A 576,716-nucleotide genomic window follows, 5' to 3' on the forward strand; every position below is an offset into this window, starting at 1 on the left:
CCTGCTTTCTGTATTCTGTCCACATCCTCTGTCAAAATAGTTTTTCTCCACTGTACAGTATCCTTTATTTTTGCCCAAACCATTTTCATATAGCTTCTCAATACATTTCTTCCAAGTCATCATAGTTAGTTTCTTATATAGTCTACCCCTCTTAAGCTAACTTAAATCTACTGAGCTCAGATATATATACCAAGGGACGAGGCAATGCAGCATCACATAAAACAATTAATATAAACAGCAATGAAAAAAAACGCAGATTTGTGAAGCAAGCAGCATTAAGAAATTATCAAAGCAATTGTAATATTACAACTAATATAAGGCAATGTGCAGCAAACAATAAAAATAAATTAGTAGTAAAACTAGCTTAGAAGAGTAAGACAAATTAAAATTCAGTAACACTATGCCTGGCAAACAGCAGCAGCAAATGAAATAACTTATAACATAGCTTATATCTAAACATGACATAGCTCAGGCAAAAAAAATATTACAGTAAAAACAACAATGCAGATAAGGGAAATGTATATTCACATCTTAATGTCTATGTAATTAAAGTGGTGCACCACAACAACTTATTGTAAAAAAAATTTGCCATATACTTGAAAAGAAAATTGTGTGTCCAGTTACTGTTACTAGTCCCTTCTTATTGTTCTTTCCTTTCCAAGTGCTCCTTTTTTAAAGAATGTGGATTACAAAATTATCATTTAATAGATCTGTTGACAGAAAGTGTTCACATTAGCAAATGCATTTTATTTTATAAAACTAATGCTGCAAGACAGCTGGAAAACAGGTATTAAATGAAATAAGCAATTACGCAAACCAAAGCATAAAAACATCATTCAATAGCTATGTGGCATTTCATAAGTCAGTAGCTCTCAACTCTCGTAGAAAGACACTTGTCATAATCAGGTGTGCAGATATAAAAATATTTCTCGTCATTTCATTAGGCATTTCAGTAAATATCATAAATTACGAGCTCCACAGTATGCTTTCAACAAGGAAATGTCAATAGCGAGGATAATGGCCTCCCTTTTTTTTTTCTTCTACCTGTGCTTCCTGAAAGGCACACCCTAATGGCTTGTTCTCCAGGTGTCTGACACAGCTGTGTGCTAACGACGCACGTGCAGGTGGTCACTTAACTTTCTTACGGAAATATTTACGACAGCAGTTTCCGCTACAGTGACAGTCTCACATAAAAATTTTACAGGTCGAGAATTTACGTTGCAAATGTGTAGAAACAAAATCTTATGAATATAACATTGTCCAAAAAATTTTCGCCGGCATTGTGATACATTCACGCAATTACACACATTTCATAACTCTTAAAGTACGAATCTGGGTTTCCAACATCCTTTTTCACAAGTCAGAGTCCCTTTATTCATATACATATAAACACGTAATCACATTCCTCATATATGGTAGCATCATCTTATTGACATAAACATACCTCAACAGCATAATACACATCGTCGTCGTAATAATAACATCATAACACCTCAGTCAAATCTCAAAAACGTCGTAGCTTTCTGCAATAATTAAAAAAAATTCTCTGCTCATGTCAAAAGTGTCATCTGCCTCAAACGTACTTTAAAAATCATGATCTCATACCAAATACATCATTCCAAGCTCTCATAGTATCGCAATGGTTCTAAAAAAATATGAACAGTTAACAAAGTACAGACAAAATACAATTTCGTAAGTGTGAAGTTACCCAACGGTGTAATTACGTAAACATGTGTCACTGACGTAGTAAAAAGATGTTTGTTTCTCTGTTAAATGATCAGATAGCTGTGTAATTTATGTTTTAGAGAAATATGGTACCGATGTGTAAAGTTGTATAAGCAAATACCATATTAGCTAGGGTTCCTTGTGCTTGCCGAACACATGGTACACAAAGTAAGCATGTACCCCCCTGAGGATTAATGTAATTATACCCTCAGGTGTTACAGATTACAGCAATGGAATGAAATGTATCACGGAAAACTTTCTTTGTAATTCAAAAATCTTTAAAAATAAATGTTTTAAGTACAAAATTAATCACTGAAATGCGTGTCCTGTAGCGCTAAATGTGCATCTTGTTGTAAGATAATCTCTGTGGAAGTGTCGTAGTTATTTTCCTCCGAAAGCTAAGTTCTGCAGAAGCCAATGAACTTACCTCATGATAAACAAAAGTGAAATGCTTTGCATAGAGATATCTTAGTTATTACGCTTATTGTTGTGATGATGAAAGTACTGTGCTGTAACGTATTGTTGTGCTATGGAAAAGGCTGTCTCCTTGTAGCTATACCACAAAAGTTACTATTAAACATGTTTTACTTTCCAGAAGAATTCAGAAAAACTGTGCAGATATAAAACAGATACACCGCAAAAGCAACAATGTAAATTGTGTCACACATTAGTAGTGTCGTAATATAACCGTGTAGCTGTCCAAGAAACCAAATACTAAGTCATCTTTAATCTCACAGAAAGTACTTTAAATCCAGAATGTATTTTCAAGTGAACCAAAATGTTGCATGAAAATCTCGTTAGCAGTACTGGTAAATGTTCTAAGTATGTGAGCCTTATAATCGTTACATAATCGTGCAACTAACAAGCAAGAATGTACACACACAATAACCCTGTGTCGTCTGTTCGCAATAACAATGCATTCGTAATTTCTGTTTAAATAAGTTCTCTTGGTTCTTGACTAGATATTTAACTTCAAACATTGTTGCATGGTAACAGTTTCTAAAGCATACTAGTAACGTGAAGTGAAACGTTTTATGGCAAAGACAAAGTTAAAAAGCAGATTATCTTTCAATAAACGGTTTTACATGTGAAATGTGGTGAAAACCCTTTGCTCTTATCAGTACACAGAGTTTCAACTTGAATGCAATTATAATGCGGTATTCATCTGTAAAGAATACTGGAATTTTGCTCAAGGTTAGCGTCAATGTTATTTTTCCCTGAGCCAGCGGGCGCAGGTGGCTGCCTGCGGTGCGAGTCATTGTCTGTTTCTTTGTTGGCGCGCGCCGTTACTGGGATTAGGAGGCCTAACTTCCACAAATTCGCCTTGCTGAGAGGGCCCAGCTCTGTTTAAAGCTCGCCAGTTCTGATGGAATTCAGGTCTGTCGTTTTGTCGGTAGTTTACACAGTTTCTTTCATGTCGGTCACGTGGTGGAGAATTTCTCCTTGAGTCGTAACTGCGCGCTGGACTGTTGCGTCTAAAGTTATTCTGTCTCCCTTGATAATAATTGTTTTGGTTCCCATATTGTCTGTTCCTCTGATTGTCTCTGTCATAGTCATTACTGCGGAAAGGTGATCGTTCCCTGTAACTATTACTCTGCCAGTGGTTGTCATATGGGTGGTGTCTGTTTTGGTCACGATTTATTTTGTAAGAATAGCCTTTTCGTGTCCAGTTATTATTTCTGTTGTCACGGAATTGTGACGGATGTACACTGTAGTGATTGTTTTCCCGTTTTCGCATCCCGCGACTGTCTGTGTCAATTTCTAATTCTTGTAAGAGTCCCTGAAAAGCTTCAATGTCGTCTTTGCAACGTCCTGCTAAAATAATATGTCGTAAATGTTCAGGCAGTTTGATTAAGCAAATGCGGATGAGTTCTGAGGGGCTGTATGGGTTTGACAGGTACTGATTCTTGTGCAATATGTCTTCAAAACATTTCACAAGACTGGAAAATTCAGATTGTTCGAAATGTTTCATCATTATGATGCTATGTTTTACTCGGTCTTGTGTGGCTTGAGACCAATATGCTGAGAGGAAGGCATGGTAAAATTCTCCTTCACTGTGGCAATCGTGAATGACCGATCGCATTCTTACAGCTGGTTCATTCTCTAAGTAGCCACACATAAATTCTAATCTGTGTTCTAATGACCAGTTGGGAGGAAAACAATGAGAGAATTGATGGAGCCACGCTTGTGGATGAATGTCGTTGGCAGAATTCTTAAACGTTTTGAATTTACGTGTAGTAATGAACAGCTTATAGTCAAAATCATCGTGTCGGCGAGTAGCATATCGGTCATTGTTACGTCGTGTCGGCGGTTCCATCTCAAAATTCGGTGTACCTTGCCAATTTCTTTCATCATTTCCGAAGTGCCCTGAATTATTATTTTGTGGTTGTTCCGTATTTCTATGTCCCTCTTCCCGTGTTGGAGCGCGAGTGTCCTCTGAAATATGTAATTCTTGTATTACCTGCGTCAACTGATCTTGTACTTCCCGGATTTCTCTTTTGTACTGTGTTTTGATTTGATTCAGATTTTTTTTCAGTTTCCTAATTTGTTCATACTCTTCTGTGTCAGTGAAGGCCACAGGTCTTGTGTCATTCAGATCATCATCTATCTTTGTAGATAAGTTAGTGACCTGATCCGAAAGTTCGGCTACTTTCTTCGATAGTGAACACATTTCCTCAGTGTGTTTTTCTGAACCAAGTTTCAGAGCGTCCATTTGTGTTGAAATCGAATCTACTGTGTCCTTTAAGTTTTCTTGAGTTTTTGCAAGTTGTGTAACCGAATCGGTAGATGCAACTGAGTCAATTTTAGCTTGCAAGGTGTCGTGAGTTTCATTAACAATGGTTTGCAGTTCTTTTATGGCTGCTTCGTGATTCTGTAATGCATTTTCATGACGCGAAAAATTGGTTGGAAATGCTCACAAATTTGTGTTTTTACGTCATTACAGACTTTTTGACATTTGGATTCAATGTTATGTAACTCAGCAGTTAAATCTTCACGTGTTTGTTCGAGAGTTTGTTCCAATGAGTCTAACTTTTGAAGCTGTTGCTGTGTTTGTCTCTGATTTTGTTCCATTGTGTCTAACTTTTGAAGCTTTTGCTGTGTTTGTCTCTGATTTTGTTCCATTTGTTGCATTAGTTGTAATAACAATGCATTAGTGTCTGGAATCTGTTCCTCTACGCTTTTCGGCAGTGCATTTGCACCAGCAACATTCACATTTTGACAAGCAGAAAATGTGTCTTGACTTATTTGAGAAAACGGTGAGGACGCAAAACCTGAATCTACAGTATTTGTAAAATTGTGTCCTGTCATTTCGGATTCCTGAGGCGAACTGTTGCCGACCGATCGATCGATAACGCTTCCCTGTTCACAACCTGTTTCACTGTCTACACCATTATTTGCCGCCCGCTCCATTTCCCTATGCACAATTACCAAATTACTACTTGGAACGTCTGTTAATTCACTACACAGTGGTGCTGATAAGCTACGCTCGTCGTCACTATTATTTCTCAGTTTACTTTGGAGCCTAGTGTTACGTTTTTCACACGCCATTATTGTGACAATATTTCACACGATAACACAGAAAAACACAATTTGAAGAGCAAAAATAAGAGAACACATTAACATAGCACTGAAAATAATATCTAGTTAATTGCAGCTGCGAAATACTTGGTGCAAATCTACATGCATGCCACAACTGTTTTACTGTGCAACAATAAAAAACCAAAACTACCAAGGAAATTCTCTCTATAATTACGTGCTAGCAATAAACAAAAGCTACACTAAATACACAAACTACAAGAAAAAATCAGAAGATTCCAGTGAGGTATCCTAGGCTAAGGGTCGACATATGAAACATCCCCTTTGAACAATTATACAGGACTATGCTTAAACTGACACACAATGTTTTTAGCGCAACGCAATCTGACTATCAAAGATCCCTGCAAAGGAATGGACCTGAGTAACATTAAACTATACGTTTCACAAATAACTTACCTCACAAAAATCTTCGTTACTGGAACTACTGCAATACAGCGAGCGCCACTACTGCCAGCTAAATAAAAGATTCAAACTACTGAAGTCACTAACTACTGATAGGGATAGTTAGCAAATGAAAGATATTAATAGAGAACAAACAATGTATTTACCTTAATAGTCATAATATATGATATCCAGTATCACAAACTTCGAAACTCCGCCATCTCTCTCCCCACATCCACCACTGCTGGCGGCTCACCTCCAACTACGCAACGCTACGCACTGTTCACATCCAGCTGCCGCTGCCCAACACTACAATGGCAGACAACAATGCAAACTAGCCACATACTGCACACAGCACAGCCAGTGATTTTCATATAGAGCGCTACGTAACTTTGCCAATAAGAAAACATAAACAGCCTACTTACAACAGTCACCTCCTTTTTGTCTATTGTCTTCCATAAAGTTCCCCCCTGTTTTATATCTATGTACACCACATTTTCTACTTATGCTATTTTTAAATGTCTTCTGTTGTATGTTCTATGTCTTTTGGCTGAAGAGCAGCGTACATGCTGCTGCCAGCCCGCTCTGGTGGGGAATTGAAATGCAATAAAGAAAAAAAGAATATTGTCGTCAGTCTTGTGACTTACTCTGAGGATGGCCAGGCGATACGCGGCCGAAATACCAGTAGAGGAAATTTTATTTGCGCGGCTGCATGCCCGAAATTTAGTGGTGAATTCCATTTTGTTTGCAATTACGTCCCTAGAGTACTCAAGTTTCTTTGGAATGGAACAACGTAGACCCACATGGCCCAGAGACCGTGTGTAACTGTTCTGTGGACCACATAGTAACTTGCCAAGTTTGTCAGTGTAGTAATTCCATGGTGGAGAGCAGAATGTTCAAATGTGTGTGAAATCTTATGGGACTTAACTGCTAAGGTCATCAGTCCCTAAGCTTACACACTACTAAACCTAAATTATCCTAAGGACAAACACACATACCCATGCCCGAGGGAGGACTCGAACCTCCGCCGGGACCAGCCGCACAGACCACGACTGCAGCACCTTAGACCGCTCGGCTAATACGCGCCTTGGAGAACAGAGTATACGACTTTCTGAAATCTCCCCATTACTCTAAATGACTAAATTTACTCAGCGAATACACGTTATGAAGAATATTTAACCTTAAATCTAAACTCCAAAAACTAACACACACAGACACACTCATACGCACTTACTGAAAATGTATAGCCTTTTACAAGTCTGCACAGTTGAATTCGGCTAGGATATTAGAAGACGGCAGCAGAACGGCTCATAGATGTGCATGCATAAGTTCCAGGAGCAGCTGTTCGCCGAGGTGAGATTGTAAGCTTATTTGTCCGTCGCTGATATAGAAGACCGCAAACCTCCATTCTTTCCCGTCTGGCCAAGCTGTGCAGTGACCAGAGTACATGTAAAGCTTACTGGGACAGGGTAAATGCTAGCTACAATGAAGTCGATAATTCAATTGTAATACTGACATTTTAATTTGATATCCCCACAACTGACAAAATTCACAAAAAAGAAAAATGTTAATTTCTTTGTCCACCCACACACTCCTGAGAATGGCACATTAACAATTTGCAATTACACGCCCCTAATACCGGCAGCTAGGTTGATAAATACTCGGAAATTCGCAAGGATAACTACCAGATCAGGAGTATTAAGTAAGTTGTTGGAAGTGGTTAAGCGTTGGTGATAATCTCGCTTCCGAGCATACAAAGAGCTCTAAGCGCAGAAGCCTGCACTGAACACGCGTCGGTGCAGTGCTGCGATACAGACCGTATATCTCCCTTCGAAGACGATGGCCTAAACGCCGTCTCCAAGTCCGTACCGGTCGATGGCTGAAGGCTCTCCACAATTCTCCCGTCTCCCACGCGTACGAAAACGCGGCGGAAGAATACTCAGTTTCGGCCAATGTCGAACGCTCTATCATCGCCGAAATCCCCCCAACGGCATTTCTGAGATCTACCCAATGATTGAGTAGGTCGTAACGCCCCTAGGCAAACGAAATTCCTGTCTTCGCCACGTGTTGCCCAGTACAGGTGGCTCCGGATGCCGGGCTATCCCCAAAAGCGCCGTATTGTCCCGCGTTTCCGGTGACCGCTACCTGCCGCCCACAGCGGCCCGGCGATCTACGGCCATCTGAACACTTTATATTCCACAATTCTCAATTTCCGACAGTTTTCACCAACGCTTTAAGTTAGTGGCTCAATCATGCACACATGCAGGGAATACTGCTCGAGAATGCCTCATATTTATCATAATTAAATAGAGTCATGATATGATGCCCTTACCAGTCCCTTTATTATTAATACTAATGTTGGTAAGCTAACGTGTAAGTTCCCATGTCCTGGCACCTTACTAGATGTGCCATAGGGGCACAGTTGAGTGTAGTCTAGTAATCGGAACTGTTGCGGCAACAATCTCTTGCAGCTGGCGTCTGAGTACCGTGGTCAGGGACAGACGTCAGTGCCATGCCGGGGCCATGCATGGTGCGCCAGTCGAGGTTGTTTGTGTATCGCTGTGACTAGCTTAGGAACTTGCCAGCCACAATGCGGTTCGGTAGAGACAGACTGACCGCCGCAGAGGATAACACCACGAGAACAGCCGACCGGAAAGGTAAGGCATGAGGCGTGGGGAAGCTCAGCGAGGCAGCCTGGCAGATGGCTGGTGGACACTGATGTGGCTTTTTGTCAAAACAGGGTACTGTTTTGGCCACAGCAGAGGACAATGCTTGGCTTCGCAAATCCAGTGCAGGTACAAATGAAGTGTTGGATGCTGTAGCCTGTTTTCAGGGGTTGGGTTGGGTTGTTTGGGGGAAGAGACCAAACAGCGAGGACATCGGTCTCATGGGATTAGGGAAGGACGGGGAAGGAAGTCGGTTGTGCCCTTTAGAAGGAACCATCCCGGCATTGGCTGGAGCGATTTAGGGAAATCACGGAAAACCTCAATCAGGATGGCCGGACTCGGGATTGAACCGTCGTCCTCCCGAATTCGAGTACAGTGTGCTAACCACTGCGCCACCTAACTCGATCTGTTTTCAGGTACTACAGTTGGACGAGAGTACATCGTGTGATCATTGCTAGCTTTTAATGCGTATGTTGGCCTACTTAAATCGCATATTGTTTACACCGATTAAACACCTTACACTTAATAATAAATTGAATTTGATTAGTTTACCAATCCCCAACCCCAACCCCTAGCCACCTTCTATTTGTATTGTGTTGGGGTGTAAACCAGAGTCCTATTTACACTTATGATGTTAGAAAAAACTGAGCCGCTGGTAAAGATGTCACACTGTATTTGACTAACTTCCTGTCGCGCTAATACTCCGATATCTTTGCCGCCAGCACATCAGAAATATGTACAGTGAAGATTTCGTAAATCGTTGCGCCTGGCTTTTCTTCTTAGATTCCAGGACTGTTGAGAATAATTAAAGAATCGGCTTAGCTCAGAGTACAACTGATGTCTTTTTCCTTATACAACGTTTTCACTCCGATCGCACGGGTTTTTTTTTTTTCGTTATAAAGATGTCTCTCCTTAATTTAGAAAATCTGTGAATGTATTAGCTGGTCGTAATGTATCGCAGTGGTAATGCAACCTGTGATTATCTGCGACCGCTTTCAGTGACTATCAAAATGAATCACATAAACAAATGTTGCCTTTCTAAACAAAACTCATTTCCGAATTAAAAGTGATTTCAATTCTTTTCCTTTAACTACCTTTATTTCTATTCAGTCGTTGATTTCTAAAATATCTTTTCTTCCCCGCTTTATCTACGTTAATAGCAAACTATACGACCAACTTCCTTTTCACCAACCAAGGATATGAATACCCTTTACTTTTCATTAGATAATTTCAGTTAATTACTTCCCCCACAGGTTTTATCCACCTTTAGCGAAATTAACTCATCAATAATGACGACTTTAAACTTCCCAGGAAACAGAGAATTTTTAAACGTCTTTTTCTTTCATTAAAATTAAGTTTGTCTAGAACGTCGTATCAAAATATTTCGATCAGCGACAGAAATGTTACTATCTACTGAAATACACAATAGACACAAATTCTTTTAGTTTACTCTTCTGCAATACACGTAGCTCTCTTTATTTGAACTTTACTTTTTTCAATACAGTTAAACGTAGCTTGTATGCCTGTACCAACAACAAAATTAATAATTCCTCCGCAAACGATAAGGGAACTCAAAAAAGGAAAGGAAAAAACAAAAATCCTATGTGTCACCGGCTCTTTGGTTCCTGAACTTACACCAAAGAAGCTCTTCAGGCATTGGCGATTCGCGACCCAGTACTGTTCCTAAAATAAAATTAGGCACTTGTCTTTAATAGTTAGTCAAATCTCAGTTTTGCTAAATGCTATTCGTTCAATGATTCCTCTTTACTGGGTTTTACATTAAATAATGGTGAAGGGCAGGATCATTTCAAATTGTGGGCAAAGTCTATATTAATAAGCCAAATGATTCCGATCGCAATCTGCTAGCGCCTTTACATCCAACCCAGTTACCTATCGGAGCGTTTTCAGTAACTTATTAGTACGATAAGAACAAAATTCGGGTAACTTCCGCTAGAATCAATTACACCAATGTCTACCACCAAACTAAGACTTGGCCACTTCAGTTCCTCACACGTTAGCCATTAATCATTACTTCCGCCCACAAATGCTGTTAATCAATAAAGATCTCCCATGCCAGTATTACCAGTGAAACCTTCTCGAACAAATTTGGTCATAAATCGAAGAAAAAATATTGTTGCCACAAATGTGCTTATCAGATAGCCTGGTCCCAGCAGACCACAAATCAGTTCTCAACCACGACGGACTACGACCTGTCGTCTTTTGACGAACTGGTACCTACTAAGCTCGTACGTGGACTGCCTATTCTTCTCAAGTAAAGGTCATTTTGAACCATCATTGCGAGCAAACACGTAACGCCACCTCAGCTTTTGACAATGATTTCATTATTATTATTGTCGTTCGTCGACGAGCGCGAGCGTCACTTCCGACCCATCAGCCTGCTCCCGTTCCCCTCGAAAGTTTTCGAGAGGCTGTACGCGAGAAGACTGATGCGACACGTCACCCAGGAGGGCATCATCCCAGACGAGCAGTTCGGGTTTCGAGAAGAACATGCCACTTCCCACCAGCTCCTGCGGGTGGTAGAACCGGCGATGAGGGCACTGGAAACAAGGGAATACTTTGGGGCAGTATTCCTCGACGTTTCCCGAGCGTTTAACTCGGAGAGGCACGACGGAATCGAGTTCAAACTTTTTGAACAAGGGGTACCGACGTCCCACATGACGCTACTGCGGTCGTACCTGTCTGAACGAACCTTCCACGTGAGGGCTGACGACGGTACGTCCACAGACCGGCAGATTCGTGCAGGGGTGCCGCAGGGTTCGGTCCTCGGGCCCTCGCTGTACTCCCTGTACACTGCCGACGCGCCGAAAGTGGCAGGAGTCGAACTGGCGCTGTACGCTGATTATACAGCCCTGTTCACTCGCAGCGTAGACGCCCAACTGCTGAGAAACCGCCTCCAACGCGGGTGCGAAGCCTTGGGCTCATGGGCAACAAATTGGAGGCTGAAATCTACATCTACATCTACATCTACATCCATACTCCGCAAGCCACCTGACGGTGTGTGGCGGAGGGTACCTTCAGTACCTCTATCGGTTCTCCCTTCTATTCCAGTCTCGTATTGTTCGTGGAAAGAAGGATTGTCGGTATGCCTCTGTGTGGGCTCTAATCTCTCTGATTTTATCCTCATGGTCTCTTCGCGAGATATACGTAGGAAGGAGCAATATACTGCTTGACTCTTCGGTGAAGGTATGTTCTCGAAACTTTGACAAAAGCCCGTACCGAGCTACTGAGCGTCTCTCCTGCAGAGTCTTCCACTGGAGTTTTTCTATCATCTCCGTAACGCTTTCGCGATTACTAAATGATCCTGTAACGAAGCGCGCTGCTCTCCGTTGGATCTTCTCTATGTCTTGTATCAACCCTATCTGGTACGGATCCCACACTGCTGAGCAGTATACAAGCAGTGGGCGAACAAGCGTACTGTACCCTACTTCCTTTGTTTTCGGATTGCATTTCCTTAGGATTCTTCCAATGAATCTCAGTCTGGCATCTGCTTTACCGACAATCAACATTATATGATCATTCCATTTTAAATCACTCCTAATGCGTACTCCCAGATAATTTATGGTATTAACTGCTTCCAGTTGCTGACCGGCTATTTTGTAGCTAAATGATAAAGCATCTATCTTTCTGTGTATTCGCAGCACATTACACTTGTCTACATTGAGATTCAGTTGCCATTCCCTGCACCATGCGTCAATTCGCTGCAGATCCTCCTGCATTTCAGTACAATTTTTCATTGTTACAACCTCTCGATACACCACAGCATCATCTGCAAAAAGCCTCAGTGAACTTCCGATGTCATCCACCAGGTCATTTATGTATATTGTGAATAGCAACGGTCCTATGACACTCCCCTGCGGCACACCTGAAATAACTCTTACTTCGGAAGACTTCTCTCCATTGAGAATAACATGCTGCGTCCTGTTATCTAGGAACTCCTCAACCCAATCACACAATTGGTCTGATAGTCCATATGCTCTTACTTTGTCACGCCACGCCACGAAGAGACAGGCAGTTGTCGTCACCCGCAGACTTCTGCCGCCAGGTCTTACGCCAGTCTAAATCCTGGGAGAACCTATCCCACGGAGTGGAACCGCGAAATACCTAGGGGTTACCCTAGACCGCAGGCTCACCTGGAAACATCACATCCGTAATGTGAAAGGGAGAGCAACAGGACGCCTTCGCGCCCTGTATCCGCTGCTAAAGCCGCAGTCGTCATTGCCACCGCAACATGGCATCACGCTGTACCTAACATTGGTTCGCCCACTGTTAGAGTACGCGGCCGTGGTCTGCGGGAAAGCCGCAGATGCTCACATTTGACTCTGCAGCGGATACAGAACCGCGCCCTGAAGACTGCTATGCATCTTCCGAGGCGCTTCTCGACGCGCCAACTCCACGAGGTCACCGGGATCCTGCCTCTCCGAGAAAGGTTTCACGCCATCGCCAGGAAGTTATACGAGAAGACGGGACGCTCCCGCAACTGGCTCTTCCGTGGACTGGGCCAACAACCTCATCACAGGCCAACCACGCGTTGGCCTGACCTGCTGAGGGATTAAGTTTTACTAATCCCCCACCAGAGTGTGGTTTTCTCTTTTCCAGGTTACACCAGCTAGGACCAATCAACAAGAATGGTATTATATCCTTCTCTCTTTTACAGGAACCACAGGAATGACCAATTTTGTCTAAACTGCACCACCACGAGCCAAGGATAGGCTCGTCTTTTCAGCGTCAGCGTCAGAATCAGACGTCACTTCACTTTCAGATTGTGAACCGTAAACATCAATTGACGAAAGTAAATTATTCTTTAGCGAAACATGGCTCACTATGCACCTACAGAGATTGTTGATATGATGTTAATTTTAGGTGAATGCCATAACAATTACGCTGCAGCTGCCCTACTGTATGCGGATCGTTTCCCAAACAGACGACATCTAAGTGAAAACATTTTTCGAAATTGCACTCAATGAGCTCGAAATGGATACATGCACCGTCCACCTCGTCATCGCGGATACAATGAAAATGACGCTCGTACCCTTACCGTTCTCGCCTGTGTTCAACTGCATCCCGAAATGAGTAGTCGTGCGATTCAGAGACAAACTGGAATACCGAAATCAACTGTAATGAGGATTTTGAAGGCACATAAATATCCTGCGTATCATATCACACTGACACAGGCGTTAACGCCGAAAGATATGCAAAAATGAGTGCATTTCTGCGAATTAGCCTTGGAAATGATGAGAGGTGACTATGATTTTTTAGATACGTTATGTTCATCGATGAAGACATCATTCAAAAACAATGGCGAATTAAATCGTCATGATTGTCATTATTGGTCCCCTGTCAATCCACAGTGGCACAGACCCATTGACAATCAATACAAATGGTCGTTAATGGTCTGGTGTGGAATTTTAAATGGTTACTTGACAGGGCCGCATTTTTTTGACCGAAATGTTACTGGGGAATCTTATTTACAACTTCTCCGCGATGATTTGTTGGAGCTAATGGAAGATGTTGATTTGTAAACTAGGCAACGAATGTGGTTCCAACTGGACGGAGCAGCTCCCCATCGAGCTAAAAATGTGCGGAACGTTTTAAATTTACGGTACCCTGGTCGGTGGATAGGACGCGGCAGACCAATTCAGTGGCCTCCACGTTCACCAAACCTAACTTCTCCGGTTTTTTCTTGTGGGGTTATTAAAAAATATTGTTTATGAAAGACAGCCCACAACCTAAAACGATATAGAGCAATGCATTCGAAGAGCGTGTGCAGCCATACCACGCGATGTACTGCTCAAAACTGTGGACAACTTTCGCAGACGATTGACTTTATGCATTGAAGGAGATTCGGATAATTTTGAACAATTTCTTCATGGCTAATTTCATTAATTAAGCACCCCAAATTGTGAGAGGGAAGGGGAGACACACTAATGAAGCACCCCAACATGTGAGAGCAAGAGGACTCACTCTAATGAAGCACCCCATGGGAACATCATTCTACTACGTCCATGTCGTTGTTCCTGGGTAACGCTAAAAGTATGATACAGTACGTTTCGTAGAAAAATAGCTTAATTTGGCATAACGAAAGAATTGGTGCACATTTTTTATCGATATGATGCGTCTTTCTCGGATAATTCTACGTATATCAGAATTCTTCCCCAATTTTATTTTTTTCTCGACTTCAGCGCCGTCTGTCAATGGTTTAAAAAATGTTTAAGACAAAACTTGATTACTTTTTTATGGAGAATCCGAAGCTACAATTAAAAAAATGGGTGTTTCCATTTAACATTTAAAAGTTGCCCACGCCCCCCCCCTCCCCGCCCCCCCAAGGGGGCGGAGGCTGGAGGTCACGTGTGGTATCATTTGATGTCCCTCTTTGAGCTTATGAATTTGTCTTACCCCCTATTTTTACCCGATGTATAGTTTTCGAGATAATCTCATCCGAAACTTCAGATGGACCACACTGTATATGAAACTTCCTGGCAGATTAAAACTGTGTGCCGGACCGAGACTCGAACTCGGGGCCTTTGCCTTTCGCGGGCAAGTGCTCTACCAACTGAGCTACCCAAGCACGACTCACGCCCCCTCCTCACAGCTTTACTTCTGCCAGTACCTCGTCTCCTACCTTCCAAACTTTACAGAAGCTCTCCTGCGAGCCCTGCAGAACTAGCCCTCCTGAAAGAAAGGATATTGCGGAGACATGGCTTAGCCACAGCCTGGGAGATGTTTCCAGAATTCTGTTCACACAAGATAAAAAACACAACTTGCGACAGTATGGCGGCATTTTGCAACACTGACAGGGGACGCACAACACTGAACATTCACTTAAAACAGCACAATACAGGTGCATCGGCAGAAGTAGGGGAGGAGAGGAAAAGAAAAATGGGGTAGCCGATGGAGAGAGGGGACATAGAATAGAGTGGGGCTGGGAGCACACAAGAAGGAGTGGGAAAGGTAGTGAAGGGGAGAGCAGAAAGTACTTGGGGGAAAGAAGGGGGGCAGAGAGAGCGTAGATGGGGAAAAAACAGGATGGAAGGGGGGGTGGGGGAGAGGGAACCCGGGGAAAGGCCAGAGGAGAGGGAGGTGAGGATCAGAGTTGACAGGAGGGATCAATGGAGGGAGAGAGGGCATCATCTAGGAGGGGGAGTCAACGGAAGCCACCTTGGGAAAGGAGATGAAAGGTGTAGAGGTGAAGGGTAGGGGGTACACAACAGTAGAGGTGCAGCAGAGGGCGGGAGTTGTAGAGGAGAGGAGCAACCAGGGGATGAGGGGGATCAAGGTGGCAGGACGCGTAGACGATGCAGATATGTTTGAGGAAAAAGGAGCAGGTGGGGGAAAAGAAGAGGATCCACATGGGGGACAAAAGGCGTATACGGAAGGCGAGGTGGAGTGCATGGCTCTCGAGGATCTGGAGCGACTTACAGAATTTGGTGGGGGGGGGGGCAGACATCCAGGTGGGACTGGCATAACAGAGGATGGGACGGATTAAGAATTTGTAGGTGTGGAGAATGGTTGAAGGGTTCAGTCCCCATGTTCGTCCAGAGAGGAGTTTGAGGAGTCGGAGGTGGTTGTGGGCTTTGGATTGGGTAGAGTGGACATGAGGGATCCAGGTGAGGTGACGGTCAATGGTGAGGCCAAGGTAGCTGAGGGTCAGGTCTTACAAACAGTGGGTAGACGATTTACAAGGCCTGACTAGGTATTGCAAGTTTTAAGTGTGAATGTGGTTGATGTGACTGTGACACCATAATTCGAGATGCTGTCACCCAGGATGTGTCTGACTCTAGAATCGGAGAACAAATACTTAAGCAGTAAACCCAAGTGTGAAGCGAGTGTTAGAATTAACAGAACCGATGTTAAATCATAGGCGTGCCCTGCAGGGCTCTGACCTAAATTGTTTCCACTGAGTACAATCAGTATACTTGCAAAAGCCGAAGTATCACATTCCCCCACTTTTGTTGTGCCCTCTCCCTCCATCGGCTCCCCCCCCCCCCCCCCATACCCATATGCCTTCGTACTCTATAGTGCAGTATTTTCCGTGAGTGTTCAGTTTGTGCATCCCCTTTTTAAAGTGTTGCGAACAGAAACCAGACTGTCGCAGTGTTTTTTTAATTGTGCCTGTCTATTTCCTAAGTGTTTTTAATCAGCATCACTGACCCCTTTGTTTTTTTATGTTTTTTAATGTTTTCTTCACAACTTTTTCACCATGTACCAGTTTTGAACAGACACCGCTTTATCACATCTTTTTATTGTTATATCTCCTCCTTATGTGTTTTAACTTTATCTGTAGGCTGCAGAGCGGCGTATAGCGCTGCTGCCAGCCCCCCCTCCCCTCCCCCCTCTGGGGGGAGGGGGTTGGAATCGAAATACAATAAAGAAAAAGAAGTATCACATCCATTCTGTTCCACATGCAAAGTGTCAGTCTATCAATACCAGTTCGTACTTTCAAAGCCATGTAGTGCAGTCAAAGTGCAAAGTCAGAGCCAAAATCAGTGTCGAAAAACTCTCAGAATTCTTTTCTTTTCAGTGGCAAGCAAATAAACTTTTTGACACTTTGCAGTGTCCTAATTGTAACTTACACGTGCAATTAAATAAGGGATCTTCAGTGGTAATTTTGAAGAAATGCACCTATGAACGGTTTGGAAAGTCTAAATTGTACAATACATTTAAAAAAACCTGTTAGTTTATGACGGTCATTATATTCCAGCTATTGCCTTCCACTTTTCCCAATGTTACAAATATAGATTTATTCACAATGCTGCGTTCAAAAGACAGTCAAAACATTTTTAGTACTGACTTTTTTGATCTTCCTGGGTTGCATATTCAGGATATTGTACTTCCTGAGAATTTTTGTGCGTCTCAGGACAATGCTTCACAGCTTTTTGCAGCCTTAACGAACTTTTTCGGGGCGGCCCAAGCAAAGCAGCCTACTTTTAGAGTCACATTACAACAAAGGAAAATCCGCAACGACGGTTTTGCTGGGTACGGCCAGTTCCTCAGACAATTAGTTCGCTGACCCCACTCCCCTCCGTATCCGCATCCGGTGACGCCTAAGAGTTGGGGATGACACAACAATTGTTGAACTAGCAGAACAAAGATGGCGTCACTCCAATTGCAGGTAGTCAGTGGCCATCTCCTATTGTAGTCATCAGGAGACTATCTGGAGAATAAGGCTTTCAAGCCAACAGTGAATCCTCAACGTAATTACTCATTTTCGTTACCACAGCCCGATGAAATGATGAATGTACTAGGAGCGGGTCGATTCTTCTCTAAAACAGATTCATGGGATGTCTATTTGCAGATTCCATTGAATGAGCAGTGGAGGAAGTTATTTGTGATCAACACTCACTTGACAGTATTCAAGGTTTTACATTCGCCATTCCTTAGAACTTCAGTGCCTGCATGGCTCTATCTTGAAAAGCTGACTGCTTCAGTGCCTCCCTGTACGAGTTATTTGGGTGATATTATGGTTTTGGGTCGCAGTCCCGAGGATCATCTATCTAATATGAGAAGATTGTTTCAAGTTCTCACTGCTGCTGATCTCAAGTGCAACAAATACATGTGTTCTTTCTATCAAAATGAAGTCAAATATTTAGGCCAAGTAATCAATGAACAGAGTATCAACCCTTTACACTCTCACTTAACTACGGTTCGTGACATCCCTAACTCTCAACGACACCGAGCTTCAACCTGTACGTGGAAAACTCATTTACTACATTCGTTACAGTCCGAATGCATCATAAACTGCCGCCCTATTACACTGATTATGCAAGAAAAAGTCCCTTTTGTATGGTCTTGCGAGTGTCAAACTGCTTTTCAGCGTTCGAAGTGAGGCGTTACTTTCGTTTTGCCTCAGGTTACAGCAGGAAGTAATTATGTCTTCTATACCGAGATATAAGTTTTTCTTTGATTGCTAGCATATTCAATACTTCGCTGGGTGAAAGGAATATTTGACGCATTTATTTATTTCTTTTCATCATTTCACATAGAGGTCACACGCCGTTTGTAACTATACTCCTCGTTCCATCCTGTGTGAGTGTGCATGGGTATGAATGGAAGTCAAATGTAGCGGGAGCATGGACCCGAGGGAACAGTTTAAGGGAATAGCAGTCATTGCCAACATTACTAGAATAACGGCAGGTAGGCCAGAGCAGCAAGCAAAGATGAAAACAGGCACGAGGGTACGTTACAAAGTTGGTGCGGGGGTGAGGTGAGTCTCCCCACCACCGCGTTTGAATAGGGACGTTGGTCGGATTTTGGCACGTGGAGAGCACTGTGGGGCCAGCCATGAGATAGAAATGAGGTAATACGGCTAAAAGTTCACGACAGGGTATGCTCATAGCACGCATTCAACATACCTTCATCGGTACAGGTTACGGTTTTAATTTATTTGCAATAGTTTTCTCTTAAATGTATTTGTGAAATTTTGCTTTGTGGTAGTGAGCATGCAACAGGAACCATCAGTTCATGTAGCTATTTCTCTAGTTATAAGCTTCACTTTTAGCTCAATGAGTGCAGATTCCGTATCGTATGGTATATCGAGAAATTTCTGTCGCGAAATTTAATTATTTTTGGTACTTTCTTTGTGAGTTCAGTTCGCACTTCATTTTGGCGCCAATAGTACATCATTTTTGCCCAGAATCTTTTCTCTGATAGAGGTTATCTACCTTCAGCAGTGGCCTACCTTAAATTTCTAGTGGTGTAATTCATGCATGACGATAAGTAAGTCTTAAAGAATGAATGACGATTTTCCCGCTAAAGACGGTGTGGCCCACTTATGTATTTTTTGTGTTATTATGAAATTATGTGTCATATATTTTTTGTGTTATTATGAAATTATGTGTCATATATGAATTTATTCGTGTAGCGTTTTCGTTTTGTCATTGTACTACCCATGAGAGGTAACGCTGAAGTTTTGTAACTAAAGAAAAATTGTAAGGTGTCGGCTTCTTAAGTTTTCATCAAAGTAGAAAATAAATCTATTAAATGAGAGTCAGCATTTCAGTTAACACATAGTCCCCCAGTCACCTGACACATGAAATGGGTAGGATGTATCTTATTCAGTCCGATTTTCTAAAGTTAATGAAAGACAGAAATAATCTGAAATGTGAATTTAGATAGGCTATCAGCTGCTATAGGACGGCTTTGAGCTCAACCACCCAAGATCGTGTTATCTTAGAGAAACCCGCATCGGTTTCCGTTGCGCATATTCAAAAATTATTAATTTGTTTATCAAATTAATCAAATATGGGTCAAAATATAGACACCTTTTCTTATGGGCCTGGAATATTAGCAGCCAGGACGCAAAGTCGGGTACAATTCTCTAAGGTAACGCGGGGAGATGGTCACACAGGTTCAATATAAATTAAAAATATATAAAGAACCAGCATACAACAACCGGCAGTCATATAGCAGAATGAAGGTTCAAAATGGTTCAAATGGCTCTGAGCACTATGGGACTTAACATCTGAGGTCATCAGTCCCCTAGAACTTAGAACTACTTAAACCTAACTAACCTAAGGACATCACACACACCCATGCCCGAGGCAGGATTCGAACCTGCGATCGTAGCAGTCGCGCGGTTCCGGACTGTAGTGCCTAGAACTGCTCAGCCACAACGGCTGGCGTTCGAAGGAGGCTTTGTTGAGTGATGGTTGTTTAATGCACTGTGATCCCGCTAAGTCAATCGTGCTAGCAGTCGGCATTTATTCATGTGGGATTGGTGCAATGCTTCTGCAGGAACTGTTGGGGGACCGATTGGTTTCGCATCAAAGCTTTTCACCAAGACTCAGTGCAATTTTTCTCACGTAGAGAGGGAGCCTCTTGGCTTTATCTATAGTGCGACAAAATTCCATCAATACCTTTATGGAAAGAAGTTTAACTTGGTGATAGACTAAAAGCCACTGAAGTCATTGTTCAACCGTTCCAAGTCACTCCCACCATGCAAAGTGCATAATCTGCAAAGCTGGCCTTTGATACTGTCAATTTACTAGTATGAAATCATGTACAGACCAAAACCAAACATTCCAATACAGACAGCTTCTCTCATTTACCAGTTGGCAATGATTCAACATTCGACAGAAGTGATGCCAATGGACCACGACATTCTCGATGGACTTCCCATCGATATTCTTCAGACTGCTCAGACGACTGCTGCAGAGCCAAACCTACAAGTTTTACTGCAGTCCAACCGCATTGATTGGCCACACTCTGTCAAAGCTGTTCGCAATCAAGCAGTTCACTGATACTCTGTGCTTCCGAACGACTTTTGCGTACAACCGTGTATCAGTCTACTTCACTTGGATATGTGATAATTTCACAGTCGCTACAGAAGGAAGACCTTCGGATTTTGTATGAAGGCCATGGGGGCATAGTGTGTATAAAGTAACTTGCCTGATGGTACCCTACACGCATTGTGATGGATTCGCGGATTGAACAGATGACCTCTCAAATGTTTCAAATCGCTCTAAGCAATATGGGACTTGACATCTGAGGTCATTAGTCCCCTAGACTTAGAACTACTTAAATCTAACTAACCTAAGGGCATCACACACATCCACGCCCGTGACAGGATTCGAACCTGCAACTGTAGCAGCAGTGCGGTTCCAGACTGAAGCACGTAGAACCGCTTGGCCACAGCGGCCGGCCAGGTGACCTCTCATTGTCAGGAATGTGTGTAGCACTAGGCTGCTTCAACTCAAAGATTCTTCGGCTGTCCAAGCCCAGAATCTATTGGTTGAGACTTCACATTGATTTAACATGTCCATTTTGAAACACCTGTTGACTAATTGCTGTTGATGCTTATAGGAAATTATCAAAAATGGTTCAAATGGCTCTGAGCACTATGGGACTTAACTGCTGTGGTCATCAGTCCCATATAACTTAGAACTACTTAAACCTAACTAACCTAAGGACATCACACACATCCATGCCCGACGCAGGATTCGAACCTGTGACTGTAGTAGTCGCGCAGTTCTGGACTGAAGTGCCTAGAACCGCTCGCTCACCGTGGTCGGCAGCAAATTATCATTTGTGTTGCCAATGCAATCGACCACAATGGCAAATCCGACCAAAACATGTTAGTTTTCTAAATTGAAGGTCTCTCAAGAAGTGTCAGTCTCAGATCATGGACTACAGTTTATGTTGGCAGATTTACCCCGGCAAACTCCAGGCACTTTTGAAAAGTTGGTCTTTCCTCTTCAGCACACTAAATTTAATGTCAGTGTTTATGGCATTTTTAGGGTGTTTGGCAGAAGAAGCTGGGATCAGCACACTAAATTTAATGTCAGTGTTCATGACATTTTTAGGGCGTTTGGCAGAAGAAGCTGGGAATGAGGTGTCATCATTCATGTCTTGAGTGTCGCTCTCTATCTCATACAAGGGTCGTCTGAGCTGCACACATGGCATCAGAATCAGCTGCTCTCCTATTTATTGCCAGACCCTACCGCTGATTTCTTGTTTCGAGAGAAGAAGCCCTATAGGATCTCGAACACCTGCCGCTCTCGCTTCTTTCGGATCCTACACCACCAGCGCCAGACCGAGAAGCCCGCAGACGTCGACAAAGGGCTGCTGACGCCATCGTTGAGTCAGCAGTTCTTGCCGTGCAGATAGAGTCGTCTCGGCCCTGCTGCTTTCCTGCACGCTTCCAAGGACCCACCAGTTACTGCTGTATCATCACCAGTTCCTTAAGATGCTCCTTTCCTAGTCGCAGGTATGCATCCTATGACCGGTTTCTTAGCCGGTATTCTGGTCATTCCCAAGGCAAATATTGGGATTTGAGCGAGAGCTTGCCATCAGCCACAGTTCCAGGTCCTGGCTCCTCAGTGTCACCTGCGTCCAGACCTCTCCACCCTGCGGCCCCGCCCCTTCTGCCCCTGCCCTCCCCCCGCCCATACCATCATTACCAGTGAAGCCAGTCGTTGGGCATTGGGATGGTTTGAAATGGGTGGGGGGGGGGGGGGGAGGATGTACTATCGTCGTTCGCTACAAACACCGCACTGGCATATTAGTTCATAATTATGAGGTTGGCACCGCCGCTAGAGGCAGCTACACAGCAACAGGCGGACGCCAATCGATGGCCGCTGATAAAGAGTTTAAAATACAGCATTGTCATTATAATGAACAGATTAATATTTTCATTTCAAGTAAGACTTTTCTTAGTATCAAGAATCATCCGAGTGCTTTTCCCAGTAGTTTAGTTTCAATTTACCATATTTTAGCTGTCACGATTTCTTCATGCTGCACTGTTGCTACTGTTTACGCTTTCATTTTTCAGGTGAGATACTTTTCACATTTTGTTGGTTCTTTCGTTTCACATCTCACGTTTCCATTGCGCATATTCTAAGCATTTTCTTTGTAATTCAGATTTTTAATGAACCAGTGTACAGTGCGTGTTTCATAGTGTTGTTATATAATTTGAGTTTCAATTTTTTGTGCCGTGGACAGTTTGATTTTGTTAGTGGTTTTTGAGTAACAGTTTCGATTTAATTTCCTGCAAAGTGAACGCTAGTTAGTTTTGTCTTTATGTAAATGTGTGCGCTGACACACTATTCGCAATAATAATTTTAGTTCAACCTTTTTACAGATGAGAACATTCCTTTTTATATCAGAGGACAGTACATTCAGTTTTGAGTAAAATAGCAAGCAAGCATTTTAATGCTCATGAAGGAACGATCGAGTTACAACAAATAACTTCAATGGGTGGCAGAGCTTCCCTTGGAGACCAATGTTTTCTGCTGCAGTGTGCATGTATATCCGAACTCGCTCTCATACAGGAAAGCGTTTCGTATACCACAACTGCTTGACCAGTTACACTGCAATCATCTTGACGTCTCCTCAGATCAACCAGCTGTGGTCTTTGTTCTCAACTGCTTCGAAGAGTAATTTAATATTGGCATGTGTGGATAGTATAACGTACAGGAACTGAAGGTAAACAGTATTCATTATGTAGCAACACAGCTTTTAAACTAAGCTTTCATGCATCCTTGAATAGCCTTCAGCCCTCTGTTCTCTGCACCACAGTCAAAGTTGTCATCAAGTCATTCACGTCGAAGCAGCCATTTAAGTTAATCTCCTTTTCGGTCTGTGCATGACAGTGCTTGGTCTCAATATATTCCAAAAATTCGCACGGGAAAAGTCGATTGTTCAAGGAGTCATATCTCGGCTTCTTTTGATCACAGAGATAAGACGTGAAGTGTTTTGTATAGCCTTTGGCCTAGCGACCATTTGTATGCCTATTGGCTCGAGTCCAGGAAGATCGAGCTAATCGGTTGCTTCCTTTTCATTAGATATGGTATTGGATGGGCCTTAGGCGGCTTACAAAAGCGCAATTTGTTCTTGTGCGATTCCTGAAAAAAATCAATACACACGATTTTTTGGTAAGATAAGCACCAATTGTGGTAATGGACACTCCTGTAATTTCTGTCCCTGCCAGTTCCTTGAATTTCTTACCATATGTTCATAAGATGATATCCTCGCAGAGCGTCGAAATTTTTTGCGATATCTATATCCGTTCTCGAGATCTAGAGGTTCAAAGTTAGCGTAATTATACATAAAACCACAAAAAACGGGTTTTTAGCTGTTTTTCCACCATGGAATGCCATTATCTAAATAAGTAACCCAGAAATTGACTCAAATTTTAACTGTGCATTTTTTAGACATTCATCTAGAGAAGTCATTTTCCCGTTTTCGAACATGTGTGTCCGTTATCAAGATACTTCCGAAGAACCACAACTTTTGGATATCAAAAGTGCTTATTGTGGTGATGGCCACTTCTATAATTTCTATTCGTGTTAGGCCGTTATGACCGAGTGGTTCTAGGCGACTCAGTCCGGAACCGCGCTGCTGCTACGGTCGCAGGTTTGAATCCTGCCTCGGGCATGGATGTGTGTGATGTCCTTAGGTTAGTTAGGTTTACGTAGTTCTAAGTTCTAGGTGACCTCAGATGTTAAGTCCCATAGTGCTTAGAGCTATTTTATTCATGGAAAATCGTTGAAATTTTCACCGTATGTTCTTACGATGTTCAGTCTTTTTTCGATATCATTATCCCTTACCGAGATCCAGAGGCTGAAAGTTACCGCAGATATGCACGTAAAATACGCATATAATATCCGGTCTGAGGCGTAAATGTAGTTTTAACTGACATCCTGAACACATGACAGGGGTTCTCGAGTCACTGCAACGGTTCTGAAGTTGCCAACCTACGTTTTTAGCCAGCATTTTTTCACTAATAACATTTTACGCTGAGATGACAAGTCATGGAATGACGATATGCACGTATACAGATGGCAGTAGCATGACGTACATAAATTGTAAAAGGGCAATGCACTGGTGGGGCTGTCATCTGTACTCAGGTGATTCATTTGAATAGGTATCTGACGTGATTATTGCTTTTTACGGTAATCGATAGGCTTCGAAAGCGGAATGGTAGTAGGAGATAGATGCACGGGACATTCCATTTCGAAAATGTCAGGGAATTCAATATTCCAAGATCCACAGTGTCAAGAGTGTGCTGAGAATACCACATTTCGAGCATTATCTCCCACCAAGGACAACCCAGTGGCCGACAGCATTCACTTAATGTCCAAGGGCGGCGGCATTTGCTTAGAGTTTTCAGTGCTAAGACAAAAGCAACACTGCGTAAAACAACCGCAGAAATGAATGTTTGAAGAACATTCTGGACAATTCGGGTGAAAGATTTGGCTACCCAAATCGCCCGACATGTATCCCACCGGGCATTTATAGGAGAAAATCGAGAGGTCAAATCGTGCACCAGCAATACTTTTCCAATTATGGACGGGCATAGAGGCAACACGGCTCAGTATATTTGTGCATGAGACTACCAACGACTTATTGAGTCCATGTTCCGCCCAGTTGCTGCACAACGCTCGGCAAAAAGGAGGTTCGACACGATATTAGGAGGTCTCCCACGACTTTTGTCACCTTTGTGTGTGTCGCGCTGTCTCTGTATAATAGGTACCTCACGCCCATGTTTAGATACACCCGACGTGTTGCTACCGTGGCAGAAAATGGGCTGAAAATGGTCTTAACATTCCTGAAAGGAATTTAAAATCCTGAAAGGAATTTTAAATGATCGCCAAAAATGATGTAAAACAGGGAAGATTGCAAATTTAGTAAAATATTTCTAGTAAATGGAATAATCACTGAACTGGATCAATGCCCAAAGTATCAGAAAAAAAGTAAGAAAAAACGATTCCCTTTTAACCTAATACTATGTGATCTTATTTGTAGTTTATGTGTGTCAAAGTATATAAATGTGGCGAAGTATACAAGTACACTCTCAGAATTTTACTGACCTATAGAATTCGTTTTATATAAGCAGCATACCCTGCTACAGTGGGCCAGAACAAAAGAAGGCGGCTATGTTGTTCTTTAAAAGACTCAGACAGAAAAGTGGGGGACCAGCTATCGTCAATGTTCATTCCGTCTTCCTCACGAAAAATTTTGGCAAGCGGACATTTTGCGCTGAAAGACAGTAGCGGTGAGATAGTGATGTTGGAAGAAAGAGGAGAGGAAACAGTGATGATTGGAGAGAGAAAGTGACAGCGAATGAGAACGAGCGAGATGGATGAATACAATATCAGTGCGAGCCTAAGAGAGAGGAGATATGGATGGTCAGTAAGAGAGTGCCAGTGAAAGAAAAAGGGAGATGGATGGAGATAGAAACAATGAGAGCAAAAGCGAGAGGAAACAGTTCCAAATGAAAACTATAGATGAGTGGATAGCATACATAGGTGAGGGGCGGGGGGGGGGGGGATAGGGGTGGCGGTGGGTCTGCATCCTCTCAGACCAGCGAACTTCAACACATAGTTATAGGGGAGGGAACATTTTGTATCTAAATTTTAAACATGTGAGTACAGAGAAGAAAATATGTTAGACCCCCCAAGCTGCTGAGGCATGGTAGAGACCATGCCAGTGGCAAAGAAAGGCAGTAGGAGACAGTGTGAGTGAGAGATGAGATAGTGGTAGTGGAATATACAGTAAATCAATGCGGTAAAAAGGGGACAGTTTGACAGAGACATATATAGACACTGTTAGTGAGGGGGAGATGCTGAGAATGAAAGCTTAACTACAAAGAGAGACTGGGGAAAATAATTTAGAATGTTGTGTGTTAAAAGAACGTTAATGCACTGAGGCAGTTGGTTCCCCACTTCTCTGTCAGTCTTTATAAGAGGAACAGATTCGCCTTTTCGCATTTTCCTCTTGTTAAAATACCAAAAGAAATCTTTCTCTCATGTTCTGTTCATTGACATACATGTATGCGGCTCTAGAAGATTCAACTGTTTCAGAATCTCAGCTTTGTTTTTGATAGGAGTAGGTCTTGCATTAAACCACTCAGGACATCTTGAGGAAGTGTGTATGGCTCATTTATTGATTCATCTACCAAGTCAGGATCCTGTGGTCTTGAAGCAGAGGGTATTGGATGGAATTTTTTTCTCCATTTTTGCTTCTTGAACATCTGCCCAGAGACAGTATGCAGACAGGCGATCCCCATGTGGAACTGGGCGGGTAGCTGACGAGTAGTGGGAGTATACAATGTTCAATCTTTCCTTACTTCATAGACCTTTGTGAATAGCAGATACCATGCAGAAATAGCTCGTCGGCTGCCTGCAGATCATAGGGATGGCAAAGGGCACTGAACATCCAGTTTTACTGATACATCCACACGAATTTGCAAAACGACAATCACAGCAAACACGAGGTATCCACAATTTGTCTTGATCTCCTAACTTACACAACAAAAGAATGGTGGTAAGATGTCTTCAGTAGTGAGGTAACATGGCGTTTCTGGCTGGCAAATGTTACAGTTCAGCTAACATAGCAGAATTGGTCAAGATGGTTTATGCATTTCCATCACGTTATGGCTATTTTAGGTTAATCTCACGAATTCAACCTGAAACACTCCGCTGCGGCGTGAAAATATCATTCATGACATTTATAGCTTCACTAGTTTCTGCAAACTAATAATGATGTTGAGTTATATACAATGAAGTAAATCAGATTACACTGGTATTTTAATTAATGAAGCATCCCACAGTTATACATTTTAAAAGCTGTGTTGTGTACTGCAACTCGTAAATAAGAAATAACGAAGCGGTTATAGTGCAAAATTGGTTTTTAAGGCCCCAAAATAAATGGGAAGTAACTTCCTTTAACTTACATTTTCATTGTTAATGTGTTGTTTATTTGGTTTTTAGAAAGTGGGGCGCTCTCCTGCTCGCAGTTGAAAGTAACAGGCTAGGAAGACAGTAGGAACCGGTTGAGTAATATAAAGCTCTTCAGGAGAAGGGGTAAACAGCGAAGCGTTAGGAGGATTGCAGGCTAAGGCTGCATGGGCAGAATGAATTCTGACTCATACGTTGTCATCTACGTCGTTGCAAGGTAGTGGGCTGATTTGAGGTATGATGCAGAAATAAGATAGTAATCAGGAAAGCGAAGTAGCTGCCCCAAGTGTTGAGACGAGGCAGGAGGTAAAGAATTCGCTAGGTTCCTTATCCTATGTTACGTATGATGAAAGGAAGAGTTTTCTGTGGATTCTACTCCGGAAATGGTGCAGTTGCTGTACTATGTTGTGCCACTGAGTGAACAGAAGGGTATGCTCAGTTTGGGAGACGTTGAGATTCTGCAAACGTTATATACACACACTAAGGGAACTTTACTTCAGAGGGTGGCCACGCAATAATTTGAAAAGAGTCAGTTCTGAGCTTCCACGAACAGCTGTGTAGCCAGTGAGTTTGGACAGAGCTGTGAATGGCTTAATAAATACAAATTATGTGCGTGAACTGATTGTACAATGTATGAGTAGGGTGAGAACAGCAGCCCGATTACTGTATCTTTCAGAGCTAGTGACGAACATAGTAGAGGGAATTAACCTAATAGACAGGCCGCGTATCATGTTGGTTCAGCCGCCTCAAACTGTCCAAGATCTAAAAGAATTAGCTTTCAACATCGAAGGCATTAGGTACGTTGATCAAAGTCGTGGGTAAGGGGGGGGGTATTAGTGTTTAACGTCCCGCCGACAACGAGGTCATTAGAGACGGGCGCAAGCTCGGGTGAGGGAAGGATGGGGAAGGAAATCGGCCGTGCCCTTTCAAAGGAATCATCCCGGCATTTGCCTGAAGCGATTTAGGGAAATCACGGAAAACCTAAATCAGGATGGCCGGAGACGGGATTGAACCGTCGTCCTCCCGAACACGAGTCCAGTGTGCTAACCACTGCGCCACCTCGCTCGGTGTCGTGGGTTAGGATATGACGAACCTAATGAACATAGACGAAACGATTTTTCTTGTTTTGTCGCTGTGTGTGGCCGTGAGAGATCAATGATCTAGTTCGGCCGCTTACACTCAAGTTCAAGAGACACATACCTAGTTTAAAACTGGTAACCTTAATGAACAACATGCTGACGAACAGATCTTTCAAAGTGAGCATCGGCCACAACACCAGCAGATCGTATAAAATAAAAAATGTTGTTGGCTACAACCCTTTTTAATTTGTATATTAGCGACTTGCTAAATACAGTCAGCAGGAAATTTTGCTACGCCGATGATTTGGCACTAGTTGTACAAACTGAAACACTTGGGGAAGGAGCGAACGTACTCACAGAAGATCTGGAGTCCTTGAATTCCTATTATAAAAATGGCGACTCTGCCCTAATACAACCAAGACTGAGGTGTGTACTTTCCATTTGAACAATAAAATGGCCCACCAGGAACTGAATGTGAACTTCTGTGAACAAAGAGTCAAACACAACTTCAACCACAAATACCTTGGCATAACACTAGACCGCTCTCTGACTTACAAAAACATCTAGAAAACGTAAGCCAAAAGCTAAAGAGTCGCAACAACATCCTGAGAAAATTGGCTGGCTCGACTTGGGGAGCTCAAGCATCCACCTTACGTACTGCCGCAATAGCCCTGGTATATCCTACTGCCGAATATTGCTCTGCTGTCTGGCATTCGAGCACTCATACTAATAAAATCGACGTCCAGTTGAACGAGTGTATGAGGATAATAACGGGTACAATTAAATCCACGCCAGTCCCTTGGCTGCATACTCTAAGCAATATCCCACCTCCACAATTGAGAAGGCAAGAAGTAGCAGCAAGAGAGTGGTCAAAAATTTATGACTCAGATTACCCACAGAATCTACCAATCCACGATGTTTTTAACGAAATACCATCAACCTGCTTTAAGTCACGGAAGCCTATATGGGTTAATTCACAAGAACATCAACCTGACATCAAGGAGCAATGGCGGCACTTCTGGAATGATTCTGGAATTAATAAACAAGGTATCCAAGATCCTACTCTGGAATTACCGGGCTTTGACCTGAAGAGATATACCTGGACTAAATTAAACCGTATCAGAACGGGCCATGCAAGATGCAATGCATATAAGTACAAGTGGGGTCTATGCGACTCACCAGCCTGTGACTGTGGAGCACCAGAACAGAACGTCCGCCATATTATTGAGGAATGCCCCTCAAGAAGATACGCCGGACCTGTCTCTGAGGTTATATATGTGAAGCCCTCTGCTTTGGATTGGCTGTGAAATCTAGATATTGAGCTTTAAATATATGAATGAGTTTCTAGTCAGGCTTGCCGGCCGGCCGGTGTGGCCGTGCGGTCTAGGCGCTTCAGTCTGGAACCGCGTGACCGCTCCGGTCGCAGGTTCGAATCCTGTCTCGGGCATGGATGTGTGTGATGTCCTAAGGTTAGTTAGGTTTAAGTAGTTCTAAGTTCTAGGGGACTAATGACCATAGATGTTAAGTCCCATAGTGCCCAGAGCCATTTGAACCATCAGGCTTGCCAAGCTTTTAACGTGTAGTTATTTTGTCTTGAGTGTTTGTACTTTATCCTTTTGTGCTATTGCTTGTTTTTCACACATGTACTATTTACACATTGTTTTGTTTTATACATTTCGTTTACATATTGTTGTACTTATATAAAATATTGTCGCTGTATTGCCATACGCAAAATAAAATAAATAAATAAATAGACGAAACGGATCGTGGGCATAGGCGAAGTCAAGTGATTGATTCCTTTGTGGTGTCACAGGGCACCTTCGATGTGACTGTTTGCAGAAAAGAGGAGACACACTTATTACTAGATGATGGTTTCACAAGGGCGTGGCGTTGGAAATTCATTCGGCCGCTGCCCCACAGGTTATCAGGGCCACTTTTGCGCAATTGCCAAACCTGGTCTTCTATGTATATTGCGAATTCAATAATGAGCCATTGGTGCCCTTCTGGGTATGGGTAGTTCGTAAAGTATTGTACGTGGGAAGAGGTTGTGTACACACCTGTGGTATGTGTGTGTGTGTGTGTGTGTGTGTGTGTGTGTGTGTGTGTGTGTGTGTGGAGGGGGGGGGGGGTGGAGAGAGGACATAATTGAGTGATGAAGTCGCTTCATTGTTAATGCCAACTGTACTTCTTTACGGTAAATGTTAAACTGGCTGAAGATTACGCGCCGAGGGTGGCGTCTGCTCCACATGTTGCTGCCATTCGTAGCAGCGGAAGTCGCCAGGAGGAGGGGGAACTGCACACCGCCGTAACCCCATGCCACCTCTGCCTCATCAGCATATAAACATGAGCTTGACTTAACGTCTGTATGAACGACAAAAAGTCAAAAGATGTACAGCGCGATAGCACTCTTGTTTTCTCTGCAGTGATATTCACGAAAGCAATTACTATCTTTTGGCAAACACAAATAAATATTACACTTCAGACATCTTGTTCTCGTCCTCTTCTTGCAATTTTTTTGCCTGCAGCAACGAGCTTAAGGCAAATCATCAACAGTTGGCCAGTGATGATATCCGTCTAGCCGCTTCTCATCACATGGTGTGTTTGCTGGTTTGTACATTTTATTTGGTGGCTCTTCATCGGATTCACTTTCATGTTCCTGCCCTGAAGAAGAAGAAATTAGTGCCACCCCAATCACTTGTCGGAATCCAAGAAGATCGTCACAGCTTTTGAATCTTTCCACTGGACAATGACTATTTTATCATCGTCCCTGCAGAATTCTTCCATATCTCCTCTCTTCAGTCTTTTTTCTTCTGTCAGGTGAACTGGTTTCACTCTGTTTTTAATTATGGTTCCTGTTCCTTCCAGCCCTAGGTCAAGTAACTGTTGCAATAATGGCAAAGCTGTAAAATATCTGTCAAGATATAGTCTTGCACCTTGAGGTAATGTTGGAGCAAGGCGAAGTATTACAAATGGCCCAAGACCAAGGCCAACATCTGGCAGGGGAGTTGATTTACCTTGATAAAACACAAAATCAAGTACTAAACCTTTCGCTGTTGCTAAAACGAAACAAACAAGCGAACTGTGAAAATAATGCGTAAATACAATAGTAAAATGGCTTATCTGTTCCGAATCGTAACTACAAACATCAACCGAAAACGACCATATGCCAGCAAAATAGTCCCAACACGCACAATTGTGCGTATGGATGTTACAGTCATTGTAGCTATGAAAGTATTCAAATAATTGAGGCGGACATATTTTTATTTCCTTCTGTACACCTTTCGGAATCTCAAACACACTTTTCCAAATGTCAAAACGCAATAAATAAAGCACAATAAAATGTACCTCAACAGACATGCTTCCGACCCGCCATCTTGAAAATTACCAAAGATTAAGACACAATATCTGCGGCTGTAATGAGATATCGATAGAAATCGAGTTGTATACGAAACAGCGATACCTGCACACTCGTGTGACTTGGGACTCAACTGCATAGCGGAATAATATGATGCTGCAACGCAAATAAACTGCACCCGCACAATTGTGCCTATTGGGTCTGAAAGGGATAGGAATAATCTTCACATTCTTTGCTGGTACTGTCTCTGTGGTATCAACTCGCTTGTAACTTACACACTGCATGTGAAAATGATCAGCATCTGCAGGCACTGTGTGTTGTCCGCAGAGTAGTTATTTCCAGATCATATACCTGGCAACAACGAGTGTGACCATTAGTCATATTGCTTATGCTCATGACTGAAGTCTTAATCAACGATCCAACAGAAGTTTGGAGGATACAAAATTATGGCTGGAGACAAAGTCTCCGAAGCAACACTCTTTGGACGTTTCTTTTCTTGACGGGCGTTCTGCAAAAATTCACACTGGGTTTGAGCCCATCTTTGATTACTTACCTCAGAATTTTTATCGTACAAATCGAATTGCAGTATTTGTTAGCAACTTTAATTGCTATTGAGAAACTCCCGCTGTCCTTTATTGAAACACAATTTTGCAAATAAATTATTCTCTGTAAAAGTATTCCACAGTAACAATGCCATTGACGTCTCTTTCTGAAAATAAGCTCCATATACAAATATATAAGGCAGTAAACTGTTATGGCCCTTGGAAAGTCCTCTAGCTAGTTCATCGTTCAATATCGCTCAGTCCGCAGCTCGTGGTCGTGCGGCAGCGTTCTCGCTTCCCGCGCCGGGGTTCCCGGGTTCGATTCCCGGCGGGGTCAGGGATTTTCTCTGCCTCGTGATGACTGGGTATTGTGTGATGTCCTTAGGTTAGTTAGGTTTAAGTAGTTCTAAGTTCTGGGGGACTGATGACCATAGATGTTAAGTCCCATAGTGCTCAGAGCCAATATCGCTCACTACTAACCGAAATGCCTGAATTCCCTCCAATAACTAAAATTTCATTCCTAAGGATGACTGAGTGGTGTTCTCTGGCGAGATACACTATTGTCTGTAGTAAGGGGTACTGTTATTGATAGACGCATTACATGGTATATCGTACTCCTTAAGAATCGCTGGTTCTTTTTCCAGCAGGGATATTGTCACACGCCTGAGTGACGGCAGCGGGCTGTGCGGTTTGCATGCAGAATCGTCACTTGTAAACGCGTTGCGACAAAATAAATTCAGTGGTTTGCTGATATGTGCCGGCCTTTCTGTCCAAGCGGTTCTAGTTGCTTCATTACGGGACCGCGCGACTGCTACGGTCGCAGGTTCGAATCCTGCCTCGGGCATGGATATGTGTGATGTCATTAGGTTAGTTATGTTTAAGTAGTTCTAAGTTCTAGGAGACCGATGACCTCAGATGTTAAGTCCCATAGTGCTCAGAGCCATTTGAACTATTTTGCTGATATGATTAGTTATGAGTTTGGAACTATTTTGCCGTTTAGTAGGGAAATGGTGAGCAATATTGATGCGGTTTATTCGAGGAAGGTACTTGTAATTAGACAAAGCAGTATCTTCGTCATTAGTCAGTAGCTTCCGTTGATGGAACATATTTATATTTGAAGGGTAATAAATGGCTGCCATGGAGAGTTATGAACTGGAAGACTAGTTTGGAAAAGGAATACAGTAAACTTTAGTGCGAAGGTGAAATATATTCAACAGTTAATTAGGACATATTTAAGTCTATTCCTTGTTAGGACGAGTGATACGTGTAGAAAGATAATAAACGAAGTAAAATGATCTGTAGGGGAAACAGGGACCGGTTGCCATAGACTTCTCTTTTTGTACAATATTTGGAGAGATTCCGGCGAATGCAACAGATTCTAAAATTCTTGGCTACAAAATCATGTAGAACCCATTAATTACATACATATTTATGTAACCTCAGGAACACCAATAAGCTTGCAGCTGTGCTAACAGACCCAAGGTGTTGGGTTTGTTGCCATGCCCCTTGGGCTGAGTTGGCGTAACCTTATATGAATGCAGTAAAAACATTTTATTTTGTCAAATCATGGGGTTATTTCCTTTACAAATAATAAGTTTTTCAAAACATGATTGCTAGTAAAGAATGATCCTTGAACAAAAATAAATCCTGCTTGAATGCATAAACAACAGAATGAACTCAAAGATGTATGATGGATTCTTCAAGAAAAATGAATACTGCCTGTTATTTAAGCTACCTGTAGTTACTGAAATAGAATTAGCACAATGTTTTAAATCTATCACAAAAGAAGGGGTTGGGTTCTCTTTTACCTCTATATGAACAGATGGTTCAGTTTCCTTGATTTATTTCGGCGCTCTGCCGCTCTGCAGATTTTCGCCTTTTCGATCATGGTGGACATGCGACTCTCAGTGCCATCGGTTTCGACAATCTCCCTGGGATACTGACGGGCGTTTTACTTCACCAAAACAGTTTAAATACATTCAGGGTGATCAGGAGGCCCTTAGATCGTAGGACGTCCTTGTTGGTCTTGTTCGATGTGACTGCCATATAGCTATACCAACTGACCCCAGTAGTTCGCTTCCGCCTGTCGCGGCTTTCGGACGATCTTGCTAATGCGCTCGGCGTGTCCGTGCCTTGTTTACGTTTTGCGAACGAGTGTTGTGCTTCGTGCTCCCCGATCTATTCCTAGTATTTCCCTACTTACATCGTCTGTTTTCGAGGAAAATCGTTTACGTGCAGCGCAGCTTATGCCAGATTGTGTGTGTTTTCTTCGTCACACATTCGCGACGGTAGTCGTATATAGTTCACAGTAACATGGACGATCCCCCTGATACGGGTCAGGTCATACAGTCGGCACTAGACATCTGCTATTAGCATGCACCGACAGATGTTCCGTAGCTACCGATGTCCGACAACCATAGTGAGATGGAACAGGGTGAATTACTACTCCCTGACACACAGCTTCTGCAACATCTCCACCAACAACAGGAGCTGCACCGTCATTCCCAACAGCAGCTTCTGCACCATCATCATCAATTCTTGCAGTTTCAACAGAAACAACTGGCTCAAAAGCAGTAGTTTCAACTATAGCAGTTATACCAACAGCAACTCCAGAAAAATCACCATCAACAGCAACAGTTGCATCAGGCTACTCTCAAGTTAGCTATCTTTCACGCTTGAAGCCAATGCACCTGAGAGTCAGCAGCAGGAATGTGGTCCCTTAGAAAACTGCTGTGTGTCGACTGATCTAACCACCCCCTGCCCCCGACTGTGTTATGTATGAGTTACCGGGTGTGGATCCTCCTTCTAGTGATAATACAGTGCATACAAACTCAGAATGCTCTCGATGTCAACCGTTGACTTCCACCGCTGCGGTCGTACGGCCAAGCATGAACAATCGGTATAGCCGATCGCATGCAGGCCCCTATATTGTCTTGATAAGAACGTTGGAAAACTCCACCCTTTGTCGGTAGGGAAGTTATTATTTTCGTATACTGTCATCTCAAGCATGATAGTGTTGACATTAGTCCCTCAGGTGGAAAATGAGTCAATATAGAACTGAAAACTGCTGCGGCTGCCAAAGCTTTGATAGAAGTCTTTGTTTTCAATGATCTTAAGTTTGAAGTCTATATTCCCTACTTCCTGCCCCATATGTATGGCATTGTTCATGATGTTGACATCAGCTTCACACACAAGGAAATCATTGATGCAATGGAGAGCATATATCCTCTCGTAAGTATCAAACGGTACATTAAGAAACATTATTCGCCTCCTAAACAAACGGTGCCAATTCCAGTCTGTCTGGTGGTGTTTCACTCCCAGACTCTGCCCTCACATACTGTTGTTACGGGGACGCATTTTCCAGTGGAACTGCACATCTCTCCAGTCATAGAATGTCGAAATTATGGCGTTTTCCTCATCGGACAAGCCATTGTAGAAGTCATACTCGTAGCAGCAAATGTGGTGGTCCACACCCAACGGATTCATGTACGGCGCCGTTTCCTACGTCTTTAAATTGCTCTGATCCGCACCCAATGACAGAACGTTCATGTGTGACATTTCTTTATCAAAAAGAGCTCCAACGTGCAAAAGCCTATGCTATGTCGGCTAGGGTAATTGATAGTCCACAGCTTACATACTCCACCGGTCTCCGCCAGTCTCCTAGTCCCCAAATCCCTTGTATTTCCCGTCTCTGCCTCCAGGACATTCCCGGCAACCGATCGTCGCTTTACGAGATTCTTCTACGTCACCAATGCCAACGCCGGTGTCGCCCCAGTTAGGCTCTCTCTCTCAGGGTGCCGCGTATCGTTAACACGACTTCCAGTTGGTAGACGGATCGGGTGCTATCTCTGACACGAGAGGTCCATCGAAATGCCGTGCTCCTTTGCCAGTCTGGCGACAGGGATTCCGTCTCTCATCATCTCCCCGCAACCACACAAACCATATTCTCATCAGTACAGTCAATAACCGCCGCCAGTTTTTAATAACGACGAATATGTCTTCAAGAAGATTATGTCGTTTATCATGCACCTCTTGGCAGGAACAAAGACACAACCGCTTGGAAATACACAGATACAGCTGTAAGTAGCCTGTTTAGGTTTTCTTATTGGTAACGCCACGTAGCGCTCTGTATGAAAAATCACTGGCTGTGCTGTGTGCAGTCTGTGGCTAGTTTAAATTGTTGTCTGCCATTGTAGTGCTGGGCAGATGGATGTGAACAGCGCGTAGCGTTGCGCAGTTGGAGGTGAGCCGCCAGCAGTGGCGGATGTGGGGAGAGAAATGGCGGAGTTTTGAAATTTGTAAGACTGGATGTCATGAACTGCTATGTATATTATGATTTTTCAACACTATTATGGTAAATACATTGTTTGTTCTCTATCAAAATCTTTCATTTGCTAACTATGCCTATCAGTAGTTAGTGCCTTCAGTAGTTTGAATCTTTTATTTAGCTGGCAGTAGTGGCGCTCGCTGTATTGCAGTAGTTCGAGTAACGAAGATTTTTGGTGAGGTAAGTGATTTGTGAAAGGTATAGGTTATTGTTAGTCAGGGCCATTCTTTTGTAGGGATTTTTGAAAGTCAGATTGCGTTGCGATAAAAATATTGTGTGTCAGTTTAAGCACAGTCATGTATAATATTTCTAAGGGGACGTTTCATATGTCGACCCTTAGCCGAGGATACCTCACTGGAATCTTCTGATTTTTTCTTGTAGTTTGTGTAATTAGTGCATCCTTTGTTTATTGCTAGCGCTTAATTGTAGAGAGAATTTCCTTTGTAGTTGTAGTTTTTCATTCTTGTACAGTAAAACAATTGTGGCATGCATGTATATTTGCACCAAGTATTTCGCAGCTGCGCTTGCGATTAACTAGATATTATTTTCAGTGCTATGTTAATGTGTTTTCTTATTTTGCTCTTCAAATTGTGCTTTTCTGTGTTGTCGTGTGAAATATTGTGACAATAATGGCGTGTGAAAAACGTAACACTAGGCTCCAAAGTAAACTGAGAAATGACAGTGAAGACGAAAGCAGTGTGTTAGCGCCGCCGAGTAATGAATTTACTAATGTTCAAAGTAGTACTTTGGTACTTGTGCATAGGGAAATGGAGCGGGCTGCAAATAATGGTGTAGGCAGTGAAACAATTAGTGAACAGGGAAGCATTATCGATCGATCGGTCGGCAACAGCTCGCCTCAGGAATCCGAAATGACAGGACACAATCTTGCAAATACTGCAGATTCAGGTTTTGGGTCCTCACCGTTTCCTCAAATAAGTCAAGACACATTTTCTGCTTGTCAAAATGTGAATGTTGCCGGTGCAAATGCACTGCCGAAAAGCATAGAGGAACAGATTCCAGACACTAATACATTATTATTGCAATTAATGCAACAAATGAAACAAAATCAGAGACAAACACAGCAACAGTTAGATACAATAGAACAAAATCAGAGACAAACCCAGCAACAGTTAGACACAATGGAACAAAATCAGAGACAAACACAGCAAAAGCTTCAAAAGTTAGACACAATGGGACAAAATCTTCGGAAGTTAGACACCATGCTTGAACAAACACGTGAAGATTTAACTACTGAGTTACATAACATTGAATCTAAACGTCAAAAAGTCTGTAATGACATAAAAACACAAATTTGTGTGCATTTTCATTCTATTTTTTCGTGGCATGAAAATGCATTACAGCATCACGAAGCAGCCATAAAGGAACTGCAAACTATTGTTCATGAAAATCATGAGACCTTGCAAGCTAAAATTGACTCAGTTGCATCTACCGATTCGGTTACACAACTTGCAAAAACTCGGGAAAACTTAAAGGACACAGTAGATACTCTGAAAATTGGTTCAGAAAGACCCATGGAGGAAATTAGTTCATCATCAGAGAAAGTAGTTGAACTTTCGAATCAGCTAAATAATTTATCTACGAAGGTAGATGATAATCTGAATGACACAAAACCGGTAGTCTTTAATGACACAGAAGAGTGCGAACAAATTAGGACATTCAAACAAAATCAGAATCAAATTAATACGCAACACCAAAGAGAAATCCGGGAAGTACAAGATCAGCTGACACAGGTAATACAAGAATTACGTATTTCAGAGGACACTCGCGCTCCAATACGGGAAGAGGGACGTAGAAATACGGAACAGCCACAAAATAATAAAACAGCGCATTTCGGAAATTATGAAAGAAATTGGCAAGGTGCAACGAATTTTGAAATGGAACCGCCGAAACGACGTAACAATGACCGATATGCGACTCGCCGATATGATGATTTTGACTATAAGCTATTCATTACTACACGTAAATTTAAAGCATTTAAGAATTCTGGCAACTACATTCATCCACAAGCGTGGCTCCATCAATTCTCTCATTGTTTTCCTCCCAACTGGTCATTAGAGCACAGATTAGAATTTATGTGTGGCTATTTAGAGAATGAACCAGCTGTAAGAATGCGATCGGTCATTCACGATTGCCACAGTGAAGGAGAATTTTATCATGCCTTCCTCTCAGCATATTGCTCTCAAGCTACACAAGACCGAGTAAAACATAGCATCATAATGATGAAACATTTCGAACAATCTGAATTTTCCAGTCTTGTGAAATATTTTGACAGTACCTGTAAAACCCGTACAGCCCCTCAGAACTCATCCGCATTTGCTTAATCAAATTACTTGAACATTTACGACATATTATTTTGGCAGGACGTTGCAAAGATGACATTGAAGCTTTTGAGGGACTGTTACAAGAACTGGAAATTGACACCGACAATCGCAGAACGCGAAAACAGGAGCACAACAATTACAGGTCACATCTGTCACAGTTCCGGAATGACAGAAATAATACATGAAAAGGCTATTCTTACATCGTAAATCGTGACCAAAACAGACACCACCCATATGTCAACCGTTGGCAGAGTAATAATAATGACAGGGAAAGATCATCTCTGTGGTAATGACTATCACAGAGACAATCAGAGAAACAGACAATATGGGAACCAAAATAATTATTATCAAGGGAGACAGAATAACTTTAGATGCAACGGTCCAGCGCGCTGTTACGATTCAGGGAGAAATTCTCCACCACGTGACCGACAAGAAAGAAACTATGCAATCTACCAACATGACGACAGACGATATGATCGTAACGACAGACCTGAATTGCATCAGAACTGGCGGGATTTGAACAGGGCAGGGCCCTCTCAGCAAGGTGAATTTGTAGAAGTTAGGTCTCCTAATCGCAATAACGACGCGCGCCAACAAAGAGACAGACAATGACTCGCACCGCAGGCAGCCAGGTGCGCCGGCTGGCTCAGAGAAAAATAACATAGCTAACCTTGAGAAAAATTCCAGTATTCTTTACCGACGTATACCGTATGATAATTGCGTTCAAGTTGAAACTCTGTGTACTAGGAAGAGTAAAGATTTACACCACATTTCACATGTAAAACCGTTTATTGAAAGATAATCTGCTTTTAACTTTGTCTTTGCCATATAGCTTTTCACTTTACATTACTAGTACAATTTGTCACACTGAGAAACTGTTAACATGCAACAATGTTTTAAAGTTAACTATCCAGTCAAGAACCTAGAGAACTTAGACAAGTAATTACGAATGCATTGTTATAGTGAACAGACGACACAGTGTTGTTATTTGTACATTCTTCCTTGTTAGTTGCACGATTACGTAACGAATACACGGCTTACATACTTAGAACATATACTGTTAATCCGATTTTAATGCAACATTTTGGTTTAGTTGAAAAGACATTCTTTATTTGAAATACTTTCTGTGAGATTAAAGATGACTTAGTATTTGGTTTCTTTGACAGCTACACGATTATATCACGACGCTACTAATGAGTGACAATTTACAATCTTGCTTTTGCAGTGTTTCTGTTTTATATCTGCACAGTTTTTCTGTATTATTCTGGAAAGTAAAACATGTTTTAGTAGTAACTTTTGTGGTATAGCTACAATGAGACAGCCTTTTCCGTAGCACAACAATACGTTACAGCACAGTACTTTGTTCATCACGGCAATAAGCGTAGTAAGTAAGATATCTATACGCAAAGCATTTCACTTTTGTTTATAATGAGGTAGGTACATTGACTTCCACAGAACTTTGCTTACGGACAACGACAATTACGACACTTGGCTCATTTTTTACACTTAAGTAATGACAGAGATTATGTTACAACAAGACACACAATTTAGCGCTACAGGACACGCATTTGAGTGATTAATTTTGTACTTGAACCATTTATTTTTCAAGATTTTTGAATTACAAAGAAAGTTTTCTGTGATAAATTTCATTTCATTTCTGTAATATGTAACACCTGAGGGTATAATTACATTAATCCTCAGGGGGGTATGCGCTTACTTTGTGTACCATGTGTTTGGCAAGCACAAGGAGCCCCAGCTAATATGGTATTGGCTTATACAACTTTACACATCGGTACCATATTTCTCTAACACATAAATTGCACAGCTATCTGATTATTTAACAGAGAAACAAACATTTTTTTTTACTACGTCAGTGACAGATATTTACGCAATTACACAGTTGGATAACTTCACACTTATGAAATTGTATTTTGTCTGTACTTTGTGAAATGTTCATATTTTTTCGGAACCATTGTGATTCTATCAGAGCTTTGAATGATGTATTTGGTATGGGATCATGATTTTTAAAGTATGTTTGAGGTAGATGAAACTTTTGACGTGAGCAGAGAATTTTTTTAGGTTTTGAAATTATTGGAGGAAGCTTCGACGATTTTGAGAATTAACTGAGATGTTATCATATTATTACGATGATGATGTGTATCATGCTGTTGAGATATGTTTATGATCAATAAAATGATGCTACTCTATATGAGAAATTTGATTATGCTATGTATTTCTTATGATGAAATATTAAAAAAGTGTCGACGAATATGTATCTGTGTAATAAGGTAAGGAATAATGAGTAGTGGTTGGGGACTCTGATTTGTGGAAAAGGATGTTGGAAACTGAGAATCGTACTTTAAGAGTTATGAAATGTGTGTATATGCGAGAATGTATCACTATGCTGGTGAAAATTTTTTGGACACTGTTATATTTACAGGATTTTGTTTCTACAGATTTGAAACGCAAATTCTCGATCTGTGAAATTTTTATATGAGTCTGTCACTGTAGTGCAAACTGGTGTCGTAAATATTTCCATAAGAAAGTTAAGTGACCATCTGCCCGTAATGCGTCGTGGGCACCCAGCTGCACGACAGTCACCTGGAAAAAAGCATTAGTGTGTGCCTTTCAGAGGCACAGGTGAAAAAAAAGGGGCCATTATCCTCGCTATTGACATTCCTTTGTAGAAAACATCGCAAATACGACATGCTCAAACTTGAAAACATATGATAACACTGTGGAGCTCTTAATTTATGATATTTACTGAAATGCCTAATGAAATGACGAGAAATATTTTTATGTCTATACACCTGATTATGACTACTGTCTTTCTAGTTGAGAGATTTTTTTACTACCTTATGAAATGCCATATGGCTAATGAATGATGTTTCATGCCTTCCTTTATACATATTTGCTCATTTTCTTTAATATCTAGTTTCTAGCTGCACTGCAGCATTGGTTATTATCAAATTTAATAGATGGACTAATATCACTATTTTCTGTCTACAGACCCAGTAAAGAATACGTTTATGATATACTTTCTTATAATAGAGAGCACAAATAGACATTTCCCTTCACAGGAATTGCAGAAATAATTTTTTAATGACTTGGTAACTTTCTTGCAGAGTAAGTTTTTGTGATGCATCACTCTAGTGTTAAGATGTGACATAGGTATTAAACATGGCCATTTTTACTGTAATATTATTTCTGCTTGAGCTTTGTCATGTTTAGATATAAGTTATTGCGTTTGCTGCTGCTGTTTGCCAGGCATAGTGCTATTAAATTTCACTTTGTATTACTCTGTTAACCTAGTTTTACTACTGATTTATTTTTCTTGTTGCTGCACATTGGCTCATATTAGTTGTAATGTTGCATTTTTTGGTAATTTAGATTTACTGCAGCTTGCTTTGACAATTTCCATTTTTTTCATTGCTGTTTGTATTAATTGTTTTATGCTGCTACATTGCCTCGTCCCTTAGTTTAGCATCTGAGCTCAGTAGATTTAAGTTAGCTTAAGAGGGGGTAGACTATATAAGAGAATGAGTTGTGATGAATTGGAAGAAATGCATTGAGAAGTTATACGAGAAAAGTACAGAAAGCAGGTATAGATAGGTCTTTTTGGGAATAATGATGAACGAAGGGAGATCTCCAAGAAAAAAAAGATTTTGTTTGCAAAATACTGCAGTACCAAATGTTACATTGAAAACAAACCCTGTCCTTTCCCCCTGTGTTATTCTGCTATGTGTTTGTGTACTCTTGTATATTTGTGTTTTTCCTGTCTTTATGTGTTTAGCCAATACGATTTATGTTGTAGAATTTTTCTAGTACTAAACTACATTCACTATGATGAAGAATACTGTTATCCCCAAATATAATTTGCATTAACAATATGTTATTTACTTTGTAAAGATGTTTAGACATTATTAATTCTGTTCTGTTTCAATGCTCATATGTGAAATTAATGTTTCGAAAACTATTCTCATTGTTTTATATATTTACTTATGTCATAATTCCTGTAACACTGATGTATATGTTTATTTCTATTCTTTTGTAAAGCCTGTGTTACAGCAAATGTTATCTGTATTGTTATGTTCCTTAATGATGTATTTTGTACCTTTGTAATTGTATTCTTATGTTATAAAATTGTAATTGACACCAGTTCATCAAATTAAGTAACTTGTAAGTTCCATTTCACTGCACATGTTTCTGTTGGTCATAGTATATGGACAATATGTGAGAAGAAGGGACTGTTCGTGTTTGCACGTGTGATAATAATTCAGCAAGGGACTGGATAACAGCATTGCTGGTTCTAAGGACAGTTCCAAAAACTTTGTGAGTGCACAAGTGGTGGTTATGGACTTGCTATATTCTCCGCAAGACTCTTCGATGGTGATTGTGCACTTGCACAGTCACAGCAGATGGCTGCTGGCCATCTCTACAAGGACTACAGTGGGTCTACACCTTTGATGATCCATCAATACCATTATTTCTAAAAGGACTGCAGTGGGTGTGCACCTTTGGTGGCCCATCAATACCGTACTCTCTACCAAGACTATAGTGGGTCTGCTCTGTGATGACCTACCTACCAATATTCTTCAAAACGTCGAATGCCTCTGCTGTGGGTTTGCTCTGTTGTGGCCCATTACCTGTCTGCATGTAAAGAGTCAGCACTGTCTTTCCGTTGGAAGGACAACACTACTTCTTCAAGACTGCGTGAAAATCCACTACTTCCATGTGCATTTTCTTTTACTGCTCAGACTTTGAGAAAAAAAAACACTGCAATTTTACTGTGTTGAATGATCAGGACTGTCTTTATGGACTGTGAGAAAATTTTAGCGTTTGACCCACATTGTATCAATAAGTGTGTGCGTTTGATTTCTTTGTTACTGTAATTATGAAACAAAATTTTCAAATCTCTATTGGCCACTGCCCAAAACAATTTATAAAATTTTTTGTGGGGAGCATGGAGGCTATGTAAGTAGGCTGTTTAGGTTTTCTTATTGGTAACACCATGTAGCGCTCTGTATGAAAAATCACTGGCTGTGCAGTCTGTGGCTAGTTTAAATTGTTGTCTGCCATTGTAGTGTTGGGCAGATGGATGTGAACAGCGCGTAGCGTTGCGCAGTTGGAGGTGAGCCGCCAGCAGTGGTGAATGTGGGGAGAGAAATGGCGGAGTTTTGAAATTTGTAAGACTGGATGTCATGAACTGCTATGTATATTATGATTTTTCAACACTATTAAGGTAAATACATTGTTTGTTCTCTATCAAAATCTTTCATTTTCTAACTATACCTATCAGTAGTTAGTGCCTTCAGTAGTTTGAATCTTTTATTTAGCTGGCAGTAGTGGCGCTCGCTGTATTGCAGTAGTTCGAGTAACGAAGATTTTTAGTGAGGTAAGTGATTTGTGAAAGGTATAGGTTAATGTTAGTCAGGGCCATTCTTTTGCAGGGATTTTTGAAAGTCAGATTGCGTTGCGCTAAAAAATTGTGTGTCAGTTTAAGCACAGTCATGTATAATTTTTGTAAGGGGATGTTTCATACAACCTTTACAACATCTATTAATGGCCCTCCTTACGCCTAGCAGCTGAGACGGGCTTTAGGATCCGACAATGGAATGCACGATCTGCGACTGCCAATAAAAGAGTCCTTCAGCATGAACTTCGGACGCGGAAGATAGCAGTGGCTGCCATCTCAGAGAAGTGCTTTCAGCCGAGTTTTGTTGTCTGCTTTCGTGGTGACCAGGTTTCTCGCCAAGGCAGATAAGATGGTCGAGGAGGTGTCGTTCTCTTCATTAATAATGGACTGTATCTCCCACCAGTAAAGATCACGCACGAGGCTATCGATAGATTTCAAGCGATGGAGGCCAGGCTCTATATTCAAGTCGGTCGCCTAACCATCGTGGCTTTTTACAGCTGAACAAAGTCGAATATTCCCCTTGAAGAGTGGTACGCACTGATTCGGCAGTTGGAAACTCCATTCTTATTTTGTGGTGATTTTAATGTGCACAGCAGACTGGGGCTGTGCCTATAATGACAGATTGGGAGAGGGGATCCTTGAGATTCTCGACGAGTTCAGTTTTATCCTCCTCATTGATGGATCCCCTACGTTACTTACACTCCCTGGTCAGAGACCCTCAGTGGTTGATTTGACTCTGTGTTCAGCGTCATTTTCTTTGATTTTTACGTGGACTACTCTTCCCTATCTTATGGCGTCTAGCCACTACGCTATTCTTACATCGACATTCCCTGCAACGCCTGTCACGGCCTATAGGCCATCTCGCAAATGGAACGTCATCAGGCAGACTGGTCACGATATGGAGCATTAATGGATGCCCAAGTATCGTCATTCCCCACCGTGGCGCCCCCGCAAGCAAGGTAAATTATGTTTAGCAATTATATCAGTCTAGTGGCATCGCGCTGTATTCCACAGGAGGATGACTGGCACCAGCCGATCCCCGATTCCCTCATAGGACCCATAATATTCGTATTGGATGGCGCAATGGAGAATGGTTTGCAGTTCTCTTAAACGTCAAACCACGTGGGAGAACTATGTTACCTACAAACGGATGTATGCGACCATTAAGGACTTTCTGAAGGCCCACAAGAAAGAACGCTGGAGAAAGTTCTGTGGACAGCTATGTGTGCACTCTCCTGTAGGACGCATTTGGTCGATCGTGATTTCGCTCCAACGGAAACGTGTCTCTCAAGCGGTTGCAGATCTGGACAGACGAGTTTGCCGCCGTTATTGCCCCTCTATCTGCCGTGCCGGAACCCATCGATCTCGCGCCGATAGGCGCCACTGCCGAGACAGTTTAGCCACGCCACTCTCTCCCTCCGAATTCCACAGGGCCCAACGTCCTTACCACATAAATCTCTCGGCTATCACCAGATCCACTACTCTATCGTTCTAAATTTGTTTGACGATGCAAAACATGTTCTTACCAACATCCTTAATGACATCTGGAGGGATGCGAATATTCCCAATGACTGGAAGACTCTGATAGTGGTGCCCGTACTGAAGTGTGGGAAGGACTCTGGTCGGGCGACATCGTACAGCCGATTGCATTGTCACCCTGCATATGTAAGACATTCGAACGTCTCCAAAAGTTCCGCATAGAGTGGTGTTTGGAACATGAGAACTTGCTTCCGCAGACGCAAAACGGCTTCCACAAGGGCGGAAGTACTTATGATAATATTACTTCTCTTGCGATGGTCATTGAAAACACATTCTTCACTAACGTTTATTTAACAACCTTATTTTTTGACTTTTCGAGGGCGTACGATAATGTCCTGGTACATGGACGTATTAACAAATTGCAGGTGATGATTTTACGGATCATATACAATTTCTTGGTTGCCGCACCGTATCTATCCACGATCTGGACAATGTATTGCACGAATCCTACCTAGTGTCTCGTGGCCACCCACAGGGCGCAATACTGAGTCCCTTACTATATGCCCCGTATGTTACCGGCCGACCTAGAGGCTTTATTCAGCTCCCCCGTCAAAGTTCTTCAGTATACGGACGACGTCTACATATCTACATGGATGCTCTGCAAATCACATTCAGCTGCCTGGCAGAGGGTTCATCGAACCACCTTCACAATTCTCTATTATTCCAATCTCGTATAGCGCGCGGAAAGAATAAACATCTATATCTTCCCGTACAAGCTCTGATTTCCCTTATTTTATCATGGTGGTCGTTCCTCCCTATGTAGGTCGGTGTCAACAAAATATTTTCACATTCGGAGGAGAAAGTTGGTGATTGGAGTTTCATGAGAAGATTCTGTCGCAACGAAAAACGCCTTTCTTTTAATGATTTCCAGCCCAAATCCTGTATCATTTCTGTGACTCTCTCACCCATATTTCGCGATAATATACGCTCGCTCGTCGTGCTTTTGGGTGACACGCCTATGGCTTGCCTACGTATATGAAATGTTGGCGGCATGGGAGTTCAAAAATTGGTTCACTTTGTCACCCGATAAATCCGTTGTTGTGATATTCACGAGGAAACGGCGTAGTAAATTCTCATCCGAACTTCGTATTGGCCCGTATACATTTCCTGTTGGGTCACATGCTAAGTTCCTTGGCGTCTATTTCGACAGCAGTCTCACGCGGATTCGACATGTTGCGTTCTTCATCGCCAAGGTGGATAACACTGTGAATATCTTGCGTAAGCTTGCCCTGTTTTGATCCGTTCTGTCCTAGATTATGGAATCACTGTCTACGGTACTGCCACGGAATCAACTTTGCGCAAGCTCTATGTCTTCCATTGTAGAGTCTTGTCCTAGGAGCAATGAAATCAATGCGCACCAACGTCCTGCTGGTAGAAGCATCCGTTATGCCGTTGTCTATAAGACGGCAGACGACGTCTGATATTTTTCGACATCTGATTGTGCCTGCTTTAAGGTGGTGGATCGATTCTGGAGACTCACCCAGGCAGCAGATGGACGACGAATGGCCAAAAGTCCTTTATTAGTACACAGCTTCGAGAAACGGCGCTACCTCTTTCCACTCGTTCTACACTACACAAAACTCCCTGCTTGTCTATTCTTCGCCCTAGCCTCAGTGACCTACCTGCCGTACGATTTCCAAACGGAGACCAACATCACTCGCGACCTGGAGCATTTTCTCACCATACAATGCCACAGTATGCTCACATCTGCACAGTCGATTCTAAATCTGAGGCGGGTGTGGGATACGCCTTCTTTTGATCTTCTAGTGACGCTTACCAAATGTTTACGTTTTCACCTGAATCTTCCATATACACGGAGGAGCTACTGGCCATCAGGGAAGCTATTCATTATGGTACCCGGACATTCAGGTTCGTTCTGATATTTACGGACTCTCAAAGTATGCTGCAGAAATTGCATCATCCCGCATTTGATAAACAGACCAACAGGTACGTTCTGGATGTCTTGGTAGCATGAGAGATGCGCAGACCTTGGGCACTGCCGTTCAATTACTCTGTATTAAAGGACATCATGGCATTCTTGATAATGAAATTGCTCACCGCCTTGCCAAGAGGATAATTACAGAAGGCCAGTTACGCCCAACGCCCATCCCTTATACGGATCTCACATCGACGATACGGAAGGTTGCTTATCGTGCTTGGAACTCTGAACGGCATGTCTCTCAGCTTTCTAAGGGCGGCCACCTGTCGGCCATACAACCGAACATCTCTTCTTGACCATGGTTCGCCTCGGTGCAGCTTCGTAGACGTCATGTGACTTCCGTCATTCACATGAGACTGGGACAAGGGTGTTACCCCACGCTCCCATATCGGTTGAAGATTATTACGTCTGGACGTTGGGATGACACACCGGCACTAAGGGATCTTAATCCCATCATACTGGCATGTTCCCCCTAAACGACTGCATAATTAGCCTGGTGTTCCGAGGGATTATCCCCTCCCCATCAGTGTACCTATTTTACTCCACTGTTTTGATAAATATAACCTTCTCACAGATTACCGTATTTGAAAGCCATCGGCATCCAAAGTTAATTTATGAGTTGCTGGAGCCTGATTTTCACATGCCATCAGCTCTGTTCGTAATCAGGTGCGTAATTTTGTGTTTTAATTTGCGTACAGACCTCTAGTTCTACATGAAATTTTCATTATTGCCCTCTTGTGCATTTTATGTCATTTTTCTACTGTCACTACCTTTGGTTGTATTGTGTTTGTCATTTAGGGTTTTTCTTTTATTTTATGTATGTCTGCCTGTATTCTACATTTCTGACATTGTTATATGATGTTATTTTAGTTTAGTTCTTCAGCTATTGTTCTATTTATTGTATGGTGTACGGTGTTTGCCCTTTTATGTTTTGTCTTTTACTATAAGAGCATGTGCATATTCGTCACGATGTTGCTGTATAGTACTGTTTCTCATCCGCTCCAGTGTCATTGTCATCGCAGGACAAACACACACACCCATGCCCGAGGGAGGACTCGAATCTCCGCCGGGACCAGCCGCACAGTCCACTACTGCAGTGCCTTAGACCGCCCGGCTAATGGCGTGCGGCCGAGAGTCTGTCTGTATGCTAACTTCGTAATTTTGTGCTATTCTGCTTTTTGAGATTATGTTTCTTGGGCACTTTATAACCATTATTGGCTGTATGGTTCTTGTAACCGAAGGCCAAAATAAAGAAATAAAAAAAAAAGGTACCGAGTCTCATGCGAATGTGAAAAACATCGTTTGCAAGACCATTTGTCGAATTGTTTTCATAGAGTCTGCAACGTTATGTCTAGAAACGAGGAAATTGTAATGATATGTGGTTCAGTATTATCGATACTAAAAGGTTTGCGCTAGCAAAATGGAAGGCGTCGTCGTCGTTGCTGCACTAAAAGATATCACAGAACAGGTGTGAATAATTAGCTTCACTAGCTGAATATTGAAGATCGCTCTCGTTTCCGCAGTTTCACTCGGATGTCATCCATCGATTTTGAATTTCTGGCAAATATAGGAGCATCATGTGTTTCAAGAAAAGACAGAAATTTCAGGAATGCATTTACAGTCAACCAAAAGAAAGCTGTTACTCTTCTTTTTTTGACAACAGTAAATTCATTTCAGAGTCTTGCGCATTTACGTCACATTTCGAAAGAAGCTAAGACAAGCGACCTTATTTTATCTGTGGCGGCACTGGTACGGATATATATTTCCGTATTTCTAAACATGTTAGCAAACGATATCCACATCAAGCAGCCAGAAACATGTTTCCAAAAGATGTTTCAAACTTACTGTGTACACGGCTTAGAAGGTCGCGGCAAAACATTTAGAATGTGGTTTGAGAACCTTTATTTCCTAAGTAAATTTTCTTTTACACAAGATGAACTGTCTCAGGTGTGAGAATGTGTGATAAATTTCTTAAATCACGGTGCGTTTGACTCTAATTCATAACATTAACATATTGATGACCAGTCATTTGGAAAACTTTATGGCTCAGGGAGATCAGCCGTTCATGCCATTACTTAAAATTTTACTGGCACATTGATGTTTAGTACATCTTTTAAAGAGTAACACACGCTAAAGAAGACCAAACTTAAAGATTATTCTCATATTTATTTTAGTTCTTTCATAGATTACAAATTATGCATGCAGTAAATATGGCAAGAAGTATAATTATCCTTCGGGAACAGTGCGAGATAGTTTCTGGAACAGTTTCACACGTAATTGTCTTTTCTACGGAAATATGCAATGTACACGTTACAGTGCATCAAAGATCTTTCAGAATCTTTTTTTCATTTCCCAAAACGCAGGGAAGTTCGACTTTTACCATTTAAAAGTTTGATAAGTTTTACATCTCCAAGGGAGAGTATATTGTCACTTAACACGGAAGGATGTGTTTTTACCATGGAAAAAGTGTAGTTTCGCCGGCGGAAAAGTATATTTTTACCGGGAAATCCGGGAAAAATCCGGGAATTTTTTTTATTGTCCGCGTATACACCCTGGAAAATATGAATTAAATGATTGTGTATTTATTATCACATACAAAATGCTAAGCCTTGAGTCTCCTTATTACTTTTACAAATTAGAAATAAAGTTTAGAAAATTAAGAAATATACTCTTGTAGAACGATGTGAACGAAAAAAAAAAATTAAATGTAAAGCTTTTACTCAACAGCAGTAACAAATCCCTCAACTAGATATTTTTTTAAAAGTAAAGTTACACATTATTAATTACGATGTGGAAATATATGTGAGTATTATTATTACTGTTATTAATTTGACTTCTACAATTAGCTATTGATAATTAATTAATGACTATTGAGCTGATGGACTTCTAACTGTAGCTGACTTAAGCCGTATATTCAAAATTTATTTTTTCTTTTTAGTTCATTCGCTGCAAAAGCGTGTTTTTTAGTATTTTTAATTACCTTTTTATTTCCTTTTTCAGTCAAAATTCTATTTCTCGTTGAAAATTATTGTTTTAGCAATTTATTAGTTCATTAATTTTAGAATGCGAAAAAAATGGCATCAAAATCAACAAGATATAGAAGAGAAAATGAAGGAGCAAAGTCAACGAAAGAAAGAAAATAAGATGACACTTCTTTGTCCTTTGGATTTTTACCTTTTGGGCTATCAAAGAATTCTATCGATTATGCTTTATTTGTAAAAAGGTGTTAGTAAATAGTTATCTGGTGCCAGATACTTTGACACAAAACACGAAAATCTCAAGGAAAATGATATCAGTTTTTTTCCAAAAACACAAGGAGAAGTATTCATCAGCAATTTCCAAATTGCATACATTTGCAAAAACCGATCATGAAAATGCTACTGAAGCCCCTTTTTTCTTAATTTATGCTCGGCCTGGAAAACCACATGCAATTGCAGTGAACTTAATTAAACTGCATGTTAGAAAAAGTTAAGGGTATACTTGGAGAAGACGCGGCAAAGAAAGTTGCAGCAGTACAATGTTTAAACAACACTGTGTCTGATCGCATTTCCTAAATATCCGATAATACTGAAGATTAACTGAAACACAGATCCAATGCATCTGATTTGTTAGCAATGCAACTTTATGAAAGTACTAATGTAGCTAGTCTATCAGTATTAATTGTATTCGTGAGATATATCTTCGGTACATCTATCGAAGAAAATTTACTGCTCTGCGCACCTTTGGAAGCCAATACGACTGGAGAAAAATATTTGAAGTCATAGCTTGTTACATGAATAAACACAGCATTGATTGGAAAAAATGTGTTGACATATACAGCGACGGGGCTGCTGCAGTGGTAGGAAAAATAAAGGGCACCGTATCATAACTTAAAAATATTGCGCCGGGATGTAACACTAGCCATTATATTATGCGTCGTTATGCTCTTGTGGTAAAGCAAATTCCATCAGACTTACAGAAAGTTCTTGATGACCTTGTGAAACTCGTTAATTAGATGAAAAGTCGTTCTCTCCAGTCACGATTACTCAAAAACGTTTGGTAAGAAATGGGTAGTCCGAACGAGACACTCCTCCTGCGTACTGAAATCCGATGGCTTTCCAGAGGAAAGTATTTTAGCCAGGCTATATGAACTTCGTGACGAGCTGAAGGTTTTCCAAACGGGGCAAAACATGTCCGTGTCCGTAACCCTTCCGATGTATTGCATCATGAATAATGGCTTATAAAGTTAGCCTATCTTGCCGAAGTTTTTGGATAGGTCAACGAAATTACTACATATTTGCAGGGAAAATCAACAACCATAGTTATCGCGAGAAACAAACTACCAGCCCTTAAAAAGAGGTTTAAGTTGTCGTTTACCTGTGTAGCAAAGGACAATATTAAATGTTTTCCACTTTTATATAATATTCTGCAGGTAAACACGTTGGACTTACCAAGTGAAATGAGAAGTATGAATACTGGTCATTTGTTAAACATGCTGGAATCTTTGTGGGATTACTTTCCAGATACTGATACTGACATCGATTGGGTACAAAAACCATTTACCATTAACAGGCAACCTAATGCTAACCGTCCTGGACTACGAAGAATGCATTAATCTTCAGAGTTCAACCGCATTAAAACACACGTTTGAGTCTGTGAACGAGCACTAGGTTAGTCTTGAGAATGAATACCCTGAAGAAGCCAAAAGGTTATCTTAACTTTGCTACGTTTCGTTACAACGAATTGTTGTGAAACAGGTCGAGAACAAATGCTGCCCTGGACATGCGCATATAACTGTCAGCTATGATACCTAACTTTAAAAGAAATGTTAATAAAACAGCAGAACTACCATTCTTCAGATTAAAAGTTACCGTAAACTGTAAAGAATGGAACTGTGTCACTAAGAAAATGTTTCTAATAAATGTTTTTATTCTTATTTTAAATTCCAGTGTCCTCCATATATAATAATTTGATGTGGAATTCAGTAAGATAAAAGGGCTTTGTTGAGTATCCCGTTACTTTAAAAGTTTAGGAATCGTTGTTCTAGGGTAAAGATACACGTTTCCATATTAGGCAACATAGTCAAATTTATTTAACAAAGAAGCATGTTATCTCTTTCAACTATCCCTTACTCATGTCCAATCGCCGCAAATTCAAACTATAATATACGTGAAGAGAGGATTACGGTTATCTTACCGTGAAAGTAGATGCTTTTTCGTTGAAGAACAGTCGAAGCAGTGATCCTGGGGAACAGATACGAACAATACAGTGACGGGTCCATGTGCAGAGAGATTAAAAAGAACGATAGCCTAAGAGATGATGTGTGAGACGGCAACCTACAATATTTTGGATTACAGCAGTTCAGGACTACCCGTGCTACGATGTATAGAGATCTGCTCATTTTCGGCACTACGTCACAACACAACAACCAACAGTCGCAGAAAAATACATTAATGTCATAAAATGGCAACTGCATAGGGTTTGATTTCACCACTCGAAGCGAAAGTTTTGAACCATTTTGCGTGTGACTAAATCTGTATGTAAGAAGACAGTTAGGCTTGAGTTCTTTGATTTTCAAGTGTAAAAATGCCGTTGGTAAAAGAGTAACTACCAGCAGACAATGTTGGGGAAACTCGGCTCAGCAGAGAGGGAGAACGCAATACATATATAGTGTCTGTTCTTTGGTACAAGTGAGAAAGAGCAGTCACCATCTTGATCCAGCAGCCACTATGAACTCATATACAAAGGAATCACATAACTTGGTTGCGAGTTAGTATTGATTTCAATCAATGGGAAGTTGAAAATTTGTGCCACAGCGAGATGCGTATTCGGATCTCCTGCTTACTAGACAGATATTCTAACTACTTAAAAAAAAAAAAAATTGTTCGTGATTGTTCGTTGCATTTGATATGGGAGGACGTCCTTGACAGCCGCTGAAGTTCATCGTTAGTTCGTTTACTCAGCTTTTTTATTGCCGAGGGCCGACAGCCCTCTGATCCGAGTGCCGGCGTGCACTGAGCCATCCGAACACAGCGGTCAGCGCAACTGCACGCGCGTTTCTAAAACGCCTCCCGTCAGATCCCAGAAGAACAGACTCAGTATATGATTAAGGTGAGACGGCCAGTGATCGCTTCAGTGCAGATGCAGACCACGCTCGAAATCTTAAGAAATCGTCAAAATAGCGCGAGTTATAACGATAATGGACAAGGGGCACTGAATCGTAGTGTGTGGATAAGTTGAAAATTTTGGTCTGACGGGAGGTGCCCTAGGGTCTAGGGTGGTACGTGCAGTTGGACTGACCATTGTGTCCAGATGGCTTAGTGGCCAGAGCATCTGATTAGTAAGAAGGAGACGCGGGTTCGAATCCCGGTCCGGCACAATATGCAACTTTCTTCATGGATTTAAACCAGTGCCCACTCACAGTCAACGTCTGTAACTCCTTTGCGTCTTAAAGGAGAAAAAAGAATTCAAAGATTCCGGAATTGAAGATGTAGCTGAGGGATAATCAATAGACATGGAACTAACATTGGCTATAGTGGCGCTAATCAGTTCGATAAAGGAATGTCGAGAGGAAATTCTGAAAGAATTTAAGAGAGATCAAGAGGGAAATAAAATCAGCATTGGGAAGAGTAGAGAGGGAATCACGAAGTTATTTAAACAGAGTCACAAAAAGAAAGATATAGCCATGTGTAACGAGAAGCAAAACACGCCCATTCTTCTTACCGAATGTTCAATACCAATGGTGCCACAGCTGAAACCAACGTCAGATTCAGACTCGCTAGTTGAAAGATCTACGTACGACCTTAGCAAGTCATGCCGAATGCCTGCTTCTGCAATCTCAGACAACTAGAGCAGTAGCATGTGCCCAGTAAGTACAGATTCACATGTGTTGTCAGTGGACGATGAACAGACTTTAAGCGGAAGGTTCAAGCAAAGCATGTTGTGACGTCGCGACTTAATGCGCGATAACAATTACTGCAGTATTGGAGCCGGAGGCTGCGAAGGAGGTAGCAGGTTGTGTCCTAGCAATGAGTCACGTGCACCTGTTGCTACTGCAGCGTGTGAAAGCGCCAGTGTGTCACTTATCAGGAGCTTATATTCAAACCCCCTATGAATCTAAATAAACTATACTAAATATAATTCGATCTCGTTCAAAATCGGTACGCTAGTTTTTGTTATTCACTAGAAGATTGTGTAAAAATTTCAGCCTTCTATCTGTCATAGTTTCGGAGATAGAGAAAATTACTTAAAAAGTCAAAACCGACACTTGGGGAATTAAATTCAGTTAGGAACCATAACAGTTTATCTTTTGGTATCATTTGAAAACATAACCAGAACTCACAGTGTTCAGAATTATTTAATTAAGATTTAATTACAAAACTATAATATAAAATTCAGAAAAAAATTTTATTTGTGTCTTATATTGTTGTGGGAATAAATCAGAGTGAGTGTGAGTGTGTATGTGGGACATATGTTAAATTTCAAGATTAATTTTATATAATACATTACGTAATCATAGAGTGGGAAAGATATTTGTGTCCACTTTGCTGATGACTTATGTCTAAGTGTACTTGCTTTTCTAAGGAGCCAACCAGAATATCGGTTTAAAGTTTAGATAGTTTCCTAAGTTTATTTCAAGATTAATTTTCTCTTCGTTCGGTTTTGTTAAACATTATATTAGTATTTGCATGTGGGAATGGCGTAAATGCACCTGTCAATATTGGTTGGAGCAGGCCAACAATTATTGTGATTGGCCAACCAAACTGATCGGCCAATCAGAGTTAAGCAGTTTCCGCGCACTGCTAGATACATATGCTGTTGTAGAAGCAGCATTCAGGCGGTCGGTGGTCAGCTATTGGCCGTGCAGGTCACGTTGAACGTTTCAGTCTTCACTATGTGTAAAATTAAGAAGTAATTAGTTTCTCGCGTCCAGATTGTGTTGCCGTGAAGGCAGTTGGATTTACGAACAGATTGGTGAAAGTTGGAAGATTTGGAATTGGTTTGTTGGAAAGATAACCGCGTGTGAACTTTCGGTCTGTGTGTAAATTCCGCGTGGCATGTTTCGTATACATATACGGAATAATTTTGGGGGCAATGTCTTTACTAGAAATCCACTGAAAAGGATCGAGTGTGAAACTCATCTACGGTCGCGCAGTATTGACTGTGAGATCGCGTAATTATTCGGGTCGGACTTAAGTACATTTCTGGCTGCTTTGCTTGTGATCTGGATTGCATGAACTGTGAACTGAGAGTAGTAGTTTTGTTAGTTAATTACATGCGGGCTCGATGGCAGGTTTTTTCGTTTGAGCTAAAGGAAATAAAAAGGCTTGTATTAGAACTGTGACATTTTACTGAAGGAAAGAAGCAACCACCTTCCGCCCGAACACTATTATAACGAATTTACAGGATAGCTGGCTACTAGAGTTTACGCGGACTTTGCTATGTAAGTATCGGCGACGTTTTCATCAATGCTGATTTCACGCCGTCTGAACAATACATACGTATGCAGAGAAAGGGAGATGGTGAACTGACGCCGTACTGAGGTAGGTGGAACTTTTGCAGTGAACAGTACGAAGAAAGACAGAGAATTATTACCCGCCCCGTCGCAATGTGAAGGTAGAGAGGAACTGAAGTCGTTGTTAAAAAAAAGAGATACGATTCGTTAAAGCAAAAAAGTTGGAACTAAGTTGTTTCTGAAAAAAGAAAAAGATGGTTTCTCATGAGACGACGTTCCTGGCAAAATACTGGTCTAAAAGCACATAAGATTAGAGTCTAAATATCGTCATCAGCCGATCACACAACCGGATGTATAACGGAACATACTCCAAGTTATTGAAATATTTTTTTTAGAGAAATCACTACCTGGAACTGCTGCCGGTAAACATTTCGGAATGTAAGGATGTGGCTCACGAAGCTCTTCTGTTCCTAACGTTTCGTTCAGAACTGCGCTGGACATCTTCCTCCTCGACTGAGTCTTGCCGAAGGGTTTCGTGGACCACGACCTTATACCCCGGAAGGTTTACCAGCAGCAATGACATCCGGTCTTGAAAGCCTTCATTCTGTCACTATCTGGAACTGCCGTACAAAGAACGCCACTTAGTATGCAGGCATGAAAAGCCTGCTGCACGAAGTTCGTAGTCAGATGATTGGCGTAATAATCAAATTGTAGAGCCGGGCGAAGAATATTTGTGAAAATCGAAAGCGAAGTGAAACCATGGGAGAGAAGAGAAACCGCATCTGGGAAAAGTTTGTGAATAAGGCAAGATTATCACCATGAACATACGGGACGGAATTATGGCTCACGAAAGTACAGTCAGGGGCACAGAACGAAATGGAATGATATTAGAGGACGGAGAACAGATCAACAGCGTGCTTATGGACGGGTGCGAAACGTAAGTCAGAGCCAAAGGAGCATCTCCTTGTCCGAAGGTTTACAAAGACTGTGCCGTATTTTTCAAGTAATGTATTAGTATCTCAGATCTGTCCAAGTTTTTTGGTTGAAAGGAAACCTGCAATTTATGATGCCACGAGTGAAGCATACTCTGCCAATTCCGAGAAAGTAGATTCTTGCTTCAGCATTTTTAGGGACTCTGGAAAAATTCAAAGCAATCTGAAGCAAAGAAATAAAACTCTTGGGAATCGAGCGACAAAGTTTGGATTACCTTTTTCCGTGCATTCCAGGTCCATAGGGTGCATATCTTCCTGCAAATTCCTCCTTTAGCTTCCTCTTCGTCCTCCTACTGTTTACTGTAGCTTGTATATGTAGGTTATTTACAGCCCTGTCAGCAGCACGAAGGCGTTCCTTGTCTGAAGCAAGTACCATGTTGAAACTTATCTTTATTCCCATATTTCGAAATACCTTGCACCTTACAACGTTGCCATCACTTAAAGTAGCAGAGGCATCTTGAACACCGGATCGAAGTGTTTCCATTCCAACAAACACAGTCTTTGAGATTCTTGACCGTATAACACTATTTACACTTTCATTGGGGCTTTGAGTTTTTCCATGGACACACTTTTTCAACAGTTCAAGTGCTACTAAGTCTCTAAAAATAGGTTTTATCCCCTCCATTCCCGCATCAGGCAGACTGTGTTTATGAGTGTACACTTCACCAGTTAGCAATCCCTTGTTGTACTTACACCAACTGTTTTCTCCTTTGGGGCACAAGTAATGATGAGAACTTTCATCGGTTAAAAAAACATGAAAAAAGAGCCCAAACAGTCTTCTTCATTTCATCGACACTGTGTGTGTTCTACCTAATAGCCATTCCATAATAGTTCTGGTTTTTTTCAATTATACTGTCAGTTAACCTTCCCTACCCATCCAACTTTTTACCATCACTGAGTTTTTGTTTTTTGTATGAAACTTTCAGTCGCCGAAGTCTTGATCCCATTCATTTCTGTACGTGTCCAATACATTCAGATTTCTGCACTGAATATTTTCGGGATCAAAAAAGAGTAAATAAGCATGAAACACACGACAATTGATTGAGCGATGTTTATCGAACTATCACAGGTTAGCCAAAACACTTATTTCGTAACACTTATTTTCACTCACATCACTAAAATGTACACGATGAGCTTGTAGATTAATGAGTACAACATTCGACAGCAATTTAATAGCGCGATGGTGGCTCACACCTATGCAGCACATATTTCAAAAATATTTTAAAAATAGTTGTATTCTTCCGATCTGAACAAATTACATATCAGTTCAAAAGGGAAAGTCGGTAGACATTTAAAATGCAAAAAAGTAAAAATTAAACATTTCATGAATTTGGACCTTTACCGAACTCCTTAAAGAAATTTCATAATTTTAGGAGAATTACTTCAAGGTAATGTCACTGTATTTGTAACAATTAAATACCATTGTTTCATGCTACAGAAGATTTTCAAGACATTAAGGAGGAACCATTGAGCGACAAGAATGTTCCAAATGCGTTTCATGATATCTTTACTACATCAGTATAAAGCTAGTAATACTCGTAAAACCTCAGTAACTACTTCATATTTGCTCTTGCTCTAGTTTTTTTTTCATTTTTTACATTATAGCCGAGTGAGTTAGCGTATAGGTAACAGGAGAATGATCCCACCTGCCATATCGAGATCTAGTTTCGTAAATTTTCATTGCTTTCTGAGGACTCTCGAATTCAGATTTCTATGAACTATTCCTTGCTAATCGCGGTATTCATTGCTTATGTACTTTCAGCAGTATACACCTGAAGATGGCCAGAAGACTCAATGGGCGAAATGTTGTGACTGCAAGCCACTGAGGACTGACAGTTCTCCTGAAATTTCGGTGAACAACCTATACGCCAGAAAAATTTTGAATGTCATCAATGCTTATTTGCGTGATTTTACTTACCTTATTTACTACAATTTACTTTTGTTATTACATTTTTCTCTAGATTATTGCAAAAGATGGATTGTGTGAATGACTGATGAGTATACCACGATTTACCTCACTGTGAAGACCAATTTTTCTTCTACTGAAAACTATTTGTTTAGATCTGTTGATTCCTGTTACGCTTCTTTTATTTAGCCAAGTAACTTCTAAAACGGCGATTTTGAGACTTGAATATTAACTGCTAAATATACTGCCGTCCACTCTCAGATCGTCAAACAGTGTGAAACATAAACTAGTCAATCGAGTAACATATGTATGGTGTTTTTTCATCTTCTTATCTCTGCGGTGTTATCTCTTTAGTAGACGCACAAGAGAAGTCTTCCAATGGACACCATTGTCTCTACCCACTAGCCCCTGATGAGGAGTCGGCAGCTGCTCAGTAGCTGCGCTGTCAGATGACCAGCAGCTAGTGGCATTAGACTTATTGGGGCTACCAGATATATTTCTTCTAAACTGTCATCGATCTTCTTGTTTTGAAGGTGGAAGGATCGGTGCGATTATAATATTAGATCGTAAACAAAACAAACAAAAAAAATTGACGCCATTTACCACAAGATCTCTATACGTGTTCCAATACATATGAACAATATAGTAAATATTTCAGAATATCGTATAAAGAATTTCTAGGATAAAATAATATTTTGTATTGTTGTGTATTGTGTCTCATAACACCATTAATTACCATGGACTAATGCGATACTGATGCGTGCCTCTTCCTAACTGCTATAATGCAAACGAGGCACAGACGATCATTCACCGTTTATTGACATTTTATTCTGCGTAGATCAATGATAATCAAGAATTATATGCAGTTGTTGGAGTTTTAACTGTTCTCTATATTCCTAAAGCGTTGCAATATTTTTTCTCATAAGGACAGAGGCACTGGCTAAGAAGTTGAACGGCACCGGCTGGAAAGGCGTTATTAGAAAAAATGACTGATGACCGATCACACAAAGATATTAACCATATCTGAAGCAGTCGTTGTCATGTGTAAAACAAAATCTACAAAATACACAGAAGACAAATTGGAGGATAAACGACAGTATTGCAGTAACCCGACGTGAGCCGCAACATACTTACTGTAGAAGCTCACTCTCAGATCAGTGGTGAAACGGGTTTTTTAGTCATCCTTTTCTTGGTACGCGAGCAGCGGCATACAGGAGTGAAAAAGCGGCAGGGTCAAGCAGAGATTTTTCAGGTCTCTACGCTGGGAGACGGTACAGGATGACTCGAACGTTGGGCTTTTCTCTCTCCAGAGCAGTCTTTTGTCAATGCAAATTACTCAGTAGAAAGCCCCAGACGTTAAGCTTCATGCACTGGCTCCAATGTTACTACGCAAATGACACCTATCTCTCCTATTTCAGCATAATGTTATCTTAACAATCGTGACATTTTTTTTAAAAAAATTTTCTCGAAAATGCAAGTTTATGAGAACCAATAACTCTGCTTAACAGCGTTTTTGTCTGCTCGGCTTAGTCGTGGATTCTGAGCTCAAAAATGAAGTGATGTTTGCAACTTGGATTCACTAAGATTTAACAACGATATGCTTTAAAACGGTGCATACAGGGTAACTGTTACGTAGATGTGTATAGTAAAATGCCAATAATGGTCATTAGTTCAGAAATCAAACTACAGGACATGAAGAAGGTTTGGCAACATTGACGATAAGTCGTATTCAATGACACATAATTGTTACGTGTCAAATTTCTAGTCCCATCATTTGGTCTTCTTCCCTGATAACTAGTGCAGTTAGTAATGAAAACGGCGAACAGTTTCGTTACGATGTTTCTTTGGTATAGAAGCATTGTCAGAACAAATGGAGTCCACAGTGTGATCTGACTGCTCTTAGACCTAACGAAGATGTGATCTGAGGCGTTGCAGGAAATCAGAAAGTAAAATCTTTATGCAAATTTCTTCATACTTCTCCACTCCTATGCTGCTAATTCCTGATTAATCTTTGTACTGACACGGATTTATTTGTTATTTACGTTTGGAACTCTCTTTGATGTGAAACTATTAAATAAAATGTACTCGCAATACCATTCACAAAATGTCATTCCTATGTCTTAAAAATCACCAATGGAATATTGCGCAAATATAAAAATGCTAGTTACTTCACACTGTCCCTTACTGTGCCTCTTTGCGCCCATCATCAATACTGATTATCATCTCTCTCATAAACCCCTACCACACTGAAGGACCAAAGAAACTGACATAGGCATGCGTATTCAGAGATATGTAAACAGGCAGAATACGGCGCTGCGGTCAGCAAGTCTCTGGAGCAGTTGATAGATCGGTTACTGCTGATACAAAGGCAGGTTATCAAGATTTAAGTGAGTCCAAACGTGGTGTTATAGTCGGTGCACGAGCGATGGAACTCAGTACCTCCGAGGCAGCGATGAAATAAGGATTTTACCTTACGATCATTTCACGGGTGTGCCGTGAATATCAGGAATCCGGTAAAACATAAAATTTTCGACATCGCTGCGGCCGGAAAAAGATCCTGCAAGAACGGGACCAATTGAAGAGAATCGTTTAACGTCACAGAAGTGCAACCCTTCAGCAAATTGCTGCAGATTTCAACGCTGGGCCATCAACAAATGTCAGCGTGCGGACCTTTCAACGAAACATCATCGATACAAGCTTTCGTAGCCGAAGGCCCACTCGTGTTCCCTTGATGACAGAAAGCTTCAGGCCTCGCCTAGGCCCGTCAACGCCGACATTGGAGTGTTGATGACTGGAAATATGTTGCCTGGTCGGGCGACCCTCTTCAAATTGTATCGAGCGGATGGATGTGTACGGATACGGGTGTGGAGAAAACCTCATGAATCCACTGACCCTGCATGTCAATGGGGGAATGTTCAAGCTGATAGAGGCTCTGTAATGATGTGGGGCGTGCGCAGTTGGAGTGATATGGGACCCTAATACGCCTTGATACGACTCTGACAGGTGACAAGTACGTAAGCATCCTGTCTCATCACCTGAATCCATTCACGACCATTATGCATTCCGACGGACTTGGGCAGTTACAGCAGGACACCTCCGTCTCCACCATCGCCTCCATCTCCACCATTGCCTCCATCTCCACCATTGCCTCCATCTCCACCATCGCCTCCATCTCCAACATCACACGTCCAAAATTGCTGCAGAGTGGCTCCAGGAACACTCTTCTGAACACTTCCGCTGGCCACCAAACTCTCCAGACATGAATATTATTGAGCATAACCGGAATGCCTTGCAATGTGCTGTTCAACAGAGATGTCCACCCCTCGTACTCTTACGTATTTATGGATATCCCTACAGGATTCATGTTGTCAACTCTCTCCGGCACTGCTTCAGACATTAGTTGAGTTCAGGCCATGTCGTGTTGCTGGATTTCTGCGCACTAGTTGGGGGCCCTGTACAACATTAGGCCGGTGTAGCAGTTTCTTTGATAATTCAGTGTATTGTAATGGGGTAATGACAAGGATGAGATAATGGGATGATGGCAAAGGTGTTGAAACCAGCACGATGGTAATGACGTTATACTGAAGAAAGGAAACAAATCAGACACATGGTAGAAAAATGGATTTATTGAATAGATAAAAGTTTGGAGAGTTACTTCAAGCTGTGCTAAGGATACTTTATTTCCAATTCGAACAAACAAATAAGTCTGTTCACTGTATAAAAAATTTATTTGTGCTCAAAGTACAATAAATATTGACTGTAAAACAATATATTAGTTACAGCTGCTACATTCTCCTGTAATAGTATATCTGCATCAGATTATGTTGATGTATAGAGTGGAATCCATTAATGATGTCGGCGTAAGATTTGTAACAAGAAGTATGCTATACTCCCAAGGTGGGTAGGTGCCTTACAGCCTGCAGCCCAAGGCCAATCACAGACTCTCAGTTCTGGGTTGAAATAGAGTCCAGCAGGACAAGGCATGGTTACTGGAATACCATGCTCACATGCACAGTACTTTCCACAGTCAGTTGCATGTGGCAGCAAAGTAACATCCGATCCGGCATCTTCGTGTAATGGGCAACTTCCCACAGCAGGGCAATCACCAATATTACCTTCTGTAGTACTGCCTCCATTATCATTGCCACTTTCATTATCAGACTGACCATTGTCATCATTACCACCACTGCCTTCACCATTTCCATCACCTCCATCACTACCATCATCTCCATCTCCACCATCGCCTCCATCTCCACCATCACCTCCATCTCCACCATTGCCTCCATCTCCACCATCACCTCCATCTCCACCATCGCCTCCGTTTCCACCATTGCCTGCATCTCCACCATTGCCTCCATCTCCACCATCGCCTCCATCTCCAGCATCACCTCCATCACCACCATCTCCACCATCACCTCCATCTCCACCATCACCTCCGTCTCCACCATCACCTCCGTCTCCACCACCACCTCCATCTCCAGCATCGCCTCCGTCTCCTCCATCGCCTCCATCTCCTCCATCGCCTCCATCTCCTCCATTGCCTCCGTCTCCTCCATCGCCTCCGTCTCCTCCATTGCCTCCGTCTCCACCATCGCCTCCATCTCCAGCATCACCTCCATCACCACCATCTCCATCGCCTCCGTCTCCACCACCGCCTCCTTCTCCACCATTACCTCCATTTCCACCATCGCCTCCATTTCCACCATCGCCTCCGTCTCCACCATCGCCTCCATCTCCACCATCGCCTCCGTCTCCACCATCGCCTCCGTCTCCACCATCCCCTCCGTCTCCACCATCACCTCCATCTCCACCATCGCCTCCACCTCCTCCATCGCCTCCATCTCCTCCATCGCCTCCATTGCCTCCGTCTCCACCGTCGCCTCCATCTCCAGCATCACCTCCATTACCACCATTTCCACCATCACCTCCGTCTCCACCATCGCCTCCGTCTCCACCATTACCTCCATTTCCACCATCACCACCATCACCAGCATCGCCTCCGTCTCCACCATCGCCTCCATCTCCACCATCACCTCCGTCTCCACCATCACCTCCATTTCCACCATCACCTCCGTCTCCAGCATCGCCACCATCTCCACCATCGCCTCCATCTCCTCCATCGCCTCCATCTCCTCCATTGCCTCCATCTCCTCCATCACCTCCGTCTCCTCCATTGCCTCCATCTCCACCATCACCTCCATCGCCACCATCTCCACCATCGCCTCCATCGCCACCGTCTCCACCATCGCCTCCATTTCCACCATCGCCTCCGTCTCCACTGTCGCCTCCATCGCCTCCACCATCACCTCCATCTCCACCATTGCCTCCATCTCCACTATCGCCTCCACCACCATTTCCACTGTCACTGTCATCCTCATTACTCTGACTGTTATTACCACTGTTGTTTTCATCATCGTTACTACTGCTGTTGCTATTGCCACTGTCATCTTCATCACTCTCATTGCTGCCACTGTTATTACCACTAGTATTTTCATCATCATTACCACTGTGATCTTCATCACTGTCATTACTGCCACCGTGATTACCACTGTTGTTTTCATCATCGTTACTACTGCTGTTGCTACTGTTACTGTCGTCTTCATCATTCTCATTGCTGCCACTGTTATTACCACTAGTATTTTCTTCATCATTACTACTGTCATCTTCATCACTGTCATTACTGCCACTGTTATTACCACTAGTATTTTCCTCATCACTACTACTGCTGTTACTATCATCTCCATCACTTTCATTGCTGTCGCTGTTATCACCACTAGAATTTTCATTGTCACTTCCGCTGCTGTCACTGCTGTCATTGCTACTACTGTCGCTGCTGTCATCTTCTTCGCTTCTGCTTCTGTTTTCTTTCTCCTGAATTATAGCTTTTATGAGACTAGACCAGCCATATAAAGGTTTCTTCTTTACATTTTGTACTGAGTGTTGCTCACTTCTTCCATGTTCAGCATCCTCTTGTTCAGAATGTAGCCATGTGTTGTCATTCTCAACCTTTGACGGAGTAAGCGACGATTTCTGAGTGTCTGGTGTCCCAAGAGCGTGATGCTGCTCATCGGTACCTGTTGCAGTCAGATGAATAAAGAAGAAATAAATACATTGTGCTACGTGTATGTACGACATGATTGTTTTACAGGAATTTCAATCGTATTTGAATGGTCTAATTTCAGTGTATGTTGGAATTAGTTCATCTACAGTAAGTCACAAGCGGTCATCAAAGCGTTTTTAGTACCTCATTGTTGTCATAAGAATGATTTTATTGTATGGTTCAAATGGTTCAAATGGCTCTGAGCACCATGGGACACAACTTCTGAGGTCACCAGTCCCCTAGAACTTAGAGCTACTTAAACCTAACTAACCAAAGGACATCACACACATCCATGCCCGAGGAAGGATTCGAACCTGCGACCATAGCGGTCTTGCGTTTCCAGACTGTAGTCCTAGAACCGCAAGGCCACTCCGGCCGGCGATTTTATTGGAACTGATGGTCTTGCCTTTTCTTGATCTGGGAATACCAAATATTTACACAAGAATTTCAGAACACAGCGAAAATTGTAGCTCATCACATATACCTTAGTGATGGAAGGGGAAGCACTGACTGGTGATTAAACGAAGTCTAAGATTTTCTGCAAATCAGTCCGCGAACTTTCCAGTTGTGGGATGACATCACTCTCTCTTAACGTACAGAGTAATATTAAATAACGTTAAATATAACATATAATAAGACATAATTGCGTAGGCTTCCACGGCCAGAGTCAGTCGACATAAATGTTTTCTGGGTGTGGTACCGCGTCATAATGTATAAAACTACTGTTGTTGTTGTTGTTGTTGTTGTGGTCTTCAGTCCTGAGACTGGTTTGATGCAGCTCTCCATGTTACCCTATCCTGTGCAAGTTTCTTCATCTCCCAGTACCTACTGCAACCTACATCCTTCTGAATCTGCTTAGTGTATTCATCTCTTGGTCTCCCTCTACGATTTTTACCCTCCACACTGCCCTCCAATGCTAAATTTATGATCCCTTGATGCCTCAGAACACGTCCTACCAACTGGTCCTTTCTTCTTGTCAAGTTGTGCCACAAACTTTTCTTCTCCCCAATCCTATTCAGTTATGTGATCTACCCATCTAATCTTCAGCATTCTTCTGTAGCACCACATTTCGAAAGCTTCTATTCTCTTCCTTTCCAAACTATTTATCGTCCATGTTTCACTTCCATACATGCCTACACTCCATACAAATACTTTCACAAACGACTTCCTGACACGTAAATCTATACTCGATGTTAACAAATTTCTCTTCTTCAGAAACGCTTTCCTTGCCATTGCCAGTCTACATTTTATATCTTCTATACTTCGACCATCATCAGTTAATTTGCTCCCCAAATAGCAAAACTCCTTTACTACTTTAAGTGTCTCATTTCCTTATCTAATTCCCTCACCATCACCCGACTTAATTCGACTACATTCCATTATCCTCGTTTTGCTTTTGTTGATGTTCATGTTATATCCTCCCTTCAAGACAGTGTCCATTCCGTTCAACTGCTCTTCCAAGTCCTTTGCTATCTCTGACAGAATAACAATGTCATCGGCGAACCTCAAAGTTTTTATTTCTTCTCCATGGATTTTAATACCTACTCCGAATTTTTCTTTTGTTTCCTTTACTGCTTGCTCAATATACAGATTGAATAACATTGGGGAGAGGCTACAACCATTTCTCACTCCCTTCCCAACCACTGCTTCCCTTTCATGTCCCTCGACTCTTATAACTGCCATCTGGTTTCTGTACAAATTGTAAATAGCCTTTCGCTCCCTGTATTTTACCCCTGCCACCTTTAGAATTTTAAAGAGAGTATTCCAGTCAACATTGTCAAATGCTTTCTCTAAGTCTACAAATGCTAGAAACGTAGGTTTGCCTTTCCTTAATCTTTCTTCTAAGATAAGTCGTAGGATCAGTATTGCCTCACGTGTTCCAACATTTCTAAGGAAACCAAACTGATCTTCCCCGAGGTCGGCTCCTACCAGTTTTTCCATTCGTCTGTAAAGAATTCGCGTTAGTAATTTTGCAGTCGTGACTTATTAAACTGATAGTTCGGTAACTTCCACATCTGTCAACACCTACTTTCTTTGGGATTGGAATTATTATATTTTTCTTGAAGTCTGAGGGTATTTCGCCTGTCTCATACATCTTGCTCACCAGATGGTAGAGTTTTGTCAGGACTGGCTCTCCCAAGGCCGTCAGTAGTTATAATGGAATGTTGTCTACTCTCGGGGCCTTGTTTCGACTCAGGTCTTTCAGTGCTCTGTCAAACTCTTCACGCAGTATCGTATCTCCCATTTCATCTTCATCTACATCCTCTTCCATTTCCATAATATTGTCCTCAAGTACATCGCCTTTGTACAGACCCTCTATATACTCCTTCCACCTTTCTGCTTTCCATTCTTTGCTTAGAACTGGGTTTCCATCTGAGTTCTTGATATTCATACAAGTGGCTCTCTTTTCTCCAAAGGTCTCTTTAATTTTCCTGTAGGCAGTATCTATCTTACCCCTAGTGAGATAAGCCTCTACATCCTTACATTTGTCCTCTAGCCATCCCTACTTAGCCATTTTGCACTTCCTGTCGATCTCATTTTTGAGACGTTTGTATTCCTTTTTGCCTGCTTCATTTACTGCATTTTTATAATTTCTGCCTTCATCAATTAAATTCAATATTTCTTCTGTTACCCAAGGATTTCTACTAGCCCTCGTCTTTTTGCCTACTTGATCCTCTGCTGCCTTCACTACTTCATCCCTCAAAGCAACCCATTCTTCTTCTACTGTATTTCTTTCCCCCATTCTTGTCAATTGTTCCCTTATGCTCTCCCTGAAACTCTGTACAACCTCTGGTTCTTTCAGTTTATCCAGGTCCCATCTCCTTAAATTCCCACCTTTTTGCAGTTTCTTCAGTTTTAATCTACAGTTCATAACAAATAGATTGTGGTCAGAGTCCACATCTGCCCCTGGAAATGTCTTACAATTTAAAACCTGGTTCCTAAATCTCTGTCTTACCATTATATAATCTATCTGATACCTTCTAGTATCGTAGTCCCCCAGAATGGGCTCCAAGTATCTTGACAGATTGCTTTGATCCGTGTACTGACTGCACACGAAACTTCTTAGGATTTTGTGTCAAGTCGGTATATGTAATAGTTCATCTTCCAGCTTACCTGTGTGTGAGCGCCAACAGCGGGGATCTCCGGAGGACAGACAGCCGGCGTTCCTGGGTGCTGCTGCGACCGCCGCCACCTGCAGCAACAGCAGCGCCACTGCAACCGCAGCCGCTGCCGCTGTCGGACAAACAACACAGCCTCATTCGCATCTGTCCGTAGACTTCCACTGTCAGCGCCAGTTTGAATAAAATTCTTTTTCGTGTTGGGCCTTCGTTATGAAACACTAAAAAGCCGACTTTCGAAGCGGTTCTCTTCAGAATGGCCGAGAGAAATTTTGTTGCCCTGAAGACGACAGCTGTAAGGATGGTCGAAGCGTCACTTTATAGTGTTTCATAACGATGTGGGCTAACACCCAAAAGCATTTTGTTCTTTTGTTCAAAGAAGCTCATCAGCGAGCTTCACGTACATACATGAGAGCGGGCACTTTCTACATCCTCAGTACAATCATTATACTCCCCAAACCGGTTTGAAGGGCATGGCAGACGCTATTTGCCAATGAACCATTTATTAGCGGTCCCTTCTGTTCCATTTACACATAGAGCACGGGAAGAATGACTGCTTTAACACCGCTATGTCTGCTGTAATTAGTAACAGCTTGTCTTTGTGATACCAACGGGAGTGAAATGTAATGGCTTTAGTATATCTCACTTAAAGCAGATTACTGAAACCTTTTATGTACGCTCTCACGCGATTGTTTACGTCTGTCTTCAAGAATCAGCCAACAGAGATGTTTTCAACCTCTCAATGACGCTCATCCATGGATCGAACAAACCTCTGACCATTGTCGTTGTCCTTCTTTGTATACGTTTATATGTCGTCTTAGTCCTGTTTGGTATGGGTCGACACACATGAGTAATATTCTATGACGGGTCAACGAATGTTTGTAATGAACCTACGTTGTAGACTGATTCCGTTTTGCTAGTATACTAGCAATGAACTTCGGTCTGCCATCTGCGTTACCTACGGTTCAGCCTATGTAATCGTTCCATTTCATATCAATCCAAACTGTTGCACCCAAGTATTTATATTAATTGACTCATTCCAACTATGGTTCATTGATATTTCATAAGAGATTACGTTTTATCGTTTTGTGAAGTGCACGACTTTAAATTTCACAACATTTACAACGACTTGCTAATCTTTGCACCACTTTGAAATCTCATTAAGTTCTGATTCAATATTTATGCAGTATTTTTTACACATAACTCTATCATCTACAAAAATATTTACGTTACTATTAATATTGTGTGCTAGTTCGTTAATATAGAACATGAACAGCAAGGGTCACAGAACTCTTCCCTCAGTTACTTGCCTGCCAATTGTATTTTGAGTTGTAGACTTCTGTGATGTTACCCACCGATTTCTCTCTTCATTATATGATGCTTGGAGCTGGTTGCGAACGCTTTCCTGGGATATAACTTTGAAGTTCGTCATTTTTGGTCATATGTCGCCATCTCATGAGCATCTTTTCTGGCTACGTGTAGGCGAACACAGAGATTTCCACAAATTCTACCTGATTTATTGTTTAATCAACGTATACACTCCTCACACCCCTTCGCGGTCTCAACCATCTCATCTGCAGGGCACATCAAAATCATTAGTTTCCATCAGCGGAAAGTCCGTTTTGCCCCTTTCCATGAAATGACTGCCTTTCCCTAAATCATTTTTAGTAGAAAGACTCCTACGTTGGGACTATCTCCGTCAGCATATCAGAGAAATTAATCTCATCTCAAACTTCAAATGAAAGCTAACGACCAACCCTCTAAAACGACAATACATTATTCTTCTGTTTTCAAACGCATCCCTTACTCTAAGACAATTAAGATCAATCCATTCCCAACACAACGCTCTAACCCCAACAGAACTCCCCATTTACCAACTTCGTTGGCTTCTTCAGTCTATTAGAAATCCTTTCTTACAAGGAAATCCCCCCCCCCCATCGCACCCTTCTCTGATTTAGCGGCAAAAGTCCCACTGGATAGCCCGTCATAAACTGCACACAGATCAAGCATGAAAACAGGACGAAGGTCTACTAAACTGTGAAAAAAAGCAAAATGTAAATAGTAAACGGTCCAAGAATAAGAAGTACAATAAATAGCAATCTCATACAGCAACGGCCTCATCTGTACGTGGTCATGGTGTTAGACTACCAAGCTGATAACGCGTGGTCAAAACTTTTTCACAACATTACGAACTGGCCGTCCGGTAATTGAAATGTTTGTTCTCTGTCTGTAGTCTCGGCAGTTGTCATACTATACATTGGTTATAGAATGTGAGTCATGTGGTAAGAATACGTTACCGTAGCAAGTAAATGTGATGAACAGTGAGAGCAGGCGAGATACCACATAGATGTCTCACAGATGTAAAAACAACAAATAAACGGGTGTGAATTAAGTTACAGCAAAGGAATTCAAGAGTATTCCAAAACGGAACGCAATTTCAAAAACGTTAAAAACGTATGTTTCGACAGAGTACAGAGAAACTGTGTGATTGTGAAACTGCTGAGTTCATTTATTGCAACTTATGTGACAAACTATTATATTTCCATCATTTCCTTGGGAGTGATCACATTCCCATTTATACCAACACCTATGGCTCTAATCACTATGGGACTTACTAGGCGCTGCAGTCCGGAACCGCGGGGCTGCTACGTTCGCAGGTTCGAATCCTGCCTCGGGCATGGATGTGTGTGATGTCCTTAGGTTAGTTAGGTTTAAGTAGTTCTAAGTTCTAGGGGACTGATGACCTAAGATGTTAAGTCCCATAGTGCTCAGAGCCATTTGAACCATTTGAACTATGGGACTTAACTCTGAGGTCATCAGTCCCCTAATCTTAGAACTACGTAAACCTAACTAACCTAAGGATATCACACACCTCCATGCCCTAGGCAGGATTCGAACCTGCGATCGTAGTAGCCGCGCGATTCCAGTCTGAAGCGGCTAGAACCGCTCTGCCACAGCGGCCGGCCGAACACCTATATCGGGCAAGGAGACATACCTCACTCACTTACCAGTCGTACAAATTAGGTGCGTCGATAAGAGATTCCTATCGTATGACACATGTACTGTCACTAATGCCGTGTATGACACATCAGACGTGTTTTCCGGTGAAGGAGTCTGTTGACTTGTCGCTTTGTCATCAAAGTTTGCGGTTCCCATTCGAAAGCCACATCCTTTCGGCTGCTAACAGAGTACTTGTGCAGAATCAGCTGTCATTATGCGTCCCTAACTTACACCTCGCTGTTGCAAACGGACGTTACACCTCGGCACAGTCACATATTTGAATAAAGTGGAAAAAAAGGCACCAGTAAGGTGCGAACACTATTCGCCCGCGTGATAGGCTAACACAGCAACCACTTTTATTTTAAATCTCAATTTGTTCGTTGTATTTGTTCTGAGCGGACATCCCATGACACCCGTTCAAGTTGATTTTTGGTCCATTCACTCAGTTTTTCCTTTTATTTTTTTTTATTACAGAGAGCAACTAACTCTCTGGCCGAACACCCTGAGCTATCATGCCGGCGTAACCACTGAACCACCACGACGTCATTTACCTTACTAGCTGCTCTGTATTTCATTTGTTGTTCTTCGACCGTTCACTTTTTCTGTTTTACTTTTTTTTCGCAGTCCAGTAAACCTCCTTCCTGTTTTCATGCTTGATCTGTGTTCAGTTTTTGGCGGGGTATCCACTGGGCCCTCTTACCACTAAATGTGAGGGGGTTGCGATGGGGAGTTCCCCTTGTTAGAACTCATTGTGTCTTAATGTTTCACATTTGTAAGCCTGTAAATACGCCTGTATGTTCTAGCGTCAATATTCTTCTTTATCTTATTATTATAATTTTATTATTGTTATTATCATTATTAGCTCTAGTAGTAGTAGTATTGCTATCATCGTGTATAGCCAGTAATGTTCTGCCACATGCCCTTACTCCTATGTAAATTCTTTTTCCTCAGATTTTTTTTTTCAAATCATCCTTCCACACCTTCTGTTACTACCATTTGGGCTATTTGTAATGTTGTAAGTATTATCATTATATATGTAAAATATGGCACAAGAATTTTTGTGTGTATGAAAGCTTGGCCCTAATCTGATCAGGTCAAATAGACTAAAAAATTACGAACAAATAAATTTTTGATCCGGTGGATTTTGCAAGACTTCAGGTCGCTAAATTTTTTTTTTAGTCTTTGTTAACGTAAGATATCAAACAAATACTGTTTGCTCAGCATCAGTTGTGTTTCACTTCTCTGTGTGCGTTCAGGTTTTCGTGATAAAACGAGTAATGGTGGTGCTCTCCTACTCGGAGCAGAAAGCGCGCCATCTTGAGTGGGATACGCAGAAAAATGCATGGTTATGACGGCTACCGCTCCTCTTGCAGAAGTACGCGTCCGTGCCGCGTCTGGCTTTCTCCACTCCCGACGCTTGTCCCTTACCCACCCTAGAATTATGCTGGAAGCAGTGCGCACACTATAAACTCACTGTCAGTACATTCACCGGATACCATGTCTAATTTTTTTTGTTGTACGCAAGAAACGGCTTACCTAAAATGGTTCTAAGTATTCCTCACAGAAGTTCTGAGCGAACTTACTGTGCAATTTTCTTTAAGTTCCTTACTTTTCCAGATGTGATAAAAAATTGCAGTAAATTATCACATTTCTCCATGTGATATATATTTTATTTATTTATTTATTTGACCTCATTTGATGAGGGCCATCAGGCCTTCTCTTACAAACGACGAGAGATTCACACACATAGTATCTTTTTTTTACGTAAGAAATCACAATTTTTATATGACAACTAGTATTAAAATGATGTGAGAGATATAAGGGCCACTGGTCATTGGAGGGACAATAGAGAAGACAGAGGGTATGGAAATCTCTGCGCTTGTCTGCACACAACCAGGACAGACGTGCTTAAGATGGAAAGTGATCAAAGAGTCAAACATTACAAATATAACGAACAGAAGCATTCATAACCAGTTCCAGATTTCGTAAGCTTTCCTGAGAAAGGCCTTGCCGGGTAACATCACTGTAATCAATAATTGGAAGTATAAGTGTCCGTACAAGTTTCTTTTTAAGGTCAAGTGGTAAGAGCTTTTTTTATTTTTGCGCGGCATGGAGAGACGCTGATGCCTCCTTGCACGCTGCAGTTAGATGCTCAGTCCAATTTACATTTTTATTTGTTATTACTCCTAGACACTTTCCTGAAGGACAGGAGTTGATGTCTGTCCCGTTTAGGGTTAAATGCGGTACGGGTTGCCGATGTTTCGGACTACTGAGGTTAGAATGACCAAGCAGTAACGCTTGGGTTTTGGATGGGCCCCTAGATTACGCAACATAAACAGGGTATTCCCAGACGCAGTCCGGGTGTTCTTTAAATTATTCATGCTTGAAACACACAGAATAAAATGCTTTATAACCGTCCTTGGTAGCCAAAACCGACCTGAAATGATAAATATCAACGCTCAATGGTTGTAGCAATGTGTACTCCGCAAAGACATTCTTACGTTTACTTTAGACAGATCGCAAGGGAGGAATTGTGGCACAATTTTTTTTTTCTTGAGATGGTATTTGTCACATTCAAAAATCGTTAGCAGCGGTGAAATAAACGGTAACTGACTTTCAAGTCCTGGGAAGGACTGGGAATCGAACTCCAGAACTTTAGATCTGTTGTCTGACAGTCACCCGTGTTGTTTTAAGTGACCTTGCCTTCCTCCGGTTTTTGAACTACTCTATCTAGCCAGTTACAGGAAGACCTAAAGTTTAGCGCTGACTAGGGAAAAAATAGCAAATGTTGTTTAACTACTAGGGAGACATTACCGGCATGATTGCCATTCCTTAACTCCGTTCATTACGAATACATTAGCGGGAATACGTCTTTCTTAAATAGCACGCTGTATATTTTATTCGGTAATTCACCTCATCTCGTCAAAGCTTATTCAAAACCGTATCACAGCGTAACCTTCACGTAAGGATGACGTCATTAAAACCGTAACACAAAATTTATTCTGAGTATCGTGCACCAGTACACAACTGAGGCACCCGAGAAAGCGTAACTCCTCCATTTGCTGAAGTTGTCAGTGAACAGGTGGAAACACAAGGAAAATGCACACTGGTCACATAGTCAACCGACTTCAGTTGAAGATTTGTGTCAATACATTTTCAAAATAATCTACAACTTTTAATCATCCATGGAGAAAGTAAGTTAGCAGAAAAATTACGACTGGTGTAAATTTTCCCTTTTCTTTCCATTTGTTTACTGCCAACTACATCAGCTGCGTGCTAGTACAGGAGAGTCAAAGTCAGTTTTGTGTTACGGTTTGTGACACGTCTTTGTACACGTTTTGAGGAGAGGAAGTCGATTACGTAATAAAACATTTTGGTGCCATTTGAGAAATGGCTCATATATTCTTATTGAAGAAAGTTACAGTAATGGCAGTAGTGCTGGTTCTTATCATCATATGTTTTTGTAATTATTACCACGAGTGTCATACAGTTGTCAGCGCATCCCACATCTCTGCCAACAGACGCTTCGATATCGCCATTCTTCCTCGTCCTCTTCTGTTCCTGTTCTCTCCATCGTTTCTTGGATACCCCTTAGCCAACCATTTCGTGGTCTTTCTCTTCTTTTCCTTCCAGCAGGTTGCAATGAAAGTGCTCTCTATGGCCACCTGTCTGTTTCCATTCTTTTGACATACCCCAACCATCCTAGCTGTCTTCCTTCTTTTCTATCCATAATGCTACAAGGAGTCTGCGCTCTTTCTCTTATTTCCTCATTTCATACGAAGGAAATTGTACGTGCCCCTGTCAAGTGGTCCATTTCGAAAGCTCTAACTGTGTTTTTATTTCATTCTATGAGCTGCCAACACTCAATCCCGTAACTTCTTGTTGGTTCCATACTGAACCTGTATAATCGCATTTTAAAACAATTTTTGAGAACCGAAGCGCAGAATTTAATATCTGTGTAGCCACCCTTCCCTGCTTGACCTGTTGTTGGATATCTCTGTCACATCTTCCATCACGTGATATTATACATCCTAGATACTTAAACTCTTTGCTCACTATTATATAATATCCAACTATGTCAAAGTTACTTCCCTCCTCTCCACAATATAGATATTCCGTCTTCTCCGTTCTCTCAAAATTAATTTTCAATCCCCCCATTTTTATATCCTTCCAACAACTTGCTAAGCATGTAAGACTTATCCTATTCATCGTTTTCTTCGACAACCTGAGTCGTAAGCATAGAAAAAAGTCTGCATACAGCTTTCTACATCAATCCCTATGCCCAGGGTCTAGAGCCTTTTGTACATACATCTTTAAGAGTGTGGAAGAGACACAGCAGCCTTGGATTAGTTCTGTAGTTCTTTTGGAGGCATCTAAAAATTTCTTTACTCACATTAATGACACTTTCTGCCGACTTGCAGAGGTTTATGATACTTTTACATAATTTTCTTGCAGTTCCCTTGACCACAGGACCTCGAACTTTATCTATAGTGGCACTGTGTCATATGCTGTCTCAAGATCTATGAACTCCAAGTGACTGTTTAGATTTCTTTCTAGTCTCTTTTCCATGATCTGCCTTAAGGTAAAGATGTTATTTACAAATGAGCGGCCTCTTCGAAAGCCACTTTGTTTTTCCACTTCAGTTATAATCTTACCCGTTTCTGACCTTACAATCCTCCCATACACTGGTAATTAAAGTTGTAACACGTATGCCACGATAATCGCGACACCCTTTCTTGTTTTGTTTTTTAATGTAGGGGGCTTATATACGCTAAGTTCCAGTGTATTGGAATTGCCTGCCCTACCACCTACTCGTACGTCTATTAAATAACCTACATAGGTATTTATGCAGAATACTCGGGTCATATCTAACTAGATCGGCGTATTTCCAGACCCTGTTGATTTACAGATTTTTATTTGTGTAGCCGCAATCTGTATCTCTTTCGAGATTATTTTATCCACCTCTTGATCATCCTGGGTCTCTCCCATCTCTGACTTTATTTCCTTGTAGTCTATCCTTTTCTTTGTCAGCAGGCCTTTAAAATTCTTCTCCCACTCTACTAGACTGGAAATCGGCAGGTTTGCACTTTCCTTTACCTGTTTCCTCGATAGTACAATCATTTCCCATCCCGCTGTCACTTTTGTGCCCCCTAAGCATCGGTGGACTTTCTCGCATTTAACCTCTCAGATTTCATTTTCCCTTTAACAGATGTATTTTTTACTTCTTTATTGATTTTAATAAACAAAGCTCTATCCTGTTCGTCTCTTGCTCTCAACCAATTACTACACAACAACTTTTTCGGGTTTAGCTTTCCTCTTCCTGGTGTCCCAGCGCTTCAAATACTGCTTCAGTTGTGCACTTTTCAATTCCTGGGTACATACCCTTCACTGTTTCTAATTCTAGGGGCCTCAATTTGTTTGGTGACCGTAATTTATAAAGAAATTGTACAGACTCTTTTTCTCAGACTAAGTTTCCTTGATGGTACATTCTTTCTTCGTAGGAATATCTGCATCTTTAATTTTTCTTTGCCCCTAAGAAGTTACTACCGTCTTTGCACCTACAAGAAGTGATCTGAACTACTCTTAACAACATTTGTTCTTAAAATTTTGATTATTAGTATCTCTAACTTCTTTGATATCTGCTATTTTACTTTCTTTAGACTAAATTATTTTTACCAATTTTAATGAAATTGTAGAAAAATGCACCATTATGTCTTATCATGTTGTCCTTCTTTCGACTTATACATTGTCCATGTCCCGAAACGTCTTTTCTGCGGAACTGACATCTGCGAAAGCATTATTTCCGAGTGTAGCAGCGATTACCAGTTGGATTCGCATCAAAATACAAATATTTCACCAGAAACTGTCAGAAATCTCAGTGTCGTCGGTCAAAGTAGTTCAGAAGAAATCAGTTGAAATTTGTGCTGGCGGTCCAGAGAAGTGCTGCTGGCTGCTCTCCTTTCTCCGAACACGTAGACTCTTTAGTAGTGTTGCACGCAAAGAGAAAGCCGTGCTGAGAAGGAGAGACTAAGCCCCGCAATAACAGACAGCATGCCAGTTCAAAAAAATTAGTGGCGCATCCCAGATCATTATACGAGGTGCAGTCGTAAGGTTTTAATTATCACTTCGAAAGGATTACGTTTTACGAATTAAATTTTTGTTTGAATGCAGGTACATGTCTGCAGTCCCGTTACAGACTGAAAACACTGCATTACATTACCGTAGCAAGCCGCTAAAAGAGACAATAGAAAATGTCGCAGCCCTTTGATAATGCGGAGTATCGTGCGGTAATTCATTTTCGGCAGCAGTGGAAATGTTGCAGTCGTGTCAGGTCAAATCCAGATGACTTCGTCGGTCGCGGACATATGCTTGGAAATAAACGAAGCAATTAGATACGCAAATTTATTTTTTCAGGCGATGGTTAAATCGTGATAATTGCCCCTCATACAGGTTAGCAGCGAGCTTACCGACAAACTATCAAATGCTGGTATCTGCGACTCTGCTCTACTGTAGAGGATGGTTCGGCTACCCCTAACTATGGGTTTTATGCAATCCACAACACCTTCAAACCCCACGTTCGAGATTTTCATATTTTCTCGCTCGCTGCACACAGACTATTAGTCCTACAGAGAAAATGAACAGGACCTTTTTAATGTAATTAAATGTTGTACTGGGATGCGTTTCCACTGGACGCCAGAGTTTTCGAGTTATACAAGAAAAACGCGATTGAAGGTAATTTTTGCACGTTTTTCTTGAATAGTCGAAAAGTAGCTGGTAAGTGCCTCAGTATAAAATTTAACTACATTAAATTTCCTGTAGAAAAGTCTTGTTTAAATTTTTTCTGTAGAACTAATAATTTGCGCATAGCGATCAAGAGGGAAAAAATCTTGTGCGTGGTATCTGAAGGTGCTGCAAATTGCATAAAATCCATATGTAGGGGCAGCTGACTCGCCCTATATTTATGTCACATATTCATCGTTCCCTGTGACCCATTACTGTTTTCTTGTATTTATTTCATTTTTCCCCTGATAAATACAAACTGGAACTCTTCTTCATGTTTACATGACTCTTTCTTTCCGTTATGAATCATTCTTTAAAAGTATTATTTTATTGTTTTTACTGAATTTGTCCTCATTTTTTCATTTAGCTCACATAAGAATTTGTAAGACAGCATAGTACTTTGGCTTCGTGTTCTCGATACCCAATAGTAAGCGTTCTTTCTGGAATGAGAACTGTGGAATTACACATGTTGGGAATCAGTGCGAACACTGACTTTGTATCTACTTATGTAACAAATTATTACAGCAGTTAAATGACGATCACTTTGTTGCGAGCTCCTTTCAAAGATTCCACATGCTTCTGAAGTACAAAGGCATTCTGTTCTCGTCCTTAACCATGATCAGAATTCTGTAGCAGCAACGCTCAAACTTTTGTGTTGAGTGTGCGATATGGACCATTCGACTAACAGCCTTCGGTGCAATTGTGAGACTGCAGCAAGGAGCGAACATTTTCATATTGTGGAGATCATGATAACACTGAAATTAGGTAAAATCGTATCCTTTTCGCTGCAACGTTTGCATGCGGACTGCCTGACCCAATGAAGAAAATTAATTGCGAAATTGGATGTGTACGGGTTGGCTTGCTTTTCTATGGTTTGACAGTATGTCATCTGCAAAACAGTTTGAAAAATTTGCTTAAAGAGTTATTAATATGGAAATACTCTTTGGAGAGTAGTTTTAGTTTATGTCATGTACTTACTATTTCCGTTCTTTTGTGTACCTTTCGTTTGGTATGTTTTTGGATTGCAAGTGCACACTTTATTTTTCACACCTGTTTTTCACATAGATGTCGAAACATGTTTGTGTAAATAGAAAAAGCGGAGTTTAAAAACAGAAATTTAATTCTCAGACGAGGACAAACCATAAAGGAACATCCAACCCCAGCAAACTTTTTACACAGAAACATTGCAGTGAGCGAAAAAGAAATCAAAAGATATCTATATGCAAACATTTAGGAAAGAAGCGCCATTTTCCTTGCACACATAAAATGCATGGGGGAAAGCATACTAGCTAAATAAATATTTCAGTACTCCAATAACAAAAAGTACAAAAATTAATTGCATAGATGAAGATCAACAAGTCCCAGAAGAAATGAATGTTTCTGAGGGAGATTCCAAAACTGCGAAATATCCAAAACCAAAATTGATAACGTAGGGGGATTTCAAGGCAAGATAAAAGTAAGTGCGCATGAATCTTGCCTGAGAAACAGATGAAACAGCGGAGAGGAAGAATGAAAAAAAAACATTGGAATTAAAGAGCAAAGAAGACGTCTAGATTAATAAATAGTTGTAATTATTGTACTTGGTCCATAGTTGAGCGAATTCGACACAAAAAAGGAAAAAAGTAATAAATTATAAAAATATTTCCAATAAAATATCGTAGGAGGGACTAATTTACTGAGACCTGCCGGCGTTGCAGTTGTAGGCATATTTAATTGATAACACAGCGACGTGATAGGAAGCCCATTCTATTTTTATTCTTGGAGCTTAGGAGACTCGAAACAATCGGCATTAATCTCCCAGTTCGTGTTTTCACTGACATTGTCTCAGACTTTATTGCAACGCTACTCAGTTTGTCGTGTGCAGAACGGCCGTCTGTCTGAAATTGTGATTTATGACAATGGGATGTACAGACGACGGTATAAGCTAGCAGTCCTCCTGTCCTTAAGTAATTGTTCCACTATTCGAGTAATTTCTAGTCCAATGTAAAATTTTATCGACCTTGTTTGTTTCCATTCAACATACCATTCGCAGCGGAAGTTATCAACAATCTAGTATCAATACTTTCCCCCATATAATCGATTTATTCTGACACTGAATAGTTCTGTGTCTGCCACCCACTTAGGACAGCACCTGAGCGGATACATAGTCATTTCGCTTCCTAGTTAATCATCTGTAAGAAACACTGATACCTACCTCTCATTTTACAAGTGTGCACTGGTCTTGCCGTAATAGTTACCGATGTGCTGATCTTGTGACAACACTCTGCATTCGTTTGTCATCCGGTAGTGATTATATACTTCACGGACTTATCTCGACGTGAAACAGCGCCTCTCGTGTTACGTGGCATTCAAGAAATAATGCGCAAAAAATAAAAGCTGTTATGCGTCGGTGAGATAAAAATTTAATTTTGCAATCATCGGCATTTTATCTTCCGCCTCCTTCAGGACGATACACGTCTGCTCTCTGGCTAGTCCAGAAAACAGCACTGATAACGCTATCTGAGTGTCTTCGCCGACACCTTCCGCCTCTTATTTTCTGAATGATTGATTCCTTACCGAAATTTTTTTCTTGCCTTATATGTAATGACCATTAAAAATTCTATTTGTATTCAGTGCCAGGATATGCTGACAAATCGTGCAGAAGATGTTTGCCAGTGGGTTCCCTCATACTGTCGGTATGGTGCGTCGGTGTCGTCGGTGTATAATGTGAATATTCTAATAAGCAGCATTATTTTATCCATGTTAGACCTTGTGGACTCCACAACCGATACACTAAGAAGCGTTTGTGGAGAATAACGTTGTGTTCATGTTTTGCACTATGGTTCGGAATTTAATTCATGACGTCGGATGCTATCTGATGGTTAGGAACTATTAACTGTCGCCTCTCTGATGTTTCCATACTTATTCAGGTGTTGACATTAGGGATATCCGATGATAAGTCGATGTTTAAAAAGTAGAGTCTTTGACACAACGAAACAATGACGTTAAGGATAAAATATCGATCTTGGATGTTGTGATTTCTTAATCGCTGGCCTGAAGAGGAGAGTGGACCAGCAACAGTTCTCAACGAACTAAAGCAAGAACATCGGCTGTTGTTAGAGCTAAGCGTGGAAATTGCCTTTCAATGTTGTTTCAGGTAATTCTTTCGTGGTATATAGTGTATGCTGTTTCTTTTTGAAATATCTTTAATGGCAAAAAACACATAAGATTAGATTTGATCTCTGTAAATACAAGTATTTGTATAAAGGAAGCCAAAGCATCCACAATTAAGTTTATTAGATGTTTGTGTTGTATTAGTTCTCGAATAATTTTACATTTTACGTCTGCCATTGTTATAGATAATTATTACGAACAAAAAATACTTTCAACTCTCCTTCATTTTCACGTGGTGTGTGTTAACATTTAAGAAGATTACAAAATGATACAGCAATGAAGGAACGTCGTATTCTCCCAAGGACCACAGAAAAGGTAATATCCGCTGACGAGTCATGTCAGCAAGTTGCTACTTCATTTTTTGTTATTGTAGCATTTATGTTGTTACTAAACGCACTAAAAATGGAGAAAAATTCAATGTTATAATGAATGTGTTGTGACCAGTAAGAGTCAGTTCATACTTGGATCACGCTTGATTAATAAATATGAAATTTGATGTATCTGTATGCTGCTTTTTTCGCCAAGCTATACAGGTATTCAACATTTATAATCACTGTTTTGTGGTAGATTGTTATCACCCATCGATGTTTAGGCATCGATGATGAAATCTAAACCAGCATCGATAAATTGGCAACATCGCACATCCCTAACTGATATTTCCTGTCACTACTGCGATTTTAACCAACTAAGGCTGCGTCGGCCGTGCAGATTTACCTTGGCAAATAGTGGTCGGGCCCAAAAATGCATCTCAAATATGATGTTATCAGTGGCGTAGGATGGGGTAAGGTGGGGGGGGGGGGCGGCGTGGTAATAAGGTCTATAACGTCTCGGGTGCCACTTGCAGAGGGGCGCCAAATGGTCACAAACTCAAATAAGATTTTCCGGAAAATATATTATTATTAGAGCAAATTCTATATGTTTTATTAGTCTATGTGGTACTGGAGGAGGGTGGGGCGACAGTGAACTGTAGTGCCGTATCCCGAGCGTAGGTAAGAGTGGGGGGAAGGGGGGGGTGGGTCGCCAATAAAGTATTGTGGCCCAGCGCCAGTTACATGCACTACGGCACTGTTTCGTATTAATAAGAGAATGGCGTTATTTCACAAATACTAAACATTCTAATGTATTTCAATAACTACGCCTGACAATAAATTATCTCAGTAACAAGTATACCCCACAGATGGAATCCTTAAAAATGCTTGTAGCATAACATAGTGGTTGTTTTTGACGATGCGAGTAGTTCTGTCGAAGAATCGTAGATCATAATTGCCTACTGCCAGTAAGGTTTTCAACTGCGTCAATTTCATCTATGTGCTTTGCTGCTCCGTCTGCTGATAGAAAGTTAGCTTCCAAATGTTAGAGCGCTGTTTTCTCGCAATCTAGGATCGATTACAGTGGTAAAGCAACAATTGTTGTGAATTATAGGATGCTATAAACATATTTACGGCAAATAATTTTTCAGCTCCCAGTACTAAAATTATTCACTGGTTCTGTCAGCAGGGGTAAGCTTACCTATAGTCTGCTCTTTATAGGTTATCAATGAAAAGTCATTGGTTTCTATAACTTGTTTTGCAATATCCCTCTGATTCATTCATCCTGTTCTGGTCAGTTGTATGCATTATAACCAGGACAAGTGCTATGAAAAACGACAAAGAGAGTGAACAACAGAAGAGGAGGGCTTTAAGTCTCCCACTCACTGTCTCATGTCTTTAGCAGAATCGAAAGCTTATTCTTTTGGAATGTTTAGGCATTAACATCAGTTACGCCCAAAAGTTAAAATTATCCCACAAAGCGGTGAGATTAGAAACAGACGCAATTGTTTAATCAGCTTAGTGAAAGGTGACTGTGTACAGGGTGATTTTTTCCACTGTGCACGAACTCTGGGGATTGATCGATGAGAGGATACGGAACAAAAAAGGTCTAATCAACTTATGTCCGGAAAGGCATGGTTTCCATGTTAGAGACCGTTTATTCAGTCATACATTGTTACAGAGACTAAGGTATAATACGCGCTGTACCATGCAGCCGCAGTTACTGTACGTGTTGAAAATAGTCTCCATGTGCCTCAATGCATGCGTGTACGCGCCGTAGTATGTTCTGTCTCACACGCTCGCATCGGCCAGGCGCAAGCGAGTAATGTCAAAGGCAGCATGAATATGCTACTCCAGTGGCTAGACATCTGGAATGGGCTTTAGAAATTTTGAAATGGGACCATAAGCAGAAATCTTGCGGTTGATATCCGGTGAACGAGCAGACCACGCAACTTGACCTCCCCGTTCAATCCATCGACCAGCGAAGACGCGCTGAGATGCTTCTGGACGTTAACGGTGAAGTGAGCTGGAGCACGATCATGTAGCAGCCACATAACACTTCGAATCATCAATGGCACTTCTTCCAGCAGCGGGGGCAAAGTCACCCGCAAGCTAAGTACTGACAAAGTTATTTGCGCACTGCTATACAGTTATCAAATTTAATAGTTTTCAGCAGTGTTTCGTGCTGTTTGTGGCGAAATAATGATTTAATAAACTATTGGAAACTTTCGCTAGCTGTGTTTTTTAAAGTTTTCTGTGCGTTGAAGTCGCTTAGTAAATTTCGTGCTTTAGTTTTCAGCTGACGTTTCTTATTGTTTCTAGTGAACTACTTCAGTAAAATTTTCATTCAGTGTTTCAACTTCGTGGAGTGTTCCAGTGACCGCTTTAATTTTCCGATTTAGCTAATAATTTTATGAAGTTTTATTGGTGTTGGTATTAGTTGTGGTTTAGTACTACTACAACAAGTAGTTGCTTTCTTAATAGAGAGAATTTCGAGACCACTATTGTTAGTTTTATAAATAGTTCTACTGCTGAAACTAAACGTAGGTAACGTAGACGTATAGTTTCTTTCAGCAACTGTAAAATTTTACCATGAGTAGTGGGTTACGGTGTGGGATTTGTTCAAAGTATTCTCATTTGGGGAAATGCAGTGGGGAAGCCAGTGCAGACCCTCTCCCGGGGATGCAGAATCTGTAGTAGAAATAAGTTGACAGAGGAGCGGGAGCTTAAGATATGTGCCCTTCAGGTGCATTTACAACACGCGAAGGAGGAACTAGATAGGTTGAGGAGGGTGAAGGGTGCTGCGGAATGGGAACTGGCAGTTGGGTAGTAGGCAGGTAGGAGGAGGAGGTATTCAGGCAGTTATACCTCGCGTATATGCGATAGATTTGACCAACTGTCAGAGTTGAGTAGAGAGGAGTCTCTTGTAGCTGTAGCTGTAGTAGTCCGCACGGTAGAGGTGTGACCCAACAGTTGCAGGAAGTGAAGCCTAATGCAGGGTTGGCTCAGCTGACTGAGAGCATAGGAGAGTTACGTGGGAATTTTGCGAAGGAGGATCAGGTAGTGACAGTGGGTGGAGCAGGGAACAGTCTTGATAGGAACGGGGAATATGATGTAGGTGGTGACCTGGTAAAGATAGATACTCAATCTGGTGGCACTAATCTGCATTTCGTGAGACTGTTTCAGCGTCATGATGGGCCTCATCTTAATGCGGCTGTTAGGCAAGTTAACAAGGGGCTGGAGAAGGCACTGATGGCACAGGGCGTGGGTCCCATTTCAGTGGTGCCAGTTGAGTCTATCAGTAGATCGGGTTTCACTAGGAATGGCCTGCGCCTCAATATGTATGGGAAGGGGAGGCTGGCAAAACTTTTAGGTGACAATGTAGTGGGTGGTGATGGGATCAGTCACGGAAAAGTTCTTGTACTAGTTGGTGTTACAACTGCACCTTTTTTTATTTAAAGTCAGCTGCTTAAAAGAAGTCCCTCTAACTAAGGGCTCACCTTCAGAGGACATCATGTTTCCAAGTAGAGAAGGAATTAGCATATTTCATCAAAGTATAAGAGGTATTACAGATAAAGTTAGTGAACTGCTTATAGTTGTTGACTGTGAAATTATTGGTAATTATTGGAATATCGGAGCACCACTTAAATAATATGATAATTCTCTTCCTTTACAGGTTGCAAATTAGCTGGCTGTTTTTCAAGGAGTTCCTTGAGCGGTGGGGGAGTGGCCATGTCCGTAAAAAACAGTATTCCATTTGAGTCCATAGACGTATCACGGCACTGCACTGAACAGATATTTGAATGTTGTGCAGGGGCAATGATGGTGCAAGAAAAAGGATGTTGGAAGATCTCCTAAATTCATATGATCTGATTCAGACACTGTTTTTTCCAACTAGGGTGAAGGGGAACAATACCACAGCCACAGACAATATTTTTTTTTTTTCATTCTTCATTACTAGATGGGCATTCTGTTAGTAAAAAGGTGAATGGCCTTTCAGACCATTATGCACAAATGTTAACACTTTTGTACTCAAACAAATGTTACACATAATTACAAACTACGTAGGGAAGTTAACCCAACAGCAATAGAGAATTTTTCAAATGGTTCAAATGGCTCTGGGCACTATGGGACTTAACATCTATGGTAATCAGTCCCCTAGAACTTAGAACTACTTAAACCTAACTAACCTAAGGACAGCACACAACACCCAGCCATCACGAGGCAGAGAAAATCCCTGACCCCGCCGGGAATCGAACCCGGGAACCCGGGCGTGGGAAGCGAGAACGCTACCGCACGACCACGAGATGCGGGCAGAGAATTTTTTAAACCTCGTCAAGGAACAAGAGTGGCAGGATGTTTATAGTGCTGATAACATAGATGACAAATATAATGCTTTCCTTAACACATTTCTCATTCTCTTTGAGAGTTGCTTTCCATTAGAACGTTCTAAACGTAGTACTAGCAGTAAAAGGCGGCCCGAGTGGCTGACTAGTTGGATAAGGATATCATGTAAAACAAAGTGGGAATTATATCAAAATGTTAGAAGTAGTCACAATCAAGCTACAGTAGCTCATTACAAACAGCACTGTAAGGTGCTTAAAAAGTTATTAGGAAGGCAAAGAGTATGTGGTATGGAAACAGAATAGCTCATTCACAGGATAAAATTAAAACTGTATGGTCAGTTTTGAAGTAAGTGTCTGGTCAGCAGCACAAGGTCGACGATATAAAGTCAGTTTGTGCTAAAAAAATATTTCTGTAACTGATAAGTCAGATATATGTACAGTATTTAACAATCATTTTCTGAGCATTACTGATGAATTAAATAAAAATTTAGTTTCTCCAGGGAATCATATAATTCTCTTGGCAACTGCCTTTCCGAGATTGATGTCTGAAATACTCCTCTATGATACAGACAATGGGGAGATTGAGTAAATAATTACGTCACTGAAGACTATGGACTCTCCTGGTTGTGATGGAGTGTCTATCAGAATATCAAAGTACTGTGCTGCACATGTTAGCCCTGTATTTAGCCATATTTGTAATTTTTCCTTTAGGTATAGTCAGTTTCTTGAACGATTAAAGTACTCAGTAGTAAAGCCGCTTTATAAAAAGGGAGAAGGCGATAACTTAGACAATTTTAGACCTATTTCTATGCCGTAATCAAGAAGCGCAAACGGCGCAGTATGACGACGGCACCATTTTGCGAGGTAGGAAGCTCTGTTGCCAGCGTTCAGATGCGAAGTGCTAACGGCTGCAGGCAACAGCAGTGGCGGTCTACAGTGCTCTGACAATACTGAAGCGTTGCTGTAGAAAAATTTAGAAATTCGCGTTACGTTACCGGTTTCGGTAGCCAGCGAAGTTGTCGTGCCCGGTCCATTGCAGCTGTCATGGGTCAGCGTACGCCTACTCAACTATAGCCCTGATGGAAAGTGCGAAGGCAAGGGGAACTGGCACTAATTGAGACACAACGTTGGGGACAAGTCCGTTGACAACTCCGGACAATAAAGGCAGATGACTACGTTATTTGACTTTCAAACAGCTGAGCAAAACTCAACGTACCCAAAGAGTTTCCTCTTTACTTATCCTGATCATCATTATTATATTTTTAGCACAACGCAATCTGACTTTCAATAATCCCTACAGAAGCATGGCCCTGACTTACAAAACTTATACCTTTCATGAATCACTTACCTCACAAAAATCTACGTTACTCGAACTACTCAAATACAGCGAGCGCCAATACTGCCAGCTAAATAAAAGACTATAACTACTGAAGGCACTAACTACTGATAGGCATAGTTAGCAAGTGAAAGATTTTAATAGAGAAGCAACAATGCATTTACCGTAATAATGTTCAAAAATCACCATACATATCTATCAATTCGTGACAACCATCTTTACAAATTTCCTTTTTGTGGCGTACACACATCCATATCATCCGCTTATAGTAACCCCTCAAAACTCTGGCATCTCTCTCTCCACATCCACTATTGCTGGCGGCTCTCCTCCAAATGCCCAACGCTACGTGCTGCTCACATCCAACTGCCCAACACTACACAAGCGAATATTCCAACAATGAGTCCAACCAGCCACAGACTGCACACAGCAGAGTCAGCGATTTTCATATATAGCGCTACTTGGCGTTACCAACATAAAAACCTAAACAGCCTACTTAAAAGCTATATGATCGTTTCAGAAGCCTCAGTCTCAGAGTTTGGTCATCCCGTCTGCAGCTCTGATTCTGACGGAAAGATAGTCTCGCTAGTTACGGGATAACATGACTGGCGAATCTTGATCTACTGCCTGCTGTTGAGAGAAGACTTCGCCTCCGAGAGCACAGCCAGCTGACGACAGCGGGGCTTCGCTGCTACAAGCTGCCACTGTGGTCGGTCGCCGGCATGGTTGAAGAGAAATCAAGGAGCCTGGTCTTTCATGCGTGCACATGTAAGCCATTGACGATATCATTAAATGTTCAGCTGAGTACGGTTCTCACTGAGCCATTCTGGAATCCCAGTATTTGTCTGGAACCAAGCATCTTACTCTATTTTTTACAGTATGAAAGACGTTCTGTGTTTCAGCATTTACTATAAGCTGTCTCATATCATGACTACACACTCTTCCACTTAATTCTGTACATTCGATTCTTAGTAGAAATATAAGTGAACTTACTAGCAGGCTTGTACAGTTACTACAATAAATTGCGTTAATATTTTAGGACTACAGTAGAACCATTAAGTTGAGGATTAGACAGCATACCACGAACAATGTTACCGAAGGTCTAAGGGCACGTTTACATTATGAAGACATAATAGTTTCTTGTGATACTTTTCCGTAAACAAAAGATATATAAAATTTCAATCCAATATAATTCATATTGTATCCAGTATACAATTTATTGTGTCACAGATTAAAAATTCTTTTAAGTCGACCCTCTGAATGAATCTTAAATATCAGCAAGCCACTCTTTCACAATATGTTTATAAGTTAAGGAGAATCAGAGAGCTCAAAACTTAAGGCAAAGTATGGCTTAAAGTTTTTATCTGTCTGGAGTCTCACAATATCGTACACTCGACTACCGGACGGGAAGTATTAATTTTTTAACCACAGAAGGCTTATGTCAGGATAGTTAAGTAGTGTACCTCAGTACACAGTCGCACCTGAGCGTCACAACATGGTATGTTCCTACAATGTCTTGAATCCTATGACTATTTGGTCGTACTGATAAAACTCGTATGTTCATGACGTTCCTTATAAACTAAGGCACCAACGGTTTTAAGCCGGACAAGTAAATAAAGACAGCAGCTGAGAGGTACATTGATCACAGTCGAATAATCATACAGGCTCGCCGTGAAGACGACAGAACACAACTGAAAGAGATCATTTGAAAGTTTACTTGCCGTTGTAGATGAATCTAACTCAACCTCAGCCTTGCATTGAAAATGAGTCTGTTAGCTAATAATTGCGCTTAAGTTTCGCTGCAGTCCCCGTTTTGGGTCAGTGAACGCTGTTCATTGTTTCTCCAGCGAGCAGGTTCCATACTTAGATTATGATTGTGGAAGAACAGTAAAATAGTCACACGAATTTACAAGCTGACGGAACGGGTGAAGTAGCGAAATCACGAAAATTCCAGCGGAACAATTAACTACGCTGATTACTGTAGCGATTAAGTTTATTTGCGTAGAGCCGTAATTATCTATCTAATTTAAGTGTTAATCTGCAGTGTCCTACTAATATTCTCTGAAATTTCGATGAATATCAACTAGTTCAAATAATATTAATCATGAACGGAATGGACAGTGTCTTGAAAGGAGGATATAAGATGAACATCAACAAAAGCAAAACGAGGATAATGGAATATAGTCGAATTAAAACGGGTGATACTGAAGGAATTAGATTAGGAAATGAGAAGCTTAAAGTAGTAAAAGAGTTTTGCTATTTGAGGAGCAAAATAACTGATGATGGTCGAAGTAGAGACGATATAACATGTAGACTGGCAATGGCAAGGCAAGCGTTTCTGAAGAAGAGAAATTTGTTAACATCGAGTATAGATTTAAGTGTCCGGAAGTCGTTTCTGAAAGTATTTGTATGGAGTGTAGCCATGTATGGAAGTGAAACGTGGACGATAAATAGTTTAGACAAGAAGAGAATAGAAGTATTTGAAATTTGGTGCTACAGAAGAATGCTGAAGATTAGATGGGTAGATCACATAACTAATGAGGAGGTATTGAATAGAATTGTGGAGAAGAGAAATTTGTGGCACAATTTGATTAGAAGAAGGGATCGTTTGGTAGGACATATTCTGAGGCATCAAGGGATCACCAATTTAGTATTGGAGGGCAGCGTGGAGGGTAAAAATCGTAGAGGGAGACCAAGAGATGAATACAGTAAACAGATTCAGAAGGATGTAGGTTACAGTAGGTACTGGGAGACGAAGAAGCTTGCACAGGATAGAGTAGCATGGAGAGCTGCATCATGCCAGTCTGTGGACTGAAGACCACAACAACAACAACATATCTTAAGTTCAGCGTAATTATGCGTTCCTCTTGAGACAAATGGTCTCGAGTTATATCAGAGCAGGCGCACCGCAAAACTGGCACGAATCATTTAATGAACCGCTATAATTCCACAATGACACTGAATGTCTCTATAATTTCTGCGCTGTGCTACTCATTGACCCGGCGGATCCGTCGCTCGAATTACTGTGGCTGTCGGTGCCACACGAAATCCCATCACCGCTTCCGCCAAACCGAACCACTCCATTTGCGGTCAGCACCGTGCTCCCACTTTCACTGTCCAGCTGACTACTATTGCCTGTGCCGGGTAATCTACAGTTCACAGGACTTTATACAAACGTGACGTCATTGTAACATCACACGCTGTCTCGAAAGCGAAAAGAGCTGTCTATCGACTTTCGGCATCGTTAGGTTCACAACCCGCTAGGCGAACATGACGCTCAAAGTAACGTTCACCTCACGTAGAAAGCAGTGGAGTTTACGGTTTCACTTTCCTGCAGGATGTCGTGACCTAGATATGTAAGGTCCTGCATTCATGTCAACAGGACTGTGCGTAAGGGAGAAATTAAAATGTTGGCAAGAATTAACATCGATACTTATTGAAAAATTTGGACTAGTTTTCCTAATATGACTTCGTCACCACCGAATCTGAGATACCTTGCTGATTTGAAACACTAAATGAAAAAACAAAAACTGAAGCGAGTTAGCATTGTATCCAGTAAAGTATAAATTCAACACTGTTCATAAAGTGCCTCGACAAAATAGGCTTATTTTTAGAAACTCTGTAATTATAAAGGTTGGGTAGCCATTCCAGCAGACGAATTAGAGCAGAATATCATTTATCTTATGTCCAATTAATAAATGCTGTTTCAAACCACTGAGGATCTCTCTAAAACGCGTCTGTATTGATAAAATGTTTTGTAACAAAATTTCGTAAAACATCATATTGGTGGATAAACATGTAATGTAACTGAAGACATTTTTGTGTTTGGGAGAGAGAGAGAGAGAGAGAGAGAGAGAGAGGAGAGAGAGAGAGACAGACAGACATAACATCGGATATTGCAGAACATACTTCTATTAACTTATTAAAATAGACCCAGAACCTTTTAGAAATGTGAAGGTAAAAAACGAAATTTTTAATAGGGCGGGACACAAACTTTCATAACACGCAAGTTACGATACGAAATTACGAAACCCAATACGGCGTTTCCCAAGGACACAGCATCGAAAGTTAACGAAAGTGAATAGCAGTTCCTACAGTCTTAGACATGTACGTGTGACGTAAAATGACGTCTTTTGCGCACAAAGTCTTGTGAACTGCAGGTTATCCGAATGCGCCCCTGTCTTCCTTTTCTTCTATAGACGTCAGAAGGTGTCTCGCAAGTAAAATACCAGTTATTTAAATTTTTCTGAGTTCATTAACATAGTCCATGGTGTCCCATGTTCACTAGTGAAACAAGAAAATTAAGCCTAAATGGTTATTTCTGTGATAATTAGTACCTGAGATACACTCAATCTAAAAGTGTTCTTGAACTTATAAATTACACTGCAAACGTGATACTGGATGTTGTTCTTAAAGGAAATTTTCCTCTCATTCTCATAATGTGTTCGGATTTATCTTATTCATTATCATTTTCGGATCCGATTATTTAATTATACCATAATTCATCATCAATTTATCTAGGTAAATGTGAGTCAGTTGCATCTTTTGATCTTGAGTTATACTGTTACTACCATTCCAGAATGGCTTGGTGCTCTCTGTCAATCTGTATCTTATCTCTAAGTTTAATTAAACCAATTAGCTCTACTATTCTATTACATCTACATCTACATCTACATCTATACTCCGCGAGCCACCTTACGGTGTGTGGCGGAGGGTACTTATTGTAGCACTATCTGATCCCCCCTTCCCTGTTCCATTCACGAATTGTGCGTGGGAAGAACGACTGCTTGTAAGTCTCCGTATTTGCTCTAATTTCTCGGATCTTTTCGTTGTGATCATTACGCGAGATATATGTGGGCGGTAGTAATATGTTGCCCATCTCTTCCCGGAATGTGCTCTCTCGTAATTTCGATAATAAACCTCTCCGTATTGCGTAACGCCTTTCTTGAAGTGTCCGCCACTGGAGCTTGTTCAGCATCTCCGTAACGCTCTCGCGCTGACTAAATGTCCCTATGACGAATCGCGCTGCTTTTCGCTGGATCATGTCTATCTCTTCTATTAATCCAACCTGGTAAGGGTCCCATACTGATGAGCAATACTCAAGAATCGGACGAACAATCGTTTTGTAAGCTACTTCTTTCGTCGATGAGTCACATTTTCTTAGAATTGTTCCTATGAATCTCAACCTGGCGCCTGCTTTTCCCACTATTTGTTTTATGTGATCATTCCACTTCAGATCGCTCCGGATAGTAACTCCTAAGTATTTTACGGTCGTTACCGCTTCCAATGATTTACCACCTATGGCATAATCGTACTGGAATGGATTTCTGCCCCTATGTATGCGCATTATATTACATTTATCTACGTTTAGGGAAAGCTGCCAGCTGTCGCACCATGCATTAATCCTCTGCAGGTCTTCCTGGAGTACGTACGAGTCTTCTGATGTTGCTACTTTCTTGTAGACAACCGTGTCATCTGCAAATAGCCTCACGGAGCCTTACGTCGCACTATCGCATCTTTTTCAGGTGCCCTGAACAAGATCTAATCAACAACAGCTTGTTTGTTACAATCTGATTTATGTTAATAGATACATAAATTATATAAGTGCCAGCGCATGTCACAGGCATAACTTCTAAAGTAATTGTTTCAGAGTAAAGGCGGTGTCGTCAGTAATTCTGAGGTTTTACTCACTTCATGTTGGTATATTTTGCTATTATTTATTTTATGTGGTGCCTGTAGTTATCACCACCTCTGTTCGGAAACGCACTACGCCAAAATGCGTCAGCTTACAGATTCTAAAGGTTCCTTACCACAAATTCCTTTTGATGAGAGAGTAAGTGAATATCAGAGAGTGCCAAATCTTGCGACCTGGGTGGATATCTCATCAATTCGTGCTTCTAATCCACCACATCTCCCATTGCCGAAGTACCTTTGTGAGGATGTGAGTATTCTTGATGAAAGCATTTTTTTCCTCCTTTTGCAATCTATGTTTTAATGCTCTGGTTGCTCCAGAAGACTTCAGCTTTAATCATAAGTTACTGTTGAGTCTTTTGCAAAGTATTCAATTAAAATAATCCCTTTTCATCCCATAAACACAGGCTAAACTCTGTCTTGTGACATCGATGTCATCGTTTCTTTGTTCGTGGCCTGTCTTCATTGAGCGTGGATTGCAATTTTTTATTTCCTGTCAAAATCTCGTTTATGTTTAACGTTATATACTCATCACAAGTTGACCGTCTGATAAGGTTGAAATCACCAATGTCAAACTATGTATCTGATTTATCAGGAAATAAAACTGTTTGTTGTAGGTCAGATCTGAATTCTCCACAGTTAAAAATGAACTTTTGAAGGATTTACTCTGTCGATAAATCACACCAAGATAAGAATTTTAAGCTGCAGACTACTCCAGCTAATCCATTTCCAAGGCTTTTAGCATTTTTGACAACTGATGCAGCTACAGTGGACGAAGTTTCAAGGTCTGTTGTGGTCAATTGAGCAATTAGGTTGTCGCCCGAAAGCAGTAAATGACTCGACTTACATGCACACTTTTAAAGTCAACGACGCGTACTTTCCTTTGTTTCAAATTCTACTTAGCAAGACTGCTGGTCATTAAATCTGAGAAACACTGATATTTCCGATCAAGGCTAAGCAATGTCTCTGCAACTTCAATCATTTGGAGCTGGATCTAGACAACCTCAGACTGTGAATTCATTAGAGCCATTCTTTATGCATGCTGAAATATTTTGGTATACTATCTATACCGCTGGAGTAATTACGAAGTAGTGGAAGCCAACCTATTTGCCATTCAATACAAAACCCAAAACCAATTAAAATCGACGACGCTCTGTCATCCACCTCATCTGCGTGACGTAATACGTCCTATCTTATTTCCGTAATCACCTAGATCTGCGCCAATCAAAAATTTTACTAATCCATTTAGTTATGGAGGGACAGGATCTCCACCACTGTTTCCGCATGCGTCTGTCTCCCCAAACTCACATCCTATACCAACACATCCTGTTCCCACCCCACTTTCTCTTCCTAGAGCATCTTATTACCCACAACAGAAACTGGAAGTTCCAACTCAACCACCCTATATCCTATGTTCTTATACCGAAATGCCGCACTGCTATGACAATATTTTAATTCACAAGAACATTAGTGCCTTGTCCATCCACAACTAGTTTCCACTTCCCAACAATGAAATCCACCGCGCTACATACCCGTCCTACGAATTATACCCTACAATGATCTATGACAGTCATATCCTAACGCAAGCTTTCTTCTCTCCCTAGTTCTTCTTGCCTCCCATTCAATATTAATAGCTTCTTGCAGTTCATCTTCAATACAAAAATAATACTTTCGCAAAAATCACCAGCACCATCGTTATCTCATAGCAGCAGTGATACTATAATCTTCATATATTTTAACTGTCATGTAAAACTGATTTGCCGGCCGGAGTGGCCGAGCGGTTCTTAGCGCTACAGTCTGGAACCGCGCGACCGCTACGGTCGCAGGTTCGAATCCTGCCTCGGGCATGGATGTGTGTGATGTCCTTAGGTTAGTTAGGTTTAAGTAGTTCTAAGTTGCAGGGGACTGATGACCTCAGATGTTAAGTCCCATAGTGCTCAGAGCCATTTGAACCATTTAAAACTGATTTATGTTGAAAATACATTTGAACGAATCTCAGATATAATAGGAAGCAGCCCCTACCATTCACTGCACGGTGGTTTGTAGACTATGGTTGTAGACGTAAACGTAGATGTAAATGCAAATGGAGAATTGGAAGTGCATACATCTGGTGTTTGGAAAGGAGACCAAAATACCATACACGGTCATAGTCATTTTCAAGGTGAATGGATGCAAAATTTGTGGAGTTTTGATTGTTAAGGTGGTGTAATAGAAGATCGATGAGGTACGAAAGAACAGACGTTGGAATGATAGCCACACTGGTTAACAGGAAACAATATGTGATGGTTCAAGTGTATGAACTCGCCGGGAGAGGATGGATGCGAAGACCTTCCTCACCATAGGGTGGAGTTGAAGGGGTGGTTGGATGAAGTTATTGTCACAGGGACAAGTACAGATTGCCTCTGAAAAGTTCGGTACATGGTCCCATACGTTGAAAACCGCGCCCGTTAGGATGTGGCCTCCGCATATTCACATTGAGAAGGATGTCGACAAGCGCCCCCTGTCGCGCAAACAGCCAAGTGAAGCACTGGTGCATGTCGCGACCAAGCAGATGGAGTCAGTGTGGGAAATCGTGTCATTACAACATGGAGCAACATGTCAACACTATATTCTGTTTCAAATTAGGGAAAAAGGCGAGGACGTTCTGGGAAATTTAGTGGAAGTATACAGTGCTGAAGCTCTGAGTAAAAAGTGTATGTTTGACTTATTCAAACGCTTTAGAGATGGAAAGGAAGATGTCGAAGATGAGTTTCTGAGTTGCGTTCAGATCGGCGGTCAACAAGCACCATCCCAGACAACAACGAACGTGTTCGACGGATGCTAATGAATGATCAGCAGCTATCCTTGACAATGACAGCTTAAGAGTTGTAGATAAGCAAAGACAGTGGAAGCGCTATTGTTCACGAACTAGTGAATGTTCTTCATCGCCATCCTTGTTCTCCAGATTGGGCGCCAGTAGACTTTTTTTGTATCCCCGACTTAAATTAGCCCCGAAAAGCTAACGCTTCGCAGACGTTACTGATATCCAACAACGCGCTGTCTAAGGTGCGTCGAGCGATTGCACAGGAAGCGTTTGCTGCTGACATTTCCAACAGAAGTGTGTTGTAGCCAATGGTGACTACTTTTAAGGACAGTAAAGGTATTTGTAATTCTGTTTCCTTGTTTTCTGAGATCGTTCACAGGACTTTTCAGACGCATCTTGTACACAGATGAAGTATCTATACACAAGTAACTGGCTGTTTGTATGGAAGTAAGAATATCGTATGGTTAAGTACGGTGGGCAGGTTTTACTTCCGTAAATAGGTGGTGCGAAATATCTGCCTACTTTGGAGAGACTATACAGAAAGTGAGTAAACAATGATGATATCGTTTTTGACTGACTGAGAGCTCATGTCACGATGCTTTTACCAGAAACCGGTATACTGCGTGTGGTACTGTTGCCGATTGTCTAACGCTCCTCGATCTCCCCTCTCTCCCTCCCTCCGTCTTAGCGTTCAACCCGTCGTATAGGATCCATTGTTTTTCGTGACTGCACAAACTTTCATGATTGCACAAATTTTATTTTATTTTTAATTTACGAATCGAATACGCTTCCTGTCGCTATAGTCGCTACCCTAACAGAAGAATGTCTTGTGCACCATATGTGTATGGATCGTGTAATCTTTTGTAGTTTAACTTTTGGTGTGTGGTATGCGTTTTAACGAGCGTGAAAAAGTACCAGAACACCGCACTCAGGCTGGCTGGTGTACCAGACAAAGCAACCCGTCAGTTTGTAAATGGAAAGCGCACTGGTTGTTAACAAACCTAAGAGACAACTTTCATAAGCGGTAAATCATCTGTTTGCACAGATATACTACTCTGCTTACAAACATTTGCTTAACATTCATGCATAGCTGCAGTTTTTTCGATCTGTGATGTTGATAAGTCTCTCATAAAGCCAAGAATAGAGATCTATTATTTGTGTTTTGTCGTTGTATGCTCAGAAAGTACAGTACTGCTGTAAAGTGACTTTCTGCTGCAAACTATCCCGTATGCCTCTTCCAGCCTCTTAGTATCTGCGAGCCTTCATGATTCAGGGAACTATAACTCACTGGCATCGACTTCGTAACTAGAATGCTCGCAGTTATTCGCATCAGCAAAGAATTCGAGCAGAGACGGGCTCTGAAATTAACACTTTAGGCCTCGTACCATACACTAAGAAAATTTCTACATAAAATTACTGCTGGGATGCTTTAGAGCACATGGTTGGATTGTGATCTTATACGCTGTTGTTGTGTCTTCTGTGTTCCAGCGTATCTAATTGTAAGTACATTCGTGTCCCACAAGCGGAATACAATCGTTCAGATATTTTACTTAGTCCTTACTCCCCGAAATGTTGCAATGTTTATCCATCATCTTGTGTTATTTTACGGGGCTCTAAAGTACCGGGTGCGCAGTGTTACTTCCTCGTGAAGAGCATGATACTTACATCGTGAAGCCACAGACAGACACAATCCCGAAACTGACGTTATATGTTTTATGCTCGTGTGAAGTTCTGTAAACAATATATTTATCAACTTTGTATCTATCTTTTACTTAAACAAATATCTAGTTGATTAACATAAAATTCGAGATAACATTCTTTCATACTGTCCACTATTCCTATTCTAAAATGCAAAATAAGAGTTAATAGCCACATCCATAAAAGACTTTTCTTGTAGTGGTGAAACCAACTCATACTAATCTGCATTTCGTTGAAAAAAGGCTCCTTTAATCTTTCCAGGCCGATGAGTTGACGGAATGCAATACCTTTCTGGGTTTTTTGTCAATGAAACTCATTTTCCGGTGAACCGAAGCATCTAGTTGCCGAACCAATTTCCAAGCCAAAGAACTGCTTGTACCTTCAAAGACACAAAAAGTAGTAACACGACGTCCTTATTTGAAATCCCTTGCAAGTATGGAAATAATGAGTCAGTAGTTTTTCCTTTAAACACGACGTGTCCATAAAAGTTTCTGCAGTAGGGTCCTCCCCCTATTGCTTCAATCGAATACACGGATTTTCAAACGATTTAAGGAAACGTACGGAAAGTCCACGTTTGGATGGTCGAGCCGCTATGTTAACGTGAAGTTTCAGAAACAGAATCCACTGCCTTAACGGATGCGTTATCTCGCTAGTTGCCTAAAAGTAAAGTTGCCCAGTTCGAGGAAAAATCTTATTTTTTCTCTCATTTTCTTTTGAAATAAGAAATTCAAATGATAACGTAACCCGCAAATCATTCTCGAACAATAATTATTGACGTCATTGTTTTTTCCAGTTACAGATCTTTTATTAATCAGTCCTTTGTATGGACATGATATGAAAAGGAAGATAAAGATTGCGGTCAGGTGATAAGACAAGCGGATACAAGTACTGTACTTTGATTCATCTTGTAGATAACTCATGTTCTCAGGTACTGCAAACTTACAAGAATCTGCCACAAAAAAGATAAAACAATGCCGCTTTCGAAAAGCTATGCATAACTTACATACGTGCCTGTGTCTCCTACCTGGCAGGGATTGCATAATGTTACGTTTCGGTCTGACTGACAACTAAATGACTGGCTGTACATTACAGCTACTGCATAAGAAACAATCTTTGTCACCTGTCGGAAATATTGTAACAAGGAAGTAATTTACCACTCCATCTTATCACGGCGATTCTCTCGTCGTCACTACTAGCTATAGACTTTTCAACACCTGCAAGTCATTTTCTCCAGAAGAAACTACGTTTCCTGTTTGCAACTGAGTTTCATATTCAAACATTCCCTCCTCTTGACATACCAATTGCATTAAACAGTCACAGAGAATAAAACTGTCGCGCGGAGTGGCCGCACGGTTTGAGGCGCCATGTCACAGACTCCGCGCCCCTCCCGCCGAAGGTTCGAGTCTTCCCTCGGGCATAGGTGTGTGTGTGTGTGTGTGTGTGTGTGTGTGTGTGTGTGTGTGTTGTGGCTAGCGTAAGTTAGTTTAAGCAGTGTGTAAGTCTAGGCACCTATGACCTCAGCAGTTTGGTTCCTTAGAAATACACACACACACACACACACACACACACAAACACACACAATAAAACAGTGTCTCGCAAATAGGAGTAAATTTTGGAATATTTAGTAGCAACCAGTTAGAGCTAACGGCAATGCGGAACAGAAACACATAATAGCACCTATTTGGTAATCATACAACAGTAAAACGGTCCACACCTGTACTTAGGACCCTTACGGACTTAATTAATTGTTGAACCTACTATCACTGGTGCGACACTGGACAGACTGTTCACATGTTCCTATTCCATGGCATGTGTATCATTTCGTAGTCTTCTGAGTTGGTCGTCAACTGAAACGGACTGTAATCAACTTCACATTTTTGTTAGTGCTTTGGTAATTATGAAGTAGGTCATTTGATTTACTTTTCATCACTTCGAAAATGTCACATGCTGGTTAATGCGTTCATTACCTCTGACTTAACGCGATTTTAGGGTTCTTGAATTGGTTATGGCTCAAATTTTCTGAACATTGTGAGACATTGTCAATATTTTTGTGAATTGCTACGCTTGTATAGCCCAACCATGGGTGTAGGGTTATCAGGCGTTGGGAAAATTCCAGATATGCCTTAAATTTTTAACATTATCTCCAGTGTTTGCGAGGAACTCAAGGAAAATCTTGAAGGACTTGCATTGCGCGGAATTTTGTTATTATTATTCTCGCTGATATTTTTTGTGAGCGAACAATCAATTGTGGGGGAAGGTTATACTTACGTGTAAGGATGTGAGAGAGAATGGAGAGAGTGATTGTTTCTCTGTTGGAGGAGTAGACGATGAAGTTAGCCAAATGTTGTCAAAGTCCTTTATTGTTAATCATAAAGAGAGATTCTGTAGCATAGCTGCAGTAGGCATACGACAGGCAACGGGCATTGAACCCCGTATTCAGGCACGCCAGTACACATGCACACCTGTAAGCGCCAGTAGCAAGCGGCCTTGTTACCACCCCATTCCAATGGTTGGCTGTTGCTCAGTGTGGGTTGTGAGGCAGTGTCAGGACCAGAAAGGCCGGAGCGTAGCAGACCTGTGGTCAGAGCTGTAGGACATGCCGTTGACGTTGGAATGTCGAACCGCAGACCGATGGTTGTAGAGCGGCGTCATTGCCCAGCGGCGCTAGAGGGGAGTGCCGGGGGGTGGAACTTTGTTCGGACCTCGGTCTGTGAGGTAGCGGCAGAGTCTTCAGCAGGTGGTGTCGTGGAGAGAGTGACAGAGTGAATCCAACCCGATTGCCAGCTATGAGGCAGCAGTCGTTGGTTTGCATCCCAGCCTTGGCGATGAGAGCTGCGTCAGGGGAGTGTCGTCAACTGTGCAGTCGAAACTAACACAGGCGTGCGTAGTTGGATAGCCAAGCCTTGATCAACTGGCCCAGAGGTAAACATACGAGCGAAGGGAGTCTTTTAATGCAGAAGGGATATACTTCAGCGCTGTTGAAATCTTCTGAAGGCTGATCGTTGCCCAGAGAAGAGGGTCACTATTGAGGAACCAGTCATTACGGCGAAATGCAGTGTCGGCTGTGACTCACACCTTGAATAGAGCACCCGGATCCAATTTGGGACCCTACTGTTACACTTCCTCTCTTCCAACCCACTGGATCCCTGCCTTAAAAACTGGCTGTAACACAAGCACTAATATATATACAACTCGCTGTTATCCGCTGCTTTGCTCGCGTATCAGAAGTTTTGTTATGATCAGTGATGGTGAGTAAGCAAGCTAGTAATATTGTGATATGTCTTTGTATGTAGTGGTGTAGAGACGCATGTACAGTATAAAAGAAGTATACAATGCTGGTATGTAGGTACATAATGAAAGCATTTCTATTATTTTACTGTAAGTCGAATCTGAAAGCATGATTATACGAGGGCTATTCAGAAAGTAGGGAAAATATTGGCATTAAAAAAATAAAAACAAGTACAAGAAATACATTTTATTATATACATCTGAATGAGTGACTGACATACTACTTTTCCACATAGTCACCAAACACAATGGGGCACTTATCGTAGCGGTGGGCAAGCATTGAAAGACCTTCGTAGTAAAATTCTACCACCTGAGACTTCAGCCAGTGAGTCACGCCCGCATGGAGTTCCGTGTCGTCATCATAGCGCTGCGTTCTTCATCTTGAGAAAGAAGTGGAAGTCGCTTGGTGCAAGGTCGGGACTGTAGGGCGAATGAGAGAAAATTTCCCGTTTGAATGAATTAAGTTCTTTGTGCGGTTTGCCGTTTGAGGTCGGGCATTGTCGTGCAAAAAACAAAATTTTGTACGTCAACGTTCCTCGGCGTTTGTTTTGGACGCGTGAGTTTTGTGCTGCCGTACAGATAAGTGATTTAGAGTGTAATAAATGTTTAGTTCAGGAAACTCGTTTAGTACTTGTATTAGTGTGTTTTGCAAGCTTGCTATTAAAGGTTTCACTTCTCTTTGCGTATTATTCTAGAAAACGCGAAAGGAACATAAAGTAGGGTTACGACCGTATTCTTGCATACATTTTAGCGCAGTAAAACTTATAGAATCTCATGTAATTGTTCTGCTCCGTTCCAGCAAGTTAAGAAAAGCGTATCCCTTTGTTGTTTAACTCTTATTTTGCGAAACACAGCGTTAAATTACGGTATCTGGAAGCTTTGTACATACGGTAGTGGCTTTGTTTACATTCAGTTGCGACTAGGCCTAATTTTTGTAAACGTGTTTTTCTTCTTCTTATCGGTAATGTAACGATTGTCACTAAAGTAAGTTTGTTTACATACGATTGAGACTAGACCTAATCTTTCGTAAACGTGTTTTCTTGTTTTTCTATGATTTAATTTGACTTATTCTCGCTAAAGTAACATTTTTACCATGAGTGGAAAGTGCCTGACGTGCCGTAGAAATGTTAGCTCCGAGGTTTGGTGTGATGGGTGCAGTAGTTTTTCCATTGGGGTGACTGTAGCGGCGTGGGAAATGGGGAAGTGGATCAGACTCATCAGTGGTTCTGTAGGATATGCAGTAGAGATAGGAAAGAAGTAGAACAGGAGGGGAAAATTGGTACCCTTTTAGACACAGTTTTAAGCAAGCTAGGGAAGATCTGAACAGGTTAAGGAGGGTGAAGTGTAAAGAGAGGTGGGAAGTGGCAACAGGTAACAGGAGTAACAGACCTAGAACTTTGTCAGACAGCTTTGTGGTGAATGTGAAGAATACGTTTGACCAGTTGCTTCAGTTAGAAGCTGATGAGCCTCAGACAGATGTAGGTGTAGAGAGGGCACAACAAACTTTCAGTAGAAAATTGAATAAGAATGTAGGGAAGTCAGAAAAGAGAAAGAAAGTTTTTTGTTAGGTAGTTCACATGCCAGAGGGATGGGCCAACTTTTGCAGGACCAGTTAAGATCAGAATACCAGGTCACAATTTTTTTAAACCAAGTGCTGGTCTGGGTCACGTGACAGAGGATTTAGGTTCATTCTGTAAAGATTTTACCGAGGAAGACACCGTGGTTATTCTGGGTGGGCCGGGCAATAGTATTGACGGAGTTCCTGGGTACAATATAGAGTGTGACTTGGCAAAGATTGCATCAGCAACGAGACATACCAGTGTTGAGTTTGTGTCTGTTCTGAGACGCCATGACCGACCTCATTTAAACTCTTCTGTCAGGAGAGTTAATTTGGAGTTGGAACGGCTGCGTGGGTCGCGTATGGGGTCACATATTGGTTTGGTTCCTGTTGATTCTCTCAGTAGGTAGGTTTAAACTAGACATGAGCTACACCTCAACAGGAAAGGAAAGGGTAAACTGGCTGGGCTAATAGCAGGAAATTTAAGGGAGGAGGCACGGCCATGAGTAGTAATATACCAGTGGTCATAGGTGTTGGAGCAGCACATTTTTAGGATAGGTAGGACAGAACGAAGTCAAGTTCTGAGAGAAGTAAAGATTGAAACAAATCTTCAGTTTTATAAAGAAATCAAACAGTATAATCCTGGCGCATTGGATAAGCGAACACAGCTGTTGGTTAAAAATTTACATCAATCAGCAGAAATTTTATTTCCACCCGATTTCATCTCGGTAAACGTGAAATGCCAACTATCTTTAGTGCATCAAAATATTCGACGGCTTAGAAGTAAAATTAATGAACTACTTATGTGCATTGATGAATTAGAGTCATCGAACCCAGTTGATATAATCCGCCTCTCTGAACATCATGTGACCACTGGTATAGATATAGTAAATCTTACAGAATTTATGTTAGCCTCCTACATCGGTAGACAAAAGATGGAGAAAGGAGGAGTTGCCACATTTGTTAAAAACAGTTTTAAATTTAAGAATACTGACATTGATAAATTTTGCTTAGAGCAGCACTTAGAAGCATTTGCAACAGAGATAGAGTTTCACAATAGGTCCTTTATAATACTAGCCATATACAGAGCACCTTCAGGAAATTTCAACATGTTTATAAACGTTCTTGAAGATTTATTATCTCATCTAAAATTAAAAAACAAAGAACTAGTGGTTGCTGGTGATTTTAATATGGATGTCCTGAAAAATACTGTCAGTGGACAGTTACTGAAATCAGTTACATTGTCATTCAATTTAATTTCTGTTGTAAATTTCCCAACTAGGGTATACAAATGTTCTAAGACTGCCATTGATAATATATTTATAGACAATTCTAGGCAACTAAGCCACATTACAAAACCAGTAGTAAATGGGGTATCTGACCATGACATGCAACACCTAACATTAAATTTTGAAAATTGTCTGGGTAAAACATCTATCAGAATTGAGCACAGAAGGCCAATAAAACAGTCAAAAACTGAGAAATTTTGGAGCTTGCTCGAAGACATTAATTGGATGGATGTTTACAACTTCCAAGACACAAATGGAAAATACAAAACATTCATTAATAAAGTAAGCACCTTATTATAAAATTGCTTTCCCCTGAAGTTAGCTCAAACTAAGCAGAAGTCTAATAAGAAACCATGGATCACACAAGGGATTAAGATATCATGTGAGACAAAAAGGAAACTATCTGATACATAGGGACACCTTTGATAGTACCATTATAGCTCATTACAAAAATTACTGCAAAATACTGAAGAAGGTTATCCAGAAATCTAAACACCTGCTTTGTGAGAAGAAGATAAATACATCCAGCAATCAAATAAAAACAATATGGGATATAGTTAAGTCAGAGACAGGTAGGACTAGAAATAAGGAGGAACAAATAGCTTTAAAAATAAATGAAACCCTGGTAACAAACGCATGTTGTGTTGCAAGCCATTTAAAGAAGTATTTTGTCTCTGTTACTGATAGCATGGGGTTTCAGGTTCAGTAAATAATTCAATGGAATTTCTGAGACCAGTGCACACAAGTAATCGCAGTAAAATGGAATTGACACTTACATCACCCAAAGAAATAGAATCCATCATAAAGTCCTTGAAATCAAAGCATTCTACAGGTTATGATAACATATCAATGAAGTTAATAAAACAGTGTTCATGTGAGCTTATCATATCATAAGTTATTTGCGAAATCAATCACCTGTCACAGGAACATTCCCAGACTGGCTTAAATATGCTGAAGTTATACCTCTCCACAAGAAAGGGGACAAAGAAATGCCATCAAATTACCGACTGATCTCACTTTTGCCAGCTTTTTCAAAAATCTTTGAAAAGGCTATGTTCAAGTATCTATTTAAGCACCTCAGTGAAAATAACATAGTGTCAAAGTCACAGTTTGGGTTTCTTAAAGGTTCTGATACTGAGAAAGCTATTAACATTTACATTGAAAATGTCCTTAATTCATTGGACAACAAATTAGAGGCAACTGGCACAGTCTGTGACCTGTCAAAGGCGTTTGACTGTGTGAATACAGCATTCTTTTAAGTACATTAAAATATTATGGCGTCACTGGTAGTGCTACAAAGTGGTTTCAGTCATATCTTATTAGTAGAAAACAAAGGGTGTCATTACATAACACTTCAGCAGTAGGCAATCAGACATCATCTGACTGGGGAGGAATTATATGTGGTGTTCCCCAAGGTTCCATACTAGGTCCACTACTGTTTCTTATGTATATTAATGACATGTCATCTTTTACATTAACTGATGCCAAGTTTGATTTGCAGATGATACAAACATTGCAATAAATAGTAAATCAAATATAAATTTAGAAAGGGCAGCTAATCAAATTTTTACTGACATTAATAAGTTGTTCATAGCCAATTCACTGTCATTAAACTTTGAAAAGACTGAATAAATGCAGTTCAGAACTTCCAAGAGATTTCCTTCTGGTGTGTGTATAAAATATGACATGGAAATAGGAGAAGTTGAGAGTGTAAAATTCTTGGGATTTCAACTTGATAATAAATTCACTTGGGAACAATACACTAACAAACTGCTAAAGCGCCTAAACAAGTCTGTGTTTGCAATGTGAATGATGTCAGACATAGGAGATGTATAATTATAAAAAACTGGCATATTTTGCTTATTTTCACTCCATTATGTCATATTTTGGGGTAACTCCACAAACAGAGAAAAAAATTTTAAAGTACAGAAGAGTAATGAGTAGTGTAAATCCAAGAACATCATGTCGAAACCTATTCAAGGAATTGGGCATATTAACTACAGCTTCTCAGTATATTTATTCCTTAATGAACTTTGTTGTAAATAATCTCTTTTTCCAACTAACTGCTTAGTACACAGTATCAATACTAGGAATAAGAACAATATACATAAAGATTTAAAATCACTTACGAGAAAGGAGTCCAGAATTCAGCAACACATATTTTAATAAGTTACCAGCAACCATTAAGAGTTTAGTTTCAGACAAGGCACAATTTGATCATAAATTAAAAGAATTTTTGGTGGGCAACTGTTTCTGTTCCATCCATGAGTTTCTCAACAAGTGCAGTAGACCATTTTAATGAAAATTTATTATACTTTAACTTTTGACAACACTTGGTTGTAGCAACCAAATAACTACCTACTGTGTGAATGAAGGATGTATGGAAAGCAGATGTAAGTCTTAAGTCTGTAAATAGTGGACGTTTAATTTTAAATCTTGTACATAATCTGACTTCTTAACTGAGGATCACTGAAATGAATAATTTGCTTTAATTATTGACAATACTTGGTTGTAACAGCCAAGAAACTAGCAAATGTCTGAATGATGGATTTAATGAAAGCAGGTGTAAGTATTAAACCTGTAAATGTTAGAAGTTTAAATGTGATTCATGTACATAATTTTACTGTTTATTGACTGAGGATCATTAAATTAATGAAACTCAAGTTTTTTTTATTACAATTTTGTAATGTGTTTATCTGACATATTCCACACCCAGAAGGTTTCCAGAAGGTCTATTGAATGAATAATTAATCTAATCTAATCTAATGAACTGCTCTTCTAAGGCTGTGCATAGTTTGACAGTTCTGGGCAGAATTTATGGTTGCTGAAGCGATGGTTTTCACGAATCGTTTCAGTCACAATGCTCGGGCGTCCACTCTTCTCTTTATCATGAACGTTGGTTCGGTCATTTTTAAACAGAATGCACCATTTCCGGACGGAAAATTCACTCATTATGTTGTTTCTGTACACTTCGCACAGTTCACGATAAATTTCTACAGATTTTAGCTTTTTTGCCAACAAAATATCGAAGAAACCAGACGCGCAGAGATGTTCCCGCTGTCACGGATGGATGCCGACTGAACTTCCGAGCACTCACATACCAAAATACACTCCTGGAAATTGAAATAAGAACACCGTGAATTCATTGTCCCAGGAAGGGGAAACTTTATTGACACATTCCTGGGGTCAGATACATCACATGATCACACTGACAGAACCACAGGCACATAGACACAGGCAACAGAGCATGCACAATGTCGGCACTAGTACAGTGTATATCCACCTTTCGCAGCAATGCAGGCTGCTATTCTCCCATGGAGACGATCGTAGAGATGCTGGATGTAGTCCTGTGGAACGGCTTGCCATGCCATTTCCACCTGCCTCCTCAGTTGGACCAGCGTTTGTGCTGGACGTGCAGACCGCGTGAGACGACGCTTCATCCAGTCCCAAACATGCTCAATGGGGGACAGATCCGGAGATCTTGCTGGCCAGGGTAGTTGACTTACACCATCTAGAGCACGTTGGGTGGCACGGGATACATGCGGACGTGCATTGTCCTGTTGGAACAGCAAGTTCCCTTGCCGGTCTAGGAATGGTAGAACGATGGGTTCGATGACGGTTTGGATGTACCGTGCACTATTCAGTGTCCCCTCGACTATCACCAGTGGTGTACGGCCAGTGTAGGAGACCGCTCCCCACACCATGATGCCGGGTGTTGGCCCTGTGTGCCTCGGTCGTATGCAGTCCTGATTGTGGCGCTCACCTGCACGGCGCCAAACACGCATATGACCATCATTGGCACCAAGGCAGAAGCGACTCTCATCGCTGAAGACGACACGTCTCCATTTGTCCCTTCCATTCACGCCTGTCGCGACACCACTGGAGGCGGGCTGCACGATGTTGGGGCGTGAGCGGAAGATGGACTAACGGTGTGCGGGACCGTAGCCCAGCTTCATGGAGACGGTTGCGAATGGTCCTCGCCGATACCCCAGGAGCAACAGTGTCCCTAATTTGCTGGGAAGTGGCGGTGTGGTCCCCTACGGCACTGCGTAGGATCCTACGGTCTTGGCGTGCATCCGTGTGTCGCTGCGGTCCGGTCCTAGGTCGACGGGCACTAGGGGTAAGATAGATATTGCCTACAGGAAAGTTAAAGAGACTTTTGGAGAGAAGAGAACCACTTGTATGAACATCAAGAGCTCAGATGGAAACCCAGTTCTAAGCAAAGAAGGGAAAGCAGAAAGGTGGAAGGAGTATATAGAGGGTCTATACATGGGCGATGCACTTGAGGACAATATTATGGAAATGGAAGAGGATGTAGATGAAGATGAAATGGGAGATACGATACTGCGTGAAGAGTTTGACAGAGCACTGAAAGACCGGAGTCGAAACAAGGCCCCCGGAGTAGACAACATTCCATTGGAACTACTGACGGCCTTGGGAGAGCCAGTCCTGACAAAACTCTACCATCTGGTGAACAAGATGTATGAAACAGGCGAAATACCCTCAGACTTCAAGAAGAATATAATAATTCCAATCCCAAAGAAAGCAGGTGTTGACAGATGTGAAAATTACCGAACAATCAGGTTAATAAGCCACAGCTGCAAAATACTAACACGAAATCTTTACAGACGAATGGAAAAACTAGTAGAAGCCGACCTCGGGGAAGATCAGTTTGGATTCCGTAGAAGTACTGGAACACGTGAGGCAATACTGACCTTAGGACTTATCTTAGAAGAAAGATTAAGGAAAGGCAAACCTACGTCTCTAGCATTTGTAGACTTAGAGAAAGCTTTTGACAATGTTGACTGGAATACTCTCTTTAAAATTCTAAAGGTGGCAGGGGTAAAATACAGGGAGCGAAAGTCTATTTACAATTTGTACAGAAAACAGATGGCAGTTGTAAGAGTCGAGGGACATGAAAGGGAAGCAGTGGTTGGGAAGGGAGTAAGAAAGGGTTGTAGCCTCTCCCCGATGTTATTCAATCTGTATATTGAGCAAGCAGTAAAGGAAACAAAAGAAAAATTCGGGGTTGGTATTAAAATCCATGGAGAAGAAATAAAAACTTTGAGGTTCGCCGATGACATTGTAATTCTGTCAGAGACAGCAAAGGACGTGGAAGAGCAGTTGCACGGAATGGATGGTGTCTTGAAGGGAGGATATAAGATGAACATCAACAAAAACAAAACGAGAATAATGGGATGTAGTCGAATTAAGTCGGGTGATGTTGAGGGTATTAGATTAGGAAATGAGACACTTAAAGTAGTAGAGGAGCTTTGCTATTTGGGGAGCAAAATAACTGATGATGGTCGAAGTAGAGAGGATATAAAATGTAGACTGGCAATGGCAAGGAAAGCGTTTCTGAAGAAGAGAATTTGTTAACATCGAGTATAGATTTAAGTGTCAGGAAGTCATTTCTGAAAGTATTTGTTTGGAGTGTAGCCATGTATGGAAGTGAAACATGGACGGTAAATAGTTTGGACAAGAAGAGAATAGAAGCTTTCGAAATGTGGTGCAACAGAAGAATGCTGAAGATTAGATGGGTAGATCACGTAATTAATGAGGAAGTATTGAATAGGATTGAGGAGAAGAGAAGTTTGTGGCACAACTTGACCAGAAGAAGGGATCGGTTGGTAGGACATGTTCTGAGGCATCAAGGGATCACCAATTTAGTATTGGAGGGCAGCGTGGAGGGTAAAAATCGTAGGGGGACACCAAGAGATGTATACACTAAGTAGATTCAGAAGGATGTAGGGTTCAGTAGGTACTGGGAGATGAAGAAGCTTGCACAGGATAGAGTAGCATGGAGAGCTGCATCAAACCAGTCTCAGGACTGAAGACCACAACAACAACATCCCTTACCGAGATCCAAAGGTTGAAAGTTACCGTAGATATGCACGTAAAATACGCATATATTATCAGGTCTGAGGCGTAAATGTAGTTTTAACTGACATCCTGAACACATGAAAGGGGTTCTAGAGTCATTGCAAGGGTTCTGAAGTTGCCAACCTACGTTTTTAGCCAGCATTTTTTCACTAATAACATTTTACGCTGAGATGACAAGTCATGGAATGACGATATGCACGTATACAGATGGCAGTAGCATGGCGTACATAAATTGTAAAAGGGCAAAGCACTGGCGGGGCTGTCATCTGTACTCAGGTGATTCATTTGAATAGGTATCTGACGTGATTATTGCTTTTTACGGTAATTAATAGGCTTCGAACGCGGAATGGTAGTTGGAGATAGATGCACGGGACATTCCATTGCGAAAATGTCAAGGAATTCAATAGTCCAAGATCCACAGTGTCAAGAGTGTGCTGAGAATGCCACATTCCGAGCATTATCTCCCACCACGGACATCGCAGTGGCCGACAGCATTCACTTAACGTCCGAGGGCGGCGGCATTTGCATAGAGTTTTCAGTGCTAAGACAAAAGCAACACTGCGTAAAACAACCGCAGTAATGAATGTTTGAAGAACATTCTGGACAATTCGGGTGAAAGATTTGGCCACCCAAATCGCCCATGTATCCCACCGAACATTTATAGGAGAAAATCGAGAGGTCAATTCGTGCACCAGCAATACTTTTCCAATTATGGAGGCAACACGGCTCAGTATTTTTGTGCATGAGACTACCAACGACTTATTGAGTCCATGCTCCGTCGAGTTGCTGCACAACGCTCGGCAAAAAGGAGGTTCGACACGATATTAGGAGGTATCCCACGACTTTTGTCACCTTTGTGTGTGACGCGCTGTCTCTGTATAATGGGTACTTCACGCCCATGTTTAGATACACCCGACGTGTTGCTACCGTGGCAGAAAATGGGCTGAAAAGTGTCTTAACATTCCTGAAAGGAATTTAAAATCCTGAAAGGAATTTAAAATGATCGTCAAAAATGATGTAAAACAGGGAAGATTGCAAATTTAGTAAAATATTTCTAGTAAATGGAATTATCACTGAACTGGATCAATGCCCAAAGTATTCAGAAAAAAATGTAAAAGATAAACGATTCCCTTTTAACCTAATACTATGTGATCTTATTTGTAGTTTATGTGTGTCAAAGTATATAAATGTGGCGAAGTATACAAGTACACTCTCAGAATTTTACTGACCTATAGAATTCGTTTTATATAAGCAGCATACCCTGCTATAGTGGGCCAGAACAAAACAAGGCGGCTATGTTGTTCTTTAAAAGACTCTGACAGAAAAGTGGGGGACCAGCTATCGTCAATGTTCATTCCGTCTTCCTCACGAAAAATTTTGGCAAGCGGACATTTTGCGCTGAAAGACAGTAGCGGAGAGATAGTGATGTTGGAAGAAAGAGGAGAGGAAACAGTGATGATTGGAGAGAGAAAGTGACAGTGAATGAGAACGAGCGAGATGGGTGAATACAATATCAGTGCGAGCCTAAGAGAGAGGTGATATGGATGGTCAGTAAGAGAGTGCCAGTGAAAGAAAAAGGGAGATGGATGGAGATAGCAAAAGCGAGAGGAAACAGTGAAAATGAAAACTATAGATGAGTGGATACCATACATAGGTTAGGGTCGGGGGGGGGGGAGGGGGGCGGCGGAGGGTCTGCATCCTCTCAGACCAGCGAACTTAAACACATAGTTATAGGGGAGGGAACATTTTGTATCTAAATTTTAAACATGTGAGTACAGAGAAGAAAATAAGTTAGACCCCCCAAGCTGCTGAGGCATGGTAGAGACCATGGCAGTGGCAAAGAAAGGCAGTAGGAGACAGTGTGAGTGAGAGATGAGATAGTGGTAGTGGAATATACAGTAAATCAATGCGATAAAAAGGGGACAGTTTGGCAGAGACGTATATAGACACTGTTAGTGAGGGGGAGATGCTGAGAAGGAAAGCTTAACTACAAAGAGAGACTGGGGAAAATAATTTAGAATGTTGTGTGTTAAAAGAACGTTAATGCACTGAGGCAGTTGGTTCCCCACTTCTCCGTCAGTCTTTATAAGAGGAACACATTTGCCTTTTCGCATTTTCCTCTTGTTAAAATACCAAAAGAAATCTTTCTCTCATGTTCTGTTCATTGACATACATGTATGCGGCTCTAGAAGATTCAACTGTTTCAGAATCTCAGCTTTGTTTTTGATAGGAGTAGGTCTTGCATTAAACCACTCAGGACATCTTGAGGAAGTGTGTATGGCTCATTTATTGATTCATCTACCAAGTCAGGATCCTGTGGTCTTGATGCAGAGGGTATTGGATGGAATTTTTTTCTCCATTTTTGCTTCTTGAACATCTGCCCAGAGACAGTATGCAGACAGACGATCCCCATGTGGAACTGGGCGGGTAGCTGACGAGTAGTGGGAGTATACAATGTTCAATCTTTCCTTACTTCATAAACCTTTGTGAATAGCAGATACCATGCAGAAATAGCTCGTCGGCTGCCTGCAGATCATAGGGATGGCAAAGGGCACTGAACATCCAGTTTTATTGATACATCCACACGAATTTGCAAAACGACAATCACAGCAAACACGAGGTATCCACAATTTGTCTTGATCTCCTAACTTACACAACAAAAGAATGGTGGTAAGATGTCTTCAGTAGTGAGGTAACATGGCGTTTCTGGCTGGCAAATGTTACAGTTCAGCTAACATAGCAGAATTGGTCAAGATGGTTTATGCATTTCCATCACGTTATGGCTATTTTAGGTTAATCGCACGAATTCAACCTGAAACACGCCGCTGCAGAGTGAAAATCTCATTCAGGACATTTATAGTTTCACTAGTTTCTGAAAACTAATAATGATGTTAAGTTATATATAATGAAGATCAGATTACACTGGTATTTTAATTAATGAAGCATCCCACAGTTATACATTTTAAAAGCTGTGTTGTGTACTGCAAATCGTAAATAAGAAATAACGAAGCGGTTATAGTGCAAAATTGGTTTTTAAGGCCCCAAAATAAATGGGAAGTAACTTCCTTTAACTTACATTTTCATTGTTAATGTGTTGCTTATTTGGTTTTTGGAAAGTGGAGCGCCCTCCTGCTCGCAGTTGAAAGTAACAGGCTAGGAAGACAGTAGGAACCGGTTGAGTAATATAAAGCTCTTCAGGAGAAGGGGTAAACAGCGAAGCGTTAGAAGGATTGCAGGCTAAGGCTGCATGGGCAGAATGAATTCTGACTCATACGTTGTCATCTACGTCGTTGCAAGGTAGTGGGCTGATTTGAGGTATGATGCAGAAATAAGATAGTAATCAGGAAAGCGAAGTAGCTGCCCCAAGTGCTGAGACGAGGCAGGAGGTAAAGAATTCGCTAGGTTACCTTATCCTATGTTACGTACGATGAAAGGAAGAGTTTTCTGTGGATTGTACTCCGGAAATGGTGCAGTTGCTGTACTATGTTGTACCACTGAGTGAACAGAAGGGTATGCTCAGTTTGGGAGACGTTGAGATTCTGCAAACGTTATATATACACACACTAAGGGAACTTTACTTCAGAGGGTGGCCACGCAATAATTCTGAGCTTCCACGAACAGCTGTGTAGCCAGTGAGTTTGGACAGAGCTGTGAATGGCTTAATAAATACAAATTATGTGCGTGAACAGTATTTGAAAGAACCGATTGTACAATGTAGGAGTAGGGTGAGAACAGCAGCCCGATTACTGTATCCTTCAGAGCTAGTGACGAACATAGTAGAGGGAATTAATCTAAGAGACAGGTCGCGTATCATGTTGGTTCAGCTGCCTCAAACTGTCCAAGATCTAGAAGAATTAGCTTTCAACATCGAAGGCATTAGGTACGTTGATCAAAGTAGTGGGTCAGGATATGACGAACCTAATGAACATAGACGAAACGATTTTTCTTGTTTTGTCGCTGTGTGTGGCCGTGAGAGATCAATGATCTAGTTCGGCCGCTTATACTCAAGTTCAAGAGACGCATACCTAGTTTAAAACTGATAACCTCAATGGACAACATGCTGACGAACAGATCTTTCAAAGTGAGCATCGGCCACAACACCAGCAGATCGTATAAAATAAAAAATGTTGTTGGCTCCAACCCTTTTTAATTTGTATATTAGCGACTTGCTAAATACAGTCAGCAGGAAATTTTGCTACGCCGATGATTTGGCACTAGTTGTACAAACTGAAACACTTGGGGAAGGAGCGAACGTACTCACAGAAGATCTGGAGTCCTTGAATTCCTATTATTAAAATGGCGACTCTGCCCTAATCCAACCAAGACTGAGGTGTGTACTTTCCATTTGAACTACAAAATGGCCCACCAGGAACTGAATGTGAACTTCTGTGAACAAAGCGTCAAACACAACTTCAACTCCAAATACCTTGGCATAACACTAGACCGCTCCCTGACTTACAAAAACATCTAGAAAACGTAAGCCAAAAGCTAAAGAGCCGCAACAACATCCTGAGAAAATTGGCGGGCTCGACTTGGGGAGCTCAAGCATCCACCTTTACGTACTGCCGCAATTGCCCTGGTATATCCTGTTGCCGAATATTGCTCTGCTGTCTGGCATTCGAGCACTCATACTAATAAAAGCGACGTTCAGTTGAACGAGTGTATGAGGATAATAACGGGTACAATTAAATCCACCCCAGTCCCTTGGCTGCATACTCTAAGCAATATCCCACCTTCACAATTGGGAAGGCAAGAAGCAGCAGCAAGAGAGTGGTCAAAAATTTATGACTCAGATTACCCCCAGAATCTACCAATCCATGATGTTTTTAACTAAATACCATCAATCCGCTTGAAGTCACGGAAGCCTATATGGGTTAATACACAAGAACATCAACCTGACATCAAGGAGCAATGGCGGCACTTCTGGAATGATTCTGGAATTAATAAACAAGGTATCCAAGATCCTACTCTGGAATTACCGGGCTTTGACCTGTAGAGATGTACCTGGACTAAATTAAACCGTATCAGAACGGGCCATGCAAGATGCAATGCATATAAGTACAAGTGGGGTCTATGCGACTCACCAGCCTGTGACTGTGGAGCACCAGAACAGAACGTCCGCCATATTATTGAGGAATGCCCCTCAAGAAGATACGCCGGACCTGTCTCTGGGGTTATATATGTGAAACCCTCTGCTTTGGATTGGCTGTGCAATCTAGATATTGAGCTTTAAATATATGAATGAGTTTCTAGTCAGGCTTGCCAAGCTTTTAACGTGTAGTTATTTTGTCTTGAGTGTTTGTACTTCATCCTTTTGTGCTATTGCTTGTTTTTCACACATGTACTATTTACACATCGTTTTGTTTTATACATTTCGTTTATATATTGTTGTACTTATATAAAATATTGTCGCTGTATTGCCATACGCAAAATAAAATAAATAAATAAATAGACGAAACGGATCGTGGGCATAGGCGAAGTCAAGTGATTGATTCCTTTGTGGTGTCACAGGGCACCTTCGATGTGATTGTTTGCAGAAAAGAGGAGACACACTTATTACTAGATGATGGTTTCACAAGGGCGTGGCGTTGGAAATTCATTCGGCCGCTGCCCCACAAGTTATCAGGGCCACGTTTGCGCAATTGCCAAACCTGGCCTTCTATGTACTCGTATATTGCGAATTCAATAATGAGCCATTGGTGCCCTTCTGGGTATGGGTAGTTCGTAAAGTATTGTAAGTGGGAGGAGGTTGTGTACACACCTGTGGTATATGTGTGTGTGTGAGTGTGTGACTCTGTGTGTGTGTGTGTGTGTGTGTGTGTGTGTGTGCGGAGGGGGGAGGGGGGTGGAGAGGACATAATTGAGCGATGAAGTCGCTTCATTGTTAATGCCAACTATACTTCTTTACGGTAAATGTTAAACTGGCTGAAGATTACGCGCCGAGGGTGGCGTCTGCTCCACATGTTGCTGCCATTCGTAGCAGGGGAAGTCGCCAGGAGGAGGGGGAACTGCACACCGCCGTAACCCCATGCCACCTCTGCCTCATCAGCATATAAACATGAGCTTGACTTAACGTCTGTATGCACGACAAAAAGTCAAACGATGTACAGCGCGATAGCACTCCTGTTTTCTCTGCTACTAGCCTCGTAACTGTCCGCAGTGCCAAATATGAAAGGAAAAGGAAATTCCACAATACACAGAGACCAAAGTCGAAATTGCTACTAGCCCTACATATACGGAATGATGAATCTCAAACATTTACGATATGGAATTTTCCTCAACATTGCTGGTGACACGGCTCTAATGGTATGTCGAACAGCATGCTTAAGTTTGCCAACTGCCTCGTAACGTATGGCAACAAGCTTATGTTTAATGAAACCCGTTATGCATTGTCGCAAGATGACAGATCAGGACCGGGATGGCCACTCCAAGGCTGAGGGCAAATCCGTTTCTCAGAAAATACCTCATTAAGACATTCTCTAAAGACAAGAGAATAATGAGCTGGTGCTCCATCCTGCTGGAACCATTTACAACCGAGCAGGCCCCGTTCTCGTAGGCGTCAAATAAGCTAATCACATAACCTGGTGAAATACGCAGTTTGACTCACAGCATCCTCCATGAAATATGGGCCTACAAAGTGGATTGTGTACATTGCAATCCATATCATGACTTGTCTTAAAGTTATTAATAAGAATTTGTGTTTTCTTTACTCCAGAAATAATTGTTTCTCACTTTTGCACTGTGATATAATGCGCACTCGTCCGGGAAAAACACTTTCCCAGCTGAAGGCAAAGTTGCAAAGACATTGAGCAGTCTCCCACAAGCCTGATAGTGTTCTTGAAATGTCATTAGCATGAACGAGGGTTTAAATGCCTTTAATTTAATATCATTCTTCATATATTCTTGTAATGTCGAATATGGGACTCCCAGTTCCTATGACTGCTTACGAATAGACGGTATTGGCGAACGTTCACAGACGTTGCAATCCCCACATACGTTTCCCAGATACTGACTTCTTTAAAATTCTTTTTCCAGTAATTCAGAATGTGTTCCGTTATATGTACGATCGAATTTGAACTCTCATCTTATGTGTTTCTAAACTGGTATTTTGCCAGGAACATCGTCTAAAATTTCGCCTATGACAAACTTCCTTTTTCTTCCCTCAAAAACAACGTATCTCCATGTTTCTTCTCCCTGTGTAACGAATTCTATCTCTTTTCTTCTAAATCACATGTCTGTTTCTCAACAATAACCTTTAGCACCTCTATAAGAATAATCTTCGCATTCTTTGCTGGTATTGTCTCTGTGGTATCAACTCGCTTGTAACTTACACACTGCATGTGAAAATGATCAGCATCTGCAGGCACTGTGTGTTGTCCGCAGAGTAGTTATTGCCAGATCATATACCTGGCAACAACGAGTGTGACCATTAGTCATATTGCTTATGCTCATGACTGAAGTCTTAATCAACGATCCAATAGAAGTTTGGAGGATACAAAATTATGGCAGCGCTCTTTGGACGTTTCTTTTCTTGACGGGCGTTCTGCAAAACTTCACACTGGGTTTGAGCCCATCTTTGATTACTTACCTCAGAATTTTTATCGTACAAATCGAATTGCAGTATTTGTTAGCAACTTTAATTGCTATTGAGAAACTCCCGCTGTCATTTATTGAAACACAATTTTGCAAATAAATTATTCTCTGTAAAAGTATTCCACAGTAACAATGTCATTGACGCCTCTTTCTGAAAATAAGCTCCATATACAAATATATAAGGCAGTAAACTATTATGGCCCTTGGAAAGTCCTCTAGCTAGTTCATCGTTCAATATCGCTCAGTCCGCAGCTCGTGGTCGAGCGGTAGCGTTCTCGCTTCCCGCGCCCGGGATCCCGGGTTCGATTCCCGGCGGGGTCAGGGATTTTCTCTGCCTCGTGATGACTGGTTGTTGTGTGATGTCCTTAGGTTAGTTAGGTTTAAGTAGTTCTAAGTTCTGGGGGACTGATGACCATAGATGTTAAGTCCCATAGTGCTCAGAGCCAATATCGCTCACAACTAACCAAAATGCCTGAATTCCCTCCAATAACTAAAATTTCATTCCTAAGGATGACTGAGTGGTCTTCTCTGGCGAGATACACTATTGTCTGTAGTAAGGGGTACTGTTATTGATAAACGCATGACATGGTATATCGTACTCCTTAAGAATCGCTGGTTCTTTTTCCAGCAGGGATATTGCCACACGCCTGAGTGACGGCAGCGGGCTGTGCGGTTTGCATGCAGAATCGTCACTTGTAAACGCGTTGCGACAAAATAATTTCAGTGGTTTGCTGATATGAGCCGGCCTTTGTGTCCGAGCGGTTCTAGGTGCTTCATTACGGAACCGTGCGACTGCTACGGTCGCAGGTTCGAATCCTGCCTCGGGCATGGATATGTGTGACGTCCTTAGGTTAGTTATGTTTAAGTAGTTCTAAGTTCTAGGGGACCGATGACCTCAGATGTTAAGTCCCATAGTGCTCAGAGCCATTTGAACCATTTTGCTGATATGATTAGTTATGAGTTTGGAACTATTTTGCAGTTTAGTAGGGACATGGTGAGCAATATTGATGCGGTTTATTCGAGGAAGGTACTTGTAATTAGACAAAGCAGTATCGTCGTCATTAGTCAGTAGCTTCCGTTGATGGAACATATTTATATTTGAAGGGAAATAAATGGCTGCCATAGAGAGTTATGAACTGGAAGACTAGTTTGGAAAAGGAATACAGTAAACTTTAGTGCGAAGGTGAAATATATTCAACAGTTAATTAGGACATATTTAAGTCTATTCCTTGTTAGGACGAGTGATACGTGTAGAAAGATAATAAACGAAGTTAAATGATCTGTAGGGGAAACAGGGACCGGTTGCCATAGACTTCTCTTTTTGTACAATATTTGGAGAGATTCCGGCGAATGCAACAGATTCTAAAATTCTTGGCCACAAAATCATGTAGAACCCATTAATTACATACATATTTATGTAACCTCAGGAACACCAATAAGCTTGCAGCTGTGCTAACAGACCCAAGGTGTTGGGTTTGTTGCCATGCCCCTTCGGCTGAGTTGGCGTAACCTTATATGAATGCAGTAAAAACATTTTATTTTGTCAAATCATGGGGTTATTTCCTTTACAAATAATAAGTTTTTCAAAACATGATTGCTAGTAAAGAATGATCCTTGAACAAAAATAAATCCTGCTTGAATGCATAAACAACAGAATGAACTCAAAGATGTATGATGGATTCTTCAAGAAAAATGAATACTGCCTGTTATTTAAGCTACCTGTAGTTACTGAAATAGAATTAGCACAATGTTTTAAATCTATCACAAAAGAAGGGGTTGGGTTCTCTTTTACTTCTATATGAACAGATGGTTCAGTTTCCTTGATTTATTTCGGCGCTCTGCCGCTCTGCAGATTTTCGCCTTTTTGATCATGGTGGACATGCGACTCTCAGTGCCATCGGTTTCGACAATCTCCCTGGGATACTGACGGGCGTTTTACTTCACCAAAACAGTTTAAATACATTCAGGGTGATCAGGAGGCCCTTAGATCGTAGGACGTCCTTGTTGGTCTTGTTCGATGTGACTGCCATATAGCTATACCAACTGACCCCAGTAGTTCGCTTCCGCCTGTCGCGGCTTTCGGACGATCTTGCTAATGCGCTCGGCGTGTCCGTGCCTTGTTTACGTTTTGCGAACGAGTGTTGTGCTTCGTGCTCCCCGATCTATTCCTAGTATTTCCCTACTTACATCGTCTGTTTTCGAGGAAAATCGTTTACGTGCAGCGCAGCTTATGCCAGATTGTGTGTGTTTTCTTCGTCACACATTCGCGACGGTAGTGGTATATAGTTCACAGTAACATGGACGATCCCCCTGATACGGGTCAGGTCATACAGTCGGCACTAGACATCTGCTATTAGCATGCACCGACAGATGTTCCGTAGCTACCGATGTCCGACAACCATAGTGAGATGCAACAGGGTGAATTACTACTCCCTGACACACAGCTTCTCCAACATCACCACCAACAACAGGAGCTGCACCGTCATTCCCAACAGCAGCTTCTGCACCATCATCATCAATACTTGCAGTTTCAACAGAAACAACTGGCTCAAAAGCAGTAGTTTCAACTATAGCAGTTATACCAACAGCAACTCCAGAAAAATCACCATCAACAGCAACAGTTGCATCAGGCTACTCTCAAGTTAGCTATCTTACCGTTTCACGCTTGAAGCCAATGCACCTGAGAGTCAGCAGCAGGAATGTGGTCCCTTAGAAAACTGCTGTGTGTCGACTGATCTAACCACCCCCTGCCCCCGACTGTGTTATGTATGAGTTACCGGGTGTGGATCCTCCTTCTAGTGATAATACAGTGCATACAAACTCAGAATGCTCTCGATGTCAACCGTTGACTTCCACCGCTGCGGTCGTACGGCCAAGCATGAACAATCGGTATAGCCGATCGCATGCAGGCCCCTATATTGTCTTGATAAGAACGTTGGAAAACTCCACCCTTTGTCGGTAGGGAAGTTATTATTTTCGTATACTGTCATCTCAAGCATGATAGTGTTGACATTAGTCCCTCAGGTGGAAAATGAGTCAATATAGAACTGAAAACTGCTGCGGCTGCCAAAGCTTTGATAGAAGTCTTTGTTTTCAATGATCTTAAGTTTGAAGTCTATATTCCCTACTTCCTGCCCCATATGTATGGCATTGTTCATGATGTTGACATCAGCTTCACACACAAGGAAATCATTGATGCAGTGGAGAGCATATATCCTCTCGTAAGTATCAAACGGTACATTAAGAAACATTATTCGCCTCCTAAACAAACGGTGCCAATTCCAGTCTGTCTGGTGGTGTTTCACTCCCAGACTCTGCCCTCACATACTGTTGTTACGGGGACGCATTTTCCAGTGGAACTGCACATCTCTCCAGTCATAGAATGTCGAAATTATGGCGTTTTCCTCATCGGACAAGCCATTGTAGAAGTCATACTCGTAGCAGCAAATGTGGTGGTCCACACCCAACGGATTCATGTACGGCGCCGTTTCCTACGTCTTTAAATTGCTCTGATCCGCACCCAATGACAGAACGTTCATGTGTGACCTTTCTTTATCAACAAGAGCTCCAACGTGCAAAAGCCTATGCTATGTCGGCTAGGGTAATTGATAGTCCACAGCTTACATACTCCACCGGTCTCCGCCAGTCTCCTAGTCCCCAAATCCCTTGTATTTCCCGTCTCTGCCTCCAGGACATTCCCGGCAACCGATCGTCGCTTTACGAGATTCTTCTACGTCACCAATGCCAACGCCGGTGTCGCCCCAGTTAGGCTCTCTCTCTCAGGGTGCCGCGTATCGTTAACACGACTTCCAGTTGGCAGACGGATCGGGTGCTATCTCTGACACGAGAGGTCCATCGAAATGCCGTGCTCCTTGGCCAGTCTGGCGACAGGGATTCTGTCTCTCATCATCTCCCCGCTACCACACAAACCATATTCTCATCAGTACAGTCAATAACCGCCGCCTCTTTTTAATAACGACGAATATGTCTTCAAGAAGATTATGTCGTTTATCATGCACCTCTTGGCAGGAACAAAGACACAACCGCTTGGAAATACACAGATACAGCTGTAAGTAGGCTGTTTAGGTTTTCTTATTGGTAACGCCACGTAGCGCTCTGTATGAAAAATCACTGGCTGTGCTGTGTGCAGTCTGTGGCTAGTTTAAATTGTTGTCTGCCATTGTAGTGCTGGGCAGATGGATGTGAACAGCGCGTAGCGTTGCGCAGTTGGAGGTGAGCCGCCAGCAGTGGTGGATGTGGGGAGAGAAATGGCGGAGTTTTGAAATTTGTAAGACTGGATGTCATGAACTGCTATGTATATTATGATTTTTCAACACTATTAAGGTAAATACATTGTTTGTTCTCTATCAAAATCTTACATTTGCTAACTATGCCTATCAGCAGTTAGTGCCTTCAGTAGTTTGAATCTTTTATTTAGCTGGCAGTAGTGGCGCTCGCTGTATTGCAGTATTTCGAGAAACGAAGATTTTTAGTGAGGTAAGTGGTTTGTGAAAGGTATAGGTTAATGTTAGTCAGGGCCATTCTTTTGTGGAGATTTTTGAAAGTCAGATTGCGTTGCGCTAAAAATATTGTGTGTCAGTTTAAGCACAGTCATGTATAATTTTTCTAAGGGGACGTTTCATATGTCGACCCTTAGCCGAGGATACCTCACTGGAATCTTCTGATTTTTTCTTGTATTTTGTGTAATTAGTGCAGCCTTTGTTTATTGCTAGCGCTTAATTGTAGAGAGAATTTCCTTTGTAGTTGTAGTTTTTCATTCTTGTACAGTAAAGCAGTTGTGGCATGCATGCATATTTGCACCAAGTATTTCGCAGCTGCGCTTGCAATTAACTAGATATTATTTTCAGTGCTATGTTAATGTGTTGTCTTATTTTGCTCTTCAAATTGTGCTTTTCTGTGTTGTCGTTTGAAATATTGTGACAATAATGGCGCGTGAAAAACGTAATACTAGGCTCCAAAGTAAACTGAGAAATGACAGTGAAGACGAAAGCAGTGTGTTAGCGCCGCCGAGTAATGAATTAACTAATTTTCAGTTTAGTACTTTGGTACTTGTGCATAGGGAAATGGAGCGGGCTGCAAATAATGGTGTAGGCAGTGAAACAATTAGTGAACAGGGAAGCATTATCGATCGATCGGTCGGCGACAGATTGCCTCAGGAATCCGAAATGACAGGACACAATCTTGCAAATACTGCAGATTCAGGTTTTGGGTCCTCACCGTTTCCTCAAATAAGTCAAGACAAATTTTCTGCTTGTCAAAATGTGAATGTTGCCGGTGCAAATGCACTGCCGAAAAGCATAGAGGAACAGATCCCAGACACTAATACATTATTATTGCAATTAATGCAACAAATGAAACAAAATCAGAGACAAACACAGCAACAGTTAGATACAATAGAACAAAATCAGAGACAAACCCAGCAACTGTTAGACACAATGGAACAAAATCAGAGACAAACACAGCAAAAGCCTCAAAAGTTAGACACTATGGAACAAAATCTTCGGAAGTTAGACACCACGCTTGAACAAACACGTGAAGATTTAACTACTGAGTTACATAACATTGAATCTAAATGTCAAAAAGTCTGTAATGACATAAAAACACAAATTTGTGTGCATTTTCATTCTATTTTTTCGCAGCATGAAAATGCATTACAGAATCACGAAGCAACCATAAAGGAACTGCAAACTATTGTTCATGAAAATCATGAGACCTTGCATGCTAAAACTGACCCAGTTGCATCTACCGATTCGGTTACACAACTTGCAAAAACTCAGGAAAACTTAAAAGGACACAGTAGATACTCTGAAAACTGGTTCAGAAAGACGCATGGAGGAAATTAGTTCATCATCAGAGAAAGTAGTTCAACTTTCGGATCAGCTAAATAATTTATCTACGAAGGTAGATGATAATCTGAATGACACAAAACCGGTAGTCTTTAATGACACAGAAGAGTGCGAACAAATTAGGACATTCAAACAAAATCAGAATCAAATTAATACACAACACCAAACAGAAATCTGGGAAGTACAAGATGAGCTGACACAGGTAATACAAGAATTACGTATTTCAGAGGACACTCGCGCTCCAATACGGGAAGAGGGACGTAGAAATACGGAACAGCCACAAAATAATAACACAGCGCATTTCGGAAATTATGAAAGAAATTGGCAAGGCGCAACGAATTTTGAAATGGAACCGCCAAAACGACGTAACAATGACCGATATGCGACTCGCCGATATGATGATTTTGACTATAAGCTATTCATTACTACACGTAAATTTAAAACATTTAAGAATTCTGGCAACGACATTCATCCACAAGCGTGGCTCCATCAATTCTCTCATTGTTTTCCTCCCAATTGGTCATTAGAGCACAGATTAGAATTTATGTGTGGCTATTTAGAGAATGAACCAGCTGTAAGAATGCGATCAGTCATTCACGATTGCCACAGTGAAGGAGAATTTTATCATGCCTTCCTCTCAGCATATTGGTCTCAACCTACACAAGACCGAGTAAAACATAGCATCATAATGATGAAACATTTCGAACAATCTGAATTTTACAGTCTTGTGAATTATTTTGACAGTACCTGTCAAACCCGTACAGCCCCTCAGAACTCATCCGCATTTGCTTAATCAAACTACCTGAACATTTACGACATATTATTTTTGGCAGGACGTTGCAAAGATGACATTGAAGCTTTTCAGGGACTGTTACAAGAACTGGAAATTGACACCGACAATCGCAGAACGCGAAAACAGGAGCACAACAATTACAGGTCACATCTTTCACAATTCTGGAATGACAGAAATAATACACGACAAGGCTATTCTTACATCGTAAATCGTGACCAAAACAGACACCACCCGTATGACAACCGTTGGCAGAGTAATAATAATGACAGGGAAAGATCATCTCTCCGTGGTAATGACTATCACAGAGACAATCAGAGAAACAGACAATATGGGAACCAAAATAATTATTATCAAGGGAGACAGAATAACTTTAGATGCAACAGTTCAGCGTGCAGTTACGATTCAGGGAGAAATTCTCCACCACATGACCGACAAGAAAGAAACTATGCAATCTACCGACATGACGACAGACGATATTATCGTAACAACAGACCTGAATTGCATCAGAACTGGCGGGATTTAAACAGGGCGGGGCCCTCTCGGCAAGGTGAATTTGTAGAAGTTAGGTCTCCTAATCGCAATAACGACGCGCGCCAACAAAGAGACAGACAATGACTCGCACCGCAGGCATCCAGGTGCGCTGGCTGGCTCAGAGAAAAATAACATAGCTAACCTTGAGAAAAATTCCAGTATTCTTTACCGACGTATACCATATGATAATTGCGTTCAAGTTGAAACTCTGTGTACTAGGAAGAGTAAAGATTTACACCACATTTCACATGTAACACCGTTTATTGAAAGATAAACTGCTTTTAACTTTGTCTTTGCAATATAACTTTTCACTTTACATTACTAGTACAATTTCTCACACTGAGAAACTGTTAACATGCAACAATGTTTTAAAGTTAACTATCCAGTCAAGAACCTAGGGAACTTAGACAAGTAATTACGAATGCATTGTTATAGTGAACAAATGACAGTGTTGTTATTTGTACATTCTTCCTTGTTAGTTGCACGATTATGTAACGAATATACGGATTACATACTTAGAACATATACTGTTAATCAGATTTTAATGCAACATTTTGGTTTAGTTGAAAAGACATTCTTTATTTGAAGTACTTTCTGTGAGATTAAAGATGACTTAGTATTTGGTTTCTTTGACAGCTACACGATTATATCACGACGCTACTAATGAGTGACAATTTACAATCTTGCTTTTGCAGTGTTTCTGTTTTATATCTGCACAGTTTTTCTGTATTATTCTGGAAAGTAAAACAGTTTTAGTAGTAACTTTTGTGGTATAGCTACAATGAGACAGCCTTTTCCATAGCACAACAATACGTTACAGCACAGTACTTTGTTCATCACGGCAATAAGCGTAATAAGTAAGATATCTATACGCAAAGCATTTCACTTTTGTTTATCATGAGGTAAGTACATTGACTTCCACAGGACTTTGCTTACGGACGACGATAATTACGACACCTGGCTCATTTTTTACCTTTAAGTGATGACAGAGATTATGTTACAACAAGACGCGCAATTTAGCGCTACAGGACACGCATTTGAGTGATTAATTTTGTACTTGAACCATTTATTTTTCAAGATTTTTGAATTACAAAAAAAGTTTTCTGTGATAAACTTCATTTCATTTCTGTAATCTGTAACACCTGAGGGTATAATTACATTAATCCTCAGGGGGGTACGCGCTTACTTTGTGTACCATGTGTTTGGCAAGCACAAGGAGCCCTAGCTAATATGATATTGGCTTATACAACTATACACATCGGTACCATATTTCTCTAACACATAAATTGCACAGCTATCTGATTATTTAACAGAGAAACAAACATTTTTTTTACTACGTCAGTGACAGATATTTACGCAATTACACAGTTGGATAACTTCACACTTATGAAATTGTATTTTGTCTGTACTTTGTGAAATGTTCATATTTTTTGGAACCATTGTGATTCCTCATATTTGCTCATTTTCTTTAATATCTAGTTTCTAGCTGCACTGCAGCATTGGTTATTATAAAATTTAATAGATGGACTAATATCACTATTTTCTGTCTACAGACCCAGTAAAGAATACGTTTATGATATACTTTCTTAGAAAAGAGAGCACAAATAGACATTTCCCTTCACAGGAATTGCATAAATATTTTTTTAATGACTTGGTAACTTTCTTGCAGAGTAAGTTTTTGTGATGCATCACTCTAGTGTTAAGATGTGACATAGGTATTAAACATGGCCATTTTTACTGTAATATTATTTCTGCTTGAGCTTTGTCATGTTTAGATATAAGTTATCGCGTTTGCTGCTGCTGTTTGCCAGGCATAGTGCTATTAAATTTCACTTTGTATTACTCTGTTAACCTAGTTTTACTAGTGATTTATTTTTCTTGTTGCTGCACATTGGCTCACATTAGTTGTAATGTTGCATTGTTTGGTAATTTAGATTTACTGCAGCTTGCTTTGACAATTTCCATTTTTTTCATTGCTGTTTGTATTAATTGTTTTATGCTGCTACATTGCCTCGTCCCTTAGTTTAGCATCTGAGCTCAGTAGATTTAAGTTAGCTTAAGAGGGGGTAGACTATATAAGAGAATGAGTTGCGATGAATTGGAAGAAATGCATTGAGAAGTTATACGAAAAAAGTACAGAAAGCAGGTATAGATAGGACTTTTTGGGAATAATGATGAACGAAGGGAGATCTCCAAGAAAAAAAAAGTTTTGTTTGCAAAATACTGCAGTACCAAATGTTACACTGAAAACAAACCCTGTCCTTTCCCCCTGTGTTATTCTGCTATGTGTTTGTGTACTCTTGTATATTTGTGTTTTTCCTGTCTTTATGTGTTTAGCCAATACGATTTATATTGTAGAATTTTTCTAGTACTAAACTACATTCTCTATGATGAAGAATAGTGTTATCCCCAAATATAATTTGCATTAACAATATGTTATTTACTTTGTAAAGATGTTTAGACGTTATTAATTCTGTTCTGTTTCAATGCTCATATGTGAAATTAATGTTTCGAAAACTATTCTCATTGTTTTATATATTTACGTATGTCATAATTCCTGTAACACTGATGTATATGTTTATTTCTATTCTTTTGTAAAGCCTGTGTTACAGCAAATGTTATCTGTATTGTTATGTTCTTTAATGATGTATTTTGTACCATTGTAATTGTATACTTATGCTATAAAATTGTAATTGACACCAGTTCATCATATTATTAACTTTTAAGTTCCATTTCACTGCACATGTTTCTGTTGGTCATAGTATATGGACAATATGTGAGAAGAAGGGACTGTTCGTGTTTGCACGTGTGTTAATAATTCAGCAAGGGACTGGATAACAGCATTGCTGGTTCTAAGGACAATTCCAAAAACTTTGTGAGTGCACAAGTGGTGGTTATGGTCTTGCTATATTGTCCGCAAGACTCTTCGATGGTGATTGTGCACTTGCACAGTCACAGCAGATGGCTGCTGGCCATCTCTACAAGGACTACAGTGGGTCTACACCTTTGATGATCCATCAATACCATTATTTCTAAAAGGACTGCAGTGGGTCTGCACCTTTGGTGCCCCACCAATACCATACTCTCTACCAAGACTATAGTGGGTCTGCTCTGTGATGACCTACCTACCAATATTCTTCAAAACGTCGAATGACTCTGCTGTGGGTTTGCTCTGTTGTGGCCCATTACCTGTCTGCATGTCAAAAGTCAGCACGGTCTTTCCATCGGAAGGACAACACTACTTCTACAAGACTGCATGAAAATCCACTACTTCCGTGTGCATTTTCTTTTACTGCTCAGACTTTGAGAAAAACAACACTGCAATTTTACTGTGATGAATGATCAGGACTGTCTTTATGGACTGTGAGAAAATTTTAGCGTTTGACCAACATTGTATCAATAAGTGTGTGCGTTTGATTTCTTTGTTATTGTAATTATGAAAAAAAATTTTCAAATCTCTATTGGCCACTGCCCAAAACAATTTATAAAATTTTTTGTGGGGAGCATGGAGGCTATGTAAGTAGGCTGTTTAGGTTTTCTTATTGGTAACACCACGTAGCGCTCTGTATGAAAAATCACTGGCTGTGCTGTGTGCAGTCTGTGGCTAGTTTAAATTGTTGTCTGCCATTGTAGTGTTGGGCAGATGGATGTGAACAGCGTGTAGCGTTGCGCAGTTGGAGGTGAGCCGCCAGCAGTGGTGGATGTTGGGAGAGAAATGGCGGAGTTTTGAAATTTGTAAGACTGGATGTCATGAACTGCTATGTATATCTTGATTTTTCAACACTATTAAGGTAAATACATTGTTTTTTTCTCTATCAAAATCTTTCATTTGCTAACTATGCCTGTCAGTACTTAGTGCCTTCAGTAGTTTGAATCTTTTATTTAGCTGGCAGTAGTGGCGCTCGCTGTATTGCAGTAGTTCGAGTAACGAAGATTTTTAGTGAGGTAAGTGACTTGTGAAAGGTATAGGTTAATGTTAGTCAGGGCCATTCTTTTGTAGGGATTTTTGAAAGTCAGATTGCGTTGCGCTAAAAATATTGTGTGTCAGTTTAAGCACAGTCATGTATAATTTTTCTAAGGGGATGTTTCATACAGCCTTTACAACATCTATTAACGGCCCTCCTTACGCCTAGCAGCTGAGACGGGCTTTAGGATCCGACAATGGAATGCACGATCTGCGACTGCCAATAAAAGAGTCCTTCAGCATGAACTTCGGACGCGGAAGATAGCAGTGTTTGGCATCTCAGAGGAGTGCTTTCAGCCGGGTTTTGTTGTCTGCTTTCGTGGTGACCAGGTTTCTCGCCAAAGCAGATAATATGGTCGAGGAGGTGTCGTTCTCTTCATTAATAATGGACTGTATCTCCCACCAGTAAAGATCACGCACGAGGCTATCGATAGATTTCAAGCGATGGAGGCCAGGCTCTATATTCAAGTCGGTCGCCTAACCATCGTGGCTTTTTACCGCTGAACAAAGTCGAATATTCCCCTTGAAGAGTGGTACGCACTGATTCGGCAGTTGGAAACTCCATTCTTATTTTGTGGTGATTTTAATGTGCACAGCAGACTGGGGCTGTGCCTATAATCACAGATTGGGAGAGGGGATCCTTGAGATTCTCGACGAGTTCAGTTTTATCCTCCTCATTGATGGATCCCCTACGTTACTTACATTCCCTGGTCAGAGACCCTCAGTGGTTGATTTGACTCTGTGTTCAGCGTCATTTTCTTTGATTTTTACGTGGACTACTCTTCCCTATCTTATGGCGTCTAGCCACTACGCTATTCTTACATCGACATTCCCTGCAACGCCTGTCACGGCCTATAGGCCATCTCGCAAATCGAACGTCATCAAGCAGACTGGTCACGATATGGAGCATTAATGGATGCCCAACTATCATCATTCCCCACCGTGGCGTCCCCGCAAGCAAGGTAAATTATGTTTAGCAATTATATCAGTCTAGTGACATCGCGCTGTATTCCACAGGAGGATGACTGGCACCAGCCGATCCCCGATTCCCTCGTAGGACCCATAATATTCGTATTGGATGGCGCAATGGAGAATGGTTTGCAGTCGCCTTAAACGTCAAACCACGTGGGAGAACTATGTTACCTACAAACGGATGTAGGCGACCATTAAGAACTTCCTCCAGCGTTCTTTCTTGAAAGAAAGAACGCTGGAGGAAGTTCTGTGGACAACTATCTGTGCACTCTCCTGTAGGACGCATTTGGTCGATCGTGATTTCGCTCCAACGGAAACTGGTCTCTCTCAAGCGGTTGCAGATCTGGATAGACGAGTTTGCCGCCGTTACTGCCCCTCCATCTGCCGTGCCGGAACCCATCGATCTCGCACCGATACGCGCCACTGCCGAGACAGTTTAACCACGCCACTCTCTCCCTCCGAATTCCACAGGGCCCAACGTCCTTACCACATAAATCTGTCGGCTATCACCAGATCCACTACTCTATCGTTCTAAATTTGTTTGACGATGCAAAACATGTTCTTATCAACATCCTTAATGACATCTGGAGGGATGCGAATATTCCCAATGACTGGAAGACTCTGATAGTGGTGCCCGTACTGAAGTGTGGGAAGGACTCTGGTCAGGCGACATCGTACAGCCGATTGCATTGTCACCCTGCATATGTAAGACATTCGAACGTCTCCAAAAGTTCCGCTTAGAGTGGTGTTTGGAACATGAGAACGTGCTTCCCCGGACGCAAAACGGCTTCCACAAGGGCGGAAGTACTTATGGTAATATTACTTCTCTTGCGATGGTCATTGAAAACACATTCTTCACCAACGTGTATTTAACAACCTTATTTTTTGACTTTTCGAGGGCGTACGATAATGTCCTGGTACATGGACTTATCAACAAATTGCTGGTGATGATTTTACGGATCTACAATTTTCTTGGTTGCCGTACCGTATATACCCACGATCAGGACAATGTATTTCACGAATCCTACCTAGTGTCTCGTGGCCACCCGCAGGGCGCAATACTGAGTCCCTTACTATATGCCCTGTATGTTGCCGGCCGACCTAGAGGCTTTATTCAGCTCCCCCGTCAAAGTTCTTCAGTATACGGACGACGTCTACATATCTACATGGATGCTCTGCAAATCACATTCAGCTGCCTGGCAGAGGGTTCATCGAACCACCTTCACAATTCTCTATTATTCCAATCTCGTATAGCGCGGGGAAAGAATGAACATCTACATCTTTCCGTACGAGCTCTGATTTCCCTTATTTTATCATGGTGGTCGTTCCTCCCTATGTAGGTCGGTGTCAACAAAATATTTTCACATTCGGAGGAGAAAGTTGGTGATTGGAGTTTCATGAGAAGATTCCGTCGCAACGAAAAACGCCTTTCTTTTAATGATTTCCAGCCCAAATCCTGTATCATTTCTGTGACTCTCTCTCCCATATTTCGCGATAATATACGCTCGCTCGTCGTGCTTTTGGGTGACACGCCTATAACTTGCCTACGCATATGAAATGTTGGCGGCATGGGAGTTCAAAAATTGGCTCACTTTGTCACCCGGTAAATCCGTTGTTGTGATATTCACGAGGAAACGGCGTAATAAATTCTCATCCCAACTTCGTCTTGGCCCGAATACATTTCCTGTTGGGTCACATGCTAAGTTCCTTGGCGTCTATTTCGACAGCAGTCTCACGCGGATTCGACATGTTGCGTTCTTCATCGGCAAGGTGGATAACACTGTGAATATCTTGCGTAAGCTTGCCCTGTTTTGATCCGTTCTGTCCTAGATTATGGAAGCACTGTCTACGGTACTGCCACGGAATCAACTTTGCGCAAGCTCTATGTCTTCCATTGTAGAGTGATTCGTCTTGTCCTCGGAGCAATGAAATCAATGCGCACCAACGTCCTGCTGGTAGAAGCATCCGTCATGTCGTTGTCTATAAGACGGCAGACGACGTCTGATATTTTTCTATTCAGTCGATTTTCGACATCTGATTGTGCCTGTCTTAAGGTGGTGGATCGATTCTGGAGACTCACACAGGCAGCAGATGGACGACGAATGCCCAAAAGTCCTTTATTAGTACACAGCTACGAGAAACGGCGGTAGCTCTTTCCACTCGTTCTACACTACACAATACTCCCTCCTTGTCTATTCTTCGCCCTAGCCTCAGTGACCTACCTGCCGTACGATTTCCAAACGGAGACCAACATCACTCGCGACCTGGAGATTTTCTCACCATACAATGCCACAGTACGCTCACATCTGCACAGTCGATTCTAAATCTGAGGCGGGTGTGGGATACGCCTTCTTTTGATCTTCTAGTGACGCCTACCAAATGTTTACGTTTTCACCTGAATCTTCCATCTACACGGCGGAGCTACTGGCCATCAGGGAAGCTATTCATTATGGTACCCGGACATTCAGGTTCGTTCTGATATTTACGGACTCTCAAAGTATGCTGCAGAAATTGCATCATCCCGCATTTGATAAACAGACCAGCAGGTACGTTCTGGATGTCTTGGTAGCATGAGAGATGCGCAGACCTTGGGCACTGCCGTTCAATTACTCTCTGTATTAAAGGACATCATGGCATTCTTGATAATGAAATTGCTCACCGCCTTGCCAAGAGGATAATTACAGAAGGCCAGTTATGCCCAACGCCCATCCCTTATACGGATCTCATATCGACGATATGGAAGATTGCTTATCGTGCTTGGAACTGTGAACGGCATGTCTCTCAGCATTCTAAGGGCGGCCACCTGTCGGCCATACAACCGAACATCTCTTCTTGACCATGGTTCGCCTCGGTGCAGCTTCGTAGACGTCATGTGACTTCCGTCATTCACATGAGACTGGGACAAGGGTGTTACCCCGCGCTCCCATATCGGTTGAAGATTATTACGTCTGGACGTTGGGATGACACACCGGCACTAAGGGATCTTAATCCCATCATACTGGCATGTTCCCCCTAAACGACTGCATAATTAGCCTGGTGTTCCGAGGGATTATCCCCTCCCCATCAGTGTACCTATTTTACTCCACTGTTTTGATAAATATAACTTTCTCACAGATTACCGTATTTGAAAGCCACCGGCATCCAAAGTTAATTTATGAGTTGCTGGAGCCTGATTTTCACATGCCATCAGCTCGGTTCGTAATCAGGTGCGTAATTTTGTGTTTTAATTTGCGTACAGACCTCTAGTTCTACATGAAATTTTCATTATTGCCCTCTTGTGCATTTTATGTCATTTTTCTACTGTCACTACCTTTGGTTGTATTGTGTTTGTCATTTAGGGTTTTTCTTTTATTTTATGTATGTCTGCCTGTATTCTACATTTCTCACATTGTTATATGATGTTATTTTAGTTTAGTTCTTCAGCTATTGTTGTATTTATTGTATGGTGTACGGTGTTTGCCCTTTTATGTTTTGTCTTTTACTGTAATAGCATGTGCATATTCGTCACGATGTTGCTGTATAGTACTGTTTCTCATTCCGCTCCAGTGTCATTGTCATCGCAGGACAAACACACACACCCATGCCCGAGGGAGGACTCAGTCCATTACTGCAGCGCCTTAGACCGCCCGGCTAATGCCGTGCGGCCTAGAGTCTGTCTGTATACTAACTTCGTAATTTTGTGCTATGCTGCTTTTTGAGATTATGTTTCTTGGGCACTTTATAACCATTATTGGCTGTATGGTTCTTGTAACCGAAGGCCAAAATAAAGAAATAAAAAAAAAAAAACGGTACCGAGTCTCATGCGAATGTGGAAAACATCGTTTGCAAGACCATTTGTCGAATTGTTTTCATAGAGTCTGCAACGTTATGTCTAGAAACGAGGAAATTGTAATTATATGTGGTTCAGTATTATTGATACTAAAAGGTTTGCGCTAGCAAAATGAAAGGCGGCGTCGTCGTTGCTGCACTAAAAGATACCACAGAACAGGTGCGAATAATTAGCTTCACTAGCTGAATATTGGAGATCGCTCTCGTTTCCGCAGTTTCACTTGGATGTCATCCATCGACTTGAATTTCTGGCAAATATAGGAGCATCATGTGTTTCAAGAAAAGACAGAAATTTCAGGAATGCATTTACAATCAACCAAAAAAAAAGCTGGTACACTTCTTTTTTTGACAGCAGTAAATTCATTTCAGAGTCTTGCGCATTTACGTCACATTTCGAAAGAAGCTAAGACAAGCGACCTTATTTTATCTGTGGCGGCACTGGTACGGATATATATTTCCGTATTTCTAAACATGTTAGCAAACGATATCCACATCAAGCGGCCAGAAACATGTTTCCAAAAGATGTTTCAAACTTATTGTGTACACGGCTTAGAAGGTCGCGGCAAAACATTTAGAATGTGGTTTGAGAACCTTTATTTCCAAAGTAAATTTTCTTTTACACAAGATGAACTGTCTCAGGTGTGAGAATGTGTGATAATTTCTTAAATCACGGTGCGTTTGACTCTAATTCAGAACTTAACACTTTGATGACCAGTCATTTGGAAAACTTTATGGCTCAGGGAGATCAGCCGTTCATGCCATTACTTAAAATTTTACTGGCACATTGATGTTTAGTACATCTTTTAAAGAGTAACACACGCTAAAGAAGACCAAACTTAAAGATTATTCTCATATTTATTTTAGTTCTTTCATAGATTACAAATTATGCATGCAGTAAATATGGCAAGAAGTATAATTATCCTTCGCGAACAGTGGGAGATAGTTTCTGGAACAGTTTCACACGTAATTGTTTTTTCTACGGAAATATGCAATGTACACGTTACAGTCCATCAAGGATCTTTCAGAACTCTTTTTTTCGTTTCCTAAAACGCAGGGAAGTTCTACGCCGACGTATAAAACTTTTACCATTTAAAAGTTTGATAAGTTTTACATCTCCAAGGGAGAATATATTGTCACTTAACACGGAAAGATGTATTTTTACCATGGAAAAAGTGTAGTTTCGCCCGCAAAAAAGTATATTTTTACTGGGAAATCCGGGGAAAAATCTGGGAATTTTTTTATTGTCCGTGTATACACCCTGGAAAATAAAAATTAAATGATTGTGTATTTATTATCACATACAAAATGCAAAGCCTTGAGTCTCCTCATTATCTTTACAAATTAGAAATAAAGTTTAGAAAATTAAGAAATATACTCTTGTATAACGATGTGAATGAAAAAAAAAATTAAAGGTAAAGCTTTTACTCAACAGCAGTAAGAAATCCCTCAACTAGACATATTTTTTAAAGTAAAGTTACACATTATTAATTACGATGTGGAAATATGTGTGATTATTATTATTATTGTTATTAATTTGACTTTTACAATTACCTATTGATAATTAATTAATGACTGTTGAGCTGAGGGACTTCTAACTGTAGCTGAACTTAAGCTATATATTCAAAATTTATTTTTTACTTTTTGGTTCATTCGCTGCAAAAGCGTTTTTTTTAGTATTTTTAAATTACCTTTTTATTTCTTTTTTCAGTCAAAATTCTATTTCTCGTTGAAAATAATTGTTTTAGCAATTTATTAGTTCATTAATTTTAGAATGCGAAAAAAATGGCATCAAAATCAACAAGAGATAGAAGAGAAAATGAAGGAGCAAAGTCAACGAAAGATAGAAAATAAGATGACACTTCTTTGTCCTTTGGATTTTTACCTTTTGGGCATCAAAGAATTTCTATCGATTATGCTTTATTTGTAAAAAGGTGTTAGTAAATAGTTATCTGGTGCCTGATACTTTGACAGAAAACACGAAAATTTCAAGGAAAATGATATCAGTTTTTTTCCAATAACCCAAGGAGAATTATTCATCAGCAATTTCCAAATTGCATAAATTTGCAAAAACCGAACATGAAAATGCTACTGAAGCCTCTTTTTTTCTAATTTACAGATAGCTCGTCCTGGAAAACCACATGCAATTGCAGTGAACTTAATTAAACTGCATGTTAGAAAAAATTAAGGGTATACTTGGAGAAGACACGCCAAAGAAAGTTGCAGCTGTACAATGTTTAAACAACACTTTGTCTGATCGCATTTACTAAATATCCGATAATATCGAAGATTAACTGAAACACAGATCCAATGCATCTGATTTGTTAGCAATGTAACTTTATGAAAGTACTAATGTAGCTAGTCTATCAGTATTAATTGTATTCGTGAGATATATCTTCGGTACATCTATCGAAGAAAATTTACTGCTCTGCGCACCTTTGGAAGCCAATACGACTGGGGAAAAATATTTGAAGACATAGCTTGTTACATGAATAAACACAGCATTGATTGGAAAAAATGTGTTGACATATACAGCGACGGGGCTGCTGCAGTGGTAGGAAAAATAAAGGGCACCGTATCATAACTTCAAAATATTGCGCCGGGATGTAACACTAGCCATTATACACTCCTGGAAATGGAAAAAAGAACACATTGACACCGGTGTGTCAGACCCACCATATTTGCTCCGGACACTGCGAGAGGGCTGTACAAGCAATGATCACACGCACGGCACAGCGGACACACCAGGAACCGCGGTGTTGGCCATCGAATGGCGCTAGCTGCGCAGCATTTGTGCACCGCCGCCGTCAGTGTCAGCCAGTTTGCCGTGGCATACGGAGCTCCATCACAGTCTTTAACACGGGTAGCATGCCGCGACAGCGTGGACGTCAACCGTATGTGCAGTTGACAGACTTTGAGCGAGGGCGTATAGTGGGCATGCGGGAGGCCGGGTGGACGTACCGCCGAATTGCTCAACACGTGGGGCGTGAGGTCTCCACAGTACATCGATGTTGTCGCCAGTTGTCGGCGGAAGGTGGTAGGGACAGAGCATCGAGTGACATTATACTGAGTGCACTATCCGAAAATTACCTCGAGCAATTAAACAGAGAACCGACTCGTGGAGATAACATCTTGGACCTACTGATAACAAACAGACCCGAACTTTTCGACTCTGTAAGTGCAGAACAGGGAATCAGTGATCATAAGGCCGTTGCAGCATCCCTGAATATGGAAGTTAATAGGAATATAAAAAAAGGGAGGAAGGTTTATCTGTTTAGCAAGAGTAATAGAAGGCAGATTTCAGACTACCTAACAGTTCAAAACGAAAATTTCTGTTCCGACACTGACAATGTTGAGTGTTTATGGAAAAAGTTCAAGGCAATCGTAAAATGCGTTTTAGACAGGTACGTGCCGAGTAAAACTGTGAGGGACGGGAAAAACCCACCGTGGTACAACAACAAAGTTAGGAAACTACTGCGAAAGCAAAGAGAGCTTCACTCCAAGTTTAAACGCAGCCAAAACCTCTCAGACAAACAGAAGCTAAACGATGTCAAAGTTAGCGTAAGGAGGGCTATGCGTGAAGCGTTCAGTGAATTCGAAAGTAAAATTCTATGTACCGACTTGACAGAAAATCCTAGGAAGTTCTGGTCTTACGTTAAATCAGTAAGTGGCTCGAAACATCATGTTCAGACACTCCGGGATGATGATGGCACTGAAACAGAGGATGACAAGCGTAAAGCTGAAATACTAAACACCTTTTTCCAAAGCTGTTTCACAGAGGAAGACCGCACTGCAGTTCCTTCTGTAAATCCTCGCACCAACGAAAAAATGGCTGACATTGAAATAAGTGTCCAAGGAATAGAAAAGCAACTGGAATCACTCAACAGAGGAAAGTCCACTGGACCTGACGGGATACCAATTCGATTCTACACAGAGTACGCGAAAGAACTTGCCCCCCTTCTAACAGCCGTGTACCGCAAGTCTCTAGAGGAACAGAAGGTTCCAAATGATTGGAAAAGAGCACAGGTAGTCCCAGTCTTCAAGAAGGGTCGTCGAGCAGATGCGCAAAACTATAGACCTATATCTCTGACGTCGATCTGTTGTAGAATTTTAGAACATGTCTTTTGCTCGAGTATCATGTCGTTTTTGGAAACTCAGAATCTACTATGTAGGAATCAACATGGATTCCGGAAACAGCGATCGTGTGAAACCCAACTCGCTTTATTTGTTCATGAGACCCAGAAAATATTAGATACAGGCTCCCAGGTAGATGCTATTTTTCTTGACTTCCGGAAGGCGTTCGATACAGTTTCGCACTGTCGCCTGATAAACAAAGTAAGAGCCTACGGAATATCAGACCAGCTGTGTGGCTGGATTGAAGAGTTTTTAGCAAACAGAACACAGCATGTTGTTATCAACGGAGAGACGTCTACAGACATTAAAGTAACCTCTGGCGTGCCACAGGGGAGTGTTATGGGACCATTGCTTTTCACAATATATGTAAATGACCTAGTAGATAGTGTCGGAAGTTCCATGCGGCTTTTCGCGGATGATGCTGTAGTATACAGAGAAGTTGCAGCATTAGAAAATTGTAGCGAAATGCAGGAAGATCTGCAGCGGATAGGCACTTGGTGCAGGGAGTGGCAACTGACCCTTAATATAGACAAATGTAATGTATTGCGAATACATAGAAAGAAGGATCCTTTATTGTATGATTATATGATAGCGGAACAAACACTGGTAGCAGTTACTTCTGTAAAATATCTGGGAGTATGCGTGCGGAACGATTTGAAGTGGAATGATCATATAAAATTAATTGTTGGTAAGGCGGGTACCAGGTTGAGATTCATTGGGAGAGTCCTTAGAAAATGTAGTCCATCAACAAAGGAGGTGGCTTACAAAACACTCGTTCGACCTATACTGGAGTATTGCTCATCAGTGTGGGATCCGTACCAGATCGGGTTGACGGAGGAGATAGAGAAGATCCAAAGAAGAGCGGCGCGTTTCGTCACAGGGTTATTTGGTAACCGTGATAGCGTTAAGGAGATGTTTAACAAACTCAAGTGGCAGACTCTGCAAGAGAGGCGCTCTGCATCGCGGTGTAGCTTGCTCGCCAGGTTTCGTGAGGGTGCGTTTCTGGATGAGGTATCGAATATATTGCTTCCCCCTACTTATACCTCCCGAGGAGATCACGAATGTAAAATTAGAGAGATTAGAGCGCGCACGGAGGCTTTCAGACAGTCGTTCTTCCCGCGAACCATACGCGACTGGAACAGGAAAGGGAGATAATGACAGTGGCACGTAAAGTGCCCTCCGCCACACACCGTTGGGTGGCTTGCGGAGTATAAATGTAGATGTAGATGTAGATGTGCCCGTCGACCTGGGACCGGACCGCAGCGACGCACGGATGCACGCCAAGACCGTAGGATCCTAAGCAGTGCCGTAGGGGACCGCACCGCCACTTCCCAGCAAATTAGGGACACTGTTGCTCCTGGGGTATCGGCGAGGACCATTCGCAACCGTCTCCATGAAGCTGGGCTACGGTCCCGCACACCGTTAGGCCGTCTTCCGCTCACGCCCCAACATCGTGCAGCTCGCCTCCAGTGGTGTCGAGACAGGCGTGAATGGAGGGACGAATGGGACCATTCGCAACCGTCTCCATGAAGCTGGGCTACGGTCCCGCACACCGTTAGGCCGTCTTCCGCTCACGCCCCAACATCGTGCAGCTCGCCTCCAGTGGTGTCGAGACAGGCGTGAATGGAGGGACGAATGGAGACGTGTCGTCTTCAGCGATGAGTGTCGCTTCTGCCTTGGTGCCAATGATGGTCGTATGCGTGTTTGGCGCCGTGCAGGTGAGCGCCACAATCAGGACTGCATACGACCGAGGCACACAGGGCCAACACCCGGCATCATGGTGTGGGGCGCGATCTCCTACACTGGCCGTACACCACTGGTGATCGTCGAGGGGACACTGAATAGTGCACGGTACATCCAAACCGTCATCGAGCCCATCGTTCTACCATTCCTAGACCGGCAAGGGAACTTGCTGTTCCAACAGGACAATGCACGTCCGCATGTATCCCGTGCCACCCAACGTGCTCTAGAAGGTGTAAGTCAACTACCCTGGCCAGCAAGATCTCCGGATCTGTCCCCCATTGAGCATGTTTGGGACTGTCTGAAGTGTCGTCACACGCGGTCTGCACGTCCAGCACGAACGCTGGTCCAACTGAGGCGCCAGGTGGAAATGGCATGGCAAGCCGTTCCACAGGACTACATCCAGCATCTCTACGATCGTCTCCATGGGAGAATAGCAGCCTGCAATGCTGCGAAAGGTGGATATACACTGTACTAGTGCCGACATTGTGCATGCTCTGTTGCCTGTGTCTATGTGCCTGTGGTTCTGTCAGTGTGATCATGTGATGTATCTGACCCCAGGAATGTGTCAATAAAGTTTCCCCTTCCTGGGACAATGAATTCACGGTGTTCTTATTTCAATTTCCAGGAGTGTATTATGCGTCGTTATGCTCTTGTGGTAAAGCAAATGCCATCAGACTTACAGAAAGTTCTTGATGACCTTGTGAAACTCGTTAATTACATGAAAAGTCGTTCTCTCCAGTCACGATTACTCAAAAACGTTTGGTAAGAAATGGGTAGTCCGAACGAGACACTCCTCCTGCGTACTGAAATCCGATGGCTTTCCAGAGGCAAATCTTTTAGCCAGGCTATATGAACTTTGTGACGAGCTGAAGGTTTTCCAAACGGGGCAAAACATGTCCGTGTCCGTAACACTTCCGATGTATTGCATGATGAATAATGGCTTATAAAGTTAGCCTATCTTGCCGAAGTTTTGGATAGGTCAACGAAATTACTACATATTTGCAGGGAAAATCAACAACCATATTTATCGCGAGAGACAAACTACCAGCCCTTAAAAAGAGGTTTAAGTTGTCGTTTACCTGCGTAGCAAAGGACAATATTAAATGTTTTCCACTTTTATATAATATTCTGCAGGTAAACACGTTGGACTTACCAAGTGAAATGAGAAGCATGAATACTGGTCATTTGTTAAACATGCTGGAATTTTTGTCGGATTACTTTCCAGATACTGATACTGACATCGATTGGCTACAAAAACCATTCACCATTAACAGGCAACCTGATGCTAACCGTCCTGGACTACGAAGAATGCATTTGTCTTCAGAGTTCAACTGCATTAAAACGTTTGAGTCTGTGGACGAGCACTGGGTTAGTCTTGAGAATGAATACCCTGAAGAAGCCAAAAGGTTATCTTAACTTTGCTACGTTTTGTTACAACGAATTGTCGTGAAACAGGTCGAGAACAAATGCTGCCCTGGACGTGCGCATATAACTGTCAGCTATGATACCTAACTTTAAAAGAAATGTTAGTAAAACAGCAGAACTACCATTCTTCAGATTAAAAGTTACCGTAAACTGTAAAGAATGGAACTGTGTCACTAAGAAAATGCTTCTAATAAATGTTTTTATTCTTATTTTAAATTCCAGTGTCCTCCATATATAATAATTTGATGTGGAATTCAGTAAGATAAAAGGGCTTTGTTGAGTATCCCGTTACTTTAAAAGTTTAGGAATCGTTGTTCTAGGGTAAAGATACACGTTTCCATATTAGGCAACATAGTCAAATTTATTTAACAAAGAAGCATGTTATCTCTTTCAACTATCCCTTATTCATGTCCAATCGCCGCAAATTCAAACTATAATATACGTGAAGAGAGGGTTACGGTTATCTTACCGTGAAAGTAAATGCTTTTCGTTGAAGAACAGTCGAAGCAGTGATCCTGGGGAACAGATACGAACAATACAGTGACGGGTCCATGTGCAGAGAGATTAAAAAGAACGATAGCCTAAGAGATGATGTGTGAGACGGCAACCTACAATATTTTGGATTACAGCAGTTCAGGACTACCCATGCTACGATGTATAGAGACCTGCTCATTTTCGGCACTGCGTCACAACACAACAACCAACAGTCGCAGAAAAATACATTAATGTCATAAAATTGCAACTGCGTAGGGTTTGATTTCACCACTCGAAGCGAAAGTTTTGAACCATTTTGCGTGTGACTAAATCTGTATGTAAGAAGACAGTTAGGCTTGAGTTCTTTGATTTTCAAGTGTAAAAATGCCGTTGGTAAAAGAGTAACTACCAGCAGACAATGTTGGGGAAAGTCGGCTCAGCAGAGAGGGAGAACGCAATACATATATAGTGTCTGTTCTTTCGTACAAGTGAGAAAGAGCAGTCACCATCTTGATCCAGCAGCCACTATGAACTCATATACAAAGGAATCACATAACTTGGTTGCGAGTTAGTACTGATTTCAATCAATGGGAAGTTGAAAATTTGTGCCACAGCGAGATGCGTATTCGGATCTCCTGCTTACTAGACAGATATTCTAACCACTTAAAAAAAAAAAAAATTGTTCGTGATTGTTCGTTGCATTTGATATGGGAGGACGTCCTTGACAGCCGCTGAAGTTCATCGTCAGTTCGTTTACTCAGGTTTTTTATTGCCGAGGGCCGACAGCCCTCTGATCCGAGTGCCGGCGTGCACTGAGCCATCCGAACACAGCGGTCAGTGCAACTGCACTGGCGTTTCTAGAACGCCTCCCGTCAGATCCCAGAGGAACAGACTCAGTATATGATTAAGGTGAGACGGCCAGTGATCGCTTCAGTGCAGATGCAGACCACGCTCGAAATCTTACGAAATCGTCAAAATAGCGCGAGTTATAACGATAATGGACAAGGGGCACTGAATCGTAGTGTGTGGATAAGTTGAAAATTTTGGTCTGACGGGAGGTGCCCTAGGGTCTAGGGTGGTACGTGCAGTTGGACTGACCATTGTGTCCAGATGGCTTAGTGGCCAGAGCATCTGATTAGTAAGAAGGAGACGCGGGTTCGAATCCCGGTCCGGCACAATATGCAACTTTCTTCATGGATTTAAACCAGTGCCCACTCACAGCCAACGTCTGTAACTCCTTTGTGTCTTAAAGGAGAAAAAAGAATTCAAAGATACCGGAATTGAAGATGTAGCTGAGGGATAATCAATAGACATGGAACTAACATTGGCTATAGTGGCGCTAATCAGTTCGATAAAGGAATGTCGAGAGGAAATTCTGAAAGAATTCAAGTGAGATCAAGAGGAATTCGAGAGGGAAATAAAATCAGCACTGGGAAGAGTATAGAGGGAATCACGAAGTTATTTAAACAGAGTCACAAAAAGAAAGATATAGCCATGTGTAACGAGAAGCAAAACACGCCCATTCTTCTTACCGAATGTTCAATACCAATGGTGCCACAGCTGAAACCAACGTCAGATTCAGACTCGCTAGTTGAAAGATCTACGTACGACCTTAGCAAGTCATGCCGAATGCCTGCTTCTGCAATCTCAGACAACTAGAGCAGTAGCATGTGCCCAGTAAGTACAGATTCACATGTGTTGTCAGTGGACGATGAACAGACTTTAAGCGGAAGGTTCAAGCAAAGCATGTTGTGACGTCGCGACTTAATGCGCGATAACAATTACTGCAGTATTGGAGCCGGAGGCTGCGAAGGAGGTAGCAGGTTGTGTCCTAGCAATGAGTCACGTGCACCTGTTGCTACTGCAGCGTGTGAAAGCGCCAGCGTGACACTTATCAGGAGCTTATATTCAAACCCCCTACGAATCTAAATAAACTATACTAAATATAATTCGATCTCGTTCAAAATCGGTACGCGAGTTTTTGTTATTCACTAGAAGATTGTGTAAAAATTTCAGCCTTCTATCTGTCATAGTTTCGGAGATAGAAAAAATTACTTAAAAAGTCAAAACCGAGACTTAGGGAATTAAATTCAGTTAGGAACTATAACAGTTTATCTTTTGGTATCATTTGAAAACATAACCAGAACTCACAGTGTTCAGAATTATTTAATTAAGATTTAATTACAAAACTATAATATAAAATTCAGAAAAAAATTTATTTGTGTCTTATATTGTTGTGGGAATAAATCAGAGTGAGTGAGAGTGTGTATGTCGGACATATGTTAAATTTCAAGATTAATTTTATATAATACATTACGTAATCATAGAGTGGGAAAGATATTTGTGTCCACTTTGCTGATGACTTATGGCTAAGTGTACTTGCTTTTGTAAGGAGCCAACCAGAATATCGGTTTAAAGTTTAGATAGTTTCCTAAGTTTATTTCAAGATTAATTTTCTCTTCATTCGGTTTTGTTAAACATTATATTAGTATTTGCATGTGGGAATGGCGTAAATGCACCTGTCAATATTGATTGGAGCAGGCCAACAATTATTGTGATTGGCCAGCCAAAATGATCGGCCAATCAGAGTTAAGCAGTTCCCGCGCACTGCAAGATACATATGCTGTTGTAGAAGCAGCATTCAGGCGGTCCGTGGTCAGCTTCGTTAAAGCAAAAAAGTTGGAACTAAGTTGTTTCTGAAAAAAGAAAAAGATGGTTTCTCATGAGACGACGTTCCTGGCAAAATACTGGTCTAAAAGCACATAAGATTAGAGTCTAAATATCGTCATCAGCCGATCACACAACCGGATGTATAACGGAATATACTCCAAGTTATTGAAATATTTTTTTTAGAGAAATCACTACCTGGAACTGCTGCCGGTAAACATTTCCGAATGTAAGGATGTGGCTCACGAAGCTCTTCTGTTCCTAACGTTTCGTTCAGAACTGCGCTGGACATCTTCCTCCTCCACTGAGTCTTGCCGAAGGGTTTCGTGGACCACAACCTTATACCCCGGAAGGTTTACCAGCAGCAATGACATCCGGTCTTGAAAGCCTTCGTTCTGTCACTATCTGGAACTGCCGTACAAAGAACGCCACTTAGTATGCAGGCATGAAAAGCCTGCTGCACGAAGTTCGAAGTCAGATGATTGGCGTAATAATCAAATTGTAGAGCCGGGCGAAGAATATTTGTGAAAATCGAAAGCGAAGTGAAACCATGGGAGAGAAGAGAAACCGCATCTGGGAAAAGTTTGTGAAGAAGGCAAGATTATCACCACGAACATACGGGACGGAATTATGGCTCACGAAAGTACAGTCAGGGGCACAGAACGAAATGGAATGATATTAGAGGACGGAGAACAGATCAACAGCGTGCTTATGGACGGGTGCGAAACGTAAGTCAGAGCCAAAGGAGCATGTCCTTGTCCGAAGGTTTACGAAGACTGAGCCGTATTTTTCAAGTAATGTATTAGTATCTCAGATCTGTCCAAGTTTTTTGGTTGAAAGGAAACCTGCAATTTATGATGCCACGATTGAAGCATACTCTGCCAATTCCGAGAAAGTAGATTCTTGCTTCAGCATTTTTAGGGACTCTGGAAAAATTCAAAGCAATCTGAAGCAAAGTGGTTTGGTACATCCTGAGAAACATGTACGAAAAAATCGAGCGACAAAGTTTGGATTACCTTTTTTCGTGCATTCCAGGTCCATAGGGTGCATATCTTCCTGCAAATTCCTCCTTTAGCTTCCTCTTCGTCCTCCTTCTGTTTACTGTAGCTTCTATATTTAGGTTATTTACAGCCCTGTCAGCAGCACGATGGCGTTCCTTGTCTGAAGCAAGTACCATGCTGAAACTTATCTTTATTCCCATATTTCGAAATACCTTGCACCTTACAACGTTGCCATCACTTAAAGTAGCAGAGGCATCTTGAACACCGGATCGAAGTGTTTCCATTCCAACAAACACAGTCTTTGAGATTCTTGACCGTATAACACTATTTACACTTTCATTGGGGCTTTGAGTTTTTCCATGGACACACTTTTTCAACAGTTCAAGTGCTACTAAGTCTCTAAAAATAGGTTTTATCCCCTCCATTCCCGCATCAGGCAGACTGTGTTTATGAGTGTACACTTCACCAGTTAGCAATCCCTTGTTGTACTTACACCAACTGTTTTCTCCTTTGGGGCACAAATAATGATGAGAACTTTCATCGGTTAAAAAAAAATGAAAAAAAGAGCCCAAACAGCCTTCTTCATTTCATCGACACTGTGTGTGTTCTGCCTAATAGCCATTCCATAATAGTTCTGGTTTTTTTCAATTATACTGTCAGTTAACCTTCCCTACCCATCCAACTCTTTACCATCACTGAGTTTTTGTTTTTTGTATGAAACTTTCAGTCGCCGAAGTCTTGATCCCATTCATTTCTGTACGCGTCCAATACATTCAGATTTCTGCACTGAATATTTTCGGGATCAAAAAAGAGTAAATAAGCATGAAACACACGACAATTGATTGAGCGATGTTTATCGAACTATCACAGGTTAGCCAAAACACTTATTTCGTAACACTTATTTTCACTCACATCACTAAAATGTACACGATGAGCTTGTAGATCCATGAGTACAACATTTGACAGCAATTTAATAGCGCGATGGTGGCTCACACCTATGCAGCACATATTTCAAAAATATTTTAAAAATAGTTGTATTCTTCCGATCTGAACAAATTACATATCAGTTCAAAAGGGAAAGTCTGTAGACATTTAAAATGCAAAAAAGTAAAAATTGAACATTTCATGAATTTGGACCTTTACCGAACTCCTTAAAGAAATTTCATAATTTTAGAAGAATTACTTCAAGGTAATGTCACTGTATTTGTAACAATTAAATACCATTGTTTCATGTTACAGAAGATTTTCAAGACATTAAGGAGGAACCATTGAGCGACAAGAATGTTCCAAATGAGTTTCATGGTATCTTTACTACATCAGCATAAAGCTAGTAATACTCGTAAAACCTCAGTAACTACTTCATATTTACTCTTGCTCTAATTTTTTTTTTTCATTTCTTACATTATAGCCGAGTGAGTTAGGGTATAGTTAACAGGAGAATGATCCCACCTGCCATATCGAGATCTAGTTTCGTAAATTTTCATTGCTTTCTGAGGACTCTCGAATTCAGATTTCTATGAACTATCCTTGCTAATCGCGGTATTCATTGCCTATGTACTTTGAGCAGTATACACCTGAAGATGGCCAGAAGACTCGATGGGCGAAATGTTGTGACTGCAAGTCACTGAGGACTGACAGTTCTCCTGAAATTTCGGTGAACAACCTATACGCCAGAAAAATTTTGAATGTCATCAATGCTTATTTGCGTGTTTTTACTTACCTTATTTACTACTATTTACTTTTGTTATTACATTTTTCTCTAGATTATTGCAAAAGATGGATTGTGTGAATGACTGATGAGTATACCACGATTTACCTCACTGTGAAGACCAATTTTTCTTCTACTGAAAACTATTTGTTTAGATCTGTTGATACTTGTTACGCTTCTTTTATTTAGCCAAGTAACTTCTAAAACGGCGATTTTGAGATTTGAATATTAACTGCTAAATATACTGCCGTCCACTCTCAGATCGTCAAACAGTGTGAAACATAAACTAGTCAATCGAGTAACATATGTATGGTGTTTTTTTATCTTCTTATCTCTGCGGTGTTATCTCTTTAGTAGACGCACAAGAGAAGTCTTCCAATGGACACCATTGTCTCTACCCACTAGCCCTTGATGAGGAGTCGGCAGCTGCTCAGTAGCTGCGCTGTCAGATGACCAGCAGCTAGTGGCATTAGACTTATTGGGGCTACCAGATATATTTCTTTTAAACTGTCATCGACCTTCTTGTTTTGAAGGTGGAAGGATCGGTGCGATTATAATATTAGATCGTAAACAAAACAAACAAACAAAATTGACGCCATTTACCACAAGATCTCTATACGTGTTCCAATACATATGAACAATATAGTAAATATTTCAGAATATCGTATAAAGAATTTCTAGGATAAAATAATATTTTTGTATTGTTGTGTATTGTGTCTCATAACACCATTAATTACCATGGACTAATGCGATACTGATGCGTGTCTCTTCCTAACTGCTATAATGCAAACGAGGCACAGACGATCATTCACCGTTTATTGACATTTTATTCTGCGTAGATCAATGATAATCAAGAATTATATGCAGTTGTTGGAGTTTTAACTGTTCTCTATATTCCTAAAGCGTTGCAATATTTTTTCTCATAAGGACAGAGGCACTGGCTAAGAAGTTGAACGGCACCGGCTGGAAAGGCGTTATTAGAAAAAATGACTGATGACCGATCACACAAAGATATTAACCATATCTGAAGCAGTCGTTGTCATGTGTAAAACAAAATCTACAAAATACGCAGAAGACAAATTGGAGGATAAACGACAGTATTGCAGTAACCCGACGTGAGCCGCAACATACTTACTGTAGAAGCTCACTCTCAGATCAGTGGTGAAACGGGTTTTTTGGTCATCCTTTTCTTGGTACGCGAGCAGCGGCATACAGGAGTGAAAAAGCGGCAGGGTCAAGCAGAGATTTTTCAGGTCTCTACGCTGGGAGACGGTACAGGATGACTCGAACGTTGGGCTTTTCTCTCTCCAGAGCAGTCTTTTGTCAATGCAAATTACTCAGTAGAAAGCCCCAGACGTTAAGCTTCATGCACTGGCTCCAATGTTACTACGCAAATGACACCTATCTCTCCTATTTCAGCATAATGTTATCTTAACAATCGTGACATTTTTTTTTTAAATTTTTTCTCGAAAATGCAAGTTTATGAGAACCAATAACTCTGCTTAACAGCGTTTTTGTCTGCTCGGCTTAGTCGTGGATTCTGAGCTCAAAAATGAAGTGATGTTTGCAACTTGGATTCACTAAGATTTAACAACGATATGCTTTAAAACGGTGCATACAGGGTAACTGTTACGTAGATGTGTATAGTAAAATGCCAATAATGGTCATTAGTTCAGAAATCAAACTACAGGACATGAAGAAGGTTTGGCAACATTGACGATAAGTCGTATTCAATGACACATAATTGTTACGTGTCAAATTTCTAGTCCCATCATTTGGTCTTCTTCCCTGATAACTAGTGCAGTTAGTAATGAATACGGCGAACAGTTTCGTTACGATGTTTCTTTGGTATAGAAGCATTGTCAGAACAAATGGAGTCCACAGTGTGATCTGACTGCTCTTAGACCTAACGAAGATGTGATCTGAGGCGTTGCAGGAAATCAGAAAGTAAAATCTTTATGCAAATTTCTTCATACTTCTCCACTCCTATGCTGCTAATTCCTGATTAATCTTTGTACTGACACGGATTTATTTGTTATTTACGTTTGGAACTCTCTTTGATGTGAAACTATTAAATAAAATGTACTCGCAATACCATTCACAAAATGTCATTCCTATGTCTTAAAAATCACCAATGGAAAATTGCGCAAATATAAAAATGCTAGTTACTTCACACTGTCCCTTACTGTGCCTCTTTGCGCCCATCATCAATACTGATTATCATCTCTCTCATAAACCCCTACCACACTGAAGGACCAAAGAAACTGACATAGGCATGCGTATTCAGAGATATGTAAACAGGCAGAATACGGCGCTGCGGTCAGCAAGTCTCTGGAGCAGTTGATAGATCGGTTACTGCTGATACAAAGGCAGGTTATCAAGATTTAAGTGAGTCCAAACGTGGTGTTATAGTCGGTGCACGAGCGATGGAACTCAGTACCTCCGAGGCAGCGATGAAGTAAGGATTTTACCTTACGATCATTTCACGGGTGTGCCGTGAATATCAGGAATCCGGTAAAACATAAAATTTTCGACATCGCTGCGGCCGGAAAAAGATCCTGCAAGAACGGGACCAATTGAAGAGAATCGTTTAACGTCACAGAAGTGCAACCCTTCAGCAAATTGCTGCAGATTTCAACGCTGGGCCATCAACAAATGTCAGCGTGCGGACCTTTCAACGAAACATCATCGATACAAGCTTTCGTAGCCGAAGGCCCACTCGTGTTCCCTTGATGACAGAAAGCTTCAGGCCTCGCCTAGGCCCGTCAACGCCGACATTGGAGTGTTGATGACTGGAAATATGTTGCCTGGTCGGGCGACCCTCTTCAAATTGTATCGAGCGGATGGATGTGTACGGATACGGGTATGGAGAAAACCTCATGAATCCACTGACCCTGCATGTCAATGGGGGAATGTTCAAGCTGATAGAGGCTCTGTAATGATGTGGGGCGTGCGCAGTTGGAGTGATATGGGACCCTAATACGCCTTGATACGACTCTGACAGGTGACAAGTACGTAAGCATCCTGTCTCATCACCTGAATCCATTCACGACCATTATGCATTCCGACGGACTTGGGCAGTTACAGCAGGACACCTCCGTCTCCACCATCGCCTCCATCTCCACCATTGCCTCCATCTCCACCATTGCCTCCATCTCCACCATCGCCTCCATCTCCAACATCACACGTCCAAAATTGCTGCAGAGTGGCTCCAGGAACACTCTTCTGAACACTTCCGCTGGCCACCAAACTCTCCAGACATGAATATTATTGAGCATAACCGGAATGCCTTGCAATGTGCTGTTCAACAGAGATGTCCACCCCTCGTACTCTTACGTATTTATGGATATCCCTACAGGATTCATGTTGTCAACTCTCTCCGGCACTGCTTCAGACATTAGTTGAGTTCAGGCCATGTCGTGTTGCTGGATTTCTGCGCACTAGTTGGGGGCCCTGTACAACATTAGGCCGGTGTAGCAGTTTCTTTGGGAATTCAGTGTATTGTAATGGGGTAATGACAAGGATGAGATAATGGGATGATGGCAAAGGTGTTGAAACCAGCACGATGGTAATGACGTTATACTGAAGAAAGGAAACAAATCAGACACATGGTAGAAAAATGGATTTATTGAATAGATAAAAGTTTGGAGAGTTACTTCAAGCTGTGCTAAGGATACTTTATTTCCAATTCGAACAAACAAATAAGTCTGTTCACTGTATAAAAAATTTATTTGTGCTCAAAGTACAATAAATATTGACTGTAAAACAATATATTAGTTACAGCTGCTACATTCTCCTGTAATAGTATATCTGCATCAGATTATGTTGATGTATAGAGTGGAATCCATTAATGATGTCGGCGTAAGATTTGTAACAAGAAGTATGCTATACTCCCAAGGTGGGTAGGTGCCTTACAGCCTGCAGCCCAAGGCCAATCACAGACTCTCAGTTCTGGGTTGAAATAGAGTCCAGCAGGACAAGGCATGGTTACTGGAATACCATGCTCACATGCACAGTACTTTCCACAGTCAGTTGCATGTGGCAGCAAAGTAACATCCGATCCGGCATCTTCGTGTAATGGGCAACTTCCCACAGCAGGGCAATCACCAATATTACCTTCTGTAGTACTGCCTCCATTATCATTGCCACTTTCATTATCAGACTGACCATTGTCATCATTACCACCACTGCCTTCACCATTTCCATCACCTCCATCACTACCATCATCTCCATCTCCACCATCGCCTCCATCTCCACCATCACCTCCATCTCCACCATTGCCTCCATCTCCACCATCACCTCCGTCTCCACCATCGCCTCCGTTTCCACCATTGCCTGCATCTCCTCCATTGCCTCCATCTCCACCATCGCCTCCATCTCCAGCATCACCTCCATCACCACCATCTCCACCATCACCTCCATCTCCACCATCACCTCCGTCTCCACCATCACCTCCGTCTCCACCACCACCTCCATCTCCAGCATCGCCTCCGTCTCCTCCATCGCCTCCATCTCCTCCATCGCCTCCATCTCCTCCATTGCCTCCGTCTCCTCCATCGCCTCCGTCTCCTCCATTGCCTCCGTCTCCACCATCGCCTCCGTCTCCAGCATCACCTCCATCACCACCATCTCCATCGCCTCCGTCTCCACCACCGCCTCCTTCTCCACCATTACCTCCATTTCCACCATCGCCTCCATTTCCACCATCACCTCCGTCTCCACCATCGCCTCCATCTCCACCATCGCCTCCGTCTCCACCATCGCCTCCGTCTCCACCATCCCCTCCGTCTCCACCATCACCTCCATCTCCACCATCGCCTCCACCTCCTCCATCGCCTCCATCTCCTCCATCGCCTCCATTGCCTCCGTCTCCACCGTCGCCTCCATCTCCAGCATCACCTCCATCACCACCATTTCCACCATCACCTCCGTCTCCACCATCGCCTCCGTCTCCACCATTACCTCCATTTCCACCATCACCACCATCACCAGCATCGCCTCCGTCTCCACCATCGCCTCCATCTCCACCATCACCTCCGTTTCCACCATCACCTCCATTTCCACCATCACCTCCGTCTCCAGCATCGCCACCATCTCCACCATTGCCTCCATCTCCTCCATCGCCTCCATCTCCTCCATTGCCTCCATCTCCTCCATCACCTCCGTCTCCTCCATTGCCTCCATCTCCACCATCACCTCCATCGCCACCATCTCCACCATCGCCTCCATCGCCACCGCCTCCACCATCGCCTCCATTTCCACCATCGCCTCCGTCTCCACTGTCGCCTCCATCGCCTCCATCTCCACCATCACCTCCATCTCCACCATTGCCTCCATCTCCACTATCGCCTCCACCACCATTTCCACTGTCACTGTCATCCTCATTACTCTGACTGTTATTACCACTGTTGTTTTCATCATCGTTACTACTGCTGTTGCTATTGCCACTGTCATCTTCATCACTCTCATTGCTGCCACTGTTATTACCACTAGTATTTTCATCATCATTACCACTGTGATCTTCATCACTGTCATTACTGCCACCGTGATTACCACTGTTGTTTTCATCATCGTTACTACTGCTGTTGCTACTGTTACTGTCGTCTTCATCATTCTCATTGCTGCCACTGTTATTACCACTAGTATTTTCTTCATCATTACTACTGTCATCTTCATCACTGTCATTACTGCCACTGTTATTACCACTAGTATTTTCCTCATCACTACTACTGCTGTCACTATCATCTCCATCACTTTCATTGCTGTCGCTGTTATCACCACTAGCATTTTCATTGTCACTTCCGCTGCTGTCACTGCTGTCATTGCTACTACTGTCGCTGCTGTCATCTTCTTCGCTTCTGCTTCTGTTTTCTTTCTCCTGAATTATAGCTTTTATGAGACTAGACCAGCCATATAAAGGTTTCTTCTTTACATTTTGTACTGAGTGTTGCTCACTTCTTCCATGTTCAGCATCCTCTTGTTCAGAATGTAGCCATGTGTTGTCATTCTCAACCTTTGACGGAGTAAGCGACGATTTCTGAGTGTCTGGTGTCCCAAGAGCGTGATGCTGCTCATCGGTACCTGTTGCAGTCAGATGAATAAAGAAGAAATAAATACATTGTGCTACGTGTATGTACGACATGATTGTTTTACAGGAATTTCAATCGTATTTGAATGGTCTAATTTCAGTGTATGTTGGAATTAGTTCATCTACAGTAAGTCACAAGCGGTCATCAAAGCGTTTTTAGTACCTCATTGTTGTTATAAGAATGATTTTATTGTATGGTTCAAATGGTTCAAATGGCTCTGAGCACCATGGGACACAACTTCTGAGGTCACCAGTCCCCTAGAACTTAGAGCTACTTAAACCTAACTAACCAAAGGACATCACACACATCCATGCCCGAGGCAGGATTCGAACCTGCGACCATAGCGGTCTTGCGTTTCCAGACTGTAGTCCTAGAACCACAAGGCCACTCCGGTCGGCGATTTTATTGGAACTGATGGTCTTGCCTTTTCTTGATCTGGGAATACCAAATATTTACACAAGAATTTCAGAACACAGCGAAAATTGTAGCTCATCACATATACCTTAGTGATGGAAGGGGAAGCACTGACTGGTGATTAAACGAAGTCTAAGATTTTCTGCAAATCAGTCCGCGAACTTTCCAGTTGTGGGATGACATCACTCTCTCTTAACGTACAGAGTAATATTAAATAACGTTAAATATAACATATAATAAGACATAATTGCGTAGGCTTCCACGGCCAGAGTCAGTCGACATAAAAGTTTTCTGGGTGTGGTACCGCGTCATAATGTATAAAACTACTGTTGTTGTTGTTGTTGTTGTTGTTGTTGTTGTGGTCTTCAGTCCTGAGACTGGTTTGATGCAGCTCTCCATGTTACCCTATCCTGTGCAAGTTTCTTCATCTCCCAGTACCTACTGCAACCTACATCCTTCTGAATCTGCTTAGTGTATTCATCTCTTGGTCTCCCTCTACGATTTTTACCCTCCACACTGCCCTCCAATGCTAAATTTATGATCCCTTGATGCCTCAGAACACGTCCTACCAACTGGTCCCTTCTTCTTGTCAAGTTGTGCCACAAACTTCTCTTCTCCCCAATCCTATTCAGTTATGTGATCTACCCATCTAATCTTCAGCATTCTTCTGTAGCACCACATTTCGAAAGCTTCTATTCTCTTCCTTTCCAAACTATTTATCGTCTATGTTTCACTTCCATACATGCCTACACTCCATACAAATACTTTCACAAACGACTTCCTGACACGTAAATCTATACTCGATGTTAACAAATTTCTCTTCTTCAGAAACGCTTTCCTTGCCATTGCCAGTCTACATTTTATATCTTCTCTACTTCGACCATCATCAGTTAATTTGCTCCCCAAATAGCAAAACTCCTTTACTACTTTAAGTGTCTCATTTCCTTATCTAATTCCCTCACCATCACCCGACTTAATTCGACTATATTCCATTATCCTCGTTTTGCTTTTGTTGATGTTCATGTTATATCCTCCCTTCAAGACAGTGTCCATTCCGTTCAACTGCTCTTCCAAGTCCTTTGCTATCTCTGACAGAATAACAATGTCATCGGCGAACCTCAAAGTTTTTATTTCTTCTCCATGGATTTTAATACCTACTCCGAATTTTTCTTTTGTTTCCTTTACTGCTTGCTCAATATACAGATTGAATAACATTGGGGAGAGGCTACAACCATTTCTCACTCCCTTCCCAACCACTGCTTCCCTTTCATGTCCCTCGACTCTTATAACTGCCATCTGGTTTCTGTACAAATTGTAAATAGCCTTTCGCTCCCTGTATTTTACCCCTGCCACCTTTAGAATTTTAAAGAGAGTATTCCAGTCAACATTGTCAAATGCTTTCTCTAAGTCTACAAATGCTAGAAACGTAGGTTTGCCTTTCCTTTATCTTTCTTCTAAGATAAGTCGTAAGGTCCGTATTGTCTCACGTGTTCGATCATTTCTACGGAATCCAAACTGATCTTCCCCGAGGTCAGCTTCTACCAGTTTTTTCTATTCGTCTGTAAAGAATTTGTGTTAGTATTTTGTAGTTGTGACTTATTAAACTGATAGTTCGGTAATTTTCACGTCTGTCAACACCTGCTTTCTTTGGAATTGCGATTATTATATTCTTCTTGAAGTCTGAGGGTACTTCGCCTGTCTCATACATCCTCCTCACCAGATAGTAGAGTTTTGTCAGGACTGGATCTCCCAAGCAGATGGAGAAAAACCAACGCTTCGGCCACGGCTGCAGCGGCCTTCTTCTGGGTTAGACCCAGCAGCAGTATTTTTATACATTATGACGCGGTATAATAAGACAATTTGTGTCATGTTTTCATTGGTGCAGAAAGTTTGGCCTAATGTTTATTTTTCTCATGAAGCTAGTTAAACAAAGTATGTTTGTATGTACGTCAACAACATATTCGTAGATTATGAAATCCTATTGTGAATGAATTTGACTTGTGTGGGAATGGTGCAGTTACTAACTTTTCAGTACTTTAAAATTTTCTGTTAATCTGTCTACTATTAAACGTGATAGAGCATTAAACTGAAACTATTGATATCCGTCCTATCCTCAGACAAATTATTCATAACATGCAACACAATAAATACTACTAAATACTGCAAAAGATTGAGTTTTATTTCGGTAATAGAAGCTCCTGACTCTACAACAGAAACATATTCTACATTCTTTTGTACAGTTTTCTTTCAACTGTCATTGCTATGTTTGCACATAAGCGAATTTTAGTTGCTATTGTCAGCATATATCATCCTTCTTCACTGAAGGCAGATATACGCCTAAGTACAGAAAGACAGAGCACAGGTGAGTGTGAATAAAACTGCATATTATAAGATCAGTTACAGGGTACCTCACTGGAAAAAAAAAGAGTTTTACCGATTTTCATATTTGCTCATCGCAAGACAATTTGAGTCACTAAGCTCCACCGTTATCTCTTTGCCAGCCTAAATCGAACAGGAGATTTTGTAGCCGTATATGATAGGATATTTTAAGCCTGAAATGATATGCTAGGAACGCAAGCTTTCCGAACTTTTACCAGTCAACTACGCTGCGATGCAGAACGCCTCTTTTGTAGCGTCTGCCACTGGTGTCCATTGAGCATCTCTGTAAAGTCGCAACGCTTAGTAAGTGAACCTGTAACGAAACACACTGATCTTCTCTCGATCTTCTTCTGATACGGATTCCTAGCTAACTAGGAATATTTCAGGTATTGGACAAACGGTGGTTTTATGAGCTATTCCTTTGTGGATAGCTTAACTTCTGAGCGTGTTTCCAATGGATCTGCCTTACCTGCGATTTGTTTTATGTGTATACTTTCACTTTAAGCACCTTCGTACACTTACTCCTAGATACTGAAGAGCCACGAAATAATACGCTTGAGTAGAATTTTACAATTTGTGTCATAATACGCTTGAGTAGAATTTTACAAGTCTTCCCCCTGTAACGCAAGAGGCGAACAAGGCAGGTCAGTGTGCAACAGATGGGTGGAATGCCAACAAGGAAGGAGAGCTGTTATTGCATGTAATACAGCTGCATGGCAGAGTTAATTGCTATACGCATTAAGAACTGGGTGTGAAAGATGCCAAGGCGGAAAAATGACATCATAGAAAGAGAGAAGAATGCCATCATCTTGTTGACCACGTAGAGTGAATTACGAAGGCATAACTCAGATGTAAGAACGGTTATTCAGAGAACTGATGCTGCAGAATATGTTCACTACTGCTTCTGAAAGGCGAAGCTAAGATACCTTTCAGCTACAGTCAGGTGCTGAAAGCTGACCAGTCTTGAAAGGGGAGTTATCATCGCCTTCCGATAGCAGTGCAAGTCAAACAGTTCCTTTGTAAATGTCACTCATACTTAGTGACTGGATCTACTTGTACTCAGTTTCCAGCCAATCAGGAAGTTGGACCTATGTCAGTCTATGTCTTCTGTTGGAACAGCGAGTCCTGCCAAGTGGACTTTGCCACTCCAGGCTGCAATCCTGCGTTCGAGTCGAAACTGATGCGAAGCTGAGAATGACAGTCACCGCCAGGCCTATCAGAGGCCTAGTTGGTGGGCCAGAGATCACTCAACAATCGTCATCACAGAAGGGCATGCCACAGGCGCTGCCTGCCTTCTGTTGCTGTATGCGTACTCATATGCTGCGGGCCTTACACCTGACGGAGGCCGCAGTGTGACGCAGTCCACCTTCGCACATTCAGGGAGGAGCGTATGGGTGCTTCCGCCGCTAGAGAGGCTGAGATGGCGCGGAGCGTGCGGGTGTCAGCGAATACCCGCGTGACTAGCGCCCTTCTGCCCGCCGCTACTACTCGCAGACAAGAATGAAGACAACAGCGTATTTTGCATTTTAAGTGCTTGTTTGTTAATGACCTTTTACAAGTTCCTTCGAGCGCCGAGCATGTCACCTGCCATCGAGGTATGCCTCATCCATGCCCAAGAGGTGACGGTCCAGCCGCTCTCTAACATCGACGACGTAAAACAGTCAGCTAATGCAGAGTCCGGTCCCTGGACTGATGCCTTGTTTTACAGCCCCCTAGTGATTTTTCTGGACCCGCATAACTATACAATAATGGGTTACATCTGTTTATGTCGAGGATCAACTACCAGTGTCTGCAGCAAGTGTCGATCCCCTGCAGAACTTCCTTCATTTCCCTAGAATTTTCTAGCGTTGCGACTTTTCCGTGCACAATGGAATTATCCGTGAAAAGAATCATGCAACTTACGATTTTATCCACTACGTCATTTATACTCGTATTCTGACGAAAGTAATGGTGCTTTAACACTCCATCACTGTGGCCTGCAGTTACTCTGCTAAGAATGACATATTGTTTCCTGTTTACTAGAAACCCTTCAGTCCAGTCACACAGCTGGTCTGTTATTCCGTAGGATTGTATTTTGTTCTTCAGGTGGCAGTGTGGAATTTTATTAAACACCTTCCAGAGATGAAGAAACATGACATTAATCTGTGCTCTCTGCTTTCTGCGTCTCGTGCTCGAACAGAGAATGAGCTCGGTTTCACAGATCCTTGTTTACGGAAGCCACATTGATTCCTAAAGCGGAGATTTTTCGAACTTCAGAAATGTCATGGTATGTGAGGATGTTCCAAAACAAGTTCCAAAATTCTATAGCAGGTCGTCGTCAGTGTTACAGGCCTATAGTTTTACGTGTCTGTCTGCTAACCCTTTTTGAGAGCCCAAATGACCTCCAATTTCTTCTGGTCACTAGGAAAGCTTCTTCCCTCCTGCGACGTATAGTACGCTGTTGCTAGAAGAGGATCTATTTCCTCATACTATTCGTAGAATTTTATGGTTCCCATCACGTCCTGTCGCCTTTCCTCTGTTGAGCAGTTGCAGTTGCTTCTCTATCCCATGGTCACTTATTTCGATATTTGTTATTTTGATGTTCGTCCGACAATTTAAAGAAGGAACAACAGCACTGTCTTCTCCTGTCAAACCACTTTTGGAAAGCGAAATTTAGTATTTGAGTCTTGTCTGTGTCATTTTCCATTAAAAACGAGGACATTACAGATTGAGCAGAAGCTTTGAGAAGGAAAGGATGGGTAAGGAAATCAGGATTGCGCGTTTCAAAGAAACCTACCCATTAATTGTCTTAAACGATTTAGAGGAAGCACAGGAAACGAAAATCTCTATGGCTGGAAGAGGATTTGAAACGTATTGTTGTTGTTGTTGTGGTCTTCAGTCCTGAGAGTGGTTTGGTGCAGCTCTCCATCCTACTCTATCCTGTGCAAGCTTCTTCATCTCCCAGTAATTACTGCAACCTACGTCCTTCTGAATCTGCCTAGTGTATTCATCTCTTGTCCCTCTACGATTTTTATCCTCCACGCTGCCCTCCAATGCTAAATTGGTGATCCCTTGATGCCACAGAACATGTCCCACCACAGGTCCCTTCTTCTTCTCAAGTTGTGCCACAAACTCCTCTTCTCCCCAATTCTGTTCAATACCTCCTCATTAGTTATGTGATCTACCCATCTAATCTTCAGCATTCTTCTGTAGCACCCATTTCGAAAGTTTCTATTCTCTTCTTGTGTAAACTATTTATCGTCCACGTTTCACTTCCATACATGGCTACACTCCATACAAATACTTTCACAAACGACTTCCTGACACTTAAATATATACTCGATGTTAACAAATTTCTCTTCTTCTGAAACGCCTTCCTTCCCGTTGCCAGTCTACATTTTATATCCTCTCTACTTCGACTATCATCAGCTACTTTGCTCCCCAAATAGCAAAACTCCTTTACTACTTTAAGTGTCTCATTTCCTAATCTAATTCCCTCAGCATCACCCGAATTAATTCGACTACATTCCGTTATCCTCGTTTTGCTTTTGTTGATGTTCATGTTATATCCTCCTTTCAAGACACTGTCCATTCCGTTCAACTGCTCTTCCAAGTCCTTTGCTGTCTCTGACAAAATTGCAATGTCATCGGCGAACCTCAAAATTTTTGTTTCTTCTCCATGAATTTTAATACCTACTCCGAACTTTTCTTTTGTTTCCTTTACTGCTTGCTCGACATACAGATTGAATAACATCGGGGAGAGGCTACAACCATTTCTCACTCCCTTCCCAACCACTGCTTCCCTTTCATGTCCCTCGACTCTTATAGCTGCCATCTGCTTCTGTACAAATTGTAAATAGCCTTTCGCTCCCTGTATTTTACCCCTGCCACCTTTAGAATTTTAAAGAGAGTATTCCAGTCAACATTGTCAAATGCTTTCTCTAAGTCTACAAATGCTAGAAACGTAGGTTTGCCTTTCCTTAATCTTTCTTCTAAGATAAGTCGTAGGATCAGTATTGCCTCACGTGTTCCAACATTTCTAAGGAATCCAAACTGATCTTCCCCGAGGTCGGCTCCTACCAGTTTTTCCATTCGTCTGTAAAGAATTCGCGTTAGTAATTTTGCAGTCGTGACTTATTAAACTGATAGTTCGGTAACTTCCACATCTGTCAACACCTACTTTCTTTGGGATTGGAATTATTATATTTTTCTTGAAGTCTGAGGGTATTTCGCCTGTCTCATACATCTTGCTCACCAGATGGTAGAGTTTTGTCAGGACTGGCTCTCCCAAGGCCGTCAGTAGTTATAATGGAATGTTGTCTACTCTCGGGGCCTTGTTTCGACTCAGGTCTTTCAGTGCTCTGTCCAACTCTTCAAGCAGTATCGTATCTCCCATTTCATCTTCATCTACATCCTCTTCCATTTCCATAATATTGTCCTCAAGTACATCGCCGTTGTACAGACCCTCTATATACTCCTTCCACCTTTCTGCTTTCCACTCTTTGCTTAGAACTGGGTTTCCATCTGAGTTCTTGATATTAATACAAGTGGCTCTCTTTTCTCAAATGGTTTCTTTAATTTTCCTGTAGGCAGTATCTATCTTACCCCTAGTGAGATAAGCCTCTACATCCTTACATTTGTCCTCTACCCATCCCTGCTTAGCCGTTGTGCACTTCCTGTCGATCTCATTTTTGAGACGTTTGTATCTCTTTTTTTCCTGCTTCATTTACTGCATTTTTATATTTTCTCCTTTCATCAATTAAATTCAATATTTCTTCTGTTACCCAAGGATTGCTACTAGTCCTCCTCTTTTTACCTACTTGATCCTCTGCTGCCTTCACTACTTCATCCCTCAAAGCAACCCATTCTTCTTCTACTGTATTTCTTTCCCCCATTCCTGTCAATTGTTCCCTTATTTTCTCCCTGAAACTCTGTACAACCTCTGGTTTAGTCAGTTTATCCATCTTTTTGCAGTTTCTTCAGTTTTAATCTACAGTTCATAACAAATAGATTGTGGTCAGAGTCCACATCTGCCCCTGGAAATGTCTTACAATTTAAAACCTGGTTCCTAAATCTCTGTCTTACCATTATATAATCTATCTGATACCTTCTAGTATCGTAGTCCCCCAGAATGGGCTCCGAGTATCTTGACAGATTGCTTTGATCCGTGTACTGACTGCACACGAAATTTCTTAGGATTTTGTGTCAAGTCGATAGATGTAACAGTTCATCTTCCAGCTTACCTGTGTGTGAGCGCCAACAGCGGGGATCTCCGGAGGACAGACAGCCGGCGTTCCTGGGTGCTGCTGCGACCGCCGCCACCTGCAGCAACAGCAGCGCCACTGCAACCGCAGCCGCTGCCGCTGTCGGACAAACAACACAGCCTCATTCGCATCTGTCCGTAGACTTCCACTGTCAGCGCCAGTTTGAATAAAATTCTTTTGCGTGTTGGGCCTTCGTTATGAAACACTACAAAGCCGACTTTTGAAGCGGTTCTCTTCAGAATGACCGAGAGAAATTTTGTTGCCCTGAAGACGACAGTTGTAAGGATGATCGAAACGTCACTTTATAGTGTTTCATAACGATGTGGGCTAACACCCAAAAGCATTTTGTTCTTTTGTTCAAAGAGGCTCATCAGCGAGCTTCACGTACATACATGAGAGCGGGCACTTTCTACATCCTCAGTACAATCATTATACTCCCCAAACCGGTTTGAAGGGCATGGCAGACGCTATTTGCCAATGAACCATTTATTAGGGGTCCCTTCTGTTCCATTTACACATAGAGCACGGGAAGAATGACTGCTTTAACACCGCTATGTCTGCTGTAATTAGTGACAGCTTGTCTTTGTGATACCGACGGGAGTGAAATGTAATGGCTTTAGTATATCTCACTTAAAGCAGATTACTGAAACCTATTATGTACGCTCTCACGCGATAGTTTACGTCTGTCTTCAAGAGTCAGCCAACAGATATGTTTTCAACCTCTCAATGACGCTCATCTATGGATCGAACAAACCTCTGGCCATTGTCGTTGTCCTTCTTTGTATACGTTTATATGTCGTCTTAGTCCTGTTTGGTATGGGTCGACACACTTGAGTAATATTCTATGACGGGTCAACGAATGTTTGTAAGGAACCTACGTTGTAGACTGATTCCGTTTTGCTAGTATACTAGCAATGAACTTCGTTCTGCCATCTGCGTTACCTCCGGTTCAGCGTATGTAATCGTTCCATTTCATATCAATCCAAACTGTTGCACCCAAGTATTTATATTAATTGACTCATTCCAACTATGGTTCGTTGATATTTCATAAGAGATTACGTTTTATCGTTTTGTGAAGCGCACGACTTTAAATTTCACAACATTTACAACGACTTGCCAATCTTTGCACCACTTTGAAATCTCATTAAGTTCTGATTCAATATTTATGCAGTATTTTTTACACATAACTCTATCGTCTACAAAAATATTTACGTTACTATTAATATTGTGTGCTAGTTCGTTAATATAGAACATGAACAGCAAGGGTCACAGAACTCTTCCCTCGGTTACTTGCCTGCCAATTGTATTTTGAGTTGTAGACTTCTGTGACGTTACCCAGCGATTTCTCTCTTCATTATATGATGCTTGGAGCTGGTTGCGAAAGCTTTCCTGGGATATAACTTTGAAGTTCGTCATTTTTGGTCATATGTCGCCATCTCATGAGCATCTTTTCTGGCTACGTGTAGACGAACACAGAGATTTCCACAAATTCTACCTGATTTATTGTTTAATCAACGTATACACTCCTCACACCCCTTCGCGGTCTCAACCATCTCATCTGCAGGGCACATCAAAATCATTAGTTTCCATCAGCGGAAAGTCCGTTTTGCCCCTTTCCATGAAATGACTGCCTTTCCCTAAATCATTTTTAGTTGAAAGACTCCTACGTTGGGACTATCTCCGTCAGCATATCAGAGAAATTAATCTCATCTCAAACTTCAAATGAAAGCTAACGACCAACCCTCTAAAACGACAATACATTATTCTTCTGTTTTCAAACGCATCCCTTACTCTAAGACAATTAAGATCAATCCATTCCCAACACAACGCTCTAACCCCAACAGAACTCCCCATTTACCAACTTCGTTGGCTTCTTCAGTCTATTAGAAATCCTTTCTTACAAGGAAATCCCCCCCATCGCACCCCTCTCTGATTTAGCGGCAAAAGTCCCACTGGATAGCCCGTCATAAACTGCACACAGATCAAGCATGAAAACAGGACGAAGGTCTACTAAACTGTGAAAAAAAGCAAAATGTAAATAGTAAACGGTCCAAGAATAAGAAGTACAATAAATAGCAATCTCATACAGCAACGGCCTCATCTGTACGTGGTCATGGTGTTAGACTACCAAGCTGATAACGCGTGGTCAAAACTTTTTCACAACATTACGAACTGGCCGTCCGGTAATTGAAATGTTTGTTCTCTGTCTGTAGTCTCGGCTGTTGTCATACTATACATTGGTTATAGAATGTGAGTCATGTGGTAAGAATACGTTACCGTAGCAAGTAAATGTGATGAACAGTGAGAGCAGGCGAGATACCACATAGATGTCTCACAGATGTAAAAACAACAAATAAACGGGTGTGAATTAAGTTACAGCAAAGGAATTTAAGAGTATTCCAAAACGGAACGCAATTTCCAAAACGTTAAAAACATATGTTTCGATAGAGCACAGACAAACTGTGTGATTGTGAAACTGCTGAGTTCATTTATTGCAGCTTATGTGACAAACTATTATATTTCCATCATTTCCTTGGGAGTGATCACATTCCCATTCATACCAACACCTATGGCTCTAATCACTATGGGACTTACTAGGCGCTGCAGTCCGGAACCGCGGGACTGCTACGTTCGCAGGTTCGAATCCTGCCTCGGGCATGGATGTGTGTGATGTCCTTAGGTTAGTTAGGTTTAGGTAGTTCTAAGTTCTAGGGGACTGATGACCTAAGATGTTAAGTCCCATAGTGCTCAGAGCCGTTTGAACCATTTGAACTATGGGACTTAACTCTGAGGTCATCAGTCCCCTAATCTTAGAACTACGTAAACCTAACTAAGCTAAGGATATCACACACCTCCATGCCCTAGGCAGGATTCGAACCTGCGACCGTAGTAGCCGCGCGATTCCAGTCTGAAGCGGCTAGAACCGCTCTGCCACAGCGGCCGGCCGAACACCTATATCGGGCAAGGAGACATACCTCACTCACTTACCAGTCGTACAAATTAGGTGCGTCGATAAGAGATTCCTATCGTATGACACATGTACTGTCACTAATGCCGTGTATGACACATCAGACGTGTTTTCCGGTGAAGGATTCTGTTGACTTGTCGCTTTGTCATCAAAGTTTGCGGTTCCCATTCGAAAGCCACATCCTTTCGGCTGCTAATAGAGTACTTGTGCAGAATCAGCTGTCATTATACGTCCCTAACTTACACCTCGCTGTTGCAAATGGACGTTACACCTCGGTACAGTCACATATTTGAATAAAGTGGAAAAAAAGGCACCAGTAAGGTGCGAACGCTATTCGCCCACGTGATAGTCTAACACAGCAACCACTTTTATTTTAAATCTCAATTTGTTCGTTGTATTTGTTCGGAGCGGACATCCCATGACACCCGTTGAAGTTGATTTTTGATCCATTCACTCAGTTTTTTTTTTAATTTTTTTTTTATTACAGAGAGCAACTAACCCTCTGGCCGAACACCCTGAGCTACCATGCCGGCGTAACCACTGAACCACCACGACGTCATTTACCTTACTAGCTGCTCTGTATTTCATTTGTTGTTCTTCGACCGTTCACTTTTTCTGTTTTCCTTTTCTTTCGCAGTCCAGTAAACCTCCTTCCTGTTTTCATGCTTGATCTGTGTTCAGTTTTTGGCGGGGTATCCACTGGTCCCTCTTACCACTAAATGTGAGGGGGTTGCGATGGGGAGTTCCCCTTGTTAGAACTCATTGTGTCTTAATGTTTCACATTTGTAAGCCTGTAAATACGTCTGTATGTTCTAGCGTCAATATTCTTCTTTTATCTTATTATTATAATTTTATTATTGTTATTATCATTATTAGCTCTAGTAGGAGTAGTATTGCTATCATCGTGTATAGCCAGTAATGTTCTGCCACATGCCCTTACTCCTATGTAAATTCTTTTTCCTCAGATTTTTTTTTTTTCAAATCATCCTTCCACACCTTCTGTTACTACCATTTGGGCTATTTGTAATGTTGTAAGTATTATCATTATATATGTAAAATATGGCACAAGAATTTTTGTGTGTATGAAAGCTTGGCCCTAATCTGATCAGGTCAAATAGACTAAAAAATTACGAACAAATAAATTTTTGATCCGGTGGATTTTGCAAGACTTCAGGTCGCTAAATGCTCTTTTTTTTTTTTTGAGTCTTTGTTAACGTAAGATATCAAACAAATACTGTTTGCTCAGCATCAGTTGTGTTTCACTTCTCTGTGTGCGTTCAGGTTTTCGTGATAAAACGATTATTGGTGGTGCTCTCCTACTCGGAGCAGAAAGCGCGCCATCTTGAGTGGGATACGCAGAAAAATGCATGGTTATGGCGGCTACCGCTCCTCTTGCCGAAGTACGCGTCCGTGCCGGGTCTGGCTTTCTCCACTCCCGACGCTTGTCCCTTACCCACCCTAGAATTATGCTGGAAGCAGTGCGCACACTATAAACTCACTGTCAGTACATTCACCGGATGCCATGTCTAATTTTTTTTGTTGTACGCAAGAAACGGCTTACCTACAATGGTTCTAAGTATTCCTCACAGAAGTTATGAGAGAACTTACTGTGCAATTTTCTTTAAGTTCCTTACTTTTCCAGATGTGATAGAAAATTGCAGTAAATTATCACATTTCTCCATGTGATATATATTTTATTTATTTATTTATTTGACCTCATTTGATGAGGTCCATCAGGCCTTCTCTTACAAACGACAAGAGTTTCACACACATAGTACCTTTTTTTACGTAAGAAATCACAATTTTTATATCACAACTAGTATTAAAATGATGTGAGAGATATAAGGGCCACTGGTCATTGGAGGGACAGTAGAGAAGACAGAGGGTATGGAAATCTCTGCGCTTGTCTGCACACAAGCAGGACAGATGTGCTTAAGATGGAAAGTGATCAAAGAGTCAAACATTACAAATATAACGAACAGAAGCATTCATAACCAGTTCCAGATTTCGTAAGCTTTCCTGAGAAAGGCCTTGCCGGGTAACATCACTGTAATCAATAATTGGAAGTATAAGTGTCCGTACAAGTTTCTTTTTAAGTCAAGTGGTAAGAGCTTTTTTTTATTTTTGCACGGCATGGAGAGATGCTGATGCCTCCTTGCACGCTGCAGTTAGATGCTCAGTCCAATTTACATTTTTATTTGTTATTACTCCTAGACACTTTCCTGAAGGACAGGAGTTGATGTCTGTCCCGTTTAGGGTTAAATGCGGTACGGATTGCCGATGTTTCGGCCTACTGAGGTTAGAATGACCAAGCAGTAACGCTTGGGTTTTGGATGGGCCCCTAGATTACGCAACATAAACAGGGTATTCCCAGACGCTGTCCGGGTGTTCTTTAAATTATTCATGCTTGAAACACACAGAATAAAATGCTTTATAACCGTCCTTGGTAGCCAAAACCGACCTGAAATGATAAATACCAACGCTCAATGGTTGTAGCAATGTGTACTCCGCAAAGACATTCTTACGTTTACTTTAGACAGATCGCAAGGGAGGAATTCTGGCACAATTTTTTTTTCCTTGAGATGGTATTTGTCACATTCAAAAATCGTTAGCAGCGGTGAAATAAACGGTAACTGACTTTAAAGTCCTAGGAAGGACTGGGAATCGAACTCCAGAACTTTAGATCTGTTGTCTGACAGTCACCCGTGTTGTTTTAAGTGACCTTGCCTTCCTCCGGTTTTTGAACTACTCTATATAGCCAGTTACAGGAAGACCTAAAGTTTAGCGCTGACTAGGGAAAAAATAGCAAATGTTGTTTAACTACTAGGGAGACATTACCGGCATGATTGCCATTCCTTAACTTCGTTCATTACGAATACATTAGCGGGAATACGTCTTTCTTAAATAGCACGCTGTATATTTTATTCGGTAATTCACCTCATCTCGTCAAAGCTTATTCAAAACCGTATCACAGCGTAACCTTCACGTAAGGATGACGTCATTAAAACCGTAACACAAAATTTATTCTGAGTATCGTGCACCAGTACACAACTGAGGCACCCGAGAAAGCGTAACTCCTCCATTTGCTGAAGTTGTCAGTGAACAGGTGGAAACACAAGGAAAATGCACACTGGTCACTTAGTCAACCGACTTCAGTTGAAGATTTGTGTGAATACATTTTCAAAATAATCTACAACTTTTAATCATCCATGGAGAAAGTAAGTTAGCAGAAAAATTACGACTGGTGTAAATTTTCCCTTTTCTTTCCATTTGTTTACTGCCAACTACATCAGCTGCGTGCTAGTACAGGAGAGCCAAAGTCAGTTTTGTGTTACGGTTTGTGACATGTCTTTGTACACGTTTTGAGGAGAGGAAGTCGATTACGTAATAAAACATTTTGGTGCCATTTGAGAAATGGCTCATATATTCTTATTGAAGAAAGTTACAGTAATGGCAGTAGTGCTGGTTCTTATCATCATATGTTTTTGTAATTATTACCACGAGTGTCATACAGTTGTCAGCGCATCCCACATCTCTGCCAACAGACGCTTCGATATCGCCATTCTTCCTCGTCCTCTTCTGTTCCTGTTCTCTCCGTCGTTTCTTGGATACCCCTTAGCCAACCATTTCGTGGTCTTTCTCTTCTTTTCCTTCCAGCAGGTTGCAATGAAAGTGCTCTCTATGGCCACCTGTCTGTTTCCATTCTTTTGACATACCCCAACCATCCTAGCTGTCTTCCTTCTTTTCTATCCATAATGCTACAAGGAGTCTGTGCTCTTTCTCTTATTTCCTCATTTCATACGAAGGAAATTGTACGTGCCCCTGTCAAGTGGTCCATTTCGAAAGCTCTAACTGTGTTTTTATTTCATTCTATGAGCTGCCAACACTCAATCCCGTAACTTCTTGTTGGTTCCATACTGAACCTGTATAATCGCATTTTAAAACAATTTTTGAGAACCGAAGCGCAGAATTTAATATCTGTGTAGCCACCCTTCCCTGCTTGACCTGTTGTTGGATATCTCTGTCAAATCTTCCATCACGTGATAGTATACATCCTAGATAGTTAAACTCTTTGCTCACTATTACATAATATCCAACTATGTCAAAGTTACTTCCCTCCTCTCCACAACATAGATATTCCGTCTTTTCCGTTCTCTCAAAATTAATTTTCAAACCCCCCATTTTTATATCCTTCCAACAACTTGCTAAGCATGTGAGACTTATCCTATTCATCGTTTTCTTCGACAACCTGAGTCGTAAGCATAGAAAAAAGTCTGCATACAGCTTTCTACATCAATCCCTATGCCCAGGTTCTAGAGCCTTTTGTACATACATCTTTAAGAGTGTGGAAGAGACACAGCAGCCTTGTATTAGTTCTGTAGTTCTTTTGAAGGCCTCTACAAATTTCTTTACTCACATTAATGACACTTTCTGCCGACTTGCAGAGGTTTATAATACTTTTACATAATTTTTTGGCAGTTCCTTTGACCACAGGACCTCGAACCTTATCCATAGTGGCACTGTGTCATATGCTGTGTCAAGATCTATGAACTCCAAATGACTGTTTAGATTTCTTTCTAGTCTCTTTTCCATGATCTGCCTTAAGGTAAAGATGTTATTTACAAATGAGCGGCCTCTTCGAAAGCCACTTTGTTTTTCCACTTCAGTTATAATCTTACCCGTTTCTGACCTTACAATCCTCCCATACACTGGTAATTAAAGTTGTAACACGTATGCCACGATAATCGCGACACCCTTTCTTATTTTGTTTTTTAATGTAGGGGGCTTAGATACGCTACGTTCCAGTGTATTGGAATTGCCTGCCCTACCACCTACTCGTACGTCTATTAAATAACCTACATAGGTATTTATGCAGAATACTCGGGTCATATCTAACTAGATCGGCGTATTTCCAGACCCTTTTGACTTACAGATTTTTATTTGTGTAGCCGCAATCTGTATCTCTTTCGTGATTATTTTATCCACCTCTTGATCATCCTGGGTCTCTCCCATCTCTGACATTATTTCCTTGTAGTCTATCCTTTTCTTTGTCAGCAGGCCTTCAAATTCTTCTCCCACTCTACTAGACTGAAAATCGGCAGGTTTGCACTTTCCTTTACCTGTTTCCTCGATAGTACAACCATTTCCCATCCCGCTGTCACTTTTGTGCCCCCCAAGCATCGATGGACTTTCTCGCATTTAACCTCTCAGATTTCATTTTCCCTTTAACAGATGTATTTTTTACTTCTTTATTGATTTTAATAAACAAAGCTCTATCCTGTTCGTCTCTTGCTCTCAACCAATTACTACACAACAACTTTTTCGGGTTTAGCTTTCCTCTTCCTGGTGTCCCAGCGCTTCAAATACTGCTTCAGTTGTGCACTTTTCAATTCCTGGGTACATACCCTTCACTGTTTCTAATTCTAGGGGCCTCAATTTGTTTGGTGACCGTAATTTATAAAGAAATTGTACAGACTCTTTTTCTCAGACTATCTAAGTTTCCTTGATGGTACATTCTTTCTTCGTAGGAATATCTGCATCTTTAATTTTTCTTTGTCCCTAAGAAGTTACTACCGTCTTTGCACCTACAAGAAGTGATCTGAACTACTCTTAACAACATTTGTTCTTAAAATTTTGATTATTAGTATCTCTAACTTCTTTGATATCTGCTATTTTACTTTCTTTAGACTAAATTATTTTTACCAATTTTAATGAAATAGTAGAAAAATGCACCATTATGTCTTATCATGTTGTCCTTCTTTCGACTTATACATTGTCCATGTCCCGAAACGTCCTTTCTGCAGAACTGACATCTGCGAAAGCATTATTTCCGAGTGTAGCAGCGATTACCAGTTGGATTCGCATCAAAATACAAATATTTCACCAGAAACTGTCAGAAATCTCAGTGTCGTCGGTCAAAGTAGTTCAGAAGAAATCAGTTGAAATTTGTGCTGGCGGTCCAGAGAAGTGCTGCTGGCTGCTCTCCTTTCTCCGAACACGTAGACTCTTTGGTAGTGTTGCACGCAAAGAGAAAGCCGTGCTGAGAAGGAGAGACTAAGCCCCGCAATAACAGACAGCATGCCAGTTCAAAAAAATTAGTGGCGCATCCCAGATCATTATACGAGGTGCAGTCGTAAGGTTTTAATTATCACTTCGAAAGGATTACGTTTTACGAATTAAATTTTTGTTTGAATGCAGGTACATGTCTGCAGTCCCGTTACAAACTGAAAACACCGCATTACATTACCGTAGCAAGCCGCTAAAAGAGACAATAGAAAATGTCGCAGCCCTTTGATAATGCGGAGTATCGTGCGGTAATTCATTTTCGGCAGCAGTGGAAATGTTGCAGTTGTGTCAGGTCAAATCCAGATGACTTCTTCGGTCGCGAACATATGCTTGGAAATAAACGAAGCAATTAGATACGCAAATTTATTTTTTCAGGCGATGGTTAAATCGTGATAATTGCCCCTCATACAGGTTAGCAGCGAGCTTACCGACAAACTATCAAATGCTGGTATCTGCGACTCTGCTCTACTGTAGAGGATGGTTCGGCTACCCCTAACTATGGGTTTTATGCAATCCACAACACCTTCAAACCCCACGTTCGAGATTTTCATATTTTCTCGCTCGCTGCACACAGACTATTAGTCCTACAGAGAAAATGAACAGGACCTTTTTAATGTAATTAAATGTTGTACTGGGATGCGTTTCCACTGGACGCCAGACTTTTCGAGTTATACAAGAAAAACGCGATTGAAGGTAATTTTTGCACGTTTTTCTTGAATAGTCGAAAAGTAGCTGATAAGTGCCCAAGTATAAAATTTAACTACATTAAATTTCCTGTAGAAAAGTCTTGTTTAAATTTTTTCTGTAGGACTAATAATTTGCGCATAGCGATCAAGAGGGTAAAAAATCTTGTGCGTGGTATCTGAAGGTGCTGCAAATTGCATAAAATCCATATGTAGGGGCAGCTGACTCGCCCTATATTTATGTCACATATTCATCGTTCCCTGTGACCCATTACTGTTTTCTTGTATTTATTTCATTTTTCCCCTGATAAATGCAAACTGGAACTCTTCTTCATGTTTACATGACTCTTTCTTTCCGTTATGAATCATTCTTTAAAAGTATTATTTTATTGTTTTTACTGAATTTGTCCTCATTTTTTCATTTAGCTCACATAAGAATTTGTAAGACAGCATAGTACTTTGGCTTCGTGTTCTCGATACCCAATAGTAAGCGTTCTTTCTGGAATGAGAACTGTGGAATTACACATGTTGGGAATCAGTGCGAACACTGACTTTGTATCTACTTATGTAACAAATTATTACAGCAGTTAAATGACGATCACTTTGTTGCGAGCTCCTTTCAAAGATTCCACATGCTTCTGAAGTACAAAGGCATTCTGTTCTCGTCCTTAACCATGATCAGAATTCTGTAGCAGCAACGCTCAAACTTTTGTGTTGAGTGTGCGATATGGACCATTCGACTAACAGCCTTCGGTGTAATTGTGAGACTGCAGCAAGGAGCGAACATTTTCATATTGTGGAGACCATGATAGCACTGAAATTAGGTAAAATCGTATCCTTTTCGCTGTAACGTTTGCATGCGGACTGCCTGACCCAATGAAGAAAATTAATTGCGAAATTGGATGTGTACGGGTTGGCTTGCTTTTCTATGGTTTGACAGTATGTCATCTGCAAAACAGTTTGAAAAATTTGCTTAAAGAGTTATTAATATGGAAATACTCTTTGGAGAGTAGTTTTAGTTTATGTCATGTACTTGCTATTTCCGTTCTTTTGTGTACCTTTCGTTTGGTATGTTTTTGGATTGCAAGTACACACTTTATTTTTCACACCTGTTTTTCACATAGATGTCGAAACATGTTTGTGTAAATAGAAAAAGCGGAGTTTAAAAACAGAAATTTAATTCTCAGACGAGGACAAACCATAAAGGAACATCCAACCCCAGCAAACTTTTTACACAGAAACATTGCAGTGAGCGAAAAAGAAATCCAAAGAAATCTATATGCAAACATTTAGGAAAGAAGCGCCATTTTCCTTGCACACATAAAATGCATGGGGGAAAGCATACTAGCTAAATAAATATTTCAGTACTTCAATAACAAAAAGTACAAAAATTAATTGCATAGATGAAGATCAACAAGTCCCAGAAGAAATGAATGTTTCTGAGGGAGATTCCAAAACTGCGAAATATCCAAAACCAAAATTGATAACGTAGGGGGATTTCAAGGCAAGATAAAAGTAAGCGCGCAAGAATCTTGCCTGAGAAACAGATGAAACAGCGGAGAGGAAGAATGAAAAAAAAAACATTGGAATTAAAGAGCAAAGAAGACGTCTAGATTAATAAATACTTGTAATTATTGTACTTGGTCCATAGTTGAGCGAATTCGACACAAAAAAGGAAAAAAGTAATAAATTATAAAAATATTTCCAATAAAATATCGTAGGAGTGACTAATTTACTGAGACCTGCCAGCGTTGCAGTTGTAGGCATATTTAATTGATAACACAGCGACGTGATAGGAAGCCCATTCTATTTTTATTCTTGGAGCTTAGGAGACTCGAAAAAATCGGCATTAATCTCCCAGTTCGTGTTTTCACTGACATTGTCTCAGACTTTATTGCAACGCTACTCAGTTTGTCGTGTGCAGAACGGCCGGCTGTCTGAAATTGTGATTTATGACAATGGGATGTACAGACGACGGTATAAGCTAACAGTCCTCCTGTCCTTAAGTAATTGTTCCACTATTCGAGTAATTTCTAGTCCAATGTAAAATTTTATCGACCTTGTTTGTTTCCATTCAACATACCATTCGCAGCGGAAGTTATCAACAATCTAGTATCAATACTTTCCCCATATATAATCGTTTTATTCTGACACTGGATAGTTCTGTGTCTGCCACCCACTTAGGACAGCACCTGAGCGGATACATAGTCATTTCACTTCCTAGTTAATCAACTGTAAGAAACACTGATACCTACCTCTCATTTTACAAGTGTGCACTGGTCTTGCCGTAATAGTTACCGATGTGCTGATCTTGTGACAACACTCTGCATTCGTTTGTCATCCGGTAGTGATTATATACTTCACGGACTTATCTCGACGTGAAACAGCGCCTCTCGTGTTACGTGGCATTCAAGAAATAATGCGCAAAAAATAAAAGCTGTTATGCGTCGGTGAGATAAAAATTTAATTTTGCAATCATCGGCATTTTATCTTCCGCCTCCTTCAGGACGGTACACGTCTGCTCTCTGGCTAGTCCAGAAAACAGCACTGATAACGCTATCTGAGTGTCTTCGCCGACACCTTCCGCCTCTTATTTTCTGAATGATTGATTCCTTACCGAAATTTTTTTCTTGCCTTATATGTAATGACCATTAAAAATTCTATTTGTATTCAGTGCCAGGATATGTTGACAAATCGTGCAGAAGATGTTTGCCAGTGGGTTCCCTCACACTGTCGGTATGGTGCGTCGGTGTCGTCGGTGTATAATGTGAATATTCTAATAAGCAGTATTATTTTATCCATGTTAGACCTTGTGGACTCCACAACCGATACACTAAGAAGCGTTTGTGGAGAATAACGTTGTGTTCATGTTTTGCACTATGGTTCGGAATTTAATTCATGACGTCGGATGCTATCTGATGGTTAGGAACTATTAACTGTCGCCTCTCTGATGTTTCCATACTTATTCAGGTGTTGACATTAGGGATATCCGATGATAAGTCGATGTTTAAAAATTAGAGTTTAAAACTCGAAGCTAGAAAATCGATAATGATGTCTTTGACACAACGAAACAATGACGTTAAGGATAAAATATCGATCTTGGATGTTGTGATTTCTTAATCGCTGGCCTGAAGAGGAGAGTGGACCAGCAACAGTTCTCAACGAACTAAAGCAAGAACATCGGCTGTTGTTAGAGCTAAGCGTGGAAATTGCCTTTCAATGTTGTTTCAGGTAATTCTTTCGTGGTATATAGTGTATGCTGTTTCTTTCTGAAATATATTTAATGGCAAAAAACACATAAGATTAGATTTGATCTCTGTAAATACAAGTATTTGTATAAAGGAAGCCAAAGCATTCACAATTAAGTTTATTAGATGTTTGTGTTGTATTATTTCTCGAATAATTTTACGTTTTACGTCTGCCATTGTTATAGATAATTATTACGAACAAAAAATACTTTCAACTCTCCTTCATTTTCACGTGGTCTGTGTTAACATTTAAGAAGATTACAAAATGATACAGCAATGAAGGAACGTCGTATTCTCCCAAGGACCACAGGAAAGGTAATATCCGCTGACGAGTCATGTCAGCATGTTGCTACTTCATTTTTTGTTATTGTAGCATTTATGTTGTTACTAAACGCACTAAAAATGGAGAAAAATTCAATGTTATAATGAATGTGTTGTGACCAGTAAGAATCAGTTCATACTTGGATCACGCTTGATTAATAAATATGAAATTTGATGTATCTGTATGTTGCTTTTTTCGCCAAGCTATACAGGTATTCAACATTTATAATCACTGTTTTGTGGTAGATTGTTACCACCCATCGATGTTTAGGCATCGATGATGAAATCTAAACCAGCATCGATAAATTGGCAACATCGCACATCCCTAACTGATATTTCCTGTCACTACTGCGATTTTAACCAACTAAGGCTGCGTCGGCCGTGCAGATTTACCTTGGCAAATAGTGGTCGGGCCCAAAAATGCATCTCAAATATGATGTTATCAGTGGCGTAGGGTGGGGAAAGGTGGGGGGGGGGGGCGGCGTGGCAATAAGGTCTATAACGTCTCTGGTGCCACTTGCAGAGGGGCGCCAAATGGTCACAAACTCAAATAAGATTTTCCGGAAAATATATTATTATTAGAGCAAATTCTATATGTTTTATTAGTCTATGTGTTTCTGGAGGAGGGTGAGGCGACAGTGAACTGTAGTGCCGTACCCCGAGCGTAGGTAAGAGTGGGTGGAAGGGGGGGGGGGTTGAGGCGCCAATAAAGTGTTGTGGCCCAGCGCCAGTTACATGCACTACGGCACTGTTTCTTATCAGTAAGAGAATGGGGTTATTTCACAAATACTAAACATTCTAATGTATTTCAATAACTACGCCTGACAATAAATTATCTCAGTAACAAGTATACCCCACAGATGGAATCCTTAAAAATGCTTGTAGCATAACATAGTGGTTGTTTTTGACGATGCGAGTAGTTCTGTCGAAGAATCGTAGATCATAATTGCCTACTGCGAGTAAGGTTTTCAACTGCGTCAATTTCATCTATGTGCTTTGCTGCTCCGTCTGCTGATAGAAAGTTAGCTTCCAAATGTTAGAGCGCTGTTTTCTCGCAATCTAGGATCGATTACAGTGGTAAAGCAACAATTGTTGTGAATTATAGGATGCTATAAACATATTTACGGCAAATAATTTTTCAGCTCCCAGTACTAAAATTATTCACTGGTTCTGTCAGCAGGGGTAAGCTTACCTATAGTCTGCTCTTTATAGGTTATCAATGAAAAGTCATTGGTTTCTATAACTTGTTTTGCAATATCCCTCTGATTCATTCATCCTATTCTGGTCAGTTGTATGCATTATAACCAGCAAAAGTGCTATGAAGAACGACAAAGAGAGTGAACAACAGAAGAGGAGGGCTTTAAGTCTCCCACTCACTGTCTCATGTCTTTAGCAGAATCGAAAGCTTATTCTTTTGGAATGTTTAGGCATTAACATCAGTTACGCCCAAAAGTTAAAATTATCTCACAAAGCGGTGAGATTAGAAACAGACGCAATTGTTTAATCAGCTTAGTGAAAGGTGACTGTGTACAGGGTGATTTTTTCCACTGTGCACGAACTCTGGGGATTGATCGATGAGAGGATACGGAACAAAAAAGGTCTAATCAACTTATGTCCGGAAAGGCATGGTTTCCATGTTAGAGACCGTTTATTCAGTCATACATTGTTACAGAGACTAAGGTATAATACGCGCTGTACCATGCAGCCGCAGTTACTGTACGTGTTGAAAATAGTCTCCATGTGCCTCAATGCATGCGTGTACGCGCCGTAGTATGTTCTGTCTCACACGCTCGCATCGGCCAGGCGCAAGCGAGTAATGTCAGAGGCAGCATGAATATGCTACTCCAGTGGCTAGACATCTGGAATGGGCTTTAGAAATTTTGAAATGGGACCATAAGCAGAAATCTTGCGGTTGATATCCGGTGAACGAGCAGACCACGCAACTTGACCTCCCCGTTCAATCCATCGACCAGCGAAGACGCGCTGAGATGCTTCTGGACGTTAACGGTGAAGTGAGCTGGAGCACGATCATGTAGCAGCCACATAACACTTCGAATCATCAATGGCACTTCTTCCAGCAGCGGGGGCAAAGTCACCCGCAAGCTAAGTACTGACAAAGTTATTTGCGCACTGCTATACAGTTATCTATGTTGATTGATACGATCACAAGGTGATTAGTAGACTCAAATCTAGGAGGAGCTTCATGAGAACTACTACACCCCTCACCGGTCGGACTGGAGCAGCCAGACTATCTCAGTGGACAGCAAAATCTGACAGTAATGATTGGATGACTCCTTCTGAGACCCTTCCTCCTGGTGGAAATCAAGTCTGGACAGTGTGGAAGTCTCTAAATCGGCTCAGGAGTGGCGTCGGACGAACTAAGGACAATCTGTTTAAATGGGGCTTCATGAAGGAATCTTCCACCTTGTGTGACTGCGGAGAAGAACAGACAACCAAACATTTAATTAACTGTCCTAGATGTCCTGTATCATGTTCCACACAAGAGCTTGTTGATGTTTCAGACAATGCTGCTGCCGTTGCACAATTTTGGGCTAATACCGTTTAGTTTGTTCTTTTATGATTTGACCTGATTTGTTATATTGTATATATTGTAAATATTGTTGTAATGTTTTTGACTCGAAATAAAAATACAGTTATCAAATTTAATAGTTTTCAGCAGTGTTTCGTGCTGTTTGTGGCGAAATAATGATTTAATAAACTATTGGAAACTTTCGCTAGCTGTGTTTTTTAAAGTTTTCTGTGCGTTGAAGTCGCTTAGTAAATTTCGTGCTTTAGTTTTCAGCTGACGTTTCTCATTGTTTCTAGTGAACTACTTCAGTAAAATTTTCATTCAGTGTTTCAACTTCGTTGAGTGTTCCAGTGACCGCTTTAATTTTCCGATTTAGCTAATAATTTTATGAAGTTTTATTGGTGTTGGTATTAGTTGTGGTTTAGTACTGCTACAACAAGTAGTTGCTTTCTTAATAGAGAGAATTTCGAGACCACTATTGTTAGTTTTATAAATAGTTCTACTGCTGAAACTAAACGTAGGTAACGTAGACGTATAGTTTCTTTCAGTAACTGTAAAATTTTACCATGAGTAGTGGGTTACGGTGTGGGATTTGTTCAAAGTATTCTCATTTGGGTAAATGCAGCGGGGAAGCCAGTGGAGACCCTCTCCCGGGGATGCAGAATCTGTAGTAGAAATAAGTTGACAGAGGAGCGGGAGCTTAAGATCTGTGCCCTTCAGGTGCATTTACAACACGCGAAGGAGGAACTAGATTGGTTGAGGAGGGTGAAGGGTGCTGCGGAATGGGAACTGGTAGTTGGGTAGTAGGCAGGTAGGAGGAGGAGGTATTCAGACAGTTATACCTCGCGTATATGCGATAGATTTGACCAACTGTCAGAGTTGAGTGGAGAGGAGTCTCTTGTAGCTGTAGCTGTAGTAGTCCGCACGGTAGAGGTGTGACCCAGCAGTTGCAGGAAGTGAAGCCTAATGCAGGGTTGGCTCAGGTGACTGAGAGCATAGGAGAGTTACGTAGGAATTTTACGAAGGAGGATCAGGTAGTGACAGTGGGTGGAGCAGGGAACAGTCTTGATAGGAACGGGGAATATGATGTAGGTGGTGACCTGGTAAAGATAGATACTCAAACTGGTGGCACTAATCTGCATTTCGTGAGACTGTTTCAGCGTCATGATGGGCCTCATCTTAATGCGGCTGTTAGGCAAGTTAACAAGGGGCTGGAGAAGGCACTGATGGCACAGGGCGTGGGTCCCGTTTCAGTGGTGCCAGTTGAGTCTATCAGTAGATCGGGTTTCACTAGGCATGGCCTGCGCCTCAATATGTGTGGGAAGGGGAGGCTGGCAAAACTCTTAGGTGACAATGTAGTGGGTTGTGATGGGATCAGTCACGGAAAAGTTCTTGTACTAGTTGGTGCTACAACTGCACCTTTTTTTATTTAAAGTCAGCTGCTTAAAAGAAGTCCCTCTAACTAAGGGCTCACCTTCAGAGGACATCATGTTTCCAAGTAGAGAAGGAATTAGCATATTTCATCAAAGTATAAGAGGTATTACAGATAAAGTTAGTGAACTGCTTATAGATGTTGACTCTGAAATTATTGGTAATTATTGGAATATCGGAGCACCACTTAAATAATATGATAATTCTCTTCCTTTACAGGTTGCAAATTAGCTGGCTGTTTTTCAAGGAGTTCCTTGAGCGGTGGGGGAGTGGCCATGTCCGTAAAAAACAGTATTCCATTTGAGTCCATAGACGTATCACGGCACTGCACTGAACAGATATTTGAATGTTGTGCAGGGGCAATGATGGTGCAAGAAAAAGGATGTTGGTAGATCTCCTAAATTCATATGATCTGATTCAGACACCGTTTTTTCCAACTAGGGTGAAGGGGAACAATACCACAGCCACAGACAATTTTTTTTTCATTCTTCATTACTAGATGGGCATTTGTTAGTAAAAGGGTGAATGGCCTTTCAGACCATTATGCACAAATGTTAACACTTTTGTACTCAAACAAATGTCACACATAATTACAAACTACGTAGGGAAGTTAAGCCAACAGCAATAGAGAATTTTTTAAACCTCGTCAAGGAACAAGAGTGGCAGGATGTTTATAGTGCTGATAACATAGATGACAAATATAATGCTTTCCTTAACACATTTCTCATTCTCTTTGAGAGTTGCTTTCCATTAGAACGTTCTAAACGTAGTACTAGCAGTAAAAGGCGGCCCGAGTGGCTGACTAGTTGGATAAGGATATCATGTAAAACAAAGTGGGAATTATATCAAAATGTTAGAAGTAGTCACAATCAAGCTACAGTAGCTCATTACAAACAGCATTATAAGGTGCTTAAAAAGTTATTAGGAAGGCAAAGAGTATGTGGTATGGAAATAGAATAGCTCATTCACAGGATAAAATCAAAACTGTATGGTCAGTTTTGAAGTAAGTGTCTGGTCAGCAGCACAAGGTCGACGATATAAAGTCAGTTTGTACTAAAAAATATTTCTGTAACTGATAAGTCAGATATATGCACAGTATTTAACAATCATTTTCTGAGCATTACTGATGAATTAAATAAAAATTTAGTTTCTCCAGGGAATCATATAATTCTCTTGGCAACTACCTTTCCGAGATTGATGTCCGAAATACTCCTCTATGATACAGACAAGGGGGAGATTGAGTCAATAATTACGTCACAGAAGACTATGGACTCTCCTGGTTGTGATGGAGTGTCTATCAGAATATCAAAGTACTGTGCTGCACATGTTAGCCCTGTATTTAGCCATATTTGTAATTTTTCCTTTAGGTATGGTCAGTTTCTTGAACGATTAAAGTACTCAGTAGTAAAGCCGCTTTATAAAAAGGGAGAAGGTGATAATTTAGACAATTTTAGACCTATTTCTATGCCGTAATCAAGAAGCGCAAACGGCGCAGTATGACGACGGCACCATTTTGCGAGGTAGGAAGCTCTGTTGCCAGCGTTCAGATGCGAAGTGCTAACGGCTGCAGGCAACAGCAGTGTCGGTCTACAGTTCTCTGACAATACTGAAGCGTTGCTGTAGAAAAATTTAGAAATTCGCGTTACGTTACCGGTTTCGGTAGCCAGCGAAGTTGTCGTGCCCGGTCCATTGCAGCTGTCATGGGTCAGCGTACGCCTACTCAACTATAGCCCTGATGGAAAGTGCGAAGGCAAGGGGAACTGGCACTAATTGAGACACAACGTTGGGGACAAGTCCGTTGACAACTCCGGACAATAAAGGCAGGTGACTACGTTATTTGACTTCCAAACAGCTGAGCAAAACTCAACGTACCCAAACAGTTTTCTCTTTACTTATCCTGATCATCATTATTATATTTTTAGCGCAACGCAATCTGACTTTCAATAATCCCTACAAAAGCATGGCCCTGACTTACAAAACCTATACCTTTCATGAATCACTTACCTCACAAAAATCTACGTTACTCGAACTACTGAAATACAGCGAGCGCCAATACTGCCAGCTAAATAAAAGACTATAACTACTGAAGGCACTAACTACTGATAGCCATAGTTAGCAAATGGAAGATTTTAATAGAGAAGCAACAATGCACTTACCGTAATAATGTTCAAAAATCACCATACATATCTATCAATTCATGACAACCATCTTTACAAATTTCCATTTTGTGGCGTACACACGTCCATATCATCCGCTTATAGTAACCCCTCAAAACTCTGGCATCTCTCTCTCCACATTCACTATTGCTGGCGGCTCTCCTCCAACTTCCCAACGCTACGTGCTGCTCACATCCAACTGTCCAACACTACACAAGCGAATATTCCAACAATGAGTCCAACCAGCCACAGACTGCACACAGCACAGTCAGTGATTTTCATACATAGCGCTACTTGGCGTTACCAACATAAAAACCTAAACAGCCTACTTAAAAGCTATATGATCATTTCTGAAGCCTCAGTCTCAGAGTTTGGCCATCCCGTCTGCAGCTCTAATTCTGACGGAAAGATAGTCTCGCTAGTTACGGGATAACATGACTGGCGAATCTTGATCTACTGCCTGCTGTTGAGAGAAGACTTCGCCTCCGAGAGCACAGCCAGCTGACGACAGCGGGGCTTCGCTGCTACAAGCTGCCACTGTGGTCGGTCGCCGGCATGGTTGAAGAGAAATCAAGGAGCCTGGTCTTTCATGCGTGCACATGTAAGCCATTGACGATATCATTAAATGTTCAGCTGAGTACGGTTCTCACTGAGCCATTCTGGAATGCCAGTATTTGTCTGGAACCAAGCATCTTACTCTATTTTCTACAGTATGAAAGACGTTCTGTGTTTCAGCATTTACTATAAGCTGTCTCATATCATGACTACACACTCTTCCACTTAAGTCTGTACATTCGATTCTTAGTAGAAATATAAGTGGACTTACTAGCAGGCTTGTACAGTTACTACAATAAATTGCGTTAATATTTTAGGACTACAGTAGAACCATTAAGTTGAGGATTAGACAGCATACCACGAACAATGTTACCGAAGGTCTAAGGGCACGTTTACATTATGAAGACATAATAGTTTCTTGTGATACTTTTCCGTAAACAAAAGATATATAAAATTTCATTCCAATATAATTCATATTGTATCCAGTATACAATTTATTGTGTCACAGATTAAAAATTATTTTAAGTCGACTCTCTGAATGAATCTTAAATATCAGCAAGCCACTCTTTGACAATATGTTTATAAGTTAAGGAGAATCAGAGAGCTCAAAACTTAAGGCAAAGTATGGCTTAAAGTTTTTATCTGACTGGAGTCTCACAATATCGTACACTCGACTACCGAACGGGAAGTATTAATTTTTTAACCACAGAAGGTTTATGTCAGGATAGTTAAGTAGTCCCCCCCCCATGAACCATGGACCTTGCCGTTGGTGGGGAGGCTTGCGTGCCTCAGCGATACAGATGGCCGTACCGTAGGTGCAACCACAACGGAGGGGTATCTGTTGAGAGGCCAGACAAACATGTGGTTCCTGAAGAGGGGCAGCAGCCTTTTCAGTAGTTGCAGGGGCAACAGTCTGGATGATTGACTGATCTGGCCTTGTAACATTAACCAAAACGGCCTTGCTGTGCTGGTACTGCGAACGGCTGAAAGCAAGGGGAAACTACAGCCGTAATTTTTCCCGAGGACATGCAGCTCTACTGTATGATTAAATGATGATGGCGTCCTCTTGGGTAAAATATTCCGGAGGTAAAATAGTCCCCCATTCGGATCTCCGGGCGGGGACTACTCAAGAGGACGTCGTTATCAGGAGAAAGAAAACTGGCGTTCTACGGATCGGAGCGTGGAACGTCAGATCACTTAATCGGGCAGGTAGGTTAGAAAATTTAAAAAGGGAGATGGATAGGTTAAAGTTAGATATAGTGGGAATTAGTGAAGTTCGGTGGCAGGAGGAACAAGACTTTTGGTCAGGTGATTACAGGGTTATAAATACAAAATCAAATAGGGGTAATGCAGGAGTAGGTTTAATAATGAATAAAAAAATAGGAGTGCGGGTTAGCTACTACAAACAGCATAGTGAACGCATTATTGTGGCCAAGATAGACACAAAGCCCATGCCTACTACAGTAGTACAAGTTTATATGCCAACTAGCTCTGCAGATGATGAAGAAATAGATGAAATGTATGACGAGATAAAAGAAATTATTCAGGTAGTGAAGGGAGACGAAAATTTAATAGTGATGGGTGACTGGAATTCGTCAGTAGGAAAAGGGAGAGAAGGAAACATAGTAGGTGAATATGGATTGGGGGGAAGGAATGAAAGAGGAAGCCGCCTTGTAGAATTTTGCACAGAGCATAACTTAATCATAGCTAACACTTGGTTCAAGAATCATGAAAGGAGGCTGTATACATGGAAGAAGCCTGGAGATACTGACAGGTTTCAGATAGATTATATAATGGTAAGACAGAGATTTAGGAACCAGGTTTTAAATTGTAAGACATTTCCTGGGGCAGATGTAGATTCTGACCACAATCTATTGGTTATGAACTGCAGATTGAAACTGAAGAAACTGCAAAAAGGTGGGAATTTAAGGAGATGGGACCTGGATAAACTGAAAGAACCAGAGGTTGTAGAGAGTTTCAGGGAGAGCATTAGGGAACAATTGACAGGAATGGGGGAAAGAAATACAGTAGAAGAAGAATGGGTAGCTCTGAGGGATGAAGTGGTGAAGGCAGCAGAGGATCAAGTAGGTAAAAAGACGCGGGCTAATAGAAATCCTTGGGTAACAGAAAAAATATTGAATTTAATTGATGAAAGGAGAAAATATAAAAATGCAGTAAATGAAGCAGGCAAAAAGAAATACAAACGTCTCAAAAATGAGATCGACAGGAAGTGCAAAATGGCTAAGCAGGGATGGCTAGAGGATAAATGTAAGGATGTAGAGGCTTGTCTCACTAGGGGTAAGATAGATACTGCCTATAGGAAAATTAAAGAGACCTTTGGAGAGAAGAGAACCACTTGTATGAACATCAAGAGCTCAGATGGCAACCCAGTTCTAAGCAAAGAAGGGAAAGCAGAAAGGTGGAAAGAGTATATAGAGGGTTTATACAAGGGCGATGTACTTGAGGACAATATTATGGAAATGGAAGAGGATGTAGATGAAGATGAAATGGGAGATAAGATACTGCGTGAAGAGTTTGACAGAGCACTGAAAGACCTGAGTCAAAACAAGGCCCCGGGAGTAGACAACATTCCATTAGAACTACTGATGGCCTCAGGAGAGCCAGTCATGACAAAACTCTACCATCTGGTGAGCACGATGTATGAGACAGGCGAAATACCCTCAGACTTTAAGAAGAATATAATAATTCCAATCCCAAAGAAAGCAGGTGTTGACAGATGTGAAAGTTACCGAACTATCAGTTTAATAAGTCACAGCTGCAAAATACTAACGCGAATTCTTTACAGACGAATGGAAAAACTGGTAGAAGCCGACCTCGGGGAAGATCAGTTTGGATTCCGTAGAAATGTTGGAACACGTGAGGCAATACTGACCTTACGACTTATCTTGGAAGAAAGATTAAGAAAAGGCAAACCTACGTTTCTAGCATTTGTAGACTTAGAGAAAGCTTTTGACAATGTTGACTGGAATACTCTCTTTCAAATTCTGAAGGTGGCAGGGGTAAAATACAGGGAGCGAAAGGCTATTTACAATTTGTACAGAAACCAGATGGCAGTTATAAGAGTCGAGGGGCATGAAAGGGAAGCAGTGATTGGGAAAGGAGTGAGACAGGGTTGTAGCCTCTCCCCGATGTTATTCAATCTGTATATTGAGCAAGCAGTAAAGGAAACAAAAGTTAAATTCGGAGTAGGTATTAAAATTCATGGAGAAGAAGTAAAAACTTTGAGGTTCGCCGATGACATTGTAATTCTGTCAGAGACAGCAAAGGACTTGGAAGAGCAGTTGAACGGAATGGACAGTGTCTTGAAAGTAGGATATAAGATGAACATCAACAAAAGCAAAACGAGGATAATGGAATGTAGTCAAATTAAGTCGGGTGATGCTGAGGGAATTAGATTAGGAAATGAGACACTTAAAGTAGTAAAGGAGTTTTGCTATTTAGGGAGTAAAATAACCGATGATGGTCGAAGTAGAGAGGATATAAAATGTAGACTGGCAATGGCAAGGAAAGCGTTTCTCAAGAAGAGAAATTTGTTAACATCGAATATAGATTTAGGCGTCAGGAAGTCGTTTCTGAAAGTATTTGTATGGAGTGTAGCCATGTATGGAAGTGAGACATGGACGATAACTAGTTTGGACAAGAAGAGAATAGAAGCTTTCGAAATGTGGTGCTACAGAAGAATGCTGAAGATAAGGTGGGTAGATCACGTAACTAATGAGGAGGTATTGAATAGGATTGGGGAGAAGAGAAGTTTGTGGCACAACTTGACTAGAAGCAGGGATCGGTTAGTAGGACATGTTCTGAGGCATCGAGGGATCACAGATTTAGCATTGGAGGGCAGCGTGGAGGGTAAAAATCGTAGAGGGAGACCAAGAGATCAATACACTAAGCAGATTCAGAAGGATGTAGGTTGCAGTAGGTACTGGGAGATGAAGAAGCTTGCACAGGATAGAGTAGCATGGAGAGCTGCATCAAACCAGTCTCAGGACTGAAGACCACAACAACAACAACAGTTAAGTAGTCATACCTCAGTACACAGTCGCACCTGAGCGTCACAACATGGTATGTTCCTACAATTGCTTGAATCCTATGACTATTTGGTCGTACTGATAAAACTCGTATGCTCATGATGTTCCTTATAAACTAAGGCTCCAACGGTTTTAAGCCGGGCAAGTAAATAAAGACAGCAGCTGAGAGGTACATTGATCACAGTCGAATAATCATACAGGCTCGCTGTGAAGACGACAGAACACAACTGAAAGACATCATTTGAAAGTTTACTTGCCGTTATAGATGAATCTAACTCTACCTCAGCCTTGCATTGAAAATGAGTCTGTTAGCTAACAATTGCGCTTACGTTTCGCTGCAGTCCCCGTTTTGGGTCAGTGAACGCTGTTCATTGTTTCTCCAGCGAGCAGGTTCCATACTTAAATTATGATTGTGGAAGAACAGTAAAATAGTCACACGAATTTACAAGCTGACGGAACGGGTGAAGTAGCGAAATCACGAAAATTCCAGCGGAACAATTAACTACGCTGATTACTGCAGCGATTAAGTTTATTTGCGTAGAGCCGTAATTATCTATCTCCTTTAAGTGTTAATCTGCAGTGTCCTACTAATATTCTCTGAAATTTCGATGAATATGAACTAGTTCAAATAATATTAATAATGAACGGAATGGACAGTGTCTTGAAAGGAGGATATAAGATGAACATCAACAAAAGCAAAACGAGGATAATGGAATATAGTCGAATTAAAACGGGTGATACTGAAGGAATTAGATTAGGAAATGAGAAGCTTAAAGTAGTAAAAGAGTTTTGCTATTTGAGGAGCAAAATAACTGATTATGGTCGAAGTAGAGACGACATAACATGTAGACTGGCAATGGCAAGGCAAGCGTTTCTGAAGAAGAGAAATTTGTTAACATCGAGTATAGATTTAAGTGTCCGGAAGTCGTTTCTGAAAGTATTTGTATGGAGTGTAGCCATGTATGGAAGTGAAACGTGGACGATAAATAGTTTAGACAAGAAGAGAATAGAAGTATTTGAAATTTGATGCTACAGAAGAATGCTGAAGATTAGATGGGTAGATCACGTAACTAATGAGGAGGTATTGAATAGAATTGAGGAGAAGAGAAATTTGTGGCACAATTTGATTAGAAGAAGGGATCGTTTGGTAGGACATATTCTGAGGCATCAAGGGATCACCAATTTAGTATTGGAGGGCAGCGTGGAGGGTAAAAATCGTAGAGGGAGACCAAGAGATGAATACAGTAAACAGATTCAGAAGGATGTAGGTTACAGTAGGTACTGAGAGACGAAGAAGCTTGCACAGGATAGAGTAGCATGGAGAGCTGCATCATGCCAGTCTGTGGACTGAAGACCACAACAACAACAACATATCTTAAGTTCAGCGTAATTATGCGTTCCTCTTGAGACAAATGGTCTCGAGTTATATCAGAGCAGGCGCACCGCAAAACTGGCACGAATCATTTAATGAACCGCTATAATTCCACAATGACACTGAATATCTCTATAATTTCTGCGCTGTGCTACTCATTGACCCGGCGGATCCGTCGCTCGAATTACTGTGGCTGTCGGTGCCACACGAAATCCCATCACCGCTTCCGCCAAACCGAACCACTGCATTTGCGGTCAGCACCGTGCTTCCACTCTCACTGTCCAGCTGACTACTATTGCCTGTGCCGGGTAATCTACAGTTCACAGGACTTTCTACAAACGTGACGTCATTGTAACATCACACGCTGTATCGAAAGCGAAAAGAGCTGTCTATCGACTTTCGGCATCGTTAGGTTCACAACCTGCTAGGCGAACATGACGCTCAAAGTAACGTTCACCTCACGTAGAAAGCAGTGGAGTTTACGGTTTCACTTTCCTGCAGGATGTCGTGACCTAGATATGTAAGGCCTTGCATTCATGTCAACTGGACTGTGCGTAAGGGAGAAATTAAAATGTTGGCAAGAATTAACATCGATACTTATTGAAAAATTTGGACTAGTTTTCCTAATATGACTTCGTCACACCGAATCTGAGATACCTTGCTGATTTAAAACACTAAATGAAAAAACAAAAACTGAAGCGAGTTAGCATTGTATCCAGTAAAGTATAAATTCAACACTGTTCATAAAGTGCCTCGACAAAATAGGCTTATTTATAGAAACTCTGTCAAAGGTTGGGTAGCCATTCCAGCAGACGAATTAGAGCAGAATATGATTTATCTTATGTCCAATTAATAAATGCTGTTTCAAACCACTGAGGATCTCTCGAAAACGCGTCTGTATTGATAAAATGTTTTGTAACAAAATTGCGTAAAACATCATATTGGTGGATAAACATGTAATGTAACTGAAGACATTTTTGTGTTTGGGAGAGAGAGAGAGAGAGAGAGAGAGAGAGAGAGAGAGAGAGAGAGAGAGAGAGAGAGACAGACAGACAGACAGACAGACATAACATCGGATATTGCAGAACATACTTCTATTAACTTATTAAAATAGACCCAGAACCTTTTAGAAATGTGAAGATAAAAAACGAAATTTTTAATAGGGCGGGACACAAACTTTCATTACACGCAAGTTACGATACGAAATTACGAAACCCAATATGGCGTTTCCCAGGCACACAGCATCGAAAGTTAACGAAAGTCAATAGCAGTTCCTACAGTCTTAGACATGTACGTGTGACGTAAAATGACGTCTTTTGCGCACAAAGTCTTGTGAACTGCAGGTTATCCGAATGCGCCCCTGTCTCCCTTTTCTTCTATAGACGTCAGAAGGTGTCTCGCAAGTAAAATGCCAGTTATTTAAATTTTTCTGAGTTCATTAACATAGTCCATGGTGTCCCATGTTCACTAGTGAAACAAGAAAATTAAGCCTAAATGGTTATTTCTATGATGATTAGTACCTGAGATACACTCAATCAAAAAGTGTTCTTGAACTTATAAATTACACTGCAAACGTAATACTGGATGTTGTTCTTAAAGGAAATTTTCCTCTCATTCTCATAATGTGTTCGGATTTATCTTATTCATTATCATTTTATGATTCGATTATTTAATTATATCATAATTCATCATCAATTTATCTAGGTAAATGTGAGTCAGTTGCATCTTTTGATCTTGAGTTATACTGTTACTACCATTCCAGAATGGCTTGGTGCTGTCTGTCAATCTGTATCTTATCTCTAAGTTTAATTAAACCAATTAGCTCTACTATTCTATTACGTCGCGCTATCGCATCTTTTTCAGGTGCCCTGAACAAGATCTAATCAACAACAGCTTGTTTGTTACAATCTGATTTATGTTAATAGATACATAAATTATATAAGTGCCAGCGCATGTCATAGGCATAACTTCTAAAGTAATTGTTTCAGAGTAAAGGCGGTGTCGTCAGTAATTCTGAGGTTTTACTCACTTCATGTTGGTATATTTTGCTATTATTTATTTTATGTGGTGCCTGTAGTTATCACCACCTCTGTTCGGAAACGCACTACGCCAAAATGCGTCAACTTACAGATTCTAAAGGTTCCTTACCACAAATTCCTTTTGATGAGAGAGTAAGTGAATATCAGAGAGTGCCAAATCTTGCGACCTGGGTGGATATCTCATCAATTCGTTCTTCTAATCCACCACATCTCCCACTGCCGAAGTACCTTTGTGAGGATGTGAGTATTCTTGATGAAAGCATTTTTTTCCTCCTTTTGCCATCTATGTTTTAATGCTCTGGTTGCTCCAGAAGACTTGAGCTTTAATCATAAGTTACTGTTGAGTCTTTTGCAAAGTATTCAATTAAAATAATCCCTTTTCATCCCATAAACACAGGCTAAACTCTGTCTTGTGACATCGATGTCATCGTTTCTTTATTCGTGGCCTGTCTTCATTGAGCGTGGATTGCAATTTTTTATTTCCTGTCAAAATCTCGTTTATGTTTAACGTTATATACTCATCACAAGTTGACCGTCTGATAAGGTTGAAATCACAAATGTCAAACTATGTATCTGATTTATCAGGAAATAAAACTGTTTGTTGTAGGTCAGATCTGAATTCTCCACAGTTAAAAATGAACTTTTGAAGGATTTACTCTGTCGATAAATCACACCAAGATAAGAATTTTAAGCTGCAGACTACTCCAGCTAATCCATTTCCAAGGCTTTTAGCATTTTTGACAACTGATGCAGCTACAGTGGACGAAGTTTCAAGGTCTGTTGTGGTCAATTGAGCAATTAGGTTGTCGCCCGAAAGCAGTAAATGACTCGACTTACATGCACACTTTTAAAGTCAACGACGCATACTTTCCTTTGTTTCACATTCTATTTAGTAAGACTGCTGGTCATTGAATCTAAGAAACACTGATATTTCCGATCAAGGCTAAGCAATGTCTCTGCAACTTCAATCATTTGGAGCTGGATCTAGACAACCTCAGACTGTGAATTCATTAGAGCCATTCTTTATGCATGCTGAAATATTTTGGTGTACTATCTATACCGCTGGAGTAATTACGAAGTAGTGGAAGCTAACCTATTTGCCATTCAATACAAAACCCAAAACCAATTAAAATCGACGTCGCTCTGTCATCCACCTCATCTGTGTGACGTAATACGTCCTATCTTATTTCCGTAATCACCTAGATCTGCGCCAATCAAAAATTTTACTAATCCATTTAGTTATGGAGGGACAGGATCTCCACCACTGTTTCCGCATGCGTCTGTCTCCCCCAACTCACATCCTATACCAACACATCCTGTTCCCACCCCACTTTCTCTTCCTAGAGCATCTTATTACCCACAACAGAAACTGGAAGTTCCAACTCAACCACCCTATATCCTATGTTCTTATACCGAAATGCCGCACTGCTACGACAATATTTTAATTCACATGAACATTAGTGCCTTGTCCATCCACAACTAGTTTCCACTTCCCAACAATGAAATCCACCGCGCTACATACCCGTCCTACGAATTATACCCTACAATGATCTATGACAGTCATATCCTAACGCAAGCTTTCTTCTCTCCCTCGTTCTTCTTGCCTCCCATTCAATATTATTAGCTTCTTGCAGTGCATCTTCAATACAAAAATAATACTTTCGCAAAAATCACCAGCACCATCGTTATCTCGTAGCAGCAGTGATACTATCATCTTCATATATTTTAACTGTCATGTAAAACTGATTTGCCGGCCGGAGTGGCCGAGCGATTCTTAGCGCTACAGTCTGGAACCGCGCGACCGCTACGGTCGCAGTTTCGAATCCTGCCTCGGGCATGGATGTGTGTGATGTCCTTAGGCTAGTTAGGTTTAAGTAGTTCTAAGTTGCAGGGGACTGATGACCTCAGCAGTTAAGTCCCATAGTGCTCAGAGCCATTTGAACCATTTAAAACTGATTTATGTTGAAAATACATTTGAACGAATCTCAGACATAATAGGAAGCAGCCCCTACCACTCACTGCACGGTGGCTTGCAGACTATGGTTGTAGACGTAAACGTAGACGTAAATGCAAATGTAGAATTGGAAGTGCATACATCTGGTGTTTGGAAAGGAGACCAAAATACCATACACGGTCATAGTCATTTTCAAGGTCAATGGATGCAAAATTTGTGGAGTTTTGATTGTTAAGGTGGTGTAATAGAAGATCGATGAGGTACGAAAGAACAGACGTTGGAATGATAGCCACACTGGTTAACAGGAAACAATGTGATGGTTCAAGTGTTTATGAACTCGCCGGGAGAGGATGGATGCGAAGACCTTCCTCACCATAGAGGTGGAGTTGAAGGGGTGGTTGGATGAAGTTATTGTCACAGGGACAAGTACAGATTGCCTCTGAAAAGTTCGGTACATGGTCCCATACGTTGAAAACCGCGCCCGTTAGGATGTGGCCTCCGCATATTCACATTGAGAAGGATGTCGACAAGCGCCCCCTGTCGTGCAATCAGCCAAGTGAAGCACTGGTGCATGTCGCGACCAAGCAGATGGAGTCAGTGTGAGAAATCGTGTCATTACAACATGGAGCAACATGTCAACACTATATTCTGCTTCAAATTAGGGAAAAAGGCGAGGACGTTCTGGGAAATTTAGTGGAAGTATACAGTGCTGAAGCTCTGAGTAAAAAGTGTATGTCTGACTTATTCAAACGCTTTAGAGATGGAAAGGAAGATGTCGAAGATGAGTTTCTGAGTTGCGTTCAGATCGGCGGTCAAGAAGCACCATCCCAGACAACAACGAACGTGTTCGACGGATGCTAACGAATGATCAGCAGCTATCCTTGACAATGACAGCTTAAGAGTTGTAGATAAGCAAAGAGTGGAAGCGCTATTGTTCACGAACTAGTGAATGTTCTTCATCGCCATCCTTGTTCTCCAGATTGGGCGCCAGTAGACTTTTTTTGTATCCCCGACTTAAATTAGCCCTGAAAAGCTAACGCTTCGCAGACGTTACTGATATCCAACAACGCGCTGTCTAAGGTGCGTCGAGCGATTGCACAGGAAGCGTTTGCTGCTGACATTTCCAACAGAAGTGTGTTGTAGCCAATGGTGACTACTTTTAAGGACAGTAAAGGTATTTGTAATTCTGTTTCCTTGTTTTCTGAGATCGTTCACAGGACTTTTCAGACGCATCTTGTACACAGATGAAGTATCTATACACAAGTAACTGGCTGTTTGTATGGAAGTAAGAATATCGTATGGTTAAGTACGGTGGGCAGGTTTTACTTCCGTAAATAGGTGGTGAGAAATATCTGCCTACTTTGGAGAGACTATACAGAAAGTGAGTAACCAATGATGATATCGTTTTTGACTGACTGAGAGCTCATGTTACGATGCTTTTACCAGAAACCGGTATACTGCGTGTGGTACTGTTGCCGATTGTCTAACGCTCCTCGATCTCCCCTCTCTCCCTCCCTCCGTCTTAGCGTTCAACCCGTCGTATAGGATCCATTGTTTTTCGTGACTGCACAAACTTTCATGATTGCACAAATTTTATTTTATTTTTAATTTACGAATCGAATGCGCTTCCTGTCGCTATAGTCGCTACCCTAACAGAAGAATGTCTTGTGCACCATATGTGTATGGATCGTGTAATCTTTTGTAGTTTAACTTTTGGTGTGTGGTATGCGTTTTAACGAGCGTGAAAAAGTACCAGAACACCGCACTCAGGCTGGCTGGTGTACCAGACAAAGCAACCCGTCAGTTTGTAAATGGAAAGCGCACTGGTTGTTAACAAACCTAAGAGACAAGTTTCATAAGCGGTAAATCATCTGTTCGCCCAGATATACTACTCTGCTTACAAACATTTGCTTAACATTCATGCATAGCTGCAGTTTTTTCGATCTGTGATGTTGATAAGTCTCTCATAAAGCCAAGAATAGAGATCTATTATTTGTGTTTGTTCGCTGTATGCTCAGAAAGTACAGTACTGCTGTAAAGTGACTTTCTGCTGCAAACTATCTCGTAAGCCTCTTCCAGCCCCTTAGTATCTGCGAGCCTTCATGATTCAGGGAACTGTAACTCACTGGCCTCGACTTCGTAACTAGAATGCTCGCAGTTATTCGCATCAGCAAAGAATTCGAGCAGAGACGGACTCTGAAATTAACACTTTAGGCCTCGTACCATACACTAAGAAAATTTCTACATAAAATTACTGCTGGGATGCTTTCGAGCACATGGTTGGATTGTGATCTTATACGCTGTTGTTGTGTCTTCTGTGTTCCAGCGTATCTAATTGTAAGTACATTCGTGTCCCACAAGTGGAATACAATCGTTCAGATATTTTACTTAGTCCTTATTCCTCGAAATGTTGCAATGTTTATCCATCATCTTGTGTTATTTTATGGGGCTCTAAAGTACCGGGTGCGCAGTGTTACTTCCTCGTGAAGAGCATGATACTTACATCGTGAAGCCACAGACAGACACAATCCCGAAACTGACGTTATATGTTTTATGCTCGTGTGAAGTTCTGTAAACAATATATTTATCAACTTTGTATCTATCTTTTACTTAAACAAATATCTAGTTGATTAACATAAAATTTGAGATAACATTCTTTCATACTGTCCACTATTCCTATTCTAAAATGCAAAATAGGAATTAATAGCCACATCCATAAAAGACTTTTCTTGTAGTGGTGAAACCAACTCATACTAATCTGCATTTCGTTGAAAAAAGGCTCCTTTAATCTTTCCAGGCCGATGAGTTAGCGGAATGCAATACCTTTCTGGGTTTTTTGTCAATGAAACTCATTTTCCGGTGAACCCAAGCATCTAGTTGCCGAACCAGTTTCCAAGCCAAAGAACTGCTTGTACCTTCAAAGACACAAAAAGTAGTAACACGACGTCCTTATTTGAAATCCTTTGCAAGTATGGAAATAATGAGTCAGTAGTTTTTCCTTTAAACACGACGTGTCCATAACAGTTTCTGCAGGAGGGTCCTCACCCTATTGCTTCAATCGAATTTACGGATTTTCAAACGATTTAAGGAAACGTACGGAAAGTCCACGTTTGGATGGTCGAGCCGCTATGTTAACGTGAAGTTTCAGAAACAGAATCCACTGCTTTAACAGATGCGTTATCTCGCTAGATGCCTAAAAGTAAAGTTGCCCAGTTCGAGGAAAAATCTTATTTTTTCTCATTTTCTTTTGAAATCAGAAATTCAAATGATAACGTAACCCGCAGATCATTCTCGAACAATAATTATTGACGTCATTGTTTTTTCCAGTTACAGATCTTTTATTAATCAGACCTTTGTATGGACATGATGTGAAAAGGAATATAAAGATTGCGGTCGGGTGATAAGACAAGCGGATACAAGTACTGTACTTTGATTCTTCTTGTAGATAACTCATGTTCTCAGGTACTGCAAACTTACAAGAATCTGCCACAAAAAAGATAAAACAATGCCGCTTTCGAAAAGCTATGCATAACTTTCATACGTGCCTGTGTCTCCTACCTGGCAGGGACTGCATAATGTTACGTTTCGATCTGACTGACAACTAAATGACTGGCTGTACATTACAGCTACTGCATAAGAAACAATCTTTGTCACCTGTCGGAAATATTGTAACAAGGAAGTAATTTACCACTCCATCTTATCACGGCGATTCTGTCCTCGTCACTACTAGCTATAGACTTTTCAACACCTGCAAGTCATTTTCTCCAGAAGAAACTATGTTTCCTGTTTGCAACTGAGTTTCATATTCAAACATTCCCTCCTCTTGGCATACCAATTGCATTAAACAGTCACAGAGAATAAAACTGTGTCGCGCGGAGTGGCCGCACGGTTTGAGGCGCCATGTCACAGACTCTGCGCCCCTTCCGCCGAAGGTTCGAGTCTTCCCTCGGGCATAGGTGTGTGTGTGTGTGTGTGTGTGTGTGTGTGTGTGTGTGTGTGTGTGTGTGTGTGTTGTGGCTAGCGTAAGTTAGTTTAAGCAGTGTGTAAGTCTAGGGACCTATGACCTCAGCAGTTTGGTCCCTTAGAAATACACACACACACACACACACACACAAACACACACAATAAAACAGTGTCTCGCAAATAGGAGTAAATTTTGGAATATTTAGTAGCAACCAGTTAGAGCTAACGGCAATGCGGAACAGAAACACATAATAGCACCTATTTGGTAATCATACAACAGTAAAACGGTCCACACCTGTACTTAGGACCCTTACGGACTTAATTAATTGTTGAACCTACTATCACTGGTGCGACACTGGACAGACTGTTCACATGTTCCTATTCCATGGCATGTGTATCATTTCGTAGTCTTCTGAGTTGGTCGTCAACTGAAACGGACTGTCCAACTTCACATTTTTGTTGGTGCTTTGGTAATTATGAAGTAGGTCATTTGATTTACTTTTCATCACTTCGAAAATGTCACATGCTGGTTAATGCGTTCATTACCTCTGACTTAACGCGATTTTAGGGTTCTTGTATTGGTTCTGGCTCAAATTTTCTGAACATTGTGAGACATTGTCAGTATTTTTGTGAATTGCTACGCTTGTATAGCTCAACCATGGGTGTAGGGTTATCAGGCGTTGGGAAAATTCCAGATATGCCTTAAATTTTTAACATTCTCTCCAGTGTTTGCGAGGAACTCAAGGAAAATCTTGAAGGACTTGCATTGCGTGGAATTTTGTTATTATTATTCTCGCAGATATTTTTGTGAGCGAGGGAAGGGATTAGTATATTACAATCAATTGTGGGGGAAGGTTATACTTACGTGTAAGGATGTGAGAGAGAATGGAGAGAGTGATTGTTTCTCTGTTGGAGGTGTAGACGATGAAGCTAGCCAAATGTTGTCAAAGTCCTTTATTGTTAATCATAAAGAGAGATACTGCAGCATAGCTGCAGTAGGCATACGACAGGCAACGGGCATTGAACCCCGTATTCAGGCACGCCAGTACACATGCACACCTGTAAGCGCCAGTAGCAAGCGGCCTTGTTACCACCCCATTCCAATGGTTGGCTGTTGCTCAGTGTGGGTTGTGAAGCAGTGTCAGGACCAGAGAGGCCGGAGCGTAGCAGAACTGTGGTCAGAGCTGTAGGACATGCCGTTGACGTTGGAATGTCGAACCGCAGACCGATGGCTGTAGAGCGGCGTCATTGCCCAGCGGCGCTAGAGGGGAGTGCCGGGGGGTGGACCTTTGTTCGGACCTCGGACTGTGAGGTAGCGGCAGAGTCTTCAGCAGGTGGTGTCGTGGAGAGAGTGGCAGAGTGAATCCAACCCGATTGCCAGCTATGAGGCAGCAGTCGTTGGTTTGCATCCCAGCCGTGGCGATGAGAGCTGCGTCAGGGGAGTGTCGTCAACTGTGCAGTCGAAACTGACACAGGCGTGCGTAGTTGGATAGCCAAGCATGATCAACTGGCTCATAGGTAAACATACGAATGAAGGGAGTCTTTTAATGCAGAAGGGATATACTTCAGCGCTGTTGAAACCTTATGAAGGCTGATCGTTGCCCAGAGAAGAGGGTCACTATTGAGGAACCTGTCATTACGGCGAAATGCAATATCGGCTGTGACTCACACCTTGAATAGAGCACTCAGATCCCATTTGGGACCCTACTGTTACACTTCCTCTCTTCCAGCAATAATGCAACCCACTGGATCCCTGCCTTTAAAACTGTCTGTAACACAAGCACTAATATATCTACAACTAGCTGCTATCCGCTGCTTTGCTAGCGTATCAGAAGTTTTGTTATGAAGAGTGATGGTGAGTAAGCAAGCTAGTAATATTGCGATATGTCTTTGTATGTAGTGGTGTAGAAACGAATGTATAAACAAAAGTATGCAGTGCTGGTATGTAGGTACATAATGAAAGCCGCGCGGGATTAGCCGAGCGGTCTCGGCGCTGCAGTCATAGACTGTGCGGCTGGTCCCGGCGGAGGTTCGAGTCCTCCCTCGGGCATGGGTGTGTGTGTTTGTCCTTAGGGTAATTTAGTTTATGTAGTGTGTAAGCTTAGGGATTGATGACCTTAGCAGTTAAGTCCCATAAGATTTCACACACATTTGAACATTTTTTACATAACGAAAATATTTCTATTGTTTTACTGTAAGTCGAATCTGAAAGCATGTTTATACGAGAGCTATTCAGAAAGTAGGGAAAGTTTTGGCATTAAAAAAAAAGTACAAGAAATATATTTTATTACATACATCTGAAAGAGCAAGTGACATACTACTTTTCTACATAGTCACCAAATACAGTGGGGCACTTACCGTAGCGGTGGACAATCTTTGAAAGACCTTCGCAGTAAAATTCTGCCTCCTGAGACTTCAGCCAGTGAGTCACACCCGCATGGAGTTCCTCGTCGTCATAATAGCGCTGCGTTCTTCATCTTGGGAATTAAGTGGAAGTCGCTTGGTGCAAGGTCGGGGCTGTAGGGCGGATGAGGGAAAATTTCCCATTTGAAAGAATTAAGGAGTTCTTCGTGCGGTTTGCCGTTTGAGGTCCGGTATTGTCATGTAAAAACAAAATTTTGGACGTCAACCTTCCTCGACGTTTGTTATGGACGCGTGAGTTTTGTGCTGCCGTACAGATAAGTGTTTTAGAGTGTAATAAAACTCTGTTTAGTTCACGAAACTAATTTAATACATGTATTAGTGTGTTTTGCAAGCTTACTATTAAATGTTTCACTTCTCTTTGCGTATTATTCTAGAAAACGCGAAAGGAGCGTAATGTGAGGTTACGATCGTATTCTTGCACACATTTTAGTGCAGTAAAACTTATAGAATCTCATTAAATTGTTCTGTTCCATTCCAGCAGGTTAAGAAAAGCGTATCCCTTTGTTGTTTAACTCTTATTTTGGGAAACACAGCGTAAATTTTAAATTCCGGTATCTGGAAACTTTGTACATACGGTAGTAGCTTTGTTTACATACAGTTGCGACTAGGCCTAATTTTTGTAAACGTGTTTTTCTTCTTCTTTTCGGTAATCTAACTTATTGTCACTAAAGTAAGTTTGTTTACATACGATTGAGACTAGACCTAGTCTTTCGTAAACATGTTTTCTTGTTTTTCTGTAATATAATTTGACTTATTCTCGCTAAAGTAAGATTTGTACCATGAGTGAAAAGTGCCTGACGTGCCGTAGAATTGTTAGCTCCGGGGTTTGGTGTGATGGGTGCAGTAGTTTTTCCACTGGGGTGACTGTAGCGGCGTAGGAAATGGGGAAGTGGATCATACTCATCAGTGGTTCTGTAGGATATGCAGTAGAGATAGGAAAATAGTGGAACAGGAGGGGAAAATTGCTGCCCTTCAGGCACAGTTAGAGCGGCTAGGGAAGATCTGAACAGGTTAAGGAGGGAGAAGGGTAAAGAGAGGTGGGAAGTGGCAACAGGTAACAGGAGTAACAGACCTAGAACCTTGTCAGACAGCTTTGTGGTGAACGTGAAGAATACGTTTGACCTGTTGCTTCACTTGGAAACTGATGAGCCTCAGACAGAGATAGGTGTAGAGAGGGCACAACAAACTTTCAGTAGAAAATTGAATAAGAATGTAGGGAAGTCAGCAAAGAGAAAGAAAGTTTTGTTGTTAGGTAGTTCACATGCCAGAGGTATACGCCAACTTTTGCAGGACCAGTTAGGATCAGAATACCAGGTCACAATTTTTTTAAAACCAAGTGCTGGTCTGGGTGAGGTGACAGAGGATTTTACCAAGGAAGACTGGGTGGGCCGGACAATAGTATTGACAGAGATCCTGGGTACAATATAGAGTGTGACCTGGCAAAGATTGCATCAGCAACGAGACATACCAGTGTTGAGTTTGTGTCTATTCTGAAACGCCATGACCGACCTCATTTAAACTTTTCTGTCGGGAAAGTTAATTTGGAATGGAACGGCTGCTTGGGTCGGGTGTGGGTTCACATATTGGTTTGGTTCCTGTTGATTCTCTCAGTAGATGGGATTATACTAGACGTGGGCTACACCTCAACAGGAAAGGGAAGGGTAAACGGGCTGGGCTAATAGCAGGAAATGTAAGGGGGGGGGGGGGAGGCACTGCCATGAGTGGTAATATACCAGTGGTCATAGGTGTTGGAGCAGCACCTTTTTTAGGATAGGTAGGACAGAATGAAGATAAGTTCTGAGAGAAGTAAAGATTGAAACACACCTTCAGTTTCATAAAGAAATCAAACAGCATAATCCTGGCACATTGGATCAACAAACACAGCTGTTGGTTAAAAATTTACAGCAAACAGCACAAATTTTATTTCCACCAGACTTCATCTCGGTAAATCTTTAGTGCATCAAAATATTCGAGGGCTCAGAAGTAAAATTAATGAACTACTTATGTGCATTGATGAATAAGAGTCATCGAACCCAGTTGATATAATCTGCCTCTCTGAACATCATGTGACCACTCGTATAGATATGTTAAACCTTACAGAATTTAAGTTAGCCACCTAGTTCTGTAGACAAAAGATGGAGAAAGGAGGAGTTGTCACATTTGGTAAAAACAGTTCTAAATTTAACAATAATTGACATTAATAAATTTTGCTTAGAGCAGCACTTAGAAGCATGTGCAACAGAGATAGAATTTCATAATAGGTCCTTTATAATAGAAGCCATATACAGAGCACCTTCAGGAAATTTCAGCCTGTTTATAAACGGTCTTGAAGATTTGTTATCTCATCTAAAATTAAAAAAAAAAAACAAAGAACTAGTGGGTGCTGGAGATTTTAATATAGATGTCCTGAAAAACACCATCAGTCAACAGTTACCGAAATCAGTTACATTGTCATTCAGTTTAATTTCTACTGTAAATTTCCCAACTAGGATATACAAATGTTCTAAGACTGCCATTGATAATATATATATACAGACAATTCTAGGCGACTAAGCCACATTAAAAAACCAATAGTAAATGAGCTATCTGACCATGACACGCAACACCTAACATTAAATTTTGAAAATTGTCAGGGTAAAACATCTGTCAGAACTGAGCACAGAAGGCCAATAAAACAATCAAAAACTGGGAAATTTAGGAGACTGCTCAAAGAAATTAATTGGATGGATGTTTACAGCATCCAAGACAAAAATGAAAAATACAAAACATGCATTAATAAAGTTAGCACCTTATTTGAAAATTGTTTTCCCCTGAAGGTAACTCAAATTAAGCAGAAGTCTAATAAGAAACCATGGATCACACAAGGGATAAAGATATAATGTGAGACAAAAGGGAAACTCAATCTGATACATAGGGGCACCTTTGATACTAGCATTATGGCTCATTACAAAAATTACTGCAAAATATTGAAGAAGGTTATCCAGAAATCTAAACACCTGAGTTATGAGAAGAAGATAAATACATCCAGCAATCAAATAAAAACAATATGGGATATAGTTAAGCCAGAGACAGGTAGGACCAGAAATGAGGAGGAACAAATAGCTTTAAAAAAATTGAAACCCTGGTATCAAACACATATTGTGTTGCAAACCATTTAAACAAGTATTTTCTCTCTGTTACTGATAGCATGGGGTTGTCAGGTTCAGTAAATAATGCAGTGGAATATCTGAGACCAGTACACACAAGCAATTTCAGTAAAATGGAATTGACACTTACTTCACCCAAAGAAATAGAATCCATCATTAAGTCCTTGAAATCAAAGAATTCTAGTGGTTATGATAACTTATCAACAAAGTTAAGAAAAGAGTGTTCATGTAAGCTTAGTCATATCTTAAGGTATTTGTGTAATCAATCACCTGTCACAGGAACATTCCCGAACTGACTTAAATATGCTGAAGTTATAACTCTCCACAAGATAGGGGACAAGGAAATGCTATCAAATTACCGACCAATCTCACTTTGCCAGCTTTTTCAAAAATCTTTGAAAAGGTTGTGTTCAAGCATCTACTTAAGCACCTTAGTGAAAATAACATACTGTCAAAGTCATAGTTGGGGTTTCTTAAGGGTTCTGATATTGAGAAAGCTATTTACACTTACAGCGAAGATGTCCTTAATTCATTGGACAACAAATTAAAGGCAACTGACATATTCTGTGACCTGTCAAAGGCGTTTGACGGTGTGTATCACAGCATTCCTTTAAGTAGATTAAAATATTATGGCGTCACTGGTAGTGCTGCAAAGTGGTTTCAGTCGTATCTTACTAATAGAAAACAAAGGGTGGCATTATGTAACACTTCAGCAGTAGACAATCAGACATCATCTGCTGGGAAGAAATTACATGTGGTGTTCACCAAGGTTCCATACTAGGTCCACTGGTGTTTCTTGTGTATATTAATGACATGTCATCTGTTACATTACCAGATACCAAGTTTGTCTTATTTGCAGTTGATACAAACATTGCAATAAATAGTAAATCAAATATAAATTTAGAAAGGGCAGTTAATCAAATTTTTACTGACATTAATAAGTGGTTCATAGCCAGTTCACTGTCATTAAACTTGGAAAAGACCCACTATATGCAGTTCAGAACTTCCAAGAAATGTCCTTCTGGTGTGTGTATAAAATATGATGACATGGAAATAGGAGAAGTTGAGAGTGTAAAATTCTTAGGATTACAACTTGATAATAAATTCAGTTGGGAGCAACATACTAACGAACTGATAAAGCGCCTAAACAAGTCTGTGTTTGCAATGCGAATGATGTCAGACATAGGACATAGAAATATAAAAAACTGGCATATTTTGCTTATTTTCACTCCATTATGTCATATGGTATCATATTTTTGGGTAACTCCACAAACAGAAAAAAAAGTTTAGAGTACAGTAACGTATAATAAGAGTGATGAGTAGTGTAAATCCAAGAACATCATGTCGAAACCTATTCAAAGAATTGGGCATGTTAACCACAGCTTCTCAGTATATTTATCCTTAATTAAGTATGTTGTAAATAATACATCTCTTTTTCCAACTAAGTGCTTAGTGCACAGTATCAATACTAGGAATAAGAACAATGTACATAAAGATTTTAAATCACTTACTTTCGCCCAGAAAGGAGTCCAGTATTCAGCAACGCATATTTTCAATAAGTTACCAGCAACCATTAAGAGTTTAGTTTCAGACAAGGCACAATTTAAACATAATTTAAAAGAATTTTTGGTGGCCAACTGTTTATTCCATCCATGTGTTTCTCAACAAGTGCAGTAGACCATTTTAATGAACATTTATTATACTTTAATTTTTGACAATACTTGGTTGTAACAACCAAGTAACTACCTACTGTGTGAATGAAGGATGTATGGAAAGCAGATGTAAGTCTTAAGTCTGTAAATAGTGGAAGTTTAATTTTAAATCTTGTACATAGTCTGACTGTTCTTAACTGAGGATCACTGAAATGACTAATTTACTTTAATTTTTGACAATACTTCGTTGTAATAGCCAAGAAACTAGCAAATGTCTGAATTATGGATTTAATGAAAGCAGATGTAAGTATTGAAGCTGTAAATATTAGAAGTTTAAATTTGATTAATGTACATAATTTTACTGTTTATTGACTGAGGATCATTAAAATTAATGAAACTCAAGTTTTTCTAATTACATTTTTGTAATGTGTTTATCTGACATGTTCCACACCCAGGAGGATTCCCTCTTTAATGTGTCTATCGAATGAATAATTAATCTAATCTAATCTAATGAACTGCTCTTCTAAGGCAGTGCAAAGTTTGACAGTACCGGGCAGAATTTATGGTTGCTGAAGCGACGGTTTTCACGAATCCTTTCAACAACTTTAGAGACAAGATCGTCAGTCACAATGCTCGGGCGTCCACTCTTCTCTTTATCATGAACGTTGGTTCGGTCATTTTTAAACCGAATGCACCATTTCCGGACGGAAAATTCACTGATTATGTTGTTTCTGTACACTTCGCACAGTTCACGATAAGTTTCTATAGGTTTTAGCTTTTTTGCCAACAAAAACCGTATCACAGACCACACCTCGCAACTGGCGGGATTTTCGATTGCAGCGCACATTTCAAATTCGAATATCGAAAAAACAAGACGCACAGAGACGTTCCCGCTGTCACAGATGGATGCCGACTGAACTTCCGAGCACTCACATACCAAAATATATGCGATCGGCGCGTGCCTATCGACGTCAGACGGAAACGTTCCTTACTTTCAGAATAGCCCTCATATTTTCCAGTTATATTTAAAAGAAGCCTCGATTCATTACATACGAGCAGAAGTAGAGGTTTTAGGGGTTTCTCTGGCTCATCTAGTACTGTATGTCAGGTTTTTCCACCAGAGCAACACATACCAACTGCTTCTCCGTTCCATTTTAATGCATTATGGTGCCTACATTTGACACACTCTATGATGATATTTACGATTAGTGTAGTCAATAGATTATAATCAAATGCAGCCTCATCAAGAGCCTCCCACTTTTTCACATGTAAATGTACGACCTTCTGTTTTTCGTACAGTCTTTAAATTATGCCGTCATTGTGAGTCTTTAAGCGTCTTGGAAGCTGTTAGAAATGCGTCACGTTCAGAGTATAAAATGCGACGGGCTTGTGCCTGTTCTGATGTCTCCATAGCTCTTAAGGCCGCATCACTTTCTGAATCCTAGTTTCGGCGGACACTACCCTGAGGTTTGTCGGGTTTGAGTAACTTTCGCAGCTTGATGTCTCTTGGAACTATGCTCTAAATCAGACCTATGTGTGCGAGGTTTATAGTGACAGTTTTAAATATGATTCTCTAGTTTACCTTCCGATTTTATTGATGTGTCTTCAACAAAACTCTCCAGCTGTGCCAGGTGGTGTAGGAACTCAATATCATAAACCACGCGCACAATTACATTGTATTTTCCCTGTCACTGAGTAATCTATAGACACTAAAATTTGCCGACCATCGCGCCAGCGTCGTCTGCATTCCACTCACGTATACCATACTTAAAAATGTCAATAATACTCAAAAAATACAACTTTATAAAGTAGCCTATAGTCCTCCTCAGGGATCAAGCTATCTCCATAGCAAATGCCATCGGAATCGGTTCAGCGGCACAGTCGAGATAAAGTAATAGTGTGAGTCACGGCTTAGCCATGAAAACGTAAGAGACCGAGTTATTTTCGCATTTATAATATTAATATGGATTTCCAATGACCTCATCAGTTGGTGCAGGGGTATATTTAAGGTCAAAGTGGGCATCTTGATGTGGAAGGGAAGTATTACCTCATACAGCAGTGCTGTCGAAAATTCCTGAAGCCTCGTCAGTGCCCAAAGGACTGGGTCGGTATCGACGAAGCTGCCAGTATGGCGAAATGCTGTATCGGCTGGCTGAGCCTCATGCCTTGTGTGTGGCACCAGGATCCCTTCTGGGGACCATACTGTTACATTTCGTCCATCCCGGGAATGATCTGGCCCAGCAGATTCCTACTCGAGAAACTGGCTGCAACAAAATTTCCAATTGTTTTACACTTTACATTCTCCTACTTGAGTCCTGAGTACCAAATCTTGAGTAACCAGTACCTTTTGGTGTCCTTTTCCATTTCTCTATATAGCGTCTTCACTTTCTCACTTCTATGAGGCACAGACACTGAGTTGTTGGGTCTCGATTTGTACTGCCTTGCATCAATTCTTTGAGGATGAATCGCCTCTTCGTTGGTGCAACCACTACTGATACAGATTCACAGGCTGAAGGATGGTGAGGGCGGGTTATGGCCAGCAATACGCTTGTAATATTCGATACGATATTTTTTCACTTCATAAGGCATTGGTCCACCAACAAACAGCTATCTTTTGCACCCATCATCCTAAGTAGGGAGGTGAGAGGGCTCGGATTTAGAGTGTCATTTGGTTAGTTAAGTTTTCGAGGTGCAGGATCTTAAAGGGTAAGTCCGGCAGATAGATCAATGTGTAAGCTACGTTTAGGGTTTCCTCAGCGATGATGGAAGGTCATCTGAAGGTATGTCCTGAAATGTTACACTATGCGTAATTAACAACCCTTGTCCCTGTAGTTTCAGTCGCTATGTGCCACCAGAATGAGATTGTTAACAGCAAGCGAAAATTACGCCTACCGGATCTGCCACCGAGACTAATCGATACGACCATACCTTTGAAAAAAATCCGGTTCTGTTTGTAGTTACATCTGGGACACTTGGCTGCATGCTTCTTGGAATAGAACAGGGTGAATTCGCATCACCTAGGACCTACATATGTTGGTGTTGCGGGGCAGGCAGTGACTTGACCAGTTTGGCACTGCAGTAATTCCTTGGTGCAGAGCAGGGCATGGGATATTCTGAGATCCCCCATCAACTTAAATAACTAAAATTAACTCGGCGACAGCACATTATGAAGCATCTTTAAGATTACGACCAAACGCTGAAGACTAATATACATAAAACACAGTCTCTCACTACTTCCTGTTACAAGTCTCCTTGACTACTTCATACTGTACTGCCTCATGAATTAGTAAATCACAGCACAATTAAATACTCGCCTCACATAGCACGTAGTGCCAGCACAGATCTGGTGTTCCTGCTACTGCTGCTGGGTGGCATGTCTATCCGATAAACTGCAGACATAGCGCAAGGCTGAGGTGAGGTGTGGACCAGTGGGATGGTGGACAGTAGTCTGACGTGGAACTGTAACAACAACAAACGCTTCGTGCCAGCTGCTGGGGGCCATGGTCACCAGCAGACAAGTTGTGAGTGCGCCCCCGGAGCCATGCATGGAGTGCCAACAGAGCTTGTTTGCGTATCAGCGTAGCTGGTCCAGAGGCATGCCAGTAACAGTGCGTGCAGCTGGCTGGAGAGACGCAGCAGGGAGCGCAGCGCGGGGCACTGAACCAACACAGTAGATGGGCGGCTGAGGCTGCTAGTGCCTTCCTGTCAACATGGGGGTATCTTTACAGCTGCAGCAGAAGACGGCACTTAGCTTCATGGAGCTGCGGAACACAGCGCAGCTGGGAGTGAAGATTTGGTTGCTCTTGCGTGTTTTTGGGTGCGACGTTTACTGGAGAGTGTGTTGTGCGACCAATGCAGGATTTTAGTGCATATTAATTAGTCAGGGTTGGCCTATTAAGGTCGTCTATTGATTAGGCTGGGGAACCATAATGAGGCTGCTGTTAGGTCTTGCGTATTCTGATGAAAAATATCTATTTGATTGAAGTGTGTCTTTTGAGATTTTATTGCCACTGCTGTTCAATATCATTTTATCATTGTCCTTACCCTCTGTGTATATAAATATGGTTTTACTGTGGATTTAGTCTCTCTTATACTGCTTGTATAGCGTTAAGTAACTTGTCATCTTTAGTCACACACATTTTAGGATCTGAACCTGAGGTAAGATTTTTGTTGGGTATTCTTGTATTCTCCTTTTACTGTCTGTTCTTATTTGTGTATATTAATCCATGCTCCTTCTAATAAAGGCCGAATAATTTTAGGGTGTCTGATGTATTGGGGCTCTGTTTTATTGTGTTAGGTTTTAGTGTGTTGTTATTTTGATATGTTAAGCTACATCCTCTTTCCTATAAATTTTGAATGATTCTGGTAACGTTAAGTTTTTGAAAGATATAAAATCTTGTATTAAGTGATTTTTGTTTATCTAAGTACTGAGTTCTTTGGTAGTTTCTCCTTATGTGTGTGCTCTGGGTTGTTTATACTTAGCAATAAACTGAATTACATTTGCTCCAAACGTTTCTTGCATCACACTACGCAAATGGAAGACTTAAAGTAAATATGATACTCCACTACATAACACTGATACTTTTCTTCCAAACTAAATTAAATATGCTAGTGTTCCACTGCTATTACAACATTTCTTTAACCTATTACGTAAACAAAATATTTCGTTTACACCATCTTATAGGCCTCTTTCATAAAAGCAACACTCTCTATGATTTAGTGCTTTATAAAACACATATATATAATTATACAAATATTATTTTCAGGTAATGCACTAAAATGTCCAAAAGTATACACATTATGACAGAAATAAATAATGCCTATAAGATTAAAACTATATGGAACATTGTAAAACAGGAGTCAGGACAGCCAGTCAGTGTACAACATACTGTAACAAACTACATGACAAAACTGACTGATAATTCACAAGCTGATAGTACTTTCAACTATCACCTTCTAAATGCAGCAGCCAAAACATGAGTAAATGGTTGAGGTTAAGAAGCATGGGAATATAGAAACGTGATTTCCCAATACTTTAAGCAGCTAGAAATGGCACTAACATCTCTCACTGGAATTAATTGAATTATAAAAATACTAAAAAACAAATGATCATGTTGTCTTGAAGGAATTTCAAGCTCAATTCTTAAAAGTTATTCCAGATTCATAAGAAATGCCTTTACTGACATATTCATTGTATTTTTGTCACAGGGATTCCTTTCAGATAGGTTGAAATATGCAATTGTTAAACCTCTTCATAATGAAGACAAAGGGGACTTCAGTAATAATCACCCAGTTTAATTACTACCATCTTTTTTACAAAATATCCGAAAAGTAATCATACTTAAGTGGAAACGTGGAAACAATTTCTTAGCAAATCATGGGTTGGACTGCAGAAGGGTTGGTGGGCAGAGAATGCTATTTATACATTCATCATCAAATAGCACAAACCTTAAATAATAAAATATCTCCTGCTGATATTTTTCGTGGTATTTCCAAGGATTTTGATAGTGTTGATCACCTTACTCTTTGGAAAAGCTGTAGTTCGATGGAATTGATGGATTTTTGCACACCTGGTTGGATCATAATTAACAAATAGAATGAAAATGATTGTGCTAAATAATACAAAGAATGTTGTAATGGTAGGAAATTATAGCAACTGTAGAGAAATCATAAGGGGAGACCACAGGGTTCAATTTTGAGTCCAGTCATTCCTTACATATGTGAATGACCTTCCACTTAACATCCAGCAAGCAGAATTGGTTCCTTTTTGCAGACAATGCACCCCATTAGCTATAAAGCAACAGAAGAGATGTTAAATCATAGTTGCCAAATAATTATGTAATTGTTATGAGAAAATTGACTCATCCTAAATTTTGAAAAAACAAGAACACATTCAGTTCTGTGCAACAAACAGTCATACAAACAGGGTATAATGCTTCTACTTTTCGTGTATACATATTGGTGAAAACTTGATCTGGAAGTTCTGAGTTTCCCAAACAGAATAGCTCAACAGATTTTGCTCTTTATAAAACTGCAAATCTTGGAAATAAATGGATTAACCTCCCAACGTATTTTGCTTATTTCCACTCAATGAAGTCTTATGGAAGAATTTTCTGGGGTAACTCATCAGCTTAGAAAGAAAGTATTGATTGCACAAAAACTAATAGTAAGAATACTGTGTCGCATTTATCCATAGAAGCCACATAAGTATTTCTTCCAGGTGCTGGTAATTTTAACTGCATCATCACAGTAAATATATTCACTAACGAAATTCGTCGTCAGTAAATCATCACAATTTGAGAAGAACAGTGTTGTCGATACTTACAACATAAGAGAAAATTACCTTTATTACCATTACTAAAGCTGTCAGTGTCTCAGAAAGTAGTGCAATATGCAGCAACAAAAATGTTTGATTTTTTGTCTGTCTGATGGGTAGCAAAGGGAGTTTTATATCTCATTTCAAATCCTTTCTTCTGGACAACTCTATTCTACTGACGAGTTTCTGCTTAAAAATTGGTAGTCAGTGAAAGGATAGAAAGGAAGATGTTTTCAAAAGTAGTAGCAGAAGTATAATTAAAATAATGCGTTTATTAATAGTAAAACCAACCATGTATATATATATCCTGTAAAAAAAAAGAATCTTTCAGATGATCTGTGGAACTTATAACTGACTACCTGCAGCAATGCCATTAAATGTATAACTCATCTCATATGACTAACTGTGGCCCTAGTCAGAAGGTGTATATTTTGTATATTTACCAGAAATGTTGTTTCAATTACTTGATAACGCCCTTGATACTGAGTAACACACTTTATCTTGGGTAGCTTTACCTTCCTGTTGTGGATGCCTCCCTGCTGTTCCAGGGCCTTTTGTTACTCAGCTTTTTAAGCCAGCATCAGATCATTTAGCAAATTTCTAAAAGATGACATATCTTCTCCTAGAGACAGTTTGCATAATTCGAAATGGGAGGGCATCTTTTAAACAAAACAAAAAAGAACTCATATGGAGGTAAGGCCATATTCTCTGGGATCTTTGAGTTATCAACTGTTACTGCATCAGATAGTAGAGAACCCTAGTCACTAAGGTGACTGTGCACATGATAATTCAGAATTTTCCCAGCTGTCCTTTGTATGCCCTCAGTCCTACTTGCCTGCAGATGCTGCACATTAGTCCATGACTTCTTAATATATAACAGTCAACACAACTGCTCCATTGACTTACATATAAAGTTAGTGTTTTGGTCACGTATTACAGTCTCTGGCATTCCACACTTCAATATCCACTGATTAAGCATTGCCTGGGGCACTGTTTCCGCCTGTTGATTTGATGCTGCAACATTAAACACCACAAAATGCTACAAATAGTCATTTTTTACTTAGTGCATAGCGATTCCCTGCTGGTGTTTATGGAAAGAGATCATTGATGTCCATACCAATAATCTGTAACGATCTAACCCCCATCCCTCACGTAACCTTTGTAATTTAATGCGCTGACAGCTGTGATATTTATGGCTGTGAGAACCATAGCACACTCCCCCAAGCCTCAGTTACTAATTGAGAAGAATGATATTAACTGTCGTCTGATGTAAGAGATGGAGTGACTTGTAAACACTCTTATTTATTAAAATTTCTTCAAGATGAATAATTCAGATTTCGTTGACACTGATAACAGGTCCCCTCAATAGTAAGAGACCATACAGTTATTCAGATTCTTTTCATTGCCAGTTTCGTTAATAATATTGGGATTATGATGCAGTACAAAGGATTTTGTGTACCTTCAACACACCAACAGTGTTAGCTACGCTGAGTGTTTTGGGTTGACTGTAACACTTGAAATCGAGTGTTGGAGATGTGAGCACACAGTTACAGTGGCTGCATAGTTCAGGTGTATGGCTCAGTATAGGCAATGCCTCACGTGTAATATCATGCATTCTCACTGAATCAATACACATGACAGGGTGTTTCAGAACTGGTCAATAATTCACACATGGAAAGAACAGGCCAAAACTAGATTAAAAGCTCCAATTAACAAGATTCTGCCAATCAACTGCTGTAGAAGTATCGCATTAATTCGCATTGGGAACCAACTGTAAATAGTCTGGGAGACCACGGTCTTTACGTTGGTATTTCAGACCTTGGGATCGACTATCTGTTTGTTTATGCATGCACAACTACTTCCCTTTCCCCCTGCCGTACCCACCTCAGAATCAGTTATGAGGCACCATTGAGAGAGGTTACACCAACGAAGAGTATGCAGACATGCATTTCATGTATCGCAAAGCAAATAGCAGTGCCCTTGAGGCTACACGATTGTGTGAAGAAACTTTTCCTCTATGCAGGCAGCGTGACAGGCATACGTTTACACAGTTACATCAGCGGCTTAGAGAAATCAGGAGTTTCACACCCCATGTATGAGAATGATGACCCAGATCCATAACACGTGATGATAAGGGAGGGGTGTTACACATTGTACACGAATGTCCGGGTACTTCAACAAGAAGGATTGCTAACCAAGACCGTGTTCTGACCCATAGCAAGCTTAATCGGCAAGTACTCTATCCGTATCATCTCCAGCGAGTGCAAGTCCTCAACAATGCGCACTTCCCTCCTAGAGAGAATTTCTGCCAAAGGGTGCAACAACAGTGTACCCTGAAAGCCCTGTTTGTAAGCAGTATTCCATTCACGGATGAGGCTGGATTTACCTATGATGGTATTTTTAACTACCACAGATGACACGTTTGGGCTGCTGTCAATCCTAATGCAGCATATGTATCACGACATCATCAGCGTTATTAGTTAAACGTCTGGTCAGGATTGCTCGGAGACCACATAATTGTACCGCATTTCCTACTGTAGAGACTAACTGGACAGCAGTAAATGTGGTTTCTGCTGACTGTATTTCCAGATGTGCAAGATGTCCCACTGAACCAACGTCTGAACATATGGTTCATGCATGACGGTGCTCCAACACGTTTCCATTTACGAGTGGCTCGGCTTCTAACTCTGATGTATGGTCAACACTGGATGGGTAAAGGAGGGCTTGCGCCATGGCAGCCAAGGTCTCCGGATTTAAATTTCATGGATTTCTGTGTGTGGGGTCATGTCTAAAGCCTGGTCTACGTTATCCTCTGTTGAGGATTTACGTTTGTGGATTGATACATCCTTCCAGCATTTAGAGAATTTTCCCAGGACTGCCTGAGAGGCTTCACTACTCATTTCAGAGACGAGTTCAATGTTGCATTCAGACGCAAGGACAGCATTTCGAACATGCACACTAATGTTTAGAGATGCCATCTGTTCCTAGACATTGCTGAACCGCAGCAGAAAACGTGTTATATCTCAACAATGATTGATCTGTGGACCCATGTGTACGAGTATTGGAGCTTTTTAGCTACTTTTGTCCTATACTTTCTATGTGTAAATTATTGAGCATCACTTCTGAAATACTCTGTATAAAAATGGATGTATAGTAGCACTCAGACGTAATTTGTGGAAAGCATTAGTTCAGTTACATAAAGATAAGTGTGTAACAGAACAAATTCCCAGTGGATGGTTGAAAAATATTTAATTGTAATCCACTTAGCACAAATCTGCATTAAGTTTAAACAAAATTGTCATGAGTACATCAAAACAGAAATAACAATTGTAGCTCAAAAGCAATTTGTATGTAAATATGTATGAATGAAATAAAACTATTTTGGAAGCTGAAGAACAAATCGCTATATCGTTACTTACCTATGGGCAGTGATCATAGCTGCACATTTATTTGGCATTGAATCCACAAGCTTTTGTAACAGGTCGAATGCAAGTTTTGACCTTTCGGCACTAAGGTGGCAGTAAATTGTTCCTTGTTTGAGTAGATTCTTCGACGGACATGTCGGTCCAATGGATCCCAGAGGTGTATAGTTGGATTTACACCTGGGCTCTGGCTTGGCCTCTCAAAAAAAAATGGTTCAAATGGCTCTGAGCACTATGGGACTCAACTTCTGATGTCATTAGTCCCCTCGAACTTAGAACTAGTTAAACCTAACTAACCTAAGGACATCACAAACATCCATGCCCGAGGCAGGATTCGAACCTGCGACCGTAGCGGTCGTGCCATTCCAGACTGCAGCGCCTTTAACCCCACGGCCACTTCGGCCCTCTCAAAAGTTTGATTTTTTATCTGAAAAGAATTTTTTTATGTGGTCAGAAGTGTGTTATGAATCAGTGTCCTGCTAAAATATCCTATTACTTGGCATATTCTTTTTCCCATACATAACCATATGCTTTCCTAACATGCGGCGTTATCGCTGCTTGGCCAGTCAGCAACATCACCAAGCGGCGTCGAGTGTAGACTATTATTGGCGCTTCTGCCCCACCGGCGCTGGTTGACCACCACTGAGCGCCACTGAAGCGCGGTGGTGCCTCACGTCTGAACCAGTGCTTTGCCGGCGAAAGCACCACGGAGATGCACTTCTGAGTGGCTCGCCCCCCCCCCCCCCCTTTTTTTCCTTTATTTGGATTTCATGCCTCAGCTGAGGCGGGCTGGCAGCGGCCTACATACGCTACTCTTGGGGCCAAAAGACACAACGTAAAAACACGGAAGGCATAAAAAATATGGTAAACACAAGATGAACACTGCACAAGAAAATGAGAAGTCGAGCTGGCAGTGGCCTACATACGCTGCTCTTGGGGCCAAAAGACACAACGTAAAAACACGGAAGGCATAGAAAACATAAAAAAACATGGCAAACACAAGATGAACACTGCACAAGAAAATGAGAAGTCGTTCGACGGAAGACACGGTAATGAAGGGTGCCACCAGTTGAAAACAGATGAAGACGTCCAGGTGGAGACACGAACGTGGTGGAAAACACTGACGAAGACACTGTACACAAACGGAGAGACACTAATGCACGGAAAACACTGACGACGATTGTTGGCGGAGCACTCACACTGTCGAAGGGAGGGAGGGCTGCCTTCAGGTCAAAGGGAGAGGTAGGAGGGCGGGAAGGGGGAGGGGTGGAGCCAGTGGGAAAGGAGAGCAGGGGGGAGGAGAGAGGGGGAGTTGGAAGCCTGGGGACAGAGAAGGAAGTTGGAGATATGGGAGAGAGGAGGGGGAGAAGGAATGTGAGGTGGGAGAGAGGGAGCCCTGGGGGAAAAAGAGGGGGAACAGGAGGGGAGAGTCAGAGCTGGTAGGAGGGGTAGATGTACAGGACAAGGACATCATCAGGGAGGGGGAGTTGGCTGAAGCCACCTTGGGAAAGGGTATGGAGGGTGTGAAAATGAAGAGCAGGTGGGATGCAAGAATACAGGTGTGGCAGCGGGCGGGGATGTGCTAGGATGGGAGAGAAAAGGGGATGTGGGGATCGACCTTGTGGGAGGTGTAAATGATCCATATCCATTCGAGGAAAAGGAGAAGGTGCAGGAAGGGAATCAAGTCGTATAGGATCCGCATGGGAGGTTGCAGACAGATGCGATAGGTGAAGCGGAGCACATGGCGTTCAAGGATTTGGAGGGACTTCTATGAGGTGGGAGGGGTGGAGATCCAGGCGGGATGGGCATAGCAGAGGATGGGGCAGATGGGGGATTTCGGTGTGTCTTCGTGTGAAGGCAGCCTATATATGCTTTGCTCTGTCGTGACTACATGCAAACAGTACTGACAATGTAACACCGCAACTACAAAATACTCCTGAGCCCTACAGTACAAATGTACATATGTATGCGGATATGTACCACATATCCGCCTAAACCACGAGACTTACTTCGACCAAACTTGTTCTCATATCACTTACTGTCTGGAGATCATTGCTGTAGGGTAATAACACATACGTAACAAATGGGTGGGGATGAGAGTTAAACAGAAGTATAGCACATGATGCGCCAATACCCAGATTTTATTCATCGAGTGTTTTAGGATGAAAGTACTTTGACACTTGCAACAAACTTAACATACAGTTTCAAACCTTTCACAAACTTTTTATCACTGACAGTTCCACTAAACCTTGAAAGAAAAAATGTTTATCGCTAACTACATTTTTGCTCATAACATAACATAAAGGCTTTCTTGGTCGGCGTTTTCATTAGTTAAAACTTCTTCTTCCTGACGTTTCGTTGCCAACTGCGGGCAACATCTTCCGAGGTGAGTCAACGACTGGCTGCCAGGCCGTGGATATATATAGAGCGCACAGAGGGCACCACCATTCATCACGTGGGACCGACTGTATATCTATCTATATCGTTATTCTCGATTGAAGATAATCGATTATTAAATCGTTGGTGCGAAGTGACCGCCATATCATGTCTAACTTTAGGCCTTCCTCTTTTCTATTAAAATTATTGTAGTGTTTCTGAATCTCTATAGCTTCCCTATACATACGTGCATAATAATGCATGCTCGTCTCACTAAATTTTATTTCATGATGCAGTCGGGCTTCCATCTGGGTCTGTACCGTTAAACAGACGTGCAACCATAGAGAGAACGGCCATGTTTATAGAACTAGCAGCATTGTAATTATCACTGTCGATTCTTGAGTGGAGACATCTCAATCGCCTGTTCTCAGTTTCTAGGAGTGCGAGACATTTTTTTTTTTTTTTTTTTTTTTGTAGGATGACTGCTACCATGCCAAGTAAAGAAAAATTATACTGGCTTTTAATCTTATATTGTTGTGATAAAAAGGACGTTGAGCAGAATTAATATACATGGATCGACGAAAACTCACCCACATGCAACTGCTCACTACAGTTTTTGTTTTTTTCTTTTGGGTTTGATACGATCTGCCACGATTTCCTCTTCTGTTCTAAATCTACATTTTACAGTAGCACTTACATACAACAAACTCGATTTCATCTTGGAATTATCTGTCTTCACCTACAGATTTTTCTCTCTACAGCTCCCTCTAGCGCCAAGGAAGTTATTGCCCAGTGTCTGACATAGTCATACTTCTCAAAATATTCCTTCGATTCTTTGGAGAGCCTCCTGAATACCTTTATCTGTTCTCCTAATCTTCTGCATCTTTCTCTAAAAGCACACATCAAAAACTTCGGTTCTCATATTCTGCAGCTCCCCACTGTTAATGATTCGCTGCCACACAATGCTGTGCTCCAGACGTACCGTCTCAGAAATTACTTTCCCTGTCCAGTCTCATCTCTGATATCAGTCGACTTGTCTTAGCCATGACTGCTCTCTTCGACTGTGCTAGTCTGCTTCTTACGTCCTCCTTGCTTGTCCATCATCTGTTATACTCCCAAGGTAACAGAATTCCTTCATGTTCCAGAATGAAAATTTCACTCTACAGTGGAGTGCGCACTGATATGAAACTTCCTGGCAGATTAAAACTGCGTGCCGGACCGAGACTCGAACTCAGGACTTTTGCCTTTCGCGGGCTAGTGCTCTACCATCTGGGCTGCCCATGCAAGGATCACGACCCGTCCTCACAGGTTCAATTCCGCCAGTACCTCGTCTCCTACCGTCCAAATTTCACAGAAGCTCTCCTGCGAACCTTGCAGAACTAGCATTCAGGGGAGAAAGGATATTGCGGAAACATGACTTCACGAAAGCCTTGCCCGCGAAAAGCAAGAGTCCCGAGTTCGAGTCTCAGTCCGGCATGAAGTTTTAATCTGCTAGGAAGTTTCCTTCATGTTGTTTATTTCACAGACCCTAATTTTGTACTAGTTTGCACATAGGACAGCCACAGCTAAAAAGTACATTGTTAATATTTAAGAATCTTCAAAACCGGTTTTTACTTTAAAAAAGTTTTATGAATTTATGGGAGTCACAGTGAATGACGACTGATAAAGGCACTATAGCACTTCCTTTATTGTGTTTCGAATAAAGGACTACAAAACAGCGAAAGTAGTTTAAAGAATCTTCATTTACTGTGAATCTCACAGTAAAACCGTTTTTAGTAATAACCAGTTTTGAAATTTCTTAAATATTAACAACTCAATTCATATTAACTACTCAATTCTTGTTTTTAATTCATTGTTAATTTCATTTATCCTTCTCGGCGTTACTTTCGTCTGCCTTTATCTCACTCTGCCCATATTCTGCGCTCATTAGACTATACTCTCGATTAAACAGGCCCTTTAAATTATTGTTCCTTACTTTACCTGAAATATCAAAGCTTTCATCGAATCCTGTCACTGATGTCTTTTAACCACAAATTTTGATTTCACTCATAATCATTACATTTTTTTCTTTCATTACTTCCTCTGTGTACAGGCTAAACATTGTAGGAGAAAGAACATTTTGCTGTCATGCATAGTTTTCAATCAGAGCACTTCTCTCTTTGTTTTCCACACTTATTGTCCCCTCTTTGTTCTTATATGTATTGTACACCACACCTGTTTCCGCTGCAGCTTACACTTGTTTTTCTGTGAATTTCAGATACCTTCCTCCTTTTTACTTTATGAAGTGCTTTTTCTAAATTGACAAGTCCTGCGAAAGAGTTTTGATTTTTCATAGATCCATTATCAAACGTGTCGTCACAACCGTCTCTCTGGTGCCTTTAGTTTACGCCTACCCAAACTGACTATACAAGGATCCAGTTACACCCATAATTTTTTACAGATTACGACTTTGGACAAGACTGTTAACGCGTTTTTCGCCTCGCTTCTAGCTCGCACCGTATAACAGAGAAAGTTGTGCAGTAAGAAAATGAAACACCTACAGCCGTCCTTCTGAACGGCCGTAGCCCCCAGACCTCCTGCCACAAGGATGGACATAAAAAAGTTGTGCGGAGTCGGGCATGTCGGTTTGGTTGCGTGGTCAGGCCGCCAAGGCCACCTGGTTTTGGAAGTCACGTTATTTCGGCAGCTGGCTCGACTAACACACCACGGTATCGAGACATCACATGCCAGAGCCCATAATGGGTCCAATGTACCACATCGTCTGTAAGGACCTTACATGGTACGTACCGAGCATTTCAGTATTCTTTGCTGACAGGCTGTACTGAGAACCCAATATACAACAGTGTTTTAAATTTTCAACCACTGGTTGTGATTGCTGTTCTACCAACAAAAAAGGCAAACCAAACTGAAATGGCCTCGGACTTTTCCACGTCTGCATCCAAGTGTAAAATGTTCTCGGTCTTCATGCCATGTCGTGTTAGAGTTAAAACTCCAGCACTTAAGATACACTGAGGTGTCAAAGAAACTGGTACACCTGCCTAAATATCGTGCAGGGCCCCCTAGGCACAAAGAAGTCTATAACACGACATGGCACTGACTCGACCAATGTCTGAAGCAGTGCTGGAGGGAATTTACACCATGAATCTTGCATGGCTGTCCATAAAGCCGTGAGAGTACGAGGGGGTGGAGATCCCTTCTGAACAGCACGTTGCAAGCCATCCCAGATGTGGTAGATAATGTGCATGTCTGGGGAGTTTGGTGGCCATCGGAAGTGTTTAAACTAAGAAGAGTGTTCCTGGAGCCACTCTGTAGCAATTCTAGATGTGTGTGGTGCCGCAATGTCCTGCTAGAACTGCCCAAGTCCGTCGGAATGCATAATGAATGTTAATGGATGCAAGTTATCGTATAGGATGCTTACGTACATGTCACCTGTCAGAATAGTTTCTAGACATATCAGGGGTCCCATATCACTCCAGCTGCACACGCCGCACACCATTACAGAGCCTCCACCAGCTTGAACAGTCCCCTGCTGACATGTAGGGTCAGCAGATTCATGAGGTTCTCTCTATACCCACAAACGTCCATCCGCTCAATACAATTTGAAACGAGAGTCGTCCGACCAGGCAACGTTTCCAGTCATCAACAGTCAAATGTCAGTGTTGACGGGCTTGCCGGCCGGGGTAGTCGAGTGGTTCAAGGCGCTACAGTCTGGAACCGCGCGACCGCTACGGTCGCCGGTTCGAATCCTGCCTCGGGCATGGATGTGTGTGATGTCCTTAGGTTAGTTAGGTTTAAGTAGTCTAAGTTCTATGTCCCATAGCGATCAGAGCCATCTTTTTGTTGACGGGCCCAGCTGAGACATAAAGGCTTGTGTCGTGCAGTCATCAAGGGTACAAGAGCTCCAAAAGCCCATGTCGATGATGTTTCGTTGAATGGTTCACACGCTGAAATTTGTTGATGGCCCAGCATTGAAGTTTGCAGCAATTTGCGGAAGGGTAGCACTTCCTTCACGTTGAGCGATTCTTTAGCTGCAGCAGTGTCGGAGCTTTGATGTTTTACTGGATTCCGGATAATCACAGTACACCCGTGAAGTGGTTGTATGGGAAAACCCTCACTTCTTCGCTACCTCGCAGATGCTGTGCCCCATTGCTCTTGCGCTGACTATAACACTACGTTCAATTTCACTTAAATCTTGATAACCTGCTACTGTAGCAGCAGTATCCGATTTTACAACTGCGCCAGACAGTTGTTGTCTTACATAGGCGTTGCCCCTGCAGCGCCATATTCTGCCTATGTAGAGTCTTAGACATAAAAATTGACCGCCGGCCGGCCACAACAGAAGCTATGTCCGTGTCGTTCACTTAAGGTGGCCAATAAAACCGACCGACCGCCCAGCTATATCTGTCCTCCCCCCCCCCCCCCCCCCACCCGCATTTCGGCACTTGTCTAAAGTTACGAGTCTGATTGAACATCGAAGATAATTAGCTTCACATTGCATCCACCAGTAATAACAAATACTTCCAGAAACAATTCTGGAGTGCACTTCAGACTTCATTCAGTAAATCGTCAGGAGACGGGCGGAAACGTCAAATTAACGTCACTTTCCGAGTCACACGCAGTCCAGAGTGAAGTGTTATTAAGGTATTTGAGTGTTCTAGCAATTACACTTTGGTAATTCCCATATGAGTATTCAGATAGCCGTTAGTCTGAAACCATCGGAACTACATTAATATCAGACTGCAAGAACTCGAGACAATACGTGGAATTTTCGCTTACCGCGTAATGAATAATTAAATGTTTAATTGAATACTCCATACAACGATAACTGTGCCGTCATTCTTATTGTATGAAATGATTTTGAAAAATAGACTTAATGAATGTTTTCTCTATTATCTTTGTTAAAAGCCACGGCTAATTTTTCTCAGGGCGCTATCACCAATAATAGCATACATATCGCAACGTAAAGACATCAGTCCTACTCACAATGGCTTAAAGATCCTTTAATATTACGCGATAATAATTTAAACAATGGTAAGTTATTCTTTCTGTGGGGCTGGGCTAGATGCTCCAAGATAGCTGCCTATGTGCAATGGCAGCGTAAGCATTCATGGATATCGCTATTAATGAAACAACTGCACCTGTATGCCTAATATGAATTGAAAGATACTACAAGACGCTGTTTTCAGATAAAAAATGGTTCAAATGGCTCTGAGCACTATGGGACTCAACTGCTGTGGTCATCAGTCCCCTAGAACTTAGAACTAACTAACTAACTAACCTATGGACAGCACACAACACCCAGCCATCACGAGGCAGAGAAAATCCCTGACCCCGCCGGGAATCGAACCCGGGAACCCGGGCGTGGGAAGCGAGAACGCTACCGCACGACCACGAGATGCGGGCTGTTTTCAGATATTTTTATAGTATATGACTGTTGAAAGAACTTACATAATTTTTGTCACTAATGGCGTCGCTACAATAATGAGCCTACAGAGAAATAGCCAGGGCAACATTTAATTATTACGCACTGAATCATTTACAGGATAGGTACTCGCTACTGACAAAAAAACGCACTTCAATTCGCAGATAACGCTTCTCCATTCTTAAGGCTCCGGAATTTTTTTTCTACTACTGTTTTCTACCGGAGGCAATGCTGTAAAATCCCTCTGTAATTTCATTTGCATAGTTACATAGTCTTGTAAATGGCATTCTACGATAGCTTATGCCTTTTTATCGTTTTTCTACGTCTAAACCGGTGATGATAGACGTATTTGATTTAATCATGTTATTAATATATTTTAACTTTGTCTGCGTCCAAACAGGTGACTGCAGATTGATGTGATTTATTTTATTGTTATTATTGACTTAATTCGACTGCATCTGAACAGGTGACGACAGATTGATGTTGTTTTTTGATCATTATATTAATATGTTTTAAGTATGCCTGCGTCCAAAGAGGTAACTGCATACACATGTGATTTTAATAGTTATGATAATACATTTGCTTTCTTACAATTCTTGCACATGGATGCTGGAATATTGTAGGGACGGACAGTGATTAAAATGACAAAATATCTTCGCTTGTGTCTGTGGATAACACCAAATGTCGCGATATCGTTGATAAGATGGACATTCGACTGCAATGTTAGAAAGATCGACACCAAGTAAGAGTTATGGCAGCGTGGCGCATCCTAGGCTGTAAGCCGCCCTGTGCGGAGGTTTAAATTCAGTTGCGGTGCAAATATCAGCAGTCTTTACGTTCAGCTAAGAAATCAAGTAACTTTAACAATTGACCAAATGACACACGGAGACACTGTATGCCAATTTACGAGTGCTGTGCCTGTGATTAGTTATCTCTAGACTGGTCATCAAATAAAAAGGGCAATTTAAAATTGTCTACGGATTTCTCGTAAATAAGTTGTGCTAAAATTGCACTGTCACGGTCAAGAAACGATACTCCGGCCTCTCATTAAACTCGCAAGTATTCCTAATGAATTTAGATGTAAAATAATGTTGATTAGTAACTGTTAGAGAAAACATGTTAACTGTGTCCTAAAGTGAGCTTTTCTTTCTACACACACACACATCTACCTCGTCTGTGCAGCTATGCTGTGGGGTTGGTGCATAAGTTTGCAGCGTTTTTCCACAAGTTTAAACACAAAAGGTAACCTAGGGGAAACTTCGATAGTCAATGATATATTCTTCTTCACTATTTACAACAGTCTGCCAAGGCTGAGCGAACTTCTCGATGCCGCCACTGCAGAAATCATATGATTTGGAAGCGAATTCGTCGAGCCATGTTCGGAGTGTTTTTCATTCAGAGAGGAAGTTCCTTGAAGGTTGTCCGATAAAGAGCGGTAAAGGTGAAAATCTGAGTGTGCAAGACTAAGTGAATAAGGTGAGTGCGGAATGGCTTCCCGACCCAGTTCCTGTATAGTGTTTTTTGTCAGTCTAGGAGAACACGGGCGGCCTTATAGTGTGAGTGCATCACTTCACGCAGTCTTCCTGGTCGTTGTTCTTAGATAGTATCAGCAGTTATGGTTACACCTCTGGGAAGCAATTCGAAATAGACCACACCAGACTGATGACCTTAGCAGTTAAGTCTCATAAGATTTCACATACATTTTTTTTAACACCACACCGTCTCTGTTCCAATAGATGCATAACATTATCTTTTGTGGATGCTCGCAGGTCTTTGTACGGGAAGTTGCTGCTTTCTTCTGCCTCAGTCACTCCTTTCTTTTCGTTATGTTAACGTAAAGACACCATTTCTCGTCACCATTAATGATACAGGACGTGACTGGTCGGTGTTGTTCATGAGACAATTGATGACGAACAAGCAGAGATGGTCGTATTTCGGCTTAGAGCATAGGGTACCCATATACAAGGTTTTTTAAACTTCCCTGTTGCATGCAAATATCGCCCGATGGAGGAATGATCAGTTCATCACAACTTCCAGTTTCCGAGTACAATGACGTGGATCATTATGGATGTGGCCTTTAAACGTTCCCAGCACGCATCGAAGGCCTTCCTGAACGTGGAGATTCACTAATGTGAAAACGACACTCCTTAAAACGAGAAAACCATTTTGTTTTCGTGCTCTGCCGGACGGCATTATTCCCATACACGGGGCAAATGTTTGTGGCTGCCTCCGCTGCTGTCACCGCTCCACTGAACTCAAGCAGAAAAATGTCGGAAAATGTTCCGATTTGTCCATTGGCACTACATTTTAAAGGGCCCACAGATCTACTCGCTGTCTCCAAATGACATAACGACAACATGTAAACTCAGATAGCAACAGCGAATTTCAAATAAAAAATGACAATCGGCAAATAAACCCATAGCAACCGGAATACCAACATGCAAACAAAAACTCTTCGAACTTATCCACCAACCTAACAATTCGCTTCTATGTATCTATTAACGTAATTCGCCAAATATGGACGTCATCATAATCTCCTGGAATCATATCCTGAGCGACCTCGATGTATCCTGTCCACAGATTCAGAAAACCTGTCCAGGATGTTCCTGGCTTCCGATCATGGGTCCTTGGTCGTCATGCAACTGTGTCAGCAGTCATCCGTGATCTGTCCGTCGTCGGCAACGCAGTCAGCACCCCATTAGTTGAATCTTCAATTAAATTAATTTTAATCTGTACCCTTGTTTCATGTAATGAATGACAATAGAAATTCAACCGCTAACAAAACTTTTACTTACGGTAGTTATGTAACTATACGTCTCGAAAATTTAAACTTTTGTTGTAAGGTTTAAGCTGAGCAAGGTAAAAACTTTATTTTTATCTAACTGTGTGGGTTTAACAAATGACACAGTAAAATACTTAATTTCAGCCCACAATTAAATATCTGTATGAATCCAGTAAGGTATGAATATCTCACCCCAGGTGCCGGCCGGGGTGGCCGAGCGGTTCTAGGCGCTACAGTCTGGAACCGCGCGACCGCTACGGTCGCAGGTTCGAATCCTGCCTCGGGCATGGATGTGTGTGATGTCCTTAGGTTAGTTAGGTTTAAGTAGTTCTAAGTTCTAGGGGACTGATGAGCTCAGAAGTTAAGTCCCATAGTGCTCAGAGCCATTTGAACTATTTTGAATCACCCCAGGTTTTATTCTCGGCGATTTTCTGCTGGCTTTACCCAGTTGGGAAGGGAGGGGGGGAGGGGAGACAGTAATCAGTTAAGCCCCTGAGTGTAATGTGTTGTTCCAGACCTTCAGATAGAATAATTTAACATTTATAATTAAGAAAAAATTATAATCCAACTATTCTACTAAATATTTGTGATCCATTGACATTATAATTTACTGAAATATATCTACAGTTGACTTCATCACATAAATGAAACCATTTTCGTGCCTCAGTCAAGGGGCCAGTGAAGAGATACAAAATTACTTATTTGTGAATTATTTTACGTGGACAAAAGAAAATACCTCTGCCATACATTTTTTCTTTTGTCTTTCTTCCTTCTCTCGTTACTTCCTTATCTGTTCTCCTGCTAGCCCATACCTATATTGACGTAAGTAAATGTTTAAGTTATATATTAAAATAATAATTACCATCAAATATACGTATCGCATTGTATTTTTCAGTTTTTCTTACACTAATGCCATGTAAGTATTTTCAACAGTCCATTCTTTGAAAGTGTCGGTGAGTTACGTTTCATGATCGGAATTAGCCGGCTTGGATCCGTTTAGCCGTCATTGCAGCTATCTCATTGAAATAACTACTAATTGTAGTAATTATGTAGGCTGCTTGCTATATAACGTACGAGGCCCGATTCGCTAGTGCTAACAAGACTAGCGCACTTTAGATATTTAAATTCATTGGAGAATAATTTAATAAATCATCTACTGTTAAATGGTATTTATTCGTGTTCCCAATACTTAATTTGAACCGACAGTGCAAAGCGTGTATTAAAAAATGCGTTACAGTATCTTCACGCAAATAGTGACGCTCCGTTAGGAGCGGCATGCTGATACAGAATAGTACTAATTTTGAAGCAAAGACGGAAAGTGGTCCAAACTCGGGTCCAGAGAACCGGTATAACGCCTGGAAACGGATAAATATACACTCCTGGAAATGGAAAAAAGAACACATTGACACCGGTGTGTCAGACCCACGATACTTGCTCCGGACACTGCGAGAGGGCTGTACAAGCAATGATCACACGCACGGCACAGCGGACACACCAGGAACCGCGGTGTTGGCCGTCGAATGGCGCTAGCTGCGCAGCATTTGTGCACCGCCGCCGTCAGTGTCAGCCAGTTTGCCGTGGCATACGGAGCTCCATCGCAGTCTTTAACACTGGTAGCATGCCGCGACAGCGTGGACGTGAACCGTATGTGCAGTTGACGGACTTTGAGCGAGGGCGTATAGTGAGCATGCGGGAGGCCGGGTGGACGTACCGCCGAATTGCTCAACACGTGGGGCGTGAGGTCTCCACAGTACATCGATGTTGTCGCCAGTGGTCGGCGGAAGGTGCATGTGCCCGTCGACCTGGGACCGGACCGCAGCGACGCACGGATGCACGCCAAGACCGTAGGATCCTACGCAGTGCCGTAGGGGACCGCACCGCCACTTCCCAGCAAATTAGGGACACTGTTGCTCCTGGGGTATCGGCGAGGACCATTCGCAACCGTCTTCATGAAGCTGGGCTACGGTCCCGCACACCGTTAGGCCGTCTTCCGCTCACGCCCCAAAATCGCGCAGCCCGCCTCCAGTGGTGTCGCGACAGGCTTGAATGGAGGGACGAATGGAGACGTGTCGTCTTCAGCGATGAGAGTCGCTTCTGCCTTGGTGCCAATGATGGTCGTATGCGTGTTTGGCGCCGTGCAGGTGAGCGCCACAATCAGGACTGCATACGACCGAGGCACACAGGGCCAACACCCGGCATCATGGTGTGGGGAGCGATCTCCTACACTGGCCGTACACCACTGGTGATCGCCGAGGGGACACTGAATAGTGCACGGTACATCCAAACCGTCATCGAACCCATCGTTCTACCATTCCTAGACCGGCAAGGGAACTTGCTGTTCCAACAGGACAATGCACGTCCGCATGTATCCCGTGACACCCAACGTGCTCTAGAAGGTGTAAGTCAACTACCCTGGCCAGCAAGATCTCCGGATCTGTCCCCCATTGAGCATGTTTGGGACTGGATGAAGCGTCGCCTCACGCGGTCTGCACGTCCAGCACGAACGCTGGTCCAACTGAGGCGCCAGGTGGAAATGGCATGGCAAGCCGTTCCACAGGACTACATCCAGCATCTCTACGATCGTCTCCATGGGAGAATAGCAGCCTGTATTGCTGCGAAAGGTGGATATACACTGTACTAGTGCCGACATTGTGCATGCTCTGTTGCCTGTGTCTATGTGCCTGTGGTTCTGTCAGTGTGATCATGTGATGTATCTGACCCCAGGAATGTGTCAATAAAGTTTCCCCTTCCTGGGACAATGAATTCACGGTGTTCTTATTTCAATTTCCAGGAGTGTATATCTCTTGGTAGTAATAAAGCTAGGAACATAACATTGTAAATATTTAAATGATTTCATTCTTTGCATCTCTTATCACTCTGGCCATTGTTGAATAGTAGCTCATTGTAGTGCCACCTTCCACTATTCAAGTCACACTTACAAAATCTCTTTGTAAGTTTCTGTAACGGTTTGTTTATTCTTCCATTATTAACTAGTAGCCCAACCGGAATCAAAGCAAGCAGCTGAACAGCTATCTGTACAGTGTGTCCATACTTGACAAACTCTTATTGACTTGATAATAACATACGTAACATGACATGCACAAGAGGTACTCATGCTTATCATAAATACTCTTTCATTATTGGAAATGAACAGAGTTAGTACTCCACAATCGCAAGACGTTTTTATTGTTCCAGGATGGCGGGTTTCAACAGCCTGACGCTGCAGTCATCTGATCTTATGGAACTTGTTATCAAATTGCTATGTCATATTATATGAAGTCAAAGCATTTAATGTAACGTGGCAATTTTATAATAAGTTCCATAACATTAGATGATAGCAGCATAAGACTGGTGAAGCCGGTCATCTTGGAACAATAAAAGTGTTTGCACTGTGATCAAGGCGTACGAAATGTGCTTATTTTCAACCACACCCGATCGTCCCACAGCACAACATGTGTACCTTAGTCTTGAATATGTCCGCTTTACGCAGAATGATCGTCTTAGCTAATTAATAAGTAGGCAGCGCGTTGCCAATCCTGGAACTTTCTCGTTTCCTAGTTTCACTGTAATTCATCATCATCTTTAGCTCCACAAATAATTGTTATTAATATCAAGAAGAGACCTCCACAGCTCCTTTTGTCATGATATTCGCACAAGCACTGTGAAGGTTTGTTATGTTTACAGGGTGAAAAGATATGTTTTTATGAATGGATCTGGTCATGGTACAACAAACGTTTGTCAATACAGCTGTGCTGGTTTCTTATTAATATAATTAACTACAGTTCATAGCTTGGTGCGACAATGTTTGCTTCCGATGATTTCCTCATACGTCCTCGGTATTAGACACATAGGCTTTAGGTCGAAAAGTTGTGCCGTTTTCTGAATTACATCTGTTGTCTGCTTCAAAGATAGCTGTTCGTTGAAACCATCATGTCCACTAACGCAGTAATTTTGACGGTTTGCACGTCTTTTCCCTCATACTCTCAGTTTCGCTGCCCTCTGACATGATCTGGCTGGTAAGTGCGTCATATCTGTGGCGAGTCTTGTGTTTCCGCTTCTGCTTTTGTGTTCACTGGAAAGCGATAATGGTAGTGTCTTGAAATAGGAGAAATAGGGTAGCCATCCCTCCCGATATATCGGGACAGTCACCGTAGTAGACCTTCTTGTCCCGACATCCCAACAAGACCCAATATTGTCCCGATTTTCCAAAATGCTGCTACGAGCTTGGCTCAAGTACTGAACAGCGATCTGACAAGGCGATTCTTTCTAAACATAATACACACAACAATTGCTTGTTAGTACTGTCTGTAATGTTTACTGGTGGTATCTAGGGCGTTAAGTGTATAGTGGCATGTACTTCGATGATTAAAGTGTTATTGTCAACTGTTTACCGTCCAGTAAATTTATCTTATCATAGCTGACGAAAATGCCTAAGGATGGGAAGAGAAAGTGTCACGTTTCGGGTGATTACACAAAAGAGTGGTCTCTTGTCAAGAAAGGATGTGCGGATCAGGAGATGTATGAAATTTGTGTTTGTTTCATCTCAGCAACTCACGGAGGTAAGGCAGATATGAGGTATCACATTTCTACGAAGAATCATACTAATAGATTCGCGGTAGCATCGACATCAAAGCCTATGTCTACATTCATGATTAAAGAAGATGCACAGGAAAAACTGCTCGTAGCTGCTGCAGAACTAACAATAGCTTATAAAGTTTCAAGCCTCATCAGTCCTCCAGTTCTCTTGACCGTACCATAAAACTGAATGCTGCAGTGTATCCTGACTCCAAAGTCGCCGCAAAGCAGTCTACAGCCAGGAGCAAAGCTACGGCGATTGTTAAAAATATTCTCGCAGCACAAACTCCGTGTCCGAATGCAACTTTACTGAACTGACGGTATCCAACAGAGGGCGCTGAAATTCGACTCTCGAAATAATGAAACAAAACATCGGAGGCAATCGCAAAGTTTTGTCTAGACATATTAAGACTGATGCAAATTTAATTACATAAATCTATCGCTTTATGTAGAGACAATACTAACATGAGTTTCTGTGGGCCTCATTGACGCAGCCAGCGGAATGTATCTCACCAAATTAAAGAAGCTCCACAAATGTAGGAGTTGGATGCCCTGCCCATATTCTCCACGATACTACATCAAGCGCTGCCAGAGTCTTAACTGTAGATATTGAATGATCGTAATGAAAATCTTTAACTATTTTTCAATATACATGGTAATGGCAGAGAAGCTGAAAGATTCTACTTATACGTTGGTGTCAATCATTAGATTTTTCTATCACAAAAATAAGATGGCTGTCGTTAATGCATGCAGTTCAGAAAATCCTAAGAATTCTGGATTCCAATAAAGCAATTTTTTGACGCCGAAGACAGATCATCTAAAATAATTTCAGATTTTTTCAGCAGTCCGATCAATGAAATTTATTTCATTTTTCTGCAGTCAAACTTGGCTCTATTTCAAAAAAAAATATATAAAAGACGTGGAGAAGAAAGTCTCTATAATTGAAATAATAACTTTATTAATTCGCACTCAGAGATGTCTGAATGAAAGGAAGACTGCCAACTTTGCTGGCGTGCAAACAAAGATGAATTTGAACACATTAAAGTATCTGAACCCTAACCAAGAAATAATTCATTTGATTTCGAAACCTGAGGAAGAGACAATGGCTTTCTATACCATAGCATCTGATTACTTAGAGAAACGGTCTATTTCCTTTAATAAATATAATATCCAGTATTTGATTGGATGACTCTATCTGAAATCCCAGATTGGATGATGATTGAAAACACTATTATATACCTTACTAATGATGATCTGAAGATTTCGGGTGACAATTATTTTCAGGAATATGTGTATCTCTAGAGAGATTTACGAACTAAGCGTGAATGAAAGTCTAAGCAGTCCGTGGAAGAAAGGTGGATTTACTTTCGTATGGAAACCGAAAATCCTGAATGGAAATTCCGGCCGCAGTGGCCGAGCGGTTCTAGGCGCTTCATTCTGTCCAAGGGACCAGTCTGAGAATCTGTTCCGTGTGGGCTGGAACTACATCATTGTAAAATTAAGTTTGAACTGTTCTTCCTGTTATGAAATGTTAAATTTGAAGCCGGCCGGAGTGACCGTGCGGTTCTAGGAGCTACAGTCTGGAGCTGAGCGACCGCTACGGTCGCAGGTTCAAATCCTGCTTCTAGCATGGATGTGTGTGACGTCCTTAGGTTAGTTAGGTTTAAGTAGTTCTAAGTTCTAGGGGACTGATGACCTCAGATGTTAAGTCTCATAGCGCTCAGAGACATTTGAACCATTTGAGCCTGAACGCAAATGCCAACTGCAAAAATTATGCGAGTATTTGTTTTCTATTCCAGCACAAAACGCCACTGTGGAAAGAGTATTTTCGGTGACGCCTGCCAAGTGAAGTGATGAAAGAAACTGACAGCTGCCAGGGACTGAGGAAATGATCTCACAGTGCCCGTTTAACTGCAATGTGGCTTGCCTAGAGTTTTATAAATAGGTAAATGGGAAAGAAGACTTGCTGAAAAACATGAAATCATCCGAAAAATATGATCTACCGCAACAAGTTCCATGTAAATGTGTTCTAAATGAAAGTGATTATAGTAAATAAACTTTTTACTTTATTCCTACACCTCCATCTCAAGAGTGTCCAGACGATGTCTCAGCCAGATATGGCAACTGTATTTAGAAAAGAAATATCTGCGCACATATGTCCAAACGCAATTGAAGTGCACAGTCATCATCATCATCATTTAAGACTGATTATGCCTTTCAGCGTTCAGTCTGGAGCATAGTCCCCCTTATAAAATTCCTCCATGATCCCCTATTCAGTGCTAACATTGGTGCCTCTTCTGATGTTAAGCCTATTACTTCAAAATCGTTCTTAACCGAATCCAGGTACCTTCTCCTTGGTCTACCCCGACTCCTCCTACCCTCTACTGCTGAACCCATGAGTCTCTTGGGTAACCTTGCTTCTCCCATGCGTGTAACGTGACCCCACCATATAAGCCTGTTCGCCCTGACTGCTACATCTACAGAGTTCATTCCCAGTTTTTCTTTGATTTCCTCATTGTGCACACCCTCCTGCCATTGTTCCCATCTACTAGTACCTGCAATCATCCTAGCTACTTTCATATCCGTAACCTCAACCTTATTGATAAGGTAGCCTGAATCCACCCAGCTTTCGCTCCCATACAACAAAGTTGGTCGAAAGATTGAACGGTGCACAGATAACTTAGTCTTGGTACTGACTTCCTTCTTGCAGAAGAGAGTAGATCGTAGTTGAGCGTTCACTGCATTAGCTTTGCTACACCTCGCTTCCAGGTCTTTCACTATGTTGCCATCCTGTGAGAATATGCATCCTAAGTACTTGAAACCGTCCAACTGTTCTAACATTGTTCCTCCTATTTGGCACTCAATCCGTTTATATTTCTTTCCCACTGACATTACTTTCGTTTTGGAGATGCTAATCGTCATACCATAGTCCTTACATTTCTGATCTAGCTCTGAAATATTACTTTGAAAACTTTCAGTAGTATCTGCCATCACAACAAGTCATCCGCATATGCGAGACTGCTTATTTTGTGTTCACATATCTTAATCTCACCCAGCCAGTCTATTGTTTTCAACATATGACCCATAAATAATATGAAAAACAGTGGAGACAGGTTGCAGCCTTGTCTTACCCTGAAACTACTCTGAACCATGAACTCAATTTGCCGTCAACTCTAACTGCTGCCTGACTATCTATGTAAAGACCTTTAATTGCTTGCAAAATTTGCCTCCTATTCCATTATCATGTAGAAAAGACAATAACTTCCTCCTAGGAACCCGGTCATATGCCTTTAATAGATCTATAAAACATAGATACAATTCCCTGTTCCACTCGTAACACTTATCCATTATTTGCCGTAAGCTAAAGATCTAGTCCTGACAACCTCTAAGAGGCCTAAACCCACACTGAATTTCATCCAATTTGTCCTCAACTAATACTCGCACTTTCCTTTCGACAATGCCTGAGAAGATTTTACCCACAACGCTGATCAAAGAGATACCTCTGTAGTTGTTACAATCGTTTCTGTTTCCGTGTTTAAAGATGGGTGTGTTTACTGCTTTCGTCCAGTCTGATGGAACCTGTCCCGACTCCCACGCCATTTCAATTATCCTGCGTAGCCATTTAAGACCTGACATTCCACTGTATTTGATAAGTTCCGACTTAATTTCATCCACCCCAGCCGCTTTATTGCACTGCAATCTACTGACCATTTTCTCCACTTCCTCAAATGTGATCCTGTTTCCATCATCATTCCTGTCCCGTTGAACATCGAAATCTGAAACATTACTGATCGTATTTTCACCTACATTGAGCAACTCTTCAAAATATTCCCTCCATCTGCCCAAGGCATCCACAGGATTCACCAGCAGTTTTCTTGACCTGTCCAAAATACTTGTCATTTCCTTCTTACCTCCCTTTCGAAGACTGCTAATTACACTCCAGAATGGTTTTCCAGCAGCTTAACCCGAGGTCTCCAAACTGTTTCCGAAGTCTTCCCAAGATTTCTTCTTGGATGCTGTAATCATCTGTTTGGCTTTGTTTCTTTCTTCAACATAACTTTCTCTGTCTACCTGAGTTCTAGTATGTAGCCATTTTTGATATGCCTTCTTTTTCCTTTTACAGGCTGCCTTGACTGTGTCATTCCACCAAGCTGTTTGCTTCATCCTACCTTTACACACTACTGTTCCAAGACATTCTTTGGCCACTTCTAGTACTGTGTCCCTGTACCTTGTCCATTCCTTTTCCAGTGACTGCTATTGACTACATTCAACTAACTGGTACCTTTTTGAGATCACTGTTATGTACTTGTGTCTGATTTCCTTATCATGAAGTTTCTCCACTCTTATCTTCCTACACATGGACCTGACCTGCTGCACTTTCGGCCTCACAATACCAATTTCACTGCAGATTAAATAGTGATCAATGTCATCAAAGAATCCCCTGAATACACGTGTGACCCTCACAGCCTTCCTGAATTCCTGATCTGTTATTATATAGTCAATGACAGATCTGGTTCCCCTGCCTTCCCAAGTATACCGGTGAATGTTCTTATGTTTAAAAAAGGAGTTTGTGATTACTAAGCCCATACTGGCACAGAAATCCAAGAGCTGTTTCCCGTTCCTGTTGACCTCCATATCCTCTCCAAATTTACCCATAACCTTTTCATACCCTTCTGTTCGATTTCCAATCCTGGCACTAAAATCACCCATGAGCAGAACACTGTCCTTGTCCTTTACTCTAACAACTACATCACTGAGTGCCTCATAAAAACTATCCATCTTATCTTGATCTGTCCCTTCACAATGCGAATATACTGACATAATCCTAATTTTCTTGCTAGACACTGTCAAATCTATCCACATCAGTCGTTCGTTTACATACCTTATTGCAACTACACTGAGTTCCATTTCTTTCCTGATGAAAAGCCCTACACCCCATTGTGCTATTCCTGCTTTGACTCCTGACACTAACAGCTAAAACGTCCAACCCCATCTTACTTGCAGCCTCTGCCAACTCTACCTTCTTCCTAGAGTAGCCCCCATTGATATTAATAGCTCCCCATCTCGTTACCATTCATTTGCCGAGTCGTATCTTAGGAGTCCCTGGTTTGTCAATTACAGGTGGGACTCCGTCACCTCCAAAGGTCCGAGGCATTTTGCTCTGATTGTTGCCAGCATCATATTTATAGTACCAGGGAAGCAGGTTGCTAGCCTTACTTGCCCCGGGTCCCATTGACTTTTACCCCTAATGGTTGAGGGACTAACCGGTGGATTTGTTAGTCTTTGCCGTCTGAGCACAAAGGTGGCCACGACTCGGAATATGTCCGAGATGCCCATCCTTATTCCAAAGTACCTGGTATCCCGACTGTCAGGACCACTTACTTGGCCACTCATACGTTGCCCGTGGTTCATGAACTAGGACATGATACCAGGAACCCACACTATGAAATGCACAGTGTTATGCAAAAAAAAAAAAATATTTCAGTCTGCAGCGCGTGTTACAGTAACATTTCACGACAGATTGAAAGTGCACATCGAAACGGGGGTCGAAACCAGACCATTGCCTCACCGTTGACATTTACATTTCCGTTTAGGCGGTCTACGCATGTCTCATGCCCCGACTCATACTCCACTGCGGCTTTTCTGCACATGATGCTGTTCTAACTTACCTGTAAAAATGTACTTGTGACACAAAGGGTTAATAAATATTTAGTAAAAACTAAGCAGGGATAAGTTCTTCTTGAGACAATGAGCAACGAGTTTTGTTCGATGCAGCGCATTGGCTTTACAATCACTGTTTTTACATGCTACTCTCCAATTGTGGTTAGATTTGTGAATTTATACCCGTTTCAATTCTTAGAATCAAATGTTGCCATAAAAAATTGTGTTATTATTTAAAAAGAGCAAATATTTCTGGGAAAATGATTTTTGAGTTTACTTTGGTCAACCAAGAAAAAATGCAACATCTGTCACATTGCCTTCCCGCAGTTAATTCTTCGTGTATAATGGACAGTCATATGAAAACAGGAGAGATCGAAATAAAATAAATAAATTGTTTATTATTTCAAAAGTAATCGCAATAACTATTAATACGTTTATCCCAATGTGAGTCAAATAGAAGTGCCTTCATGGAAAAATATTAGCGGTCGCCTACGGAACCGCAACTGTGCCGAGACGTGCACCTCTTCGCCCGAAGCAAATCTACGGCCACGAATGTCTTTCTTCAGAGCTCCAAAAATATGGAGATCGCACCGGGTGAGATCCTCACTGTGTGGAGAATGTGTAAGGGCTTCCCAGCGGGCTCACATGTTGCCGAGGTTAAAGAAGTTTCACTGGGAAGCCCTTACACATCTTCCATGCAGTCACTATCTCTCACTATGCGCCTACCACATTTTTGGCTCCCAGAAGAAAGACGCCCGTGGACGAAGAGGTGCACGACTGGGTACAATCATGGTTCCGTAGGCTATTGCAAACATTTTTCCGTGAAAGAATTGACCATCTTGTATCACAGCAGGATAAATATATTAACAGTTATGGTGATTACTTTTTTAATCATAAACAATTTACTTCCTTTTTCCCATCTGCCTCCTCCTCATGTGACTGTCCCTTATAAATTTTTTATTCTGAAATGCCTACGGATTTCTCCGAGCCGTACATCTAGAATTGTTTAATTTAAATTACGAACTTAATGCATTTTCTTCGTGCTTAGATCTGTTGTTGCTGTTTTCGGACATTCCCCATGCCACAACCTTCAAGCCAAGTACAGTCAAAGCTCAATTCAGCGACCATTTCCTAACTGTAAAATATTACGGAAAAGAGTGGTTAGAAACTTTTAAAATTGTGTTTTAGCATATTGTGCTATTTTGTCATTGGAACATAACACATAGACCACGGTGCGTTTCAAATGGTTCAAATGGCTCTGAGCATTATGGGACTTAACATCTGAGGTCATCAGTCCCCTAGAACTTAGAAACACATAAACCTAACTAACCTGAGGACGTCACAAACATCCATGCCCGAGGCAGGATTCGAACCGGCGACCGTAGCGGTCGCGTGGTTCCGGACTGAAGCGCCTAGAACCGCTCGGCCACTCCGGCCGGCCATGGTGCCTTTCAGAAGATCTAAAATCAAAGCTATAGCGCAGATAAATTTCATACTTGGTTAACACTATGGTACGACCTATACCAACACAAAACCACGTGGGGAGACTTCTCATGGCGAGACAATCTAAAACAATAACACAAATCCCTGTATACTTTCCTGTGTAGAAACGAGGGCACGTCTTGAGCACCGAGCAAGTCCATCCCTGTGTTCCAGAGGAATTGTCTGTCGTCTGCTGACGTGCACATGTAGACTATTCTCGTAGTTTTCTCTTTACTTCATTGTGAGGCATCACAATCGCTAAAAAGTGTATGTCCTGGAAAAGTTCATCATGGACAAGCATCTCCCTTGCACCAACCTTTCATCTCAGGGTAGCGTTTTCACGAGTTCATCAAGTATTTGTTTGATATGTTCCTATTTCTGTCTTCCGCTACAGCTCTTACACTCTGAAACTTCCTCTAGTGCCATCGATATTTATTCACCCAAGTTATATTAGCCAATCTCCTACTTTCCCCTCTCTCTGCCTATCTCCTCCTTCCCACTCGTTGTCCTCCTGTACAGGATGGACGAGGACCATGGAGGAATCAAGGTGCTGTACCGATCATCCTAACCAACAAGTCTGAGGTGCTGTCTTTCAATCAAACTGAACTGAGCCAGTGGGACTCACTTCACCTGTTTTGGGGAAACCTGTTTTCTCCAGTGCCAAGAAGAGGCAAACGCAAAAGAGTAGAGTCCTATTAATGGTCGGCTGCTCAAACGAATGGCAAATGATGGTACCCCTTAGGTACGAGACGTGTTTTTTAAGTAAGGTCCATCTGAACATAAGTACACAACGAAAGGTTATTCCAAAAAAGTAAATTTATTTTCATAAAGTACATACTTCACTCTATTTTCGACATAGTTGCCATGTTTGTTGAAACACGTATCATACCTCTCAACCAATTTTAAAATGCTCCGATAACGAAGAGCTCATTGCCGTTTTCACGTCGTCGTCATAATTTTAACGGTTGCCACTGAGGTGGTGTTTGAGATGGAGGAACAGATGGTAATCGTTCAACGCAAGATCATGACTGTAGGGTGGCCAGTATAAAACTTCCCAGCCAAAACTGTCCAATAAATCGCGGGTCTGACCTGCAGTGTGAGGTCCTGCGTTGTACTGGAGAAGGACAATTCCCTTTGTCAGCATGCCACGTCTTTTGTTTTGAATCGCTCTGTGTAGCTTTGTCAGGGTTTGGCAGTATGCTTCTGTATTGATAGTGGTTCCTCATTGCATGAAGTCGACCAACAAAACACCATGCCTATCCCAAATCACCGACGCCATGATTTTGCGCTGGGACAGAGTCTGTTTGGCCTTCACCTTTACAGGTGAGTGTGTGTGTCTCCAATCCATGATCTGTTGCTTCCATTCGGGTGTGATATGCGAAACCCATGTTTCGTCTCCAGTTACGATCTGACTCAAGAAGCCGTCACCTTCTTCGTGATAACGAGTCAAGAACTTCATCGCATACTCAAATTTTTGGTTACTGGTCCTCTGTTAGGAGTTTCAGGACCCAATGGGAGCACAGTTTCCTAAACTTTAGGTACCCAGAAACAATGTTGTAAAGCACTGATCTCGACACGTCAGGAAATTCGTTTGACAGACCTGTTATTGTGAAGCGCCTGTTCTCACGAATCCTCACTTGAACTGAAGCCACCAAATCAAAGAAGGGCGACCGAGCGGTCCTCATCATGTACGTTGTCATGGCCATCTTTGAATTCTCGTATTCACTTACGCACTTTCCTTTCACTCATGACAGTATCACCGTACACTTAGCAAATCTGTCGATGAATTTCTGCAGCAGACAGGTTCCTTCCTGACAAAAACCGTATCTCTGAGCGAACCTCACACGCAGCAGGCGAGTTGATAGTCTTAAACATTTTGAAAGCACAGAACAGAACCGTACAGGTTAGCTTCAGAGCTGAAACTGAGCACAGTTGTTCCCGAGGCATGCCGGTACACGACACACGCGCTCGTTGCGGTATGCGCGCGAATTACTAGTGTCTACAACAAAACGGACCTTACATAAAAAACATGCCTCGAATATGACAGCATGGAACAGAAAAGGACGCCACGTGCATTTGGTGCGTATGCCTGGCGGCATCATTCAACATGCTGAAGAGGCTATTCCAGCAGCCATTGAGGGAACAGGGTGCAGCCAATTGCATGTCGTGGCTCACATAGAACAAATGATGCCCATCGTTTGGGCTCCGAGGGCATTCTTGGGTCGTTCCAGAGACCGGCAGAGAAGCCTGACAATACTAGCCTAGCACGTGGAGTATCAACGGAGCTTACAATCTGCAGCATTGTCCACAGAACTGATCGCGGTCCTTTGGTTCTGAGTCGATTGGTGAAGGACTGGACCAGAGACTTCGAAGGTTCTGTAGCAAGCTAGGCTGCGACTTCCTCCACTTACGCCATATGACTGGGAACTGTAGTGTCCACCCAAAATGGGTCAGGTGCGCACTACACATCAGAGGCTCCTACGCAGAGAGCTGACTGTATACGGGGTGCACAAAAGGGTTTTTTAGATTATGCAGCTCTCTATCCAATCCAGATAACGATAGCAGTAGGAAACCCAGAAGTATCAGTGTAAGATCGAAAGAAATGCCTCGCACGGGTGAGATTATTAAAATCCTAATGATAAACTGCCGAAGTATTCGTAACAAAGTGCCAGACTTTGAAGTGCTCATAAAAAAAGTGACGCTCACATAATACTGGTTACAGAAAGCTGGTTGAAAACTGAAATTGATGATAATGAGATTTTTGGAGACAATTTAAGTGTATACTGAAAGGATAGGCAAATGGGAGATGGAGGTGGTGTATTTGTCACAGTAGAAAAGAAACTCATATTCACGAAGGTAGAAATTGAAGCTGTAAAATGATGACAGCGTACTTCTGTCGCCCGCCAGACTCATCTCATGATGTAACCGGAAGTCTTAGAGAAAACCTCAGTTCACTTGTACGTAAGTTTCCCAATCATATTGTAATCATCGGTGGAGACTTCAATCATTCAATAATTAATGATAAAATTTCAGTTTTGTTGGTGGTGGGCGTGATAAGACATCCTGTGAAGCTTTACCAAATGCCATCTCTGGAAACTACCAAGAACAGATAGTTAGGAACCCCACTCATGATGGACATATATTGAATCTAATGACAACATGAAGTCCTGACCTCATTTAGCATGTCCGCATCGAAACTGGTATCAGTGACCATGCCGCAGATTTGGGCAACAATGATTATCAAAGTACGAAGAACAACTAAAACAAGCAGAAAGATATATATGTTCAGTAAATTAGATAAAAAATCAGTAGTGTCATATCGTAATGAGGAACTTGAAAGTTTCAGCACAGGGCAAGAACATGTAGAGGAACTCTAGCTGAAGTTCAGAAGAATAGTTGACCATGCATTGGATAGATATGTACCCCGTAGAACAGTTCATAATGGGAGGCAACCTCAATAGTATACAGTCCAGGAAAAAAAACTTCTAAAGAAATAGATATTACTGTATAATATGCGTAAAACAAAGCGTAGAGCTATAGATATAGAGATGCTGAATGAAACGCATAGGCTTTGAAGAGGGCAGTGCGTGACGCCTTCAATGATTACCGCAGCGGGATATTGTCAAGTGATCTTTCACACAACTCAAAGAAATTCTGGTCGCATGTCAAGGCTGTTAGTGACACCAAAGTTAGTGCCCAGTCCCTAGTGAAAGATGCAGGACATGAAATTCAGGTCTAGCAAAGCAAATGCTGAAATGCTTAACTCCGTTTTCAAATTGTTACTTAGGAAGTGGGGATGAGGGGTGCACCTAGGATGGAAGGTCAAGGCCCCCGTAATGTCACTCCTTAAACAACAACTACCCAATTCATTGTTTATTCAAAACAGATAACAGACAACGTCGACATCCTTTTATAAAATATTACAGATATCTTGCTTCTCAAGCAAGACAGCAGATAACAAATACCAACAGGCTTAAAGAGATGACCCACAGAGATTTCAAATAAATTACAGTATGAAACTGATTTTAAAAAATGGCACACCTTACTTTAAAAAAGTTTGCAATATGAAGGTAATTTACCAAAGGCATCAGTTCGTTTGGAACCCCCAAAAACCAAACCAGCACAACACGTGACTATAGTAATTCATATTCAACAATTTTAAAACCCCTTTAACAAACACATTAATTAGATTATATTAATCAAACGGGCAGTGACCCCAGGCTGCCCTGGGCAAGGGAGACTTAACTTAAATGCCGGAAGCAGCCGAGCAGCCGTCCAAACAACACCTAAACGCCGGGGCTCAATCGGGAGTCCCTTCCCATTAGACAGCACACCACAGCTTCTGTGCACCGAAGCGGGGCGTGGCGACGCACTCACGCACCCCAACTCGCAGAAACTGGAACACAAACAGCCATCACAAGACACGGCAAACACCAACCAAACGTCAATCAATATACGTTAATAAATCGATGAAATACACGAACCAATTACTTTTGAGTGAGTGCATTCAATAAGTGCATGTATATAAGAAAGTACATATAAATGAGCAGCCTTACCAAACACAAGTTTTACTAATAACAGAATAACTGGTTGCAAATTTTGTTTTTCTTTTACAGTAATATACCAGAGACGTCGCTTGATGGCAATAAACCCAAAATCATACGCATGCTTTCGCGTAACTCGTAAATTACTCTTTTCTATTTATTTTGTTTTTGTTTTATTATTATTGTGATCATTATTATTCGCGTAACAACGCATATACGAAAAGAGCCGCGAAATACCTTTTAGCAATGCTGTGCCAAGAATTTCTTTACAATCATTAATTTTCAACAAAACAGAATATATTGGGTTCTTATTGTTCTGTATCTGGCTTTCTATTAAGGCAGTTATAGTACGCAATGACTGTTCAACATCATAATTTTGCAGTGGATTTTTGTTAAGCGTAAAACACCAATAATTACCACGACTAGCACAAGAACATGAGACTATTATCGGAGAAAAATGATGTTTTTACTATAAGGTTGCCAGACCAGAACTACGCACAGCAAGATTTCTTTCATGTGATGAAAATAAATTATCTCTTTTCACTATTAGTACTATATTATCAGCAGCCCGCGTCAGCCTGTAAAACACATAATAAAATCTGCTGCTCTGCTCTGCAACTTCGAAAGCTGAAAGAAATAATTTTTCACTTCACTGTTACCTGACCGCTTCTTTGCGGTATGATAGGTTTCATGTACTGCAATTTAAATGAACCGCGGCGGCGGCTGGCTCGTTCGTAGCGCCGCTCTGCACCACGAATAATATTTAAACAACTGAAAATGTCTTAAAGGGATGGGATAAAATACCAGGCAAGCTTGACATGAATCATAATGCGAGGTTTCACTAAATAACTCTATTCAAACATTTAAACAATTTGAGTAGTACACACCTTTTTAACAATCTTGCCTAATGGCGTCCCTCTTACAAACTTGACAAAAGAATGCTACGCTAGCATACAATATCACGTCACAGGCTATCCTTCTCACGTAACTCCAAGAAGAAGACAAAGAAATTACTGTTCGTTCTGTATTATTTATACTAGGGATATTTTTCATCTCTGTATGATATTTATCGTCTGTGCGGTTTCAGTACTCGCCGACACAGATATTATCTAAAATAAATAATAATAAAAAAATACATAATTCCATACAATAACTGAATACGATGCATAATATTTTCTCTTTACTGCAAAATATGTCTTTTGCTAAGGGACGTTACAATGCCCCCTGGCAGCAATTGACTAACGTTAAGAATGTTCGGCAATATGCTGCCACTAACGTCCGTTTAGTCATTGTCTATCACCTTGTTTGAAATATTCACGGTTCACTTCTTTCCTCTTTTACATTATAGTTTTAATTACACTTTTTATAGTTTTTTCACACTTTGCGAGGTGACCGTAAACCTAGTCCCAGGGTCATTACAGTTTTCTGGCTCCCCCATTTGGGCTACGTGCGATCAGAAAACCTGGGAAAACTGTGCCGGAGCCATGGTCATCTCGCCTGGTTTGTCTTAACGCACGGTTTTGTTCATCAAACAAGGGTGGACTTTGTCCAATGTTCACAGATAACAATGATTATTTATGTCAAAATGTTAAACCTTTTAGCCTCGCTATTAAAAATGTACCTTCTACACTTTTTCACATTTGTTTTCTGTGTCACAATTAAGGTCAATCATTAAACAGTTCGATAGCAATGTAATGGATTGTCTTTACACTTACTCACGACAAATGTTCTGCCGTTGTATGGCATTCGTGTCAGTTTGTGTCACTAATATGACGAAAACATATGACATATATCATCGAACAAGTGAATGTTTTGAGTTATACTCAGCAAAAAAAAAAAATGTTTGTCACGTAATTTCGTGTTCAATAAATCATTTTCATATTAGTACATGAACAACGTAGTTGGTAATGTTCGGTTGAACGTCAACAATGTCGTACGGAGCGGGCGGCGCGAAGCAATTGTTGCGTAGCGTCGTCTGGAGCGCGGCGTGCCAACGACCGCTGAGGTCGACGACCTGCTAGCAGCAACATCGACGGCGTGCTGCGGTGGCGCCCGAGCAGTCGCGAACCGCGCCGAACCATTCACCAATGTCGGTGTGTTGCAGTGGTTTCCTGCGACCGGCTGGCTGGCGGCACGGCACCCGTCTCTGCTTCTCCGCATGGCTCCCCGTCGTAACGCATGAAACAAATATTCCACAACGGTGTACTGTCTTTAAGGATACAATTTATTAGCTGTGGAAGAAAATGCACTTTGGTTAAAAGCGTTTATTGTTCATTACGCCGTCGCTTCGCTGGTATGCACAGGACGTTTTGGCGTGATAACAGGTTTCTTGTGGCATTGTGACACTGGTATTCAGGGTTCGTCACACGCACATTGTACTACACACTTTCACTTGTTCTCACGGTTGATACACTGCCAGAGCGTCTTTCAACACGCGAAAATATTTCGGTACACACATACTAAATGTCTCCGTCGAGCGATGTTTGTTTGAATCGACTCCGAACGGATCACTAACTACCGTTTTTACTCACAGTGTACTGTTCGTTGAGCACTGCGCTATGACAGTTAGTCACTCAACACTTAACTTATACCGACGTATATATTGGTGCAGATACAACAGTCATTTTCTGTCCCTACTACACACAATATTCCGTCCTTTCCTAGATTGTTTATGCACACAGTTTATTTTTAATGCATGACAACTGTTCTTAGCATAATCACTCTCATCTACATTGAGTCCATTGTGTTACCTTCTCATTACACACTTTTAATACTATTACTAGGCATATATTGTTTTTTTTTGTAATTATTTAAAGGTGTGTGATTCTTTTTTTTCTTTTTTTTTTTACATAGCTTTCTTTTCCTCTTTTAGTGTAGCTTGCCAGGTTATCACCCATCTAGCAAACAGATTTTACCATGTGCATGACAGCTTGACTTGGGCATATTGTTCAATAAATACTTCATTTAGTACTAGTATTATTTCTAACGGTCCGTCCTACAGGACTGCAGTGTAGTTTCCGCGTAACTTGATTCGCGTACCGCGTAATTAATATTCGAGAACGTGTACCAAGTACACAGGCTTCAATTGAAGCATTAATACATACAAAGCATAGGTTACACGGAACGGTTTTATTTTTTTATTGGATTCTGCTCCAGTGTCGTTCTCAGATCACTATTGGCATTAAACATTACATCACATAATTATTTCGTACTACAAAGTCAATTTTTGGCTAGTATAGACTCTCTCTCAGGGTTCCTTAATTCTAACACAATCACATCTGCTACATTTTTATATGAGATTTCATCATTAATTGTACTTACTTACTACAAAATGATTCAAGAAATTAATCATTATTTTATCAACAAAAGATTATTCATTGCTTGAAGAGCATGTAGTATTTTAATGACACTAACTGTCTGTAAACAAAGTCTTCCATTTGCATATTATTGCTCACTTTACTGATTCTACTTCCTCAAAATTGTAACTATACATAAATTCTTTCTTAAAACTAACATACTTATACTCTAAAACACAGTTGAAATCTTCTTACCACTACTATTTACATCAGACATGTCACTGAATAAATAACTTTACATCTTTACGTGGATACAGTCCTTTTATTTTCCCCGTCTGTGGATGTGCTAACAAATAGCTACATTCGTGTGGCACCTTTATTACTTCAAAAGGCCCTGAATATATCATTTGCCACTTACTATTTCGCTTTAGGGTGGCTGAGGATTTGGGGTGGTTACGAATAAGCACCATGTCCCCTACATTGTATTTCTGTTTGTTAGTTACACCTCGGTCGTACTTCTTTTTTCTCTTTGCAGCACAGCTGGTTAGGTAGTCCCATATCTTTTTTCTCTTTTCCTCTCTTGTTTCTACCCTGGCTGGTAGTCTCGGTAAAGGCGTCAGCCATTCATTCTGTGTCTCATTAACCCCTTTCAATATCTCTACTGGTGGGTATCCTGTACTTGAGTGGGGTGTTAAATTGTGGATTTCTACAAATTTAGGTACCAACTCAGGCCATCTTGTGTGTCGGTTCCTTGTGTAAATTCTAAGGAACTTATTCAATTCTCTGAACGTTCTTTCGACTAAACTTGCTTCCGGATGGAACTGGGATACTAGAATATGCTGTATACCTTGTTCCATTAGGTAATTTTTCCAAGTGTGACCCGTGAAATAAGTGGCATTGTCAGTCGTTATGGCTTCAGGTTTCCCCACTTGAGGCAAGTATTCTTGATTGATCCGTCTGACTATGGTTTTGGCAGTAGCTGATTTTATACAATAAATTGCCAAGTATTTGGAAAAAATATCGTACATGGCCAGTATATATTTCATACCTCCTCTGGCCATGGGGTAGGGACCTGCTACATCCACAGATACTAATTGAAGCGGCCGGAGTGGAACTATGGGCTGAAGTTCAAATTTGGTAGACCTATTATAGTGTTTTGCTTTCTGGCATATAGTGCAAGTCCTAACTGTTACCTGAATTTGGTGTTTCATTCGGGGAAAGTGGCAGTATCTCGCCATGATTTCTGCACACTTCCCGATTCCTGCATGGCCCCATGCCAAGTGCGTGTACCATATTATGACATTGACAGACTGGTTAGGTATGCATACTGCCCAGCCGTCTTCTTTCGTGCTAAGTTTATAATACAAAATATTGTCCACAATTTTAAAACCTTGCTAGTCTCTATTGTTGACACCATTTTCAATATTGTTAATGATTTTTGCCCACATCGGATCTGACCTCTGTAGTTCAGACATATTTTGACATATATATAGAAAATCCTTCCTGTAAGCATTGTCTCGTACTAAAAGCACTTTATATGCGGCGGATTGTTCTAGCATCTCGGCTAACTCCGGTAATCCTACCGGCAGTCGCGACAAAGCATCCGCTACTATGTTGTCTTGTCCTTTTATATACATAATCTTTATTCGGTATTCTTGTAATGTAAGCATCCATCTCCTTAGTCGGGTATGGAATAGCTTGCATGACATCAAAAAACTTAACGCCTGGTGGTCACTATACACTTTAATCTCCTTCCCATATAGGTAGTAATTAAACTTTTTTACAGCCCAGACTACGGCGAGCGCTTCCAGTTCCGTTGCCGAGTAGGCTCTCTCGCAGCTAGTTAAAGTCCTACTGGCAAAGCCGATAATCTTTATTGTTGCCGGGTCGTTGCTTTCCTCCCACTGGAACAGGCACGCTCCTAAGCCATAGGAACACGAGTCCGTCGCAAGACAAAAATTTTTTGATAGGTCCGGGTGCTGCAAAATATTTGCATTCAGCAGGGCGGTTTTAATTGCTTCGAAAGCTTGCTGACATTTGTCAGTCCAAACCCACTGCACATTTTTTCGCAGTAGATTTAACAATGACGCGTCATTTAACAACTGATTAGGTACGAACCTTCTGAAAAAAGACGTAAGTCCAATGAATGCTTTCAATTGCCTCTTAGTTCGGGGGCTCGGAAATTCTCGGATCACCTCTAGTTTTTTGTTGTCTGGGCTGATACCAAGCGGCGTGATAAGGTGTCCTAGGAATTTAATTTTCTTGGGTCCGAATTTTGACTTTTCTAAATTTGCTGTCACACCTGCTTGCTTAAATTTCTCTAATACTCTATGCAGCAATTCCATATGTTCGTCCCAAGTAGCAGTAGCGATTACAAGGTCATCAACATATACTGTGATTTTTTCTAACAAGTCTGGACCCAGTACCGTGTCTAGAGCAGTAATAAATACTCCAGCACTTACATTCAATCCGAAGGGAAGTACTTTGAATTGGTAACTTCGCCCTCCGAATATAAAGGCTGTGTACTTCCTCGATTCTGGTGTAAGCGGGATTTGCCAGTACGAACTTTTAAGATCAACCGAGGTCAAGTACTGCACTCCGTGGAATTTTTGTATCTGCTCATCTAAATTTTCTGGGCGAGTTCTGACGGGTATAATGATTTTATTAATATCCCGTGCATCTAACACTAGCCGGATTTTTCCGTTGGCTTTCGCCACTGCTACAAGAGGACTACTATATGGAGAGAGAGAGGGCTCAATGATATCCCATTCTAACATCTTCCTAATCTCCTTCACCACTACTTCCCTCCTCGACCAAGGGATGGAGTAAGATGCGCGACAGTATGTTTTATGGGGCAACACCTCTATGTGATAGTGGTACCCTTTGACTATTCCTGGTCGGTCGGTAAATACCATGTTATATTCTGATAACAGCTGCGTCAACTGTTGCTTTTGTATGTTGCTTAAACTTTCAGATTCCTGTACGTCGGTTCGAAATTCATCAACATTTGGTTCAAAATTTCTATCTCCTATATTCGGATAATAGAGATCCGTCACAGGTGAATAATCATTAAAGTGTAGTATCCAGGGGTTCCTACCTTTGATATTAATTCGATTACAACATGGCACAAGTACCTCCTTCGATTTCATCATAGACAACTCAATCCTCCTACCTTTATTAACTATACTTAGTTTTCCCGAGGAGAGGTCGATCACTGCGTCCCTCTCACGGAGAAAATCTACTCCCAGAATGCAGGCCACCTTTAACCCTTTAACAATGAGGAACGAGCTCACTATGGCTTCGCCCTCCTTACAAATCTCCACCTGCACCTGGTACTTAACTAACTGGCTCTGTGCACTTATAGCTCCAGACACCTTGCAATTATTAACCGGGAAAGTCGGTATACTACGCCCCTTCCCTAGCGCTTTAAACAACTCTGTACTCATTACACTCACTGAGGCACCTGTGTCAATGATTATATTCACTGCAACATCACTGATTTTCGCTTCTATTATGGCTTGCACATTCTCGTTGCTATCTTTCTTACATTCATGCGGTTCGGTCAGTAGATCTTTATCCATACTGATCCCGTCGTTGTATCGCAGCATACGTGTTCCAGGGGTACTATTGTTATTCGTGTTGCTCTCACTCCACCCCTCGGCCAGCGATGGAGAGCATATCGAGGCCGATTCTAGTTTGTCGGATGGTTTGCTTGCGAGGTACTTGGACGGCAATTATCCGCGACCTCTACTATGTTTACGCTTTGGTTTGTGGGCCGCCACGACTGCGCAATAGGCGCGTTCTGCAGTGGTGGTCTGTTGTTATCGTACTGGTCATTACCCTGCCGCTCTGGGCTTGGTCGCTGATTCTGATTCCAATTACGATTACCGTCATTGTAATTGCTATGCCACTGACCTCGCGCATTTTTCCAGCGGTTGGTCCCTGGCAATCCGGAATCGTACCGGTCGTCAAATCGACGCTTTTTATTGTGGGACGGCTGCCCATACCCGTTCTGACTTCTCCCAGTATTACAATTTTGCGAATGCTCTTGCCGCTTGTTACCACCCCCACCATTTCCATGGTTGTGGTTTTGTGCACTATTATTTCTGTCATGTTTACACCCTGATCCATTATTCCGCGAGTGATCACACACTGCTTTTGCGTCTTCCTGGATTAAGTCTATTGAATCTAGAACAGACAGGAAATGTTCCATGTCGCTTTCTGGTACGTGTATTAATTTCTCTTTGATATGAAGGGGTAAATGTGATTTTAGGAGTCTTATTATGTCTCTTGGTGAGATAGGCTCGTCCCAGTAACGCGTTTTGTTTATGTACTTCTCGAAATACTGTCTCAGATTCCCAAGACGGGGTGAGTACGGTTCGGGATTGTATACTTCTTTTCTTAGCCGCTCTTGTATACAAGGCGACCAGTATTTCGACAAAAACGCCCTTTCGAACTGTTCATATGTCATGCAGCTGTCTGCTACTTCCGTAGCCCACAACGCTGCATCACCCTGAATGTATGACATTACGTATTGAATTTTCTGTGCTTCGTTCCACACACTAGGCAAGATATTTTTAAAGCTTTTTATGAATACTACTGGGTGTACTGACTTCCGTTCAGTAGTAAACGTTTGAAACTGCCTATTTTTTATCAAACTTTCTTCAACTAATACTTTTGGGCTATACTGGTTTGCTCCTGGGACATAGGCTGTGTGCTCCGAACCGAAGCTACAGCTCTTCGCATTATCGCCTAAAGATTCACCATTGTTGCGTCGCGTATAAGTTTGTGCGTTGCCAAAAACATTGGCTGTTGGCGACATAGTTTCATGTTCAAGATGTTTGCTACTTTGTGTTAAACCCTTTTCTAAGTCGGATATCCGTTTGTTAGTATTCACTTGCCACTGCGGAATATCCTCGCTGAGTATTTGTTTGATGGTTTGGACGTCGTTCTGTACCTGACTATTTACTGCGGTACTGAACGATTCGGAATCTCTATCCGCTATGGCTGCTTGTACCTTAGAATTAATATTTTTGTCAATCTCACTCTCTTTCGCTTCTAGCCATGAGTTGAATTCGGTTTCAATTTTAGTCGCTTGTTCGTTCCACTTCTGCTCTACAAGCTGTGTGGAATCTATTTCTAGCTTTTCTACTCGGTTGGCTAAGACACCTATTTCGTCTACCCTGTTAGTGTTTGCGACTTGCAGATTGTTGACCTGTACCGTCAACTCCTGCACAGCCTTAAGTATCGACTCATAATTCTGTTTCATACAGGCAATCTCTTTTTTCATATGTTCTAACGATTGCACAAGTTGCTGGTCCCGCTCAGCTTGCTGGCGATCTCGCTCCGCTTGCTGTGCGAGAAACTTTTCCTCTAGCCGGCGATCTCGCTCAGCTTGCTGGGCAAGTAAATTTTCTGCTAACTGGCGATCTCGCTCAGCTTGCTGGCGATCTCGCTCAGCTTGCTGGCGATCTCGCTCGGCTTGCTGTTGCGCAAATTTTGTCTGGTAATCCAGCACGCGCTCTAATATCGCCTGAAGTGAATATCCACCAGGCAGATTACCACTCTCTGGTTCCTGCTCTTCTGGAGGTGGTGTAATTTCTTTATCTACCTCTCCTTGAGCTCTGGTGGGCGGTGGCACCACTTCTTGTGCCCCTGCCCCCACATTTTCGCATGGTATATCCTCAAAGAGAGTACTTGTACTGCTTAATGCACCCGTTTCTACATTTCCTGCACTAACTAATGGCTGTTCCTCAGTATCCATATTGCTCGGACGTTGACTACGCAATTTAACCATATTCATAAATTACCTACTCGAACACAAGACCTAACAGTTTTTTCACTTGCACACAAAATATGTTAGTTTATCTACAATACACTGCACACTAAAAATTTACTATCTACAATCAACTTTGTCCTGTCATAAACACTAACATAAAACTACACACCACTAGCGATATGAGATCACTTCACTGGAGTTAAGCTTCTACAAACAGGACAACTACACTGTAGTCTTACCTTTTATTTATCTGATCTCGGGGATCGGCTGCCCCCGGATTATGTAGTCGTTACAGTTTCTCAGTACTATCAGGATCGTTTCCTCTAACTTGCTTGCAGTGGTGCGGTTTTTCATGAAAAATTTTTTGTACATTCATTAATACATAGCATTAATCATGATACACATACATACATTTATCACTAAATACATACATATATATAATAATAAACACTGAAAGAAAGTACATAAAATATTCTTATTTTCGTGGCCACTGCAAATTCGGGCCCCGCGTTTTTGGGCGCCAATTTCGAGTAACTCGTAAATTACTCTTTTCTATTTATTTTGTTTTTGTTTTATTATTATTGTGATCATTATTATTCGCGTAACAACGCATATACGAAAAGAGCCGCGAAATACCTTTTAGCAATGCTGTGCCAAGAATTTCTTTACAATCATTAATTTTCAACAAAACAGAATATATTGGGTTCTTATTGTTTTGTATCTGGCTTTCTATTAAGGCAGTTATAGTACGCAATGACTGTTCAACATCATAATTTTGCAGTGGATTTTTGTTAAGCGTAAAACACCAATAATTACCACGACTAGCACAAGAACATGAGACTATTATCGGAGAAAAATGATGTTTTTACTATAAGGTTGCCAGACCAGAACTACGCACAGCAAGATTTCTTTCATGTGATGAAAATAAATTATCTCTTTTCACTATTAGTACTATATTATCAGCAGCCCGCGTCATCCTGTAAAACACATCATAAAATCTGCTGCTCTGCTCTGCAACTTCGAAAGCTGAAAGAAATAATTTTTCACTTCACTGTTACCTGACCGCTTCTTTGCGGTATGATAGGTTTCATGTACTGCAATTTAAATGAACCGCGGCAGCGGCTGGCTCGTTCGTGGCGCCGCTCTGCACCACGAATAATATTTAAACAACTGAAAATGTCTTAAAGGGATGGGATAAAATACCAGGCAAGCTTGACATGAATCATAATGCGAGGTTTCACTAAATAACTCTATTCAAACATTTAAACAATTTGAGTAGTACACACCTTTTTAACAATCTTGCCTAATGGCGTCCCTCTTACAAACTTGACAAAAGAATGCTACGCTAGCATACAATATCACGTCACAGGCTATCCTTCTCACGTAACTCCAAGAAGAAGACAATGAAATTACTGTTCGTTCTGTATTATTTATACTAGGGATATTTTTCATCTCTGTATGATATTTATCGTCTGTGCGGTTTCAGTACTCGCCGACACAGATATTATTTAAAATAAATAATAATAAAAAAAAATACATAATTCCATACAATAACTGAATACGATGCATAATATTTTCTCTTTACTGCAAAATATGTCTTTTGCTAAGGGACGTTACAATGCCTTCGTGCTAGTCTGTCTTTTAATAGTCATCCAACGAGCGGATTTTAAAGCACGTAGTAACTCCTGGTCTGCATACAGTCCACAGACTCTGCAGGCTGCCAACCGACCAACAAGTTCACTCGGTGCAATGCAAATCGTTTGGCGAAACGAAGGCACCAAAATCACTTACACTTATGATTAAGAGCGTTGTTCGAGATGGTCTCGAGGAACGGGTCTGTCCGAGAACAAAAGGGACATTAAGACGATCCTGGCGGTCCCTGTGACCACTGAACTACTGCGCCGCAAAAACAAGACGGTGCAGTGCTTCAGATGTCAGGGCCTCAACCACATTGCGGCACACTGCTCAATGGCAGTGAGGTGCAGAAAATGCGCCGAGGCCCATGACACACGAACGTGCAACATAAAACACACGGACCCGCAAATAAGGTGCGCGCTGTGTGGCAAAAACCACACAGCGGGTTACCAAGGTTGCGAGGTCCATAAAAGACACACACAGCAGGCAAAGGGCGCAAAGGCCGCCCCCCACACACGAAAAGAAAACACCACGAACCCATCCAGACACACAAGAAACCAAAACATGACAACACACACAGACAAGGCCTGGGTAAAACCAAGGGCAACATATGCGGAAGTGGTTTCTCCCCCGAGGAACCACGAAAGCATTGCCCAACCACCACAACATCAGACACCAACACAAGAACAACACCGGGAAATACACAGCAACAACGACCAGGTCCACCTTGACGGAGAGGGCCCTAGGAAACCCCAGACACACTTCCCCCCCATGGATCAGTTGTTAGGTGTAATGGTGCAGACCATGAACCTCGTCATGGAAATGATGAAGGAATTCAGGGAAGCCCAAAAGCAGAACACGCAGATCCTCGCTGCCCTTCAGGCAAGAGTCCAGCAGTCGCTCCCCTCTGCGACTTACTCAGTAGTATCAAAACCCCATCATGGATAGACGACCAAACATCCAAGGCCTGACAATGTGCGTCTTTAACGCAGACGGCATTGTTAATCAAGAGGTCGAGTTCAGAGAACTCATGAAGCAGTTCTCCATCGACATATGCATGACGGGGGAAACCCACCTAAAACCGGGAAAAAAAGCGACAGTCCCCAACTATGTTAGCTATCGCAAAGACAGGCCAACCCAAGGTGGAGGGGTGGCCATATACATAAAAAGAGGGATCCCCCACCACCAGGTATTCTCACCAGCTACCAACAAAATTGAAGCAGTGGCGGTGGAAGTAACCACTGCCACTGGACCCCTAACAATTGTTGCAGTCTACCGACCACCACATGACCAGATAGATGAGGGAGACATAGCTGCTCTAGGGCAAATTGAAGGCAAACTCGTAATAGGGGGAGACTTCAATGCCAAACACCCTGACTGGAATTCTAGAGTAACCTCCAGAGCAGGCGCCAAACTGCAACAACTAGCGCGCACCCACCACTTCGAAACATGGGGTCCAGTCGAGCCCACACATTTTCCGAAAAACGGAAGCAGGCCCGATGTGTTAGACATAGCTCTCACTAGGAGGATCGCAGGGTTTGTGACCGCAAGGACAATCAACAGAATGTCCTCCGACCACAACCCAGTGATTCTGGAGGTCGATGTGGGAGAATGGGTAGCACTCCCACGGTACCAGACGTCGTACAAACGTACAGACTGCGAGCGATACCAAGAAACTGTCGCCTCTGATATCGCTCGCGCTCCGCCACCTACTGCCGAAACAGTAGAACAAGCGCTACAAGACCTAACAGGCAGCATCTTACAGGCAGCGGAAGAAGCCACCCCTCCACGAAGGGATGGCCCACCACCGCAAATACAGCTCCCGGAACACTTGCTAGCTCAAATTCGACATAAGAACAGAGTAGCAAAAGAGTGGAAGATCACCAGAAATCAGGCCACCAGGAGGCTGCTCAATCGTCTACAGAGAGAACTGAAGGTAGCGCTCAATGAGCACAGAAACCAGCAATGGCAAAACCGCCTCACAGCTCTCAAAGTAGACGACCACACACTATGGCAAGCGACAAAACAGTTTACAAAACGACGCGCTAGGATGCCGCCACTGCATGGCGAGCGGGGACTGGTCTACAGCCATGCTGAAAAGGCCAACGCCCTCGCCGACTCCTTCGAGAAGCAGTTCCAAGCGGCAGAACCCCAGGATGACGAGCATGAAAGAGCGGTCCGTCGTCAACTGGCTGTCTTCCTCAATGCCGAGGAGGACCCAGAGGACGAACCCATACTTTTTGCCCCCGAGGACGTGGCAAGAGTAATCAGGTCTCTCCCTACAAAAAAGGCGCCAGGGCACGACAGTGTCACAAATCAGTTAGTCAAAAAACTCCCACCCACAGCGATCACACACCTCGCGAACGTCCTCAACGAGATTACTCGATCCCGTGTTTTCCCAGCTTGCTGGAAACATGCGGAGGTGGTCGCGATACACAAATCAGGGAAAGACCCTCTATTCCCGCAGCACTACAGGCCGATTAGCCTCTTGCCAACTCTCAGCAAGATCTATGAGCGCCTCCTGCTAAGACCCATACAAGGACATATTACCAGAGAGCAAATTCTGCCGGATTTCCAATTTGGCTTCCGACAGAACCACTCTGCCCCACAACAGGTCATGAGAATGGTTGAAGCAGCAACAGAGGGCTTCAACCACAGAGGCTACTGCGGGATAGTGCTACTGGACGTAGCCAAAGCCTTTGATTCAGTATGGCATAGAGGGCTACTCTACAAGTTGTACACACAAGGGTTTCCCGGGAGCATAGTTCAGCTGATCAAGAGCTACCTCACGAATAGGACTTTCTCCGTCAAAGTAGAAACTGCCACCTCCACCAGAAGGCGTATTCGTGCTGGGGTGCCACAGGGATCGGTCCTGGGGCCCGTATTGTACAGTTTGTACACTGCGGACACACCAACGGCCCCCCTGGTGCACACCGCACAGTACGCTGACGATACAGCCTTCTACACGAGAAACGCGAACAAGGACCTGGTCATCCGTAGGCTACAAAAGGTTTTAGATAACACAGAAACTTGGGCCGTCGCTGGCGCATCACCATTAACTCTGACAAGACGCAGGCAATGCTGATTACCCGCAGGCTTGGAAGGCGCGATCCTCCTCAACGTCCCCCCCTCCACCTTCACCTAAATGGAACCCAACTCCCCTGGCGCAGAACTGCCAAGTACCTTGGCGTAACCTTGGACTCTCGTCTTACGTGGAAACCCCACATAGACGAGGTCCACAGGAAGGCCTGCGCCAGAATGTCCATCCTATATCCTATCCTGAACAAGCTCCCTTCCCTGCCCACTAGCATTAAATGTGTATCAGGCCCTGATCCGGCCAGTAATGGAGTATGCGTGCCCTGTCTGGGGATACGCGGCAAAGCTTCACCTGGACAAACTCCAGAGGCTGCAGAACCGCGCCCTCAGAAGGGCACTGCGCTTACCTCTTGGATTCCCTACAGACGACTTGCACGCCGCAGCCGAAATCCCACTCCTGAGAGAGCGTTTCCAGGATCTGGCAAGGGCCTTCTATGAGGGTTCTTCCAGATCCAGAAACGCACTCATCCACTCCCTAGGTCGGTATGACATGTCCCGCGATAAGCACAAGCGCCCTATGACGATCTTCGACGACTAAGTCGAAGAGAAAATCCCTACACCAAATCCATCATCCTGTTCCTTCCCATATAACAACAAACTTCTCGCCCACCTCAGGCAAGTACCAGACACACTCACAACAATCATCACAAATCACAGACACCAAAAACTACAGAAAAATCACACACACACTTTCACAGGGGAGTAAAAGCCTAAAGGCTACAGACTCCCCCTCACACTTCCCCAAAGAGGGGAAAGCAAAAGATGAGAGCAGCAGGCAACCAAACGTCAATCAATATACGTTAATAAATCGATGAAATACACGAACCAATTACTTTTGAGTGAGTGCATTCAATAAGTGCATGTATATAAGGAAGTACATATAAATGAGCAGCCTTACCAAACACAAGTTTTACTAATAACAGAATAACTGGTTGCAAATTTTGTTTTTCTTTTACAGTAATATACCAGAGACGTCGCTTGATGGCAATAAACCCAAAATCATACGCATGCCTTCGTGCTAGTCTGTCTTTTAATAGTCATCCAACCAGCGGATTTTAAAGCACGTAGTAACTCCTGGTCTGCATGCAGTCACACAGACTCTGCAGGCTGCCAACCGACCAACAAGTTCACTCGGTGCAATGCAAATCGTTTAGCGAAACGAAGGCACCAAAACCACTTACACGTATGATTGAGAGCGTTGTTCGAGATGGTCTCGAGGAACGGGTCTGTCCGAGAAAACAGGCACCAAGGCAATGCGCCCGGAGTTGACATCAGCCAAGCGCACCACAAACTCGTGACCGTCCTGCATGGTCGACCGTCCGCGCCGCTGTTGGCTGAGACCGCGTGTTTTACTCCTTCGTCCCCTGAAGCACGTCCTAGCCCCTCGTAGTGAGTCCCACGACCAACTACACTACCGCAAATACCCGCCGCCAGATCACAACACGGGCAAAGATCGTAGTACAGCCGGGTAATCGATAGTACTGACAAAGAGCTGGTGTGCCAGAAAAGGCGTACCACGGCTCAAAATGTTCCTTTAAAAATGAAAATCGAGGATAACTGCCCAGATTTAATCCTCGTACAAGTGAAAAGACGAAGGAAATAGTTCTGTCGAGAAACAGCTGAAATCGTTAAAACGGGACAAACGTCTAGGACCCAATAAAATCCCTGTCAGATTCTATACGAATTTGTGGCCGGATTAGCCCCTCTTATACCTATAATCTGTCGCAAATCCCTCGAACAAAAAACCGTGCCCAGTTCTTGGAAAAAGGCATAGGCCACACCCGTCTACAAGAAGGGTAGTGGAAGTGATCCACAAAACTACCGTGCAATACCTTTGACATCGATTTGTTGTAGAATCTTAGAACATATTCTGTGCTCAAACATAATGAGGTGTCTTGAACAGAATGACATCCTCAATACCAACCAGCATGGATTCCGAAAATATCGATCATGTGAAACCGAACTCGAACTTTCCTCACATGACATACTGATAGCTTTGGATCAAGGCAGCAGGTAGATGCTGTATTTCTTGATTTCCGAAAAGCATTTCACTCAGTACCAAATCTACTCTTATTGTTAAGAGCTCGATCAAAATATGGTTCAAATGGCTCTGAGCACTATGGGACTTAACTTCGGAGGTCATCAGTCCCCTAGAACTTAGAACTACTTAAACCTAACTAACCTAAGGACATCACACACATCCATGCCAGAGGCAGGATTCGAACCCGCGACCGTAGCGGTCGCGCGGTTCGAGATTGTAGCGCCTAGAACCGCTCGGCCACTCCGGCCGGCAAGAGCTCGATCACATAGGGTATCAAGTGAAGTTTTTGACTAGACTGTGGATTTTTTTGGTAGGGAGGACGCAACACGTAACCTTGGATGGAGAGTCATCATCAGATATAGAAGTGACTTTGGGTGTGTTGCTGTTCATGTTGTATATTCATGATCTGGCAGATAACATTAATAGTGAAAAGAGGCTCTTTCCAGATGTTGCAGTTATCTATAATGAAGTACTACCTGAAAAAAGTTGCATAAATATTCAGTCAGATATTGATAAGATTTGAAAGTGGTGCAGAGATTGACAACTTGCTTTAAATGTTCAGAAACGTAAAATTTTGCATTTCACGAAACGAGAAAACGCAGTATCCTATGACTATAATCTCAGTGAATCACTGTTGGAATAGGCCAACTTATACAAATTCCTGGGTGAAGTGGAATGATCACATAGGTTTAGTCGTGGGTAAAGCAGGTAGTGGACTTCAGTTTACTGGGGAAGCGCAATCAGTCGACAGAGGAGTTGCTTACAAATCACTCATGCGACCGCTTCTAGAATATTACTAAAGTGTGTGTGACCCATACCAGGTAGGACTAACATGGGATTCTGAAAGTGTACTAGCTCAAATGATCACAGGTTTTTTTTAATTCGCGAGAGAGTGTCACAGAGATACTGAAGAAACTGAACTAGAATATTATTGAAGACAGACATAACCTATCTCGAGAAAGTCTATTAACAAAATATCAGGAACAGGCTTTAAATGATTGCTCCAGGAATATATTACAACCCTCTACATATCGCTCACATAGAGATCATGAAAATAATATTAGTATAATTACTGCACGCACAGAGGCATTCAAACAACCATTCTTCCCGTACTCCATACATGAATGGCACAAGAAGAAACCCTAATAACTAGTACAATGCTATGCACCTCACAGTGGGTTGCAGAGTATAGATGTAGATGTAAATTTAGAAATCCAACAACTTCCCCTCGTTTCTCTGTCCACCTCCACCCACCAGTCTCTGTCCATCTTCTCCTGCCCTCCTCTATGTCGATCTGCAACACCCATTCTCTGTATCCACAATCTGTTCCTCCCAAATCTTTCTGTCCATCTTCTTCACCACACGTTGTCCATCTGCTCCTTCACTTTCTGCCATCTCCTCTTGCAGTTTTTCACTATCCATCTCCCCTTCCAGCTCTCTGCCCATCTCCTTCTCCCCACTTTTTTTGTCCACATTCTTGACCCACCACACACTGCCCATCTCCGCCTACCCTTCTCCCTGTCCATCTGCTACTTCCTGCTATCCCAATCCGTCTGCTACTTCCCTCTGTACATCTGCTCCTCTGATTTCTGTCCATCTGCACGTTCCACTTCTGTCCATCTCCTTCTGCCTCCTCTCTCTGTCCATCTTCTCCACACTCTTTCATTGTACAACTCCTTTTCTTCCATTTCTCTGGCCGTCTCCTTCTTCCCTTCTCTGTGTCCATCTCATCCTCTTGTTTCTCTTGTCCGTTTTCCCTTCCCCTCTGTCTGTCAGTCTCCTGCTCCTCCACATGTGCTTCCATCACCTCCTTCCCCTCTGTGTGTTTATCTCCCCCTTCCCTCTCCACATTATCAAACCCATCCTGGTAGGAGGTACCTGGTTCTTATCCCCACAGCATTTCTTTCCGGATACAAAGAAACATATATACCAAGTTTGTTTGAAATCTATACAAGGGCCAGAATGAGCTTTTGATACATGTCTTTGTTAGCATAGCCACATGTAACATATAAATAACATATTTCACACATATCTGTATAACATAATTTACTTACCTCTATAGCAAATTTCACCATGCATTTTCGTTTGCACGCAGCTCTACGTTCAAGACTTTCTATCGCTTGAACTATTGTTTTACTGTGATATAATGTGGCTGGTACGTCCAATGGTATATGAGGACACTGACTGCGAAATTATTTTGAATAGAGGCAGAAATAAAAAAGTAATCATCTAAAAAGTCTTACATGATGCGGCCATTTTCCACATACCACAGTGTTTCCGAAGTTGCATCTCCCAATCTATGTGTCGTACAACAATATATTTTTGAAGCACGTAAATCCATAACGAATATCGTCTACAAAACAACAGCTGTAAAATACTCTTTATCAGTTATCAAATCATGTATCAGTAATGTCTCTCTGTCGACGTCAAACAAAAGGAACAACGATACAATAGACGTAAGCTTTCATGTAAATTAAATACTTGATACTCGGAAACGTTCCGAGATTGTTTTATCTTCCTTACGTTCCTGAACACCGATTAGAATAGATATTAGTGTGCTGTATGCTATCATTGCCTCAGATAATAATGATTATACTGATAAAATTGTATTTATTCCAGTCTTAATTAAACCAATAGCCCTCCCTATCAAATGAAATATCAAATCATAATTTTTCGCAATTCACATTGAGTTGAAGTCGGTGCGTTTGATGACGCAACGGTCAAACGCCTCAAGTGCTTTATTGTTTGTTTAAATTGAGCCAGCATTTTCTAACGAAGTCCGATAGCCGTATTATTAAGTATGCCACCTACGTGTGGTAATATTAATTAAGTTATGAGGTCAAGCGTCATATTACGTATTGGCAACCAACATTACACTTTTTCCTGTACTGAATATAGAACTATATTAAAAGAAATTAATTCAACAGGAAACTAAATAGCATTATCTTTCTGTATTGAATGTATCAGTCGCTTCCATTTATTTACTAGAGTGGTTCCTTTGGTTCCTTTCGAGAAATATTTTGTATTTCATAAGAAATGTTAAGGTCATCAAACCACAAAAGCAACGCTTCAAATGTCTACCTGGGTTCGAGAACCGGTTACAACAACCATTGATATATATATACACTCCTGGAAATTGAAATAAGAACACCGTGAATTCATTGTCCCAGGAAGGGGAAACTTTATTGACACATTCCTGGGGTCAGATACATCACATGATCATACTGACAGAACCACAGGCACATAGACACAGGCAACAGAGCATGCACAATGTCGGCACTAGTACAGTGTATATCCACCTTTCGCAGCAATGCAGGCTGCTATTCTCCCATGGAGACGATCGTAGAGATGCTGGATGTAGTCCTGTGGAACGGCTTGCCATGCCATTTCCACCTGGCGCCTCAGTTGGACCAGCGTTCGTGCTGGACGTGCAGACCGCGTGAGACGACGCTTCATCCAGTCCCAAACATGCTCAATGGGGGACAGATCCGGAGATCTTGCTGGCCAGGGTAGTTGACTTACACCTTCTAGAGCACGTTGGGTGGCACGGGATACATGCGGACGTGCATTGTCCTGTTGGAACAGCAAGTTCCCTTGCCGGTCTAGGAATGGTAGAACGATGGGTTCGATGACGGTTTGGATGTACCGTGCACTATTCAGTGTCCCCTCGACGATCACCAGTGGTGTACGGCCAGTGTAGGAGATCGCTCCCCACACCATGATGCCGGGTGTTGGCCCTGTGTGCCTTGGTCGTATGCAGTCCTGATTGTGGCGCTCACCTGCACGGCGCCAAACACGCATACGACCATCATTGGCACCAAGGCAGAAGCGACTCTCATCGCTGAAGACGACACGTCTCCATTCGTCCCTCCATTCACGCCTGTCGCGACACCACTGGAGGCGGGCTGCACGATGTTGGGGCGTGAGCGGAAGACGGCCTAACGGTGTGCGGGACCGTAGCCCAGCTTCATGGAGACGGTTGCGAATGGTCCTCGCCGATACCCCAGGAGCAACAGTGTCCCTAATTTGCTGGGAAGTGGCGGTGCGGTCCCCTACGGCACTGCGTAGGATCCTACGGTCTTGGCGTGCATCCGTGCGTCGCTGCGGTCCGGTCCCAGGTCGACGGGCACGTGCACCTTCCGCCGACCACTGGCGACAACATCGATGTACTGTGGAGACCTCACGCCCCACGTGTTGAGCAATTCGGCGGTACGTCCACCCGGCCTCCCGCATGCCCACTATACGCCCTCGCTCAAAGTCCGTCAACTGCACATACGGTTCACGTCAAAGGTGTCGCGGCATGCTACCAGTGTTAAAGACTGCGATGGAGCTCCGTATGCCACGGCAAACTGGCTGACACTGACGGCGGCGGTGCACAAATGCTGCGCAGCTAGCGCCATTCGACGGCCAACACCGCGGTTCCTGGTGTGTCCGCTGTGCCGTGCGTGTGATCATTGCTTGTACAGCCCTCTCACAGTGTCCGGAGCAAGTATGGTGGGTCTGACACACCGGTGTCAACGTGTTCTTTTTTCCATTTCCAGAAGTATATATATATATATATATATATATATATATATATATATATATATATATATATATATATATATATATATATACATACAGGGTGTGTCACCTAACGTTACCGCTGGATATATTTCGTAAACCACATCAAATACTGACGAACCGATTCCACAGACCGAACGTGAGGAGAGGGGCTAGTGTAATTGTTTAATACAAACCATACAAAAATGCACGGAAGTATGTTTTTTAACACAAACCTACGTTTTTTAAATAGAACCCCGTTAGTTTTGTTAGCATATCTGAACATATAAAGAAATACGTAATCAGTGCCCTATTTGCCCAAGAAATTCACAGTGCCGTAAACACTGGCGAGCAGATTGATGCCGTATTCCTGGACTTCAGGAAGGCATTTGATACGGTTCCGCACTTACGTTTAGTGAAAAAAATACGAGCTTACGGAATATCGGACCAGGTTTGTGATTGGATTCAGGATTTCCTAGAAGAAAGAACACAACTTGTCATTCTTAACGGTTCAAAATCTGCAGATGTAGAGGTAATTTCGGGAGTACCGCAAGGAAGCGTGATAGGACCTTTATTGTTTACAATATACATAAATGACTTAGTTGACAACATCGGTAGCTCCGTGAGGCTATTTGCAGATGACACGGTTGTCTACAAGAAAGTAGCAACATCAGAAGACTCGTACGTACTCCAGGAAGACCTGCAGAGGATTAATGCATGGTGCGACAGCTGGCAGCTTTCCCTAAACGTAGATAAATGTAATATAATGCGCATACATAGGGGCAGAAATCCATTCCAGTACGATTATGCCATAGGTGGTAAATCATTGGAAGCGGTAACGACCGTAAAATACTTAGGAGTTACTATCCGGAGCGATCTGAAGTGGAATGATCACATAAAACAAATAGTGGGAAAAGCAGGCGCCAGGTTGAGATTCATAGGAAGAATTCTAAGAAAATGTGACTCATCGACGAAAGAAGTAGCTTACAAAACGCTTGTTCGTCCGATTCTTGAGTATTGCTCATCAGTATGGGACCCTTACCAGGTTGGATTAATAGAAGAGATAGACATGATCCAGCGAAAAGCAGTGCGATTCGTCATGGGGACATTTAGTCAGCGCGAGAGCGTTACGGAGATGCTAAACAAGCTCCAGTGGCGGACACTTCAAGAAAGGCGTTACGCAATACGGAGAGGTTTATTATCGAAATTACGAGAGAGCACATTCCGGGAAGAGATGGGCAACATATTACTACCGCCCACATATATCTCGCGTAATGATCACAACGAAAAGATCCGAGAAATTAGAGCAAATACGGAGACTTACAAGCAGTCGTTCTTCCCACGCACAATTCGTGAATGGAACAGGGAAGGGGGGATCAGATAGTGGTACAATAAGTACCCTCCGCCACACACCGTAAGGTGGTTCGCGGAGTATAGATGTAGATGTAGATGTAGATGTAGATGTAGATGTTGCATTGTAAAATGTTAATTACATCCGGAGATATTGTAACCTAAAGTTGACGCTTGAAACCTCCGGCGTTCAGTTGCGTGTTGTAACAAACACGGGCCACGGTCGGCGAGCAGCATCTACATCTACATCTACATTTATACTCCGCAAGCCACCCAACGGTGTGTGGCGGAGGGCACTTTACGTGCCACTGTCATTACCTCCCTTTCCTGTTCCAGTCACGTTGGTTCGCGGGAAGAACGACTGTCTGAAAGCCTCTGTGCGCGCTCTAATCTCTCTAATTTTACATTCGTGATCTCCTCGGGAGGTATAAGTAGGGGGAAGCAATATATTCGATACCTCATCCAGAAACGCACCCTCTCGAAACCTGGCGAGCAAGCTACACCGCGAAGCAGAGCGCCTCTCTTGCAGAGTCCGCCACTTGAGTTTGTTAAACATCTCCGTAACGCTATCACGGTTACCAAATAACCCTGTGACGAAACGCGCCGCTCTTCTTTGAATCTTCTCTATCTCCTCCGTCAACCCGATCTGGTACGGATCCCACACTGATGAGCAATACTCAAGTATAGGTCGAACGAGTGTTTTGTAAGCCACCTCCTTTGTTGATGGACTACATTTTCTAAGGACTCTCCCAATGAATCTCAACCTGGTACCCGCCTTACCAACAATTAATTTTATATGATCATTCCACTTCAAATCGTTCCGCACGCATACTCCCAGATATTTTACAGAAGTAACTGCTACCAGTGTTTGTTCCGCTATCATATAATCATACAATAAAGGATCCTTCTTTCTGCAGGGACATGTTTACGATGACGACCGTGTTTACGAGTGTGGCTGTAGTGCACTGTTGTGGTTTGGTCTAGCTGTCGCAGTGTCCGCATGTAGCGCTTGCTGCTATTGTTATTCTGCATTCGTCTCCGCACGCAGACCAACTGTAGTACACCGTGTTACCAGAGGTCTGTGATAGTGTAGTGTTGTAGGAACTGTGACCATGGTGTATTCGAACTCTGAAAAGGCGGAGATGATACTCATCTATGGCGAGTGTCGACGAAATGCAGCTGAAGCCTGCAATGTGTATGCTGAACGGTACCCAGACAGAGAGCATCCAACGTGCCGCAAATTGCAAAACATCTACCGCCAACTGTATGCAACAGGTATGGTCGTAGCACGCAAACGGGTCCGTAACAGGCCCGTCACAGGGAAGCGGGTGCAGCTGGTGTGTTAGCTGCTGTTGCCATGAACCCATGCATGAGTACACGGGACATTGCGAGAGCCGGTGGACTGAGTCAAAGTAGTGTCATGCGCATACTGCATCGTCACCGCTTTCACCCGTTTCATGTGTCGCTACATCAGCAATTACATGGTGATGACTTTAATCATCGAGTGCAATTCTGTCAATGGGAATTAACAGAGAATGAGTTGCAGTTCTACCTGTTTACCGATGAAGCGGGTTTCACAAACCACGGGGCAGTGAATTACGGAACATGCATTACTGGTCCGTGGACAATCCTCGCTGGCTCAGACAGGTAGAGCGACAGCGACCGTAGACTGTAAATGTATGGTGCGGAATCATTGGCGACCACCTCATTGGTCCTCAGTTCATTGCAGGGGCCCAAACGGTTGCAACATACATCGGGTTTCTACAGAATGATCTGCCAACGTTGCTCGAAAATGTCCCACTGGAAACGCGTCAACGTATGTGGTATCAGCATGATTGTGCACCTGCACATTCCGCAATTAACACTAGGCTGACCCTTGACAGGATGTTCGACGGGCGTTTCATAGGACGTGGACGACGCATAAATTGGCCAGCCCGTTCTCCTTATCTTACACCTCTGGACTTCTTTCTGTGGGGTACGTTAAAGGAGAATGTGTACTGTGATGTGCCTACAACCCCAGAGGATATGAAACAACGTATTGTGGCAGCCTGCGGCGACATTACACCAGATGTACTGCGGCGTGTACGACATTCATTACGCCAGAGATTGCAATTGTGTGCAGCAAATGATGGCCACCACATTGAACATCTATTGGCCTGACATGTCAGGACACACTCTATTCCACTCCGTAATTGAAAACGGAAACCACGTGTGTACGTGTACCTCACCCCTCATGGTAATGTACATGTGCGTCACTGAAAAAGACCAATAAAAAGATGTTAGCATGTGGACGTTATGTGCTGTTCCAGTCTCTTCTGTACCTAAGTTCCATCACCGTTCCCTTTGGATCCCTACGTAATTCGGTGCTCTCCGATACACACGATCGAACAGCGGAGGAGTGGTACTCAAGCGTCAACTTTAGGTTACAATATCTCCGGATGTAATTAACATTTTACAATGCAACAAACGGCACTGATTACATATTTGTTTATATGTTCAGATGTGCTAACAAAACTAACGGGGTTCCATTAAAAAAAACGTAGGTTTGTGTTAAAAAACATACTTCAGTGCATTTTTGTATGGTTTGTATTAACAAATTACACTAGCCCCTCTCCTCACGTTCGATCTGTGGAATCGATTAGTCAGTATTTGATGTGGTTTACGAAATATATCCAGCAGTAATGTTAAGTGACTCACCCTGTATATATATATATATATATATATATATATATATACTACAAAGAACGAAACTTGTCTAGCTTCAAGGGGGAAACCAGATGGCGCTATGGTTGGCCCGCTAGATGGCGCTGCCATAGGTCAAACGGATATCAATTCCGTTTTTTTAAATAGGAACCCCCATTTTTATTACATATTCGTGTAGTACATAAAGAAATATGAATGTTTTAGTTGGACCACTTCTTTCGCTTTGTGACAGATGGCGCTGTAATGGTAGCAAACATATAGCTCACAATTTTAGACGAACAGTTGGTAACAGGTAGGTTTTTTAAATTGAAATATAGAACGTAGGTACGTTTGAACATTTTACTTCGGTTGTTCCAATGTGTTACATGTACCTTTGTGAACTTATCATTTCTGATAACGCATGCTGTTACAGCGTGATTACCTGTAAATACCACATTAATGCAATAAATGCTCAAAATGATGTCCGTCAACCTCAATGCATTTGGCTATACGTGTAACGACATTCCTCTCAACAGCGAGTAGTTCGCCTTCCGTAATGTTCGCACATGCATTGACAATGCGCTGTGCATCTAGTCAAGCAGTGTAGGTGGATCACGATAGCAAATATCCTTCAACTTTCCACACAAAAAGAAATCCGGGACCTTCAGATCCGGCGACCGTGTATGGTGCTTCGACGACCAATCCACCGGTCATGAAATATGCTATTCAATACCGCTCCAACCGCATGCGAGCTATCTGCCGGACATTCATCATGTTGGAAGTATATCGCCCTTCTGTCATGCAGTGAAACATCTTGTAGTAACATCGGTAGAATATTACGTAGGAAACCAGCATACATTGCACCAATTATATTGCCATCGATGAAATGGGGGCCAATTATCCTTCCTCCCATAATGCCGCACCATACATTAACCCGCCAAAGTCGCTGATGTTCCACTTGTCGCATCCGTCGTTGATTTTCCGTTGCCGAATAATGCATATTATACCGGTTTAGGTTACCGCTGTTGGTGAATGACGCTTCGTCGCTAAATAGAACGAGAGCAAAAAATCTATCATCGTCCCGTAATTTCTCTTGTGCCCAGTGGCAGATCTGTACACGACGTTCAAAGTCGTCGCCATGCAGTTCCTGGTGCACAGAACTATGGTACGGGTGCAATCGAAGTTGATGTAGCATTCTCAACACCGACGTTTTTGAGATTCCCGACTCTGGCGCAATTTGTCTGCTACTGATGTGCGGATTAGCCGCGATAGCAGCTAAAACACCTACTTGGACATCATCGTTTGTTGCAGGTCGTGGTTGACGTTTCACATGTGGCTGAACACTTCCTGTTTCCTTAAATAACGTAACTATCCGGCGAATGGTCCTGGCACTTGGATGATGTCGTCCAGGATACCGAGCAGCATACATAGCACACGCCCGTTGGGCATTTTGATCACAATAGCCATACATCAACACGATATCGACCTTCTCCGCAATCGGTAAACGGTCCATTTTAACACGGGTAATGTATCACGAAGCAAATACCGTCCGCACTGGCGGAATGTTACGTGATACCACGTAGTTATACGTTTGTGACTATTACAGCGCCATCTATCACAAAGCGAAAAAAGTGGTCCAACTAAAACATTCATATTTCTTTACGTACTACACGAATATGTAATAAAAATGGGGTTCCTATTGGAAAAAACACAGTTGATATCCGTTTGACCTATGGCAGCGCCATCTTGCGGGCCAACCATAGCGCCATCTGGTTTCCCCCTTCAACCTAGACGAGTTTCGTTCTGTGTAGTTTTTACGTTTGATGCTTATTTCGTGAGATATTTGGCCCAGGTCACTATCAATGGACCATCCTTTATGTTACGTGAAATTGACTTATGCTTTCTTTATCATGTTCTGCGGCCTTCGACTGAGATATCAGAAAGGAAAAAATAATTAAATAATCGTATATAAAATTATTTTTCAAGACTTTAGAAACGAAAATTTGTTACAACGCAGAAGGTAAGGTATCATTGCTTATGTGCTTACCTTTGCTTGTTCTGAGTTAGGTTAGCATAGTAAATGATTTGTGGGCCGTAATAATTTCTAAATTCTTACACCGAGTTATGATCATGACAGATACTGATTTGCTAGCGAGATCATGGCTGTATTTTGTGCGTTGTATGAATAACAGGGAGCCGCGTCGTTAGTTTGTTTTTCCTAAACGAACGCTTTTATTAAACATTCTGAAACAGAATCAGTAGTATTTACTGACTGTTTCAATCAGGCACCGTGGTGGAAAATGATAAATTAATACCCACTAGCGAGGTTATGACGAAAATAGCAAGATGTTAACCGTAGAATCAAACAAACGTAACATAGTTATTATGATTCACAAGCCGACGGCAGCGAATTTGCTGATTCGGCAATAATTAAACCTTCAGCTTATGAAATGGAACCAAAAGTGAAAGGTGATGAAATAATACCGTAAATTTGCAGTGATGTGAATCGAAGAGTAGCTGATGACATATGTGCATTGTCAAGAGAGCAGACTAGTTTGGAAGGTACTGTACAGCAGGTATCAGAACGATTTAACAAACTGGTTGCGGAACAGAGAAAGAGAGTAAGAGGATGTTTCAAACTTCAGAGCCCGCAATTTGCAGACGGTTTTTCGAAGTTGATAGATCATAAAGATAAGCAAGTCATTGCTGAGCTGGACTGGTACAGCACGAATGTGTCGAAGGGTTATCAGAGGGAGAAGCTTCCAGGTAAGTAATTCAAAGCGAATTAAATCAAATGTAAGAAATACTTCGTAAGGCGATACCCGAATAGCTACACAAATAATAAAGTGAGAAAGGAGCAGTCTACTGTACAAGAGGTAGTTCAGTGAAACATCATTCCTTAGCTCTAGGGTGGGTGACATTTATAACGTCAATAATCAGTTTGGTTGGATGAACAGAGAGGAGATGGGTCGTGCCAGTCGGTCACCTAATCATATAGCATATGGACAGCTAAATCTGAACTTTTCGTCAATCTTGATAGAGGAAAGTTTGTTTAAACAGGGTAATTACAGATTTTTTCGCCTGATGAAAAGTCTGCCCATCCTGTAGTCCTCAGGATTAGCCAAAACGTGGAATGAAAGACAGACAATACAATTACCTACAGAACACATTCAGCTTATGGCAAAGACAGCTGCGGAATGTTGTCAAACATATGAGCAGTTCGAGAGAGCTTCCTTTACAAAATATTCGTCAACACGTGTACAGGAGAGATTAAGGAAACAAGTATATAACCTCGAACCATATAACAGTAAGAAATGTGCTTTTGAGAAATATTTTGAGCGTTATTAAAAGAAAACGATATTGGGACGAGCCAATTTCATACCACGATGTACTGAGAATTCTATCCCAAAGGCAAGAGAGTGCCCTGAACCTCTGAATCTCTGTTATCACTGGTGTAGTATATTACATTTCCCAATAAACAACCTGTAGTCACAAAGAGGTTTCTATTATTTATAAAGCATTTGGAAAGTGGTCACAGACCGATGCACACTCCACAACCTGTTATATTGTGGAAATGTATGCACATGTGTAGTTAGTGGAGTTCAATCGTAATCTTAACTGATCTTTTCAAATGTCAATTGTAGATAGCTCAGTGTCACATAATAGCTACTCAGGGACATGCCTTATTTGTTATGTTATTGACATTCACACTTGTGACTAAAGTTTAGCTAGGCAGGCTTCATCCACGCCTTCGAGTCTCTGCATTTCGGCAGTTATTTTTCACCATTGTTCTACTGTTAATACACGCCAGGATTCTTAGATTCGAGGCAAAAGTAATGATGCCCTTACACTTCAATTTACAAGTAAAATTTAAAGGATATGCGAAATTGTGTATGTGTCCGTAAAGTACAAACGGAAGACCAACTTAGACGGCCCTAAGTCACTAAAAGTGAAATATTTGTTCATAACTTACCATGAAGACTATGTTTAAACAAACAAGTTATGTTCTAAACAAGAGAATTAAGATTCAAGTCAGGCCAAGCGGAACAACGTTTGTTATCGAACCCAAATGAAACGGTAGACTAATGCTACCATTGACGTTATGCTTGAGTTTAGTAAGGTGAAGGTGCAAAGCACTGCTGCAAGGGATGCTACAAAACCGATGACGATAGTATTCGAACAGTGAAATGTCATTTTCCACTTATCTTATATGGAATAGTTATGTGATGTATATGAAATATATAACCGATGAAAGACTCAAAGCTGAGAAGCCCTGAAGAACTGTTAACGCAACTGTGGAATGCAGGAACGAACGGCGCCTCTGTAGTTCACATACGAAGGCAAAGCGGAATGTCGATTGTCGAGATGGGATGCTATGCGTGAATACCGACTGCGGAAGTATATGTTGTTACACATTAAATTTCCTCTACACGAACACTCCAGTGTACATGCTAGCACTCTTCTGAGTACTCTCTTACCCAGTGCAGACTACGCATATAATTCACATAGATAAACAAAATAAATCAGTCAATGAACTGTATACAGGCCTATCAAACAGCGAAGTTCAAGTCCCACATTAAACACGGATCTCCATATGTAAACAAACTGTGTAGAGTTAACGATTTCTTTTACTCTTTAACATGTGTATTATGTTTTTAACGCATGTATTAACAAAATTTTATTCTAGAAAGAAGTAGGTTTTGTATATAATATTAAAACATGACTGTATAGTTATTTCATATTCTCCGATTTGCTCAGCTACACGACAACTCCCTGGAACACAACCAACTTGTCCTAATACTTGGAACCGTCTAGCGAACCACAGATCTACTTATCGGAGTTCCTTCCTGCCTAGAAAGGGTCCAGGCATCCATCCTTCCTGACGGGAGTGGGTATTATGGGTGGATTCAAGCAAAGAGTGCGTCAACGATGACGTCACCGATAACATCCTAAATGACGTCGTCGATGACTCACGGCATTTGCTCACTACGCTCCTAACAAAAGCCAATTTCCCTATATATAAATTGGCGGAAGATTCGAATTTTGACGGGAAATTAAAACTTTCGGTGCTAGTATGTTTTCTATGGAAATAAGGCTGTTGTCTTAAGTATAAATTGGCGGAAAAAGCAAGACGGCGCATTGTCATACTGACTTGGATTACTGGGACAGGCTATATGACGTGAAAATTCAGTGCAGACCTGTTTGGCTGCTTACAACAGTGTATAATTCTAGTTCAGTGCCCCGGAGCCGGAATACTGACACTGTCTCTATGACGCCACCACCCAGCTCAGACATCTCAGGCTATTTATAATGGCCTAGAATTCTGGTGTACTGGTCCAGACTTTAGATACTGGGGCAGTTTCTATTAATCCAGAATACAAGTTCTGGAAAAATAGTACTATGATGTCTGAGGCAAAGGATGGTTGTACAGTTCCAGGCCTGTAAGCTGACCTACTTGACTTCTTTTCCAAGGCTACTATTTATTCAGAGGTGTATGATAACTGCTTCCTTAACTCTTAAGTTTTTATCTTTCCATTTGCTTCTTTATGCAAACAAACACTGTAGACTGAATGGGAAGGGTCTCTGCCTCTGCCCACATGCCACCCCACACCGCCACCCAGTAGTAAACACTCGCTGGCTTCCGACTAGAGGCTGTTCTCTACGACCGAGCCACAGCCGCGTGTTGCCACACCGACTCACCGAGGGCCTTACATGTTGCACGAACGATTCAGATGTGACTGCATAGTATCTGCCCCTCACAGCAAGATGTCCTCAACTGCACCTTCATAACTCACTATACATTTTCTATTTCCACCGTAACTTCGAAATTTACGTCAGGTGCTACATCAAAATTAAGGCGCTTCAATTCATTAGTGGTTAATTTATAAGTAGTGTTGAACAACAGCACTCTGTAACTACTTAGCTGAGGCTTGATGAGTTGTGTGGGTAGTGGGTATAGGGCAAAATCGGAGTCTGGAAACAATTCCGTGTCATGATGTGATATATCAGGTGCTGCATCAGAGAGCTTGTGCAGACATTGCTGTAATGGTGCCAGTGTTGCATATAAGTAGCAAGGTGATGGGGGTACGAACGTATTTTTAGTGTGGGTTGCATACATTCAGAGGCAAGCATACATTCAGGCTCAAACCTATCGTTACCCTAATTGATTTATGGCCCCCGGAGGATTCATTTTTGATCTTATGTGGATAATCTATCGTTCTGAGAAGTCCCCCAACCCTCCCCCTCCTCCTCCTCCTCAACCACCTCTCTGGGAAATACCCAACATTACCCCATCAGAGATACAAGCACGCAAAAGGATATCAAGTTAATTGACTAATTCATAACATTGGTCAATTAATTACCCTCTACCCCTCCTAAGAAATCCACCAGCCCTCCCCTCCCCCTCCATCACTTTCCCCCATCCTACTCAGAAAAAGATTAGCTGGAAAATCGCTCAGTCTGAGCAGAACAACTGGTGTGTAAGGTGTACACATTACCCTGTCCAGCAACTACATGTAACCTAATTACATAAATACACTGCTAAAAATTGGAGGTATTGTTGGAAAATTTTTGCATGTGTTCTCACCCTGACATGAAGTGCTCTACTGAGCTAACGCACAATGCCACAACCAGAGAATGCCCCATTCGCCACCCCTTGCCCCTCTCTCCTCACCCCTTGCAGAAAAGATTGTTGTGAAAAATCACTGAGCTGGTCGGCTGGAAGGATCCCATGAGAGGAAATTCAATTACATTGGACAGGACATCATAAAAAATAATATTAATATAGCGTCTATTTATAAAATTCGATTTGCATGTTTTGGATCTTTTTATTTGGCCAGAGATGCTCATCATTCTCTGTTATATATTTAATGATGGAAGATGCCAGTCTTGTAAAATACATCCAAAAGAAATAATTAGATGCTTAAATAGATTGCTTTTTTCTGATTGCATCAATATAAAACAAGCACTGCATGTAATTATACTGTTGCAAATCGTACTAAACATATCTGGCTAAAAATAACTTTCCAACTGCACAATCTTGCTTCTTTGAACACATCGTTCGCAGGGTACCTTGTTATGACAGGCTCGCGGCCGCACACACGTTGAACACCAGGCAGTGAATGCGTGAGTACAGGGCTGCCATCGGCAGCAGCTCCAGGTCACATGTTACTTAATCCCTGAACAAAGCATCAGATGCCAGCGCCCCTTTGATACCAGACTCAATCCCTGTTTAGCTCCCAGGCACACACCTTCCATATCAGGACAGTGGAAGCAGCTGCTCTGTGTGCTCGTCCTGCAGTGCAGGTACTGAGTTCACAATTCCACCGGCAGAGGATGCTAGGAGAAGCAACCTCCTCATCACACCTCCTCCTAATGCCCTCCTTCCATTTCCCTCCCACTCACCCCTCTGGTTATTTCCTGTCGGACAAAGCATCAGGTGGCGACAACTCTTTGATATTGATACTGGGGAATTTCCTGTCGAAAAACATGTTCTCTCTCTCTCTCTTTAGCAGAAGCTCATCAGGAGTGTGTGGGGTAGAAGAGTGTGGAAAGTTATTTATTGTTTGTACAAATGCCCAACATAATTCACCCAGTTGGTCTGTTGACCCACAGCATACATACGAATAAACGTTTTAAATTCCCTGAACATTCTTCCAATCAAGTTCAAGTCTCGATAAAAGTATGATATTAAAATGTGTTTAATCTCTTGTTTTTTTTTTTAAGAAATGCTTTCCTTTTGATGCTGGCAAAGTTGAAGGCTTCCACTGAGAGAGCAGCATGAGGTTTACCAACCTTAAGTATATAATCGTTAGCTATTCTAAATTCTTGGTAACATTTTTGGGAAACAGTGATCTTGTAAGTTACATAAGATCACTGATAAAATGGTCAAGTTCGCGATGGTTATTTTATTAAAATGACGGGTTTCAGCCTAGGCTTAGGCCATTTTTAGACAGCACCATCAACTGAAGTTGAGATGTGTAGAACAATCAGTTGACGTCAATCGCTGAAACTGCTCAACAGCTGAAACAGTTTTTGACAGGGTTTTGTGGGTATTACGGGGCGTAGTTCAGTTTTATAGCACCTATTTATAGGTTTGGCTTCCTGACATACTGCTCTGTATACATTTAGTATGTGTATGCTTGCTTTTAATGTCCTGTATCATATATTTACATTCATGGCATACACATTTTAAGTAATGAATAATGCAATATCGTGACTAAAACCATTTTAACCCTTCAACCGTGAATATGGTCCAAGACCGGAACCGGTAGACATTTGGGTTCAAAATATAAAAAGCTGATGGCTCAAATATGCATTTTATACCTTTCTGATATTTTATGGACTCCTTAGAAACATGTTTGGGGATCAGAGAATATATCCGGTAATCATATAATAGGATCTGAAATAAACAAGAATCTAGATCTGCACATGAGGCATCGGTGGCAATGAAGAAATATTTATTCATATCAGAATGGTGATGAATCTTCGATTTGAGTACTGCACGGATGGTGGTGGAAAAGACTACTTGACGTTCCTCAGATCAAAACCATACTACATTCTTTCTTAGTAGCTTGAAGAGTGGTTCACTATTCAACAGTTACTGTGGCACAAAAGTCTAAAAATTGTGCCTGTCCCATAAATGCCTTCAAATGGTTCAAATGGCTCTGAGCACTATGCGACTTAACTTCTGTGGTCATCAGTCACCTAGAACTTAGAACTAATTAAACCTAACTAACCTAAGGACATCACACACATCCATGCCCGAGGCAGGATTCGAACCTGCGACCGTAGCGGTCGCTCGGTTCCAGACTGTAGCGCCTAGAACCGCACGGCCACTCCGGCCGGCTAAATGCCTTCAACTGCTTTTTAGCACATGGTGCATTAAAATTTTTTATGGCACTAAATTTCTCCAGGTCGGCAGGGTCCCTTTTTGTAATACTCTGCGACCAAGAAATTTGATTCCGTCCATGCCAAATTTGGACTTTTGAAGGTTAGCCATTATTCCCTCCTCCAGAAACTTTTTCATTTCTTTCTCTATAAGATACAGATATTCCTCCCACGCGAACGTTGATTGGTAAATCACTCATTTACAGAGGTAAGCGGTTCAGAATTTCAGTTCCTATAAGGTTATCAAGGGCCCCAACGAAAACGCCTGCCCTTGCATTTCACCCGAAATGTAACTAATAACTTCTTCCAGAGATCAGAAATACAGTGCAATACAGTGCACTTTCATGATTCCGTAGGGTGTAAAATCTGCAAGGCAGAAATATTCCAATCTATGCTAGTTAAAAATTCCACGCATCAGGATATCTCGATTGGCTTATCCAGGTTTTCTGGCTTCCTACATGCAGGGTCTATGATTTTACTTATTGGCCAGGCATCAAGCACTAGACAAACATTTCCACCTGACGTGGCTACTGCCATCAGTGGGCTGCTGTATGGTGATAGCGACAGATCTATTGTATCCCACTGAAGCATTTCACGGCTTTCTTTCTTGGCTGCTTCCCTTCTCGACCACAGGACAGAGTAAGTTGTGTGACAATATGTTTCGTGAGGAACTGAATGGAACCCACGTTTTTGTTGCTGCAGATTACTATTCTAGTGCAAAGTCTACATACGTTTCGTCTGAAGCACTTTCTTCGTTTCGCCACTAATAGTGCTGTAATAGGAGGAATAGAAATGGGTACACAACCGTAATTTACGAATGCTACTCAATGGCTGTTGACTATCCAATGGCATGTGCGACCCCACGTCCATGCTGCGAGGATAGGACAGGCCAGTATTTTATAACTTCTTATTGGAAACTCTATTCGCATTGTTGCCTTCCTCCGACATGTAAAGCAGGGGACTATATGGCCGTGGCTAAAGGCGAAAGGTACTTTACTTTTTCAATTACAGTACATGTTCAAACGCAGTAACGCGAACTTCCATACACTTAGTGATCCGCTTTTCGAGTGGCCGTACACAAGAAAGAAGGATATCTGCGGGAATGGCAGCACAGGCGTATCTGGTGCGGTCGACCAAGTCTTTGCGGCTTGTTGGCACTTGCTAGTACACCTTACATTTAAAACATCCACACGGACGGAAATCCGGCGACGTCAGAAGCGGCTGTCTAGCGGGCCAATTAATAGGGCCACCTCTGCTGATCAACAGACTAGTGTGAACATGGTCTAATATCTTCCGTTCTTCAATTGCGTAAAGCACTGGGTAACCATCATAGTAAAACCACATACGTTGTCGAACGTCCAGGACAACAACCTCCAGTAATACCGATAGTTCCTGTTCCAAAACCGTTCGATATTTGGATTCATTCAACATTTCGTCGATAAAATACGAACGAATGAATTTGCTACGCACGATGCCACACCATACGTTTTCCGACCAAGGACGTTGATGGTCAACTTGCCGTAACCAGTGTGGATTGTCTACACTCAAGTAATGCATGTTATTCCGGTTAAAGCTACTATGGTTTGTGAATGTAGACTCGGCAAAGAACAGGGTCGTTTGCATTTGTTGACTTGCCCATTCAGAAATCACTCCGCTATACTGGAATTCGGAGCCATGAAGTTCTTGATGCAGTGACACGTGGTATGGATGATAGTTATGACAATGTATCATTGTGACAATACTATCTAGGACAAACCGGGATCGCGGTGTAATTGCCGAGCGCTTATCTGTGGGTTGTGGTGCAACGTCGCTAGTACAGCTATTTCATTAACTTCTCCTGCAACATGTTTGCTTCGTACTTGTCGGTCTGTACGCGGCCATCAGACATAAAGCCGTTCACAGCCTTGTAAAAGAATGAACGAGAGCGAGCTTTCTCTGGAAAGCAATCGGCATACAAAGCAGAAGCAGCTTCGACATTTCTCCTACATTCTCCGAAAATCAGGAACATTTCAGTTTTTGCTTCTGTGGTTGCAACATTCATCGTCCACTTGCACGTCTGTTCTCCAAATAATATGTAGGTGTGCAGGCAACAGACACAGCTCAAGTATGGTAATGTTCAGAGCCGCTGTCCGTTCTACGACTGCAAGATACGTGGGATCCGTTCGCAGTGTACTGCCTCTTATGGTACGTCGTAGTTCGCTACACGGCCACGGTGGCGCGTCGAGTAGTCCCTTCTTCGATATGTCGGAGGAATGAGTACAACGTTGCAAATGGGGTTTCCTATTAGAAATTATTAAGTTCAAATGGCTCTAAGCACTATAGGACTTAACATTTGAGGTCATCAGCCCCCTAGACTGAGAACTACTTAAACCCAACTAACCTAAGGACATGACACACATCCATGACCGAGGCAGGATTCGAACCTGCGACTGTAGCAGCAGCGCGGTTTCGGACTGAAGCGCCTAGAACCAGTCGGCCACAACGGCCGGCAGTTATTAAGTACTAGCCTGTCCTAAACTCCTTGCATGGAGGTGGAGTCCCACGTGCCATTGGATATTCAAGTGCCATTGAGTAACACGTCGTAAATTACGATTGTGTACTCATTTCTACTCCTCCGATTACAGCGCCATCCGTGGCGAAACGAAGAAAATGCTTCATACAAAACGTATGCAGATGTTGCAGTAGAATCGTGAGCTGCAAAAAGTAACAGAGGTTACTATTGAAGATTTCAAAGTTGCCCGAACCCCCGCCACCCGAGCACGGAGTGGACTGATGGATGTTTCAAAGCCATAATCTTTTTCTTTTACTCACTGAGTGAGCTAATGATAAATCAATAACTGTTCAGATATGATATTATTGACTTACTGTACGTACACATTTACAGATAAGAGAAATCTAAATTCCATGTGCTTCTCTAATTTTGCACTTCCTTTGAAATTTTTGGATCAGTTTCATCAAGACTTAGTTTACTACTAAGTTCCGAAACGTCCAGCTAATGGAATGTCAAGAATAACGTTGACATTCGCTAATGAATACTGATGAATAAAATCCTCATTGGTTATTATTTATAACTAGTGAGTTAGTGTAAATATTGCTCTATCAGATCATTAAAATTTCCATTAATATGTTCTGATGTTAGGTTTCTACTACTTTCTTACAGTTCCCTTCCTCTGAGTAGAGAACAGCTCATTTTCAGTGATCACAGTGGCTAAGTTCCTTTACACATTTTGATTATATTACTTCCTCTATTAAAATTTATACGCTGATAAGCCGAAACATCGCGATCACTAGCCATCGCGACTTTGGATGCTGCCTGATGGCGTTGCGGACACGTGACACAGTAACAATAGTATGTAAACGGAGCAAATGGTTCAAATGGCTCTGAGCACTATGGGACTTAATACAAGTGGAGCAGACGCTGATGATAGATCACCCTAGCGAAGATACGGGCTGCGAGTGGGGAACTCCATTGAGTTACGATACTGTTACAAAGGGTAGATTATTATTACACAGAGCCTGTGAACGAGTATCTCGAAAACGGCGAAACTGGTCGAATGTTCACGTACGTCTGACGTAGAAGGACAATGGAACCACGTCGAGGCGCTAAATGGTTGGACGTCCCTGACTCTTCACAGAACGTGTCTGCTCTGTAAAGTAGGGTAGATGGTGATCTGTGGCATCTCTGACGAAACAGCATAACGCTGGTACACGGACAAGTGTTTCGGAACAAACCGCTCATAGTACATTACTGAACGTGGAGCTCTGCAGCAGACTCCCCTTCGTCTTCACATGTTGAGCCAACGACATTGTCAATTACGACTGCAGTGGACATGGGAAAATCGGGATTCGACAGTCAAGCAATGGAAACGTGTCTACTCTTCGAGTGAATCACATTTTTCCTACAGTAAGTAGATGGTCGTCTCCATAAACGCCGGTGTGCTTGGGTAGCTCAGTTGGTAGAGCACTTGCCCGCGAAAGGCAAAGGTCACGAGTTCGAGTCTCGGTCCGGCATACCGTTCTAATCTTCCAGGAAGTTTCATACCAGCGCGCACTCCGCTGCAGAATGATAATTTCATTTAATAAGACATAATATTATTTATTTCTCGGTATAAATACTTCCGTAGTTTACAGCACATTATGTGAGGTACTCACGTCTATACCAAGAGGAAATCCCAAAATGATTTATCAAATTGTAGTTCAGCACTTAGATCACTTCCACTAGATATGGTTCATTACCGTTGTAATTACGAGATGGAAAGATTACTTTCCCTTGTATCGTATACGTAGAATGTTTTCACATTAAGGCTATGAATAAAAATTGCTTGAAGTTGTACCGTCAAGGCTTCAGGCCAAAGAACACGTAATTATACCGGTATTCGGCACACTGAAGCGTCCACTTTCATGAGTGTTTGCCACAACATTACTTATGTATCCATAGTATTTAACCTTGAGTTCATGTGAACATATTACCTGTTTCTGCATGAGACAGTATCTGTTTTATCACTTACATATTACACTTAGAGTCGTGCACATCTGTTTACTTACCCATCATTTAAATTCTATACCTGATGGAAGGTCGATTAATTCGTCCGTTTCCTGATTCCATCATCTACACCAAACTGAAAAAATACAACAATAAAAAATAAAAATTGAATTGAAATCTGTACATATGATGTAAATGTACATGCAAACAAATGATTACAATTTCCGCAAAAATGGATCATTTGTGCAAGGGAAAGAGCTCCGAAAATTGAGCAAATCAGTAAGGCGTTGTCCACTTCCGTCCCTTATGCAACTAGTTATTCGGCTTAACATTGATCGACAGAGTCGCTGGACGTCATCCTGAGGGCTATCGTGCCTAATTCTGGCCAACTGAGGCGTTAGAACGTCGAAATATCAAGTTAGTTGGAGGTCCCTGACCATAACGCTCCATACGTTTGCAATCGGCGACAGATCGGACGACTTTTCTGGCTAAGGTTCGGTCTGGTAAGCAGTAGAAGCTCTGCCGTGTGCAGGCGGGAATTATATTGCTGTAAGCCCAGGATGGCTTGCCACGAAGGGCAACAAAAACGCTGTGCCGTAAGTGTGCCGCGGATGACAAGCAAAGTGGTCCTGCTATGAAATGATAAGACAGTACAGACCACTGCTGGTTGTTGAGTCGTATAGCGGACGAAGGTCTGGTTGGTATCCCTCTGCTGTCCGGAACGCCTCCATACACGTCTACACTGGTCATCGTAGCTCAGTTAGAAGCGCAACTCATCGCCGAAGAAAATTCTACTCCAGTCAATAAAATTCCAATTCGAATGTGCTCTACACCACTGAAAACGGGATGTTGGTATACAGGTATTAACGGTAGTCGGCGGATGGTGCGCTGTGAACTCAGCCCCCTTTATACGAGCAGCTTATTAACGGTCCTTGTGGTCACTTAACCGCCAGTTGCAAGCCGGATCGTTCATAATGATTAATCCAGGGCTTCAAGTTCCTCTCTGAACTTGGTCCTCATTTGAGGTGGGTGGGTGGGGGTGGGGGGTATCACTGTCTCACTACCTCCACCGCTTTCTTCTTCACCTTGTGTTCGGCCGTGGTTCACTCATTCCTACCAACATTTTCGAATAGTGGCGTTGCTCCTGTTCAAATGTCGAGCGATTCGCCGATTACTCCAACCGGCTTCTTTGAGTTCAACTACACGTCCCCTCTCAAATGCTGACATCTGCGTGTATTGTTCACGCGCCTGTCTGTGAGGTGTAGTTACTGTCCAACTGAGTATGCAAATGGAAATTCACAAAGGCTTTATGCCATGGTATCGACGTCTCCCGTTTACTATCGTTGCCAGCTGTGCTGTGGAATTACGCGGCAGGGTCACACATCCATCCACTATCCGCCAATGTTTACAGTTTTTTGTTTTCCCTCGATACGTATATGAATATCAGTTTGTGATCAAATTTCATAACACCTTTAGGGTGCGTCGTTTTCATTTGTTTTAGTGTTTTAGGGCCATGTCTATCGATTCCGATGCCCTTTAATACACCTAACCCAGCACTAAAGCTGTCATAGCAAATTTCTCCACTCACCTTAACAAGTCCATTCCTATTCTTGCACAGTAACTTATTACTAGTGTATCTGAGTTACTTGTTAATAATAACGTTCGCACAGGGAAGCAGAACTAAAACACCTCAGATGTAGAAATTGAGTGATGTTGAGTGAATCTTCCACCTCCATTAATTGCTTGTAAGCACTAGTGAAAGAATTTTTTTTATATCCATGTCGGGACGTAGCCCTTTAATCTTCTCGCTTGTTGAATATACTAAAAGATAACTTTCTTTGTGTTACATGTTGTATCTAACTGGCCCACCCCATTCTTCAGTTGTTTTTGGTGGTCATAGTTAATGTTTGGCGGGTTGTTTTCTTTGTCAGTTCATGCTGGAAGCACTGTTTCATACTGGAATTCCGATTAACTGTATATAATTTACATTTTGATCTGTAGTTATGTTATGACTAGAGCACTGTTTTAGATCGGGATGACGATAACAAACTGGGTCAGAATCCAGAATGCAGAACTAAACGCACTTGAGTTGTTCTTTAGCGTGTACTACCAGGTACTGTACAAGTGTCGGTGTGGGAACTTTTCAAATTACGATATCTCGTAAACGACTCGCTCTAGAATCCTGCAACAAACACAACTGACATTCTAATTTAGCGTACTTTAGTTTATTAGTGTCAGTATTCAGTTTTGCTTTTAAAAATGTTTTGTTTGCTCAAAAAATAAAGTTTCTAAGTATTATTAGAATCTGTTCATTGGCTTACAACACGAACTCATAACCACCAATACGGTCTCTGAAAACCGCACATTAATAGCACTTTCCATTTTCGCAACGTTTGCGATGAAGTTTTAGGTGATTCTTCCAGTATAATTCATCAGTCTCCCTGCTCTCTAGCTCACAGGACTATGAGAGGCGTCATTAGTCCCAACCACATGGACTGCGCCGTTTCTTACTTGCTCCTTAACAGCATTCTATTTCTATTCTTTATTACCTACCTTTGTACTAAGCCTAGATTGCACACTGTATTGCCAGTGAGGCAAATCTTGTTCTAGTGTCTTGTGTACTTGTCCTAACTCTTTCTTAATCGTACGCACTTAAGTGCTTGTTCGATCAGTACTTCGGTAATGATTTAATGCAGCACCTTTTGCAATTCTGATTCTGACCTTTACATAATCTGATCTCTTTTCTCTCTTAAAAACTAATTTACATTCTTTTCGTGTTTCGGAGGAAGCACTTGTGTTATTACTTGCTGAAGTGTCCACTTTAAAGTGTTAATTCTGATTGTAAAATATTACAGTTCTCAGTTCATTCTTTTACCGATTGAGGGATATCGTTAACAGCTTTTTATAATCTTGAAATTGCGGTTGTCACACTTTCAAGAATTTCTCGCAACAACTCAGTTACGTGATTGGGTTTGCAACTGCTTGACTTGATTTTTAAGCTGTTCAGTGATTTGTGCAACATGACTAGCCAGATCATTCTGCTTACAAGCCAAACCATTTATCTCCTTTGGCGTTTTTCGTTTTTCATTTGTCAACCATCTGTCATAGTTCCTAGTCTTTGGAGCAATATACTCAGCAATAGCTTCGTTCGTAGCAGGTGACGTTACCTCACTTGCAGAATTCGCCTTCTGGTAATTGATCTGATACAGTCTCTCTATCTGGCGTTTCCAACGTCCTAACCTGGCGTCTAGTTCTTACCATACTGAAGTACAAGGATATTCGGTTGAAGTTACAGTCGAGCGTATTGAAATTAACACGTAAACAAATCACAGATGGTATTCATATAGTAGCACAACGTTATTATCGAAAAATATATATTTTTTGAAAACGACAGCACGTCGATACTACAAACAGCGCCAATAATTATGGATATCCGCCATATTGTGGTTTTCTTACAAAATGTAAAAATAGTTATATGATAATAACAAATTTTGTGAATAACAAAATCTTTAGATTGCAAGGGACTCAAACAGATTTTGTCATTACAGAATACTGAACTACCTTTTACTGTTGAATGAGTGCAACAGTGCCTTGCCTTGTTCTGTTGTAGATGATAAAGTAATTTCAACGATTTTTAAAATTTTATAATTTTATCAGCATTGACCTTTCTATTACTGTTTATTACTTTGTTTAATTATTTCTTAATTATTATTCTTATAAGTTTTCTTATTTCATTTGTACAGGTATTCAGTTCTCATACATGCCGCATGATTACTTGGAAAATAAACGAACAGTCATGAAATATACATATTTTTGAATAAAATGTCATGTACAGCTTATCAATATTTTTACACTTACAGACATTTTTAGAATCGCCAATGTAACGCTCTTTTTAATATACGTGTTGTAATAGCGATTCAAAATAAATATTGGAAACAAGAAACATTACAATTCAAAAACAGCTGGCTTCGTTAACTATACTGCGACCGACAGTATTAAATACCCCAAATGTTCCAATATTGTTTGCACTGGCGAATAGGACTTCATACCTCATATGACAACTAGGCTGTATATAATTACTATAGTGAGTAGTTTCTCAGTGCGATAGTCGCAATGGCAGCTAAATACACTCCTGGAAATGGAAAAAAGAACACATTGACACCGGTGTGTCAGACCCACCATACTTGCTCCGGACACTGCGAGGGGGCTGTACAAGCAATGATCACACGCACGGCACAGTGGACACACCAGGAACCGCGGTGTTGGCCGTCGAATGGCGCTAGCTGCGCAGCATTTGTGCACCGCCGCCGTCAGTGTCAGCCAGTTTGCCGTGGCATACGGAGCTCCATCGCAGTCTTTAACACTGGTAGCATGCCGCGACAGCGTGGACGTGAACCGTATGTGCAGTTGACGGACTTTGAGCGACGGCGTATAGTGGGCATGCGGAAGGCCGGGTGGACGTACCGCCGAATTGCTCAACACGTGGGGCGTGAGGTCTCCACAGTACATCGATGTTGTCGCCAGTGGTCGGCGGAAGGTGCACGTGCCCGTCGACCTGGGACCGGACCGCAGCGACGCACGTATGCACGCCAAGACCGTAGGATCCTACGCAGTGCCGTAGGGGACCGCACCGCCACTTCCCAGCAAATTAGGGACACTGTTGCTCCTGGGGTATCGGCGAGGACCATTCGCAACCGTCTCCATGGAGCTGGGCTACGGTCCCGCACACCGTTAGGCCGTCTTCCGCTCACGCCCCAACATCGTGCAGCCCGCCTCCAGTGGTGTCGCGACAGGCGTGAATGGAGGGTCGAATGGAGACGTGTCGTCTTCAGCGATGAGAGTCGCTTCTGCCTCGGTGCCAATGATGGTCGTATGCGTGTTTGGCGCCGTGCAGGTGAGCGCCACAATCAGGACTGCATACGACTGAGGCACACAGGGCCAACACCCGGCATCATGGTGTGGGGAGCGATCTTCTACACTGGCCGTACACCACTGGTGATCGTCGAGGGGACACTGAATAGTGCACGGTACATCCAAACCGTCATCGAACCCATCGTTCTACCATTCCTAGACCGGCAAGGGAACTTGCTGTTCCAACAGGACAATGCACGTCCGCATGTATCCCGTGCCACCCAACGTGCTCTAGAAGGTGTAAGTCAACTACCCTGGCCAGCAAGATCTCCGGATCTGTCCCCCATTGAGCAAGTTTGGGACTGGATGAAGCGTCGTCTCACGCGGTCTGCACGTCCAGCACGAACGCTGGTCCAACTGAGGGGCCAGGTGGAAATGGCATGGCAAGCCGTTCCACAGGACTACATCCAGCATCTCTACGATCGCCTCCATGGGAGAATAGCAGCCTGCATTGCTGCGAAAGGTGGATATACACTGTACTAGTGCCGACATTGTGCATGCTCTGTTGCCTGTGTCTATGTGCCTGTGGTTCTGTCAGTGTGATCATGTGATATCTGACCCCAGGAATGTGTCAATATAAGTTTCCCCTTCCTGGGACAATGAATTCACGGTGTTCTTATTTCAATTTCCAGGAGTGAATATTGTTCTTATTTCTAGTATTGATACTGTGTACTAAGCAGTTAGTTGGAAAAAGAGATTATTTACAACAAACTTCATTAAGGAATAAATATACTGAGAAGCTGTAGTTAATATGCCCAATTCTTTGAATAGGTTTCGACATGATGTTCTTGGATTTGCACTACTCATTACTCTTATTATACGCTTCTGTACTTTAAAATTTTTTTCTCTGTTTGTGGAGTTACCCCAAAATATGATACCACATGACATAATGGAGTGAAAATAAGCAAAATATGCCAGTTTTTTATAATTATATATCTCCTAAGTCTGACATCATTCACATTGCAAACACAGACTTGTTTAGGCGCTTTAGCAATTTGTTAGTGTGTTGTTACCAAGTGAATTTATTATCAAGTTGAAATCCCAAGAATTTTACACTCTCAACTTCTCCTATTTCCATGTCATATTTTATACACACACCAGAAGGAAATCTCTTGGAAGTTCTGAACTGCATATATTCAGTCTTTTCAAAGTTTAATGACAGTGAATTGGCTATGAACAACTTATTAATGTCAGTAAAAATTTGATTAGCTGCCCTTTCTAAATTTATATTTGGTTTACTATTTATTGCAATGTTCATATCATCTGCAAATAGGACAAACTTGGTATCAGGTAATGTAAAAGATAACATGTCATTAATATACATAAGAAACAGTAGTGGACCTAGTATGGAACCTTGGGGAACACCACATATAATTCCTCCCCAGTCAGATGATGTCTGATTGCCTACTGCTGAAGTGTTACGTAATGACACCCTTTGTTTTCTATTAATAAGATATGACTGAAACCACTTTGTAGCACTACCAGTGACGCCATAATATTTTAATTTACTTAAAAGAACGCTGTGATTCACACAGTCAAACGCCTTTGACAGGTCACACTCTGTGCCAGTTGCCTCTAATTTGTTGTCCAATGAATTAAGGACATTTTCACTGTAAATGTTAATAGCTTTCTCAGTATCAGAACCTTTAAGAAACCCTAACTGTGACTTTGACACTATGTTATTTTCACTGAGGTGCTTAAATAGACACTTGAACATAGCCTTTTCAAAGATTTTTGAAAATCTGGCAAAAGTGAGATCAGTCGGTAATTTGATGGCATTTCTTTGTCCCCTTTCTTGTGGAGTGGTATAACTTCAGCATATTTAAGCCAGTCTGGGAATGTTCCTGTGACAGGTGATTGATTTCACAAATAACTTATGATATGACTAAGCTCACATGAACACTGTTTTATTAACTTTGTTGATAAGTTATCATAACCACTAGGATGCTTTGATTTCAAGGACTTTATGATGGATTCTGTTTCTTTGGGTGAAGTGTCAATTCCATTTTACTGAGATTGCTTGTGAGCACTGGTCTCAGATATTCCACTGCATTATTTACTGAACCTGACAACCCCATGCTATTAGTAACAGAGAGAAAATACTTGTTTAAATGGTTTGCAACACAACATGCATTTGATACCAGATATTCCACTGCATTATTTACTGAACCTGACAACCCCATGCTATCAGTAACAGAGAGAAAATACTTGTTTAAATGGTTTGCAACACAACATGCGTTTGATACCAGGGTTTCATTTATTTTTAAAGCTATTTGTTCCTCCTCATTTCTGGTCCTACCTGTCTCTGGCTTAACTATATCCCATATTGTTTTTATTTGATTGCTGGATGTATTTATCTTCTTCTCATAATTCAGGTGTTTAGATTTCTGGATAACCTTCTTCAATATTTTGCAGTAATTTTTGTAATGAGCCATAATGCTAGTATTAAAGGTACCCCTATGTATCATATTGAGTTTCCCTTTTGTGTCACATTATATCTTTATCCCTTGTGTGATCCATGGTTTCTTATTAGACTTCTGCTTAATTTGAGTTACCTTCAGGGGAAAACAATTTTCAAATAAGGTGCTAACTTTATTAATGCATGTTTTGTATTTTTTATTTTTATCTTGGATGCTGTAAACATCCATCCAATTAATTTCTTTGAGCAATCTCCTAAATTTCCCAGTTTTTGACTGTTTTATTGGCCTTCTGTGCTCAGTTCTGACAGATGTTTTACCCTGACAATTTTCAAAATTTAATGTTAGGTGTTGCGTGTCATGGTCAGATAGCCCATTTACTACTGGTTTTTTAATGTGGCTTAGTCGCCTAGAATTGTCTATATATATATTATCAATGGCAGTCTTAGAACATTTGTATAACCTAGTTGGAAAATTTACAGTAGAAATTAAACTGAATGACAATGTAACTGATTTCGGTAACTGTTGACTGATGGTGTTTTTCAGGACATCTATATTAAAATCTCCAGCACCCACTAGTTCTTTGTTGTTTTTTTTTTAATTTTAGATGAGATAACAAATCTTCAAGACCGTTTATAAACAGGCTGAAATTTCCTGAAGGTGCTCTGTATATGGCTACTATTATAAAGGACCTATTATGAAATTCTATCTCTGTTGCACATGCTTCTAAGTGCTGCTCTAAGCAAAATTTATTAATGTCAATTATTGTTAAATTTAGAACTGTTTTTACCAAATGTGACAACTCCTCCTTTCTCCATCTTTTGTCTACAGATCTAGGTGGCTAACTTAGATCCTGTAAGGTTTAACATATCTATACGAGTGGTCACATGATGTTCAGAGAGGCAGATTATATCAACTGGGTTAGATGACTCTGATTCATCAATGCACATAAGTAGTTCATTAATTTTACTTCTGAGCCCTCGAATATTTTGATGCACTAAAGATAGTTGGCATTTCACATTTACCGAGATGAAGTCTGGTGGAAATAAAATTTCTGCTGATTGCTATAAATTTTTAACCAACAGCTGTGTTTGCTGATCCAATGTGCCAGGATTATATTGTTTGATTTCTTTATGAAACTGAAGGTTTGTTTCAATCTTTACTTCTCTCAGAACTTGTCTTCATTCTGTCCTACCTTTCCTAAAAAGGGTGCTGCTCCAACACCTATGACCACTGGTATATTACCACTCATGACAGTGCCTCCCCCCCCCCCCCCTTACATTTCCTGCTATTAGCCCAGCCCGTTTACCCTTCCCTTTCCTGTTGAGGTGTAGCCCACGTCTAGTATAATCCCATCTACTGAGAGGATCAACAGGAACCAAACCAATATGTGACCCCACACCCGACCCAAGCAGCCGTTCCATTCCAAAAAAAAATTGTGACTTGGTATTCTGAACCTAACTGGTCCTGCAAAAGTTTGCGTATACCTCTGGCATGTGAACTACCTAACAACAAAACTTGGTCCTCTGCTGCCTTCACTACTTCATCCCTCAAAGCAACCCATTCTTCTTCTACTATATTTCTTTCCCCCATACCTGTCAATTGTTCCCTTATGCTCTCCCTGAAACTCTGTACAACCTCTGGTTCTTTCAGTTTATCCAGGTCCCATCTCTTTAAGTTCCCACCTTTTTGCAGTTTCTTCAGTTTTAATATACAGGTCATAACCAATAGATTGTGGTCAAAGTCCACATCTGCCCCTGGAAATTTCTTACAATTTAGAACCTGGTTTCTAAATCTCTGTCTTACCATTATATAATCTACACTCCTGGAAATGAAAAAAAAAACACATTGACACAGGTGTGTCAGACCCATCATACTTGCTCCGGACACTGCGAGAGGGCTGTACAAGCAATGTTCACACGCACGGCACAGCGGACACACCAGGAACCGCGGTGTTGGCTGTCGAATGGCGCTAGCTGCGCAGCATTTGTGCACCGCCGCCGTCAGTGTCAGCCAGTTTGCCGTGGCATACGGAGCTCCATCGCAGTCTTTAACACTGGTAGCATGCCGCGACAGCGTGGACGTGAACCGTATGTGCAGTTGACGGACTTTGAGCAACGGCGTATAGTGGGCATGCGGGAGGCCGGGTGGACGTACCGCCGAATTGCTCAACACGTGGGGCGTGAGGTCTCCACAGTACATCGATGTTGTCGCCAGTGGTCGGTGGAAGGTGCACGTGCCCGTCGACCTGGGACCGGACCGCAGCGACGCACGGATGCACGCCAAGACCGTAGGATCCTACACAGTGCCGTAGGGGACCGCACCGCCACTTCCCAGCAAATTAGGGACACTGTTGCTCCTGGGGTATCGGCGAGGACCATTCGCAACCGTCTCCATGAAGCTGGGCTACGGTCCCGCACACCGTTAGGCCGTCTTCCGCTCACGCCCCAACATCGTGCAGCCCGCCTCCAGTGGTGTCGCGACAGGCGTGAATGGAGGGACGAATGGAGACGTGTCGTCTTCAGCGATGAGAGTCGCTTCTGCCTCGGTGCCAATGATGATCGTATGCGTGTTTGGCGCCGTGCAGGTGAGCGCCACAATCAGGACTGCATACGACCGAGGCACACAGGGCCAACACCCGGCATCATGGTGTGGGGAGCGATCTCCTACACTGGCCGTACACCACTGGTGATCGTCGAGGGGACACTGAATAGTGCACGGTACATCCAAACCGTCATCGAACCCATCGTTCTACCATTCCTAGACCGGCAAGGGAACTTGCTGTTCCAACAGGACAATGCACGTCCGCATGTATCCCGTGCCATCCAACGTGCTCTAGAAGGTGTAAGTCAACTACCCTGGCCAGCAAGATCTCCGGATCTGTCCCCCATTGAGCATGTTTGGGACTGGATGAAGCGTCGTCTCACGCGGTCTGCACGTCCAGCACGAACGCTGGTCCAACTGAGGCGCCAGGTGGAAATGGCATGGCAAGCCGTTCCACAGGACTACATCCAGCATCTCTACGATCGTCTCCATGGGAGAATAGCAGCCTGCATTGCTGCGAAAGGTGGATATACACTGTACTAGTGCCGACATTGTGCATGCTCTGTTGCTTGTGTCTATGTGCCTGTGGTTCTCTCAATGTGATCATGTGATGTATCTGACCCCAGTAATGTGTCAATAAAGTTTCCCCTTCCTGGGACAATGAATTCACGGTGTTCTTATTTCAATTTCCAGGAGTGTATCTGATACCTTTTAGTGTCTCCAGGGTCCTCCCATGTGTACAACCTTCTATCATGAGTCTTAAACCAAGTGTTAGCTATGATTAAGTTGTGCTCTGTGCAAAATTCTACCAGGCGGCTTCCTCTTTCATTTCTTAGCCCCAATCCATATTCACCTACTATGTTTCCTTCTCTCCCTTTTCCTACACTAAAATCCCAGTCACCCATGACTATTAAATTCTCCCTTCACTACCTGAATAATTTCTTTTATTTCATCATACATTTCTTCAATTTCTTCGTCATCTGCAGAGCTAGTTGGCACATAAACTTGTACTACTGTAGTAGGTGTGGGCTTCGTATCTATCTTGGCCACAATAATGCGTTCACTATGCTGTTTGTAGTAGCTTACCCGCATTCCTATTTTCCTATTCATTATTAAACCTGCTCCTGCATTACCCCTATTTGACGTTGTGTTTATAACCCTGTAGTCACCTGACCAGAAGTCTTGTTCCTCCTGCCACCGAACTTCACTAATTCCCACTATATCTAACTTTAACCTATCCATTTCCCTTTTTAAATTTTCTAACCTACCTGCCCGATTAAGGGATCTGACATTCGACGCTCCGATCCGTAGAACGCCAGTTTTCTTTCTGCTGATAACGGCGTCCTCTTGAGTAGTCCCCGCCCGGAGATCCGAATGGGGACTATTTTACCTCCGGAATATTTTACCAAGAGGACGCCATCATCATTTAATCATACAGTAAAGCTGCATGCCCTCGGGAAAAATTACGTCAGTAGTTTCCCCATGCTTTCAGCCGTTCGCAGTACCAGCACAGCAAGGCCGTTTTGGTTATTGTTACAAGGCCAGATCAGTCAATCAACCAGACTGTTGCCCTTGCAACTACTGAAAAGGCTGCTGCCCCTCTTCAGGAACCACACGTTTGTCTGGCCTCTCAACAGATATCCCTCCGTTGTGGTTGTACCTACGGTACGGCTATCTGTATCGCTGCGGCACGCAAGCCTCCCCACCAACGGCAAGGTCCATGGTTCATGGGGGGGGGGGGGGATATTCAGTAAGCTAGTGAAGCTAATTATTCGCACCTGTCCTGTGATATCTTTTAGTGCAGCAACGACGACGACGCCTTCCATTTTGCTAGCGCAAACCTTTTAGTATCGATAATACTGAACCACATATTATTACAATTTCCTCGTTTCTAGACATAACGTTGCAGACTCTATGAAAACAATTCGACAAGGCGCTGCAGTAATGGACTGTGCGACTGGTCCCGGCGGAGATTCGAGTCCTCCCTCGGGCATGGGTGTGTGTGTTTGTCCTGTGATGACAATGACACTGGAGCGGAATGAGAAACAGTACTATACAGCAACATCGTGACAAACATGCATATGCTCTTATAGTAAAAGACAAAACATAAAAGGGCAAACACCGTACACCATACAATAAATACAACAATAGCTGAAGAACTAAACTAAAATAACATCATATAACAATGTCAGAAATGTAGAATACAGGCAGACATACATAAAATAAAAGAAAAACCCTAAATGACAAACACAATACAACCAAAGGTAGTGACAGTAGAAAAATGACATAAAATGCACAAGAGGGCAATAATGAAAATTTCATGTAGAACTAGAGGTCTGTACACAAATTAAAACACAAAATTACGCACCTGATTACGAACCGAGCTGATGGCATGTGAAAATCAAGCTCCAGCAACTCATAAATTAACTTTGGATGCCGGTGGCTTTCAAATACGGTAATCTGTGAGAAAGTTATATTTATCAAAACAGTGGAGTAAAATAGGTACACTGATGGGGAGGGGATAATCCCTCGGAACACCAGGCTAATTATGCAGTCGTTTAGGGGGAACATGCCAGTATGATGGGATTAAGATCCCTTAGTGCCGGTGTGTCATCCCAACGTCCAGACGTAATAATCTTCAACCGATATGGGAGCGCGGGGTAACACCCTTGTCCCAGTCTCATGTGAATGACGGAAGTCACATGACGTCTACGAAGCTGCACCGAGGCGAACCATGGTCAAGAAGAGATGTTCGGTTGTATGGCCGACAGGTGGCTGCCCTTAGAATGCTGAGAGACATGCCGTTCAGAGTTCCAAGCACGATAAGCAACTTTCCGTATCGTCGATGTGAGATCCGTATAAGGGATGGGCGTTGGGCGTAACTGGCCTTCTGTAATTATCCTCTTGGCAAGGCGGTGAGCAATTTCATTATCAAGAATGCCATGATGTCCTTTAATACAGAGTAATTGAACGGCAGTGCCCAAGGTCTGCGCATCTCTCATGCTACCAAGACATCCAGAACGTACCTGTTGGTCTATTTATCAAATGCGGGATGATGCAATTGCTGCAGCATACTTTGAGAGTCCGTAATTATCAGAAAAACCTGAATGTCCGGGTACCATAATGAATAGCTTCCCTGATGGCCAGTAGCTCCGCCGTGTAGATGAAAAATTCAGGTGAAAACGTAAACATTTGGTAGGCGTCACTAGAAGATCAAAAGAAGGCGTATCCCACACCCGCCTCAGATTTAGAATCGACTGTGCAGATGTGAGCATACTGTGGCATTGTATGGTGAGAAAATGCTCCAGGTCGCGAGTGATGTTGGTCTCCGTTTGGAAATCGTACGGCAGGTAGGTCACTGAGGCTAGGGCGAAGAATAGAGAAGCAGGGAGTTTCGTGTAGTGTAGAACGAGTGGAAAGAGTTAGTGCCGTTTCTCGTAGCTGTGTACTAATAAAGGACTTTTGGCCATTCGTCGTCCATCTGCTGCCTGGGTGAGTCTCCAGAATCGATCCACCACCTTAAGACAGGCACAATCACAATCAGATGTCGAAAATCGACTGAATAGAAAAATATCAGACGTCGTCTGCCGTCTTATAGACAACGGCATGACGGATGCTTCTACCAGCAGGACGTTGGTGCGCATTGATTTCATTGCTCCGAGGACAAGACGAATCACTCTACAATGGAAGACATAGAGCTTGCGCAAAGTTGATTCCGTGGCAGTACCGTAGACAGTGGTTCCATAATCTAGGACAGAACGGATCAAAACAGGGCAAGCTTACGCAAGATATTCACAGTGTTATCCACCTTGCCGATGAAGAACGCAACATGTCGAATCCGCGTGAGACTGCTGTCGAAATAGACGCCAAGGAACTTAGCATGTGACCCAACAGGAAATGTATACGGGCCAAGACGAAGTTCGGATGAGAATTTATTACGGCGTTTACTCGTGAATATCACAACAACGGATTTACCGGGTGACAAAGTGAGCCAATTTTTGAACTCCCATGCCGCCAACATTTCATATGCGTAGGCAAGTTATAGGCGTGTCACCCAAAAGCACGACGAGCGAGCGTATATTATCCCGAAATATGGGAGAGAGAGTCACAGAAATGATACAGGATTTGGGCTGGAAATCATTAAAAGAAAGGCGTTTTTCGTTGCGACGGAATCTTCTCATGAAACTCCAATCACCAACTTTCTCCTCCGAATGTGAAAATATTTTGTTGACACCGACCTACATAGGGAGGAACGACCACCATGATAAAATAAGGGAAATCAGAGCTCGTACGGAAAGATATAGATGTTCATTCTTTCCGCGCACTATACGAGATTGGAATAATAGAGAATTGTGAAGGTGGTTCGATGAACCCTCTGCCAGGCAGCTGAATGTGATTTGCAGAGCATCCATGTAGATATGTAGACGTCGCCCGTATACTGAAGAACTTTGACGGGGGAGCTGAATAAAGCCTCTAGGTCGGCCGGCAACATACAGGGCATATAGTAAGGGACTCAGTATTGCGCCCTGCGGGTGGCCACGAGACACTAGGTAGGATTCGTGCAATACATTGTCCTGATCGTGGATATATACGGTACGGCAACCAAGAAAACTGTAGATCCGTAAAATCATCACCTGCAACTTGTTGATAAGTCCATGTACCAGGACATTATCGTACGACCTCGAAAAATCAAAAAATAAGGTTGTTAAATACACGTTAGTGAAGAATGTGTTTTCAATGACCATCGCAAGAGAAGTAATATTATCATAAGTACTTCCGGCCTTGTGGAAGCCGTTTTGCGTCCGCGGAAGCAAGTTCTCATGTTCCAAACACCACTCTAAGCGGAACTTTTGGAGACGTTCGAATGTCTTACATACGCAGGCTGACAATGCAATCGGCTGTACGATGTCGCCTGACCAGAGTCTTTCCCACACTTCAATACGGGCACCACTATCAGAGTCTTCCAGTCATTGGGAATATTCGCATCCCTCCAGATGTCATTAAGGATGTTGATAAGAACATGTTTTGCATCGTCAAACAAATTTAGAACGATAGAGTAGTGGATCTGGTGATAGCCGAGAGATTTACGTGGTAAGGACGTCGGGCCCTGTGGAATTCGGAGGGAGAGAGTGGCGTGGTTAAACTGTCTCGGTAGTGGCGCCTATCGGCGCGAGATCGATGGGCAGATGGAGGGGCAATAACGGCGGCAAACTCGTCTATCCAGATCTGCAACCGCTTGAGAGACACCAGTTTCCGTTGGAGCGAAATCACGATCGACCAAATGCGTCCTACAGGAGAGTGCACAGATAGTTGTCCACAGAACTTCCTCCAGCGTTCTTTCTTGTGGGCCTTCAGAAAGTCCTTAATGGTCGCATACATCCGTTTGTAGGTAACATAGTTCTCCCACGTGGTTTGACGTTTAAGACGACTGCAAACCAGTCTCCATTGCGCCATCCAACACGAATATTGTGGGTCCTACAAGGGAATCGGGGATCGGCTGGTGCCAGTCATCCTCCTGTGGAATACAACGCGATGCCACTAGACTGATATAATTGCTAAACATAATTTACCTTGCTTGCGGGGACGCCACAGTGGGGAATGACGATAGTTGGGCATCCATTAATGCGCCATATCGTGACCAGTCTACTTGATGACGTTCCATTTACGAGATGGCCTTAGGCCGTGACAGGCGTTGCAGGGACTGTCGATGTAAGAACAGCGTAGTGGCTAGACGCCATAAGATAGGGAAGAGTAGTCCACGTAAAAATCGAAGAAAATGACGCTGAACACAGAGTCGAATCAACCACTGAGGGTCTCTGACCAGGGAGTGTAAGTAACGTAGGGGATCCATCAATGAGGAGGATAAAACTGACGTCGAAAATCTCAAGGATCCCCTCTCCCAATCTGTCATTATAGGCACAGCCCTAGTCTGCTGTGCACATTAAAATCACCACAAAATAAGAATGGAGTTTCCAACTGCCGAATCAGTGCGTACCACTCTTCAAGGGGAATATTCGACTTTGTTCAGCTGTAAAAAGCCACGATGGTTTGGCGACCGACTTGAATATAGAGCCTGGCCTCCATCGCTTGAAAGCTATCGATAGCCTCCTGCGTGATCTTTACTGGTGGGAGATACAGTCCACATTATTAATGAAGAGAACGACACTTCCTCGACCATCTTATCTGCCTTGGCGAGAAACCTGGTCACCACGAAAGCAGACAACAAAACCCGGCTGAAAGCACTTCTCTGAGATGCCAGCCACTGCTATCTTCCGCGTCCGAAGTTCATGCTGAAGGACTCTTTTATTGGCAGTCGCAGATCGTGCATTCCATTGTCGGATCCTAAAGCCCGTCACAGGTGCTAGGCGTAAGGAGGGCCGTTAATAGATGTTGTAAAGGCTGTATCTGTGTATTTCCAAGCGGTTGTGCCTTTGTTCCTGCCAAGAGGTGCATGATAAACGACATAATCTTCTTGAAGACATATTCGTCGTTATTACAAAGTGGCGGTGGTTGTTGACTGTACTGATGAGAATATGGTTTGTGTGGTAGCGGGGAGATGATGAGAGACAGAATCCCTGTCGCCAGACTGGCCAAGGAGCACGGCATTTCGATGGACCTCTCGTGTCAGAGATAGCACCCGAACCGTCTGCCAACTGGAAGTCACGTTAACGATACGCGGCACCCTGAGAGAGAGAGCCTAACTGGGGCGACACCGGCGGTGGCATTGGTGACGTAGAAGAATCTCGTAAAGCGACGATCGGTTGCCGGGAATGTCCTGGAGGCAGAGACGGGAAATACAAGGGATCTGGGGACTAGGAGGCTGGCGGAGACCGGTGGAGTATGTAAGCTGCGGACTATCAATTACCCTAGCCGACTTAACATAGGCTTTTGCACGTTGGAGCTCTTGTTGATAAAGAAAGGTCACACATGAACGTTCTGTCATTGGGTGCGGATCAGAGCAATTTAAAGACGTCGGAAACGGCGCCGTACATGAATCCGTTGGGTGTGGACCACCACACCTGCTGATACGAGTATGACTTCTACAATGGCTTGTCCGATGAGGAAAACGCCATAATTTCGACATTCTATGACTGGAGCGATGTGCAGTTCCGCTGGAAAATGCGTCCCCGTAACAACAGTATGTGAGGGCAGAGTCTGGGAGTGAAACACCACCAGACAGACTGGAATTGACACCGTTTGTTCAGGAGGCGAATAATGTTTCTTAATGTAGCGTTTGATACTTACGAGAGGACTTATGCTCTCCATTGCATCAATGATTTCCTTGTCTGTCAAGCTGATGTCAACATCATGAACAATACCATACATATGGGGCAGGAAGTAGGGAATATAGACTTCAAACTTACGATCATTGAAAACAAAGACTTCTATCAAAGCTTTAGCAGCCGCAGCAGTTTTCAGTTCTATATTGACTCATTTTCCACCTGACGGACTAATGTCAACACTATCATGCTTGAGATGACAGTATACGAAAATAATAACTTCCCTACCGACAAAGGGTGGAGTTTTCCAACGTTCTTATCAAGACAATATAGGGGCCTGCATACGATCGGCTATCCCGATTGTTCATGCTTGGCCGTACGACCGCAGCGGTGGAAGTCAACGGTTGACATCGAGAGCATTCTGAGTTTGTATGCACTGTATTATCACTAGAAGGAGGATCCACACCCGGTAACTCATACATAACACAGTCGGGGGCAGGGGGTGGTTAGATCAGTCGACACACAGCAGTTTTCTAAGGGACCACATTCCTGCTGCTGACTCTCAGGTGCATTGGCTTCAAGCGTGAAGCTGTAAGGGACGGTAAGATAGCTAACTTGAGAGTAGCCTGATGCAACTGTTGCTGTTGATGGTGATTTTTCTGGAGTTGCTGTTGGTATAACTGCTATAGTTGAAACTACTGCTTTTGAGCCAGTTGTTGCTATTGAAACTGCAAGTATTGATGATGGTGGAGCAGAAGCTGCTGCTGGGATTGACGGTGCAGCTCCTGTTGTTGGTGGTGATGTTGGAGAAGCTGTGTGTCAGGGAGTAGTAATTCACCCTGTTCCATCTCACTATGGTTGTCGGACATTGGTAGCTACGGAACATCTGTCGGTGCATGCTAATAGCAGATGTCTAGTGCCGACTGTATGACCTGACCCGTATCAGGGGGATCGTCCATGTTACTGTGAACTATATACCACTACCGTCGCGAATGTGTGACGAAGAAAACACACACAATCTGGCATAAGCTGCGCTGCACGTAAACGATTTTCCTCGAAAACAGACGATGTACAGTAAGTAGGGAAATACTAGGAAGAGATCGGGGAGTACGAAGCACAACACTCGTTCGCAAAACGTAAACAAGGCACGGACACGCCGAGCGCATTAGCAAGATCGTCCGAAAGCCGCGACAGGCGGAAGCGAACTACTGGGGTCAGTTGGTATAGCTATATGGCAGTCACATGGAACAAGACCGACGAGGACGTCCTACAATCTAAGGGCCTCCTGATTACCCTGAATGTATTTAATTTGTTTTGGAGAAGTAAAACGCCCGTCAGTATCCCAGGGAGATGGCACTGAGAGTCGCATGTCCACCATGATCAAAAAGGCGAAAATCAAGGAAACTGAACCATCTGTTCATATAGGGGTAAAAGAGAACCCAACCCCTTCTTGTGTGATAGATTTAAAACATTGTGCCAATTCTATTGCAGTAACTACAGGTAGCTTAAATAACAGGCAGTATTCATTTTTCTTGAAGAATCCATCATACATCTTTGAGTTCATTCTGTTGTTTATACATTCAAGCAGTATTTATTTTTGTTTTGAAAAACTTATTATTTGTAAAGGAAATAACCCCATGATTTGACAAAATAAAATTTTTTACTGCATTCATATAAGGTTACGCCAACTCAGCCCAAAGGGGCATGGTAACAAACCCCACACCTTGGGTCTGTTAGCACAGCTGCAAGCTTATTGGTGTTCCTGAGGTTACATAAATATGTATGTAATTAATGGGATCTACATGATTTTGTAGCCAAGAATTTTAGAATCTGCTGCATTCGCCGGAATCTCTCCAAATATTGTACAAAAAGAGAAGCCAATGGCAACCGGTCCCTGTTTCCCCTACAGATCATTTTACTTCGTTTATTATCTTTCTACACGTATCACTCGTCCTAACAAGGAATAGACTTAAATATGTCCTAATTAACTGTTGAATATATTTCACCTTCGCACTAAAGTTTACTGTATTCCGTTTCCAAACTAGTCTTCCAGTTCATAACTCTTCATGGCAGCCATTTATTACCCTTCAAATATAAATATGTTCCATCAACGGAAGCTACTGACTAATGACGACGATACTGCTTTGTCTAATTACAAGTACCTTCCTCGAATAAACCGCAGCAATATTGCTCACCATTTCCCTACTAAACTGCAAAATAGTTCCAAACTCATAACTAATCATATCAGCAAAATAGTTCAAATGGCTCTGAGCACTATGGGACTTAACATCTGAGGTCATCGGTCTCCTAGAACTTAGAACTACTTAAACATAACTAACCTAATGACGTCACACATATCCATGCCCGAGGCAGGATTCGAACCTGCGACCGTAGCAGTCGCACGGTTCCGTAATGAAGCACCTAGAACACCTCGGACACAAAGGCCGGCTCATATCAGCAAACCACTGAAATTATTTTGTCGCAACGCGTTTACAAGTGACGATTCTGCATGCAAACCGCACAGCCCGCTGCCGTCACTCAGGCGTGTGACAATATCCCTGCTGGAAAAAGAACCAGCGATTCTTAAGGAGTACGATATACCATGTCATGCGTCTATCAATAACAGTACCCCTTACTATAGACAACAGTGTATCTCGCCAGAGAACACCACTCAGTCATCCTTAGGAATGAAATTTTAGTTATTGGAGGGAATTCAGGCATTTCGGTTAGTAGTGAGCGATATTGGCTCTGAGCACTATGGGACTTAACATGTATGGTCATCAGTCCCCCAGAACTTAGAACTACTTAAACCTAACTAACCTAAGGACATCACACAACACCCAGTCATCACGAGGCAGAGAAAATCCCTGACCCCGCCGGGAATCGAACCCGGGAACCCCGGCGCGGGAAGCGAGAACGCTACCGCACGACCACGAGCTGCGGACTGAGCGATATTGAACGATGAACTAGCTAGAGGACTTTCCAAGGGCCATAACAGTTTACTGCCTTATATATTTGTATATGGAGCTTATTTTCAGAAAGAGACGTCAATGACATTGTTACTGCGGAATACTTTTACAGAGAATAATTTATTTGCAAAATTGTGTTTCAATAAAGGACAGCGGGAGTTTCTCAATAGCAATTAAAGTTGCTAACAAATACTGCAATTCGATTTGTACGATAAAAATTCTGAGGTAAGTAATCAAAGATGGGCTCAAACCCAGTGTGAATTTTTGCAGAACGCCCGTCAAGAAAAGAAACGTCCAAAGAGTGCTGCTTCGGAGACTTTGTTTCCAGCCATAATTTTGTATCCTCCAAACTTCTGTTGGATCGTTGATTAAGACTTCAGTCATGAGCATAAGCAATATGACTAATGGTCACACTCGTTGTTGCCAGGTATATGATCTGGCAATAACTACTCTGCGGACAACACACAGTGCCTGCAGATGCTGATCATTTTCACATGCAGTGTGTAAGTTACAAGTGAGTTGATACCACAGAGACAGTACCAGCAAAGAGTGTGAAGATTATTCTTATCCCTTTCAGACCCAATATGCACAATTGTGTGGGTGCAATTTATTTGCGTTGAAGCATCATATTATTCCGCTATGCAGTTGAGTCCCAAGTCACACGAGTGTGCAGGAATCGCTGTTTCGTATACACCTCGATTTATATCGATATCGCGTTAGAGACGCAGATATTGTGTCTTAATCTTTGGTAATTTTCAAGATGGCGGGTCGGAAGCATGTCTGTCGAGGTAAATTTTATTGTGCTTTATTTATTGCGTTTTGACATTTGGAAAAGTGTGTTTGAGATTCCGAAAGGTGTACAGAAGTAAATAAAAATATGTCCGCCACAATTATTTGAATACTTTCATAGCTACAATGACTGTAACATCCACACGCACAATACAATTGTGCGTGTTGGGACTATTTTGCTGGCATATGGTCGTTTTCGGTTGATGTTTGTAGTTACGATTCGGAACAGGTAAGTCATTTTACTATTGTACTTACGCATTATTTTCACAGTTCGTTTGTTTTTTTCGTTTTAGCAACAACGAAAGGTTTAGTACTTGATTTTGTGTTTTATCAACGTAAATCAACTCCCCTGCCAGAAGTTGGCCTTGGTCTTGGGCCATCTGTAATACTTCGCCTTGCTCCAACATTACCTCAAGGTGCAAGACTATATCTTGACAGATATTTTACAGCTTTGCCATTATTGCAACAGTTACTTGACCTAGGGCTGGAAGGAAAAGGAACCATAATGAAAAACAGAGTGAAACCAGTTCACCTGACAGAAGAAAAAAGGCTGAAGAGAGGAGATATGGAAGAATTCTGCAGGGACGATGGTAAAATAGTCATTGTCCAGTGGAAAGATTCAAAAGCTGTGACGATCTTCTTGGATTCCGACAAGTGATTGGGGTGGCGCTAATTTCTTCTTCTTCAGGACAGGAACATGAAAGTGAATCCGATGAAGAGCCACCAAATAAAATGTACAAACCAGCAAACATACCATGTGATGAGAAGCGGCTAGACGGATATCATCACTGGCCAACTGTTGATGATTTGCCTTAAGCTCGTTGCTGCAGGCAAAAAAATTGCAAGAAGAGGACGGGAACAAGACGTCTGTAGTGTAATATTTATTTGTGTTTGTCAAAAGACAGTAATTGCTTTCGTGAATATCACTGCAGAGAAAACAGGAATGCTATCGCGCTGTACATCTTTTGACTTTTTGTCGTGCATACAGACGTTAAGTCAAGCTCATGTTTATATGCTGATGAGGCAGAGGTGGCATGGGGTTACGGCGGTGTGCAGTTCCCCCTCCTCCTGGCGACTTCCGCTGCTACGAATGGCAGCAACATGTGGAGCAGACGCCACTCTCGGCGCATAATTTTCAGCCAGTTTAACATTTACCGTAAAGAAGTACAGTTGGCATTAACAATGAAGCGACTTCATCACTCAATTATGTCCTCTCCCCCCCCCCCCCCTCCACACACACACACACACACATACACACATACCACAAGTGTGTACACAACCTCTTCCCACGTACAATACTTTACGAACTACCCATACCCAGAAGGGCACCAATGGCTCATTATTGATTTCGCAATATACATAGAAGACCAGGTTTGCCAATTGCGCAAACGTGGCCCTGATAACCTGTGGGGCAGCATCCGAATGAATTTCCAACGCCACGCCCTTATAAAACCATCATCTAGCAATAAGTGTGTCTCCTCTTTTCTGCAAACAGTCACATCGAAGGTGCCCTGTGACACCACAAAGGAATCAATCACTTGACTTCGCCTATGCCCACGATCCGTTTCGTCTATTTATTTATTTATTTTATTTTGCGTATGGCAATACAGCGACAATATTTTATATAAGTACAACAATATGTAAACGAAATGTATAAAACAAAACAATGTGTAAATAGTACATGTGTGAAAGCAAGCAATAGCACAAAAGGATAAAGTACAAACACCCAAGACAAAATAACTACACGTTAAAAGCTTGGCAAGCCTGATGGTTCAAATGGCTCTGAGCACTATGGGACTTAACATCTATGGTCATTAGTCCCCTAGAACTTAGAACTACTTAAACCTAACTAACCTAAGGACATCACACACATCCATGCCCGAGGCAGGATTCGAACCTGCGACCGGAGCGGTCACGCGGTTCCAGACTGAAGCGCCTAGACCGCACGGCCACACCGGCCGGCCGGCAAGCCTGACTAGAAACTCATTCATATATTTAAAGCTCAATATCTAGATTGCACAGCCAATCCAAAGCAGAGGGTTTCACATATATAACCTCAGAGACAGGTCCGGCGTATCTTCTTGAGGGGCATTCCTCAATAATATGGCGGACGTTCTGCTCTGGTGCTCCACAGTCACAGGCTGGTGAGTCGCATAGACCCCACTTGTACTTATATGCATTGCATCTTGCATGGCCCGTTCTGATACGGTTTAATTTAGTCCAGGTACATCTCTTCAGGTCAAAGCCCGGTAATTCCAGAGTAGGATCTTGAATACCTTGTTTATTAATTTCAGAATCATTCCAGAAGTGCCGCCATTGCTCCTTGATGTCAGGTTGATGTTCTTGTGTATTAACCCATATAGGCTTCCGTGACTTCAAGCGGGTTGATGGTATCTCGTTAAAAACATCATGGATTGGTAGATTCTGTGGGTAATCTGAGTCATAAATTTTTGACCACTCTCTTGCTGCTGCTTCTTGCCTTCTCAATTGTGGAGGTGGGATATTGCTTAGAGTATGCCGCCAAGGGACTGGCGTGGATTTAATTGTACCCGTTATTATCCTCATACACTCGTTCAACTGGACGTCGATTTTATTAGTATGAGTGCTCGAATGCCAGACCAGAGCAATATTCGGCAACAGGATATACCAGGGCAATTGCGGCAGTACGTAAGGTGGATGCTTGAGCTCCCCAAGTCGAGCCAGCCAATTTTCTCAGGATGTTGTTACGTCTCATTAGCTTTTGGCTTACGTTTTCTAGATGTTTTTGTAAGTCAGGGAGCGGTCTAGTGTTATGCCAAGGTATTTGGGGTTGAAGTTGTGTTTGACTCTTTGTTCACAGAAGTTCACATTCAGTTCCTGGTGGGCCATTTTATTGTTCAAATGGAAAGTACACACCTCAGTCTTGGTTGGATTAGGGCAGAGTCGCCATTTTTATAATAGGAATTCAAGGACTCTAGATCTTCTGTGAGTACGTTCGCTCCTTCCCCAAGTGTTTCAGTTTGTACAACTAGTGCCAAATCATCGGCGTAGCAAAATTTCCTGCTGACTGTATTTAGCAAGTCGCTAATATACAAATTAAAAAGGGTTGGAGCCGACAACATTTTTTATTTTATACGATCTGCTGGTGCTGTGGCCGATGCTCACTTTGAAAGATCTGTTCGTCAGCATGTTGTTCATTAAGGTTACCAGTTTCAAAGTAGGTATGTGTCTCTTGAACTTGAGTATAAGCGGCCGAACTAGATCATTGATCTCTCACGGCCACACACAGCGATAAAACAAGAAAAATCGTTTCGTCTATGTTCATTAGGTTCGTCATATCCTAACCCACGACTTTGATCAACGTACCTAATGCCTTCGATGTTGAAAGCTAATTCTTCTAGATCTTGGACAGTTTGAGGCAGCTGAACCAACATGATACGCGACCTGTCTATTAGATTAATTCCCTCTACTATGTTCGTCTCTAGCTCTGAAAGATACAGTAATCGGGCTGCTGTTCTCACCCTACTCATACATTGTACAATCGGTTCTTTCAAATACTGTTCACGCACATAATTTGTATTTATTAAGCCATTCACAGCTCTGTCCAAAGTCACTGGCTACACAGCTGTTCGTGGAAGCTCAGAACTGACTCTTTTCCAATTATTGCGTGGCCACCCTCTGAAGTAAAGTTCCCTTAGTGTGTGTATATAACGTTTGCAGAATCTCAACGTCTCCCAAACTGAGCATACCCTTCTGTTCACTCAGTGGTACAACATAGTACAGCAACTGCACCATTTCCGGAGCAGAATCCACAGAAAACTCTTCCTTTCATCATACGTAACATAGGATAAGGTAACCTAGCGAATTCTTTACCTCCTGCCTCGTCTCAGCACTTGGGGCAGCTACTTCGCTTTCCTGATTACTGTCTTATTTCTGCATCATACCTCAAATCAGCCCACTACCTTGCAACGACGTAGATGACAACGTATGAGTCAGGATTCATTCTGCCCATGCAGCCTTAGCCTGCAATCCTCCTAACGCTTCGCTGGTTACCCCTTCTCCTGAAGAGCTTTATATTACTCAACCAGTTCCTACTGTCATCCTAGCCTGTTACTTTCAACTGCGAGCAGGAGGGCGCCCCACTTTCCAAAAACCAAATAAACAACACAGATTAACAATGAAAATGTAACTTAGTTAAAGAAAGTTACTTCCCATTTATTTTGGGCCTTAAAAACCAATTTTGCATTATAACCGCTTCATTATTTCTTATTTACGAGTTGCAGTACACAACACAGCTTTTAAAATGTGTAACCATGGGATGCTTCATTAATTAAAATACCAATGTAATCTGATTTACTTCATTATATATAACTTAACATCATTATTAGTTTGCAGAAACTAGTGAAACTATAAATATCCTGCTCGTGTTTCAGTCTGAATTCGTGAGATTAACCTAAAATAGCCATAACGTGATGGAAATGCATAAACCATCTTGACCAATTCTGCGACGTTAGCTGAGCTGTAACATTTGCCAGCCAGAAACGCCATGTTACCTCACTACTGAAGATATCTTACCACCATTCTTTTGTTGTGTAAGTTATGAGATCAAGACAAATTGTGGATACCTCGTGTTTGCTGTGATTATCGTTTTGCAAATTCGTGTGGATGTATCAATAAAACTGGATGTTCAGTGCCCTTTGCCATCCCTATGATCTGCAGGCAGCCGACGAGCTATTTCTGCATGGTATCTGCTATTCACAAAGGTCTATGAAGTAAGGAAAGATTGAACATTGTATACTCCCACTACTGGTCAGCTACCCGCCCAGTTCCACATGGGGATCGCCTGTCTGCATACTGTCTCTGGGCAGATGTTCAAGAAGCAAAAATGGAGAAAAAAAATTCCATCCAATACCCTCTGCTTGAAGACCACAGGATCCTGACTTGGTAGATGAATCAATAAATGAGCCATACACACTTCTTCAAGATGTCCTGAGTGGTTTAATGCAAGACCTACTCCTATCAAAAACAAATCTGAGATTCTGAAACAGTTGAATCTTCTAGAGCCGCATACATATATGTCAAGGAACAGAACATGAGAGAAAGATTTCTTTTGGTATTTTAACAAGAGGAAAATGCGAAAAGGCGAATATGTTCCTCTTATAAAGACTGACAGAGAAGAGGGGAACCAACTGCTTCAGTGCATTAACGTTCTTTTAACACACAACATTCTAAATTATTTTCCACAGTCTCTCTTTGTAGTTAAGCTTTCATTCTCAGCATCTCCCCCTCACTAACAGTGTCTATATATGTAACTGTCAAACTGTCCCCTTTTTATCGCATTGATTTACTGTATATTCCACTACCACTATCTCATCTCTCACTCACACTGTCTCCTACTGCCTTTCTTTGCGACTGCCATGGTCTCTACCATGCCTCAGCAGCTTGGGGCGTCTAACTTATTTTCTTCTCTGTACTCACATGTTTAAAATTTAGATACAAAATGTTCCCTCCCCTATAACTATGTGTTGAAGTTCGCTGGTCTGAGAGGATGCAGACCCTCCGCCGCCCCCCTCCCCCCCCCCCCCCCCCCCGCCACTAACCTATGTATGGTATCCACTCATCTATAGTTTTCATTTTCACTGTTTCCTCTCGCTTTTGCTCTCATTGTTTCTATCTCCATCCATCTCCCTTTTTCTTTCACTGGCACTCTCTTACTGACCATCCATATCTCCTCTCTCTTAGGCTCGCACTGATATTGTATTCATCCATCTCGCTCGTTCTCATTCACTGTCACTTTCTCTCTCCAATCATCACTGTTTCCTCTCCTCTTTCTTCCAACATCACTATCTCTCCGCTACTGTCTTTCAGCGCAAAATGTCCGCTTGCCAAAATTTTTCGTGAGGAAGACGGAACGAACATTGACGATAGCTGGTCCCCCACTTTTCTGTCACAGTCTTTTAAAGAACAATATAGCCGCCTTCTTTTGTTCTGGCCCACTATAGCAGGGTATGCTGCTTATATAAAACGAATTCTATAGGTCAGTAAAATTCTGAGAGTCTACTTGTATACTTCGCCACATTTATATACTTTGACACACATAAACTACAAATAAGATCACATAGTATTAGGTTAAAAGGGAATCGTTTTTCTTTTACATTTTTTTTTCTGAATGCTTTGGGCATTGATCCAGTTCAGTGATAATTCCATTTACTAGAAATATTTTACTAAATTTGCAATCTTCCCTGTTTTACGTCATTTTTGACGATCATTTTAAATTCCTTTCAGGATTTTAAATTCCTTTCAGGAATGTTAAGACCATTATGAGCCCATTTTCTGCCTCGGTAGCAACACGTCGGGTGTATCTAAACATGGGCGTGAAGTACCTATTATACAGAGACAGCGCGTCACACACAAAGGTGACAAAAGTCGTGGGATACCTCCTAATGTCGTGTCGAACCTCCTTTTTGCCGAGCGTTGTGCAGCAACTCGACGGAGCATGGACTCAGTAAGTCGTTGGTAGTCTCATGCACAAAAATACTGAGCCGTGTTGCCCCTATACCCGTCCATAATTGGAAAAGTATTGCTGGTGCACGATTTGACCACTCGATTTTCTCCTATAAATGCTCGGTGGGATACATGTCGGGCGATTTGCGTGGCCAAATCTTTCAACCGAAGTGTCCAGAATGTTCTTCAAACATTCATTTCTGCGGTTGTTTTACGCAGTGTTGCTTTTGTCTTAGCACTGAAAACTCTATGCAAATGCCGGCGCCCTCGGACGTTAAGTGAATGCTGTCGGCCACTGCGTTGTCCTTGGTGGGAGATAATGCTCGGAATGTGGCATTCTCAGCACACTCTTGACACTGTGGATCTTGGAATATTGAATTCCCTGACATTTTCGCAATGGGATGTCCCGTGCATCTATCTCCAACTACCATTCCGCGTTCGAAGCCTATTAATTACCGTAAAAAGCAATAATCACGTCAGATATCTATTCAAATGAATCACCTGAGTACAGATGACAGCCCCACCAGTGCATTGCCCTTTTACAATTTATGTACGCCATGCTACTGCCATCTGTATACGTGCATGTCGTCATTCCATGACTTGTCATCTCAGCGTAAAATGTTATTACTGAAAAAATGCTGGCTAAAAACGTAGGTTGGCAACTTCAGAACCCTTGCAATGACTCTAGAACCCCTGTCATGTGTTCTGGATGTCAGTTAAAACTAAATTTACGCCTCAGACCGGATATTATATGCGTACTTTACGTGCATATCTGCAGTAACTTTCAAACTTTGGATCTCGGTAAGGGATGTTGTTGTTGTGGTCTTCAGTCCTGAGACCGGTTTGATGCAGCTCGCGATGCTACTCTATCCTGTGCAAGCTTCTTCATCTCCCAGTACCTACTCAACCTACATCCTTCTGAATCTACTTAGTGTATTCATCTCTTGGTCTCCCTCTTCGATTTTTACCCTCCACGCTGCCCTCCAATACTAAATTGGTGATCTCTTGATGCCTCAGAACATGTCCTACCAACCGATCCCTTCTTCTGGTCAAGTTGTGCCACAAACTTCTCTTCTCCCCAATCCTATTCAATACCTCCTCATTAGTTATGTGATCTACCCATCTAATCTTCAGCATTCTTCTCTAGCACCACATTTCGAAAGCTTCTATTCTCTTCTTGTCCAAACTATTTACGGTCCATGTTTCACTTCCATACACGGCTACACTCCATACAAATACTTTCAGAAATGACTTCCTGACACTTAAATCTATACTCGATGTTAACAAATTTCTCTTCTTCAGAAACGCTTTCCTTGCCATTGCCAGTCTACATTTTATATCCTCTCTACTTCGACCATCATCAGTTATTTTGCTCCCCAAATAGCAAAACTTCTTTACTACTTTAAGTGTCTCATTTCCTAATCTCATACCCTCAACATCACCCGACTTAATTCGACTACATCCCATTATTCTCGTTTTGTTTTTGTTGATGTTCATCTTATATCCTCCCTTCAAGACACCATCCATTCCGTTCAACTGCTCTTCCTAGTCCTTTGCTGTCTCTGACAGAATTACGATGTCATCGGCGAACCTCAAAGTTTTTATTTCTTCTCCATGGATTTTAATACCTACGCCGAATTTTTCTTTTGTATCCTTTACTGCTTGCTCAATATACAGATTGAATAACATCGGGGAGTGGCTACAACCCTGTCTTACTCCCTTCCCAACCACTGCTTCCCTTTCATGTCCCTCGACTCTTATAACTGTCATCTGGTTTCTGTACAAATTGTAAATAGCCTTTCGCTCCCTGTATTTTACCCCTGCCACCTTTAGCTTTCTCTAAGTCTACAAATGCTAGAAACGTAGGTTTGCCTTTCCTTAATCTTTCTTCTAAGATAAGTCGTAAGATCAGTATTGCCTCACGTGTTCCAGTATTTCTACGGAATCCAAACTGATCTTCCCCGAGGTCGGCTTCTACTAGTTTTTCCATTCGTCTGTAAGGAATTCGTGTTAGTATTTTGCAGCTGTGGCTTATTAAACTGATTGTTCGGTAATTTTCACATCTGTCAACACCTGCTTTCTTTGGGATTGGAATTATTATCTTCTTCTTGAAGTCTGAGGATATTTCGCCTGTTTCATACATCTTGCTCACCAGGTGGTAGAGTTTTGTCAGGACTGGCTCTCCCAAGGCCGTCAGTAGTTCCAATGGAATGTTGTCTACTCCTGGGGCCTTGTTTCGACTCAGGTATTTCAGTGATCTGTCAAACTCTTCACGCAGTATCGTATCTCCCATCTCATCTTCATCTACATCCTCTTCCATTTCCATAATATTGTCCTCAAGTGCATCGCCCTTGTATAGACCCTCTATATACTCCTTCCACCTTTCTGCTTTCCCTTCTTTGCTTAGAACTGGGTTTCCATCTGAGCTCTTGATGTTCATACAAGTGGTTCTCTTATCTCCAAAAGTCTCTTTAATTTTCCTGTAGGCAGTATCTATCTTACCCCTAGTGAGATACGCCACTACATCCTTACATTTGTCCTCTAGCCATCCCTGCTTAGCCATTTTGCACTTCCTGTCGATCTCATTTTTGAGACATTTGTATTCCTTTTTGCCTGCTTCACTTACTGCATTTTTATATTTTCTCCTTTCATCAATTAAATTCAATATTTCTTCTGTTACCAAGGATTTCTACTAGCCCTCGTCTTTTTACCTACTTGATCCTCTGCTGCCTTCACTACTTCATCCCTCAAAGCTACCCATTCTTCTTCTACTGTATTTCTTTCCCACATTCCTGTCAATTGTTCCCTTATGCTCTCCCTGAAACCCTGTACAGCCTCTGGTTCTTTCAGTTTATCCAGGTCCCATCTCCTTAAGTTCCCACCTTTTTGCAGTTTCTTCAGTTTTAATCTACAGGTCATAACCAATAGATTGTGGTCAGAGTCCACATCTGCCCCCGGAAATGTCTTACAATTTAAAATATATAATCTACCTGATACCTTTTAGTGTCTCCAGGGTTCTTCCATGTACACAACCTTCTATCATGATTCTTAAACCAAGTGTTAGCTATGATTAAGTTGTGCTCTGTGCAAAATTCTACCAGGCGGCTTCCTATTTCATTTCTTAGCCCCAATCCATATTCACCTACTACGTTTCCTTCTCTCCCTTTTCCTACACTCGAATTCCAGTCACCAATGACTATTAAATTTTCGTCTCCCTTCACTGTCTGAATAATTTCTTTTATTTCATCATACATTTCTTCAATTTCTTCGTCATCTGCAGAGCTAGTTGGCATATAAACTTGTACTACTGCAGTAGGTGTGGGCTTCGTATCTATCTTGGCCACAATAATGCGTTCACTATGCTGTTTGTAGTAGCTTACCGCATTCCTATTTTCCTATTCATTATTAAACCTACTCCTGCATTACCCCTATTTGACTTTGTGTTTACAACCCTGTAGTCACCTGACCAGAAGTCTTGTTCCTCCTGCCACCGACCTTCACTAATTCCAACTATATCTAACTTTAACCTATCCATTTCCCTCTTTAAATTTTCTAACCTACCTGCCCGATGAAGGGATCTGACATTCCACGCTCCGATCCGTAGAACGCCAGTTTTCTTTCTGCTGATAACGACATCCTCTTGAGTAGTCCCCGCCCGGAGATCCGAATGGGGGACTAATTTACCTCCGGAATATTTTGCCCAAGAGGACGCCATCATCATTTAATCATACAGTAAAGCTGCATGCCCTCGGGAAAAATTACGGCCGTAGTTTCCCCTTGCTTTCAGCCGTTCGCAGTACCAGCACAGCAAGGCCGTTTTGGTTATTGTTACAAGGCCAGATCAGTCAATCAACCAGACTGTTGCCCTTGCAACTACTGAAAAGGCTGCTGCCCCTCTTCAGGAACCACACGTTTGTCTGGCCTCTCAACAGATACCCCTCCGTTGTGGTTGTACCTACGGTACGGCTATCTGTATCGCTGAGGCACGCAAGCCTCCCCACCAACGGCAAGGTCCATGGTTCACGGGGGGGAAGGGGGGGGCGGTAAGGGATAATGATATCGGAAAAAAAAGACTGAACATCGTAAGAACATACGGTGAAAATTTCAACGATTTCCCATGAATAAAATAGCTCTAAGCACTATGGGACTTAACATCTGAGGTCATCAGTCCCCTAGAACAACTACGTAAACCTAACTAACCTAAGGACATCACACACATCCATGCCCGAGGCAGGATTCGAACCTGCGACCGTAGCAGCAGCGCGGTTCCGGACTCAGTCGCCTAGAACCGCTCGGTCATAACGGCCTACCACGAATGGAAATGATAGAAGTGGCCATCACCACAATAAGCACTTTTGGTATCCAAAAGTTGTGGTTCTTCGGAAGTACCTTGATGACGGACACACATGTTCGAAAACGGGAAAATGACGTCTCTAGATGAATGTCTAAAAAATGCGCAGGTAAAATTTGAGTCAACTTCTGGGTTACTTATTTAGATAATTGCAGTCCATGGTGGAAAAATAGCTAAAAACCCATTTTTTGTGGTTTTATGTATAACTACGCTAACTTCGAACCTCTAGATCTCGAGAACGGATATAGAAATCGCAAAAAGTTTCGACGCTCTGCGAGGATATCATCTTATGAACATATGGTAAGAATTTCGAGGAACTGGCAGGGACAGAAATGACAGGAGTGCCCATCCCCACAATTGGTGCTTATCTTACCAAAAAATCATGTTTCTTGATTTTTTCCAGGAATCGCACAAGAACAAATTGCGCTTTTATAAGCCGCCTAAGGCCCATCCAATACCATATCTAATGAAAAAGAAGCAACCGATTAGCTCGATTTTCCTGGACTCGAGCCAATAGGCATACAAATGGTCGCTAGGCCAAAGGCTATCCAAAACACTTCACGTCTTATCTCTGTGATCAAAAGAAGCCGAGATATGACTCCTTGAACAATCGACTTCTCGTGCGCGAATTTTTGGAATATATTGAGACCAAGCACTGTCATGCACAGACCGAAAAGGAGATTAACTTAAATGGCTGCTTCGACGTGAATGACTTGATGACAACTTTGAATGTGGTGCAGAAAACAGAGGGCTGAAGGCTATTCATGGATGCATGAAAGCTTAGTTTAAAAGCTGTGTTGCTACATAATGAATATTGTTTACCTTCAATTCCTGTACGTTATACTCTTCCACACATGCCAATATTAAATTACTCTTCGAAGCAGTTAAGAACAAAGACCACAGCTGGTTGATCTGAGGAGTCGTCAAGATGATGGCAGTGTAACTGGTCACGCAGTTGTGGTACACGAAACGCTTTCCTGTATGAGAGCGAGTTCGGATATACATGCACACTGCAGCAGAAAACATTGGTCTCCAAGGGAAGCTCTGCCACCCATTGAAGTTATTTGTTGTAACTCGATCGTTCGTTCATGAGCTTCCTATTTTACTCAAAACTGAATGTACTGTCCTCTGATATAAAAAGGAATGTTCTCATCTGTAAAAAGGTTGAACTAAAATTATTATTGCGAATAGTGTGTCAGCGCACACATTTACATAAAGACAAAACTAACTAGCGTTCACTTTGCAGGAAATTAAATCGAAACTGTTACTCAAAAACCACTAACAAAATCAAACTGTCCACGGCACAAAAAATTGAAACTCAAATTATGTAACAACACTATGAAACACGCACTGTACACTGGTTCATTAAAATCTGAATTACAAAGAAAACGCTTACAATATGCGCAATGGAAACGTGAGATGTGAAACGAAAGAACCAACAAAATGTGTGAAGTATCTCACCTGAAAAATAAAAGCGTAATCAGTAGCAACAGCACAGCATGAAGAAATCGTGACAGCTAAAATATGATAATTGAAACTAAACTACTGGGAAAATGACTCGGATGATTCTTGATACTAAAAAAAAGTCTTACTTGAAATGAAAATATTAATATGTTCATTATAATGACAATGCTGTATTTTAAACACTTATTAGCGGCCATCGATTGGCGTCCGCCTGTTGCTGTGTAGTTGCCTCTAGCGGCGGTGCCAAACTCATAATTATGAACTAATATGCCAGTGTGGTGTTTGTAGCGAACGACGATACTACATCCTCCCCCCCCCCCCCCACCCATTTCAAACCTTCCCAACGCCCAACGACTGGCTTCACTGGTAATGATGGTATGGGAGGGAGGAGGGCAAAGGGGGGGGGGCAGAGCGGGGGAGGCGCAGGGTGGAGAGGTCTGGACGCTGGTGACACTGAGGAGCCAGGACCTGGAACTGTGGTTGATGGCAAGCTCTCGCTCACACCCCAATATTTGCCTTGGGAATGACCAGAATACCGGCTAAGAAACCGGTCATAGGATGCATACCTGCGACTAGGAAAGGAGCATCTTAAGGAATTGGTGATGATACAGCAGTAACTGGTGGGTCCTTGGAGGCGTGCAGGAAAGCAGCAGGGCGGAGACGACTCTATCTCCACGGCAAGGACTGCTGCCTCAACGATGGCGTCAGCAGCCCTTTGTCGACATCTGCGGGCTTCTCTGTCCGGCGCTGGTGGTGTAGGATCCGAAAGAAGCGAGAGCGGCAGGTGTTCGAGATCCTATAGGGCTTCTTCTCTCGAAACAAGAAATCAGCGGCAGGGTCTGGCAATAAATAGGAGAGCAGCTGATTCTGATGCCATGTGTGCAGCTCAGGCGACCCTTGTATGAGATACAGAGCGACACTCAAGACATGAATGATGACACCTCATTCCCAGCTTCTTCTGCCAAACACCCTAAAAATGTCATAAACACTGACATTAAATTTAGTGTGCTGATCCCAGCTTCTTCTGCCAAACACCCTAAAAATGCCATAAACACTGACATTAAATTTAGTGTGCTGAAGAGGAAAGACCAACTTTTCAAAAGTGCCTGGAGTTTGCCGAGGTAAATCTGCCAACATAAACTGTAGTCCATTATCTGAGACTAACACTTCTTGAGAGACCTTCAATTTAGAAAACTGACGTGTTTTGGTCGGATTTGCCATTGTGGTCGATTGCATTGGCAACACAAATGATAATCTGCTGCCGGCCGCTGTGGCCAACCGGTTCTACGTGCTTCAGTCTGGAACCGCACTGCTGCTACAGTTGCAGGTTCGAATCCTGTAACGGGCGTGGATATGTGTGATGCCCTTAGGTTAGTTAGATTTAAGTAGTTCTAAGTCTAGTGGACTAATGACCTCAGATGTTAAGTCCCATAGTGCTTAGAGCCATTTGAAACATTTGAGAGGTCATCTGTTCAATCTGCGAATCCATCACAATGCTTGTACGGTGGCATCAGGCAAGTTACTTTGTACACACTATGCCCCCATAGCCTTCATGCAAAATCCGAAGGTCTTCCTTCTGTAGCGACTGTGAAATTATCACATATCTAAGTGAAGTAGACTGATACACTGTTGTACACACAAGTCGTTCGGAAGCACAGAGTATCAGTGAACCGCTTGATTGCGAACAGCTTTGACAGAGTGTGGCCAATCAGTGCGGTTGGACTGCAGCAAAACTTGTAGGTTTGGCTCTGCAGCAGTCGCCTGAGCAGTCTGAAGATTATCGATGGGAAGTCCATCGAGAATGTCTTGGTCCATTGGCATCAGTTCTGTCGAATGTTGAATCATTGCAAACTGGTAAATGAGAGAAGCTGTCTGTATTGGAATGTTTGGTTTTGGTCTGTACATGATTTCATACTAGTAAATTGACAGTATCAAAGGCCAGCTTTGCAGATTATGCACTTTGCATGGTGGGAGTGACTTGGAACGGTTGAACAATGACTTCAGTGGCTTTTAGTCTATCACCAAGTTAAACTTCTTTCCATAAAGGTATTGATGGAATTTTGTCACACTATAGATAAAGGCAAGAGCCTCCCTCTCTACGTGAGAAAAATTGCTCTGAGTCTTGGTGAAAAGCTTTGATGCGAAAGCTATCGGTCTCCCCACAGTTCCTGCAGAGGCATTGCACCAATCCCTCATGAGTAAATGCCGACTGCTAGCACGATTGACTTAGCGGGATCACAGTGCATTAAACAACCATCACTCAACAAAGCTTCCTTCGAACGCCAGCCGTTGTGGCTGAGCAGTTCTAGGCACTTCAGTCCGGAACCGCGCGACTGCTACGATCGCAGGTTCGAATCCTGCCTCGGGCATGGATGTGTGTGATGTCCTTAGGTTAGTTAGGTTTAAGTAGTTCTAAGTTCTAGGGGACTGATGACCTCAGATGTTAAGTCCCATAGTGCTCAGAGCCATTTGAACCATTTTGAACCTTCCTTCTGCTACATGACTGCCGGTTGTTGTATGCTGGTTCTTTATATATTTTTAGTTTATATTGAACCTGTGTGACCATCTCCCGCGTTAACTTAGAGAATTGTACCCGACTTTGCGTCCTGGCTGCTAATATTCCAGGCCCATAAGAAAAGGTGTCTATATTGTAACCCTTATTTGATTAATTTGATAAACAAATTAATTATTTTTTAAATATGCGCAACGGAAACTGGTGCGGGTTTCTCTAAGATAACACGTTCTTGGGTGTCAGTTGACTGGGGGACTATGTGTTAACTGAAATGCTGACTCTCATTTAATAGATTTATTTTCTACTTTGATGAAAACTTAAGAAGCCGACACCTTACAATTTTTCTTTAGTTACAAAACTTCAGCGTTACCTCTCATGGGTAGTACAATGACAAAACGAAAACGCTACACGAATAATTTCATATATGACACATAATTTCATAATAACACAAAAATATATGACACATAATTTCATAATAACACAAAAAATACATAAGTGGGCCACACCGTCTTTAGCGGGAAAATCGTCATTCATTCTTTAAGACTCACTTATCGTCATGCATGAATTACACCACTAGAAATTTAAGGTCGGCAACTGCTGAAGGTAGATAACCTCTATCAGAGAAAAGATTCTGGGCAAAAATGATGTACTATTGGCGCCAAAATGAAGTGCGAACTGAACTCACAAATAAAGTACCAAAAATAATTAAATTTCGCGACAGAAATTTCTCGATCTACCATCCGATACGGAATCTGCACTCATTGAGCTAAAAGTGAAGCTTATAACTCGAGAAATAGCTACATGAAGCTCCCGCGTCCGGTCCGTCTCATGACTGGCCCCACAGTGCTCTCCACGCGCCAAAATCCGACCAACGTTCCTATTCAAACGCGGTGGTGGGGAGACTCACCTCACCCCCGCACCAACTTTGTAACCTACCCTTGTGCCTGTGTTCATCTTTGCTTGCTTCTCTGGCCTACCTGCCGTTATTCTTGTAATGTTGGCAATGACTGCTATTCCCTTAAACTGTTCCCTCGGGTCCATGCTCCCGCTACATTTGACTTCCATTCATACCCATGCACACTCACACAGGATGGAACAAGGAGTATAGTTATAAGCGGCGTGTGACCTCTTTGTGAAATGATGAAAAGAAATAAACAAATGCGTCAAATATTCCTTTCACCCAGCGAAGTATTGAAGCTGCTAGCAATCAAAGAAAAACTTATATCTCGGTATAGAAGACATAATTACTTCCTGCTGCAACCTGAGGCAAAACGAAAGTAACGCCTAACTTCGAACGCTGAAAAGCAGTTTGACACTCGCGAGACCATACAAATGGGACTTTTTCTTGCATAATCAGTGTAATAGGGCGGCAGTTTATGATGCATTCAGACTGAAACGAATGTAGTAAATGAGTTTTCCACGTACAGGTTGAAGCTCGGTGTCGTTGAGAGTTAGGGATGTCACGAACCGTAGTTAAGTGAGAGTGTAAAGGGTTGATACTCTGTTCATTGATTACTTAGCCTAAATATTTGACTTCATTTTGATAGAAAGAACACATGTATTTGTTGCACTTGAGATCAGCAGCAGTGAGAACTTGAAACAATCTTCTCATATTAGATAGATGATCCTCGGGACTGCGACCCAAAACCATAATATCACCCAAATAACTTGTACAGGGAGGCACTGAAGCAGTCAGCTTTTCAAGATAGAGCCATGCAGGCACTGAAGCTCTAAGGAATGGCGAATGTAAAACCTTGAATACTGTCAAGTGAGTGTTGATCACAAATAACTTCCTCTACTGCTCATTCAATGGAATCTGCAAATAGACATCCCATGAATCTGTTTTAGAGAAGAATGGACCCGCTCCTAGTACATTCATCATTTCATCGGGCTGTGGTAACGAAAATGAGTAATCACGATGAGGATTCACTGTTGGCTTGAATTCAGCTCCCAGCCTTATTCTTCAGATAGTCTCCTGATGACTACAATAGGAGATGGCCACTGACTACCTGCAATTGGAGTGACGCCATCTTTGTTCTATTAGTTCAACAATTGTTGTGTCATCCCCAACACTTAGGCGTCACCGGATGCGGATACGGAGGGGAATGGGATCAGCGAACTAATTGTCTGAGGAACTGGCCGTACCCAGCAAAACCGTCGTTGCGGATTTTCCTTTGTTGTAATGTAACTCTAAAAGTAGGCTGCTTTGCTTAGGCCGCCCCGAAAAAGTTCGTTAAGTCCGCAAAACGCTGTGAAACATTGTCCTGAGACGCACAAAAATTCTCAGGAAGTACAATATCCTGAATATGCAATCCAGGAAGATCGAAAAAGTCAATACTAAAAATGTTTGACTGCCTTTTGAACGCAGCATTGTGAATAAAACTATATTTGTAACATTGGGAAAAGTGGAAGGCAGCCACAAACACCAGTAGCTGGAATATAATGACCGTCATAAACTAAAAGGTTTTTTTTTATGTATTGTACAATTTAGACTTTCCAAACCGTTCATAGGTGCATTTCTTCGAAATTACCACTGAAGATCCCTTATTTAATTGCACGTGCAAGTTACAATTAGGACACTGCAAAGTGTCAAAAAGTTTATTTGCTTGCCGCTGAAAGGAAAAGAATTCTGAGAGTTTTTCGACACTGATTTTGGCACTGACTATGCACTATGACTGCACTATGACCCCCAGATGGGGGGCGGGGGGTCTGGCAGCAGCGCGATACGCCGCTCTGCAGCCTACAGATGAAGTTAATAAACATAAGGAGGAGATATAACAATAAAAAGAGGTGATAAAGCGGTGTCTGTTCAAAACTGGTACATGGTGAAAAAATTGTGAAGAAAACATTAAAAACATAAAAAAACAAAGGGGTCAGTGATGCTGATTAAAAACACTTAGGAAATAGACAGGCACAATTAAAAAACACTGCGACAGTCTGGTTTCTGTTCGCAACAGTTTAAAAAGGGGATGCACAAAACTGAACACTCACGGAAAATACTGCACTATAGAGTACGAAGGCATATGGGTATGGGGGGGGGGGGGGGAGCCGATGGAGGGAGAGGGCACAGAAAAAGTGGCGCAATGTGATACTTTGGCTTTTGCAAGTATACTGATTGTACTCAGTGGAAACAATTTAGGTCAGAGCCCTGCAGGGCACGCCTATGATTTAACATCGCTTGCCGTCTGAATAGCACATTGCTGTTGTCTATTGCACGGCCCTGACTGTGATTTGGAATGACGCGGCTCGTGAACTGCGCGCCACCTGTTCGCTATCAGCCCCACTTTGCACCACAGAAATGTGCGGAGAGTCCAAGTCTATCGCAGCACTGTCATAAGAGTCCTACGGTTCTGTTAATTCTAACACTCGCTTCACACTTGGGTTTACTGCTTAAGTATTTGTTCTCCAATTCTAGAGTCAGACACATCCTGGGTGACAGCATCTCGAATTATGGTGTCACAATCAACCACATTCACACTTAAAACTTGCAATACCTAGTCAGGCCTTGTAAATCGTCTACCCACTGTTTGTAAGACCTGACCCTGAGCTACCTTGGCCTCACCATTGACCGTCACCTCACCTGGATCCCTCAGGTCCACTCTACCCAATCCAAAGCCCACAACCACCTCCGACTCCTTCAAACTCCTCTCTGGACGAACATGGGGGTTGAACCCTTCAACCATTCTCCACACCTACAAATTCTTAATCCGTCCCATCCTCTGTTATGCCAGTCCCACCTGCATATCTGCCCCCCCCCCCCCCCAAATTCTATAAGTCCCTCCAGATCCTCGAGAGCCATGCACTCCACCTCGCCTTCCGTATACGCCTTTCGTCCCCCATGTGGATCCTCTTCTTTTCCCCCACCTGCTCCTTTTTCCTCAAACATATCTGCATCGTCTACGCATCCTGCCGCCTTGATCCCCCTCATCCCCTGGTTGCTCCTCTCCTCTACAACTCCCGCCCTCTGCTGCACCTCTACTGCACCTCTACTGCACCCTTCACCTCTACACCTTTCATCTCCTTTCCCAAGGTGGCTTCCGTTGACTCCCCCTCCTAGATGATGCCCTCTCTCCCTCCATTGATCCCTCCTGTCAACTCTAATCCTCACCTCCCTCTCCTCTGGCCTTTCCCCGGACTCCCTCTCCCCCACCCCAATTCCATCCTGTTTTTTCCCCACCTACACTCTCTCTGCCCCCCTTCTTTCCCCCAAGTACTTTCTGCTCTCCCCTTCACTACCTTTCCCACTCCTTCTTGTGTGCTCCCAGCCCCACTCTCTCCATCGGCTACCCCATTTTTCTTTTCCTCTCCTCCCCTACTTCTGCTGATGCACCTGTATTGTGCTGTTTTAAGTGAATGTTCAGTGTTGTGCGTCCCCTGTCAGTGTTGCAAAATGCCGCCATACTGTCGCAAGTTGTGTTTTTTGTCTTGTGTGAACAGAAACCAGACTGTCGCCGTGTTTTTTAATTGTGCCTGTCTACTTCTTGTGTGTCTTCATCCACATTATCACCGCAGTGTTTTTATATTTTAAATTCCACAACACCCCGCCATTTTATAATTTTTTACAATGTCACCGCTTTATGGCCTGTTTTTCTTGTTTGTTTATATTCTCATTATGTTTCTGAACTTTTCTGTAGGCTGTAGAGCAGCATATTACGCTGCTGCCAGCTAAAAAAGTGTTTGTAAGATTGATGTCGTTGTAGAAAAATACTTGTAACGGGCAGCAGCCATGTTCAGTTGTGAATCAAATTATTCATCTATTGTAGCAATAGACTATAGTCTGTACTTTTAGAGTGGGCAGAGGAAAAAAGTTTACTCTGGCCTGTATCTGTGACACCTATTGTTGCCATAAAATGCTATTTTCTGTCTCATATACGACATACAGTGAAATGGCAACCGAGCTGGGTACAGTGCTGAAACCAGTGTTCCTGCTGTGTGTCGAATGCCTGGGACTGTGGTCCACAGACAGGTGGGGATGTTTGTAGGTTGCTTTGGGTGCTGCATGTGAAGCCCATAAACTGGGTTGGAGCTGCACCAATTGCATCAGTCCTGCTATGAGTTGTTGGATTTGCAGGGTCTGTAACTGTATAGCTTGACTTGGAGACGTTCCCTGCTGTGCATTGTCATTATTCAAAACACAATATATACTAAATGGTGCTGTAAATGATGTCTCAATTAGAAGTCACATTGAAGAATACACAAAAAGCACTATCTCTAGCAGAAAACGACGAAAATGGCGAGTTGCAGGAGAGAATGTTCTGAAACACAAGGAAGTCAAGAAACAAGTAACACAGCGGGCATGCGTAGTGCCTGCTAAGAATCTGAAAGTACCACACACTATCCGTGTTGTCATAGTGTTGCTGCCTCAGCAAGAAACGATTCCACAAAAGTAAGCAAACGAAAGACGAGCTTCGTCGCCAGTGTATCCTGTAGCGATGAGTGGGTTTTAAGGGCAGAAAGCAGAAATACGAGGCACAAAAACAGTTACGAGGAAAAGCGATTACTTAATTCAATGAGTCGCCGAATAAAAACGCAGTTAGATCCGAAGTGCAGTTAAGAGAATTCATTTCCGTAGCTGAATCTGTTATACTGTAGTCACTGACGGAATTCACGAACCGGAAGAAAGGATGGCAGCTTGTGGGGGCCTCCTATACACTACGGAGACAGTGCTGCCTGCGCCGGCTGCTGAAGTCGTTTCGGTGTAGCGGTCGTCGCTTGGGGGCCGCCGGTTGTGAAGCTGTGACGCTGTCCCTAGCGACGGTGCTACCAACGTCTCGTATGAAACTAGGAACTATGAATTGACATGCCCGCGTGATATCTGTAGCGAGCGACACCAAAATTACTGCCTTATTACTACCAACTAAACCACACGAATACAAGACAAAACTGTGTTCTGCTAACAAATGGTTCAAATGGCTCTGAGCACTATGGGACTCAACTGCTGTGGTCATTAGTCCCCTAGAACTTAGAACTACTTAAACCTAACTAACCTAAGGACATCACACACACCCATGCCCGAGGCAGGATTCGAACCTGCGACCGTAGCAGCAGCGCGGCTCCGGACTGGAGCGCCTAGAACCGCACGGCCACCGCGGCCGGCTTGCTAACAAATGTGGGCACATGATAGCAGGAGTATATTCTGTGTCGTGGGTACTTTGTACTTCGACGTTACTCTTGCTCGGCATCCGAGTGCATATGGGTCTAGAAACGAGGTTTGTTTATATAAAAATATCGGAATTATATACAGTGTGCAGAATGAGATTTTCACTCTGCAGCGGAGTGTGCGCTGATATGAAACTTCCTGGCAGATTAAAACTGTGCGCCGGACCGAGACTCGAACTCGGGTCTTTTGCCTTTCGCGGGCAAGTGCCCTACCAACTGAGCTACACAGCTTTACTTCTGCCAGTACCTCGTCTCCTACCTTCCAAACTTTACAGAAGCTCTCCTGCGAACCCTGCAGAACTAGCCCTCCTGAAAGAAAGGATATTGCGGAGACATGGCTTAGCCACAGCCTGGGGGATGTTTCCAGAATGAGATTTTCACTCTGCAGCGGAGTGTGCGCTGATATGAAACTTCCTGGCAGATTAAAACTGTGTGCCGGACCGAGACTCGAACTCGGGACCTTTGCCTTTCGCGGGCAAGTGCTCTACCAACTGAGCTACACAGCTTTACTTCCGCCAATACCTCGTCTCCTACCTTCCAAACATTACAGAAGCTCTCCAGGGTTCGCAGGAGAGCTTCTGTAAAGTTTGGAAGGTAGGAGACGAGGTACTGGCAGAAGTAAAGCTGTGAGGAGGGGGCGTGAGTCGTGCTTGGGTAGCTCAGTTGGTAGAGCACTTGCCCGCGAAAGGCAGAGGCCCCGAGTTCGAGTCTCGGTCCGGCACACAGTTTTAATCTGCCAGGAAGTTTCATATACAGTGTGGTCCATCTGAAGTTTCGGATGAGATTATCTCGAAAACTATACATCGGGTAAAAATAGGGGGTAAGACAAATTCATAAGCACAAAGAGGGACATCAAATGATACTACACGTGACCTCCAGCCTCCGCCCCCTTGGGGGGGGGGGGGGCGGTGGGCAACTTTTAAATGTTAAATGGAAACACCAATTTTTTTAATTGTAGAATCGGATTCTTCATAAAAAAGTAATCAAGTTTTGTCTTAAACATTTTTTAAACCATTGACAGACGGCGCTGAAGTCGAGAAAAAAATAAAATTGGGGAAGAATTCTGATGTACGTAGAATTATCCGAGAAAGACGCATCACATCGATAAAAAATGTGCACCAATTGTTTCGTTATGCCAAATTAAGCTATTTTTCTACGAAACGTACTGTATCATACTTTTAGCGTTACCCAGGAACAACGACATGGACGTAGTAGAATGATGTTCCCATGGCGTGCATCATTAGAGTGAGTCCTCTTGCTCTTACATGTTGGGGTGCTTCAATAGTGTGTCTCCCCTTCCCTCTCACAATTTGGGGTGCTTAATTAATGAAATTAGCCATGAAGAAATTGTTCAGTATCCGAATCTCCTTCAATGCATAAAGTCAATCGTCTGCGAAAGTTGTCCACAGTTCTGAGCAGCACATCGCGTGGTATGGCTGCACACGCTCTTCGAATGCGTTGCTCTATATCGTTTTGGGTTGTGGGCTGTCTTTCATAAACAATATTTTTTAATAACCCCACAGGAAAAAATCAGGAGAAGTTAGGTTTGGTGAACGTGGAGGCCACTGAATTGGCCGGCCGCGTCCTATCCACCGACCAGGGTACCGTAAATTTAAAACGTTCCGCACATTTTTAACTCGATGGGGAGCTGCTCCGTCCAGTTGGAACCACATTTGTTGCCTAGTTTACAAATCAACGTCTTCCATTAGCTCCAACAAAACATCGCGGAGAAGTTGTAAATAAGATTCCCCAGTAACATTTCGGTCAAAAAAATGCGGCCCTATCAAGTAACCATTTAAAATTCCACACCAGACCATTAACGACCATTTGTATTGATTGTCAATGGGTCTGTGCCACTGTGGATTGACAGGGGACCAATAATGACAATCATGACGATTTAATTCGCCATTGTTTTTGAATGATGTCTTCATCGATGAACATAACGTATCTAAAAAATCATAGTCACCTCTCATCATTTCCATGGCCAATTCGCAGAAATGCACTCATTTTTGCATATCTTTCGGCGTTAACGCCTGTGTCAGTGTGATATGATACGCAGGATATTTATGTGCCTTCAAAATCCTCAAAACAGTTGATTTCGGTATTCCAGTTTGTCTCTGAATCGCACGACTACTCATTTCGGGATCCAGTTGAACACAGGCGAGAACGGTAAGGGTTGGAGCGTCATTTTCATTGTATCCGCGACGACGAGGTGGACGGTGCATGTATCCATTTCGAGCTCATTGAGTGCAATTTCGAATAATGTTTTCGCTTAGATGTCGTCTGTTTGGGAAACGATCCGCAGCTGCAGCGTAATTGTTATGGCATTCACCTAAAATTAACATCATATCAACAATCTCTGTAGGTGCATAGTGAGCCATGTTTCGCTAAAGAATAATTTACTTTCGTCAATTGATGTTTACGGTTCACAATCTGAAAGTGAAGTGACGTCTGATTCTGACGCTGACGCTGAAAAGACGAGCCTATCCTTGGCTCGTGGTGGTGCAGTTTAGACAAAATTTGTCATTCCTGTGGTTCCTGTAAAAGAGAAAAGGACATAATACCATTCTTGTTGATTGGTCCTAGCTGGTGTAACCTGGAAAAGAGAAAACCACACTCTGGTAGGGTATTAGTAAAACTTAATCCCTCAGCAGGTCAGGCCAACGCGTGGTTGGCCTGTGATGAGGTTGTTGGCCCAGTCCACGGATGAGCCGGTTGCGGGAGCGTCCCGTCTTCTCGTAAAACTTCCTGGCGACGGCGCGAAACCTGTCTCGGAGAGGCAGGATCCCGGTGACCTCGTGGAGTTGGCGCGTCGAGAAGCGCCTCAGAAGATGCATGGCAGTCTTCAGGGCGCGGTTCTGTAACCGCTGCAGAGTCAAATGTGAACATCTGTGGCTTTCCCCCAATACACGGCCGCATACTCTAACAGTGGGCGAACCAATGTTAGGTAAAGCGTGATGCCATGTTGCGGTGGCAACGGCGACTGCTGCTTTATCAGCGGATACAGGGCGCGAAGGCGTCCTGTTGCTCTCCCTTTCACATCACGGATGTGATGTTTCCAGGTGAACCTGCGGTCTAGGGTAACCCCTAGGTATTTCGCCGTCCCACTCCGTGGGATAGGTTCTCCCAGGATTTAGACTGGCGTAAGCCCTGGCGGCAGAAGTCTGCGGGTGACGACAACTGCCTGTCTCTTGGTGGCGTTGAATTTCAGCCTCCAATTTGTTGCCCATGAGCCCAAGGCTTCGCACCCGCGTTGGAGGCGGTTTCTCAGCAGTTGGGCGTCCATGCTGCGAGTGAACAGGGCTGTATCATTAGCGTACAGCGCCAGTTCGACTCCTGCCACTTTCGGCGCGTCGGCAGTGTACAGGGAGTACAGCGAGGGCCCGAGGACCGACCCCTGCGGCACCCCTGCACGAATCTGCCGGTCTGTGGACGTACCGTCGTCAGCCCTCACGTGGAAGGTTCGTTCAGACAGGTACGACGGCAGTAGCGTCATGTGGGACGTCGGTACCCCTTGTTCAAAAAGTTTGAACTCGATACCGTCGTGCCACACCGAGTCAAACGCTCGGGAGACGTCGAGGAACACTGCCCCAAAGTATTCCCTTGTTTCCAGCGCCCTCATCGCAGGTTCTACCACCCGCAGGAGCTGGTGGGAAGTGGCACGTTCTTCTCGAAACCCGAACTGCTCGTCTGGGATGATGCCCTCCTGGGTGACGTGTCGCATCAGTCTTCTCGCGTACAGCCTCTCGAAAACTTTCGAGAGGAACGGGAGCAGGCTGATGGGTCGGAAGTGACGCTCGCGCTCGTCCACGGACGACAAAAATAATAATGAAATCATTGTCAAAAGTTGAGGTGGCGTTACGTGTTTGCTCGCAATGATGGTTAAAAATGACCTTTACTTGAGAAGAATAGGCAGTCCAAGTACGAGCTTAGTAGGTACCAGTTCGTCAAAAGACGACAGGTCGTAGTCCGTCGTGGTTGAGAACTGATTTGTGGTCTGCTGGGACCAGGCTATCTGATAAGCACATTTGTGGCAACAATATTTTTTCTTCGATTTATGACCAAATTTGTTCGAGAAGGTTTCACTGGTAATACTGGCATGGGAGATCTTTATTGATTAACAGCATTTGTGGGCGGAAGTAATGATTAATGGCTAACGTGTGAGGAACTGAAGTGGCCAAGTCTTAGTTTGGTGGTAGACATTGGTGTAATTGATTCTAGCGGAAGTTACCCGAATTTTGTTCTTATCGTACTAATAAGTTACTGAAAACGCTCCGATAGGTAACTGGGTTGGATGTAAAGGCGCTAGCAGATTGCGATCGGAATCATTTGGCTTATTAATATAGACTTTGCCCACAATTTGAAATGATCCTGCCCTTCACCATTATTTAATGTAAAACCCAGTAAAGAGGAATCATTGAACGAATAGCATTTAGCAAAACTGAAATTTGACTAACTATTAAAGACGAATGGCTAATTTTATTTTAGGAAGAGTACTGGGTCGCGAATCGCCAATGCCTGAAGAGCTTCTTTGGTGTAAGTTCAGGGACCAAAGAGCCGGTGACACATAGGATTTTTGTTTTTTCCTTTCCTTTTTTGAGTTTCCTTATCGTTTGTGGAGGAATTATTAATTTTGTTGTTGGTACAGGTATACAAGCTACGTTTAACTGTATTGAAAAAAGTAAAGTTCAAATAAAGAGAGCTACGTGTGTTGCAGAAGAGTAAACTAAAAGAATTTGTGTCTATTGTGTATTTCAGTAGATAGTAACATTTCTGGTCGCTGATCGAAATATTTTGATACGACGTTCTAGACAAACTTAATTTTAATGAAAGAAAAAGACGTTTAAAAAATTCTCTGTTTCCTGGGAAGTTTAAAGTCGTCATTATTGATGAGTTAATTTCGCTAAAGGTGGATAAAACCTGTGGGGGAAGTAATTAACTGAAATTATCTAATGAAAAGTAAAGAGTATTCATATCCTTGGTTGGTGAAAAGGAAGTTGGTCGTATAGTTTGCTATTAACGTAGATAATGCGAGGAAGAAAAGATATTTTAGAAATCAACGACTGAATAGAAATAAAAGTAGTTAAAGGAAAAGAATTGAAATCACTTTTAATTCGGAAATGAGTTTTGTTTAGAAAGGCAACATTTGTTTATGTGATTTATTTTGGTAGTCACTGAAAGCGGTCGCAGATAATCACAGGTTGCATTACCACTGCGATACATTACGACCAGCTAATACATTCACAGATTTTCGAAATTAAGGAGAGACATCTTTATAACGAAAAAAAACCCGTGTGATCGGAGTGAAATCGTTGTATAAGGAAAAAGACATCAGTTGTACTCGGAGCTAAGCCGATTCTTTAATTATTCTCAACAGTCCTGGAATCTAACAAGAAAAGCCAGGCGCAACGATTTACGAAATCTTCACTGTACATATTTCTGATGTGCTGGCGGCAAAGATATCGGAGTATTAGCGCGACAGGAAGTTAGTCAAATACAGTGTGACATCTTTTCCAGCGGCTCAGTTTTTTCTGACATCATAAGTGTAAATAGGACTCTGGTTTACACCCCAACACAATACAAATAGAAGTAGCTAGGCGTTGGGGTTGGGGATTGGTAAACTAATCAAATTCAATTTATTATTAAGTGTAAGGTGTTTCATCAGTTTAAAGAATAGGCGATTTAAGTAGGCCAGCATACGCATTAAATGCTAGCAATGATCACACGATGCACTCTCGTCCAACTGTAGTACCTGAAAACAGATCGAGTTAGGTGGCGCAGTGGTTAGCACACTGTACTCGAATTCGGGAGGACGACGGTTCAATCCCGAGTCCGGCCATCCTGATTGAGGTTTTCCGTGATTTCCCTAAATCGCTCCAGGCAAATGCCGGGATGGTTCCTTCTAAAGGGCACAACCGACTTTCTTCCCCGTCCTTCTCTAATCCCATGAGACCGATGTCCTCGCTCTTTGGTCTCTTCCGCCAAACAACCCAACCCAACCCCTGAAAACAGGCTACAGCATCCAACACTTCATTTGTACCTGCACTGGATTTGCGAAGCCAAGCATTGTCCTCTGCTGTAGCCAAAACAGTACCCTGTTTTGACAAAAAGCCACATCAGTCTCCACCAGCCATCTGCCAGGCTGTCTCGCTGAGCTTCCCCACGCCTCATGCTTTACCTTTCCGGTCGGCTGTTCTCGTAGTGTTATCCTCTGCGGCGGTCAGTCTGTCTCTACCGAACCGCATTGTGGCTGGCAAGTTCCTAAGCTAGTCACAGCGATACACAAACAACCTCGACTTGCGCACCATGCATGGCCCCGGCATGGCACTGACGTCTTTCCCTGACCACGGTACTCAGACGCTAGCTGCAAGAGATTGTTGCCGCAACAGTTCCGATTACTAGACTACACTCCACTGTGCCCCTATGGCACATCTAGTAAGGTGCCAGGACATGGGAACTTACACGTTAGCTTACCAACATTAGTATTAATAATAAAGGGACTGGTAAGGGCATCATATCACGACTCTATTGAATTATGATAAATATGAGGCATTCTCGAGCAGTATTCCCTGCATGTGTGCATGATTGAGCCACTAACTTAAAGCGTTGGTGAAAACTGTCGGAAATTGAGAATTGTGGAATATAAAGTGTGCAGATGGCCGTAGCTCGCCGGGTCGCCGTGGGCGGCAGGTAGCGGTCACCGGAAACGCGGGACAATACGGCGCTTTTGGGGATAGCCCGGCATCCGGATCCACCTGTGCTGGGCAACACGTGGCGAAGACAGGAATTTCGTTTGCCTAGGGGCGTTACGACCTACTCAATCATTGGGTAGATCTCAGAAATGCCGTTGGAGGGATTTCGGCGATGATAGAGCGTTCGAGATTGGCCGAAACTGAGTATTCTTCCGCCGCGTTTTCGTACGCGTGGGAGACGGGAGAATTGTGGAGAGCCTTCAGCCATCGAGCGGTACGGACTTGGAGACGGCGTTTAGGCCATCGTCTTCGAAGGGAGATATACGGTCTGTATCGCAGCACTGCACCGACGCGTGTTCAGTGCAGACTTCTGCGCTTAGAGCTCTTTGTATGCTCGGAAGCGAGATTATCACCAACGCTTAACCACTTCCAACAACTTACTTAATACTCTTGATGTGGTGGTTATCCTTGCTAATTTCCGAGTATTTATCAACCTAGCTGCCGGTAATAGGGGCGTGTAATTGAAAATTGTTAATGTGCCATTCTCAGGAGTGTGTGGGTGGACAAAGAAATTAACATTTTTCTTTTGTGTGAATTTTGTCAGTTGTGGGGATATCAAATTAAAATGTCAGTATTACAATTGAATTATCGACTTCATTGTAGCTAGCATTTACCCTGTCCCAGTAAGCTTTACATGTACTCTGGTCACTGCACAGCTTGGCCAGACGGGAAAGAATGGAGCTTTGCGGTCTTCTATATCAGCGACGGACAAATAAGCTTACAATCTCACCTCGGCGAACAGCTGCTCCTGGAACTTATGCATGCACATCTATGAGCCGTTCTGCTGCCGTCTTCTAATATCCTAGCCGAATTCAACTGTGCAGACTTGTAAAAGGCTATACATTTTCATTAAGTGCGAATGAGTGTGTCTGTGTGTGTTAGTCTTTGGAGTTTAGATTTAAGGTTAAAGATTCTTCATAATGTGTATTCGCTGAGTAAATTTAGTCATTTAGAGTAATGGGGAGATTTCAGAAAGTCATATACTCTGCTCTCCAAGCCGCGCGGATTAGCCGAGCGGTCTAAGGCGCTGCAGTCGTGGTCTGTGCGGCTGGTCCCAGCGGAGGTTCGAGTCCTCCCTCGGGCATGGGTATGTGTGTTTGTCCTTAGGATAATTTAGGTTTAGTAGTGTGTAAGCTTAGGGACTGATGACCTTAGCAGTTAAGTCCCATAAGATATCACACACATTTGAACATTCCGCTCTCCACCATGGAATTACTACACTGACAAACTTGGCAAGTTACTATGTGGTCCACAGAACAGTTACACACAGTCTCTGGGCCATGTGGGTCTACGTTGTTCCATTCCAAAGAAACCTGAGTACTCTAGGGACGTAATTGCAAACAAAATGGAATTCACCACTAAATTTCGGGCATGCAGCCGCGCAAATAAAATTTCCTCTACTGGTATTTCGGCCGCGTATCGCCCGGCCATCCTCAGAGTAAGTCACAAGACTGACGACAAGATTCTTTTTTTCTTTATTGCATTTCAATTCCCCACCAGAGCGGGCTGGCAGCAGCATGTGCGCTGCTCTTCAGCCAAAAGACATAGAACATACAACAGAAGACATTTAAAAATAACATAAGTAGAAAATGTGGTGTACATAGATATAAAACAGGGGGGAACTTTATGGAAGACTATAGACAAAAAGGAGGAGACTGTAAATGGAGATAAGAACCGTAAAAAGTAGCACACACAAAAAACCACAACTGGGACAGTTAAAAGAACACAAAGCGAAGTATGACCGGGGCATAAAAGTATCGACGGACGGTGTAGCTCATAGCAATCACTGACAGTAACAATATGTACAAGTCCAGCACACAATTAAAATCACAGCTCTCGACGCACAAGAGAACAGCACCAAACACAATACTGACGTAGCACACTGATGACGATGAGTGAAACACATGATCTGCCAGGGGCATGGAGATGAGGGAGAAGGGAAGAAGGGAACAAGGGGGTTATAGGGGGGGGGGAGACAGGAAGGGGCGCGTCGAAGAGGGCTGGAGAGGGAAGGATGTGGAGGGACACAGTTGAAGAGGGAGTGCAGGGACTCGGGGGGGGGGGGGGGGGGGCAAGAAAGAAAATCCGCTCTGGGAGAAGGAGGGCCGAGGAAAAGGGGGATCTGGGGGAGGGAGGGAACAAGGCCAGGTTACAGTTGGAAATTTAATGGACTATTCATTACGCTGTGAGAAGCTGAAAATGTTAAAAATGGAATTTCTTTAAAATACAGGGTCACATTGGCTATTCTCTGTGACAAATGTGGTAGAGTCATTTGCAACCCCTACAGGCAAACTCATTCTGGTGGCACATAGCAACTGGACCTACAGGGGCAATGATGGTTGGCTAATGGCACATGATGTGACGTTTCAGGACCTAGCATCCAATTACTTGCCACCATCGCTGGTACCAGAATCATAATTATCACCTGCGCGCTTACTTACCAAATTGATTTACATTTCGAGATCCTTTTCATACAGAACTTAACCTACCTAAATGACATCCTAGACCCAACCCTTCTCATCTCATTGGATCAGATGATGGCTGCAGAAAATTAACATCTGACAATAGAAAACCTACTCTACCACGATAACAAAATATCGTACCAAATACCATTATTCTCTCTGTAGGAACTACCATTCAGCTACCTTTGTAATTTAGGAGATTTGCCATCTCAGTCGTCAAGCTACCCTTTACCATTGTGCAACCTCCGACACCATACCAACAGTATCAGCACCAGAGAGGAGGTGATTCAGTCTCAAAGAACTGAAGCTAGCTAATGCAAATCAGGATCTAAAGACTCCATGTCTGTGCCCCATAGGAGCGAGACACTGAACATGTTGTAAATGCAGAAAGAGTAAAAGAGATACCAAAAGTTGTGGGTTATTCAAGAGTGCTTACTCTAGACTCAAATAGGAGACTGTGAAGTGTAAAACAATTGTAAATATACTAGTGCATCTGTTACAGCCTCTTTCTCAAACAGAAATCTGGTGGGGCAGATCATTCCTAAAGAAAGAAAAGTAACAGAATGGGTCCAGAAGGAAACCTATGCGGTAGTCAGGACATGAGCCACAGGCAGCCAACATAACATTTCGCCATATTGGCAGCTTCCTCAATAGTGACCAAGGTCTCTGGGAAAGATAAACCTTCAGGAAGTTTTTATGGCTCTGAAGCATGCGGTACTACTTGTCTCCCACATTAACAGGCCCACTTTGGTCGTATATAGTCTATACCACCAGGCCAGTTGAGCAGGTCATAGGCACAGCTGGGCTATGCATCGATGCACGCTGTGTGTTGATCTCCAGTGCAGGATTGATGATTTTCTCCTGACGCTGCTTTCATTGAAGAGCCAAATTGCGAACCATCTGGTGACTGCTGCTTGATGGCCTGCCTATCAAGTCAGCTTCACACTGCTGCAATATCCACAAGATCCCTGATGAGGACTCTGCCGCTGCCTAACAGTCTGAGCCACCGGGGACTGACGTCACTCTCCAGCCACCGGTCCAGGTTTCGACATCCGGACGTCACCACCATCTCCGGCTGGGCTGGCCTCTGGCATGCTTTACTCCAGTGACTCCTGAACCAGTACACTGTTTCGCAACCCTAACTGACAGTTGACCACTGGAATGTGCTGTCAGCAAGGCCACTTGCTACCGGCTGGCTCATTGCAAGTGCTTAGAGCTGTGTGTCTGCAATGGTGTGCCTGGAGCCACAGTTCAATGCCCAGTAAGTTAATTATATAGACTTTGACAACATTTGGCCACCTTCATTGTCCACGCCTCCATCAGCCTCCAGCAGAGAACCAATCTCACACTTCGATCTCTCTGGCACCATTTCGCATACGTTTAACCACCACAACTGGTTGTAATACACTGACTGAAAAAAATGCCAACATGACGAAGGTGTTGTGCGAGTTCAACGAAAGCTGCTAGGCACGTCGCTACATCTGAAAGATGACGTCGGTTCACATTCGTGCCAGAGACATAAGAGTGGCGCTAGTAGCACCCAATAAGGATGAAAACGGTTTGCTTTAATTACTCGTGGTCACGGTAGTGAGTGTTAGTTACCTTTGTGATTGGATGTGGTGCACTGAAATTAGTCAAGAACGCCTTTGAGACGACGAAGATGCAAATATCAACAACTCACTGAGTTTGAATGAGGTCGTGTAGTAGGGTTACGATAAATTGGATGTTCCTTCCGCGACTTTGCAGAAAGCCTTGGCAGGAATGTAGCCACTACACATAGTCTGTGGCAGTGGTTGCCACGGGAAGGTACGGACGACCACACGGCACTACCGAAAGGGCAAATGGCTTGAGCACATCCTACTGCGTCTACAGCAACAATTCGAGCAACAGCTGGCACTACAGTGTCACAACGGTTACACATCGATTATTTGAAGGACAGCTCCGAGCCTGACGCCATTTAGCATGCATCCCACTGACCCCAACCATCGCTGTTTGCGACTTCAATAGTGTCAAGCGAGAGCTGGTGGGAGGTTGGAATGAAGCTGTATTGTGTTTTCTGATGAAAGCTGGTTCAGCGTCGGTGCCAATGATGGCCGTGTGTCGGTTAGTAGAAGGCCAGGTGAATGCCCATAACCAACCAGTCTGCGGCCCAGACACGCTGCGCCTACGCCTGGTGTTGTCTGTGGTGCGATGTACGTCGGTCTGGTGATTTGATCGGTTGTGCTGCCATTCAAGAATAGCGTATTTTCCAACAGGATAGTGCACATCCACACACCGCTTTTCTAACCTGATGTGCTCTACAGAATGTCGACATGTTGCCTTGCCTGCTCGATCACCAAATCTGCCTCCAATAGAGCATGTATGGGACACCATCAAACGACAGTTCCATCATCATTCACATGCAGCATTAACCATCCGTGTATTGATCGGCCAAGTGCAGCAGGCATTGAACTCCATCGCAAAAACTGACATCCGCCACCTGTACTACACAACGCATGTACGTTTTGATGCCCGTAATCAACATTTACGCTGTTACACCGTTTGCAGAATGAAATTTTCACTCTACATAGGAGTGTACGCTGATATGAAACTTCCTGACAGATTAATACTGTGTATCTGACCGAGATTCGAACTCGGGAGCTTTGCCTTTCGCAGGCATGTGCTCTACCATCTGAGCTACCCAAGCACGACTCACGACCCTCCCACACAACTTCAGTTACAACAGTACCTCATCTCCTACCTTCCAATCTTCACAGAAGCTCCTCTGCGAATCTTGCAGTCTCGGTCTGGCACACAGTTTTAATCTACCAGGAAGTTTATGTTACACCGTTTATTAATGTACCAGCTTTTCACGTTTGCAATGGCTTTCTAGCACTTACACGAACCTCTGATCCTGCAACGTTTATCACTTACAAATGTTATGTAGACAAATGTACGTCCGAAATTTTATTATTGTATATTAACTTGGCGGTTTTTTTCCCCATCAGTGTAATTGCTTGCCGCGATCGCTATAGTGCCAATGACGATAATAGTAATAAAATTTCTCGCAGTGCAGTACAATTATGAATTTTTTTGAGTTCCACTCTGGTACTGGAGAGAGGGTTTAACTGAACAGCATGTCTGGAAGCTGTTTTCAACTTATGAGTATCAGTTTACAAAAAATACTAACGACACAACGTTTCGCTCCAAGGGTGCACCGATCGAGGCAGTAGTTTGGAGACTTGTCTCGCAGTTGGGAGGACGACGGTTAATATCCCCTTCCATCGATCCATATTCAGTTTTTCGTGATTTTTCCTATATCGCTGGGATGGTTCCTTTGACCTAAGAATAAAAAGGACAAAACCAAGGTCCAGTAGATTCAGTTTCAAGAATTTTTAACAAAAAAGAACAAGAAACCTCGACAACTTGGCCAGTTTTACTGTTCTGTGAGTGCTGTTAGCTGTACATGGTTGCTGCTAAACATCCGAAAACTTTCTATTTGCACGACGCTGTACTATTCTCTATGACTGTTTAATGCCGTTGGAATGTCGACAGGAGCAGACGTGTGTGTGAGAAATGCACTGGAAAACAGTAAATGTAGTTGCTTCTGGGCAAAATCACTTACGTGTATTGAAAAGTCTATGGCTCGTAGCGACAGGAATATGTTCGCAGTGATGGTATGGAGTGGTAATCTATTTCTTTGTTACAACTTTGTCTACAGGAAATAAATTTTGTTTCTTTCCCGTAGTTATAATGTACGACTAGTCATCTATTAGTCAACCAGATCCAATCGTTACGTTTTGCAAATACTGGCCGGCCGCTGTGGCCGAGCGGTTCTAGGCGCTTCATTCTGGAACCGCGCGACTGCTACGGTCGCAGGTTCGAATCCTGCCTCGGGCATGGATGTGTGTGATGTCCTTAGGTTAGTTGGGTTTAAGTAGTTCTAAGTTCTAGGGGACTTATGACCTCAGATGTTAAGTCCCGTAGTGCTCAGAGTCATTTGAACCATATTGCAAACACTGCTAGGTAAGTGACACAGGTATTTACGAAAATTAATGAGCGGTTTTCTCGAAAGCGGCGTTGTTTTATCTCGATTCTGTTAGAATTTTGACAGTTTGCAGTACCAGAGGACATGCGTCATCTATAAGAAGAACCACATAATCTGTAGCCGCTTGTCTTATCTCTTGACCACAACCTTTACATTGCTTCTCAGTACCAGAGGACATGCGTCATCTATAAGAAGAATCACATAATCAGTACCCACTTGTCTTATCTCTTGACCACAACCTTCACATTGTTCCTCAAATCATGTAGATACAAAGGTCTGACTAATAAAAAAGCTGTGGCCAGAAAGAGAAATGATGATGTAAATAACAGTTATTCGAGAGTGAATTAAATTTTACGTTATCGTTCGAATCTCTGACTTCATAAGAAAATAAGCGCAGAAATACGACTTTTGGTCGATGTTGACGCCTTTTTTTTTAAGTACCGATCGAGACGACGCGGTCATTAACTCACTGGATTCTATTTCTGGAAATTCAGGTTCCCAATCACTGCTTGAGTGTCCGAAGGTAGACTTCCCGTATGTTTTCTTCTCCGCTTAAAAATCAGTAACTTCATCTTATGCAGTACAAAGAGGACTCTCCTGCAAGAAACAATAGTACTCGCAACTTTTTTGGAAAACGTCGTGTTTAAAGGAAAAGCTATGAAACTATTGGTCCAGAATTGTTTACCTGAATAGTATTCCATATCAGAACTCTGGGCTACGATTTCTTGCATTTTTGAAGCTACAAGCCAGTCTTCGGTTTAGAAGCTGTCTGGGCAACTAAATGTTAGAATTTAAAGGGAAATGAGTTTAGTGACAAAATAGCTGCAAATGAGTAGCATTCCGAAAACTCACAGCCTCGATGCATTGAAGACGCCTTGTTTCAACAAAATGCAAATTATGATTTTTGGAGACAGTATGATTTGTTTTCAACCCTACATGAAAACTCTGTTGTGCTCAAGGCTCTTACCTACTACCTGGTACTTTTTAATTTCAAATTTGCAGTAGTGTGCTGTGTAACGTAAGAAAGTAATCTCGAATTTTCTGTTAGTTTAACTTGACATGGGTCTACGTAAAAGAAATAGACAAATACAAAATACATTGGTTAAAGAACTACACACGAGCTCAGAATATATCTCAGTATGGGATTGTGTCTAGCTGATGCTGCACGAGGGAAACAGTCAACTCTTGACAAGTAAGTAATACTGTGCACTCCATATTTAAGAGTCCCGTAGAATCACGCAAGATGAGGTGAGAGATTGCGACATTTGAAGGAGCTATTACGAAGTAAAATTTTTGAACGATTATTTTGCAATTCTGGAGCACGAATGTACTTACAATAAGATACACTGGGAGGTAAAAGACATAAGAATACCATACGAGAATACGATCCAGTTGTCTGCTGGAAACCGTTTCAGCAATAGTTTCGTGATAAATTTATCGTAGTGTATGGTAGTGGACCTAAACTGTTAATTTCGTTATCCGTCTCTGGTCGAGTGCTACGGAGATTCGAGTAATTACGGACATACTGGTTATGGAGTCGATGATGGTGGGTTACATTTCCCCGAACTATGACGATTCCTACTTGTAAGAAGCTACTAGGATGTCATTTAGGTAGGTTAAGTTCTGTATGAGCAGGATCTCGATATGTAAATCCATTTGGTAAGTAAACGCGCAGGTGATAATTATGATTCTGGTACCAGCGATGGTGGCAAGTAATTGGATGCTAGGTCCTGAAACGTCACATCATGTGCCATTAGCCAACCATCATTGCCCCTGTAGGTCCAGTTGCTATGTGCCACCAGAATGAGTTTGCCTGTAGGGGTTGCAAATGACTCTACCACATTTGTCACAGAGAATAGCCAATGTGACCCTGTATTGTAAAGAAATTCCATTTTTAACATTTTCAGCTTCTCACAGCGTAATGAATAGTCCATTAAATTTCCAACTGTAACCTGGCCTTGTTCCCTCCCTCCCCCAGATCCCCCTTTTCCTCGGCCCTCCTTCTCCCAGAGCGGATTTTCTTTCTTGCTCCCACACCCCACCCCCCCCACCCCCCCCCCAGGTCACTGCACTCCCCACTCCCTCTCCAACTGTGTCCCTCCACATCCTTCCCTCTCCAGCCCTCTTCGACGCGCCCCTTCCTGTCTCCCCCCCCCCCCCTATAACCCCCTTGTTCCCTTCTTCCCTTCTCCCTCATCTCCATGCCCCTGGCAGATCATGTGTTTCACTCATCGTCATCAGTGTGCTACGTCAGTATTGTGTGTGGTGCTGTTCTCTTGTGCGTCGAGAGCTGTGATTTTAATTGTGTGCTGGACTTGTACATATTGTTACTGTCAGTGATTGCTATGAGCTACACCGTCCGTCGATACTTTTATGCCCCGGTCATACTTCGCTTTGTGTTCTTTTAACTGTCCCAGTTGTGGTTTTTTGTGTGTGCTACTTTTTACGGTTCTTATCTCCATTTACAGTCTCCTCCTTTTTGTCTATAGTCTTCCATAAAGTTCCCCCCTGTTTTATATCTATGTACACCACATTTTCTACTTATGTTATTTTTAAATGTCTTCTGTTGTATGTTCTATGTCTTTTGGCTGAAGAGCAGCGCACATGCTGCTGCCAGCCCGCTCTGGTGGGGAATTGAAATGCAATAAAGAAAAAAAGAATCTTGTCGTCAGTCTTGTGACTTACTCTGAGGATGGCCGGGCGATACGCGGCCGAAATACCAGTAGAGGAAATTTTATTTGCGCGGCTGCATGCCCGAAATTTAGTGGTGAATTCCATTTTGTTTGCAATTACGTCCCTAGAGTACTCAGGTTTCTTTGGAATGGAACAACGTAGACCCACATGGCCCAGAGACTGTGTGTAACTGTTCTGTGGACCACATAGTAACTTGCCAAGTTTGTCAGTGTAGTAATTCCATGGTGGAGAGCGGAATGTTCAAATGTGTGTGATATCTTATGGGACTTAACTGCTAAGGTCATCAGTCCCTAAGCTTACACACTACTAAACCTAAATTATCCTTAGGACAAACACACATACCCATGCCCGAGGGAGGACTCGAACCTCCGCTGGGACCAGCCGCACAGACCACGACTGCAGCGCCTTAGACCGCTCGGCTAATCCGCGCGGCTTGGAGAGCAGAGTATACGACTTTCTGAAATCTCCCCATTACTCTAAATGACTAAATTTACTCATCGAATACACATTATGAAGAATCTTTAACCTTAAATCTAAACTCCAAAGACTAACACACACAGACACACTCATTCGCACTTACTGAAAATGTATAGCCTTTTACAAGTCCGCACAGTTGAATTCGGCTAGGATATTAGAAGACGGCAGCAGAACGGCTCATAGATGTGCATGCATAAGTTCCAGGAGCAGCTGTTCGCCGAGGTGAGATTGTAAGCTTATTTGTCCGTCGCTGATATAGAAGACCGCAAAGCTCCATTCTTTCCCGTCTGGCCAAGCTGTGCAGTGACCAGAGTACATGTAAAGCTTACTGGGACAGGGTAAATGCTAGCTACAATGAAGTCGATAATTCAATTGTAATACTGACATTTTAATTTGATATCCCCACAACTGACAAAATTCGCACAAAAGAAAAATGTTAATTTCTTTGTCCACCCACACACTCCTGAGAATGGCACATTAACAATTTTCAATTACACGCCCCTATTACCGGCAGCTAGGTTGATAAATACTCGGAAATTCACAAGGATAACTACCAGATCAAGAGTATTAAGTAAGTTGTAGGAAGTGGTTAAGCGTTGGTGATAATCTCGCTTCCGAGCATACAAAGAGCTCTAAGCGCAGAAGTCTGCACTGAACACGCGTCGGTGCAGTGCTGCGATACAGACCGTATATCTCCCTTCGAAGACGATGGCCTAAACGCCGTCTCCAAGTCCGTACCGCTCGATGGCTGAAGGCTCTCCACAATTCTCCCGTCTCCCACGCGTACGAAAACGCGGCGGAAGAATACTCAGTTTCGGCCAATGTCGAACGCTCTATCATCGCCGAAATCCCTCCAACGGCATTTCTGAGATCTACCCAATGATTGAGTAGGTCGTAACGCCCCTAGGCAAACGAAATTCCTGTCTTCGCCACGTGTTGCCCAGCACAGGTAACTCCGGATACCGGGCTATCCCCAAAAGCGCCGTATTGTCCCGCGTTTCCGGTGACCGCTACCTGCCGCCCACGGCGGCCCGGCGAGCTACGGCCATCTGCACACTTTATATTCCACAATTCTCAATTTCCGACAGTTTTCACAAACGCTTTAAGTTAGTGGCTCAATCATGCACACATGCAGGGAATACTGCTCGAGAATGCCTCATATTTATCATAATTCAATAGAGTCGTGATATGATGCCCTTACCAGTCCCTTTATTATTAATACTAATGTTGGTAAGCTAACGTGTAAGTTCCCATGTCCTGGCACCTTACTAGATGTGCCATAGGGGCACAGTGGAGTGTAGTCTAGTAATCGGAACTGTTGCGGCAACAATCTCTTGCAGCTAGCGTCTGAGTACCGTGGTCAGGGACAGACGTCAGTGCCATGCCGGGGCCATGCATGGTGCGCCAGTCGAGGTTGTTTGTGTATCGCTGTGACTAGCTTAGGAACTTGCCAGCCACAATGAGGTTCGGTAGAGACAGACTGACCGCCGCAGAGGATAACACTACGAGAACAGCCGACCGGAAAGGTAAAGCATGAGGCGTGGGGAAGCTCAGCGAGACAGCCTGGCAGATGGCTGGTGGAGACTGATGTGGCTTTTTGTCAAAACAGGGTACTGTTTTGGCCACAGCAGAGGACAATGCTTGGCTTCGCAAATCCAGAGAACATAGTGCAGGTACAAATGAAGTGTTGGATGTTGTAGCCTGTTTTCAGGGGTTGGGTTGGCTTGTTTGGGGGAAGAGACCAAACAGCGAGGACATCGGTCTCATGGGATTAGGGAAGGACGGGGAAGAAAGTCGGTTGTGCCCTTTAGAAGGAACCATCCCGGCATTTGCCTGGAGCGATTTAGGGAAATCACGGAAAACCTCAATCAGGATGGCCGGACTCGGGATTGAACCGTCGTCCTCCCGAATTCGAGTACAGTGTGCTAACCACTGCGCCACCTAACTCGATCTGTTTTCAGGTACTACAGTTGGACGAGAGTGCATCGTGTGATCATTGCTAGCATTTAATGCGTATGCTGGCCTACTTAAATCGCCTATTCTTTAAACTGATGAAACACCTTACACTTAATAATAAATTGAATTTGATTAGTTTACCAATCCCCAACCCCAACGCCTAGCTACTTCTATTTGTATTGTGTTGGGGTGTAAACCAGAGTCCTATTTACACTTATGATGTCAGAAAAAACTGAGCCGCTGGAAAAGATGTCACACTGTATTTGACTAACTTCCTGTCGCGCTAATACTCCGATATCTTTGCCGCCAGCACATCAGAAATATGTACAGTGAAGATTTCGTAAATCGTTGCGCCTGGCTTTTCTTGTTAGATTCCAGGACTGTTGAGAATAATTAAAGAATCGGCTTAGCTCCGAGTACAACTGATGTCTTTTTCCTTATACAACGATTTCACTCCGATCACACGGGTTTGTTTTTCGTTATAAAGATGTCTCTCCTTAATTTAGAAAATCTGTGAATGTATTAGCTGGTCGTAATGTATCGCAGTGGTAATGCAACCTGTGATTATCTGCGACCGCTTTCAGTGACTACCAAAATGAATCACATAAACAAATGTTGCCTTTCTAAACAAAACTCATTTCCGAATTAAAAGTGATTTCAATTCTTTTCCTTTAACTACTTTTCTTTTTATTCAGTCGTTGATTTATAAAATATCTTTTCTTCCCCGCTTTATCTACGTTAATAACAAACTATACGACCAACTTCCTTTTCACCAACCAAGGATATGAATACTCTTTACTTTTCATTAGATAATTTCAGTTAATTACTTCCCCCACAGATTTTATCCACCTTTAGCGAAATTAACTCATCAATAATGACGACTTTAAACTTCCCAGGAAACAGAGAATTTTTTAAACGTATTTTTCTTTCATTAAAATTAAGTTTGTCTAGAATGTCGTATCAAAAAATTTCGATCAGCGACCAGAAATGTTACTATCTACTGAAATACACAATAGACACAAATTCTTTTAGTTTACTCTTCTGCAACACACGTAGCTCTCTTTATTTGAACTTTACTTTTTTCAATACAGTTAAACGTAGCTTGTATACCTGTACCAACAACAAAATTAATAATTCCTCCACAAACGATAAGGAAACTCAAAAAAGGAAAGGAAAAAACAAAAATCTTATGTGTCACCGGCTCTTTGGTCCCTGAACTTACACCAAAGAAGCTCTTCAGGCATTGGCGATTCGCGACCCAGTACTCTTCCTAAAATAAAATTAGCCATTCGTCTTTAATAGTTAGTCAAATTTCAGTTTTGCTAAATGCTATTCGTTCAATGATTCCTCTTTACTGGGTTTTACATTAAATAATGGTGAAGGGCAGGATCATTTCAAATTGTGGGCAAAGTCTATATTAATAAGCCAAATGATTCCGATCGCAATCTCCTAGCGCCTTTACATCCAACCCAGTTACCTATCGGAGCGTTTTCAGTAACTTATTAGTACGATAAGAACAAAATTCGGGGTAACTTCCGCTAGAATCAATTACACCAATGTCTACCACCAAACTAAGACTTGGCCACTTCAGTTCCTCACACGTTACCCATTAATCATTACTTCCGCCCACAAATGCTGTTAATCAATAAAGATCTCCCATGCCAGTATTACCAGTGAAACCTTCTCGAACAAATTTGGTCATAAATCGAAGAAAAAATATTGTTGCCACAAATGTGCTTATCAGATAGCCTGGTCCCAGCAGACCACAAATCAGTTCTCAACCACGACGGACTACGACCTGTCGTCTTTTGACGAACTGATACCTACTAAGCTCGTACGTGGACTGCCTATTCTTTTCAAGTAAAGGTCATTTGGAACCATCATTGCGAGCAAATACGTAACGCCACCTCAGCTTTTGACAATGATTTCATTATTATTATTGTCGTCCGTGGACGAGCGCGAGCGTCACTTCCGACCCATCAGCTTGCTCCCGTTCCTCTCGAAAGTTTTCGAGAGGCTGTACGCGAGAAGACTGATGCGACACGTCACCCAGGAGGGCATCATCCCAGACGAGCAGTTCGGGTTTCGAGAAGAATATGCCACTTCCCACCAGCTCCTGCGGGTGGTAGAACCGGCGATGAGGGCGCTGGAAACAAGGGAATACTTTGGGGCAGTGTTCCTCGACGTCTCCCGAGCGTTTGACTCGGTGTGGCACGACGGTATCGAGTTCAAACTTTTTGAACAAGGGGTACCGACGTCCCACATGACGCTACTGCGGTCGTACCTGTCTGAACGAACCTTCCACGTGAGGGCTGACGACGGTACGTCCACAGACCGGCAGATTCGTGCAGGGGTGCCGCAGGGGTCGGTCCTCGGGCCCTCGCTGTACTCCCTGTACACTGCCGACGCGCCGAAAGTGGCAGGAGTCGAACTGGCGCTGTAGGCTGATGATACAGCCCTGTTCACTCGCAGCATGGACGCCCAACTGCTCAGAAACCGCCTCCAACGCGGGTGCGAAGCCTTGGGCTCATGGGCAACAAATTGGAGGCTGAAATTCAACGCCACGAAGAGACAGGCAGTTGTCTTCACCCGCAGACTTCTGCCGCCAGGGCTTACGCCAGTCTAAATCCTGGGAGAACCTATCCCACGGAGTGGGACCGCAAAATACCTAGGGGTTACCCTAGACCGCAGGCTCACCTGGAAACATCACATCCGTGATGTGAAAGGGAGAGCAACACGACGCCTTCGCGCCCTGTATCCGCTGCTAAAGCCGCAGTCGTTATAGCCACCGCAACATGGCATCACACTTTACCTAACATTGGTTCGCCCACTGCTAAAGTATGCGGCCGTGGTCTGGGGGAAAGCCGCAGATGCTCACATTTGACTCTGCAGCGGATACAGAACCGCGCCCTGAAGACTGCTATGCATCTTCCGAGGCGCTTCTCGACGCGCCAACTCCACGAGGTCACCGGGATCCTGCCTCTCCGAGACAGGTTTCGCGCCATCGCCAGGAAGTTATACGAGAAGACGGGACGCTCCCGCAACTGGCTCTTCGGTGGACTGGGCCAACAACCTCATCACAGGCCAACCACGCGTTGGCCTGACCTGCTGAGGGATTAAGTTTTACTAATCCCCCACCAGAGTGTGGTTTTCTCTTTTCCAGGTTACACCAGCTAGGACCAATCAACAAGAATGGTATTATATCCTTCTCTCTTTTACAGGAACCACAGGAATGACCAATTTTGTCTAAACTGCACCACCACGAGCCAAGGATAGGCTCGTCTTTTCAGCGTCAGCGTCAGAATCAGACGTCACTTCACTTTCAGATTGTGAACCGTAAACATCAATTGACGAAAGTAAATTATTCTTTAGCGAAACATGGCTCACTATGCACCTACAGAGATTGTTGATATGATGTTAATTTTAGGTGAATGCCATAACAATTACGCTGCAGCTGCCCTACTGTATGCGGATCGTTTCCCAAACAGACGACATCTAAGTGAAAACATTATTCGAAATTGCACTCAATGAGCTCGAAATGGATACATGCACCGTCCACCTCGTCATCGCGGATACAATGAAAATGACGCTCGTACCCTTACCGTTCTCGCCTGTGTTCAACTGCGACTCAGAGACAAACTGGAATACCGAAATCAACTGTATTGAGGATTTTGAAGGCACATAAATATCCTGCGTATCATATCACACTGACACAGGCGTTAACGCCGAAAGATATGCAAAAATGAGTGCATTTCTGCGAATTGGCCTTGGAAATGATGAGAGGTGACTATGATTTTTTAGATACGTTATGTTCATCGATGAAGACATCATTCAAAAACAATGGTGAATTAAATCGTCATGATTGTCATTATTGGTCCCCTGTCAATCCACAGTGGCACAGACCCATTGACAATCAATACAAATGGTCGTTAATGGTCTGGTGTGGAATTTTAAATGGTTACTTGATAGGGCCGCATTTTTTTGACCGAAATGTTACTGGGGAATCTTATTTACAACTTCTCCGCGATGATTTGTTTGAGCTAATGGAAGATGTTGATTTGTAAACTAGGCAACGAATGTGGTTCCAACTGGACGGAGCAGCTCCCCATCGAGCTAAAAATGTGCGGAACGTTTTAAATTTACGGTATCCTGGTCGGTGGATAGGACGCGGCAGACCAATTCAGTGGCCTCCACGTTCACCAAACCTAACTTCTCCGGTTTCTTCTTGTGGGGTTATTAAAAAATATTGTTTATGAAAGACAGCCCACAACCCAAAACGATATAGAGCAACGCATTCGAAGAGCGTGTGCAGCCATACCACGCGATGTGCTGCTCAAAACTGTGGACAACTTTCTCAGACGATTGACTTTATGCATTGAAGGAGATTCGGATAATTTTGAACAATTTCTTCATGGCTAATTTCATTAATTAAGCACCCCAAATTGTGAGAGGGAAGGGGAGACACACTAATGAAGCACCCCAACATGTGAGAGCAAGAGGACTCACTCTAATGAAGCACCCCATGGGAACATCATTCTACTACGTCCATGTCGTTGTTCCTGGGTAACGCTAAAAGTATGATACAGTACGTTTCGTAGAAAAATAGCTTAATTTGGCATAACGAAAGAATTGGTGCACATTTTTTATCGATATGATGCGTCTTTCTCGGATAATTCTACGTATATCAGAATTCTTCCCCAATTTTTATTTTTTTCTCGACTTCAGCGCCGTCTGTCAATGGTTTAAAAAATGTTTAAGACAAAACTTGATTACTTTTTTATGGAGAATCCGAAGCTACAATTAAAAAATGGGTGTTTCCATTTAACATTTAAAAGTTGCCCACGCCCCCCCCCCCCCCAAGGGGGCGGAGTCTGGAGGACACGTGTAGTATCATTTGATGTCCCTCTTTGAGCTTATGAATTTGTCTTACCCCCTATTTTTACCCGATGTATAGTTTTCGTGATAATCTCATCCGAAACTTCAGATGGACCACACTGTATATGAAACTTCCTGGCAGATTAAAACTGTGTGCCGGACCGAGACTCGAACTCGGGGCCTTTGCCTTTCGCGGGCAAGTGCTCTACCAACTGAGCTACCCAAGCACGACTCACGCCCCCTCCTCACAACTTTACTTCTGCCAGTACCTCGTCTCCTACCTTCCAAACTTTACAGAAGCTCTCCTGCGAGCCCTGCAGATCTAGCCCTCCTGAAAGAAAGGATATTGCGGAGACATGGCTTAGCCACAGCCTGGGAGATGTTTCCAGAATTCTGTTCACACAAGATAAAAAACACAACTTGCGACAGTATGGCGGCATTTTGCAACACTGACAGGGGACGCACAACACTGAACATTCATTTAAAACAGCACAATACAGGTGCATCGGCAGAAGTAGGGGAGGAGAGGAAAAGAAAAATGGGGTAGCCGATGGAGAGAGGGGACATAGAATAGAGTGGGGCTGGGAGCACACAAGAAGGAGTGGGGAAGGTAGTGAAGGGAAGAGCAGAAAGTACTTGGGGGAAAGAAGGGGGGCAGAGAGAGCGTAGGTGGGGAAAAAACAGGATGGAAGGGGGGTGGGGGAGAGGGAGCCCGGGGAAAGGCCAGAGGAGAGGGAGGTGAGGATCAGAGTTGACAGGAGGGATCAATGGAGGGAGAGAGGGCATCATCTAGGAGGGGGAGTCAACGGAAGCCACCTTGGGAAAGGAGATGAAAGGTGTAGAGGTGAAGGGTAGGGGGTACACAACAGTAGAGGTGCAGCAGAGGGCGGGAGTTGTAGAGGAGAGGAGCAACCAGGGGATGAGGGGGATCAAGGTGGCAGGACGCGTAGACGATGCAGATATGTTTGAGGAAAAAGGAGCAGGTGGGGGAAAAGAAGAGGATCCACATGGGGGACAAAAGGCGTATACGGAAGGCGAGGTGGAGTGCATGGCTCTCGAGGATCTGGAGGGACTTACAGAATTTGGTGGGGGGGGGGGGGCAGACATCCAGGTGGGACTGGCATAACAGAGGATGGGACGGATTAAGAATTTGTAGGTGTGGAGAATGGTTGAAGGGTTCAATCCCCATGTTCGTCCAGAGAGGAGTTTGAGGAGTCGGAGGTGGTTGTGGGCTTTGGATTGGGTAGAGTGGACATGAGGGATCCAGGTGAGGTGACGGTCAGTGGTGAGGCCAAGGTAGCTGAGGGTCAGGTCTTACAAACAGTGGGTAGACGATTTACAAGGCCTGACTAGGTATTGCAAGTTTTAAGTGTGAATGTGGTTGATGTGACTGTGACACCATAATTCGAGATGCTGTCACCCAGGATGTGTCTGACTCTAGAATCGGAGAACAAATACTTAAGCAGTAAACCCAAGTGCGAAGCGAGTGTTAGAATTAACAGAACCGATGTTAAATCATAGGCGTGCCCTGCAGGGCTCTGACCTAAATTGTTTCCACTGAGTACAATCAGTATACTTGCAAAAGCCGAAGCATCACATTCCCCCACTTTTTCTGTGCCCTCTCCCTCCATCGGCTCCCCCCCCCCCCCCCATACCCATATGCCATCGTACTCTATAGTGCAGTATTTTCCGTGAGTGTTCAGTTTGTGCATCTCCTTTTTAAAGTGTTGCGAACAGAAACAAGACTGTCGCAGTGTTTTTTTAATTGTGCCTGTCTATTTCCTATTTTTTTTAATCAGCATCACTGCCCCCTTTGTTTTTTATGTTTTTTTATGTTTTCTTCACAACTTTTTCACCATGTACCAGTTTTGAACAGACACCGCTTTATCACATCTTTTTATTGTTATATCTCCTCCTTATGTGTTTTAACTTTATCTGTAGGCTGCAGAGCGGCGTATCGCGCTGCTGCCAGCCCCCCCTCCCCTCCCCCCTCTGGGGGGAGGGTGTTGGAATCGAAATACAATACAGAAAAAGAAGTATCACATCCATTCTATTCCACATGCAAAGTGTCAGTGTGTCAATATCAGTTCGTACTTTCAAAGCCATGTAGTGCAGTCAAAGTGCAAAGTCAGAGCCAAAATCAGTGTCGAAAAACTCTCAGAATTCTTTCCTTTTCAGTGGCAAGCAAATAAACTTTTTGACACTTTGCAGTGTCCTAATTGTAACTTGCACGTGCAATTAAATAAGGTATCTTCAGTGGTAATTTTGAAGAAATGCACCTATGAACGGTTTGGAAAGTCTAAATTGTACAATACATAAAAAAAACCTGTTAGTTTATGACGGTCATTATATTCCAGCTATTGGTGTTTGCGTCTGCCTTCCACTTTTCCCAATGTTACAAATATAGATTTATTCACAATGCTGCGTTCAAAAGACAGTCAAAACATTTTTAGTACTGACTTTTTTGATCTTCCTGGGTTGCATATTCAGGATATTGTACTTCCTGAGAATTTTTGTGCGTCTCAGGACAATGCTTCACAGCTTTTTGCAGCCTTAACGAACTTTTTCGGGGCGGCCCAAGCAAAGCAGCCTACTTTTAGAGTCACATTACAACAAAGGAAAATCCGCAACGACGGTTTTGCTGGGTACGGCCAGTTCCTCAGACAATTAGTTCGCTGACCCCACTCCCCTCCGTATCCGCATCCGGTGACGCCTAAGAGTTGGGGATGACACAACAATTGTTGAACTAGCAGAACAAAGATGGCGTCACTCCAATTTCAGGTAGTCAGTGGCCATCTCCTATTGTAGTCATCAGGAGACTATCTGGAGAATAAGGCTGTCTGCTGATTTCAAGCCAACAGTGAATCCTCAACGTGATTACTCATTTTCGTTACCACAGTCCGACGAAATGATGAATGTACTAGGAGCGGGTCGATGCTTCTCTAAAACAGATTCATGGGATGTCTATTTGCAGATTCCATTGAATGAGCAGTGGAGGAAGTTATTTGTGATCAACACTCACTTGACAGTATTCAAGGTTTTACATTCGCCATTCCTTAGAACTTCAGTGCCTGCATGGCTCTATCTTGAAAAGCTGACTGCTTCAGTGCCTCCCTGTACGAGTTATTTGGGTGATATTATGGTTTTGGGTCGCAGTCCCGAGGATCATCTATCTAATATGAGAAGATTGTTTCAAGTTCTCACTGCTGCTGATCTCAAGTGCAACAAATACATGTGTTCTTTCTATCAAAATGAAGTCAAATATTTAGGCTAAGTAATCAATGAATAGAGTATCAACCCTTTACACTCTCACTTAACTACGGTTCGTGACATCTCTAACTCTCAACGACACCGAGCTTCAACCTGTACGTGGGAAACTCATTTACTACATTTGTTTCAGTCCGAATGCATCATAAACTGCCGCCCTATTACACTGATTATGCAAGAAAAAGTCCCTTTTGTATGGTCTTGCGAGTGTCAAACTGCTTTTCAGCGTTCGAAGTGAGGCGTTACTTTCGTTTTGCCTCAGGTTGCAGCAGGAAGTAATTATGTCTTCTATACCGAGATATAAGTTTTTCTTTGATTGCTAGCATATTCAATACTTCGCTGGGTGAAAGGAATATTTGAGGCATTTGTTTATTTCTTTTCATCATTTCACAAAGAGGTCACACGCCGTTTGTAACTATACTCCTCGTTCCATCCTGTGTGAGTGTGCATGGGTATGAATGGAAGTCAAATGTAGCGGGAGCATGGACCAGAGGGAACAGTTTAAGGGAATAGCAGTCATTGCCAACATTACTAGAATAACGGCAGGTAGGCCAGAGCAGCAAGCAAAGATGAAAACAGGCACGAGGGTAGGTTACAAAGTTGGTGCGGGGGTGAGGTGAGTCTCCCCACCACCGCGTTTGAATAGGAACGTTGGTCGGATTTTGGCACGTGGAGAGCACTGTGGGGCCAGCCATGAGATAGAAATGAGGTAATACGGCTAAAAATTCACGACAGGGTATGCTCATAGCACGCATTCAACATACCTCCATCGGTACAGGTTACGGTTTTAATTTATTTGCAATCGTTTTCTCTTAAATGTATTTGTGAAATTTTGCTTTGTGGTAGTGAGCATGCAACAGGAACCATCAGTTCATGTAGCTATTTCTCGAGTTATAAGCTTCACTTTTAGCTCAATGAGTGCAGATTCCGTATCGGATGGTAGATCGAGAAATTTCTGTCGCGAAATTTAATTATTTTTGGTACTTTCTTTGAGAGTTCAATTCGCACTTCATTTTGGCGCCAATAGTACATCATTTTTGCCCAGAATCTTTTCTCTGATAGAGGTTATCTACCTTCAGCAGTGGCCTACCTTAAATTTCTAGTGGTGTAATTCATGCATGACGATAAGTGAGTCTTAAAGAATGAATGACGATTTTCCCGCTAAAGACGGTGTGGCCCACTTATGTATTTTTTGTGTTATTATGAAATTATGTGTCATATATTTTTTGTGTTATTATGAAATTATGTGTCATATATGAATTTATTCGTGTAGCGTTTTCGTTTTGTCATTGTACTACCCATGAGAGGTAACGCTGAAGTTTTGTAACTAAAGAAAAATTGTAAGGTGTCGGCTTCTTAAGTTTTCATCAAAGTAGAAAATAAATCTATTAAATGAGAGTCAGCATTTCAGTTAACACATAGTCCCCCAGTCACCTGACACATGAAATGGGTAGGATGTATCTTATTCAGTCCGATTTTCTAAAGTTAATGAAAGACAGAAATAATCTGAAATGTGAATTTAGATAGGCTATCAGCTGCTATAGGACGGCTTTGAGCTCAACCACCCAAGATCGTGTTATCTTAGAGAAACCCGCATCGGTTTCCGTTGCGCATATTCAAAAATAATTAATTTGTTTATCAAATTAATCAAATATGGGTCACAATATAGACACCTTTTCTTATGGGCCTGGAATATTAGCAGCCAGGACGCAAAGTCGGGTACAATTCTCTAAGGTAACGCGGGGAGAGGGTCACACAGGTTCAATATAAATTAAAAATATATAAAGAACCAGCATACAACAACCGGCAGTCATATAGCAGAATGAAGGTTCAAAATGGTTCAAATGGCTCTGAGCACTATGGGACTTAACATCTGAGGTCATCAGTCCCCTAGAACTTAGAACTACTTAAACCTAACTAACCTAAGGACATCACACACACCCATGCCCGAGATAGGGTTCGAACCTGCGATCGTAGCAGTCGCGCGGTTCCGGACTGAAATGCCTAGAACTGCTCAGCCACAACGGCTGGCGTTCGAAGGAAACTTTGTTGAGTGATGGTTGTTTAATGCACTGTGATCCCGCTAAGTCAATCGTGCTAGCAGTCGGCACTTACTCATGTGGGATTGGTGCAATGCTTCTGCAGGAACTGTGGGGGGACCGATTGCTTTCGCATCAAAGCTTTTCACCAAGACTCAGTGCAATTTTTCTCACGTAGAGAGGGAGGCCCTTGCCTTTATCTATAGTGCGACGAAATTCCATCAATACCTTTATGGAAAGAAGTTTCACTTGGTGATAGACTAAAAGCCACTGAAGTCATTGTTCAACCGTTCCAAGTCACTCCCACCATGCAAAGTGCATAATCTGCAAAGCTGGCCTTTGATACTGTCAATTTACTAGTATGACATCATGTACAGACCAAAACCAAACATTCCAATACAGACAGCTTCTCTCATTTACCAGTTGGCAATGATTCAACATTCGACAGAACTGATGCCAATGGACCACGACATTCTCGATGGACTTCCCATCGATATTCTTCAGACTGCTCAGACGACTGCTGCAGAGCCAAACCTACAAGTTTTGCTGCAGTCCAACCGCATTGATTGGCCACACTCTGTCAAAGCTGTTCGCAATCAAGCGGTTCACTGATACTCTGTGCTTCCGAACGACTTGTGTGTACAACAGTGTATCAGTCTACTTCACTTAGATATGTGATAACTTCACAGTCGCTACAGAAGGAAGACCTTCGGATTTTGTATGAAGGCCATGGGGGCATAGTGTGTACAAAGTAACTTGCCTGATGGTACCCTACACGCATTGTGATGGATTCGCGGATTGAACAGATGACCTCTCAAATGTTTCAAATCGCTCTAAGCACTATGGGACTTGACATCTGAGGTCATTAGTCCCCTAGACTTAGAACTACTTAAATCTAACTAACCTAAGGGTATCACACACGTCCACGCCCGTGACAGGATTCGAACCTGCAACTGTAGCAGCAGTGCGGTTCCAGACTGAAGCACGTAGAACCGCTTGGCCACAGCGGCCGGCCAGGTGACCTCTCATTGTCAGGAATGTGTGTAGCACTAGGCTGCTCCAACTCAAAGATTCTTCGGCTGTCCAAGCCCAGAATCCATTGGTTGAGACTTCACATTGATTTAACATGTCCATTTTGAAACACCTGTTGACTAATTGCTGTTGATGCTTATAGCAAATTATCAAAAATGGTTCAAATGGCCCTGAGCACTATGGGACTTAACTGCTGTGGTCATCAGTCCCATATAACTTAGAACTACTTAAACCTAACTAACCTAAGGACATCACACACATCCATGCCCGAGGCAGGATTCGAACCTGCAACTGTAGTAGTCGCACAGTTCCGGACTGAAGTGCCTAGAACCGCTCGCTCACCGTGGTCGGCAGCAAATTATCATTTGTGTTGCCAATGCAATCGACCACAATGGCAAATCCGACCAAAACACGTCAGTTTTCTAAATTGAAGGTCTCTCAAGAAGTGTCAGTCTCAGATAATGGACTACAGTTTATGTTGGCAGATATACCTCTGTTGTGTCTAGACAAGACAGACTAGACACAATGAGAGGAAGCCGAAAGGCACGCGCTTAATCTCACGCAGGCTGGCGTGAGGTCTGAAACAGGATACGTAATGAATGCTATAAAGAAAAGTACGTAGCTTCTGGAATACTTAACTTTAATCCACATTTGTAGAACATCGCTCTTGATGATACATTAATAGAATCTCAATATCCATTGAATACGGCGCCTTGCTAAGTCGTTGCAAATGTAGCTGAAGGCTATGCTAACTATCCTCTCGGCAAATGAGAGCGTAAATGTCAGTGAACCATGGCTAGCAACGTCGGCTGTACAACTGGGCCGAGTGCTAGTACGTCTCTCTAGACCTGCCGTGTGGTGGCGCTCGGTCTGCAATTACTGACAGCGGCGACACGCGGGTCCGTCGTATACTAGCGGACCGCGGCCGATTTAAAAGGTACCACCTAGCAAGTGTGGTGTCTGGCGGTGACACCACAACCTCGGCAAACTCCAGGCACTTTTGGAAAGTTGGTCTTTCCTCTTCAGCACACTAAATTTAATGTCAGTGTTTATGGCATTTTTAGGGTGTTTGGCAGAAGAAGCTGGGATCAGCACACTAAATTTAATATCAGTGTTCATGACATTTTTAGGGTATTCGGCAGAAGAAGCTGGGAATGAGGTGTCATCATTCATGTCTTGAGTGTCGCTCTGTATCTCATACAAGGGTCGCCTGAGCTGCACACATGGCATCAGAATCAGCTGCTCTCCTATTTATTGCCAGACCCTGCCGCTGATTTCTTGTTTCGAGAGAAGAAGCCCTATAGGATCTCGAACACCTGCCGCTCTCGCTTCTTTCGGATCCTGCACCACCAGCGCCAGACCGAGAAGCCCGCAGATGTCGACAAAGGGCTGCTGACGCCATCGTTGAGTCAGCAGTCCTTGCCGTGCAGATAGAGCCGTCTCGGCCCTGCTGCTTTCCTGCACGCCTCCAAGGACCCACCAGTTGCTGCTGTATCATCACCAATTCCTTAAGATGCTCCTTTCCTAGTCGCAGGTATGCATCCTATGACCAGTTTCTTAGCCGGTATTCTGGTCATTCCCAAGGCAAATATTGGGGTGTGAGCGAGAGCTTGCCATCAGCCACAGTTCCAGGTCCTGGCTCCTCAGTGTCACCTGCGTCCAGGCCTCTCCACCCTGCGCCCCCCCCCCGCTTTGCCCCCCCCCCCTGCCCTCCTCCCTCCCATACTATCATTACCAGCATTACCAGTGAAGCCAGTCGTTGGACGTTGGGAAGGTTTGGGATGGGGGGGGGGGGGGGAGATGTAGTATCGTCGTTCGCTACAAACACCACACTGGCATATTAGTTCATAATTATGAGTTTGGCACCGCCGCTAGAGGCAGCTACACAGCAACAGGCGGACGCCAATCGATGGCCGCTAATAAGTGTTTAAAATACAGCATTGTCATTATAATGAACAGATTAATATTTTCATTTCAAGTAAGACATTTTTTTAGTATCAAGAATCATCCGAGTCATTTTCCCAGTAGTTTAGTTTCAATTTACCATATTTTAGCTGTCACAATTTCTTCATGCTGTGCAGTTGCTACTGATTACGCTTTTATTTTTCAGGTGAGATACTTTTCACATTTTGTTGGTTCTTTCGTTTCACATCTCACGTTTCCATTGCGCATATTCTAAGCATTTTCTTTGTAATTCAGATTTTTAATGAACCAGTGTACAGTGCGTGTTTCATAGTGTTGTTACATAATTTGAGTTTCAATTTTTTGTGCCGTGGACAGTTTGATTTTGTTAGTGGTTTTTGAGTAACAGTTTCGATTTAATTTCCTGCAAAGTGAACGCTAGTTAGTTTTGTCTTTATGTAAATGTGTGCGCTGACACACTATTCGCAATAATAATTTTAGTTCAACCTTTTTACAGATGAGAACATTCCTTTTTATATCAGAGGACAGTACATTCAGTTTTGAGTAAAATAGCAAGCAAGCATTTTAATGCTCATAACGGAACGATCGAGTTACAACAAATAACTTCAATGGGTGGCAGAGCTTCCCTTAGAGACCAATGTTTTCTGCTGCAGTGTGCATGTATATCCGAACTCGCTCTCATACAGGAAAGCGTTTCGTGTACCACAACTGCTTGACCAGTTACACTGCAATCATCTTGACGTCTCCTCAGATCAACAAGCTGTGGTCTTTGTTCTTAACTGCTTGGAAGAGTAATTTAATATTGGCATGTGTGGATAGTATAACGTACAGGAATTGAAGGTAAACAATATTCATTATGTAGCAACACAGCTTTTAAACTAAGCTTTCATGCATCCATGAATAGCCTTCACCCTCTGTTCTCTGCACCACATTCAAAGTTGTCATCAAGTCATTCACGTCGAAGCAGCCATTTAAGTTAATCTCCTTTTCGGTCTGTGCATAACAGTGCTTGGTCTCAATATATTCCAAAAATTCGCGCGGGAAAAGTCGATTGTTCAAGGAGTCATATCTCGGCTTCTTTTGATCACAGAGATAAGACGTGAAGTGTTTTGGATAGCCTTTGGCCTAGCGACCATTTGTATGCCTATTGGCTCGAGTGCAGGAAAATCGAGCTAATCGGTTGCTTCTTTTTCATTAGATATGATATTGGATGGGCCTTAGGCGGCTTACAAAAGCGCAATTTGTTCTTGTGCGATTCCTGAAAAAAAATCAAGAAACATGATTTTTTGGTAAGATAAGCACCAATTGTGGTAATGGACACTCCTGTAATTTCTGTCCCTGCCAGTTCCTCGAAATTCTTACCATATGTTCATAAGATGATATCCTCGCAGAGCGTCGAAATTTTTTGCGATATCTATATCCGTTCTCGAGATCTAGAGGTTCAAAGTTAGCGTAATTATACATAAAACCACAAAAAACGGGTTTTTAGCTGTTTTTCCACCATGGACTGCAATTATCTAAATAAGTAACCCAGAAATTGACTCAAATTTTAACTGCGCATTTTTTAGACATTCATCTAGAGAAGTCATTTTCCCGTTTTCGAACATGTGTGTCCGTTATCAAGATACTTCCGAAGAACCACAACTTTTGGATACCAAAAGTGCTTATTGTGGTGATGGCCACTTCTATAATTTCTATTCGTGTTAGGCCGCTATGACCGAGTGGTTCTAGGCGAATCAGTCCGGAACCGCGCTGCTGCTACGGTCGCAGGTTCGAATCCTGCCTAGGGCATGGATATGTGTGAAGTCCTTAGGTTAGTTAGGTTTACGTAGTTCTAAGTTCTAGGGGACTGATGACCTCAGATGTTAAGTCCCATAGTGCTTAGAGCTATTTTATTCATGGGAAATCGTTGAAATTTTCACCGTATGTTCTTACGATGTTCAGTCTTTTTTCGATATCATTATCCCTTACCGAGATCCAAAGGTTGAAAGTTACCGCACGTAAAATACGCATATAATTCCGGTCTGAGGCGTAAATGTAGTTTTAACTGACATCCTGAACACATGACAGGGGTTCTAGAGTCATTGCAAGGGTTCTGAAGTTGCCAACCTACGTTTTTAGCCAGCATTTTTTCACTAATAAAATTTTACGCTGAGATGACAAGTCATGGAATGACGATATGCACGTATACAGATGGCAGTAGCATGGCGTACATAAATTGTAAAAGGGCAATGCACTGGCGGTGCTGTTATCTGTACTCAGGTGATTCATTTGAATAGGTATCTGACGTGATTATTGCTTTTTACGGTAATTGATAGGCTTCGAACGCGGAATGGTAGTTGGAGATAGATGCACGGGACATTCCATCGCGAAAATGTCAGGGAATTCAATATTCCAAGATCCACAGTGTCAAGAGTGTGCTGAGAATACCACGTTTCAAGCATTATCTCCCACCAAGGACAACCCAGTGGCCGACAGCATTCACTTAACGTCCGAGGGCGGCGGCATTTGCATAGAGTTTTCAGTGCTAAGACAAAAGCAACACTGTGTAAAACAACCGCAGAAATGAATGTTTGAAGAACATTCTGGACAATTTGGGTGAAAGATTTGGCCACCCAAATCGCCCGACATGTATCCCACCGGGCATTTATAGGAGAAAATCGAGACGTCAAATCGTGCACCAGCAATACTTTTCCAACTATGGACGGGTATAGAGGCAACACGGCTCAGTATTTTTGTGCATGAGACTACCAACGACTTGTTGAGTCCATGCTCCGTCGAGTTGCTGCACAACGCTCGGCAAAAAGGAGGTTCGACACGATATTAGGAGGTATCCCACGACTTTTGTCACCTTTGTGTGTGACGCGCTGTCTCTGTATAATAGGTACTTCACGCCCATCTTTAGATACACCCGACGTGTTGCTACCGTGGCAGAAAATGGGCTGAAAATGGTCTTAACATTCCTGAAAGGAATTTAAAATCCTGAAAGGAATTTAAAATGATCGTGAAAAACGATGTAAAACAGGGAAGATTGCAAATTTAGTGAAATATTTCTAGTAAATTGAATTATCACTGAACTGGATCAATGCCCAAAGTATTCAGAAAAAATGTAAAAAAAACGATTCCCTTTTAACCTAATACTGTTGTTGTTGTGGTCTTCAGTCCTGAGACTGGTTTGATGCAGCTCTCCATGCTACTCTATCCTGTGCAAGCTTCTTCATCTCCCAGTATCTACTGCAACCTACATCCTTCTGAATCTGCTTAGTGTATTCATCTCTTGGTCTCCCTCTACGATTTTTACCCTCCACACTGCCCTCCAATGCTAAATTTGTGATCCCTTGATGCCTCAAAACATGTCCTACCAACCGATCCCTTCTTCTAGTCAAGTTGTGCCACAAACTTCTCTTCTCCCCAATCCTATTCAATACCTCCTCATTAGTTACATGATCTACCCACCTTATCTTCAGCATTCTTCTGTAGCACCACATTTCGAAAGTTTCTATTCTCTTCTTGTCCAAACTAGTTATCGTCCATGTTTCACTTCCATACATGGCTACACTCCACACAAATATTTTCAGAAACGACTTCCTGACACTTAAATCTATACTCGATGCTCACAAATTCCTCTTCTTGAGAAACGCTTTCCTTGCCGTTGCCAGTCTACATTTTATATCCTCTCTACTTCGACCATCATCGGTTATTTTACTCCCTAAATAGCAAAACTCCTTTACTACTTTAAGTTTCTCATTTCCTAATCTAATTCCCTCAGCATCACCCGACTTAATTTGACTACATTCCATTATCCTCGTTTTACTTTTGTTGATGTTCATCTTATATCCTCCTTTCAAGACACTGTCCATTCCGTTCAACTGCTCTTCCAAGTCCTTTGCTGTCTCTGACAGAATTACAATGTCATCGGCGAACCTCAAAGTTTTTACTTCTTCTCCATGAATTTTAATACCTACTCCGAATTTTTCTTTTGTTTCCTTTACTGCTTGCTCAATATACAGATTGAATAACATCGGGGAGAGGCTACAACCCTGTCTTACTCCCTTCCCAACCACTGCTTCCCTTTCATGCCCCTCGACTCTTATAACTGCCATCTGGTTTCTGCACAAACTGTAAATAGCCTTTCGCTCCCTGTATTTTACCCCTGCCACCTTCAGAATTTGAAAGAGAGTATTCCAGTTAACATTGTCAAAAGCTTTCTCTAAGTCTACAAATGCTAGAAACGTAGATTTGCCTTTTCTTAATCTTTCTTCTAAGATAAGTCGTAAGGTCAGTATTGCCTCACGTGTTCCAACATTTCTACGGAATCCAAACTGATCTTCCCCGAGGTCGGCTTCTACCAGTTTTTCCATTCGTCTGTAAAGAATTCGCGTTAGTATTTTGCAGCTGTGACTTATCAAACTGATAGTTCGGTAATTTTCACATCTGTCAACACCTGCTTTCTTTGGGATTGGAATTATTATATTCTTCTTGAAGTCTGAGGGTAATTCGCCTGTCTCATACATCGTGCTCACCAGATGGTAGAGTTTTGTCATGACTGGCTCTCCCGAGGCCATCAGTAGTTCAAATGGAATGTTGTCTACTCCCGGGGCCTTGTTTCGACTCAGGTCTTTCAGTGCTCTGTCAAACTCTTCACGCAGTATCTTATCTCCCATTTCATCTTCATCTACATCCTCTTCCATTTCCATAATATTGTCCTCAAGTACATCGCCCTTGTATAAAACCTCTATATACTCCTTCCACCTTTCTGCCTTCCCTTCTTTGCTTAGAACTGGGTTGCCATCTGAGCTCTTGATATTCATACAAGTGGTTCTCTTCTCTCCAAAGGTCTCTTTAATTTTCCTGTAGGCAGTATCTGTCTTACCCCTAGTGAGACAAGCCTCTACATCCTTACATTTGTCCTCTAGCCATCCCCGCTTAGCCATTTTGCACTTCCTGTCGATATCATTTTTGAGACGTTTGTATTCTTTTTTGCCTGCTTCATTTACTGCATTTTTATATTTTCTCCTTTCATCAATTAAATTCAATATTTCTTCTGTTACCCAAGGATTTCTACTAGCCCTCGTCTTTTTACCTACTTGATCCTCTGCTGCCTTCACTACTTCATCCCTCAGAGCTACCCATTCTTCTTCTACTGTATTTCTTTCCCCCATTCCTGTCAATTGTTCCCTTATGCTCTCCCTGAAACTCTCTACAACCTCTGGTTCTTTCAGTTTATCCAGGTCCCATCTCCTTAAATTCCCACCTTTTTGCAGATTCTTCAGTTTCAATCTGCAGTTCATAACCAATAGATTGTGGTCAGAATCCATATCTGTTCCTGGAAATGTCTTACAATTTAAAACCTGGTTCCTAAATCTCTGTCTTACCATTATATAATCAATCTGATACCTTTTAGTATCTCCAGGATTCTTCCAGGTATACAACCTTCTTTTATGATTCTTGAACCAAGTGTTGGCTATGATTAAGTTATGCTCTGTGCAAAATTCTACAAGGCGGCTTCCTCTTTCATTCCTTCCCCCCAATCCATATTCACCTACTATGTTTCCTTCTCTCCCTTTTCCTACTGACGAATTCCGGTCACCCATAACTATTAAATTTTCGTCTCCCTTCACTACCTGAATAATTTCTTTTATCTCGTCATACATTTCATCTATTTCTTCATCATCTGCAGAGGTAGTTGGCATATAAACTTGTACTACTGTAGTAGGCATGGGCTTTGTGTCTATCTTGGCCACAATAATGCGTTCACTATGCTGTTTGTAGTAGTTAACCCGCACTCCTATTTTTTTATTCAATATTAAACCTACTCCTGCATTACCCCTATTTGACTTTGTGTTTACAACCCTGTAGTCACCTGACCAGAAGTCTTGTTCCTCCTGCCACCGAACTTCACTAATTCCCACTATATCTAACTTTAACCTATCCATTTCCCTTTTTAAATTTTCTAACCTACCTGCCCGATTAAGGGATCTGACATTCCACGCTCCGATCCGTAGAACGCCAGTTTTCTTTCTCCTGATAACGACGTCCTCCTGAGTAGTCCCCGCCCGGAGATCCGAATGGGGGACTATTTTACCTCCGGAATATTTTACCCAAGAGGACGCCATCATCATTTAATCATACAGTAGAGCTGCATGTCCTCGGGAAAAATTACGGCTGTAGTTTCCCCTTGCTTTCAGACGTTCGCAGTACCAGCACAGCAAGGCCGTTTTGGTTAATGTTACAAGGCCAGATCAGTCAATCATCCAGACTGTTGCCCCTGCAACTACTGAAAAGGCTGCTGCCCCTCTTCAGGAACCACATGTTTGTCTGGCCTCTCAACAGATACCCCTCCGTTGTGGTTGCACCTACGGTACGGCCATCTCTATCGCTGAGGCACGCAAGCCTCCCCACCAACGGCAAGGTCCATGGTTCATGGGGGGAACCTAATACTATACGACCTTATTTGTAGTTTATGTGTGTCAAAGTATATAAATGTGGCGAAGTATACAAGTACACTCTCAGAATTTTACTGACCTATAGAATTCGTTTTATATAAGCAGCATACCCTGCTATAGTGGGCCAGAACAAAAGAAGGCGGCTATGTTGTTCTTTAAAAGACTCTGACAGAAAAGTGGGGGACCAGCTATCGTCAATGTTCATTCCGTCTTCCTCACGAAAAATTTTGGCAAGCGGACATTTTGCGCTGAAAGACAGTAGCGGAGAGATAGTGATGTTGGAAGAAAGAGGAGAGGAAACAGTGATGATTGGAGAGAGAAAGTAACAGTGAATGAGGACGAGCGAGATGGATGAATACAATATCAGTGCGAGCCTAAGAGAGAGGAGACATGGATGGTCAGTAAGAGAGTGCCAGTGAAAGAAAAAGGGAGATAGAAACAATGAGAGCAAAAGCGAGAGGAAACAGTGAAAATGAAAACTATAGATGAGTGGAATGAGTGGATACCATACATAGGTTAGGGGCGGGGGGGGAGGGGGGCGGCGGAGGGTCTGCATCCTCTCAGACTAGCGAACTTCAACACATAGTTATAGGGGAGGGAACATTTTGTATCTAAATTTTAAACATGTGAGTACAGAGAAGGAAATAAGTTAGACCCCCCAAGCTGCTGAGGCATGGTAGAGACCATGGCAGTGGCAAAGAAAGGCAGTAGGAGACAGTGTGAGTGAGAGATGAGATAGTGGTAGTGGAATATACAGTAAATCAATGCGATAAAAAGGGGACAGTTTGACAGAGACGTATATAGGCACTGTTAGTGAGGGGGTGATGCTGAGAATGAAAGCTTAACTACAAAGAGAGACTGGGGAAAATAATTTAGAATGTTGTGTGTTAAAAGAACGTTAATGCACTGAGGCAGTTGGTTCCCCACTTCTCTGTCAGTCTTTATAAGAGTAACACATTCGCCTTTTCGCATTTTCCTCTTGTTAAAATACCAAAAGAAATCTTTCTCTCATGTTCTGTTCATTGACATATATGTATGCGGCTCTAGAAGATTCAATTGTTTCAGAATCTCAGCTTTGTTTTTGATAGGAGTAGGTCTTGCATTAAACCACTCAGGACATCTTGAGGAAGTGTGTATGGCTCATTTATTGATTCATCTACCAAGTCAGGATCCTGTGGTCTTGAAGCAGAGGGTATTGGATGGAATTTTTTTCTCCATTTTTGCTTCTTGAACATCTGCCCAGAGACAGTATGCAGATAGGCGATCCCCATGTGGAACTGGGCGGGTAGCTGACGAGTCGTGGGAGTATACAATGTTCAATCTTTCCTTACTTCATAGACCTTAGTGAATAGCAGATACCATGCAGAAATAGCTCGTCGGCTGCCTGCAGATCACAGGGATGGCAAAGGGCGCTGAACATCCAGTTTTATTGATACATCCACACGAATTTGCAAAACGACAATCACAGCAAACACGAGGAATCCACAATTTGTCTTGATCTCCTAACTTACACAACAAAAGAATGGTGGTAAGATGTCTTCAGTAGTGAGGTAACATGGCGTTTCTGGCTGGCAAATGTTACAGTTCAGCTAACATAGCAGAATTGGTCAAGATGGTTTATGCATTTCCATCACGTTATGGCTATTTTAGGTTAATCTCACGAATTCAACCTGAAACACTCCGCTGCAGAGCGAAAACCTCATTCAGGACATTTATAGTTTCACTAGTTTCTGCAAACTAATAATGATGTTAAGTTATATATAATGAAGTAATCAGATTACATTGGTATTTTAATTAATGAAGCATCCCACAGTTATACATTTTAAAAGCTGTGTTGTGTACTGCCAACTCGTAAATAAGAAATAACGAAGCGGTTATAGTGCAAAATTGGTTTTTAAGGCCCCAAAATAAATGGGAAGTAACTTCCTTTAACTTACATTTTCATTGTTAATGTGTTGTTTATTTGGTTTTTGGAAAGTGGGGCGCCCTCCTGCTCGCAGTTGAAAGTAACAGGCTAGGAAGACAGTAGGAACCGGTTGAGTAATATAAAGCTCTTCAGGAGAAGGGGTAAACAGCGAAGCGTTAGAAGGATTGCAGGCTAAGGCTGGATGGGAAGAATGAATTCTGACTCATACGTTGTCATCTACGTCGTTGCAAGGTAGTGGGCTGATTTGAGGTATGATGCAGAAATAAGATAGTAATCAGGAAAGCGAAGTAGCTGCCCCAAGTGCTGAGACGAGGCAGGAGGTAAAGAATTCGCTAGGTTACCTTATCCTATGTTACGTATGATGGAAGGAAGAGTTGTCTGTGGATTCTACTCCAGAAATGGTGCAGTTGCTGTACTATGTTGTACCACTGAGTGAACAGAAGGGTATGCTCAGTTTGGGAGACGTTGAGATTCTGCAAACGTTATATATACACACACTAAGGGAACTTTACTTCAGAGGGTGGCCACGCAATAATTTGAAAAGAGTCAGTTCTGAGCTTCCACGAACAGCTGTGTAGCCAGTGACTTTGGACAGAGCTGTGAATGGCTTAATAAATACAAATTATGTGCGTGAACAGTATTTGAAAGAACTGATTGTACAATGTATGAGTAGGGTGAGAACAGCACCCCGATTACTGTATCTTTCAGAGCTAGTGACGAAAATCGTAGAGGAAATTAACCTAATAGACAGGTCGCGTATCATGTTGGTTCAGCTGCCTCAAACTGTCCAAGATCTAGAAGAATTAGCTTTCAACATCGAAGGCATTAAGTACGTTGATCAAAGTCGTGGGTCAGGATATGACGAACCTAATGAACATAGACGAAACGATTTTTCTTGTTATGTCGCTGTGTGTGGTCGAGAGAGATCAATGATCTAGTTCGGCCGCTTATACTCAAGTTCAAGAGACACATACCTAGTTTAAAACTGATAACCTTAATGGACAACATGCTGACGAACAGATCTTTCAAAGTGAGCATCGGCCACAACACCAGCAGATCGTATAAAATAAAAAAATGTTGTTGACTCCAACCCTTTTTAATTTGTATATTAGCGACTTGCTAAATACAGTCAGCAGGAAATTTTGCTACGCCGATGATTTGGCACTAGTTGTACAAACTGAAACACTTGGGGAAGGAGCGAACGTACTCACAGAAGATCTGGAGTCCTTGAATTCCTATTATAAAAATGGCGACTCTGCCCTAATCCAACCAAGACTGAGGTGTGTACTTTCCATTTGAACAATAAAATGGCCCACCAGGAACTGAATGTGAACTTCTGTGAACAAAGAGTCAAACACAACTTCAACCCCAAATACCTTGGCATAACACTAGACCGCTCCCTGACTTACAAAAACATCTAGAAAACGTAAGCCAAAAGCTAAAGAGTCGCAACAACATCCTGAGAAAATTGGCTGGCTCGATTTGGGGAGCTCAAGCATCCACCTTACGTCCTGCCGCAATTGCCTTGGTATATCCTGTTGCCGAATATTGCTCTGCTGTCTGGCATTCGAGCACTCATACTAGTAAAATCGACGTCCAGTTGAACGAGTGTATGAGGATAATAACGGGTACAATTAAATCCACCCCAGTCCCTTGGCTGCATACTCTAAGCAATATCCCGCCTCCACAATTGAGAAGGCAAGAAGCAGCAGCAAGAGAGTGGTTAAAAATTTATGACTCTGATTACCCACAGAATCTACCAATCCATGATGTTTTCAACGAAATACCATCAACCCGCTTGAAGTCACGGAAGCCTATATGGGTTAATACACAAGAACATCAACCTGGCATCAAGGAGCAATGGCGGCACATCTGGAATGGTTCTGGAATTAATAAACAAGGTATCCAAGATCCTACTCTGGAATTACCGGGCTTTGACCTGAAGAGATGTACCTGGACTAAATTAAACCGTATCAGAACGGGCCATGCAAGATGCAATGCATATAAGTACAAGTGGGGTCTATGCGACTCACCAAACTGTGACTGTGGAGCACCAGAACAGAACGTCCGCCATATTATTGAGGAATGCCCCTCAAGAAGATACGCCGGACCTGTCTCTGAGGTTATATATGTGAAACCCTCTGCTTTGGATTGGCTGTGCAATCTAGATATTGAGCTTTAAATATATGAATGAGTTTCTAGTCAGGCTTGCCGGCCGGCCGGTGTGGCCGTGCGGTCTAGGCGCTTCAGTCTGGAACCGCGTGACCGCTCCGGTCGCAGGTTCGAATCCTGCCTCGGGCATGGATGTGTGTGCTGTCCTTAGGTTAGTTAGGTTTAAGTAGTTCTAAGTCTAGGGGACTAATGACCATAGATGTTAAGTCCCATAGTGCTCAGAGCCATTTGAACCATCAGGCTTGCCAAGCTTTTAACGTGTAGTTATTTTGTCTTGAGTGTTTGTACTTTATCCTTTTGTGCTATTGCTTGTTTTTCACACATGTACCATTTACACATTGTTTTGTTTTATACATTTCGTTTACATGTTGTTGTACTTATATAAAATATTGTCGCTGTATTGCCATACGCAAAATAAAATAAATAAATAAATAGACGAAACGGATCGTGGGCATAGGCGAAGTCAAGTGATTGATTCCTTTGTGGTGTCACAGGGCACCTTCGATGTGACTGTTTGCAGAAAAGAGGAGACACACTTATTGCTAGATGATGGTTTCACAAGGGCGTGGCGTTGGAAATTCATTCGGCCGCTGCCCCACAGGTTATCAGGGCCACGTTTACGCAATTGCCAAACCTGGTCTTCTATGTATATTGCGAATTCAATAATGAGCCATTGGTGCCCTTCTGGGTATTGGTAGTTCGTTAAGTATTGTACGTGGGAAGAGGTTGTGTACACACCTGTGGTGTGTGTGTGTGTGTGTGTGTGTGTGTGTGGAGGGGGGGGGGGGGGAGGACATAATTGAGTGATGAAGTCGCTTCATTGTTAATGCCAACTGTACTTCTTTACGGTAAATGTTAAACTGGCTGAAGATTACGCGCCGAGGGTGGCGTCTGCTCCACATGTTGCTGCCATTCGTAGCAGCGGAAGTCGCCAGGAGGAGGGGGAACTGCACACCGCCGTAACCCCATGCCACCTCTGCCTCATCAGCATATAAACATGAGCTTGACTTAACGTCTGTATGAACGACAAAAGGTCAAAAGATGTACAGCGCGATAGCACTCCTGTTTTCTCTGCAGTGATATTCACGAAAGCAATTACTGTCTTTTGACAAACACAAATAAATATTACACTTCAGACATCTTGTTCTCGTCCTCTTCTTGCAATTTTTTTGCCTGCAGCAACGAGCTGAAGGCAAATCATCAACAGTTGGCCAATGATGATATCCATGTAGCCGCTTCTCATCACATGGTGTGTTTGCTGGTTTGTACATTTTATTTGGTGGCTCTTCATCGGATTCACTTTCATGTTCCTGTCCTGAAGAAGAAGAAATTAGCGCCACCCCAATCACTTGTCGGAATCCAAGAAGATCGTCACAGCTTTTGAATCTTTCCACTGGACAATGACTATTTTATCATCGTCCCTGCAGAATTCTTCCATATCTCCTCTCTTCAGTCTTTTTTCTTCTGTCAGGTGAACTGGTTTCACTCTGTTTTTCATTATGGTTCCTGTCCCTTCCAGCCCTAGGTCAAGTAACTGTTGCAATAATGGCAAAGCTGTAAAATATCTGTCAAGATATAGTCTTGCACCTTGAGGTAATGTTGGAGCAAGGCGAAGTATTACAGGTGGCCCAAGACCAAGGCCAACTTCTGGCAGGGGAGTTGATTTACGTTGATAAAACACAAAATCAAGTACTAAACCTTTCGTTGTTGCTAAAACGAAACAAACAAACGAACTGAAAATAATGCGTAAATACAATATTAAAATGACTTATCTGTTCCGAATCGTAACCACAAACATCAACCGAAAACGACCATATGCCAGCAAAATAGTCCCAACACGCACAATTGTGCGTGTGGATGTTACAGTCATTGTAGCTATGAAAGTATTCAAATAATTGTGGCGGACATATTTTTATTTACTTCTGTACACCTTTCGGAATCTCAAACACACTTTTCCAAATGTCAAAACGCAATAAATAAAGCACAATAAAATGTACCTCGACAGACATGCTTCCGACCCGCCATCTTGAAAATTACCAAAGATTAAGACACAATATCTGCGTCTGTAACGAGATATCGATAGAAATCGAGTTGTATACGAAACAGCGATTCCTGCACACTCGTGTGACTTGGGACTCAACTGCATAGCGGAATAATATGATGCTGCAACGCAAATAAACTGCACCTACACAATTGTGCATATTGGGTCTGAAAGGGATAAGAATAATCTTCACATTCTTTGCTGGTACTGTCTCTGTGGTATCAACTCGCTTGTAACTTACACACTGCATGTGAAAATGATCAGCATCTGCAGGCACTGTGTGTTGTCCGCAGAGTAGTTATTGCCAGATCATATACCTGGCAACAACGAGTGTGACCATTAGTCATATTGCTTACGCTCATGACTGAAGTCTTAATCAACGATCCAACAGAAGTTTGGAGGATACAAAATTATGGCTGGAGACAAAGTCTCCGAAGCAGCACTCTTTGGACGTTTCTTTTCTTGACGGGCGATCTGCAAAAATTCACACTGGGTTTGAGCCCATCTTTGATTACTTACCTCAGAATTTTTATCGTACAAATCGAATTGCAGTATTTGTTAGCAACTTTAATTGCTATTGAGAAACTCCCGCTGTCCTTTATTGAAACACAATTTTGCAAATAAATTATTCTCTGTAAAAGTATTCCACAGTAACAATGTCATTGACGTCTCTTTCTGAAAATAAGCTCCATATACAAATATATAAGGCAGTAAACTGTTATGGCCCTTGGAAATTCCTCTAGCTAGTTCATCGTTCAATATCGCTCAGTCCGCAGCTCGTGGTCGTGCGGTAGCGTTCTCGCTTCCCGCGCCGGGGTTCCCGGGTTCGATTCCCGGCGGGGTCAGCGATTTTCTCTGCCTCGTGATGAGTGGGTGTTGTGTGATGTCCTTAGGTTAGTTAGGTTTAAGTAGTTCTAAGTTCTGGGGGACTGATGACCATAGATGTTAAGTCCCATAGTGCTCAGAGCCAATATCGCTCACTACTAACCGAAATGCCTGAATTCCCTCCAATAACTAAAATTTCATTCCTAAGGATGACTGAGTGGTGTTCTCTGGCGAGATACACTGTTGTCTATAGTAAGGGGTACTGTTATTGATAGACGCATGACATGGTATATCGTACTCCTTAAGAATCGCTGGTTCTTTTTCCAGCAGGGATATTGTCACACGCCTGAGTGACGGCAGCGGGCTGTGCGGTTTGCATGCAGAATCGTCACTTGTAAACGCGTTGCGACAAAATAATTTCAGTGGTTTGCTGATATGAGCCGGCCTTTGTGTCCGAGCGGTTCTAGGTGCTTCATTACGGAACCGTGCGACTGCTACGGTCGCAGGTTCGAATCCTGCCTCGGGCATGGATATGTGTGACGTCATTAGGTTAGTTATGTTTAAGTAGTTCTAAGTTCTAGGAGACCGATGACCTCAGATGTTAAGTCCCATAGTGCTCAGAGCCATTTGAACTATTTTTCTGATATGATTAGTTATGAGTTTGGAACTATTTTGCCGTTTAGTAGGGAAATGGTGAGCAATATTGATGCGGTTTATTCGAGGAAGGTACTTGTAATTAGACAAAGCAGTATCGTCGTCATTAGTCAGTAGCTTCCGTTGATGGAACATATTTATATTTGAAGGGTAATAAATGGCTGCCATGGAGAGTTATGAACTGGAAGACTAGTTTGGAAAAGGAATACAGTAAACTTTAGTGCGAAGGTGAAATATATTCAACAGTTAATTAGGACATATTTAAGTCTACTCCTTGTTAGGAAGAGTGATACGTGTAGAAAGATAATAAACGAAGTAAAATGATCTGTAGGGGAAACAGGGACCGGTTGCCATAGACTTATCTTTTTGTACAATATTTGGAGAGATTCCGGCGAATGCAACAGATTCTAAAATTCTTGGCTACAAAATCATATAGATCCCATTAATTACATACATATTTATGTAACCTCAGGAACACCAATAAGCTTGCAGCTGTGCTAACAGACCCAAGGTGTGGGGTTTGTTACCATGCCCCTTGGGCTGAGTTGGCGTAACCTTATATGAATGCAGTAAAAACATTTTATTTTGTCAAATCATGGGGTTATTTCCTTTACAAATAATAAGTTTTTCAAAACATGATTGGTTGTAAAGAATGATCCTTGAGCAAAAATAAATACTGCTTGAATGTACAAACAACAGAATGAACTCAAAGATGTATGATGGATTCTTCAAGAAAAATTAATACTGCGTGTTATTTAAGCTACCTGTAGTTACTGCAATAGAACTAGCACAATGTTTTAAATCTATCACAAAAGAAGGGGTTGGGTTCTCTTTTACCTCTATATGAACAGATGGTTCAGTTTCCTTGATTTTCGCCTTTTTGATCATGGTGGACATGCGAATCTCAGTGCCATCTCCCTGGGATACTGACGGGCGTTTTACTTCACCAAAACAAATTAAATACATTCAGGGTAATCAGGAGGCCCTTAGATTGTAGGACGTCCTCGTCGGTCTTGTTCCATGTGACTGCCATATAGCTATACCAACTGACCCCAGTAGTTCGCTTCCGCCTGTCGCGGCTTTCGGACGATCTTGGTAATGCGCTCGGCGTGTCCGTGCCTTGTTTACGTTTTGCGAACGAGTGTTGTGCTTCGTACTCCCCGATCTCTTCCTAGTATTTCCCTACTTACATCGTCTGTTTTCGAGGAAAATCGTTTACGTGCAGCGCAGCTTATGCCAGATTGTGTGTGTTTTCTTCGTCACACATTCGCGACGGTTGTGGTATATAGTTCACAGTAACATGGACGATCCCCCTGATACGGGTCAGGTCATACAGTCGGCACTAGACATCTGCTATTAGCATGCACCGACAGATGTTCCGTAGCTACCGATGTCCGACAACCATAGTGAGATGGAACAGGGTGAATTACTACTCCCTGACACACAGCTTCTCCAACATCACCACCAACAACAGGAGCTGCACCGTCAATCCCAGCAGCAGCTTCTGCACCACCATCATGAATACTTGCAGTTTCAACAGCAACAACTGGCTCAAAAGCAGTAGTTTCAACTATATCAGTTATACCAACAGCAACTCTAGAAAAATCACCATCAACAGCAACAGTTGCATCAGGCTACTCTCAAGTTAGCTATCTTACCGTCCCTTACAGTTTCACGCTTGAAGCCAATGCACCTGAGAGTCAGCAGCAGGAATGTGGTCCCTTAGAAAACTGCTGTGTGTCGACTGATCTAACCACCCCCTGTCCCCGACTGTGTTATGTATGAGTTACTGGGTGTGGATCCTCCTTCTAGTGATAATACAGTGCATACAAACTCAGAATGCTCTCGATGTCAACCGTTGACTTCCACCGCTGCAGTCGTACGGCCAAGCATGAACAATCGGTATAGCCGATCGTATGCAGGCCCCTATATTGTCTTGATAAGAACGTTGGAAAACTCCACCCTTTGTCGGTAGGGAAGTTATTATTTTCCTATACTGTCATCTCAAGCATGATAGTGTTGACATTAGTCCGTCAGGTGGAAAATGAGTCAATATAGAACTGAAAACTGCTGCGGCTGCTAAAGCTTTGATAGAAGTCTTTGTTTTCAATGATCGTAAGTTTGAAGTCTATATTCCCTACTTCCTGCCCCATATGTATGGCATTGTTCATGATGTTGACATCAGCTTGACAGACAAGGAAATCATTGATGCAATGGAGTGCATAAGTCCTCTCGTAAGTATCAAACGCTACATTAAGAAACATTATTCGCCTCCTGAACAAACGGTGTCAATTCCAGTCTGTCTGGTGGAGTTTCACTCCCAGACTCTGCCCTCACATACTGTTGTTACGGGGACGCATTTTCCAGTGGAACTGCACATCGCTCCAGTCATAGAATGTCGAAATTATGGCGTTTTCCTCATCGGACAAGCCATTGTAGAAGTATTGCTCGTAGCAGCCGATGTGGTGGTCCACACCCAACGGATTCATGTACGGCGCCGTTTCCGACGTCTTTAAATTGTTCTGATCCGCACCCAATGACAGAACGTTCATGTGTGTCCTTTCTTTATCAACAAGAGCTCCAACGTGCAAAAGCCTATGCTATGTCGGCTAGGGTAACTGATAGTTCGCAGCTTACATACTCCACCGGTCTCCGCCAGCCTCCTAGTCCCCAGATCCCTTGTATTTCCCGTCTCTGCCTCCAGGACATTCCCGGCAACCGATCGTCGCTTTACGAGATTCTTCTACGTCACCAACGCCACCGCCGGTGTCGCCCCAGTTAGGCTCTCTCTCTCAGGGTGCCGCGTATCGTTAACGTGACTTCCAGTTGGCAGACGGATCGGGTGCTATCTCTGACACGAGAGGTCCATCGAAATGCCGTGCTCCTTGGCCAGTCTGGCGACAGGGATTCTGTCTCTCATCATCTCCCCGCTACTACACAAACCATATTCTCATCAGTACAGTCAATAACCGTCGCCACTTTTTAATAACGACGAATATGTCTTCAAGAAGATTATCTCGTTTATCATGCACCTCTTGGCGGGAACAAAGACACAACCGCTTGGAAATACACAGATACAGCCTTTACAACATCTATTAACGGCCCTCCTTACGCCTAGCAGCTGTGACGGGCTTTAGGATCCGACAATGGAATGCACGATCTGCGACTGCCAATAAAAGAGTCCTTCACCATGAACTTCGGACGCGGAAGATAGCAGTGGCTGACATCTCAGAGAAGTGCTTTCAGCCGGGTTTTGTTGTCTGCTTTCGTGGTGACCAGGTTTCTCGCCAAGGCAGATAAGATGGTCGAGGAGGTGTCGTTCTCTTCATTAATAATGTGGACTGTATCTCCCACCAGTAAAGATCACGCAGGAGGCTATCGATAGCTTTCAAGCGATGGAGGCCAGGCTCTATATTCAAGTCGGTCGCCTAACCATCGTGGCTTTTTACAGCTGAACAAAGTCGAATATTCCCCTTGAAGAGTGGTACGCACTGATTCGGCAGTTGGAAACTCCATTCTTATTTTGTGGTGATTTTAATGTGCACAGCACACTAGGGCTGTGCCTATAATGACAGATCGGGAGAGGGGATCCTTGAGATTCTCGACGAGTTCAGTTTTATCCTCCTCATTGATGGATCCCCTACGTTCCTTACACTCCCTGGTCAGAGACCCTCAGTCGTTGATTTGACTCTGTGTTCAGCGTCATTTTGTTCGATTTTTACGTGGACTACTCTTCCCTATCTTATGGCGTCTAGCCACTACGCTGTTCTTACGTCGACATTCCCTGCAACGCCTGTCACGGCCTATAGGCCATCTCGTAAATGGAACGTCATCAAGTAGACTGGTCACGATATGGCGCATTGATGGATGCCCAACTATCGTCATTCCCCACTGTGGCGTCCCCGCAAGCAAGGTAAATTATGTTTAGCAATTATATCAGTCTAGTGGCATCGCGTTGTATTCCACAGGAGGATGACTGGCACCAGCCGATCCCCGATTCCCTCGTAGGACCCATAATATTCGTATTGGATGGCGCAATGGAGAATGGTTTGCAGTCGTCTTAAACGTCAAACCACGTGGGAGAACTATGTTACCTACAAAAGGATGTATGCGACCATTAAGGACTTTCTGAAGGCCCACAAGAAAGAACGCTGGAGGAAATTCTGTGGACAAATATCTGTGCACTCTCCTGTAGGACGCATTTGGTCGATCGTGATTTCGCTCCAACGGAAACTGGTGTCTCTCAAGCGGTTGCAGATCTGGATAGACGAGTTTGCCGCCGTTATTGCCCCTCCATCTGCCGTGCCGGAACCCATCGATCTCGCGCCGATAGGCGCCACTGCCGAGACAGTTTAACCACGCCACTCTCTCCCTCCGAATTCCACAGGGCCCGACGTCCTTACCACATAAATCTCTCGGCTATCACCAGATCCACTACTCTATCGTTCTAAATTTGTTTGACGATGCAAAACATGTTCTTATCAACATCCTTAATGACGTCTGGAGCGATGCGAATATTCCCAATGACTGGAAGACTCTGATAGTGGTGCCCGTATTGAAGTGTGGGAAAGACTCTGGTCAGGCGACATCGTACAGCCGATTGGATTGTCACCCTGCATACGTAAGACATTCGAACGTCTCGAAAAGTTCGCTTAGAGTGGTGTTTGGAATATGAGAACTTGCTTCCGCGGACGCTTAACGGCTTCCACAAGGGCAGAAGTACTTATGATAATATTACTTCTCATGCGATGGTCATTGAAAACACATTCTTCACTAACGTGTATTTAACAACCTTATTTTTTGACTTTTCGAGGGCGTACGATAATGTCCTGGTACATCGACTTATCAACAAATTGCAGGTGATGATTTTACGGATCTACAATTTTCTTGGTTGCCGTACCGTATATATCCACGATCAGGACAATGTATTGCACGAATCCTACCTAGTGTCTCGTGGCCACCCGCAGGACGCAATACTGAGTCCCTTACTATATGCCCTGTATGTTGCCGGCCGACCTAGAGGCTTTATTCAGCTCCCCCGTCAAAGTTCTTCAGTATGCGGACGACGTCTACATATCTACATGGATGCTCTGCAAATCACATTCAGCTGCCTGGCAGAGGGTTCATCTAACCACCTTCACAATTCTCTATTATTCCAATCTCGTACAGCGCGCGGAAAGAATGAACATCTATATCTTTCCGTACGAGCTCTGATTTCCCTTATTTTATCATGGTGGTCGTTCCTCCCTATGTAGGTCGGTGTCAACAAAATATTTTCACATTCGGAGGAGAAAGTTGGTGATTGGAGTTTCATGAGAAGATTCCGTCGCAACGAAAAACGCCTTTCTTTTAATGATTTCCAGCCCAAATCCTGTATCATTTCTGTGACTCTCTCTCCCATATTTCGCGATAATATACGCTCGCTCGTCGTGCTTTTGGGTGACACGCCTATAACTTGCCTACGCATATGAAATGTTGGCGGCATGGGAGTTCAAAAATTGGCTCACTTTGTCACCCAGTAAATCCGTTGTTGTGGTATTCACGAGGAAACGGCGTAATAAATTCTCATCCGAACTTCGTCTTGGCCCGTATACATTTCCTGTTGGGTCACATGCTAAGTTCCTTGGCGTCTATTTCGACAGCAGTCTCACGCGGATTCGACATGTTGCGTTCTTCATCGGCAAGGTGGATAACACTGTGAATATCTTGCGTAAGCTTGCCCTGTTTTGATCCGTTCTGTCCTAGATTATGGAAGCACTGTCTACGGTACTGCCACGGAATCAACTTTGCGCAAGCTCTATGTCTTCCATTGTAGAGTGATTCGTCTTGTCCTCGGAGCAATGAAATCAATGCGCACCAACGTCCTGCTGGTAGAAGCATCCGTCATGCCGTTGTCTATAAGACGGCAGACGACGTCTGATATTTTTCTATTCAGTCGATTTTCGACATCTGATTGTGCCTGTCTTAAGGTGGTGGATCGATTCTGGAGACTCACACAGGCAGCAGATGGACGACGAATGGCCAAAAGTCCTTTATTAGTACACAGCTACGAGAAACGGCGCTAGCTCTTTCCACTCGTTCTACACTACACAAAACTCCCTGCTTGTCTATTCTTCGCCCTAGCCTCAGTGACCTACCTGCCGTACGATTTCCAAACGGAGACCAACATCACTCGCGACCTGGAGCATTTACTCACCATACAATGCCACAGCATGCTCACATCTGCACAGTCGATTCTAAATCTGAGGCGGGTGTGGGATACGCCTTCTTTTGATCTTCTAGTGACGCCTACCAAATGTTTACGTTTTCACCTGAATCTACACGGCGGAGCTACTGGCCATCAGGGAAGCTATTCATTATGGTACCCGGACATTCAGGTTCGTTCTGATATTTACGGACTCTCAAAGTTTGCTGCAGAAGTTGCATCATCCCGCATTTGATAAACAGACCAACAGGTACGTTCTGGATGTCTTGGTAGCATGAGAGATGCGCAGACCTTGGGCACTGCCGTTCAATTACTCTGTATTAAAGGACATCATGGCATACTTGATAATGAAATTGCTCACCGCCTTGCCAAGAGGATAATTACAGAAGGCCAGTTACGCCCAACGCCCATCCCTTATACGGATCTCACATCGACGATACGGAAGGTTGCTTATCGAACTGTGAACGGCATGTCTCTCAGCATTCTAAGGGCGGCCACCTGTCGGCCATACAACCGAACATCTCTTCTTGACCATGGTTCGCCTCGGTGCAGCTTCGTAGACGTCATGTGACTTCCGTCATTCACATGAGACTGGGACAAGGGTGTTACCCCGCGCTCCCATATCGGTTGAAGATTATTACGTCTGGATGTTGGGATGACACACCGGCACTAAGGGATCTTAATCCCATCATACTGGCATGTTCCCCTTAAACGACTGCATAATTAGCCTGGTGTTCCGAGGGATTATCCCCTCCCCATCAGTGTACCTATTTTACTCCACTGTTTTGATAAATATAACTTTCTCACAGATTACCGTATTTGAAAGCCACCGGCATCCAAAGTTAATTTATGAGTTGCTGGAGCCTGATTTTCACATGCCATCAGCTCGGTTCGTAATCAGGTGCGTAATTTTGTGTTTTAATTTGCGTACAGACCTCTAGTTCTACACGAAATTTTCATTATTGCCCTCTTGTGCATTTTATGTCATTTTTCTACTGTCACTACCTTTGGTTGTATTGTGTTTGTCATTTAGGGTTTTTCTTTTATTTTATGTATGTCTGCCCGTATTCTACATTTCTCACATTGTTATATGATGTTATTTTAGTTTAGTTCTTCAGCTATTGTTGTATTTATTGTATGGTGTACGGTGTTTGCCCTTTTATGTTTTGTCTTTTACTATAAGAGCATGTGCATATTCGTCACGATGTTGCTGTACAGTACTGTTTCTCATTCCGCTCCAGTGTCATTGTCATCGCAGGACAAACACACACACCCATGCCCGAGGGAGGACTCGAATCTCCGCCGGGACCAGCCGCACAGTCCACTACTGCAGTGCCTTAGACCGCCCGGCTAATGGCGTGCGGCCGAGAGTCTGTCTGTATGCTAACTTCGTAATTTTGTGCTATTCTGATTTTTGAGATTATGTTTCTTGGGCACTTTATAACCATTATTGGCTGAATGGTTCTTGTAACCGAAGGCCAAAATAAAGAAATAAAAAAAAAGGTACCGAGTCTCATGCGAATGTGAAAAACATCGTTTGCAAGACCATTTGTCGAATTGTTTTCATAGAGTCTGCAACGTTATGTCTAGAAACGAGGAAATTGTAATGATATGTGGTTCAGTATTATCGATACTAAAAGGTTTGCGCTAGCAAAATGAAAGGCGTCGTCGTCGTTGCTGCACTAAAAGATACCACAGAACAGGTGCGAATAATTAGCTTCACTAGCTGAATATTGAAGATCGCTCTCGTTTCCGCAGTTTCACTCGGATGTCATCCATCGATTTTGAATTTCTGGCAAATATAGGAGCATCATGTGTTTCAAGAAAAGACAGAAATTTCAGGAATGCATTTACAATCAACCAAAAAAAAGCTGTTACTCTTCTTTTTTTGACAACAGTAAATTCATTTCAGAGTCTTGCGCATTTACGTCACATTTCGAAAGTAGCTAAGACAAGCGACCTTATTTTATCTGTGGCGGCACTGGTACGGATATATATTTCCGTATTTCTAAACATGTTAGCAAACGATATCCACATCAAGCAGCCAGAAACATGTTTCCAAAAGATGTTTCAAACTTATTGTGTACACGGCTTAGAAGGTCGCGGCAAAACATTTAGACTGTGGTTTGAGAACCTTTATTTCCAAAGTAAATTTTCTTTTACACAAGATGAACTGTCTCAGGTGTGAGAATGTGTGATAAATTTCTTAAATCATGGTGCGTTTGACTCTAATTCAGAACTTAACATATTGATGACCAGTCATTTGGAAAACTTTATGGCTCAGGGAGATCAGCCGTTCATGCCATTACTTAAAATTTTACTGGCACATTGATGTTTAGTACATCTTTTAAAGAGTAACACACGCTAAAGAAGACCAAACTTAAAGATTATTCTCATATTTATTTTAGTTCTTTCATAGATTACAAATTAGGCATGCAGTATATATGGCAAGAAGTATAATTATCCTTCGGGAACAGTGCGAGATAGTTTCTGGAACAGTTTCACACGTAATTGTCTTTTCTACGGAAATATGCAATGTACACGTTACAGTGCATCAAAGATCTTTCAGAATCTTTTTTTCATTTCCCAAAACGCAGGGAAGTTCGACTTTTACCATTTAAAAGTTTGATAAGTTTTACATCTCCAAGGGAGAGTATATTGTCACTTAACACTGAAGGATGTATTTTTACCATGGAAAAAGTGTAGTTTCGCCGGCGGAAAAGTATATTTTTACCGGGAAATCCGGGAAAAATCCGGGAATTTTTTTATTGTCCGTGTATACACCCTGGAAAATATGAATTAAATGATTGTGTATTTATTATCACATACAAAATGCTAAGCCTTGAGTCTCCTTATTACTTTTACAAATTAGAAATAAAGTTTAGAAAATTAAGAAATATACTCTTGTAGAACGATGTGAACGAAAAAAAATTAAATGTAAAGCTTTTACTCAACAGCAGTAGCAAATCCCTCAACTAGATTTTTTTTTAAAGTAAAGTTACACATTATTAATTACGATGTGGAAATATGTGTGAGTATTATTATTACTGTTATTAATTTGACTTCTACAATTAGCTATTGATAATTAATTAATGACTATTGAGCTGATGGACTTCTAACTGTAGCTGAACTTAAGCCGTATATTCAAAATTTATTTTTTCTTTTTAGTTCATTCGCTGCAAAAGCGTGTTTTTTAGAATTTTTAATTACCTTTTTATTTCCTTTTTCAGTCAAAATTCTATTTCTCGTTGAAAATTATTGTTTTAGCAATTTATTAGTTCATTAATTTTAGAATGCGAAAAAAATGGCATCAAAATCAATAAGATATAGAAGAGAAAATGAAGGAGCAAAGTCAACGAAAGAAAGAAAATAAGATGACACTTCTTTGTCCTTTGGATTTTTACCTTTTGGGCTATCAAAGAATTCTATCGATTATGCTTTATTTGTAAAAAAGTGTTAGTAAATAGTTATCTGGTGCCAGATACTTTGACACAAAACACGAAAATCTCAAGGAAAATGATATCAGTTTTTTCCAAAAACACAAGGAGAAGTATTCATCAGCAATTTCCAAATTGCATACATTTGCAAAAACCGATCATGAAAATGCTACTGAAGCCCCTTTTTTCTTAATTTCTGCTCGGCCTGGAAAACCACATGCAATTGCAGTGAACTTAATTAAACTGCATGTTAGAAAAAGTTAAGGGTATACTTGGAGAAGACGCGGCAAAGAAAGTTGCAGCAGTACAATGTTTAAACAACACTGTGTCTGATCGCATTTCCTAAATATCCGATAATATTGAAGATTAACTGAAACACAGATCCAATGCATCTGATTTGTTAGCAATGCAACTTTATGAAAGTACTAATGTAGCTAGTCTATCAGTATTAATTGTATTCGTGAGATATATCTGCGGTACATCTATCGAAGAAAATTTACTGCTCTGCGCACCTTTGGAAGCCAATACGACTGGAGAAAAATATTTGAAGTCATAGCTTGTTACATGAATAAACACAGCATTGATTGGAAAAAATGTGTTGACATATACAGCGACGGGGCTGCTGCAGTGGTAGGAAAAATAAAGGGCACCGTATCATAACTTAAAAATATTGCGCCGGGATGTAACACTAGCCATTATATTATGCGTCGTTATGCTCTTGTGGTAAAGCAAATTCCATCAGACTTACAGAAAGTTCTTGATGACCTTGTGAAACTCGTTAATTAGATGAAAAGTCGTTCTCTCCAGTCACAATTACTCAAAAACGTTTGGTAAGAAATGGGTAGTCCGAACGAGACACTCCTCCTGCGTACTGAAATCTGATGGCTTTCCAGAGGCAAATCTTTTAGCCAGGCTATATGAACTTCGTGACGAGCTGAAGGTTTTCCAAACGGGGCAAAACATGTCCGTGTCCGTAACCCTTCCGATGTATAGCATGATGAATAATGGCTTATAAAGTTAGCCTATCTTGCCGAAGTTTTTGGATAGGTCAACGAAATTACTACATATTTGCAGGGAAAATCAACAACCATATTTATCGCGAGAGACAAACTACCAGCCCTTAAAAAGAGGTTTAAGTTGTCGTTTACCTGCGTAGCAAAGGACAATATTAAATGTTTTCCACTTTTATATAATATTCTGCAGGTAAACACGTTGGACTTACCAAGTGAAATGAGAAGTATGAATACTGGTCATTTGTTAAACATGCTGGAATCTTTGTGGGATTACTTTCCAGATACTGATACTGACATCGATTGGGTACAAAAACCATTTACCATTAACAGGCAACCTGATGCTAACCGTCCTGGACTACGAAGAATGCATTAGTCTTCAGAGTTCAACCGCATTAAAACACACGTTTGAGTCTGTGAACGAGCACTGGGTTAGTCTTGAGAATGAATACCCTGAAGAAGCCGAAAGGTTATCTAAACTTTGCTACGTTTCGTTACAACGAATTGTTGTGAAACAGGTCGAGAACAAATGCTGCCCTGGACATGCGCATATAACTGTCAGCTATGATACCTAACTTTAAAAGAAATGTTAATAAAACAGCAGAACTACCATTCTTCAGATTAAAAGTTACCGTAAACTGTAAATAATGGAACTGTGTCACTAAGAAAATGTTTCTAATAAATGTTTTATTCTTATTTTAAATTCCAGTGTCCTTCATATATAATAATTTGATGTGGAATTCAGTAAGATAAAAGGGCTTTGTTGAGTATTCCGTTACTTTAAAAGTTTAGGAATCGTTGTTCTAGGGTAAAGATACACGTTTCCATATTAGGCAACATAGTCAAATTTAATTAACAAAGAAGCATGTTATCTCTTTCAACTATCCCTTATTCATGTCCAATCGCCGCAAATTCAAACTATAATATACGTGAAGAGAGGATTACGGTTATCTTACCGAGAAAGTAGATGCTTTTCGTTGAAGAACAGTCGAAGCAGTGATCCTGGGGAACAAATACGAACAATACAGTGACGGGTCCATGTGCAGAGAGATTAAAAAGAACGATAGCCTAAGAGATGATGTGTGAGACGGCAACATACAATATTTTGGATTACAGCAGTTCAGGACTACCCGTGCTACAATGTATAGAGATCTGCTCATTTTCGGCACTACGTCACAACACAACAACCAACAGTCGCAGAAAAATACATTAATGTCATAAAATGGCAACTGCGTAGGGTTTGATTTCACCACTCGAAGCGAAAGTTTTGAACCATTTTGCGTGTGACTAAATCTGTATGTAAGAAGACAGTTAAGCTTGAGTTCTTTGATTTTCAAGTGTAAAAATGCCGTTGGTAAAAGAGTAACTACCAGCAGACAATGTTGGGGAAACTCGGCTCAGCAGAGAGGGAGAACGCAATATATATATATATATATATATATATATATATATATATATATATATATATATATATATATATATATATATAGTGTCTGTTCTTTCGTACAAGTGAGAAAGAGCAGTCATCATCTTGATCCAGCAGCCACTATGAACTCATATACAAAGGAATCACATAACTTGGTTGCGAGTTAGTACTGATTTCAATCAATGGGAAGTTGAAAATTTGTGCCACAGCGAGATGCGTATTCGGATCTCCTGCTTACTAGACAGATATTCTAACTACTTAAAAAAAAAAATTGTTCGTGATTGTTCGTTGCATTTTATATGGGAGGACGTCCTTGACAGCCGCTGAAGTTCATCCTTAGTTCGTTTACTCAGCTTTTTTACTGCCGAGGGCCGACAGCCCTCTGATCCGAGTGCCGGCGTGCACTGAGCCATCCGAACACAGTGGTCAGCGCAACTGCACGCGCGTTTCTAGAGCGCCTCCCGTCAGATCCCAGAAGAACAGACTCAGTATATGAGTAAGGTGAGACGGCCAGTGATCGCTTCAGTGCAGATGCAGACCACACTCGAAATCTTACGAAATCGTCAAAATAGTGTGAGTTATAACGATAAAGGACAAGGGGCACTGAATCGTAATGTGTGGATAAGTTGAAAATTTTGGTCTGACGGGAGGTGCGCTAGGGTCTAGGGTGGTACGTGCAGTACGTGCAGTTGGACTGACCATTGTGTCCAGATGGCTTAGTGGCCAGAGCATCTGATTAGTAACCAGGAGACGCGGGTTCGAATCCCGGTCCGGCACAATATGCAACTTTCTTCATGGATTTAAACCAGTGCCCACTCACAGCCAACGTCTCTAACTCCTTTGTGTCTTAAAGGAGAAAAAAGAATTCAAAGATTCCGGAATTGAAGATGTAGCTGACGGATAATCAATAGACATGGAACTAACATTGGCTATAGTGGCGCTAATCAGTTCGATAAAGGAATGTCGAGAGGAAATTCTGAAAGAATTTAAGAGAGATCAAGAGGAATTCGAGAGGGAAATAAAATCAGCACTGGGAAGAGTAGAGAGGGAATCACGAAGTTATTTAAAGAGAGTCACAAAAAGAAAGATATAGCCACGTGTAACGAGAAGCAAAACACGCCCATTCTTCTTACCGAATGTTCAATACCAATGGTGCCACAGCTGAAACCAACGTCAGATTCAGACTCGCTAGTTGAAAGATCTACGTACGACCTTAGCAAGTCATGCCGAATGCCTGCTTCTGCACTCTCAGCTAACTGGAGCAGTAGCATGTGCCCAGTAAGTACAGATTCACATGTGTTGTCAGTGGACAATGAACAGACTTTAAGCGGAAGGTTCAAGCAAAGCATGTTGTGACGTCGCGACTTACTGCGCGATAACAATTACTGCAGTATTGGAGCCGGAGGCTGCAAAGGAGGTAGTAAGTTGTGTCCTAGCAATGAGTCACGTGCACCTGTTGCTACTGCAGCGTGTGAAAGCGCCAGTGTGTCACTTATCAGGAGCTTACATTCAAACACCCTATGAATCTAAATAAACTATACTAAATATAATTCGATCTCGTTCAAAATCGGTACGCTAGTTTTTGTTATTCACTAGAAGATTGTGTAAAAATTTCAGCCTTCTATATGTCATAGTTTCGGAGATAGAGAAAATTACTTAAAAAGTCAAAAACGACACTTAGGAAATTAAATTCAGTTAGGAACCATAACAGTTTATCTTTTGGTATCATTTGAAAACATAACCAGAACTCACAGTGTTCAGAATTATTTAATTAAGATTTAATTACAAAACTATAATATAAAATTCAGAAAAAAAATTTATTTGTGTCTTATATTGTTGTGGGAATAAATCAGAGTGAGTGAGAGTGTGTATGTGGGACATATGTTAAATTTCAAGATTAATTTTATATAATACATTACGTAATCATAGAGTGGGAAAGATATTTGTGTCCACTTTGCTGATGACTTATGTCTAAGTGTACTTGCTTTTGTAAGGAGCCAACCAGAATATCGGTTTAAAGTTTAGATAGTTTCCTAAGTTTATTTCAAGATTAATTTTCTCTTCGTTCGGTTTTCTTAAACATTATATTAGTATTTGCATGTGGGAATGGCGTAAATACACCTGTCAATATTGGTTGGAGCAGGCCAACAATTATTGTGATTGGCCAGCCAAAATGATCGGCCAATCAGAGTTAAGCAGTTCCCGCGCACTGCTAGATACACATGCTGTTGTAGAAGCAGCATTCAGGCGGTCGGTGGTCAGCTATTGGCCGTGCAGGTCATGTTGAACGTTTCAGTCTTCACTATGTGTAAAATTAAGAAGTAATTAGTTTCTCGCGTCCAGATTGTGTTGCCGTGAAGGCAGTTGCATTTACGAACAGATTGGTGAAAGTTGGAAGTTTTGGAATTGGTTTGTTGGAAAGATAACCGCGTGTGAACTTTCGGTCTGTGTGTAAATCCCGCGTGGCATGTTTCGTATACATATACGGAATAATTTTGGGGGCAATGTCTTTACTAGAAATCCACTGAAAAGGATCGAGTGTGAAACTCATCTACAGTAGCGCAGTATTGACTGTGAGATCGCGTAATTATTCGGGTCGGACTTAAGTACATTTCTGGCTGCTTTGCTTGTGATCTGGATCGCATGAACTGTGAACTGAGAGTAGTAGTTTTGTTAGTTAATTACATGCGGGCTTGATGGCAGGTTTTTTCGTTTGAGCTAAAGGAAATAAAAAGGCTTGTATTAGAACTGTGACATTTTACTGAAGGAAAGAAGCAACCACCTTCCGCCCGAACACTATTATAACGAATTTACAGTATAGCTGACTACTAGAGTTTACGCGGACTTTGCTATGTAAGTATCGGCGACGTTTTCATCAATGCTGATTTCACGCCGTCTGAACAATACATACGTATGCAGAGAAAGGGAGATGGTGAACTGACGCCGTACTGAGGTAGGTGGAACTTTTGCAGTGAACAGTACGAAGAAAGACAGAGAATTATTACCCGCCCCGTCGCAATGTGAAGGTAGAGAGGAACTGAAGTCGTTGTTAAAAAAAAGAGATACGATTCGTTAAGGCAAAAAAGTTGGAACTAAGTTGTTTCTGAAAAAAGAAAAAGATGGTTTCTCATGAGACGACGTTCCTGGCAAAATACTGGTCTAAAAGCACATAAGATTAGAGTCTAAATATCGTCATCAGCCGATCACACAACCGGATGTATAACGGAACATACTCCAAGTTATTGAAATATTTTCTTTAGAGAAATCACTACCTGGAACTGCTGCCGGTAAACATTTCGGAATGTAAGGATGTGGCTCACGAAGCTCTTTTGTTCCTAACGTTTCGTTCAGAACTACGCTGGACATCTTCCTCCTCCACTGAGTCTTGCCGAAGGGTTTCGTGGACCACGACCTTATACCCCGGAAGGTTTACCAGCAGCAATGACATTCGGTCTTGAAAGCCTTCGTTCTGTCACTATCTGGAACTGCCGTACAAAGAACGCCACTTAGTATGCAGGCATGAAAAGCCAGCTGCACGAAGTTCGTAGTCAGATTATTGGCGTAATAATCAAATTGTAGAGCCGGGCGAAGAATATTTGTGAAAATCGAAAGCGAAGTGAAACCATGGGAGAGAAGAGAAACCGCATCTGGGAAAAGTTTGTGAAGAAGGCAAGATTATCACCATGAACATACAGGACGGAATTATGGCTCACGAAAGTACAATCAGGGGCACAGAACGAAATCGAATGATATTAGAGGACGGAGAACAGATCAACAGCGTGCTTATGGACGGGTGCGAAACGTAACAGTCAGAGCCAAAGGAGCATGTCCTTGTCCGAAGGTTTACGAAGACTGTGCCGTATTTTTCAAGTAATGTATTAGTATCTCAGATCTGTCCAAGTTTTTTGGTTGAAAGGAAACCTGCAATTTATGATGCCACGATTGAAGCATACTCTGCCAATTCCGAGAAAGTAGATTCTTGCTTCAGCATTTTTAGGGACTCTGGACAAATTCAAAGCAATCTGAAGCAAAGTGGTTTGGTAGATCCTGAGAAACATGGACGAAAAAATAAAACTCTTGGGAATCGAGCGACAAAATTTGGATTACCTTTTTTCGTGCATTCCAGGTCCATAGGGTGCATATCTTCCTGCAAATTCCTCCTTTAGCTTCCTCTTCGTCCTCCTTCTGTTTACTGTAGCTTGTATATTTAGGTTATTTACAGCCCTGTCAGCAGCACGAAGGCGTTCCTTGTCTGAAGCAAGTACCATGCTGAAACTTATCTTTATTCCCATATTTCGAAATACCTTGCACCTTACAACGTTGCCATCACTTAAAGTAGCAGAGGCATCTTGAACACCGGATCGAAGTGTTTCCATTCCAACAAACACAGTCATTGAGATTCTTGACCGTATAACACTATTTACACTTTCATTGAGGCTTTGAGTTTTTCCATGGACACACTTTTTCAACAGTTCAAGTGCTACTAAGTCTCTAAAAATAGGTTTTATCCCCTCCATTCCCGCATCAGGCAGACTGTGTTTATGAGTGTACACTTCACCAGTTAGCAATCCCTTGTTGTACTTACACCAACTGTTTTCTTCTTTGGGGCACAAGTAATGATGAGAACTTTCATCGGTTAAAAAAAACATGAAAAAAAGAGCCCAAACAGCCTTCTTCATTTCATCGACACTGTGTGTGTTCTGCCTAATAGCCATTCCATAATAGTTCCGGTTTTTTTTTCAATTATACTGTCAGTTAACCTTCCCTACCCATCCAACTCTTTACCATCACTGAGTTTTTGTTTATTGTATGAAACTTTCAGTCGCCGAAGTCTTGATCCCATTCATTTCTGTACGTGTCCAATACATTCAGATTTCTGCACTGAATATTTTCGGGATCAAAAAAGAGTAAATAAGCATGAAACACACGACAATTGATTGAGCGATGTTTATCGAACTATCACAGGTTAGCCAAAACACTTATTTCGTAACACTTATTTTCACTCACATCACTAAAATGTACACGATGAGCTTGTAGATCCATGAGTACAACATTTGACAGCAATTTAATAGCGCGATGGTGGCTCACACCTATGCAGCACATATTTCAAAAATATTTTGAAAATAGTTGTATTCTTCCGATCTGAACAAATTACATATCAGTTCAAAAGGGAAAGTCTGTAGACATTTAAAATGCAAAAAAGTAAAAATTGAACATTTCATGAATTTGGACCTTTACCGAACTCCTTAAAGAAATTTCATAATTTTAGGAGAATTACTTCAAGGTAATGTCACTGTATTTGTAACAATTAAATACCATTGTTTCATGTTACAGAAGATTTTCAAGACATTAAGGAGGAACCATTGAGCGACAAGAATGTTCCAAATGAGTTTCATGATATCTTTACTACTTCAGCATAAAGCTAGTAATACTCGTAAAACCTCAGTAACTACTTCATATTTACTCTTGCTCTAGTTTTTTTTTTCATTTTTTACATTATAGCCGAGTGAGTTAGGGTATAGCTAACAGGAGAATGATCCCACCTGCCATATCGAGATCTAGTTTCGTAAATTTTCATTGCTTTCTGAGGACTCTCGAATTCAGATTTCTATGAACTATTCCTTGCTAATCGCGGTATTCATTGCTTATGTACTTTGAGCAGTATACACCTGAAGATGGCCAGAAGACTCAATGGGCGAAATGTTGTGACTGCAAGTCACTGAGGACTGACAGTTCTCCTGAAATTTCGGTGAACAACCTATACGCCAGAAAAATTTTGAAAGTCATCAATGCTTATTTGCGTGTTTTTACTTACCTTATTTACTACTATTTACTTTTGTTATTACATTTTTCTCTAGATTATTGCAAAAGATGGATTGTGTGAATGACTGATGAGTATACCACGATTTACCTCACTGTGAAGACCAATTTTTCTTCTACTGAAAACTATTTGTTTAGATCTGTTGATTCCTGTTACGCTTCTTTTATTTAGCCAAGTAACTTCTAAAACGGCGATTTTGAGATTTGAATATTAACTGCTAAATATACTGCCGTCCACTCTCAGATCGTCAAACAGTGTGAAACATAAACTAGTCAATCGAGTAACATATGTATGGTGTTTTTTCATCTTCTTATCTCTGCGGTGTTATCTCTTTAGTAGACGCACAAGAGAAGTCTTCCAATGGACACCATTGTCTCTACCCACTAGCCCTTGATGAGGAGTCGGCAGCTGCTCAGTAGCTGCGCTGTCAGATGACCAGCAGCTAGTGGCATTAGACTTATTGGGGCTACCAGATATATTTCTTCTAAACTGTCATCGATCTTCTTGTTTTGAAGGTGGAAGGATCGGTGCGATTATAATATTAGATCGTAAACAAAACAAACAAAAAAAAAATTGACGCCATTTACCACAAGATCTCTATACGTGTTCCAATACATATGAACAATATAGTAAATATTTCAGAATATCGTATAAAGAATTTCTAGGATAAAATAATATTTTTGTATTGTTGTGTATTGTGTCTCATAACACCATTAATTACCATGGACTAATGCGATACTGATGCGTGCCTCTTCCTAACTGCTATAATGCAAACGAGGCACAGACGATCATTCACCGTTTATTGACATTTTATTCTGCGTAGATCAATGATAATCAAGAATTATATGCAATTGTTGGAGTTTTAACTGTTCTCTATATTCCTAAAGCGTTGCAATATTTTTTCTCATAAGGACAGAGGCACTGGCTAAGAAGTTGAACGGCACCGGCTGGAAAGGCGTTATTAGAAAAAATGACTGATGACCGATCACACAAAGAAATTAACCATATCTGAAGCAGTCGTTGTCATGTGTAAAACAAAATCTACAAAATACACAGAAGACAAATTGGAGGATAAACGACAGTATTGCAGTAACCCGACGTGAGCCGCAACATACTTAGACTGTAGAAGCTCACTCTCAGATCAGTGGTGAAACGGGTTTTTTGGTCATCCTTTTCTTGGTACGCGAGCAGCGGCATACAGGAGTGAAAAAGCGGCAGGGTCAAGCAGAGATTTTTCAGGTCTCTATGCTGGGAGACGGTACAGAATGACTCGAACGTTGGGCTTTTCTCTCTCCAGAGCAGTCTTTTGTCAATGCAAATTACTCAGTAGAAAGCCCCAGACGTTAAGCTTCATGCACTGGCTCCAATGTTACTACGCAAATGACACCTATCTCTCCTATTTCAGCATAATGTTATCTTAACAATCGTGACATTCTTTTTTAAATTTTTTCTCGAAAATGCAAGTTTATGAGAACCAATAACTCTGCTTAACAGCGTTTTTGTCTGCTCGGCTTAGTCGTGGATTCTGAGCTCAAAAATGAAGTGATGTTTGCAACTTGGATTCACTAAGATTTAACAACGATATGCTTTAAAACGGTGCATACAGGGTAACTGTTACGTAGATGTGTATAGTAAAATGCCAATAATGGTCATTAGTTCAGAAATCAAACTACAGGACATGAAGAAGGTTTGGCAACATTGACGATAAGTCGTATTCAATGACACATAATTGTTACGTGTCAAATTTCTAGTCCCATCATTTGGTCTTCTTCCCTGATAACTAGTGCAGTTAGTAATGAAGACGGCGAACAGTTTCGTTACGATGTTTCTTTAGTATAGAAGCATTGTCAGAACAAATGGAGTCCACAGTGTGATCTGACTGCTCTTAGACCTAACGAAGAAGTGATCTGAGGCGTTGCAGGAAATCAGAAAGTAAAATCTTTATGCAAATTTCTTCATACTTCTCCACTCCTATGCTGCTAATTCCTGATTAATCTTTGTACTGACACGGATTTATTTACGTTTGGAACTCTCTTTGATGTGAAACTATTAAATAAAATGTACTCGCAATACCATTCACAAAATGTCATTCCTATGTCTTAAAAATCACCAATGGAATATTGCGCAAATATAAAAATGCTAGTTACTTCACACTGTCCCTTACTGTGCCTCTTCGCGCCCATCATCAATACTGATTATCATCTCTCTCATAAACCCCTACCACACTGAAGGACCAAAGAAACTGACATAGGCATGCGTATTCAGAGATATGTAAACAGGCAGAATACGGCGCTGCGGTCAGCAAGTCTCTGGAGCAGTTGATAGATCGGTTACTGCTGATACAAAGGCAGGTTATCAAGATTTAAGTGAGTCCAAACGTGGTGTTATAGTCGGTGCACGAGCGATGGAACTCAGTACCTCCGAGGCAGCGATGAAGTAAGGATTTTACCTTACGATCATTTCACGGGTGTGCCGTGAATATTAGGAATCCGGTAAAACATAAAATTTTCGACATCGCTGCGGCCGGAAAAAGATCCTGCAAGAACGGGACCAATTGAAGAGAATCGTTTAACGTCACAGAAGTGCAACCCTTCAGCAAATTGCTGCAGATTTCAACGCTGGGCCATCAACAAATGTCAGCGTGCGGACCTTTCAACGAAACATCATCGATACAAGCTTTCGTAGCCGAAGGCCCACTCGTGTTCCCTTGATGACAGAAAGCTTCAGGCCTCGCCTAGGCCCGTCAACGCCGACATTGGAGTGTTGATGACTGGAAATATGTTGCCTGGTCGGGCGACCCTCTTCAAATTGTATCGAGCGGATGGATGTGTACGGATACGGGTATGGAGAAAACCTCATGAATCCACTGACCCTGCATGTCAATGGGGGAATGTTAAAGCTGATAGAGGCTCTGTAATGATGTGGGGCGTGCGCAGTTGGAGTGATATGGGACCCTGATACGCCTTGATACGACTCTGACAGGTGACAAGTACGTAAGCATCCTGTCTCATCACCTGAATCCATTCACGACCATTATGCATTCCGACGGACTTGGGCAGTTACAACAGGACACCTCCGTCTCCACCATCGCCTCCATCTCCACCATTGCCTCCATCTCCACCATTGCCTCCATCTCCACCATCGCCTCCATCTCCAACATCACACGTCCAAAATTGCTGCAGAGTGGCTCCAGGAACACTCTTCTGAACACTTCCGCTGGCCACCAAACTCTCCAGACATGAATATTATTGAGCATAACCGGAATGCCTTGCAATGTGCTGTTCAACAGAGATGTCCACCCCTCGTACTCTTACGTATTTATGGATATCCCTACAGGATTCATGTTGTCAACTCTCTCCGGCACTGCTTCAGACATTAGTTGAGTTCAGGCCATGTCGTGTTGCTGGATTTCTGCGCACTCGTTGGGGGCCCTATACAACATTAGGCCGGTGTAGCAGTTTCTTTGGGAATTCAGTGTATTGTAATGGGGTAAAGACAAGGATGAGATAATGGGATGATGGCAAAGGTGTTGAAACCGGCACGATGGTAATGACGTTATACTGAAGAAAGGAAACAAATCAGACACATGGTAGAAAAATGGATTTATTGAATAGATAAAAGTTTGGAGAGTTACTTCAAGCTGTGCTAAGGATACTTTATTTCCAATTCGAACAAACAAATAAGTCTGTTCACTGTATAAAAAATTTATTTGTGCTCAAAGTACAATAAATATTGACTGTAAAACAATATAATAGTTACAGCTGCTACATTCTCCTGTAATAGTATATCTGCATCAGATTATGTTGATGTACAGAGTGGAATCCATTAATGATGTCGGCGTAAGATTTGTGCCAAGAAGTATGCTATACTCCCAAGGTGGGTAGGTGCCTTACAGCCTGCAGCCCAAGGCCAATCACAGACTCTCAGTTCTGGGTTGAAATAGAGTCCATCAGGACAAGGCATGGTTACTGGAATACCATGCTCACATGCACAGTACTTTCCACAGTCAGTTGCATGTGGCAGCAAAGTAACATCCGATCCGGCATCTTCGTGTAATGGGCAACTTCCCACAGCAGGGCAATCACCAATATTACCTTCTGTAGTACTGCCTCCATTATCATTGCCACTTTCATTATCAGACTGACCATTGTCATCATTACCACCACTGCCTTCATCATTTCCATCACCTCCATCACTACCATCACCTCCATCTCCACCATCGCCTCCATCTCCACCATCACCTCCATCTCCACCATTGCCTCCATCTCCACCATCACCTCCGTCTCCACCATCGCCTCCGTTTCCACCATTGCCTCCATCTCCACCATTGCCTCCATCTCCACCATCGCCTCCATCTCCAGCATCACCTCCATCACCACCATCTCCACCATCACCTCCATCTCCACCATCACCTCCGTCTCCACCATCACCTCCGTCTCCACCACCACCTCCATCTCCAGCATCGCCTCCGTCTCCTCCATCGCCTCCGTCTCCTCCATCGCCTCCATCTCCTCCATTGCCTCCGTCTCCTCCATCACCTCCGTCTCCTCCATTGCCTCCGTCTCCACCATTGCCTCCATCTCCAGCATCACCTCCATCACCACCATCTCCATCGCCTCCGTCTCCACCACCGCCTCCTTCTCCACCATTACCTCCATTTCCACCATCGCCTCCATTTCCACCATCGCCTCCGTCTCCACCATCGCCTCCATCTCCACCATCGCCTCCGTCTCCACCATCCCCTCCGTCTCCACCATCACCTCCATCTCCACCATCGCCTCCACCTCCTCCATCGCCTCCATCTCCTCCATCGCCTCCATTGCCTCCGTCTCCACCGTCGCCTCCATCTCCAGCATCACCTCCATCACCACCATTTCCACCATCACCTCCGTCTCCACCATCGCCTCCGTCTCCACCATTACCTCCATTTCCACCATCACCAGCATCGCCTCCGTCTCCACCATCGCCTCCATCTCCACCATCACCTCCGTCTCCACCATCACCTCCATTTCCACCATCACCTCCGTCTCCAGCATCGCCACCATCTCCACCATCGCCTCCATCTCCTCCATCGCCTCCATCTCCTCCATTGCCTCCATCTCCTCCATCACCTCCGTCTCCTCCATTGCCTCCATCTCCACCATCACCTCCATCGCCACCATCTCCACCATCACCTCCATCGCCACCGTCTCCACCATTGCCTCCATTTCCACCATCGCCTCCGTCTCCACTGTCGCCTCCATCGCCTCCATCTCCACCATCACCACCATCTCCACCATTGCCTCCATCTCCACTATCGCCTCCACCACCATTTCCACTGTCACTGTCATCCTCATTACTTTGATTGTTATTACCACTGTTGTTTTCATCATCGTTACTACTGCTGTTGCTATTGCCACTGTCATCTTCATCACTCTCATTGCTGCCACTGTTATTACCACTAGTATTTTCATCATCATTACCACTGTGATCTTCATCACTGTCATTACTGCCACCGTGATTACCACTATTGTTTTCATCATCGTTACTACTGCTGTTGCTACTGTTACTGTCGTCTTCATCATTCTCATTGCTGCCACTGTTATTACCACTAGTATTTTCTTCATCATTACTACTGTCATCTTCATCACTGTCATTACTGCCACTGTTATTACCACTAGTATTTTCCTCATCACTACTACTGCTGTTACTATCATCTCCATCACTTTCATTGCTGTCGCTGTTATCACCACTAGAATTTTCATTGTCACTTCCGCTGCTGTCACTGCTGTCATTGCTACTGCTGTCGCTGCTGTCATCTTCTTCGCTTCTGCTTCTATTTTCTTTCTCCTGAATTATAGCTTTTATGAGACTAGACCAGCCATATAAAGGTTTCTTCTTTACATTTTGTACTGAGTGTTGCTCACTTCTTCCATGTTCAGCATCCTCTTGTTCAGAATGTAGCCATGTGTTGTCATTCTCAACCTTTGACGGAGTAAGCGACGATTTCTGAGTGTCTGGTGTCCCAAGAGCGTGATGCTGCTCATCGGTACCTGTTGCAGTCAGATGAATAAAGAAGAAATAAATACATTGTGCTACGTGTATGTACGACATGATTGTTTTACAGGAATTTCAATCGTATTTGAATTTTTTGTGGTCTAATTTCAATGTATGTTGGAATTAGTTCATCTACAGTAAGTGACAAGCGGTCATCAAAGCGTTTTTAGTACCTCATTGTTGTTATAAGAATGATTTTATTGTATTGTTCAAATGGTTCAAATGGCTCTGAGCACCATGGGACTCAACTTCTGAGGTCACCAGTCCCCTAGAACTTAGAGCTACTTAAACCTAACTAACCAAAGGACATCACACACATCCATGCCCGAGGCAGGATTCGAACCTGCGACCGTAGCGGTCTTGCGTTTCCAGACTGTTGTCCTAGAACCGCAAGGCCACTCCGGCCGGCGATTTTATTGGAACTGATGGTCTTGCCTTTTCTTGATCTGGGAATACCAAATATTTACACAAGAATTTCAGAACACAGCGAAAATTGTAGCTCATCACATATACCTTAGTGATGGAAGGAGAAGCACTGACTGGTGATTAAACGAAGTCTAAGATTTTCTGCAAATCAGTCCGCGAACTTTCCAGTTGTGGGATGACATGACTCTCTCTTAACGTACAGAGTAATATTAAATAACGTTAAATATAACATATAATAAGACATAATTGCGTAGGCTTCCACGGCCAGAGTCAGTCGACATAAAAGTTTTCTGGGTGTGGTACCGCGTCATAATGCGTAAAACTACTGTTGTTGTTGTTGTTGTTGTTGTGGTCTTCAGTCCTGAGACTGGTTTGATGCAGCTCTCCATGTTACCCTATCCTGTGCAAGTTTCTTCATCTCCCAGTACCTACTGCAACCTACATTCTTCTGAATCTGCTTAGTGTATTCATCTCTTGGTCTCCCTCTACGATTTTTACCCTCCACACTGCCCTCCAATGCTAAATTTATGATCCCATGATGCCTCAGAACACGTCCTACCAAATGGTCCCTTCTTCTTGTCAAGTTGTGCCACAAACTCCTCTTCTCCCCAATCCTATTCAGTTATGTGATCTACCCATCTAATCTTCAGCATTCTTCTGTAGCACCACATTTCGAAAGCTTCTATTCTCTTCCTGTCCAAACTATTTATCGTCCATGTTTCACTTCCATACATGCCTACACTCCATACAAATACTTTCACAAACGACTTCCTGACACGTAAATCTATACTCGATGTTAACAAATTTCTCTTCTTCTGAAACGCTTTCCTTGCAATTGCCAGTCTACATTTTACATCTTCTCTACTTCGACCATCATCAGTTAATTTGCCCCCCAAATAGCAAAACTCCTTTACTACTTTAAGTGTCTCATTTCCTAATCTAATTCCCTCAGCATCACCCGACTTAATTCGACTACATTCCATTATCCTCGTTTTGCTTTTGTTGATGTTCATGTTATATCCTCCTTTCAAGACAGTGTCCATTCCGTTCAACAGCTCTTCCAAGTCCTTTGCTATCTCTGACAGAATAACAATGTCATCGGCGAACCTCAAAGATTTTATTTCTTCTCCATGGATTTTAATACCTACTCCAAATTTTTCTTTTGTTTCCTTTACTGCTTGCTCAATATACAGATTGAATAACATTGGGGAGAGGCTACAACCATTTCTCACTCCCTTCCCAACCACTACTTCCCTTTCATGTCCCTCGACTCTTATAACTGCCATCTGGTTTCTGTACAAATTGTAAATAGCCTTTCGCTCCCTGTATTTTACCCCTGCCACCTTTAGAATTTTAAAGAGAGTATTCCAGTCAACATTGTCAAATGCTTTCTCTAAGTCTACAAATGCTAGAAACGTAGGTTTGCCTTTCCTTAATCTTTCTTCTAAGATAAGTCGTAAGGTCAGTATTGTCTCACGTGTTCGATCATTTCTACGGAATCCAAACTGATCTTCCCCGAGGTCAGCTTCTACCAGTTTTTCCATTCGTCTGTAAAGAATTCGTGTTAGTATTTTGTAGTTGTGACTTATTAAACTGATAGTTCGGTAATTTTCACGTCTGTCAACACCTGCTTTCTTTGGAATTGCGATTATTATATTCTTCTTGAAGTCTGAGGGTACTTCGCCTGTCTCATACATCCTCCTCACCAGATAGTAGAGTTTTGTCAGGACTGGATCTCCCAAGCAGCTGGAGAAAAACCAACGCTTCGGCCACGGCTGTAGCGGTCTTCTTCTGGGTTAGACCCAGCAGCAGTATTTTTATACATTATGACGCGGTATAATAAGACAATTTGTGTCATGTTTTCATTGGTGCAGAAAGTTTGGCCTAATGTTTATTTTTCTCATGAAGCTAGTTAAACAAAGTATGTTTGTATGTACGTCAACAACTTATTCGTAGATTATGAAATCCTATTGTGAATTAATTTGACTTGTGTGGGAATGGTGCAGTTACTAACTTTTCAGTACTTTACAATTTTCTGTTAATCTGTCTACTATTAAACATGATAGAGCATTAAACTGAAACTATTGATATCCCTCCTATCCTCAGACAAATTATTCATAACATGCAACACAATAAATGCTAGTAAATACTGCAAAAGATTGAGTTTTATTTCGGTAATAGAAGCTCCTGACGCTACAACAGAAACATGTTCTACATTCTTTTGTACAGTTTTCTTTCAACTGTCATTGCTATGTTTGCACATAAGCGAATTCTAGTTGCTATTGTCAGCATATATCATCCTTCTTCACTGAAGGCAGATATACGCCTATGTACAGAAAGACAGAGCATAGGTGAGTGTGAATAAAACTGCATATTATAAGATCAGTTACAGGGTACCTCACTGGAAAAAAAAAAGTTTTACCGATTTTCATATTTGCTCATCGCAAGACAATTTTATTCACTAAGCTCCACCGTTATCTCTTTGCCAGCCTAAATCGAACAGGAGATTTTGTAACCATATATCATAGGATATTTTAAGCCTGAAATGATATGCTAGGAACGCAAGCTTTCCGAACTTTTACCAGTCAACTACGCTGCGATGCAGAACGCCTCTTTTGTAGCGTCTGCCACTGGTGTCCATTGAGCATCTCTGTAAAGTCGCAACGCTTAGTAAGTGAACCTGTAACGAAACACACTGATCTTCTCTCGATCTTCTTCTGATACGGATTCCTAGCTAACTAGGAATATTTCAGGTATTGGACAAACGGTGGTATTGTACGCTATTCCTTTGTGGATAGCTTAACTTCTGAGCGTGTTTCCAATGGATCTGCCTTACCTGCGATTTGTTTTATGTGTATACATTCACTTTAAGCACCTTCGTACACTTACTCCTAGATACTGAAGAGCCAAGAAATAATACACTTGATAGTTGAGTAGAATTTTACAAGTCTTCCCCCTGTAACGCAAGAGGCGAACAAGGCAGGTCAGTGTGCAACAGATGGGTGGAATGCCAACAAGGAAGGAGAGCTGTTGTTGCATGTAATACAGCTGCATGGCAGAGTTAATTGCTATACGCATTAAGAACTGGGTGTGAAAGATGCCAAGGCGTAAAAATGACATCATAGAAAGAGAGAAGAATGCCATCATCTTGTTGACCACGTAGAGTGAATTACGAAGGCATAACTCAGATGTAAGAACGGTTATTCAGAGAACTGATGCTGCAGAATATGTTCACTACTGCTTCTGAAAGGCGAAGCTAAGATACCTTTCAGCTACAGTCAGGTGCTGAAAGCTGACCAGTCTTGAAAGGGGAGTTATCATCGCCTTCCGATAGCAGTGCAAGTCAAACAGTTCCTTTGTAAATGTCACTCATACTTAGTGACTGGATCTACTTGTACTCAGTTTCCAGCCAATCAGGAAGTTGGACCTATGTCAGTCTATGTCTTCTGTTGGAACAGCGAGTCCTGCCAAGTGGACTTTGCCACTCCAGGCTGCAATCCTGTGTTCGAGTCGAAACTGATGCGAAGCTGAGAATGACAGTCACCGCCAGGCCTATCACAGGCCTAGTTGGTGGGCCAGAGAGCACTCAACAATCGTCATCACAGAGGGGCATGCCACAGGCGCTGCCTGCCTTCTGTTGCTGTATGCGTACTCATATGCTGCGGGCCTTACACCTGACGGAGGCCGCAGTGTGACCCAGTCCACCTTCGCACATTCAGGGAGGAGCGTATGGGTGCTTCCGCCGCTAGAGAGGCTGACATGGCGCGGAGCGTGCGGGTGTCAGCGAATACCCGCGTGGCTAGCGCCCTTCTGCCCGCCGCTACTACTCGCAGACAAGAATGAAGACAACAGCGTATTTTGGATTTTAAGTGCTTGTTTGTTAATGACCTTTTACAAGTTCCTTCGAGCGCCGAGCATGTCATCTGCCATCGAGGTATGCCTCATCCATGCCCAAGAGGTGACGGTCCAGCCGCTCTCTAACATCGACGACGTAACACAGTCAGCTAATGCAGAGTCCGGTCCCTGGACTGATACCTTGTTTTACAGCCCCCTAGTAATTTTTCTGCACCCGCCTAACTATACAATAATGGGTTACATCTGTTTATGTCGAGGATCAACTACCAGTGTCTGCAGAAAGTGTCGATCCCCTGCAGAACTTCCTTCATTTCCCTAGAATTTTCTAGCGTTGCGACTTTTCCGTGCACAATGAAATTATCCGTGAAAAGAATCATGCAACTTACGATTTTATCCACTACGTCATTTATACTCGTATTCTGACGAAAGTAATGGTGCTTTAACACTCCATCACTGTGGCCTGCAGTTACTCTGCTAAGAATGACATATTGTTTCCTGTTTACTAGAAACCCGTCAGTCCAGTCACACAGCTGGTCTGTTATTCCGTAGGATTGTATTTTGTTCTTCAGGTGGCAGTGTGGAATTTTATTAAACACCTTCCAGAGATGAAGAAACATGACATTAATCTGTGCTCTCTGCTTTCTGCGTCTCGTGCTCGAACAGAGAATGAGCTCTGTTTCACAGATCCTTGTTTACGGAAGCCACATTGATTCCTAAAGCGGAGATTTTTCGAACTTCAGAAATGTCATGGTATGTGAGAATGTTCCAAAACAAGTTCCAAAATTCTATAGCAGGTCGTCGTCAGTGTTACAGGCCTATAGTTTTACGTGTCTGTCTGCTAACCCTTTTTGAGAGCCCAAATGACCTCCAATTTCTTCTGGTCACTAGGAAAGCTTCTTCCCTCCTGCGCCGTATAGTACGCTGTTGCTAGAAGAGGATCTATTTCCTCATACTATGCATAGAATTTTATGGTTCCCATCACGTCCTGTCGCCTTTCCTCTGTTGAGCAGTTGCAGTTGCTTCTCTATCCCGTGGTCACTTATTTCGATATTTGTTATTTTGACGTTCGTCCGACAATTTAAAGAAGGAACAACAGCACCGTCTTCTCCTGTCAAACCACTTTTGGAAAGCGTAATTTAGTATTTGTGTCTTGTCTCTGTCATTTTCCATTAAAAACGAGGACATTACAGATTGAGCAGAAGCTTTGAGAAGGAAAGGATGGGTAAGGAAATCAGGATTGCGCGTTTCAAAGAAACCTACCCATTAATTGTCTTAAACGATTTAGAGGAAGCGCAGGAAACGAAAATCTCTATGGCTGGAAGAGGATTTGAAACGTATTGTTGTTGTTGTTGTGGTCTTCAGTCCTGAGAGTGGTTTGGTGCAGCTCTCCATCCTACTCTATCCTGTGCAAGCTTCTTCATCTCCCAGTAATTACTGCAACCTACATCCTTCTGAATCTGCCTAGTGTATTCATCTCTTGTCCCTCTACGATTTTTATCCTCCACGCTGCCCTCCAATGCTAAATTGGTGATCCCTTGATGCCACAGAACATGTCCCACCACAGGTCCCTTCTTCTTCTCAAGTTGTGCCACAAACTCCTCTTCTCCCCAATTCTGTTCAATACCTCCTCATTAGTTATGTGATCTACCCATCTAATCTTCAGCATTCTTCTGTAGCACCCATTTCGAAAGTTTCTATTCTCTTCTTGTGTAAACTATTTATCGTCCACGTTTCACTTCCATACATGGCTACACTCCATACAAATACTTTCACAAACGACTTCCTGACACTTAAATATACACTCGATGTTAACAAATTTCTCTTCTTCTGAAACGCCTTCCTTCCCGTTGCCAGTCTACATTTTATATCCTCTCTACTTCGACTATCATCAGCTACTTTGCTCCCCAAATAGCAAAACTCCTTTACTACTTTAAGTGTCTCATTTCCTAATCTAATTCCCTCAGCATCACCCGAATTAATTCGACTACATTCCGTTATCCTCGTTTTGCTTTTGTTGATGTTCATGTTATATCCTCCTTTCAAGACACTGTCCATTCCGTTCAACTGCTCTTCCAAGTCCTTTGCTGTCTCTGACAGAATTGCAATGTCATCGGCGAACCTCAAAATTTTTGTTTCTTCTCCATGAATTTTAATACCTACTCCGAACTTTTCTTTTGTTTCCTTTACTGCTTGCTCGACATACAGATTGAATAACATCGGGGAGAGGCTACAGATCTTTCTCACTCCCTTCCCAAGCACTGCTTCCCTTTCATGTCCCTCGACTCTTATAGCTGCCATCTGCTTTCTGTACAAATTGTAAATAGCCTTTCGCTCCCTGTATTTTACCCCTGCCACCTTTAGAATTTTAAAGAGAGTATTCCAGTCAACATTGTCAAATGCTTTCTCTAAGTCTACAAATGCTAGAAACGTAGGTTTGCCTTTCCTTAATCTTTCTTCTAAGATAAGTCGTAGGATCAGTATTGCCTCACGTGTTCCAACATTTCTAAGGAATCCAAACTGATCTTCCCCGAGGTCGGCTCCTACCAGTTTTTCCATTCGTCTGTAAAGAATTCGCGTTAGTAATTTTGCAGTCGTGACTTATTAAACTGATAGTTCGGTAACTTCCACATCTGTCAACACCTACTTTCTTTGGGATTGGAATTATTATATTTTTCTTGAAGTCTGAGGGTATTTCGCCTGTCTCATACATCTTGCTCACCAGATGGTAGAGTTTTGTCAGGACTGGCTCTCCCAAGGCCGTCAGTAGTTATAATGGAATGTTGTCTACTCTCGGGGCCTTGTTTCGACTCAGGTCTTTCAGTGCTCTGTCAAACTCTTCACGCAGTATCGTATCTCCCATTTCATCTTCATCTACATTCTCTTCCATTTCCATAATATTGTCCTCAAGTTCATCGCCTTTGTACAGACCCTCTATATACTCCTTCCACCTTTCTGCTTTCCATTCTTTGCTTAGAACTGGGTTTCCATCTGAGTTCTTGATATTCATACAAGTGGCTCTCTTTTCTCCAAAGGTCTCTTTAATTTTCCTGTAGGCAGTATCTATCTTACCCCTAGTGAGATAAGCCTCTACATCCTTACATTTGTCCTTTAGCCATCCCTGCTTAGCCATTTTGCACTTCCTGTCGATCTCATTTTTGAGACGTTTGTATTCCTTTTCTCCTGCTTCATTTACTGCATTTTTATATGTTCTCCTTTCATCAGTTAAATTCAATATTTCTTCTGTTACCCAAGGATTGCTACTAGTCCTCGTCTTTTTACCTACTTGATCCTCTGCTGCCTTCACTACTTCATCCCTCAAAGCAACCCATTCTTCTTCTACTGTAGTTCTTTCCCCCATTCCTGTCAATTGTTCCCTTATTTTCTCCCTGAAACTCTGTACAACCTCTGGTTTAGTCAGTTTATCCAGGTCCCATCTTCTTAATTTCCCACCTTTTTGCAGTTTCTTCAGTTTTAATCTACAGTTCATAACAAATAGATTGTGGTCAGAGTCCACATCTGCCCCTGGAAATGTCTTACAATTTAAAACCTAGTTCCTAAATCTCTGTCTTACCATTATATAATCTATCTGATACCTTCTAGTATCGTAGTCCCCCAGAATGGGCTCCGAGTATCTTGACAGATTGCTTTGATCCGTGTACTGACTGCACACGAAACTTCTTAGGATTTTGTGTCAAGTCGGTAGATGTAATAGTTCATCTTCCAGCTTACCTGTGTGTGAGCGCCAACAGCGGGGATCTCCGGAGGACAGACAGCCGGCGTTCCTGGGTGCTGCTGCGACCGCCGCCACCTGCAGCAACAGCAGCGCCACTGCAACCGCAGCCGCTGCCGCTGTCGGACAAACAACACAGCCTCATTCGCATCTGTCCGTAGACTTCCACTGTCAGCGCCAGTTTGAATAAAATTCTTTTTCGTGTTGGGCCTTCGTTATGAAACACTAAAAAGCCGACTTTCGAAGCGGTTCTCTTCAGAATGGCCGAGAGAAATTTTGTTGCCCTGAAGACGGCAGCTGTAAGGATGATCGAAGCGTCACTTTATAGTGTTTCATAACGATGTGGGCTAACACCCAAAAGCATTTTGTTCTTTTGTTCAAAGAAGCTCATCAGCGAGCTTCACGTACATACATGAGAGCGGGCATTTTCTACATCCTCAGTACAATCATTATACTCCCCAAACCGGTTTGAAGGGCATGGCAGACGCTATTTGCCAATGAACCATTTATTAGCGGTCCCTTCTGTTCCATTTACACATAGAGCACGGGAAGAATGACTGCTTTAACACCGCTATGTCTGCTGTAATTAGTGACAGCTTGTCTTTGTGATACCAACGGGAGTGAAATGTAATGGCTTTAGTATATCTCACTTAAAGCAGATTACTGAAACCTTTTATGTACGCTCTCACGCGATTGTTTACGTCTGTCTTCAAGAGTCAGCCAACAGAGATGTTTTCAACCTCTGAATGACGCTCATCCATGGATCGAACAAACCTCTGACCATTGTCGTTGTCCTTCTTTGTATACGTTTATATGTCATCTTAGTCCTGTTTGGTATGGGTCGACACACATGAGTAATATTCTATGACGGGTCAACGAATGTTTGTAATGAACCTACGTTGTAGACTGATTCCGTTTTGCTAGTATACTAGCAATGAACTTCGGTCTGCCATCTGCGTTACCTACGGTTCAGCCTATGTAATCGTTCCATATTATATCAATCCAAACTTTGCACCTAAGTATTTATATTAATTGACTCATTCCAACTACGGTTCATTGATATTTCATAAGAGATTACGTTTTATCGTTTTGTGAAGTGCACGACTTTAAATTTCACAACATTTACAACGGCTTGTCAATCTTTGCGCCACTTTGAAATCTCATTAAGTTCTGATTCAATATTTATGCAGTATTTTTTACACATAACTCTATCATCTACAAAAATATTTACGTTACTATTAATATTGTGTGCTAGTTCGTTAATATAGAACATGAACAGCAAGGGTCACAGAACTCTTCCCTCGGTTACTTGCCTGCCAATTGTATTTTGAGTTGTAGACTTCTGTGACGTTACCCAGCGATTTCTCTCTTCATTATATGGTGCTTGGAGCTGGTTGCGAAAGCTTTCCTCGGATATAACTTTGAAGTTCGTCATTTTTGGTCATATGTCGCCATCTCATGAGCATCTTTTCTGGCTACGTGTAGACGAACCCAGAGATTTACACAAATTCTACCTGATTTATTGTTTAATCAACGTATACACTCCTCACACCCCTTCGCGGTCTCAACCATCTCATCTGCAGGGCGCATCAAAATCATTAGTTTCCATCAGCGGAAAATCCGTTTTGCCCCTTTCCATAAAATGACTGCCTTTCCCTTAATCATTTTTAGTAGAAAGACTCCTACGTTGGGACTATCTCCGTCAGCATATCAGAGAAATTAATCTCATCTCAAACTTCAAATGAAAGCTAACGACCAACCCTCTAAAACGACAATACATTATTCTTCTGTTTTCAAACGCATCCCTTACTCTAAGACAATTAAGATCAATCCATTCCCAACACAACGCTCTAACCCCAACAGAACTCCCCATTTACCAACTTCGTTGGCTTCTTCAGTCTATTAGAAATCCTTTCTTACAAGGAAATCCCCCCCATCGCACCCCTCTCTGATATAGCGGCAAAAGTCCCACTGGATAGCCCGTCATAAACTGCACACAGATCAAGCATGAAAACAGGACGAAGGTCTATTAAACTGTAAAAAAAAAGCAAAATGTAAGTAGTAAACGGTCCAAGAATAAGAAGTACAATAAATAGCAATCTCATATAGCAACGGCCTCATCTGTACGTGGTCATGGTGTTAGACTACCAAGCTGATAACGCGTGGTCAAAACTTTTTCACAACATTATGAACTGGCCGTCCGGTAATTGAAATGTTTGTTCTCTGTCTGTAGTCTCGGCGGTTGTCATACTATACATTGGTTATAGAATGTGAGTCATGTGGTAAGAATACGTTACCGTAGCAAGTAAATGTGATGAACAGTGAGAGCAGGCGAGATACCACATAGATGTCTCACAGATGTAAAAACAACAAATAAACGGGTGTGAATTAAGTTACAGCAAAGGAATTCAAGAGTATTCCAAAACGGAACGCAATTTCAAAAACGTTAAAAACATATGTTTCGACAGAGCACAGACAAAACTGTGTGATTGTGAAACTGCTGAGTTCATTTATTGCAGCTTATGTGACAAACTATTATATTTCCATCATTTCCTTGGGAGTGATCACATTCCCATTCATACCAACACCTATGGCTCTAATCACTAAGGGACTTACTAGGCGCTGCAGTCCAGAACCGCGGGACTGCTACGTTCGCAGGTTCGAATCCTGCCTCGGGCATGGATGTGTGTGATGTCCTTAGGTTAGTTAGGTTTAAGTAGTTCTAAGTTCTAGGGGACTGATGACCTAAGATGTTAAGTCTCATAGTGCTCAGAGCCATTTGAACCATTTGAACTATGGGACTTAACTCTGAGGTCATCAGTCCCCTAATCTTAGAACTACGTAAACCTAACTAACCTAAGGATATCACACACCTCCATGTCCTAGGCAGGATTCGAACCTGCGATCGTAGTAGCCGCGCGATTCCAGTCTGAAGCGGCTAGAACCGCTCTGCCACAGCGGCCGGCCGAACACCTATATCGGGCAAGGAGACATACCTCACTCACTTACCAGTCGTACAAATTAGGTGCGTCGATAAGAGATTCCTATCGTATGACACATGTACTGTCACTAATGCCGTGTATGACACATCAGACGTGTTTTCCGGTGAAGGAGTCTGTTGACTTGTCGCTTTGTCATCAAAGTTTGCGGTTCCCATTCGAAAGCCACATCCTTTCGGCTGCTAACAGAGTACTTGTGCAGAATCAGCTGTCATTATACGTCCCTAACTTACACCTCGCTGTTGCAAACGGACGTTACACCTCGGCAAGGTCACATATTTGAATAAAGTGGAAAAAAAGGCACCAGTAAGGTGCGAACACTATTCGCCCGCGTGATAGGCTAACACAGCAACCACTTTTATTTTAAATCTCAATTTGTTCGTTGTATTTGTTCTGAGCGGACATCCCATGACACCCGTTCAAGTTGATTTTTGGTCCATTCACTCAGTTTTTCCTTTTATTTTTTTTATTACAGAGAGCAACTAACTCTCTGGCCGAACACCCTGAGCTATCATGCCGGCGTAACCACTGAACCACCACGACGTCATTTACCTTACTAGCTGCTCTATATTTCATTTGTTGTTCTTCGACCGTTCACTTTTTCTGTTTTACTTTTTTTTCGCAGTCCAGTAAACCTCCTTCCTGTTTTCATGCTTGATCTGTGTTCAGTTTTTGGCGGGGTATCCACTGGGCCCTCTTACCACTAAATGTGAGGGGGTTGCGATGGGGAGTTCCCCTTGTTAGAACTCATTGTGTCTTAATGTTTCACATTTGTAAGCCTGTAAATACGCCTGTATGTTCTAGCGTCAATATTCTTCTTTATCTTATTATTATAATTTTATTATTGTTATTATCATTATTAGCCCTTACTCCTATGTAAATTCTTTTTCCTCAGATTTTTTTTTTTTCAAATCATCCTTCCACACCTTCTGTTACTACCATTTGGGCTATTTGTAATGTTGTAAGTATTATCATTATATATGTAAAATATGGCACAAGAATTTTTGTGTGTATGAAAGCTTGGCCCTAATCTGATCAGGTCAAATAGACTAAAAAATTACGAACAAATAAATTTTTGATCCGGTGGATTTTGCAAGACTTCAGGTCGCTAAATGTTTTTTTTTTTTTTAGTCTTTGTTAACGTAAGATATCAAACAAATACTGTTTGCTCAGCATCAGTTGTGTTTCACTTCTCTGTGTGCGTTCAGGTTTTCGTGATAAAACGAGTAATGGTGGTGCTCTCCTACTCGGAGCAGAAAGCGCGCCATCTTGAGTGGGATACGCAGAAAAATGCATGGTTATGACGGCTACCGCTCCTCTTGCAGAAGTACGCGTCCGTGCCGCGTCTGGCTTTCTCCACTCCCGACGCTTGTCCCTTACCCACCCTAGAATTATGCTGGAAGCAGTGCGCACACTATAAACTCACTGTCAGTACATTCACCGGATACCATGTCCAATTTTTTTTGTTGTACGCAAGAAACGGCTTACCTAAAATGGTTCTAAGTATTCCTCACAGAAGTTCTGAGCGAACTTACTGTGCAATTTTCTTTAAGTTCCTTACTTTTCCAGATGTGATAAAAAATTGCAGTAAATTATCACATTTCTCCATGTGATATATATTTTATTTATTTATTTATTTGACCTCATTTGATGAGGGCCATCAGGCCTTCTCTTACAAACGACGAGAGATTCACACACATAGTATCTTTTTTTTACGTAAGAAATCACAATTTTTATATGACAACTAGTATTAAAATGATGTGAGAGATATAAGGGCCACTGGTCATTGGAGGGACAGTAGAGAAGACAGAGGGTATGGAAATCTCTGCGCTTGTCTGCACACAACCAGGACAGATGTGCTTAAAATGAAAAGTGATCAAAGAGCCAAACATTACAAATATAACGAACAGAAGCATTCATAACCAGTTCCAGATTTCGTAAGCTTTCCTGAGAAAGGCCTTGCCGGGTGACATCACTGTAATCAATAATTGGAAGTATAAGTGTCCGTACAAGTTTCTTTCTAAGGTCAAGTGGTAAGAGCTTTTTTTATTTTTGCGCGGCATGGAGAGACGCTGATGCCTCCTTGCACGCTGCAGTTAGATGCTCAGTCCAATTTACATTTTTATTTGTTATTACTCCTAGACACTTTTCTGAAGGACAGGAGTTGATGTCTGTCCCGTTTAGGGTTAAATGCGGTACGGGTTGCCGATGTTTCGGACTACTGAGGTTAGAATGACCAAGCAGTAACGCTTGGGTTTTGGATGGGCCCCTAGATTACGCAACATAAACAGGGTATTCCCAGACGCAGTCCGGGTGTTCTTTAAATTATTCATGCTTGAAACACACAGAATAAAATGCTTTATAACCGTCCTTGGTAGCCAAAACCGACCTGAAATGATAAATATCAACGCTCAATGGTTGTAGCAATGTGTACTCCGCAAAGACATTCTTACGTTTACTTTAGACAGATCGCAAGGGAGGAATTCTGGCACATTTTTTTTTTCTTGAGATGGTATTTGTCACATTCAAAAATCGTTAGCAGCGGTGAAATAAACGGTAACTGACTTTAAAGTCCTGGGAAGGACTGGGAATCGAACTCCAGAACTTTAGATCTGTTGTCTGACAGTCACCCGTGTTGTTTTAAGTGACCTTGCCTTCCTCCGGTTTTTGAACTACTCTATCTAGCCAGTTACAGGAAGACCTAAAGTTTAGCGCTGACTAGGGAAAAAATAGCAAATGTTGTTTAACTACTAGGGAGACATTACCGGCATGATTGCCATTCCTTAACTTTGTTCATTACGAATACATTAGCGGGAATACGTCTTTCTTAAATAGCACGCTGTATATTTTATTCGGTAATTCACCTCATCTCGTCAAAGCTTATTCAAAACCGTATCACAGCGTAACCTTCACGTAAGGATGGCGTCATTAAAACCGTAACCCAAAATTTATTCTGAGTATCGTGCACCAGTACACAACTGAGGCACCCGAGAAAGCGTAACTCCTCCATTTGCTGAAGTTGTGAGTGAACAGGTGGAAACACAAGGAAAATGCACACTGGTCACTTAGTCAACCGACTTCAGTTGAAGATTTGTGTGAATACATTTTCAAGAACGAAGATAATCTAGAACTTTTAATCATCCATGGAGAAAGTAAGTTAGCAGAAAAGTTACGACTGGTGTAAATTTTCCCTTTTCTTTCCATTTGTTTACTGCCGACTACATCAGCTGCGTGCTAGTACAGGAGAGTCAAAGTCAGTTTTGTGTTACGGTTTGTGACACGTCTTTGTACACGTTTTGAGGAGAGGAAGTCGATTACGTAATAAAACATTTTGGTGCCATTTGAGAAATGGCTCATATATTCTTATTGAAGAAAGTTACAGTAATGGCAGTAGTGCTGGTTCTTATCATCATATGTTTTTGTAATTATTACCACGAGTGTCATACAGTTGTCAGCGCATCCCACATCTCTGCCAACAGACGCTTCGATATCGCCATTCTTCCTCGTCCTCTTCTGTTCCTGTTCTCTCCATCGTTTCTTGGATACCCCTTAGCCAACCATTTCGTGGTCTTTCTCTTCTTTTCCTTCCAGCAGGTTGCAATGAAAGTGCTCTCTATGGCCACCTGTCTGTTTCCATTCTTTTGACATACCCCAACCATCCTAGCTGTCTTCCTTCTTTTCTATCCATAATGCTACAAGGAGTCTGCGCTCTTTCTCTTATTTCCTCATTTCATACGAAGGAAATTGTACGTGCCCCTGTCAAGTGGTCCATTTCGAAAGCTCTAACTGTGTTTTTATTTCATTCTATGAGCTGCCAACACTCAATCCCGTAACTTCTTGTTGGTTCCATACTGAACCTGTATAATCGCATTTTAAAACAATTTTTGAGAACCGAAGCGCAGAATTTAATATCTGTGTAGCCACCCTTCCCTGCTTGACCTGTTGTTGGATATCTCTGTCACATCTTCCATCACGTGATAGTATACATCCTAGATACTTAAACTGTTTGCTCACTATTATATAATATCCAACTATGTCAAAGTTACTTCCCTCCTCTCCACAACATAGATATTCCGTCTTTTCCGTTCTCTCATTTTTATATCCTTCCAACAACTTGCTAAGCATGTAAGACTTATCCTATTCATCGTTTTCTTCGACAACCTGAGTCGTAAGCATAGAAAAAAGTCTGCATACAGCTTTCTACATCAATCCCTATGCCCAGGGTCTAGAGCCTTTTGTACATACATCTTTAAGAGTGTGGAAGAGACACAGCAGCCTTGGATTAGTTCTGTAGTTCTTTTGAAGGCCTCTACAAATTTCTTTACTCACATTAATGACACTTTCTGCCGACTTGCAGAGGTTTATAATACTTTTACATAATTTTTTGGCAGTTCCTTTGCCCACAGGACCTCGAACCTTATCCATAGTGGCACTGTGTCATATGCTGTGTCAAGATCTATGAACTCCAAATGACTGTTTAGATTTCTTTCTAGTCTCTTTTCCATGATCTGCCTTAAGGTAAAGATGTTATTTACAAATGAGCGGCCTCTTCGAAAGCCACTTTGTTTTTCCACTTCAGTTATAATCTTACCCGTTTCTGACCTTACAATCCTCCCATACACTGGTAATTAAAGTTGTAACACGTATGTCACGATAATCGCGACACACTTTCTTATTTTGTTTTTCAATGTAGGGGGCTTAGATACGCTAAGTTCCAGTGTATTGGAATTGCCTGCCCTACCACCTACTCGTACATCTATTAAATAACCTACATAGGTATTTATGCAGAATACTCGGGTCATATCTAACTAGATCGGCGTATTTCCAGACCCTGTTGATTTACAGATTTTTATTTGTGTAGCCGCAATCTGTATCTCTTTCGTGATTATTTTATCCACCTCTTGATCATCCTGGGTCTCTCCAATCTCTGACATTATTTCCTTGTAGTCTATCCTTTTTTTTGTCAGCAGGCCTTCAAATTCTTCTCCCACTCTACTAGACTGAAAATCGGCAGGTTTGCACTTTTCTTTACCTGTTTCCTCGATAGTACAACCATTTCCCATCCCGCTGTCACTTTTGTGCCCCCCAAGCATCGATGGACTTTCTCGCATTTAACCTCTCAGATTTCATTTTCCCTTTAACAGATGTATTTTTTACTTCTTTATTGATTTTAATAAACAAAGCTCTATCCTGTTCGTCTCTTGCTCTCAACCAATTACTACACAACAACTTTTTCGGGTTTAGCTTTCCTCTTCCTGGTGTCCCAGCGCTTCAAATACTGCTTCAGTTGTGCACTTTTCAATTCCTGGGTACATACCCTTCACTGTTTCTAATTCTAGGGGCCTCAATTTGTTTGGTGACCGTAATTTATAAAGAAATTGTACAGACTCTTTTTCTCAGACTATCTAAGTTTCCTTGATGGTACATTCTTTCTTCGTAGGAATATCTGCATCTTTAATTTTTCTTTGCCCCTAAGAAGTTACTACCGTCTTTGCACCTACAAGAAGTGATCTGAACTACTCTTAACAACATTTGTTCTTAAAATTTTGATTATTAGTATCTCTAACTTCTTTGATATCTGCTATTTTACTTTCTTTAGACTAAATTATTTTTACCAATTTTAATGAAATAGTAGAAAAATGCACCATTATGTCTTATCATGTTGTCCTTCTTTCGACTTCTACATTGTCCATGTCCCGAAACGTCTTTTCTGCGGAACTGACATCTGCGAAAGCATTATTTCCGAGTGTAGCAGCGATTACCAGTTGGATTCGCATCAAAATACAAATATTTCACCAGAAACTGTCAGAAATCTCAGTGTCGTCGGTCAAAGTAGTTCAGAAGAAATCAGTTGAAATTTGTGCCGGCGGTCCAGAGAAGTGCTGCTGGCTGCTCTCCTTTCTCCGAACACGTAGACTCTTTAGTAGTGTTGCACGCAAAGAGAAAGCCGTGCTGAGAAGGAGAGACTAAGCCCCGCAATAACAGACAGCATGCCAGTTCAAAAAAAATTAGTGGCGCATCCCAGATCATTATACGAGGTGCAGTCGTAAGGTTTTAATTATCACTTCGAAAGGATTACGTTTTACGAATTAAATTTTTGTTTGAATGCAGGTACATGTCTGCAGTCCCGTTACAAACTGAAAACACCGCATTACATTACCGTAGCAAGCCGCTAAAAGAGACAATAGAAAATGTCGCAGCCCATTGATAATGCGGAGTATCGTGCGGTGCAGTGGAAATGTTGTGGTCGTGTCAGGTCAAATCCAGATGACTTCTTCGGTCGCGGACATATGCTTGGAAATAAACGAAGCAATTAGATACGCAAATTTATTTTTTCAGGCGATGGTTAAATCGTGATAATTGCCCCTCATACAGGTTAGCAGCGAGCTTACCGACAAACTATCAAATGCTGGTATCTGCGACTCTGCTCTACTGTAGAGGATGGTTCGGCTACCCCTAACTATGGGTTTTATGCAATCCACAACACCTTCAAACCCCACGTTCGAGATTTTCATATTTTCTCGCTCGCTGCACACAGACTATTAGTCCTACAGGGAAAATGAACAGGACCTTTTTAATGTAATTAAATGTTGTACTGGGATGCGTTTCCACTGGACGCCAGAGTTTTCGAGTTATACAAGAAAAACGCGATTGAAGGTAATTTTTGCACGTTTTTCTTGAATAGTTGAAAAGTACGGCCTGTAGCTGATGAGTGCCCCAATATAAAATTTAACTACATTAAATTTCCTGTAGAAAAGTCTTGTTTAAATTTTTTCTGTAGGACTAATAATTTGCGCATAGCGATCAAGAGGGTAAAAAATCTTGTGCGTGGTATCTGAAGGTGCTGCAAATTGCATAAAATCCATATGTAGGGGCAGCTGACTCGCCCTATATTTATGTCACATATTCATCGTTCCCTGTGACCCATTACTGTTTTCTTGTATTTATTTCATTTTTCCCCTGATAAATGCAAACTGGAACTCTTCTTCATGTTTACATGGCTCTTTCTTTCCGTTATGAATCATTCTTTAAAAGTATTATTTTATTGTTTTTACTGAATTTGTCCTCATTTTTTCATTTAGCTCACATAAGAATTTGTAAGACAGCATAGTACTTTGGCTTCGTGTCCTCGATACCCAATAGTAAGCGTTCTTTCCGGATGAGAACTGTGGAATTACACATGTTGGGAATCAGTGCGAACACTGACTTTGTATCTACTTATGTAACAAATTATTACAGCAGTTAAATGACGATCACTTTGTTGCGAGCTCCTTTCAAAGATTCCACATGCTTCTGAAGTACAAAGGCATTCTGTTCTCGTCCTTAACCATGATCAGAATTCTGTAGCAGCAACGCTCAAACTTTTGTGTTGAGTGTGCGATATGGACCATTCGACTAACAGCCTTCGGTGTAATTGTGAGACTGCAGCAAGGAGCGAACATTTTCATATTGTGGAGATCATGATAACACTGAAATTAGGTAAAATCGTATCCTTTTCGCTGTAACGTTTGCATGCGGACTGCCTGACCCAATGGAGAAAATTAATTGCGAAATTGGATGTGTACGGGTTGGCTTGCTTTTCTATGGTTTGACAGTATGTCATCTGCAAAACAGTTTGAAAAATTTGCTTAAAGAATTATTAATATGGAAATACTCTTTGGAGAGTAGTTTTAGTTTATGTCATGTACTTACTATTTCCGTTCTTTTGTGTACCTTTCGTTTGGTATGTTTTTGGATTGCAAGTACACACTTTATTTTTCACACCTGTTTTTCACATAGATGTCGAAACATGTTCGTGTAAATAGAAAAAGCGGAGTTTAAAAACAGAACTTTAATTCTCAGACGAGGACAAACCATAAAGGAACATCCAACCCCAGCAAACTTTTTACACAGAAACATTGCAGTGAGCGAAAAAGAAATCAAAAGAAATCTATATGCAAACATTTAGGAAAGAAGCGCCATTTTCCTTGCACACATAAAATGCATGGGGGAAAGCATACTAGCTAAGTAAATATTTCAGTACTTCAATAACAAAAAGTACAAAAATTAATTGCATAGATGAAGATCAACAAGTCCCAGAAGAAATGAATGTTTCTGAGTGAGATTCCAAAACTGCGAAATATCCAAAACCAAAATTGATAACGTAGGGGGATTTCAAGGCAAGATAAAAGTAAGCGCGCAAGAATCTTGCCTGAGAAACAGATGAAACAGCGGAGAGGAAGAATGAAAAAAAAAACATTGGAATTAAAGAGCAAAGAAGACGTCTAGATTAATAAATAGTTGTAATTATTGTACTTGGTCCATAGTTGAGGGAATTCGACACAAAAAAGAAAAAAGTAATAAATTATAAAAATATTTCCAATAAAATATCGTAGGAGGGACTAATTTACTGAGACCTGCCAGCGTTGCAGTTGTAGGCATATTTAATTGATAACACAGCGACGTGATAGGAAGCCCATTCTATTTTTATTCTTGGAGCTTAGGAGACTCGAAAAAATCGGCATTAATCTCCCAGTTCGTGTTTTCACTGACATTGTCTCAGACTTTATTGCAACGCTACTCAGTTTGTCGTGTGCAGAACGGCCGGCTGTCTGAAATTGTGATTTATGACAATGGGATGTACAGACGACGGTATAAGCTAACAGTCCTCCTGTCCTTAAGTAATTGTTCCACTATTCGAGTAATTTCTAGTCCAATGTAAAATTTTATCGACCTTGTTTGTTTCCATTCAACATACCATTCGCAGCGGAAGTTATCAACAATCTAGTATCAATACTTTCCCCACATATAATCGGTTTATTCTGACACTGAATAGTTCTGTGTCTGCCACCCACTTAGGACAGCACCTGAGCGGATACATAGTCATTTCGCTTCCTAGTTAATCAACTGTAAGAAACACTGATACCTACCTCTCATTTTACAAGTTTGCACTGGTCTTGCCGTAATAGTTACCGATGTGCTGATCTTGTGACAACACTCTGCATTCGTTTGTCATCCGGTAGTGATTATATACTTCACGGACTTATCTCGACGTGAAACAGCGCCTCTCGTGTTACGTGGCATTCAAGAAATAATGCGCAAAAAATAAAAGCTGTTATGCGTCGGTGAGATAAAAATTTAATTTTGCAATCATCGGCATTTTATCTTCCGCCTCCTTCAGGACGATACACGTCTGCTCTCTGGCTAGTCCAGAAAACAGCACTGATAACGCTATCTGAGTGTCTTCGCCGACACCTTCCGCCTCTTATTTTCTGAATGATTGATTCCTTACCGAAATTTTTTTCTTGCCTTATATGTAATGACCATTAAAAATTCTATTTGTATTCAGTGCCAGGATATGTTGACAAATCGTGCAGAAGATGTTTGCCAGTGGGTTCCCTCACACTGTCGGTATGGTGCGTCGGTGTCGTCGGTGTATAATGTGAATATTCTAATAAGCAGTATTATTTTATCCATGTTCGACCTTGTGGACTCCACAACCGATACACTAAGAAGCGTTTGTGGAGAATAACGTTGTGTTCATGTTTTGCACTATGGTTCGGAATTTAATTCATGACGTCGGATGCTATCTGATGGTTAGGAACTATTAACTGTCGCCTCTCTGATGTTTCCATACTTATTCAGGTGTTGACATTAGGGATATCCGATGATAAGTCGATGTTTAAAAATTAGAGTTTAAAACTCGAAGCTAGAAAATCGATAATGATGTCTTTGACACAACGAAACAATGACGTTAAGGATAAAATATCGATCTTAGATGTTGTGATTTCTTAATCGCTGGCCTGAAGAGGAGAGTGGACCAGCAACAGTTCTCAACGAACTAAAGCAAGAACATCGGCTGTTGTTAGAGCTAAGCGTGGAAATTGCCTTTCAATGTTGTTTCAGGTAATTCTTTCGTGGTATATAGTGTATGCTGTTTCTTTTTGAAATATCTTTAATGGCAAAAAACACATAAGATTAGATTTGATCTCTGTAAATACAAGTATTTGTATAAAGGAAGCCAAAGCATCCACAATTAAGTTTATTAGATGTTTGTGTTGTATTAGTTCTCGAATAATTTTACATTTTACGTCTGCCATTGTTATAGATAATTATTACGAACAAAAAATACTTTCAACTCTCCTTCATTTTCACGTGGTCTGTGTTAACATTTAAGAAGATTACAAAATGATACAGCAATGAAGGAACGTCGTATTCTCCCAAGGACCACAGAAAAGGTAACATCCGCTGACGAGTCATGTCAGCATGGTGCTACTTCATTTTTTGTTATTGTAGCATTTATGTTGTTACTAAACGCACTAAAAATGGAGAAAAATTCAATGTTATAATGAATGTGTTGTGACCAGTAAGAGTCAGTTCATACTTGGATCACGCTTGATTAATAAATATGAAATTTGATGTATCTGTATGTTGCTTTTTTCGCCAAGCTATACAGGTATTCAACATTTATAATCACTGTTTTGTGGTAGATTGTTATCACCCATTGATGTTTATGCATCGATGATGAAATCTAAACCAGCATCGATAAATTGGCAACATCGCACATCCCTAACTGATATTTCCTGTCACTACTGCGATTTTAACCAACTAAGGCTGCGTCCGCCGTGCAGATTTACCTTGGCAAATAGTGGTCGGGCCCAAAAGTGCATCTCAAATATGATGTTATCAGTGGCGTAGGGTGGGGAAAGGTGGGGGGGGGGGCGGCGTGGCAATAAGGTCTCTGCCACTTGCAGAGGGGCGCCAAATGGTCACAAACTCAAATAAGATTTTCCGGAAAATATATTATTATTAGAGCAAATTCTATATGTTTTATTAGTCTATGTGGTACTGGAGGAGGGTGGGGCGACAGTGAACTGTAGTGCCGTATCCCGAGCGTAGGTAAGAGTGGGGGGAAGTGGGGGGGGGGGGGGTGAGGCGCCAATAAAGTGTTGTGGCCCAGCGCCAGTTACATGCACTACGGCACTGTTTCGTATCAGTAAGAGAATGGCGTTATTTCACAAATACTAAACATTCTAATGTATTTCAATAACTACGCCTGACAATAAATTATCTCAGTAACAAGTATACCCCACAGATGGAATCCTTAAAAATGCTTGTAGCATAACATAGTGGTTGTTTTTGACGATGCGAGTAGTTCTGTCGAAGAATCGTAGATCATAATTGCCTACTGCCAGTAAGGTTTTCAACTGCGTCAATTTCATCTATGTGCTTTGCTGCTCCGTCTGCTGATAGAAAGTTAGCTTCCAAATGTTAGAGCGCTGTTTTCTCGCAATCTAGGATCGATTACAGTGGTAAAGCAACAATTGTTGTGAATTATAGGATGCTATAAACATATTTACGGCAAATAATTTTTCAGCTCCCAGTACTAAAATTATTCTCTGGTTCTGTCAGCAGGGGTAAGCTTACCTATAGTCTGCTCTTTATAGGTTATCAATGAAAAGTCATTGGTTTCTATAACTTGTTTTGCAATATCCCTCTGATTCATTCATCCTGTTCTGGTCAGATGTATGCATTATAACCAGGACAACTGCTATGAAGAACGACAAAGAGAGTGAACAACAGAAGAGGAGGGCTTTAAGTCTCCCACTCACTGTCTCATGTCTTTAGCAGAATCGAAAGCTTATTCTTTTGGAATGTTTAGGCATTAACATCAGTTACGCCCAAAAGTTAAAATTATCCCACAAAGCGGTGAGATTAGAAACAGACGCAATTGTTTAATCAGCTTAGTGAAAGGTGACTGTGTACAGGGTGATTTTTTCCACTGTGCACGAACTCTGGGGATTGATCGATGAGAGGATACGGAACAAAAAAGGTCTAATCAACTTATGTCCGGAAAGGCATGGTTTCCATGTTAGAGACCGTTTATTCAGTCATACATTGTTACAGAGACTAAGGTATAATACGCGCTGTACCATGCAGCCGCAGTTACTGTACGTGTTGAAAATAGTCTCCATGTGCCTCAATGCATGCGTGTACGCGCCGTAGTATGTTCTGTCTCACACGCTCGCATCGGCCACACGCAAGCGAGTAATGTCAAAGGCAGCATGAATATGCTACTCCAGTGGCTAGACATCTGGAATGGGCTTTAGAAATTTTGAAATGGGACCATAAGCAGAAATCTTGCGGTTGATATCCGGTGAACGAGCAGACCACGCAACTTGACCTCCCCGTTCAATCCATCGACCAGCGAAGACGCGCTGAGATGCTTCTGGACGTTAACGGTGAAGTGAGCTGGAGCACGATCATGTAGCAGCCACATAACACTTCGAATCATCAATGGCACTTCTTCCAGCAGCGGGGGCAAAGTCACCCGCAAGCTAAGTACTGACAAAGTTATTTGCGCACCGCTATACAGTTATCAAATTTAATAGTTTTCAGCAGTGTTTCGTGCTGTTTGTGGCGAAATAATGATTTAATAAACTATTGGAAACTTTCGATAGCTGTGTTTTTTAAAGTTTTCTGTGCGTTGAAGTCTCTTAGTAAATTTCGTGCTTTAGTTTTCAGCTGACGTTTCTTATTGTTTCTAGTGAACTACTTCAGTAAAATTTTCATTCAGTGTTTCAACTTCGTGGAGTGTTCCAGTGAGCGCTTTAATTTTCCGATTTAGCTAATAATTTTATGAAGTTTTATTGGTGTTGGTATTAGTTGTGGTTTAGTACTACTACAACAAGTAGTTGCTTTCTTAATAGAGAGAATTTCGAGACCACTATTGTTAGTTTTATAAATAGTTCTACTGCTGAAACTAAACGTAGGTAACGTAGACGTATAGTTTCTTTCAGTAACTGTAACATTTTACCATGAGTAGTGGGTTACGGTGTGGGATTTGTTCAAAGTATTCTCATTTGGGGAAATGCAGTGGGGAAGCCAGTGGAGACCCTCTCCCGGGGATGCAGAATCTGTAGTAGAAATAAGTTGACAGAGGAGCGGGAGCTTAAGATCTGTGCCCTTCAGGTGCATTTACAACACGCGAAGGAGGAACTAGATAGGTTGAGGAGGGTGAAGGGTGCTGCGGAATGGGAACTGGCAGTTGGGTAGTAGGCAGGTAGGAGGAGGAGGTATTCAGACAGTTATACCTCGCGTATATGCGATAGATTTGACCAACTGTCAGAGTTGAGTGGAGAGGAGTCTCTTGTAGCTGTAGCTGTAGTAGTCCGCACGGTAGAGGTGTGACCCAGCAGTTGCAGGGAGTGAAGCCTAATGCAGGGTTGGCTCAGGTGACTGAGAGCATAGGAGAGTTACGTGGGAATTTTACGAAGGAGGATCAGGTAGTGACAGTGGGTGGAGCAGGGAACAGTCTTGATAGGAACGGGGAATATGATGTAGGTGGTGAACTGGTAAAGATAGATACTCAATCTGGTGGCACTAATCTGCATTTCGTGAGACTGTTTCAGCGTCATGATGGGCCTCATCTTAATGCGGCTGTTAGGCAAGTTAACAAGGGGCTGGAGAAGGCACTGATGGCACAGGGCGTGGGTCCCATTTCAGTGGTGCCAGTTGAGTCTATCAGTAGATCGGGTTTCACTAGGCATGGGCTGCGCCTCAATATGTATGGGGAGGGGAGGCTGGCAAAACTTTTAGGTGACAATGTAGTGGGTGGTGATGGGATCAGTCACGGAAAAGTTCTTGTACTAGTTGGTGTTACAACTGCACCTTTTTTTATTTAAAGTCAGCTGCTTAAAAGAAGTCCCTCTAACAAAGGGCTCACCTTCAGAGGACATCATGTTTCCAAGTAGAGAAGGAATTAGCATATTTCATCAAAGTATAAGAGGTATTACAGATGAAGTTAGTGAACTGCTTATAGATGTTGACTCTGAAATTATTGGTAATTATTGGAATATCGGAGCACCACTTAAATAATATGATAATTCTCTTCCTTTACAGGTTGCAAATTAGCTGGCTGTTTTTCAAGGAGTTCCTTGAGCGGTGGGGGAGTGGCCATGTCCGTAAAAAACAGTATTCCATTTGAGTCCATAGACGTATCACGGCACTGCACTGAACAGATATTTGAATGTTGTGCAGGGGCAATGATGGTGCAAGAAAAAGGATGTTGGTAGATCTCCTAAATTCATATGATCTGATTCAGACACCGTTTTTTCCAACTAGGGTGAAGGGGAACAATACCACAGCCACAGACAATATTTTTTTTCATTCATTACGAGATGCGCATTCTGTTAGTAAAAAGGTGAATGGCCTTTCAGACCATTATGCACAAATGTTAACACTTTTGTACTCAAACAAATGTCACACATAATTACAAACTACGTAGGGAAGTTACCCAACAGCAATAGAGAATTTTTTAAACCTCGTCAAGGAACAAGAGTGGCAGGATGATGATGATGTTTCGTTTGTGGGGCGCTCAACTGCGTGGTTATCAGCGCCCATACAATTACCCAATCTTTGCTCAGTCCAATTTAGCCACTTTCCTGGATGATGATGAAGACAACACAAACACCCAGTCATCTCGAGGCAGGTGAAAATCTCTGACCCCGCCGGGAATCGAACCCGGGACCCCGTGCTCGGGAAGCGAAAACGCTACCGCGAGACCACGAGCGGCGGACAAGAGTGGCAGGATGTTTATAGTGCTGATAACATAGATGACAAATATAATGCTTTCCTTAACACATTTCTCATTCTCTTTGTGAGTTGCTCTCCATTAGAACGTTTAAACGTAGTACTAGCAGTAAAAGGCGGCCCGAGTGGCTGACTAGTTGGATAAGGATATCATGTAAAACAAAGTGGGAATTATATCAAAATGTTAGAAGTAGTCACAATCAAGCTACAGTAGCTCATTACAAACAGCACTATAAGGTGCTTAAAAAGTTATTAGGAAGGCAAAGAGTATGTGGTATGGAAATAGAATAGCTCATTCACAGGATAAAATTAAAACTGTATGGTCAGTTTTGAAGTAAGTGTCTGGTCAGCAGCACAAGGTCGTCGATATAAAGTCAGTTTGTACTAAAAAATATTTCTGTTACTGATAAGTCAGATATATGCACAGTATTTAACAATCATTTTCTGAGCATTACTGATGAATTAAATAAAAATTTAGTTTCTCCAGGGAATCATATAATTCTCTTGGCAACTGCCTTTCCGAGATTGATGTCTGAAGGACTCCTCTATGATACAGACAAGGGGGAGATTGAGTCAATAATTACGTCACTGGAGACTATGGACTCTCCTGGTTGTGATGGAGTGTCTATCAGAATATCAAAGTACTGTGCTGCACATGTTAGCCCTGTATTTAGCCATATTTGTAATTTTCCTTTAGGTATGGTCAGTTTCTTGAACGATTAAAGTACTCAGTAGTAAAGCCGCTTTATAAAAAGGGAGAAGGTGATAATTTAGACAATTTTAGACCTATTTCTATGCCGTAATCAAGAAGCGTAAACGGCGCAGTATGACGACGGCACCATTTTGCGAGGTAGGAAGCTCTGTTGCCAGCGTTCAGATGCGAAGTGCTAACGGCTGCAGGCAACAGCAGTGGCGATTTACAGTGCTCTGACAATACTGAAGCGTTTTTGTAGAAAAATTTAGAAATTCGCGTTACGTTACCGGTTTCGGTAGCCAGCGAAGTTGTCGTGCCCGGTCCATTGCAGCTGTCATGGGTCAGCGTACGCCTACTCAACTATAGCCCTGATGGAAAGTGCGAAGGCAAGGGGAACTGGCAGTGATTGAGACACAACGTTGGGGACAAGTCCGTTGACAACTCCGGACAATAAAGGCAGGTGACTACGTTATTTGACTTTCAAACAGCTGAGCAAAACTCAACGTACCCAAACAGTTTCCTCTTTACTTATCCTGATCATCATTATTATATTTTTAGCGCAACGCAATCTGACTTTCAATAATCCCTACAGAAGCATGGCCCTGACTTACAAAACTTATACCTTTCATGAATCACTTACCTCACAAAAATCTACGTTACTCGAACTACTGAAATTCAGCGAGCGCCAATACTGCCAGCTAAATAAAAGACTATAACTACTGAAGGCACTAACTACTGATACGCATAGTTAGCAAGTGAAAGATTTTAATAGAGAAGCAACAATGCATTTACCGTAATAATGTTCAAAAATCACCATACATATCTATCAATTCGTGACAACCATCTTTACAAATTTCCTTTTTGTGGCGTACACACGTCCATATCATCCGCTTATAGTAACCCCTCAAAACTCTGGCATCTCTCTCTCCACATCCACTATTGCTGGCGGCTCTCCTCCAAGTGCCCAACGCTACGTGCTGCTCACATCCAACTGCCCAACACTACACAAGCGAATATTCCAACAATGAGTCCAACCAGCCACAGACTGCACACAGCACAGTCAGTGATTTTCATACATAGCGCTACTTGGCGTTACCAACATAAAAACCTAAACAGCCTACTTAAAAGCTATATGATTTTTTCTGAAGCCTCAGTCTCAGAGTTTGGTCATCCCGTCTGCAGCTCTGATTCTGACGGAAAGATAGTCTCGCTAGTTACGGGATAACATGACTGGCGAATCTTGATCTACTGCCTGCTGTTGAGAGAAGACTTCGCCTCCGAGAGCACAGCCAGCTGACGACAGCGGGGCTTCGCTGCTACGAGCTGCCACTGTGGTCGGTCGCCGGCATGGTTGAAGAGAAATCAAGGAGCCTGGTCTTTCATGCGTGCACATGTAAGCCATTGACGATATCATTAAATGTTCAGCTGAGTACGATTCTCACTGAGCCATTCTGGAATGCCAGTATTTGTCTGGAATCAAGCATCTGACTCTATTTTTTACAGTATGAAAGACGTTCTGTGTTTCAGCATTTACTATAAGCTGTCTCATATCATGACTACACACTCTTCCACTTAAGTCTGTACATTCGATTCTTAGTAGAAATATAAGTGGACTTACTAGCAGGCTTGTACAGTTACTACAATAAATTGTGTTAATATTTTAGGACTACAGAAGAACCAGTAAGTTGGGGATTAGATAGCATACCAGGAACAATGTTACCGAAGGTCTAAGGGCACGTTTACATTATGCAGACATAATAGTTTCTTGTGATACTTTTCCGTAAACAAAAGATATATAAAATTTCATTCCAATATAATTCATATTGTATCCAGTATACAATTTATTGTGTCACAGATTAAAAATTCTTTTAAGTCGACCCTCTGAATGAATCTTAAATATCAGCAAGCCACTCTTTCACAATATGTTTATAAGTTAAGGAGAATCAGAGAGCTCAAAACTTAAGGCAAAGTGTGGCTTAAAGTTTTTATCTGTCTGGAGTCTCACAATATCGTACACTCGACTACCGGACGGGAAGTATTAATTTTTTAACCACAGAAGGTTTATGTCAGGATAGTTAAGTAGTCATACCTCAGTACACAGTCGCACCTGAGCGTCACAACATGGTATGTTCCTACAATTGCTTGAATCCTATGACTATTTGGTCGTACTGATAAAACTCGTATGTTCATGTCGTTCCTTATAAACTAAGGCACCAACGGTTTTAAGCCGGGCAAGTAAATAAAGGCAGCAGCTGAGAGGTACATTGATCACAGTCGAATAATCATACAGGCTCGCTGTGAAGACGACAGAACACAACTGAAAGAGATCATTTGAAAGTTTACTTGCCGTTGTAGATGAATCTAACTCAACCTCAGCCTTGCATTGAAAATGAGTCTGTTAGCTAACAATTGCGCTTACGTTTCGCTGCAGTCACCGTTTTGGGTCAGTGAACGCTGTTCATCGTTTCTCCAGCGAGCAGGTTCCATACTTAAATTATGATTGTGGAAGAACAGTAAAATAGTCACACGAATTTACAAGCTGTAGGAACGGGTGAAGTAGCGAAATCACGAAAATTCCAGCGGAACAATTAACTACGCTGATTACTGTAGCGATTAAGTTTATTTGCGTAGAGCCGTAATTATCTATCTCCTTTAAGTGTTAATCTGCAGTGTCCTACTAATATTCTCTGAAATTTCGATGAATATGAACTAGTTCAAATAATATTAATCATGAACGGAATGGACAGTGTCTTGAAAGGAGGATATAAGATGAACATCAACAAAAGCAAAACGAGGATAATGGAATATAGTCGAATTAAAACGGGTGATACTGAAGGCATTAGATTAGGAAATGAGAAGCTTAAAGTAGTAAAAGAGTTTTGCTATTTGAGGAGCAAAATAACTGATGATGGTCGAAGTAGAGACGATATAACATGTAGACTGGCAATGGCAAGGCAAGCGTTTCTGAAGAAGAGAAATTTGTTAACATCGAGTATATATTTAAGTGTCCGGAAGTCGTTTCTGAAAGTATTTGTATGGAGAGTAGCCATGTATGGAAGTGAAACGTGGACGATAAATAGTTTAGACAAGAAGAGAATAGAAGTATTTGAAATTTGGTGCTACAGAAGAATGCTGAAGATTAGATGGGTAGATCACATAACTAATGAGGAGGTATTGAATAGAATTGAGGAGAAGAGAAATTTGTGGCACAATTTTATTAGAAGAAGGGATCGTTTGGTAGGACATATTCTGAGGCATCAAGGGATCACCAATTTAATATTGGAGGGCAGCGTGGGGGGTAAAAATCGTAGAGGGAGACCAAGAGATGAATACAGTAAACAGATTCAGAAGGATGTAGGTTACAGTAGGTACTGGGAGACGAAGAAGCTTGCACAGGATAGAGTAGCATGGAGAGCTGCATCATGCCAGTCTGTGGACTGAAGACCACAACAACAACAACAACATATCTTAAGTTCAGCGTAATTATGCGTTCCTCTTGAGACAAATAGTCTCGAGTTATATCAGAGCAGGCGCACCGCAAAACTGGCACGAATCATTTAATGAACCGCTATAATTCCACAATGACACTGAATGTCTCTATAATTTCTGCGCTGTGCTACTCATTGACCCGGCGGATCCGTCGCTCGAATTACTGTGGCTGTCGGTGCCACACGAAATCCCATCACCGCTTCCGCCAAACCGAACCACTGCATTTGCGGTCAGCACCCTGCTCCCACTCTCACTGTCCAGCTGACTACTATTGCCTGTGCCGGGTAATCTACAGTTCGCAGGACTTTCTACAAACGTGACGTCATTGTAACATCACATTCTGTATCGAAAGTGAAAAGAGCTGTCTATCGACTTTCGGCATCGTTAGGTTCACAACCCGCTAGGCGAACATGACGCTCAAAGTAACGTTCACCTCACGTAGAAAGCTGTGGAGTTTACGGTTTCACTTTCCTGCAGGATGTCGTGACCTAGATATGTAAGGTCCTGCATTCATGTCAACTGGACTGTGCGTAAGGGAGAAATTAAAATGTTGGCAAGAATTAACATCGATACTTATTGAAAAATTTGGACTAGTTTTCCTAATATGACTTCGTCACCACCGAATCTGAGATACCTTGCTGATTTAAAACACTAAATGAAAAAACAAAAACTGAAGCGAGTTAGCATTGTATCCAGTAAAGTATAAATTCAACACTGTTCATAAAGTGCCTCGACAAAATAGGCTTATTTTTAGAAACTCTGTAATTGTAAAGGTTGGGTAGCCATTCCAGCAGACGAATTAGAGCAGAATATCATTTATCTTATGTCCAATTAATAAATGCTGTTTCAAACCACTGAGGATCTCTCGAAAACGCGTCTGTATTGATAAAATGTTTTGTAACAAAATTACGTAAAACATCATATTGGTGGATAAACATGCAATGTAACTGAAGACATTTTTGTGTTTGGGAGAGAGAGAGAGAGAGAGAGAGAGAGAGAGAGAGAGAGAGAGAGAGACAGAGACAGACAGGTAGACAGACATAACATCGGATATTGCAGAACATACTTCTATTAACTTATTAAAATAGACCCAGAACCTTTTAGAAATGTGAAGGTAAAAAACGAAATTTTTAATAGGGCGGGACACAAACTTTCATAACACGCAAGTTACGATACGAAATTACGAAACCCAATATGGCGTTTCCCAAGCACACAGCATCGAAAGTTAACGAAAGTCAATAGCAGTTCCTACAGTCTTAGACATGTACGTGTGACGTAAAATGACGTCTTTTGCGCACAAAGTCTTGTGAACTGCAGGTTATCCGAATGCGCCCCTGTCTTCCTTTTCTTCTATAGACGTCAGAAGGTGTCTCGCAAGTAAAATGCCAGTTATTTAAATTTTTCTGAGTTCATTAACATAGTCCATGGTGTCCCATGTTCACTAGTGAAACAAGAAAATTAAGCCTAAATGGTTATTTCTATGATGATTAGTACCTGAGATACACTCAATCAAAAAGTGTTCTTGAACTTATAAATTACACTGCAAACGTAATACTGGATGTTGTTCTTAAAGGAAATTTTCCTCTCATTCTCATAATGTGTTCGGATTTATCTTTTTCATTATCATTTTATGATTCGATTATTTAACTATATCGTAATTCATCATCAATTTATCTAGGTAAATGTGAGTCAGTTGCATCTTTTGATCTTGAGTTATACTGCTACTACCATTCCAGAATGGCTTGGTGCTGTCTGTCAATCTGTATCTTATTTCTAAGTGTAATTAAACCAATTAGCTCTACTATTCTATTACGTCGCGCTATCGCATCTTTTTCAGGTGCCCTGAACAAGATCTAATCAACAACAGCTTGTTTGTTACAATCTGATTTATGTTAATAGATACATAAATTATATAAGTGTCAGCGCATGTCATAGGCATAACTTCTAAAGTAATTGTTTCAGAGTAAAGGCGGTGTCGTCAGTAATTCTGAGGTTTTACTCACTTCATGTTGGTATATTTTGCTATTATTTATTTTATGTGGTGCCTGTAGTTATCACCACCTCTGTTCGGAAACGCACTACGCCAAAATGCGTCAACTTACAGATTCTAAAGGGTCCTTACCACAAATTCCTTTTGATGAGAGAGTAAGTGAATATCAGAGAGTGCCAAATCTTGCGACCTGGGTGGATATCTCATCAATTCGTGCTTCTAATCCACCACATCTCCCATTGCCGAAGTACCTTTGTGAGGATGTGAGTATTCTTGATGAAAGCATTTTTTTCCTCCTTTTGCAATCTATGTTTTAAAGCTCTGGTTGCTCCAGAAGACTTGAGCTTTAATCATAAGTTACTGTTGAGTCTTTTGCAAAGTATTCAATTAAAATAATCCCTTTTCATCCCATAAACACAGGCTAAACTCTGTCTTGTGACATCGATGTCATCGTTTCTTTGTTCGTGGCCTGTCTTCATTGAGCGTGGATTGCAATTTTTTATTTCCTGTCAAAATCTCGTTTATGTTTAACGTTATATACTCATCACAAGTTGATCGTCTGATAAGGTTGAAATCACAAATGTCGAACTATGTATCTGATTTATCAGGAAATAAAACTGTTTGTTGTAGGTCAGATCTGAATTCTCCACAGATAAAAATGAACTTTTGAAGGATTTACTCTGTCGATAAATCACACCAAGATAAGAATTTTAAGCTGCAGACTACTCCAGCTAATCCATTTACAAGGCTTTTAGCATTTTTGACAACTGATGCAGCTACAGTGGACGAAGTTTCAAGGTCTGTTGTGGTCAATTGAGCAATTAGGTTGTCGCCCGAAAGCAGTAAATGACTCGACTTACATGCACACTTTTAAAGTCAACGACGCATACTTTCCTTTGTTTCACATTCTACTTAGTAAGACTGCTGGTCATTAAATCTAAGAAACACTGATATTTCCGATCAAGGCTAAGCAATGTCTCTGCAACTTCAATCATTTGGAGCTGGATCTAGAAAACCTCAGACTGTGAATTCATTAGAGCCATTCTTTATGCATGCTGAATTATTTTGGTATACTGTCTATACCGCTGGAGTAATTACGAAGTAGTGGAAGCTAACCTATTTGCCATTCAATACAAAACCCAAAACCAATTAAAATCGACGTCGCTCTGTCATCCACCTCATCTGTGTGACGTAATACGTCCTATCTTATTTCCGTAATCACCTAGATCTGCGCCAATCAAAAATTTTACTAATCCATTTAGTTATGGAGGGACAGGATCTCCACCACTGTTTCCGCATGCGTCTGTCTCCCCCAACTCACATCCTATACCAACACATCCTGTTCCCACCCCACTTTCTCTTCCTAGAGCATCTTATTACCCACAACAGAAACTGGAAGTTCCAACTCAACCACCCTATATCCTATGTTCTTATACCGAAATGCCGCACTGCTACGACAATATTTTAATTCACATGAACATTAGTGCCTTGTCCATCCACAACTAGTTTCCACTTCCCAACAATGAAGTCCACCGCGCTACATACCCGTCCTACGAATTATACCCTACAATGATCTATGACAGTCATATCCTAACGCAAGCTTTCTTCTCTCCCTCGTTCTTCTTGCCTCCCATTCAATATTATTAGCTTCTTGCAGTTCATCTTCAATACAAAAATAATACTTTCGCAAAAATCACCAGCACCATCGTTATCTCATAGCAGCAGTGATACTATCATCTTCATATATTTTAACTGTCATGTAAAACTGATTTGCCGGCCCTAGTGGCTGAGCGGTTCTTAGCGATACAGTCTGGAACCGCGCGACCGCTACGGTCGCAGGTGCGAATCCTGCCTCGGGCATGGATGTGTGTGATGTCCTTAGGTTAGTTAGGTTTAAGTAGTTCTAAGTTGCAGGGGACTGATGACCTCAGCAGTTAAGTCCCATAGTGCTCAGAGCCATTTGAACCATTTAAAACTGATGTACACTCCTGGAAATGGAAAAAAGAACACATTGACACCGGTGTGTCAGACCCACCATACTTGCTCCGGACACTGCGAGAGGGCTGTACAAGCAATGATCACACGCACGGCACAGCGGACACACCAGGAACCGCGGTGTTGGCCGTCGAATGGCGCTAGCTGCGCAGCATTTGTGCACCGCCGCCGTCAGTGTCAGCCAGTTTGCCGTGACATACGGAGCTCCATCGCAGTCTTTAACACTGGTAGCATGCCGCGACAGCGTGGACGTGAACCGTATGTGCAGTTGACGGACTTTAAGCGAGGGCGTATAGTGGGCATGCGGGAGGCCGGGTGGACGTACCGCCGAATTGCTCAACACGTGGGGCGTGAGGTCTCCACAGTACATCGATGTTTTCGCCAGTGGTCGGCGGAAGGTGCACGTGCCCGTCGACCTGGGACCGGACCGCAGCGACGCACGGATGCACGCCAAGACCGTAGGATCCTACGCAGTGCCGTAGGGGACCGCACCGCCACTTCCCAGCAAATTAGGGACACTGTTGCTCCTGGGGTACCGGCGAGGACCATTCGCAACCGTCTCCATGAACCTGGGCTACGGTCCCGCACACCGTTAGGCCGTCTTCCGCTCACGCCCCAACATCGTGCAGCCCGCCTCCAGTGGTGTCGCGACAGGCGTGAATGGAGGGACGAATGGAGACGTGTCGTCTTCAGCGATGAGAGTCGCTTCTGCCTTGGTGCCAATGATGGTCGTATGCGTGTTTGGCGCCGTGCAGGTGAGCGCCACAATCAGGACTGCATACGACCGAGGCACACAGGGCCAACATCCGGCATCATGGTGTGGGGAGCGATCTCCTACACTGGCCGTACACCACTGGTGATCGTCGAGGGGACACTGAATAGTGCACGGTACATCCAAACCGTCATCGAACCCATCATTCTACCATTCCTAGACCGGCAAAGGAACTTGCTGTTCCAACAGGACAATGCACGTCCGCATGTATCCCGTGCCACCCAACGTGCTCTAGAAGGTGTAAGTCAACTACCCTGGCCAGCAAGATCTCCGGATCTGTCCCCCATTGAGCATGTTTGGGACTGGATGAAGCGTCGTCTCACGCGGTCTGCACGTCCAGCACGAACGCTGGTCCAACTGAGGCGCCAGGTGGAAATGGCATGGCAAGCCGTTCCACAGGACTACATCCAGCATCTCTACGATCGTCTCCATGGGAGAATAGCAGCCTGCATTGCTGCGAAATGTGGATATACACTGTACTAGTGCCGACATTGTGCATGCTCTGTTGCCTGTGTCTATGTGCCTGTGGTTCTGTCAGTGTGATCATGTGATGTATCTGACCCCAGGAATGTGTCAATAAAGTTTCCCCTTCCTGGGACAATGAATTCACGGTGTTCTTATTTCAATTTCCAGGAGTGTATGTTGAAAATACATTTGAACGAATCTCAGATATAATAGGAAGCAGCCCCTACCATTCACTGCACGGTGGTTTGCAGACTATGGTTGTAGACGTAAACGTAGATGTAAATGCAAATGTAGAATTGGAAGTGCATACATCTGGTGTTTGGAAAAGAGACCAAAATACCATATACGGTCATAGTCATTTTCAAGGTCAATGGATGCAAAATTTGTGGCGTTTTGATTGTTAAGGTGGTGTAGTAGAAGATCGATGAGGTACGAAAGAACAGACGTTGAAATGACAGCCACACTGGTTAACAGGAAACAATATGTGATGGTTCAAGTGTTTATGAACTCGCCGGGAGAGGATGGATGCGAAGACCTTCCTCACCATAGAGGTGGAGATGAAGGGGTGGTTGGATGAAGTTATTGTCACAGGGACAAGTACAGATTCCCTCTGAAAAGTTGGGTACATGGTCCCATACGTTGAAAACCGCGCCTGTTAGGATGTGGCCTCCGCATATTCACATTGAGAAGGATGTCGACAAGCGCCCCCTGTCGTGCAATCAGCCAAGTGAAGTGCTGGTGCATGTCGCGACCAAGCAGATGGAGTCAGTGTGAGAAATCGTGTCATTACAACATGGAGCAACATGTCAACACTGTATTCTGCTTCAAATTAGGGAAAAAGGCGAGGACGTTCTGGGAAATTTAGCGGAAGTATACAGTGCTGAAGCTCTGAGTAAAAAGTGTATGTCTGACTTATTCAAACGCTTTAGAGATGGAAAGGAAGATGTCGAAGATGAGTTTCTGAGTTGCGTTCAGATCGGCGGTCAACAAGCACCATCCCAGACAACAACGAACGTGTTCGACGGATGCTAACGAATGATCAGCAGCTATCCTTGACAATGACAGCTTAAGAGTTGTAGATAAGCAAAGAGTGGAAGCGCTATTGTTCACGAACTAGTGAATGTTCTTCATCGCCATCCTTGTTCTCCAGATTGGGCGCCAGTAGACTTTTTTTGTATTGCCGACTTAAATTAGCCCTGAAAAGCTAACGCTTCGCAGACGTTACTGATATCCAACAACGCGCTGTCTAAAGTGCGTCGAGCGATTGCACAGGAAGCGTTTGCTGCTGACATTTCCAACAGAAGTGTGTTGTAGCCAATGGTGACTACTTTTAAGGACAGTAAAGGTATTTGTAATTCTGTTTCCTTGTTTTCTGAGATCGTTCACAGGACTTTTCAGACGCATCTTGTACACAGATGAAGTATCTATACACAAGTAACTGGCTGTTTGTATGGAAGTAAGAATATCGTATGGTTAAGTACGGTGGGCAGGTTTTACTTCCGTAAATAGGTGGTGCGAAATATCTGCCTACTTTGGAGAGACTATACAGAAAGTGAGTAACCAATGATGATATCGTTTTTGACTGACTGAGAGCTCATGTCACGATGCTTTTACCAGAAACCGGTATACTGCGTGTGCTACTGTTGCCGATTGTCTAACGCTCCTCGATCTCCCCTCTCTCCCTCCCTCCGTCTTAGCGTTCAACCCGTCGTATAGGATCCATTGTTTTTCGTGACTGCACAAACTTTCATGATCGCACAAATTTTATTTTATTTTTAATTTACGAATCGAATACGCTTCCTGTCGCTATAGTCGCTACCCTAACAGAAGAATGTCTTGTGCACCATATGTGTATGGATCGTGTAATCTTTTGTAGTTTAACTTTTGGTGTGTGGTATGCGTTTTAACGAGCGTGAAAAAGTACCAGAACACCGCACTCAGGCTGGCTGGTGTACCAGACAAAGCAACCCGTCAGTTTGTAAATGGAAAGCGCACTGGTTGTTAACAAACCTAAGAGACAAGTTTCATAAGCGGTAAATCATCTGTTTGCACAGATATACTACTCTGCTTACAAACATTTGCTTAACATTCATGAATAGCTGCAGTTTTTTCGATCTGTGATGTTGATAAGTCTCTCATAAAGCCAAGAATAGAGATCTATTATTTGTGTTTTGTCGTTGTATGCTCAGGAAGTACAGTACTGCTGTAAAGTGACTTTCTGCTGCAAACTATCCCGTATGCCTCTTCCAGCCTCTTAGTATCTGCGTGCCTTCATGATTCAGGGAACTGTAACTCACTGGCATCGACTTCGTAACTAGAATGCTCGCTGTTATTCGTATCAGCAAAGAATTCGAGCAGAGACGGACTCTGAAATTAATACTTTAGGCCTCGTACCATACACTAAGAAAATTTCTACATAAAATTACTGCTGGAATGCTTTCGAGCACATAGTTGGATTCTGATCTTATACGCTGTTGTTGTGTCTTCTGTGTTCCAGCGTATCTAATTGTAAGTACATTTGTGTCCCACAAGTGGAATACAATCGTTCAGATATTTTACTTAGTCCTTACTCCTCGAAATGTTGCAATGTTTATCCATCATCTTGTGTTATTTTATGGGGCTCTAAAATACCGGGTGCGCAGTGTTACTTCCTCGTGAAGAGCATGATACTTACACCGTGAAGCCACAGACAGACACAATCCCGAAACTGACGTTATATGTTTTATGCTCTTGTGAAGTTCTGTAAACAATATATTTATCAGCTTTGTATCTATCTTTTACTTAAACAAATATCTAGTTGATTAACATAAAATTCGAGATAACATTCTTTCATACTGTCCACTATTCCTATTCTAAAATGCAAAATAGGAGTTAATAGCCACATCCATAAAAGACTTTTCTTGTAGTGGTGAAACCAACTCATACTAATCTGCATTTCGTTGAAAAAAGGCTCCTTTAATCTTTCCAGGCCGATGAGTTAGCGGAATGCAATACCTTTCTGGGTTTTTTTGTCAATGAAACTCATTTTCCGGTGAACCCAAGCATCTAGTTGCCGAACCAGTTTCCAAGCCAAAGAACTGCTTGTACCTTCAAAGACACAAAAAGTAGTAACACGACGTCCTTATTTGAAATACTTTGCAAGTATGGAAATAATGAGTCAGTAGTTTTTCCTTTAAACACGACGTGTCCATAAAAGATTCTGCAGCAGGGTCCTCCCCCTATTGCTTCAATCGAATTTACGGATTTTCAAACGATTTAAGGAAACGTACGGAAAGTCCACGTTTGGATGGTCGAGCCGCTATGTTAACGTGAAGTTTCAGAAACAGAATCCACTGCCTTAACAGATGCGTTATCTCGCTAGATGCCTAAAAGTAAAGTTGCCCAGTTCGAGGAAAAATCTTATTTTTTCTCTCATTTCCTTTTGAAATCAGAAATTTAAATGATAACGTAACCCGCAGATCATTCTCGAACAATAATTATTGACGTCATTGTTTTTTCCAGTTACATATCTTTCATTAATCAGACCTTTGTATGGACATGATGTGAAAAGGAATATAAAGATTGCGGTCGGGTGATAAGACAAGCGGATACAAGTACTGTACTTTGATTCTTCTTGTAGATAACTCATGTTCTCACGTACTGCAAACTTACAAGAATCTGCCACAAAAAAGATAAAACAATGCCGCTTTCGAAAAGCTATGCATAACTTTCATACGTGCCTGTGTCTCCTACATGGCAGGGATTGCATAATGTTACGTTTCGATCTGACTGACAACTAAATGACTGGCTGTACATTACAGCTACTGCATAAGAAACAATCTTTGTCACCTGTCGGAAATATTGTAACAAGGAAGTAATTTACCACTCCATCTTATCACGGTGATTCTCTGAACCTACTATCACTGGTGCGACACTGGACAGACTGTTCACATGTTCCTATTCCATGGCATGTGTATCATTTCGTAGTCTTCTGAGTTGGTCGTCAACTGAAACGGACTGTCCAACTTCACATTTTTGTTGGTGCTTTGGTAATTATGAAGTAGGTCATTTGATTTACTTTTCATCACTTCGAAAATGTCACATGCTGGTTAATGCGTTCATTACCTCTGACTTAACGCGATTTTAGGGTTGTTGTATTGGTTCTGGCTCAAATTTTCTGAACATTGTGAGACATTGTCAATATTTTTGTGAATTGCTACGCTTGTATAGCCCAACCATGGGTGTAGGGTTATCAGGCGTCGGGACAATTCCAGATATACCTTAAATTTTTAACATTCTCTCCAGTGTTTGCGAGGAACTCAAGGAAAATCTTGAAGGACTTGCAGTGCGTGGAATTTTGTTATTATTCTCGCTGATATTTTTTGTGAGCGAACAATCAATTGTGGGGGAAGGTTATACTTACGTGTAAGGATGTGAGAGAGAATGGAGAGAGTGATTGTTTCTCTGTTGGAGGAGTAGACGATGAAGTTAGCCAAATGTTGTCAAAGTCCTTTATTGTTAATCATAAAGAGAGATTCTGCAGCATAGCTGCAGTAGGCATACGACAGGCAACGGGCATTGAACCCCGTATTCAGGCACGCCAGTACACATGCACACCTGTAAGCGCCAGTAGCAAGCGGCCTTGTTACCACCCCATTCCAATGGTTGGCTGTTGCTCAGTATGGGTTGTGAGGCAGTGACAGGAGCAGAAAGGCCGGAGCGTAGCAGACCTTTGGTCAGAGCTGTAGGACATGCCGTTGACGTTGGAATGTCGAACCGCAGACCGATGGCTGTAGAGCGGCGTCATTGCCCAGCGGCGCTAGAGGGGAGTGCCGGGGGGTGGACCTTTGTTCGGACCTCGGACTGTGAGGTAGCGGCAGAGTCTTCAGCAGGTGGTGTCATGGAGAGAGTGGCAGAGTGAATCCAGCCCGATTGCCAGCTATGAGGCAGCAGTCGTTGGTTTGCATCCCAGCCGTGGCGATGAGAGCTGCGTCAGGGGAGTGTCGTCAACTGTGCAGTAGAAACTGACACAGGCGTGCGTAGTTGGATAGCCAAGCCTTGATCAACTGGCTCATAGGTAAACATACGAATGAAGGGAGTATTTTAATGCAGAAGGGATATACTTCAGCGCTGTTGAAACCTTATGAAGGCTGATCGTTGCCCAGAGAAGAGGGTCACTATTGAGGAACCTGTCATTACGGCGAAATGCAGTATCGGCTGTGACTCACACCTTGAATAGAGCACTCGGGTCCCATTTGGGACCCTACTGTTACACTTCCTCTCTTCCAGCAATAATCCAACCCACTGGATCCCTGCCTTAAAAACTGGCTGTAACACAAGCACTAATATATCTACAACTAGCTGCTATCCGCTGCTTTGCTAGCGTATCAGAAGTTTTGTTATGAAGAGTGATGGTGAGTACGCAAGCTAGTAATATTGCGGTATGTCTTTGTATGTAGTGGTGTAGAAACGAATGTATAAACAAAAGTATGCAGTGCTGGTATGTAGGTACATAATGAAAGCCGCGCGGGATTAGCCGAGCGGTCTGGGCGCTGCAGTCATAGACTGTGCGGCTGGTCCCGGCGGAGGTTCGAGTCCTCCCTCGGGCATGGGTGTGTGTGTTTGCCCTTAGGATAATTTAGTTTAAGTAGTGTGTAAGCTTAGGGACTGATGACCTTAGCAGTTAAGTCCCACAAGATTTCACACACATTTGAACATTTTTTTACATAACGAAAATATTTCTATTATTTTACTGTAAGTCGAATCTGAAAGCATGTTTATACGAGAGCTATTCAGAAAGTAGGGAAAGTTTTGGCATTAAAAAAAAGTACAAGAAATATATTTTATTACAGACATCTGAAAGAGCGAGTGACATACTACTTTTCCACATAGTCACCAAATACAATGGGGCACTTACCGTAGCGGTGGACAAGCTTTGAAAGACCTTCGTAGTAAAATTCTGCCACCTGAGACTTCAGCCAGTGAGTCACACCCGCATGGAGTTCCTCGTCGTCATAATAGCGCTGCGTTCTTCATCTTGGGAATTAAGTGGAAGTCGCTTGGTGCAAGGTCGGGGCTGTAGGGCGGATGGGGGAAAATTTCCCATTTGAAAGAATTAAGGAGTTCTTTGTGCGGTTTGCCGTTTGAGGTCCGGCACTGTCATGTAAAAACAAAATTTTGGACGTCAACCTTCCTCGACATTTGTTATGGACGCGTGAGTTTTGTGCTGCCGTACAGATAAGTGTTTTAGAGTGTAATAAAACTGTTTAGTTCACGAAACTAATTTAATGCGTGTATTAGTGTGTTTTGCAAGCTTACTATTAAAGGTTTCACTTCTCTTTCCGTATTATTCTAGAAAACGCGAAAGGAACGTAATGTAAGGTTACGATCGTATTCTTGCACACATTTTAGTGCAGTAAAACTTATAGAATCTCATTAAATTGTTCTGTTCCATTCCAGCAAGTTAAGAAAAGCGTATCCCTTTGTTGTTTAACTCTTATTTTGCGAAACACAGCGTAAATTTTAAATTCCGGTATCTGGAAACTTTGTACATACGGTAGTAGCTTTGTTTACATACAGTTGCGACTAGGCCTAATTTTTGTAAACGTGTTTTTCTTCTTCTTTTCGGTAATCTAACTTATTGTCACTAAAGTAAGTTTGTTTACATACGATTGAGACTAGACCTAGTCTTTCGTAAACGTGTTTTCTTGTTTTTCTGTAATATAATTTGACTTATTCTCGCTAAAGTAAGATTTGTACCATGAGTGAAAAGTGCCTGACGTGCCATAGAATTGTTAGCTCCGGGGTTTGGTGTGATGGCTGCAGTAGTTTTTCCACTGGGGTGACTGTAGAGGCGTAGGAAATGGGGAAGTGAATCATACTCATCAGTGGTTCTGTAGGATATGCAGTAGAGATAGGAAAATAGTGGAACAGGAGGGGAAAATTGCTGCCCTTCAGGCACAGTTAGAGCGGCTGGGGAAGATCTGAACAGGTTAAGGAGGGAGAAGGGTAAAGAGAGGTGAGAAGTGGCAACAGGTAACAGGAGTAACAGACCTAGAACCTTGTCAGACAGCTTTGTGGTGAATGTGAAGAATACGTTTGACCTGTTGCTTCACTTGGAAGCTGATGAGCCTCAGACAGAGATAGGTGTAGAGAGGGCACAACAAACTTTCAGTAGAAAATTGAATAAGAGTGTAGGGAAGTCAGCAAAGAGAAAGAAAGTTTTGTTGTCAGGTAGTTCACATGCCAGAGGTATACGCAAACTTTTGCAGGACCAGTTAGGTTCAGAATACCAAGTCACAATTTTTTTAAAACCAAGTGCTGGTCTGGGTGAGGTGACAGAGGATTTTACCAAGGAAGACTGGGTGGGCTGGACAATAGTATTGACAGAGATTTTGGGTACAATATACAGTGTGACCTGGCAAAGATTGCATCAGCAACGAGACATACCAGTGTTGAGTTTGTGTCTATTCTGAAACGCCATGACCGACCTCATTTAAACTCTTCTGTCGGGAAAGTTAATTTGGAATGGAACGGCTGCTTGGGTCGGGTGTGGGGTCACATATTGGTTTAGTTCCTGTTGATCCTCTCAGTAGATGGGATTATACTAGACGTGGGCTACACCTCAACAGGAAAGGGAAGGGTAAACGGGCTGGGCTAATAGCAGGAAATGTAAGGGGGGGGGGGGGGAGGCACTGCCATGAGTGGTAATATACCAGTGGTCATAGGTGTTGGAGCAGCACCCTTTTTAGGATAGGTAGGACAGAATGAAGACAAGTTCTGAGAGAAGTAAAGATTGAAACAAACCTTCAGTTTCATAAAGAAATCAAACAGTATAATCCTGGCACATTGGATCAGCAAACACAGCTGTTGGTTAAAAATTTACAGCAATCAGCAGAAATTTTATTTCCACCAGACTTCATCTCGGTAAATGTGAAATGCCAACTATCTTTAGTGCATCAAAATATTCGAGGGCTCAGAAGTAAAATTAATGAACTACTTATATGCATTGATGAATCAGAGTCATCGAACCCAGTTGATATAATCTGCCTCTCTGAACATCATGTCACCACTCGAATAGATATGTTAAAGCTTACAGGATTTAAGTTAGCCACCTAGATCTGTAGACAAAAGATGGAGAAAGGAGGAGTTGTCACATTTGGTAAAAACAGTTCTAAATTTAACAATATTGACATTAATAAATTTTGCTTAGAGCAGCACTTAGAAGCATGTGCAACAGAGATAGAATTTCATAATAGGTCCTTTATAATAGTAGCCATATACAGAGCACCTTCAGGAAATTTCAGCCTGTTTATAAACGGTATTGAAGATTTGTCATCTCGTCTAAAATTTTAAAAAAAAACAACAAAGAACTAGTGGGTGTTGGAGATTTTAATATAGATGTCCTGAAAAACACCATCAGTCAACCGTTACCGAAATCAGTTACATTGTCATTCAGTTTAATTTCTACTGTAAATTTCCCAACTAGGGTATACAAATGTTCTAAGACTGCCATTGATAATATATATATAGACAATTCTAGGCGACTAAGCCACATTAAAAAACCAGTAGTAAATGGGCTATCTGACCATGACACGCAACACCTAACATTAAATTTTGAAAATTGTCAGGGTAAAACATCTGTCAGAACTGAGCACAGAAGGCCAATAAAACAGTCAAAAACTGGGAAATTTAGGAGATTGCTCAAAGAAATTAATTAGATGGATGTTTACAGCATCCAAGATAAAAATAAAAAATACAAAACATGCATTAATAAAGTTAGCACCTTATTTGAAAATTGTTTTCCCCTGAAGGTAACTCAAATTAAGCAGAAGTCTAATAAGAAACCATGGATCACACAAGGGATAAAGATATAATGTGAGACAAAAGGGAAACTCAATCTGATACATAGGGGCACCTTTGATACTAGCATTATAGCTCATTACAAAAATTACTGCAAAATATTGAAGAAGGTTATCCAGAAATCTAAACACCTGAATTATGAGAAGAAGATAAATACATCCAGCAATCAAATAAAAACAATATGGGATATGGTTAAGCCAGAGACAGGTAGGACCAGAAATGAGGAGGAACAAATAGCTTTAAAAATAAATGAAACCCTGGTATCAAACGCATGTTGTGTTGCAAACCATTTAAACAAGTATTTTCTCTCTGTTACTGATAGAATGGGGTTGTCAGGTTCAGTAAATAATGCAGTGGAATATCTGAGACCAGTGCACACAAGCAATCTCAGTAAAATGGAATTGACACTTACTTCACCCAAAGAAATAGAATCCATCATAAAGTCCTTGAAATCAAAGCATTCTAGTGGTTATGATAACTTATCAACAAAGTTAAGAAAAGAGTGTTCATGTAAGCTTAGTCATATCTTAAGGTATTTGTGTAATCAATCACCTGTCACAGGAACATTCCCAAACTGGCTTAAATATGCTGAAGTTATAACTCTCCACAAGAAAGGGGACAAGGAAATGTTATCAAATTACCGACCAATCTCACTTTTGCCAGCTTTTTCAAAAATCTTTGAAAAGGTTATGTTCAAGCATCTACTTAAGCACCTTAGTGAAAATAACATACTGTCAAAGTCATAGTTGGGGTTTCTTAAGGGTTCTGATATTGAGAAAGCTATTTACACTTACAGCGAAGATGTCCTTAATTCATTGGACAACAAATTAGAGGCAACTGACATATTCTGTGACCTGTCAAAGGCGTTTGACTGTGTATATCACAGCATTCCTTTAAGTAAATTAAAATATTATGGCGTCACTGGTAGTGCTGCAAAGTGGTTTCAGTCGTATCTTACTAATAGAAAAAAAAGGGTGGCATTTTGTAACACTTCAGCAGTAGACAATCAGACATGATCTGCTGGGAAGAAATTACATGTGGTGTTCACCAAGGTTCCATACTAGGTCCACTGCTGTTTCTTGTGTATATTAATGACATGTCATCTGTTACATTACCAGATACCAAGTTTGTCTTATTTGCAGTTGATACAAACATTGCAATAAATAGTAAATCAAATATAAATTTAGAAAGGGCAGTTAATCAAATTTTTACTGACATTAATAAGTGGTTCATAGCCAATTCACTGTCATTAAACTTTGAAAAGACCCACTATATGCAGTTCAGAACTTCCAAGAGATGTACTTCTGGTGTGTGTATAAAATATGATGACATGGAAATAGGAGAAGTTGAGAGTGTAAAATTCTTGGGATTACAGCTTGATAATAAATTCAGTTGGGAGCAACATACTAACGAACTGATAAAGCGCCTAAACAAGTCTGTGTTTGCAATGCGAATGATGTCAGACATAGGACATGGAAATATAAAAAAAACTGGCATATTTTGCTTATTTTCACTCCATTATGTCATATGGTATCATATTTTTGGGTAACTCCACAAACAGAAAAAAAAAGTTTAGACTACAGAAACGTATAATAAGAGTGATGAGTAGTGTAAATCCAAGAACATCATGTCGAAACCTATTCAAGGAATTGGGCATGTTGACCACAGCTTCTCAGTATATTTATTCCTTAATTAAGTTTGTTGTAAATAATACATCTCATTTTCCAACTAAGTGCTTAGTACACAGTATCAATACTAGGAATAAGAACAATATACATAAAGATTTAAAATCACTTACTTTCACCCAGAAAGGAGTCCAGTATTCAGCAACGCATATTTTCAATAAGTTACCAGCAACCATTAAGAGTTTAGTTTCAGACAAGGCACAATTCAAACATAATTTAAAAGAATTTTTGGTGGCCAACTGTTTTTATTCCATCCATGATTTTCTCAACAAGTGCAGTAGACCATTTTAATGAAAATTTATTATACTTTAAATTTTGACAATACTTGGTTGTAACAACCAAGTAACTACCTACTGTGTGAATGAAGGATGTATGGAAAGCAGATGTAAGTCTTAAGTCTGTAAATAGTGGAAGTTTAATTTTAAATCTTGTACATAATCTGACTGTTCTTAACTGAGGGTCACTGAAATGACTAATTTGCTTTAATTTTTGACAATACTTCGTTGTAATAGCCAAGAAACTAGCAAATGTCTGAATTATGGATTTAATGAAAGCAGATGTACGTATTAAAGCTGTAAATATTAGAAGTTTAAATTTGAGTAATGTACATAATTTTACTGTTTATTGACTGAGGATCATTAAAATTAATGAAACTCAAGTTTTTCTAATTACATTTTTGTAATGTGTTTATCTGACATGTTCCACACGCAGGAGGATTCCCTCTTTTATGTGTCTATCGAATGAATAATTAATCTAATTTAATCTAATGAACTGCTCTTCTAAGGCATTGCAAAGTTTGACAGTACCGGGCAGAATTTATGGTTGCTGAAGCAACGGTTTTCACGAATCTTTTCAACAACTTTAGAGACAAGATCGTCAGTCACAATGCTCGGGCGTCCATTCTTCTCTTTATCATGAACGTTGGTTCGGTTATTTTTAAACCGAATGCACCATTTCCGGACGGAAAATTCACTGATTATGTTGTTTCTGTACACTTCGCACAGTTCACGATAAATTTCTAGAGGTTTTAGCTTTTTTGCCAACAAAAACCGTATCACAGACCGCACCTCACAACTGGCGGGATTTTCGATTGCAGCGCACATTTCAAATTCGAATATCGAAAAACCAAGACGCACAGAGACGTTCCCGCTGTCACAGATGGATGCCGACTGAACTTCCGAGCACTCACATACCAAAATATATGCGATCGGCGCGTGCCTATCGACGTCAGACGGAAACGTTCCTTACTTTCAGAATAGCCCTCATATTTTCCAGTTATATTTAAAAGAAGCCTCGATTCATTACATACGAGCAGAAGTAGAGGTTTTAGGGGTTTCTCTGGCTCATCTAGTACTGTATGTCAGGTTTTTCCACCAGAGCAACACATACCAACTGCTTCTCCGTTCCATTTTAATGCATTATGGTGCCTACATTTGACACACTCTATGATGATATTTACGATTAGTGTAGTCAATAGATTATAATCAAATGCAGCCTCATCAAGAGCCTCCCACTTTTTCACATGTAAATGTACGACCTTCTGTTTTTCGTACAGTCTTTAAATTATGCCGTCATTGTGAGTCTTTAAGCGTCTTGGAAGCTGTTAGAAATGCGTCACGTTCAGAGTATAAAATGCGACGGGCTTGTGCCTGTTCTGATGTCTCCATAGCTCTTAAGGCCGCATCACTTTCTGAATCCTAGTTTCGGCGGACACTACCCTGAGGTTTGTCGGGTTTGAGTAACTTTCGCAGCTTGATGTCTCTTGGAACTATGCTCTAAATCAGACCTATGTGTGCGAGGTTTATAGTGACAGTTTTAAATATGATTCTCTAGTTTACCTTCCGATTTTATTGATGTGTCTTCAACAAAACTCTCCAGCTGTGCCAGGTGGTGTAGGAACTCAATATCATAAACCACGCGCACAATTACATTGTATTTTCCCTGTCACTGAGTAATCTATAGACACTAAAATTTGCCGACCATCGCGCCAGCGTCGTCTGCATTCCACTCACGTATACCATACTTAAAAATGTCAATAATACTCAAAAAATACAATTTTATAAAGTAGCCTATAGTCCTCCTCAGGGATCAAGCTATCTCCATAGCAAATGCCATCGGAATCGGTTCAGCGGCACAGTCGAGATAAAGTAATAGTGTGAGTCACGGCTTAGCCATGAAAACGTAAGAGACCGAGTTATTTTCGCATTTATAATATTAGTATGGATTTCCAATGACCTCATCAGTTGGTGCAGGGGTATATTTAAGGTCAAAGTGGGCATCTTGATGTGGAAGGGAAGTATTACCTCATACAGCAGTGCTGTCGAAAATTCCTGAAGCCTCGTCAGTGCCCAAAGAACTGGGTCGCTATCGACGAAGCTGCCAGTATGGCGAAATGCTGTATCGGCTGGCTGTGGCTCATGCCTTGTGTGTAGCACCAGGATCCCTTCTGGGGACCATACTGTTACATTTCATCCATCCCAGGAATGATCTGGCCCAGCAGATTCCTACTCGAGAAACTGGCTGTAACAAAATTTCCAATTGTTTTACACTTTACATTCTCCTACTCGAGTCCAGAGTACCAAATCTTGAGTAACCAGTACCTTTTGGTGTCCTTTTCCATTTATCTATATAGCGTCTTCACTTTCTCACTTCTATGAGGCACAGACACTGAGTTGTTGGGTCTTGATTTGTACTGCCTTGCATCAATTCTTTGAGGATGAATCGCCTCTTCGTTGGTGCAACCACTACTGGTACAGATTCACAGGCTGAAGGATGGTGAGGGCGGGTTATGGCCAGCAATACGCTTGCAATATTCGATACGATATTTTTTCACTTCATAAGGAATTGGTCCACCAACAAACAGCTATTTTTTGCACCCATCATCCTAAGTAGGGAGGTGAGAGGGCTCGGTTTTAGAGTGTCATTTGGTTAGTTAAGTTTTCTAGGTGCAGGATCTTAAAGGGTAAGTCCGGCAGATAGATCAATGTGTAAGCTACGTTTAGGGTTTCCTCAGCGATGATGGAAGGTCATCTGAAGGTATGTCCTGAAATGTTACACTATGCGTAATTAACAACCCTTGTCCCTGTAGTTCCAGTCGCTATGTGCCACCAGAATGAGATTGTTAACAGCAAGCGAAAATTACGCCTACCGGATCTGCCACCGAGACTAATCGATACGACCATACCTTTGAAAAAAAATCCGGTTCTGTTTGTAGTTACATCTGAGACACTTGGCTGCATGTTTCTTGGAATAGAACAGGGTGAATTCGCATCACCTAGGACCTACATATGTTGGTGTTGCGGGGCAGGCAGTGACTTGACCAGTTTGGCACTGCAGTAATTCCTTGGTGCAGAGCAGGGCATGGGATATTCTGAGATCCCCCATCAGCTTAAATAACTAAAATTGACTCAGCGACAGCACATTATGAAGCATCTTTAAGATTACGACCAAACGCTGAAGACTAATATACATAAAACACAGTCTCTCACTACTTCCTGTTACAAGTCTCCTTGACTACTTCATACTGTACTGCCTCATGAATTAGTAAATCACAGCACAATTAAATACTCGCCTCACATAGCACGTAGTGCCAGCACAGATCTGGTGTTCCTGCTACTGCTGCTGGGTGGCATGTCTATCCGATAAACTGCAGACATAGCGCAAGGCTGAGGTGAGGTGTGGACCAGTGGGATGGTGGACAGTAGTCTGACGTGGAACTGTAACAACAACAAACGCTTCGTGCCAGCTGCTGGGGGCCATGGTCACCAGCAGACAAGTTGTGAGTGCGCCCCCGGAGCCATGCATGGAGTGCCAGCAGAGCTTGTTTGCGTATCAGCGTAGCTGGTCCAGAGGAATGCCAGTAACAGTGCGTGCAGCTGGCTGGAGAGACGCAGCAGGGAGCGCAGCGCGGGGCACTGAACCAACACAGTAGATGGGCGGCTGAGGCTGCTAGTGCCTTCCTGTCAACATGGGGGTATCTTTACAGCTGCAGCAGAAGACGGCACTTAGCTTCCTGGAGCTGCGGAACACAGCGCAGCTGGGAGTGAAGATTTGGTTGCTCTTGCGTGTTTTTGGGTGCGACGTTTACTGGAGAGTGTGTTGTGCGACCAATGCAGGATTGTAGTGCATATTAATTAGTCAGGGTTGGCCTATTAAGGTCGTCTATTGATTAGGCTGGGGAACCATAATGAGGCTGCTGTTAGGTCTTGCGTATTCTGATGAAAAATATCTATTTGATTGAAGTGTGTCTTTTGAGATGTTATTGCCACTGCTGTTCAATATCATTTTATCATTGTCCTTACCTTCTGTGTACTATATAGTGTATATAAATATGGTTTTACTGTGGATTTAGTCTCTCTTACACTGCTTGTCTAGCGTTAAGTAACTTGTCATCTTTAGTCGCACACATTTTAGGATCTGAATCTGAGGTAAGATTTTTGTTGGGTATTCTTGTATTCTCCTTTTACTGTCTGTTCTTATTTGTGTATATTAATCCATGCTCCTTCTAATAAAGGCCGAATAATTGTAGGGTGTCTGATGTATTGGGGCTCTGTTTTATTGTGTTAGGTTTTAGTGTGTTGTTATTTTGGTATGTTAATCTACATCCTCTTTCCTATAAAGTTGAATGATTCTAGTAACGTTAAGTTTTTTAAAGATATAATATCTTGTATTAAGTGATTTTTGTTTATCTAAGTACTGAGTTCTTTGGTAGTTTCTCCTTATGTGTGTGCTCTGGGTTGTTTATACTTAGCAATAAACTGAATTACATTTGCTCCAAACGTTTCTTGCATCACACTACGCAAATGGAAGACTTAAAGTAAATATGATACTCCACTACATAACACTGATACTTTTCTTTCAAACTAAATTAAATATGCTAATGTTCCACTGCTATTACAACATTTCTTTAACCTGTTACCTAAACAAAATATTTCGTTTACACCATCTTATAGGCCTCTTTCATAAAAGCAACACTCTCTATGATTTCATGCTTTATAAAACACATATATATAATTATAAAAATATTATTTTCAGGTAATGCACTAAAATGTCCAAAAGTATACACATTATGACAGAAATAAATAATGCCTATAAGATTAAAACTATATGGAACATTGTAAAACAGGAGTCAGGACAGCCAGTCAGTGTACAACATACTGTAACAAACTACATGACAAAACTGACTGATAATTCACAAGCTGAAAGTACTTTCAACTATCACCTTCTAAATGCAGCAGCCAAAACAAGAGTAAATGGTTGAGGTTAAGAAGCAGGGGAATATAGAAACGTGATTTCCCAATACTTTAAGCAGCTAGAAATGGCACTAACATCTCTCACTGGAATTAATAGAATTATAAAAATACTAAAAAACAAATGATCATGTTGTCTTGAAGGAATTTCAAGCTCAATTCTTAAAGTTATTCCAGCTTCATAAGAAATGCCTTTACTGACATATTCATTGTATTTCTGTCACAGGGATTCCTTTCAGATAGGTTGAAATATGCAATTGTTAAACCTCTTCATAATGAAGACAAAGGGGACTTCAGTAATAATCACCCAGTTTAATTACTACCATATTTTTTACAAAATATCCGAAAAGTAATCATACTTAAGTGGAAACGTGGAAACAATTTCTTAGCAAATCATGGGTTGGACTGCAGAAGGGTTGGTGGGCAGAGAATGCTATTTATACATTCATCATCAAATAGAACAAACCTTAAATAATGAAATATCTCCAGCTGATATTTTTCGTGGTATTTCCAAGGCTTTTGATAGTGTTGATCACCTTACTCTTTGAAAAAACTGTAGTTCGATGGAAATGATGGATTTTTGCACACCTGGTTGGATCATAATTAAGAAATAGAATGAAAATGATTGTGCTAAATAATACAAAGAATGTTGGAATGGTAGGAAATTATAGCAACTGTAAAGAAATCATAAGGGGAGACCACAGGGTTCAATTTTGAGTCCAGTCATTCCTTACATATGTGAATGACCTTCCACTTAACATCCAGCAAGCAGAATTGGTTCCTTTTTGCAGACAATGCACCCCATTAGCTATAAAGCAACAGAATAGATGTTAAATCATAGTTGCCAAATAATTGTGTAATTGTTATGAGAAAATCGACTCATCCTAAATTTTGAGAAAACAAGAACACATTCAATTCTGTGCAACAAACAGTCATACAAACAGGGTATAATGCTTCTACTTTTTGTGTATACATATTGGTGAAAACTTGATCTGGAAGTTCTGAGTTTCCCAAACAGAATAGCTCAACAGATTTTGCTCTTTATAAAACTGCAAATCTTGGAAATAAATGGATTAACCTCCCAACGTATTTTGCTTATTTCCACTCAATGAAGTCTTATGGAAGAATTTTCTGGGGTAACTCATCAGCTTAGAAAGAAAATATTGATTGCACAAAAACTAATAGTAAGAATACTGTGTCGCATTTATCCATAGAAGCCACATAAGTATTTCTTCCAGGTGCTGGTAATTTTAACTGCATCATCACAGTAAATATATTCACTAACGAAATTCGTCGTCAGTAAATCATCACAATTTGAGAAGAACAGTGTTGTCGATACTTACAACATTAGAGAGAAAATTACCTTTATTACCCATTACTAAAGCTGTCAGTGTCTCAGAAAGTAGTGCAATATGCAGCAACAAAAATGTTTGATTTTTTGTCTGTCTGATGGGTAGCAAAGCGAGTTTTATATCTCATTTCAAATCCTTTCTTCTGGACAACTCTATTCCACTGACGAGTTTCTGCTTAAAAATTGGTAGTCAGTGAAAGGATAGAAAGGAAGATGTTTTCAAAAGTAGTAGCAGAAGTATAATTAAAATAATGCGTTTATTAATAGTAAAACCAATCATGTATATATATATATATCCTGTAAAAAAAAAGAATCTTTCAGATGATCTGTGGAACTTATAACTGACTACCTGCAGCAATGCCATTAAATGTATAACTCATCTCATATGACTAACTGTGGCCCTAGTCAGAAGGTGTATATTTACCAGAAATGTTGTTTCAATTACTTGATAACGCCATTGATACTGAGTAACACACTTTATCTTGGGTAGCTTTACCTTCCTGTTGTGGATGCCTCCCTGCTGTTCCAGGGCCTTTTGTTACTCAGCTTTTTAACCCAGCATCAGATCATTTAGCAAATTTCTAAAAGATGACATATCTTCTCCTAGAGACAGTTTGCATAATTCGAAATGGTAGGTCATCTTTTAAACAAAACAAATAAGAACTCATATGGAGGTAAGGCCATATTCTCTGGGATCTTTGAGTTATCAACTGTTACTGCATCAGATAGTAGAGAACCCTAGTCACTAAGGTGACTGTGCACATGATAATTCAGAATTTTCCCAGCTGTCCTTTGTATGCCCTCAGTCCTACTTGCCTGCAGATGCTGCACACTAGTCCATGACTTCTTAATATATAACAGTCAACACAACTGCTCCATTGACTTACATATAAAGTTAATGTTTTGGTCACGTATTACAGTCTCTGGCATTCCAGACTTCAATATCTACTGATTAACCATTGCCTGGGGCACTGTTTCCGCCTGTTGATTTGATGCTGCAACATTAAACACCACAAAATGCAACAAATAGTCATTTATACTTAGTGCATAGCGATTCCCTGCTGGTGTTTATGGAAAGAGATCATTGATGTCCATACCAATAATCTGTAACGATCTAACCCCCATCCCTCACGTAACCTTTGTAATGTAATGCGCTGACAGCTGTGATATTTATGGCTGTGAGAACCATAGCACACTCCCCCAAGCCTCAGTTGCTAATTGAGAAGAATGATATTAACTGTCGTCTGATGTAAGAGATGGAGTGACTTGTAAACAGTCTTATTTATTAAAATTTCTTCAAGATGAATAATTCAGATTTCGTTGACACTGATAACAGGTCCCCTCAATAGTAAGAGACCATACAGTTATTCAGATTCTTTTCATTGCCAGTTTCGTTAATAATATTGGGATTATGATGCAGTACAAAGGATTTTGTATACCTTCAACACACCAACAGTGTTAGCTACGATGAGTGTTTTGGGTTGACTGTAACACTTGAAATCGAGTGTTGGAGATGTGAGCACACAGTTACAGTGGCTGCATAGTTCAGGTGTATGGCTCAGTATAGGCAATGCCTCACGTGTAATATCATGCATGCTCACTGAATCAATACACATGACAGGGTGTTTCAGAAGTGGTCAATAATTCACACATGGAAAGAACAGGCCAAAACTAGATTAAAAGCTCCAATTAACATGGTTCTGCCAATCAACTGCTGTAGAAGTATCGCATTAATTCGCATTGGGAACCAACTGCAAATAGTCTGGGAGACCACGGTCTTTACGTTGGTATCTCAGACCTTGGGATCGACTATCTGTTTGTTTATGCATGCACAACTACTTCCCTTTCCCCCTCTCCATGTACCATGCCGTACCCACCTCACAGTCAGTTATGAGGCACCATTGAGAGAGGTTACACCAACGAAGAGTATGCAGACATGCATTTCATGTATCGCAAAGCAAATAGCAGTGCCCTTGAGGCTACACGATTGTGTGAAGAAACTTTTCCTCTATGCAGGCAGCCCGACAGGCATACGTTTACACAGTTACATCAGCGGCTTAGAGAAATCAGGAGTTTCACACCCCATGTATGAGAATGATGACCCAGATCCATAACACGTGATAATAAGGGAGGGGTTTTACACATTGTACACGAATGTCTGGGTACTTCAACAAGAGGGATTGCTAACCAAGACCATGTTCTGAGCCATAGCAAGCTTAATCGGCAAGTACTCTATCCGTATCATCTCCAGCGAGTGCAAGTCCTCAACAATGCGCACTTCCTTCCTAGAGAGAATTTCTGCCAAAGGGTGCAACAACAGTGTACCCTGAAAGCCCTGTTTGTAAGCAGTATTCCATTCACGGATGAGGCTGGATTTACCTATGATGGTATTTTTAACTACCACAAATGACACGTTTGGGCTGCTGTCAATCCTAATGCAGCATATGTATCACGACATCATCAGCGTTATTAGTTAAACGTCTGGGCAGGACTGCTCGGAGACCACATAATTGTACCGCATTTCCTACTGTAGAGACTAACTGGACAGCAGTAAATGTGGTTTCTGTTGACTGTATTTCCAGATGTGCAAGATGTTCCACTGAACCAACGTCTGAACATATGGTTCATGCATGACAGTGCTCCAACACGTTTCCATTTACGAGTGGCTCGGCTTCTAACTCTGATGTATGGTCAACACTGGATGGGTAAAGGAGGGCTTGCGCCATGGCAGCCAAGGTCTCCGGATTTAAATTTCATGGATTTCTGTGTGTGGGGTCATGTCTAAAGCCTGGTCTACGTTATCCTCTGTTGAGGATTTACGTTTGTGGATTGATACATCGTTCCAGCATTTAGAGAATTTTCCCAGGACTGCCTGAGAGGCTTCACTACTCGTTTCAGAGACGAGTTCAATGTTGCATTCAGATGCAAGGACAGCATTTGGAACATGCACTTTAATGTTTAGAGATGCCATCTGTTCCTAGACATTGCTGAACCGCAGCAGAAAACGTGTTATATCTCGACAATGATTGATCTGTGGACCCATGTGTACGAGTATTGCAGCTTTTTAGCTACTTTTGTCCTATACTTTCTATGTGTAAATTATTGAGCATCACTTCTGAAATACCCTGTATAAAAATGGATGTATAGTAGCACTCAGACGTAATTTGTGGAAAGCATTAGTTCAGTTACATAAAGTTAAGTGTGTAACTGAACAAATTCCCAGTGGATGGTTGAAAAATATTTAATTGCAATCCACTTAGCACAAATCTGCATTAAGTTGAAACAAAATTCTCATGAGTACATCAAAACAGAAATATCAATTGTAGCTTAAAAGCAATTTGTAGGTAAATATGTATGAATGAAATAAAACTATTTTGGAAGCTGAAGAACAAATCGCTATATCGTTACTTACCTATGGGCAGTGATCATAGCTGCACATTTATTTGGCATTGAATCCACAAGCTTTTGTAACAGGTCGAATGCAAGTTTTGACCTTTCGGCACTAAGGTGGCAGTAAATTGATCCTTGTTTGAGTAGCTTCTTCGACGGACATGTCGGTCCAATAGATCCCAGAAGTGTATAGTTGGATTTACACCTGGGCTCTGGCTTGGCCTCTCAAAAAAAAAAAAAAAAAAAAAAAAAAAAAAAAAAAAAAAAATGGTTCAAATGGCTCTGAGCACTATGGGACTCAACTTCTGAGGTCATTAGTCCCCTAGAACTTAGAACTAGTTAAACCTAACTAACCTAAGGACATCACAAACATCCATGCCCGAGGCAGGATTAGAACCTGCGACCGTAGCGGTCTTGCGGTTCCAGACTGCAGCGCCTTTAACCGCACGGCCACTTTGGCCCTCTCAAAAGTTTGATTTTTTATCTGAAAAGATTTTTTTATGTGGTCAGAAGTGTGTTATGAATCATCGTCCTGCTAAAATATCCTATTACTTGGCATATTCTTTTTCCCATACATAACCATAAACTTTCCTAACATGCGGCGTTATCGCTGCTTGGCCGGTCAGCAACATCACCGAGCGGCGTCGTGTGTAGACTATTATTGGAATGAATATTCCGTCGGCAGTGGCCCAGTGGCGCTTCTGCCCCACCGGCGCTGGTTGACCACCACTGAGCGCCACTGAAGCGCGGTGGTGCCTCACGTCTGAACCAGTGCTTTGCCGGCGAAAGCGCCACGGAGATGCGCTTCTGAGTGGGTCCCCCCCCCCCCCTTCTTTCCTTTATTTGGATTTCATGCCTCAGCTGAGGCGGGCTGGCAGCGGCCTACATACGCTGCTCTTGGGGCCAAAAGACACAACGTAAAAACACGGAAGGCATAGAAAACGTAAGAAACATGATAAACACAAGATGAACACTGCACAAGAAAATGAGAAGTCGTTCGATGGAAGACACGGTAATGAAGGTGGCACCAGTTGAAAACAGATGAAGACGTCCAGGTGGAGACACGAACGTGGTAGAAAACACTGACGAAGACACTGTACACAAACGGAGAGACACTAATGCACGGAAAACACTGGCGACGATCGTCGGCGGAGCACTCACACTGTCGAAGGGGGGGGGGCTGCCTTCAGGTCAAAGGGAGAGGTAGGAGGGCGGGAAGGGGGAGGGGTGGAGCCAGTGGGAGAAAGAAAGGAGAGCAGGGGGGAGGAGAGAGGGGGAGTTGGAAGCCTGGGGACAGGGAAGGAAGTTGGAGATGTGGGAGAGAGGAGGGGGAAAAGGAATGTGAGGTGGGAGAGAGGGAGCCCTGGGGGAAAAAGAGGGGGAACAGGAGGGGAGAGTCAGAGCTGGTAGGAGGGGTAGATGTACAGGACAAGGACATCATCAGGGAGGGGGAGTTGGCTGAAGCCACCTTGGGAAAGGGTATGGAGGGTGTGAAAATGAAGAGCAGGTGGGATGCAAGAATACAGGTGTGGCAGCAGGCGGGGATGTGCGAGGATGGGAGAGAAAAGGGGATGTGGGGATCAATCTTGCGGGAGGTGTAAATGATCCATATCCATTCGAGGAAAAGGAGAAAGTGCGGGAAGGGAATCAAGTCATATAGGATCCGCATGGGGGGTTGCAGGCAGATGCGATAGGTGAAGTGGAGCACATGGCGTTCAAGGATTTGGAGGGACTTCTATGAGGTCGGAGGGGTGGAGATCCAGGCGGGATGGGCATAGCAGAGGATGGGGCAGATGAGGGATTTCGGAGTGTCTTCATGTGAAGGCAGCCTATATATGCTTTGCTCTGTCGTGACTACATGCAAACAGTACTGACAATGTAACACCACAACTACAAAATACTCCTGAGCCCTACAGTACAAATGTACATATGTATGTATGTATGTACCACATATCTGCCTAAACCACGAGACTTACTTCGACCAAACTTGTGCTCATATCACTTACTGTCTGGAGATCATTGCTGTAGGGTAATAACACATACCTAACAAATGGGTGGGGATGAGAGTTAAACAGAAGTATAGCACATGATGCGCCAATACCCAGATTTTATTCATCGAGTATTTTAGGATGAAAGTACTTTGTCACTTGCAACAAACTTAACATACAGTTTCAAACCTTTCACAAACTTTTTATCACTGACAGTCCCACTAAACCTTGAAAGAAAAAATGTTTATCGCTAACTACATTTTTGCTCACAACATAACATAACATAACATATAGGCTCTCTTGGCCGGCGTTTCCATTAGTTAAAACTTCTTCTTCCTGACGTTTCGTTGCCAACTGCGGGCAACATCTTCCGAGGTGAGTCAACGACTGGCTGCCAGGCCGTGGATATATATAGAGCGCACAGAGGGTACCACCATTCATCACGTGGGACCGACTGTATATCTATCTATATCGTTATTCTCGATTGAAGATAATCGATTATTAAATCGTTGGTACGAAGTGACCGCCATATCATGTCTAACTTTAGGCCTTCCTCTTTTCTATTAAAATTATTGTAGTGTTTCTGTTCTCTATAGCTCCCCTATACATACGTGCATAATAATGCGGTGTCCTGGCTAGCACGCTCGTCTCACTAAATTTTATTTCATGACGCAGTCGGGCTTCCATCTGGGTCTGTACCGTTAAACAGACGTGCAATCATAGAGAGAACGGCCATCTTTATAGAACTAGCAGCATTGTAATTATCACTGTCGATTCTTGAGTGGAGACATCTCAATCGCCTGTTCTCAGTTTCTAGGAGTGCGAGAGATTTTTTTTTTTTTTTTTTTTTTTTAGGATGACTGCTACCATGCCAAGTAAAGAAAAATTATACTGGCTTTTAATCTTATATTGTTGTGATAAAAAGGACGTTGAGTAGAATTAATATACATGGATTGACGAAAACTCACCCACATGCAACTGCTCACTACAGTTTTTGTTTTTTTCTTTTGGGTTTGATACGATCTGCCACGATTTCCTCTTCTGTTCTAAACCTACATTTTACAGTAGCACTTACATACAACAAACTCGATTTCATGTTGGAATTATCTGTCTTCACCTATAGATTTTTCTCTCTGCGGCTCCCTCTAGCGCCAAGGAAGTTATTGCCCAGTGTCTGACATAGTCATTCTTCTCAAAATATTCCTTCGATTCTTTGGAGAGCCTCCTCAATACCTTTATCAGTTCTCCTAATCTTCTGCATCTTTCTCTAAAAGCACACATCAAAAACTTCGGTTCTCATATTCTGCAGCTCCCCACTGTTAATGATTCGCTGCCACACAATGCTGTGCTCCAGAGGTACCGTCTCAGAAATTACTTTCCCTGTCCAGTCTCATCTCTGATATCAGTCGACTTGTCTTAGAGATGACTGCTCTCTTCGACTGTGCTAGTCTGCTTCTTACGTCCCCCTTGCTTGTCCACCATCTGTTATACTCCCAAGGTAACAGAATTCCTTCATGTTCCAGAATGAAAATTTCACTCTACAGTGGAGTGTGCACTGATATGAAACTTCCTGGCAGATTAAAACTGCGTGCCGGACCGAGACTCGAACCCAGGACTTTTGCCTTTTGCGGGCTAGTGCTCTACCATCTGGGCTACCCATGCACGGATCACGACCCGTCCTCACAGGTTCAATTCCGCCAGTACCTCGTCTCCTACCGTCCAAATTTCACAGAAGCTCTCCTGCGAACCTTGCAGAACTAGCATTCAGGGGAGAAAGGATATTGCGGAAACATGACTTCACCAAAGCCTTGCCCGCGAAAAGCAAGAGTCCCGAGTTCGAGTCTCAGTCCGGCATGAAGTTTTAATCAGCTAGGAAGTTTCCTTCATGTTGTTTATTTCACAGACCCTAATTTTGTACTAGTTTGTACATAGGACAGCCACAGCTAAAAAGTACATTGTTAATATTTAAGAATCTTCAAAACCGATTTTTACTTTAAAAAAAGTTTCATGAATTTATGGGAGTCACAGAGAATGACGACTGATAAAGGCACTATAGCACTTCCTTTATTGTGTTTCGAATAAAGGACTACAAAACAGTGAAAGTAGTTTAAAGAATCTTCATTTACTGTGAATCTCACAGTAATACCGTTTTTAGTAATAACCAGTTTTGAAATTTCTTAAATATTAACAACTCAATTCATATTAACTACTCAATTCTTGTTTTTAATTCATTGTTAATTTCATTTATCCTTCTCGGCGTTACTTTCGTTTGCCTTTATCTCACTCTGCCCATATTCTGCGCTCATTAGACTATACTCTCGATTAAACAGGCCCTTTAAATTATTGTTCCTTACTTTACCTGAAATATCAGAGCTTTCATCGAATCCTGTCACTGATGTCTTTTAACCACAAATTTTGATTTCACTCATAATCATTACATTTTTTTCTTTCATTACTTCCTCTGTGTACAGGCTGAACATTGTAGGAGAAAGAACATTTTGCTGTCATGCATAGTTTTCAATCAGAGCACTTCTCTCTTTGTTTTCCACATTTATTGTCCCCTCTCGGTTCTTATATGTATTGTACACCACGCCTGTGTCCGCTGCAGCTTACACTTGTTTTTCTGTGAATTTCAGATACCTTCCTCCATTTTACTTTATGAGGTGCTTTTTCTAAGTTGACAAGTCCTGCGAAAGAGTGTTGATTTTTCATAGATCCATTATCAAACGTGGCGTCAGAACCGTCTCTCTGGTGCCTTTAGTTTACGCCTACCCAAACTGACCATACAAAGATCCAGTTACACCCATAATTTTTTACAGATTACGACTTTGGACAAGACTGTTAACGCGTTTTTCGCCTCGCTTCTAGCTCGCACCGTATAACAGAGAAAGTTGTGCAGTAAGAAAATGAAACACCTACAGCGTTCCTTCTGAACGGCCGTAGCCCCCAGACCTCCTGCCACAAGGATGGACATAAAAAAGTTGTGTGGAGTCGGGCATGTCGGTTTGGTTGCGTGGTCAGGCTGCCAAGGCCACCTGGTTTTGGAAGTCACGTTATTTCGGCAGCTGGCTCGACTAACACACCACGGTATCGAGACATCACATGCCAGAGCCCATAATGGGTCCAATGTACCACATTGTCTGTAAGGACCTTACATGGTACATACCGAGCATTTCAGTATTCTTTGCTGACAGGCTGTACTGAGAACCCAATATACCACAGTGTTTTAAATTTTCAACCACTGGTTGTGATTGCTGTTCTACCAACAAAAAAGGCAAACCAAACTGAAATGGCCTCGGACTTTTCCAAGTCTGCATCCAAGTGTAAAATGTTCTCGGTGTTCACGCCATGTCGTGTTAGAGTTAAAACTCCAGCACTGAAGTGTCAAAGAAACTGGTACACCTGCCTAAATATCGTGCAGGGCCCCGTAGGCACAAAGAAGTCTATAACACGACATGGCACGGACTCGACCAATGTCTGAAGCAGTGCTGGAGGGAATTTACACCATCAATCCTGCAGGGCTGTCCATAAAGCCGTGAGAGTACGACGGGGTGGAGATCCCTTCTGAACAGCACGTTGCAAGCCATCCCAGATGTGGTAGATAATGTGGATGTCTGGGGAGTCTGGTGGCCATCGGAAGTTTTTTAACTAAGAAGAGTGTTCTTGGAGCCACTCTGTAGCAATTCTAGACGTGTGTGGTGTCGCAATGTCCTGCTAGAACTGCCCAAGTCCGTCGGAATGCATAATGAATGTTAATGGATGCAAGTTATCGTATAGGATGCTTACGTACATGTCACCTGTCAGAATAGTTTCTAGACGTATCAGGGGTCCCATATCACTCCAGCTGCACACGCCGCACACCATTACAGAGCCTCCACCAGTTTGAACAGTCCCCTGCTGACATGCAGGGTCAGCGGTTTCATGAGGTTCTCTCTATACCCACACACGTCCATCCGCTCAATACAATTTGAAACGAGAGTCGTCCGACCAGGCAACGTTTCCAGTCATCAACAGTCAAATGTCAGTGTTGACGGGCTTGCCGGCCGTGGTAGTCGAGCGGTTCAAGGCGCTGCAGTCCGGAACCGCGCGACCGCTACGGTCGCCGGTTCGAATCCTGCCTCGGGCATGGATGTGTGTGATGTCCTTAGGTTAGTTAGGTTTAAGTAGTCTAAGTTCTATGTCCCATAGTGATCAGAGCCATCTTTTTGTTGACAGGCCCAGCTGAGACATAAAGGTTTGTGTCGTGCAGTCATCAAGGGTACATGAGCTCCAAAAGCCTATGTCGATGATGTTTCGTTGAATGGTTCACACGCTGAAATTTGTTGATGGCCCAGCATTGAAGTTTGCAGCAATTTGCGGAAGGGTAGCACTTCCTTCACGTTGAGCGATTCTTTAGCTGCAGCAGTGTCAGAGCTTTGATGTTTTACTGGATTCCGGATAATCACAGTACACCCGTGAAGTGGTTGTACGGGAAAACCCTCACTTCTTCGCTACCTCACAGATGCTGTGCCACATTGCTCTTGTGCTGACTATAACACTACGTTCAATCTCACTTAAATCTTGATAACCTGCTATTGTAGCAGCAGTATCCGATTTTACAACTGCGCCAGACACTTGTTGTCTTACATAGGCGTTGCCCCTGCAGCGCCATATTCTGCCTATGTACAGTCTTAGACATAAAAATTGACCGCCGGCCGGCCACAACAGAGGCTATGTCCGTGTCGTTCACTTAAGGTGGCCAATAAAACCGACCGCCCCTGACAACACTAGGTCCGGCCATCTGCACGATCTGGCAACACTGTAAGATGCGTAAGTGTTAGGAGCAACTGTCTACTTCCGAGATGCTGTCATGTTGTGTGAGCTTGTGGTCATCATGCATTCTGAACCTACAGGGGCGTGTTCGCGTCTCGCGTCCAGCTATACCTGTTCCCCCCCTCCGCATTTCGGCACTTGTCTAAAGTTACGAGTCTGACTGAACATCGAAGATAATTCGCTTCACATTGCATCCACCAGTAATAACAAATACTTCCAGAAACAATTCTGGAGTGCACTTCAGACTTCATTCAGTAAATCGTCAGGAGACGGGCGGAAACGTCAAATTAACGTCACTTTCCGAGTCACACGCAGTCCAGAGTGAAGAGTTATTAAGGTATTTGAGTGTTCTAGCAATTACACTTTGGTAATTCCCATATGAGTATTCAGATAGCCGTTAGTCTGAAACCATCGGAACTACATTAATATCAGACTGCAAGAACTCGAGACAATACGTGGAATTTTCGCTTACCGCGTAATGAATAATTAAATGTTTAATTGAATACTCCATACATCGATAACTGTGCCGTCATTCTTATTGTATGAAATGGTTTTGAAAAATAGACTTAATGAATGTTTTCTCTATTATCTTTGTTAAAAGCCACGGCTAATTTTCCTCAGGGCGCTATCACCAATAATAGCATACATATCGCAACGTAAAGACATCAGTCCTACTCACAATGGCTTAAAGATCCTTTAATATTACGCGATAATAATTTAAACAATGGTAAGTTATTCTTTCTGTGGGGCTGGGCTAGATGCTCCAAGATAGCTGCCTATGTGCAGTGGCAGCGTAAGCATTCATGGATATCGCTATTAATAAAACAACTGCACCTGTATGCCTAATATGAATTGAAAGATACTACAAGACGCTGTTTTCAGATACTTTTAATAGTATATGACTGTTGAAAGAACTTACATAATTTTTGTCACTAATGGCGTCGCTACAATAATGAGCCTACAGAGAAATAGCCAGGGCAACATTCAATTATTACGCACTGAATCATTTACAGGATAGGTACTCGCTACTGACAAAAAAACGCACTTCAATTCGCAGATAACGCTTCTCCATTCTTAAGTCTCCGGAATTTTTTTTCTACTACTGTTTTCTAACGGAGGCAATGCTGTAAAATCCCTCTGTAATTTCATTTGCATAGTTACATAGTCTTGTAAATGGCATTCTACGATAGCTTATGCCTTTTTATCGTTTCTCTACGTCTAAACCGGTGATGATAGACGTATTTGATTTAATCATGTTATTAATATATTTTAACTTTGTCTGCGTCCAAACAGGTGACTACAGATTGATGTGATTTATTTTATTATTATTATTGACTTAATTCGACTGCATCTGAACAAGTGACGACAGATTGATGTTGTTTTTTGATCATTATATTAATATGTTTTAAGTATGCCTGCGTCCAAAGAGGTAACTGCATACACATGTGATTTTAATAGTTATGATAATACATTTGCTTTCTTACAATTCTTGCAGATGGATGCTGGAATATTGCAGGGACGGACAGTGATTAAAATGACAAAATATCTTCGCTTGTGTCTGTGGATAATACCAAATGTCGCGATATCGTTGATAAGATGGACATTCGACTGCAATGTTAGAAAGATCCACACCAAGTAAGAGGTATGGCAGCGTGGCGCAACCTAGGCTGTAAGCCGCCCTGTGCGGAGGTTTAAATTCAGTTGCGGTGCAAATATCAGCATTCTTTACGTTCAGCTAAGAAATCAAGGAACTTTAACAATTGACCAAATGACACACGGAGACACTGTATGCAAATTTACGAGTGCTGTGCCTGTGATTAGTTATCTCTAGACTGGTCATCAAATAAAAAGGGCAATTTAAAATTGTCTACGGATTTCACGTAAATAAGTTGTGCTAAAATTGCACCGCCACGGTCAAGAAACGATACTCCGGCCTCTCATTAAACTCACAAGTATTCCTAATGAATTTAGATGTAAAATAATGTTGATTAGTAACTATTAGAGAAAACATGTTAACTGTGTCCTAAAGTGAGCTTTTCTTTCTACACACACACACATCTACCTCGTCTGTGCAGCTATACTGTGGGGTTGGTGCATAAGTTTGCAGCGTTTTTCCACAAGTTTAAACACAAAAGGTAACCTAGCGGAAACTTTGATAGTCAATGATATATTCTTCTTCACTATTTACAACAGTCTGCCAACGCTGAGCGAACTTCTCGATGCCGCCACTGCAGAAATCATATGATTTGGAAGCGAATTCGTCGAGCCATGTTCGGAGTGTTTTTCATTCAGAAAGGAAGTTCCTTGAAGGTTGTCCGATAGAGATTGGTAAAGGTGAAAATCTGAGTGTGCAAGACTAAGTGAATAAGGTGAGAGCGGAATGGCTTCCCGACCCAGTTCTTGTATAGTGTTTTCTGTCAGTCTAGGAGAACACGGGCGGCCTTATAGTGTGAGTGAATCACTTCACGCAGTATTCCTGGTCGTTGTTCTTAAATAGTATCAGCAGTTATGGTTACACCTCTGGGAAGCAATTCGAAATAGACCACACCAGACTGATGACCTTAGCAGTTAAGTCCCATAAGATTTCACATACATTTTTTTTAACACCACACCGTCTCTGTTCCAATAGATGCATAACATTATCTTTTGTGGATGCTCGCAGGTCTTTTTACGGGAAGTTCCTGCTTTCTTCTGCCTCAGTCACTCCTTTCTTTTCGTTATGTTAACGTAAAGACACCATTTTTCGTCACCTTTAATGATACAGGACGTGACTGGTCGTTGTTGTTCATGAGACAATTGATGACGAACAAGCAGAGATGGTCATATTTCGGCTTAGAGCATAGGGTACCCATATACAAGGTTTTTTAATCTTCCCTGTTGCATGCAAATATCGCCCGATGGAGGAATGATCAGTTCATCACAACTTCCAGTTTCCGAGTACAATGACGTGGATCATTATGGATGTGGCCTTTAAACGTTCCCAGCACACATCGAAGGCCTTCCTGAACGTGGAGATTCACTAATGTGAAAACGACACTCCTTAAAACGAGAAAACCATTTTGTTTTCGTGCTCTGCCGGACGGCATTATTCCCATACACGGGGCAAATGTTTGTGGCTGCCTCCGCTGCTGTCATCGCACCACTGAACTCAAACAGAAAAATATGTGGGAAAATGTTCCGATTTGTCCAGTTGGCACTACATTTTAAAGGGCCCACAGATCTACTCGCTGTCTCAAAATGACATAACGACAACATGTAAACTCAGATAGCAACAGCGAATTTGAAATAAAAAATGACAATCGGCAAATAAACCCATAGCAACCGGAATACCAACATGCAAAGAAAAACTCTTCGAACTTATCCACCAACCTAACAATTCGCTTCTATGTGTCTATTAACGTAATTCGCCAAATATGGACGTCATCATAATGTCCTGGAATCATATCCTGAGCGACCTCGATGTATCCTGTCCACAGATTCAGAAAACCTGTCCAGGATGTTCCTGGCTTCCGATCATGGGTCCTTGGTCGTCATGCAACTGTGTCAGCAGTCATCCGTGACCTGTCCGTCGTCGGCAACGCAGTCAGCACCCCATTAGTTGAATCTTCAATTAAATTAATTTTAATCTGTACCCTTGTTTCATGTAATGAATGACAATAGAAATTCAACCGCTAACAAAACTTTTACTTACGGTAGTTATGTAACTATACGTCTCGAAAATTTAAACTTTTGTTGTAAGGTTTAAGCTGAGCAAGGTAAAAACTTTATTTTTATCTAACAGTGTGGGTTTAACAAATGACAGTAAAATACTTAATTTCAGCCCACAATTAAATATCTGTATGAATCCAGTAAGGTATGAATATCTCACCCCAGGTGCCGGCCGGGGTGGCCGAGCGGTTCTAGGCGCTACAGTCTGGAACCGCGCGACCGCTAGGTCGCAGGTTCGAATCCTGCCTTTGGCATGGATGTGTGTGATGTCCTTAGGTTAGTTAGGTTTAAGTAGTTCTAAGTTCTAGGGCACTGATGACCTCAGAAGTTAAGTCCCATAGTGCTCAGAGCCATTTGAACTATTTTGAATCACCCCAGGTTTTATTCTCGGCGATTTTCTGCTGGCTTTGCCCAGTTGGAAGGGGGGGGGGGGAGAGGAGACAATAATCAGTTAAGCCCCTGAGTGTAATGTGTTGTTCCAGACCTTCAGATAGAATAATTTAACATTTATAATTAAGAAAAAATTATAATCCAACTATTCTACTAAATATTTGTGATCCATTGACATTATAATTTACTGAAATATATCTACAGTTGACTTCATCACATAAATGTAACCATTTTCGTGCCTCAGTCAAGGGGCCAGTGAAGAGATACAAAATTACTTATTTGTGAATTATTTTACGTGGACAAAAGAAAACACCTCTGCCATACATTTTTTCTTTTGTCTTTCTTCCTTCTCTCGTTACTTCCTTATCTGTTCTCCTGCTAGCCCATACCTATATTGATGTAAGTAAATGTTTAAGTTATATATTAAAATAATAATTACCATCAAATATACATATCGCATTGTATTTTTCATTTTTTCTTACACTAATGCCCTGTAAGTATTTTCAACAGTCCATTCTTTGCAAGTGTCGGTGAGTTACGTTTCATGATCGGAATTAGCCGGCTTGGATCCGTTTAGCCGCCATTGCAGCTATCTCATTGAAATAACTACTAATTGTAGTAATTATGTAATCTGCTTGCTATATAACGTACGAGGCCCGATTCGCCAGTGCTATTTATATTCATTGCAGAATAATTTAAAAAATCATCTACTGTTAAATGGTATTTATTCGTGTTCCCAATACTTAATTTGAACCGACAGTCCAAAGCGTGTATTAAAAAATGCGTTACAGTATCTTCACGCAAATAGTGACGCTCTGTTAGGAGCGGCATGCTGATACAGAATGGTACTAATTTTGAAGCAAAGACGGAAAGTGGTCCAAATTCGGGTCCAGAGCACCGGTACAACGCCTGGAAACGGATAAATACATATCTCTTGGTAGTAGTAAAGCTAAGAACATAACATTGTAAATATTTAAATGATATCATTCTTTGCATCTCTTATCACTCTGGCCATTGTTGAATAGTAGCTTATTGTAGTGCCACCTTCCACTATTCAAGTCACACTTATCAAAGCTGTTTGTAAGTTTCTGTAACGGTTTGTTTATTCTTCCATTATTAACTAGTAGCCCAACCGGAATCAAAGCAAGCGGCTGAACAGCCATCTGTTCAGTGTGTCCATACGTGACAAACTCAAGGATATTTCTGATTGACTTGATAATAACATACGTAACATGACATGCACAAGAGGTACTCATGCTTATCATAAATACTCTTTCATTATTGGAAATGAACACAGTTAGTACTCCACAATCGCAAGACGCTTTTATTGTTCCAGGATGGCGGGTTCATGTTCCACATCCTGGAGGACCTGCTCACTACGGATCAATTGGAATGAAAGTAAATCTAATCTAATCTAATCTAAACAGCCTGACGCTGCAGTCATCTGATCTTATGGAACTTGTTATAAAATTGCTATGTCATATTATATGAAGTCAAAGCATTTAATGTAACGTGTCAATTTTATAATAAGTTCCATAACATTAGATGATAGCAGCATAAGACTGGTGAAACCTGTCATCTTGGAACAATAAAAGTGTTTGCACTGTGATCAAGGCGTACGAAATGTGCTTATTTTCAGCCACACCCGATCGTCCCACAGCACAGCATGTGTACCTTAGTCTTGTAATAGTTAATTAATAAGTAGGCAGCGCATTGCCAATTCTGGAACTTTCTCGTTTCCTAGTTTCACTGTAATTCATCATCTTTAGCTCCACAAATAATTGTTATTAATATCAAGAAGAGACCTCAACGGCTCCTTTTGTCATGATATTCGCACAAGCACTGTGAAGGTTTGTTATGTTTACAGGGTAAAAAGATATGTTTTTATGAATGGATCTGGTCATGGTACAACAAACGTTTGTCAATACAGCTGTGCTGGTTTCTTATTAATATAATTAACTACAGTTCATAGCTTGGTGCGACAATGTTTGCTTCCGATGATTTCATCATACGTCCTCGGTATTAGACACATAGGCTTTAGGTCGAAAAGTTGTGCCGTTTTCTGAATTACATCTGTTGTCTGCTTCAAAGATAGCTGTTCGTTGAAACCATCATGTCCACTAATGCAGTAATTTTGGCGGTTTGCACGTCTTTTCCCTCATACTCTCAGTTTCGCTGCCCTTTGACATGATCTGGCTGGTAAGTGCGTCATATCTGTGGCGAGTCTTGTGTTTCCGCTTCTGCTTTTGTGTTCACTGGAAAGCGATAATGGTATTGTCTTGAAATAGGAGAAATAGGGTAGCCATCCCTCCCGATATATCGGGACAGTCACCGTAGTAGACCTTCTTGTCCCGACATCCCGACAAGACCCAATTTTGACCCGATTTTCCAAAATGCTGCTACGAGCTTGGCTCAATTACTGAACAGCGATCTGACAAGGCGATTCTTTCTAAACATAATACGCACAAAGATTGCAAGTTAGTACTGTCTGTAATGTTTACTGGAGGTATATAAGGCGTTAAGTGTATAGTGGCATGTACTTCGATGATTAAAGTGTTATTGTCGACTGCTTACCGTCCAGTAAATTTATCTTATCATAGCTGACGGTAATGCTTAAGGGTGGGAAGAGAAACTGTCACGTTTCGGGTGATTACACAAAAGAGTGGTCTTTCGTCAAGAAAGGATGTGCGGATCAGGAGATGTATGAAATTTGTGTTTGATTCATCTCAGCAACTCACGGAGGTAAGGCAGATATGAGGTATCACATTTCTACGAAGAATCATACGAATAGATTCGCGGTAGCATCGACATCAAAGCCTATGTCTACATTCATGATTAAAGAAGATGCACAGGAAAAACTGCTCGTAGCTGCTGCAGAACTAACAATAGCTTATAAAGTTTCAAGTCTCATCAGTCCTCCAGTTCTCTTGACCGTACCATAAAACTGAATGCTGCAGTGTGTCCTGACTCCAAAGTCGCCGCAAAGCAGTCTACAGCCAGGAGCAAAGCTACGGCGATTGTTAAAAATATTCTCGCAGCACAAACTCCGTGTCCGAATGCAACTTTACTGAACTGACGGTATCCAATAGAGGGCGTTGAAATTTGACTCTCGAAATAATGAAACAAAACATCGGAGGCAATCGCAAAGTTTTGTCTAGACATACACTCCTGGAAATGGAAAAAAGAACACATTGACACCGGTGTGTCAGACCCACCATACTTGCTCCGGACACTGCGAGAGGGCTGTACAAGCAATGATCACACGCACGGCACAGCGGACACACCAGGAACCGCGGTGTTGGCCGTCGAATGGCGCTAGCTGCGCAGCATTTGTGCACCGCCGCCGTCAGTGTCAGCCAGTTTGCCGTGGCATACGGAGCTCCATCGCAGTCTTTAACACTGGTAGCATGCCGCGACAGCGTGGACGTGAACCGTATGTGCAGTTGACGGACTTTGAGCGAGGGCGTATAGTGGGCATGCGGGAGGCCGGGTGGACGTACCGCCGAATTGCTCAACACGTGGGGCGTGAGGTCTCCACAGTACATCGATGTTGTCGCCAGTGGTCGGCGGAAGGTGCACGTGCCCGTCGACCTGGGACCGGACCGCAGCGACGCACAGATGCACGCCAGGACCGTAGGATCCTACGCAGTGCCGTAGGGGACCGCACCGCCACTTCCCAGCAAATTAGGGACACTGTTGCTCCTGGGGTATCGGCGAGGACCATTCGCAACCGTCTCCATGAAGCTGGGCTACGGTCCCGCACACCGTTAGGCCGTCTTCCGCTCACGCCCCAACATCGTGCAGCCCGCCTCCAGTGGTGTCGCGACAGGCGTGAATGGAGGGATGAATGGAGACGTGTCGTCTTCAGCGATGAGAGTCGCTTCTGCCTTGGTGCCAATGATGGTCGTATGCGTGTTTGGCGCCGTGCAGGTGAGCGCCACAATCAGGACTGCATACGACCGAGGCACACAGGGCCAACACCCGGCATCATGGTGTGGGGAGCGATCTCCTACACTGGCCGTACACCAATGGTGATCGTCGAGGGGACACTGAATAGTGCACAGTACATCCAAACCGTCATCGAACCCATCGTTCTACCATTCCTAGACCGGCAAGGGAACTTGCTGTTCCAACAGGTCAATGCACGTCCGCATGTATCCCGTGCCACCCAACGTGCTCTAGAAGGTGTAAGTCAACTACCCTGGCCAGCAAGATCTCCGGATCTGTCCCCCATTGAGCATGTTTGGGACTGGATGAAGCGTCGTCTCACGCGGTCTGCACGTCCAGCACGAACGCTGGTCCAACTGAGGCGCCAGGTGGAAATGGCATGGCAAGCCGTTCCACAGGACTACATCCAGCATCTCTACGATCGTCTCCATGGGAGAATAGCAGCCTGCATTGCTGCGAAAGGTGGATATACACTGTACTAGTGCCGACATTGTGCATGCTCTGTTGCCTGTGTCTATGTGCCTGTGGTTCTGTCAGTGTGATCATGTGATGTATCTGACCCCAGGAATGTGTCAATAAAGTTTCCCCTTCCTGGGACAATGAATTCACGGTGTTCTTATTTCAATTTCCAGGAGTGTATTAAGACTGCTGCAAATTTAATTACATAAATCTATCGCTTTATGTAGAGACAATACCAACACGAGTTTCTGTGGGCCTCAATGACGCAGCCAGCGGAATGTATCACACCAAATTAAAGAAGCTCCACAAATGTAGGAGTTGGATGCCCTGCCCATATTCTCCACAATACTACATCAAGCGCTGCCAGAGTGTTAACTGTAGATATTGAATGATCGTAATGAAAATCTTTAACTATTTTTCAATATACATGGTAATGGCAGAGAAGCTGAAAGATTCTACTCACACGTTGATGTCAATCATTAGATTGTTCTATCACACTAAAAATAAGGTGGCTGTCGTTAATGCATGCAGTTCAGTGAATTCTAAGAATTCTGGATTCCAATAAAGCAATTTTTTGACGCCGAAGACAGATCATCTAAAGTAATTTCAGATTTTTTCAGTAGTCCCATCAATGAAATTTATTTCATTTTTCTGCAGTCAAACATGGCTCTATTTCAAAAAAATATATAAAAGACGTGGAGAAGAAAGTCTCTATAACTGAAATAGTAACTTTATTAATTCACACTCAGAGATGTCTGAATGAAAGGAAGACTGCCAACTTTGCTGGCGTGCAAACAAAGATGAATTTGAGCAAATTAAAGTATCTGAACCCTAACCAAGAAATAATTCATTTGATTTCGAAACCTGAGGAAGAGACAATGGCTTTCTATACCATAGCATCTGATTACTTAGAGAAACGGTCTATTTACTTTAATAAATATAATATCTAGTATTTGATTGGATGACGCCATCTGAAATCCCAGATTGGATGATGATTGAAAACACTATTATATACCTTGCTAATGATGATCTGAAGATTTCGGGTGACAATTGTTTGCAGGAATACGTGTATCTGAAGAGAGATTTACAAACTAAGCGTGAATGAAAGTCTAACCTGTCCGTGGAAGAAAGGTGGATTTACTTTCGTATGGAAACCGAAAATCTTGAATGGAAATTCCGGCCGCAGTGGCCGAGCGGTTCTAGGCGCTTCATTCTGTCCAAGGGACCAGTCTGAGAATATGTTCCGTGTGGGCTGGAACTACATCATTGTAAAATTAAATTTGAAGTGTTCTTCCTTTTATGAAATGTTAAAATTGAAGCCGGCCGGAGTGGCCGTGCGGTTCTAGGCGCTACAGTCTGGAGCCGAGCGACCGCTACGGTCGCAGGTTCGAATCCTGCTTCTGGCATGGATATGTGTGACGTCCTTAGGTTAGTTAGGTTTAAATAGTTCTAAGTTCTAGGAGACTGATGACCTCAGATATTAAGTCTCATAGCGCTCAGAGCCATTTGAACCATTTGAGGCTGAACGCAAATGCCAACTGCAAAAATTATGCGAGTATTTGTTTTCTATTCCAGCGCACAATGCCACTGTGGATAGAGTATTTTCGGTGACGCCTGCCAAGTGAACTGATGAAAGAAACTGACAGCTGCCAGGGACTGAGGAAATGATCTCACAGTGCCCGTTTAACTGCAATGTGGCTTGCCTAGAGTTTTATAAATAGGTAAATGGGAAAGAAGACTTGCTGAAAAACATGAAATCATCCAAAAAATATGATCTTCTACCGCAACAAGTTCCATGAAAATGTGTTCTAAATAAAAGTGATTATATTAAATAAACTTTTTACTTTATTCCTACACCTCCATCTCAAGAGTGTCCAGACGATGTCTCAGCCAGATATGGCCACTGTATTTAGAAAAGAAATATCTGCGCACATATGTCCAAACGCAATTGAAGTGCACAGTCATCATCATCATCATCATCATTTAAGACTGATTATGCCTTTCAGCGTTCAGTCAGGAGCATAGTCTCCCTTACAAAATTCCTCCATGATCCCCTATTCGGTGCTAACATTGGTGCCTCTTCTGATGTTAAGCCTATTACTTCAAAATCGTTCGTAACCGAATCCAGGTACCTTCTCCTTGGTCTACCCCGACTCCTCCTACCCTCTACTGCTGAACCCATGAGTCTCTTGGGTAACCTTGCTTCTCCCATGCGTGTAACATGACCCCACCATCTAAGCCTGTTCGCCGTGACTGCTAGATCTACAGAGTTCATTACCAGTTTTTCTTTGATTTCCTCATTGTGCACACCCTCCTGCCATTGTTCCCATCTACTAGTACCTGTAATCATCCTAGCTACTTTCATATCCGTAACCTCAATCTTATTGATAAGGTAACCTGAATCCATCCAGCTTTCGCTCCCATACAACAAAGTTGGTCGAAAGATTGAATGGTGCACATATAATTTAGTCTTGGTACTGACTTCCTTCTTGCAGAAGAGAGTAGATCGTAGTTGAGCGCTCACTGCATTAGCTTTGATACACTTCGCTTCCAGTTCTTTCACTATGTTGCCATCCTGTGAGAATATCCATCCTAAGTACTTGAAACCGTCCACCTGTTCTAACTTTGTTCCTCCTATTTGGCACTCAATCCGTTTATATCCCTTCCCCACTGACATTACTTTTGTTTTGGAGATGCTAATCTCCATACCATAGTCCTTACATTTCTGACCTAGCTCTGAAATGTTACCTTGCAAACTTTCAGTAGAATCTGCCATCACAACAAGTCATCCGCATATGCGAGACTGCTTATTTTGTGTTCACATATCTTAATCTCACCCAGCCAGTCTATTGTTTTCAACATATGACCCATAAATAATATGAACAACAGTGGAGACAGGTTGCAGCCTTGTCTTACACCTGAAACTACTCTGAACCATGAACTCAATTTAGCGTCAACTCTAACTGCTGCCTGACTATCTATGTAAAGACCTTTAATTGCTTGCAAAAGTTTGCCTCCTATTCCATAATCACGTAGAACAGACAATAACTTCCTCCTAGGAATCCGGTCATATGCCTTTTCTAGATCTATAAAACATAGATACAATTCCCTGTTCCACTCGTAACACTTCTCCATTATTTGCCGTAAGCTAAAGATCTGGTCCTGACAACCTCTAAGAGGCCTAAACCTACACTGATTTTCATCCAATTGGTCCTCAACTAATACTCGCACTTTCCTTTCAACAATGCCTGAGAAGATTTTACCCACAACGCTGATCAAAGAGATACCTCTGTAGTTGTTACAATCTTTTCTGTTTCCATGTTTAAAGATTGGTGTGTTTACTGCTTTCGTCCAGTCTGATGGAACCTGTCCCGACTCCCACGCCATTTCAATTATCCTGCGTAGCCATTTAAGACCTGACATTCCACTGTATTTGATGAGCTCCGACTTAATTTCATCCACCCCAGCCGCTTTATTGCACTGCAATCTACTTACCATTTTCTCCAATTCCTCAAATGTGATCCTATTTCCATCATCATTCCTGTCCCATTGTACATCGAAATCTGAAACATTACTGATCGTATTTTCACCTACATTGAGCAACTCCTTAAAATATTCCCTCCATCTGCCCAAGGCATCAACAGGATTCACCAGAAGTTTTCCTGACCAGTCCAAAATACTTGTCATTTCCTTCTTACCTACCTTTAGAAGACTGCTAATTACACTCCAGAATGGTTTTCCAGCAGCTTGACCGAAGGTCTTCAACCTGTTTCCAAAGTCTTACCAAGATTTCTTCTTGGATGCTGTAATTATCTGTTTGGTTTTGTTTCTTTCTTCAACATAACTTTCTCTGTCTACCTGAGTTATAGTATGTAGCAATTTTTGATACGCCTTCTTTTTCCTTTTACAGGCTGCCTTGACTGTATCATTCCACCAAGCTGTTTGTTTCATCCTACCTTTACACACTACTGTTCCAAGACATTCTTTGGCCACTTCTAGTACTGTGTCCCTGTACGTTGTCCATTCCTTTTCCAGTGACTGCAATTGACTACATTCAACTAACTGGTAGCTTTCTGAGATCACTATTATGTACTTGTGTCTGATTTCCTTGTCATGAAGTTTCTCCACTCTTATCCTCCTACACACGGACCTGACCTCCTGCACTTTCGGCCTCACAATACCAATTTCACTGCAGATTAAATAATGATCAGTGTCATCAAAGAATCCCCTGAATACACGTGTGTCCCTCACAGCCTTCCTGAATTCCTGATCTGTTATTATATAGTCAATGACAGATCTGGTTCCCCTGCCTTCCCAAGTATACCGGTGAATGTTCTTATGTTTAAAAAAGGAGTTTGTGATTACTAAGCCCATACTGGCACATAAATCCAAGAGCTGTTTCCCGTTCCTATTGGCCTCCATTTCCTCTCCAAATTTACCCATAACCTTTTCATACCCTTCTGTTCGATTTCCAATCCTGGCATTAAAATCACCCATGAGCTGAACACTGTCCTTGTCCTTTACTCTAACAACTACATCACTGAGCGCGTCATAAAAACTATCCATCTTATCTTGATCTGTCCCTTCACAATGCGAATATACTGACACAATCCCAATTTTTTTGCTAGACACTGTAAAATCTATCCACATCAGTCGTTCGTTTACATACCTTATTGCAACTACACTGGATTCCATTTCTTTCCTGATGAAAAGCCCTACACCTCATTGTGGTATTCCTGCTTTGACTCCTGACAGGTAGACGTTGTATTCTCCCTCTTCTTTCTCACCCCTTACCCGAATGTCACTAACAGCTAAAACGTCCAACCCCATCTTACTTGCAGCCTCTGCCAGCTCTACCTTCTTCCCAGAGCAGCCCCCATTGACATTAATAGCTTCCCATCTCGTTACCATTCGTTTGTCGAGTCTTATCTTAGGAGTCCCTGGTTTGTCAATTAGAGATGGGACTCCGTCATCTCCAAAGGTCCGAGGCATTTTGCTCTGATTGTTGCCAGTATCATATTTATAGTACCAGGGAAGCAGGTTGCTAGCCTTACTTGCCCCGGGTCCCATTCAGTTTTACCCCTAACGGTTGAGGGACTAACCGGTGGATTTGTTAGTCTTTGCCGTCTCAGCACAAAGGTGGCCACGACTCGGAATATGTCCGAGATGCCCATCCTTATTCCAAAGTACCTGGTATCCCGACTGCCAGGACCACTTACTTGGCCACTCATACGTTGCCCGTGGTTCATGAACTAGGACATGATACCAGGAACCCACACTGTGAAGTGCACAATGTTATGGAAAAATAAATATTTCAGTCTGCAGCGCGTGTTACAGTAAAATTTCACGACAGACTGAAAGTGCACATCGAACCGGGGGACGAAACCAGACCATTGCCTCACCGTTGACATTTACATTTCCGTTTAGGCGGTCTAGGCATGTCTCATGCCCCGACTCATACTCCACTGCGGCTTTTCTGCACATGATGCTGTTCTAACTTACCTGTCAAAATGTACTTGTGACACAAAGGGTTAATAAATATTTAGTGGAAACTAAGCAGGAATAAGTTCTTCTTGAGACAATGAGCTACGAGTTTTGTTCGATTCAGCGCATTGGCTTTACAATCACTGCTTTTACATGCTACTCTCCAATTGTGGTTAGATTTGTGAATTTATACCCGTTTCAATTCTTAGAATCAAATGTTGCCATAAAAAGTTGTGTTATTATTTAAAAAGAGCAAATATTTCTGGGAAAATGATTTTTGAGTTTACTTTTGGTCAACCAAGAAGAAATGCAACATCTCTCACATTGCCTTCCCGCAGTTAATTCTTCGTGTATAATGGACAGTCAAATGAAAACAGGAGAGATCGAAATAAAATAAATAAATTGTTTATTATTTCAAAAGTAATCGCAATAACTATTAATACGTTTATCCTCATGTGAGTCAATCAGAAGTGCCTTCATGGAAAAATATTAGCGGTCGCCTACGGAACCGCAACTGTGCCGAGACGTGCACCTCTTCGCCCGAAGCAAATCTACGGCCACGAATGTCTTTCTTCAGGACTCCAAAAATATGGAGATCGCACAGGGAGAGATCCTCACTGTGTGGAGAATGTGTAAGGGCTTCCCAGCGGGCTCACATCTTGCCGAAGTTAAAGAAGTTTCACTGGGAAGCCCTTACACATCTTCCACGCAGTCATTATCTCTCACTATGCACCTACCACATTTTTGGCTCCCAGAAGAAAGACGCCCGTGGACGAAGAGGCGCATGACTGGGTACAATCATGGTTCCGTAAGCTATTGCAAACATTTTTCCGTGAAAGAATTGACCATCTTGTATCACAGCAGGATAAATATATTAACAGTTATGGTGATTATTTTTTTAATCATAAACAGTTTACTTCCTTTTTCCCATCTACCTCCTCCTCATTTGACTGTCCCTTATAAATTTTTTATTGTGAAATGCCTACGGATTTCGCCGAGCCGTACATCTAGAATTGTTTAATTTAAATTACGAACTTAATGCATTTTATTCGTGCTTAGATCTGTTGTTACTGTTTTCGGACATTCCCCCTGCCATAACCTTCAAGTCAAGTACAGTCAAAGCTCAATTCAGCGACCATTTCCTAACTGTAAAATATTGCGGAAAAGAGTGGTTAAAAACTTTTAAAATTGTGTTTTAGCATATTGTGCTATTTTGTCTTTCGAACATAACACGTAGACCATGGTGCGTTTCAAATGGTTCAAATGGCTCTGAGCATTATGGGACTTAACATCTGAGGTCATCAGTCCCCTAGAACTTAGAAATACTTAAACCTAACTAACCTGAGGACGTCACAAACATCCATGCCCGAGGCAGGATTCGAACCTGCGACCGTAGCGGTCGCGCGGTTCCGGACTGAAGCGCCTAGAACCGCTCGGCCACTACGGCCGGCCATGGTGCCTTTCAGAAGATCTAAAGTCAAAGCTATAGCGCAGATAAAGTTCATACTTGGTTAACACTATTGTACGGCCTATACCAACACAAAACCACGTGGGGAGACTTCTCATGGCGAGACAAACATCTAAAACAATAACACAAATCCCTGTATACTTTCCTGTGTAGAAACGAGGGCACGTCTTGAGCGCCGAGCAAGTCCATCCCTTTGTTCCAGAGGAGTTGTCTGTTGCCTGCTGACGTGCACATGTAGACTATTCTCGTAGTTTTCTCTTTACTTCATTGTGAGGCATCACAATCGCTAAAAAGTGTATGTCCTGGAAAAGTTCTTCATGGATAAGCATCTCCCTTGCACCAACCTTTCATCTCAGGGCAGCATTTTCACGAGTTCATCAAGTATTTGTTTGATATGTTCCTATTTCTGTCTTCCGCTACAGCTCTTTCACTCTGCAGCTTCCTCTAGTGCCATCGATATTTATTCACCCAAGTTATATTAGGCAATCTCCTACTTTCCCCTCTCTCTGCCTATCTCCTCCTTCCCACTCCTTGTCCTCCTGTACAGGATGGACGCGGACCAAGGAGGACTCAAGGTGCTGTACTGATCCTTCTAACCAACAAGTTTGAGGTGCTGTCTTTCAATCAAACTGAACAGAGCCAGTTGGACTCACTTCACCTGTTTTGGGGAAACCTGTTTTCTCCACTACCAAGAAGAGGCAAACGAAAAAAGAGTAGAGTCCTATTAATGGTCGGCTGTTCAAACGTATGGCAAATGATGGTACCCCTTAGGTACGAGGCGTGTTTTTTAAGTAAGGTCCATCTGAACATAAGTACACAACGAAAGGTTATTCCAAAAAAGTAAATTTATTTTCATCAAGTACATACTTCACTCTATTTTCGACATAGTTGCCATGTTTGTTGAAATACGTATCATACCTCTCAACCAATTTTAAAATGCTCCGATAACCAAGAGCTCACTGCCGTTTTCACGTCGTCGTCATCATTGTAACAGTTGCCACTGAGGTGGTGTTTGGGATGGAGAAACAGATGGTAATCGCTCAGTGCAAGATCATGACTGTAGGGTGGCCAGTCTAAAACTTCCCAGCCAAAACTGTCTAAATCGCAGGTCTGACCTGCAGTGTGAGGTCCTGCATTGTACTGGAGAAGGACAATTCCCTTTGTCAGCATGCCACGTCTTTTGTTTTGAATCGCTCTGTGTAGCTTTGTCAGGGTTTGGCAGTATGCTTCTGTATTAATAATGGTTCCTCATTGCATGAAGTCGACCAGCAAAACACCATGCCTAAAATGGTTCAAATGGCTCTGAGCACTATGCGACTTAACTTCTAAGGTCATCAGTCGCCTAGAACTTAGAACTAATTAAACCTAACTAACCTAAGGACATCACACACATCCATGTCCGAGGCAGGATTCGAACCTGCGACCGTAGCGGTCGCGCGGTTCCAGACTGTAGCGCCTTTAACCGCTTGGCCACCACGGCCGCACCATGCCTATCCCAAATCACCGACTCCATGATTTTGCGCTGGGACAGAGTCTGTTTGGCCTTCACCTTTACAGGTGAGTGTGTGTGTGTGTGTCCATTCCATGATCTGTAGCTTCCATTCGGGTGTGATATGCGAAACCCATGTCTCGTCTCCAGTTACGATCTGACTCAAGAAGCCGTCACCTTCTTCGTGATAACGAGTCAAGAACTTCATTGCATACTCAAATTTTTGGTTTTTGTGGTCCTCTGCTATGAGTTTCAGGACCCAATGGGAGCACAGTTTCCTAAACTTTAGGTATCCAGAAACAATGTTGTGAAGCACTGATCTCGACATGTCAGGAAATTCGTTTGAGAGACCTGTTATTGTGAAGCGCCTGTTCTCACGAATCTTCACTTCAACTGAAGCCACCAAATCGTCTGTAATCAAAGAAGGGCGACCGGAGCGTTCCTCATCATGTACGTTGTCATGGCCATCTTTGAATTCTCGTACTCACTTACGCACTTTCCTTTCACTCATGACAGTATCACTGTACACTTCGCAAATCTGTCGATGAATTTCTGCAGCAGACAGGTTCCTTCCTGACAAAAACCGTATCTCTGAGCGAACCTCACACGCAGCATTTTGAAAGCACAGAACAGAACCGTACAGGTTAGCTTCAGAGCTGAAACTGAGCACAGTTGTTCCCGAGGCATGCCGGTACACGACACACGCGCTCGTTGCGGTGTGCGCGCGAATTACTAGTGTCTACAAGAAAACGGACCTTACTTAAAAAACATGCCTCGAATATGACAGCAAGAAACAGAAAAGGACGCCATGTGCATTTGGTGCGTATGCCTGGCGGCATCATTCAACATGCTGAAGAGACTTTTCCAGCAGCCATTGAGGGAACAGGGTGCAGCCAATTGCATGTCGTGGCGCACATAGAACAAATGATGCCCGTCGTCTGGGCTCCGAGGGCATTCTTGGGTCATTCCAGCGACCTGCAGAGAAGCCTGACAAAATTAGCCTAGCACGTGGAGTATCAACGGAGCTTACAATTTGCAGCATTGTCCCCAGAACTGATCGCGGTCGTTTGGTTCTGAGTCGATTGGTGAAGGACTGGACCAGAGACTTCGAAGGTTCTGTAGCAAGCTAGGCTGCGACTTCCTCCACTTGCGCCATATGATTGGGAACTGTAGTGTCCACCCAAAATGGGTCAGGTGCGCACTACACATCAGAGGCTGCTACGCAGAGAGCTGACTGTATACGGGGTGCACAAAAGGGTTTTTTAGATTATGCAGCTCTCTATCCAATCCAGATAACGATAGCAGTAGGAAACCCAGAAGTATCAGTGTAAGATCGAAAGAAATGCCTCTCACGGGTGAGATTATTAAAATCCTAATGATAAACTGCCGAAGCATTCGTAACAAAGTTCCAGACTTTGAACTGCTCATAAAAAAAAGTGACGCTCACATAATACTGGGTACAGAAAGCTGGCAAATGGGAGATGGAGGTGGTGTATTTGTCACAGTAGAAAAGAAACTCATATTCACCAAGGTAGAAATTGAAGCTGTAAAATGATAACAGGGTACTTCTGTCGCCTGCCAGACTCATCTCATGATGTAACCGAAAGCCTTAGAGAAAACCTCAGTTCACTTGTACGTAAGTTTCCCAATCATATTGTAATCATCGGTGGAGACTTCAATCATTCAATAATTAATGATAAAATTTCAGTTTTGTTGTTGGTGGTGGTGGTGGGCGTGATAAGACATCCTGTGAAGCTTTACCAAATGCCATCTCTGGAAACTACCAAGAACAGATAGTTAGAAACCCCACTCATGATGGACATACACTCCTGGAAATGGAAAAAAGAACACATTGACACCGGTGTGTCAGACCCACCATACTTGCTCCGGACACTGCGAGAGGGCTGTACAAGCAATGATCACACGCACGGCACAGCGGACACACCAGGAACCGCGGTGTTGGCCGTCGAATGGCGCTAGCTGCGCAGCATTTGTGCACCGCCGCCGTCAGTGTCAGCCAGTTTGCCGTGGCATACGGAGCTCCATCGCAGTCTTTAACACTGGTAGCATGCCGCGACAGAGTGGACGTGAACCGTATGTGCAGTTGACGGACTTTGAGCGAGGGCGTATAGTGGGCATGCGGGAGGCCGGGTGGACGTACCGCCGAATTGCTCAACACGTGGGGCGTGAGGTCTCTACAGTACATCGATGTTGTCGCCAGTGGTCGGCGGAAGGTGCACGTGCCCGTCGACCTGGGACCGGACCGCAGCGACGCACGGATGCACGCCAAGACCGTAGGATCCTACACAGTGCCGTAGGGGACCGCACCGCCACTTCCCAGCAAATTAGGGACACTGTTGCTCCTGGGGTATCGGCGAGGACCATTCGCAACCGTCTCCATGAAGCTGGGCTACGGTCCCGCACACCGTTTGGCCGTCTTCCGCTCACGCCCCAACATCGTGCAGCCCGCCTCCAGTGGTGTCGCGACAGGCGTGAATGGAGGGACGAATGGAGACGTGTCGTCTTCAGCGATGAGAGTCGCTTCTGCCTTGGTGCCAATGATGGTCGTATGCGTGTTTGGCGCCGTGCAGGTGAGCGCCACAATCAGGACTGCATACGACCGAGGCACACAGGGCCAACACCCGGCATCATGGTGTGGGGAGCGATCTCCTACACTGGCCGTACACCACTGGTGATCGTCGAGGGGACACTGAATAGTGCACAGTACATCCAAACCGTCATCGAACCCATCGTTCTACCATTCCTAGACCGGCAAGGGAACTTGCTGTGCCAACAGGACAATGCACGTCCGCATGTATCCCGTGCCACCCAACGTGCTCTAGAAGGTGTAAGTCAACTACCCTGGCCAGCAAGATCTCCGGATCTGTCCCCCATTGAGCATGCTTGGGACTGGATGAAGCGTCGTCTCACGAGGTCTGCACGTCCAGCACGAACGCTGGTCCAACTGAGGCGCCAGGTGGAAATGGCATGGCAAGCCGTTCCACAGGACTACATCCAGCATCTCTACGATCGTCTCCATGGGAGAATAGCAGCCTGCATTGCTGCGAAAGGTGGATATACACTGTACTAGTGCCGACATTGTGCATGCTCTGTTGCCTGTGTCTATGTGCCTGTGGTTCTGTCAGTGTGATCATGTGATGTATCTGACCCCAGGAATGTGTCAATAAAGTTTCCTCTTCCTGGGACAATGAATTCACGGTATTCTTATTTCAATTTCCAGGAGTGTATATTGGATCTAATGACAACATGTAGTCCTGACCTCATTTAGGATGTCCGCATCGAAACTGGTATCGGTGACCATGACGCAGTTTTGGGCTACAATGATTATCAAAGTACAAAGAACAACTGAAACAAGCAGAAAGATATATATGTTCAGTAAATTAGATAAAAAGTCAGTAGTGTCATATCGTAATGAGGAACTTGAAAGTTTCAGCACAGAGCAGGAACATGGAGAGGAACGCTACCTGAAGTTCAAAAGAATAGTTGACCATGCATTGGATAGATATGTACCCCGTAGAACAGTTCATAATGGGAGGGAACCTCAATAGTATACAGTCCAGGAAAAAAAACTTCTAAAGAAATAGATATTACTGTATAATATGCGTAAAATGAAACGTTCCCTTAGAACAATTTCTGAATTACTGTGCTGATAAACCTCTTACACTATTTGCTTTTCAAACAGCTGAGCAAAACTGAACGTACTCAAACATTCACTAAAGTAACACACAATATTTTTAGCGCAACGCAATCTGACTTTCAAAAATCCCTACAAAAGAATGGCCCTGACTAACATTAACCTATACCTTTCACAAATCACTTACCTCACCAAAAATCTTCGTTACTCGAACTACTGCAATACAGCGAGCGCCACTACTGCCAGCTAAATAAAAGATTCAAACTACGGAAGGCACTAACTACTGATAGGCATAGTTAGCAAATGAAAGATTTTAATAGAGAACAAACAATTTATTTATCTCAATAGTGTTGAAAAATCATAATATACACAGCAGTTCATGACATCCAGTCTTACAAATTTCAAAACTCCTCCATCTCTCTCCCCACATCCACCACTGCTGGCGGCTCACCTCAAACTGCACAGCGCTACGCGCTGTTAACATCCAACTGCCCAACACTACAATGGCAGACAACAATGCAAACTAGCCACAGACTGCACACAGCACAGCCAGTCATTTTTCATACAGAGCGCTACGTGGCGTTACCAATAAGAAAACCTAAACAGCCTACTTACAAAAACAAAGCGTAGAGCTACAGATAAAGAGATGCTGAATGAAACGCATAGGCTTTGAAGAGGGCAGTGTGTGACGCCTTCAATGATTACCGCAGCGGGATATTGTCAAGTGATCTTTCACAGAACTCAAAGAAATTCTGGTCGCATGTCAAGGCTGTTAGTGACACCAAAGTTAGTGCCTAGTCCCTAGTGAAAGATGCAGGACATGAAATTTAGGTCTAGCAAAGCAAATGCTGAAATGCTTAACTCCGTTTTCAAATTGTTACTTAGGAAGTGGGGATGAGGGGTACACCTAGGATGGAAGGTCAAGGCCCTCGTAATGTCACTCCTTAAACAACAACTACCCAATTCATTGTTTATTCAAAACAGATAAGAGACAACGTGGGCATCCTTTTATAAAATATTACAGATATCTTGCTTCTCAAGCAAGACAGCAGATAACAAATACCAACAGGCTTGAAGAGATGACCCACAGAGATTTCAAATAAATTACAGTATGAAACTGATTTTAAAAAATGGCACACCTTTCTTTAAAAAAATTTGCAATATGAAGGTAATTTACCAAAGGCATCAGTTCGTTTGGAACGCCCAAAAACCAAACCAGCACAACACGTGACTATAGTAATTCATATTCAACAATTTTAAAACCCCTTTAAAAAAACACATTAATTAGATTATATTAATCAAACGGGCAGTGACCCCAGGCTGCCCTGGGCAAGGGAGGCTCAACTTAAATGCCGGAAGCAGCCGACCAGCCGTCCAAACAACACCTAAACCTCGGGGCTCAATCGGGAGTCCCTTCCCATTAGACAGCACGCCACAGCTTCTGTGCACCGAAGCGGGGCGTGGGGACGCGCTCACGCACCCCAACTAGCAGAAACTGGAACACAAACAGCCATCACAAGACACGGCAAACACCAACCAAACGTCAATCAATATACGTTAATAAATCGATGAAATACACGAACCAATTACTGTTGAGTGAGTGCATTCAATAAGTGCATGTATATAAAGAAGTACATATAAATGAGCAGCCTTACCAAACACAAGTTTTACTAATAACAGAATAACTGGTTGCAAATTTTGTTTTTCTTTTACAGTAATATACCAGAGACGTCGTTTGATGGCAATAAACCCAAAATCATACGCATGCCTTCGTGCTAGTCTGTCTTTTAATAGTCATCCAACCATCGGATTTCAAAGCACATAGTAACTCCTGGGCTGCATGCAGTCACACAGACTCTGCAGGCTGCCAACCGACCAACAAGTTCACTCGGTGCAATGCAAATCGTTTGACGAAACGAAGGCACCAAAACCACTTACACTTATGATTGAGAGCGTTCTTCGAGATGGTCTCGAGGAACGGGTCTGTCCGAGAAAACAGGCACCAAGGCAATGCGCCCGGAGTTGACATCAGCCAAGCGCACCACAAACTCGTGACCGTCCTGCATGGTCGACCGTCCGCGCCGCTGTTGGCTGAGCCCGCGTGTTTTGCTCCTTCGTCCCCTGAAGCACGTCCTAGCGCCTCGTAGTGAGTCCCACGACCAACTACACTACCGCAAATACCCGCCGCCAGATCACAACACGGGCAAAGATCGTAGTACAGCCGGGTAATCGATAGTACTGACAAAGAGCTGGTGTGCCAGAAAAGGCGTACCACGGCTCAAAATGTTCCTTTAAAAAGGAAAATCGAGGATAACTGCCCAGATTTAATCCTCGTACAAGTGAAAAGACGAAGGAAATAGTTCTGTTGAGAAACAGCTGAAATCACGGGACAAACGTCTAGGACCCAATAAAATCCCTGTCAGATACTATACGAATTTGTGGCCGGATTAGCCCCTCTTATACCTATAATCTGTCGCAAATCCCTCGAACAAAAAACCGTACCCAGTTCTTGGAAAAAGGCATAGGCCACACCCGTCTACAAGAAGGGTAGTGGAAGTGATCCACAAAACTACCGTGCAATACCTTTGACATCGATTTGTTGTAGAATCTTAGAACATATTCTGTGCTCAAACATAATGGTGTCTTGAACAGAATGACATCCTCAATACCAACCAGCATGGATTCCGAAAATATCGATCATGTGAAACCGAACTCGAACTTTCCTCACATGACATACTGATAGCTTTGGATCAAGGCAGCAGGTAGATGCTGTATTTCTTGATTTCCGAAAAGCATTTCACTCAGTACCAAATCTACTCTTATTGTTAAGAGCTCGATCAAAATATGGTTCAAAAGGCTCTGAGCACTATGGGACTTAACTTTGGAGGTCATCAGTCCCCTAGAACTTAGAACTACTTAAACCTAACTAACCTAAGGACATCACACACATCCATGCCAGAGGCAGGATTCGAACCCGCGACCGTAGCGGTCGCGCGGTTCGAGATTGTAGCGCCTAGAGCCGCTCGGCCACTCCGGCCGGCAAGAGCTCGATCAGATAGGGAATCAAGTGAAGTTTTTGACTAGACTGTGGATTTTTTTGGTAGGGAGGACGCAACACGTAACCTTGGATGGAGAGTCATCATCAGATATAGAAGTGACTTTGGGTGTGTTGCTGTTCATGTTGTATATTCATGATCTGGCAGATAACATTAATAGTGAAAAGAGGCTCTTTCCAGATGTTGCAGTTATCTATAATGAAGTACTACCTGAAAAAAGCTGCATAAATATGCAGTCAGATATTGATAAGATTTGAAAGTGGTGCAGAGATTGACAACTTGCTTTAAATGTTCAGAAACGTAAAATTTTGCATTTCACGAAACGAGAAAACGCAGTATCCTATGACTATAACCTCAGTGAATCACTGTTGGAATCGGCCAACTTATACAAATACCTGGGTGAAGTGGAATGATCACATAGGTTTAGTCGTGGGTAAAGCAGGTGGTGGACTTCAGTTTACTGGGGAAGCGCAATCAGTCGACAGAGGAGTTGCTTACAAATCACTCATGCGACCGCTTCTAGAATATTACTAAAGTGTGTGTGACCCATACCAGGTAGGACTAACATGGTATTCTGAAAGTGTACTAGCTCAAATGATCACAGGTTTTTTTAATTCGCGAGAGAGTGTCACAGAGATACTGAAGAAACTGAACTAGAATATTATTGAAGACAGACATAACCTATCTGGAGAAAGTCTATTAACAAAATATCAGGAACTGGCTTTAAATGATTGCTCCAGGAATATATTACAACCCTCTACATATCGCTCACATAGAGATCATGAAAATAAGATTAGAATAATTACTGCACGCACAGAGGCATTCAAACAACCATTCTTCCCGTACTCCATACATGAATGGCACAAGAAGAAACCATGTCCGCCGCTTGTGGTCTCGCGGTAGCGTTCTCGCTTCCCGAGCACGGGGTCCCGGGTTCGATTCCCGGCGGGGTCAGGGATTTTCACCTGCCTCGAGATGACTGGGTGTTTGTGTTGTCCTCATCATTTCATCATAATCCAGGAAAGTGGCGAAATTGGATTGCGCAAAGGTTGGGAAATTGTACGGGCGCTGATAACCGCGCTATTGAGCGCCCCACAAACCAAACATCATCATCATCATCAAGAAGAAACCCTAATAACTAGTACAATGCTATGCACCTCACAGTGGGTTGCAGAGTATAGATATAGATGTAAATTTAGAAATCCAACAACTTCCCCTCGTTTCTCTGTCCACCTCCACCCACCAGTCTCTGTCCATCTTCTCCTGCCCTCCTCTCTGTCGATCTGCAACACCCATTCTCTGTATCCACAATCTGTTCCTCCCAAATCTTTCTGTCCATCTTCTTCTCCACACGTTGTCCATCTGCTCCTTCACTTTCTGCCCATCTCCTCTTGCAGTTTTTCACTATCCATCTCCCCTTCCAGCTCTCTGCCCATCTCCTTCTCCCCACTTTTTCTGTCCACATTCTTGACCCACCACACACTGCCCATCTCCGCCTACCCTTCTCCCTGTCCATCTGCTACTTCCTGCTATCCCAATCCGTCTGCTACTTCCCTCTGTCCATCTGCTCCTCTGATTTCTGTCCGTCTGCACCTTCCACTTCTGTCCATCTCCTTCTGCCTCTTCTCTCTGTCCATCTTCTCCACACTCTTTCATTATACAACTCCTTTTCTTCCATTTCTCTGGCCGTCTCCTTCTTCCCTTCTCTGTGTCCATCTCATACTCTTGTTTCTCTTGTCCGTTTTCCCTTCCCCTCTGTCTGTCAGTCTCCTGCTCCTCCACATGTGCTTCCATCACCTCATTCCCCTCTGTGTGTTTATCTCCCCCTTCCCTCTCCACATTATCAAACCCATCCTGGTAGGAGGTACCTGGTTCTTATCCCCACAGCATTTCTTTCCGGATACAAAGAAACATATATACCAAGTTTGTTTGAAATCTATAGAAGGGCCAGAATGAGCTTTTGATACATGTCTTTGTTAGCATAGCCACATGTAACATATAAATAACATATTTCACACATATCTGTATAACATAATTTACTTACCTCTCTAGCAAATTTCACCATGCATTTTCGTTTGCACGCAGCTCTAAGTTCAAGACTTCCTATCGCTTGAACTATTGTTTTACTGTGATATAATATGGCTGGTACGTCCAATGGTATATGAGGACACTGACTGCGAAATTATTTTGAATAGAGGCAGAAATAAAAAAGTAATCATCTAAAAAGTCTTACATGATGCGGCCATTTTTCACATACCACAGTGTTTGCGAAGTTGCATCTCCCAAACTATGTGTCGTACAACAATATATTTTTGAAGTACGTAAATCCATAACGATTATCGTCTACAAAACAACAGCTGTAAAATACTCTTCATCAGTTATCTAATCATGTATCAGTAATGTTTCTCTGTCGACGTCAAACAAAAGGAACAACGATACAATAGACGTAAGCTTTCATGTAAATTAAATGCTTGATACTTGGAAACGTTCCGAGATTGTTTTATCTTCTTTACGTTCCTGAACACCGATTAGAATAGATATTAGTGTGCTGTATGCTATCATTGCCTCAGATAATAACGATTATACTGATAAAATTGTATTTATTCTAGTCTTAATTAAACCAATAGCCCTCCCTATCAAATGAAATATCAAATCATAATTTTTCGCAATTCACATTGAGTTGAAGTCGGTGCGTTTGATGACGCAACGGTCAAACGCCTCAAGTGCTTTATTGTTTGTTTAAATTGAGCCAGCATTTTCTAACGAAGTCCGATAGCCGTATTATTAAGTATGCCACCTGCGTGTGGTAATATTAATTAAGTTATGAGGTCAAGCGTCATATTACGTATTGGCAACCAACATTACACTTTTTCCTGTACTGAATATAAAACTATATTAAAAGTAATTAATTCAACAGGAAACTAAATAGCATTATCTTTCTGTATTGAATGTATCAGTCGCTTCCATTTATTTACTAGAGTAGTTCCTTTGGTTCCTATCGAGAAATATTTTGTATTTCATAAGAAATGTAAAGGTCATCAAACCACAAAAGCAACGCTTCAAATGTCTACCTGGGTTCGAGAACCGGTTACAACAACCAATGATATATATATATATATATATATATATATATATATATATATACAGGGTGAGTCACCTAACGTTACCGCTGGAATATTTCGTAAACCACATCAAATACTGACGAACCGATTCCACAGACCGAACGTGAGGATAGGGGCTAGTGTAATTGGTTAATACAAACCATGCAAAAATGCACGGAAGTATGTTTTTTAACACAAACCTACGTTTTTTTAAATGGAGCCACGTTAGTTTTGTTAGCACATCTGAACATATAAACAAATACGTAATCAGTGCCGTTTGTTGCATTGTAAAATGTTAATTGCATCCGGAGATATTGTAACCTAAAGTTGACGTTTGAAACCTCCGACGTTCAGTTGCGTGTTGTAACGAACACGGGCCACGGTCGGCGAGCAGCATCTGCAGGGACATGTTTACGATGACGACCGTGTTTACGAGTGTGGCTGTAGTGCACTGTTGTGGTTTGGTCTAGCTATCACAGTGTCCGCGTGTAGCGCTTGCTGCTATTGTTATTCTGCATTCGTCTCCGCACGCAGACCAACTGTAGTACACCGTGTTACCAGAGGTCTGTGATAGTGTAGTGTTGTAGGAACTGTGACCATGGTGTATTCGAACTCTGAAAAGGCGGAGATGATACTCATCTATGGCGAGTGTCGACGAAATGCAGCTGAAGCCTGCAATGTGTATGCTGAACGGTACCCAGGCAGAGAGCATCCAACGTGCCGCAATTTGCAAAACATCTACCGCCAACTGTATGCAACAGGTATGGTCGTAGCACGCAAACGGGTCCGTAACAGGCCCGTCACAGGAGAAGCGGGTGCAGCTGGTGTGTTAGCTGTTGTTGCCATGAACCCATGCATGAGTACACGGGACATTGCGAGAGCCGGTGGACTGAGTCAAAATAGTGTCATGTGCATACTGCATCGTCACCGCTTTCACCCGTTTCATGTGTCGCTACATCAGCAATTACATGGTGATGACTTTAATCATCGAGTGCAATTCTGTCAATGGGAATTAACAGAGAATGAGTTGCAGTTCTACCTGTTTACCGATGAAGCGGGTTTCACAAACCACGGGGCAGTGAATTACGGAACATGCATTACTGGTCCGTGGACAATCCTCGCTGGCTCAGACAGGTAGAGCGACAGCGACCGTGGACTGTAAATGTATGGTGCGGAATCATTGGCGACCACCTCATTGGTCCTCAGTTCATTGCAGGGGCCCAAACAGTTGCAACATACATCGGGTTTCTACAGAATGATCTGCCAACGTTGCTCGAAAATGTCCCACTGGAAACGCGTCGACGTATGTGGTATCAGCATGATGGTGCACCTGCACATTCCGCAATTAACACTAGGCTGACCCTTGACAGGATGTTCGACGGGCGTTTCATAGGACGTGGAGGACGCATAAATTGGCCAGCCCGTTCTCCTTATCTTACACCTCTGGACTTCTTTCTGTGGGGTACGTTAAAGGAGAATGTGTACTGTGATGTGCCTACAACCCCAGAGGATATGAAACAACGTATTGTGGCAGCCTGCGGCGACATTACACCAGATGTACTGCGGCGTGTACGACATTCATTACGCCAGAGATTGCAATTGTGTGCAGCAAATGATGGCCACCACATTGAACATCTATTGGCCTGACATGTCAGGACACACTCTATTCCACTCCGTAATTGAAAACGGAAACCACGTGTGTACGTGTACCTCACCCCTCATGGTAATGTACATGTGCGTCACTGAAAAAGACCAATAAAAAGGTGTTAGCATGTGGACGTTATGTGCTGTTCCAGTCTCTTCTGTACCTAAGTTCCATCACCGTTCCCTTTGGATCCCTACGTAATTCGGTGCTCTCCGATACACACGATCGAACAGCGGAGGAGTGGTACTCAAGCGTCAACTTTAGGTTACAATATCTCCGGATGTAATTAACATTTTACAATGCAACAAACGGCACTGATTACATATTTGTTTATATGTTCAGATGTGCTAACAAAACTAACGGGGTTCCATTAAAAAAAACGTAGGTTTGTGTTAAAAAACATACTTCAGTGCATTTTTGCATGGTTTGTATTAACCAATTACACTAGCCCCTCTCCTCACGTTCGATCTGTGGAATCGATTCGTCAGTATTTGATGTGGTTTACGAAATATATCCAGCGGTAATGTTAAGTGACTCACCCTGTATATATATATATATATATATATATATATATATATATACTACAAAGAACGAAACTTGTCTAGCTTCAAGGGGGAAACCAGATGGCGCTATGGTTGGCCCGCTAGATGGCGCTGCCATAGGTCAAACGGATATCAATTCCGTTTTTTTAAATAGGAACCCCAATTTTTATTACATATTCGTGTAGTACATAAAGAAATATGAATGTTTTAGTTGGACCACTTTTTTCGCTTTGTGATAGATGGCGCTGTAATAGTCGCAAACATATAGCTCACAATTTTAGACGAACAGTTGGTAACAGGTAGGTTTTTTAAATTGAAACATAGAACGTAGGTACGTTTGAACATTTTACTTCGGTTGTTCCAATGTGTTACATGTACCTTTGTGAACTTATCATTTCTGATAACGCATGCTGTTACAGCGTGATTACCTGTAAATACCACATTAATGCAATAAATGCTCAAAATGATGTCCGTCAACCTCAATGCATTTGGCAATACGTGTAACGACATTCCTCTCAACAGCGAGTAGTTCGCCTTCCGTAATGTTCGCACATGCATTGACAATGCGCTGTGCATCTAGTCAAGCATTGTGGGTGGATCACGATAGCAAATATCCTTCAACTTTCCCCCCAAAAAGAAATCCGGAACCTTCAGATCCGGTGACCGTGTATGGTGCTTCGACGACCAATCCACGGGTCATGAAATATGCTATTCAATACCGCTCCAACCGCATGCGAGCTATCTGCCGGACATTCATCATGTTGGAAGTATATCGCCCTTCTGTCATGCAGTGAAACATCTTGTAGTAACATCGGTAGAATATTACGTAGGAAACCAGCATACATTGCACCAATTATATTGCCATCGATGAAATGGGTGCCAATTATCCTTCCTCCCAAATGCCGCACCATGCATTAACCCGCCAAAGTCGCTGATGTTCCACTTGTCGCATCCGCCGTTGATTTTCCGTTGCCGAATAGTGCATATTATGCCGGTTTACGTTACCGCTGTTGGTGAATGACGCTTCGTCGCTAAATAGAACGAGAGCAAAAAATCTATCATCGTCCCGTAATTTCTCTTGTGCCCAGTGGCAGATCTGTACACGACGTTCAAAGTCGTCGCCATGCAGTTCCTGGTGCACAGAAACATGGTACGGGTGCAATCGAAGTTGATGTAGCATTCTCAACACCGACGTTTTTGAGATTCCCGATTCTGGCGCAATTTGTCTGCTACTGATGTGCGGATTAGCCGCGATAGCAGCTAAAACACCTACTTGGACATCATCATTTGTTGCAGGTCGTGGTTGACGTTTCACATGTGGCTGAACACTTCCTGTTTCCTTAAATAACGTAACTATCCGGCGAATGGTCCTGGCACTTGGATGATGTCGTCCAGGATACCGAGCAGCATACATAGCACGCGCCCGTTGGGCATTTTGATCACAATAGCCATACATCAACACGATATCGACCTTCTCCGCAATCGGTAAACGGTCCATTTTAACACGGGTAATGTATCACGAAGCAAATACCGTCCGCACTGGCGGAATGTTACGTGATACCACGTAGTTATACGTTTGTGACTATTACAGCGCCATCTATCACAAAGCGAAAAATATGGTCCAACTAAAACATTCACATTTCTTTACGTACTACACGAATATGTAATAAAAAATGGGGGTTCCTATTGGAAAAAACACAGTTGATATCCGTTTGACCTATGGCAGCGCCATCTTGCGGGCCAACCATAGCGCCATCTGGTTTCCCCCTTCAACCTAGACGAGTTTCGTTCTGTGTAGTTTTTACGTTTGATGCTTATTTCGTGAGATATTTGGTCCAGGTCACTATCAATGGACCATCCTTTATGTTACGTGAAATTGACTTATGCTTTCTTTATCATGTTCTGCGGCCATCGATTGAGATATCAGAAAGGAAAAAATAAATAAATAATCGTATATAAAATTATTTTTCAAGACTTTAGAAACGAAACTTTGTTACAACGCAGAAGGTAAGGTATCATTGCTTATGTGCTTACCTTTGCTTGTTCTGAGTTAGGTTAGCATAGTAAATGATTTGTGGGCCGTAATAATTTCTAAATTTTTACACCGAGTTATGATCATGACAGATACTGATTTGCTAGCGAGATCATGGCTGTATTTTGTGCGTTGTATGAATAACAGGGAGCCGCGTCGTTAGTTTGTTTTTCCTAAACGAACGCTTTTATTAAAAATTCTGAAACAGAATCAGTAGTATTTACTGACTGTTTCAATCAGGCACCGTAGTGGAAAATGATAAACTAATACCCACTAGCGAGGTTATGACGAAAATAGCAAGATGTTAACCGTAGAATCAAACAAACGCAACATAGTTATTATGATTCACAAGCCGACGGCAGCGAATTTGCTGATTCGGCAATAATTAAACCTTCAGCTTATGAAATGGAACCAAAAGTGGAAGGTGATGAAATAATACCGTAAATTTGCAGTGATGTGAATCGAAGAGTAGCTGATGACATATGTGCATTGTCAAGAGAGCAGACTAGTTTGGAAGGTACTGTACAGCAGGTATCAGAACGATTTAACAAACTGGTTGCGGAACAGAGAAAGAGAGTAAGAGGATGTTTCAAACTTCAGAGCCCGCAATTTGCAGACGGTTTTTCGAAGTTGATAGATCATAAAGATAAGCAAGTCATTGCTGAGCTGGACTGGTACAGCACGAATGTGTCGAAGGGTTATCAGAGGGAGAAGCTTCCAGGTAAGTAATTCAAAGCGAATTAAATCAAATGTAAGAAATACTTCGTAAGGCGATATCCGAATAGCTACACAAATAATAAAGTGAGAAAGGAGCAGTCTACTGTACAAGAGGTAGTTCAGTGAAACATCATTCCTTAGCTCTAGGGTGGGTGACATTTATAACGTCAATAATCAGTTTGGTTGGATGAACAGAGAGGAGATGGGTCGTGCCAGTCGGTCACCTAATCATATAGCATATGGACAGCTAAATCTGAACCTTTCGTCAATCTTGATAGATGAAAGTTTGTTTAAACAGGGCAATTACAGATTTTTTCGCCTGATGGAAAGTCTGCCCATCCTGTAGTCCTCAGGATTAGCCAAAACGTGGAATGAAAGACAGAAAATACAATTACCTACAGAACACATTCAGCTTATGGCAAAGACAGCTGCGGAATGTTGTCAAACATATGAGCAGTTCGAGAGAGCTTCCTTTACAAAATATTCGTCAACACGTGTACAGGAGAGGTTAAGGAAACAAGTATATAACCTCGAACCATATAACAGTAAGAAATGTGCTTTTGAGAAATATTTTGAGCGTTATTAAAAGAAAACGATATTGGGACGAGCCAATTTCATACCACGATGTACTGAGAATTCTATCCCAAAGGCAAGAGAGTGCCCTGAACCTCTGAATCTCTGTTATCACTGGTGTAGTATATTACATTTCCCAATAAACAACCTGTAGTCACAAAGATGTTTCTATTATTTATAAAGCATTTGGAAAGTGGTCACAGACCGATGCACACTCCACAACCTGTTATATTGTGGAAATGTATGCACATGTGTAGTTAGTGGAGTTCAATCGTAATCTTAACTGATCTTTTCAAATGTCAATTGTAGATAGCTCAGTGTCACATAATAGCTACTCAGGGACATGCCTTATTTGTTATGTTATTGACATTCACACTTGTGACTAAAGTTTAGCTAGGCAGGCTTCATCCACGCCTTCGAGTCTCTGCATTTCGGCAGTTATTTTTCACCATTGTTCTACTGTTAATACACGCAAGGATTCTTAGATTCGAGGCAAAAGTAATGATGCCCTTACACTTCAATTTACAAGTAAAATTTAAAGGATATGCGAAATTGTGTATGTGTCCGTAAAGTACAAACGGAAGACCAACTTAGACGGCCCTAAGTCGCTAAAAGTGAAATATTTGTTCATTACTTACCATGAAGACTATGTTTAAACAAACAAGTTATGTTCTAAACAACAGAATTAAGATTCAAGTCAGGCTAAGCGGAACAACGTTTGTTATCGAACCCAAATGAAACGGTAGACTAATGCTACCATTGACGTTATGCTTGAGTTTAGTAAGGTGAAGGTGCAAAGCACTACTGCAAGGGATGCTACAAAACCGATGACGATAGTATTCGAACAGTGAAATGTCATTTTCCACTTATCTTACATGGAATAGTTATGTGATGTATATGAAATATATAACCGATGAAAGACTCAAAGCTGAGAAGCCCTGAAGAACTGTTAACGCAGCTGTGGAATGCAAGAACGAACGGCGCCTCTGTAGTTCACATACGAAGGCAAAGCGGAATGTCGATTGTCGAGATGGGATGCTATGCGTGAATACCGACTGCGGAAGTATATGTTGTTACACATAAAATTTCCTCTACATGAACACTCCAGTGTACATGCTAGCACTCTTCTGAGTACTCTCTTCCCCAGTGCAGACTACGCATATAATTCACATAAATAAACGAAATAAGTCAGTCAATGAACTGTATACAGGCCTATCAAACAACGAAGTTCAAGTCCCACATTAAACACGGATCTCCATATGTAAACAAACTGTGTAGAGTTAACGATTTCTTTTATTCTTTAATATGTGTATTATGTTTTTAACGTATGTATTAACAAAATTTTATTCTAGAAAGAAGTAGGTTTTGTATATAATATTAAAACATGACTGTATAGTTATTTCATATTCTCCGATTTGCTCAGCTACACGACAACTCCCTGGAACACAACCAACCTGTCCTAACACTTGGAACCGTCTAGCGAACCACAGATCTACTTATCGGAGTTCCTTCCTGCCTAGAAAGGGTCCAGGCATCCATCCTTCCTGACGGGAGTCGGTATTATGGGTGGATTCAAGCAAAGAGTGCATCAACGATGACGTCACCGATAACATCCTAAATGGCGTCGTAGATGACTCACGGCATTTGCTCACTACACTCCTGACAAAAGCCAATTTCCCTATACATAAATTGGCGGAAGATTCGAATTTTGACGGGAAATTAAAACTTTCGGTGCTAGTATGTTTTCTATGGAAATAAGGCTGTTGTCTTAAGTATAAATTGGCGGAAAAAGCAAGACGGCGCATTGTCATACTGACTTGGATTACTGGGACAGGCTATATGACGTGACAATTCAGTGCAGACCTGTTTGGCTGCTTATAACAGTGTAGAATTCTAGTTCACTGCCCCGGAGCCGGAATACTGACACTGTCTCTATGACGCCACCACCCAGCTCAGACATCTCAGGCTATTCATAATGGCCTAGAATTCTGGTGTACTGGTCCATACTTTAGATACTGGGGCAGTTTCTATTAATCCAGAATACAAGTTCTGGAAAAATAGTACTATGATGTCTGAGGCAAAGGATGGTTGTACAGTTCCAGGCCTGTAAGCTGACCTACTTGACTTCTTTTCCAAGGCTACTATTTATTCAGAGGTGTATGATAACTGCTTCCTTAACTCTCAAGTTTTTATCTTTCCATTTGCTTCTTTATGCAAACAAACACTGTAGACTGAATGGGAAGGGTCTCTGCCTCTGCCCACATGCCACCCCACACCGCCACCCAGTAGTAAACACTCGCTGGCTTCCGACTAGAGGCTGTTCTCTACGACCGAGCCACAGCCGCGTGTCGCCACACCGACTCACCGAGGGCCTTACATGTTGCACGAACGATTCAGATGTGACGGCATAGTATCTGTCCCTCACAGCAAGATGTCCTCAACTGCACCTTCATAACTCACTATACATTTTCTATTTCCACCGTAACTTCGAAATTTACGTCAGGTGCTACATCAAAATTAAGGCGCTTCAATTCATTAGTGGTTAATTTATAAGTAGCGTTGAACAACAGCACTCTGTAACGACTTAGCTGAGGCTTGATGAGTTGTGTGGGTAGTGGATATAGGGCAAAGTCGGAGTCTGGAAACAATTCCGTGTCATGATGTGATATATCAGGTGCTGCATCAGAGAGCTTGTGCAGACACTGCTGTAATGGTGCCAGTGTTGCATATAAGTAGCAAGGTAATGGGGGTACGAGCGTATTTTTAGTGTGGGTTGCATACATTCAGAGGCAAGCATACATTCAGGCTCAAACCTATCGTTACCCTAATTGATTTATGGCCCACGGGGGATTGATTTTTGATCTTATGTGGATAATCTATCGTTCTGAGAAGTCCCCCAACCCTCCCCCTCCCCCTCCTCCTCAACCCCCCCCTCTGGGAAATACCCAACATTACCCCATCAGAGATACAAGCACGCAAAAGGATATCAAGTTAATTGACTAATTAATAACATTGGTCAATAATTACCCTCTACCCCTCCTAAGAAATCCAACAGCCCTCCCCTCCCCCTCCATCACTTTCCTCCATCGTACTCAGAAAAAGATTAGCTGGAAAATCGCTCAGTCTGAGCAGAGCAACTGGTGTGTAAGGTGTACACATTAACCTGTCCAGCAACTACATGTCCTAATTAGATAAATACACTGCTAAAAATTGGAGGTATTGTTGGAAAATTTTTGCATGTGTTCTCACCCTGACATGCAGTGCTCTACTGAGCTAGCGCACAATGCCACAACCAGAGAATGCCCCATTCGCCACCCCTTGCCCCTCTCTCCTCACCCCTTGCAGAAAAGATTGTTGTGAAAAATCACTGAGCTGGTCGACTGGAAGGATCCCATGAGAGGAAATTCAATTACATTGGACAGGACAGCATAAAAAATTATAGTAATATAACGTCTATTTATAAAATTCGATTTGCATGGCTTGGATCTTTTTATTTGGCCAGAGATGCTCATCATTCTCTGTTACATATTTAATGATGGAAGATGCCAATCTTGTAAAATACATCCAAAAGAAATAATTAAATGCTTAAATAGATTGCTTTTTTCTGATTGCATCAATATAAAACAAGCACTGCATGTAATTATACTGTTGCAAATCGTACTAAACATATCTGGCTAAAAATAACTTTCCAACTGCACAAACTTGCTTCTTTGAACACATCGTACGCAGGGTACCTTGTTATGACAGGCTCGCGGCCGCACACACGTTGAACACCAGGCAGTGGATGCGTGAGTACAGGGCTGCCATCGGCAGCAGCTCCAGGTCACATGTTACTTAATCCCTGAACAAAGCATCAGATGCCAGCGCCCCTTTGATACCAGACTCAATCCCTGTTTAGCTCCCAGGCACACACCTTCCATATCAGGACAGTGGAAGCAGCTGCTCTGTGTGCTCGTCCTGCAGTGCAGGTACTGAGTTCACAATTCCACCGGCAGAGGATGCTAGGAGGAGCAACCTCCTCATCACACCTCCTCCTAATGCCCTCCTTCCATTTCCCTCCCACTCACCCCTCTGGTTATTTCCTGTCGGACAAAGCATCAGGTGGCGACAACTCTTTGATATTGATACTGGGGAATTTCGTGTCGAAAAACATGTTCTCTCTCTCTCTTTAGCAAAAGCTCAGCAGGAGTGTGTGGGGTAGAAGAGTGTGGAAAGTTATTTATTGTTTGTACAAATGCCCAACATAATTCGCCCGCTTGGTCTGTTGACCCACAGCATACATACGAATAAACGTTTTAAATTCCCTGAACATTCTTCCAACCAAGTTCAAGTCTCGATAAAAGTATGATATTAAAATGTGTTTAATCTCTTTTTTTTTTTTTAAGAAATGCTTCCCTTTTGATGCTGGCAAAGTTGAAGGCTTCCACTGAGAGAGCAGCATGAGGTTTACCAACCCTAAGTATATAATCGTTAGCTATTCTAAATTCTTGGTAACATTTTTGGGAAACAGTGATCTTGTAAGTTACATAAGATCAGTGATAAAATGGTCAAGTTCGCGATGGTTATTTTATTAAAATGACGGGTTTCAGCCTAGGCTTAGGCCATTTCTAGACAGCACCATCAACTGAAGTTGAGATGTGTAGAGCAATCAGTTGACGTCAATCGCTGAAACTGCTCAACAGCTGAAACAGTTTTTGAAAGGGTTTTGTGGGTAGTACGGGGCGTAGTTCAGTATTATAGCACCTATTTATAGGTTTGGCTTCCTGACATACTGCTCTGTATACATTTAGTATTTGTATACTTGCTTTTAATGTCCTGTATCATATATTTACATTCATGGCATACACATTTTAAGTAATGAATAATGCAATATCGTGACTTAAACCATTTTAACCCTTCAACCGTGAATATGGTCCAAGACCGGAACCGGTAGACATTTGGGTTCAAAATATAAAAAGCTGATGGCTCAAATATGCATTTCATACGTTTCTGATATTTTATGGACTCCTTAGAAACATGTTTGGGGATCAGAGAATATATCCGGTAATCATATAATAGGATCTGAAATAAACAAGAATCTAGATCTGCACATGAGGCATCGGTGGCAATGAAGAAATCTTTATTCATATCAGGATGGTGATGAATCTTCGATTTGAGTACTGCACGGATGGTGGTGGAAAAGACTACTTGACATTCCTCAGATCAAAACCATACTACATTCTTTCTTAGTAGCTTGAAGAGTGGTTCACTATTCAACAGTTACTGTGGCACAAAAGTCTAAAAATTGTGCCTGTCCCATAAATGCCTTCAAATGGTTCAAATAGCTCTGAGCATTATGCGACTTAACTTCTGTGGTCATCAGTCACCTAGAACTTAGAACTAATTAAACCTAACTAACCTAAGGACATCACATACATCCATGCCCGAGGCAGGATTCGAACCTGCGACCGTAGCGGTCGCTCGGTCCCACACTGTAGCGCCTAGAACCGCACGGCCACTCCGGCCGGCTAAATGCCTTCAACTGCTTTTTAGTACATGGTGCATTAAAATTTTTTATGGCACTAATATTCTCCAGGTCGGCAGGGTCCCTTTTTGTGATACTCTGCGACCAAGAAATTTGATTCCGTCCTTGCCAAATTTGGACTTTTGAAGGTTAGCCATTATTCCCTCCTCCAGAAACTCCTTCATTTCTTTCTCTATAAGATACAGATATTCCTCCCACGCGGACGTTGATTGGTAAATCACCCACTTACAGAGTTAAGCGGTTCAGAAGTTCAGGTCCTATAAGTTTATCAAGGGCCCCAACGAAAACGCCTGCACTTGCATTTCACCCGAAATGTAACTAATAACTTCTTCCAGATATCAGAAATACAGTGCAATACAGTGCACTTTCATGATTCCGTAGGGTGTAAAATCTGCAAGGCAGAAATATTCCAATCTATGCTAGTTAAAAATTCCACGCATCAGGATTTCTCGATTGGCTTATCCAGGTTTTCTGGCTTCCTACATGCAGGGTCTATGATTTTACTTATTGGCCAGGCATCAAGCACTAGACAAACATTTCCACCTGACGTGGCTACTGCCATCAGTGGGCTGCTGTATGGTGATAGGGACAGATCTATTGTATTCCACTGAAGCATTTCACGGCTTTCTTTCTTGGCTGCTTCCCTTCTCGGCCACAGGACAGAGTAAGTTGTGTGACAATATGTTTCGTGAGGAACTGAATGGAACCCACGTTTTTGTTACTGCAGATTACTATTCTAGTGCAAAGTCTACATACGTTTCGTCTGAAGCACTTTCTTCGTTTCGCCACTAATAGTGCTGTAATAGGAGGAATAGAAATGGGTACACAACCGTAATTTACGAATGCTACTCAATGGCTGTTGACTATCCAATGGCATGTGAGACCCCACGTCCATGCTGCGAGGATAGGACAGGCCAGTATTTTATAACTTCTTATTGGAAACTCTATTCGCATTGTTGCCTTCCTCCGACATGTAAAGCAGGGGAGTATATGGCCGTGGCTAAAGGCGAAAGGTACTTTACTTTTTCAATTACAGTACGTGTTCAAACGCAGTAACGCAAACTTCCATACACTTAGTGATCCGCTTTTCGAGTGGCCGTACACAAGACAGAAGGATATCTGCGGGAATGGCAGCACAGGCGTATCTGGTGCGGTCGACCAAGTCATTGCGGCCTCTTGGCACTTGCTAGTACACCTTACATTTAAAACATCCACACGGACGGAAATCCGGCGACGTCAGAAGCGGCTGTCTAGCGGGCCAATTAATAGGGCCACCTCTGCTGATCAACAGACTAGTGTGAACATGGTCTAATATCTTCCGTTCTTCAATTGCGTAAAGCACTGGGTAACCATCATAGTAAAACCACATACGTTGTCGAACGTCCAGGACAACATCCTCCAGTAATACCGATAGTTCCTGTTCCAAAACCGTTCGATATTTGGATTCATTCAACATTTCGTCGATAAAATACGAACGAATGAATTTGCTCCGCACGATGCCACACCATACGTTTTCCGACCAAGGCCGTTGATGGTCAACTTGCCGTAACCAGTGTGGATTGTCTACACTCAAGTAACGCATGTTATTCCGGTTAAAGCTACTATGGTTTGTGAATGTAGACTCGGCAAAGAACAGGGTCGTTTGTATTTGCTGACTTGCCCATTCAGAAAACACTTCGCTATACTGGAATTCGGAGCCATGAAGTTCTTGATGCAGTGACACGTGGTATGGATGATAGTTATGACAATGTATCATTGTGACAATAGTATCTAGGACATACCGGGATCGCGTTGTAATTGCCGAGCGCTTACCTGTGGGTTGTGGTGCAGCGTCGCTAGTACAGCTATTTCATTAACTTCTCCTGTAACATGTTTGTTTTGTTCTTGTCGGTCTGTACGCGGCCATCAGACATAAAGCCGTTCACAGCCTTGTAAAAGAACGAACGAGAGCGAGCTTTCTCTGGAAAACAATCGGCATACAAAGCAGAAGCAGCTTCGACATTTCTCCTACATTCTCCGAAAATCAGGAGCATTTCAGTTTTTGCTTCTGTGGTTGCAACATTCATCGTCCACTTGCACGTCTGTTCTCCAAATAATATGTAGGTGTGCAGGCAACAGACACAGCTCAAGTATGGTAATGTTCAGAGCCGCTGTCCGTTCTACGACTGCAAGATACGTGGGATCCGTTCGCAGTGTACTGCCTCTTATGGTACGTCGTAGTTCGCTACACGGCCACGGTGGCGCGTCGAGTAGTCCCTTCTTCGATATGTCGGAGGAATGAGTACAACGTTGCAAATGGGGTTTCCTATTAGAAATTATTAAGTTCAAATGGCTCTAAGCACTATAGGACTTAACATTTGAGGTCATCAGCCCCCTAGACTGAAAACTACTTAAACCCAACTAACCTAAGGACATGACACACATCCATGACCGAGGCAGGATTTGAACCTGCGACTGTAGCAGCAGCGCGGTTTCGGACTGAAGCGCCTAGAACCAGTCGGCCACAGCGGCCGGCAGTTATTAAGTACTAGCCTGTCCTAAACTCCTTGCATGGAGGTGGAGTCCCACGTGCCATTGCATATTCAAGTGCCATTGAGTAACACGTCGTAAATTACGATTGTGTACTCATTCCTACTCCTCCGATTACAGCGCCATCCGTGGCGAAACGAAGAAAATACTTCATACAAAACGTATGCAGATGTTGCAGTAGAATCGTGAGCTGCAAAAAGTAACAGAGGTTCCCATTGAAGATTTCAAAGTTGCCCGAACCCCCGCCACCCAAGCACGGAGTGGACTGATGGATGTTTCAAAGCCATAATCTTTTTCTTTTACTCACTGAGTAAGCTAATGATAAATCAATAACTGTTCAGATATGATATTTTTGACTTACTGTAGGTCCACATTTACAGATAAGAGAAATCTAAATTCCATGTGCTTCTCTAATTTTGCACTTCCTTTGAAATTTTTGGATCAGTTTCATCAAGACTTAGTTTACTACTAAGTTCCGAAACGTCCAGCTAATGGAAATACAAGAATAACGTTGACATTCGCTAATGAATACTGATGAATAAAATCCTCATTGGTTATTACACTCCTGGAAATTGAAATAAGAACACCGTGAATTCATTGTCCCAGGAAGGGGAAACTTTATTGACACATTCCTGGGGTCATATACATCACATGATCACACTGACAGAATCACAGGCACATAGACACAGGCAACAGAGCATGCACAATGTCGGCACTAGTACAGTGTATATCCACCTTTCGCAGCAATGCAGGCTGCTATTCTCCCATGGAGACGATCGTAGAGATGCTGGATGTAGTCCTGTGGAACGGCTTGCCATGCCATTTCCACCTGGCGCCTCAGTTGGACCAGCGTTCGTGCTGGACGTGCAGACCGCGTGAGACGACGCTTCATCCAGTCCCAAACATGCTCAATGGGGGACAGATCCGGAGATCTTGCTGGCCAGGGTAGTTGACTTACACCTTCTAGAGCACGTTGGGTGGCACGGGATACATGCGGACGTGCATTGTCCTGTTGGAACAGCAAGTTCCCTTGCCGGTCTAGGAATGGTAGAACGATGGGTTCGATGACGGTTTGGATGTACCGTGCACAATTCAGTGTCCCCTCGACGATCACCAGTGGTGTACGGCCAGTGTAGGAGATCGCTCCCCACACCATGATGCCGGGTGTTGGCCCTGTGTGCCTCGGTCGTATGCAGTCCTGATTGTGGCGCTCACCTGCACGGCGCCAAACACGCATACGACCATCATTGGCACCAAGGCAGAAGCGACTCTCATCGCTGAAGACGACACGTCTCCATTCGTCCCTCCATTCACGCCTGTCGCGACACCACTGGAGGCGGGCTGCACGATGTTGGGGCGTGAGCGGAAGACGGCCTAACGGTGTGCGGGACCGTAGCCCAGCTTCATGGAGACGGTTGCGAATGGTCCTCGCCGATACCCCAGGAGCAACAGTGTCCCTAATTTGCTGGGAAGTGGCGGTGCGGTCCCCTACGGCACTGCGTAGGATCCTACGGTCTTGGCGTGCATCCGTGCGTCGCTGCGGTCCGGTCCCAGGTCGACGGGCACGTGCACCTTCCGCCGACCACTGGCGGCAACATCGATGTACTGTGGAGACCTCACGCCCCACGTGTTGAGCAATTCGGCGGTACGTCCACCCGGCCTCCCGCATGCCCACTATACGCCCTCGCTCAAAGTCCGTCAACTGCACATACGGTTCACGTCCACGCTGTCGCGGCATACTACCAGTGTTAAAGACTGCGATGGAGCTCCGTATGCCACGGCAAACTGGCTGACACTGACGGCGGCGGTGCACAAATGCTGCGCAGCTAGCGCCATTCGACGGCCAACACCGCGGTTCCTGGTGTGTCCGCTGTGCCGTGCGTGTGATCATTGCTTGTACAGCCCTCTCGCAGTGTCCGGAGCAAGTATGGTGGGTCTGACACACCGGTGTCAATGTGTTCTTTTTTTCCATTTCCAGGAGTGTATTTATAACTAGTGAGTTAGTGTAAATATTGCTCTATCAGATCATTAAAATTTCAAATATGTTCTGATGTTAGGTTTCTACTACTTTCTTACAGTTCCCTTCCACTGAGTAGAGAACAGCTCATTTTCAGTGATCACAGTGGCTAAGTTCCTTTACACATTTTGATTATATTACTTCCTCTATTAAAATTTATACGCTGATAAGCCGAAACATCGCGATCACTACCCATCGCGACTTTGGATGCTGCCTGATGGCGTTGCGGACACGTCACACAGTAACAAAAGTATGTAAACGGAGCAAATGGTTCAAATGGCTCTGAGCACTATGGGACTTAATATAAGTGGAGCAGACACTGATGAGAGATCACCCTAGCGAAGATACGGGCTGCGAGTGGGGAACTCCATTGATATACGATACTGTTACAAAGGGTAGATTATTATTACACAGAGCTTGTGAACGAGTATCTCGAAAAGGGCGAAACTGGTCGAATGTTCACGTACGTCTGACGTAGAAGGACAGTGGAACCACCTCGAGGCGCTAAATGGTTGGACGTCCATGACTCTTCACAGAACGTGTCTGCTCTGTAAAGTAGGGTAGATGGTGATCTGTGGCATCTCTGACGAAACAGCATAACGCTGGTACACGGACAAGTGTTTCGGAACAAACCGCTCATAGCACATTACTGAACATGGAGCTCTGCAGCAGACTCCCCTTCGTCTTCACATGTTGAGCCAACGACATTGTCAATTACGACTGCAGTGGACACGGGACCATCGGGATTCGACAGTCAAGCAATGGAAACGTGTCGACTGTTCGAGTGAATCACATTTTTCCTACAGTAAGTAGATGGTCGTCTCCATAAACGCCGGTGTGCTTGGGTAGCTCAGTTGGTAGAGCACTTGCCCGCGAAAGGCAAAGGTCACGAGTTCGAGTCTCGGTCTGGCATACCGTTCTAATCTTCCAGGAAGTTTCATACCAGCGCGCACTCCGCTGCAGAATGATAATTTCATTTAATAAGACATAATATTATTTATTGCTCTGTATAAATACTTCCGTAGTTTACAGCACATTACGTGCAGCCCGTATCTTCGCTAGGGTGATCCCAAAATGATTTATCAAATTGTAGTTCAGCACTTAGATCACTTCCACTAGATATGCTTCATTACCGTTGTAATTACGAGATGGAAAGATTACTTTCGTTTGTATCGTATACGTAGAATGTTTTCACATTAAGGCTATGAATAAAAATTGCTTGAAGTTGTACCGTCAAGGCTTCAGGCCAAAGAACACGTAATTATACCGGTATTCGGCACACTGAAGCGTCCACTTTCATGAGTGTTTGCCACAACATTACTTATGTATCCATAATATTTAACCTTGTGTTTATGTGAACATATTACTTGTTTCTGCATGAGACAGTATCTGTTTTATCACTTACATATTACACTTAGAGTCGTGCACATCTGTTTACTTACCCATTATTTAAATTCTGTACCTGATGGAAGGTCGATTAATTCGTCCGTTTCCTGATTCCATCATCTACACCAAACTGAAAAAATACAACAATAAAAAATAAAAATTGAATTGAAATCTGTACATATGATGTAAATGTACATGCAAACAAATGATTACAATTTCCGCAAAAATGGATCATTTGTGCAAGGGAAAGAGCTCCGAAAATTGAGCAAATCAGTAAGGCGTTGTCCACTTCCGTCCCTTATGCAACTAGTTATTCGGCTTAACATTGATCGACAGAGTCGCTGGACGTCATCCTGAGGGCTATCGTGCCAAATTCTGGCCAACTGACGCGTTAGAACGTCGAAATATCAAGTTGGTTGGAGGTCCCTGACCATAACGCTCCATACGTTTGCAATCGGCGACAGATCGGACGACTTTTCTGGCTAAGGTTCGGTCTGGTAAGCAGTAGAAGCTCTGCCGTGTGCAGGCGGGAATTATATTGCTGTAAGCCCAGGAGGGCAACAAAAACGCTGTGCCGTAAGTGTGCCGCGGATGACAAGCAAAGTGGTCCTGCTATGAAATGATGAGACACTACAGACCGCTGCTGGTTCTTGAGTCGTGTTGCGGGCGACAGTCTGGTTGGTATCCCTCTGCTGTCCGGAACGTCTCCATACACGTCTACGCTGGTCATCGTAGCTCAGTTAGAAGCGCAACTCAACGCCGAAGAAAATTCTACTCCAGTCAATAAAATTCCAGTCCGAATGTGCTCTACACCACTGAAAACGGGATGTTGGTATACAGATATTGACGGTAGTCGGCGGATGGTGCGCTGTGAACTCAGCCCCCTTTATACGAGCAGCTTATTAACGGTCCTTGTGGTCACTTAACCGCCAGTTGCAAGCCGGATCGTTCATAATGATTAATCCAGGGCTTCAAGTTCCTCTCTGAACTTGGTCCTCATTTGAGGTGGGTGGGTGGGGGTGGGGGGTATCACCGTCTCACTACCTCCACCGCTTTCTTCTTCACCTTGTGTTCGGCCGTGGTTCACTCATTCCTACCAACATTTTCGAATAGTGGCGTTGCTCCTATTCAAATGTCGAGCGATTCGCCGTTTACTCCAACCGGCTTCTTTGAGTTCAACTACACGTCCCCTCTCAAATGCTGACATCTGCGTGTATTGTTCACGCGCCTGTCTGTGAGGTGTAGTTACTGTCCAACTGAGTATGCAAATGGAAATTCACAAAGGCTTTATGCCATGGTATCGACGTCCCCCGTTTACTATCGTTGCCAGCTGTGCTGTGGAATTACGCGGCAGCGTCACACATCCATCCACTATCCGCCAATGGTGACAGTTTTTTTGTTTTCCCTCGATACGTTTATGAATATCAGTTTGTGATCAAATTTCATAACACCTTTATGGTGCGTCGTTTTCATTTGTTTTAGTGTTTTAGGACCATGTCTGTCGATTCCGATGCCCTTTAATACACCTAACCCAGCACTAAAGCGGTCATAGCAAATTTCTCCACTCACCTTAACAAGTCCATTCCTATTCTTGCACAGTAACTAATTACTAGTGTATCTGAGTTACTTGTTAATAATAACGTTCGCACAGGGAAGCAGAACTAAAACACCTCAGATGTAGAAATTGAGTGATGTTGAGTGAATCTTCCACCTCCATTAATTGCTTGTAAGCACTAGTGAAAGAATTTTTTTTTTATATCCATGTCGGGACGTAGCCCTTTAATCTTCTCGCTTGTTGAATATACTAAAAGATAACTTTCTTTGTGTTACATGTTGTATCTAACTGGCCCACCCCATTCTTCAGTTGTTTTTGGTGGTCATAGCTAATGTTTGGCGGGTTGTTTTCTTTGTCAGTTCATGCTAGAAGCACTGTTTCATACTGGAATTCCGATTAACTGTATATAATTTACATTTTGATCTGTGGTTATGTTATGACTAGATCACTGTTTTAGATCGGGATGACGATAACCAACTGGGTCAGAATCCAGAACGCAGAACTAAACGCACTTGAGTTGTTCTTTAGCGTGTACTACCAGGTACTGTACAAGTGTCGGTGTGGGAACTTTTCAAATTACGATATCTCGTAAACGACTCGCTCTAGAATCCTCCAACAAACACAACTGACATTCTAATTTAGTGTCAGTATTCAGGTATCCTTTTAAAAATGTTTTGTTTGCTCAAAAAATAAAGTTTCTAAGTATTATTAGAATCTGTTCATTGGCTTACAACACGAACTCCTAACCACCAATACGGTCTCTGAAAACCGCACATTAATAGCACTTTCCATTTTCGCAACGTTTGCGATGCAAGTTTTAGGTGATTCTTCCAGTATAATTCATCAGTCTCCCTGCTCTCTAGCTCATAGGACTATGAGAGGCGTCATTAGTCCCAAGCACATGGACTGCGCCGTTTCTTACTTGCTCCTTAACAGCATTCTATTTCTATTCTTTATTACCTACCTTTTTACTAAGCCTAGATTGCACACTGTATTGCCAGTGAGGCAAATCTTGTTCTAGTGTCTTGTGTACTTGTCCTAACTCTTTCTTAATCGTACGCACTTAAGTGCTTGTTCGATCAGTACTTCGGTAATGATTTACTGCAACACCTTTAGCAATTCTGATTCTGACCTTTACATAATCTGATCTCTTTTCTCTCTTAAAAACTAATTTACATTCTTTTCGTGTTTCGTAGAAGGCACTTGTGTTATTACTTGCTGAAGTGTCCACTTTAAAGTGTTAATTCTGATTGTAAAATATTACAGTTCTCAGTTCATTCCTTTACCGATTGAGGGATATCGTTAACAGCTTTTTATAATCTTGAAATTGCGGTTGTCACACTTTCAAGAGTTTCTCGCAACAACTCAGTTACGTGATTGGGTTTGCAACTGCTGGACTTGATTTTTAAGCTGTTCAGTGATTTGTGCAACATGACTAGCCAGATCATTCTGCTTACAAGCCAAACCATTTATCTCCTTTGGCGTTTTTCGTTTTTCATTTGTCAACCATCTGTCATAGTTCCTAGTCTTTGGAGCATTTGCATGATAGGATCCGGTGTCGTAGCAATATACTCAGCAATAGCTTCGTTCGTAGCAGGTGACGTTACCTCACTTGCAGAATTCGCCTTCTGGTAATTGATCTGATACAGTCTCTCTATCTGGCGTTTCCAACGTCGTAACCTGGCGTCTAGTTCTTACCATACTGAAGTATAAGGATATTCGGTTGAAGTTACAGTCGAGCGTATTGAAATTAACACGTAAACAAATCACAGATGGTATTCATATAGTAGCACAACGTTATTATCGAAAAATATATATTTTTTGAAAACGACAGCACGTCGATACTACAAACAGCGCCAATAATTATGGATATCCGCCATATTGTGGTTTTCTTACAAAATGTAAAAATAGTTATATGATAATAACAAATTTTGTGAATAACAAAATCTTTAGATTGCAAGGGACTCAAATAAACAGATTTTGTCATTACAGGATACTGAACTACCTTTTACTGTTGAATGAGTGCAACAGTGCCTTGCCTTGTTCTGTTGTAGATGATAAAGTAATTTCAACGATTTTTTAAATTTTATAATTTTATCAGCATTGGCCTTTCTATTACTGTTTATTACTTTGTTTAATTATTTCTTAATTATTATTATTATAAGTTTTCTTATTTCATTTGTACAGGTATTCAGTTCTCATGCATGCCGCATGATTACTTGGAAAATAAACGAACAGTCATGAAATATACATATTTTTGAATAAAATGTCATGTACAGCTTATCAATATTTTTACGGTTACAGACACTTTTAGACTCGCCATGTAACGCTCTTTTTAATATACGTGTTGTAATAGCGATTCAAAATAAATATTGGAAACAAGAAACATTACAATTCAAAAACAGCTGGCTTCGTTAACTATACTGCGACCGACAGTTTTAAATACCTCAAATGTTCCAATATTGTTTGCACTGGCGAATAGGACTTCATACCTCATATGACAACCAGGCTGTACATAATTACTATAGTGAGTAGTTTCTCAGTGCGATAGCCGCAATGGCAGCTAAATAGATCACGTCCAAGCCGGCTAATTCTGGTCATGAACCCAAACTCACTGACACTGCCAAAGAGTGGGCTTTTAAAAGTACAGATATGACATTTGTGTCAGAAAAATTAAAACTACACTGTGTGATCAAAAGTATCCGGACAACCACAAAAACATACGTTTTTCACACTAGGTGCATTATGCTGCCACCTACTGCCAGGTACTCTGTATCATCGACCTCAGTGAGAATGGGGCGCTTCGCGGAACTCACGGACTTCAAACGTGGTCAAGTGCTTGGGTGTCACGTGTGTCATACGTCTGTACGCGCGATTTCCACGCTCCTAAACCTCCATAGGTCCACTGTTTCCGATGTGACAGTGAAGTGGAAACGTGAAGGGACACGTACAGCACAAAAGCGTAGAGACCGACTCGTCTGTTGACTGGCAGAGACCGACGGCAGTTGAAGAGCATCGTAATGTGTAATGGGCAGACATCTATCCAGACCATCACACAGGGATTCCAAACTGCGTCAGGATCCACTACAAGTACTATGACAGTTAGGCGAGTGTTGATGGTTCAAATGGTTCTAAGCACTATGGGACTTAACATCTATGGTCATCAGTCCCCTAGAACTTAGAACTACTTAAAACTAACTAACCTAAGGACAGCACACAACACCCAGTCATCACGAGGCAGAGAAAATCCCTGACCCCGCCGGGAATCGAACCCGGGAACCCGGGAGTGAGACGTGAGAACGCTACCGCACGACCACGAGCTGCGGACGCGAGTGGTGAGAAAACTTGGATTTCATGGTAGACCGGCTGCTTATAAGCCACACATCACGCCAGTAATTGCCAAACGGCGCCTCGTTTGGTGTATGGGGCGTTAACAATGGACGATTGAAGAGTGGAAAAACGTTGTGTGGAGTAACGAATCACGGTACACAATGTGGTGATCCGATGGCAGGGTGTGGGTGTGGCGAATGCCCGACGAACGTCATCTGCCAGCGTGTGTAATACCAACAGAAAATTCGGAGGTGGTGGTGTTATGGTGTGGCCGTGTTTTTCATGGAGGGGGCTTGCACCCCTTGTTGTTTTGTGTGGCACCATCACAGCACACGACTACATTGATGATTTAAGCACCTTCTGGCTTCCCACCGTTGAAGAGCAATTTGGGGACGGCGATTGCACCTTTCAACTCGATCGAGCACCTGTTCATAATGCACGGCCTGTGGCGGCATGGTTACATCATGCAATAACATCCCTGTATTGGACTGGCCTGCACAGAGTCCTGACCCGAATCCTACAGAATACCTTTGGGATGTTTTGGGGCGCCGACTTCGTGCCATGCCTCAAGGACCGACATCGATACCTCTCCTCAGTGCAGCACTCCGTGAAGAATGGGCTGTCATTCCCCAAGAAACCTTCCAACACCTTGTTGAACGTATGCCTGCGAGAGTGGAAGCTGTCATCAAGGTTAACAGTGGGCCAACACCATACTGAATTCCAGCATTACCGATGGAGGGCGCCACATACTTAAGTCATTTTCAGCCAGGTGTCCGGATACTCTTGATCACATGTTGTACAATGACATATGTCCATTTTCTGGTTATTATTAATATCATAAATAACGTACACATTTACATACGTCCTACAAACAGAGGATTGGTGGAGAACTGGGCAAATAACACTCGCGTTCAAACGGGCTAGAGATTTCCCGATACCCTGAAGCGTTCGATGCAGTATCGAACTTGTTCGAACAGTCACCTGAAATTTGACTCGCGCGGTTTTCAGTGCAATGCAGTACGCAAGAAACTACGAACTAGCCCAACTAGCCACAACAATAAGCAATAGTCTGCTTGCAATTTGGCATATTTGTGAAACACTGGAGATAATAACATTACATCCTTCCGCTGCCCAATCTCTTAACCTATTATGTTTGAACAAATTTGTAATACGAATTCTCGTGCAGTACTGGTATGTATGGATACATAAGTATAAATATTTATGTTGATTTTTAAACAAAGTTAAAGAGAAGACGAAAATGTTGTCATCCAAAAAATATTACTTGTCTGAATCAAGTATAATATTTGTTAATGAAAGGCGTTATGATTTACCAAGTAGGTTGCAAATGAACAATTCAGTTCCTGTTCACTTGTTAGAATGAATTATAAATTTGTGGTAAGTTCCTATGGTGCCAAACTGTTGAGGTCGTCGGTCTCTAGACTTACACACTACTTAATCTACGTTAAACTTACGTTAAGGACAAGACACACACACACACACACACACACACACACACACACACACACGTGCCCGAGGGAGGACTCGAACCTCCGACGGGTGGAGCCGCGCGAACCGTGGAATGGTGCCTAGAAACAAGAAACAACTTAAAGCTTATTCAGCATTAGCGTCATTCTTCCGTATGTTCATATCCAAACAATAAAGTGACTTTTATCGCGAGAAGGAAGTACAGCGGCAAGATCCGTCTTGGAGGTAGTACCATCTGACGTCACTAGACAGCGGGACGATCGAAAACTCGAGTTTTGACAGAATCATAATTCAGTCAGTCATTTTGAAAAGGGCACGAGTCACATTTTTTGCCATATTAAGTTATGCTTGGATTCGGTATGTATAGGGATAGATACATTGTTTTGTATAAAAACAGCATCAGTCCAATGAATAACATAGGCAGGGGAAGGCAATGAGTTTGTTGAACGTTTTGAATAGGGCATTAGTCCTGGACTTGTGCGCCTTTCAAAACAACTTCGCTGCTGCTATCTGGTAAGCATTTTAGTAAACTCTTCAAGCAGATAGTCGAGTGTAGTTTTATAGTTGATACTAATGGATCACCCCGAAAACGCAAAAATGGCCAACGAAACCCAGAAGATAAGATTAAAAGGCGTAAAGTAAATGAAAATGAACACGTCAGCTATTCAGGGAAAGTCATTGCAGCCAGATCTACGGGACCCGATTGCAAGTTTCTAACATAACTTTTATGTAGGTTACATCTTATTAAAAATATAATATAATAAAATATAAGCTTTCAACATAATGGTCAGCAGAACAATGAAAGTCCCATTTGCATGGAGCCATCTTCACTAATTGAAACCTATAAAATAAATGTATAAAAATTTTAATGTAGGCTTATTCTGTTCGCTGAGATCAATGAATGAATTTTACTGTAATTATTTATCTCCAACCACATAGCATAAATACTGTCTCACCTGTATTTAAGCTCAAATAAATGAAAAATCTATGGTACTAAATTAATATTTACGCAGATGACACAGTTTGTCTAAATACCCATTACAAAACACTAAAGCCGAAACTAGTAGCTTTTGTTTGATTTTAGATGCATTATCAAGTGCTTTACAAAATTCAGTGACCTAGACAAGATAACAATTTTGAAAAATTACCATTTATTTGAAACTAAAACGGAACAAGATATTTTCCTACAAAGCCATCTGACTTTATTTGGTGTTCGTAGCCATAGACCACGGAAGGGTAGTCCAAAGGCCAGACTACACAACGTTTTCTAGAGCATTACTCTTGCAGGTAAAAGACATTCTACTTGCAAAAAAGCGTTCAGCAGTTTGTATGGAGCATCCGAAAAGAGAGTGAGAAGACTTATTGACTTGCTGGCTGCAGGGGAATCTCCATAAGAAAATCGAGGAAAATCAGAAACTCTAGAAACAAAGTTGTAGCAGGAGCAGTTTGTGAACAAATCAATGAGTATATTTCCTCTTTCCCAGTAAAGGAAACATATTATGCAAATCGAAATACCAAGTATCTGAATGCCGAGCTAACAGTAAAAATCATGCATGCACTCTTTTGCAAGAAGTATCCAGACATTAAATTACTTATTCATTTTATTTGAAGTATTACAAGGAGGACTTCGGCTATGCACTCGGAAAACCACAAAAAGATGTGTGTGCTACATGTGAGGAGCTCGGTCAAAAACTTAAAAGTAATTTTCTAAATGATAACGCTAAGAGTGTTGCAGCCGCAGGGCTGTTGGCACATACACTATGTCAACAAAAGTATCCAGACACCTGGCTGAAAACCACTTACAAGTTCGTGACGCCTTCCATCGGTAATGCTGGAATTCAGTACGGTGTTGGCCCACCCTTAGCCTTGATGACAGCTTCCACTCTCGCAGGCATACGTTCAGGCAGATGTTTGAAGGTTTCTTGGGGAATGGCAGCCCGTTCTTCACGGAGTGCTGCACCGAGGAGAGGTATCGATTTCGGTCGGTGAGGTCTAGCACGAAGTCGGTGTTCCAAAACATACGAAAGTTGTTCTTTAGGATTCAGGCCAGGACTCTGTGTAGACCAGTCCATGACAGGGATGTTATTGTCGTGTAACCACTCCGCCAAAGGCCGTGCGTTATGAACAGGTGCTCGATCGAGTTGAAAGATGCAATCGCCGTCGCCAAATTGCTCTTCACCGGTGGGAAGCAACAAGGTGCTAAAAACATCGGTGTAGGCCTGTGCTGTGATACTGCCACGCAAAACAACAACGGGTGCAATTCCCTTCTACGAAAAACACGACCACACCATAACCCCACCGCCTCCGAATTTCACTGTTGTCACTACACACGCTGGCAAATGACGTTCACTGTGTATTCGCCACACCCACACCCTGCCATCAGATCGCCATATTGTGTACCGTGATTCTTCACTCCTCACAACTTTTTTCCACTGTTCAATCGTCTAATGTTTACGTTCTTAACACCAAGCGAGTCGTCGTTTGGCATTTTCTGGCGTGATGTGTAGCCTATGAACAGCTGCTCGACCATGAAATCCAAGTTTTCTCACCTCACGCCTATCTGTCATAGCACTTGAAGCGTACCCTGACGCAGTTTGGAATTCATGTGTGATGGTATGGATAGATGTCTGCCTATTACGCATTATGACCCCCTTGAATTGTCGCCAGTCTCTGTCAGTCAACAGACGAGGTCGACCTGTATGCTTTTGTGCTGTACGTGTCCCTTCACTTTCCCACTTCACCATCACATCAGGAACAGTGGACCTATGGATGTTTAGGAGTGTAGAAATCTCGCGCACAGACGTAAGACACAAGTGGCATCCAATCACCTGTCCACATTCGAAGACTGAGAGTTCTGCAGAGCGCCCCATTCTGCTCTCTCACGATGTCTAATGACTACTGCGATCGCTGATGTGGGGTACTTGGCAGTAGGTGGCAGTACAATGCACCTAATATGAAAAAAAGTATGTTTTTGTGAGTGTCTGGATGCTTTTGATCACATAGTGTAAGCGTAGATCACAAAGTTCTACAACAAAATGAAGGAAGTAATAGCAAATTGTGTTGAATGAGGTGACATCGCATGTATTTGTTTCGATTACATGCAGAATTTGACCTTGCCGCACATTCGAGTGCAAGAGGTATTTTGCATGAGACAGCTATGGGTGTACTTGTTTGGCATCCATGATATGAAAAACGGAACCTCAATATATCATTTATATCATGAAGACTTGGACAGAAAAGGACCCAATGAGGTGTGCTCACTTCTTAATCATTACATACGTAATAACATACCTGACAGCGCCAAGGAGCTTCATTTATTTTCACATTCCTGTGGTGGTCAAAACCGAAACCACACAGTCACGTCTTTTATCAAGAATCTGGTTGCAACAGGAAGATTCCACAAAATTGTACAATTTTATCCTACACTCTTTTCTCCCATGTGACCGTGACTTTGGAATAATTAAAAGATATATAAAGCAGAGTGATCGTGTGTACTCGCCGACAGAGTATGCAATGAAAGTAGCTGAATCAAGTTAAAAACGTAAATTTACTAGTGTACTGCATGAAAAACCGTTGAGGATTGATTATAAAAGTTGGTGAGTAAAATGTTACAAAAAGTCAACCAAATCGACTGAATCTTCGGGAAATAGGGTGCCAAAAAAAGGACAAAATTGATTTTAATGTACCACCCAGTATTTCATGTTGCAGTGTGAAAAATATAATCCAGGTGTGTTAAAAACTTATGAACAAATTGACGGTTTAACAGTACACCACTTTACTCTGTCTAAGGCAGGAAACTTTTCCTTGCCAACAGAGGAGGCTTGCCATAACAAGTGCCCAATCAACCATACGAAAGTTGAAGATATTAAGAAGTTGGTAAAGTACATTCCACAGGAGCATCTCACCTTTTATGAAGAAATATGTGAATGGGCGACACAAGATGAAGAACTCAGTGATGACTGAATATAAAATATAACTTTAAAATGCACATATTTTATTATTTTTATTGATAATCCAAATAAATAATGAGTTTTTGATACAATGTTAACATATTCAAATTCAACATCAAATAAAAACACATTTTCTTAGAAAGTGCTATTATTCAAATTTCCTTTTTTTTTTTTTTGTTTTTTTTTTTTTTTTTTTTTTTTGGAAAGGGCATAAGTCCACTTACTTCAAACTTTTTTAGCGAAAACAGGAAAAGATAATCACTAGCAATTTAAGTACACAATACATGTTCAATATATACATTAATGAAAAATTCCCACGCCCGGGTTCCCGGGTTCGATTCCCGGCGGGGTCAGGGATTTTCTCTGCCTCGTGATGGCTGGATGTTGTGTGCTGTCCTTAGGTTAGTTAGGTTTAAGTAGTTCTAAGTTCTAGAGGACTGATGACCATAGATGTTAAGTCCCATAGTGCTCAGAGCCATTTTTTAATGAAAAATTCTTTCAAAAACTTTTTAAAAAAAACTGTTTTAATCGATTCCCCGAAAATTGCTTCTTGTGGACTTGTGCCCTTTTCAGGACCACTGATTCAATTGCAATATTTTATTTATTCATTAATTGCCGCTGTTATGCATGACCCGCACTCTAGAAGGTATTTCAGTTCGTGTTTCACAGTTATTTTTATTATGAAACTACGTAGTGTATGAAAAACACAGACAGTTCGGTTTGGTAGTACCAACAAACGTCATTAGATCGCAGGCCGTTCTAAACATCGAACATAACCCGAGATTTCCCGAACCGTGACGTAAACTGTCCTGTTCAAACAGAGCCCTAAGGAGAATAGATGCAGAAGTAATAAGAGGATGAAGAAAGAGAAAATAAAAATATTTGACAGAGATATTTACTTTCCACAGCTTTCAACTCCGAGTTGTCAGTACTTCAGGTTCATAAATTATGTGTGTGTCACCCTTATTATAAAAGAGGATGTGATGGCCGAACAATGATTACAACTGTCCTTGTAAATTAATTCACAAAAAGAAAATATTGTGTCTCTTCTCCTGTTAACAGCACTAAACCCGAGCAACTCTAATGCCCTCTGGTGGCCGTTCTACCGGTCACAGAGAGTTGCAACTCTAATCATTTACATACACGCCGATGGTGTGCACATGTGCGAAGTTACATTGACATCCGACTATGTCTTCTGTGTGCTTATTTATAATGAGATATAATTTTTAATCATAACATTCCGTTTTCCTCCCCCCATATGGGCGAGGAGTGGCTATCAACGGTACAATATTCCACTCTTCAGCCAACCGAATTAAAAAGTATAGACTAAGGAAACATAATTTGTGGCTGTTGTTCTATTTTAAATAAAAATCAAAGACAGACCGCTAAAAAACAAAAATATATAGGCCTACGTTTTAAAAATCTATCACAGAAAGCAGTAATTCGTCTGATATATAAAAAAACCACTGAAGCACTGCACTTTCATTTAAAATTAGAAGGCCCTACACTGGATGAGAAATATTGTCAGAGGAGAGCATGTGCTCCATAGGGTCGAGGAGTGAACGTGAAGAGGTAGGTGTTGTTAGGTAGGGAAACTATGGAGAGGACAGGTAGGAGCTGAGATAGATAGGGGAATGTAGACAGTGGGAAAGACAGTGGTGAGGAGTAGTGTGGTGTGTGGGCAGGGTAGTGGTTACAAAGTGAAAGGGATAGGGATGGATGGAGAGAGAAAAAGAGGAGAGGGACCATGACGTGGAGTGGAATAGATGGAGAAGAGTTAGTTGGTAGGAGGGATAAATATTGGGACGGATCCCTTTGTCTGGGAGAGGGAGTTGGTCGAAGTTGCGTTAAGATAGGATATGGAGTGTGTGTAGTTTTAGAGGTGGAAGGACGTGTTTGTGAAGACGCGGCAGCATACCAGGCTTGGTGACCGGAAAGGAGACCATGGCGTTATTGGAATCTAGTTTGCGGATGGTATAGGAGATGAAGAGGTGTTCGATGTAGGTGAAAAGGGATGGGAAGTTGGTAAGATGGTAGAATGGTAGAGGATCCATGTGGGGGAAGGTAAACGGATGGGGAAAGTGAGGCAGACAGCATGGCGTTCGAGGATTTGGAGTGACTTACAGAACTCTGGTGGGGTTGAGATCTATGCAGCATTCGCATAGTAGAGGATAGAACGGATCAGGGTTTTGTAGGTGTGGACCATAGTGGAGGGGTTTAATTCCTATGTTCGATCTGTTAGTAATTTTAGTCTATAGCGGGCTTTCTGATAGAAAACTATTATGTTCTGTCACGTAGCCGTTGCCTTCTAACCGGTTGGGCACAAATCAGCTTAAATCAAATTTCCATGTATTTCAGTTAGAGAGCTAGCAATGTCCATAGTTTATGGGTGGATATAATACGCTGTACTCCATTGGCTGTGTTCAGATGGATGTTCTGGTGGTAGAGTACGCATTTGAGTGAAGTAAATAATACGCCACCCAAGCGACCTGCGGACGAGACACAAAGCTATCAGTGTCGCGGATTAAGTATCGTCGATGTGCTGCTTCGAGATATGTTCAGTTATATTGTTCAATATATCCTTACAGTTACGTAAGGAAGGCAAGTCAGAACGCAAACATGTTGCTGATGATCGGTGAATGCCGATGCTAGGCCAATGAATCAGCCACGTCTTATGCCACGATCATCTACGTTGCAGATTTTGCAACAGTGCCCAGTCGCCAAAAAGGCTGATTACATTTTGCGTAAGGAGCTTTCAACTTACTGGCACGTCATTCACTTTAGAACTGAAACAAGTTTATCAAATTTTAATTACTATTGCCATTCTCACAGTCGTTTTTGCAAGCGTTGGATAACGTAGGATAATAAAAGAAGACGACTTCTCAGTAAAATGTCTATGTTCGCGTACCCAACTCCATCTGTTCGGTTTTATCTTATTTTCCGTATTATCGCTCCTGATAACAAAAACAAAGGTGCGACTCTTAACATCGTATCGGAAACTTTTGGCACTTTCAGTACAACGCGCTCCATCTATTGGCTGTTTTCGTAACTGCTTCTCGGCATCGCAATTCCAGAATCTTGTTACAACCTAACAACGTAATTCAACAAATCGCTCTACAAGAATTTATTTTTTCATTATATTCTTTCCACAACTGCTGCGAATAACGTTACTGGCTGAAGATTTCTTCACAAAGCAACCCATTTGTTTAAGATACTTTACGTTATTTCTCTTATTGATTCCAGGTTGGCATTAACACTCAGAAAAATAAAAAAATAAATAAAAAGGCATGTTAACTGGTGCCAGGCATGTTAACTGGTGCCAGGCACCCACACACCCACGGTACGGGACTATAAGTCACACCGCCACACCTTCACCTGCACATGTTAGGCAATAAATTCTGCCTGACTCATGTAGTACTATCACCGTCAGAGGGTGGTACGGGACCACGAGTCCCACCGCCACACCTCCAAAGTGAATTGCAGTGACGCAGTCACTGCACAGTGGAAATTTACTGGCTCACCAACACAGTTAGACCGCAATAGACCGGTGATGCTGTATTGTAACCTATCACCCCGGACTACAAGTCCATTTAAAAAAAAAAAAAAAAAAAAAAAAAACTGGTGCCAGGAGTGAATGAAATTACAGACTGTTTGGTAGCTGTGATTTGATCCTCTGATTTCTTTTCCTTCTGCAGCTCGTATTTTACTGCTTCTGAAGCAATACCGGGAATTATTGACTTCGTCATAGCTGTTTACAAGCGGCATTCATAAAACGCAGGGACGTTAAACGTGAGGTACTATTTTCAGCTTCAGAATTATAGTCTGCATTCCCTAGAAGATATTAGCGTGTCGCTTCGCTTACATTATCATGCAGCAGACGAAATTTATGAGATCTTAGAAATAAACGTGCTTCACAGGTATCCCCGAAAGAGGTCAAGTACAATATATTATCGTTGAATAACATAATCCACTGTAAAGGTTATTATCTTAAATTATTGATTTAATAATGTGTCGGCAGTTACATCAACATCTACCTGTATACGGTGTGTGACGGAGGATACTACCGGTACCACAATCATTTCCACCCTACACTTTTCCATCCACGAATAGGCCTGATGCAAGCATCATATAACTTTTGAACCGTGATGGGATGTGACCAGTGGACACTGTACGTATCAGGGAACTATATTGTTCTCGTATCACACATAGCAAGTATTTTAGGGAAGTAGTTTGTATTTCGTTTTACGGTTCGATAACATAGTTTACTGTAGAGAAACCGGGAGAAAGGATGTATATCATGGGCTTGAAATATATTTCTCACAATGGAATATTAACAGCGCTACATTCCATACATCTGATAGGTCGGAAACGCATGCAATCTAACATTATAGGCCCGTTTTAAGTGCAGAACGTTGTATCCTTAGGAGTGCCAGTACCTTCCAGATGCCGATCCTAGACTCTAGAAGAATACTTTAGAGTTGATAGTTTGGTTGATTTACGTAAAAATGCGTCGAACTCAATCCTTCTGGGGCTTTATCGCTTACAAAAATGAATCTTTTCTTGTTCTTCTTAACTGTCTGCTATTACATGACGGCACTTTGAAATATGTTACTATACACCAATAAGGAGTGCTAAGCTCCTCGAGATGGTCGCATCTCGACAAATCTCGTGCACCTGGACGGATCAGGCCTCGGAAAGTTTCATTCATTCACGAGACGTGGAGTGTAGTGGTCTTCTTCTGGTTGGTTGCGGATTAATTCGGTAAAGGTGCTGCAGGGCTGGTTGGTCAATGACAGTGTGAGGAGGGTCTTTCACTCTCTAATTTTACCCTAAGACAGCGAGAATACTCTGTGAGCCCCATAAGCACAGAGACAGATCGTAAATTAAGCACTTTGCTCGAGCTGATAGAAATATGTGGAGCGCTGTCTAGTATACACTGATGATTTATGTGTTCAAAAATTAACACTGAATGGACGTACTGAGCAGCCATCTGTCTACATTCGCAGTTATACTCGCAAAAAAGAGAAGGGGTGGTTTAGCTATGATAATGAAACTAAGGGAGACATGCTGTCACATAATTGGTCGGAGTTGGAGTTACTGTAAAATTCCTAAAATTGTTCCCGATGTCAACTGTGTTGCTTATTATTACATCGGCGTATCTATTCCATCCCATCCGTGCACTGGTTATCACATAGTGATTGACTGATATTGCTTCTTTGAGTTGGGGAAAAGCTTTTGGTGGATGGACAGAAACTTCTGGGGTGGATAGCACCGAAACAGTGATCGCGTACATGACTGCAATCTGATGAATCAGTCGAAACGGAACGTAGATTCATCAGCTATTCTGTGACTATGACAGATGAGTTTAAATGTATAGCTCATGAATCACTTTCAGGGTGCAGTTTGGAACGCATCCACAACGCTGTAAAAACTCCCCCAATTTGCTTATGTTGTAACTCTCTTTTATTTAAAATCATCCAGTGTTTGTGTGTGTGGCGTGTTATGACAGCCTCAGTAATAACATGATTTACATGATGCGACGTCTAGATTTCTGCGAGAGGCCATGGATCAGAACGTATTAATGTCAGTTTAGAACCTGACACAGATCTCGAAGTCGTGGCAGAAAAAACAAAATGTATGGTGATGCACAAAGCGTGCTACTGCAGAAACAAATAATGTTTCAAACAATGAGACATGACCACAGGAAGCGTCACTTGTGATTTACAGTATAGTCCATGGGATATGATCATCCTCCTACAGCACAGGGGATGAAACCTTAAACTGGCCTCAGCAGTGGATCGAAAGCTGTATATTTAACAGGATCGTCCTACACTGACAGTAGCAGCAGTTTGATGGGTACATTTAGTGACAGACGGGCTGTTCTGTTAGGGATGCTAGGAGGAATGCTATTCCGGGAAGCGTTGTGATATTTCGCTCTCTGCACTAGACCCCCCACCACAGCTATGCGTCATCACGCTAGCATCGGTGCTTAGGTGGGTTCTATATTGGATGGAGTTAGTGGAGCTTTTATAGTTCGTAATTTTTCTCTGTTGGATGGTACAGAATAACGATGATAGCATGCTGGGCTGGTAGATTTGAACGGACGCGGATCTGCTTCGGGCTGTAGTATCTGTATCTAGTTTGGAGACGCGCCACAATGCGCGCATTTCCACCGAATGTTCAAAACACGGTCCTGTTGCACTAACTCTGGTCGTTCTGTTTCTACATGTGTTGCAGAAGGTGGTGGATATGCCTTTCTCCAACTTATGCTCAGTTCCAACTTAAATTGGAACGATCGCATGCGGAAAGCTCTAGAAATGGGAGCAGTTGCAAGATGTGTAGGGGGTGACTAAAACCAGGTTGTAATTTTATTGAAGAAGACAGGTTCGAGGAAGGTGACTGGTTTCGAGATATGAGACTGGGAGAAATATGATTCACTTGTGGTTGTGATCAGATTCAGGTATGTGCATGAATGAAAAGACCTGATTCCAAATGATGGACATCATTTCTAGCAGATAGCGAACACTAGAGATCTGAAAAAGCTAGTGTACATTTCATACAACCTCAATCGGCAAATCATCTACTACTACTTTTTGTGTTCTTTCTCAATCAGTCACCGCCTATAACTTATTGGATATGTAGCAGAACCTCTGACATGGTATCGAGACAGAATGCGCTAGAAATACCATAGAATTATCTAGTTGTGGCGGTGTGAGGGAGTCGCAAATACCGCTTACATACTACGTTCCTTAGCCGAATGAGTTTCAAAATGCTGTAATTTTATCCGGAGGATGCATCGTGGGCTTACTGACTCCTATGATCACCGTCACGGTATTTGTCCGGAAAAACCACCTCATTCAGAGGTAATGTCATATCTCGATTCGTAAAGAGGGTATAGCTTTTAAACTGGATACTTGTGTGCACCTGTAGAACCAAGATCGCTTGTGACAGCAACGTACAGTAATTGCTGCGGTCGGGTTTTTCTTTAACATCTGGCCGATTACGTTGCTCTTCCTAAGACACAGTGGTAGGATTCGCAAACTTATGAGACATGTGCATAGCTAATTTTCAGTCAGTATTATTTCGTATCGTAGGCAATCGGTTACTGACGATGTATTATACTTAGTAGTAGTGGTGTGTGCATATGTTCGCATTTGAGCATTAGGTTTATAAAGTAAGTTTTTGTGGAAAGGAAATGGCTATGTCCACTCGTAAGGAGGGTATGGATTTGACTTGGAATACGGGACGGTTTCTTAACATTTTGGAAGAAATTGAAATATACACCCACAAAAATAAAGATCCGGATTTAATCCTCAACGAGAAAAGCGAGTTCAATCATAACGCCTATTTTAGCATTTATGACGACTTACTAAGATGACAACTGTTGCGTGTGGAGGTCCAGGCCGAGGGATGAGAGATGGTGCGAGGTGGAGGAGCTGGAAGATGCGTGCAGCGCCTGGCGTCGTTCACGGGGCCCTCCTGCGCGGCCCTCCTGTCCACGGCGATGGACATCAGACGACTGAGCGGACCGCGGCACAACACCGAAATGGCAGGAACCACGGAAGCAGACCGTAGAGGAAAACAAGTCCACACCAGCGCCATAGATATAGAAATTGCCCTATGTTTTTTAGATCGTATAAAAATGATAATTTTACTGTTTTTTAATTTCGATAAGTACAGATTTTAACCTTGACATCTACATATTTTAATTAAGTATTTTTGGAGATAAAAGTTAATAAAAAAATCTACTGAATACAGTATGTGCAAATGGACTGTAACAAATGTACCAGACGCCACCTGTCGGTAATACTGTAATAATTAATATAAATGACGTGCATTCTGCCAACCAATTTTATGTGACGCAGCATGTGAAAGTTGCTGGATTTGGACGTGTTACTCCTGTAACTGAAATATCCGGTACGTTCTGGTACATTTGATGTTGCTTAGATAGGATGAAAAAGATTTACTTCCGTGAAACAGTAAATTAGTATCATTATCGTTACAGATCTGAAGATGGTTCTGAATGAACCGAAACTGGTCATATGAATAAAAATAAATTTCAATCAAGACGGATTATAAGTAACATTAAACTTCGCTCTCTGTCGAATGCCGTTCAATAGAGGCCGCGATCGTAAAATTTAATTGCATATATAATGATAAAACATATATGTGACAGGTTTTCTGGAATAATTACGTGTATGCATGGGCATTAGTGGGGATGATTCACATTCCCCGTTAAAGGCAGCAGCCATCCGAATGCAGAGGCCTGTTGGAATGTAGGAATGTATCTGAGTTAACTTTGACGTCTCTAGACGATCGAATAGCGAACTAATACTTAGTGTGTGTAGGGCGGCTTTCGTGATAAAGTGGAAACTTGAGAAGATTGTGTATGGAAGTGCGTTTGCGCTGGACTGTTATTCCCTCCCATGTAAATTGTTCGGTTGACTGCTTCTGCATATTTCGCGCCTTTATTTAGTTGAGAGAAGATCGATTGTTGTGTGTGCATCTGGCATGTGGAATACAACTTTGCCTGTTCTCTAGAGATGGGAAAGACCTTAGTTGGCTTGTAAATTATAGGGATGATTTGGAATCTGTTACAGGAGCGAGATCGGTATTCGCGGGTGGAAATATCTTTGAAGGATTGAAACTGCGGAGATTCTCGATTAACTTCATCGATAAAGTACGTTTAGCGAATCATATGAAAATGGTTTCTTCTAACCCAAAGCATATTCTCTTATTATATTAAATAACATTGATCAGATATGCATAGTTGTTCAACAAGAAGATGCTTTGATGGACCCAAGCAATAGCTATAAGTGTGAATCAATAAATACGTCACAACATCTGGTAGAGACGTCAGAGCCGCATGTACCAGCCTGAAATTTATTTTTATTGTAAACTTAGGCGCATGTCCCTTCGTTCGACAAAACGTTAAAGTCTGCAGCATAGAATTCTTGTAGCAGCGTTCGCATCTAACGACTTACATTTTTGGATATAAAAATTTTATTTGATTCTTTAAATTGCTAAAATCCAGAAGATCGATGTGTCCTGGGGCTGGCGAAATACCCCTAGACTTAGAAACAATGTACCATCACTGGATAAAAAGAACGGCCAGGACGTTCCCTGTTTGTGACTTTTTCGTGCCCTTTGCTGAATTACGGTATCCAATGAACATAAATTTCCATGAAATACTGTTCCAGCCATATGCGAGACGAATTTCGCTACTGATGTGCTCTGCAGACCGTCCCTCGTCTCACAAAAATCGCGTTGTTCTAGTCGGGTACACACTCATAGCACGTCTGCCATCGTAGCCTGACCGCAGATCACAAACCATAGGCCACGGTATGCTCTGTATCGGCTGCCTTCCACGCAGCATCTGCTGCCTCCGGCTAGATACGTGTAGGCGTGAAATTTAAAACGATAAACCATATTCTGGCATTTGCGACTCATTTATTGGCTCTCATATTTATGTTGTGAAAGGAAATTTGTGAAAACAGACGGGAATGCCACAATGGCGTCTCATATTAGAAATAACTTCTTCACATACCTGTTTCAGGAAAACAAGATATGAATTGAATGGGGTAGAAATAAGTTTCACATGTCATGTAATATTCATATCAACCATAAAAACCTATTTGTCCGCATCGAAATTCGACCTAAATGAATTGGAAAACACTGGCTGGATCTCATACGAGATGGAAATAAGGCCTATACTCGAATACAAGCGTATAAGCCTGTGTTTACTACTGAAAATATTTATGGTAGTTTCAAGGACGTGAAAAGAACGCTCTTTAATGTTAAACGGAATTTATTCTAGTACGTACTGCAACAGACAATAAAGTATACAAACACGGAGCGTATAGCGATGAGGACTTCAGTGGAATCACCCACAACAAGCTGCATGGAAATTGTCTCATATTTCATTAAACGATGAGCAGTACTTAAAATTATTGAAGACCATTGCTGGAGGTGTTCAGTTACTCGTATCATTTCATTCACGGGAACTCTTTGATTGCCTCCTTCGGCCTCCAACCGCACAGCTGACAAAACCTAGAAAACATCGATTCAAGATGAAACACCATGATTCATAATGGTAGCATTTTAGATAAATTGCAAAGCAAGCCTGAAAATTTTTTGTAGAGTATCTGACATTTGAAAATGGATCTAAATTTTGATTTCTGTCCATACAAGAAGTTACCAGAAGGTTATGATCTGAATCTCCATAGCCGGCTGTTTGATGGGTGTGCAAGATTACGCGTATCATATTATAAAGGCATTAAAGATGATGAATGTATATTAAGAACATTGCACCCGTTGTTTTAATCGACTCGTTAATAGCAAAACAAGTTGTGAAATCTGGTCCAGTTGTTGTCTGGGTTAAATTTGAATCCTAAGAGAATTTCCCTGATAACACAGTTGCATATGAATTACTTTTTCATGACAGGATCTTTAATTATTCGCGAATCACTGGCATAATACAAAGGGTTCCACAGAAAGGACTTTTAAACCACTTCACAATAGAACCTTAGGGAGTTAATATCGTGGCAGACATAAAAAGGTTTAACGACGAAAATCTCGAACTCATAATTCAAAGCATTGCTTTCATAGCATTCAGATGCGAAGTATACATTATTGCCACTTTTAACACTAATTTTGCATCACAACGGGTGTTCAGAAATATTAAGTGCCACAGAACTTGTAGTACCTCCATGTGGTTGACGAAAAACTACCATGCTGTCTGCTGGGATGATGTGGGAGGGGGAAGGGGGTAGGGGCGAGTAGGGTAAATTACGCAAATTTGTCAAAAACACTTAGGATCTTTCATCATACAAATGTAATTGTCTACATGAAAGGTCGTGAAAATGTGACTTGGGTGAGAGCCAACTACAAAAACAAATCAGTACAAAACCTTGAATATTTCATCTGCCCACCTCTGTACTACCAGATGAATGGAAAGAAGACTAAATTTATGAATTCTTACGAAAATGCGTTGTTATTATTAAGTTCGAAGATGGATACAAGATTTATATCGTTGTTTGATAAGCAGTTTGTTAATGTCAATGAAAAAGTACTCTTATTATTAATGAATAAATAATTTTCATAATTTATGTGTCCTTTTATTCTATACTATACATCTTACACATGTACCTTGCTATTTTCACAGTAACTATCTCAGAAAAAGCGCTTGACATTACGTGAGAATATGTAGGCCAGCTGCCAGGACGACAGTGATCTCATAGTTCTGAGCGGACCAGTTAATCAGCTGACAGTTCAGAATGCAACGTTTCGTCTCAGCAAGTGATAGCAACCGTAACCAATTTCTTCAGGACTTCATGCGTACATAGTGCGTTCAAAAAGTTTTGCGCTGTCGTCTGTAATTTTTTTATTTTTTGCAGGAAGAGAATGAAATTTTTTGTGAACATACTTGGAACATTTAGCTATACATTGAGCCTACTCAATGTAGGCTCAGTCAGCTGTGACGCATCTGGCCCAACGTTCTTTCCATGTTGTAAATGCACTTCGGTAAAATTCTGGGGATTGACTTTTACATCATCGCTTGACACAGGAAATAAGGTCTTTCTACGGCACAGGTGGGTCTTCAGACGACAAAGAGGTAAAAATCAGACGGAGCCAAGTCCGGACTGTAGGTAGGATGAGGAACAATTTCCCAACCCATTCTCCTGATTTTTCTCCTGCGTCGTAAAGGCTGTACGGAATTAGGCATTTTCATGGTGTAGTCTGATGAGCTGACCCTAAAGCTGTGGTCCGTGGCTCTTGATGGCGCGTCGCAGCTTGTCCAATGAGAAATAGTAACGGTCCTGGTTAAATGCAGAGCCAGGTTCCAAAAAGTCTGTGAAAATGACACCACACTGATCCCAGAAGAAGGAGGCCATCACCTTTCGGTCTGCTGATCGTGAAAGTCTTGGTTTCTTTTTCCGAGGCGATCCCGGGTGACGCCACTCCATGGATTGGGTTTTGTTCTCAGGTTCGGCAAAAACAACCATGTTTCATCCTGGGTAATGACGCCGTCAAAACACAGTTTCCACTCTTCAGTAAAGGTATTCATGAGACCCTCACACACATTCTTCCTCGGCGTTTCCATTTCTCTTGTCAATACTCTAGACAACTAACGCGCAAAGATTTTTCTGTACCCTAATGACTACCAGTGATATCACGCTACCCAATGAAAAACGAGTCATTTCAGCAAGCTGTCGCGTCTTCACACATCTGTCATTTTCGATGATTTGATCAATGGTCGCCTTATTCACATCAGTCACCGCCGTCGATGGTCTACCGCATCGTGGATTGTCCAGTAGAGAGAAATCACCTTCTTTAAACCTCTGCAACCACCACTGGATACTGCTGCGATCCACTGTGTCCTCCCCATAAACCGGGAGCAACTGGCTGTGAATCGATGTGGCAGAGTCATCGCCAGTCTTGAAGAGGAACTCCATCACCGACCGTTGTCGCAATATGACATCTACTTCACGGTCTATTATGGCTCACCTGTAAACAGAAGAAAATACTTTATATATCAACTTATCGCTAAATGTTTCAAGTATGTTCACAAAAAATTTCATTCTCCTCCTGCAAAAAATAAAAAAATTAGAGACGACCGTGCAAAATTTTTTGAACGCTATTTGTATTTTAGATATTATGTGCTGTGTATTCTTAATCACCATCTACTGATACTTTTCTATATACGTTAACAGTTGATATGGCGACGGACAGTGGGGAATTCTTCCAATCTCCATCTGCAGAAGGATTTGTAAATGTTATATCACCCCCCTATGAACCATGGACCTTGCCGTTGGTGGGGAGGCTTGCGTGCCTCAACGATACAGATAGCCGTACCGTAGGTGCAACCACAACGGAGGGGTATCTGTTGAGAGGCCAGACAAACGTGTGGTTCCTGAAGAGGGGCAGCAGCCTTTTCAGTAGTTGCAGGGGCAACAGTCTGGCTGATTGACTGATCTGACCCTATAACACTAACCAAAACGGCCTTGCTGTGTTGGTACCACGAACGGCTGAAAGCAAGGGGAATCTACAGCCGTAATTTTTCCCGAGGACATGCAGTTTTACTGTATGATTAAATGATGATGGCGTCCTCTTGGGTAAAATATTCCGGAGGTAAAATAGTCCCCCATTGGGAACTCCGGGCGGGGACTACTCAAGAGGCATCATTATCAGGAGAAAGAAAACGCGTTCTACGGATCGGAGCGTGGAATGTCAGATCCCTTAATCGGGCAGGTAGGTTAGAAATTTTAAAAAGGGAAATGGATAGGTTAAAGTTAGATATAATGGGAGTTAGTGAAGTTCGGTGGCAGGAGGAACAAGACTTCTGGTCAGGTGAATACAGGGTTATAAATACAAAATCAAATAGGGGTAATGCAGGAGTAGGTTTAATAGTGAATAAAAAATAGGAGTGCGGGTAAGCTACTACAAACAGCATAGGGAACGCATTATTGTGGCCAAGATAGATACGAAGCCCACACCTACTACAGTAGTACAAGTTTATATGCCAACTAGCTCTGCAGATGATGATGAAATTGAGGAAATGTATGATGAGATAAAAGAAATTATTCAGGTAGTGAAGAGAGATGAAAATTTAATAGTCATGGGTGACTGGAATTCGACAGTAGGAAAAGGAAGAGAAGGAAACATAGTAGGTGAATATTATTGGGGCTAAGAAATGAAAGAGGAAGCCGCCTGGTAGAATTTTGCACAGAGCATAACGCTAAGAAATGAAAGAGGAAGCCGCCTGGTAGAATTTTGCACAGAGCATAAATTAATCATAGCTAACACTTGGTTCAATAATCATGAAAGAAAGTTGTATACATGGAAGAACCCTGGAGATACTAAAAGGTTTCAGATAGATTATATAATGGTAAGACAGAGATTTAGGAACCAGATTTTAAATTGTTAGACATTTCCAGGGGCGGATGTGGACTCTGACCACAATCTATTGGTTATGAACTGTAGATTAAAACTGCAAAAAGGTGGGAATTTAAGGAGATGGGACCTGGATAAACTGAAAGAACCAGAGGTTGTACAGAGTTTCAGTAAGAGCATAAGGGAACAATTGACAGGAATGGGGGAAAGAAATACAGTAGAAGAAGAGGAATGAAATAGTGAAAGCAGCAGAGGATCAAGTAGGTAAAAAGACGAGGGCTAGTAGAAGTCCTTGGGTAACAGAAGAGATACTGATTTTAATTGGTGAAAGGAGAAAATACAAAAATGCAGCAAGTGAAGCAGGCAAAAAGGAATACAAACGTCTCAAAAATGAGATCGACAGGAAGTGCAAAATGACTAGGCAGGGATGGCTAGAGGGCAAATGTAAGGATGTAGAGGCAAATATCGCTATGGGTAAGACAGATACTGCGTACAGGAAAATTAAAGAGACCTTTGGAGAAAAGAGAACCACTTGCATGAATATCCAGAGCTCAGATGTAAACCCAGTTCTAAGCAAAGAAGGGAAAGCAGAAAGGTGGAAGGAGTATTTAGAGGGACTATACAGGGGCGATGTTCTTGAGGACAATATCATGGAAATGGAAGAGGGGGTAGATGAAGATGAAATGAGAGATATGATACTGCGTGAAGAGTTTGACAGAGCACTGAAAGACCTAAATCGAAACAAGGCCCCGGGAGTAGACAACATTCCATTAGAACTACTGACAGCCTTGGGAGAGCCAGTCCTGGCAAAACTCTACCATCTGGTGAGCAAGATGTATGAGACAGTCGAAATTCCGTCAGACTTCAAGAAGAATAGAATAATTCCAATCCCAAATAAAGCAGGTGTTGAAAGATTTGAAATGACCGAACTATCAGTTTAATAAGTTACAGCTGCAAAATACTAACGCGAATTCTTTGCAGACGAATGGAAAAACTGGTAGGAGCCGACCTCGGGGAAGATCAGTTTGGATTCCTTAGAAATGTTGGAATACGTGAGGCAATACTGATCCTACGACTTACATTAGAAGAAAGATTAAGGAAAGGCAAACCTACGTTTCTAGCATTTGTAGACTTAGAGAGAGCTTTTGACAATGTTGATTGGAATACTCTCTTTCAAATTCTAAAGGTGGCAGGGGTAAAATACAGGGAGCGAAAGGCTATTCACAATTTGTACAGAAAGCAGATGGCAGTTATAAGAGATGAGGGACATGAAAGGGAAGCAGTGGTTGGGAAGGGAGTGAGACAGGGTTGTAGCCTCTCCCCGTTGCTATTCAATCTGTATATTGAGCAAGCAGTAAAGGAAACGAAAGAAAAGTTCGGAGTAGGTATTAAAATCCATGGAGAAGAAATAAAAACTTTGAGATTCGCCGATGACACTGTAATTCTGTCAGAGACAGCAAAGGACTTGGAAGAGCAGTTGAACGGAGTGGACAGTGTCTTGAAACGAGGGTATAAGATGAACATCAACAAAAGCAGAACGAGGATAATGGAATGTAGTCGAATTAAGTCGGGTGATGTTTGCTATTTGGGAAGCAAAATAACTGATGATGGTCGAAGTAGAGAGGATATAAAATGTAGACTGGCAATGGCAAGGGAAGTGCTTCTGAAGAAGGGAAATTTGTTAACATCCAGTGCTGATTTAAGTGTCAGGAAGTCGTTTCTGAAAGTATTTGTATGGAGTGTAGCCATGTATGGAAGTGAAACATGGACGATAAATAGTTTAGACAAGAAGAGAATAGAAGCTTTCGAAATGTGGTGCTACAGAAGAATGCTGAAGATTAGATGGGTAGATCACATAACTAATGAGGAGGTATTGAATAGATTTGGGGAGAAGAGAAGTTTGTGGCACAATTTGACTAGAAGAAGGGATCGGTTGGTAGGACGTGTTCTGAGGCATCAAGGGATCACTAATTTAGTACTGGAGGGCAGCGTGGAGGGTAAAAATCGTAGAGGAAGACCAAGAGATGAATACACTAAGCAGATTCAGAAGGATGTAGGCTGCAGTAGGTACTGGGAGATGAAGAAGATTGCACAGGATAGAGTAGCATGGAGAGCTGCATCAAACCAGTCTCAGGACTGAAGACCACAACAACAACAACAATACCACTGCAAGCACTAGCAGCTTTCCATATAAGTAATAACTTTCTTATCGGAAATGTTGCAGTTTTTTTATATGTATTTACGATTTGAAGGAACTTTTTTTAAGTATGATACGTTATAATAATTGACGACGACGAGAAAATCTGCCTCACCATCACAAAGCTGCACCATCTGCGTGAGATGATCGCACGCTAGTTTTGGACCGTCAAAGAAGAAACACTTGCCCCACCATGCCCTTCATCGGGTCGAAGTTGTAGGTGTATGCCACGATGCAGACAGTTACCTACGTAGCTACTGCTGAGGTGAGTATAGAGACAGCATTGCCTGCCCAAGCCATCCATCCCCAAAGGGGCCAGCCACCACACGGCAGGCTGATCCCAATAGTGTCTCCACACGGGCGGCCGCTCTCAGAGCTGCCTATTCCTAGTCGCACCCCACGGCGTGTGTCATAGGCCATTACCCAACTTCTTTCCCTCCCACGCAAGGATAGTATGGCGCTGGTGCTGAAGATGGTTGCCACAGCCTCAGGATGCTATCTATCCGCATTACCTCGGTCCCTACCCATTCACTCCTCCCAACCAACCAAGATCTCCTTTCCCTTCATCATCCCCATCCATTGTCCCCTGAACAGCCAGAGACGCTGCTTGACATCCTTCTACTGGAGATAGATCATCAACTTCTGTGCCGTTTCCACTCCTATTGAGGGGTGGAAGAGGCCTGCATCGATGAGGAAGAGGCCAGCCTCAATGAGGAAAAGACGAGCCACAACGAGGAAGAGGCCAGACCCAGCGAGGAAGAGGCCATCCCAGATGAAAATTCCGAGCTGTTGCTCGGAAAGCCAAAGAAGACGAAGCAGAGATGCAGGTCGAGTGTTAAACCATCCTGACAAGACCTCCCTAGCCTCCCCCTCTCACCAGATTAGCCGCATATCACCCATTCATTACCATTCATCATTATCGTTATCATCAGCACCATTCGCCAGCCAAACGACTGGTGGCAAAGTTTCGTAGGGAATTTTGATTTTGTGCATCAGAAGCTAATTCATAAAGAGTGGCTACAAGAAAATCACCTCTAGAGGACTTGCAGGAATAAAAACAAACTGCTTAACTGTACCACCTACCAGTTAAGGAAAGGCTAAAGAATTTCAGTGTCAGCATCAACCGTAAACATCTGCTGGTATTCAGGGATCCATGTAAGTACCAAAACCATTTTTTCCGTTTTTCTGTCCATCAGTACTTGTGTGTATATGTATGTGTGTGTGTGTACTACTTATGTAAGAACTAATTCGATATTTTACAGTATGTGTTCTTAAAGTGTTGGATGAAACTCGTGAGCAGCTGAGCGGTGAGCAGCAGGACTGTAATATTGCTGTGGAGTGCTCATCTGTTGAAATGTGGGAGATGCTGCAGCAGCATAATGTTGCTGTTGAGACTGCTAGCTGTGCCTATGGTCGACATACTCCACGTAATTACTGTTACTTCTATATATATACATATATATATATATACATATATATATATATATATATATATATATATATACTCCTGGAAATTGAAATAAGAACACCGTGAATTCATTGTCCCAGGAAGGGGAAACTTTATTGACACATTCCTGGAGTCAGATACATCACATGATCACACTGACAGAACCACAGGCACATAGACACAGGCAACAGAGCATGCACAATGTCGGCACTAGTACAGTGTATATCCACCTTTCGCAGCAATGCAGGCTGCTATTCTCCCATGGAGACGATCGTAGAGATGCTGGATGTAGTCCTGTGGAACGGCTTGCCATGCCATTTCCACCTGGCGTCTCAGTTGGACCAGCGTTCGTGCTGGACGTGCAGACCGCGTGAGACGACGCTTCATCCAGTCCCAAACATGCTCAATGGGGGACAGATCCGGAGATCTTGCTGGCCAGGGTAGTTGACTTACACCTTCTAGAGCACGCTGGGTGGCACGGGATACATGCGGACGTGCATTGTCCTGTTGGAACAGCAAGTTCCCTTGCCGGTCTAGGAATGGTAGAACGATGGGTTCGATGACGGTTTGGATGTACCGTGCACTATTCAGTGTCCCCTCGACGATCACCAGTGGTGTACGGCCAGTGTAGGAGATCGCTCCCCACACCATGATGCCGGGTGTTGGCCCTGTGTGCCTCGGTCGTATGCAGTCCTGATTGTGGCGCTCACCTGCACGGCGCCAAACACGCATACGACCATCATTGGCACCAAGGCAGAAGCGACTCTCATCGCTGAAGACGACACGTCTCCATTCGTCCCTCCATTCACGCCTGTCGCGACACCACTGGAGGCGGGCTGCACGATGTTGGGGCGTGAGCGGAAGACGGCCTAACGGTGTGCGGGACCGTAGCCCAGCTTCATGGAGACGGTTGCGAATGGTCCTCGCCGATACCCCAGGAGCAACAGTGTCCCTAATTTGCTGGGAAGTGGCGGTGCGGTCCCCTACGGCACTGCGTAGGATCCTACGGTCTTGGCGTGCATCCGTGCGTCGCTGCGGTCCGTTCCTAGGTCGACGGGCACGTGCACCTTCCGCCGACCACTGGCGACAACATCGATGTACTGTGGAGACCTCACGCCCCACGTGGTGAGCAATTCGGCGGTACGTCCACCCGGCCTCCCGCATGCCCACTATACGCCCTCGCTCAAAGTCCGTCAACTGCACATACGGTTCACGTCCACGCTGTCGCGGCATGCTACCAGTGTTAAAGACTGCGATGGAGCTCCGTATGCCACGGCAAACTGGCTGACACTGACGGCGGCGGTGCACAAATGCTGCGCAGCTAGCGCCATTCGACGGCCAACACCGCGGTTCCTGGTGTGTCCGCTGTGCCGTGCGTGTGATCATTGCTTGTACAGCCCTCTCGCAGTGTCCGGAGCAAGTATGGTGGGTCTGACACACCGGTGTCAATGTGTTCTTTTTTCCACTTCCAGGAGTGTATATATAAGTATGTTCCTACATTCTCAAGTATCAATTCCATACGCTGCATGCTATGTTTATGAAATCAAGGCAGTACTCAAAAGCTGAACCTCGAGCAGCCGTGAGGAAAGATGTGAGTATGTCATAAAACATTTCAGAATGAATATGAACAAGAGGTTAGCCAAAATAAGGTTACAGCAGACATGACAGTGACGAATGATGATAGCGTTTAAGTAGTGCAAAAAAAAATTGACAGCGCTGCATCACAAGCGGCATATGCCAAAAGTCCCAGGGGCTACAGCAGTGCACACAGCCAATGCACTTTCGATAGCTCGTCTAGCCAACAGGTGGCAGCAGCATCGCCCCAAGAGGGAGCAGTCGGAGCAGACCAACTTGCTTCCACGACATCATGTGCTCAAAAATAGGTCTCACCATGTCCTGGCGCCTTATCCACATTTAGGCTGGCCCAGGGCTATGGCTAGTCATTTCTCCATGGACGAGCTACCTGGGCTGTTCACCGACTGCTGCCATGGCTCCTCATTCAGAAGCTCTCCTAGAACCTGTTGTCCGACGCCACTTCACCTGCCTGGGATCTTCACCGCTATATAAATCCGCCAACAGTCATCCTCTAGTTAGTCTGAGACTTGGCTTCTACAGCACGGATCTCTGGAACTTTGGTATTTTGGCCAATGCAGTGTTTGTGTGATTAAATACAACCATTTCCTCGTGTAACAATACTTTGACCTCCTCAACTGTGCTTCAGTTTTAGTGGCTGACTGTCCACTGGACTTACTTATCTTACCCACAAAAAAGATACTTAATTGTGAACTATTTCTTGTGTGGCCTAATTACGCACCAAAGAAAAAGGAGTTATATGCTCATTTTAGTAAACCTGCTTTTCATTGTCTACCTGAGCTTTAGTTTCACTATATCGCACCCAGCATGGGTCACTTAACATACCATGAAGTGGGAGATCTGAAAATTATCCGATCTTAAAATTTATTTTATATCAAAACGGTACATTACCGAAAGTGGCCCTTATCGTATCTTCATCTATTAATTTCCCTTTAATGTGTCTGTAACAGAAACTGTGACACACCCTGTATAAACAGAGTAGAGACTCGTGGAGAATCACACAAGTGATGATATGGGCCGCAAATTGAAAATTCCAGTACCATAAGCGACTTTGACTGAAGTGTTGATTGGTATGGCCTGGCAACTAGGAACAAGCATCTTGGAAGCGGTGAAGCTGGTTGGCTGATCACGTGTTACTAATGTAAGTATCCATGGAAACTGACTGAAGAACGATGAAACCACAGATAGGCGACATGATGTCGGACATGCATGCCTACACAAAACGTGGAGAACGGAATCTTGGCCACTCTGTCGAGTAAAATAGGCAGTCAGCTGTGATAAATCTCACGACTACGATGCAGGTTCAAGCACAAGTTTTCGGAGCACGTCATTGAGCACACATTGTTAGAGATGGGGCTCTGCAGCAGACGACACCTCTGTATTCCCAAGTTGGCACACCGACATTGTCAACTATGGTTGCAGTAGGCACTGGATCATCGAGACTGGATGGTGGATCGAGGTAAACGTGTCGCGTGATCGGATGAATCACCCTTCTTGCTTCACCAGGTCGACGGTCTTGTCCAGATGCAAAAGGCAACTCGAAACATTCTCCGCACCATGGCTGCAAGCCAGATGGTCAGTATTAAAGCTACAGGGGACATTCGTCCGGGCTTTTATGCGGCTTGTGGTAATCAAAGGCATCGTTCCAGCTGTGGACAAAAGGAACATTGTTGTGGACCACCTGCATCAATTCACGCTTGACGTCTTCCCCAACGGCGATGGCATCAGAGGGCTACAATCGTCACACTTGTTTGAAGGACATTGTAGTGAACTTTCATTGATGTCTTGGCCACCAAATGCGTCTGATCGCTACCCGATGAAACACATCTGGAACGCCAGCAGGTTTCAGCTTCATGCCAAGAACCACAGGCCCGAAATATACGGGTGTTCTACAGGACGTCCAAGACTCTAGTAAGCATATAGTGATAGTGTTTTGAGTTATCTCTGTTTGTGGATTCCAGCTCACATAGGGGAAAAGCGTATGTAAAGAATATGCAAGCAGCACTGTAGTTGCGAACAGGCAAAGTTGTCTTAAGAAGATTGCAGTTACGAATACAAATTTATCTTGCAGAAAATTAACATCCTCAAAGTCATTGTATTCGTTAATAATCAATGGATTAGTGGTTAACTCACTACACATATATCGCGAGGAGATACGTTCATATATTTGGCAGGTCCCCTGTTACCTTTCCATAATACTCTTTAATCTCTTAGGTGCATTCTGCAAAGCTTCCTTCGACAATATCAGAACTATTTGATCTTACACTCTCTGATCTATTGCTGCATTGCTAATAGATAAATCGGTGGAACGTTCAACCTTCTTTTGTTCTCCCTTTCGTTTGAGCTGATTGTGGCATCCAAATAGTATGGGGCCATTATTCACACAGCGAGATTTTACGTAATTTTATTTTAGGGTAACTTCATCTGAACAGGCCTCGGAAGACCCAAAGGTACAGACCAACCGCCGTGTCATCATGAGCCGATAGGCATCGCTGGATGCGGATATGGAGGGGCATACAGTCAGCACACCAATCTCCCTGCCATTGCCAGCCTTCCTGAGAGGAGCCCCTCAATTGGCCTAACAGGGGCTGAGTGCACCGCACTTGCCAACAGCACTCGGCAGCTCGGACGGTCGCCTTTTCAAGTGCTAGCCCAATCTGGCAGCGCTTAACTTTGGTGATCTGGCGGGAACTGTTGTTACCACTGCAACATGGCCGGTCGCTTTTATTTTAGCAAGGTTTGATTTTATCATTTGTGTATCATTTGTGTACTGGTTGTGTTAAACCAATAAGGAGCATAGCAAATGACAAGAAGTAGTTAAATTCTGATGTACATTTAGAGATAAATTCATGTGACCTGATACAGGTCACAGCTATCCATAACAAGAACAATTTTCTTTCAGACTGTTATGTTACACTCACTCAACGTTTCAGACTAGTTGCTGGCTGCATTACGTGTTCCCACCTCTCGCCATTTGAGAGTACATCTAACATTGTTGAACGTGATCATTTTGGTTGTCACGTTATATGGTGTTAAGAGGCATACAGATTCGCGGGCGTACTGGAGGTCCAAATCTTTGAACACGATACCCTCAACACCCAGCGTTATTGTGGGACTATACTGCTTTCCCACGTGCGTCTTTTCGGGGGTGCATTCGACCCTGACTTTAAAATTATGGATGGAAATCTGCAACGGCATCGAATTACACAGGCGGAGGAGCTTTTGTAACGCGAGTATATTCAGAGAATGGATTGTCCTGCTCATTCCCCTGACTTAAGTCCATCTAGCAGGTGTACCTGTGGGATGCTTTAGGGAAATGCATTGCAATACGTCGACGTGCACCAACGACCATCCAGCAATTATCAACAGCGCTGGTGGAATAATATAACACTGTACCCCATGAGCTCCCTGCCAACTTCATGGCTAGCATGGGAGCGTGTTGCAGATCATGCACTGCGTTCCAGGGTTATCACATACCGTGTTAAGAACGGTGTCCCGTCTTTTGTAATGCCCAGGGAAACATCATAAATGGCGATGACTTCAGTGTAATTATTGTCACTGGAGAAAACTGTCATTTCTGTTCGTCTCATAGTGTATTTCTTTCAGTCACCTTCTCTACTATACCATGCTAGTTCTTTCAGTGTATCGTCCAAGTTTCGTCGAGCTATGTTACTTGTCAGTGACACAACACGCGAAAGATACTTTTGTCCTCATGTTTAGCACAACACTGTGTAAGTAGACTGTTTAGGTTTTTATGTTGGTAGCGCCACTTAGCTCTCTGTATAAAAATCATTGACTGTGCTGTGTGCAGTCTGTGGCTGGTTGGACTCATTGTTGGATTATTCGCTTGTATACTGTTCGGCAGTTGAATGTGAACAGCGCGTAGCGTTGGACTGTTGGAAGTGAGCCGCCAGCAGTGGTGGATGTGGAGAGAGAAATGCCAGAGTTTTGAGAGGTCACTATAAGCGCACGATCTGGACGTTTGTCCGCCATAAAAAGGAAATTTGCAAAGATGGGGATGTCATGAATTATATATATATATATATATATATATATATATATATATATATATATATATATATATATATATATATATATATAATGACTTTTGAACATTATTAATGTAAATATATTGTTTGTTGTCTATCAAAATCTTTCATTTGCTAACTATGCTTATTAGTAGTTAGTCCCTTCAGTAGTTAGAATCTTTCATTTAGCTGGCAGTATTGGCGCTCACTGTATTGTAGTAGTTCAAGTAACGAAGCTTTTTGTGAGGTAAGTGATTCATGAAAGGTATAGGTTATTGTTAGTCAGGGCCATTCTTCTGTAGGGATTATTGAGAGTCAAGATTGTGTTGCACTAAAAATACTGTGTCAGTTTAGTGGCAATCAGAATCAAGAGAGAAACGTCTGAGTACGTTCAGTTTTACTCAGCTGTCTCTGTATCAAATAACGTAGTAGTTTACCAGCAGAGTCATTCATAATTTTCCAAACGGGACGTTTCTACTGTATTTAGATTATCAAAAGTACTGTATGTCATTTTTATTCTACTATTCCTTTATTTATCCGCTCGTCAAGATGTTGTAGTCAGCTGTCCTAAATATGAAAGCTCAACAGCTGGTTCTCTGTAAATGGTAATATGACTTTGTGCAGGGACTCCTCCCTAAAAGCACTGCGCAACAAGAGTGGCGCATTGTCAGAAGCATACGTGTGACAGGTTCCATGGAAACAGAGTACGCGGTACGGATAATAGGTGCATTACAGTGTGGGAGTGGAAGTGCGCAACAACTTGAAAAGTACTCCAAAGTTGAACTACGCAGGACCGTAAGATCCTTCTAGACAAGATGTCTAAATTGCGCACATAATCACAGTGAAATTCTGGCTGTACATATACCAAATGCAATGTCACGCCCGGCTGTAGTGAAATGGTGCCAAAAATTTGACCAAGGCCGCACGCTGATGAGAAGCCCAGATCTTGCACCATGCCATTTCAGTCTTTTCGGCAAACTAGAAGACCTTCTGTGGGGAAATAGATTTTCCGAAGATGAGGACGTTCACACAGTAGTAGTCGAATGGCCCAATAACCTAGAACAAGGTTTCTTTCATAGAGAAAATTAATAATTGATAGAACTTTCCGACCTTTGTTTACAGATACTTGGTGACCATGTCTGTCATTTATTTGCGCATAGCAGTCCGCAAGGGGGCGGGGGAGGAGGCAAGGCACTTGGCCCCTGCTAGAACCTGCGATACAGACTTTTCCCACACGGCATTTATGGGAAATTATACTTTTCCTTTAGAACGGTGGTGATTTAAGCGTTATCCTGCATACAAATGTTTAGAAAACAATGCGAAAATAGTCACCAAATTATTGTCTGTCGCTGTTACGTTCTCACATAATCCTTAACGAGCTCCAGCAAGGGACTACTCTAGCATGCTAGCGAGTCAATTACGGCTCCTATTCCCATCACAAATTATCATGGCTGTAGTATACGTGCGCAACATCCGTCCCCATTACCCACAAGGACACCCCCTCCACCCACTGATGAACAGCTTAATCACAACAGTAGTTTACCAATTGTCAATGGCCACAGAAGACATTCAGCTGTCCAATTGCAGGGTGACTGTAGTAGACTCTGAAGAACATGGTCTTACTATATCAGGTGATTTTTTCCACCGTCTACAAACTCTATGGATTGATCGATGAGAGGACACGGAACAAAAGAGGTCTAATGAACTTATGCCCGGAAATGCATTGTTTTCATGCTAGAGACCTTTTATTCAATAATACATTATTGTAGAGAGTGTGGTCTAATACGTGTTGAGTCATGAAACCACAGTTACAGCACGCAAGGTTTCTTCTTACAGAGTGTTTCTCATATGTCTTACCCTAGCGCCGTCACCTCCCATAGTAATTGGTAAAGTCGTGACCGATTCACTTGTCTTGCTGACTCACCTTGTAGTGCTTGTGATACGGCTTTGTACACAACGGTTCCATATTCGAATCGAGAGTTTGCCGACGGCAAATGAGAACGGCCAGCGAGCAGCAAGGTCGTATCAGCAGACCTATCCCCGCTACCAACAACCACAGCATTTAATGTGTTTCGCCATTTGTCCGAGACAGGAGCGCTCCAGGAAGCAGGACATCATGAAGGACGTACCTGAAATGTTCGGACACCAGACTATTAACACTGTGGAAGGCGACCACCCTGACAGTACCAGGCCCGCCAGTACAGGGTAAGCCAGACGACCGTGTGGAATACTCTCCACGACAATTGTTACTACCATCATCAATTACACAGTGTGCAGGGCATACTAGCGACAAACTTTCCATATAGGGAGCAGTTTTGTAACTGGTTTCTTCACCAGGCAACCACGATTCCGAGATTTATGTAATGCGTCCTATCCACAGATGAGGCCATCTTTACGCGGAGTAGTATCTTCAACTTTCGTAACACTCATCTGTGGAATAATATGCAGAACCCCCATAGTATGATGACAGCGAACCATCAGCATCGGTGCACCATGAATGCTTAGGCTGCGATAACTGGCTATCTATTTTGCGACTAGTCTTCCTTCCACGTCGCCTAACAGGCCGGAACTATTGCCGTTACTTGCGGCTGACTTAGCGTCCCCTGCTCGAAGAACTGTCACTGATGATTCTAAGGCCTATGTGGTTGCTACATGATGGTACTCCAGCCCACTTCACCGTTAACGTGCGGACGCATCTCAATCGTGTCTTACCTGCTCAGTGGATGGAATGAAGGGGTCAAGTTGCATGGCTTGCTCGTCTACCAGATCTCAACCCATGTGGTCTCTGCTTATGGGGCCATTTCAAAATTATCGTGCATGCAGAGCCCATTCCAGGGGTGGAGACACTGGAACAGCATATTCGTGCTACCTTTGACACTGTTCGGATGCAGCCTGGCTGGTGTGAACGTGTGAGGCAGAACGTACTACGGTGCCCACACGCATGGGTTGAGCCACATGGATACCATTTTCAGCACATACTGTAACTGTGGCTGCATGGTAAAGCTCGTATTAGATCGTAGTCTGTGAAACAATATGTGACTGAATAAATGTAGTCTAACAAGGAAACCACGAATTTGCGGACATAAGTTCATTAGACCTTTTTTGTCCCGTATCCTCTTATCGATCAATCCCTAGAAAAAATAACCCTGTATGAAGTAGGTGAGTCACTATGTACTTCACCTATGTACCCAAATTCATCAATTTAAAACAGAAAATATCACTTTCTGCGCTAGAAGAGAGTAAAAAGTGTGTGAAAAATCAAGGCTGATAAGTGAGCCAGTTTGAAACTGGCTCGATCTCGAGTACAACAACTCGACTTTATTTTACGTGTGTTATCATTCGCCTAACGTTGGCACTGGACGCTCTGGTGGCGCCACCGTGGGTTTTGGAGACTTCTTCTAGCGGTGAGCCGAGGCGTTCTCGAGGAGTCAGCCCAGTGAAGTTCTACCCCCTGGCTGTGACTTCTTGTCGGCGTGAGTCACTGACAGTGGGCACTCTCACAGCTTCATGAGTTTTGGTCATTAGTACATAAGCTGTTTGCTATAAGTTATTTATCTGCTGTGTTACAGCAACAGAGTTACTGAGTTTTTCTGTAAAGTTTAGCTTAGTTAAATTCATGAAATTGAACTTCTCCAGTAGATCACTATTGTTTAAATTTTTCCAAAGAGTTCAGGATCACAAACATTTTACTTCTTGTTAAGTTTTTTAAGGTTCCTCGTTTTTGTTATCTAGAACTGAACTTTAAGATTTCCTTATTTAAGGTCTTGTTGCTCATTTGTTGGAAGGACTCTTTAGAATTTCACAATAGGTTATTTGTGATCGATTCTGGCTGGCCTTAAGATGTTGTGTTTTGCCTCTTTAACAATGTACCTTCTCTCTGTTTCAGTTGTGACTTAACTGTCCAAGGGACCAATCTGAGAAACTGTTCCGTGTGGACTGGAATTACATCATTGTAAAATTAAATTTGAACTGTTCTTCCTGTTATGAAATGCTAAATTTGATAATGAGATGTTACTCTCCTGTGCTGGGTGTACTGTATGTTCTCAAGGATCAATAAAGAGACTGTTTAGTTTTGTTAAATACACTCCTGGAAATGGAAAAAAGAACACATTGACACCGGTGTGTCAGACCCACCATACTTGCTCCGGACACTGCGAGAGGGCTGTGCAAGCAATGATCACACGCACGGCACAGCGGACACACCAGGAACCGCGGTGTTGGCCGTCGAATGGCGCTAGCTGCGCAGCATTTGTGCACCGCCGCCGTCAGTGTCAGCCAGTTTGCCGTGGCATACGGAGCTCCATCGCAGTCTTTAACACTGGTAGCATGCCGCGACAGCGTGGACGTGAACCGTATGAGCAGTTGACGGACTTTGAGCGAGGGCGTATAGTGGGCATGCGGGAGGCCGGGTGGACGTACCGCCGAATTGCTCAACACGTGGGGTGTGAGGTCTCCACAGTACATCGATGTTGTCGCCAGTGGTCGGCGGAAGGTGCACGTGCCCGTCGACCTGGGACCGGACCGCAGCGACGCACGGATGCACGCCAAGACCGTAGGATCCTACGCAGTGCCGTAGGGGACCGCACCGCCACTTCCCAGCAAATTAGGGACACTGTTGCTCCTGGGGTATCGGCGAGGACCATTCGCAACCGTCTCCATGAAGCTGGGCTACGGTCCCGCACACCGTTAGGCCATCTTCCGCTCACGCCCCAACATCGTGCAGCCCGCCTCCAGTGGTGTCGCGACAGGCGTGAATGGAGGGACGAATGGAGATGTGTCGTCTTCAGCGATGACAGTCGCTTCTGCCTTGGTGCCAATGATGGTCGTATGCGTGTTTGGCGCCGTGCAGGTGAGCGCCACAATCAGGACTGCATACGACCGAGGCACTCAGGGCCAACACCCGGCATCATGGTGTGGGGAGCGATCTCCTACACTGGCCGTACACCACTGGTGATCGTCGAGGGGACACTGAATAGTGCACGGTACATCCAAACCGTCATCGAACCCATCGTTCTACCATTCCTAGACCGGCAAGGGAACTTGCTGTTCCAACAGGACAATGCACGTCCGCATGTATCCCGTGCCACCCAACGTGCTCTAGAAGGTGTAAGTCAACTACCCTGGCCAGCAAGATCTCCGGATCTGTCCCCCATTGAGCATGTTTGGGACTGGATGAAGCGTCGTCTCACGCGGTCTGCACGTCCAGCACGAACGCTGGTCCAACTGAGACGCCAGGTGGAAATGGCATGGCAAACCGTTCCACAGGACTACATCCAGCATCTCTACGATCGTCTCCATGGGAGAATAGCAGCCTGCATTGCTGCGAAAGGTGGATATACACTGTACTAGTGCCGACATTGTGCATGCTCTGTTGCCTGTGTCTATGTGCCTGTGGTTCTGTCAGTGTGATCATGTGATGTATCTGACCTCAGGAATGTGTCAATAAAGTTTCCCCTACCTGGGAAAATGAATTCACGGTGTTCTTATTTCAATTTCCAGGAGTGTATTTTGCAGGCCTAGCCGCTTACCTCTCAAACTAAAACCTCGCTCCATACCAGTAAGATCTCGGCTTCAATAAATTGGGTCTTCTTAAATTGAATGGGGTGCAACACAGCACAGCATGATATCATCTTAGATTAGTCTTGGGCTGTTAAGAGTAGACTGTACTGGAAAATTTGTGCTTGTTTTGTGATGTTTACAACATTTATCTCGTCGAATGCTGACATGGACAACAGTTCACCCAAACAGCCCAAAAATATATCTTTAAAAATACGTGTTGTGAAACTTTAATTCTGTCAGTCAACTTTAAAAATAGAAAACATAATAACAATGCAACAATTCGTCCTGCATAACCAGATGTGAAGTTTTGTAAGTAAACTGTGTTACACATGTTGTAAGTTCAACAAGCGTTTTTTTTCTAAGTTTATTTTCTGTTTCTTCACTTTGAGGAGTGTTAATCAGTTACGTTCTTGGTAGATATCTTTGTTAATAATCAACAGGAACTGCAAGTTTTCCAGTATTAAGGTGCAGCATTCAAGAAAAGTTACTTGGCCTAGCGTAATAATATCTAACTTACTTTCTGAAGTCACCTCATGTGATGTACATTCTGTCTGAAATAAGCAAATGGAGTAGATACTGGAAAGTGCAGCAAAATAAAACCACAACTTACGTTTTACAATTTATGGATACTATTCATTTGGATGCTGTAAACGAAAGTCGATTTCTTTTTGAAAACCAATACTCCATCTCCACGATGAAAAAATCTACAGAGGAAAAAAATAAGCTTTCAAAATCAGCGGAAAGAAGATGTAGAAACACACGCGACAAAGACTGTTAAGTCGCAGGTCATGGTAGAAAGTGAAACGCGATGCCATGTCAGCAATATATCAGCAAAACCGGGAGGACGTGATGGCTCTAATTCAAGTACCAGCTTCCTTCTTGATGATCCGAACATTTATGCTTATTTCTGGCTTGGAAATTAAGAAATATGTGTTGCCATAATACGTTTAACAAAGCTCTCAAAAACTTAATTAGTCTTTTTTTTAATAAGACATAATCGAAAAACCTATTATCATCTCATTTACTGATTATTAGCACATGTCACGTATTGGAAAGCAGCATTTGTGTGTTCTGATGGATGCATTGTGAAACAGGCGCTCACAAAGGTAATGTGGGTGAAATGATTGAGTCGTTGGCAGAGAACAGTGGGGACAATCGTTAAGGCTTGTCATAACTACTGCCTGAATAAGTAAGTGCTGTAAAACTCAAAAACAGTGTAGTATGCTGTGAAAAATATTACTAGTGAGTAATATCGACTCTAAATTATTATATGATGTGTGTGTCAGTTTTTCAGCTGGCACTAAGTTACGTTAAAATCTCCCATAACTATCGTGTTATTTATTTGACAACAGACAGAGCAAGCTCACTGGTCAGCATGATGAAAAGAAGAGTCACGTTAGTTGAATATGAGAAATGTGTATTAGGTGAGGCAAGTAAACTATAGTAGTAGATATGATGTAATGTAGCTAGTCGTTTTCGGTAGATGCACATGTAAATTTATCTTGTCGTTGGGAAAGGATTTTCAAGTGTAAGTAGGCTGTTTAGGTTTTTATGCTGGTAACGCCATGTAGCACTCTATATGAAAATCACTGGCTGTGCTGTGTGCAGTCTGTGGCTGGTTGGCATTGTTGAAACATTTGCCATTGTAGTGTTGGGCAGTTGGCTGTTAACAGCGCGTAGCGTTGATCAGTTGGAGGTGAGCCGCCAGCAGTGGTGGATGTGGGGAGAGAAATGCCGGAGTTTTGACAGTGGATGATCTGGACGTGTGTCCATCAGAGACAGTAAATTTGTGAGACTGGATGTCATGAACTGCTATATATATTACCACTTTTGAACACTATTAAGGTAAATACATTGTTTGTTCTCTATCAAAATCTTTCATTTGCTAAGTAGACGTATCAGTAGTTTGTGCCTTCAGTAGTTACAATCTTTTATTTAGCTGGCAGTATTGGCGCTCGCTGTGTCGCAGTAGTTTGAGTAACGAAGATTTTTGTGAGGTGATTCATGAAAGGTATAGGTTATTGTTAGTCAGGGCCATTCTTTTGTAGGGATTATTAAAAGTCAGATTGCGTTGCGCTAAAAATATTGTGTATCAGTTTAGTGATGATCAGAATAAGTAAAGAGAGAGATGTCTGAGTACGTTCAGTTTTGCTCAGCTGTTTGAAAATCAAATAACGTAAGGGGGATATCAGCACAGTCATTCATAAATTTTTCTAAGGGGACGTTTCACAAGTAGGTCGCAAGACCTTGTCTAATCGGCCATTTCTCGTTGCACACATCTGATGTGACTGTAAGGTTTAGACCACGGCCATCCATGGAATGTGAAACTGAATGCGTGCGGGCCGCGTGCGAGTCGAGGCTGTTAGTTACGTGTTCCATTGATCAATAGCACGGAAAAACCGTTATGATGTGGAACATGTCAAATGCACAAGAAATGAGCACAGGAAACAAGTTTCTTTTTTTACATTATAATGCTATACATAAATATTCCTGTTATCTATCCCATTCCCTTAAATGGCCACAAAATGCATATATTATATCTCCAGATTTATTTACTCATTTTCAAGAATTCGTCTATGGTATAGAAGGAGTTGTCAAGGAGGTACGATTTCAATTTGTTTTTGAAACTATTATTGCTGTCTGTCAGATATTTTATTTCATCTGGTAATTTATCAGAAAGTTTCATAGCAGTATATTTTACCCCTTTCTTTGCCAAAGGTAGGTTAAGTATAGTGTAGGTCTTTCTTTTTTCTGGTATTGTAATCATGAAAGTCACTATTGATTTTAAACTGGTCCATGTTGTTGAGAAAAAATTTCATTACTGAGTAAATGTACTGTGAAGCAGTTGTAAGAATTCCTAACCTTTTAAACAGATGCCTACAAGATGTGCGACTATGAACCCCACACATTATTCTAACTACTTTCTTTTGAGCAGTCAATACCTTTTGCCTAAGTGTTGAGTTGCCCCAGAATATTATTCTGTATGACATCAAAGAGTGGAAGTATGCAAAGTATGTTAGCTTACTAATTTCTACATCCTCAAAATTAGCAATTATTCTGATTTAAAAAGTTGCTGAACCTAGTCGCTTTAGGAGATGCAAAATATGACTTTTCCAATTAAGATTCTCATCTACATGTACACCTAAAAACCCTGGCTACTGACTTCTTTTGACGTGTTATGTTTATTGAAGGAATTATATTTTTTGCAGCAGAAAATTGGATGTACTGTGTTTTTTCAAAGTTCAGAGCAAGCCCATTCACAGAAAATCAATTAATAACGTTTCCAAAGACCTTATTTGTATCATTTTCTATCGGACTTTCTTTTACTGGATTAATAATTATGCTTGTATCATCAGCAAACAGTGTCAGTTCAGCATCTTGTTTCACATAAGAAGATAGGTAGTCCACATATATCAAGAACAGGAGGGGACCAATGATCGAACCTTGTGGAACACCTAATGTAATTTCACCCCAGTTAGATGAAGTGGCAAACTCCTTTGAATCACTTGAAGCATATAAATAGACTTTTTGCTTCCCATTCTGTAGATATGACTTAAACCACCCAAATGCTGTTCCATTTATACCATAGAATCGTAATTTCTCTAACATAATGTCATGGTTCACACAATCAAATGATCTGGATAAGTCACAGAATATTCCTACTGGTGACATTTTACTATTTAAAGACTCTATTATGTGGACAGTGAAATTGTGTATTGCTGTCTCAATGGAACAGCATTTCTGAAATCCGAACTGTGATTTACTAACTATCCCACTACTGTTGAGATAACTAACCACTCTTGAGTACATTACTTTCTCAAAGATTTTGAAAATTCTGTAAGCAAGGATACTGGCCAGCCATTACTGACATCTGTGGTTTCCCCCTTTTTGTAGAGAGGCCTGACAGTGGCATATTTTAACCTGTCTGGAAAAATACCCTGAGTCAGTGATGCATTACATACGTGACTCAAGACATCAGCTGTAATTGCTCCACATTCCTTTAATAACTTGTTAAAGATGTCATCTACTCCAACAGAACATTTATTTTTCAAAGATTTAATAATTTTCCTTATTTCACAAGAGGTTGTTAGATGAAACTTAATCTGACTCTCCCATGTACTGCCTCACTTTTTTTTAACTATTCTCACCAATTTTTTCTCCTACACTTAAGAAGTGATTTTTAAATACATTGGCTACCTGTGTACTGTTGGTTAAGATGGTCTCATTCTTTTTAACAGTAATACTACCTACCCCAGTGGTTACTTTTCCTGTCTCCCTTCTAACAACATTCCATATTGATTTCAGTTTATTGCTGGAGTTGTTAATTTCTTCTCTAACATACATATTTGTTGATTTCCTTACAACCTTTCTCAGTAAGTTACAATAATTTTTATAGTGTAAAACTACTTCTGGATCTTTACGAGTTCTTGCTGTCTCATACAGTTTTCTTTTTCTTTCTAAAGACGCTTTAATACCTGTAGTAATCCAAGGTTTCTTTGAAAAGTTTGTGTTGTTACATTTAGTAATTATCTTTGGAAAACAATGTTCACAAAGGGATATAAATTTATCAAGAAATATACTGCATTTATCATTAGCATTTGGCTCATTATATACATCTTCCCAGTTTACATTTCCTAAACTTTCTCTGAAGTGATCTATAGATACCGGGTTGAGCATCCTCACACTTTGACTTAATGGTTTCTGAAGTTAAGTTTTGTAAATTAATCAGTTGTGCATCATGGTCAGATAATCCATTTACCACAGGGAAAGCATGTGTTTGTTCTACATGCTCTTGCTGTACAAATACATTGTCTATTAGAGTACTACTGTCCTGAGCTACTTGTGTAGGGAAATTGATCCCTGATTCTTGTAGTTCAATTTTCCTTCCAGAATTGCTTAGAAAGTTAACATTGAAATCACCACAGATTAATAACTTCTTCTTTTTGTCTGACAGACAGCATAATAGGGAGTCAAACTTTTTTATGAATAGCTTCCAATCTCCTAGTGGAGACCTGTACACTTCTGCTAATATCAACACAACATTAGCTAGCTGAAGTTCACATGCACAAACCTCAAAGTGCTGATCAACACAAAATTTGCTTACTTCAACAGTTCTGTATTTATGCCCTTGTTTTATGAAAATGGCAACTCCCCCTTCATCCATACTAGATCTACAAGTGTAAGATGCTAAATTATACCCATTTATACTCACATTTTCCATCCCCACAGTTACATGCTGCTCAGACAGACAACGTTTATCAATCTCATTCTTATTTTTGAGATCATCTAAACACATTATCAGCTCATCTACTTTATTTTTTGTTCCCCTGATATTTTGGTGAAGTAAGTCGATACCGCTCTTAGCTTTATCCCTATTTGCTGGGCACGAAGTTTCTTTTCTTCTATTTCCCTTGGTTGTTGTCTGTCTGTAATTTTTGCTTTAACCTAAAAAAACCTGTCTGCCTGGTCCCAATAACCACAGGGATCACCCCTCGTGTGACTGTGGCCTCCCTTACAGTATCTGTTAATAGAAAAGCTAACTTATCTTTCCCCTTCCTATTAAGGTGCAGGCCATGTGTAGTGTAATCCCACCTAACAATAGCATCAACTGGAACAACACTCATGTGAGACTTCGCCGATGTCTGGAGCATCCCGTTCAGCTCTGTGTTAACACGGCTTACAGCAGTGTTTACTCAGGGCTGATCATGGTGCTGAAAGACTTCCACAAACCCCACATTCGTGTGCCCAGTTTCTGCTCCTATTCCAGGTCACTCCTAATACTACATCTTAGATTCATAGGCTGTTTCCTGCTCCCCCCTGGTGTGCCAGACTCGGTTTTGCTCGGTCCTTCTTAGCAGTACGCTGTACAGCGCGACGTTCCTTTTAATAATGCGATGTGGCATTCTTCAGTCGGCACAACTCCCTTCCGTTCGCCAGAATCGTGGCGCCAGTGCTGATTAATGTTTACTATTTGCTCGTAGTATTAAGGCCTTTCGTAGATCCCGTTGCTTTTTGCACGAAAAGAGGTAGTCTTGTCATCTGTCGTCACAAACTTCAAAGACGAATGGAAATGACAGAAGGCAGGAGTGAGAATTCTCAGTACAGAAACACTCTCTGCTAAATTTGCTGGCATGGAGTTTATGACGAAATTGGTAGTAAGAACAGTAAAATTTCTGTACACACATTCTTTATACCAGTGTCGTGGGGGACTGATGACCTTCGCTGTTTAGCCCCCCTTAAACATCCCAACAACCACCACCATACCAGTGTCAGTTGCGACACTTTCCTGTGAAACTGAACGAAGAGTGTGGAGACTTTACATATTATTACAAAGTACTTTGGCTAGTCAAGGGGCATGTCAAGAACGATTCTTCAACTCGCTGTTGTTGAATTTGTGAAGGAAATAGGATTGCAGGGACGACGAAAATTAGAAGACCTGCAATGGATTGCAGACCTCGCATTTTAAGTAGACTTGACTGCACACTGGCCACACTAAGGCATTGAAAGGTGTTGAAAAACTTAGTTTTGAATTGATTGGTATGGATTTAAACAGAAGATAGCATTGCAAAAGGAACCAATTCTGACAAACACAGTCCAGTTTCCTGAGCTCACTGACATCAAAGAAAAAGTGGGGTTTGAAGAATTCATAGTGGCCTTGAAAGAATTACAAGGATATTTTCAAAACGTTTTGAGGACACTACCAACCTTACATCTGCTTTCGAGATCATTTGCCTTTCCAGTTAAAATCGTCCTTGTGCATGTGGAAATGCAATTAATCAGTTTCAGTGTAATGCCCGTTTTAAAGATAAATCCTTTTACGTTGACATTATTCACGAGACCTTCATTGTTTTCCACAGTTAGAGTTTCCAAACGTCAATAATGAGATATGATACAATATTTCGATCAACATATGTGTGTGAAAGACCATTTTTTAATTACGAAACTAAATGAGTCATGATTACGTGGTTACCTGAGTTCAAAACTCTGTGCAATTGTCCGAGTCTGTCAGCACGCTGTCAGTTTGTCCCACATAAAAATTACACTATAGCTTCAGTGTGCCAAAAGTAATTAAATAATATTGAAAATTTGTTTTTTTAGTGATTTGTGTTGTTGATAAATGTAAAATATAAAATCAAGTCCTATGAAGTGCAACTGCATTCCATTTAAATGTGATGCTTTGGCAGTTTCTCCCTACAAGCGCTTCAACGGTATACCGTGACCGCGGGGAAGTGTGCAGTTAGACTGTGCGGTATGACGCTCATGGCATGGCACGGCCTGTGAGATGAATTCTTGGCTGTCCATGGTTTAGACAAATGTCAACCCAAATAAGTTTACTTTCTGATTTCGATTACTGACATAAGATTCTCGGCCTGGTCAGGAAACAAATTACAGCTTTTTGTAGATGGAGAACACAAGATTTCTGTTCTTGTTGGATATTTCAGCAGTGGATACATATTAAGGTGCAGAAAGGAAACTGACCCACCCGGATAGTTGTGCGGTTTTGCATGCTGGTTCAGAAATTTGGAGGGATGTGCCGGCCCCTGATTGTATCGGCCTGGCGGATTAACTATGAGGGCTTGTGTGCCAAGCAGCCTGGATGTGGTTTTTACGCGGTTTGTCACATTTCACTGGGCAAAAGTTGGGCTGATGTCCTAATACCGTCCCAGTTACACTACTCGTACATTTCGAAAAACATTTTCACACTTTCAAAAATGGGATAACACTAGACGCGGACAGGTTCCGACAGGAATGGCAGGGTGGGGTTGGGTAATGGGTGGTGACAGGTAGGGTATTTGGCCACTCTCTACCACTAACATTAAACTCTCCGTTAGAACAGGGCACAGTAGGCACAGTAGACAACCATGCCATCCTTTGTAACTAGGTCTAACTGGATGTGGATGTGGAGGGGCATTGAGCACATTGCTCTCCCAGCCGTTGTCAGTATTCATGACCAAAGTCGCTACTTCACGGTGAATTAGCTCTTCAGTTAACCTCAAAAGGGCTGATTGCGTCCCACTGCCATTAACGCTTGGCAGACCCGGACGGTGCTAGCCAAGCCCGACAGCGATTAACTTCGGTATTGTGACGGGAACTCGTGTTAACCACACCGGCAAGGCAGCTGGCACCACTAAATTGCCAAATTCGAATTAGCATGTCGATCTTGTGACAACACGGGACAGGGCTAAAAGAAAGGAAAGGAAACTATGATATTTTTACGTCTTAATCTCAATGCTTTTGGACCATGAGCTCGCATCGTACTCGTACTAGACCCATATTCCCCAATACAGTTTTATACTGTTTATTTTTTTCAGTAAAGGATTTATAAACCTTTGAATTTGCACCAGTTTATTCTTGCAGGTAGGAAAATATTGAGTATGAACCCTGTGAAAGTTCGTCGCTGGGATGCTTTCTTGAGGTGCAAAGAGAAAAAGGCTCAGCATTTCCTGATAAATGAGTATCATACGCTTCAAAAACCACTTCTAGCCATAGTCATCACGTAGGCGTTCAGCTATGGTAGCTTACCTTGCAAGTGTCAAACGAGAGCTGTAGTTGCCCGGAGTACGTGCCTGGCAGCATCGCATCAAAGAAACCAAAAATTATTTATTGATGATAATATAGAACACCGTAAAGGATCATACATGTTTCCATAAACCAATTAGACCATAATTACAGCAGATAAATGCACTATAATTTGTGTACTGTACCAGTTAACACTAAAGTATGTAAATTTCTCCTTTATAACATGAAAAATAGATTGCATTCAATATCAAAACAAATTATCATTCTAATTATTGTCGCAGTTTCTCATTACTGATATTGATTACATTTATACCATAGAAGAATGATAAATTTAATAAAAATTGTGAAGCGAAAGCGCTACACGATTTTCATCAGTTGCAGATGATTGTTAGGACAACCAATCTTCGTCCTCAGATTCAACATCGCTTCCAGAGTCTTCCTCCTTCTCTTCTGATTTATTTTTCTTACTTTCCTTTTTTGCACTCTTGTTTTTGGATTTCTTCTTATTTTCATCATCCTCCTCTTCTTCGTCTTCCTCCTTCACTACAGCGGCGTCCTCCTTCGAATCCTGCCTCTTCTCGCCATCGTTTTCCGGTATCACTTCTTCTACATCTGACGTTTCGTTCATTTTTTCTTCAGGTTCCTCCTCTACCTCGTCTTCTTCCTCTTCGATCTTATCTCCAGGCTGTTCAATTTCGTCTTGTTCTTGTTCCTTTTCGTCGTCCACCTGTTCTTCCTGTTCCATTTCTTCCTCCATGTTTAATTCGCCTTCCACTTCTTCGACAGGAGATTTTTTCTTTTCTTTTCCAGAGTCAGCTTCAGTATCACCGTCTGCCTCGTCTACTTCAACATCTGGGAAGCGCCGGACCATATCCTCCTCATCGGCTACGTGGTCAATGGGCAGCTCAGGAGGCGCGGACCGCTCATCCTCCACCAGAGATACTGGCTGTGCCTTCCTGCTTATTACGTTGCGGAGAGCGTCAAGGAAGCCGGACGCAAGAGCAGTATGCTTGGGTGCATCCCCTGAAAAATATAAAACGGCATCCAGTTTACATATATTGTCGCTTAGAAAAGAGAGTCGATTCCAAGCTAATGAAAAAGTGGAGCTTTTCACATTGCATAAGCGTTTTCAAGTATTTTATGTCTTCTCTTCTGTGTACATAGATCTCATTTTACGCAGAACTGACATTTCACCGAATCTCTACAGGTCATCAGAAATGCTGCCACAGTAAATGAAATGTATTCGCTCATTTTCCATGAGAAATGTGAACAGTGGGGGGTTTCCTCATGATTTACAAGAAAGTAGCACTAGACGCCAAGAGGATATAAGCATGGCATTGCTAGTTTCTGGACACTGGCAGCATTCTGTATCGTCATGCAGAGGACCAGCGTGTCTGAAGAACAAGTTGACAATGTCCGCCAAGCGTTCCAAAGAAGTCCACGCAAATTAATTCTTCAGGCTTCACTTGAACTTCAGACGCCACGTGCAACTATTCATAAGGTAGACAGAAAGCGCTTGCGTCTGCTTGTACTCTAGGTGCGGATTCTGCAGTCCATAAAGCTCGATGCCGAGCAAGGATGATATGGATGTGCATGTGAAATGCTTAACCGAATCGTCCAGAATCCTGGTTTTGAAGTGTTATGTTTTCTGATGAGTCCATATTCCATTTCTCTGGCTCTATGAATAAGCATACCTTTCGCATCTGAGTATCACAGAACCCACATAGTACCAGGAAAAATGTGTGGCTGAACGTGAAAGTAAACGTTTGGTGTGTCATATGCGACAAGATAACTGCTGAGAAGGCTTAGGAACGAAGTACCCAGACATTTTGGAAACGCTTGCTTTTCCTTAGGTTGAAGACCTGCTACCAAATCTTTGGTTTCAAGAAGGTGATGCTACATGTCACTCGCCGTTGGATGTACAGAAAACTCTGAATTGAACATTCCTAGGAAGCTGGATTGGACGTGATAGGTTCATCACGTTCTTTCCTTGGGCTATGTGAAGAACAGGGTCTTCATCAGTGTAGTCCGGGATCTTCAAGACCTCCATACTCAATATGTGGCACTCATCAGTACTATCCCTCTGGACATGTTTCAGAGGATCTGGATGCAAACTGAATACTGACTAGACATTCTTCATGTCACAGCAAGGACTTACATATAAATGTTTTGATTTGAAAACTTAACTTGACGTTAAACTTATTTTTGAGAAGGGAATAATTTTGTGTTGGGAGAAAATTTAATACAGGGCATTTCGGTGTAGGCACCTTAGTAGTTAGTTACTTAGTTACATGTTCCATAGATCATTGGAACAATTCTTCTGTCGAAATTATGTGGAAGGAGTTGTATTTTGGATTAGTTTAAAAACGTTAGCCAGACTTTGTGGCTGTCATTTTTGTCCTGTTTTTAAGGTTAAGTTGATGAAGGGGAAGAGGGAGGAGGAGAAGAAAAAGATGAAGAAGAAAAAGAAAAAAAAGGTGGAGAAGGATAAAAAGATGAATATGGAGGAGAAAGAGAGGGGAAGGAACACCGTTTAATAGCCTGAAGATTTTACCTGAATTTTGTTTCCTTAAGCTATCCTAATTGGCCTTCAAGTATCTAAAGCCATTTTATTAAGGCTTTACACGTTATGTCTGATTGTGTACAGTTTGTGTGCTGTGCCGAGAAGAATACTAGTGATTTAGGTAGAAGAGTAGCTTCACTAGCAGACGAGCAGTTGCATTTGGGGAATAGTGGGGGAGATTGTTGTACCTCGCAACACTTTTAAGTCTATTAGAAATTTCATATATTATCAAATTCCTTTTTTCAATCATAGCATTTACTTATGTACTGCAGTCTTTTTGTGAAATTAGAAAAATTACTACGAAACATCAATGTTTTTCCAAATCTGAAAACGTGTTCCAAGATACACATTGGTCCTGTTCCTAGAAACAGATATTCTATTAAAATGTAAAATCGTTACGTCCGAGAAAATTTTATCATTAGCGTATTTCATCGTCTGTCTCTTACATCATTACTACTCTACTACACACCACTAACAGGTACTTAACTTCTGTGGTCATCAGTCCCTAGAACTTAGAACTACTTAAACCTAACTAACCTAAGAACATCAGACACATCCATGCCCGAGGCAGGATTCGAACCTGCGACCGTAGCGGTCGCGCGGTTCCAGACTGTAGGGCCTAGAACCGCTCGGCCACCCTGGCCGGCAAATAAAATTATATAGAAGTATCATCAAAAACCAGATAAAAGTTAAATACAGTGTTAGTCAAAATGATCATTACAACTTGGAATGATATAGAAATTTATTAAAACATCGAAAGATGTGTCACTTTGAAGCAAACAACCTCAGGTTTCACATAAAAGCGCCTCGTGTCATTTTGGTTCGTTGAGATTATCATTTGTGATGCGTCAAAAATCCCACTCGTAATAAGTTTCTTCCCACACTCCTTGCAGTAAATCTGGCGTAACTTGTGCATCGACAGCGTAGATTCGATTTTTCAGATCGGCTAGATTGTTGGTAGGGGAGGGACATATACACTGTCCTTAACGAAACACGTCCTTTAACGAAACCAGGTGGGCTGGGGGGAGGACTCTTCGCAGTCAGTCCATCGACCTGGAAAGCGATCATTGGGTAAACCTCAAACTTTCGTGAGGAGATGATATGGTGCACCGTCTGGCTGATAGTAAACCACCCCACTTGGTCATCTTCATCGATCTGTTTTCAAGCGTACCCAGATACACCACGTCGCAGTGAACAATCTGTCTCAACAAAGTTCTTGTATCAAGAGCAAATTGTAGTCCTGCTTGGAGGTTCTTTAGAGTATCTGGTAGACCCATCTACTGAGTCTGTAAGTCATCTCAATAAATTTCTGTATCATTCGAAAATCCTTCTTGACTCACTCTGTATGTTTTGAAATAAAGCTATCTGAAACGAAACCAAATTTCCATTTTCTAGACAGGTAAAATTGTTAAGACACCAAGGAAACTCAGTGCATTCGCAAGTATCACATGTTCCATGGCAAGAGACTCCTCCCGTGTCAAGGTACAAGCCACAAAGTATGGCTTAACCATTCACACGTTACGTAACTGGTTTAAAATGTATAGAATTTTCTTTCCAAAAAAAAAAAAAATTAACTGAAGAACTAGCTATACCATCCAAATAAATTCACTTATATGTGTTAGAAGTCAGGATGTATACAAATGCTGTTCAAAACACTACCTCATGTCTGTCAACAATAAAAGTTGTAGAAAGTGACGGAAACTGCTTACGGCGTCTCTGGTGCGCAATCCTCCACGTCATTCTAAAATCGCTCCATAGATTAAAGTGCAGGTCAAGAAACATCATATGTTGCTAGTAGCCTACAACACTACCCGCTACCAACACGTACTGTAAATAATAGAACATTAAATTCAAATGGCTCTGAGGACTATGGGACTTAACATCTATGCTCATCAGTCCCCTAGAACTTAGAACTACTTAAACCTAACTAACCTAAGGACAGCACACAACACCCAGCCATCACGAGGCAGAGAAAATCCCTGACCCCGCCGGGAATCGAACCCGGGAACCCGGGCGTAGGAAGCGAGAACGCTACCGCACGACCACGAGATGCGGGCAATAGAACATAAGTACTGAGCAAAAGTTGTTCGTAACTTACATGTGCAATGACATAATATGTAAGTTAAAAAGAGCGCCATTCGAGTGAAAATGTATACGTATTTCACGCTACTGGAGATACCTCAACAAATTGAGGGAAACATGCCAGGAAAACGTAAATTCCATTTATTCAGCTGCGCATACACAAAGCTTAAGAAATGTTAATAAAATATGTGAAGCAGCTGAGCACTGGCAGACAGACCACATTAAAAACGTAAATACTTCTCATGGCTCTTTATAGTTTTTGTTGCGAGTAGTTTAAGTCTGCTCCTTCGCTATGGCCGCATAGCCTTCTCGCAAACACATTTTTGACAGGAAAGATTTTGCGATGTGGTTCAAATGGCTCTGAACACTATGGGACTTAACATCTGAGGTTATCAGTCCCCTAGACTTAGAACTACTTAAACCTAACTAACCTAAGGACATCACACACATCCATGCCTGAGGCAGGATTCAAACCTGCGACCCTAGCAGACGCGCGGTTCGGGACTGAACAGCTCGGCCACAGCGGCCTTTTGCAACATGCTTGAGGAACACAGGATCATATTAATTTCTTCCAGCTCTCCTCATTAACGTAGATGTTATGTTCCCAAATTATCAATGTACGTGAGTAGATTGGCTCGTACAATGGCTCCACTTTATATTCTTTTCTTTTCCACTGTTTTCTTTCTCCGACAGAATAACATGAATTTAATTAATGTTCCACTAACGCACTCAGGCAGTAATCAGTGTCGAAGAAAAGAGGTAAATGTTTGAGAACTGAAGTTCACAGCATTGTAATCTATGAGGAAGTAATTACTATAACAAGGAGGTGTTAGAGAACTGATGTTTCCCGATTGCAGTCACATTTTCAGGAGGTGTGAAAATGCCTCAGGAACGAACAGGACTGAGACGCTTTTCCCGCTACGTGGAATCCGTTCACGTTGCATGCTGCACACGGGAAGAAAATACCGTTAGCCATCTTACCAGAGATTCTATATTTGAACGAATCTTACAACATACTCACACACACACATACACACACACACAAACACACACACATATGCTGTGGTGTAGGAGTGTGAGAGGAAGAAGCGTAGACAGCGAAAGCAGAAGGTAAAGTGGCGTGGATGAGAGAGAAGGGGAGAGAGAGAGAGAGAGAGAGAGAGAGAGAGAGAGAGAGAGAGAGAGGAGAGGGAGAGAGAGAGGTAAAGGGAGACAATAGAGAGAGAGAGAGAGGAGAAGAAAATTTGATGACAGAAAATTATGGAACGATGGTGTTTTGTGTGCCAGTTTTCAAAAATTATATTTTTTGATTTTGCTCCAATGCTTCATTCAGCACACAATCTGGGAGAGAGAACGGTTTGAAACGTCGGCCTTGATGAACGATGAATGAGTAACAAATATATAAATTTCGTACTAGAAGACGTGAACGCAGAAATTATCGAGATAATTCTTCTGTAGGAGAAATCTGATATCACGGGGAAAACTTGGCCACATTGCTTGAGGTTGCAGTTTCAGCAACACGAGTTCTTTTGAGTTCAGTTTCTATCACCAGCATTTGCGGTCTTCAAAACTTCAACCACATCGCTAAAATATTTGGGTTTTTCCTGGCAGACAGACTAATTCTTACGTGGAACATTAGAAAACGGAATCTAATATAGTTGTAAATTTTTGTTCTTTTCAAAGCATAAAATATGTTTTGGACAGGTGCGAGAATTTGCTTATAAGATGACATTCAGTATTACGTGCACGAAATAACGCCTATTCTCGTGGGAGTTGAGTGGAGTGGAGGAACAGGTAGAACTCGCCCGATTTTACTTGGTCAGTGCAAACTTTGCTTCGCAATCACTCACTGTTCGAGCTAATATTTTAAAGTACCGTTTTATGAATTGCAGCAATAAGATGCACACAAAATCATTGTAGCTACCTTTACGTCAGTTTGTCACTTCTGCTTCCATATAAACCTAAAACACAGGAAGGTTTTTGCTTCTTTTATTTACTGCCTCCTCTGTGAGCCTTTTCCTACATCCGCTCCCGGCACCCATTGCTTGAAGAGACAAGTTACCACGCCCGCATTAGCGCCTAACATTTCATTTAGAGTGCGTGGTAATATTCGTTGTTCCGATACGGAAACTCACGTGTGAGACAATGATGCAAACTAATCGCCCATAATAATTTGTGCTGGCCAGCAAACTGCACTTCATGGTATTCTTTCATTCCCTGTCTTTCCTCTTTTCTGATCTCGTTTATTTTCACTACTATTCGAAAGTGCTTAATAGTGTTAATCAACATAATGATGGTACTTATATAGAGTATAATTATACTGTGCGCCAACAGTGTACAATCACACGGAATCTCCTCTGCAGTAACGCAGCGACATCCACACTCTCAGTTGAAATTACTTGGCCGAAATCCGATAAGTGACTGTAAGATAAGTTGGCATTATGGACTGTGGGAAACTGTTGGTCATCCGGTCTCCCCCGTCCTGCGGATAAATTCTATGTTGTCTACCAGATGTCTCTGACTGGAGGTCTTACGCACTAGGTAATGTAACAAGAGGGGCAGGCGCCTAAAGCTGTTGTGGACAGCCTTGTTCTGGAGAGTAGTCTCTTGAAAACTAGCTATCGCAGCCGATAAAGCGATGCATTGCACGGGTATTCTCAAGAAGACTGTAAGTATCCTCGAAATTTTAATTAGCTGATCGAAGGTTAGTCTGAGTTGGTCGCTTATCGTAACACTTTGTAATTTTCAACTGCGATAGTAAGAGGTCTGCCCCACACTACCCACACGACACTGCTACTGCTCGGTGCTAAAATATAAGAACGCACCTATGCAGTATAGACGCAAGTTTATCGCATCAGCTGTATTTTCCTCTACACAGTCCCACCTAAAATTCTTACTTCATTTTAGCGTCGCTGTTTCTACAAAATTCAGGCACCTAAAGCCATTTTGTGGTGTCGTCGTAGCTGTCCTGCTCAGAATCGATCATAACTGGCAGCTGTACGCCACAAAGACAAGAGACGCTGTGACAGAACACTAGTGATGTGCTATAGTGAGAATTCAATTCTCCTACTCTTCTACTAAAAATCGACAGTTCCATTGAGGACCACGACAGAATCACTAACTACAATATACGATTGTGAAAATGGCAGCCCACAGTAAGATAAGTGAGAACAAATCTAAACTCGGAGGCTGTACGGGAAAGTACACGACAACGCACGGTTAAAATAACAGATGGTTGAAAACGGGTATTTGGGCCCAGCAGTACGCTCCCAGTTTCAGTCATTGAATGGGCATCAAACGAAATGGAAACGTGAAACTATGACCCAGTGAGAGTGAATTGGGACGGGGCAAAATAATTATCATGTTCTAAGCCCTGCTGTGACATTTCGAATAGCATACAAACTCTGTGAACGATCTGTAGCATCTTATCTTTGCCATCTAACTTGTTACATTGTGGTATCCCTATTGACAGAATGTAAAATATCTTTAGTGCACCTACTCTGTGGACGATCTGTAGCATCATATCCCTGTTGACAGTATGTAAAAATCTTTAAGGCTGTTGTTCTGTTTCTGTTTTTAACGTTTACTGTTCATTGTCAAAATGTGTTTCTTCATAAGAAGTCAACAAGAAATCAGTAAGTAAAAGTTATTTCCCAATTCGTGATTGTCTATAGAGGAATATCCATCATTAATTACAAATCTGTGCGAGTTTGTTTGTCACACACACACGCACACACACTCACACACACACACACACATATATATATATATATATATATATATATATATATATATATATATATATATATATATATGACAGATGGTTACAGTGCGCTCTCAGGCTCAGTCATCGAACGAAATGGAAACGTGAAAGTATATATACGCGAAGCGAGAGATGCTACATTATTCTGGTGCCTTTACTGTAACATACAAACTCGCTCAAATTTGTAATTAATGATGGATATTCCTCTATAGACAACGACTAATTAGGAAATAACATGCAATTAATACAACTTCACGAAAGAAAAAGAGCAATTCTTATTTTTTTGGTTTGTTGCCCCAGTTGCCTTTGTCCCTGAGAAAAATATCGTAACACCAGTGGAAAAGTTGGTAATATGCAGAGCCAAAACGCTCCAGCACAAAATATAGAGAAAAGACGCAATGCTCCGACTGAACACGTACACTTTTACCACGATGGGGTCGGTCTCTTTTTTCAGTGCATATTACAGTACATAAGATGATGATGAAGAAGTCCCATACTCCTTGACAGGGCATCGGGTTCAAAAAATTGTTCAAATGCCTCTGAGCACTATGGGACTTTGGTCATCAGTCCCCTAGAACTTAGAACTACTTAAACCTAACTAACCTAAGGACATCACACACCCATGCCCGAGGCAGGATTCGAACCTGCGACCGTTGCGGTCGCGCGGTTAGGGCGTAGGGGAACGATGCGGGAGACCTGCAGCGCCGTACTAGGCAAGGTCCTAATGGAGGTGGTTTGCTATTGCCTTCCTCGGACCGTAATGGGGATGAATGATCATGGCGAAGACGGCACAACAATACCCAGTCATCTCGAGGCAGGTGAAAATCCGTAAACCCGCTGGGAATCGAACCCGGGATCCCATGCTCGGGAAGCGAGAATGCTACCGTGAGACCACGAGCTGCGGACAGTACCTAAGAAAGGGGAAACTGTTCCCCTACAGGTACCTTTCAAAATGTTAACCAGCGTTATGACGGTGGAGTGTACGTCTCCTTACTGGGAGGTGATTGACGGACCACATTCGAACACCTCGCTACACAATTCGACGTATCTGTTGGTAGTGCTGATATACACATCCGAAAGTTGGGGTACTCAAAGGTTTGTGTCCGTTGCGTTCCTCGCCGCCTAATGGAAACCGTAAAGAACAACGAAAGGACATCTGCGCGGAATTGCTGGCGCGTTACAAGGCTGATCGAGATAAGTTTTGGTCGAACATCGTCACAGACTGTGATATATGGCTTCTCCACTTCGAACCGGAAACGAAACGGCAATCCATGGAGTGGGGCCACACCACCTCCCCTTCGAAGCGAAAGTTCAATGCCCTACTCTCAAACGGTAAGTCAAGACAACGGTCTTCTGGGTCTCTGAAGGGGTTATTCTGCTTGATGTCCGCCATCATGATGCAACGATCACCTCTGAAGTGTACTGTGCAACCCACAGGAAACTGAAGAAACAGCTTTAAACTTGTTCGTCGTCGGAGAAATACAAATGAACGTCTCCTTCTTCATGAGAACACAAGGTCCCACAGAAGTTTGTGAACCCGAGAGGAGACCACAAAAACTTCATTGAACTGTTCCTCATTAACGCTACAGCCCAGATCTCGCACCTTCAGTCTTCCGTCAATTTTGCCCAATGAAGGATGCACTCCACTGGAAGCAGTACACAGATGATGGGGAGGTTATTGAAGCAGCAATACTTTGGCTCCGACATAGACCAGTAGGGTAATACCATGCGGGGAGACAGGTCCTCCCAGTAAGGTGGCCTAAGGCCAAGACTATGTTGGAAAATGGGGTTTTGTAGCCAAAAGAGTGGCGAATAATATGGTGTATTGGAATCCTCAACAAAACCAAGCTGCTTTCAAAAAACGAAACGGGTTGCAGTACATACTGAACTCCTCTCGTATATACAGGGTGGAGAAAAAAATAGCTGCCGCCAGTAGGAACCAAAATTACTGATGTTGTGTAGGTCGTCAGCGTACTATTTTTAAACTACAGAAACTTGGCGCTACGCTCTCCGATTGGCAGTGGGATTGCCCTGTTGTCGTTCGTCGGTTAACGGGCAGCGCTATAGTTGTCGGTTCACACATAAAAACGTCCCTCGTCCTGTCACTGCCGTGATACTCACACGTGTCGAATAGGTCTTGCTGTTTGTCTCCACCTCACGTCAGAGGCATTCACACGTAAGCTTCGCTTCGGAGCACACACACGTCACCTGCGATTTAGTCATACAGTAAGCACGGCAGCACAGTATCCGTTTGAAGAACAACGAGATACGGTTTTTGTTTATGGACTAGCCGACGGTAATGCGCATGAAGCCCGACGGTTGTATGAGGAACGGTACCCAGCAAGACGCCACCCACACTCGCAAACGTTTACAGCAATTCACCAGCGACTTGGCGAAACTGGCTCGTTAGCGGGATATCACGGTGATACTGGCAGACCTCGAACACGACGGGATGCTGCATTTGAAGAGACTGTTGTCGAGCGCTTCGAGGAAGCACCTACGACACGTACTCGAGCGGTTGGACACGACATGGGGGTCACTCATCGGTTAGTCTGGGAGGTTTTGAGGGATGACAGCCAGCATCTATTTAGTTTCCACCCTATCCAAGACCTAAATCCTGTGGCGGACTTTGAACACAGGTTAGGGTTTTGCAGGTGGTTTCTGCGAGGTGTTGCTCGAGATCCCGACTTCCTCGCCATTGTGTTGTTTACAGAGGAGCGCATCTTCCATCGAGGTGGCCTTTACGACACTCGAAACGTTCATTACCAGGTAAGGGGAAATTCTCACGTCACGTACCTCCACGGACACCAGCAACGATTTTCGCTCAACATTTGGGCACGCATTGTGGATGACCATCTGCTTGCGACAATACAGCTACCTTCTCGACTTACTGGGGCAAATTACGTTCACTTTTTGCTAAAAACTCTTCCCGGCCCGCTGGAAGATGTTCCCTCGACATACGGCTACGCATATGGTTGCAGCATGAAGGGGCACCCGCACATAAAAGTCGTGCTATGCGCGGATATTTAAATGAACTCTTCGGCAGCCGGGTAATTGGCAAAGGTGCTCGTAGGATATGGCCCCCGTGATCACCAGACTTCACGGCACCAGACTTTTTCCTGTGGGGATTCTTCAAGGTTCTAGATCACCCACCCGGACGCGAACCACCTAGAAACGAAGAGGAATTAATGGGTCGCATTCAACATACTGCCAATCACATCAGGGCAGTACCAGGAATCTTTGAAACAGTTTGGAGAAACGCCGTCCGACGTTACCAAGCTTGTGTCCCCTCAGAGGGTCGCCAGTTCGAGCACCTGCTTTAAGTAAACAGTGTCCTAGCTACAAAAAAGGCCCTTTCAGGGCCTACACAATTTGTAAAAGACATTCTGTACGCGAACTAACAGCTGTTGACAGGTCTGTTCTATGTACGTCTTATCATGAAACTACAATGGATGAGTCGGGACCCCGGAGGATTCACCCCCGGGCCCCGAGAGTGGGAGGCTGGCGCGCTACCAGCCAGCGTGCTGGCAACACCGACTCAAAGGAAGGCCTCGGCGCTTGTTCGTGACGTCACGTCAGCTAGGCACGGCGAACACCAGGTCTGTTGCAGACAGAAACGCCTGGGCGTGCTTATCACTGTAAATCTCTTATTTTTGGACAAAATGTCTGGTATTGTTTTGGATTCTGCAGTTTTATTTAGAAGAAAGATTTTCTTACAATCGTAAAGCTACAAATGAAGATCATAGTGCGGTATTACTGAATTCTCTTTTGGAAAATGTAGTTCACATACCTGAAAATAATTTCGAAAATAATTACTGAAGTTGAACACTAATTCGATTGTATTAGAGCTCATAACTTCGAATTTACACATCGTACTATAATTTTCAGTGGAAATCTTTGTTAAAACCTGACTTCTCACAACACAGCTAACTGTATGATCTTTACTCTGAAAAGCAGTCTTTGCCTACATGCAGGTCAAATAAATCGTTCCTTCGAGTAAATAAAAAATAATTTAGAAAACGCGGTTTCGCCTATTCAAGTGTGAATACCAGTTGCTGAACTGACCTGTCAAAATTCGCTTACTACGCAAGACTGACGACACAAAACCAGTAGTGGTACCTGGGTACAATATCGTACAGGTCTTCAAAAGGTATAAATAAAGAATAAAGAACTATAAAAACTGAAAATATGGAACACTATCGGATTTACTTACTTTGGAATATTTGGTTGGTGAAAATGCATCCCTGTGAATGGCAGCAATCCACTTGCGACGAAGGTCTTCGTCGTTAGGAAACGAAAACACTTGGACCTTAGGTACATTTGGACAGTTCCCGTTACAGCGAGGAACACAACACTTGTACACCATGGTGAAAACTCTCACTAGAACTGCTGTAGTAGAAAAAACACAATAAGTAACACAAAAGGAACGGCACTGCACAACCAACACTACGATCATACGCCATGTGGCATGCCTAGGCGTTGTGACGTCACTAACGACTGATGACGTAGCGCCAGGGCTTTCTATAGAGTCGGTGTTGGTGCTGGCCGCCTTGGATGCATCACCATCTCCGGCAGGCGAAGAATTCGCGGTAATGCGTTGTCCAGAGCATCCGGCAACAGGGCAGTCTCGCGGTCAATCAGTTTAAAAACTGTGCGTTGTCGACCTACACAACATTTGGTTCCTACTGGCGTCAGCTATCCAGGGCTAAAATTTCGTGACACAATTTTTCTCCACGCTTTATGTATGTATGTTCCACATTTCCTCCTAAACCAATGAACCGATTTCAACCAAACTTGCTAGAAATATCATTTACTCCTTGTAAAGAATCATTGTGGGGGGTAAGAACCACTCGCCTAGCAAATGGGTGGTGGTGGTGGACGGGAGGGGGCGGAGGAGGAGGAGTGAAAATGAAGTGTAGCCCACGACGAGAAAATACCCACACTCCAGTCACGTAGAATTTGAGAATTAGAGCACTTAGTGACATGCAACGAACTTTACGCATAATTTCAAACCCTTAGTAACTTTCTCGCTGACAACCCACACAAAATGATCAAAAGAAAGAAAGTTTATCACTTACTACACATTCGCTGTTCACGGAGTGAAACTTCCGTATGACGCACGCGTTTTTATTTTATTTTGTTTTTTACTATTAACTGTATTCGCAGCAAATTTTGCTGACATTATTTACATACACCAGTGTATGCGCCAGCAATATTATAGCATTGTACGACACGCAGTTCAGGAAATACGATGTCACAAACGTTAAGACGCGTGAAAAACTATCACATCGTAATTCATTACTTCTTTGCTACTAACACTATTCGCAATACATTTCACAGACTGTAGACACGTATACCAGTTGATGTACCTGCAAAATTATATCATTGTACGACACGTAGTTCAGGACATACGACATCGTAAACACTGAGCTGCGTGAAAATGAAGATGCAGGGCGACATTCGCTGGAGAAGCAGCTGATTCACGTCTACAAATACATGTGAAATATATTTGATATGTGCGTAAGCGCGCAAAGCCACGAGTAAATACTTCATCCAAAAACTCTGGAACGATTTCTACCAAATTCGACACACAGTTTAGCTACGGAATTGAAAGAAAAACTGTGGAGTGAAACGTGAAGAGAGAAAAAGATGGACAGAGGGAGAAGAGAAAGGAGGAGATGGACAGAGAGAGGGGGAGGAGGACATGTTGAGCGTGAGGGAAGAGGCGGAGATGAACAGAGAGTGTGGAGGAGGAGATGGACAGGAAGCAGGGGAGGGGGAGGTGGACAGCGAGAGTGGGCAGGAGGGGATGGAGGAGATGGACTAGTAGAGGGTTGGAATAAATACATACCCGGACAGTCTTTTATAAATAACTGTTTAATCACAGGCAACACCGTGGCGCGCCTATAGTGGTTCTACAACATTCCCTCGGACTGCGTCCGAAATTATTTTCACGTCTGAATATTTCTCTCGTTCAAGAATGACATGATGTGTTCGATATTCTAGGAAGAGGAGCTACAATGCGGAGCTGTATCGAAGACCTTCCGGAAGTCATGGAACACATCACCCTGGGGCCGCTGTCTACTCCCTTGTGGATCTGGAGAACGAACAGAGCGAGCTGGAACTGACATGGCCGTTGTTTGTGGAATCCAGATTTTCGTCCTTCAGGGAGATCATAATCAGCGAGCATTAAACGTGTTCAAGATTCTAAGACATGGTGGAAGCAGCAGTTAGAAGCGTACTGGGTTGGATACTGGGGTGTTACCACTACGGGGGCTTTTGTGCCCATATAGCTGATTTAAAAAACTCTATGTATATTCAACTATCACGCACAGACTGGCTGTGGTTTACAAAGACGAAACACAGCCAGACCAAAGTTGACGAACAGCAGAGGTGACAATAAGACTCTGCTATGAATCCCATGAAGATAATGAGAGGAAAGCACCAAAGCTTAGAAAACTGGCTCAGTGAGTCCTAGCAGTCTGAAACGTTGTAACTGCAGTGAGTAGTATACACTAGCCTCGCTCGCCAGGGAAAATTTCATTGCATTGTATCCTCATTCTGGTAGCTTGATCTCCAATAGAAAAGCAGCTGTGTATGACTCCATGTCTTGCTACTGTAACTTATAAGATAGATCTTCACTCTCTAGTTGTGTGAACACAAATGAACACGTATACTACAGTCGGAATTAAATAATAAGTAAATGTTATGGGGATGCAATTTGGACTGTGCAGAGGAACAAGACGACAAGGTAGACAATATAGAATGAGAGTAGAAGAAGGTGAAGAAGAAGAACCTTTAAACGGAGAAAACTAGCCAATAAGAGAAACGTAGTTACCATCCTGGGCCTGACAGCGTGCGAAGACGGGCAGTGTGCAGCGCTGCAGGCGGGTGCTGAAGTGCAGTCCCTCAGGGCAGGACTGGAACAGCGACACGCCGTCGGCGCACTTCCAGAAGCCGGCGCAGTCTTTGATGTCCGCCAACAGCGTCGTGGACAGCCCTTTGGAGCAGCTATTGGAAGGCGCTCCGGCAGACACCGCCACCAGAGCCGCGATCACAAGTACACCTGTGTGAAAGACACACATTACCACATATCACTTTCATCTTTATTGTATTTTGTACCACCGTGTAGCGAATTCTTGGCGACACTGAGAAAGTGAGGACACGAGTAAAAGAACTTCGGCAGATAAAAATAAGCCTCAACACTTTTCTCACACACCTTGTGTATCGCATATTTACTCGGGACTAGAAAGAGTATCACACTTCGTATACAAGAAAGCCTTACTCTACGTCTTCTATAGACCGAAAAAAGCTCGAGTGAGCAGATCAAAGATCAAAATAATGCTGATTTGCTTCTTTGGCAGTAGAGTTATCGTGCATAAATAATTTGTTCATCCAGGACCAGCTGTCAACCAAGTGTTATAACGACCTAGGTTCGAAGCAGAGAATCTACAAGTTTTTTGGGGTATACCATGTACTGTACTTCTATTTCAGAATAAGCACCGTGGGCCATAGATAACAAACAGACGTGCAACATTTGAGCAACTGACTGCCAAGATGAACCAAGATGCTACCGACACTGTCTCCTCAACTACAGTTCAGCGAAAGTTACTGCGTATGGGCCTCCACAGCACGAAAACGAAAAAGTCACAAGGACTCACATCGAGTGAACAGGAGGTCTGTGGAACAACAGGAATGCCTTTTGAGGTCAAAAATTCCGTGATGAAAGTGGCATGTCACTTTGTCATGATGCAGAATTCACTCGTTTGCAATGCCCGATCTCACTTGAATCATCCTTTTCCTGAGCCTCTCTAGGACATCTTTGTCAGATTGTATCAGAGGTAGTGGTGGCGTTACGTGGTATGATTGTAATGTCCCCTTGGGATGGTTAATGTTTTTGTCTGCTGTCCTAATTTCTCATTTAGTGCGGGATCAAGAAGATGTCTCAATGTGCCACTCCTCACTTGGCCGCTTTGCTCAGGTTGGTACTCAAAAATCCGTGATTCATCACCCGTGGACACCCGACTCAACGATTCGTGGTCATTGGCAGTCCTCTCAAGATCAACGCACACTTTAGTTCGATTGTCCTTCTGCTCAGTTGTGACGTTTTTCGACACGGTTTTGGAACAAACCTTTCGCGTGTGCGAATCTTCGGTCAGGTGAATGTTTTTAACTGATCACCCATTATCCTTATGGTGAAATATCGGTCTGATCTCACAAGAGCACGCGCGCTTTCGACGTTTCCGTCGGACTTAGAAGTTAAGGTCCCCGTGAGCGTGGTTCATCTTCGGCGTGTTCTCGGCCTTCCAAAAATGATTGTGTCAGCAAAAAAATTGTTCTCTTGATGAGGAATGTTCCCCAAAGACCTGTTTCAACTCTTCAAGGGTCACATTTACGGATTCCCCAAGTTTACCACAGAACTTGATTGCATAACGTTGCTCTAAATTCCACTGTTCCTTATTTGTAAAAACACACACACACGCACACACTAACAAAAGAAACTTGACTGATGGCGCTCTCAAATATCACTTGTTGGGCATACAGAGCTGAAACCCAGACTGAGCATCTGGTTGGGATGGACACCCCTGTCTGCACAAGTAGAACAACACAGCGTTGCCACATCGCTTGACTGTTGTCAGTCTCATTACTTTTCTCACAAATCTCGTATTGAACGAACTGTTGATGGTAGCTGCCGGTTCTTCTTTTCATTTTATTTGTTTCTCATTTTTATTCCTTTCTTCCCTTCTTCCTCTTTTGCTCTAGCGTTTTTTGTGTTTTTTTCCGAGTGCGTACGTCTTGGAAACTCGCCTGTTCTGAAATAGCGGTACTGTATTCTCATTGCTGAATGTCATTCTTGTCGTCCCATCAAAACTAAACTTCACGCAGCGCAGGTGGGACATCCACAGAGCTTCCGAGAAATTTTGCGACGAACTTCGAATGTTTGTAGAGATTGTCTTGCGGCACAAATCGAGTATACGAACCCGTGTCCGGGAACGTCATCCAACGATGCTACAGAGCGTCGAAGTTAGAGGTGCCGGCACTTCCCAATAGGCCACCCCTTCGGCATCAGTCGCGTCTTGGTGCGCTGACTGACAGTAGGTGGAACATCTCGTAATGTTTGTTCTTCGGTGACAGTGAAAGTTTACCACGATCGCCATTGGAGAAGGTGGAGTTAACTGATGCGTAGACAGGCCTTGTCTCCTATGAATGCAATGCTCTACCGCCTCGGTGGATGACAGTTTCAGACACGGATTTCTCCTGGAACCCTCTAAAATATCCAATGTATTTTCGGTGTACATGGGAAAAATAAACTGTAGATGAAAACCCGTGTCCGAAACAGTCATCCACTGAGGCAACATAGCATCGCGTTCATAGTTATCACAAAGGGAGTCCCACTGGGTTCTATTTTAGGTCCTCTGCTGTTCCTTATTCACGTGAATGACCTCCCACTTAATGTTCAGCAAGCGGAACTAGTACTTTTTGCAGATGACACGAGTGTTATAATAAATCCCATTCCAGGAAAAGCTGCTGAAGATATTGTTAAGGATGTCTTTCAAAGAATTATCAAGTGGTTCTCAGAAAATGGGCTCTCCTTTTATTTTGAAAAAACTCGCTATATCCAGTTCAGTACACCAAATAGAGTCATACCGACAATTGATGTAGCATATGAACAGGGATCAGTTAACAGGGTAGATTTCTCCAAATTTTTGGGTGTTCACATTGATGACAACTTGAACTGGTAGAAACATATATTACTGAGCTTCTCAAACAACTAAGTTCAGCTTATTTCGCTCTTCGTATAATCGCTAGTCTCGGTAATAAACAGATCGGCCTCCTAACGTACTTTGCATATTTCCACTCGATAATGTCTTATGGAATAGTTTTCTGGGGCAACTCACCACTTAGACATAAAGTACTGATTACACAAAAGAGAACAGTGAGAATAATTAGTGGTGTTCATCCAAAGACGTCATGTAGGCACCTTTTCAAGTAGTTAGGTATTTTAACTGCACTATCAGAGTACATATATTCGCTAATGAAATTCGTTAAAAATAACCCATCTCCAACTACGAAGAACAGTGATGTTCATACGTACAACACTAGAGGGAAAAATGACCTTTACTATGTGTTACTGAAGCTGTCAGTTGCTCAAAAAGGAGTACATTATTCAGCAACAAGAATCTTTGATCACTTGCCCAACGACATAAAGTGTCTGGCAGGCAGCATATCAAGTTTTAAATCTAGCTTAAAATCATTTCTTTTGGACAACTCCTTCTACTCCATGGACGAGTTTTTGTCTCAGAATTGGTAAAAAAAAATACATCTAATCGTAGTTGCATGTGTAGAACTAAAAATTTCAGTAATATTAATATTAGCACTATTCATGTGTGTTTATATATCTTGTAACCTGACTTGTTCCACATCATATCGATAAAATAATCGGGAAAATGATCTATGGAACAAGACATAACTAACTAACTAAATAGGGCACAAGGCCTTTCCACGCAGCGGCTGGCTCCATCTTCTTCACTGGTGACAGTGGCAATCAGTGGTGACCACTGAATAACAGGCAACACTGCGAGAAGTTCCGCGTAAGGTTCGTCAGCGTACAGAATGAGTGTTTCAGTGGCAGGCGCCGGCGCCTTTGTGTTCCACGCTGTGTAGCGTCGTTCGATGATGCTTCCGGACATGGGTTCACACACTCGACTTGTTCGTCAAGACAGTCTGTACAACCCACCGATGTTTGTCGCAACATTTCTGGGACATCCTGTATGCAAACTATGTACGATGATGAGTCGAAACATTATAACCACTGCCCACTGTGCCGTTTGATGCAGAGTGGTAACGTTGCGGGCACGTGGCGCAGTAACAAAAGTATGTAAGCGGAGCAGATATGGACGGATGAGCACCTTAGCGAAGATACGGGGTGCAGGTGGGGAAATCCATTGAGATAAGCGACTTTGACAAAGGGCAGATTATTATTGCGGTGAGCCTGTCAACGAGTATCTCGAAAACGGCGAAGCTGGTCGAATGTTCACGTGCTGCTTTCGTTAGCATCTACGGAAAGAGGTAGAAGGACAGTGTGATAACCACTAGGCGCTAAACGGTTGGACGTCCACGATTCCTTGCAGAAGGTGGGGCTACGAAGCTTGTCTGCTCTGTAAAGCAGGATACATTGTGATCTGTGGCATCTCTGCCAGGAAGAGCACAATGCTGGTGCACGCAAAAGTGTTCTGGAGAACATCGTTCACCGTACATTGTTGAACATGGAGCTCCGTTACAGACCACCTACATGTTCACAAGTTGACGCAACGACATTGCCAATTACGACTGCGATGGGCACCGGACTATCGGGATGTAACGGTCGATAAATGGGAACGTGTCGGCTGTTCGGATGAATCACACTTTTGCTACGATAGGTGATGTTCATCTCCACAACCGCCGTAATTGAGATGAACGGCGGGTCGAAACGTACAACGCCCACGGACACCGGCTGCTGGGAGCGGTATTATGCTGTGAGAAACATTCTCCTGCGTTTGCATGGGACCTGTGGTAGCAATCGAAGGTACACGGACAGCTGCGAACCACCTGCATAAATTCATGCTTGAGTTCTTCCCCGACGGCGGTGTCATCAGTATATTAATTATTGTCCATGTCTCAGATTCGGAGCCGTACTACAGTGGTTTGAGGAGCGTTATAGTGCTCTCGTTGATGTCTCGTAGACCAAATTCGTCTGATGTAAATCCCGCGGCACCCATCTGGGTTGCTATCGGGCGCCATTACCTCATAGGCATATCAGTGGCGCGTTATTTGCGGGAATTACATGACCGGTGCGTACACATCTAACGCCACATACCACCAAAAACCTACCAGCAAACTGATTGACCCCTGATACTCAGAATTTGTGATGTATGGAAGCTATGAAACAGGTGGTCATAATGGTATGGCTCATCAGTATATCTGCAAGTCATATTAATTTTTCTGTATATTTTCGTTTGCGACTATTTGCGTTTAGTGTTCTGAGACGTAGAAATGGAAACAGTCTGGCATCTGCCTGGACAACTGTGTTAATCTACACTACTTGCCATTACAGATGCTACACAACGAATATGACGTGCTACAGACGTGAAATTTAAGCGACAGGAAGAAGATGCTGTGATATGCAAATTATTAGCTTTTCAGAGCATTCACACAAGGTTGGTGCCGGTGGCGACACATACAACGTGTTGACATGAGGAAAGTTTCCAACCGATTTCTCGTACACAAACAGCAGTTGACCGGCGTTGCCTTGTGAAGCGTTGTTGTGACTCCCCGTGTAAGGAGGAGAAATGCGTACCATCACGTTTGCGACATTGATAAAGATCGGATTGTAGCATATCACGACAGTTGTTTATCGTACCGTGACATTGCTCCTCACGTTGGTCGAGATACAATCACTGTTAGCAGAATATGGAATCGGTGGGTTCAGGAGAGTAATACGGAACGCCGTGCTGGATCCCAACGGCCTCGTACCATTAGCAGTCGAGATGACAGGCATTTTATCCGAATGGCTGTAACGGATTGTGCAGCCACATCTCGATCCCTGAGTCAACACATGGTGACGTTTGCAAGACAACAACCATCTGCATGAACAAATGGTTCAAATGGCTCTGAGCACTATGGGACTTAACTTCTGAGGTCATCAGTCCCCTAGAACTTAGAACTACTTAAACCTAACTAACCTAAGGACATCACACACATCCATGCCCGAGGCAGGATTAGAACCTGCGACCATAGCGGTCGCGCGGTTCCGGACTGTAGCGCCTAGAACCGCTCGGTCACTCCGGCCGGCCTGCACGAACAGATCGACGACGTTTTCAGCAGCATGGACTATCAGCTCGGAGACCATGGCTGCGGTTACCCTTGACGCTGCATCACAGACAGGAGCGCCTGCCATGGTGTACTCAACGACGAACCTGGGTGCACGAATGGCGAAACGTCATTTTTTCGGATGAATCCAGGTTCTGTTTACAGCATCATGATGGTCGCATCCGTGTTTGGCGACATCGCGGTGAACGCACATTGGAAGCGTGTATTCGTCATCGCCATACTGGCGTATCATCCGGCGTGATCCCTGCGAAATCCTACATTTCAGCAGAATAATTCACGACCGCATGTTGCAGGTCCTGTACGGACCTTTCTGGATACAGAAAATGTTCGACTGCTGCCCTGGCCAGCACATTCTCCAGATCTCTCACCAATTGAAAACGTCTGGTCAATGGTGGTCAAGCAACAGGCTCGTCACAATACGTCAGTCACTACTCTTGATGAACTGTGGTATCGTGTTAAAGCTGCATGGGCAGCGTTACCTGTAAACGCCATCCAAGCTCTGTTTGACTCAATGCCCATGCGTACGAAGGCCGTTATTACGGCCAGAGGTGGATGTTCTGGGTACTGATTTCTCTGGATCCATGCCCCAAATTGCGTGAAAAGGTAATCACATGTCAGTTTTAGTATAATATATTTGTCCAATGAATACCCGTTTATCATCTGCATTCCCTCTTGGTGTAGCAATTTTAATGGCCAGTAGTGTATGTTTAAGCCAAGCTCAGGTAAGCCAGTGCACTGGACCACTCGCCTTTCTGTCTCACACACTAGCACGCTGCTATGCAGTAAGTTACAGAAACAGTTATACAAATTTCATTGACCTGTACTATTTGTCAAGTTATACAGAGTCGTGCGTAAGTACACAGGGTCAGTTTAAGGCCCAAGCGCCACAAGCAGCTACTTGGGTTGCCAGGTTGATAGGTGTGTCAGAGCGCCACAATTGTAAGGTTTCTGTGCAGGGGGTATCACAATTAATAGCGAAAACTGATACTAGTGTAAGTGTACGAGGGAAAAGCGCCAGGGCCGGCCGGAGTGGCCGAGCGGTTCTAGGCGCTTCAGTCTGGAACCGCGCGGCCGCTACGGTCGCAGGTTCGAATCCTGCCTCGGGCATGGATGTGTGTGATGTCCTTAGGTTAGTTAGGTTTAAGTAGTTCTAAGTTCTAGGGGACTGATGACCTCAGAAGTTAAGTCCCATAGTGCTCAGAGCCATTTGAACCATTTGAAAAGCGCCAGGAAATGGGGGCTGGTAATGATAAGTCCCTTATGCTGATAAATGTTCTCGAACCGGCTCTGTAAGAATGGTAGAGAACATAGGATGCATTTAGCATTCTGAGGGATGTGGCGAAGTGGTGAAGACAACGGGCCCACATTGTGCAGGAGTGGACTACACATCCCGTTTAGTCGCACACATTTGCGATCTCCTCGATTTCCCTAAATTGCTTATGGCAAAAGCAAGGACTGTTTACTTGAAACGGAAACGTCTAATATTTCCCACAACTTCGTCAACCCAAGCTTGTGACTCGTCGTTAATGACATTTTCGTCGATAGAAAATTAAACTACAATCGCCTTGGCTTTCCTTCATTCTGCAATTGATCCTCTCAGGTGGCGCCATAGAGCATGTTTGTAATGCACTCTGAACTACTCACAGTCATCGTTTTTTCTGTGAAATTTTTGTGATCTTTGAGAACCAGTATATACGAGGGTTGAAATTCTAATGAGGACAACTATCTATTTACAACTTATCCAAAATAGATACATGTTTCAAAGTTTTACTGTTCTTCACAGTAGTCTCTAGCATTATGGAAAACCCGTTGCCAGCGATGCGCAAGTTGTAGGATACTCTTAGCAGCGCCAGCCGTGTTCGTAGTTCCAGTGGAGCAGTCTATTGTCCGATGAATCTCTGTAACAGTTCTAAAGTGAATGCCGTGAAATGCTTCCTTCATCTTAGGAATGAATCTGGAGTCACAAGAGCGTAAGTCAGGAGAGTGTGGTGGGTGGTACAACACTTCCCAGCCCCACGGATCGAACGAATCATTCGCGACGTACTCCATACGCACCCGAGCAGTGTCCTGCAAAATGATGGACGGGTCCTGCAGAAAGTGTCGCAGACTGTGTTCCAAAAATGACCAGCCTACAGAAAGAGGCACCGACACTTTCTGCACGACACACCCATCATTTTGCAGCACACTGTTCGGGCGCATATGGAGTAAGTTGGGAATGATTTGTTCGATTCGACGATACCTCCCACCACACACCCTCGTGACTTCAACTTGATTTCGATGGTTAAAAAAGCTGTTCATGATTATCGCTTCAGAATTATTACACGGATCTGTCAGGCGTTCCATACGATCTATTAACACAACTGGTGCTGCTAAGGGCATCCTATGATTTTCACATCACTGCCGACGTGAAAGATACACTCCTGGAAATTGAAATAAGAACACCGTGAATTCATTGTCCCACGAAGGGGAAACTTTATTGACACATTCCTGGGGTCAGATACATCACATGATCACACTGACAGAACCACAGGCACATAGACACAGGCAACAGAGCATGCAGAATGTCGGCACTAGTACAGTGTATAACCACCTTTCGCAGCAATGCAGGCTGCTATTCTCCCATGGAGACGATCGTAGAGATGCTGGATGTAGTCCTGTGGAACGGCTTGCCATGCCATTTCCACCTGGCGCCTCAGTTGGACCAGCGTTCGTGCTGGACGTGCAGACCGCGTGAGACGACGCTTCATCCAGTCCCAAACATGCTCAATGGGGGACAGATCCGGAGATCTTGCTGGCCAGGGTAGTCGACTTACACCTTCTAGAGCACGTTGGGTGGCACGGGATACATGCGGACGTGCATTGTCCTGTTGGAACAGCAAGTTCCCTTGCCGGTCTAGGAATGGTAGAACGATGGGTTCGATGACGGTTTGGATGTACCGTGCACTATTCAGTGTCCCCTCGACGATCACCAGTGGTGTACGGCCAGTGTACGAGATCGCTCCCCACACCATGATGCCGGGTGTTGGCCCTGTGTGCCTAGGTCGTATGCAGTCCTGATTGTGGCGCTCACCTGCACGGCGCCAAACACGCATACGACCATCATTGGCACCAAGGCAGAAGCGACTCTCATCGCTGAAGACGACACGTCTCCATTCGTCCCTCCATTCACGCCTGTCGCGACACCACTGGAGGCGGGCTGCACGATGTTTGGGCGTGAGCGGAAGACGGCCTAACGGTGCGCGGGACCGTAGCCCAGCTTCATGGAGACGGTTGCGAATGGTCCTCGCCTATACCCCAGGAGCAACAGTGTCCCTAATTTGCTGGGAAGTGGCGGTGCGGTCCCCTACGGCACTGCGTAGGATCCTACGGTCTTGGCGTGCATCCGTGCGTCGCTGCGGTCCGGTCCCAGGTCGACGGGCACGTGCACCTTCCGCCGACCACTGGCGACAACATCGATGTACTGTGGAGACCTCACGCCCCACGTGTTGAGCAATTCGGCGGTACGTCCACTCGGCCTCCCGCATGCCCACTATACGCCCTCGCTCAAAGTCCGTCAACTGCACATACGGTTCACGTCCACGCTGTCGCGGCATGCTACCAGTGTTAAAGACTGCGATGGAGCTCCGTATGCCACGGCAAACTGGCTGACACTGACGGCGGCGGTGCACAAATGCTGCGCAGCTAGCGCCATTCGACGGCCAACACCGCGGTTCCTGGTGTGTCCGCTGTGCCGTGCGTGTGATCATTGCTTGTACAGCCCTCTCGCAGTGTCCGGAGCAAGTATGGTGGGTCTGACACACCGGTGTCAATGTGTTCTTTTTTCCATTTCCAGGAGTGTATATCGATTTTGTATAAGTTGTAAATAGCTATTGAATTTCCAACCATTGTATTAACACAGCAACCAAGGATAAAACAGTAATATAACGTTTGCAGCGAAGATTTATCCAGTTGTGAAGTCGATAGAAAAGACGCTCTCTTCTAGCCGTTGTGTCAAAAACGTCTGCGTTTTGCTCATCTTTACGCAATTATGAAGTGATAGAAGGTGGCGTGGGTCAGAATAACAAATTGTATGACAGTAATCCGAGGAACGGAGCGATGCTGTCTTTTCTGCTGTACCAGGTGCACAACACGCCTGCGTCAGCAACAGCGGTGCCGTTCAGGGCTGTTATTGCTGACACGTTTTCCGTTGACGTGCAGTGCCTGGTTTGTCTTCCAGGACTAGCTTTGTCACTTTACCGTGTACTTCTGCTGGTAATTTCAGACATTCCGTTTTGTCAGAACTATCAGCATAGATAAACTAATCCACAGGGCGGAAACGAATCACAACAGTTATAATAGCAGAAGTGGTTGTTGTCCGTATCTGACTGTGGCAACCGGAACCTGAGGAAGCAGAGCAGTATTGACAAGGGAGGGCGGGCCAGAAGTCGCAACTAATCTGGTTGGTTGTTGCTATGATAGCTGTCTTGTAAACAATTGACTGTCAATCAATTTAGCATTCTGATTAGCGTCTTCAAAGCCTCAATTAAGCACAACGACTATATCTGTTGTCAATTTACCAACTCTTAAGTGAACCCATAATAATTAAACCGACTGCTTTTATTGCCTTTGAGTAATTCGAAACGTTGATTGAAGTTTATTGGATCTGCAGAAGACGTAATCAAAATATTGACATTCTGAATTGCTACTACGGACAAATGACAGATATCGATCTCTATTTTTTAACTCTTTGGTTGAATAAACTGCGAATGGAAACATTTGGGTTACAATTATGTTATATGAAATATTAATTCAGCCACTCTTGTTTGTGAGGGATGGCGTTAATTCGTTTGGATATGTTGAATACTGTTCGTAGCAACTCTTAATATAATTCATAGTTGCATTATACATTTACTAAAGCCATCCACATTTACTAAAGCCATACGCAAACTTGCTATCCCCCTCTTAGTATGAAAAACAGAGAAATTCCTTTCACTACCCTAAGAAATGGTCTTGACTGATACCGTAGTTGAAATATCACGGCACTTTCTTTTAATCCTGGATTACTAAGTCCTGGTAAAACTTACGATTGCAGTTGGCCCCAATTCACGGTTTCCGCCAATCTCATATTGTCAGTATAGGGTGTAAAACAGGACATTTTGTACTTATTTTGCATGTGACAAAGCATCGGAGACTTTATAATTGTAATTAACTAGTGCATAAACAATAAATTATGACTTCCTTTGAATAAAATAAAGAGTAGTAAAATTTATGATGATTTAGTGTTCTAGGGTTAATGTTACCTGGTTATAACTTACGGAGAATTCGATCACTATGAAAGGCGTTTTACAATTCCTATAACAGGCTCCTAGTGTTTGAAGGGTGGACATAGTAGATAAAATTTTGACAGGGAACTCTTTTCCGGAAGTGTACCGTTTCGGTGTGAAATAAGTTAGAAGATCGGATCACTATCAAACCTCGCGCTTCAAGGTACGCACATAAACTGCGAAGAAGGCGCCGTCGCCGGTCCCTCTTGTAATTATGACGTCATAGTTTATATCCCGTTCGTTCTACTACGACACGACGGCTACGAGAAACTGGTACGTTGTACGAGGATTTACTCTGGTGCTCCATGGACGCGCCACACTGGGAGACGATGTTCTTCGACAGGTTGGAGAGAAGCCGACGATGAGCACTCGAAGCATTGCCTGTGTGCGTACAGTGAAGCGGGAGGTTTGAAAGTGCTCCGATTTTCAAACTTCTGTCCAAACAGTATGTTTCCCGACGTAGAGTCCTTATCGGAACTTTACTAGTAACTCCCCTTTATAATCGCTGAAGCCTATAATAGGAATAGTGTAACATCCTGTATCGCAGTAGTCGCTGCGCAAAATTAATCAAGGCTGACTTACTCATAGTAAAAGTTACGTGAATCTCATCTTACCTTTCATGGTCGGTACCTGAGTAGCACGGACGTTTACGATGTGAAGTAGAACTTGCTGCAGCCCATATATAGTGTACGATCCGTAATCAAGTGCGACTTGAAGTTATCGATGCGATACGTCGCGCATTTGGTTAATTACGCGCTTTTGATTTGAGTTTTATCTCTCCCTAATAGTTTAGTAGCAATTGAAATCACGATTACTTTTCAGAAAAGTCAACAGCCATGATCAAATTCCAGACTTGTTAACTTACTCCTTCTGCCCTAACCACCGACCACTTCATACAAATGCCAAAATAAATCTACAGCCACGTAAAGTGAGGTGGTGCACCTCTGTTTCACATAACTCTTAACGTGACGGGAGAATGCAACAATAAATAAAACATATGTGTCGTGGGGTGTAGATATTCAGTTCGTGGTTAGTTCAGAATCTGTCTCACCACAGACATCATCATTTCACCACTCTAAGAAATGTTATTTCTGATGTTTGATTGTAGTCCTCGCGTCGTTTATAATTTCTCTTCATACAGTCTACATCTACGGCAATATGATTACTCAGCAGTTTACAATTAAGTACCGGGCAGAGGGTTCATCCTACCACCTTCAAGATATCTCTCTACTCTTCCACTCTATAGCGGCGCTTGGGAAAATGAACACGTAAATCTTTGTTTACGAGCTGTGGTTACTGTTATTTTATCTTGATGAACATTTCTCCATATGTAGGTGGGTGCCAACAGAATGTTTTCGCAATCGAAGGAGTCAATTGGTGATTAGAATTTTCCGAGAAGATCTTGCCGCAACGAAAAACCCCTATGTGCTTAATGACAGCCACCTCAATTCACGAATCATGTCCGTAGCCCTCTCTCCCCTATTTCACGATAATACAAAACGAGCTGGCCTTCTTTGAACTTCTTCAATGGCGTCCGTCACACCTATCTCATGAAGATCCTGCACCCCATAGCAACACTCCCGAAAAGAGCGGACATGCATGATGTAATTAGTCTCTTTAGTAGATCTGTTGTGTATTCTAAGCGTTCTGCCAACGATTCGCAGTCTTTAGTTTGCTATCCCACTTCATTCTCTTCGTGATCGTTGCAATTTAAGTGACTCGTAACTGTAATCCCCTAACTACGTATGTAATCGAATTTACAGCATTTGGTGTGATTTATCGTGTAACCGAAATTTAGTGGATTTCTTTTAGCACTCGTGTGAATTACTTCACACTTTTCATTATTTAGAGTCAACTGCTAATTTTTTTAACACCATACAGATATATTGTCTAAATCGCTTTGCAATAGGTTTTGTCCTCTGACGACTTTACAAGATGGTAAATGACAGCATCATCTGCAAACAATCAAGAGGGCTACTTAGATTGTCTACTACGTCGTTTATGTAGATCAGGAGCAATAGAAGGCCTATAACACTTCTTGGGGAACGCCAGATGTTACTTATGTCATACTCGATGGCCGGCCGGGGTGGCCGAGCGGTTCTAGGCGCTACAGTCTGGAACCGCGCCACCGCTCCGGTCGCAGGTTCGAATCCTGCCTCGGGCATGGATGTGTGTGATCTCCTTAGGTTAGCTAGGTTTAAGTAGTTCTAAGTTATAGGGGACTGATGACCTCAGAAGTTAAGTCGCATAGTGCTCAGAGCCATTTGAACCATTTCATACTCGATGACTTTCTGTCAGTTACTACGAACTGTGACCTTTCTGACAGGAACTTACGAATCCAGTCGCGGAACTGAGGCGCTGCTCCATAGGCAAGCAATTTAATTAGAAGTCAGTTATGAGGTACGGTGTCAAAAGCCTTCTGGAAATCTTAAAACATGGAACCAATTTGACATCCCCTATAGATAATACGAGGGTAATCCCAAAAGTAAGATCTCCTATTTTTCACACTGTTATGATGAATGCTTCACGCGCTGTGTGTAAACATGCGCACGCTGCGCTGAGGCGCTCAGTCTTGGCTTGGCAGCCGTTGAGAATGGAGCTCCCGTTGGATGTTGCCGCCAAGTTCGAATTGCGCGCAGTTATTCGGTTTTTGCACGCAAAGGGCACTGCGCCGATTGAAATCCATCGCCAGTTGACGGAAGTGTATGGTGAGTCGTGCATAGATGTCAAAAATGTTCTTAAGTGGTGTAGAGAGTTTGTAGCTGGCCGGACGGAAATTCACGACTTACAAAGGAGCGGGAGACCGTCAATTTCTGAGGAGACAGTGTTGAAGGTTGAGCAAAGCATGCGTGAAGATCGGCGGATCACCCTGGATGATCTCTGCACGTTGGTTCCTGAGATTTCCCGAAGCACCGCTCACAGAATTTTAACGGAAACATTAAACTACTGGAAGGTGTGCGCAAGATGGGTGCCACGCATGCTGACTGAGGACCACATGCGGCAACGAGTTGATTGTTGTTGTTGTTGTTGTGGTCTTCAGTCCTGAGACTGGTTTGATGCAGCTCTCCATGCTACTCTATCCTGTGCAAGCTTCTTCATCTCCCAGTACCTACTGCAACCTACATCCTTCAGAATCTGCTTAGGGTATTCATCTCTTGGTCTCCCCCTACGATTTTTACCCTCCACGCTGCCCTCCAATACTAAATTGGTGATCCCTTGATGCCTCAGAACATGTCCTACCAACCGATCCCTTCTTCTGGTCAAGTTGTGCCACAAACTTCTCTTCTCCCCAATCCTATTCAATACTTCCTCATTAGTTATGTGATCTACCCATCTAATCTTCAGCATTCTTCTGTAGCACCACATTTCAAAAGCTTCTATTCTCTTCTTGTCCAAACTATTTACCGTCCATGTTTCACTTCCATACATGGCTACACTCCATACAAATACTTTCAGAAATGACTTCCTGACACTTAAATCTATACTCGATGTTAACAAATTTCTCTTCTTCAGAAACGCTTTCCTTGCCATTGCCAGTCTACATTTTATATCCTCTCTACTTCGACCATCATCAGTTATTTTGCTCCCCAAATAGCAAAACTCCTTTACTACTTTAAGTGTCTCATTTCCTAATCTAATTCCCTCAGCATCACCCGACTTAATTCGACTACATTCCATTATACTCGTTTTGCTTTTGTTGATGTTCATCTTATATCCTCCCTTCAAGATACCATCCATTCCGTTCAACTGCTCTTCCAAGTCCTTTGCTGTCTCTGACAGAATTACAATGTCATCGGCGAACCTCAAAGTTTTTATTTCTTCTCCATGGATTTTAATTCCTACTCCAAATTTTTCTTTTGTTTCCTTTACTGCTTGCTCAATATACAGATTGAATAACATCGGGGAGAGGCTACAACCCTGTCTTACTCCCTTCCCAACCGCTGCTTCCCTTTCATGTCCCTCGACTCTTATAACTGCCATCTGGTTTCTGTACAAATTGTAAATAGCCTTTCGCTCCCTGTATTTTACCCCTGCCACCTTTAGAATTTGAAAGAGAGTATTCCAGTCAACATTGTCAAAAGCTTTCTCTAAGTCTACAAATGCTAGAAACGTAGGTTTGCCTTTCCTTAATCTTTCTTCTAAGATAAGTCGTAAGGTCAGTATTGCCTCACGTGTTCCAGTATTTCTACGGAATCCAAACTGATCTTCCCCGAGGTCGGCTTCTACTAGTTTTTCCATTCGTCTGTAAAGAATTCGTGTTAGTATTTTGCAGCTGTGGTTTATTAAACTGATTGTTCGGTAATTTTCACATCTGTCAACACCTGCTTTCTTTGGGATTGGAATTATTATATTCTTCTTGAAGTCTGAGGGTATTTCACCTGTTTCATACATCTTGCTCACCAGATGGTAGAGTTTTGTCAGGACTGGCTCTCCCAAGGCCGTCAGTAGTTCCAATGGAATGTTGTCTACTCCGGGGGCCTTGTTTCGACTCAGGTCTTTCAGTGCTCTGTCAAACTCTTCACGCAGTATCGTATCTCCCGTTTCACCTTCATCTACATCCTCTTCCATTTCCATAATACTGTCCTCAAGTACATCGCCCTTGTATAGGCCCTCTATATACTCCTTCCACCTTTCTGCTTTCCCTTCTTTGCTTAGAACTGGGTTTCCATCTGAGCTCTTGATGTTCATACAAGTGGTTCTCTTATCTCCAAAGGTCTCTTTAATTTTCCTGTAGGCAGTATCTATCTTACCCCTAGTGAGACAAGCCTCTACTTCCTTAGATTTGTCCTCTAGCCATCCATGCTTAGCCATTTTGCACTTCCTGTCGATCTCATTTTTGAGACGTTTGTATTCCTTTTTGCCTGCTTCATTTACTGCATTTTTATATTTTCTCCTTTCATCAATTAAATTCAATATTTCTTCTGTTACCCAAGGATTTCTACTAGCCCTCGTCTTTTTACCTACTTCATCCTCTGCTGCCTTCACTACTTCATCCCTCAAAGCTACCCATTCCTCTTCTACTGTATTTCTTTCCCCCATTCCTGTCAATTGTTCCCTTATGCTCTCCCTGAAACTCTGTACAACCTCTGGTTCTTTCAGTTTATTTCAGTTTATCCACCTTTTTGCAGTTTCTTCAGTTTTAATCTACAGGTCATAACCAATAGATTGTGGTCAGAGTCCACATCTGCCCCTGGAAATGTCTTACAATTTAAAACCTGGTTCCTAAATCTCTGTCTTACCATTATATAATCTTTCTGATACCTTTTAGTATCTCCAGGGTTCTTCCATGTATACAACCTTCTATCATGATTCTTAAACCAAGTGTTAGCTATGATTAAGTTGTGCTCTGTGCAAAATTCTACCAGGCGGCTTCCTCTTTCATTTCTTAGCCCCAATCCATATTCACCTTGATGCTTCTCGCATTTCTTCACCGCCTTGCAGCCGAACAGGACAACTTTCTGGACTCAATTGTCACAGGTGACGAAACCTGGGCATACCACTTTACACCCAAGACCAAGCAACAATCACGCCAGTGGCGGCATCCTTCTTCACCAAAGCCGCGGAAATTCAAATAAACACAGTCTGCCTCTAACGTCATGACAACCGTTTTTTGGGATCGGAAAGGGGTATTGTTGGTCGACTTTATGCTCACTGGGACCACACTTAACGCTGACAGGTACTGTGAGACTCTGAAAAAACTCAAACGGGCAACTCAGTACCGGAGAAGAGGAATGTTGAGCACTGGCGTACACATTCTCCATGACAACGCTCGCCCACACATCGCTCGGCAAACCGTTGCTCTCCTGCAACAGTTTCAGTGGCACATAATCACCCATCCACCCTATAGACCTGACTTGGCGCTCAGTGACTATCACCTGTTCCCTAAGTTAAAAGAAAATTTGGCAGGAAATCGATTCAGCTCCGACGACGAGGTGAAAGTAGAAGTTCATAACTTTCTGAACAGAATGGCGGCGAGCTGGTATGACATGGGCATACAAAAACTGCCACAGTGTCTACAAAAATGCTTCGATAGAAATGGTGATTATGTCGAAAAATAGCTAAATGTTCAAGCTGTAAACTGATGTAAACCATTGTAGAAATAAACAGGTCTATGTACTTATAAAAAATGGGAGACCTTATTTTTGGGATTACTCTCGTACTTATTGCTTCGTGAGAGTTAGTTGTGTTTCACAAGAACGATATTTTCTGAATCCGTGCTGTCAAAATATCGTTTTCTTCCAGGTAGTTCCTAATGTTCCAACACAGTATATGCTCCAAAATTACGTTAGAGTACTTCAGCGGACTACTCCATTTCTTAAAAGTCTTGTTCGTTTACTTCCGCGAATTTTTATTGTCTGTTATTCTAGAGGGGCCTCTCAGAAGGGATGTATAAGGATTGTTACAAGTGCGTTGATAAAGTAAAGACCTAACAGAATACTGATATTATGACATACGCTGATGAGGCAAAATGGCAGATAAAAATTCACTTGAAGCCTTCCTGAGAGACACTCTCCACTCATTCCAAATTAATAATGTAAGTGTAGACCAGATGTAGCATAAATTCAAAGAAATAGTATCGGCAGCAATTGAGAGATTTATACCAAATAAATAACAAACGACGGAGCTGATCCTCCTTGGTACACAAAACGGGTTAGAATACTCTTGTGGAAACAACGAAACAAACATGCCAAATTTAAACAGACCCAAAATCCCCAAGATTGGCGATCCTTTACAGAAGCTCGAAATTTAGTTCGGAGTTCAACGCGAGACGCCTATAACAGTTTCCACAACGAAACTTTGTCTCGAAACCTGGCAGAAAATCGAAAGAGATTCTGGTCGTCTGTGAAGTATGTTAGCGGCAAGAAACAATCAATGCCTTCTCTGCGCGATAACAATGGAGATACTATCGAAGACAGTGCTGCCAAAGCAGAGTTACTAAACACAGCCTTCCGAAATGCCTTCACGAAAGCAGACGAAGTAAATATTCTAGAATTCGGATCGAGAACAGCTGCCAAACACGAGTAACGTAGAAGTAAATATCCTCGGAGTAGTGAAGCAACTCAAATCACTTAATAAAAGCAAGTCTTCTAGTCCTGACTAAATACGGATTAGGTTCCTCTACGAGTATGCTGATTGATGCATTAGCTCCATACTTAACAATCATATACAACCGTGTAAGAGGTCCGAGCAGATGTAATTTCGATGTATTGCTCACGCGCTGCCTGCGATATGCAAGGTATAAGAGAATCTCAGACCAGAGAGCAGTGTTGACTGCAGTAGGAACTGTGCAGCTGTAGGAGTATGTTGATGTTAGCGAGCAGTCTGGTCTGGTGTATCGTGTTGGCTGGGCCGGTCGTGGTGCAGCGATGCCGGAGTCTGAGCATTATTGTATAAGGTAAAAATAGCAGCCTCGCGCATATGTAGTATTGTTATCTCAAGTCCCATGTAAATGTTTTTAAAATGTCCTAATAATAATAATTCTCATAAAAAGTAACTTTTAACAACCATTCATTTCAATTTAAAGAATTTACTAATTTTTCCAATCCATGATCATTCCGATTATTGCAAAAGAAAAATCAGTTGTTTCCTTTAATAAATGTCAAATCTAACGGCCAGCATTGCACAGGGCTGTGCCAGAAAAATTTGTTGTAAGAGCAGATATATATGCGTTATCCGGCGACCTTCATTGAGGTAAGAATTTTCCAATTTTTATTCAGAATGATCTTTCAGGGCCATGACGCAGCACTGCTGACGTCCAAAATCTACCAGGTTAAATTCACAGTCAATTATTGAAAAGCTATAAGTGAGCGACAATTTAATTGAGAGGTTACTTACATTGTATTATTACCAGGTTACTGAATTTATTTTTTTGTTGGGACGTTACACTGAATGTGAACGACATAATTATATTTTTTTACTGTTGAGAAGTTTAGGATTTTTTCTGTTTTTGAGGTTACACTAAATGAGAATCAAATTTTTGTGGGGAGGTTACACTTGGCGACAACCGGCCAGGATCGTATTTTTTTGTGAATTTCTGAGTAGTAGTCAGTTATATATCTGCTCTTATTTACTTAATATTAAATGTAGTTAGCATCTGGCGCAACGCATTTACTAATTTGTCACTCTTTCTTTCACAGATCATCGGCAATTTATTGCTCTTTGTTGTAATTGTATTTGTTCCATTTTTGCTTTGACTTTGATTGATTTTGTGCTTAATTTTGATTTGTGAAAAATGCTGCGAAAAACTGTTAATAGTACATCGCGATGTGCAATGTGTCAAATAGCCGACGCTAATAATTTGACCGATAATACTTGCGACAGTCAGTGTAATAGTGATAATCTTCTAATTACTGATAATCAGTGCGTACCGACCACTAGTAATGATTTTAATTCTAATGATGAGCAAAACAGTAAATGTAACAATTGATGACGCGGCACGTTCCGGTAATAATGAACGCTGTCCAGTTTGACACGCCCGATTTGCAAAATTTGCATTGTGAACAGATAAATTTTTCTCACGAAGATGAACAATGTAGTCAGAATACGTCAGATTTATTTGATTCCGATGTAGTGACCAACAGAGCACATTCGATTAGCAAACCTTTTTGTGAATCAGACTATGACCAGATGGTTACCGGTACACAAAACGTGACAAATGCACAAACACCGTCACACAGCACAGAGAATACAGCAACTAATTTTGGCATGGATCAAATTATGCCATTACTGCTGCAACTTAATGAAAAACTAGACAACAATTCCAAACAGTTGAATGAAAAACTAGACAGCAATTCCAAACAACTTAATGATAAACAAGCCAACAATTTCAAACAACTTAATGAACAGAACAAATAACTTAGTGAACAGATTACAAACGTTGCCGCGCAATGTCATGATACTAAAGAACAATTACGTGAGGAAATTAAGGCTTGTGCTAGGAACAGTAGTGAAGAAATTAGATCTGTTGCACAAGAATTAAGTAATACACATGCAGCCACAACGAAATTACTTAGAGATGAAATTAGTGCAGTCGCTAAACAATGCTCTGAAAACGCAACACAGTTACGCGACGAGTTTAAATTAATGTCAGCAGAACTTTCACGCTCGCTGGATGCGAAAGTAGACGCGAAATTTGACCAACAGAATAGCCAAATTGACGAACGTTTTAATCACCACCTACAAAACAGTGAAACGCGTTATCGTAAATTTATACAGGAACAGAATAAAGTAAAGCAACAAGTCATGGAAACAATTACGGCACAGAGACAGGAAGACAAGCGCAAGTTATTTACGAAAGCAAAAACATACGTAGACAACAATATTGCTACAGTATCAGACGAAATCAAACAGTTGAACACCGAATTGCAAGGTGAAATCTCCGATCTTAAAACAAAAACAGACACACACACATTAGACTTTCAGACAATGACCAACAGACTTGAAGAAAAGTTGGAACTAATACAGGATCCCGATGCCATCAAAACAGATGTTAAGAAATTGAACAAAACCACACGTAAAATACAAAAACAAATTAATGCTTGTGATACTAAAAACGATGATCAGGTAAAAGCACTGACTGAAAAATATGATGAATTGGCCAGTCGTATTGATGTTATCGAAAATAATAATGACACCAAATCAGACGATACGTCACCAGTTTCGCTTAATCAAACACCCGAATTCCAAAATTTA

General features: G+C 42.3%; 1 protein-coding gene across 10 annotated transcripts; it reads right to left on the reverse strand.

Moving 5' to 3' along the window:
* Positions 1-63,054: 63,054 nt before the first annotated feature.
* LOC126175360 (PE-PGRS family protein PE_PGRS5-like) lies at positions 63,055-406,788 on the reverse strand. 10 transcript variants are annotated; one of them, XM_049922113.1, is made up of 4 exons: positions 406,780-406,788; positions 394,871-394,990; positions 151,193-152,563; positions 63,055-64,703 (listed from the first exon to the last, which is right to left on the reverse strand). In XM_049922113.1, the coding sequence occupies exons 1-4, from the start codon at positions 406,784-406,786 to the stop codon at positions 63,283-63,285; spliced, it is 2,919 nt and encodes a 972-aa protein (XP_049778070.1). In that variant the 5' UTR covers positions 406,787-406,788; the 3' UTR covers positions 63,055-63,282. The 10 variants fall into 10 exon arrangements, with proteins under 10 accessions (XP_049778070.1, XP_049778076.1, XP_049778072.1 ...); XM_049922119.1 differs by lacking the exons at positions 394,871-394,990; positions 406,780-406,788 and adding exons at positions 160,587-160,706; positions 172,580-172,652 and having other exon boundaries at positions 63,055-64,721; positions 151,778-152,563; XM_049922115.1 differs by lacking the exons at positions 394,871-394,990; positions 406,780-406,788 and adding exons at positions 160,587-160,706; positions 172,580-172,652 and having other exon boundaries at positions 63,055-64,631; positions 151,553-152,563.
* Between the last annotated feature and the right edge of the window lie 169,928 nt (positions 406,789-576,716).

The sequence above is a fragment of the Schistocerca cancellata genome, chromosome 3 (assembly GCF_023864275.1).
Source record: "Schistocerca cancellata isolate TAMUIC-IGC-003103 chromosome 3, iqSchCanc2.1, whole genome shotgun sequence".
NCBI lineage: Eukaryota > Metazoa > Arthropoda > Insecta > Orthoptera > Acrididae > Schistocerca > Schistocerca cancellata.

Coding starts and splice junctions, on each gene's coding strand:
- LOC126175360 (XM_049922113.1), bottom strand. Junction 152,564..394,870: donor CTGTTGGCGCTCACACACAG/GTAAGCTGGAAG, acceptor TGACTGCAACAG/GTACCGATGAGCAGCATCAC. Junction 64,704..151,192: donor AGGCGATGGTGGAGACGGAG/GTGATGGTGGAA, acceptor GTGGAGACGGAG/GCGATGGTGGAAATGGAGGC.